Source organism: Drosophila miranda, chromosome 2, assembly GCF_003369915.1.
Source record: "Drosophila miranda strain MSH22 chromosome 2, D.miranda_PacBio2.1, whole genome shotgun sequence".
Lineage (NCBI taxonomy): Eukaryota > Metazoa > Arthropoda > Insecta > Diptera > Drosophilidae > Drosophila > Drosophila miranda.
Window position 1 is genome coordinate 18,057,352 of NC_046675.1, and position 446,605 is coordinate 18,503,956.

At 44.6% G+C, this 446,605-nt stretch overlaps 51 protein-coding genes, 3 long non-coding RNA genes and 2 other non-coding genes across 99 annotated transcripts; 29 read left to right on the top strand and 27 right to left on the bottom strand.

Annotated features, from left to right (window-relative positions):
• The first annotated feature begins 2,576 nt into the window (after positions 1-2,576).
• On the top strand, positions 2,577-5,690 carry LOC108155908 (Hermansky-Pudlak syndrome 5 protein homolog). Its single transcript, XM_017287052.2, has 3 exons — positions 2,577-2,817; positions 2,888-3,388; positions 3,461-5,690. Exons 1-3 carry the CDS (start codon positions 2,734-2,736, stop codon positions 5,369-5,371), a joined length of 2,496 nt encoding a protein of 831 aa, XP_017142541.1. The 5' UTR covers positions 2,577-2,733; the 3' UTR covers positions 5,372-5,690.
• A 750-nt stretch (positions 5,691-6,440) lies between these two features.
• Positions 6,441-11,301, top strand: LOC108155909 (ATP-dependent RNA helicase bel). Of its 3 annotated transcripts, XM_033389571.1 has the most exons (6): positions 6,441-6,540; positions 6,611-6,823; positions 6,933-7,064; positions 8,223-8,580; positions 8,648-10,525; positions 10,591-11,301. In XM_033389571.1, the coding sequence occupies exons 3-6, from the start codon at positions 7,020-7,022 to the stop codon at positions 10,713-10,715; spliced, it is 2,406 nt and encodes an 801-aa protein (XP_033245462.1). In that variant the 5' UTR covers positions 6,441-6,540; positions 6,611-6,823; positions 6,933-7,019; the 3' UTR covers positions 10,716-11,301. The 3 variants fall into 3 exon arrangements, with proteins under 3 accessions (XP_033245462.1, XP_017142543.1, XP_017142544.1); XM_017287054.2 differs by having other exon boundaries at positions 6,611-7,064; XM_017287055.2 differs by having other exon boundaries at positions 6,517-6,540; positions 6,611-7,064; positions 8,648-10,516.
• Positions 11,302-12,588: 1,287 nt separating this feature from the next.
• Positions 12,589-15,177, bottom strand: LOC108155867 (protein SYS1 homolog). 2 transcript variants are annotated; one of them, XR_004472003.1, is made up of 4 exons: positions 14,907-15,097; positions 14,716-14,837; positions 13,746-14,645; positions 12,589-13,687 (listed from the first exon to the last, which is right to left on the bottom strand). XR_004472003.1 is itself a non-coding variant. In XM_017286985.2 (3 exons), the coding sequence occupies exons 1-3, from the start codon at positions 15,069-15,071 to the stop codon at positions 14,450-14,452; spliced, it is 483 nt and encodes a 160-aa protein (XP_017142474.1). In that variant the 5' UTR covers positions 15,072-15,177; the 3' UTR covers positions 12,589-14,449. The 2 variants fall into 2 exon arrangements, 1 of the variants encoding a protein (XP_017142474.1); XM_017286985.2 differs by having other exon boundaries at positions 12,589-14,645; positions 14,907-15,177.
• Positions 14,062-14,395, top strand: LOC108155869. The gene has a single exon (XM_033389572.1). The coding sequence runs from the start codon at positions 14,084-14,086 to the stop codon at positions 14,318-14,320; it is 237 nt and encodes a 78-aa protein (XP_033245463.1). The 5' UTR covers positions 14,062-14,083; the 3' UTR covers positions 14,321-14,395.
• A 39-nt stretch (positions 15,178-15,216) lies between the features above and the next one.
• On the top strand, positions 15,217-16,624 carry LOC108155866 (dihydroorotate dehydrogenase (quinone), mitochondrial). Its single transcript, XM_017286984.2, has 2 exons — positions 15,217-15,303; positions 15,364-16,624. The coding sequence occupies exons 1-2, from the start codon at positions 15,283-15,285 to the stop codon at positions 16,531-16,533; spliced, it is 1,191 nt and encodes a 396-aa protein (XP_017142473.1). The 5' UTR covers positions 15,217-15,282; the 3' UTR covers positions 16,534-16,624.
• On the bottom strand, positions 16,575-16,933 carry LOC108155868 (SRA stem-loop-interacting RNA-binding protein, mitochondrial). The gene has a single exon (XM_017286987.2). It carries the CDS (start codon positions 16,894-16,896, stop codon positions 16,627-16,629), a length of 270 nt encoding a protein of 89 aa, XP_017142476.1. The 5' UTR covers positions 16,897-16,933; the 3' UTR covers positions 16,575-16,626.
• An 80-nt stretch (positions 16,934-17,013) lies between these two features.
• LOC108155865 (dual specificity mitogen-activated protein kinase kinase 4) lies at positions 17,014-19,758 on the top strand. The gene is made up of 5 exons (XM_017286983.2): positions 17,014-17,321; positions 17,537-18,390; positions 18,462-18,602; positions 18,661-18,746; positions 18,809-19,758. Exons 1-5 carry the CDS (start codon positions 17,291-17,293, stop codon positions 18,981-18,983), a joined length of 1,287 nt encoding a protein of 428 aa, XP_017142472.1. The 5' UTR covers positions 17,014-17,290; the 3' UTR covers positions 18,984-19,758.
• Positions 19,759-22,316: 2,558 nt separating this feature from the next.
• LOC108157823 (probable cytochrome P450 313b1) lies at positions 22,317-24,675 on the top strand. The gene is made up of 6 exons (XM_017290023.2): positions 22,317-22,545; positions 22,600-22,989; positions 23,048-23,117; positions 23,540-23,666; positions 23,720-23,893; positions 23,953-24,675. Exons 1-6 carry the CDS (start codon positions 22,386-22,388, stop codon positions 24,538-24,540), a joined length of 1,509 nt encoding a protein of 502 aa, XP_017145512.1. The 5' UTR covers positions 22,317-22,385; the 3' UTR covers positions 24,541-24,675.
• A 3,309-nt stretch (positions 24,676-27,984) lies between these two features.
• Trnay-gua lies at positions 27,985-28,076 on the top strand. The gene is given in 2 exon segments: positions 27,985-28,021; positions 28,041-28,076. It is a non-coding gene; the product is annotated as a tRNA-Tyr (tRNA).
• Positions 28,077-36,748: 8,672 nt separating this feature from the next.
• Positions 36,749-38,309, top strand: LOC108153917 (putative odorant receptor 85e). Its single transcript, XM_017284013.2, has 3 exons — positions 36,749-37,544; positions 37,605-38,145; positions 38,206-38,309. Exons 1-3 carry the CDS (start codon positions 36,757-36,759, stop codon positions 38,278-38,280), a joined length of 1,404 nt encoding a protein of 467 aa, XP_017139502.1. The 5' UTR covers positions 36,749-36,756; the 3' UTR covers positions 38,281-38,309.
• An 8,111-nt stretch (positions 38,310-46,420) lies between these two features.
• Positions 46,421-92,435, bottom strand: LOC108154443. Its single transcript, XM_017284715.2, has 7 exons — positions 92,122-92,435; positions 76,732-77,496; positions 57,920-58,152; positions 57,429-57,657; positions 55,033-55,171; positions 54,604-54,963; positions 46,421-51,015 (listed from the first exon to the last, which is right to left on the bottom strand). Exons 2-7 carry the CDS (start codon positions 77,132-77,134, stop codon positions 49,647-49,649), a joined length of 2,733 nt encoding a protein of 910 aa, XP_017140204.1. The 5' UTR covers positions 77,135-77,496; positions 92,122-92,435; the 3' UTR covers positions 46,421-49,646.
• Positions 92,436-99,525: 7,090 nt separating this feature from the next.
• On the bottom strand, positions 99,526-104,262 carry LOC108156609. 3 transcript variants are annotated; one of them, XM_017288155.2, is made up of 9 exons: positions 104,129-104,262; positions 103,856-104,055; positions 103,518-103,789; positions 102,078-103,454; positions 100,951-102,022; positions 100,237-100,887; positions 99,972-100,114; positions 99,800-99,908; positions 99,526-99,729 (listed from the first exon to the last, which is right to left on the bottom strand). In XM_017288155.2, coding segments are annotated over exons 1-9 (3,891 nt in total). In that variant the 5' UTR covers positions 104,131-104,262; the 3' UTR covers positions 99,526-99,664. The 3 variants fall into 3 exon arrangements, with proteins under 3 accessions (XP_017143644.1, XP_017143643.1, XP_017143642.1); XM_017288154.2 differs by having other exon boundaries at positions 103,518-103,792; XM_017288153.2 differs by having other exon boundaries at positions 103,518-104,055.
• A 90-nt stretch (positions 104,263-104,352) lies between these two features.
• LOC108156354 (O-phosphoseryl-tRNA(Sec) selenium transferase) lies at positions 104,353-106,006 on the top strand. Its single transcript, XM_017287755.2, has 4 exons — positions 104,353-104,493; positions 104,556-104,685; positions 104,751-105,773; positions 105,840-106,006. The coding sequence occupies exons 1-4, from the start codon at positions 104,380-104,382 to the stop codon at positions 105,995-105,997; spliced, it is 1,425 nt and encodes a 474-aa protein (XP_017143244.1). The 5' UTR covers positions 104,353-104,379; the 3' UTR covers positions 105,998-106,006.
• Positions 106,007-108,004: 1,998 nt separating this feature from the next.
• On the bottom strand, positions 108,005-111,708 carry LOC108156352 (trichohyalin). Of its 2 annotated transcripts, XM_017287754.2 has the most exons (4): positions 111,528-111,708; positions 109,636-111,468; positions 108,583-109,571; positions 108,005-108,528 (listed from the first exon to the last, which is right to left on the bottom strand). In XM_017287754.2, the coding sequence occupies exons 1-3, from the start codon at positions 111,648-111,650 to the stop codon at positions 108,594-108,596; spliced, it is 2,934 nt and encodes a 977-aa protein (XP_017143243.1). In that variant the 5' UTR covers positions 111,651-111,708; the 3' UTR covers positions 108,005-108,528; positions 108,583-108,593. The 2 variants fall into 2 exon arrangements, with proteins under 2 accessions (XP_017143243.1, XP_017143242.1); XM_017287753.2 differs by having other exon boundaries at positions 108,497-109,571.
• Positions 111,709-112,876: 1,168 nt separating this feature from the next.
• LOC108154742 (regulator of gene activity) lies at positions 112,877-117,838 on the bottom strand. 3 transcript variants are annotated; one of them, XM_017285114.2, is made up of 8 exons: positions 116,723-117,838; positions 115,441-115,576; positions 115,172-115,359; positions 114,853-115,093; positions 113,966-114,517; positions 113,679-113,883; positions 113,188-113,352; positions 112,877-113,117 (listed from the first exon to the last, which is right to left on the bottom strand). In XM_017285114.2, exons 2-8 carry the CDS (start codon positions 115,571-115,573, stop codon positions 112,898-112,900), a joined length of 1,704 nt encoding a protein of 567 aa, XP_017140603.1. In that variant the 5' UTR covers positions 115,574-115,576; positions 116,723-117,838; the 3' UTR covers positions 112,877-112,897. The 3 variants fall into 3 exon arrangements, with proteins under 3 accessions (XP_017140603.1, XP_017140602.1, XP_017140601.1); XM_017285113.2 differs by having other exon boundaries at positions 114,871-115,093; positions 115,172-115,380; XM_017285112.2 differs by having other exon boundaries at positions 115,172-115,380; positions 116,723-117,837.
• A 121-nt stretch (positions 117,839-117,959) lies between these two features.
• On the top strand, positions 117,960-120,720 carry LOC108154741 (another transcription unit protein). The gene is made up of 4 exons (XM_017285110.2): positions 117,960-118,228; positions 118,286-118,352; positions 118,414-119,167; positions 119,229-120,720. The coding sequence occupies exons 1-4, from the start codon at positions 118,198-118,200 to the stop codon at positions 120,510-120,512; spliced, it is 2,136 nt and encodes a 711-aa protein (XP_017140599.1). The 5' UTR covers positions 117,960-118,197; the 3' UTR covers positions 120,513-120,720.
• A 636-nt stretch (positions 120,721-121,356) lies between these two features.
• Positions 121,357-124,665, bottom strand: LOC108154748 (CDC42 small effector protein homolog). Its single transcript, XM_017285121.2, has 2 exons — positions 124,396-124,665; positions 121,357-122,462 (listed from the first exon to the last, which is right to left on the bottom strand). The coding sequence occupies exons 1-2, from the start codon at positions 124,642-124,644 to the stop codon at positions 122,454-122,456; spliced, it is 258 nt and encodes an 85-aa protein (XP_017140610.1). The 5' UTR covers positions 124,645-124,665; the 3' UTR covers positions 121,357-122,453.
• A 16-nt stretch (positions 124,666-124,681) lies between these two features.
• On the bottom strand, positions 124,682-129,600 carry LOC108154747 (DPH4 homolog). Of its 2 annotated transcripts, none has more exons than XM_017285119.2 (3): positions 129,283-129,600; positions 127,908-128,441; positions 124,682-124,768 (listed from the first exon to the last, which is right to left on the bottom strand). In XM_017285119.2, exons 1-3 carry the CDS (start codon positions 129,289-129,291, stop codon positions 124,757-124,759), a joined length of 555 nt encoding a protein of 184 aa, XP_017140608.1. In that variant the 5' UTR covers positions 129,292-129,600; the 3' UTR covers positions 124,682-124,756. The 2 variants fall into 2 exon arrangements, with proteins under 2 accessions (XP_017140608.1, XP_017140609.1); XM_017285120.2 differs by lacking the exon at positions 129,283-129,600 and adding an exon at positions 128,508-129,266.
• A 1,896-nt stretch (positions 129,601-131,496) lies between these two features.
• LOC108154746 (60S ribosomal protein L13a) lies at positions 131,497-132,998 on the top strand. The gene is made up of 3 exons (XM_017285118.2): positions 131,497-131,604; positions 131,979-132,219; positions 132,571-132,998. Exons 1-3 carry the CDS (start codon positions 131,584-131,586, stop codon positions 132,924-132,926), a joined length of 618 nt encoding a protein of 205 aa, XP_017140607.1. The 5' UTR covers positions 131,497-131,583; the 3' UTR covers positions 132,927-132,998.
• Positions 132,999-133,457: 459 nt separating this feature from the next.
• Positions 133,458-134,378, top strand: LOC108154743 (uncharacterized oxidoreductase TM_0325-like). The gene has a single exon (XM_017285115.2). It carries the CDS (start codon positions 133,525-133,527, stop codon positions 134,296-134,298), a length of 774 nt encoding a protein of 257 aa, XP_017140604.1. The 5' UTR covers positions 133,458-133,524; the 3' UTR covers positions 134,299-134,378.
• An 847-nt stretch (positions 134,379-135,225) lies between these two features.
• LOC108154744 (cyclopentanol dehydrogenase-like) lies at positions 135,226-136,148 on the top strand. The gene has a single exon (XM_017285116.2). The coding sequence runs from the start codon at positions 135,309-135,311 to the stop codon at positions 136,080-136,082; it is 774 nt and encodes a 257-aa protein (XP_017140605.1). The 5' UTR covers positions 135,226-135,308; the 3' UTR covers positions 136,083-136,148.
• A 349-nt stretch (positions 136,149-136,497) lies between these two features.
• Positions 136,498-137,468, bottom strand: LOC108154745 (glucose 1-dehydrogenase-like). Its single transcript, XM_017285117.2, has one exon. It carries the CDS (start codon positions 137,349-137,351, stop codon positions 136,581-136,583), a length of 771 nt encoding a protein of 256 aa, XP_017140606.1. The 5' UTR covers positions 137,352-137,468; the 3' UTR covers positions 136,498-136,580.
• Positions 137,469-137,699: 231 nt separating this feature from the next.
• LOC108154738 (pre-mRNA 3' end processing protein WDR33) lies at positions 137,700-142,370 on the top strand. The gene is made up of 9 exons (XM_017285106.2): positions 137,700-137,820; positions 137,950-138,349; positions 138,408-138,677; positions 138,736-138,887; positions 140,216-140,313; positions 140,385-140,511; positions 140,580-140,813; positions 140,872-141,083; positions 141,155-142,370. Exons 2-9 carry the CDS (start codon positions 138,065-138,067, stop codon positions 142,216-142,218), a joined length of 2,442 nt encoding a protein of 813 aa, XP_017140595.1. The 5' UTR covers positions 137,700-137,820; positions 137,950-138,064; the 3' UTR covers positions 142,219-142,370.
• Positions 142,371-144,551: 2,181 nt separating this feature from the next.
• On the top strand, positions 144,552-144,623 carry Trnae-cuc. Its single transcript has one exon. It is a non-coding gene; the product is annotated as a tRNA-Glu (tRNA).
• An 88-nt stretch (positions 144,624-144,711) lies between these two features.
• Positions 144,712-148,487, bottom strand: LOC108154740 (A-kinase anchor protein 17A). 2 transcript variants are annotated; one of them, XM_017285109.2, is made up of 8 exons: positions 147,861-148,487; positions 147,340-147,800; positions 147,018-147,275; positions 146,447-146,654; positions 145,712-146,376; positions 145,591-145,650; positions 145,460-145,525; positions 144,712-145,390 (listed from the first exon to the last, which is right to left on the bottom strand). In XM_017285109.2, exons 1-8 carry the CDS (start codon positions 148,059-148,061, stop codon positions 144,922-144,924), a joined length of 2,388 nt encoding a protein of 795 aa, XP_017140598.1. In that variant the 5' UTR covers positions 148,062-148,487; the 3' UTR covers positions 144,712-144,921. The 2 variants fall into 2 exon arrangements, with proteins under 2 accessions (XP_017140598.1, XP_017140597.1); XM_017285108.2 differs by having other exon boundaries at positions 145,460-145,543.
• Positions 148,488-149,139: 652 nt separating this feature from the next.
• LOC108156125 (RB1-inducible coiled-coil protein 1) lies at positions 149,140-158,719 on the top strand. Of its 4 annotated transcripts, none has more exons than XM_017287436.2 (5): positions 149,140-150,006; positions 152,485-155,599; positions 155,669-156,032; positions 156,101-156,200; positions 157,063-158,719. In XM_017287436.2, the coding sequence occupies exons 2-5, from the start codon at positions 152,694-152,696 to the stop codon at positions 157,800-157,802; spliced, it is 4,110 nt and encodes a 1,369-aa protein (XP_017142925.1). In that variant the 5' UTR covers positions 149,140-150,006; positions 152,485-152,693; the 3' UTR covers positions 157,803-158,719. The 4 variants fall into 4 exon arrangements, with proteins under 4 accessions (XP_017142925.1, XP_017142926.1, XP_017142924.1 ...); XM_017287437.2 differs by lacking the exon at positions 149,140-150,006 and adding an exon at positions 151,746-151,825; XM_017287435.2 differs by lacking the exon at positions 149,140-150,006 and adding an exon at positions 151,795-151,967.
• Positions 158,720-159,818: 1,099 nt separating this feature from the next.
• LOC108156586 (ras-related protein Rab-23) lies at positions 159,819-165,380 on the bottom strand. Of its 5 annotated transcripts, none has more exons than XM_017288124.2 (3): positions 165,307-165,380; positions 162,304-162,685; positions 159,819-161,620 (listed from the first exon to the last, which is right to left on the bottom strand). In XM_017288124.2, the coding sequence occupies exons 2-3, from the start codon at positions 162,421-162,423 to the stop codon at positions 160,934-160,936; spliced, it is 807 nt and encodes a 268-aa protein (XP_017143613.1). In that variant the 5' UTR covers positions 162,424-162,685; positions 165,307-165,380; the 3' UTR covers positions 159,819-160,933. The 5 variants fall into 5 exon arrangements, with proteins under 5 accessions (XP_017143613.1, XP_017143615.1, XP_017143614.1 ...); XM_017288126.2 differs by having other exon boundaries at positions 165,302-165,321; XM_017288125.2 differs by lacking the exon at positions 165,307-165,380 and adding an exon at positions 165,254-165,273.
• Positions 164,497-165,375, top strand: LOC117187455. The gene is made up of 2 exons (XR_004472132.1): positions 164,497-164,898; positions 165,143-165,375. It is a non-coding gene; the product is annotated as an uncharacterized LOC117187455 (long non-coding RNA).
• An 886-nt stretch (positions 165,381-166,266) lies between the features above and the next one.
• On the top strand, positions 166,267-193,481 carry LOC108155829 (TBC1 domain family member 4). 8 transcript variants are annotated; one of them, XM_017286934.2, is made up of 10 exons: positions 166,267-166,372; positions 167,332-167,636; positions 175,782-176,306; positions 187,386-188,161; positions 188,242-188,397; positions 188,991-189,878; positions 189,947-190,089; positions 190,156-190,748; positions 190,811-191,380; positions 191,438-193,481. In XM_017286934.2, the coding sequence occupies exons 2-10, from the start codon at positions 167,517-167,519 to the stop codon at positions 192,464-192,466; spliced, it is 4,800 nt and encodes a 1,599-aa protein (XP_017142423.1). In that variant the 5' UTR covers positions 166,267-166,372; positions 167,332-167,516; the 3' UTR covers positions 192,467-193,481. The 8 variants fall into 8 exon arrangements, with proteins under 8 accessions (XP_017142423.1, XP_017142426.1, XP_033244365.1 ...); XM_017286937.2 differs by having other exon boundaries at positions 166,268-166,372; positions 167,456-167,636; XM_017286935.2 differs by lacking the exon at positions 166,267-166,372 and adding an exon at positions 166,404-166,669.
• On the bottom strand, positions 170,691-172,142 carry LOC108155833 (serine/threonine-protein phosphatase 2A activator). The gene has a single exon (XM_017286943.2). It carries the CDS (start codon positions 171,996-171,998, stop codon positions 170,733-170,735), a length of 1,266 nt encoding a protein of 421 aa, XP_017142432.1. The 5' UTR covers positions 171,999-172,142; the 3' UTR covers positions 170,691-170,732.
• Positions 193,134-197,483, bottom strand: LOC108155832 (transcription factor castor). Its single transcript, XM_017286942.2, has 4 exons — positions 196,280-197,483; positions 195,225-195,915; positions 194,750-195,153; positions 193,134-194,664 (listed from the first exon to the last, which is right to left on the bottom strand). Exons 1-4 carry the CDS (start codon positions 197,234-197,236, stop codon positions 194,245-194,247), a joined length of 2,472 nt encoding a protein of 823 aa, XP_017142431.1. The 5' UTR covers positions 197,237-197,483; the 3' UTR covers positions 193,134-194,244.
• Positions 197,484-214,473: 16,990 nt separating this feature from the next.
• On the top strand, positions 214,474-215,895 carry LOC108155873 (probable RNA methyltransferase CG1239). Of its 3 annotated transcripts, none has more exons than XM_017286994.2 (3): positions 214,474-214,715; positions 214,784-215,548; positions 215,606-215,763. In XM_017286994.2, exons 2-3 carry the CDS (start codon positions 214,795-214,797, stop codon positions 215,659-215,661), a joined length of 810 nt encoding a protein of 269 aa, XP_017142483.1. In that variant the 5' UTR covers positions 214,474-214,715; positions 214,784-214,794; the 3' UTR covers positions 215,662-215,763. The 3 variants fall into 3 exon arrangements, with proteins under 3 accessions (XP_017142483.1, XP_017142481.1, XP_017142482.1); XM_017286992.2 differs by having other exon boundaries at positions 214,475-214,715; positions 214,784-215,544; positions 215,606-215,895; XM_017286993.2 differs by having other exon boundaries at positions 214,475-214,715; positions 214,787-215,544; positions 215,606-215,895.
• Positions 215,816-217,504, bottom strand: LOC108155871 (CCA tRNA nucleotidyltransferase 1, mitochondrial). The gene is made up of 2 exons (XM_017286990.2): positions 216,307-217,504; positions 215,816-216,249 (listed from the first exon to the last, which is right to left on the bottom strand). The coding sequence occupies exons 1-2, from the start codon at positions 217,402-217,404 to the stop codon at positions 215,905-215,907; spliced, it is 1,443 nt and encodes a 480-aa protein (XP_017142479.1). The 5' UTR covers positions 217,405-217,504; the 3' UTR covers positions 215,816-215,904.
• Positions 217,505-217,665: 161 nt separating this feature from the next.
• Positions 217,666-218,918, top strand: LOC108155872 (glyoxylate reductase/hydroxypyruvate reductase). The gene is made up of 2 exons (XM_017286991.2): positions 217,666-217,914; positions 217,976-218,918. The coding sequence occupies exons 1-2, from the start codon at positions 217,769-217,771 to the stop codon at positions 218,877-218,879; spliced, it is 1,050 nt and encodes a 349-aa protein (XP_017142480.1). The 5' UTR covers positions 217,666-217,768; the 3' UTR covers positions 218,880-218,918.
• LOC108155870 (symplekin) lies at positions 218,869-222,809 on the bottom strand. The gene is made up of 5 exons (XM_017286989.2): positions 222,638-222,809; positions 222,377-222,570; positions 220,176-222,313; positions 219,178-220,100; positions 218,869-219,122 (listed from the first exon to the last, which is right to left on the bottom strand). The coding sequence occupies exons 1-5, from the start codon at positions 222,722-222,724 to the stop codon at positions 218,958-218,960; spliced, it is 3,507 nt and encodes a 1,168-aa protein (XP_017142478.1). The 5' UTR covers positions 222,725-222,809; the 3' UTR covers positions 218,869-218,957.
• A 336-nt stretch (positions 222,810-223,145) lies between these two features.
• LOC108156455 (nuclear receptor-binding protein homolog) lies at positions 223,146-226,405 on the top strand. Its single transcript, XM_017287917.2, has 2 exons — positions 223,146-224,841; positions 224,910-226,405. Exons 1-2 carry the CDS (start codon positions 223,675-223,677, stop codon positions 225,717-225,719), a joined length of 1,977 nt encoding a protein of 658 aa, XP_017143406.1. The 5' UTR covers positions 223,146-223,674; the 3' UTR covers positions 225,720-226,405.
• Positions 226,406-226,816: 411 nt separating this feature from the next.
• LOC108156456 (m7GpppX diphosphatase) lies at positions 226,817-228,463 on the bottom strand. The gene is made up of 3 exons (XM_017287918.2): positions 228,022-228,463; positions 227,814-227,954; positions 226,817-227,755 (listed from the first exon to the last, which is right to left on the bottom strand). Exons 1-3 carry the CDS (start codon positions 228,191-228,193, stop codon positions 226,947-226,949), a joined length of 1,122 nt encoding a protein of 373 aa, XP_017143407.1. The 5' UTR covers positions 228,194-228,463; the 3' UTR covers positions 226,817-226,946.
• A 1,415-nt stretch (positions 228,464-229,878) lies between these two features.
• On the bottom strand, positions 229,879-254,866 carry LOC108155704 (exocyst complex component 4). 11 transcript variants are annotated; one of them, XM_017286684.2, is made up of 20 exons: positions 254,408-254,866; positions 251,072-251,234; positions 237,212-237,262; positions 237,071-237,134; positions 236,671-236,999; positions 236,538-236,609; positions 236,337-236,345; positions 236,159-236,164; positions 235,699-235,811; positions 235,476-235,638; positions 235,196-235,406; positions 233,779-233,867; positions 233,148-233,488; positions 232,342-233,092; positions 232,140-232,264; positions 231,764-232,063; positions 231,298-231,699; positions 230,623-231,226; positions 230,359-230,565; positions 229,879-230,301 (listed from the first exon to the last, which is right to left on the bottom strand). In XM_017286684.2, exons 2-20 carry the CDS (start codon positions 251,156-251,158, stop codon positions 230,125-230,127), a joined length of 4,101 nt encoding a protein of 1,366 aa, XP_017142173.1. In that variant the 5' UTR covers positions 251,159-251,234; positions 254,408-254,866; the 3' UTR covers positions 229,879-230,124. The 11 variants fall into 11 exon arrangements, with proteins under 11 accessions (XP_017142173.1, XP_017142178.1, XP_017142171.1 ...); XM_017286689.2 differs by lacking the exon at positions 254,408-254,866 and adding an exon at positions 251,615-251,819 and having other exon boundaries at positions 251,099-251,234; XM_017286682.2 differs by lacking the exon at positions 254,408-254,866 and adding an exon at positions 251,615-251,819.
• On the top strand, positions 252,868-254,271 carry LOC108155706 (protein jagunal). Of its 2 annotated transcripts, none has more exons than XM_017286694.2 (3): positions 252,868-253,056; positions 253,389-253,761; positions 253,843-254,271. In XM_017286694.2, the coding sequence occupies exons 1-3, from the start codon at positions 252,968-252,970 to the stop codon at positions 253,972-253,974; spliced, it is 594 nt and encodes a 197-aa protein (XP_017142183.1). In that variant the 5' UTR covers positions 252,868-252,967; the 3' UTR covers positions 253,975-254,271. The 2 variants fall into 2 exon arrangements, with proteins under 2 accessions (XP_017142183.1, XP_017142184.1); XM_017286695.2 differs by lacking the exon at positions 252,868-253,056 and adding an exon at positions 253,090-253,319.
• Positions 254,867-255,344: 478 nt separating the features above from the next.
• Positions 255,345-255,878, bottom strand: LOC117187063. Its single transcript, XR_004471851.1, has 2 exons — positions 255,786-255,878; positions 255,345-255,617 (listed from the first exon to the last, which is right to left on the bottom strand). It is a non-coding gene; the product is annotated as an uncharacterized LOC117187063 (long non-coding RNA).
• LOC108155135 (katanin p60 ATPase-containing subunit A1) lies at positions 255,758-261,625 on the top strand. Of its 4 annotated transcripts, none has more exons than XM_017285788.2 (5): positions 255,758-256,008; positions 259,340-259,614; positions 259,664-260,319; positions 260,400-260,874; positions 260,942-261,625. In XM_017285788.2, the coding sequence occupies exons 1-5, from the start codon at positions 255,890-255,892 to the stop codon at positions 261,265-261,267; spliced, it is 1,851 nt and encodes a 616-aa protein (XP_017141277.1). In that variant the 5' UTR covers positions 255,758-255,889; the 3' UTR covers positions 261,268-261,625. The 4 variants fall into 4 exon arrangements, with proteins under 4 accessions (XP_017141277.1, XP_017141278.1, XP_017141275.1 ...); XM_017285789.2 differs by having other exon boundaries at positions 255,762-256,008; positions 259,676-260,319; XM_017285786.2 differs by lacking the exon at positions 255,758-256,008 and adding an exon at positions 257,123-257,534.
• On the bottom strand, positions 261,523-263,134 carry LOC108155141 (histone acetyltransferase type B catalytic subunit). Its single transcript, XM_017285794.2, has 3 exons — positions 262,904-263,134; positions 262,349-262,850; positions 261,523-262,291 (listed from the first exon to the last, which is right to left on the bottom strand). Exons 1-3 carry the CDS (start codon positions 262,968-262,970, stop codon positions 261,646-261,648), a joined length of 1,215 nt encoding a protein of 404 aa, XP_017141283.1. The 5' UTR covers positions 262,971-263,134; the 3' UTR covers positions 261,523-261,645.
• Positions 263,135-263,379: 245 nt separating this feature from the next.
• LOC108155139 (26S proteasome non-ATPase regulatory subunit 12) lies at positions 263,380-265,485 on the top strand. The gene is made up of 4 exons (XM_017285792.2): positions 263,380-263,596; positions 263,704-264,749; positions 264,805-264,961; positions 265,027-265,485. The coding sequence occupies exons 2-4, from the start codon at positions 263,710-263,712 to the stop codon at positions 265,327-265,329; spliced, it is 1,500 nt and encodes a 499-aa protein (XP_017141281.1). The 5' UTR covers positions 263,380-263,596; positions 263,704-263,709; the 3' UTR covers positions 265,330-265,485.
• A 142-nt stretch (positions 265,486-265,627) lies between these two features.
• Positions 265,628-267,060, top strand: LOC108155140 (histone PARylation factor 1-like). The gene has a single exon (XM_017285793.2). It carries the CDS (start codon positions 265,646-265,648, stop codon positions 266,972-266,974), a length of 1,329 nt encoding a protein of 442 aa, XP_017141282.1. The 5' UTR covers positions 265,628-265,645; the 3' UTR covers positions 266,975-267,060.
• On the bottom strand, positions 266,964-267,979 carry LOC108155143. Its single transcript, XM_017285797.2, has 3 exons — positions 267,782-267,979; positions 267,296-267,723; positions 266,964-267,234 (listed from the first exon to the last, which is right to left on the bottom strand). Exons 1-3 carry the CDS (start codon positions 267,880-267,882, stop codon positions 267,056-267,058), a joined length of 708 nt encoding a protein of 235 aa, XP_017141286.1. The 5' UTR covers positions 267,883-267,979; the 3' UTR covers positions 266,964-267,055.
• Positions 267,980-268,033: 54 nt separating this feature from the next.
• On the top strand, positions 268,034-269,262 carry LOC108155144 (ARL-6-interacting protein 1 homolog). Its single transcript, XM_017285798.2, has 3 exons — positions 268,034-268,174; positions 268,293-268,658; positions 268,731-269,262. The coding sequence occupies exons 1-3, from the start codon at positions 268,151-268,153 to the stop codon at positions 268,932-268,934; spliced, it is 594 nt and encodes a 197-aa protein (XP_017141287.1). The 5' UTR covers positions 268,034-268,150; the 3' UTR covers positions 268,935-269,262.
• An 11-nt stretch (positions 269,263-269,273) lies between these two features.
• Positions 269,274-271,328, bottom strand: LOC108155137 (G-patch domain and KOW motifs-containing protein). Its single transcript, XM_017285791.2, has 3 exons — positions 270,931-271,328; positions 270,151-270,872; positions 269,274-270,085 (listed from the first exon to the last, which is right to left on the bottom strand). The coding sequence occupies exons 1-3, from the start codon at positions 271,065-271,067 to the stop codon at positions 269,385-269,387; spliced, it is 1,560 nt and encodes a 519-aa protein (XP_017141280.1). The 5' UTR covers positions 271,068-271,328; the 3' UTR covers positions 269,274-269,384.
• A 28-nt stretch (positions 271,329-271,356) lies between these two features.
• Positions 271,357-273,710, top strand: LOC108155136 (T-complex protein 1 subunit gamma). Its single transcript, XM_017285790.2, has 5 exons — positions 271,357-271,448; positions 271,542-271,685; positions 271,744-271,805; positions 271,901-272,400; positions 272,458-273,710. Exons 2-5 carry the CDS (start codon positions 271,652-271,654, stop codon positions 273,494-273,496), a joined length of 1,635 nt encoding a protein of 544 aa, XP_017141279.1. The 5' UTR covers positions 271,357-271,448; positions 271,542-271,651; the 3' UTR covers positions 273,497-273,710.
• On the bottom strand, positions 273,693-275,115 carry LOC108155142 (N(6)-adenine-specific DNA methyltransferase METTL4). The gene is made up of 2 exons (XM_017285796.2): positions 274,071-275,115; positions 273,693-274,005 (listed from the first exon to the last, which is right to left on the bottom strand). The coding sequence occupies exons 1-2, from the start codon at positions 275,091-275,093 to the stop codon at positions 273,943-273,945; spliced, it is 1,086 nt and encodes a 361-aa protein (XP_017141285.1). The 5' UTR covers positions 275,094-275,115; the 3' UTR covers positions 273,693-273,942.
• Positions 275,116-276,191: 1,076 nt separating this feature from the next.
• Positions 276,192-278,379, top strand: LOC108156305 (coiled-coil domain-containing protein 63). The gene is made up of 5 exons (XM_017287693.2): positions 276,192-276,758; positions 276,811-277,106; positions 277,169-277,677; positions 277,734-277,908; positions 277,974-278,379. Exons 1-5 carry the CDS (start codon positions 276,534-276,536, stop codon positions 278,188-278,190), a joined length of 1,422 nt encoding a protein of 473 aa, XP_017143182.1. The 5' UTR covers positions 276,192-276,533; the 3' UTR covers positions 278,191-278,379.
• Positions 278,380-279,108: 729 nt separating this feature from the next.
• On the bottom strand, positions 279,109-282,218 carry LOC108156304 (modular serine protease). Its single transcript, XM_017287692.2, has 5 exons — positions 281,954-282,218; positions 280,936-281,239; positions 280,387-280,868; positions 279,789-280,317; positions 279,109-279,730 (listed from the first exon to the last, which is right to left on the bottom strand). Exons 1-5 carry the CDS (start codon positions 282,021-282,023, stop codon positions 279,226-279,228), a joined length of 1,890 nt encoding a protein of 629 aa, XP_017143181.1. The 5' UTR covers positions 282,024-282,218; the 3' UTR covers positions 279,109-279,225.
• A 740-nt stretch (positions 282,219-282,958) lies between these two features.
• Positions 282,959-284,331, bottom strand: LOC108156306. The gene is made up of 4 exons (XM_017287695.2): positions 284,245-284,331; positions 283,973-284,193; positions 283,421-283,914; positions 282,959-283,351 (listed from the first exon to the last, which is right to left on the bottom strand). The coding sequence occupies exons 1-3, from the start codon at positions 284,258-284,260 to the stop codon at positions 283,513-283,515; spliced, it is 639 nt and encodes a 212-aa protein (XP_017143184.1). The 5' UTR covers positions 284,261-284,331; the 3' UTR covers positions 282,959-283,351; positions 283,421-283,512.
• A 2,774-nt stretch (positions 284,332-287,105) lies between these two features.
• Positions 287,106-366,524, bottom strand: LOC108156466 (homeotic protein ultrabithorax). Of its 4 annotated transcripts, none has more exons than XM_017287930.2 (4): positions 364,953-366,524; positions 357,356-357,406; positions 342,047-342,097; positions 287,106-288,089 (listed from the first exon to the last, which is right to left on the bottom strand). In XM_017287930.2, the coding sequence occupies exons 1-4, from the start codon at positions 365,701-365,703 to the stop codon at positions 287,785-287,787; spliced, it is 1,158 nt and encodes a 385-aa protein (XP_017143419.1). In that variant the 5' UTR covers positions 365,704-366,524; the 3' UTR covers positions 287,106-287,784. The 4 variants fall into 4 exon arrangements, with proteins under 4 accessions (XP_017143419.1, XP_017143418.1, XP_017143420.1 ...); XM_017287929.2 differs by having other exon boundaries at positions 364,926-366,524; XM_017287931.2 differs by lacking the exon at positions 357,356-357,406.
• Positions 366,525-376,621: 10,097 nt separating this feature from the next.
• On the bottom strand, positions 376,622-403,220 carry LOC108156581. Its single transcript, XR_001775121.2, has 4 exons — positions 402,917-403,220; positions 387,966-388,049; positions 377,523-377,974; positions 376,622-377,446 (listed from the first exon to the last, which is right to left on the bottom strand). It is a non-coding gene; the product is annotated as an uncharacterized LOC108156581 (long non-coding RNA).
• Positions 384,812-385,392, bottom strand: LOC108156580 (dynein light chain roadblock-type 1). The gene has a single exon (XM_033389156.1). It carries the CDS (start codon positions 385,236-385,238, stop codon positions 384,933-384,935), a length of 306 nt encoding a protein of 101 aa, XP_033245047.1. The 5' UTR covers positions 385,239-385,392; the 3' UTR covers positions 384,812-384,932.
• Positions 403,221-419,607: 16,387 nt separating the features above from the next.
• On the top strand, positions 419,608-421,583 carry LOC108157685 (glucose transporter type 3). Its single transcript, XM_017289852.2, has 2 exons — positions 419,608-419,808; positions 419,876-421,583. Exon 2 carries the CDS (start codon positions 419,916-419,918, stop codon positions 421,452-421,454), a length of 1,539 nt encoding a protein of 512 aa, XP_017145341.1. The 5' UTR covers positions 419,608-419,808; positions 419,876-419,915; the 3' UTR covers positions 421,455-421,583.
• Positions 421,584-446,605: the final 25,022 nt, after the last annotated feature.

The window sequence follows — 446,605 nt, forward strand, 5'->3', positions numbered from 1 at the left end:
GTCTGAGCGTGACGTCGGGCGCTGCGTAGCCACTGCAAATTGATTTGTTCCTATTGGCTATAAAAATGATCTGATCTGATCCAGATTCAGCAATCTGATAGATATGGTCATTATCTATGATTCTGCGTTTTTAGTTTTCTCGAATGTGCAATATTGTGGATGCAACAGATTTTCGTTTTTTGTGGGGGCGGAAGGGGGTGGGGCGAAATTCTGAGATATACGTTTTATAGTGAGATCTAACAGAAGTGCGGATACCAAATTTGGTTACTCTAGCCTTAATAGTCTCTGAGATTTGTGGATGCCCCAGATTTTCGTCCTTTGCGGGGGCGGAAGGGGGAGTTTCGAAATTTGGACACGAAACGGTCAAGGTCCGACATAACAGGAGTGTGGATACCAAATTTGGGTGCTCTAGCTCTAAAAGGTTCTGAGATCCTTGAACTCACATTTTGCAATTGACAAAACTGACCATGAAACCTGTTAAAGAGAGACAGAATAAAATTTTTTTCTTGATTCTGGCTATAATAATTATACGATCTGGTTCAGATCTTCGTATAGAATCTTCAGATTCTGCGTTTTCTTTTTTCTCGTATCTTTGAAATTTTGGATGCCATAGATTTTCGCCCTTTGTGGAGGCGGAAGTGGGCGTGGCAAAGTTTTGAAATATTCTTGTAACAGTGACATATCACAGAAGTACGGATATAAAATGTCGTTGCTCTTGCTCTTATAGATGCATGGCAGAACTCTCGCTCTTCGATAAACATAGGAAAAATTGTACCCTAGGCTAAGATTCAAAAGATTCCAATAAACACTCTTGAATGAGAACTCAAACTAAACAGTCGTACTCCCAGCGTTATACTTTATCCTTCACTTCCAATATCACTTGTTACTTTTGGTCACGACCCTTCATCTACAGCATTATCTGTTGTTGTTGGTCACCTTGACCCTTCATCGTTTCGCCTTGATTCTTAATCACCTCGCCTTGATTCTTCATCTGTAACATCATCTGTTTCAGTTGCAACATCGCGATCATTGTCCGCCACCGGCGGACACTCTTCCATAATTGACATGGAGCCTTGCTTATCCAAGAACTTATAATCCTCGACATTGAGGCCTGCAGCTTTCTACCATAGCTGCAGTTCGGCTTTCAAGCTGCTCTTCGGTAAGCCCCGCTCAGCCAATTCCGTCATCAAAAGTTCAACTGTTAGCTCTCCGTATTTAACCATTTAACAATAGCCAAGACTGAATATTTTCAATATAATCCGACATGACAACCATAGTCAGTCTACTAAATCTCCATTCGTTACAATCTTAAATTCACCACTCATGCATCCCGATTTGTGACTATAGCGCTCTATATAACGAATGGCTCTTTTTAGATATTTATATTCATATTACAGGTTTTGCATTGCTTTATAAAAATATAAAATTTGATCAAAATTAAAAGACATGATGCGAGATGTGGATGCGATGTAAATGCGAAGTAGCGATGTAGATGCTAAAATTGAATAATGATCCAATCTGATCAAGATTCGGCAATCTGGTAGATATGGTCATTCTGTGCGTTCTTAATTTTCTCGTATCTTCAAAATTGTGCATGCCACAGATTTTCGTTGTTTGGGGGGTGGGTCGAAATCCACGATCCAAAAGGGGCGTGTTTACCAAATTTGGTTACTCTAGCCTTAATAGGCTCTGAGATCTTTGGATGCCACACATTTTCGTCCTTTGCGTGAGTGGAAAGGGGAGTAGGGAAATTTTGAGATAAACTTGTGCAGGTTCGATATCACAGGAGTGTGGATACTAAATTTGGTTGTTTTAGCTTTTATAGTCTCTGAGATCTAGGCGCTCACTTTTTGCAATAGGCAAAGCCGACCATGAAACGTGTGTGTTAGAGTGAACCAGAGCGAGAAAGAGTGAAATTGTGTTCATCATTCTGGCTATAATAATTATGCGATCTGGTTCAGATTTTGCACTCTAGATTTTTTACTCTCTCTTGTAGGAAAATTAATTCGTCAATCGGATACAATTATGAGTTGAGACCTGAGGGCTATCTAAACATTAATGTTCAACCACTAACCATACAGTATGGTATGGAAACCATACAGTATGGTTAGTGGTTCAACCAAATATCAAAAACGAGGAATATGGTGGAACTTGAATGCAAATAATTCGTCAGTATATTTACGGTATATTTTGAAATTTGTGACGTTTGTCGGTATATTTCTGAGGGTCAGGTCAGTGACCGTTTCTGGTATTTTTAATACTTTTCGGAATTTTTAGGTCAAAATTGAACCGACGGTATATCGGTATATAATGGAGAATTTTGACAATTTCATCAATCTATTAAATTTTATTTTCAACGGTATATAGCAATCCAATAAAAGCAAGTGTTTAAAATAAACCAGTCAATTTGAAAATAGATGTACTAATCGGATACAATTTTGTGGGCATAGCTAAATGTTCTATATAGCTAATAATATTCCATGGAATATCAGAAACGAGGAATATGTAAAATAGAACTGGAATTCGTCAGTATATTTACGGTATATTTTTAAAATGAGACGGTATATTTTTGTATATTTCTGAGGGTCGGTCACACTGGTCAGAGCGTGGTTCTTTGATAAAAATGATTAATAATTATTATTAAAATTGCTCAATTGTTGGTATACACTCAAGATACGCTGTTTAGCCGACGCGCTATGTTTTTAAAGACCAGTTGCTGAAATCAGAAGTTGCATGATGGCGGATGAGTATTGTCTGACGAACTTTATTGATTTTTCGTTGTCTTTGTCGCTGCCACTGAAGCACAATCGAATAAAGGTACATATTAGCTCATCTGCAATCTAATGCACCGCACTCGACCATTGTACAACCTCTTCTTTTCCCGCAGTACACATGCTTCGACATCTCCGACAGCTACATTATCTTTGGAGCTTCCTCCGGCTCCCTCTATCTATTCAATCGCAACGGAAAGTTTCTGCACCTCATCCCCAACAAACATGGAGCCATCACCAACCTGAGCATATCAGCCAACAACAAGTACGTTGCCTTCTCCACTCAGCGATCCCTTATTTGCGTGTACGTTGTGAACCTGTCCGCCCAGGCTACGCCGCAGGTGATCGTCACTCATCTGGACCAATCTGTCCAGGTCAGCTGCATCCATTGGACGCAGGACGAGAAGCAATTCTACTATGGTGACTCTCGGGGCCAGGTGAACCTTGTCCTGCTCTCTTCCTTCATAGGCCACAGTCTGCTGCTCAACATGACTGTGCACCCCTTGCTCTATCTCGACTCGCCCATTGTCCAGATCGATGACTTCGAATCCCTGCTCCTGGTGTCGAACTGCACCAAATGCATACTCTGCAATACCGAGTACGAGGAGTACAAACAGGTGATTATAGGTTAAACGAAGTCAGCACAAGTTTAGTCAGTACAACTGTTTTCCTCTTTAACCTATGTGTAGATCGGCAACCGTCCTCGGGATGGTGCCTACGGCGCCTGCTTTTTCATTTCGCCCCACGAGTCTGTGCAGCCGTCGCGCATCTACTGCGCACGGCCCGGTACCCGAATCTGGGAGGTGGACTTTGAGGGCGAAGTCATCCAGACCCATCAGTTTAAGACCGCCCTGGCCACGGCCCCCGCCAAGATACAGAAAACCACCAACGGAGACAACAACGCGGACGAGCTTGACTCCAACGACGAGTTGCTGGACTACCAGCCGCAGCAGTTGCAGTTCTCTAGGGTGCAGAGGCTTAGCCATGATTTTCTATTGGCCTACACCGAGCTGGGGCTTTACATCTTCGACGTGCGCAACTCATCCGTAGTCCTGTGGTGCAACCAGTTCGAGCGGATTTTGGACTGCCGTGTATCCGGAATGGAGATATTTGTGTTCACGCAGACGGGTTCATTGTACAGCGTGCAGCTGCAGACACTCCACGGGTATTCCATCACTCTAATGCATCAGTCGAAGTTGCTCCAATGCGCGAATCTACTGCGCCAGCATGTGAAGTACTTTGCGGACAAGGCCAGGGAAAACTACGAGCTGAAGTTGCTCAATCAGCTTAAGCAACTGCTGATCGAAAGACAGGAGTACGAGCTCCTGAACGACATTTCCGTAATCTTCGATGCTATAGCTCAGTGCACAGGAACTGCGCTGGATACCCAAAGCTCTGGCGGCAGCTCGGCCGCCACCGAGCGTAGCGGAAGCATGAGAGCTATTGGAGTAAACACCACCAAGGGCCCGCCAAAGGGTGTGTATGTCCTGGAAAATGCCTTTTGCGATAATCTAAAGCAACAGCCGAAGTCCGGACACTTTAAGGATGCCCTACTTACCGTCACCGGCAAGTTTGGAAAGAACATCATAAAATACAAGTTCAACATATTCGCAGAAGAGCAGAAACAGCTGGTGAGAGAGCTCATTCCAGCCAGTGAGCGGTCTCTACCATTTAAGGACATCAAGGCCCGATACGAATCGGGTGATGTTGGGGAGGAGGAGATCGTGAGCCGCTGCAAGCGACCTACGCCGCAAGCGTCGCACATCAGCCCCGAGGAGAAGACCATCTACAACCTCTATCTTATCTGCAAGAGCGCCAAGTTCAGTCGGACGCACTGCGTTGAGCGCTATCGTGCCGTCTTCGATGAGTACGCAGCCAGCGAGCTGATAGCTCTGATGGGCAAGCTGGCCCAATTGATGGTGGAGCACGGAGATGGGCAGGAGCAAGCAGAACGAAATTGCTACGAAATGTACTTTAACTATTTGAACCCCGAGCTCATCTGGGAGGTGGATGACTCCACACGGGACTACATTGCCAGTGGATTTGTGCTCCTCAATGGCCCGCAGTGCATGGAGATCGTTAGATGCGACCACTGCGCCTTCCCTCTGCGGTTCGACAACGCCTGCCAGTACCACGAACTTGGAGCCGTCCTGCTTCGCTACTTCTGGTCTCGCAACGAGCAACTCAAGTGCTTCGATGTGGTACAAGCCGTTCCCGCCCTGCTCGATGTCCTGGCCAAGTTCTATTTGGCCGAGCAGAACCTCGATAAAGTCCTCCCCATTGTACTCAACTATGGACAGCCGGAGCTGCTCTTGGACGTGGGGCGACAGCTCAACGTGTCTGCCTGGGCCCGCTGCTTCGAGCAGTTTGCGGAGCTGCAGCGTGGACGCCTAATCTGCGTAAACTGCGAGTGCGTGTCGAGCGTGGAACAGGACCAGCTGACGCGACATTTCTTTTACACTTGGAACTGCTTCCTTAACATCGCCCTCGACCACCTGACGGCCAGCGACACGTTGTCCCTGATCTTTAAGTGGAGCTCGTACATTCCGAACGATGCCATTGACAGAGAATTCTATTCCAGATGCTTGATCAAGGGCTAGTCCCAGCAGAACGACGATGCGACTTGCATACGAGATACTGCACAGGGTTTAGTTGATACATATATAGCATATGTAGCATACATATACATACATACATATACATCTACATATATTTACACACAGCTAACTATATATATAGCAATATATGGCCGTATTTAATGTTTCCACTATGTAATCTCAAGCTAGGACAGAAGCTATAGCCAATACCAAAAGCATTTATTCTATATAAAAATGTACACATCCATATATACACTCATACATTCCAAGGACGGCTAGCCGTTGGATGAATTATAAATTTGTTGGTTAGTGTAATCCTTCAGCTGGATCATTTTCATGTCTCTCAATGCATTTTCGGTATATGGAAGTCGAACTGAGGAAAAGAAAAACCACCGCATTTGAAACGATGAATGGTAGTTGTTATGAAACATTGTATAAATTGGTTCGACACCTATCATAATCCCCGGAATTTCCGCCAATATTATCTATCTCAAAATCTAAAAAAAAAAAGGTGTCAAGAGATTTCAGTCAAATTATCTGTAAAAAGGATTCCTATTTTGAGGACCTTGACCAGTCAGATTATTAGCATGAACGTTGAATAAAGTCCAAAGAAGACTGTAAGTAAAAAGTGGCGGTTTCCTACTTAGGCCAAGGATTTGTCACCCTCTAATTTAAACCATATTTATTCCAGTTTTAACTTATATGCGTTTTGCGTCAGATCCCAAAATAGTAAGGCGTCGTACGCTTTAAAAAAATTCCAACACAAATTTTTTTGGCAAAAGTTATACAAAATTAAGTCAGCTTCACAAGATTTCTCTTCCATTCGAAAATCATCCAATTGCCGCCTTCGATACTGCCGCAGTCCGGCAGTGCCATAGAAAAATATATTATCATCATTGTCATCTCTAGCAGCCCGTAATAGGCAAGTTTCCCCCTGCAAAACCATCTATACAACCATCGAAAATTAAATAAATTCAATGCACCAGTATTAGAGCGGATCTGTAGCCTGGGAGATTGGGTTTCCACATCCATTTTAAATCCGAAATCCTACTCTTCTCTTTCGAAAGATATTATCGATAGTGTCTTCGATGGTTTTGCAGCCCTCTAATTCTCTCACAAACGGCCTTGTTCTCTCGCTCTTTGTGTGAGCGATTGGTTGAGAGTTTCTAGAGGTGAGACGATGTGTCAGCGATGGTTTTGCAGCCCTCCAATTCTTTCATTTTCTTCTCATCTCTGATTTAGACACGCGTCTGAGCATAAAAAACGCGAACTCGTCGGAAAAATTAAAATTTCCAAGCGTAGCACAATTACAAAAACCGCTTGTAATTGTCGAGCCACAAGCAGGCCGTATAAGTTCGAAGTTGATCGATTCAAAAATTGAACAAAGGAACTGTGAGAAGTACAGACTTCATTTGAAATTCCACATAAGAACGTAGTAGCAGCAGCTTGTGGAACGTAAGAAGTTGTCGGAAAAACTAATGAAAAACGTATAGACACAAAGTGCAACACAAATACTGAAGAAAGAGAGAAACAATTTTCACACATCTTTTTTTGTCGCAAATAGCAAGTGTGCACCCGAACAAAGCGTAACAACTGCAAAATTTTCCTAAACGGAAAGCAAGAAAAAACAAGCAACTGATTGGAGGATAATATGAGTAATGCTATTAACCAAAATGGCACAGGTCTAGAGCAGCAAGTAAGTAAAGCAAATGAAATGTCGTCTGTTGGTTAGTCGAGTGGTGGGGGAATCCTGGGCGAAATATATGTATATATTATACGGAAAAAGTATTATATGCATATGTAGACATATGTATATCCGTTCGACTGTGTGTGTGTGCGACAGTTTGTATGACGAGGCTCATGCGGTTATTGGACAATGTTCGGGCTAAAAATTTATTGATTTCATAACACACAAATGTCTCTGGCTGTCAAGCGTATCTCTCATTTACAACGGTGAACTGTGTACGTGCACTGGTCTTCGGTGTATTTGTGTCCAAGTTCTTCTTCGTTATTCACATTTGTAATTTCTTTTGTATAATTTTTGCCCGTTTGCTTCCAATCTTTCGTGTGTGTGAAAGTGCCTGTCTTTTTGTATGTTAATGTTAGTGTGAGCAGAGCCGCAATTCTAAACCAGTGCGTTGCTGTGTTTGTGTGCCTGTGTGCGTGCGTGTGTCAGTGTTGCGCTCTTTTTCTCGCTTGCGCGCACATGTGGAAGCTGAGTGTTGTAAATAGGGTTGTCAGGGATAAAAAGGTTGTATCACAAATGTGGAGGGTGCTATTCAAAAATGTATAATATAATATTTATACCTTGGTAATATTTGCGGTACACTGTATTTTCAATGCTTACTATACCTTGACCATTTTCGCATGAACAGACACCCTGTCTTGTATTTATATTTACAACACGCGTTCCACACTTTCCACTGATTCTCAATCCACAGCTGGGCTTATTATTCGCCGCTAAGAAACCTCCTACCAATACATGAAGCTTTTCTGAGATTTGCGTTTGTGTGTTTGTGGGTGGCCCTGTTGTTGTTGTGTTGCTAGGCGGGCACCCTCTGTGTAATGGCAAAGACCGAAAATCGGGGCTTTAAACTAGTTGCGCCTCTCTGTATATGTGCGGGAGGCTACACGGTGTGCACGAGTGTTAAGTGTGTGGGAAAGAAGAAAGAAATCGCACATGTTGCCAGGTGGTAGAAGAGAAGAAAGGGATATGGGATGGAGTTCTAGGAGAAAACTTGTTATGCCACCGGGTTGGGCTGCCATTCGATGAACTTGAGGAGCTTGTACACACGACGTCAATTTTATACTCACGGATCCGCTCGTGTCACGCACGACTTGCTTCTCGTTTCAGGTTGCTGGTCTGGACTTGAATGGCGGCTCAGCTGACTACAGCGGCCCCATAACAAGCAAGACTTCCACTAACTCGGTCACCGGTGGTGTTTATGTGCCCCCGCATCTTCGTGGTGGTGGTGGCAACAACAACGCAGCGGAGGTAGATAGCCAGGGCCAAGGCCAGGGCTTCGATTCGAGAGCCGCTAATCCGCGCGCCGACAGCAGGGAACCGCAGCAGAACCGCAGCGGTGAGTATCGCAGAGGCGGCGGCGGCGGTGGTCGTGGCTACAATCGTCAGAGCGGCGAGTACGGAAGTTTTGGCGGCGGAGGACGTCGTGGAGGAGGTGGTGGCGGTCGCTTTGAGGACAACTACAACGGTAAGTCGGGGGTTCGACCGTTGCAGGGCGAGTTTCTCATCTCATTTTATTGCACTTTTTATCACAGGTGATTTCGAATCGCGTCGTGGAGGCGACTGGAATCGCAGTGGTGGCGGCGGTGGACGAAGCTTCGGTGGGGATCGGCGAGGTCCCTCGTATCGCGGTGGTGGAGGCGGCAGTGGTACTGCCCTTGACGAACAGCCCGATGAGGGCCAACAACAGCCGCAACAGCCACGCAATGATCGCTGGCAGGAGCCAGAGCGCCCAAGCGGCTTTGAAGGCGGTGTCGAAGGCGGCGCTCCGGGAGCAGGCGGAAACAGAACCTTTAACAATCGCGGCGAACGCGGAGGCGGCTCTGGCTACAACAGTCGCTGGAAGGAAGGCGGAGGCGGCAACACCGACTACACAAAACTGGGAGCCAGGGACGAGCGTTTGGAGCAGGAGCTGTTCGGCGTCGGCAACACGGGCATCAATTTTGACAAATACGAGGATATACCCGTGGAGGCGACGGGCCAGAATGTTCCACCTAATATCACAACGTTCGATGATGTGCAGCTGACGGAGATTATTCGCAACAACGTGAGCCTTGCGCGTTATGACAAACCGACACCGGTGCAGAAGCACGCCATACCGATCATCATCAGCGGACGTGATCTGATGGCCTGTGCCCAGACCGGCTCCGGCAAGACGGCCGCCTTTCTCGTGCCCATCCTTAATCAGATGTACGAGCACGGTATGTCGGCGCCGCCGCAGAACAATCGACAGTATAGCCGGCGCAAGCAGTATCCGTTGGGTCTGGTGCTGGCACCGACCCGCGAGCTGGCTACCCAGATCTTTGAGGAGGCCAAGAAGTTCGCCTACCGTTCTCGCATGCGTCCGGCCGTTCTTTACGGCGGAAACAACACCAGCGAGCAGATGCGCGAGCTGGACCGGGGATGCCATTTGATTGTGGCCACACCGGGGCGATTGGAGGACATGATCACGCGCGGCAAGGTGGGTCTGGAAAATATTCGCTTTCTAGTACTGGACGAGGCCGATCGCATGTTGGACATGGGCTTTGAGCCGCAGATCCGTCGCATTGTGGAGCAGCTAAATATGCCACCCACTGGGCAGCGGCAGACGCTGATGTTCTCGGCCACATTCCCAAAGCAAATTCAGGAACTGGCGAGCGATTTTCTCAGCAACTACATTTTCCTCGCCGTGGGCCGAGTGGGCTCTACGTCCGAGAACATTACTCAGACCATTCTCTGGGTCTACGAGCAGGACAAGCGCTCGTATCTTCTCGATCTGCTCTCCTCCATACGCGATGGGCCCGAATATAGCAAGGACAGCCTGACGCTCATTTTCGTGGAGACAAAGAAGGGGGCGGACTCGCTGGAGGAGTTCCTCTATCAGTGCAGCCATCCGGTGACCAGCATTCATGGAGACCGCACGCAGAAGGAGCGCGAGGAGGCTTTGCGCTGCTTCCGCTCCGGCGATTGCCCGATTCTGGTGGCCACCGCTGTGGCTGCCCGTGGTCTGGACATTCCACATGTTAAGCATGTCATCAACTTTGATCTGCCCTCGGATGTGGAGGAGTATGTCCATCGCATTGGCCGTACCGGCCGTATGGGCAATCTCGGCGTGGCCACGTCCTTCTTCAATGAAAAGAACCGCAACATTTGCTCGGATCTGCTGGAGCTGCTGATTGAGACGAAGCAGGAGATTCCTAACTTCCTGGAGGATCTGCTCAGCTCGGATCGTGGACATGGCGGAGCAAAGCGTCGCGGAGGTCCTGGCGCCCGCTATGGCGGCTCTGGCTTTGGCTCACGCGATTACCGCCAGAGCTCTGGCGGCGGCGGCGGTGGTAGTCGCGGCGGCAGTGGGCCCCCTCCCCGCAGCAGTGGCGCTGGAGGCGGTGGTGGCGGAAGCTTCCGCAGCAATGGAAACTCGTACGGTAAGTTTGGTGAGTGGAACAAGCAGGTTCCGGGTTCCAGATATTTTCTCACATATGCACTAATTTGATCTCAGGAGGCAACTCTGGTGGTGGCGGATACTACGGAAGCAGCGGCGGTGGTGGCGGATCCTATGGCGGCTCGTATGGCGGCGGCGCCGCCTCGCACTCAAGCAACGGTCCGGATTGGTGGGGTCAATGAGAAAGGCCTCATCCGCAGGGCCAGGGGTACCAACGGCCTGTGTACGCCACGCCGAGGGAGCAGCAGCAGCAGTCGCACTCGCATCATAGCAACTTTCGCAATTAACTAAAGAGAACTAAAGAGAGAAGAGAAAACACAAACAGAGATCAGTTGGTCAGTCGATAGAAACTATATATTATGTACACATACATACATATATTATATAGGAACAGCAAATGTGAAAGAGGATCTGTCTGTGCGCAGCGCAACACACACAAAACAGCAAACACACAAACACGGACACACAGAAATAGATCTTGACCATTTATCAGCTATCCCTCAAGTCGAACACCAACACCAACCATAACCCAACCCCATACCCAATAGAAGCAAAAATAATAAATGCTAAAAAATAAACTTAAAAAGTATGTTATTCATGTAAAGAGCGTACACTCAGGCCTATCCATCCCCCATCTGCCCCATCAACGAAACAGCAACAACAAATTCATTGAAGCGAAAAGGAAGGAAAGGATTTAAAAACAGACATACACACACACATATTACAAATATGATAAACACCACAATATAAGAATATTTAAGCAACAGATACAATTTTGAATTTTTTTCCATAAGGTATACTTCTCACATAATTTCTCTTGGAATTTTCAAATACAAATATATAAAAATAAATATATATATATACATACAAATATATATATTTATACTGTCGATAGCGGATCAAGATGATGAATGCGCAAAACTTGAACTTCAATTGATGATTTTAAACATGAAACGATAAATAGTAATGATATATGTACGATATGAAACAAGAAATCAACACAAAGAAAATATTAAAAAACAAAGTTTGCTAAACATAAATTTAATAATTTAGCAAATGAAAAAAAAGATATATGTAGTCTAATTTTGGTTTGATTTTAAATGTAAGATTTCGTACTCTATTCTGAATAGAATACATATATGGAAATCCCATACATTATGATAATTAGCTTCATTACCAACTGAACGTTGCAACTTTATGGGGCAATCTGTACAAGAAAAAGAAACCCTGTTTTCGAAGTCCCACTCATTGAAGCGCAGATCGATACGATACACAAGGTGGACGGCGAAAAACCGTTTGCGAAGTCCGGGTTGGCTTCGACCACAGTTGTATTTGTATACCAATTCTTTTGAAAGGACATACATATAGCGGATTAGAAGGCGAAGGTAGTAGTAAAAATTAGTTTTAACAGAATTTAACAGCCCTTAGGGCTCGCTCAGCTCCGCTTCCAGCTACAGTGTGCGCGAGCCCTAAGACCTCATAGGGTACTATAAAGTACTATGCGTATTTCTAAACAGCAAAACAAAAAACGCAGAATCATAGAATTTTCTTATCTATCAGATTTCAGATCTGTATTGTTATCGCCAGAATGAACAAGAAAACAACAAAATTTCCCGCGGCTGACTCCTCTCCTATCCTATCTCCCTGGCCACCAGATGGGGGGAAGATGTAACGGATTATAAGGAAAGGACTGTAGGGTCGTTAGGTGGGTGTTAGGATAAATGAGATAATGGGATATTATATATGTAATTACGTATGTATGTATATAGAAAGAGAGCTCCAGGTAGTTTCGAATACTTATTCAATACTTCAAAAGACACTCGCATATCGTCACATTCTTCTTGGAGTTTTGAAAATCAGATACAAAGTTAGTTTCTTAAGTTGGCTCTCTCTATGCCACGAATGGTCATCTCAATGCAACGATAAAATAAAGCCAAGAAGTAATACAAATATTGTTGAATGATCTGAAGTTTAAATAATATTAATTGAGATAGAAAAAAGTAGATGCAAGTAAAGGTCATTCCCAAGCCTTAATATTATTTAAAAAATATTTGATTTCGATTCCAAATGCAATCCTCTTTATTTAATTTAGTTTAATATTTTTGAATGTAGTTTCACAGAAAACTTTTCCTTAAAATATTTCCTAAATAAACAGCTACGTTTGTATGAGACACATTGCGTTAAAAATGTTTCTACAAGTCGATGCTTAAAGATGAAAGCCGTTGTATATGAATTCTTTAACTTATGTACATATGTGCTTATGTTCTTTATTCGTATGGAGTTTTAAATAAATTTAATCACGAGTATGGAGCAGCTAAATCTAGGAAATATAGATCAGGAACATCTGGAAGAGTTTAGTTCTGTTCTCAAGATCGGTCCACTCGCCTCTGGGGAAAGTCCGAAATGTCTTGGTCTGCAGGGCTTGATCGAGAGCCGTCGCATCGGGCTCCTGGCCGTAGAATGTTAGTGGTCCTTTGTACATTACAGCGCGACGACCCCAACTCAGGACAGCCCTTTTGATCCAAGCTAGTGTTCGACAAATATTTTATTCCAAAAAAGGTTCGGCTTAACACATTAAAACAGCATGGAAACAAATTTTGTCGCGCCGTACAATACATAGCTACATATATCTTTCAAAGAGCATCCTTCCCATGCAACAAACCCAATAATTTACGAGCATGACTTAACTGGCGATTAATAAAATATCAAACAGCGAAATATTATGTATGTATGATATTAAGTAAGGAAGTGACTGCTATGCTACACTGAATATTGTCTAATTGCTATAGAACTATAAGCCGACGGTATGATATTAACTATATTTCATAGTTTAATAACAGCCATTTCAAAGTCTCCAGCTTACAGTGTTGCAACATCCCAATTATAGCATGTTTCCAGCTAAAAGCCGATTTTTCTCATATGTCAGGCAGCTCTTGATAATTTCAATTTATTTTATGCTCAGGCGAACAAAAATACGTTTAAATAAATTTAAAAACGAATTGCATAAATGATGCGTGCACTCTTCATATGTATGAGATGTAACATACTTGATGAGTGCGATGTGCGATCCGAAAAGGTTTCGAGTCGAACGAGCATAGCTTCCAGCGACGAGAGTAATTGGGAAATACCAGTACAGCGAAGTCTGTTGGGCTGCCTGTCGACGGAAATAACGATCGTGGTCCCATACACTAATTAGATTAGATTAGACAAACCTGATTAGTTCGCTTTGCATTGTGGTGGCAGGGACAGGGGCAGTTGCAGGGGAGAGGAACGGACTCGTGCTGTCGATTCTTTGTTTGTCTTCTCAGATAAATTTGTGTAGAGAGTAAAGCTCGAAGCTTGCGGCGCAACTTTCTTGCGTTGTGTTGTCGCTAAAATTTAAAAAAGGAAATGGGCGTGACCTTAATGGAAGCTACCTGCCGCACGACCACACCCGCGCGAGCTATTCGGGTGTTGTTCAATTACGGGCATTTTTTGCTGCATTCATTTGTTTAATATTTTGCGGATCGGCTGTGTACATTTTCGTGTGTCAGTTTGCTTTCGAGACAATATGCAGAAGTCACAACGTGGTCTGTGCTGGATGCTGTTTTTGTTGGGCTCACTGATCCTCACTTTAACGCTGGCCTTCAGTTACTGGATGTTTGTTCCACGGGAGGTGCACTTATGGTCGCTGATTTCGCGCAATTACAGCGGGCCAGAAGCAAAGTTCTCCATACTCCCGGGGATGGTGCCAGAGGGACTCAAGCTGAAGCACGGGCCGCCCTTCGTCTACCAGATATTACATTAGTCCAAACGCACAACAGGGTATAATGCTATGTAATCGTATTCTAGTTTAACAATAAATTATATGTACGTTGGAGAATTGGGTGGCTTGGGAAAGCTAACAAGCATCACAAGTGAATGGCAATTTCGACCATCAAACGTCCGACTTTTGGTTGAGAGCAGCATAGCCTACTGGAATCTCTTTCATTTCGGTATGAAGACAGAGAAACTCCCCGCCTATGCACATAATGGTTCCTGTTATGACGTTTAGCAGCCACCAGGAGGCGTTCGCGGGGAATGAACGATTGTACCACCAGCAAATTAGCAAGTGCAGGACATGAAAGGTGCAGCTGCGGCGAAAACCGATGAACGTGGGAGACAGATTAGAACAACGGAAAGTGCTTGTGCTAGAATAATCACCTGAAGTCCAGACACAGCTTCGCACGTCTTACTATGCACCACAGAGCCAGCGAAGCTATAAACGCATTTACGACAAAGGCGCAAATGACCAGCCTACCGCCTAGGTCGTATATGTGTATTTCCTAGATGGTGAAACAGAAACCCGATCCATGACGCTTATTTTAATAGTGGTTGTTGTTTAAAATGCATACACGATATTCGAATAAATGGTCCAGTGTGTAGTTGTCGCCAGACAACTTGTTGGCTACGAACACGAGGAGGCCAAGTGTGAAGTACACGCAGAACTGCATCGAGATGATTTGGGAGGTCAGTAGCGTGGGGTCCCATTGCGTGTTGCGAAACGTTCCGCCTTTCATTTTTTGGCCAGTTTACTTCACAAAATTCAATTCAGCTGGTCAAGAACAATAACAAACATCTGACTAAACCTATAGATGTGCACGTGAGCTATTCAGAATCTGTCTATCGATACATTTACTTCCCTTTAAAGCAAATTTAGAAATCGAAATCCAACAAATTAAATTTTTTAAGAATTCTGTTGTTTTGTTCTGCCAAGATCAATTACTGTCGATGGAGAAATCTAAGAAATTCGTAAGTTCGTATTAAAATGGATGAAAAAAGTATGAGGTCGTCTTACGTTTGTCTCTCTAGAGTCGCATGCGCTCGCTGGGAGTTGTTACAACAGGGGCCACCGCCTTGCTTATGGGTATTACGGCGTATAACAACAAGGACCGGTTTTTCCGCACGTTTATAATGCCGGCCGTGCGTCTTCTGCCCGCAGAGGCCAGCCACAACTTGGCTGTGATGGCATGCAAGTATCGCGTCTATCCAGCCTCCCAATACCAAGATGACATCAATCTGAATACCCAGTTTTTTGGTCGCCTGCTGAGCAATCCGATTGGTATCGCCGCTGGGTTTGACAAGAATGCCGAGGCCGTTGACGGCCTGAAAGATCTAGGGTTTGGCTTTGTTGAGGTAGGAACTGTCACGCCCACAGCTCAGGAGGGAAATCCGAAGCCTCGAGTGTTCCGCCTGTCCGAGGACAAAGCCATTATAAATCGTTATGGATTTAACAGTGATGGCCATGAAGTAGTTCTCCAGCGGCTTAGTGAGTCGCGTAAAAAGGAGAATTTTAATGCAATAGTGGGCGTAAACTTGGGACGCAATCGAAACACCATGACCCCAGTCGCTGACTACGTGCAGGGAGTCAGGGTGTTTGGTCCCGTGGCGGATTACCTAGTAATCAACGTTAGCAGTCCCAATACGAAAGGACTGAGGGATATGCAGAGCAAGGAGAAGCTAACCGAATTGCTGGAACAAGTGAACGAGGCACGGTCGCGTCTGGAAAGTAATCGTAATGTCCCGATCTTGCTAAAGCTTTCGCCCGACCTAGAGATCTCTGACATGAGCGACATAGTAGACGTCATTAAGCGGAATAAGAGTCGCGTGGATGGTCTCATTGTGGCTAATACGACAGTGTCGCGCGACAATCTGCACGACGCAAAGTGGACCGCTGAGGCAGGCGGGTTGAGCGGAGAGCCGCTGAGAGCCCGTTCCACAGAGATGATTGCCCAGATGTACCAGCTCACCAACGGTAAAGTTCCCATAATTGGCGTCGGCGGTGTCTCATCTGGGTACGACGCGTACCAGAAGTTTGAGGCGGGAGCTTCTTACGTCCAAATCTATACGGCCCTGGTCTACGAGGGCCCTTATCTCGTTGAGCAGATCAAGGACGAACTCTCGAAACTAATCACCCAACGAGGACATTCCAATATACAGTCGGTGGTTGGGACTAACTCAAAGTTCTACCTACCCAAGTAAAAAACACAGGGTTTCAGGAACTAAAAATGAAACAATCAAAATATTTGTATGGCTTTTGTACACGCAATTAAATACTATATTCTTCCATTTACTTTATTGGCTTTCGTTTGCGCGCTGCACATTGAGTACTCTGCCCTCTAGGAAGTGGGTGTTCTGATTGCTGGCGCTGTTGTAAGCATCGCGCTGGCTAAATACCACGAATCCGTAATACTTTGACAGACCCTGCTGCTTGTCGAAGACCACTTCTGCATTGGCCACGTGTCCGTAGCGGGAGAAGTAAGTTTTCAACTCCTTGCTGCTGATAGTCCACGGCAGGTTGCCCACAAACAACTTGTACGAGCTTCGTGCAAATCCGCTGGACATGATTATGCGATTTGTTTATGGTTAATGCTGTGTGACCATATTTGGACTCGTTAGCTATCGACGCATATCGCCCGTTGGAGTGTGCACTATCGATACCGCGAAATAAATCAATGTTTCATCTCTAGCCCTTTTGGTTGGGTATTTATGTAAATTACTAAAAAGTGCATGTGCACTTTAACCGTAGAAAAGAAAAGTGTTGAGTTGGACCCTCAAGCAAACCAATCGACTGAAGAATATAGCGCAACCTTCGGCCCTTTCACAGTCCCAATCAACGTTTTGTATTAGGGGCGCGGCGCCCACTGAAAAGACCAAAAACAGACATCCTTTGGCAACAAAGCAATATAATATCAATACTTTCTGTTCTGCCAGTATCCCGAAGCAGCCGTCAGTCACAATGGCCGAGCGACCGAAAAATTTGTTTGCAAGTGAGTATTTATTTTTCCTGGCTCTGCCCACGCACTCGACATACACATAGCACCACCATCTGATATATATGTGCATACATATATAAATCTGTACGTATATACGCACACACATAAGTGCTGCTACTACTACTGACGCATATCTGAGGGAGTACGAGTGCACACACCGCAAAGTTGATAAGCCAAAAAAGTAAGCACAAAACATTAATAAATTACAGCTGGACCCAGTCGTTCGCGCAACCCTCCCGATCAGCTCAGTCTGAACAACCTAAGCATTCGCCATCCGCCCTCGTCAACCTCGTCGACTTCGTCCGGGTCTACATCTTCGGGCTCCAGCTCCTCATCTCAACATAACAATGTGGCGCTGCGCTTTAGTGCCCAGCCCCCAATAGTCACCAGCAGTGGCGCCGGTGGTGGAGGTGGGCCTGCGCCGGCTTCAATCAGCAGTAGCAGCAGCAGCACTGCTACAGACCGCCATCGGGAGCGTATACGCCAGCAGGCCTGTGGCAAGCTTCAGTTTGGCGAGGGTGCTGCGAACACACATCAGTTTACGTCAGATGATCTCGAGGACGAGGGTGAGATAGGGCGCGGAGCCTTTGGTGCAGTCAATAAGATGATATTCAAGAAGTTGGATAAGGTTATGGCAGTAAAGCGCATCCGCTCTACCGTCGACGAAAAGGAACAAAAGCAGCTGCTTATGGATCTCGAAGTGGTAATGAAGTCCAATGAATGCATCTACATTGTTCAGTTCTATGGAGCGCTCTTCAAAGAGGGCGATTGCTGGATATGCATGGAACTGATGGATACGTCGTTGGACAAATTCTACAAGTACATATTCGAGAAACAGCATCGTCACTTACCAGAGTCTATCCTCGCCAAAATCACAGTTGCCACGGTGAATGCGTTGAACTATTTGAAGGAGGAGCTGAAGATAATACATCGGGATGTAAAACCCAGCAACATTCTACTGCATCGCCGAGGCGACATCAAGCTGTGTGATTTTGGGATTTCAGGCCAATTAGTTGACTCTATAGCGAAGACCAAGGATGCGGGCTGCAGGCCCTACATGGCGGTAAGGAAACTGAAAAAATTCAATTGCCAAAATCATTATCGATTGATTGCATATTTTGAATTTTTCTGCAGCCGGAGCGCATCGATCCAGAACGTGCCAAGGGCTACGATGTGCGAAGCGATGTGTGGTCCTTGGGAATCACTTTGATGGAGGTGGCGACAGGTAATTTCCCATATCGGAAATGGGACTCGGTGTTTGAGCAGCTGTGCCAGGTGAGCTGAAAGTTAAGCTAAGCTTTGGGAATGTGTCTTAGGTTCTTATGTTCCTTAGGTTGTTCAAGGCGAACCGCCCAGACTAATGACCTCTTATAATGGCATGGAGTTCTCCAAAGAGTTTGTAGAATTTGTCAACACTTGGTAAGCACTACAAAATTATAATTTGGATATTAAGTCGCTCTTCACTGCTCCATTTGTTTTAGCCTGATTAAAAAGGAGAGCGACAGGCCCAAGTATAGCCGACTACTGGAGATGCCCTTCATACGTCGTGGCGAAACGAGCCACACCGATGTGGCAGTTTACGTGGCAGACATCCTCGAGTCCATGGAAAACGATGGCATCACGCAGTTCACGGCCAACCAGCAGGCGGAGAGTTAATCATCTCGAAGCAAAGAAGAAGTCATGAATTAGCTAAGAATCAGCAACAAACACAACAAAAAAAGGAAACTAAACACAGAAAAAAACATAAAAACATAAGTTTTTCTCTATTCTGTAGCATTCATTCGTATCGTATTTTGTTTATAGACAAAAACAAAAGTAAGCTCATGAAAAGTGTGTAAGCTGAAAGTAGAAGAGCTGTGTGTAAAGTTGAATACCCAAGAGAAAGAAACTATTGTACGGCAATAATTTTTGTATTTGTGCGTTGAAAATGTGTGAAAAAATAAATTCCCAAATTGTAATTGTTTAGAGAAAGCCAGATAGAAGAGATAGCCAACTGTTCTGGGCCGATGTTTGCGGATTTGCTTTGAAAGATGGCAGCAAACATCTGCCCAAGAGCTATCCCCCAATTTCCAAGTCCCTTTACGTTCAGCCAGCGAGCATTTTTATATAATTCCAATTATTCGTTTATCATTCTCGATGGCACATCCGCTAAGTGATACGTATTGCGTTATTAAAAAAAAACGAAAAACAACAAAAGAAACCCAAGCAATTAAAACGGCTTGTAGGAACAAACGGAAATTATGAAAATCAAGAGTTCACTATCTATACGAGTACAAGCTAATGGAAACACCAACACGCGCCCCAAAGCGTGCAATAGAAATAGTTCAACAATACAATTAAATGATGCATTATTTATTGAGTAGATTTTGTAATCCTATTATACATATTTTTTATTTTGCATATAAAAATGATTGTGAAAAGCTTTAAATGATTGGCCAGCGGCTTAAATGTTTAAATTTTAGTAGAAATAATTGCAGGAATATGCAAAAAATAATCGCTTAACAAATATGTATATGAAATAATTAGCCACAACACCAACTCACACATCCACACACCGCTCACACACACAAAAAAACACACGTAGTAATTACTTTTAAGCGAAGCAAAATATTTAGCAAAAAGTTACAGCTTCAAGAAGTCGAGTAAAAATTAAAAAAGCAAAATAAATTTATTGTGCCTAAGTATAAAGGAATGATAGGATGAACATTTAACCACATAAATTCCATCAAAGGTCATAAGCCATTTAATATATAATATTAGGAACCGCGGGTTCTTTAGCCTAGCTTTTGCCCCCCTCCCACAATGCTCATGCCATACCATATAGTCCATATCTGTCCCCCGCCCCCCAAACACAAAAAATGAGCAATTGCACCGTCTTACCCCATCTCAAACAGTCACAAACGAACCATGCCAGTGTTTTTTGATTACAATTTTTATGCAAGCGTCAATGTGAAAGCAAAGTTTATTTTGTATACATTTATATGTACATGCAAGGAATAATATATTTGCATGAGTTGCCTATACATAGATTAAGATCAACAGCAGGATTTTCTTTTTTGTTTGAAATTAATTTGCAAAACAAAACACCTACAATATACAGCAAAAGCAGTTTAACAAAAAAAAAATATATATATATATTTTTAATAAGTCAAGAAGCAGCATCCCTGAGAGTTGCAAATAAATTTGTTTAAGAATGAACTGCCCGGCAAGCCGATACGTGTATGCCCTTACCGATGGCAATACATATTAGATGCAATGATGTTTGCACATGGATACATTTACTTACATTTTCTATAAGCAGATATAACACACGCTGTATTCATCAAATCAAAGGATAGATGAGGATTGGCATTCTTTCAACTCTTCTTCGTTAAGCCACAAGCCACAGCAGCATTTGTAAGGGCGTACATATCTTATCTGCAATTCGAAAAGTTTCTAAAGAAAACAGATCAAGGTGACAAAGACATCGCCTGAAGGTCCCCAAGATTGAGTCTACCCTAGTTAACAACTCGGTATAGTTTAAAACAATTACCTACGTATGTATGTGTGTATTCGGGCAGATCATTCTTGATTCTTGTACAACTTATGTGTAATGCCAGGAAAACCACAAACGGAGTTGTCGCGAGTCGTCAATATTTTTGACAATAAAAAGGTGTATAATTTATTTATAAAGCAGGGAAAACTTTAGGTCCCTCGAGATACGGCTAGGCATATGGAAAGTGTATATAAGGTAGACCAACTAAGTAAATATGACTGGCATATATTTATATACTAAACTGTGTAATAACTGCAAGTCAGGCAGTATCGTGCTTACGTTTATCAATGCCGAAAGACAGCCGGTTGAAAAATTGTAACGCCAACCCCGAACACATCCTTTAGTATAATGCAGAAGCAACCACTTACAACTCCAAACTAAAACTTACCAATGACAAAACTGGAAACGCAACGTCCACAAAAAAACAAATATCGCAAACTTTTTAAACCTAGCTTAAACTTAAAAAGAGAGTGGAGTGCAGCATTGTAGAATTTCGAAGGATCCAAATATATGGTCCAGATCCTAAAATGGGGAATCCATTGGAACACCTGGAGACGTTCACTCAACACAGAGCGCACTAAGTTTTACCAACAAGCCTATCAACATACATACTTACATATATACATATGTATGTTCCATTTCCGCATGTGTCTCTCTATCTCAACATAACTAAAATAACAAATGGAAACTGACTCGCCGCAAGAGGATAAATTAAAAGTCAAGGAAATACAGAAGATAATATTAAAGTACGTTGTTGAAAAAAAGTAATGCATAATTGAAATAAACAAAAACACAACTAAAACAATTTGTAAAAATATGACTAGCGAATAAAAAGCATAATTAAAAAACCAAATGAATGTTTAAAGAGTATCAATGGGGGTGGGGAATGAGCTGTGTTGCCGCGCACTGTGTCAACTCCGTGCGCTCCGGTCCCAACTCGCTCTCGCGCGCCCTACTACAAGCAAGCTGAATGTACCCCAGAGTACAAACAGACAACCATTGGTGGTTGACTCGCCTACCTAAATGACGTATCCGTTTTCCCAATAATTAACCAATTACTAAATTAAAATAAGGTCAAGAAACATACCACGATGTGTTGTGCCCAGCTGCGTTTTCAGCCAAGGTAGGGTATCTTGATTTTTTTTTAACGTGCTTGTCAGTAAAGAAAAAAACAGTTATTACCAATATACGGAGCATTTTTAAAAAGTTTAAAGAGTACATTCAAACTGGCCTAACATCGTTGCCTCACTGCATTTTATTATTGATTGGCATAATTTTTAGGGGCACGCGACTAGCATGCGAATGGAACACCTTAAGGAGAGGCTCAAACGTGGCGGGCATGGTAAGTTCCCCATTACGCCACAAATGCGTAATCTCCACACTGACGCTCCATCCATATACTCGTACATATAGAAACCTCAATGGGTGCCTGAGCTGGGCTGCCTAGACTCAGTGTTGCCTTGAACGTTGCGCGATAAACAATTAATTTCTGACGCGCACTGGGGACCCCCGAGTTCAACGACATGCTGCTCGGCACCTGCATCATTCTAGCCATCTGGTTGCTTCTGGTTTGGACGTACTTTTTGTGGACCCGACGACGGTACTACAAGGCCGCCTGGCAGCTAAGGGGACCTATCGGCTGGCCTTTAATCGGCATGGGGCTGCAAATGATGAATACCGAGAGTAAGAGCGGCCGGAGTTAAGCCAATCTAGGCTGGGGCTAACTGTCTTTTGCAGCCTTTCTGCAGTACATGGATAAACTGTCGCACAAGTTCAAAGCACCCTTCGTCTCCTGGATGGGAACTAGTTGCTTTCTCTACGTCAACGACCCACAAACAGTGGAGCAAGTCTTTAACTCGAACCACTGCACCAACAAGGGAGACTTCTACCGCTTCCTGAGCTCGGCGATAGGCGATGGACTGTTCACATCTAGCGCTCCTCGCTGGCACAAGCATCGTCGACTCATCAACCCTGCGTTTGGACGTCAGATCCTCTGCAACTATTTGCCCATTTTTAATGCCGAGGCGGAGGTTCTGCTGCTGAAGTTGGATCTGGAGGGTGTACAGCATGGGAAGGAATTGGAGATATATCAGATCTTGAAGAAGATTGTACTGGAAGCGGCATGTCGTGAGTAGCCACGAAACACTTTTGCATATCATTTTCCAATTACATAATTCTGATGTAGAGACAACCATGGGCAGGAAAATGAATTTCCAGCGTGACGGTTCTGCGGCAATATTCGAGGCTTACAATGGGTGAGTCTTTTGATGTGAAATACAAAAATATACAGTTTCCCGTATCTAAGCATCTGATGTTCACTTTTTCTGACTATAAATCGTATGTTTGTATGCCGCATTTGTAATATCATACAAGTGTTTAGTCCCTGGACTTCCGACACAGGTCTGCTCAATAACCACTCAGTTTAATAATTCAGTTCCAACCATATTGTTCATCTTCCTTTTGGAGACTCTGTCCTTGGAAAGCAGGGTAGACGTTCAAGTATCATTTCATGTTTTTTTGTCCTTTTAGTTTTTTCTTAGCTATTAGCTAATTACAATCTTGTAGCATCTCAGGCGGAAATGCTCTTCTCGTGCATTGCAACTCGTTCTACCTTAATGGTGCCAAGGACCTGCAGAGCTTAACATTTTTTTCTTGTATATGTATGTATCCTTTAAAGATTGACGGAGGTGTGTGTCAAGCGAATGCTGTCGCCCTGGCTCTATCCGGAACTCATTTATCGACGCTCGCGACTCTTTGTCCAACAGACGAAGGTTGTCGGCGTTCTCCGTGGGTTTGTGGAGCAGGTAAATTGATACTCAGTTCCGTGCCATGACCAATGATTTGCATGTTCCCACAGCTGCTGTCCCCGATTGTCTCGGTTGTGGATCTCGACACCTCCAAGGAGCCATTGCAACAGGAGTCGAAGAATAAATCGAAGTCAATTTTTATTGAACAGGTGAGGGAGCATGTGGAGCGTGGACAACTAAGTTGGCAGGATGTCAGAGATGAGGCCAATGTCACCATTGCAGCGGTAAGTAAGAGACTCTAGATAAAAGTCTGAAGCGTACATTCAAATTTTCTCTCGGACAGACCTTTGAGACCACATCAACGGCTCTCTACTTCACCATACTCTGCCTGGCCATGCATCCGACCTACCAGGAGAAGCTACATAAGGAGCTAGTGGCGGAACTTCCGCCTAACGGAAACATTTCCTTGGATCAGTTGGAGCGCCTCTCCTACACAGAAATGGTAATCAACGAGGCCATGCGGCTTTTTGCACCCGTTCCCATGGTCCTTCGCTCCGCAGCTCAGGATTTCCCTCTCCGGCGCGATGACGGCGATTTTCTAATCCCACGCGGCACCCAGATCGGGATCGACATCTACAATATGCAGCGGGACGAACGGGTGTGGGGACCACTGGCCCGCACCTACAATCCGGACGCACATTTCGGACCCGAGGCACCTTCCCGTCATGCCTTTGCTTTTGTGCCATTTACCAAGGGTCTGCGCATGTGCATCGGTTACCGGTATGCTCAGATGCTGATGAAGCTGCTGCTGGCCAAGATATTTCGGAGCTATCGCATCATCACAGAGGCCCGGCTGGACCAGCTCCTGGTCAAGGGAAATATATCGCTCAAATTGAGCAATTATCCCCTGTGCCGGGTGAAGCGAAGGTAATAAATGGTCAAACTTCCATCTTCCATCAATGTCCGCAGCTCTTGTCCTGCCCTCGTTGCACTCCATCTCGAACGTCTTGTTGCTGTAATTTTCCAATTAAAAATGTAATTTTTGTTTCATTTTCCATGCTGTAAATTGAATTTGTTTCACTTTTACGGGTTGTTCGTTAGTTGACGCTCCGCCTAGCGTAAATTGCATGCTTGCAAATGGCTTTAATGGATTACCTTCTGCCTCCAATCCAAGTACTCCCGGCTATCAGAAGGCATCTCAGTTCGCCCCCCAAACGCCTGTTACTTTATACGGAACAGATAGAAGCTACAGCCTTTTTAATTCAGGTCCCAGTCCTGCTCCTTCGCTTTATACAGTTGGCTACTGGAATACCCCATCGCCAGTGACCTATTCACCTATTCACTATACCACTGGTGGTATACCTCAATTTCCGTACAATCCACAGGCACCGGGGGCCAGCCTGAACTCGTCAATGGGCGACTGGTGCACAACCGACATTGAAGTGCGGATTTATACGCACGACGACACCGACCTTGTTGGACAAACAGGCATTATCAGCACTGTTTTTAATAGTGTGTGCTCTGTATTCTTGCGGGAGGAAGACTGCAACAGTTATATCCTGAAAACTCAATAAAAGTGTATGTTTATCCCCATGTTTATCCATAGTGTGTGCTCTGTATTCTTGCGGGAGGAAGACTGCAACAGTTATATCCTGAAAACTCAATAAAAGTGTATGTTTATCCCCACAAGTGTGGCCAAATTTACAATTGAACACGAATTATTCGAAATATTTCATAAGTATATAACAGAATATTATGGTAAAGTTAGTCTGCGTTTTGAGGTGTTTGGACCGAAATATAAATTCTTTCTAAAATAAAGGCTCCAATTCTAAATTATTTTCTAAATAAAACCTTTAGAAGTTATACACAAATCTTTGCATCTCCTATTTACCAATCTAATATACACATATGTATGTATGTATGTATGTATGATCATATGTCTGTATTAATTGTTGAGCTTTGTTGTGAAAGAGTGAGAGCCCAACTATACAAGTATTTACTTTATTATCTATTATGTCGTAATTTCAACATTCGTTTGTAGACAACCGATCTGGTGGCTTAAATAGTAATCTATGATTACCGAATTTCTTCTAAGCGAAAATTCCCTTTGATCAGTCATCTGCTTACTTTTGTCGACTATGCACCTTCATCATTTTGAAGCTGCCGTACGTAGGTTGCTATTTATATTTTGGGAATAGAATTTTATAATTTGTACATTCCTATTTTTACACAGTTTAACTGTACATAGTTGAACTGTAAACATTAAACATTAAGTGAGGAGAAGTTAATAAATACAGTTAACCACGTTAGACGAGATAGCCTTTCGGAGGAATTAAATGCTGGTGTCGTTTACATGGTCAGCAATATTCATTTGTATGCGAATGAGCCATTCGTGGTAATCATGGATGAGCTGCATGCCCCTTGGGATAGCGCAACCGGTAGGAGGTGCTAGCCGTTGCAGCTTTCAACTTGGATGGGACGAACTTAAATTTTTGCACATGAAAGTGGTTAGTTACACTATAAAATATAATGAATATAATATATATTCATATATTTTACTGGCCTTGGTATCTAAGAAGCAATAAACGACTGTCTGTCCACTGTGCTGTACGATCTTCTTCATCTGGGATATGCCCACCCATCATTTTGGACGGATTTCCCGCCAATATATTAAACGCCGCCAGGGAGTTCCCTGTGCTATGGGTTCACCTGCACAGACATTTGGCGCAGGAGTACAGCATAATGGACACAGTGCACGACCAAACCTATAATTTCAAGTTCCATGTCAACGACTGGAGAGACACGGCAAATCCACCGGTGCATGTTGATTTACAGGGCCGGATTGCCAGGGGGCCGCGCGACACCTAGACTTAAAAATGAGCGGCTTTTTAAAAAGGTCCTAGTCAATCCAAAGCGCTGGCGTATCCTTAAAGGAGCCGATTCGTGAGGCTGTCATGCACACCGCTTTTCCATGCCAGACACTCTCCAAACATCGATATGTCGCACCCATGGGTGGTCAACTGATTGGCCAAATGCAGGTGAGACAGCAGCGTCGAGGCCGCAGCCAGTTATCCATTGCCCAAACGTTTTGTCAGGACGTGGAGTAGCTGGATGATGGCCTCACGAACGACACAGCTGCGTTGATTGGCCAGCACCAGGAGCACTTAGTGGCGCAACACCTCATTCACTGCTGAGTCGAGCACACTCTGCTGCAGTCGAATGATCCCCGGCTGCTCATAGAAATCTGTCTTTCGATTGGGCATCGCTAACATCTGCACCGAGCTTAGCGTACTATGGCCCGATGGCTGTCAGATCGTTCCCAGATACAAATACGGATGTATGCGCCATCGGGAAATTTTCAGGGGACTCCACTTGGGGCTGTGTGTGCTGCTCCTCGAATTCATTAACGGCGATGGTTGGATCCGCTGGCATGCAGACGACGCATGTCTCTTGACAGTGTCGGGCCCTCTGGCCGGCAGAAGTGGTATTTTCTTATTTGAACAGATACATTTTATCGTACAACTTTAAACTATCAATGTCGCTGACCTTACTATCTTCCATCTTACTATCTTTCTTAAGAACTTCAAAATTATAGGGTAGTCAGAAATTTAGCAGAATTAAAATCTTGCTCTTATGAACAAAGTTTCCATTGCAAAATACATGAAAAACGAGTTCCAATATTTTGATATGCTAATCAGCTTGTATAAGCTAATTGAAAATTTAATAATCTGGGCCACTTTTAAAAATTAATTAAAAATCGGTGGCTTACGTCGATTGTTTCGGCTGTTCAAATGCTTTAAAATATGTTCTTAATGAGAAACACGGGGAAGAAACTCCCCATTTCTGCTAAAATTACTGGTTCGTGAGAGCAAGAAGGACACATTTAAGCCGGCATTAAAAAATCGGCAAGTACCAAGAATGTTAGATCTTGCCTACAACAGCATAAAGTCCGACGAAAGCTTTTTCAAATATTTTCATTTGGAATACTCTTGTAGCAGTGACATATCACAGAAGTCTGGATACAAAATGTCGTTGCTCTAGCTCTTATAGTGTCTGAGCACTAGGCGCTCATAGGGACGGACATATGTACATGGCTCAATCGACTCAACTATTGATGCTTCTCAAGAATATATCTACTTTACGGGATCAGAAACGCTTCCTTCTGGAAGTTACACACATCTATTTTCACCACAAATCTAATATACACCAATACTCATTTTGAGTATCGGGTATAAAAAAACAAACAGGAACAATGAAAAGCGCATTGAAGGCACGCGATCTGTTCAACGCGTTACAAATGTGTGCAGCCCGTCACCTAGTAGTTGTCTCGATAGCACTCATATACAAGACCCGCAATAGCACCTGATAAAGACAACCTTCGATAGCTCAGTTGGTAGAGCGGTGGACTGTAGACGGGAACTTGCAATAGATATCCATAGGTCGCTGGTTCAAATCCGGCTCGAAGGATCTTTGATTTATCTTTTTCCTCTATTTGCATTTTAAAATATATGTATTTATAAAGTTGTTGTCTGATATATATCTGACATTTCTAATATATAAAATTCTCGTGTCCCAAATTTTGTTGCTGAACTCCTCCGAAATGGCTCGACCGATTTTCGTGAAATTTTGTGTGCTTTTCGGTTAGGTGCGCATCGGCCAACATCTATTTTACACATCCACTCGTACACCTACTCCTACCCTTCTTCTGCGAGCAATGCCAATAAGACGCAGACGGACCAATTTGAGTCGTCAAACGATCAAGTCTAGAACCACGCAAGATATAAGAGTATACATTTTAGGTGAACAAATCCAACAAAACAATGCAGATGAGCGTGTGAGCAGTTACGTGAATCACAATAGAAAGAGGTTCGAGATGAACGAATTCCAGAAAGGCAACTAGAACGGAGAGTAACGCGCAGATACAGGTACGCGCAGGTAAAAGTACTTTTCGAAAAGCCAAAGGATTGTGGAGAATTTGTGCAAAAAACGTGGTATGAGATTCCAGTGGAGTCTTGCCGTAAACTTATTTGCTAGTATGCCAAGAAGAAAGTCCGAAGTCATCCAAAATAAGTGTGGCAATACAGGATACTAGTAACAGATTAAGTAATAAGATTGGTAAATAATAAGAAAAAAGTGAAAAAATGCTGATACGCTCTTAGTTTTTCGCTTTGTAGAATTGCTGTAATTAGTATTTTGGCCAACCCTTGTTTATGTTTTTAAGGTTTAATTGATCATAAAATATATATTTTAAATGAAAAATGCTAGTCTACTTTAGGTTAGAAAACTAAAAGTAAATTTGATTTTTTAATTATGTTTATTAGAAAAGTTTTATAGGACGTGAAAGAAAGCTGATAAGCGTGTACTTATTATTTTGGCCAGTACTGTACATAATCGACAGACGTAGAGGAATTGACCAACAACGCCAACAATTTCATCAAGCATTTATTTATTTCTTCGACTAGCAAAACAACGTTTGCTGGGTCCCATAGTAATATATAAGATAGTTTGCTCTGACGAACTTATTGATTGGCTAGTACAAGCGATTAGACATAGAAAAATACTCTGGACACAAGGATTCCTTTTAAAAATCACTTATTTGTATGAAATATAGAATTATGAACAGCTACTCTTTATCTATATGTTAAACTGAACTTAATTGGTAGGCAACAAAAATATTAATAGTACACAGTTCTTTTTTTTCTCTATCGATTCCAACTATCGACTTCAGCGTCTTAAGCTTTCATGTTACTTAAGGGTCCCTGGTTGCAAGATGCAACGAAATATAAATAATTCAATAGCAGAAGCGTCCCTGCAAAAGTGGACTCGTCCTCAGAAGAACCCCGCACGAGAAGAGCGGAAAAGTATGCAAAAAGTGATTGTGACTCGTTAATGCTTCGAAATATTGTACAGGGAGAAGCAGCTGCTGCAGACGGTTCCGGTCGGGGATGGCTGTGTAATCACAACATTAATCTAATACGCGTGTTTAGTGCGGCCTGGCGGGCAGCCAACTTAATAATAGCTTTTGGAGCGCTTTGCAATAAGTAATTAAATCATTTACAACAAATCAAACTGACGGATGAGAAGATAACGCAGTCAAAAAGGATAGCAACGGCCACTCCACTCCACTCCGACTGCGACTTCGACTCCGACTACGATTCCAGCTCTTAAGCAAATAGTCGCCAAGCTCTTTGGGTCTCTGGGTTTCTGGTGTGGCTTATTATTAATGAGCAAAAGTTTTGCAAGTTTTCAATTAGTTATGCACCCGTCCACAGTTGCCCGCCAGCAACGCCCCTTTCGCGCGGCCGACTGGAGAATAATCAAGACAAACGGTGGCTCATAATAAAATATTTAGTTGGATTTCCCAGGCCAGTCCCAATAATTGACTAGCAACCAACTATTTGTATAACAAGCCGAGACGTTGTTTCCATTCAGGACAGTTACGGCGGATTATGGTGCTCGGTTTGGCTCCGCTGCACTCGGGTCGGGTTCTCTAACTGAATCCGACAGCCTGCATCATTTGATTAATTGAATATCAAGGCAGCATCCACCTGAATACGAGGAGCAGAAACAGCTTGGACTTGTGGGCTTGGGTTGTGGCTTGGCTCGTAAGTTAACCGATGCAGTCATGGTTTCTATTTCATAAGGAACTACTCGTACTTATGCCACTTGCAGACCGGTGGTTTTGTACGACTGCATTAATCAGACTTTAATTTCAATAATTTCCTTTTCTTTATATCCAAAATACATCCATAAGTTTGACTTAGTTAAGCATTAGTTAGTTAAATTAAATCTTAGTATTCTATTCATTATTTTAGTCAAGGTCGGTGTACTGGTACCAATTAGGAAATAATTTTCCATTACACATTTATTTTTCTATGTAAATCGGCCATTTAAATATACGATTTCATACTATACTTTTATTTGTGCCTAAAGATCTTTTTTGGAGTTCCGCTTAACGACACACTTGACAATTCTGTTTCAATTCCCGCTAAGCCACGAAGCAGGTAACACTTGGTCGAGCTACAACAATGAGTGGAGCTGTGGGCTTGGATGCCTAGGGCTCTAATTACAGTAAAACATTTACGAAGACGCCTGCATGAACATACTTGAATATGTATGTATGTATGTATGTATACATGTGAAAGAGCTGCTAATAAACATAACATTCCTCAAAGCCCGGAATGGCGGATGGGAGGAAGGCAGGATAGAAGCAGGAAAACCGCATTAACAAGCAGCTGCTGCATCATACAGATCCTAGGAGTAATTAAGTTTACTCTTATTTAATGAGACACGCGCCACGCGGGACCCAAGCGCAAATCTTATCCGGAAAACCTGGCAAACAAACCACAATATGGAAAGGGCCACTACCCTCTTGACAGCAGCCGACCGCAGGCCGGGAGAGGCCAGACCCAGACCCTATCAATGTTAATGCTAATTGTTATTGTAGTTAACATGCGGGGCGGGGCGTGGAGAAGTCGAAAGTGCCTGTCCGCTTACCTCAAATTGAATTAGACTCATATGTGGTCGTCAGTTGAGACAGTTTGCAACTTCTAAACTCAATTTGGTAGCTCACAAAGCCTATACACTGCCAAAAAAAATACGCTTCACACTCAACAGCTCAGTGGGATCAACTACACTGCATCTGGACGTTTTTATCAGTGTAGGCTCAGCGCTCACTCTTTTCGAGGGGCCTAACTAAGGCACAGTGAAAATATTTCACAAAATTGCATTACAAACTTTTCTACCATGCTCAGCAAAATTGCCGTACAAAAGGACCAAACAAAATTTTAGTCATTGTTGTGGAAGATATTGTTCAGAATTCAGTTATCAAGCTGGTATTCGTGAGTACACGAATGAATTTTATTCGGTGGGTGTGTCTGTAATCATGCGCCCAAATAATTTGGACCAAGCTACATTTTCAGTTTTAATATTTATATTTTATTTTATACATATTTATTATTTTATTATTTATTCTGTGAAAGCCGTAATAGCTGTCAAAATTGAATAGGGACAAATAAATATCACATACATACATATATGTACATATGTATAAAGGTTAATAAAACGAAAAGAACGTCGCGACATCGTCAAGAGTCTAACTGTCTTTATTTTGCAGTTGTACTAGTAAAACGAGTGGCGTCTTCAACATCGATCCCGCATTTGGTAAAAGTCATAACGTTTGCCATTATTATCTGAAGGGCACTTGTCGAGGTAGTCCAACGAATGAGGAGCAAATGTGCATCGCGCTAGATAATGCTGAGATGGTGAAGTCAATTATCATTCAAAAAGGCCAAAATTGGAAGGAGCTTTAAACTTTTGGGCCAATTTTGAGAATAACGCTTTTGCAAGCAGGTGTTGAAAAAGGAAATGTCCTACGCTTTACCAAATGAGATCCATGCCGTATTATTGTATCAGGTATGTCCTTGTCAAAGTCCGTATCATATGCAGATGATCCTGCCCAATTGCTGACTTTGATCATAAAGCAACACGGTGGTGCCCTGTTTATCCCACGGGTTCGGAGAGGTGTTGTCGTGGGGTCAACGAGTATTCAGAATTATTGGCACATGGATTGACCATTGTGCGGTTTTTACTTGATCGGGATATCATTAGATTGGAATGAGTGCGTTTCTATTTTATTTCCAGACCTAATCTTGTCGCTTTGTTATATTTTGACTATACTATATACAACTTAAATCAATTATGAAACTTTAAAAATACAAAAGAAATTGTCGTTTTTATTATTTTGTACGACTTTACATTACTACATAAATACTCGTACATACATATGTACATACTTGCATACTAGTCTGGATGCGCCATAGGCACAATATTATTTTTTTTAAAGCCAGTTAAATTTGTTTATGGTTTTGCTGATATATACAATCTATATATAACAATAAATAGTTCAGAATAATTATCTAAGTGAGATCTTACAAGCATTGTGTAGTTTGGAATAAAAAACTTAAGATTTTTATACTGAAACGTTGATGCATTCGGCCCTCCTCAGGGGACGGGTTTCGATCCTAAATGGCCTTGTTCGCTCTTGAAAACTGGAAATGTGTTTCAACTATTCGGCCCTTATCCTTTTACTGACTGGAGAAAGTTTTGTTGTTTGACAAATTGTTTTGTGCAGCCGCCCGAGGAAATAAAAGGCAACATTAAACTGTAAGCGGGGATTGGATCGAGATGGGGATGGGAATAAGAACGCGGTCGAAACAAAATGGAGACGTGGACGTTGCCATCATGTGAACTAAATGTAGGGGGAGGACGAATCGGACTCGGAACCGAAGTCAGAGCAGAGTTTAAAGCGCGAACAAGAGCAGCAAAAATTCCACTCCCACTCCGCTCCGTGTCGCCTGGTAGTTCCTTCATTCCCTTGCGTCAGTACCCTAACTTTTGCCGCTCTTTTGCTGGCCTTGCGGCTGCAGCGACGCATAAATTAGCAAACATGAGGCGAGCGGTGCGCGCAACTATCGCGTCTGCGGAGGAGCCTCCCGTGATCCAGCTCCGCACTCACACCCGGCGCTACCGTCAAATGGCTTACTGATTGACTACCTACTCTCCCGCCTGTGGGAGCTGTGATGGTGGTACCAACCAGAGGAGAGGACAAGAGGGCCTCTTGTCTGGCTGCAGCAAATTAGCAATGTTCGTGTGGTCCACTCTCCGCCCTCTGCACGTCAGCCTTTTCCACTCGGACCTTCGCTGGGAAATAAAAGTACTGACATCCCTCGAAAAATTGGCTAGCGCAATTAATTAAAAAGTTTGCTGCAAAATGCAATCGCAATGAACTCAGCACGGGAAGGCGTTTGCGTGGGGAGTGGCCCTGTATGGAATGCGACGGGATGGGATGGGTTGAAACAGAATGGTCGTCAGACAAAGCTCTACAAATATTTTTCCAGCTGCCGAAAAATGCGCTAAATTGTTTTTTTCCTGCTGAGAGAATTTAATTAAAAATTTTGCATATGCCAGGTGGCACTAAAGCAAAAAATAAAGCATTTGATTACGGAAATATATCATGAATAGCTATGAAATTGAAATACATTATGAATAAAGATTAAAATGAGCAGAGCTCGAACATAAAATAGTCGGAGCTTGTCGGTAGAAATAATTCAATCCAATCAATTTATGAATTCATATTTTTATTCACATCTTAAGGTATATCTATAAAAATGTTAAGGGCATGTGTAATATGTCGCAAAGCTATAGATTATTTAATATGATTTTTACAAAATAGGACTTTGAGGAATTTAACTTTTCATTAACGTACGCAACATGTGACGACAATTAGGCCGTGCGCACTTGAAAGCGGATCTGAAAACTTATTTATAAGCTCCTAACAAACAAACACACTGCAAAGGCGCATGTGTGAGTATTGCTGGCTGATCTGAAAGCTGAAAAAACTCGCAGAAATCAGCTCACCTTATCATCATCAGACCTGATATTTCTTTGCCAATTTGAGCGTACATGGCCTTGGAATACATGAACTGATCCTTTTTTGCAAGACTGATAATGCGGGTATCAGTTGTTTGTAAAGATTTCTTCTTGCATCCTAGATTTTCAATTAGCACTTCAGATTTGAAAGCATTCTGAATAAAAAATACCGAGCGTCCAAGCCTTTTCGCAATTTCCCGGAGAATTTTCCTTTCTTTTTAAAGATTTATGGAGAACTTATTTTCTTCAGCAGTACGGCCTATCTAAAGAATTTTTGTTACCTCTCATGTACTTATATATGAAAGAACTCAATAAAAACCAACAAGCCTTTGATCAAATCCTTATCAAATCCTTTAAAATTTATAAATAACACCAGTGTACTTTTTTTTTTGGCCAGACCAAAAATGCGTAGAATTTTATAAAGATGGTTCCCCACTTTAATTTTTGATTTAAATATCCATACATTTACAAAAATTCGAGCTATTCCATAACAAACTATCACGACACCGATGTACTTATTTTTTTGGCCAGTAGTGTAGTTCTTGAACTCAAATAAAAGTTTAATAGAAACAGACGGACACATATGTAGATCAGGTCCGTCAGCTTTCAGATCATCCTTTAACTCAACCTTCAGTTCAGCTTCGCTATCAGCTAGAGTGTTCACCAGCCTTTAAGGCAGCTCATCAAATTCTAAAAATATTCAATGAAGCTATGAACGTCTTTGGCTTAAAATGTATCTGATTCGGCAGCTGCGCTGTCTGTTTTCAGTACTCGTATTTCCTTTTTCCGTTGGTAATTTTTATAAAAATTATGCAGATTAAATGTGGCAGCAAAGTTTGCTTAGCCAGGCAAGTGACATTAAAGTCCCATAAGGCGCATTGGCAGGGACAACAAAGATGTCTAAATAATAATGGGAGCGCTCGCGCTGTTTGGGGGGCCGCACAAGTTGATTGAATAAATCACAACAGGTAAATTTCTGTTGAAACCAGACCCGACACGCGTGAGCACAGGCTGACACACTAAAGAGCGGACTAAAGAGCAGACTAAAGATACGAGTACGAGTATCTGCACATACATATATGTAGAATGTTACTGACTTTATACAGCACAGGGACATACTTCGCTGCAGAACAAGTCCTAAGCTTAGCTTCGGGCACACGGCGCATTGGTGGAAAGTTTTCCCATTTATGGCCTGGCAATAATTTGGCCAAGGAGCGACCAGGCACCCGAGATAACTGGCCATTTACCAACAGTGTGTCACAATTTCTTTAAAAAACTAAACCCCGGTTCTCAGCAGCGCCAGCTCGGAGGCAATTAAATTAGTGTTCATTTATATTTGATGTCCCCGAAACTTGCACACATTTTTGTATACGAGTATCATCTGGAGCATTCTGTCAAATAAAACCACTTTGTGCGCCGGGCGCAAACCTTGAGTTCCCTACTTGTCAACCTCAATAGCTCTCTAAATATTTTGTGAAATTAATTGCATGGGGCTGAGGGCTAATTAAATACCTCACCGGAATTAGAAGCAAACCGTACGACACGCATATATGTATATGGTCTGGTCTTCCGCACGGAGAATTTCTGCCACCTGTGAGGTGTGCAAAGTTCACTTGGTAATTAGCATTTTCTATGAGCCATTTCACATGCTTCCTTCCATCGATGCGGAGCGCCACGCTACTATCAAGGCTGTAGGGCAACTTGATATATTGAACTCTCCTTATATATTTTCGAATTCAATACATGCAAATTTCACTGCAATTATTTATAAGAATATATCCCCACTAATTGCCCACATTCGACGGCTAAAGGTCGAGTGTGACGTTAGCGCATTCAATTAAATTTCCTATATATCCAATGAGCTTTCTACCTCTTATGTAAGAAGCTTAATGAAGATAGCAAGCGACCCAAAAAGATATTTTTTTGTAGGTATTATACGCGTTAAAATTTTTCTGAATCTGGCGAGCTCTTGATAGGTACGAGTACATGTTTTGAAAAGCTCATTATGTGCATATATTATGTACCGAATTTTGTGTGTAGTCTCCTGTGATATCACACTGAAACAAATGTATCTCACATTTAGATTTTGGTGTATTTTCTTAGCTTCAATGGGTCTCCTGTCAACTTGGATGGAAGCCGAGGAACGTACGTACATACGTATGTAACTGCATTAGCTTGGGGAAGCTGAATATTATTTTACTCGTTGTGTTATAGCTTATGTTGGACATCTGGCGCGATTATCGCAGCATGTTAGCAAACATATGTAGATGCTTTGAAGAGGACAAAAAATATAGCCCACAAGGCGATGCCTTGGGGATAATAGATTAATCGTGAATACGAGTTCCAGCGGGGATATAAATCCAGAATCTTTTGTGAATGTTCTTAGATATTTATACGAATATGTGTGTAAATATGATTATGAATTGGTACGATTATGAGTAAGAAATTCAGGTTATACTTTTCCTCTTTCTCCTCTTATACTTATTAAGAAACTTTCAAGTTTGTCATTCGGAGGAAATTTGGAGAGTCAATTAGGCATTTAGTTAGCAACAAAAACAACAAAATAACGAAAATGTTAATTATAGGCCACGCCCCTCCAGGCACCTTCGCAGGGGTAACTTTTAAAAACTCATTAATGCATACATTTAGGGCTCCCTTAAATAGCTGCACGAAGCCTCCAGATAGGCAGTTGGATTCCGAGTGTAAGTTTAAGTATATGGCTAGTCTTCAGTTCCACGGCAATATTGATGCGGACACCAGGTACGATGCGACGCTGGATCCTGCCCGTGAGCCCGAATTGTTCCGACTGCTAATGGGACTGCAGCTGGCAATGGGAATGAAGCCATCTCCGAGATTGCCCAGTTGGTGGCCCACTTGGCTACGGCCAGTGGGCGGGCTAATGGCCAAGGCCTACTGCTCGATGGTAGTCCTCACCTCGCTCCACTTGGGTCTGCTGTTCACGAAAACTACATTGGACGTTCTGCCAACGGGCGAGCTGCAGGCCATAACGGATGCCTTGACTATGACCATTATATACTTCTTTACGGCCTACGCAAACATATACTGGTGCGTGCGGTCGCAGCGATTGTTGGCCTTTATGGATCATTTCAATAGGGAGTACCGACATCACTCGCTCGCAGGCGTTACTTTTGTGAGTAGCCACGCTGCCCACAGGTGGTCCCGGAACTTTACGGCCACATGGATCCTGTCCTGCCTGATGAGTGTGATCACCTGGGGCGTGTCCCCACTGATACTGGGCATACGGACTCTTCCCCTGACCTGCTGGTATCCTTTCGACGCCCTGTCCCCAGGTACTTACACGGCGGTGTATGCCACTCAGCTATTTGGACAAATTTCGGTAGGAGTCACATTCGGCTTTGGTGGCTCCCTGTTTGTTACTCTGTGCCTGCTGCTGCTGGCCCAGTTCGATGTGCTCTACTGCAGCCTAAAGAACTTAGATGCGCACTCAAAGCTGCTCTCAGGCGAGACGATCGGGAGGCTAGGGTGAGTGGACTGTTATTTGGCTAACTAACTTCAGTTAGTCCTGTTTTCTTGCCTCTTTAGCCTTCTGCAAAGAGAGCTGCTCCAGGGCGCATTTACAAGGGAGCTGAATCAATATGCTGTGCTTCAGGAGCATGCCACAGATCTCCTAAGAATCTCAGCTGAATCACAAAATCTTGCGCAAGTTAAAGTATTTCATGGTGCACTCGTAGAGTGTGTGCGACTGCACCGCTTCATCCTGTACTGCTGCGCGGAACTGGAGAACCTTTTTAGCCCGTACTGCCTGGTAAAGTCTATGCAGATCACACTACAGCTTTGTCTGCTGGTGTTCGTCGGCGTGTCTGGCACGCGGGAGTTCTTGCGCATCGTCAACCAGATCCAGTATCTGGGGCTTACCCTATTCGAACTGCTGATGTTCACCTATTGCGGAGAGTTGCTCAGTCGGCACAGTGTCCGATCCGGAGAGGCCTTCTGGAGAGGCGGATGGTGGAAGCACGCCCACCTCTTGCGCCAAGACGTCCTGATCTTTCTCGTTAACAGTCGTCGGGCAGTGTATGTCACAGCTGGAAAATTTTATGTGATGGATGTGAATCGGTTGAGATCGGTGAAAAGTTCCTGTTTCGTCGTACGGCTATCACGTCACTTAAGAACCTTCTTCTTCCAGGTTATAACGCAAGCCTTCAGTTTCCTGACTCTTCTCCAGAAGTTGGCCGCCAAGAAAGCCATAACGGAGGCCTAAACTGGAACAACACTCATTCGCGTTGTTTGTGAATTGTGAATGTTGGTATTTATTTTCCACATTTAAACCTTATCGAACAAAAGCTAAAAAATATTTGCCCTTCATTGTTGGCCTAACATTTCGGAACAGCGACAGATGTGCTTCTCGACTCCTTATATCTCTTTTGCCTTTGGCTTGTGACTGATAAACAGTACTTTTCGAAACGCTCCCAACTTAAATTTGTGTGCACATATCAAGCCGATATGAATATACTCTTTAGGTGCTCTCATTATTTGTATGCACTCCGTTCAAGAACTTTCATTACAACTGTATATTTTCCTGTAGTTTCGTTATTTTATCAATTTTAACTCAATCACATTATTAAATAATTAATCCGTTTTTGAATGATAATAGTATATACATACATATGTATGTATATATAAATATATATATATATAGTATAATATAATATATAATCGATCGATATAATATAATCGAAGTCTAGAAAATCTTTTGGTAGCTTAAAAAACGTAAGGAAATTGTTTATAGTCTGATTGGACTTAGGTTAAAGATCGGCTTAAAAACATCTCTAATGCAGCCGGGAATATAAGCAAAGAGCGAACTGTACGCCACCGTACATGTGGCAATGTCTCTGACTTATTGAATTCACCCACTCTGACTGGGGTACTTGAGCTGTCTACTCTTATCTGTTGGGCAAAGTTCTCAGATTTTGGAAAACGCCTAAGAGTTGACTTTAATTTTGCGATTGCACGTGGTACGCATATAAACTTATGGAAAAGTTTTCAACTCATTTGCGCTGTGAATTTTTCATTGTGTCACAGATACAAACACGCACCCGTGCACCCATAGACACCAACTTGGCAAAAAGTTTACTTCTTTGAGGGCGGGGTACGGCTTTAGTCCCGCTGCCGTGTGAGCAGTGCTACGAGTGTATTTATAGAGACTCATTTGTTTCAGTTTTTGCTGGCAACATTTGGGCGCCATCGTGCTTAGATGATTATCGTTTTAGTCCTTTGTACGAGTATTGTGCTTTTTGTGCCTTCATTCGGCTTTGTTGCGCTGCGGAAATTCGTTTCACTTTTTTACTTCCGCTCCACGCTAACTACCTTTATGCGTGTCTGCTGGGGCCAGCAGCCCATTTATATTACATGATATTTGATAAGCGCAATGCATACTTGAGCCGTCATGGCCCTAGATAAATTGGCTGGCCATATTTCTCTGAAATGCCTGTCGGTGTCGTGGCTACAGCCAGGAAGATGATCGGCCCTCGATGGCCCAGACTTATAGGCTCCTGTGACCAAAGTGGTCTGCAAGCATTCCTATGGAAAAGGAACAAATAATGCACCCAAAGGCAGCTGTGAAGCATGTGCAAACCAGTCAAGCTTTCAAAATGGATGCTTAGGCTGGTCCAATGATCGAAATAAATCGTGAATAAATCAAGCCAAGGGCAACATCTAATCATAATCCGCGAATAAATTAAACAGACAGAGAAAACTAGTGGTATATAAGTTATTTTCTGGAATAAATTCATACATACATATGTGCACATTCAATATTCATCATTTAGTATTGGTTATCTAGAAAGTTTGAACAAAGATTTTAAGGATATTCTTAATTGTTTTGGTCCAATTGGCCTATAGCTCGCCCCAGTAGGCTGAACTTTAACTTTCCAGTCACCCAGTACCTCTAATATCAGTTGAGTTCATAAAATTGGTTAATAAAACTAATTTATGTTTTAAATCGAGCCGTAGTTGAGTGAATCCGAGGCCATAGAAGTTGAGCGGGTGAATGAAAAGGCGATTTTCTTCTCTTTTCCCTGCCTGTTCCGCCCGTCCCGTTCTGTCAATGGTCTGGCAATCGGCCAACAAAAACTGTCTAGAGTGCCTGCATACCATTGACAGGATTTAGCCGCAAGCATGGTTGTCAAAACCCCATCTCTACCCCTCTTCATTCCCCAACCCCCTTCGACAACTTTGAAGAAGTCTCGTGAAATTAAATTAACACAAAGGCATGCCATGTCAACTTTTTGAGCAGTCAGATGGCGGTATTTTAATTGAAAGCAATCGATATAGGTTACCAGCAACGGCATCTCAACCAGTGCTGCCGATTATGCTTTTTTCCAGTCAGATCTGGCTTTTTTTGAGGACTGGATTTTTATACCCGATACTCAAAATGAGTATTGGGGTATATTAGATTTGTGGTGAAAACGGATGTGTGTAACGTCCAGAAGGAATCGTTTCCGACCCCATAAAGGATATATATTCTTGATCAGCATCAATAGCCGAGTCGATTGAGCCCTGTCTGTCTGTCCGTCTCTCCGTCTGTCCGTCCCTATTAGAGCCTAGTGCTCAAAGACTATAAGAGCTAGAGCAACGAAATTTTATATCTGGACTTCTGTGATATGTCTCTGTTACAAGTATATTTCAAAACGAAAATCTGTGGCATCCACAATTTCAAAGATACAAAAAAACTGAAAACGCAGAATCGTAGAGGATGACTATATCTTCCAGAGAGCAAAATCTGAACCAGATCGTATAATTATTATAGCCAGAATCAAGAAAACAATTTCATTCTTTCTCGCTCTGTCTCTCTAACACACAGGTTTCATGGTCGGCTTTGCCTATTGCAAAATGTGAGTTCAAGGATCTCAGAGACTATAAGAGCTAGAGCAACCAAATTTTTTATCCACACTCCTGTGATATCGGACCTTGACCGTTTCGTGTCCAAATTTCGCCACACCCCCTTCCGCCCCGCAAAGGACGAAAATCTGGGGCATCCACAAATCTCAGAGACTATTAAGGCTAGAGTAAAAAAATTTGGTATCCACACTCCAGTTTGATCGCACTATAAAACGTATATCTCAAAATTTCGCCCCACTCTTTTCCGCCCGCACAAAGAACGAAAATCTGTGGCCTCCATAATATTAAAGATTCGAGAAAACTAAAAACGCATAATTATAGAGAATGACCATATCTATCCGGTTGTTGAATCTGGATCAGATCGGATCATTTTTATAGCCAAAAGGAACAAATCAATTTGCAGTGGCTACGCAGCGCCCGACGTCACGCTCAGACTGATTTTCTGTCTCTCTCGCACGCACTCTTTGTCGTGTCGTTCAATATTCGCGGCGTCTGCCGGAGGAGAGCCATACTGACTAAGTATCGGGTATAAATGTAGAGTCCGCAGCAACTCACAACGTTCCCCCTCGTTTTTTGATAAAAAAGTTGGCAGTACTGATCTCAACTCATCCTCAAGGAATAATATCAGAAATCTGAAGGGGTGGGAAGACTTATTCCGTCGTAGGGAACTTTAAAGTGTTTTTGGCTGAGGCAAGCAAAGTTGTACGTGATATCAACATGTCAAGTATTGTACTCCGTACTCATATCGTCTGGTTTCTGCCATTTCACCAAATCACAAGAGTAGCGGGGTTCTATAGAGGCATTCGTTTTCGATGCCCATATACATGGTGTCTGAATCATGATGGAATGAACCCTGAATTACAACGCCATGGCACCTGTCAATGTAATAGCCTCACACGGGGTGTCTGTTGACAAGGCTTTAACCTAATAAGGATGTCAAAGGGCCTGTCCATAGCCAAGTACCTGTTGAATAATTTGATTTTTGCCCTTTTATTAGATTTGCCTTCGGTTACGTTTTGTGAGTTTTGGAATTTAATTGCCTTCGGATAGAGCATACTGCCATGTACGCATTCTTAGGAAGCACGAGGAAATTCTCCCAGGGGGGCTTTCTGTGTGTTTGGGCTGAAACTGTCATACGAAAGGCAAGCAGCTCGGCTGGCGGGCTCTGGCCTGTGAACAGAACAAAGGACTGACGCAGGAACCAAACAGTGACAAATATAATTTAGCATCAAAGCGATCTGTTTGCATGACCAGTCAGGTGGGCGCGTGTGTGCTAATGGCAGCTTTCACCTACTCGACAATTTGGCAAGCCCATTCAAACGCAAGCATTCAGTAGATCGCCCGGAGAGGGTGTTTGCTCTCCTCCTTATATACTATTGTAGCTTGCTATTTGATTTTGAGCGGGCTGTTGCTGCCCCAGAACGCCTTCTGTTTGTGTCCTGGTTTGACGTTAAAGCTGCTTTAAAATATTCCGGAATTGCATGGCATCCAGAGGTGGCTTTGGTGCAGCAGCCAAAAATCCAATCGAAATGGCGAAATGCGCAACAAGCGGCATTTGGCAGTATCTGGAAATCAAATAAATGCACACGTTTTTCATATCAGGTGGTATATATTTTCCTTTCCGCTTCCCCGATATGCACACCCAGTAAATATTTTATACATACATTTGCTTGTCCGTTTGCTGAAAGCCAATTTCAATTCGTTATGTGCTGGCTCCTTACATTCCCTGTTTTGGAAAAGATAAACACACTACAAGACATACTAGTTGGTATAGGGAACATAACTTTTTTAAAAATGCAATGATACTAGCCGACCCGGGAAACAAGCCATGCCATTTGAAATCATTTTAAAGCAGGAATATAAAAATGGACTTCAGGAACAGATTGAATGAATCTGGATCTGTCCCGATGAATAAGCCGTTCAAATGTTCTGGTGGTGTCTCAAATTCAGGCACTTTTCCCTATGGGCAACACATATCATCTGACTCGTTTTTGAATTTGAGCGTATGGCAATGTCAGAAAAGTCTTCGTACATAGCACCAATCAGCACATTCGGATGAGCGTCAATTAGGCAATTTGCTAAGACAATTTTGTGTGTTTGACTCACTCTTTTAGAGCTTGGATTTGCCGTCTTTCTTTATTTTGGGAGTCAAGTTTACGCTTGTTGATGTTATGATGTGTGAACCCTTGAAGCTTTGTTTCGATTTCACCTAGATTTTATTTGAAAATGGTTAACAAATGTACGATAGGTAACGACATAAAACTATTTAATCGGGTTAACCGTAAACTTATGTTACAATGGGTGCAGGGCATCTAATCGTCGATTTCTTTATATAAGGACGTGATTCATTCGATACCAAAAGCATTTTAACGCCAACCACGGCTGTTGGTTTCTTTGTTTTTCCGCTGATATGTCCGACCAATAAACAAACAAATGTAAATGGGCTTTTTCACGTGCTCTCCCGTTGTAGGCCTCCACTTTTGAGCATCTTTCCGCTCGGTATTCTTAACCGCTTCGTGTGCTTTTGCATACGGCGAACAGCTGAAATATTTATCGAAAAAACTATTACCCACACCACCTCACCCTCTGCACCCACATATTGAGATTAAAAGCGCTGAAAGTGCACTGCAGCTGCTGGGATGTTTCCACGTCTGTGGACTGCCCTGGGGCCTTGTCGGGCGAAAATTTCAAGTTGGCGGCGTTGTCGCTTCGCACAAAAACCGTTTATTACAGTAACTTTTTTCTCAAGTGGGTGGGTCGCGAATGGTAGAGGAGGAGTCAGGGTTGGGGCTGGAGCGGGTGCTGGAGCTGGGGCAAAGGGAATCCATTAAACGGCCTCTATCATCAACCCCGGCACGGATTCCGTGCTACTTTACGAGCTCTTAAAGCTGGAAATAAAATGAAGAGATGCTGAGTAGTCGCAATTTTCCCTCTGATCATTTTTTCCGGGTTTGTTTCTTTCCGTTCGCTACTTTGTAGGGCCATTTTTTCCTTCTAAGCGCATTCTGCTTTAAAAGGCCTCTTGAAGCACAAATTTGAGCGGCATTTGCGTGCATTAATCCGCCAAGTTCCCTGAAATAATTATCATTTAAGCTATAACGACAATGTACAAGGCCCGAATCAGCTTGGATTGGCCCCTGGAGGGCCACCCACGGCGAATTGCACCCCAAGAGGCCACGTGCGGGGGCGCGAGCGGACGTGGAAGAATTTGGTTGTAGTCATAGACACTGACGTGGGCGGTGGTATTTCAATTGCAGTTTTAGATAAACTTTTGGTCTATTTTGGTTCTTTCGCTGGAAATGTTAGAGCTGAAAGGCTTTGAAAATATAAATTAACGGGAAAAAGAGTCCTTCAATTCGATTGCTCCTTCATTGCCATCATTTATTCATGGCTATCATTCATTCATTTCTATGAATACTATATACATATGTACGAATACGAGACATAGATAAACAGTACTAGCTTTAGAGTTTTTTAATATCATTTTTATTCTAAAGAGGTAAAGAGGTATTGAGGTAAAGATCATAATGGTCCAGCTCAGATCAATTTAACTCAAATATTAGCCTATCTTGCCAAACCCAAATAAAATAATTTTGATCAAAACTAGGGCCAAAAGACAATGATTTTTTTGATGATTGCAGAATTATTAGATCTTAATTTTTCAGTTCTCCGTGATACCACTTAATTTTGGTAAAGGGCAAAACGTTATGTCAAATATATATGTATGTAGTTCGTTAACTAAAACGTTTATTGTGATCTAGCTAAATAAATAGTTATATGGATATTAGCTGACCTGGAAAACGTTGTCTGGCCATTTAAATTATGAATATTAACGTCGAGGAGCAATTGATTGTAAGTTTTTTCGGATCTCCTCTTTCGCATGTTTCGTGCTTTATTCGTTCCACAGTCCAAATGGTCACATATGCCAATTGCTGTTACATTCACTGTAATACACACAAATTGACCTTTAACAAACCTTTAACAGTCATAAAACACGAAACATACGAAAACAAAATAGATCAAAGTCGTATTAATGAAGTCTAAATTTTGTATGGGACACTTGAATCTTGTTCATATTACTAAAATAGATTTAACAAATGGTGGGTGTTGGAAGGTTATAACTAATTAATAACCTATTCTCATTCATGTGGGCACGCATAATCCTCTCGGTTGTGTCGAATTTGAAGCTACTTCCTCGCAATAATTGTTGTCGACGGATTCATTAAAAAATCATAACTTTATTTCATTCATTCGTCTTATATTTAATTTACACAAGCGTTTTATGATTTTCTCTTCTTTGCTAATCTTCCCTCTCGATTACCCGGTCCTCACTCGTATTTGATAATTTCCTCTCTCTATGTTAATGGTACTCCCGTTAATGCCTTTCCTACATTCATACCTACTAAATATGCAAAACAAATTTTATAAAAATCGGTCGAGCTGTTTGGTAGTAACAAAATGTTGGACATTACTTCTAATGTCTAAATTATTCTCTATTTCTATTCTCTCCCTGATATATTTATATATATATATATGTATTAATACAATAAAATGCACTATCATCCTGTTCTGTTACAACATTCTCATAATCCACCTACCCCCTTCCGCCCTCGTTTGTACTCTATTTTTAAGTTAATTTTTTTACAGCTTGGGTTGTCCGAAATATCTTAAAATTGTCACGTTTTCTTCAATGACGTTTTGCTATTTTGAGGATAGTTTTAAAATTCGACTCTCAAAAAAGCTCTGGTCATTGCTGTTAAAAAACTGTACCAGTCTAGTTTGGCAGTCCTTAATTGAATTAATTCAATCTGATAGTCGCTTGGTGTTACTATACGAACTATACGGTGGATGCATTAAAATTTCCAATCCAAGCTGACTAAGATTGTTGCGCCAAACATAATCCTCCTTCACGGTTTTAGTCGCCTTGCCTGCATTTTCGAATTTCGTAGGTCTCTATGATTAACTTTATCTCACAATGGAATCGTCCTATCAAAAATCTGAAGGGAGAACGAACACCTTCCCAAAAAGCCCAAGTGTCCTTTTTCACGCCTAATATTATATTTAGTAGGTAATAGTCTTAGTTATTGTCCTTTTTGTCGATTCGGCCAGATCCAATTGTAATTGCATGTCCATTCATAAATATGCAAGATTGACTGAATTGTCATAATTTTTTTCTTTAAATTGTCTCTTTCCTAAGGTATATTCGACTCCGCAAAATGTTTAGGTACATATCTGCCGTGGATCGAAGCGGAGTGCTCACATCGTTGCTCGCCTGATGCTTAATTGAATGGAATTTTACATGGAAATCAATGCATGGGTTGGATCCAAACTGTCTGATTGTTTCAAAGGTTAGGCAAGGGAGAGAACCAAGCGACAGATTCAGTCTGTTGACGTCGACTTGACTCCTTCTCAGTCCCATTCGATTCGTCGATCCCGTGGGAGTATCAATTTTTGCCCGCAGAAAAATACTGTTTCATGCGTGGAATGAAACTCAGTTGGACTCTGATGTAATGGACATTTAATACAAATCATAAACAATCAGAATACATTCATATAAAGCATAATACACTATAGCTAATATGTTTCACATATTTATTTATCTACGTTTCAGTGTCTTTGACTTAGTTTAGGAAGGACTCGCTATGGCTATCGTAAAATACACATTTATATGGGGATATGTCGCTTTGGAGTGCTTAGATTTCTTCTGATTATCTTTATTTACCCGTCTGTTTTTGCTACGGTTAATGCAGTTTTAATTTTTCCGGCTTCTATAGCTAAACATATAGCTTTACATAGCTAAAATCAGTAACAATTTGAGCCATTTTTTTTGTATCTTTAAAAATGTTTATAAGTTCGAAAATATATCATTAAAACTCGCTTCAGGGACGTGGAAACCTTTGACTCAAAAGAAAATGCTCTGATTTACCGCTTGTTCTGCTGGTGTTATATAGAATAAAAGCTGTTCTAGCTGGGAGCCTACAGTACAGTGCATACATTGATATCAGCTCTCTATCAGATACATCCATCTACTATCTAATCATATATCACCTCATTCAATCTTCACTAAAATATAATCTAATCAGGACAAGGCTGGATAGGCTCTTTGATTCTAAACTCTTAAACTTAAACTATACACGAATTAAACACAACTATTATGCCCTAGGGTGTTATTGTAGTCACGTGAAATATGGTATGTACAGTACTTGGCTTGTCAAAAAGCTCAGTTTTCGGTTATAGAGACTCGTACAGTTGAACAGCTCGTATTTGGATGCTGTTCGTTATATCTAGGACTACTGGTAAAAGCGTTTTGTCACAATGCTCCCCTTTTTGACTTATAGGTATTATACATACACAGATCAACGATCAATCTAAAATATATCAGTAATTTTACAGTAAGCTACATTTTACTTATACAATAGACAATGTTAAAAAATAAATTCAAGCAACACTCGAAGCACATAGTATTTTCCATTTTCTGTCTTGCTTTAAATTCGTATTTATCTAACATTATTGTGGAATATTTTCTGCATAAAACGTTTATTTTGTTGCAATGACTGAGTATTCTTATATTATCATTAAACATTTATCTTTTGCTTGTGGTAAAATTTTTTTCCTGCAAGAGAAGTTGCAAGCTGCCAACTTTTTAATAAGACAAAATATTTCACAAAGCTTTCTGGCCGGGAACATCAATATGGAAATTCGTAAGCCTATAGAGCTCGGTAAACTAGGAGCGAGTGCAGGTTTCCAGGAAAATTTATTGTGAAGAAATTTGATGTTCGGAATGCTTTAAAGATGTCGCAGGCACCTTCAGTACTTTTGTACTTTTAAGGGTATTGAGATAGTCCTTATAGGAGTATGTACATTTAAAGAACATATGTGGCAAAAAAGCGGATGGGGAAAAGGAAAAGGAAGGGGGGGAGGGGTTTGCGCCCGGGCCATCGACTGTCTTTGTTGTTTGCCCTGAGGCCTGCTATTAAAGTTCAATGAAGTTCCTTGGGTGTGAAACTTTGCGAACCACAGACTCACTCCACCGACGGCCACCCCGACAGGGACCTGATTCACCATTGATTCAATGAAGTGGAAAAAATATTTCCGCTGGCGATAAAATTGCTATAAATTTCAAAGTGCCGCCAGAGCTTCCTCATGTCTGTTCTCGGCATTGCAGGGCCTTCTGCTGTACGGGCACGGGTAGAAGTTCAGGCGCTAAAAATTTGTCAGTAAAAAATGTACAAATTTTTTGGCATTGTGAGGTGTCGCGACAGCATCTTTGAGTGGCTGCCACTAATGGTGTCATTACGCATCATCTCCCTCTCACAGGCCTCTTCTCTGTTCGTCTCTTCCTCTGCGCTTCCTTGGGTACTTTGCAGCCGCCTGGCGATATGGCGCTTTAAACTTGGGGAAAAGAATTGAAAACTTTCATCCCAATGGCTATTATTATTGCTGTTGTTGCTGTTGTTATCCTGTTGTTGTTTGATGTCTTTTAAGCATCTGCTTCGGCTACGGCTATGCCTATGGCTATGGCTACCGACCCGCATCCTGACCGTCTCCAGGGTCCGGTCAAGCTCTTACGTGACCAGCTGAAATTTTTCATTTGCCCACAGAAATAAAACAAAATGAATGAACTTTTCAAATAAAAATAGCAATCTGCTAAGCCAAAAAAAAACAACACAGCCACATCGCCATCAAGCACACGAACAAACAAGAAAAGTCACAAATTCTCCTGGATTTGTGTACGTGTCGGTTCCTTAAATGATTTTTTATAAAATTCTCGTGCATTTTGCGGATGGAACACTTCACATAAATTCACTGCATAATTGCGCATTTCTATCGAATATCACATCTCGAAGGGTGTTTTCCTGTGTAAAAAAATACTCGTATATATGTAAATATTTATTAAAAGAGCTGGAATGGTTTCTTTCGGAAACTCGTGCGTTAGAGATACGCACAACACAGTTTCAATATATGCATTTATGAAAATCTATGAAACTATCAAACACGCAAAGCCATGAATTGTGCACAAGAAGGAGAGAGCTTTTCTTTCGAGTGGGCGAGAGACCGCGAGGCGGAAGAGTCAACGCTGGGATACATATTTTTCATCATTTTGCATTGATAATAATGATCTGATCACAATGGATCTGGTGGGATATCTCATGCTGATTCTCCCACTGTTAGCTTTATCGAAAGAAAGAAATGGATTTTCTGTCTACACTTGTCCCAAATGGGAACAGAGAGCAGAACAGAAACGTTAAAATGAATGGGATTAAATTACTATTTGCCACATTCGCATTATTCAAGACAAATTTAGTTTTCAGTATACCCGCAATTGGAATGACCAGACATGTGTCTTCGGTATGCAAATTGAATTTGAAATTAATTAGAGCCACAAAAGCGCTTAAGCCTTGAGGACATTCAGTCACGCACACGCTAAACACACTCGGATGAGGACATGTGGAGCGACCAACAAATTGGGTATACGACACGTTGTGCGGTGGACCGCAGGCAAAATGGACTGGGATGCCGCACAGCGCTCTTTCTCTGTTTGCGGGTTTATCTGCTGATTCCAATTGCCCCCTTTCTCTTGGCGACTCCGGCAGGGACTGCCCGCTGGCGTCGCTGACCTACGGCCCCTGGTCCTTCTGGCGGCTGCAATGCAATGGAATCCTGGAAGTCCACGCTGGGGCATTTCTGGGGCTTCGTCTTGAGTTTGCCAGGCTTAACTGGCGTCTGCTATCTGCTCGGTCTCCATGCGCTCGTGCTGGAGTAGCGGCACAGTAGGACCTTCTTGAATGCCTGCCTGAAGACTTTGTTGAAAATGGTGTAGAATATGGGGTTGACCATGGAGCTGGCATAGCCCAGCCAGGTGACTACGTCAAAGACCCAGTGGCTGATTCTCTCCTCACACTCAGCGCACACCGTGGGTAATAGGTTGAGAACGAAGAAGGGGGACCACAGAATGACGAATGTGAAGAAAACGACGCCGAGGACCTTGGTGGCCTTCTGTTCCAGCCGAATGATCCTGCCGTGACGCGACGAGTTCCTCGAGATCACACTGGAGTTTCTGGAATGGTGAGAGCGAACAGTTTGCTGCCGCTGCAGCATGCATGGTGAAGATGTGGTCGCCCTAGTCTTGCTGCCGCCGCCGCCGCCTCCGCCTTCCGTCCCAGCCTGGTAATTCATATTCTGGTGGCTGCGCAACGTGGCCGAGCGCCTCAATGGCGTAGATGCAGTGGACGCTGCTGCCGTCTTGGTCGGAGTCAGTAGCAGTGAGGTTCGGACTCCTCCGAAGCTGCTTCCCCGCCGGCGATGGCGACTGGCATCCCAAGTGACCACCGAAGCAGTTTTCGAGATACTCAGTTTGCGTCTTCCGGGGCAGGGGGTTCCGGGAGCAGCTAGGTAGCCGCTTCCATCGCTTTGGACCGTCAAGGAGCTGCTTTGGTTCTGGGTAGAGTGCGGACTAAGGGTTGAGGGCGGGGCGGCTCCTCCACCGCATACTGCAGTGCCACCTGGTCCCGTTATGCCCTCACTCACACTGGAGGTCAGGGCCTTCTTATTTCCGCTGCTACAAAGGAGCAGTTCCATTTCACTTGGGGAACTACTCACCGCCGTTGTCGTCGTGGTCACCCGAAAGGTTGATGAAATTATCTTCACCTCGGCCGTCTTCACACAGCTCTGCAGCGGCCGATCTCCAAAGTAGGGACACGTGCACACCGAGGGCAGCTGCATGTAGTCCGACAGTTGGCTTTGGCCACCGACGCCAGTGTGGCACTGCTTCACCTGCGGTGGATCTAACTCGGTATCCGAGTGACAGCCCTTGCCATTCGCAGTTGACCTCGACTGCTGATCACGGTGCGCCATGATCTCCTCTTCTCCGACATCGTCGTCATCGATGCTCTCCTGTACGGTGGTGTGTCTTGTGTAGAGCGCATTCTTGGGCAAACTGTTGTGCCGTTTGTGGCGCCTCAGCGTCGTTGTTGGGGTGTCCGGATCCTCATGCGCGTCGTCGATGCCTGCGCGGCGTTCGCGTCCCGGAACTGCTGACGAAGCCCGACGACGATGCTTGTAGGCTCGCAGGCGCTGCGAAAGCTGGGAGAGAGTGCTGGAAGAGTAAATTGTATAGTGCTGTTAGATTAGGTATTAAAAGAGACCATCAATACATAGTTCGATTGGTGTGGACACAAGATATGGAAAAACACAGTATCTAAGGATGACTTTTGATTCGCGAAGTCAGTTTAATAATACTTTTAAGGTGGTGGGAAGGTGGTCAATAATTGCTAACTACGACATCTAAGATGATGACCGATGAGCTAATAGCTAACAAATTAGTGTAAAACTCTTAATTTACCATAATTAGGGCATTGAGATAGCGTACTCAAGTGGATCGAAGGGGTAATCGATTATACCTTAAAGGATGGAAATGTCTTGAGCTCAAACTTTCGCTAAAAAACTTGTCTACGTTAATTGGAAATTAATCAACTTCCTTAAATCTCCTCTAAAGAGATTCTCCAACTTTTGTTACAATCTCGAAATCGTTAAAAATTTAATAGTCTCTGAGATCTGTGAGTGCCACAGATTTTCGACCTTTGAGGGGGCGGAGCGAAGTTTTGAAATACCTTTGTAACAGGGACACACATATCACAGAACAGAACAGCACAGGACTGCTAGACGGACAGACAGACATGGCTCAATCGACTCGGCTATGGATGCTGATCAAGAATATATATACTTTATGGGGTCGGAAACGCTTCCTTCTGGAAGTTAGACACATCCACTTTCACCACAAATCTAATATAGTACCTCTATACTCATTTCGAGTATCGGGTATAAAAATGCTAAAATATATCTTCGAAGAATTCCCAGAAGAATTTCCTAATAAGATTATGAGATTTGTTTCTGAGTGGCGTGTTTCCCTCTGTTTATGCTACGATCGTCCCTTCAAAATTCTACTCGCCTGTTCAGTCTGAAAATGTTAATTAAAATATGACCTGAGCAAATTGTCTAAACTCTGGCCGAAAGCATTCGTAAACCAACCCCGTAGCCAACCACCCGCTTTGTGGTCATCGCGTTTCTGCGGCCCGGTCTGTTGTTTCCCGCTGGAAGGGAGGGAAACTTTTTCTTATGTTTGCGCTTTGTGGCTTCCCGCTATGATGTGCCGCTTCTGTAGTTGTTGCTGTTGTTAAATTCCTATTTTCAAGGGGTTTCCTTGCTACTTGGTGGCAGGGCGCTACGGTCGCATAAATTTCCACGTTTCCTTTGCGTTTTTTGTCTTGACGCCATGTTGCTTTGCAAGAAAATGCGCGCAAGCTTTATTTGGCAACGGAGCAGACAGGACGAAGACTAAGAGGCCTGGTGGGCTGCTAATGAAGGCGTTAGCCAGACACAGGGAACGACAGGAGCAAGTGCAGGGCAGGCATTAGGAAGATGGGGGATAAAGATGTCAGCTCATTATGCATCCTTCGCGTTTTTGATTTGTTTGCACAAGACGTGCGCATAAATTGAGATGCGTTGAAACAAGACTAAGCAATGGCGGAGGAGCAGACAGGGACGCAGGGAGGAAGGAGCTGCCCAACTTCTCATTATGCAAGTAAAACAAAGCCGGCTGATGCCAAGTTAGATATTGTTTCAGTCACAAAGGAATTAAACAGCTGCCAAGCTCATCACGACGTGGCTGCAGGCTCCCGGTGGGGGCTGCCGATGCCAACATCCACTCAAGACCAGGTCTCAGCCCCCGTCGCAGGCTCCCCCACCGTCACTTCCGCCGTCGTCATTGTGTGAAAAAAACTCAGAAATTAGAATGCTGCCTGCCAGCGCAGCCACAAAAACCAAAGCCAATATCATTTGTTAACTTCTTTGGGCCTGTCAGAAGTGCATGAGGCGACAAATTTTCAAACAATTAAAGCATCCCAACTCAACCCATCTCGACGGTCTGGGCTCCTTGTTCAATGCAAAGCAGAGCCACTAAGGGCCTCCAGAGCGTACAAAAAGACAGAACTAAAATCCATTTTATTGATAGCACAAATTCGATCAACTGTCAAGCAAAACTGGGAAATATGAAGGCACAATGCCTGAACCAATGCCTCAAAAAAAGCGCACAGTCAGAATGATTCATATTTGTACGTGGAACGTGCCAGAGGAAAATAGAAAGAGGAGGAGGCTGGGGGTATATTTTGCCCCAATTTAATGCGCTCAGATGAAATTTATTGAGGAAATATGAAGGAGTTTAAAGCCAAATAATATTGGCTCCATTACGCAGACCTTTTATAAATCTTGAGAGTAATTAATTAGATACATTGGAAAATTTCCTTTACTCTGATATAAGCTTGTGACTGATCCTCTTAAGCTGTTAGATATTTGGCAAAGTTATCTATCCAATGGATAAACAATTGATATTACAATGTAGTAACTTGGATATCCACGTAAGAGGCTTAAAGAATTTTAGGAATGTTGTAAAAAGACTATTTATTTGCTTAATTCGACTTTGATGACGCTACTTCGTTAAGTTAAAAAATCATCAAGCGAAATTCTTTGGTTATGGTGTTCTAATTTTTAAGGATTTTATTGAGCGTAATTTAGATCAACGTACTTCCTCAAGGAATTTCACATCATAAGCGATTGGTCTTATTTCCACCTCACTGCCCATTACCATGCCCTTCTCATTCGTTCGGTCCATTCTTACATGGCCAGAAATAGCAAAAATTGTTGGTTTCTACGATTTCAATTTTTTAATTGAATTTCTCGGCGCATCTCTTATCCCAACATAAGCCATCAACTAAAATTAGAAAATTAATGAAAAACACATTTACGCAAAAGGCCTCAGCCGACGTCGAAGTTGGCGTTGGCGTTGGTCCTGGGCCTGGGCCTGGGCCTGACGCCCAAATCACTCGAGCGGCTCGAATGCCAAATAAAAGTGGAGTCCCGCTCCAGCCTTGCCGCCAACAAAGGGAAAACGAAAACGAACAAAATTAATTATTACGAAAAATTGCACAAGTCAAAAGCGGAAGGACAATAAAAGGCAATGCCGCAAAAAGGAGCACACAAAACTAAGAAAAGGAAGGAGGAAAGTAAGCGAGTCACAAAGCAACGAAAACGAGAGGACTTGAGGTGAGCTCCGGCCTTGCCTTTTGGTGTGGTCAGCGCTCTCGGACCCGGATTGAGGAGGGAGTGGAATGCGATTGGGACTGCGAAACAACAAAGATAGCCAGTGACTAGAAAGGATCACTCGTGCAAAACGGTTTGCTGGTAGCAGCTGTTTGTCCTTTTGACAGGTAAGGAGACACATTTTCCAAAGTACTTCCCAGGATTTCGTCGTGAAAATAAAGCTGTTTACTCTCTCTGTATAGCAAGGGTATAGCAAAACATGCCCTCTATTTGCAGCATTTTTGTAAGGGAAATTTTTTAAATTTAACAAGAGTATATTTTTATATAGTTGTTGCGATCGTCTATTGGGCAACTAAAACAACTAAAATACTCCTGAAAAGGGGTGTGGATTTTATTCCGATGAGATCTTAAAAGTATAAGTTAAAATAGCTCTAAGAACAGATTTTAAAAGTGGTAAAGGGTATCCCATATTCATCGAAAATCCCAGCGCCTCTTGTTTATTTTCTTTGCTTTCATTTGTTGCGCTTCGTTTTAGACCCCATTCCAGGCAATTATAAATTCAATAGGTATCCCTTCGAGCCCTACTTACCCGTCGCTCTGGTCTCCTCCTAGGCGGCTGCTAGCCAAGGAGTTCCGCGTGCTTTCTCGCTCTATTCCCAGGGTTGTGGTTGACAGTCCCAGAATTGTGGTTCCGTGCCGACTCTTGGGCGAGGTCTGTTGGTGGTAGACGCTTCCATGGAGATGCGGGGGATGCGGCAACTGACTATGAGTTGCATAGCGCTGGGGGCTGCTGGGGAACTGCAGGTGGTTCGATATGGAAAACTCGGACTTGGTGGGCGATCCTGTGGTGGATGAGGAGCCCACTGACTCGAGGCCTCGGGAGAGCTTCAGCATCTCGGCTCCGAATTGATGCAATGCCGTCATTGTTGTGGGCGTGGGTTCCTTGATGCTGTGGGAGTAAGTAATAGATGCTATACTCCGAGTTCCACGAGCATTGCAGAATCCTAAGAGCGCTTACCTGGAGTCGGGTAGCCAGAGCTCATGATTGTCCAAGGTGCTAAGATCCGTATCCGTTGAATTGGCCGAGTGGGCGTGCAGCACGGAGGAGGCTTGGCCTGGACCCGGCTTTAGCAGACGACGCCAAGTACATCGCCGTTCTGGGGGAAGGAAAGAGCAAAAATGCACAAAAGTCACAAATGCGCTAATAAATTCGCACGAGTACACAAACCAACACACTCCCCTACGCACACGAAAAGAACAATCTGCAAAATCCAGCTACGTGCCGCCCCAAATGGAGCGCTTTACTGCAGAGATTTGGCTTTAAATAACTGGCCAAACGCCAGCTTCCCGACCCCCCTCATACCCCACACACTAGTGCACGAACTAGCAGCAGCATCAGCCCCACTCAAGCGAAAGGGTGCCGCGCCCTTAAACGCTTGTTTGGCCCACACGAAAGCGCTGCAATGCATGTGATTCCAGCAGCAGCCTGGCCGTAGAAAGAGTACATTTAATATTCCTATTGCGCATTGACTGCTTGCTGGCTTTCGTAGCCCCCAGGTCCTGCCCAAATAATCGCGGCGGACCATGGGTTGGGTGCTTAATGTCCTTTAGGTGCTAAATTATAGGATACAAAATAGAGCCGAAGTGAATCCATTCAGAAGGTAGACAGGACTATTACGTACGCACTTAACAGTGCTAAAAATTTTGGTGGAATTTAACAAAAATTTATCCAAAATCCTATAAACTTTGTGTGCTGTGATTATCGTCAATGGTTTCGTATTCCTTTTATATACCCGGTACTCAAAATGAGTATAGGGGTATATTAGATTTTTGGTGAAAGTGGATGTGCGTAACGCTCAGAAGGAAGCGTATACATATATATTCTTCAGCAGCATGAATAGCCGAGTCGATACAGCTATGTCTGTATGTCCGTCTTACTTATTTGAAGGCTAGTTATACTTAGCCACTATAAAAGCTAGAGCAACAATATTTTGTATCCAGACTCCTGTAATATCACATTGAATCAAGTTTGTTTAAAAATTTAGCTACGCCCTTTTCCGCCACCACAAAAAACGAAAATCTGTTCTATCCGCAATTCTAAAGATGAGACAAAACCAAAAACAAAGAATCATAAAATATGACCATATCTATCAGATTGCAAAGTTGGGATCAGATCGGATTATTAATCATAATTAATTATTAGCCATAAGGAACAAATCGATGTTCAGTGACTACGCAATGCCGTCCACGCGCTTACTCATTTTCTGTCTCTCTTTCACACACTACTCTTCGCCGTGCAATGTGTGCGACCTCTGGCGGAGGGGAGCCATACTGACTGAGTATCTGGTGCAAATGTGGAGTCGTGGCCGTAGCTTCGACTCACAACGTTCCCTCTCGTTTTCAACTAACTCTAAATTAGTAAACAAAATTCCAAACATCTTAAATTATGACTGTATTTGTTCTTTTGTTGAATAAAATCTAGTTCGATTGGTGCTAAGATGTAGTTCAATTGCTATTAGATTTAACGTAGCACTACTTTGAATACCATTAACCTGTTCTGCTTTATTAGTGAAAATGCGAGAAGTTATTTGAGAATGGCCGCATCAGCTCATAAAAGTCATCGATAAAATTCTAAGATCCTTTTGCCGTTTCAAATATTTTTAATTGAACAGGATGATATGCATCAGCATCAAAAGTTTTATCTCGAAGCTCCGAATTTAAGACAAGTCAAGCACTTCTGTAACCCTCTCGCAGCATTACAATGCATTTGCCATGCCGGTTTTTATATTTAGGGCAAGTCGAAATTGGCTATCTAAACATATGTATGTACGTGTAAACCTAACGCTCACAAATGATATCGCATGCGAGTCAAATGCGAGACTTGTAATTTATGCGTTTGCGAGACTTTTGCGAGCTCGTTTGCGAGAGTTTTCGATTCAAAAATGTATCGCTGATAAACAAGCTCGCTTGCGAGCATTCTGCGGACACTCGCAAAAGGCACGTTTGTTGGTTTGCTGGGTAGATATAGGCTGGATTCCACTTGCACAAGTGGTTCCTCCCTTTTCCTCCCGGTTCAATGTGTCGATGGCTATGCCGATTCTGTGTGCACTGCTGCGGCTTAACAGCTCTTTGCCCCCAGCACTCCACCTTTTAAAATTCATGGGATACAGATACTGGAAATATCCCCCACATGGATGTGCATTGTTTGTCTAGCCCACCGCCTACAACACCTTCTCCTCCTCTGCCAGCCCTTTTCGAGTGCCATGCAAAGTTCTTAGCATGGCACAAAGAAAAACGAAAAAAGTGCAACCAAAAAACGAAATGCAAATTTTAGGCAAACTGAAAATCATATTAAGCCCGAACCGCTCTTCGTGGCACCCCACCAATGGGAAAAAGGGGAAAAGCGACGCTTACCCAAGGCTGGAGTCTGTCCCAACCACCCGCTGGCCCAGCCGGGTGTGGCGGCTGCCGTCTGATGGCCACCGCCCAAGTTCTGGCGCTGCCGGGCCAGCAATCGCACGGTCAGACAATATGTCAGCAGCATCACGCCCAGCGGAATGTAGAAGCAAACAATGGACCCGACGAGCTTGTACACCGGATCCGGTATCTGGCAAGTCCCATTCACCAGCACTGAGGCATGATTCTAGAATCAAATGAAAGAAAGCAGAAGAGAAGAGTGAGCAGATTGAAAACTACAAGATGTAAAAAGAATTCCGAGTAATTAGAAAAATATTTAATGCGGACGCGAATCTCTCGTATCTTTTTCAAAATGAAATATTCAATTAAACATTCTTGAATGATCAAAGGAAAATTTTAATGACTTTAAAAGAAGAAAGGAGGCATATCGGCAAACTCATATTTTTGTAAAATTTACGCTGGTGTAGAAATGCATACACATTACTTACCTTGGAATACATCAAGCTCAATGGTAAACTCATGGCAATACTCAACAGCCACACAAAAACAATTTTAAGAGTGACTCTTCGCCGCGTTTTATTCCGACCAAATCTCATCGGGTAACGGAGCGATAAATAACGGTCCACAGAGATGGTGCACAGATGCATTATGCTGGCCGTGCAGAAAAGGACATCCAGGCAGATCCAGGTCAAACAGTGCTCGGACCCCAAGGGAAAGTATCCTGGTGAACAAGAGTAGGAGAACGGTTCGCTTTATATTAGGTGAAGTTGTAAGTATTCTGCCCCTTACTTATGACCCCATAAAGTGGTAATAACATTTTTTACCTATGAATACTATATATATACTATGCGGATGCTTGGTTATTGTGCGATACGATACCTAGGCAGCAATGCAGTCTAGAGGACCAACAACCTCCAACTGTCGCCTGACCATTTTTATTTAATATTTCTTGGTTTTTTCTGGTCATATTTTGTTCACTACTCCCCTACCTCTTCCATCGGATGCTGCCAAATGATATTGCCTGGTGCCTTATGGGTCCCCCTCAGGGGCTTATGAAACATATTTTTGCCGCCCATACGAAACGATAGTCAAGCTCCTGCTGCTGCTCCTGTCCAGCTCTGAGTACGCTGTGGACATAGTTTTGCGCAGCTGTTGGACGCCATAACTCAGCGATTTCCCCATGTCTCTCCATGTCCCTCACATAAAAGTACAATTGTTCTGGGATGGTGTCTGGAAGGGGCATGTTAGTTGGATGTAGGGCAGGCCGGCGTATCGAATGAGTGATACTTGTGTTTACCCTGTTGTGGTGCCCGCTGCCGGGGTGCGTGTGTGGGAGATTTGTGCGCGGGACTTATGTCCAAAATCTGGTTCAACATGTATACGGATGGAAAAGGGGAAAGGCAGTTCTTGGCCATGGCTGGATCGATAAAAGTGTTCAGTAAAGTGAAATGGGGTTCCACTTGCCCATCGGTCAAAAATTAGTTGGTCTTCCCATTCAACCAATTTCTAATTCCGAAATAGCCAGCATCGACAAATTGGAGTAATAATGTAATCGGGGACTTACCCATTTCTCTCAATTTCAATTTTCCCAGCGCACTGAATGGAAAGCCCCGAGCACCAGTATCTGTTGCATGCTGCCAGCCACTTCCCGCCCTCTAGAGCCCATTAAGCTTTGTTTATGGGCAGCCAAGGCTTGTCACATTTCCCCACTCCCACCATCGGTTTCCATAGGCGCTCAAATTGCAATAATGCTGCCTGTTCCAAAGACCGAAAAGAAAATGTTACGAATGACACGGCCATTGGGCCCGGCTGAAAATGGGCCGGTCCCAGACGATTTGTATCGTAAGTAAAGTGTCAATAAGATCAATTTGGGGAGCAGACCATACGGTTGGTCCTTTAAAAGGGAACCACCCATCAAGCTTCGAGAAAATTTGTTTAAGCTGGAAGCCAACAGTCCAATGAAATACGGGGAGTAAGTTAAATTAAATAAAATCTGGCTTTGGCCGGGCACAAAAGGAAACTAAAGAACATTTTCAGTAGGAACCTGAGATTCGGGTCGCTACCGCTTTCTCCGGATGCTCCTCCCTTACCCTTGCGCCTTGCGACTTTACGGACAAGCTGGGGTCTGACCGAGGACAAAGCTTTTATTTGTGTTTTTGTTCCCTTTTTTGGGCGCTTTTCTTACGAAAAACATTTCAACTTACAAATGCGAAACAAATTTCAAACAAAAGCGCAAAACTTTGCTGTTCCCCTGCTGGAGTCAGGGTAAATACATTTTTAGCTGATTTCTTTTGTGTTTCGCTTTGCATGCACGGTGGGGGTGGGGGTGGTGGTAAGGGGAGAGCCGGCGGGAAAAAGAGTCCTCATAAAACTAAACTAAAACACAAATAGCCGAGGAGGCTGATGACGAGCAAAGTTGGCGGGAAAATGACTTGGTAAATGAGTTAAAACTTATTTAATTTGTTGAAAGTTTAAGTGGATAGCGAGTGGGGTTCTGGCTCTGCCACGCTAATGATTCGGCAGCTTCCCAAATAGAGTGAATGACAAACCAAAGTCCAGCTGAAAAAGAGTCTGAAAAAATCTTCCCACACAATCGAAGATGAAGTAGCTATGGCTAACTATTGTTTGAGCACGCCCCCACCCAACTGTTACAACATAAGCTTTGGTATGAGCTGGAGCCACTGAGGCAAATATTTGCACGCTTTTCCGCGTTGGTGAACTAAAGCAAACAGTTATCGCAAAGCGCCGCAAGCGGTGAAGGTGGTCGGAAAATGGAGGAATATCGAGGGAACATATGATTTATGAATGGACTGATCCCTGTGCAATCCCTGTGTAATGTAATCCTTTGTGGCTGTTGTTGTTGTTGCACGGCATCGATTTCAATTTCGGCTTCGGCTCTGCCTTTTCCTCGCATGCAATTTGAGGCACAGCATCTTTAGTCAATTAGATACATTTATCTTTAAACTGTTTGCCCACTAAATGGGCCAATGACAGGATAAAAGGGTTTGGGGCTTTTTGTTTGGTTAGCCGAAAGCTTTAAGTGGATTTTCCCTAAGAATAATATTTAGTATGTAGTACTTTTAGAAGTAGACATATCGTAGAGATTGGGATTGGAATATTTATATCGCAGCTACATCAGATTTAAATACGATTTAAATTAAACGAAACCACAAGAACGCAGTGAGTGAGATATACGAACGAATTAAAATTTGTATTATCATGGAAAACATGAAAATAAAATTGAGTATTGAAATACTATTGAACACTTGAAAATCAAAATTTTACTTTTCTAGTTGTAATACAAAAATACACATATCGTCAGTAGATTTGCACTATTTATTTGATTCAAAATTCATTAAATACATAAACCTATGTATGTATGTATTTATGTATGTATAATTCTGGGGTTTCGGCAGATTAAGAAGAATATGTAATCAAATATTCGGCAACAGACCTCACTGAAAAAGAGATCCGACACTTCTTCGTTTTTCGATAGCTTTAAATTCAATTTGTGTTATGCTTTGCAACGCTTTGAAATTATTTGGCAAACAAAATAAACATCAGCATAAATCCCAAACCAATCAAAAGTGAAATATCAAATACCTGTCACCAAATAAAACTCGCACATCACATCCCCATCCGTTCACCTCCCCCACCTTACATACTTACGAACCCAGAAATAACACGAACACAATCCAAATGATTTGTGTCAATAAAAAGGGCGCGCGGTAATAAAATGCAAATATGAGAAAAGCAAAAATCATTGAGCGAAGACTCGAAAATTCCTGTGATTATAAAATAAGCCAACCCAACCCAACCCTTGCTCTGTATATTGTTGCTCCACAAACCATCAACAATAACAATTTTCATAGCAAATCTCAGAATTGAGAACGGAAACGTAGTCCGCGCGTTTACCTGGCCCCTGGCATATGTCAGTCACAGACACTTATAACAGCGATAAGAACATTGGGGAGTAGAAGGAGTATCAGTGTTGAAATAATCGGCCAAGTTAAATACATATATGAAAGGAGGCCAGTTTTTGTTTGGAGCCCAATTACAATATTTTCGATCTGCATTATCGGATAATCAATCATTTAAAGCGTTTCCTGACCTTTGGAACATCTTTAAATTTTCATCTAATTGGCCGCACTGCGCCGGCTGTTTTGCCAATGTTTTGTACAGTATGTTTGTGTGCTTCGACTGCGTGGGTGTACGAGCAACCCGCGGCGCTTGTTGACACGTTGTCACCTCTGCTGTCATCCAAATTTATGGGGAGCAGTGCGATGAGGGCGGGGGGGCCGGTAGTCCGCTGGGGCTTTTCTTTTTGCCAGCTGACAGCAGTTTTTGACTTTTAGCACGTCTGCATGTAAATACATATAATTTTCATTTGCATTTCTCGCGTCCCTCTCACATATGTATGTATGTCCTATTTGCATGGTCATGCATATGTTTATTCATATGTATGTATGTATGTATATTCATCTGCGGGTATCTGTGGCCCTCCCGGGATGTATTTGGGTTGATCCCTATGGCGCTGCCGAAAAGCAGGGTACTAAAGTGTGTATAGGTCACCACTATCAACAGTACATCCCCCTTCAAACCCCCTTGGAGGTATATCTTTCGAAAGGATTTACTGGAATTTCTGGCTACATCCAGAACATATTGCACCGTCAGTATTAATCTCAAGTCGATTAAACATATTTCGGAGTATTTCCATGAATGAATGGAATGCAATGAAATTTAATTGAACAGTTGTATGTGTTTTGAATCTTTCGATCATTCCATTTAACTTTGTTGTTATGGAGAACCAAAAAGTCCAATCCAAAAAAAAAAGACCAATCATTAAACGATTTTAAGCAAAAAAAACTTTTTTGGATGTCCAGCTGTTGCTGCTGGTTATAACCGAGATTGTTAGCTGGCTGGGTTTGTTTCGGGCGTTATTTCTGTTTACCCGTGTGGTCAAATATGTGTGTTGCCAGCATGCAAAAAAATGTTGCTATGGAAAAATCGCCTATGGGATTCTAGATGCACTTCTTCTTTAATTTAATGAAAATATTGCAGTGGACGCAAAGAGGGATTTAGGTTATGTACTTTATTCGTGGGCTGGCGTGAATAATGAATTAATGTGGCATGGAATTCATACAATAGCTGAAAGAGATTTATGAATTTATTTCCATATTATTCATTTATGAGTAAGTGAGAGGTGCACTTTGATTCAAGATACTTATGAATTTGTCAGTCTTTAAGTCGTTAGGTGCCATTTTGATAGACCGCCAATTTTATCAAATGTTTTCACAGTCAATAGAACTTAAAAAATCTATAATTTCCGTATAGAATTTGAAATTTGACATAAAGTAACACCGTAAAGTGCATTTATGTTGTGATTTCCTTAAAAGTTGCACTGTCGCACTGTCGTTTGAAAAAGAATTTCCCTTCTATACCTTTTTTCTTTAGACATGGCAGTACCACCTGAATCCGATCCCTTTAACTGCTTTTTCATGAGCTAAAAGTGCTGGCCCCAGATAAAGACCACAAAGAAAAGTACGAGCATATGGCGGCTAGGCAAGGTCTGTTGGCACTGCCAGAGCGTGGAAGTTATTAACATGCATATGATAGACACTTCCGCACAACTTGCCGAGCAGCCGGAAGAGGAGCTGAGGCGGGCTAAGAAACTCAAAGAGGAACATGTGGCGACTACGTGCAGGCCAACGCCAACACACTCGAGCCATACGTGATAGTTGTGGCCTAGACCGAAAAATAGGAAAGTGCGGTAAGTGAGAGGGGCTTGTGTTCTGGCTGTTGTTAACTTGCTCCATCCGGCTGACGGGTTCATCATCTCCATGATGAGTAAACTGAATAGAGTAGAGTCAATAGCCGCAAGGCGAAGATCTGCCAGCCATGCATAAAGTAAACTATTTAATGGGCTTTCGATTTCTATCGTTGTGCCATAAACGCTTTTGCCTCGACATCCCCCAACTCGGGACGAGGAGCTTGAACGGAAATCGAAAGCTGCTCGTCGGGGCTGCCACAGGAGGGGGGCGGCTGGGCGGCTGGGCAGCTGGATGGCTGGGTCGATTAGGGGTTGCTGCTTTCTTATCATCCTCTTCGAAACCATTTTCCTTACGCAATTTGCCTCGACAGGAGGCATCTTCATTTTCAGTTTTCACTCTGCCTCTTGTCGCCTCCTCTGACTTTTGATTCCGTTTCAAGTTCTCAGTATTCGTATTCACAAAGATTAATCCACACAAGATTCTGAAGTGGGCAGCGACAGCGACAGCTGCTCTGGTAATAATGCAAATGGCTTTGGCTTCCGTGTGACCCACAAGCAGATCCTTATTCGTAGCCAGGTGCTTTGGCTCGGTTATGGCTCTGACCTTAACTTTTCCTTTGTCGAACACTTTTGTAGTGTCGCTGACACTTCTATATTTAGTGTGACACCGAAGCACATTTTCCCCGATTTTCTTTTGATTTCGGTCAGTGCGAACGAAACCAATCAAAGGCCCAGGGAAAGGAAATGAAATGAATGAGAAAGCAGCAGAAAATGAGTGCATTGCAGACATTGCTATTTCGTTCACCTCAGTCCAAGAGATTCATTGGGCTCATTTGCATTTGAAAAAGGTTTCCGTTCCAGTGTGTGTGCGTAAATATTACCTTCTATTGATATCAAATCTTCTTATGCAGTCTGGATTGAAAGCGATTGATAGAAATCTCTGTTCATTCACGATGAACAGTCGAGTCGCTGCAATTTAATTTAAATATTTTTGTAAGGGCTTCCGAATAAATGGAAACTGAATGAGGAAACCTCAGACAACAGGCTGGAGCCAACTCTGTTCAATGAGATGCCATAATAAGATGTGATAATATTTGGAAAATTTTGCATTCCAATGATTCTGAGCCAGCGGTACTTCCGTATGTAAATCTACCATGAGAAATCTTTGAGATCTAGAAGGATTGGCGGAGTTAATTGCTATCATCTACCTTTTATCAGTAATACAATGGAGTAAACAATTTAATTGAATGTTCTCTAGCTTTGAAGTATCCTATGCGTATCATCTCACAGCATTGATATTTTCTCATCTCATTGGTGTCTCTCGTATACTTTCCATCGGATACTTTGTCCCTTTGCCCCATATCAAGATTCACCGACTTTTTATCCATATGCCCAAAATTATTCGTAACTCGGCAGAGCCACGATTTGTGTCGTTCTGACTAAGCAAACCTTCAGCACTTCGTTCAGCTTCGCGCAGAGCCCGCGCCATTGACAGCTGTCGGCTTAGCAGGGAAGAAACAGTAACAAAGGCACCAACAAATTCCCATACTATATACATTCATACGTGCACATATGTATGTAGGTGGAGTGGTCTACATGTCTCCTATATCCTTTTTCCTTGTCTGAGTTCCAAAGCAAATATGTATAAACTCTTGTTTGAGCAAAAATCGCCTGGTACTTTGACGAGCTCTAGCAGATAGAGCAGCGGACACGAAATTCAATTAAATTTCCGACAAGTTTTATGTAAACACATTTTTTATTTTAATAGATTCCCCGCATTGAATATTTAATATGTATTTTTTGCCTTGGCCCACACAAATCGGCAAACAGTTGCCATTCCTGGTCAGATCAGACCCGCAGGGTCGACCGAAGCCATGTTGGAACCGGCAAATGCTCACAGAAAATCCCCAACAGACCCAGAGGTGCCCTACCGCCTCGGGGTTCCCCTTTATTTTTACACTTCAGCAAATTTGAGGACCATAGTCAGGAAAAAAAGGGAAATAGAGGTGGAGACAGAGGCAGATGGAGATGGAGAGAAATAACACAAACTTGCATAAAAGGAGAGCAGAGCAGATAGAATTTTTGTAATGCTCTTTATGAGCTGATTTTGAGGGTAACTTTTTTTATTGGATTTGGTATAAAGCGTTCAAAAACAACAGACTTTTTAAAAGTATTGTTAAGTACTATTGAAAAACATTACCCTTTTTGAATCAATTTAAAACATTTAAGAAATAAAGAAAGTTTTTCAATAACTGCATCATCAAGTGGCACAAAGAACCGAAGGGCACCTCAGTATGACACGCAACACGTTTTGCATCCATGCAGAAAATATAGAAGTTAGAATAATGATTAGTAATCATTTAATCTCTTCTACATCACGTCTGAAAGAAATTCGGCTGTTTTAAAAAGTCATACAATAAGTGATACGGAAAACCGATTTATGTACTTGTGTATATGTATCTTTTTGGACCACAGCGATTTCTTAGAGTATCTGTGTTCGGTTGGTTCTCATAGGGGTCTTCAGGCCTACTTCATTTTTTATTAACACTGTTATAATTGTTGTGGCTCTTGCTGTCTCGTCAAGTGCTATTGGCCTCACTCCTCGTCCCGTCTTTGCCCTTGCCCTTTCAACTAAAGCCCCTGTCGTGCACTGGGTCACCCACCACCCACGTATATCCACCGCCCCTATTTTTGTATGTTTACACAGCTTTATTTTTGTATTGTTAACGCTTCGCTGAACCTGAACAGGAGTGCACAGGGCACAGGGAGTGGGCGACGTGTCCTCGCTTCCTTCCTTCCTGCTTTCATTTTTGCCACAACTTTTGCTCCTGCTATTGACAGTGCTCTAATGTGGCAAATAAAGTGGCGACTGCTTCGATTTCCCCTAGCCCGTGTCACTTCTCTCCCCCCCATCCACCACTCATTCAGTATCGTCATTAAGTTGAGCGCTCTATTCTCCGCATTCATTAAACTCCTAACTCTCTCTGGAAGCTTACGTAAATTGCTTTGCTTCCGTTGCGTCATTACACGACGCTTTAACGTTTCATTATACTCATTGTTTGTCTATTACGAGACTTTCCTTATGGTTTCCATCGCTCTCTCTATCTCTATCTCTTCGTCTTCGTCTTCTTCTGTTTCGTTCTTCTTGTTTGTGTTCGGGGCACTGCTCCTGCTGCTGCTGTTATTCTTGGGTCCTGACTGGAGTGTGTTTGCTTCCCGGCAAAAGTTTTCAAATAGATTACAAAGCACTTGTAATACCTTTCTTTTCTGCTATTGCTGTGCATCGCTAAGTTATGGCAACTTTTCGTAAATAGCTCTTCATGCTCCCAAAACTTATTGATGAGCTCATTTCACCATTTTGCCTGCAGTTTCCCTTACTGTTGCCATCAGTTTCAATTGCCCGAGGCCAAGTCGGGAGTTGGGGCTAAACAAATATTGGTGACAGTCGGATCGTGTCCTGGGTGTAGGTGTAGAATTATACTGTTTATAATACGGTTTACTGAAACTCTGAGAGGCCTAAAAAAGTAAACTTAAACTGCTTCAACTGCTCAAAAGATGAGCTCAATTTGTCGGGGTCGTCAAACTGTTCTCAATCAAATTATGATGAAACTTTGCAAAACAAACTCTAAGAAAAAGGAAAAAAGGAAAAAAGCAAAAGAAAAAGGGAAAAAAGGGTAAGTGCCGCCCAATCCCATATCACTTTCAAGGTCATTAGCCGTGCAATCAATATGGGGCGACCTGTCACCAGAGAGTCAGAGAGCCAGCGGCTGCCGGCAGTTTATGTTATTTAGTGTATTTCCCTACCAATTTGAGCACACAACCGCAACAACACGACATATTACAAACTTTCCTCTTTATGAACATAAAAGGTTTCGCTCGTTTGCCCCAGCATACTCGTGCAGGAGGTATTTTGATCGTCCTCCTTGGGCATAATAAAATAAAATTACAAGATGTCGGCGCCGGCAAATTGGGAATGTGAGCAATGCATGGGCCTGACACACATATTTCATCTTTATGGGTTTGTTTTCGGTCGCACACAATCGTATATCTGGGACATTTATGAGAGAGCAGAGCCTCTCTCGACATTGATAAGTACGAGTATTTCAGATGCAGATGTTGCCATAGTGCCTCAAGCAGAGCATTTTATACATTTTGTGTTCTACAGTTAATCAATTGGGAACATATAAGATAAGGATATACATATAGCATGGAATATAATAATAAATAGCATGATTTCTAGCATAAACCATTGTACATAAGTAGTTATGGGGTCCAAAACTTGACAAATGGTGGTCCAGTTTGTATGGATTGTACTTATTTATGAATAGCGCCATATGAAAACAAGGAGAGAACAAAACTCTCTACGGGATGGTACAATTTTTGTTTGGCTTGACTTTTCGACAACTGAGCAACCGCAGCAGAGTCATAATGGGTACGGAATGGGACGGGACGGGACGGAGACGAAGACGGGGCCGTAAAGTCAGCCGCAAAATGCTTTTGAGCTATTCTAGAATCTTTTGCTGCTGACAAGTGCAACTGGGTCTGGCAGTGCACTGCCAAATTTAATATACTCGTACTTTCAAGCGTCATTTTCATGGCAAGAAAACTTTTCGCATAATTTTCACAATGAGCACACATGCCAAAGACAGGTTCTGTTTGGTGGAGAGATTTGGGGGAGCGGGGGAAAAGCTGAACCATCTTTTCATTCAAGTTCAGCAACTTTTTGCAACTGTTCTGACTTGACTGTAATAGAATGTCTGAGTCCAAAGGACGCCTTCGGAAATGGTAAAAATAGTCTCGTAACATTTCTCCGCAAAGTAGCAAAAGTTTGCCTCTCAATGTCAATTATATTGAGATTTATGCATAATTTGAATTGGCTCTGCTGCCATGCGTCTAGTGCTGGTGCTGGCCTCGCTTCATTTGGCTTCTGACATTATAAATTCAAAGCCAGTATCTAAAAGTACGTAAACATCCCTGGGAATGGCAACATTTGGCTAATCGCTTAGACCTTCGGCTTTACTTACGCAGCGAAAATATTTATATCGCAAAAAAGTTACTAAAATAGATACATTATTCTTAGATACATACATCGATCGATCGACTGTGTTCAATGTTGTTCAAAGGCTCTCTTAACATTTTTCTATCAAAAAACTCTTGGATTGTGGACAGAAGTCCTGTGCCCTCTAAGATTTGATGATTGTACTCACAATATAAAACGAGTATACCATAGTATAGTTACTTTCAAAGTACACGTATTAATTTCAATATTTAGCACTTATTGTGCAACGTTCGAATTAGCAAAGCAAATTTCTTCCCTCAGTACACACACATGAAAAATGCTGACCGAAAGATATATGTTAAATAAAAATCACAGTTAATACATACTGAAGCTCTGCTCTGACCCTGGCAGAGCCATAACATAACCCTCACAATTTCACACACCCAACCTCGCATTGAGTAGGGGACAGTTGTTGCTGCTATGGTTGAAATACTTTTATACTTTTATGTTGTTTGTGCAACACTTTTAATGAAAGGCCAAAAATGGGAAAAGTAAAAAATCATCAATGTGTATAACGAGAGAGAGGGGGCTTGAAGGCGTGTGCCAATTAATTTAAATGAAATTTTCAGTGGCTTCTGCTACACTCAACTGTTTAAGAGCTGAACATAACACTATACACCGAAAGCAAAAATAATACAAATATACCTGTATACCATGCACTCCCGCCCACAGGCGAGATGTTTGCGCTGTGGCTCGTATGACATAAAAATATGTACATAGCTTCTCACAGCCGGATATTTTAACCAACAACTCATGTATTTTGATGTATTATGCATGTTCCAAACTATTCAATCTTAAATCGATAAAAAATTACTTAACGCTCTGTGGAAACCTTTCAAAATTATTTAAAGGTTCTGCAATATTTAAATAGCTTTCATAGAACCAAGTAATTTCCTAAAATGTTTTACAAATATTTTCCCACTGGAGACTAAGAACAAAATAAAAAAGTCGGTGTCCTGCGCTGGACGGCCACGACCGTTTCTAAGTGACAGGATATTAAATGATAGCCAGCGAAGACAGCAATAAAGCGCTGAAGAAAATGTATGGGGAGCACAATTTTGCTGTGGGGAAGCAAGGCGTATCAAAACAGATGCAAATCATCTGTTGGGAGGAGTTGCCAGGACGGGAGGTAGCTTGGCAATTTAACGCCACTAATCGAGTGACATGATGGCAATAATTCCAATTTGGGGCACGTCACGTCGTGTGGCGGTCGCGCCCGTTAAATATGTATAAGCGAGCGCTGCGCTTCTGTCTGCGGCATTATATGTATACGAGTCGAGGAGGCTAAGGCTAAGCAGCCCAGACGTGCCTGGCATGTTGTTCGAGTCTAATGTTATAATTTTTGGTTGCTTTGCTGTCTATAATTATTTATAACTCACGTGCCAAACGGTTGGAGTGCCGGTGGCAATGGAGCAATGGTATATTCTTAGGCCACATTACGCATACGCCGCGCTGTCAAAGGGCAAGAACGTGCAGCAGTCTTAGAGGAATGTCTAAAGGACTCTTGCAAGGTCGCCCCGCTTGTTGACAGTCAACCTGAAGTAGGAGGACAGCTGCGAGCTTGCCAAGCAAATGCGTCGCTTATTGTCGCCTGACACTCGACCCGAAGCCCGCTTCTCCCACCCGTGCAGAACGTAGAAAACGAGATACAAATGAGATATGATGTTTCATTTGAATTTGTCCAGCGTGAGCGTGGGCGTGGGCGTGGGCGTTTGCAGTGGCATGGGCGCCGACCAAAAATGAAACATGACGACAATTCTGAATCGCTTCTGCTCCACAGTTGCTCCAGAGTCTGACCAAAAGTTGCTTGGAGCCACGGCTCGTTTATCAAATCCCGAAAAGATGGAAGTTGCGGACTCGCTGTCACTGTCAAAGCTTGATAAATGGAGTGAACCATGATGAGTCAGTCGGTGTCTGGCTATGCGAAATATCTGCATTGATTTTGAGTTTTGCGGAGAATGAAAATTGCAGCATTACGTCTGCATAATGACATAAATACTTTTTTAGACAGAACGTGCATTCAAAATCTTTTTCCAGCTGACAGCCGCAATAGGACGGGCCTGCGACAAAGGGTCCCTGGGACGCCATTGCAGTGCTTCTCCACCACTGGGGCATTAAAAGGAAAGAAAGAAAAGCCACTGCAGAGGCTTTCGCCTTGGTACGCTCTGACTTGCGGCCATTTTCACACTCTGCAATGTCAGCGAGGCGGGCACATAAATTACATGCCACTTACTTTGCGCTTTGCCCGACGCACGGCAAGTGAACTTGCGGCCACTTAAAGCGCGAGAGCGGCAATACACGTACAATGGGAAAGCCAGGTCCAGGCCCTTGTCAGCCCGAATTAAATATTAAATTGGCAATCGCCAGCAAGAAGAGTGACGACTATAAAAAATGCATTTCTTAATCCATTAGCACGACCAGTTAAGTAAAAATAATAAAAATAGCTCCTTTCCGCTGCAGGCGGCAGAAGACTTGGGGCGGTGTCCTTGCAGCACTCAGACGGGCGCATGCAAAACAATCGATGAATGAGAAATTACAGTCCTTGCACATCGGCCACATTTCCTTCTCAAGCTCGCACTTGCAGAGCGACAGACAGACAACAGCAATCTGTCTGTCAGACCATTTACAAAAGTGCATTCCCAACTTCCGCCCGTGCCTTAACCTCATTGGATTCTCTACATATGGATATGGAGTGGGTACTGAAATGGTCGCACACGTAAGCGTCTTATGTATTCAATCATTTTATATTAGCTTAGTTTAAATAAAAGTATGGTATCCAAAAAAAGCCGTTTGTTATACTTTTAGTATCACCTTAATACAAAATAAAGTGAATAATTGCTCTCAGTGTATTACGTATTACAATACAATATTACAATCGACAAAAGATTCCTATCTTTAGATATGTACGTACATATAAGTCAGAGATTTTCGTAAAGAACAGAGTAACTATGATTCGTTGCCATTTAAGCAACCTGAGTGTGTCCGTGTTTCCGTAAGTCAGTCATTCGGCTAGTCAGTTGTTTGTGGCCTGGGCTGGCCTGTTTGCTCTGTAACTGGCGGTGGCCCAGGCCCAATGCGAGTCTCGAGGCGACTGCCACAAGGGCAAATACATGTATCTTGAGCATATGTCTGTTTCCATCACACGCCCGTGTCCGTGTCCGTGTCCGGGTCTGTGTCCGGGGCCGTGCCAAGCCTCAATTGTTTTGGCATTGACTGTCAAGGCAATCCAGTGAGAGTCTTGGTCTTGGTCTTGGTCTTGGTCTCGGTTTCGTGCTTGAGCTGCATTTCCACCTAGTTCTAGTTCCAGGAGATCCGACTGCCTTGACTTGTCTCGATATATTTTCTGTGTTTACCCTCTTCTCTGCACTTTTCGTGAACGTCTTTGTCAGTTAACGTCCATACCCCTCCGACTCTTTGTACATCATACTCTGTGCGTCTAGTGTTTGCTTCTTTTAGGGTTATACTCCTTGGCATTGTCGCTGGCGTTTGTTGCCCCCAAAACCTATTTGCAATTTGGATGTGTTATCGATTCAAGACAAATATTATTAGAGTAATGGCTTTTCCAATTTCTTTCAGTTTAGCTTGGGTCGTTGTGGCTGTCGCTGTTTCTTGTTCAATTAATCATGTAAAGTGCAATTTAGATTCTGGCAGTAACAATAGAAAGTTCAGCGCATGCACCTTTCTAGTGCGTTGCTATTTGATGGGCAGATATGGTATGGGTAAGGCGTTATAAAGCATATTTTGTTACTCTGGATATTTCTAGTAGTCTATACAAACTAGAGGAACCAAATTTGGAATGGACTGACCAGAGTTTACCATTCCGGCAGACGAGATTCGGTCGGACCTCTCGTCAGATGGGGTCTGAGAAATAATGGAACGCAGTCAGAGGCAGAGCAAAACTATTTTTAATAGTTACGTTATCTGCCTAGGCCAGATAAAATATTGATTCAGATAATAAATAAAAGCCGCTGTGCCCCATGGCAATGTACCCATCCGCTGTGTGGAAACTACGATTACCTACTACATTAAACTAAAACAAAACCCTAGTATTACCAACCACGTGCGGTCACCCCGAAGGCAGTTTTTGTGGTTCGGTTAGAGTAAACGTTAGCTTACCCCAGGAACTTGCTGGGAAAATATTTGAACGTAGTAGAGTCAGGACCCGTTTTATAGTTTTACTTTATGGGCTGACAATGGTGGGTCTCCGAGTAGACAAGGGCAGGTTTAGTGCCGTGCCCTAATGAGCTATACAAATTTTGTATCCTCTTGGATAGCAATACGTATATAATCAATTTTCGTGCTCAATCTTTCTCCGGGGATTTACATACACGTATGCCGACGCGTGAGGCCCCATAAAATTTCCCGAGTCTTTAACATTTAACTCCAACCCCTTTTCTTTACCCAGTGGGGTATCCTCGCCGGATACCACAAGGCTGTATTTACGTTCGCCATAAAGTGCTGTACTTTTGTGCGCAGCAACTACGGAAATAGTAAACGCACGGAATGAAAAATTCAATGTTTCCACAGGCCTTCCACAATTCTCCCCTTTTCTGTAACCCACCAAAAGACTTCCGCTTGATTTACAGCTACATTTGTAAGTAGACACAAAACACTTAACAGCTAAAAAGGACTTTGCATAAGTAATGAGCGGAGGCGAACGTCTTCTCCCTCCGCTGGCCGTCTGGCTGTAGCTCACGGGCGTCTGCATCTGCATATGGGTGAGACCTGAAGATCCCTCGCGAAGGCCGCAAACCGGAAGGAGGAACCGAAACTAAAGCTAGAACTGAAGCGTTGTCAGCGGTGTTCAGCAGAGCGAGAGATCCCCTGACTTTTCACACAAAGCTGCACACACACGGCCGAATTTGGGGCTTGGGGCTCGGGGCCAACTCTTGGATAATGGAACAAGGGTCGTGCAGAGAGTTGCACGAGAAGAGACCTCTCCGTGACAACTTGATTGATGGGTGGGTGTCAAACAGCTGCTCCTACACTGTCCTGTCCTGCCCTGCCTCTCAGTCCCCGCTGACTCTTAGCTCTGGCTGACCGCAAAAACAAAAACAAAACAAAAAACACATTTCGCTCTGATTGCCAAAAGGGTTCTTTGGCCACGCCCCAGTTCACCTACGTCATACTCGATAACGGTGCTTTAAACATAAAAACAGGCCCGACTTCATTACGCTCCCCTCTATTTCTGGATTTGTGAATTGGGGTACTGGCGTACGTAGGCGGCAGAGGAAACACTGCCTTCCTTCGGGAGCTGACCAAAAATTAATTGGCTGCTCTGAGCCAGAGGACAGCTGCCATTTTGTGCCTGCCATTTGCTATGCGTAGACATGTCAATTCCCCGCCCCGCCCCGCCTTTGCCCCTGCCGCTCTCGATCTCCTTCTGTGCTTCCAGGTGGCTTAAAGATTTATGATAAAGCCAACTAGTGGGTGGAGACAGCAGCATGCCCGCCGAAGCGGGGACTGGCGAGGGGAAAAGCTTATCCAACTTTGGCTTTAACTTCGGCATCGGCTCATTGCGGCTCGTTTATCTATGAAATGAATGAATCTGATTTCCAACCAGCCGGGCGAAATGACAAACGAGGCCTTCCGAGTTTTCTTTTCAACTAGACTTCGCCATATTATTTCGGGAATTCCCGAAGAAACAAACCAATCTGAGTGTCAAAATAGAAAACAGAAAACAATCCCACTATTTTCTATTGCCAGCAGTGCGGAAATCTTTGAAAGAGAATTGCCAGATGCTATTTCCAGGGAAACACTTTGGAGTAACGGAACCAATCGCCTTGCCGAAAGCTGCCGAAAGCTGCCACCCACTGTACCGTTGTGCGTGTCGCAGCTTATACTCTAGCTTAAGCGCTTAAAATGCTTTTTGACAACAGCAACAGCAACAAAGCAAAAGAGAGACTGTGGCAGTGCCAGTGCCAGTGGCAGTGGCAGTGGCAGAGGCAGTCGCAGCTACAGTAGAATGATAAATTTCCTCTTCGTCCCACATTTCCACTGTGGGAGGCTCATATTTTCGGGCGAGCCAAGCATTTTCTAACATCCCCCCCCATCCGTCCATGTTGAGTACAGTTCCGCGCTTCCGCTCTAAAATATCTGTGTGAAATTTCAGTGCCTCCTTTATTTTTCTCTTTTTCTCATTCTTTTGTAAATCGCAGCTCCGCCAATTTGCGCTCAATTAATTTTGATGTTTCTTTCTCTGGTTTTTGGGGGCTCTTCCTTTTTTATTATTTGCGGCTCTCCTCTTATTTATCATTTGCCGCGCTGTGTATAATTTATTAAGTAGCAAACATTTTGCGAGCTTTTCGCCTCTGCTTAAACATTCACAGCCATTCGCCGGACGGACAAGTACGAGTATTCTGCGCCGTAATTCAATTTGCTGCCTTTTCCTCTTTTATGGGCGCATGCCACACAGTTTGATGGATGTGCATTAATTGCGTTTGCAGATACTAATTAACTGGCATTTCATGCAGATTTTTAAATGAAATTAATTATGAAATAATTATGTTGTAATTTCTTTATCATAATTCACGCGTTTTCTGCGTGTCCGCAATCAGGCAAAAAGTACTGTACTCTGTTCGAGAGAGCACTCTGTCTACAGAGCAAATTAATTGAATTTGCCATGTGGTCAGACATGGACATGTGGCTGCCTGTTTAATGGCTCGAGTCAGACGGCAAAGGTGTCGATAACTGGAGCCATCTACATCTAATCTTTGCTGGTAGAGAAGCCGAAGAAGCTGAAGCTCTCAAAATAAGTTTTAATTTTAGCTCCAGACCTGCACACTTTTAACAAAATGAAAGGAACGAATGTAACTATACGTTCTTTCAGTCAGTGAATTATCGTCTTTCACGTTTCCATTATCAATTTAGGCAGTACGAGTCTTCCATCCATAGCCAGATTTCACATCCCGACTTGCAGACTATTGCCGTTTCCCTGTGAGTTCTAAGTCTTTGGCATCTAATGCCTCCTGCTCGCATGTGCGACAGTTTCTCCTAGCCTGGTTGTGCTGTCTCTCCAAGAACTCTTGACAACATTCAAATCCTACTTCCGTTTTTCGACTCTTGCTTTTAGGATGCGCACGTAGCTGGGACCGGCCATGTGCCTGTTGCCGGAAATATTTTTCACACTTGATATAACAGCCAGCCATTTGCTTGCACTGAGGCCTCCGGTCCTTCCCCTTCTGCATTGCTCACCTCGCCATACCCAGGCCCAAGTCCCATGACAAGTATACGCTCCAGGTGTCAACGTTTTGGGTATCTGTGAGTGTGCTATGTGTCTGTCTGTGCTGTCATCATCGGTCCTGCAAATTCCACAGAACGAGCAGGGAAAGGGGAGCAGAATCCGAACAAAATGCGGCTGGATCCCTGGCAGAGCCGAGTCAAAGCGAAATACGCCCGCGCTCGTTTGACGTGACTAATGCAATTTTTATGCTGCACTTGCTCCATGGCTTTCCAAAGTAAAAGAGGCTTCCGTTCGGCAACGTCTTGTCATTGTTTCCGGTCCTGTGTCTGGCAGCATCTCGCCAGACCCGGACTACAAAGGCAGCGCGCTTATTAAATTGTGTGACTGCATTGAACCCTCGCCCCTTCTACACCACTGTTCTATGCGGACTTTCACATAGTTTCTCTGATCAAAGCTGCTTCGAGATAATGCAATCGACGGCTCCTGCCACCTGCAGTAGACCCAGCACCAACAACAGCTTCATTAAATACATCCAGTGCTCAGTTTACCGACAGCGGGTTATCCTCGTTCTGATTCCCAGCCAGCGTTTTTTTCTAGCTCACAGATTTTCCATTTTGCTGAACTGCAGCTCAGATATTCCTGTACGATTAAATTCATCAACTGATCACATTTGGTCAGGGCAGAATAATTGTCAAACTCATATATATTAGAACCCACAGACTCCTTACACATAAAACGTCGTTGGTAGTTTTTTAGTTGGTAAATCAGAGCATTGTTTTTCTAGTAGCATCTCATACAGAAGATTATATAAATCAGAACAGTAAATATTCATTAAAAATCACAGGCACATATGAATAAACATACATATGTATGTATGTATTCGATTGGCTTAATTTTCATGAAAATTTCTCTTGTTACTGCATTACTCAAAAAAAAAAACAACTTTTTGCATTTCTCAATATTGTTAGAAATGGTTCCCGAATAGAATTAAAAGTTTTACAAAATCTACACTCTTAAGATGATCTCCAAACTTCAGCAAAATCAACGAACTAATTTGTCTAACTTATCCTTACAATCTTATAAAATTTAACACAAGACTATTTTCTTCGACTAGAATAATTTAACGTTTCATATTGATCAGCTTTAGCTTCAATGAGGAAAATGAGAAAAATATAATTTTTAGTGAAAAATACAAAGAAACCTAAATGTTTAATTTCTTAGTCAAGATTATCACCGCTGGTTTTATCATCCCTGATCACTCATCGATGATGAGTTGCCAGGCACTTACCTTTCACCAGGGTCAGAATGCCCAGCGGCATCACCAGCATAGCGACCATCAGATCCGTGATGGCCAACGACATTAAAAAGTAGTTTGTCACATTCTGCAGACGCCGCTCCCAGGCGATGGCCAGGCAGACCAGAATGTTGCCGGCAGCTGTGCCTAGGACCAGCACGAGGGCGAGGAGGGCCCAGTAGTTGTTGGCGTCGAACGGGTAATCAATGGGATTTGGCTCTCCGGTGGAATTGCTGGCATTCCACCGCTGCTGATTGGGCTGCTTGCTGAGGTTCCTCCCGTCCTCCCAGAGCAGCAGGTTCTGCAGCTGCTCCACGCTGGTTTCCGCACTGCTCCATCCACCGTCGCCGCCGCTGTCGTTGTAGGAACCCAGCGAGGCATACACATCCTCCTCCATGGTCTCAGCCCAACGCGGGTTATTAGTCCTTTTGTGTACTCTACTCTGATTGCGGGTCTAGCTGCTGCCGTTGTTGTCGTTGGCAATGCCGCATGCTAATTAGCCCACGCATACGAGTATGCAACCAAAATGAGAAAAATACGTTCACGCGCCAATTCGAATTGCAAATGTAAAATGGCGGAAACGACGGCCCCGGAAATAGCTACCAGGTGCGGGCCAACGACAAATAGCTCGAAGAACTGGAGTCGACTGTGCTCCTGGCTGGCTTAGGGAACCCCAACCACAACGTCTACAGCAGCATGAGCAACCAAACGGATATTGGTCGCAAACATTTTATGCCACGAAATTGCCGGAAGTTTGTGCTGTACGGGAGAAACAGAGAGAATGAACAAATTAAAGAAAACTATTTCAATTGGCAATTTTCATAGAAGGTTAAGTTTGAATGGTAAATATTGTAGGACTGAAGAAGGCCTGGTGAAGTTTGGGTATCGTTTTTTTGAACGCTATATATATATATGTTGTTATCGCTTTTTGATACCCCAGAATAGGTTTGACACCATCAAAGTCTTTTGTGTATTACGAAGATCGCCGCAGAACTACATATAAATATACATATGTATATGAATAATAATTAAGTGACGGCCATAAATTATCAAACACCCCATCCACTCGGGTTTGCCCGACTCACATGTTTCCATTCAGGCGAATGGATGACATAATTGCATTTGATTTGCAGAACCTAGTCCTGAGGCGGTAACTGGAATTGGGGGAAAGTGTGGTACCGGGAACGGGTGCCCTGGGGAAGCAGACTTTGAATAATCGGAATCGATATTGATAAGGAACAATAACAAAAATCAAATCAATTCTCCCAATGCGATGTCACAAACATAGATAATTAATTGAGACATATTTCACGCCGGTACTCGGAACTCGGAGCTCGGGAGTCAGACACAAGCACCAGCAGAATTTAAGTGCCAGGCCAAAGCCAAACCCCGAAACCCGAAACCAGACCACAAAAGTCAGGAAACCGCAGGGAAAGCCACACAAGCATCGGTTGAATATTATACCCCAAAACAGAACTAAATGAAATTAATTTCCAAAACAAAGGAAACACAATTCACCAGTCGCAAAAGCATAACTGAAGGAGGGACCCGACTGGTTGGGCTATTTTCGAAGCCGATATGGTCAGCCAGGCAGTACAGCCAGCAGAAATAGAAGCAGGACCAGTTGTAGAACCTGAAGCAGGACCAATACAACCCACAATAACAAGAATCTCAGAAACAATGGCGAAACAACATGCACTCGAGCAACTTTTGGCAAAGGACCTCAACTTGACAGCACCTTGTTGACTTTCCGAGTGGTAGCCCTGCGCCACCTTGCCCCACCTTGTCCCACTCTGCCTGCACAGCTGTCTGCACGTTCTGTCAAATGTTCGAGTGTCAATGTTGCTGTTAATTAATTTTCCCGACTGACTGACTGATGCATGCCACTAGATAAGAGGAGCGGAGCCCTACTTCGGGCTGACCCTTACCGAAGTCCAGGCGGTGGCTTGATAAACTGTTTGTTTGCTTGTCCGAGCCGTTGTCGAAGGTGTTGTTGGTCCCCCTGTTACTGTTACTGCAGCCGGCTAATGACAGCCAAACGGCCACTTCAGTAGTACTCCTACCTAGTAGTCCCTACCAGCCATGCCCTCTCCCGCTCCCGCTCCCCAGAATTCCAAGTCGAATGCGTGTCGAGTGTGTCTGTGCTGTTGAAGTGTTTAAATTTCCAACTGCCACTGTTATATATAGGCGAGGAATATGTTACGTTGCGTTGGCTATTTAGATGTTATTTGTCTACTAGGTCCTAGAACACTTGAAGCCTATACAATACCCCAATAGCTAAATTTTTAACCAGACGACCTAGAGCTACTTTTCTGATTCAACTGTGTTGAAACAACATTAGTGGCTTTACTTAAATTTACTTGTAATCAGGTTGATTTACATTTTACATGGCTTGGAATATGAGAACCAATTTAAATATTGATTTACATTCTTAATGGCGCTAAAAAATACACCTAGCTCCTTTCGCTTAGCCTTATGATTACCATATTTTTGAGTTAAGTTGAAAAAGTTCCGAATCCAAGATACCATTTACTAGGGTACCAAGCTTTCGAATAATTGCTGTAATGCTTGTCCCAGGCTGAAATAGCATGTCAGCACAATACGAGCCCGGTAAAGTCAAGCGCAGAGCCCATAATTATTATTTGTCCCTCCTGGTGCAGACCGTTCGGACATGAATTGCACAAAAGCCGTATTCCTATCCGGGGAGGGCAGTGCTTGAGTTATGGCTAGGTAGCCAGGCACCGGCTACCAGGTATCGAATAAAAACCAGCGCGCCATTAGTCATATTAATCCCGGTGGAGTCATTAAGTCGTAAAACTGCGAAAAGTAGCAAAGTGTGAGGCAGCAGCAGGCCGTCAGGGCCCCAAACCCTGGCAAGGCGGGGCAAGAGGGCTTTTGTTTGTCTTCCAGCATTATTCATTGATACGACTGTACGTAAGCTAACTATGTAGGTCAATTTAGGCTGTTTGACGCCCCGTCAAAGTCAATAAATAAATAAATTACACAAATTTAACGTGTCCGGTCGTACACATAATTTACCAAACGTACTTCAGGCTTGTAAACAAAACAGTTATAGACAAGAAAAGCGCAAAAAAAAACCCCACACGGATTTAATATTTCTGAGCACTCTTTCTTGTTGGTTTTAAGTTACAGCCAAAGGTGCTCGACTTATCCTATAAAAAGAATAATCTGAAAATATGTAAAAATGTTCTTTGCTGAAACATAAACATTTCCGAACCTTAGAAATCTCCCTTATTATTATTCTCTGATGTACTATATTGCTATTGAGTTTTGGCTGTTACAAACACCTGCGCGCAAACAATATATACATCAATATATATTGATGAACATTAACTTTTAACTTAACTTAGCTAAAAACTGGAGAATTGCCAAATTGCCAAATTGGATCCTGCGTTAAATGAGTAAATCAACTGCACGTATGAACGTAAATACATTTAGTTATGTATTTGGACCTTTTTTTTATAATTTCCATTAACTATTTATACAGATAATCTGTCTGCCAGAGTCAATCAAAGTTTTCCCTGAGAAATGCCAACGTTAGTTTAGCTTCCGTTACTCGTATTTGTGCTTGTATCCAGCTCAGTGTGGCTGCAAATCAAATATAAATCCCCAATCTGATCAGAATTTCCACTCAACTCAATTTCACTCCACTCCAGTCACAGGCCATTTCCACTGTCCTGGGGGATAAGTGCAACTAATCGCATGCTCATTGCTCATCCGCCGCCTATCCTTCGGCACATTGCTTATCTGCAGCGTAATCTGGCATTTCCACAGAGCCCATCGTTCCGCGAACGTCGCATCACGCATACGCCACGTACGCCAGATCTCCATCTCCATCTCCCACTCCCCTGAGAACGGATACCTGGCTGCCTGTAGGGCAAAACACAATCTGAGGTACAGCAAACGCTGCTCAAATATTTGCTTTAAAATATCTTTCACATGTCAGCGACAAGCGGCCACCGGGGAAATGCTGGAAAGAGAAAACTTGGCAGAGCTGAAAAGGACAGGAAAGGAAACAGCTGAAGCAGGTGCGGTTGCTCGGCATTTTTATTTGGCCTGGCAGCCAAGGCACGCAATTTGATTTAATTTTTTTTGTTATTGTATATTTATGCTTTCTTTTTGCAACGATCAAAGCAAAGCGAAGCGTGGCCCAAAACATTTTAAGGTCATTGAAGTTGAATTTTAGCCTCTGCACGGATATGGTGAACAGGACAATGACATTTGCTGTGTACCATTCCAATTCCTTGTGTTTTCATACATTAATGAATATATCATAAAGGTCGGCTTATCAAATAACGTATGGAGCTGGTTCATTTGATGTGAGTAGTGGCTTCAAATTGATTAAGAACTATTACAATTGTCTCCTAAGAACATTGTTCTCTTCGGCTACCCACAACTGAGAAAAAACCACATTTACGGGAAATTTATATTCCTCTTCCTCTGTCCGATTTGTCTGGCAGAAGCAAAAAAAAGCATGCATGCATGTTGTCTACTTTTGGTTGCTGATGTAATGCGTAATATTGTGTTAACTAGACTTTTCCGGTTTCCTGAAAATAATTCCATTCCGTCAAGCAAGCCAGAAAGCCGCACCCACTGCGGGAAGACCGCCACAAGAGGCAACCAACGATTAATCACAGTTACAGTTATACTCGTATGTAGTGGTAGCATTTACTGCTGGTAGAGGAGGAACGCAGAACCTGAAAAATATTTGCATGCAGTCAATATTCGGGTATTGTAACTTTGTGGTGACTTATGGAACGCCTGGCAAAGACGCATGAGAGTATGGATGGATTGCACGATTGGGTAGCATTATTTTGAATGACTTGAAATTAGGTATTTATTAATGGATGCTGTCCATTTTAGAATTAATTAATTATTACTAATGGTAATTCGCTTCATAAACAAGCGTATTCTGTTTAGCCTCCTTATGCATTCCATCTCATGATAGTCATATTACACCGAACGTTTGATTCCCCGCTACTATCCAGTGCTTCTCCCCATTTTCAAGGGGCTAGAGCATTCCAGCTTCTGCTTGCCCGTACAATGGCAGTGTTCTCTGCTATTTTCACTCAGAGTAGTTTACTTGGGGCGCTCCATTAATCACACAAACCTACGAACGGGCCACCCACTTCCCTCCTCTTGTCTCCTCGCCTGAATCTCGCCTGAGCTCTCCCACATCCACATCCCGACTAGTTGTCATAGCAAGTTGACACTTAAAATGTTAGCTAAATTTACACATGCACTCAGCGCAGAGTCAACACGGAAAACAACGCAGAAGGGGATCAGACAATGCTCTCGATGCTTATTGTCAGGCCTGATGCTGGGACTGGGGCTGCGGCTGAGGATGGGTTGAGGTTGAGGTTGAGGCGTGACTGATGGAGGCGGCAACTCTAACACTTATCGTTCATTATTATCTATCGCCATAGCCATCGCAATCACCCCACCCACTTCCCCACATGGTCACACACACTTAATTGATTTCTCTACTGTTTCCTCTTTCTTTTCTGCTTCCGCTCAGCCCGAACCGATGACGGCAAAAAATCCTTTGGATAAAAACTGTGCCAGGACAATGTTGCGTCCGCTTCCCCCATGTATGTATGTATGTATCTCCATGTTGCCCGAATAGTTTACACCACAGATTGGCACAGACAAATCTCTAGTCGGGCACGATACTGGCGACCCTTGAGCTCAGCGTGGCTTAGAGCGTGGGCTATAAATTAAATTCTTATGCGTGGGGGCAGGCAATTAAGACGGACCCAGACACAAGAGCAGTGTGTGTCACAAAGAACGAGCAGGGCGGAGGATCTTTGTGTGAAAGTGTGAACTAAAGATGGGACCCGTGTGTTTCGTTTGACAATTTCATTAGCCAGCCAAGCAGCCAGGACCAAGGCGGGACAGAGTTGTGCCGAGTCAAGCTTCCACAGGGGCAAATATCAACAGCAGCAGTCGCTGATGCAATTAGTAAGCTGGCTAAACTAATTATCCAAAGCCCGGCACGGGCTCATCGGAACTTCTCCTCTTCGGAATGTATGAGTAGCAATCTTTAAGAGGCAGCGACTTAAATCGCTCTGAGAAGGCTGGCTGTGAAAACGGCTTTTCCATCGACTTTTTTGATTGTTTGCACAACAGGAGAACGCCGAGCTCTCGAACGCCCAGCCACGCCCCTCCATAGCCTCGCCCACATGAGTTATGCAAGCTCATTTAACGGCCTAATTGCTAGGCAATTACATGGGAAATTGACAATGGCAAAACAATTAGAAGGACACTGGGACACTGGGCGCAGTGGGGCGTGGTTGAGACACACACCCAAACGTATGAATTAAGATTTAAGGCTGCTGACGAGCTAAAGTCAAGGCCGAAGAAGACACCCGGAGAAAATCAAATAAATTATGGCGAATAAAACACAAAAATCGTCGAACATGCAGGAACAGGGAGAGGCAGAGGCAGAGCCAGAGCCAGAGCCAGAGCCAGACAAAGGCGACAGCTCAGAAGAGGAGACCCGGCATAGAAAACCCAAATCAAATTGAGATTTATGAGCGCACTGATGTGAGCCTAGGTCAGCCATATCCCCATTGTTGCTGTCCATTCACATCTGCTATCTGGCTTCCATTTTTCATGTTGTCTTCCATTATTACTGTTCGGCAGGCTTCACACCTGCCGGGGAGCCACAGCGAGAGCATAGCAAGCAACGCAGGCATAGCGCCAAAAGGGAAAATTTTTAGGTCACATCACGGGAAGAGACCCAGGCAAAATAATATCCGAGCATATAATTTATTATATTGATTCGGCCAGAGACAAAATAAGACAAATTACTTAAAGTAAAGTAAAAGTGGCAATAGATTGCTCTTCTTTCATTTCGATGGAGAATGGCACAAATATTAGGTTACCTTCATTTCGCTCGGTGCTTGAATTTGCCACCTCATGAGGCATTGTTTCACTCAACTACAAAATTTAAGTAATCCCCTAAGCCGAATCATTTGATCCGTTCTTTCTATTACATTGATGCTACAGTGCTTCAAAAAGAGTACAGCTGTAATTATGTATACTCAAATAAATCTGAAACATACTACTGTGTTCAAAGATTCGTTTACTGTGGATTTCTTTAGGGCTCTATTTAATTATTATTTCGATAGCGATATATTTGATATATTTCGGTAGATAAAACCAACGTGTATCTATCTATCGTCTAAATAATAGTTCGCGAATGATATGCATATTATCATTTTGGAGAGGGATAGCTACTGAGTATGATCTTAATGTTATCAGAATTCTTTATATTATATTTGATACTATATATATTTGACATTTTGGCTAAAATTCTAAGGGTAATGAGTACAAAAAGCTGTATAATGGATTAAAGCTGAATTAAAATTGATAAACTAAGCTAAATTTGTATGGTTCTACGTTCTACTACGTACTGCACATGTACTTACTTCGTACCCTATTTACAGTAGATGTACTCCAAATAGATTGGACATTAATAAGAACAAACAGGAAGCGAACAGGCGATACAAGAGTTGACCGCACTTTCCCACTTTCGCCGTTCACGGTTCAGGACACGAATATCGGAGCAAACTTTGATGACACATTTTCCTATTTGCGTGCATCAATTATTTCTATATCTCAACTTGGGCCACGCCACCGTGCCACAGTGCCACCGTGCCACCATACAACCGACAGACAAGCACATGCCACCGCACAGTCCACCCTTGCGTCGTTTTCGATTTGTGTCATAAATTGGCAGCTGCCGTTTTGAGGCTGCTCGGTTCGTGGGAGCAATAAAAATAAGCGGCCATAAAATTCAATTATGGCCACAACAAGTGCAGACACCCACTCATACTCATACATCCGTACTCGCACTCGCACTCGCACGACAAAGTCCGCTCTCTGGCAATCATTGCAATCAATTGTGCATGCACCCATGAGTCGAAGCCAGTGCGGCAGGCATCGCCACGGCATGGCAAGCAGTCAAATGGTCGGTTCGGTCTGGCACACGCACATCCTAGCCACATGCAACATGCAGCGCTACAATTTGGTCGACTTCAACGGTGAGACGCAAACAGGGAGACGGAAGTTGTGCAACACTTTCGGTTACTTTCTAGCTGTGACAACAAAGTGCACCGCTGTGTCAAACAAACAAACACACACATTTACATATAAATCGAATACAAGCGTAGATTCACCACAATGCGTGTAAAGTGCACTTATCACACACAAATGGACACAAGTACCCTCATCACCCAAGAGGCACTTTCAGAGTCACAAATTCATGAAATTTATCGATATGCAACGTTTCTTAAGTGAAATTTTCAATGAAAGATGCTCTGAGTTATGCATATTCCTATTGGAACAGAACCTGGGGACCACTTCTTTTCACTATTATCCGTTGGAAACACATTTTAGGCAAGTATCGTGGTGTCTTTGCAGTCTTGTCATAATAAGTATATTTATAATTTGACTATTAAAATAATTGTATAATGGCAAAGGTATTCCAAGAGTATTATGGATAAAAAGGTCGCCAAATGGCACTTTCTTTTTGTTTCATTCTTCTATAAAATAAAAACTATTACAAACATGAAATCTTGTTAAACATGAGTATAATATCAATATTTACAGAGGTAAAACCATACATATGGTATTTCTGCCTATTCTGCAGATACATTTTTACCGTATACATTCTCACACTTCCGTAGGAGAACACTCATTACGGGTACGTAGCAAGAGACATTCAATTATCTACATGTATGTACATTCGGCAAAAACCAATGCACCACCGAGTTTTGTACTTCCGTCTGTACTACTATAATCTAAAGAGGGGAACGTTGTGAGTTGCTGCTGCGACCGCAACTCTACTATTATACCCGATACGTAGTCAGCATGGCTTTCCCCCGGTATACGAAGCGTACATTGAGCGACAAAGAATGTTTGAAATTTTGAAATACACTTGTGCAAGTTCGATATCACAGATGTGTGGATACAAAATGTCGTTGCTATAGCTCTTATAGTCTTTTAGCACTAGGCGCTCATGGGGACGGACAGACAGACATGGCTCAATCGACTCGGCTATTGATGCTGATCAAGAATATATATACTTTATGGGGAAACACTTCCTTCTGGACGTTACACACATCCATTTTCACCACAAATCTAATATACCCCTATACTCATTTTGAGTATCGGGTATAAAAATCGAAGACCAGAAGGCCACAGCCACTATCACTGGTTGTAGAACTGGAAAAGCTCTCCATGTCTGTATGAGGTGAAATACTGCACTTTTAAATGAAATCAAATATTTATTGGCAAATATAATTGTACAACTAACTGCATAGTTATTTGCTCGGCCTGGCTTGGTCATTTAATTAACTTGGCAGCTCCGCAAATGGCTCGCACTCGAAAGTCATGTTCATGCATGTTATAAATGCTCTTCATGTGATTTCCCCACGGTGGGGGCGGTCATGGGCAGGGTGCAATCAGGGACCGACACACGGGGTAACTGTGCGGTATTAATAACGAGCTACAAAGCTTGACCAGAAATGAATGAGAGGTGATACAACTTTTCCCTTTGTAATTAAAATGGAATCAAATGTGTCCATCGGGTTAGCTTTAAGTGGAGAATTCGCGAAAAAACATTCCATTGTCTCCTTCAAATGCAATGATGGCAAGAAGCTGGAAAGCATATGTGTACAATGTACACTGTACATGCTTTTAAAATAATTCCATTATATTCTGTAATCCATTGTCATCCCAACCTACTAAGCTGCACATTACGCTAATGAGGTTTTTATTGGCTTAGCTTAGCACTTGGATATCTATTGGGATATCGTCTAATGGGAACACTTTATGGCGATCTAATGAGCGCCAAAATATGCGGGCCATAAATCAAAGCCTATGATGCCGGAGAATGAATGGAAGAAGGCGAAACTAAACAGTTTATCCCTTGACACGGCCGCCCATGCACACATATGTATGTATGTATTAAACGATGATATTTTATTAGAGGGGAGCTTATCGGGAGCTTGGCATTGCCAGCATCGATGCCGAGCTGTCTCATCCCAAATGCCATTAAATCCCATCAATTTTTCTCACCCAGCTAGGAATTTAAATATTGTTGCTGTGGCCTAAGCATCCAACAATAACATGACAAAGAAAAGGTTAAAAAATTGGCAATAAAAAATTAAATAGGGAAAAAAGGGCATGGGCAAGACAATGGGTTGGAGAATACACATTGCTTGCGTTTCCTAAGAAAATCGAATCCAAGAGCATCCATGCACTTAATTGAAGCGATCAGTATGTAAATATCTGTATACTCTTCTAATTTTGTTCTCTTATCAATGCACCCCACCATACCAGCATATACTCGTACGTCAAACAATCGGGCCTTCAGTTTGTCTGTTTTTCTTCCATTTTCTAGTTAATTAATTTCAATTTATGTGCGCGCTTATAAGCTCCTTTAACTATGCGCAAACTACAAAACGTCTTGAAACGTCGAAAACTTTTTGATTTCCTTCAGCATGTTCCGTGTGGCTGAATCTTACTTTATGAATTTTATCACAAACATAATTTAATTGAGCTAAATAATATTTATAGTCTACTTCCCGAAGCTTTAATTTCCCAACATTCTAACTGATTCCCTGGCATTCAGGTAAAGCATAGGAGCTCGATGTAAGAAATTATTTAAATCTTGATAGACGCTAAAATCCCTAGGCTTCGTGGATCGATTGCACTGCCTATTTTATTTTGATACATTAATTAATAAAGTACCCTTTGAACCAATTAATTTGAAGTTTTCTTCAGCTCTTTACCAATCCACCGCAATCGTAAATAAGAACCATCTTATATTCGAGGGACTATCAATTCTTAAAATATAAGCAATAAGCTGCAGCCCAATGTCCCAATGGAAAAATATTAATAACATACTTAAAATTCCAATAAATTAATTATTCTGAGAAAAAATACGTATGAAAACGTGCTGAGAATTTTGCATAGGTGCAACTGGTCGAGTGGCAAATCAAAAGTAATTATTCCTCGGATCTAAGTGAGCAGGGTGAGCTTTGGCTGAACCAAGGGAGCCATATTCCGTAAACTTTTACAACATTTAAGTATGTTCATATATGTGACTGTTGGCATTCTTATTGGGAACATTAATTGAAACAGAAACGTATCGGTGACGGTGCTTGCAGAATAATGATAAGCTAATTTGGAATCATCATTTATTCGCATTATAGTTTGGATAGGCTACCAAAGTGATGGTCGGTATCAAGATAATCTTATGTGGGGCATATTCTCCTGCAACCTAATGAAGACAATAGGCGCATAAAATAGCCTGTGGCCCTAACTGATGTAGCGGCCGCACATGTACCCGTATAACATTCCATTGAGATTTATCCTTGCGATTCCTTCACCTGTAAGGCATCGCTTTCCTTCGGTTTTTTTTTTTCATTCATAAATTGTACAGTTTCTGCTGCATGTCCATGTCCCCTTGTAAGCCGGAGGAGCCAGCTGAAAAGGGGAAAAATCTGTCAACGCCACTTTTCACATTCCCCGCTTCCCCACCCCCGCTCTTGCCACTCCGTCGTTGCCTCAAGCCTTCATGCAGCATGTTGTGTTGTTTTACGCCACTAAATATGCCAAGGCGCGCGTAAATTGATTTAAGCACGGCGACAAGTACGCGGTGACGATGCCTGCGAGTATGTGGGTGATAGAAGACATGGTAATGTGGGAATTGACGCCCTGTCTCCCCAGCCATATGCCTCGATAGGGGCTCCTCTTGGCAGCCAAGATGTGGGCATCTATTACTTTGAAAGAGCGTTTGAGCCTGTAGTTGAGGGTGCCTCCGGCTCGAAGCTAATCATTATACTGTTGCTTTTGCTGCTGCTGCGGCTTCTTCTTGTTGTTTTCCGCGCATTAATGTTTAAATATTTGCATAAAGGATATAAACAAATTCCGCGAAGAAAACAGCAGCACATTTTTTCCTAGTACGAGTATCTTTCAATCAAATATTTGAATACGAACCATGGGGACATGACATGCATACTTCCTACTGAAGTATTAAAATAGATTCATACTTATATATTCATAAGCCAAGCAATAGCGGATATCTTAAGGCTTAAGGTCGCATCTTCTGAGATGGCTCATCATCCAATTGTCCCGAATGCTTACATTTAAGCACTTTTCAATTTAACCACAAAAAGACACCGCTAGTTTATGCATAGAAAAGTTATCTTATCGGATTATTATAGTTTATCTTACAAGTGAACGGAACGAAACGGAATGGAACGAAAGTCAAGCAACCCAGATGAACTATAAAGAATGGAATGAAACTTTGATAATTACCATATTTTCGGGTAAACAATAATTCTTTAATCCTGGGGCTTAAGCGTGTCTCGTTAACGTCCAGTTGACGAAAATTTCATTAGCATAATATTTTCGGTAAACAAAACTACGAGTATTCTCAGTGGGCGCCTACCTCAATTGCTAATAAATATAAATAACCGAAGCTTCGTAAGGTACATTTACTCGTATACGTATATCTATATGTAGTCCAGTTGCCAGTTGATACGAGTATAAGCCCACTGCAGGGTACGGCTGTAACTGGCCTTAATCAACAACGGGCCAGCAAACGACAAACGTCAAGCAATATTATAATCACTTCGGCCCTGCGCCCGATCAGTCCCGGGCCCCGGGCCATAAATCTGGAACAAACGAACGGAGAGCAGTACGCGTAACAACAGGAAAAGTTCCAAAACAAAAAAATCAATTGGCCGTAGTAAGTTTTACTTATTATGGTGGATTTTCCGCACTGCACAGACCAAAGCCGCAGAGCTTTTTCCGAGGGTGAACAAAGGGGTTTTGTTCTGGAGGTGTAGGTGTCCTACGTCATGAGCACATCGAATCGAGTGTACGATGATTACGCTTGAGGAGTCACTGCTGTTTGTCATCTCGGACGTTTGATTATTATTATTAACACGTGACTGAAATGGGGCTAATTCAGGCGAGAATTTAATTAAAAATTGTACCCTTAATAACCAGCGAAAGCGAACAGACAGACAGACAAAGCGGGATAGCGAGAGAAGGAGGGAGAAAGAGGGATAGAGTGGGAGTGGAGACTACAAAACCGACAACGAAGAATGCAAGAGGAAAAAAACGTGACGTGAACCGCTGATGGACGCCGCATTCACTTCACGGACTGTTTTGTCCTCCGCCTGGGCACTGTCCGCATGACGGTGGGCATTTTGGTTACGCCTGTAAATTGTTCAATGGTCGTTTGCTCTTTGTTTTTGTGGCTAGCGTACCGTACCAGGCATTCCACGTTTTACGAGCTTTTTAATTGTCAGCCACGCACTCCGGCCAGCTCGCAATCCCATCGTTTTTATCGGGGGGTAATGGATAAGCCGGAGACTCCTCCGAAGTCTCGAAAATGACCCGGAAGAGAATTGGATTCCCGTCGATCTGGGTTTGAAGGATGATGCTGCAATTCCATTGATGGCTTACACTGAACCATTAATTGTTTAATTTATTGACCCGCAAACGAGTTATATGAACCGCATTAAGCTATATAATCCACTGGGCATTAGCTGGAGGCAGTAGAGGGATATTTGGGGTCTCTGAATGATTTGTGATAGTTGCTTCAGTTCAATTCAATCGACAGCATTCTAGCACCTTCGCCGTCGTTCTGCGCCTAACATTATTGTTATTGAAATTTCAAAATAAAAACTAAATTAGGACAAAACTTTTAACTCAATTACAAAGTCATTGAAAAACAAATTGCAAACACGGACACAGCGAAACAAAGCAAAATGGAAGAAAGTAGGAGTACGAGTAGATGGAGCACAGGATGAGGAACATGAAAGAGAAATTTCGAATTGCATTTGCAGACCACTTTTCCTCCTTCCTCCCCCTCGTCATACTGTTTTCAACGAGCTCAGCACAGAAAAGGAAAATTTGCTTCGCTGTCCGGGGAAAATGTGGATTTACTGCATTTCTCCTATTTTTCGCTGCCATACCATTATTATTGTTATTTTGGGGTTTTAGTGTTTGAAGGTTTTTAATGGTCTTAAAATATTATTGCAGGCGCTCTTACCGTTGACATGGCACGGCATTGTGCACTTAAGGATGCAATCTGACTTGTTCGAGGGGAGGGGCCCTCTAGCATACGACCTTGGCTCATTCCGTCTACTCCATAGGCACTAATATATATATGTATGTACATATATTCTTAGATAGTATTTCTTTCTTCAATCCAATATACCATTTCCTATACAATTGGCAGCAAATGGACTACTAGAAAATCCTACTGAGCTTCGACACAACTACAAATCCACAGTTGACATGGATTTCATGGACTTTCAAATACAGCAAATCCCAAAAAATAAAACTCCTCGCACACAAATACGAATAGTAATCGTCTCAGCAGGACCAATATTACCAGGAGGATCTTGAAGACATCGATTTGTTCGAGCTGCAATCCAAGAATCCAAGAATTTATCCTTCAAGTTTATACATTGTCATTAAGAACTCGCTCATGAAACAAACTGGTACCCTGACATAAAGCTGTGGACTGAAAAGTCATTACCAGCTGTGGTACCTATATGTCAGCTCTTCAATTTTCAGGATCCATCCTCCTTTGAAGGAGTGCCCAGCGCCTTTGAGAAAATATGTCATTGGAATGATAGATGAGCAGTAAACTCAGGAAAAAGCACAACAGAAATATTTGATAATGATAGTAAGGACATATACTAAGTTCCATTATTAACAGATAATTTGTTAATTTAATAAATAAATAAATAAATATGTATGCACATAATATTTTAATCATTTTAAATAAATTTTTGTTGCATATTTCTTTTTGGAATTTCATTCTCCTATTTACCATTACAATATTGTGCTAATCAGAGATTCCAATAAATAAGTAAAAAACCCTACTGCTAGCTCGTAGACAGACATCTACATACAACACTCAAATAAGGGTGTCAAAGTGGACAATATATAAATTGGGAACAACTATATTGTAAACTGAAACGTTCCGCCAGATACGTGCCTTAAAAGTAGGAATACTTTAGATAAGACTATAAGAATAAGAATACAAAAATTGGTAAGAAAGAAGTTCTTCTTACAATATAATTTTAAACCTTTTAGGAAGATGTATTTTCTTGTATTATTTATTAGACCTAACGAAAATAAAGCACTTCCGCGTACATAAGAAAATTACACAGTAAATAAGCCCCCAGCAATCTTTTGGATAAATGTTTTCGTTGCGCTATTTAAGGAACATAAAGACACTTCACTTCCGACCAACAGTTGTACACTTTACAATGGTAATAGACTTTCATTTAAATTAAAAATTAATGGTTTACAAACAATCACCTTCAGTTTCCTCGTCTATTTGCATTCATTGATGGTTTACGTATATTAAATTGTTTGTTTAATATTATGCAAAAGCCACGTATCCCACTGTTGTAATTTGAATATTCTATCCAGATTATCTTTTTAAACTGCGAATGGCGCTTTTAGAGATCCACAATTCGTTGCAGTACACTTTTCAAAAACGTATTGGAATTCGGAATCGTCACTTGTTGTACGCGCTCGGGCGACCGCCGCCAATGTATTACAAGCCAACGGGGAAACTGTCCGCTTTCAATACGATACCGATACCGTTAACGTGCAACGTCGTACAGGAACTGGAATGTGCGGATGTATTGGCCAAACTGTTGCGACAGTGGCCATAAACACGAGCCCAACGACCGTTGTCACCCGAGAAACAGCCGACGGCCCACGAAGGAGAGGGCTTCCAGATACAGTGGAGGCTTTTCCAGCGAGCAAGTGGGCGGCCTGTGGGCCGTGTCTTATCAGCCAGACCAGCTGCTCAATAAAGAGCCAACAGCTGATGTCCTTGCACAGGTTCTCCGCGTGTGTGGGATGGGGAGTTTTGATGAGTATAACTGCCGCGACGGCCGAACAAGAATATATTGGCTAGAAGAAATGATTTTATAATTCTAACAAAAGGCTAATTTGGTTTTGTATTTCCGGTCTTAAAATATTAGAATCATATTCATAATGAGAATTACATTTTACGTATTTTTGCTTAACTAATTTAATTTATTATATTATTTTCGTATACGATGTTCGGTGAACGATGAATGTTAGTTGTTCTATACATATGTATGTAAGTGTGTTAACTAGATTAAAAGCAGACTCCTACTTGCATTCGAGTATCGATTCCTCATGAATATGGTTTTAACAATTCAAAAAAACAACAAAATAATATACCACTGTACTTTTTGAGCACTTTTCGATCATGACTGTGGTGATAAAATACAATTTAAACACAATTTAACTAAACCATGAAACCATCTCTTTGTAGACAAATAGATTTATGTTTGGTTTTTTGGAGTATTCCTGTTAAAACTATTTCTTAAGTGATCTGCTTTTGAGGTCCGAGTTGTCTCCCCTAAAATGAAACTTTAGTTTTGAATAACTATTATCGACAGAAGAGTCTCTGCAATAACCTATTCAAAAGTTATAATATTTACTATTTTATCTTCATCTCAGCTGAAATACAATTATGGATCATTTCTATAATTCTATTGTTGACTTTATATTTTCCAGGATGAAATAGGAGGGGCTTCGTCCTTCCAATTCTGCTACTCTTTTAGGAGTAGGTACGTCTTCTACTGCTATTCTACTCCTATTAGTCGTAGTCATCACCACGCATGCGTCAATTCCCCCAGTCCACAGCCAACATGCCCCAACTGGAAAACGGGAAAGCGAACTGTTGCTCCTAACCGGTGGTCTGATACTAACATCAACCGATGTCACACATAGCGCTGTCCTGGCTCTGGGGCAGGCTGTGCATCGAAAAATCACTTTGCATGCAGTTTTTACACGTTTTCGTGTGCATCTTACATATGAAAACACTTTCGATCGACTCTTGGCCACCTAGGCCTAGGCATTTCCAAAGGTCGTGGCCATCAGAAACAATTTCTCGTGCCACTGCGGCCGATACTGCTGAGCCTGCACTCTCAGCGTTGAGTGGTTTTTATAAGCCCTCCGCCACATCATCCTTGAATGTTGGTTTTGGGATGACTACCTTGCGATGGGTTGGCGTGAAGTGAAATGCAATTGCGGGCGGAGTGATGTTGATGGCCAAATTGAAGTTGTGTGTTTATGTTTCAGTTCATCGATTGGCTGCATTCCTCTTCTCCTCTTCTGGTCCATCTCGTTGCCTGCACGCCCCCTAATGCACCGTTTATCGGAGACAGGATGCGAAAATCCTGCCATGCAAAAACCACTCGAATGCATCGATGCATTTCCGCTGTGCAATTAAATTACAAACCTTTGCTTTTTTATCTCAATCGGAATTCAGAAAAGCTAAAAATCGGGCACGTGCCAATTCGCCAGCGGAGGCGCCTCCAATCGATGTCATTTATATTTGATTCCAATTTTCGAATTTTCCAACCATTTTTTTTGGCAAATCCATGCAAATAGCATTAGAATCTCTATTGGTCTGCTTTGTACTGTGCAGGAACGACTATGAATCTTGGGCAATAAATTAAAGTAACATTAAATATAAAGCTGTGGATTACTTGTCTCAAAAAGAATTCTTTTCAGACCGGTTCTAACTAATGGATGTACATTGTACATTGTTTAACTTGCTATGATACCATTTCGAAAATACAATATACTTGATACTAAATATCATTTATACTTTCACAGCTTTATACCCAGCTTTGACGTTGATGCTCGACACTAGTATAATACACATATGCTCTATTTTTATACCCGATACTCAAAGTGAGTATTGGGGTATATTAGATTTGTGATGAAAATGGATGTGTGTAACGTCCAGAAGGAATCATTTCCGACCCCATAAAGTATATACATATATTCTTGATCAACATCAATAGCCGAGTCGATTGAGCCGTGTCCGTCTGTCCGTCCCTATCAGCGCCGAGTGCTTAAAGACTATAAGAGCTAAAGCAACGACATTTTATATCCGGACTTCTGTGATATATATATATATATATATATATATATATATTTTTCTAGCGATTTCGGGCGGTTCAGGAGTCTGAACACAAAACCGGTTAGTTTAGCTCTTATAGTCTCTGAGAACATTTCGTTATGGCTGGTAACATTTAAAAAAAGGCAATCTGCATCTACACGAATTTAATATACATACATATGTACTTATTGGGTTTATATCATTGAGAAGGTTGTCCTTTATTGTTTATTAATCAGAATCTACCACATATAGAATATCCTTATATATCGGTTTAAATTCATCAATGCCCATTGAAATACGAGATTAATATATAATATATATATATATATATCAATAAAAGGCAGACTAGTGTAAATCCCTATTAAGCCATTAGCGCCAGCCCTTGACCATTTTCCAGCCGTCTTTTAATGGGTTGACAGCTTTTTATACCCGATACTCAAAATGAGTATTGGGGTATATTAGATTTGTGGTAAAAGTGGATGTGTGTAACGTCCAGAAGGAAGCGTTTCCGACCCCATAAAGTATATATATTCTTGATCAGCATCAATAGCCGAGTCGATTGAGCCCTGTCTGACTGTCCGTCTGTCCGTCCGTCCGTCCGTCCGTCCCTATCAGCCCCTACAAGTCACTAAACTGCTTTCAAAACTTTGCCCCGCCCACTTCCGCCCCCACAAAGGGCGAAAATCTGTGGCATCCACAAATTCAAAGATACGAGAAAACTGAAAACGCAGAATCGTAGAGGATAACTATATGTTCTAGAGTGTAAAATCTGAACTAGATCGTATAATTATTATAGCCAGAATCAAGAAAACAATTTCATTCTTTCTCGCTCTGTCTCTCTCTAACACTCAGGTTTCATGGTCGGTTTTGCCAATTGCAAAATATGAGTTCAAGGATCTCAGAACCTATAAGAGCCAGAGCAACCAAATTTGGTATCCACACTCCTGTGATATCGGACCTTGACCGTTTCGTGTCCAAATTTCGCCACACCCCCTTCCGCCCCCGCAAAGGACGAAAATCTGGGGCATCCACAAATCTCAGAGACTATTAAGACTAGAGTAACCAAATTTGGTATCCACACTCCTTTGAGATCTCACTATAAAACGTATATCTCAAAATTTCGCCCCACCCCCTTCCGCCCACACAAAGGACGAAAATCTGTTGCATCCACAATATTGCAGATTCGAGAAAACTAAAAACGCACAATCATAGAGAATGACCATATATATCCGGTTGCGGAATATGGATCAGATCGGATAATTTGTATAGCCAAAAGCAACAAATCAATTTGCAGTGGCTACGCAGTGCCCGACGTCACGTTCAGACTGATTTTCTGTCTCTCTCGCACGCACTCTTTGTCGTGTCGTTCAATATTCGCGGCGTCTGCCGGAGGAGAGCCATACTGACTAAGTATCGGGTATAACTGTAGAGTTGCGGTGTCCGCAGCAACTCACAACGTTCCCCCTCGCTTGGAGTTGAAAAAGAAGACTTTAACTTTTAAAAGCTTTTCACATCGTAAGTAAAGGGGCCAAAAACAATAAACGCACACATTGAAACCTCTGTGCGGGGTTGAATAACGGGACTTTCTGAGCTTCCCTTACCGCAAATAAGAACTGTCTTTGGTCAGCCAAAGCGCCGCTTCCAATATTAACCACCCAGACTCTCAAATCATTCAATGCAAAGCGAGACCTAATTTGAATATTTTATTTTCGTCCAGCGGCGAGAACAGGAACAGCATTAATTAAAATGGATTCAGAGTCGGTGGAGAGAAGGGAGACTCGCGCTCGACAGAGACAGACGTACAACCTATTAATCGGGTGATGCAGCTGCGATGGCCCCACTTCCGCAAACCAATTTCTCGTTGTCCTGATTAGCATTAGCCCAGGCTCCGGCAGTGGACATCTGAGCGGTCTTTCGTTGCACTCTTAATGCAAAACTAATTTGTGCTATCCCACAGCCAGTGACTGACATAGGTGTGGGCTTGCATTTTTGTGGAGGAGGCGGCGGCGTGGCGACAATGGTTTAATCCACCGCAAATGCAGCTGCTGTTAATTAAGGTTTCTGTGCCGGGGAGTGGACACAACGGTCATGATGGGATGTCGCACGTTGACAGATTATGCGGTATTCTCGGTGACTGTACTGTGGCTGGTGCGGCTGGAAATAGGTAAAAATATTGAAAGAAAAAAGAGAAACCAAAATTCTGCCTGACTTTCGCAAAAATACTCCTGCATGGATTTATACAAAGTTAAAACATATTTACTTGAATGAAGAGAGGTCGAAGGGCACCAATTAGGCCACAGCTTGAACTGTAGAAGAACAGTTAATTATTGAAATATATAATTTACTCTTGACTGTTGAAGCCAACATTCATACATATGTACGAGTAGTAACATAGCAGATTTTTGAAACATTCGATAACCATTTTGCCGTATCTAATCAACAGTAAGTCAACTAATTAAATAAGAATTTATAGTCAACCAATTGTCAGCAGTTGGGTTTTTCAATTACAAGTCTAGATCCAAGACGAATATACATATGTAAATATATGTAAATATGTCATGGTGGTAAGTATAGATATTTGTATGTATGTTTAAAGGTATTTATATCGGACTGACCCACAATGAAATTAAATTTTGATGTGGGTCTAGTTATTTGGCAGACACCCCCATAAGCTGCTCTCAGAAAACAAAAAAGTTCTGACTCTTGTCCGAAATGCAAATGCGTGCGAGTCCAGCAATATCTGGATTCTTAGCCACCTCCAAAACGGATCTGTTGACAGCATCGCACATACTTACCTACCTACTGAGCCCTTTTTAAATATGCATGAGCACCTTTTCGGCCGCTCTTGGCTGCTTTTGGCCGCTTGTGTTGGCACACTCGGCTCATACATACTTGCCAGCAGCAACCTTATTTCCACGCCGCAGAACACCAACTAAAGGGAGTATGGGTGGGAATGGATGGAGAGTTAGAGTGCAGACCCTAAATAAATTTATTGCAGCACTTGAAAAGGACAACAACAAAAACCTAATGGAACTAAGACCTTGGAATTATGGATATTATCTGTTTTAAATGTTGATTTCAAGTGTTTGATGTTCGCTTAAAGTTCCACGATCAACGGGATCAATTCCAACGTCATCGTATTGGGGATGGGCCTGATAATTACTAAACTTTAAGTAGTTCTTAAAACCACTAAGGCCCCTCAATTACTAAACTTCAAGTAGTTCCTAAAACCTATTGAGGCATTGAGCTTTAGCTAATAGACTAGCTACTATACAACTAAGCAGATATACAACAATATTTAAAATGATACAATTAGGCATTACTAAGGAAAAGCAGTAGACTTCTCAAGATCAAGGGCAAAAACAAATAAATTTGAAAACGAACTGGTGCCCCATGCAGCATATTCTAAACGGGGGGGAACGTTGTGAGTTGCTTCTGTGACCGCAACTGGACATTTATAGAGACAGAAAATCAGTCAAAACGTGTAGTCGGGCGCTGCGTAGCGACCGAAAATGGATTCGTTACTTTTGGCTAATAATGATCATGAATGTATATACATATGTATGTATATACTTTATGGGGTCGGAAACGCTTCCTTCGGGGAATTACACACATCCTTTTTCACCACAAATCTAATATACCCCTATACTCATTTTGAATATCGGGTAGAAAAAGGATACATTTTCGTTTGATGGAATAGAGTAGTAGCTGTTAAAATGAAGCAACCAAAGAAGAAACTGCCTTGAAAAGCCTGGGAAAGCAAGCACTGTCGACGCTCTTCTCCTACCAGCCCTTGAACATTCCCCGACTTTTGGAAGAACTGTGCTTCGCTGATTGGCATGCACGAGCTACATCGGTCGTAACGTCCAGCTGGAATTCCAGTCCACAGTACTTCCACAGCGTCACAGTACTGAAGTACACCGAAACCATCGGGGAACACCATCATCGGTGAGGGAGGTACATACATACACATGTTTGTCGCGCGTGCCTCTAGGTGTGGGATGATCAAAGGCTTGACGCTTTTGTAATGAATGTCGGATGGTGTTTTGTTAATCTTAAATGCTGTTCCAGCCACAGAGCGTTTTCTGACATAGGCATCGCGCTGGGACAGAGGTCCTGAGTCCTGCGTGCCAATACTGAAGCACACCTGCCGCTTTCAAGCTCGGAAAATGTCTGTTGATTTAATTTTCTTCTTCGAATTTATGTTTGTGTTGCTGTTGCTTAGGCACGTGTGTGAGAGTAAGTATATTTTTGTGTACTTTCGAAAAAGTGCTACACAAAGAAAACGTGCAAAATGCCTCAAAAGATGCATGTGGAGTCGAGATGGAGGAGCTGGCAGCATCGTCATCCTGTTCTGTTTCTGGTTGCTTTTGTTTTTGCTTTTGCTTTCGTTCCGCTTGTTTGCCATTTCGCTTTTGAAGTCCCCAGTGACACCCAGGCACCCACGCAGGACAATAAATATACATACCCATACGGCAACAGCAACAGCAGCGGGAAGCTTGGGAAATGTAGAGAAAATGAAAATTAAATGAGCTTGAAATTTTGAGCGGCTAGACGCAGGACCTGTACCGGAGCAGAGCAGATAGTTTAAGGTACTGTACGTATTACTGCGATCTGACTGAACCCTGAGAGCACACAGGCTAGGCTTAGAGATACGCGTGACTACTTAGCTTCTTTAAACCTAATTTTATGATTTATCCTATTATTTTCAGACTACATGAACCACTTAGTAATGACTAATTCAGGTGTGGGAAGGAGGTGAGGAGTACTTTTACGAGTATTTATTTTCCATCCAATTCAATTTCTTATATTTTTGATAACAAGACAGAGGCAATATGAACATTATATGTACATTACAAAGTATATTAATTTTTCTGTGAAAAGTAACATCAGCAGTACAAAGATCTAATTGCGGATAACCATCAGCACACTCACTTCGTCCAATAAGTTTTTAATACTATAACGGGTGCCTGGAAAAGAAGTAGGAAAGTGCACTTATGTACAATCTGGCAGTCAATGGTCGATTGATAAATGTCTTACCTTTCTCGATCTCAACCATGTCACCGATGTTTAATATGCAGTGATCATCTTCCTCCACTTCCGGGACACTGCAGTCCATGCCAAATTGTCCAAAAAGAACAACAAATTTCTAATCCAGGAATAAATGAGAAGCGTTGAGAAACAGATATCAAAGAATCTGTCGAGTACATACCAGGGAAAAGCCCTTAGCCCGTTTCTTCTCTCGCTTCTGTGACGGCTGGAAGCGCATATACCCCACAGTCGCCTTGTCCTTGGTGTCGTAGAAAGCGTACTCAATGCCGTCCAAGTTGGTGAACACTAATTCACCGAAAGTAGCTGCAAATGCAAAATTAAGCCAAGTTAAATTCCGAGATCAACAAATTACAGATTGCTGACAATAAAAGAAATACGAGATTATATCTTCTCCAATGCATAGATTGATTCAGTGATACACTTACAGACACTCTTTCCTATTTGGTTCCCGCTGCTGTCTTCCATACTTAATGTTGGCTGATTGCTACTGTAGCCTCGTAACCAGTTCATGAGTTGCATGGAAGCAGCCTGGTGTTTATCCGAAACGCTTGGACTTGGTGTCGGAGGAATTGGTGCTACTGGATCGAGATCGCATTCCAACTGCGGCGCCTGTTTCTTCTTTTTTCGCCCTCTTTTTTTAGGGACAGGAGCTGGTGGAGGCATTGAGGCAGCCGCTACTGACTCTGGCTCCGTTGCCATCTCGACCGCTTGGCTTTTTTTTTTTTTGTGTTCACGTTTCTTAGTTGTTTGTACGGCATTTGTATCATTATCTTCCCACCTTAGAGGCGCGACTCCCAGAGAACTACATTCAGAAGGTTCTTCGGGTTCAAAATCTTCTATAACTGCATCGAGGGGCTCTTGTGAAAGCCGGGGTGTACTGCTGCACAATGGTGGTATATTTAGCAAAGACGTTTTGGTTACTCTCGACATACTGGGCTTCTTCAAGGACGGTTTGGATGATTTCTGTTCATTTATATCGATGGAGTTACGGACGAAGGCAAACTGCCTGGGATCTGAGACGGTATGACACCAAGTGTTCTTTAATGGTACCTGACCACGTCGGGACCGCCGAATGGCTGCGAATAACCGAAAAAATTGAATGAAAATATTGCAATATCATATCGTTTGGTACTACTTACAAGATTCATTGAAATTCACTTCCACTTCATTATATATGACGGAGTCCCTTAAATTGTTTAGCTCTCTATCTGCCTTTGATTTAGCACGCGGTGCCCGCGCCAAGGGTTTCTTAAATACCACCGCTTCCTCCTCTACGACGGCTCTGGCCTCAAACTCAGACTTAGGCTCAGTCTCATTGGTTCTACGTGTCAGAACCTCGAGTGCGGCCCGACTTGTACTGGGCTGATCATCCGTCACGGCAGTGACGTCTGACATTGAAGAAACTACAGTATTGATGGGCAGGACTTCTCTGTACGCGGATCGCTGATCTGTAGTCGCATCATCATCCATAGTGTTACCTGCCGGCTCAACAATATCTTCCTCCTGATTAGCCATCCTTGATAAGCACCGGCTTTTGTTCTTAGACATGCGAGATACAACCGTCTCATGTATTTCCTCTGCCTCATTTTTCTCTGGGGACCGCTTGCTCCTTCGTCCGTTCCCATTGGTTATACGATCTGACTGGTCATCAAATTCCGCCCTTTCCTCTGAAGGAAGGGGAGAAATTTGCTCTTTTTTTCCATGTCGGACACTAGATTTGGATAGCCGAGGGTGTGCATCAGAAGAGCTCTTCCCTTGCACATCTACCCCATCCTCTTCAGTATTGTCATTATACTCTGGCGGAGGGGGAGCAATTTCATCCAAAATATTCTTCTGCCCATTCGACTGGGAGCGGGGGTTGTCTCCATCATCCAAATCCTGCGCGGTTGCCATGACCTCATCGAAATCGGACTTGCTGCTGTGGCGTAGATCCCGCAAACATTGCGAATATCTGAGTGAACGAGGGGGTGGTGGAACAATTGGAATTTCCTCCTCACCAACGTCATGGCTTTGCATGCTCGTGGCACCACCTGGAGTAGGCTCTAGGCAGGTCATACTAAACCTTAACTGCTTCTCCGGTGACACCGAGTCGACATCTTCCACTTCCGAGTCACCCTTAGTGTAAAGGTTACGTTTGCAGTAGATCCTGGATGATTTTCTACGGATTTCCATAGTCTTTGAGAGCGCCATATAGTTAATAAGCTCTGCTGTCTAAAATTTTAATAGAAACAATTATTTGTCCTTTTTTTTGTTTTCGATTACCTACCATTGGAGCCTCACGACGTCTGGGTCGTGAGGGTCGCTCCCGCCGATCTTTGGACGGCCGGCGGCTCTCCCTTTGGGAATTGTCCTTAAAGCCGAGGGGAGCTGGCGGTGGAATATCCGTTGCCTCCTCCCTATAATCAAGTTCTTCGTGCTGTACAGATACAGAGCTGGGCAGTGCCTCGGTTTCTGTTTCTGTTGTCAGGTTCCTGCGGAATAGCTCCCACTGAATATTCTGCTCCAGAACCTCTTGCTGCTCTGCACTATGCTTTCTATGCCCATTCAGCGGGTACACCCTGCCGAGAGAGTTTCTCTTGCGCAGATCAAGAATCTCATAGTTGCTCATCCGTTCCAGCTCCTTGGCAAACTGTTCACCATTGATTGGGGCACTAGGCGCCTTGTTCAGCCTGGGAGCAGTTGCACCCTTGGACTTTGACTTGCTTGATTTATTCGAGCGGTGGAGGTTGAGAAGTTTCATGGAACTTTCCTGGTCATCAGATGGCTTCCGATTGTTACGCTTGCGAATCCGGCTCTGCCTGGTAGTATTACCACCGGTCGGCGCCAGGTTCAAAGCACACCCGCTTGGCTGTTCGTCGCTTTCATCATCGGTCAAGATTGCGTCCAAGTCCTCAACAATTTGAAGTGTTCTGTGAGGGGAAACTGTCTTCGACTTTAACGACTTGTGGGTACCAGCAGATGCTGTTGGAGAACTTGATTCGGGAGTACCAACAGTTACTGTTCGAGCTGCTGCAGCTCCAGCTTGTGATACAACCGGTGAATGTGTTTGTGCCAAAGGCATAACTGCATCTGGCTTGGGACTAAAGGCTCCACCTAATGGTATAACTACCACGCTGCTATTCCTCGATACATTGTGCACAAGTTCGGCTAGCTGTTGGGACTGCTGTGGCTGTGTTTCCGGTACATAGCACTCCTCCACCGGTGCCGATACCCGTTCACATTGGTGCAGACTGTTGGTAGTACCTGGTGACAGAATAGTATCAAAACGTCTCACACGCACCACTGGTTTCTTTGATAGTGAAATATTTGGCGACGATGGCGATGGCAACAATTGCGCAGGTATAGGGCTCTTTTCAATCGTATAAGTCCGACGCCTTTCAGAGGGAGCCAATGGACGTGATACCGGGCGCGGGGATGGTACATCCCCCTTGTGGTCCATCTGCACCATACTATTTTCAAACAGGGCAAACCTTTGATCACAGATTTCAGCGATTTCAGCAGCAAAGGCTGCATTCGAAGCTAGTCTATTTATGGGCTGTGGATCTGAAGCCGGCTGTGGCTGTGGCTGTGATAGTGGCCGAGACTGTGGTTGATTCTCAAGAATTTTGTCAATGCAGTTTGGAGTGCTGCTTATTTCTGGCACCTACAGGAATAATTACATAGACTAAATTACCAACATATTGGAATTGATTCTGTTGTGACTTACAAAAGGAAATGGACTGGAGGAGCTCCGAGTTAGATTAGCTGCATCCTCAAAGTCCTGCAAGAGTTGACGACGGCCGCAACTCTGCGACCGCCTGCGAATAGCATGGCGTCGTAGCTTATCAGAGCCAGGAACATGGCCGCCTGTGCCACTACGTCTGGGAGGACGCCGACTGGTGGGCGAGGGTGAATTTCTGCCTGACTGCGGCGGCAGATTCTCATAAGATGCCACGTTTGGAGGTGGATGTGCCACGTCCGAAGCGGGGGTCTCGTTCGCTGCTAGAATGTTCGCATTGGCATTACCTAATTCTTGTAAAGGCATCAATTTGTTCCCCTGAGTACCTTCTGATTGTGGCTTCCTTATGACCGGTACATCAAAATCCAAGTCAAAGGAGAAGTTCCCAAAGGCGAGGTTATTCTTGGGCTTTTGAGCTTCCGCTGCCTTGCGCTGCAAGAATGCGGCAAGCTTCTGTGAGTTTGTAATAGGCTCGCTTAAAATATCGTCCAACTCAAGCGCTGTTTCATCTTTCTTGGTTTTCGACCTATGTACAGCCAATGAGAAAAAAGGTTTTTTATTGCTGAACTCTCAGTCTTGGTCCCTTAGGGGCAACATACATTTTACTGCTCTACACTTTTTATTGGTTATTGATGAGTTTAAACAATACGTTTCCAGCTTAACTTAGTATATACTTCTGAAATTTTAACACAATTTTTAAATTCCGACACTGACGCCATAAAATGATAGTGATACCAGAGGCGTGCCACAAACGGCGCTGCCTGACGATGATTTCACCATCGATATAAAATATTAAAAAATATCGATACATCGATATATAATTTTCATTTGTTTATCTGGTTTATTAATAATGAGTTTTGATAATATTAATGTTCCGCAAAAACTGGTACCTGACAACTACTGGCAGCTGGGACTGGCAGCGCAACGCCCCAAGAAGCGTGGATTTAAAGAGCTCCTTGAAAAGGTAAACAATACCGATTAAAACTAATATGTAAATATTCTCAAAATCATGAAATGTAATTGCAGCGAAAATTGCCAGCAAATGGGTGGCCTGATGAGCATATTGAAGAGCTGGTGCACCAAATAGCGTCATTGGACAGCAACAACTTTCCTCACAAAGTGGGATTAGGCGAGCGGGAGGCGCGCATCACTTGCCGTACGTAACGGTTCAGTTAGGTGTCATCTGAAAGATTAATATATATTTTACCTTGCCCAACGCAGGACTTGTGTCCCGACGTCACTACAACTTTGGACATGGCATAGGACGCTCTGGCGATCTGCTAGAGGCACAGCCCAAAGCAGCTGGTTCCACTCTGCTCGCACACCTCACAAATGCACTGATCTTGGATCTAATGCAGGGCCTTGGCCTGCCCAGCTGCAGAGGATGTTTTCTGGTGCCGATGTGCACCGGCATGACCATCACACTGTGCCTGCAGAGTCTGCGTAAGCAGCGTCCACACGCCAAATATGTCCTCTGGTCACGCATCGACCAAAAATCGTGCTTTAAAGCCATTACGGCCGCAGGTCTAGAGCCCGTGATAGTCCCTTGCCTGGTGCAGCATCAAGCTCTAAGCACTGACATAAATGCATTCCAACAACAGATTGAGGATCTAGGTGCCGAAACCATCCTATGTCTTTACACGACCACAAGCTGCTTTGCCCCACGAAACAGCGATAGCATCGTTGACATTGCCAAGCTGGCCAAGCGCTGCGACCTTCCCCATCTCGTGAACAATGCATATGGGCTGCAGATCAGTACCATCTCGCGACAGTTGGAACGGGCCCAGCGATTGGGCCGCATTGACTACTTTGTGCAGAGCAGCGACAAGAATTTCCTGGTACCCGTGGGTGGTGCCATTGTGGCCAGCTTCAACCAGACCCTTCTGCATCTGGTAGGCAGTAGCTATGCAGGTCGAGCGAGTGGCTCTCAAACGCTGGATGTCTTCATGACGCTGCTGTCACTGGGACGGAGCGGCTACCACTCGTTGGTCCAGAAGCGGGAGGATAACTTTAATTATCTCAAGGAACAGCTAATTGCATTCGCACAAAGTCATGGCGAACAGGTTATCGAGAGCAGGGACAACTTCATATCGTTGGCCATTACATTAGGAACTCTCTGTGCCGCCACGGGTCAAGGGTCAAGTATTACACAGCTGGGATCCATGCTGCACATGCGCGGAGTCTCTGGGGTGCGCGTAGTGATCCCCGGTCAGAAGAAAACTATAGATGGACATGCATTCTCAGGTCAGTTCGAAAATACATATTTGCTGGTAATGGAGTGTTGATATCATTTGGAGTCGTTCTATTCAGATTTCGGTTCCCACCAGACGAACCTGGAAATCCCTTATCTCACCGTGGCGGCTGCCCTGGGCATCACTCAAGAAGAGATTGATAAGTTCTTTAAGATCTTTCACAAATGCTGGACGAAATTCAGCCAGTCGCTCAGCGAAAATAAAACCAAACAATAATCAGTATTATTTTATTTATTTAATTATCATTAAAGAAACTATAGGAGCCGAAAAAAGAAAGCAGTAATTTAGAAGTGACGAATCCCAAGCAGGAGCCTTTGAGCGAAATGGTAAAAATTTTAATTTTTTGTCACAGATTCAAGGATATCTTGCATCTCTGTATACTGCAGGCTCCACATAAACGAGCAAAAACTCCTTTATCGAACCTACCAGCGAGACGTACACTTGATAAACGCATACTATAGCCGCAATGTGGCTGTTAAAACACAGTTTGTGGTCGAAAACTATACACAGTGGGGAATAATATGAAATATTGAAGATGCTTTACGTGCCAGCACGTTGGTCCTCTACAAAAATGTATGGTATTTAGTTCAGTGAGGACTATTTACAACTTCTACAAGAATAACTTCTTAATTTTCCGGAGAAATGTATTTATCCCGAATTTAAATAACTTTTTAACAAGACAGGAATCCGGAGCAAATTGCGAAATTTTTTCGACAATGGCTGGTTAATCAAAATTTTAAGTTGATGGAGTGGTTATCTCAAAGAACCGAACTTAATCCGATTGAAAACCTACGGTCAATCGTGAAACGACGGCTTGAGCACTACGAATCAGCGCCATCTAACCAAGGCGATCTCTGGGGATGTGTAGATGCGCAATGCAATCGTATTCCAAAAGATATTTTTGGGAATTTGATAGAGAACATTCCAAACCGTATTAAAAAAGTAATATCTAACCATATTATCTATGCACAAAATGTTGAGTATGTACTCACTTTTGCTCCCCTTTGTATAAAAAATTGACAGTTCATACGGATAACTGCGGGTATATATTTGTACAATTATACTCGATACTCAAGAAGAATTTAGGGGTATATTAGATCTGTGAGAACAGTTGACATGTGTAACACCCAAAAGAAAGCGTTTCCGACCTAAATATATATTCTTGATCAGCATCAACTGCCGAGTCGATATAGCCATGTCTGTCTGTCCGTCCGTCCGTGTGCTCGATGAGCGCTTAGATCTCATAGACTATAATTTTGTATGCAGACTTCGGCGATATCACATTCTTACAAGTGTATTTGAACATTTTGCCACAGCCCTTTAGATCTGATTATTATTATAGCCAGAATGAAGAACTAAATTTGCAGTGGCAACGCAACGCCTTCCACGCGCTTACTCATTCCCAGCCAGACTGACTGGCTAGATGGGTATAAAACATCCTGCTGTCATCTGGACGAAAGGCAACGTCGGATCAGTGGGATTTCCAATTACAACAATGCCAGGGACCGAAAAAATTATTTTTCTCTTTCTTTTAATGTACCTTGAAAAACATTATTTACACCAAAATCTTGATTTTTGTACAATCTCTGCATTCCCGCAATAATTTGTAAGTGTTTGATTTTTTACGTTTTTCTTCACTTATAACCATTATTCTTGAGTAATTTGATAAAACTGAGACTTAATCGTTATTCTTGATAAAAAAAACTAAAAAATAATGATTATATATATTTTTTATAATTTTGTTAGAATGTTCGCGAATATTATTGTATATCCTTGTTAAGGGACCACAAAGCTACCCCCTGCGCTAAAATTTTCTTTTTGAAAATACATTAAAACTTTAATTTTTTTATTATTTAATTTTACAAAAGTCCGCGAGGTTGCATCTCTGATCAGTGAGCATTATTTTGAGTCCCGAAACTTGCGTCGCAGGAATTGAGTGCACCACTTTGGCCCATCTTGCACCGCGACTAAGAATGATCACGAAAAACTAAGTATCAATGCATTAACACTCGCGGCTTAGGATAAGCAATTCTAAATATAGATACAACAATTGGATGAGCGTAGTCAAGCGCAAGTAAGTATTCGTAAGTCTTCTTCCGCCCTTAGGTACGACTATGAGTAACTAGCTTTCATTATCTTTTATTTTGTATTGATACATAACAGCAGTTGCCGATCGGAAGCTGGTGTTTGTTATAACGTAGTTTCAATAAATAAAAATATATATATTAACATAAATAACACAAATAAATGCAGAGATTTATTTTGAGAAAAATATAGTATAATATAGATTAATTATTTTTAAAATTTATTTTCAAAAATAAAAACAGCGCAGGGGTTAGTATTGTGGTCCTTTAACAAGGATATGCAATAATATTGGCGAACATTCTAACACAGAAGCCGTAAATTCCTGTTGAATTTTATTTTAAAATAATCATTATTTTTGAGTTTTATTTTTTTTATCAAGAATAATGATTAAGTCTAAGTTTTATGAAATTACTCAAAAATAATGATTATCAGTGAAGAAAAATTTAAATATATTCATTACCAAGTAATTCTTATTATATAACTTATAATGATTACGGTCCCTGAACGAAACCCATAGCCATGACTTTCGCAACGCTTGCGATTGAAACAGGCGAGGCGGAGAAACTCGGTCTGCAATTTAAGCTACAGGGGGGCTTCTTACTGAATAATCCAAGAAAAATTTTGCAATCATTCGGAATGTACGGGAGAGTATATTTAGTTGCCTGTACATAAAACAATTGGGTAGTAAACGAACATGCTTTTAACGACCTACTTACAGTAAGTAAACCTATCTACTATTGCTGTTGCTGGGCTGGTTTTCCTTGTCGCGACGCGACTCGCGACCCTTCCTCTCCAGGCGCTGATTCATTTGGAGCTCGATCTTGGCCAACGACAATTCGTACTCGTGCTTGATGCGGTCGTACTCTCGCTTCATGTGCGCCTCTTTGTCTTCTGCATAGAGCTTGTAGTTGTGGGCCGTCCGTTTGGCACTCTGATATCGTTGGTGCGCGGATCGCATCGCCTCCTCATGGGTGTCGCGCAGCATCTGCAACTGTTCGCGCCAATGCTGTTCCACCTGCTCCACAGACTGCTTTTGTGCGTCCCACTGAGCCATCACTGCCTTCATTGACTTGCGCTCAGAGTCGATGCTGGCATGTTGTTCGTCCAGAGTCCGTATGAGCTCGGCTATGCGCTGGTTCTTTGCCTGGAGCTCGCTGCGACATTTTTGCAGTATGTCCTTCTGCTTCTCTTCCTTGGCCTCCAGCACTTCTCCGATCTTTTCCCGCTCCGCCAGTATGGTTTGCTTGAGCAGCTCGACTTCGTTCTCGCGCTGCTGGAGCTCGCCGCAGACCAGTTGGTACTTGCGCTGAAGGGCGAGGTTTTTCTCCTCCATCTGCTGCAGGCGGGGAGTGAAATTCTTCAGCTCCACCGCAAACAGTTTGGCCATTTCGTCACGCACTCGCTGCTCGATGCGCTTGATTCGCTCTTGGCTGAGCTCTATCGAGGGCTCCTCGGGGGAACTTTGCGTCTTTTTCTGATGATCGCCCTTCGCATTCGCCTCTTCCTGCTGTACAATGTATTCCTCCATTTTCTTGGCCTTCTTCTTGAGCTCATTTAGGAGACTCTCCTGCTTGACGGACTGCTTAATTTTATCTTCGAGTTCAATCTGGAAGGCCTTGGACTGCTCCAGCTCCTCCGAGAGCTGCTTTAAGTCGTTGGCCTGCCTTGAGTTAATATTCTGAAGCTTGAGCATTTGGATCTCAGCCTGAAAGAGGCCGCATTCATCATGTAAAAGTATACGTATACAGTAGGCGCGAACAGACACTTACCCTTGCGATTTCGGAACACTTTTCCACACATCTACTGCAGTTCGCGGAGCTCTCCTTGGCCACTGCGGCCACCTCTTCGCACTTATCTTGCTCGCATTTTTCGCGCAGGGTCTGCAGCTCTCTCTGGTGACTGACCTTCTCCGTCTCCAGAATGCTCGCCAGCTCCTCCGACTTGAGCTCGGCAATTTGCACGGTGCGCTGGAGATTGGCCAACAGCTGTCGTTGCTCCTGAAGCTCCTTGACAGTGTCCAGGTCGCGTAGCTTGCGAAGCTCATAGCTGAGGTTATCCTTGTCATTGGCAATGTCTGCGTAGAGTTTCTTTAGCCGCTCCACCTCGCTTTGGGCATCCTTCAGCAGGATCTTGTGTCGTTCCAACTCCAGACGAAGGTTGTCCGTTGTGTCGCGAGAGCGCAGCTGGCGGTTATCCTGCAGGAGCTGCTCATAGTTCTTTTTGAGGTTATCTTGCTCTTGGTTCACCCTCTCCAGATCCATCTGAACCTTTTTCAGCTGGTTGTCGATCTTCTGGCGCTGCTCATTCACCGCATCCCGCTCAGCCATCAAGGCTTTCACCTCGTCCTGCAGTTTTGAATCAATTTTAGACCTATGTTCCAGCTCCTCCAGCTCCTGTTGCATGTTCTTAATGCGGCTCTCCAGCCGCATCTTGTCCTCTTTTAGTGTGGCAAGCTGCACCAGGGACTGGTTCTCCTGCCCGCGAAGGAGGCGCAGCTCTTGGTTGCGCTCTTCCAGCAGCTTTTCCAGCTTGCGAACTTCCTCCCTCATGTTCTTGAGATTGCTCAGAGCTCGGTAGAGCTCCTGCTTGATGTGACCTATGCGATCGGCGGGATTAAGCGGCGTGCTCCCTACCAAACGCGTCGAAGCAGCCCGTGGGCTGCTTCCGTCCGTTTGGTTTTGCATCAACAGTGTATCCATCAGATCCAGCTCTGCTGTGGTCCCACTAAGATGCCTATTCAGGAGGGCTATGGTCTGCTCCATGGCGGCGATCTTGGCCTCCAACTCCCTGATGTACTGCTGCTGTCGCGTGCACTCTTGCTCGTAGTTGGGCTTGCTACCCAGCTGCTGGCACCGACTTTGGGCCACATCTAGAGCTCCGTTCAGCTCATTTATCGTGGCTGCTTTTTCTCGTAGAGTTGCATCTAGCTTGGACTGCAGTGCGTTGTAGCGAGCGGTCATTTTTTCCAGTTCGTTCTGTTTTTTGTTCAGCTGATCTGTGCTTTGGCTTAGCTGCTCCTGCAGAAGTTCGCACTGTGCTCGATTATGCTCCTCCAACATCCTAATGCGAGAGTCCGCGATGCGATCGTCACGCTTGTGGACATCACGCTCCACCATGTCATACTTGGACTTTAGATCGGAAACCATCGCCCGTGTCAACTCCAGCTCCCCCTCCAGCTGGGTGTTGTCCTCTTCCAGACGTTTCTTTTCATCACGCAGCTTCACCATGCTGCTCTCCTGGTTTGAGCACTTCGCTTTCGTATCCACCAGCAGCTCATGTGTATTCTGCTTCTCTCGCAATGCCCGGTCCAGCTCCGCCTGCAAGATGCGAACGCGCTTTTGCTCTTCATCCAGCTTCTTCAGAGCATCTGTGGCTTGCTGACCGAAATGATCGCGCTCGTGAGACTTGGATTCCAGCATCATTTTTAGCTTGTGAATTTCGCTGGCATGCCGATGGTGATCCTCCTGTGGCTGTACACCTTGAACGGGGTGATGTTGATGCGGCTGTTCGGGCAGCAAATCTGACTGGTAATTCGTAGTCGAATCGATTGTACTTTCGTCATCATCCAGATCATCGAAGGCATTCTCCAACAAGTTGCCCAGCTAAAACCGCAGAGTAATAATGTATGTTATATTTTTTTTTAAATTTAATATTTACGCACCTCCTCGTCGCGCCGTTTCTGATCCTCTAGAGCTTCTTCTTCTTCTTGACGCTCCAGTGTCGAACTCACGTTTAAGGGCTCAGCCCCCTGAAAAACACTCATGCCCGGCGTATTCATGTTCATTTGTTGTCTGAAACAACCCGCGCCAATGCAGCAGGCGCTGGCTTTTTTGTTTTTGTTAGAGCTGGAGAAACAACGATGTTAACGATTTATCGCTGAAATATACCGTCCGACCCTCAGGAATATACCAAAATATACCGTCTAATTTTAAAAATATACCGTAAATATACTGACTGAATTCAAGTTCTATTTTACATACATTTACATATTCCTAGTTTTTGATATTCCGTCGAATATCATTAGCTAGATAATACAATTTGCCATGCCCACATAATTTTAGACGATTTATGAATCAATTTATTACTTAACTGGCTTATTCTTAATACTTGCTTTTATTGGATCTTGTCTAAAAAAAGGTTTTAGCAAAATAAGTCAATACAAAAAAACGAAAGAGGATAGTCGTTCATATTGCTCAATTTAGAGATTACGTTGAATATTTCTGGCTAACTAAAATTCTTAGTTCTGCCCACATAATTTTAGGCCGTTGATGAATAAATTTTCTTCAAGATTGGCTAGTTTTTAGTCCTTGCTTTTATTGTATTTTGGCTAAAACAACAGTCGCAATGTTGCTGGTATTTGAAAAATTATGCGTGTATAGCCTTTGTATACCCCATTTCGTTTATTTAATATGAAGATCCTATTTTCTAAACTGTTTCAAAAACGTAATTAACAAAGATAACAAAAAAATTGATATTTTTTTAGACATATTAATGCATATGATTATTATCTTGTATATCCTTATACCTATTCAGGATTTCTGTAGAAAGACGATTAACTGCAAAATATATTTGAAATATGTTTAAAACAGATACTAAATTGTTTTTTCATTAATTGTATCCTGGGATGACAAACATTTTCTCAACTCTATAATATCCATTTCCCCCAGGGTATGCCCAGAAACATTTTGCGTAAAACCAAAAAGTATTAAAAAAAATATCGTAAAATAAATGCTTGATAGTTATCGTAATATCGTTAGTAATGATATTTCTAACTCACTTCTCTAGGACACAGACGCACCTCCTTGTCCTAGTACACCTTGTGACATACGTGTAAGAATCATGTAGAAATGCCATTTAGAGTTGCTTCCGAACACGTATCGAATACCAATTTGACAGAACGAATTATGTTGATTTTTTAGATCAGCTTCTAAAACGAAAGAATTCGAAAACAGTCCTGTTTGATACTTTGTACATCTATGAATACTCTAGACGGATTTTTTCTTTTTTCAATTTTTTTCAGTTTTATTAATTTTATACAGACTGTCCATTCATAAACGTACTTATATTGGGACATTTATCTAATTTCTCGGCATCTATTTGGAAAACCTTGGACAATCGTTTCCAACTTTGCGCATCAAAGTAGTAGAAGGTGCCGCGCTCTTTTGTACCATTTTTTTCATATTGATTAATGCCAGGAATTCGAGTTATCCATATTTTCTCTTCCACATGATACCGCCACTCGCGACTATGCCTGAATAAAAGAAACCAAACCAGCGATTAGAAAATATTCCATTAAAAATTAATAAAACGTAATCACGTACAATTCAGCAGCTGCCATCAATTGCATGATATCGCCGATATTTGTGTAGAAGAGGAAGAAGAGCAGATCCTCTTGCAGCTTTTTCAGTACCGGCGCCGTAAGCTTATCTCTTATCGCAAAATTGATCAGATATTCGGGTGGCACGTTGAACTCAACGTCTTGTGCTCTAAGAAATAATAATTCAATTAATTTAAGTATAAACAAACACCACTTTCCGAACACTGATTTTTCTGCTAATCTTTAAATTGGTATTATGTTCAGGGCGGTTGTGGTTTTTATTATATATTTCTACCATCTATTACATAGATTAGCATGGACCCACAAGATTAATATTGATATTTGATTTAGTTGATATTCCCACCATATGGCGAAATATGAAATGTTTCACCGACGTGATTTGATTGTGTGCCGTGTCTCAGGTATTTTACATCAAATCCAACACTTTCATTATAATTTAACCAATATGATCTAAAATGAAATACATCGACCCACCTGCAGGGCTGTTCCACGAACGGTCCAGCGAATGTTGTATGCAAGCTCTCTTGTGAATTCAGGTTCAACCCAAGACCCGTCAGATCCGTACCCAAAGAGAGCGTTACCAGGTTGGGATCTGTTTCGGCGGCCCGTATGAACGTCAGCAGGCCTACCATGCCGAACTGATTGTTCACCATGGTCGCTGGTATGTTTGTGACCTTGCCTGCGGTTATGGGTGGGAGGTAAGGGCCATTAATGTCTAACCTAACGCAGTGTTAAATGTTAAATTCAGTGGCAATACTCACCATCCGGCGATGTTTGGACGCCGCTCTTCACAAGTTTATCATTGCTGGAATTATCGTTCAGATGCTCGCCGACACCACATCCACTGCCGCCAACGCTGCTTCCGCTACCACTGCCCAGGCCGCCGCCGTCTCCCATCATGGCATTGCTGCTTGTCACGCTGTTGACACCACTGCTACCCACCAATCCACCGTGCGAGCTGCCAACGGAACCAATGGCTCCACTGCCGCCACCACCACCACCTCCGACCACAACGCCGCCCAGTCCACTGCCGACTGCGCCAAGACCATTGCCGCCTACAACGCCGACGCTGGTACCACTGGTGCCGCTGGATCCGCTGACCACAATTGAGTTCATTGCCTTTTCCGTGCCGTCCAGATGGTTCTCTGTGACTCCGCCCGTGGCGGAGCCGCCAGAGCCGACTCCCCCGCTGTTGCTGCTCCCCACTGCGTTCGTTGTGCCATCCGAGTTTTGAGTGCCCGGTAACGCAGGGAAGTCCTCGTTGGACATCGTGAACTCCGATTGCTCTGACGTCGGCTGCTTCACCATGCCAACTGAAAGCGAATCGAAAGCAAATTGAACAGAAAGTGTGGATGAGTGAAGTGCTTTCAGCTGGGAAGGCGTATCAGTTGGTTTATCTAATGGCTAAAACAGCACCGCTTCTCCGAGTTAGTGACAGACAAATACTTTAGCATAATTATGTGGGCCAAAAACAGAAACAGATCAAGCAAGTAGTAATCCGATCCGATCAACAGGCCGAGCCAACACACGGAATACAAGAGATACACAGGATGCACAGAACACACGGAACACACATGCCACAAATAGTTATCGTAATTGTAAACATTAAATAATAATAAAAAAGAAGTGGATTTTGATTTGAACTCACAAGAGGTAAAGAAATTACCATAGGGTTTGCTGCCCGGCGGCTGGAGCGGATTCGATTGGGGCAGTGTTTGGTCGTTCTGGCCGCGCGACGTTAGCGACGGAAACTCCGTGGGATCGAGTAGGGCAGGTGTGGAGACATCAGCTCCACTGCCTCCGAACACGTGGAAGTTGTTCAATGGACCCCCACCGCCACCCGTTCCGTAGCCGCCGCGACCCGTCTGCATGAAGTTTCCCATGTTCGACTGTGGAACGGGAAAAAACAGAAGTCAGAAATCAGATGTCAGATGTCCGCAGAGGAAATCCTCTTGCAGGGGGCTTACCATGGGTCCACTGCCTAGCCCCTGCATGGCACGCCGCTCCACAAACTGGCGCTGTCCGAAAAGGTTCGCGTTTCGACTGCCGCTCGACAAGGCGGGCCCGCCAACCGATAGCTGCGCATTGCGGTTCGGCGATAACTGGGGCTGCTGCTGTGGCTGTTGTTGCTGCGTCTGCCCATAATTCGCTGCACCTGGATAAGAGTTGGCAAAGTCTGAAGCACTGGGTTATAACAAGATACTTGTTTGGAAATGCAGGCGTTACACTTGCTTACCGGTTTGGAACATGCCAGACGTGGGTGTTACATGGCCGGTCAGAGAGCTACCACCGAAGCCGCCCGTTGTCCGTCCAGCTAACGCCGCGTTCGCTATGCTTCTTGGGGGTTGTTGGAAATTTAAATTCGCCATAATCTGCAAAGGCAAAGAATCGCTTAATTAGCTGTTGGCTGGGTCAATCCCCATCTCCCACGTTTCCATGAACGGTATTATCTAAATTCGATTAAATTATCTATACGAAGCGCCTCCAAAATCAGTGTCCTCTGCTGTATAAACAAATGTTTGTTTATTATGACTCACTTCGGCTTACAATTTGATAACAACCCACAGATAAACATCGCCCGCCGCTGAATTTGCACATCCGTATGTATGTATGCCTAATACAGGAGACACAATAAACAATAAACCCAATACTGTTGCCAGTTTTACTTGAACACCAACCCAACCCCGACAGAGAGATCATCTCCACAAAAAAGCTGAGCTTAACTCCAATAATGAAGTGAAGTGCTGCTGAAAGCCAGTAAACAGAAGCTGCTCGCTTTCCAGCACCTTTCGCTATAAGTTATAAGATTAAATGGCCGCCAGTCAGCTGTCAATGTGCAGAATATCAGAAGAGAGGCAACAAATAAAGCAGAAGGGCACACGCATACATATGTGTATCACATAAAGGCTGGAGCAATTATTGGTGATTCTCTTTGGCCGTGGTACACATGGTATGCATGTACAAGTATGTATGCATGTACAATGGTGTAGGTGAAAAAGCCAGAACCAGAATGCGCGGCAGCAGGATGCCTATAGGAAAGACGAGGAGAAATAAGTGAAATGTAAAAGGATACTCCTGCACTAGTCTTTCGATCAATTATGGATGTAGGGAGTGCAGTGCGAAAAGGTATGCGATTCACGCTCGCACTCTCAGCACTCTTTCTGCCTTTGTTGGTGTTTGTGCGAGCGCAGCATTACCATTGTTCTTCAGGCCCAGCAGGTATGCGGCAGGCACCTGTCTGTTGTCAGTACTGGGATATTACATGCCACTTAGGTTTGCTCATTTTTGCTTTTTTTTGGAAGCCAAGGCGTCTTGAGAGAGACTCTGATAATCGGGTTACATCGCCAATGCCATCTATTTTACGTGCGTATGTAACTTTATCAGCTGACCAGGCGGGAGCTTTTCAACACTACTCTGATGCTAACGGCGCTTACAACAAACACTCGAGTGTAGTTTTGGTCGCGAAGGCAAAATAGCCTTGGAACAACAAAACCTCTTCTGCCTCTACCACGACTTACCTAAATTAACGTTAGATGATAGTGCGCCTTCTTCCACTTCCACTGTTAATGTGTGCTTTCCACTCGCTTGCAATCGACTCGAACTGCTACCAACAACATACACTGAACCGATCGTTCTCACCGCATTTAACATTCCAAGGCGACAAGGTGGACGTCGTTGCTGTCGTCGTCGTGGTCCTGGCGCCGTATCCGTTTCGGTGGCACAGGGAAAAATGGGCCGAAGGGAGAGCAATTGGGCGATCTGCTGCTGCTGGCCTACGTTTATTCTGATGGGCAGTCGGAGGTTAGCGTTCAGCGTTGTTTGCGCGCTCACACACACACACACACACACTAGAGAGAAGAGCGCGGCGGGCGGCAAATATTCAAACGGGACACACAGGATATATGTATTCCCTTTACACGCACACAAGCACAGCCCGATGCTGGCGATGATGCGCAAAGTGTAGTGGGTAGCGAGAGGAGAGGTTAGTTAGTATTTTTCCGCGCCGTGTCGTCCCTAAATATATTGCATATATATGTATGTGTATATGCTTCGTCTGTATGCAGCGTGGTCTTCGTCGCTCACGAGGGAAGGAGTACCGAAGGATGTTAATGCCTTTCAGAGGCAAAAAGTTTTCAATTTTCTGCGCCGCTGTGGGGTCCACAAATTTCACGTACAATGCTACACTTGGCACACTTCGCACGAAACTTGATGTCTGCGTATAACGTCTGGCTTACGCGTTTTAATGCAATTGTTTTCCTTGGTTTATGTATATTATTGTAGTGGTTTTATTTTGTAAGTAAATAATTGCTTGCTATTGCGCTGTTGTCTCTGCTTCTTTCCCTACTGCACAAGTACTCTGTCTGTGTGTGTGTCTGTGTGTGTGTCTGTCTTTGTTTTCTCAGTTCATTGAAATTTCACCCGAGCTAGCGAATTGGGCAAATTTCGCTGCGTGATTTGCGTATTTTTTACGCCTCTCACAGTTTAATGCACTTCGCTTCGTTGTAGGGAAACGTGTGTAATTTACTATTGATAGGCAATAAACAATTATTTAGCGCCCCAAATGGCTTTAAATTGTACGCAAAAAATGTTCCGCAAAAAACTTTGTGGCTGTCACGAATACAAACACACAGGAATTAGGGATGTAAAATTTGGGTATCGATGCAAATGTCATATCGATAGTTTTTCAGCGACAGGGCTGTCGCGGCTTCGTTGCCTTGGCATCTCTCTGGAAATAAAAAGTAATTCAAATAACAAGCAAATACATCTTTTAAGACTCATACAGTTGCCTTATTAAATTTTTACAAAGTAGCCCACTGCTCTCTTATATATAGGGCACTTTCTTCGCCTGTTAGAGTGTAGTGCTGCAAAGATTCGGTTTTTTCACACAAAATATCGATGCACCAAGGTTTAAAAGTATCGGCCAATTCGATACAATTAAAGAATTATAATTTGCAGACAGAAATCGGAACTTTAATCAAAAATCAAACAAATTATGGGCGACCCAACCTCAGATGATGAAAGTGGTATGCTTTAATTACGCCCAGATCTTGCGGCAACTGTACTAAATGCTTTTTCCTTAGGCTCGTCTGGTTCCAGTCGCAGTGGCAGCCGCAGTCGCAGTGCCACTCCGCACGGTAGCGCGCCGGGGTAGGTTTTTGAAGTGTTCTCACTGAATAGGAAAGGAAATACATGTTTAACTGCATTTTAGTTCTCCACGAAGTCGTAAATCTGGAAGCGGAAGTCCCCGTTCACGTTCCGTCTCGAGATCATCCCGATCAGGCTCTGACTCGCACCGCAGTGCCCGTTCGGGGTCGGTCCATAGTCGCCGTTCGGGATCTAGGCAAAGTCATCGCTCTGAGTCGACGCACAGCAGACACTCTGGATCAGGCCACAGCAAACGAGCTGGCTCTGTCCGCAGTAAACGCTCTGGGTCTGCCCATAGCAAACGCTCTGGATCTGCGCATAGCAAACGCTCTGGGTCTGCCCATAGCAAACGATCTGGGTCAGCGCACAGCAGACGATCTGGCTCTGCCCACAGCAGACGATCTGACTCTGCCCACAGCAACCGATCCCACAGTCGCAGCCGCAGTCGCTTCCGTAGCGCCACACCGAAAGGCAGCGGGAATGAGGAATCGCGCTCGAATTCTCCAAATCTTCAAATTGACGATGAACGCGCCAATTCAAAGAGTAAGAGCCGCAGCCGCAGCGGCAGTCGCACCTCCAGGTCCCGCTCCAAGACGGGTTCGCCACGTTCCAAGTCGGGCACTCCCTCGCGTAGCCGGAGTCGTAGCGGCTCTGGATCCGGCAGCGACATTGCTGCGCCCAAAAATATGCCGCGTCGGGCAAGTGGCTCGGAAAATGAGAAACACAAGAGCGGAAGCGACAGCGACATGGAAACCTCACCCACAAAGGCCAAGAAGTCGCGTTTGATTGACTCGGATAGCGAAAGCGACAAGGAAGAGGTAATCCTATCCCATCTAAAGATTGTGCAATTTATGTAACGTTTAATGCCAACATTTTCAGAATAAGAAAGCTCCTGCCGCCGCGGACATCTTTGGCGATGCGGATGACATCAGCGATGACGAGGAAGAACCGCCGACCACAAGAAAATCTCCACGTTCGCGAAGTCGCAGCAGGAGCAAGTCCCGATCCCGTAGTCGCTCCGTAAGCCGTTCTCGATCTCGGTCCAGGTCCAGGTCCCGGTCTCGGTCCCGCGCCAGAGCGCGCCCGGAAGCAGCGCCCAAGGAGTTGGAGACGGAGCCATTGCCCGAAACCCGAATCGATGCGGAAATCCCGCGCATAGCTGCGGATCTCGGCAAGGAGCAGCACTTCATCAAGCTGCCAAATTTTTTGTCTGTGGTTACGCATCCCTTTGACCCGGAGACTTACGAAGACGAGATTGACGAGGAGGAGACCATGGACGAGGAGGGCCGCCAGCGCATTAAGCTCAAGGTGAGCAACACCATCCGTTGGCGCGAGTTCATGAACAACAAGGGGGACATGGTCCGGGAGTCGAACGCCCGGTTCGTGCGATGGTCGGATGGGAGCATGTCCCTCCACCTGGGCAATGAGATCTTTGACGCCTATCGACAGCCCCTGCTGGGCGACCACAACCATCTCTTCATACGCCAGGGCACCGGTCTCCAGGGTCAGGCCGTGTTTCGCACCAAACTGACCTTCAGACCGCACTCGACGGAGTCGTTTACTCACAAGAAGATGACCATGTCGCTGGCGGACCGCTCGAGCAAGACCAGTGGCATCAAGATACTCACGCAGGTTGGGAAGGACCCCACCACCGACCGCCCCAGCCAGCTCAAGGAGGAGGAGGCCAAGCTGCGCCAGGCCATGCGCAATCAGCACAAGGCACAGCCCAAGAAGAAGAAGGCTGGGACGGGAGAGCCGCTCATCGGCGGTGGCACCTCCTCTTACCAGCACGATGACGGCAGCGACGACGAGAATGCCATCAGCCTTAGCGCCATAAAGAATCGCTACAAGAAAGGATCCGCCGGCGGCGTCCAGCCCGAGCCCAAGGCTTCCACCATCTACTCCTCAGACGAGGATGAGGGCTCCGACTTCGAGGCGCGCCGCAGCAAGAAGGTGGACAAGGCCAAGGCCAGCAAGGCACTCAGGGACTCCGACAGCGAGTCCGACGCAGGAAGTGCCAAGAGCGCAAAAAGTGGCGGCCGAGCGGGCAGCGCCAGCGGCAGCGACGACGAGGGAAGCCGCAAAAGCGCCACCAGCAAATCCGGCAGTGGCAGTCGGAGTGGAAGCGGTTTCGGCAGCGGCTCAGGAAGCGACAATGAATGAATTATCTATTAGATCTGTCTATTTCCTTGATTCTTGTAATAAAAGCTTAAAGAGTTGGTATTCCCATATTGCACAATATTTTATACTCGCATCTAAGTACAGTAGATATATATTAATGGAGAGGCATGACCTTAAACATAATTGCTCGAATCTAGCTCGTTTGTTGTCCCAATAATAAAGCCCGCCTTTCAAAGGACTATGAATATAATCGTTCCTCTATCAGCTACATGATATGGTACCTACTCTGACCTTTACAAAAATTGGTGTATCTACATATAATGACAACCAACAATCCCTCTCTCTCTCTACGGCACCAGGCTGTACCATCTGTGATATCTCACTTGAGGATTGGAGTGTGAAAGCGATAGCGCGGCAGGGTAGTCAGACGAGGGAAATCGTTTTCTTTACTCTTGCTATAATAGTTATCCAAGCTGAGTGAGCCTAATTCTACAATCGGGTAGAGATCGTTCTCTAATAGCACACAAAATTTGGATGCTCTAAGAACTAGACGTTAAACAAGACTTAGGGACGGACAAAAAGACATGTCTATATCGACTCGACTATTGAGCATCAATCAAGAATATATGTATACTTTTTGTTTGTTTGATTGGGTGTCATTTACTTACAATCCGATGGGTAAATTGGACAAACGCCATTCAGCATCTGCAATATTTTGTTGGACAAGTAGATCGTGTTTTGAGAGCACTTACAGACTACTGCAATTATATGTACGTGCAACCCTTTAATCCGGAGGCGATACAAGATCAAAACTGGTTTTTAAATATATGTATGTATATATTTCTATAAATTATTGCTTAAATATTTGATTTATACAATTAGTCTATACGGTTAAAACCCAACGCATGTTCCAACTTCATTTTATTTGATTTGTTTTTATGTCAAATATCTACAACTGCATTTAGTCTACAAATATATACTCTATCTTATGTTTTCTGGTACATTCTCTCATTGTGGACTCTACAAAGGTACTTGATCTACACTTTTCTAGGATTTGCATGGGATCGGATCTAGATCTCGTTCTAGAAGTACAACAAATATTATACATATTCTGCTCTGTAAACAATTATTCGAATTGGGAATATATCATAAATATTCTATGTTCTCTTGTGTGTGAAATATGATTGTGCGACAGTTGTCCATAATGTCCGTATATAGTTAATAACATTATCTAAAGGCTAAGTCAGCGTTGCAAAAAAACGTTTGCTTGTTGCACCATTTGTATATAAATATCATACAAGTAGATCAGACTATTGTTGTTGGTTGTGCAACTGATTATAGGGCCCGTATTCTAGTTATATTCAATGCGAACGTACTTTGTCTATGGTAGGCCAAGAGATTTTCTTTTATATTTCTGTATGGAACGCGACAGGAATTGGAATTGAGACTGGATTTAAATGTCCCTTCCACGCTGGATGGCGTGATCCTGATTTTTGGCATTAAGTACATTGAAAAATGCTACGTGATGATGCGGTTGCATGTACATACATATGTGCATACATATATCGTGAAATGCTTAATTGATTAAACAATTATTTGCTGGTTTAGTCGGTTGGCACTTTCTGCGATTTTTCATTTGCATAATACTCGCAAAAGGCGAACAGCCCGAACAGAGGAACCCCTAAACAAGCACAGCTGACAGCTGACAAGATCCACCCCCCACCACAGCTGGAAACCATCACTACGGTGGACTCCATTGTCCGTTACAGTTAAGGTTTTAGTCTTCTCTTCTAGCTCTTGCTTTCGGTTTTTGTCAGCACCTTTCCTCCGTCCGGCCCTCGTGCTATCGCTGTCTCCCTGCTCCGTGCTCCGTCCCCTGATAACACGCTCCAACAAAGAACTGTAAAAAGTGCCACCCTCTCTCTCTCTCTTCTTTGCTTCTTGTAAGAATTGCACAAAATGCATTTTATAGCGACGCGACGATCAGCAAGCCTGCGAAAAAAAAGGGGAAAAAACAAAAGAAACAAATTGAGATTATTATTATAATATACACAAATGTAGGTACATAATAACACATGCATCTATATATGCACGCATGTGGGAATGAATATGTATGTATGCATGGCTGTTGTTGTTCCCAGTACATGTAAGTAGTTTAAGCGATGTACCAGACCGTGTCCACTGCACTATGCACTACGTATGTAGTTAGTACCCCACGGCCACTGTCTCATCCACTGGCTGCGACTTGGACATGGGCGAGGCGGTGGTTAGGAGGTGGGGCAGATCTTATCATCGCGGGACCACCCCAAGTAAATGCATATTTAGCATGAACGTGCCCCAGGGGGAGTGAGAGAGAGTCAGAAAATGATTAAGCCCGTGGACGACGTTGCGTTGCCACTGCAAATTGATTTGTTCCTTTTTTCTATAGTAATCCGATCTGATCAGATTCGGCAATCTGATAGATATAGTCATTCTCTATAGTTCTGCGTTTTTAGTTATAGTCCACAGATTTTCGTCCTTTGTGGGGGCAGAAGGGGGCGGGCTGAAATTTGGAATCACACTCGTAACAGTGAGATATCACAGGACTCTGGATACAAAGTTTGGTTTCTCTAGCTGTTGTAGTCTCTGAGATCAAGACGCTCTTCGGGACGGACAGACAAGAAGACAATATATATTCCATATGGGGTCAAAAACAGTTACTTCTGGGCGTTGGAAAAATCTCGAAAACGAGTAGTTGCCCATCTAAAAATGCTTTATAATAGACAAATAATTTAGAAAATCCGTCTTATTTTTACATTTTACCACTTCCAATGTGCACGATTGCCCCTATCAACATCTGGGGAATGCCCAAATGTAGTTTCTAGATTATATGGAACATTTAACATTTTGTATGTTCTTTCACGAGCCTTTAGAGTACAAGTATTTCGAAGACAGGGCTGTAATTTGCGAGACTTCTGTGGAGCTGGCGCTCTTTTCCTGCAATTGCTGTTGCAAAAATGTTCTCTTCCTGTCATGCAACATATTTCGATTCTAAGACTGAACTTCAGATGGAACGTGGTATATGTATAGTATATGTAACAATCAGCCCTATCAATCTATTATAATAATCTGTTAGGTGCTAAATGGGTCTGGAATGTTCTCTTTTCCCATTGCTGGTTTCCATCGAGTCCAGACGTGATTCGCACGTTAACAGAGAGCATCAGAGCTCAGAAAGTCAGCAAGAAACGAGGGGGAACGTTGTGAGTTGCTGCTGCGACCGCAACTCTACATTTATACCCGATACATAGTCAGTATGACTCGCCTCCGCCAGACGGCGCTAATATTGAACGACAAAGAGTGTGTGCGAGAGAGATAGAAAATCAGTCAGAACGTGTCGTCGGGCGCTTCATAGCCACTGCAAATTTATTTGTTCCTCATGTTTGTAATAGCGATCTGATAGATATGGTATGGTATGGTAGATATGGTCATTCTCTATGATTGTGCGTTCTTAATTGATTCGTATCTTCAAAATTGTGGATGCCACTTATTTTCGTCCTTTGTGGGGGGCGGAAGGGAATGGGGCGATGTTTTGAAAAACACTTGTGGCAGTGACATATCACAGAAGTCTGGATAAAAATTGTCGTTGCTCCAGCTCTTATTGTCTCTGAGGACTAGGCGCTCATAAGGCTCAGGCGCTCAGACAGACATGGTTCAACCGACTCAGCTATTGATGCTGATCAAGAATATATATAGTTTATGGGGTCGGAAACGCCTCCTCTGGACGCTAAACACATATATTTTCACCATAAACCTAATATACCCCTATACTCATTTTGAGTACCGGGTATAAACACATGACAACAAATGGGACAACAGATCAAGCACCCCAGAAAGGCTCACTTCGTCTCTACACTGACAGACCAGATGCCCTTCCGCGGATACTTACATGAAGCGAGTGTTTCGATGTCGCCTCGTAGCCGCCCTTGCCTTGCATTTGGGTTGAGATCGCGTTGAGGCGGTTGGCCGAGAGCTCCACGTCCGCGGAGCCAATGTGCCCGGTGTGGACAAAGTTTGTTGGATTCCCAATCATGGATCGGTCGATGCGCAGGCGTTGGTGCGGGCGGCGGGAGGGCGATCGCTGCTGCTGAAAACAGCACGAGAACCACTGCAGCCAAATCTCCCCGGTACTAGCCATCTTCTGGGCTGCTATTCTGGTGGACGGCGTCGTTTCAGTCTTGTGGTGGTTGCTAATGGTGAGGCTGCAGCTTCCAGCCAGGTTGACGTCCGTTGGCGTGGATTACGCACTGTCACGGCGACGACTGCAAAGATAGATGGAGGGAGAATTAGATTTCGAATCGTTTTGCTCCAGAAAGGCAGCCGACTACAGAGATCCGCGATGTGTAGGAGGAGGTTGTCTGCTCTACTTGTCGCCCCCCCATTGTATGTGTGTACCTTGCTTTTCTCTTGGCTATCCGCACCACACTGACACTCACACTACGGGACCCACGAAGCATCCACAGATCGACAGAACTTTCGTCAAACAGCAGCAGAAACAGAACAATAAAATGAACAAAATGTAGCCTCGAGGTGTCGGGAAGGTGCCTGGGAAGGCAAGAGAAGCAGTGTGGCGAAAGAAAAAGCCAAGAAAACACACACAACAATTAATTGGCACTTTTGTGTAATTAAGATTGAGAGAAAGACAGAAAGAACCCACCAACAGGCGAACCGAACGACGAAAGAGCTAGGAGAATAAAACAAAAAGCCAGTCACCGAGCGACTGGACAAGACCAAGTCGAAGCTATCACTCACCATCTTTGTGGCTGGCTTGCTGCTTGCTGCTGTTCCAACAACGGGTTCTGTGGAATATCTATAACTACCCTTTGTTCGGCCTCCTTCATTCCAGCTGGATCCCACCTCACTTGAATAAATACCCTTTATTGTACGATTGTAAAATGGGGAACCATCGTACATCGTATTTTGTTATTGTACAAATCAACTGACTGTTGTTTCGGAGGCAGCAGCTGGATCGGGAATGGAATCGATTGATTCAAAATCAGAATCAAATTCAGAAAATTCTGGAAAACATGTGTCTGTTGGACCCATTTGGAATCACAGCACTACCTGTGATTCATATTTAATCAGTATCCAGAGTAAGCGACGGACTTGCGACTGTCCCCCCTTCAACGAACCCACCAATTCCATCTAGATACTGTTCGGTGAACTGCTCTACTGCTTTCTACCTACCTATGCACAATACATATGTTGTATGCGATCTTTTCCGGCTGTCTCTGTCCGCGTTTGGGGCAATTAAAGCTGCTCAAGCGGCTTTAATGCTCAGTGAAACCAAAATGAAAGTGGCAGGCAGACTAAGACGGAGACTGGAGGAGTCGGCATAATTTAATATATATCTGCACTGCCCGAGAGCGAGTGTTATCTGACATCGGGCCGTGACGCGTGTCACAGGCACAACAGCAACAAGAGCTGACTGACGGCAAGAGCGGAAAGAGCGGCAAATGCGCTAAAGCGTTTCAATTTTCTGTGTCAAAAGGTTATTAAAGTGAGACCCACAGACCAGAGGCACACTTTCCCACATTGGCGGTCAAAATAATAGCAACCGCTAAAGATAGTATCAGTAAAGATAGAGCCTATCTAAAAGTAATGATGTTGCATGCAGGCCCTATCTTATGCTCTTAGGAAAATTAGCTGCTGCAGTACTGCCGCTCATGTAAAAGTGTTGACACCAATACAATGTTCCCGATAAAAAACCAGTGAATATGTGCGTGCCGACTTCTGATCTGATGGATGTACATAGATGACTGATCGCCCGATTCAGAAAAATGATTTGTCAAGTGTTTAGTGAAAGCTGCCTACATATGTATTTCACTCTAAATCGAAATTCAATCATATCTACATTTGGAAAGATTCTTAGCTCTGGTCGCCCTTCGAATTCACTTTCAGGTATCAGCCTTCTTAGTGTGGCGGAACAGCCAGGATAGAAGTATTTTACTATCATAAATGGCCAAGGGTAAGATCCGTTTTGTTGAATAATAAACGTAATATACGTATTGATGTGTCACAAATATCTTGTTTTTGGAATAATTCTAATTCTAAGTCCCAAAAATAGCATTGCAGAAATATATCTCATTCTGCAGATTGCATTATCTTTACTGCTGCTGCACATAATCAGGATTCGTAGCTACATACATAAACTTGGTTGGTTGGTTTGTGCAAACACAATATGCACATATGTACATACATATGTATGTATTTATATAGAAATCGAAAGCTAGACATAGTTAATTATCAATCGTACTTATCCGGCAAGATGCCCAGGGAAAGGGAAAGAGATGGAGCCAGAGAGATACAAATAAAATATAAAACACTCCGGCCGGCTCGCTACGGTACGGTTCGGCTCCTCTGTTGTGCCGGGGGCTGTGGCTGGGCAGTGGCAGTGGCAGTGGCAGTGGCAGGGGGCCCCGACTGCGAAATACTCGGAAGCACTGTGCAATAATCGTAAACAAATGGATTCCCAATGGGCTGAGTGCGGTTTTTCTTTTGTTTGCTCCATTTTGCCACATTTATAAACATGTTCTGTGTTTCTCACTGTTTTTGCAGCTGCTGACATCATCGTCGTCATGTCTTCATCGCGACTGCCACCAGGCATCGAACATCGGGCGGGTTTATTGAATTTTAACAGAAAATTAAAATCCGCAAAACTGGGCGCTTGCGAGTACAGCCGCCTCTGCGCACGTTAGGCGGATGAAAGCCTAACGGGAATGAATGATGACGTAATGATTATCCGCAATTAATGTAAAAGTACTGTAGACTGAAGCCTAAACTTAAACTGTTACACGTGTACGTGCTGAAGAAGCCTCTAACCTCTCGAAACGGGCATAAGCTCGCAGAAGTCAGGATAGTACTCTCTCTGTGCAATATTTTCCACGACATTCGGAGCCCATATCCCACAGGAAAACGACTTCAACCGATTACAAACATCCAAGGCTTTTTACTTTACCATACGGCGCCCCGAATGATCGGAATACGAATATTATCTATGCTCTAACAATTCACACGCGCCAAACACATCAAAGTTTCTTTATGCAAGCCAATAGACAGCCGCAGACGGGAACTGGCAGTGGGAGATGCAACCATGTTAATGTGTGCCATAATATTACATCAGTTTTGGGGAAACAAGCGACAAAGTTGGGCCACGGAAACGAAAGGGAATGGGCAGAGGCATGGTCATGAGTGTGTGCGTGCACGACGGACGCAACCATCGATGCCGATGACAACATGTTTTGCATATCAAGAGATCCGTTCGTTGGGCAAGGGTTCAAGAAACCAATAAAGGGGCCATTGATTGAATGTTTGGGAATCACATGGATTATCTCAGACGGGGGTTTATCGATATTCCACTCTTTATTCAGACATTGTCGGAGATTGTTTCACAATAATCACCAAAGAACACTCGCTGCACTCCACAATAGCGTCACTTGCGACCAGACCGCTTTGTCCGGGTGACTCATCGAAGTCTCCGGCTCCGTCGAGCAGATATTGGCCGCCACAACGGCAATCGTACGCATAGCTCCACACTGTCGCCGTCTCTTTGTCCGCGTCTGCGTCTGCGTCACCGTCAGCCTCGCCCCTATCTTCCGAGCCTTCGACTTGGATGCTCCGCATGTCGCTGGCAGTTATGTGGGCATAAATGTTGTTGTGCGCTTGAAACTTGGCCTGGAGCAATTCGGCATCGTAGTGTTTACGCTTGATGGGGTCTTTAAGCGTGTTCCAGGCCTCATTTATGGCGTTGAAGTCGCTCAGATTCTGAGATCTGCGCTCCTCTTCTCCCACAATTCTCCGATTTGGGTCAGCCACATCATGCTGCTGTAATTTGTCGGGATGACATTGTAGTATCAATTGTTTGTAGCTGCCTTTGATCTCTTCAAAATTGGCCGTCTCTGAGACTTTGAGGAGCTCATAGAAGTCGGGCATCATCTGCAAGACAAGAAGTTCACAATAAATCTATGAGTGAAAATTGAAGTAGACTTAGTAAATACTTACATTTAATACAAACAAACTGGCAGGCCGCCAAATATCACTTTATCATGTTTTCTTTTGGTTTCCAGGCGAAAATTTCAGTTTGATTGTCACTATTTTCGGCGCCACAAGAGCTGTTTAGTGTTTGTTTACATGATAATTCCCGAAACACAGATCGCAATGATTAACAGCAACTTAAATCAATACCAAACCAAACACAACCGTAGCCACTCCCCACGTAAAAACAAACTTTCCTCGCGCAGCCTTTCTTTTGTTTCTGAAAACGGAAATGGCCCCAAGAAGGAGTGTGCTGGGTGTTTGTCGTGTTGCTAGGCGGCTATTAAAATATGTACATAGAAATTCTTTGCGTGTTTTTCAACCATAATTCTCATTCAGCCAATCTCGCAAATGTCCCGTTAAAAAAGAGTCGAATTTTCATCGCTGCGTCTATTAAGTTGTCACTCTTAAGCAAACGCACACACACACGCGCGCTAGCTCCGTCTCTCTTTCTGGCACACATGTATCATGTACCGAAAGTGGTACATATTGTCAAAAAGTCAAGTCCCAATTGCACTTGGAGAAGGGGAAAGAAGGTCAGCAAACTGGTTCGCCAGCAGCAGCCAAAAATATAAACATATACAGGACGGCGAATGTCGCTTCGCCAATCGGCTGGCAACGCATACAATGACCCAATTTTTAAAATTACCAAGTGTGGAGAAAATGGGACTGGAGGGGAAAGGCAACCCCAATTAGAAGGGGCAGAGTGCATTCACTTATGCCGTAAAAAACCAAGACTTGCCTTATACATAAGTTGTCGACGTCGCTGTCGTATACGGGGATATGCTTCTATATTGTGATTCGCAGGATATTTAATATTTGTCGAATTACCCTTACGTGTGCACCGTCACCACTGGGCTTGTAGCAGTTTTTTTCTTTTGTTGCACACGCGTTTCACATTTATTATATTATATCCCCAGATCCGCAGGCAATTGTTGTCACGTGCACTGGCCAAAACTAGTCATGATTTCACGATTTATCTTGCAATTTTCCCCGCGCGACCGACAGCAGTTGGATTTTTTTTACAACACACCAGTGTGACCGCGGATTTATCGATAAAATAAAAATATCGTCCGACCCTCAGAAATATACCGAAACATACAGCCTCATTTTCAAAATATACCGTAAATATACTGACGAATTATTTGTAGTCAAGTATCATCACATTCCATGTTTTTAATATTTGGTCGAATATTTCAAGGTAATATTATCCTATTACTAAATTAATTTCCTAAGCAATTGCATTGCTTATAAAAGAAGGTTTAAGCTTAGCCGAGGAAGTATTGAATTATAGTTTAAATAAGGTTTTTTTTTTAAATTTATTATTCATTTGGAAGCAGCAAGGCGCAACATAATTTAATCAACAACAACCGTCTCAGCTTCTAGGCGAGTCGATTGCTATCTTCAGAGGATTCAGATTCTACCAGCAGTTCCATTGATCACGTAAGTAAATGAAATTAAATTTTTGGAATCTAATCTTTCCTGGGAGTGTTCCCCCAAGATCCACGACACAAAGTCACCGAGTTGAGATAGCCAAGGATAATAAGAAGGATAAGCTTTTAAGTTCTCTTAAAAAAAAGAATAGCATAATAAGAATTAAAATTTAATCGCAATCTTCGTCCGACGAAATTTAATTAATGCCATGGGTATTAAAAGTAACGCCATTAATAAGAACGACTTCTTCTAGTTTAGACAGAGCAGCTCTCTATCTCTGTTTCTTTCTTTCAATCTCGTTAAATTGGACCCGAAATTGGACATGTAAATACTGAAAAATACCAGACAATACCGGCCTTCTGAAGTTTTGCCGGAATTACCTGGTCCGGGCCTGGCGATTTGAACGGGTTGAAGATGTTTATTGCCCAGCTTATGTTCCGTTTTGTGAGGATGTGAGCCATCGAGGTTACCGGTCCCTCTCTTGGGAGGTGTGCCGGCTCGATATATGTATGTATAAAGATTGGGCAGGGTGGGTGGACTGTGTGGTACACTTCGGCGTGGGAAATAAAATATAAGCAGTTATATCTTAGATTTCTACTACAAAATATAAAATATTACAATATTATAATTGCAAATTTGTATCCTTATTTTGGACAGCTTGATTATAAATTACACACATATTATGGTAACGCTGTTGGTCCTCGTCGCTCTTGTTTATGAAATATACAAAAGTGATTTGAACTGAAATAATGATATATGTATTTAAATATACGATCAAAGAAAACAAAAATGTAATGAATGTAATGAGCCGTTTACTTTTCATTTCGTCAAGGAAAATGTTTTCGTTTTGAAAACGAATAAATCTTATATGTATGTATGTAAATATGTATTTAAACAGGAAACTAATCAAATGAATGCATAGGTCTAAAACATACCAATCTGAGATATTATTATACTTTTTTAAATAAGTAAATAATCTTTGTTATGTACTTTTTAAAACAATTTGGAAAAAAGTTTCCTCATCTTAAATTAACGAAATAGGATAGGTATTCAAATGCCTATTCTCCCAACTACTTCCATACTCCTTAAAAAAAAGGGAGTACTTAAGAGTAATTAGTCTTTCAATTCAATTAAAATTAGCACGTCTTGTAGAAAATTGATCTATCAATCAGATTAAATTATGTGTTCAGGTATGGAAGTCCAAGCTAGCTAGTAATATCAAATCGAATATAAAAATCGAGGAATATGTTTTCCAATCCTTGACGGAGTACGATTAACGCATTGTAGACCAAGGGGGTATTGTAATATTCCATTCCATTAATAAAAATTGAATCTATTTAGCTCGGTTCGGGTGACATAAATAGTGGTTTATTTTTTAATTTCAGAGGAAAGATGGCATGAATTTACAATAAGTAATATTTTCCGCCATTTACCTCAAGTCGTTGAACTGTTTAAATAGAGGGTGCATAAGTGGGCTAAGCTCGTTTCTTCTTCGATATATTTGCGGTATATTTTGAATATAAGACGGTATATTGATTATCTATCGACCAAAGTCACTCTGTCGAGCTGTCAACGCAGTTTCCGCTTTCTTTCCGTGCGGTTCTTAAACATGACTGGTTTAACGAATAGGGTAAGTGCCAACAAAAATGGAAAATAAACTTATCTAATGTGACGTTATTATCGAACAAATGTATGCAAAGCGGTGAGTGCCGTTTGGAGTTGTGGTGACAGTGATAAAATGCTGCGAATAGCACCGAAAATCCTGTGTTTTTAGTGGCGAAACCGTTTCGCACAGTACACGTGCCCATGCTAAAAGTGGGAGCCTGGCATATGTGAAAATGATGAAATGGTGCGCACAATGAGCATTGGGCTGAGTGAAATGTGTGCACGACAGTTTTTTGACGAACGTGAACTGGCGGGAAATTCTCTGCATAAATTTGTTTATACGGCGTTCACAAAACATAACCTCACATTTCTGACATTGTTTTTGTGCTCCCCTTGCAGACCGTTGTTATTGATGGTCGCGGCCATTTGCTTGGCCGTCTGGCTTCCGTCGTCGCCAAGTACCTGTTGCAGGGCGGCAAGGTGGCCGTCGTTCGCTGCGAGGAGCTGAACCTCTCCGGCCACTTCTACAGAAACAAAATCAAGTTCTTGGCCTACTTGCGCAAGCGTTGCAACGTCAACCCAGCTCGTGGTCCCTTCCACTTCCGTGCCCCGTCCAGGATCTTCTACAAGGCGGTCAGAGGTATGTACAGGCCTAAGGCGAGTGGAGTTCAGCGAATCTGTGATGTTTTCAATCATATTACCTACATTATTTGAATGAGAAACCATGTAAACAAAACATAACTGAGTGAAGCTGGTCAACACATTCCTGCCTCTCCCCTCTGAAATCATGTATTTACTGCCTTTTATTTTCTTTTAGGTAAGCTCGAGTTTCAGAGGTCCTCCGAACTAACTTTCGTGATGATTATTATCTTACCTACATTATTTGAACGAGAAGTCGTGTAACCAACCTCAAACTGATCCGCCCATGAGATCATCAAGCCTGTTTATGCTATAGTGTCTTTACTAATGCAAAGGTTTTTCTCCCTCGCAGGTATGATCCCACACAAGACTAAGCGTGGCCAGGCTGCACTCGCTCGTCTGCGTGTGTTCGATGGCATCCCATCGCCCTACGACAAGCGTCGCCGCGTCGTTGTCCCCATCGCTATGCGTGTGTTGACACTGCGCTCCGACCGCAAGTACTGCCAGGTCGGCCGTCTGTCGCACGAGGTTGGCTGGCACTACCAGGATGTGATCAAGAGCCTGGAGCGTAAGCGCAAGGCCAAGTTGCGTGTCACCCTCAAGCACAACCGCGAGCTGAAGAAGCTGACTGTTCAGGCACGTGAAAACATTGCCAAGGCGGCTGAGCCCTTCAACAAAATTATCAAATCCTATGGCTACGAGGTTTAAGGACAACAAAAACACCGGCAGATGCGTAGCAGTTTTTTAAAGGGAATAAAACAACATCTAAGTTTAAAAAACAATCGTCTTGTGTAGATATTTATGGGTTTTTTTTTTAAATTTAATTTATTTACTCATCTGTATATGTACAACCTATTTTATAATTAATGAGAAAATAGGAGTTGGGCTATGCGAGCCCAACATGTGTGGTACGGCCGTGAGGCAATGCTTCACACATTTGGAGGCTTTGCTTAAGCTAGCTGCACCCTTTTCTGGCGCATAATGATTGCCGCGAAGTTGCTAGTCGCCACCCAGTTAGCCGGGGACAGAAGCATGTACTGCACCAGGTTTTGCCAGCCCCGCCCAGGGCTACCTCCAGCCGGTGGCGCTGCGCTGAGCGGGAAGCATTGCGGAACTGATAAGTAAAAGTTAACATCGATAATATTATGCTGGGTTATGCCAGCTGGGTTATTATCGCACATTTTTCCAAGAACAGCTGATTGGGGAAAGCTGATTCCAGTCAGCTGTCTCCGACAGGGATGCATGCAAAAAGCTTTCCAGTGTCAAGAGTTTTTCATTGCAGCATCAAATACTATTTTCAGGATAGATGTCGGTCTTCGAAGGCAAAGTAATAATTGTAACCGGAGCCAGCTCTGGAATTGGGGCAGGAGCTGCCGTCCACTTGGCCAGTCTCGGTGGACTCTTGGTAATCGTGGGACGCAATGTGGAAAAATTAAAGGAGACCGCTGACGGTATTCTGGCTGCTGGGGGAGCTCCGGCATTGCAGCTGCAGGCTGATATGACCAAGGAGGCGGATGTGGAGAAGATAATAGCCGCCACCCTGGAGAAGCATGGTCGCATCGATGTGTTGGTCAACAATGCGGGCATTTTGGAAACTGGATCCATTGAAAACACAAGTCTCGCGCAGTTCGATCGCCTTATGAACACCAACGTACGTGCCATGTACCAGCTAACTATGTTGGCCACTCCCGAGCTGATCAAAACCAAGGGAACCATTGTAAACGTGTCTAGTGTGTGTGGAGTCCGTGCATTTCCTGGTGTCTTGGCCTACAATGTGTCCAAGGCCGCAGTGGATCAGTTCACAGCCTGTGTGGCCTTGGAACTGGCTCCCAAAGGGGTGCGCGTTAATGCCGTCAACCCTGGCGTAATTATCACCGAGATACACAAGCGCGGCGGCATGGATGAGGAAACGTACGCCAAATTCCTGGAGCATTGTAAGGTCACCCACGCCCTGGGTCGCCCTGGTCAGGTGAAGGAGGTGGCTGCTGCAATTGCCTTCCTAGCCAGCGACGCGGCTAGCTTCACCACTGGCATCAGCCTGCCCGTGGACGGCGGTCGCCATGCCATGTGTCCCCGCTAAAACGCTTGGAAACAAGAAGAACCGATGGCATTTAAAGTACATATCTGTGCATATACGTTAATAAATTTTTACAAATTAAATGTTTGCTACAGTTTATTCTTTTAATACGTACACACAGAAACAAAACAGCCCAAACAAACTTAACCCACTTAAGGATATTCAGGCTATTTCATCTGTTTAAAGGATTCTTTGATTTATAATACTTTTCATCTAAAGAAGAAAGATGATCAATTAAAATCACTTTATCGTAAATTTAGTAGGTATGTAGTTCCAAAGGTAGCGAAATTTCTATGTTTGGTAAGATTTGAAAGATCGTATAGTAGAGATTTATTGGTCGCCTCAGATCAAGACTACAGTAAAAACTCTTCGAAGCGACGAAATCTCGTTACGAGCTATCTTCTCGCTAAGAGTCTAGAGATAGCTATTTAAAAAACTATAAACATTGTAAGCTTATGTACAATTGGAATTGGAAGGCGCATTAGAAAGCGGGCTATAAGGACAAAAGCCTACCTAAAACAAGCCTTAATGGAAGAATGGAGAAATATAGGGGAGACTCTACCAAAAAATTAGTAGACTCGATGCCAGCTCGCTTATCGACCGTCATTAAGGCTAAGGGCTTAAACACCAAATATTAAACATTTTTGACATATCCTCGTTTTAAGTTTTTCTTGGGGTGTGCCAATAATTTTGCTCATCGAAATATGCCATACTTTTTTGTTTTTTCTTTTTTACTGTTACTCTGTTGAAGGTTTTTGAAATAAGTTTTTTGCTGTGCCAAAAATGTTGTTCGTCACTGTATTTAGCAGTGTATATAGCAGCTATCTCCTACTCAAAATATGGGCTGTATAGTGCGTGAATTAAACTGATAATTATCTACAATTCACACTCTGCTTTATTTCACAACGACTGGAAAAAGCTAGCGCTATCGGTATTGTTATCGACTTCAATGTCAACCTCTACACCCAACACCACTCCACTTCCAGCGGATCGTTCGAAGAGCCAACACAAATATGCCCTGTTTCAAAGATAAGGTTATTATTGTGACGGGTGCCAGCTCCGGGATTGGGGCCTGCACTGCCGTTCACCTGGCCCGTCTGGGCGGCCTCCTGACCATTGTGGGACGCAACGTGGAGAAGCTGAAGGCCACAGCGGATGAGATTGTCGCCGCTGGAGGAGCCCCGTCCCTGCTGATTGCTGCAGACATGAACAAGGAATCTGATGTCGAGCAGATTGTTTCTGCCACGCTGGTTAAGCACGGACGCGTCGATGTGCTGGTAAATAATGCCGGAATCCTTGAGATGGGCACCATTGAGAACACCAGTCTGGAGCAGTACGATCGCCTAATGAACACTAATGTACGCGCGATCTATCACCTCACCATGCTGGCCACCCCCGAGCTGATCAAGACGAAGGGAAACATTGTGAATGTGTCCAGTGTGAACGGAATCCGATCTTTCCCCGGCGTGCTCGCATATAATGTGTCCAAGGCAGCCGTGGACCAGTTCACCCGCTGCGTGGCCCTGGAGCTGGCTCCCAAGGGAGTGAGGGTAAACTCTGTTAATCCCGGAGTGATCATTACCGAGCTGCAACGTCGTGGAGGGCTAGACGACGAGGCATATGCCAAGTTCCTGGAGCACGCAAAGGTGACCCACGCTCTGGGCAGGCCCGGAGAGGTTTCAGAGGTGGCAGCAGCCATTGCTTTTCTCGCTAGTAATGAGGCCAGCTTCAGCACGGGAATAAGTCTGCCCGTGGACGGTGGTCGCCACGCCATGTGTCCGCGATGAGATGTGCTGTTCCTAGTCCGAGTGTCCAAAATAATTTAAATATATTTTGTAGCTTGCAGTCTCTAAGTTTGTAACTTCATTTCAATGGGCAGCAATGAAAATTTAAAGGTGAATAAGGAACTGTAAGCAGTTTGCAGCGATCCCGGTGGAATGTTCTGAGATCCTCTCAAAGTAGAGGCACCTTTCGATCAGGCACACATCTCTGCCTGAATGTGGGGTCTACGTACTTATCTTACCTGTCGGATTAATCCTGGAATAATTCGAGGGAATCCAAAAGGTGGAACTGTTAAACTATACGAACTACATGCCTTGCCCACAGTTGTTGAGCAAGATGAGGCATGTTTTATGACAGTTTGTCAGCCGAAACGCGGGGGGCCATAAGCAAGTAATGTGTCCCTCTACTAGCTGTTCATTTTAAGCTATGTACATATGTATATTTATTAGAAAAAGCACAAAATAAATGCAAGAATTGATCAGACTGGAGCTCATTTGCGAATTCTATCTGGGGCACATGGCGTGGCGACCACCGTCCACGGGCAGACTTATTCCCGTAGTGAAGCTGGCCTCATTACTAGCGAGAAAAGCAATGGCAGCTGCCACCTCTGAAACCTCTCCGGGCCTGCCCAGAGCGTGGGTAACCTTTGCGTGCTCCAGGAACTTGGCATATGCCTCGTCGTCTAGCCCTCCACGACGTTGCAGCTCGGTAATGATCACTCCGGGATTAACAGAGTTTACCCTCACTCCCTTGGGAGCCAGCTCCAGGGCCACGCAGCGGGTGAACTGGTCCACGGCTGCCTTGGACACATTATATGCGAGCACGCCGGGGAAAGATCGGATTCCGTTCACACTGGACACGTTCACAATGTTTCCCTTCGTCTTGATCAGCTCGGGGGTGGCCAGCATGGTGAGGTGATAGATCGCGCGTATATTAGTGTTCATTAGTCGATCGTACTGCTCCAGACTGGTGTTCTCAATGGTGCCCGTCTCAAGGATTCCGGCATTATTCACCAGCACATCGAGCTTGCCATACGCCCGAAGGGTATCGGCCCATACACGCTCAATATCCTCCGCCTTACTGATGTCACCCACAACTAGAGCTGGGGCGGACTTGCTCGCCTCACTGCATTGCTGGGCTATCTTTTTAAGATTATCCACATTGCGTCCGTTCAGGGCCAGGCAGGCGCCGAGCCTCGCAAATTTCAGAGCTGTTGCGGCCCCAATTCCAGAGCTCGCTCCTGTAATTAAAATAACTTTACCAGCGAAATTCATGATCTGATCCGTGTTATGCAAGATTCAAACAAGTTCGCAATCTCAGTGCGTATCTTGTGAGGTTTTGTTGTGGGTACTCTGCCAAACCACCCAATAAATACTCCCTGAAAAACCGGGTTCACATCCCTTGCAATTTTATGATGGTGGGTTTCTTATTTTTTAATTTAAATTTTATTATTATTATATATTATATATTGATACATTATCACTGGCTGGCGTCGGTAGCAGAAGGACAGGGCCATGGGATCTAATCCAAAGAGTTCATTTGCGACAGTTAGTGGGGATAGTATACATTTTTCGCTGCGATACTTTCGATGGTAAACCGAAATAGTCGATAGTCGGCTTATTTTTAGTCAATAGTATCGACAGCGCTATCGCTTTATTCCAAATTTTTTTTCAATGCGCCTTTTTTTTATTTAAATTACATTATTATAAGTCTTAAGCAAATGCATTATCTGTAGAATAACAAGTAAGTAGTGTGGCTGTCGCCAGCATAATTCTTTTAATTAAATATTAGCTCCGAAGCGAGCAAATCGACACAGAGTTGTGCGCCGTGTGATTGTGTGTGTGTGTATGAACGAAGAAAATTTTATTGCAGAAAGGTCCACGACGCGTAGCGAAAATTCGTTAAAAAGAGAAAGAAACGATTACATATACATATATCAGGAGTAAGCTAAGCTAAGAAGAAATACGGAAATAGACGGCAAAAAGCAATGGACGTGTCACAGCCCCCGCCTCAGTTGCTGACGGCGCCATCTGCGCTGGCGACGAACTTCACATCCCTCCCTCCTCCCTCGATGGGCGGACAACACTACAGACATTACCATCCTCATCACGGCTCCAATAAGCATGGCTATAACCAGTTCAAGCCCTTCATGCCAGGTGGTTTTCAGCGGCCTTTTGGCATGTCGCAGGACGATTTCGATGGGAAGCGATTACGCAAAAGTGTAATGCGAAAGACCGTGGACTACAATGCATCCATAATCAAGGCCCTGGAGGTGAGTGGGAGGCTTTCAGGCGCACCGCAAACTCTAAAAATATTTTACTTGCTTGCAGAATCGTCTTTGGCAGCGCGATCACAGGGATCGACTGGCCCTGCAGCCTGATAGCATATATGTGCCTCATATGATGCCGCCTTCCAGCTATCTAGACAATCCCTCAAATGCGGTGACAACGCGATTCGTCAAGACCGCCACCAACAAAATGCGCTGTCCCATCTTTACGCTAGCCTGGACGCCAGAGGGCAGGCGTCTGGTCACCGGAGCCAGCTCTGGAGAGTTTACGCTATGGAACGGACTCACATTTAACTTCGAGACGATCCTTCAGGTAAGTTGGAACCCCGCCAGCAAGCGGAGCCAAGCTAATCAAGTGATGTGTCGCCCAGGCCCACGATATATCGGTGCGCACCATGGTCTGGTCACACAACGACAGCTGGATGGTAACCGGAGACCACGGCGGCTATGTTAAGTACTGGCAGTCCAACATGAACAACGTCAAGATGTACCAGGCCCACAAGGAGGCCATTAGGGGAATAAGGTATAGCCATTTAATTGTAACTGTCAACTGTACTATTTACCCATTCGTAGCCGCTAACGCAAGCATTCGGCCACCGTCAATAGCAAGTCAAAGTGGCAGCCACAGGCAAAGCCAGAACTTAATCCAAATTAAAACACTAGCTCGCGGAGCTTACCCTCATGGTGGTTGTCGTTGTCGTTGTAGTCCCGTTGTCTCTATAGACGATTTGGCACGGGTCGCGTGGGCAGTAGCGTGCATTCACTTCCTCAGATACCTTGTTGGATGTTTAATAGATCGGTTACTACAAGCGCTGTTTGCTGTTTATCAATAAAGTTATCCCTCGAGAAACATGCCATTTCTTAGCCATCCCTCCTTGCCTTCCTTGACTGTGGCAATTACGATTAACAAAAGTTCACAAAAGAACGAATCTCATACCTCCCCATATCTGTGTTATAGCTGTAAACAATTAAAGACTGAAAGTGAAATGCAATACTGAGAAACCTGAGAAACAATAAAAGCAACCAACTTAACTCAAAACGAAACTACTGCACCATTTTATTTACGAGGACACAGCATCAACAACAACCAACAACAAATAAAATAAAAACTGAATGCAACAACTGATTGTTTAAAAATTCGGGGGTTCGATTGTTTTCTTTTGTGAGCCGATGCCGATCTGCCTGGTCCAGCCTGGCCTACCACAATTCCGGCGACTGGGTCGACATCTTACGAGCGTATCTACCCACAGAAAACATAGTCACGCCTACAGTCCTACCACAGCAAACTCCAGAAGGCATCGCATCTGTTGTTAAACGCTTTTGTAATGGATACGGCGGGTTCTAAATGAGATCGCTTTCCCGAAAAATAACTCAAATTAAAATTTAAAAACCTTTCAATATTTTCTATGGTCTTTGTTTATTTTTCCTTTTGAATCTAAGATGTTGTGATAACCTTCATATAAAACCACAAAAATTAATTAATTTGGCTTAGTAAATGAATACCATTTACTTCAAAAGTAAATAAGGATTGCGGATGACATTTGGAAGAATATATAAGAAAGAACCCCAAAATAAGAGCAATAAAATATATGTTTACCCGAACTAGCCGAAACGATTGGAAGCGAAATCGAATTTGAGAAACGCCAAACTTTAGAGAAATAATAAATTATCGTTACATGGAATACCTAATTGATGATTTCCTTTTCTGGTGAAGAACAACATAACTAGGAAAGAAGAAATATAACATTCGGCATTCATTCATACTCGTAGGACATGATTAATTCACACACACACCTCAATCCGTATTTCCTTACGTTCTAACCTTTCTCCAATGCAATCCACTAAACGCAGTTTCAGTCCCACGGACAGCAAGTTTGTCAGCGGCAGTGATGACGGCACCCTGCGGATCTGGGACTTTATGCGCTGCCAAGAGGAGCGAGTGCTGCGAGGTAAGTGCCAGATGCCAGATGACAGTGGTAGACCTGGGACATTAAATGCAAACATTTTCCGGACTACATAGGTCATGGTGCCGATGTCAAGTGCGTGCACTGGCATCCGCACAAAGGAATGATCGTGAGTGGGAGCAAGGATAACCAGCAGCCCATCAAGATCTGGGACCCCAAGAGCGGGATGGCCCTAGCCACGCTGTGAGTATCCCCCCAGTAGGTCTAAACCACCAGCCACCTTTCATTGAATCACGTCCGATTTTACACAGGCATGCCCACAAGTCCACGGTGATGGACCTAAAATGGAATGACAATGGAAACTGGCTGGTCACCGCCTCGAGGGACCATCTGCTCAAGCTCTTCGACATACGGAATCTGCGGGAGGAGGTCCAGGTGTTCCGTGGCCACAAAAAAGAGGCTAGCTCTGTGTCCTGGCATCCGATTCACGAAGGCCTCTTCTGCTCCGGCGGCTCCGATGGGTCCATACTTTTTTGGAATGTTGGGTGCGTTTGGGTTTGAGTTTAACAGTGATTCTCTAAATAAATCATGCATCTCTTGCAGAACGGATAAGGAAATCGGTTGCGTGGAGACGGCCCATGACAGCATTGTGTGGACTCTGGCCTGGCATCCGCTCGGGCACATCCTGTGTTCCGGCTCCAACGACCACACCATTAAGTTCTGGACCAGGAATCGTCCGGGAGATCTTATGCGGGACAAATACAACTTGAACACATTGCCCGCCAGCTTGGCTGCACTGGATGAGTGTGAATACGGTAGGGTCTTGTCTTGGACGGTTCGAACAGAGAGTGTTCCGTATCTTCTTCACGTAATTCCCTTCTTACAGATGACGCCATAATACCCGGAATGGGACCTGAGGACAGGGTGGAGTTTACCGAGAGTCTTACAGCCGACAAGGGCTTCATTCCCGGCCTGGATCTGGATCCCAGCAAGGCGCTCAGCGATCGGGACAGGGAGAAAAAGGTGCCCTACAGCAAGCCCATACCACGGAACTTCCAGGTGCAGTGGGCGGGTCCTCGCCGCGCCGACGATCCTAGTGTGCTCACAATCCACGAGGAACTGGCAGCTAGAGAGGCCAAGGACTTGTCCAACGGCCTGACTCACCAGCAGATAAGCGAAAACACCCTGGAGGGCATCCTGGCCAGTGGCATGCTGAACGGCCTCGATCCTCATACAATTGTCGGTGTTTTTGCCTACAATCGCTTCATTCGCGTGCATCCCGATTCGCGTCTGATGGGGGCTATACGCCAGGGAGCGGACTTCCTCAACAAGTACGTGGACGCTGGCAAGTTGGAGGAACTGAGCGATGTGGTGCCCCTGAAGGACCGATCACGATCTGTCTCCCCTGCGGTGGAGGCTCGCGGCGAGGTTGCCTCGCCCCCAACGAAAAAGTCTCGATTTCAGCCCCGACAGCACAACGCTCAGTTGGTATGCGTGCGCGAGCTCCTGCTCCTGAAGAAGCCCTTCCTGCCCTCGCTCGTCACCGTTAAGGAACAACAGCCCAACACGGAGTTTGTGGATGAGCCACCACTGGAGCAGTGCGATCGGGAGAGAGAGAGGGATCGCGAGAGAGAGCGAGATCGGGAACGAGATCCATCCCAATCGAACAGACCCAATCCATGGGCTGCCAATTCTCCTTGGACGAACAATGGAAACGGAAATGGGGGCGGAGGCAATGGCTCCAATGGCTCCTTCAGCAACAACGGCTCAGACAACTTTAACGAGCGAGAGCGGGACCAGTTTCCAAAGAGTGGCAACAACAACTCCAACAGTGGCGGACAGCAACGCCGCAGGCGTGGCAACAACTCCGGCTCCAGTGGCGGAGGAGGTGGGGGAGGTGGTGGCAGCGGGAGCGGAAGAAATCGAGGGCGAAACAACAGACGCTTCTAAACAGAATCAAATCTTGGAACCATCTCTTATCCGTATATTCTCTAATCGTAAGCACGCTCCTTTAGTTGACACAATCACTTATGCAACACTGCTTTTTAATGCGAACACTCGCTATGTATTGTTTTAGAAAGAAAAAAACCGATTGTAATATATTCCAAAAATGTGTTTTCATTTCAGGATTCAGTGATCCCAATATGATCACAATCAAAATCTTTTCGGTCTCCCGACCAAACCACGTTGTGGTCATCCCTCATTTCACTTACTAATTTTAAAATTTTTCACAGCATTATTCTATATAGTACATACATATATTTTTATATAAAGTTTTAGCACGAATACTTTTCAAGCCTTGAAATATATGTGTACTACATATGTACATATCTGATATATATGTAGAAATATCAGTCGTAAAAAGAAATGGAGTTACACAAAGACTTCGTATCCGTGATTGTAGTTGATGTTCAATCATTTAACATTTTTAATAATATTGGGTTTCGGTAATTTCATTGAGTACCACAATAGTTTTCGGTACAATAGGTTTTGGAATCAAAAGAGCATGTGATTGACTCGAACTTATCAGAACGTCTTAGTAAAAGAATTTCCCAGGCCTATTGATATGATTTCCAAATGTAAGCGATACCAAATTTGTGTGTGTGTGTGTTTTCATGAGGCGCGAGTGGCTGCAAAACTTCACTTCAAGATCGATCATCACCATATTTCGCACTTTCCCGTCTGGCATTTTTTCTAAACACAAAACACATCCTTAACTAAAAAAAAACTCTGTTTTATCGCTTAAACACGGGCCAATTCGGCATGCATCAAAGCAGAGTAAATTCCGATTCTTTAAGACCTCCGACGAGGAACAATAAATCTCGCTTCGACGAAATAAATAACAAGCATTGATTGATTCTATTTAACTTTTACATACAAAATTCGTCGGAATCTAAAGTACTCTGAGACCTTAAGAATGTTCCTTTTGGTATAAATCAATAAAATACAAAGCTATAGCCTGATTCGACTTGATCGGACTGCATTTTCTTATGATATAGAATATCTCAGTTCAATAGGTTAATTTTTAACTCAACAATAAATATTTAACACTTTAGTTTAATATTTAACTAACGGACTCCACGGGCGCCTTCCAGAGTAATAATAAAATACAGATAGCTGAAATTTCTATCTGATTTATTTGAATTGAATCGAAATTAGTTGAGAGCGATATGATAAACAATGTTTTTCGATTTGTTTTCCCGCGGTAAAACAAACAACAAAGACGGGTAAGGTACAGCTGACCGTGCGAAAAATCGGAAAATTCGAGATTTATCCCGCAGACTTCCCACGATTGACCTTGCGAATTATTATTAATTGTGATCGCAAAAGCCAATCAAACGGGATCCTGAATCCTCTCGAACTGGTATGGAAGACCAGTTTGACTAATAATCGGAATTGATGATCGTCAGTTGAATTTGTTCATCAGTTTCTTGACGGACAGCCACGTACCGTCTTATAATTTTGGATGATTCAGATTCAGCAACATGATTATGATCGATCCCACCTTCAGCAGTGAACTATGTGGCGGAGTTCCTGGCACATCAATCAAGGGCAAACAAAAGCAGGTCTAGTGTCAATTAAAGCTTAAACTATAAATATTTTTCGATGAGCGGATCAAAATTTACAAATCAAAATTTGCATAGACTTTACATTCTTTCAATTGAATAGTTAATACCATCCGCTATAATGTGGTACAGTCAGGCAATATCGGCCAATGTCGGCTCCCGTCCGTCAGAGAGCGCACATAATGCACGACAAAGAGTGTTTAAGAGAGAGATAAAAAATTAATAAGCAGCATGACCACGCTACGAAGCCACTTAAATTTAATTTGTTTCGTCTAGCTATAATATTTATCCGATCTTATTCAGTTTCAGCAGTCTGGTGGAAATGGTCATTCCCTATGATTCTGCGTATCTTTACAATAGTGGATGCCACAGATTTTGGTCGTGGATGCGGAAGGGGCGTGGGAAAAGTATGAAACAAACTTGATTCATTCAGTGTGCTATTACAGGAGTCTGGATACAAAATTTCGTTGCTCTAGCTCTTATAGTCTATGAGAACTAGCAGTCAAAAAAGAAGGACAGCAAATAACGATACCAGATCTTATATAAAATATTTTTTATAAGTTACATAAATCATAAGCTCACATGTATACTGACTAAGTACCGGGAATAAAGTAATACCCCTCGTTTGGAAGTATGGAAAAAACCAACTCTATATATAAGCTATAAAATAGAGAACCATCTATTTTTGTGAAGCTGGAATTCGTTTATAAGTGTCTATCCCATATTGTCTAGTGGTTAGGATACCCGGCTCTCACCCGGGAGGCCCGGGTTCAATTCCCGGTATGGGAAACAGAAGAAACTCTTTTTAATTATTTTTTGTTATTAAAAATGAAGAAAAAGCCTTTTGTGGAGTATGCAAATAATACTATAGAGGAAATTATATTTTTAGAGCACTAAAATAGAGAAACGTATATTTTTGTAATGTATTCTTGGAAGATTATTCCGGTTGTTCTCTGTATTCCAAATATCTTAAAACAGGTCACAATACATACCCTCTGCAAAGGTAGAGAAACTGTCTCTTAAGGCTTATGTTGACCATTTTATTTTTGTGTGGAACCTTACAAAACAATGCTAAAATAATTGAAATCTATGCAGCCAGAGAGTTGCGGCGACTGCTCCGATTGCTGCCGCCTTGTCTATCTTCATCGTTTGATTCCTTTTGTAGTTTGGTGTCCACATGATTGCTGCTGTGGCTGTTGGTTCTCTGCTGCCGGAAATTCTGCTTTATCTCCCGCTCCTCTTCGCGCATTCGATCCTTGGTGTGCTGCTCGATGGTGCGCTGGATTTGCTCAGCAGAGGCAACTAGTTTGTCAGCCTCCAGAACAATGTTTCTGTCCGAATTATTACGACTGGGGCTGCGACTGTGACTGCGACTACGACTGCGACTCCGGTGACGACTGCGATGCTCGCGACGGGAATGAGAGCGCTTTCGAGAGTGGGAGCGGGATCGTGAATAGCTGACCGAGCGGGATCGTCGCGTTGAGGCCAACTTGCGATTCTTCCGTTGTGACGGCGTCTTGCTGCGACTGCGCGAATGAGATCGGCTGTGACTTCGTCTATAAATACAGAATTTCACAATTAGTACAATATAGTAGATGAAATGACGCGGGCTGTTGCTGCGTTACCTTGATCTTGATGAGTAAGATGATTTGCGGTAGTGGGATCGACTGCGACTGCGCGACTGAGAGCGTCTGGAACGACAGATGATTCTGTTACAAAAAAAATGAAAAGCACCATTCTGAAGCGAATTACTTACCGTCGTCCATGCGATCTACTCCGACTCCTGGAATAGGACGAGTCAGAACGAGAGCGATGCCTGCAATTACAATAGATCTACATGTAATACAAGGATTCCCAGATGCTTACAATATATGTACCTTCCACGCGACGACTTGTGATGGTAGCCATTATCGTTATCTTCGTCGCCATAGCGATCGTGCTTAGGATTGTAGTACGAGGATGATCCATCGTACCCAGACCGACCACCACGGAAGGCTGCACCACGACCCCGACCTCGACCGCGGGGTCTTGGGGCAAATCCTCTATAATTACTAGAGACGGGAAATGGAGCTGCGGGGCGATAAAGAGCTCCAGGAAAGACTCCGGGCAAGCCGTATCCGAACATGGACAGCGATTGCATCCACTCGCTGGCTGCTTCGGCATTGTAGGCGGCTTGGCCTGGTAAAGCGCCAACGGGCATGGCAGTAGCGGGCTTGAATCGATTCAATGCGGAGCTGGCGGCATTTGATAGGGAATCTGCAGCCCCGGGAGCTGCAGTTGCGACCAAGCCATTTCCCTTATGTTTCTTGCTGGCACCATTGGCGTTCTCGTCGTCGCTGCTGCAATCGGCAGCAGAGTTCTTCTTGGACTTACTCTTTAGCAGACCCATTAATGGAGTATTGCTTTTGATCTCCTGAACAATTTTTCGCTGTTCACAAACCAGCTTCTCTGTGGCAGCCTTATACTTCTCCACCAGACGGCCACGTTTAATGTCCTTGGCTTCATCTTGTCGGGCCCGACGTGGCTTATCTTTTTGCTTCAACTGCAGAGAAATCAAATAATGCTATCAATAAACATTGAAAGTGTTGTGTAGCTCCCGCTTGTATCTGTACCTGTATGCGGTCAAATAGCTTCTCCAGGGTGCGTATGCTCTCCAGCTTGCGCTGAGCTATCAACAGCTTGCGCTCCTCGATGCGTATCTTTTGAGAGATCTCCACCTGGCCGCGCTCTTGGATTTTTTTGAGATGTTTTTCTTTTCGTTTTTCTTCCCGTTCACGCTGCTTTTCCACCTCGGCTAATTTCAATTCTTCTTGCTTTTGCCTGTAATTTTTTTTGCAATTTTGCAGGATTTTGTTTTGTCTTGTCTATATTTTTTGTTATATGCATAAAAATATTTTTTTTGTTAACTGTTCGTCTAGAAGATACAGAGAACGGTAGGGTAGGCTAAAGGCCCCACTCGCCCAACGACCGCCGTGTGAGAAACATAAAAAGCAAAACTCTTTGTGAGAGAAAAATGTCAAACGCCAGAATATGAAACCAATAATACTCGCAGTAGTTATACAACTCTACATAAAAACTAAATGAAGAATCGGAAGTGTGCAAGATTAAAAGAGATGTTGTAAAACAAATCTTTAGCCTATCTTGATTATTGACTTCATTTCCTGACTCGAACAAATATCAAACCTTTCGCGCTCCAGTTGTTCGGCCTGTTGTTTCTTTAATCGATCCCGCTCCTCATCCTCCGCCTGGGCTTTGGCAATGCACCGCTTTCTCATGCGTTCGCGGCGCTGGACATGGGAGTCGCTAAGATGCTTCTGCTTGTCGAAGTTGACACAAATGTTGATGGCCTGGGTCTTGTCCACGAACTTTCGTACTAGCTTTGTGCCACGGAACTCATCCATAGCACGTACAAAGCTGGTGTATTCTTCAAACTGTACATAGCTGAAGCAAGGATTCAAATTGTAACGATATATCTATTCGCACAGATCAGGAATGTAATACTCACGCTTCGAAGAGAACATCTTGCTCGAAACTGAACGTACGCATTCCGTTGATGTCCGATTGCATGCTCTTACGATAAGGATCACATATGGGTATGTCTACGGCACGGACGCGACCAAATTTCTCGAAGATGCGCTTGAAAATGCTTTCGCTCGGCTTGACCTGCTCCTCGTGCTCGGAGTGCCTTGGGCAGAACCAACGCATGGGTAGATGAGTTAGATGAATGGTATCTGGCCGCTCGCCCGCTTTCATTTCATCCATGTTTCGGGCATCGCGAAAATACGAGTCCCAGTCGTGACGTGTGGGAAAGTCATCCTTGGACTCGGCGCATCGTACTCGGAAAGATTCGCTGAAGCCAGAGATGCGCAACGAAATGCCGTCCAAACGTTCTCGGGCTAAACGAAGACGCTTGCGCTCGTCCAGCTCAGCTTCGAAGCGTATGTAGTCTACAGTGCTCTTGGATACCTGTAATCCAAGGAGAAGTTAAAGACGCCTTCCATCTGCTGATATAGCTTTGGTACATACTTTGAGCACTAGAAACTTGTCCGGTTTGAGCTCAGCGCTCAGTTTGTCCATTATCTCCAAGTTGGATACGGATTTGCCGGATTTAATTTTCGGCAATGAAACGGAGATTTGCATTTTTGCCCACGGCTTGAGATACAAGCTGTGGGGCAGGTAAAGTGGTGTGCAGTCTGCCACATTTTCTATAGTCTGAATGTTGATCATTTTTCAATGTACATATGTTATGTGGAGTTATTTTCGGCAAAATACAATGTAAAGTAATTAATAAATGGGGCAAAATACGGAAACAGATATCGTTTTGTTATGTGTTTACCAAATACACAGAAAAAGTTACACTTGGGGTAAGAAAAATTATCTCAAAGAACACCTTAGATGAACAGAAATACCGCCCCTGTAATTTGACGACGTGAGTATGTATTTATGTGTGCCTAAATGGGTGCAAATTCTGTGTCCGGTCCGTCTATTCCACTGTGGGTTTCTATTTTTTAAATGTCAGAACCTTGTCAATGCTACTTAAATAAATTTATGCTTTCACTTTATGCCAACGCTGGTTGCTAAAAAGAAATTTTAAGATTATTTTCTGTATGTTGGGTTTGCACTTTTTCGCTGGTGGTGGGTGACTATCGATAGCTATTCTGTATGAACTGCAAGTAGAGATGAGATGAAATTATTGTTGATATTTAAATTCAAGTAGACACTTGAAGGAGGAATTGACAAGAAATCCACAGAAAAGTTAACCAAACACAACAGTATCTCATGCTTATAATCAATTAATTATGCATAGTTATTGTTTTAACGGGATTTATAGCAAGTTTTGTGGTAAAAAATTACAAAGGTAGCTGTATATAAAAAGGCCAGCTTTTTAAAAAGAAATTTTATTTTCTATTCATGAAACTCCCATAATTTTGTCTTTTTCGACCAAATCGAACTTTGGCGGCATATGGATACCTGCGAAAACGGTATCTCATCCTGAGCTTGGATTTCAAATAGTTGACCTGTGGGAAGACACTTTCAAAGTTTGACCACCTCCAAAAGTGCAAGTTTTGCTCGCAGACTTTGAAAAAAAGTTATAAATATATTATACATATATATATATAATAAGTGTATATATATATATATATATATATAAGAGTCAGATTTTCAGGCAATAGTAATTTTCAAATTTATATAGCAATCAAACTTTAAAGATCTAGCTAGAAAACTGCTGATATGGCAACAGTACGTATCACCACTCTTGGGCGATGATTTACTCATGCTATCGATATTACCAAAAATATTTGGTCGTCATTCTCACAGCATAAGTGAGAACGAAGTGCGTTATTTCATTTTTATACCATTTAATTTAATTAGAAATATAAGAATATCAACAATATGCGTGAGTGAAATTGTGTGACTCCAAAAACCAAAACGGGTTAAATGGCTTCGGGTAACTGGCTTAAAACTGACGCGAAATAAAACTGCCAACAGCTACAACCAGATGCAGAAAGCATAAGCAAGCAAACAAGCAAAAACAACACCTACAGCAGCAGCAGCAACAACAACGCAATTGTGATAGACAAAGAAATAGATTAATAAGGGAAGAAAACAGCAAAAGAGAACGAAGGGCCCACAAAACGCAACAACCCAAGCACTGCGGGGGCAAATGGGAATATATATTTTTGCATAAACAACATATTAATGAGGAAAAAGAGAAATAAATTTAAGCAAACGGTTTTACACACTTGCATACGTATTTGATACGCAACGAAAATAGCTTTAAAGTAATAAGTAATAAGCATAAGCAAGAAAAAGCAGCGGAAAAAGCAAAGCGATACAAAATAAATAAGAAAATCATTTGAAGTAAACGTAAAATAAAACAATATAATACTCGAGCTGAAAGAGACGAAGCAGAAGAGAAGGCAAAACCAAAGCAAAAAGCAAAGAAGAAGAGGCTTGTCGTGTTGTTGTTGACTCGACTTGGCGTCGACGCTGCGCAGCGCTGCTGTCGCTGGCCACAAATAAAAACAACACAGGCACGGCCACAGCTGATGTAAAATAATTTTCAGTGCTTTTGTGTTCGTGCTCGTTTACAATTGATTAAAACCAAAACACACAAACGCTCCACACCCACACAGGCGCGCCATTGTGAAAATTGATCAAAGACTACAAGGTAAGTGCGAATGTGAGCGGTGCATAGTTCTAATTAACCGTTAGTTATAGTTTTTATTCACACAGACAAACATCCGCCGACGCCTTTTTTACGGCATAAATCTCTCCCTTTCCCTATATTCGCGTCCCACCCACCCCGCTGAATTGCAAATGCAGCTACACCTGCTGCCATTTTCTTTTGCGAACGTCAGCCAGCAACCCTTGCATATTGCTGCTGTTGTTTTTGTTGTTGACTATGCGTCAGTTCGAGCCAAATTACAATTAATTGCAATCATTTACATATTTTAAGAGAATAGTTGGCCTGGCCCCTGCACTCGTTTTAGTTTGCGCAGAAAATGGGTATTTTTCTTTATTTTTGAACCCCAGAGTGCAAAAAAATAAAAGCAAAACATTTCACAGCTGAGCAAGAGTGAGAGCAGAAGAGAACGTAAAGTGCGGAATCGAATATCGATATTAGGTGCAAGAGAATCAGCTGATCGAGCCGTTTCAGTTAAATTTTCGAGTGTTAATCACTGTTTAATCATTGTTTGCGTCTAGCTTATCGTTTCTGTGTTTTCTGTTTACTGTTTTTAGCGCTGCCTTGAAGTCTGCCAGCCCTAGTGTTTTGGCTGAACTTATTTACAAGCGCCCCCTTCATATAAGTCTGTATTTATAATTCCCAATTAACGAAATCTCCCCGTGTGTGTATGGATGTCCCCCCAATTGCCCATGACCCTACGAGTGTGAAAGTGTTTTTCTTTTCGTTTTTGCCCCCCCACAACGGGCACAGACCGAGAGGAGCTGATAAACTCTGACAGCTCTGCGCTGCTCTTTGGGTGTCGTTAACGTTTGTGTAATCAGTTAGCAGAGGACCAGTCTGTGTGGGGGCAGACACGTTCAGGGTTACTGTATTTCCTCCAGCTACACTGATATTCGGAGTTCTCAGCAGTCATGACGACGTCAACTATTTGTAAACGTTTCACATGGTTTTATTGTTGATATTTACATATTTCATCATTAGTGATCTTCCTGCAAATGATTACATCTTATTTACATTCTGATGTACAAATTTAGGTCAGTTTGGGAATCAAAACGGGTTCACCGTGATACGAGTATTATAGCGAACTTATGTAACTATGTAAACTCTTCAATTTCGATTTTGGTATATGATAATTCAGCCTAGGCTATGTATTTCATAAATAAGTACATATCTAAATATACTTTTACATTTGTAAAATGCGCAGCTGATAAATAGTTATCAGTTTGGGGCTCGCTCGCTCGTCCGTTGATGTGGTCTTGGTCAGGTTGGCCCAGGTGGGGACTTTGACTGCACTCTTGCATGTCATGGATGACTAATGGGCCGATTATTGCCTTTAATTACTCAGTGTCGGCAGCTAGTATTTCATCAAGTTGCTAAAAAGTAGCTTACAGATGTTCTCTTGGTCGTTTGGGCTGTAATTAGCCAATCGTTCCAGGTATTTCATCACCGCTATAAAATCATGTTCCGTTACACGTGCTCTCTAACGGTGGAAAATTTTGAGAAATGTTGTCAATCTCCTGGAAACTACAGATCTGCTCATAAAACATTCTTAAATTCGTTTAGGTAAAAAAGGAATATGTCTGCAGGTAAAGGGCAAGCGTCGGCGGTGTACTTGGCATTGACACACGAACAGCAGCCTCCCTATATTTACGTCCATACATACATACGTGTGTGTGCTTATGTGTGCGATCGCACACGTGCAGCGCTCTCTTTTCCCATTCTCTCTCTGAGGGTGAGTGGTGACGCGACAACAGTCACTATTTTTCGATACGCCCGCTAGTCTAGACGTGTTTAAATTAAGGTGCGTTGATAATTCGTACAGTTTGTTTTCGCTTAGAACTTGCAAATATTGTGCGCGTGTGTTAAGTGTGCTGCTTCGTTGTTCCTGTAATGTGCGCCTTATCAACGTTTTACACAAGCACCCAAGCTGCGCCAGACAAACTGTAAACAATATAAAAATAAAATTGAATAGTCGGCTGTGCACATGGTTTCTGTGCTATTTTTTATTGCGACTCGAAACCGTTCCAGTTAGTCATTAACATTGGAGCTGCCCCCACACTCCGACCTCCGGCAGAGAGCAAACGCAAACAGAGAGAGGCAGCGTCACAATGTCTAACAGCTGTTGATAAATGTAGCTAGCAGACCCGTGTCTCTCAGAGCATTAAATTAAAAAAAGCTAATAGTTGAAAAAATGTATGATTCGTTATGTACTTAGAACCAGCTTTAAAGAGGGAAATTTAATTTCAGTTTCTCCCTTGATCTTTAATCAATCTAGCCAGTCCCACAAAAAGCCAATTGAGCATCTCCAAGTGAGAGAGCTTTCAGTTGGCTGGCTTGGGCGTCTAAATTCCTGTTTTTGTTTGTTGTTTTATAAATTGTTTACTTATTTCATTAAAATAAGCAACTGTGAACTGAAGTTTGCTAACCTGCTCCCCCGCTCTTTCTTCTTGTGTCTTCCAGCATAACCGCCAGGTGGCAGCACCAGACTTCGGGGCCACACACACACACACACACTTACACGAAACCGCAAGCACACACGTACAGATGAAGGAACAAAACCAATACTATTGAAGCACTGCCAAACCATAAGTGTAGCGAGCAGAGAGGAGACGAAAGCGGTGGAGCTCACGAGGGGGATACACCGAGAGAAGGGATAGAGAAACAGCTCCATGATGCTGTACGTATTCCATGTGGACGTCGGTCGCATGCTGAGCTTCGACATGAACGTGGCCCTGCAGTCCGTGGAGAACCTGAAGGAGACAATACAGAAGCTGCACGGCATTCCCGCCGTCAATATTGTGCTGCTGGTGAGCGGGGGCGAGATGCTGACGCACTCCACCCAGGTGTCGTGCTACTCGGCTGGCACCGACACCAATCCCATTTACATGTTTCTCACAGGCGACGAGCGGCTGGCGCCCACGATACAGAACAGCGACGCCGACGCGGAGCTGAGGCGTCAGGTGGAGGAGAGCCACAGACTGCCGCCGGCCCTCGAGACAGTGCGCCAGCGGGCCCAGCTGGCGCAGCACATGCGTGAGCTGGCGCGCAAGGAGGAGGCGCTTTGCGAGCGACTGGTCCACGAGCAGCACCTGCAGCAGCAGGGCTGGTCGGCTGTGGTGGCCAACATGGAGGATCTGACCATCGAGTTCCGTGAGCGCTTCCACAACTTCTGTCTGGCCTTCGATCGGCACCTGCAGAAGCGGGACAGCTACCTGGAGCTGTTGAGGAACTTCTCCGATGATCTCAAGCAGCTTGCCAGGATTCCCATACTGCCTGGCCTCATGGCTCTCGCCGAGGCCGATTTTCATGGCTTCGACGAGCTGCTGGACAACGATGATGTGTTTGCCCAGCAGCAACAGCAGGAGCAGCAGCAGCAGGGTCTGAATGAGTCGTCGCAAGCAGACTCGCCCAACAAGAAACTCAAGATGGGCGATGAGAAGGAGGGGGCTGGTGACGAGGGATCAGGTCAGGGCGTGCCCGCGGACGACACGCAGGCGGCAACCAGGGTGTCCCAGACCTCCACCACCTCCAGCTCCATGGCGCGTCGCCACAATTTGAATCTACTGCAGTGGATCAGCTCGAAGGGAAACCACAGTGCGCTGCAGCTGATGTCGGACGAGTGCATCCAGGGGCTGCACATCTTCAGCGCGGATATATACGAAAAGCTCAAGGAGGAGGTGCAACAAATCATCAAGTTGGCCAATCAGGGCGATGTTAAGGAGATAAAGGGGCTCAGCGACCGCCTGTGCAAACTGGAGGACTTCAAGTTCCGTATAAAGAAGATGGTGCAGGAGCAGAAGGAGCAGGCCCTGGCCCTCCAGCAGAACGAGGCGCGTGCGCAGAATCTGCGCGACAATTCCGTGCTGCCCGACTTGTGCCTCTCGCACTGCACTCAGCTGCAGGTGATGCTAGAGAACCACATTAAGATCCGCGAATACTGCCGCTGCATCGCCAACTCCAAGGATGAGCTGGGCAAGAACCTACACACGCGTCTGCGGCGCATCGTGTGGATCGAGAACGGCATGAGCGAGTTCGACAACCGACTTCTCTTCAATCACCGCTGCCTGAGGCGGGCCGAGCGGCACATAAGCATCATCGAGCAGATCCACAGGGCCCCTTGCACCTATGTGGCGGCTGTGGCGGAGGTGGTGCGTCGGAAAATATTCTCCGATGAGTTCCGTCAGTGGGCCACGCGGCTCTCGATCGACTTCGACCGCATCCACAGCGAGGAGCTGCGTCGCCGGGGAGAGTTCAACGCCAGCTTCGACGGCCACTTCTTGAACATCCTCTTTCCCGGCATGGGCGACATGCCGCCCGCCTTTGCCAACGAGCATCCCCTCAGCTTCGATACGCGACTCCCGCCGCTGAACAGATCGGACATTGAGCTGCTATCTGTGCAGCTCCCAGAGCTGGCCGCCCAGCTCCAGTTGCCGAACATGAGGCCTGTGATAGATTTCTTTGTGAATCGATCTGGTTTGGGCAGGGAGCGCGAGCAGGAGGAGTCCGAGCAGGAGCCTCCTCTGTTGGCTCCTCGACTGGTTGAGCTGCAAGGAGCCGCGGCCGCCTCCGCGTCGGCCACATCTGACTGCGAAACGGACACGGAAACAGAGTTTGAAAAACTGACGACGGCCGTCAGGTCCGTGAGCACGACTACCAGCGGCATCGTTGGCGAGCAGATAGCCAGGAGCACGGCCACGGAGGAGCTGCTGATGCTCAGTGCCGGCACCCTCACCGAGGAGAATGGGGCCAGCGTCGAGAGGATGCGCGGGGCCATCGAGGACATGTCGAAACTGGCTCTGGCCTGTCTGGCCGAGGCTCGTGCCAACCTGGGCACGTTCCGTAGCGACGCCACTGGTTACCAGGACGAGCTGCAGTCGGAGCTGCAGCTGCTGCAGGATAAGTGGAACGTGCTGCGCATGCAGTGCGAGGAGCGCGAGCGGCAGGGCCAGGAGCAGCTGGAGGAGATGCGCCTCAAGCTGGAGCTGGCGGAGCGAGACAAGCTGGCAGCTGTGGCCCAGGCCAGGGAGCAGCTGATCCACGAGCACAAAACCGAACTGGAGTCTCTGCGCTGCCGCTTCAAGCTGATGACCTCCATGGAGCGCTCGCCCTCGGACAGCAGTCTGGAGAAGCTGGAGCGTCCCACGAGCAGTGCCAGCGTGGCCAGCGCCAGCGCCACCGTGGATGTGGACCAGCTGCTGTACCAGCAGCGCCAGGAGATGCTGGCCCAGCGCGAGCGAGCCATCAGCGAGGCCGTAGAGTCGGAGCGCTCCTTGTGGCAGTCGCGCCTGCTCCCATTGAACTCAGAATCTGTGATGGCCAACGTGGGCATACTGAAGGACATGCTGGCCGAAAAGGAGCGGCAGCTGGAGCAGCTGCGAGAGCAGAACCAGTTCCTCACCCAGGAGTCGTACCAGCTGAAGACGCGCCTGGAGATGATTACCAACGAGGACGGCAACAGCTGGCTCAAGGAGAAGATCGACTATCTAAATCGGGACAAGTGTCGGCTTGAGGAGGAGCTCAACCAAGAGAAGACCAAGCGCCTGGAAATGGAGACCAGTGTGGCGGCCATGAAGAGGTATGACTCGGAGTGCATTCTGCCCTTGATTTATTCTTTGAAACTCCATGTTTTTTCTGGCATTTGTAGCTCCAGCCACGATCTGCCTTCAATGGGCGGCACTCTGACCCGTTCCAAGTCAGCTAGCGGTTCCTGTCATCGGTCCATTGCCCTGGAGGGCTGCGCCAGGGGCGATCTAGTCTTTGTCGTTTGGAGCATGCGCCATGCCCAGTTCATGGTCGTACAGGACTCGCTCACCCTCTACTTTGTCCATGGGGATAGCTTGGCCGGACTCCAGTTGACGCCTCCAAGCACACTCGCTCCGGTTTCTGGCGCTGCTGACGCCTCCGTGGCCGTGCCCGTGGCCATGGCCGTAGCGGATTTGAATCAAATCCCTATGCCTTACTATGCCATTGGTCGAGTTGTGGACAAAGAGTATTGCCAGGCGCGAAAGGTAAGGGCCATCAAAGGGCACATGACCTTCTCATAGGATGACTGCTAATGAATGCGCCTTCTTTGCAGGACGACAATCGGTACCGCGTCAGTAGGGGCTCCAAGTTCTATCGGATCAAGCTGGCGCCCATGCCGCCTCGATATACTTCGCGGCGAGAGCGTTTAGAATGTAAGTAGCAGTAAGCAGAGATGCATTGAAAATGTGCACCGGAAAAAGGTTAAGATTACTTCTATCTATTTGTGGATCGGATATATTCATGCCCGCATCTATCAGGACAACGGGTCAGTGATCAGGTATCATATATTTGAGTTCTGGTCAGCGCCTACGGTACATTCCTTACTATTGGGCCTTCGTAATAGTATAATTTTAATTTTGGCTTTGTTTATGTTCTTCTTCTCGATTTACTCTGTTTATTCTCGATTTGTCAACTATCGATATCGAACCGAACAGCGTTGTGTCTTATATCAAGAAAAGGATATCGTACTGATCATGATGGATGAACTTACGCATGAATTATGAACTTTTGCATCATGATCTTTAACCATGAAGAATATCAATAATATCACATCACTGATTAATCGATTAATTCGACCATGAGACGTATGTACATAGTACCGATCCGCAAACTTTGAAGTCTGATATCTAGTTTAAAAAGAGCCTTCAACACACGACTCACAACAGTAGGGTTCTTGGTTTATTTCACAAAGACACAAATTGCCAATAAAGTGTTAAGAGACTGTTGCTTAAGGTATTTGTGCACTCCTGCATGCTCCACAGAGTCCGAGCGGGTGTTTAGAGGAGTTTTTCGATAGGATTGTTAGGAGCCTCCTAGAAGGCTAAACATGTTGATAAGCTATTTGCCTTTGCCTGCAAGAACCAAAGTATTCTTGAGCAATAAATCGAATGGACCTCTTAAAACAAACATTATGTCTTTTTTGCAGCTCTAGTCTGCAAGGAATGGCAGATCTTGTGCGTTAAATGAAATACTACGAGCCTTTACTTATATGAAATTGTATTTTTTCTTCTTCAGCGAGCTCAGCCGCCCCAGCGACAGGATCAGCACCAGTGGCAGTGGCATCATTGACTCGAGATGCAGTCGATGCGCCAGGCACATCCGGCAGCAGTGTCTATCTGGGCTTAAAGCAGCGCACTGTGAGCATCACGAGCGTGAACGAGGAGGACGACGAGTCCGCTTCGTTGCTCAGCGAGCGCTGTCGCTACATTAGCGTGAGCGAAGAAGATGAACTGCTTGCTGCAGGCGGCACAGCAATGGTAGCAACGGTCCCAACGGTAGCGGCAACAGCATTAGCGGTTGCAGCGGAAGCAGGGGCAGGAGCAGCAACTCAAGCACAGTCTGTGATAACAGAGCAGCCAACGGCATCGAGCAAACTTAAACTGGATCTACTGTTGGCCTCTGCTGATATAATAACACAACCCCTAACACAACTACCAGAGCGTCAGGACGAGGCGACTGCAGCGCCTGTAGCGCCTGTGGCGGGTCAGAATCCGAATGAAGCAGCGACCGGCGAGTCGGAGGTGACTGCAGATGCGAAGGAGCCACAACCAATTACCATCTATGTGCCCGCAGCTCCGGGAAAACCTGCGGGTGTTAGGGCGGAGGAGCCTGTTATATCCACTACAGCACCCATAATACCAATGTCGATTGGTACGGCGGCCATAAGCGAGGACTCTGACACCGAGTACCGCTCGCTGGAGGGCAGGGAGGACACGGAGGCCGATGCTGATGCCGATTTTCCCATTTCCGAATAGGATACGATAATTGAGAGTAAAATATATATAACTACGTACATATATACATATTTATGTATATGGCGTGTGTATCTATGCTAGATCTTTTACTCTATGTAGGAACTGAACCGAACCGAAAGTTAATCCCGGACGGGCAGGGCCACAAAACCCTCTACACCGACACCGACAGAACAACAACAAAACCAGCCACTCCCCTAAAACAGCAACGGAAACCAGCAACAGCAACGTGAAACGCTAGACATACATACTTAAATAATTTAAAGTTTAACAAGTGCAGAATACATATATATTCAGAAGAAAAACAATAACTATAGCTAAAGCTAAAGCTAAACGGAAAGCAAATGTTTTAATGTAGTCTACATAATGTACTATAACCTAATCGAAGACTCCTGTAAATGAGTTCGAAGAGGGCCTCTCTCTCTCCCTTTCTACACACACCACCCACCCACACACACACACACACAACACACAACACAAGCTGCAATTTTCAAATAAAATTAAGGTACGCCGACAATTACTTTTAAATCAAAAATTGAACACAAAACAATTAGTTTTTGGTTTAATGCGATTTTTTTTTGCTTATTTTAGTGCCAAGAATTTTAATTTATAATCACATTGCCTAGTTCCGTAGCGAGTACAAATTGATTGGATGATAAAATGATATTTTTTATAGGATTATTCAAGGACCAGAACACACACAGAGTACACAAAACACACACACACACTCACATGCTATATATTGGGCTCAGCCCGGAAGAACAAAACACAGTTTTATGCTCAGCTTTCTCTCTTCCTCGACACCCCCTAATAGTGTCTACTTTCTCTCCCCCCTCTCTATATCTAGGGTGTCTTGATTTTTCGACTTTTTGTAAATAATTAAGAACGGAAATCGACGAATAGTTATTTATGCCTTTATTCATAACCAGGAAACACTTGAAAATTACGACAACAAAGTAGGATATAAACACATTTATTGGTTTTTGCGTGATAGGGCGATGATTTTTTAACGCGAATTGTAAATAAACACACACAAAAACTAAATTAAAAATATATAATACTTTAACTATTTAATGAGGAAACGTGTAAGCGATGGTGTAACAAAAGCGGATTGCGAAATTTTCAAGCTTAAAAAAAAAAGTGTAAAAGCGAAAATCAAATAAAAAATGGTAAACATTTGAAAACTACAACTGGAGACTTTTTATTGTCCACTAGGATGGAAGTACAGATATTATCAACCGTATTCATATTCCATAAAGAACACAAGAAGCCTTTCCAATAAGAATCTAATTTTCGCTTTGTTTTGATAAATAATTGCGTAATTATAGATCTGGCATCTGTTAGTGGAGTATCTTTAAGCACTGTAGAGCAAATGACGCACTGATTCCTCAGGTGGAACAAAAATGCCTTCAATGGAATGTTACTGAATTTCAACATTATTCGACTGAATTTTATACAACGATTTGGTACAGCCATGTCTTTTCGTTTTGAATATATCAGTGTGAACTAAACGTAGGATAACAAAGTTTTTAATAAAAGTATACTAGCTGACCCGGCAAACCATTTCTCGCAGTATTGGGAACTTTTGCATTTAGAAGCTTGATTATATTCATGCGAATGGGCTTCAGAAATATGTTTGATTCGTCCCGATGAGCAAGCTGTTCTGTTGGTGTTTTAATTTGGTAACGGTAACAATTCTTTGTCTATTGCGGCAATCAGCACTTTCGGATTAGCGAAATATTCAATATCTGCCACCTACTCGAATGCGAGACGAAGGAACGAATAGGATGTAAATGCTCGATGTAACTGTTGTCGTTGCCTGTCAGGAGTATAAGGGAGGAGGAGTATAAAGTGTAGATATGAATGCCTAAACGAATCAAAATAGAATTACCATATGATAATCATAGGATCTATAAGATCGGTCCATCTGGATGGGTATTAAAAGCAGTTATTCTTTTTTAGTGGGACTCTTCAAGCCCACCCTTGTTGCTTGTTCTCGATTTGAATTTATTATTTGGGTCCATTTATACAAAAATAATTTATTAATTGTAGGTATATTTTAAATACAAAATTAAACATATAGATACAATATGAGAATAGGCTTAGGATAGGGATAGAGTTTGATATATTGTTGTAGTCCACTTGTCCACTTGCGTATTGCGAGCAAACTAAACTTCCGCTCCGAATCGATGGGGAATTTTTGCATAGAACGTGGACCACTGGACACTGGTTCCCTATAAAGGCGAGCTGAATTGCGCTTTGTCATGACTCGCAATTCGCGAATAATTATATAAGCTGAATTATTAATTGCACATTCTCCAAAGCTAATTGGCGGAGGGATCTATCTCACATGAACATCTGGGCTGCGCTGGCGTGGTGAATAGCCTTTTAATTTTAATAATTAGTTAGGCCGGTACGAGAACCCATATAAAAGTATATGTACATATCCGATATGAGGAGCATTGGTGCATCAGTCTCCGTTATAGAAGGGGGGCATAATACAATACATCCCGTCTGATTTGATATTTGATATCTATAGCTAATTAGGGTAGTTTTCGAGTAGCTGCATATGATAATGCATGTTGGTTGTTATGGTTTTGAGAGCTCGAATACCGTTGCAGATCGCGGGTAGATTCGAATATTCTAGATATTGGTCTAGATACCACAAAGCACTCTACATGGTTTTGAATGTATTTTGTAACTTGCAAATCGACCATATACGAGCGCTTCTCAAGGTTAAACTTGGTTTCCTTTAATTGAATTAAATATTAGTTCTTAGTGCCTTAGTATGTATGTAAATCTGCAAGGGTATCTTCACTTCGAGGTGTGTCCCGAAGATGCACTTTACTGGTTCCGATTATCGCTGCTTTCTCGCATGTCTGGGCCACATCACGCGGAGTCTGTGCACGACTAGTGATTGGCTGTGGCTGTGGCTGTGCATATAACGGTTGGCTGGCCACCGCCACCTGGCCACCTGGCCACAACTTCATTAGGCTCATAAATAATTAAGCGTTAAATATGCTCCAGTTATTAATTGCAAACAACTCGTCCATCCATCCATCTATACTCCCTGCTTGACTGCCTCTGCCTGCCTAGCTGGCACAACCCCCCTGGCTGGCGTTGATCCCCTTCCATTACAAGATGCCGCACTTCTTGAGAACTATTTTGCGCTTTCGCGCCGCACTGGACCCGCTGCCCTTTTTGGCCGGGCGGAGCACAATGGTGCCGCTGCTGGACTTGGTGAAGGTCGGGCTGAAGGCGCTGATTGTGGGCGTGCTGTTGTAGGGCGGATGGCTGGACGAGTGCTGCTGGCTGCCGGTCTGGTCGTAGCTCTGAGTCATCAGCTGATGGCACTTGGTAGCTAGGTAGCGGAACACGGAGGCCACATTGATATCCTCCTTTACGGACGTGCGTATCAGACGGCAGTTGAGCACCTTCGCCAGTGTCTCCACCTCGTCGGCAGTGACTACGGCCTGCTCGATCAGATCAATCTTGTTCTGCACAATCACCGTGGGTATCTCGTTGCACTCGTTCTCCACCTTGCGCTTCCAGTCCTTGATAGCTTCGAACGAGGCCCGATCAGTCGTGGAGAACACGAGCACTGAAGCCTGTGCCCCCCGGTAATAAGCCTTCGTTATGCAGTCGAATTCCTCCTGCCCGGCTGTGTCCCACAGCATTATGCGCACATCTTCCCCATCGATCTCGATCTGCCTCTCCAGGAAGTCCACTCCGATTGTCTTCTTGTAGTCCTTGGTGAATATGCCCTTGCAGTAGCGCTGGATCATCGAGGACTTGCCAACGCCGCCGTTTCCAACAATTACCTGCGAATAGAGAATGCGTTTTTAAAATTTCGTTCCAACGTTCGATTCAGACGAGGCAAATATGTTGGATCTATGAAATAATCACGGTAATATAGATAGACCTATAATATGTCTTATCAGTAGTCTTAAATAAGAAAGATAATGAAATGTGCATTGAAATGTCTGCTGCTTTACTTGTACAGTAATTGAGTAGCCCTATATTCAGTGAATGACAACAATCGAAATATTTTTAGATATGCCAAAGTGTAACCTTTCGCTGATTTGTATAGGTTTTCAAATCAAAATAATTAGTTAGCAATTTAGCAATTGGTTAAATTAGTAAAGTTTCAATAAACTTAGAAATTTTGTTCTTCTGTCTGCTTATTCGTGTCCTAGCCGGTAGCCATTCTTTTGTCCATTCTGATTACCAGAGCCCCCACCAGATCACTTGCGCTTGTATTGAAGTAATTAACCGAAGTCCAATGTAATACATACATTTTGTTACAATCGACGCAAATAATTAGGAATGAATCAGCATTGGAGCATTGGAGAGGCTCATAATTGCACAGTTTTGTTATTCGTGGCAAAGCACGAGCACTGGCTCAGATCAGACCCAGAGGCAGGGGCAGCCTCGCGATTCCAGGCCTGATCTCTCCGCAGGTGAGGTGTGGTTGCATCATAACAGCCTTGCAGCAGAAACTTACCACTTTGATGGCCAGCTCGATATCATCTTCGCGCATGTTGGTGTAGTTGTACTGCGACTGGGAGTGGGACTGCAGAACAGTCGCAGCAGCACCGCCGGTGGCCGTTTGGATGAGACGCATGCGGCGGCCGCTTTGTGCCGGCAGGGGGGCCGACGATCGGCCAGGTGTTGCTCCGGTTTGACAGCCGACAATTAGAGCCTAGGAGCTGGCTAGCAGGCGGCGCACGCAACGGCAATCAGTCGCCGAATATCCAAATGGGCAGGTGCTGGTGCACTTTTAGAGCGGCCAGGTTTTCCGCGGCTTTTCACTTTTCCACGGCTTTGCGTAACGTCAGCGCCAACCTCGGATTCACTTTCTACGCATTGATTTCACCAAATTCGAACTGTGGAAAGAAGAAAAACCAACTCTTCAGCAACATTATCCACAAGGAAAAAATAAATTCAAAAGTTTTCTTTCATTTTCACAATAACCGGTTTTCAGCGCAGTTTTCTCGTTTCTCGTTTCTTTTTCATTTGCTTTATTATTATTATTATATTTCTTTTTCGGTATTTTTTTTCTTTCCTGCCCAGAGGCGGCCGAGTGTACGAGTGCGGCTTCTAACCAGACGCAACCCGAGCACGCAGGGGCAGTCGGTTACGCTGCCCGATTGTCGTCCGACTACAGGTGCTTCGAGACACCTCACGCACCGACCGCGCACTAGTCGTGCTGCTGCTGGGCTGGTTGTGGTCGAGTGGGGCAGATCGGAGATCGGAGGTGGCGCAGTGGGGCGCGGTGCAGAGCAACGCGTAGAGATTGCATGGAATGGAATTAGTATTCGCATTAGCGCGTGCTTATGAATTCTTTGAAAACCGTGTGTTTGTTGTTGGCTTTGTGCTGTATTCACATTTACAGTTTTAGCCCCTGCCCCTACCTTTGCCTCTACCGGTGCCGTGGGCGGACGGAGTGAAATACGTGAGGGTCTTGTCTCGGCTGCCCAGAATAGAATTTGAGTGTTAATATATTCCAGCAAACAATGGAGATATTTGTATGGAAGATGTATGTATTTGTATGTGAAGATGGCCCAGGCAGAGTTGGAAGAGCGTATGTCTTTAATAGCTCAAGTTTCTCTGTAGGTCGAGAAGTCAATATATCCTAAAATATGATGAATATACTCGTATAACTAAGAATGGAGTTCTCAACTCAAAACATCTAAAAAGCACTTTGCATCTACATATGCATACATAGTATACATTCATTAAAGATAAGAAATCATATCATACAACTGTAGTTATTATTTTAAAACCACTTGAAATGTGAGTTATTTGAGTATTGAAATTGAGTACTTGTTCTTGGCCTTGGCTCCAGCTCTCATCCATTTCCCATTCATTAATATATCCCCTGGAGGATGGAGACCTTCTTTATCAGTCACATTCCAGTCCGGTCACACCGGATTGGCGAGCAGATGCTTTTTCCATACGACTACCGAATACTTCGACCCACTGTGCAACCTTTGCCGCCTTTCGCCCGTTCTAATTATATTACTGTAACCATTCTTCTGCTCCATCTTCATCTCAGAGGGTCAAGCCGTTGTCGTTATTGTCTATTGTTACTCGTATGCTAATTAAGGCCAACAGCAGAGCAGCAGTGTCAGGGCTATGGATTCAGTTCAATAGGCATGTGTGTGGGCCAGAAAAGAGCAGCGAAGCTGTCGAGGCTTGACACAAAATCCAAATGTGAATGTCCATGTGTGTGTGTGGTGTGTGGTGTCTGTGTGGGTGGAAGGTAAAAGAACTGCACGCAGGCGCAGGGGATACTTTCCGTTCCACACATGAACATAACATAAATATGTATGTATGTATGTACGATTGGATGCAGCACAAATTACAAATAATGCACATCAAGTGCACATTTTCCACTCTCTTCCATCGGTCAGAGAATGTGTATGTGCAATTATTCTAAAATTTTTGCACAAACTAATAGATAAAGTTGCCGTTTCTTCTTGGCCAGCCATTGTCGCTGTTGTTCTTCTCTGTTTCTGTTCTGCTCTTCTGTGCTCTGTTCTATTCTATTCTGTTCTGTGTGGAATGTGGACTGTAACTTGTCCATTTAAGTACACAACAACAACATTGGTGCACACACATGACTGCACCACACACACACACCGACACAATTGGCACTTGCTGCTGTTGCGGCCACTGCAGTGGCAGCTAAAAGCGCAACGAATTTTCTCGCTCTTTGTCTGTGAGCACCACAAGTGTCTGTGGCCTGCACGAGTGTGTGTGTTGTGTGTGTACGTGTGTGAGAGTGGGGAAAATTATGCAAATGCTGTTGTTGGTGTTGTTGTTTTTGTCTGCTGCGCTACTTAAATCAATTACGAGCGCAGATTCATCATTATTTAAATTATGTTTAAACAGTCACTCGCGCACTAACGGTACCACTCTGCCAGTCCGATCCGCCGCGACAACTGTCTCTTGCGTTTTTCTTTCCATATGTATCTCTTTAGTAACTTTTCTCACTAAATCTAAAACACTCGGCTGGAGGGAGCCTCTCTCGGGTTTATTGTTTCTGTTTTCTGGGTGAGAAATAAACGAAAAGAAGTCGAGATATTACAACAAGGTATGCGCGAATGCGAAAACACGAATTTCACAGCGAAGTAAAAACCATAAAAACAACACGTTTGGGACCGCCGACTCCGACTCTGGCTATAGCCCTGTATCCAGCTCTTTTACTACTATATGGCCATGACAACGCGTGCGAAGCGCATTAATTAAGCCTCGGAGCGAGCTGGAGCTATCTGGAGCTATGGATGGCTTGGGGTTGAGTTTTAAAAGTGACCCGTAGTGAAAGTCTCTTCTTCTAGCACGCACACAACACAAAAATCAACACACGATCAATGGCTGGCTTAGGGCGCCACGGAGAAGCAGAGAGACGAGACTGCGGGGAAAACGTTAAGTTGATAGCGCACGCGCACCTGTTGCTTAGCGAGTTTCAGCTTAAATGAATAGGTGGCTTCGCTTACCTTACCTTACAAGAGGATTTGAGCCAAGACGTGCCACGGTAAGGCGATGGCTTAAACGACCAGGGCTGGCAAAACGAAAAGAAAATAAATTCATATTGAAAATGTAGCAAAGCAATAGTTATTAAATAGAATTAGTGTTACATTAACATTGCTGCTTGGATCTAGTTAATTTAAGTCAGTATTCCTTATATATAAGTATTTCAAATAACAGCTTAATATTAACTTATAAGTTTCAGACATATTTTTATATATTATGTGTGTTACAGCTTTGCTTGACTGAAAAATGATATTAAATCTATTTATTATAGGCAAAATATAGTCTAGAAAGTAGAAATATAATTTGACTGAAGCGCTTTTTATATTTGTGAGAGTGTATTCTGCAGATAAATTTTTACCATCTTAAATATACCGTAATATACCGAAAAATTACTTAATATACCGAAATATACCGATATATATGTATCTAAATAACATAGAGCGCGGTGGGAGATACAAATAGTCATATCGCATAAGAAATATCGATAAGGAAGAGGACCAATCCTTCGATAGAGGCGACACTCGATAGTTTTGAATGGAATGATGTCAAAAACCGATACTATCGAAAGTATCACACATATAACTAATATTAAAGTTTTTCAAGGATATCATTTTAAAGCACTATCCGCGGTTACTTACTTTTTGTATGAGACTATAAATGTCGTGTCATATGCTTAATCATGTCTTAAATCATGTCGCCGAGCCGAAAAGAAAGTGTCGCCGCTGCTGCTGCTACCCGTATCTCTTCCGCCATCAACAATGGCACTGAAGGAGTCCACATTATTTAAAAGCACATGACTTTCAATATTATGATAACAAAAATCAAAAACGTTAATGTACATTTGATTAATATTTAAATATTCTAGGGCTGGCGCGCAAGCATCGACGATTTCTAGCACTGTTCAAGCGAATGGCAAATGAAGAAGAAGAAACAAACAGCTGTTTTGCAATCGGAGCAACGACGCGCATTTGTTCAATTTATTCCCAACATTTGTCTATTTAATGTGATGAAGTAAATGCAGAATAAATTTGAATGTAAGTAAATGAGATCGGAAAAGCGAGAGACTAGTGCCGCGAAAAAACTTCTCAATGTCATGCAGGCGCTTGCGCAGTGCGTCCTCCTCGACGGTCGGCAGGACGAAGGACGCAGGAGAACTGTCAAAGTCGTAGAGCAAAGAGCAATCGAATCGAAGCCGTGCAAGGAAGTAGAACTTGTCTGCGGACTTTCCCGTGTTCATTTCTATATTCATTGTTGCAAATCGCTCGCGAGTCTGTGCCTGTGTGTTTGGACACAAAAGCATACCAACACAGAGGCAAGAAAGTAAACTATTGGTGCGTGTGCCTGTGCGTGTGTGTGTCTGTGGAAACCATAGAAGAGTAAAAAGTTTATGCAAAAGTAAATTCCAACATTGGCATTTTTAGGGGTGGACTCTGTCCCAGTCCGTCTCCCTCTCCCCGCCAGCTAGTGTGGCTGCTTCTGCTCCAGGTGGCGACGCCGCTGCCCCGTTTCCCCGTCTTCCCAATGAACGTGGGGGTGGCTGGTTTTTCCTCCTTCCTTCAACATCTTCTTTCACCCACTTAGTGCTGCTCTTCTGCCAAGCTCCAGCCCTCCACCGCCTCTGCGCCTGCCACTGTCTGTGTCCCTGCAAATGTGTGTGCATGAATATGGGGAAACAAAGACGGCGAGTGGCAGAAAAAAAATCAATACTGATAGTAAGTTTCGCTGCTCCCCTCGGATGTTACCCAGGACATCAGCACATACCCCCACATATCTCGTATCGTCTCAGACACACTCAAGTGGCGCAGTCAGGTGGCTGTTGTCCGCGAACTACCAGTCCCCCAGCACTCCCCCCACCCCCAGGACACTCCCGCTGGTGACTCATGCAAGACACGAACTTCGAATTCCATCAGCAACTCCCAAGTCCACGTCCGTCTCTGCCCCTACTGTGGGTCCATTAAATATTGATTCGGACTCTGCTTCCTCCACTCTGCAGACGGCACACGCAACAAAAACGATTAAAAAGCCATTTGCACAGCAAATAAAACGCAAAACATGTAACTAAATGGTCCGCAACTCGATTGGGCTTACAATTTTAACTCTTTACCGTGCGGCATCAGTGCGCAGAGTGCAGTAAAAATACGTAACACAGTTTGATTTTGAGCAAACCAAGGGAGCAAGATGAAAACGCGTCTCGTCTCACTCACTTATCGCGGCAGTGCATCCGTCGATCCCCGCTACTCGGCCTCCATGCTGCCTTGGACAATCAACGACATACGATCCACGGAGAGTTACACAAAGGTGAGTCCGACTGTTAGAAGGGGAAAACACGAGAATTATTATTATTACTTCATTGGGAGGCATAACAAGTGCATTCCAATCTTTTCCCTCTTTTCCACTGAACGTTGGTAATGACAAGTCTTACTTTTAAGAACTACTCGCGTAAAGTGTGCTATCTATCTATCTATCTATCCCGAAAACCTATCTGGAATTCAACCATTATTGTAGTCTGGGTTCTCCCCAACTTCGGTATCAAAGGGTACAGACGTATGCAGAATACATAATCCATTCAAGGCATTTGGTGTTCTTCGAACTCAAAGTGGAGCTACTGCTCCACAGATTACGAGCACTTGCTTTCTGTGAATGTGCGAATGTGTTTCCTGAAAATCCAATCCAATACCCAATCGCACCACATATGTATCTTCTCTACTCCTATATGTATATCGAAGTACTGGCATTCCTATCACTTTTGTGCCTTTGGCGCAATTAAAAGCAATTTGCAATTATTACGGCTCAGTAAATCAATTATGAGCCGTGAGAGACGGAAAGAGAGGCCGTCCGAAAAGCCAATGAAATTTAATTAATCATTTTGCGCTCCATGAAGGATGATTATTCCGATTGGTGACCCATTAGCCGGCGTTCCCTGGGGGTGGCCTGTGGGGTGTCCCTAAAAATACCACCAGGATAAACGATGACGGAAGAAACGGGCTCCAAAACTGATTCGGGGGTGACTCACACCTGTGCCAGGCATGGCCAGGGCACAGAAGAGATTACGCCGAGGTGTGGCACGTGAGGCAACAAGTTGGCCCCCCACCTCTCTTCGCTTAAGGCTTAAAATAGAAATCTAGGTGGCTTAACTCACACTTCTACGGTCCTTTAGAATAAACTGGAACTCAATTAAACAACATTTTGAAAGTTCAGCCTTCAAATATGCCTATGAAACGCACTGTAAGAACCACGCAAAGAGTCTGCCGTGAATACTCCGCCTTTCTTTTGTCCAGTTTGGCTTCATTCAGGGGCTTGGCAGCTGGCTGCGTGTTGCTGGGACCTGAAGCCCTGTTCGGCATTAAAATGAATCCGTTCTACGTGCCTGTGGCCATGCCCCGGAGGATGCTGTGGGGACTGCACCTGGCTTTGGCAATTGTTGTTGATGCTTATTGAATGTACCCGGACTTGGGGCTTGGGGACCGGTCGGAGCTTACCAAAACAGCCGGGGTGTCATATAAATAAACAGTTGGCCAGAATCAGGAGGGGAACGGGTGGTACTGCTATAATACGAGTACTATAACTATAACAACTATAATACGAGTACCTTCTGTACCTTTTGCAGCCTGGATATTATATCACTTTCGAGAACCATTAGCTCAGGCTCGAGTGACACTTTATCCGTGCTCTCGCAATCCACTTGGCCCTTGGTATTCCATGACTGACACTTTTCAGACTAGACTCCATAATTCGCTTCGTATTTTCTTGTTTAAATATTTACTCAAGCCTGCACACACTTGTTTATTCCTTGCTCCCTCTCTCTCTCTCTGCTGCATGTAAATTGACACTAAATAAACACGCACCTAGAAAGAAAAAAGAGAGACATCAAGAGAGATCTCGTGTGGAGGGAGGAGTGGGGGGGCAGAGGGCAGCATGAATGACAATGTTTGCCAAAGCTCCTCCCCTTCCTCCGTGTGGCTGCTTATTGCTTATTATGTTAAATAGCGCATGAAAATTATAACAGGCTGACTTCTTGGACGGTCGGACGGATGGATGGTGCAACCAACCAGCCCCACCCCCCCCCACCACAAGTGAGGCATGGTGCAAGTCTTATTTCAGCCAAAGGCAACAACATTCAAACATCCGAGGCTTGAGTGCAAGTTGCTGAATAAACATTTTGGGCTCTGCTTTCCACCTTTGGATACGTATCCGCCTGTGTGTCTTCGTATTTCTCGGGGTACAGTCTCGTATCGGTTGGCAATTGATGGATCCCGGCGGAGTGGAGTGGAGTGGTCCGGCGGGGTGTCGGGATACAACAGCTCAATAATTAATACTCTCAATACCTCTATTTTATTTTATTTTGCTGAGAATCACTTGGTTCAACATCTGGCGATGAAGCATCATAAGGCAAATTCTAAGTGTCGCTCGTCATGTGCCATGACGTGAAATAGAGGCGTCTTTGGGGCACCTCAAATAGTTTTTATCGCCGAATACGTATATTGTAAGACCTGTCGATTGGTGCAAAGAAATAATAACCACATGGAGGTCATCGTAGGAGGGTAGGAATCATGGATAAACGTATGTGGATAGCACAACATTTGTATCGTATCATCGTATATATCGTATTCCCTTTGGTGCTCTCAAATCTGACCATCTCTGAAGAGGTGCCTCCCTCTGGCGGCGGTGCCTTTCGGGTGGCAGGAGCAAAAGTCCCCCCCCCTTGTTGACGCTTGTTTCCATTCATTGACGTCACAGCGCGAGGAAGTTGTGGCAGGAAGGAGAGGTGGAGGGAAAAAGTGGGCTGGTTGCGGAATGGACGGGAAAGAAAATCAATACGTAGCTTGTTTCTCTTTCTGTTTCTGTTTCGTTTTCCTATTTTGCTTTGGCTCGCACTTTGATGACACTTTTGGTGCTTGTTTCGTGCCTGCTGCCTGCCGCCTGCTCCGGAGGGAAGTCACTCAAGTCCTGTTGGTTATCCGTTTTTGGCCAGAGTCACCTGACCCGTCCCGTCCCCCACTGTCTCCTCGTTCGTCGTCCACCGCCTTTTGCTCGGTGGCATCTGCCGCGGCATAAATGGTTTCGCACTTCATCATCGTCAGCTGCCCCGCCACTTGCACGCTCCACCTATCCCCCCCCCACTACTCGGCCGCCCACCCACTCCTTTCCGACTGGCTGACGTTTTGCGCCCGACGGGACTCTGTTTTGTGGTCTGCTGGTTTCCGGATCCGTGTTTGCCGCTCCCTTGGCATCGCTGCCACTCTGCGTACGAGTCGAGTCAGCAAATGCAGATGCAGATGCAGATGGGAGGCATGTGTGGCATGTGAGGCAGGGGAGCTGTTCCCCCGACTTAAAGCCCAAGAGAAATCCGGCTACGAACTGCAATCAATTTTATTTTTAGTCAAAAAGAAGGAATTATAAATGTTTGTCCGCAACATCATCCTTGGACGGGGAGCGTAGGTGGACACTCGCATCGGTCAGAGAGGTGTTTGTGGTGCCAGCAGATAGAATGCTCTCCGAGTCCTCGAAGTCCGGGGACGGAGGCGCGAACTTTGGCGCCGGCTTCTTGGGGGGTGCCTGGTCTGGGGCCTGCTGCCGCCGCTCCTCCTCGAGCTTGAGTTCCAGCTGGCGACGGCGCAGCGGGGACATGACTCCCAGCCTGGCGTGCTCCATCTGTCGACCCTCCGCGGCCTCGCTGAAGGGCATCAGCTTGCCGAATCGGATGTGTTGCATGATCTCGAAGTGGGCCAGCACCTCGTCGAGGTACATGAAGAGCAAGCTGCGGTAGATCTTGGCCCAGGAGGAGAGGGCGGCCAGGCTCCACAGCTGGCAGGAGTGCATGGCGAAGGTGCCCATCTTGGTGTCCGCCACGTGCCCGATGCTGCCGATCAGCAGGTACTCCGACCTGTAGCGGGTCATCACGTCTGCGTCGAGCATTTGCCGCGGCGAGAAGGGGGCCTCGTAGCTCAGCTGGGCCACGCCCCAGAGGAACGGCATGAACTGGAAGGTGTCCAGGGAGTAGGCTCCGTGGCTGCCGGCCGACTCCATGGTGTAGATCACCTGCAGACGCCGCACGAACTTCAGGTAGCGCGCGAAGATCAGCAGGGCCGAGGCGGCAACGTCCTCCTCCTGCAGGATCTGCGCCCGGAAGAGGGAGCACATGAAGAAGAGGAAGCTCAGCTCATGGCCGGTGCCGTAGTCGATCCTGGTGGAGTTCCCGAACGACCCGGACAGGTACTGGCCCAGCTCGTTCACGTATTGGCACTTGCTGGCGGGCACCGCCTTCTCCACCATCGGGTAGATGCCCCGGAGCATGCTGCGCGCCCACCGGCGGTAGGCCTTATTCCCCTGCTCAATGGAGCTGGCGAACGACGCCGCGTTGTCCACCATGATGGGGGGATTGTTGTGGATCATGGCCTCCAGCTGGTCGAAGATACCTGCCAGCCGCGTGATGGCCGGGCTGACCGGGAAGCCGTCGTTCAGCCGCAGGCCCTGAATCGTCGTGCTCACGGTGTTGATGTACGCAATCAGCTCGTGATATGCCTGAGAGACCTCCCACAGGTGCACGTCCTGCTGCTTGACTATCCGCGCCTCTGGCCCCAGGCTAGAGTGGCTGCAGAACTCGGTCATTAGCCTGATCTTGCCGGCCATCTGCGACTTGTTTCCGCATGTTTCCCCCATAGTTTGGGATGCAATTTGTATTTGTTATCTATGGTATGGATCAGATCAGATCCCTAGGGTATTGGTGTGTGTCAGTGCCGGTGCTGGGCTTTCCAGACTGAATCTGACTATTCCGAAATTTTCAGCTGTCAACACGAGCCACCTACTCGGTGAAGCAAAACAAAGTCGACCCCTTTAGGAGTCTCCTAAAAGGTGTCTTTCCGTCTGTTTCTATTGAAAGTCGCCCCTTAGTCGTCGGTTAGTCGCTGTCACTAATTAGTGATAGATTATTCATCTACGTACGTACTTTAATGCCTTAATAGAGACCTTTGAGGGCTTTAAATCAAGTAGAATTAAGGTAGCATACTTTTATGGGTCTACTTTAGCACTTTCTACTTTCATCCACTTTCACCCCAAAACTAATATAAGCCCCTATACTCTTCTTCAGTATCGGGTTAACGTTAGAACATAGCTAGGAGTCGTGGATCCTCGCTCGTTGCTATGTAGCGGCTTTTAGTTTTCTAGGGATCATCTAGGGACCCCTCGTTATTGGGATCTGCATTCACAGACAGCGTCCTGGGACACACCCTCCCACCATCCCATCGACATTCACTTGATACTCGATTGTTATACGATTGCCGGCGAAAGTGTGGATTCATGAGAGTTGAATAACAGGCATATTCGTAATCGTAAGCAATGGTAATTGGCCCTCCGTAGAACATGTTTGTGGAAGCCAGAGACCAGGTCTCTGGACCTGACCCTTTGCCAGTAGTATTTCAAGCGTGCAACCCGTTATTAAAGACGTCAGTGGCAGTAAAGCAAATGTAGTTAATGCAAATTATATGGCTACAGTGGGCCAGCAACAACGAACAAAGCTAAAACAGCCAACGGCCAGCGTCTGCTGCCGCATGGAGACACGGGCAAAAAACGGTTAAAATGTATAAATCACTGGGCGATAGCACGCGACGGCGACGGCGACGGCGACGGCGACGTCAACAGCAACGGCAGCGTCATTCAAATGAAAGAGACAGCAACAGCGACAGCAACAGCTGTTTCTGACATGGCGTCTAACTGCACTTTAGTGCGAATGGGTGGACGTGCGAGCTAGACGGCAATACTCGTATCTACGAAGCTACGAGAGGCCGAGGAGCAATCTAGAGATGGTCTCGTGCTCTGTACTGCCATATCGATTGCGCGATCGTGAGAGACACGGGATATTGTCTTTCAATTGTAATGATCCGATTGCGATTAGATGGGACAGTGTCGAAAGTCTCAAGTGCCTCAATTGATGGTCCGTGACTGAAAGCTCCGACCCACCCGTGTCCATCTCTAGGGCAAATACATGTGCATGCCCGTGTAATTTCATGTAGAATCGTGGCATTACCTTCCTTCAATTAGGCCTGAAGGTGACGCAGAGAGCGGTGGAGCGGGGGAGTTCAAAGTGGAGTTTAAAGAGGTCAAGCCGTCAATTGTTGTAGGGAAAAATGCCATATTACGTATACGCAGCGTGCGTCACAGTTTGCATTATATTCTTGACGCATTTCCATTTCAATGCGGCTGTTGTCCAGCACTGGAAGAACGAGCGAATGCAGGAGACATGTAGGATCCTCTTTATTTCCAGCCTTATTTGGGTACAGTTGAGTAGAAAAGTTGAGTATCCCTTTTCAGATTTCAATTTCCTTGTAATGAAAGTGTGCGTGGACGGAAACTGGAACAGAAGAAGAGATCAATCATTTACCATTTACCCGGCCCCTGGGCTCTGTCGACCCCCGGCAGAGCGACCGAATTTTCTGTGGGTGACGGCAGGCGATAGGCGCTCCTTCGTCAAGAGTCGAAGGAAATTAATTAAAATAAATTGTCACGGCCTCCACTTAACTGCTGCCATATGTGTGTCAGGCGTTTTCAAAATTTTAATTAAATGCCAAACGGTGAAACGAAACCCGGGACTGCCGGGGACTGCCTGGGACCCAGGCCAAGATTGCGGCGGCCCTAATGGCTACGAGGTTTCCAGGCAGCCAGTCATTAGGCGTGCTCCCGCAGCAGCTTTCTCAGAGGACATCAATTGCAGGGTTTTGGTTCTCCAATCTAAGAAGAAGGGTCAATGGAGTATCCTTACTCCCAACTACTAAAATACCAGGTCATCTGAGTTTCCTTATTTTCCTCTTTCCTTTGCCTTTGCCTTTTCCTTCTCCTTCTCCTTTTGATTGAGTTAAAAGTTTTCCGTTCTGTTTTTCTTAGTATTTAGTTTTCAGAGCTGACGCCCCCAGCCCAAGGAGCCCCCACGGATCCGCCCCAACACTCTACTGTGCTTTGATTTTAATTTAACTTGTTTCGATATTTAATTAGCGAAGGGTAAGATTTTATTCAAGGCAGTTCAAAGTCCATTAGAGAGTACACGGATGTTTTCTCGTTCCCCTTGGTACGCCGTGAACTAAATTGGCAAACAAATTCCCCGTACATCTAAAACCTTTGAGAACGCGAGACTGAAGGGGAGTCCCCTGCCGTCCTACCACTGCTGGCCCTCTGTGTTCGAGTAGGCACAATATACTCGTACTCGTACAAAGATCCCCAATGGGGCTAAAGAACATAACGACCTGCTTTTCTGCCGCCTACCTACAACATCGACACACCCTGCTCTGCCCCTGCCGCTGCTCTAAGCACACAACCCAATTTCCTTGCCCACATCCACACCCAGAGCCACAGCCACAGCCCACATCACCATCGCCTCCCGCTCATAGTTGTTGACACTCCCTGGCTACCAGGCTACCAGGCTTTCTGGCTTTCGTAGTTGTTAGCATAAAAAGGGGCCAAGAACAAAACGAAAACGTGAAAAAATGAAACGAAAATACAACCAGAAAATAATAGAGAAAGGCAGACCAGCTGATGAGGTGGAGGCGGATGCGGAGGACTCTACTCTGCCGGAAATGGAGCAGCGGCCATGTTGCCGCGTTGCCACGTTGCCGTGTTGGCAGGCATGTCACATTGTCATTGCTGCCTCCTTTCCCTTTTTTCTACTTGTGCAGGCAAGTATGTAAACTGATTAAAAAGAATTTAATACTGTTAATCTGCTTCGCCTAGTGGAAATGAAACGTTCTCACAAAAGATGCCATAACGCGGTTAATTCCCTCTAGTCGCTGCTCTGTTCACAAACGAAAGCAGAACGAGCGGGAACGTTGTGAGTCGCAGCTACGGCCGCGACTCTACACTTATACTCGATGCTCAGGCTCTCCCCCCTTTGTGGGGGCTGGGAAATACACTTGTAACAGTGTGATATCTCAAGAGTCTGGATACTCTTATAGGGACGGACGGACAGACAGGGCTCAATCGACTCGGCTATAGATTCTAAGCAAGAATTTATGTACTTTATGGGGTCGGAAACGCTTCCTTCTGGACGTTACACACCACCACTTTGCCCACAAATCTTATACACCCCAGTACTCTGCGATTACCGGCTATAAAATGGAGCTAAGAATACAGGAAATTACAAGGACTTACTTCGCGAATATCCGAGATTAAAGCTAACTTAATCTGCACCTCTGCTTTGGAGAGGCCTTTTAAATCTACAAATATGTATCTTCAGTCGTCCAGCATTTCTTCTTTTATATCAATTTGTATGTTTATGTCTCAATCCATTATTAATGTCAACCAAATTGTATATCAGATATCGAATAGAAGAAGAAGAAAGGATCTAATCCCGACTTCAAGCGCATAATACTATATACACCGAACCAATGCTTAATTCTGTGCTCGAGCCTGCGAAATATTTACATACTAATCATGTTGGTTGTCTTGGTTTTCTTGCAGCTATCGGTGGGCATTGAGAATGGCATACTCGAGTCGTACAACTCGGACTTTGAGCTGCAGTTCAGCCATCCCCTGAAGCACATCGTGGGCATGTGCCGCATCGTACACAAGCCGCAGGCCAAGAGCATCGGCAATGGGTTTCTCCAGCTCAAATCTGGCGCTGGCCAGGCGGCAGGCAGTGGCCCCTCCTGCGCCGCCACCGCCTTGATGCCTGGTGGCAGCTGCAGCAGCAGCAGCAGCTCGCTGGCCGCCAACGGACTGCGGCAAACCCTAACCGCGTCCACATCCTACGGCTCGCTCTCGTCCAGCGCGGCCTCCGCTTATCAGCAGCAGCAGCAGCAGGCGGCGGCGGCGGCGGCAGCAGTGGCAGCAGCGGCCGCGGCTGCTGATGGGAGTGGAGCGGCGGAGCAGTCGCAGAATTTCATGGAATTCCAAGGACCCATCACCGGACTGGTCTACTTGCTGAAGGATCCGAAGGATCCGCTGCTGCACATTTATCTGTTTGAGTGCGAAACCATCGAGGAGGTAAGTTCAGGGCCCACTCAAAGCCCGAGGAAAGCCAGATGAATGCCGGATGACGGATGGGAAAACTTGTCGACAGCCTGGGCCGACATTGTGTCAGTTGTGTGTCTGTGGTGGGAGCCATGTGGAATGCATGTGTGGGGACAGTTGGTGGACTTTTGAAATGCCCTCAAATGGAAATGTTTTTAAAAGTTACCACACAATAGTTTTCCATGGAAACTACTCGGATTAAATTGCACAGAACGGGGGAGGAAGCGCTCTAAGGCTCCTAAGCTCTAAAGGTTTTGCGGCTTTGTTTGTGGAACAATGGCTCGGGATGCCTAATGAGCGACGACTTCTGGTTCCAGAATCTACCAGATGTGAATTTCAAATTGCATTTCTCATTTTTAGTTGCGGTTTGTCTGAGAAGTAGTGGAGGCTGCAGAAGAGCGGGGATATCTACATACATACTATATTCCAAGGTGCATATTGTATTCCAGTGAAATGTAGACTTGTAGATTTATAAATCTTGTGAATGCAAATAGAAAATGGATAGAAAATGGATCTGCAATCAACGATTTTTGCTTTTTTGGTGGTGTGGTGCCACTCACACGCGACTCTTCGAGACTGTCTTCTAGGGATGTTAAATATTGGTATATAATGAATACTGATATATTTATATATATTTTTTTTTAATAATATATTTGTTGGTAACATTTTTCCTTGCTCGGCGGAAAAAACAATACTTTTTACTTTTCTAAATATCATTTAATATAGATATTTTTGTGGGATAGGTATAAAACGAAAATAAGATATTTTCCATACTTATCAAATATCAAAAACCTTCAAAGAGGTTACAAAGAGGTGACAGACAGTGCACTCTCAGTCACATTCGTTCGAAGTGCGCTCTCATCACCTCGCTGCTATACGCACTCTCCTACCAAAAGACAAGAGTAACGGACAGACAAATGGCGGTGACAAGCGACACAGGAAGCAACGGAACAGCAGAGGCTGAGAACAATCTCGTAGTCAGTTCATGCACCGATATTACAACATATACATATTTGAAGAGATGATATTACCGACCATATTACGACCAACCAATATTCCATGATTTCGGGCTGTCACCTAGAAGTGAAGCACTAGCTTGTACACTAATTTATACTCTGATTCCGTAAAGTAGCTAACGACCCACTAGTTAATGACCCAGAAACTGAAATAAAAACATTTTTCCATGTTGTTAACAAATTACTGAGCTACAGAACATGCGAACGGCGAGGCGAGCTTCTGCCACTGGAGTCGCAGTCTTCCGCTTCGTGCCCGGAGAAAACAACCGAATACTGTGTCCATCCAATAACTGGTTCAACGCTACAACGATCTAGATCTGACCCCTTTTCCTTATCACGAAACCCTCATGGGCGTGTCCTCTTCATTAGTCACGCCATAAAATGACTTCCGCTTGCCTTTCTAATCAAAACCTTAGGTCGTAGGACTGTGCGGCAGTGCCAAAAGCTCAGCTCCTGCTACAACACCCACCCAACAGGCTCCACATATGTATGGGGATGGCTCATCGAGTTGTATTGCTGTGTTTATTGATCAAATGGGTTGGACAATGTATGTAGAGTAAACTAAATCCCGTTCGCTTCGTCTCTTCAAGCCTGTATCTTCTCTGTTGGTATCGACGTTGATGGAGCTACCAGGCGTGTAACACCACCCACCGTAGAGCTCACAGCTCGTCACAGCTCGATGCTGCGAGTCATTAGAAGTACTCGTACTCCTCCGACTACGAATATGTGTATATTTGAGTAAAATCCGACCAGTTAAGAGAACTATATGCCAGATTGATGTGAAATCGATTTCGCATGCGTTTTTTTTTGTTATTTCACCTTTTGTGATGCGTGTACCATAAATATAGGACATCGAATTATTTGGCATATATTTTTTTCATTGAACGCTTTTCCACTTCATTTAAGCGTAATTGCTATGGATTTTGCATGTGTTGTGTGTGTGTGCGGGTCCTGTTGTTGCCTCGTTGCATGTCAAAAGCGCTTTAAGCCATGTCCGGATGGCGGCCTCTTCCCCCTTTGCCATGGGAGTTGGCCTGTGTTTTGGCATTGATGTGGACCCCGTCTGGTTGTTGACTGCGAGGTCTCGGTGGGTGAGAGTTCGCGTAGTTCGCAGAGTTTGGCCCCGATCTGTGTCTGCTGCCTGAAATGCTTTCAGCTGCTTGGCTATCAGATGGCAACTGGGTCACATAACTTGTTTGACTTTAACTGGGTTCCACAGGGGATATAAATATCAATTGCTTAAGCAAAAAGGTCCAAAGAAAAGGCGTGATAAGCTGAGCACACCTCGACATAAATGCCCAGCCGTCCCTCTGGATACACGCCACCAACTGAGGCACTAATTGGTGCCATTAGGCGGTAAGATAAACGCACTTAACTGCCATCCATACACTCCTTCCTTTCCACCCGGAGGGAGCGAAGAGCGGGCAAACCCCTAGGAAAATGCAGGAAGAGGGAACCTGATGAGCAGGGCATACTTCTGGGGAGCAGGCGCATATGTGCTCCAAAGCAGCTGCGGCACTTCAACCACATCATAGGCTCATAAATATTTAAGGGCTCAGCCCCGCCCCGCCCAATTTTCTATTCTGTTTCGCTACTGGAAACGGTTGGGACCTGTCCCGGTTAGCAGGCGGATCCGTGCCTTGTCCTCTGCTAAATGACGCGTGGCGCAGAGGTGCCATTCGCCTGTTTAAACTTTGGGCTACCCACCTGGTTCTGGGCAGGACCTAGGACCCAGCCGAGAGTTCAAGGCCTGGCCATCTCGGTTGGTCCTTTCCTCGAGTGGGTTTGCATCCTGTGTCCTGACCGTCAGCAGTTTGAAGACTGCACACAGAAAAGGGCTCAAACCGACTCAGACCTTTTTTGGTAGGAATTCGAGTATACTCGTACCATATCCCGTGTACGGCGTACACGCTCTGGCCGCTTCTTGACGAACAACTTGGCACAAAGAAACTTTTCGTAACTAAAGTTCAGAGCTGTAGGGAGGTGGGAAGAGGAGCACGTTCTTTCTCACTTTTATTTCCTCGTTGAATCCCTCCCATTGAATAGGGACGTTCGAAGAACTTGGAACCATTTAGGAATAAGAAAGTACTCCTCTATGATTCGATTATATTCGCAGCTCTGCTGCCTGGCTTTTTAGACTGATTTCAGTTTATTCGTTGACTGGTGAGCCGTTCGATGGAAATTTGTTAGGCTTGGTAAACTTTTTGCCACTAAAAGATGTTCCACTGCATCTGAACAAACACTTCGATTGCTGAAGAACTGATATTTTATTGGAATTAGATACAAAGACCTCTTTTTAAGATACTATGTTTTGTTAACATGTTCTTCCCTGATTCAACTGATTTCCAACTGATTCAACAACGATATCATCTTTAGACCATAGTCTTGTTATTCTTAGAAGGCTGTAGTGCAACTCGACCACTAATGCGCATTTCCGCCAAAACGAATATTAAAAGTCAAGAAAAAACCGATTTCCATATACTTTTGTCCCGATATTATTTTGTGAATGTGCATGGAAAATGAACACTGAATATTTTATATAGAGTCTTGCAATTTCTTACCCCAGCCTCAGTACCAATGTAACGTCAGGACATTTTTTGGCTTCAATCTTTAAAACCGTACATTACAGAAATCTGTATATTTAAGCTTTTAATGGAATTTAGTACTCCTGCTGAGATTTCCTTCTATAGAGTGCAGGGCATTCACCTAGGATGTGCTGCTATGTTTCGTGCTCCTTCTCCCAGAGTGCCCTGTAAGATATGCCTGGTAGCTCCGAGTGCTTCTTCTTGATGTTCCTGGCCTCTCCCGCCATGGCCATGACAATAAATATTCTTGATCAGCCTCGGATCACTTTCAGTCTGTGCGTCTGTTTCTTTTTGATTTAATCACTCCCTCTCTCCCGCTGTAAGCAATGGATCGAGAATCCTTATAGCCACCACAGAATATAATATTGGCCTCGTTTGTATGAAGTTACATAGATATTAATTATATTTTTCAACGAAATGTTGATTGAACCCTTGACGTCGGACAACACAACGGATTATCGATTGTGGATCCGCTGATTGCCGTGTCCCCAAATTTGAATTCCATGTGCAAATGGCAGATGGCTGACGGTGTGGCTGTGAACGGGGGGGGGGACGTGTGTAATTTATGATTTTATTTACCACGTATCAAGTATTCGCAGCGTTGTCTCCCTTTCGCTTTCCATTGCTCTTTCTCCGCATGTTCCTTCACTGCCCTACTCTCTGGCGCTCTCCCATTCGCTCTCACCGCTGTAGCTGTGGCTTCTTCGATTTCGCATGCGCAGGTCGCTTCATTCATTCAGTTGTTGCCTGCTTCGGCTGTGGCTGTGGCTATGGAAGTGGCTGTCGCTGTCGCTGTCGCGTTGCTTGGCTGGGGATCTGCTGCTGCCCTCAGTCGTCTGACGGCAATCGAACCGCGTGCGCGCTCCGCTGTGAAGGCGGCGACAGCTCCCCCCAACGAGAGTGCTGGCAGAAAAAGCTAAAAAGCTGATGTGAAACTACTTATAATAAACATATAGTAAATAAATACGAGTTACTGGGCGCAAACCGGGCTAAAGGCATTACCATTGTTCGCTTCAACGAATTGCTGGAACGAACACAAAAAATAAACTTGATTTTAGAGCTGGGTGCACAAAACCCCGAACAAAAAATGCAAAAAAGTGATTAGCAAATAAAAAATCGAAAACAGAACGTATAGAAAACAAAAATAAATCGGTTACTGAAACACACCAATAAAAATAAAATCCATAGCAAAATACATATGCATACAGATATATTAATTATACATCCAAACACTTTTCGGTCTGCCTTGAGATATCCACAATTTTCACATTCTTCGCACAATTGAAATGCCACTTGAAGACCATAAACAAATCAATTGAGACTCGCTCACGTGGAGTCGAAGCTGGACCGGATCCAACATAATCCACGGGCTACGGTTAAGAATGACCTTCGACCTTGCATGAAGTTCTCTGGGCTTCTCAATAGGCTTTCATTGTCCCAAATATCGTACGAGTACTCGTATAACGGCTATCCGCAAAGTGCCTTTCGCAAACATCTCGACATCGAAATCAATTCGGACGCCAAGCAAAGCAAAGCGAGACCCAAAGCAAAGTCAATTAACGCGACAATTAGCAGAGGCGCGAGATAAAGATAGAAGATAGATGGATAAACAAATGCACATAGTACTACTACTACATACATATGTACATATGTATATCTATATATACATTTATAAATACACACTGACATTGTATTGTAGGAGAATGTATTATTATCGGTGCTTGTTCCCGGTACTCCCCTGAGCCGGAGGTTCTAGAGACAACTGCAGCTCTGGGAACCTTTTTAATTATAATGATTTATCGGGCAGCCAAGCGCAGATGACAGTACTTTGACCCTTCCGTCCCTTCTCTGTCTCCCGATCGGCCCATCGGCCCATCGGCCCATCTCCCTCTCTCTCACCAACAGCTGATCCGTTGGGCCGACAACTGTTTGTTCGAAATTCGAAAATACTTTCGTTAGTCGCGGGAATCTGTTGGCTATCGAAGCACACTCGGTTCGCATTTGTCACGGGCCTTGATGGTCATTTCAAAGTAAATGGGCATCGTGTAAGGTCCGTTATATGTAGTGTAGTGTAGCGTGCCCCGAGCGAGTAGTCTTTGGCTCACTGAAAGGGGGAGGGGGTGTGTGATGTACATATGTGGATACATATAATGTGATGATAATTCAAAAATATCTGATAATAAAAGAATACAAAAATTGGCCATTGACAAAGTGTGAGGAAAAAAGAATAAAAAGCAGTGTTCTCTTTTTCAAATTAGCTGTCAAAAAGTGGTGTTAATATTATTCATCAAATATAAAGTGAATTATCGAAATAAAAAGTTCAACAAAATGCAATACAGCAAATAAAATGAAATACATAAAATATAATAATTATTAAATTAAAACGATATAAAAAAGCAACAAATGAATCAATTCACAGTGTCACAGCTTATGTTTAATACAAATTAATTACAACACTAATAACAAAATAAATAAAATATGTTTAAATATTCTTGAAACAGCTTCATCATTTTACGAACTTTTCTATAAAAAAAAAAGACTATTTTTACCATGGAAAACTTGTGATATTCACTTATACGTAAACTTTGACCTCGAACCAGAACAAGAAACACGCTCAAAATAGAACCTTGTGATAATAAGCTGCTGCGAGAGTTGCAAGTGTAAGTTGGGGCAGGAATACAGACGCGGCGGAGGATCAGCAGCTTCAATATGTTTACTGTGCCGTTCCACCGGGACACCATCCTGACGACCTCGGTCAGCGATGCATCGGTGCTCAACAAGAGCCGGGCCGTACGTAGAGATTCAGATCCAGATTCAGATCCAGAACGGAGCTAATCCGTTCAATTGATTTCAATTCGCCTATGTTTTTATTTTTGTTTTACTTCATGTTGGTTTGCCTCTGTGTGCCGTCTTATGCAATGGCTTTGTTATGCATGCACCGCCGTGATTCGATTTGATTGCATTGTTCTTTTGTTCCCAACTAATTGCAGCGTTTAGGCCAAGCTAAAAGCTAGCTCTCTCTCTTACCTAACCCTGGCTTCCACTTGTCATTAATTGATTTACCCTTGAGGCGGTCCAACCCTCTGCCACGGTCCACCGTTTCCACAACGCTCTGTAGATGTCGTTTCGTTTCCCCATTTCCCTCCACTTTTCATGGATCTTATTGAATCTTAAGAGAAGAGACAATTCCGAGGCAAATGCTTTGAATATTCCATCTTGGGCATTACCATATAAAGTGTTTCTGTGTACATTTTCCATCCTATCCTGCAACTTCTCATCAAATTAAATTCCTCGCGCGTGCCAAGTGGCCGAAGGGTCGAAGGGTCGAAGGGTCGAAGAGTCAGCCAGAAAAAGTTTCCTCTTGACCATGGCCATGGCGGCCTGCTGGCCTGCTGGCCTGGCCCTGGTGTCTAAAAGAGCGTCACAATTGGGAAAGGGGAAAGGGAAAGGGGAAAGCTGCTTTTGTAGCTTTAGCTTTTCCGCTGACTTGACTTTCCTGTTACCTGCCAAGGGGCTTCACAATTTGTTCAACATCCCATTACATTGGTGTTATTTTTCGCTCGAGCTAAGGAGTTGCAAAAGCTTCAAGTGGCTTCAAAATATTCGTTTGCCTAATGCTTTTTTGTAGAGCCCATTGTAGAGCCCATTCGATTTGTATTCTCCCTCTCGATAAACCGGTCACAAATTCGAATAGTCGAATAGTTAAGAGCACAAAGTTGTCTACGAGGGAAACCAAGCGTCAATGCAATTTGATAGAAAACCATAATTCAAGCTACGCTCTGGAATATCACATTAGATTCCAGTACACAAAGTCCAACATTCAATCGAAGTGGCAGGCACCGATTCTCGGATTAGTGAAAAAAAATATCGCATTTCGGCAGTTGTTGTACTCCCAATACATGTGGCACTCGTGAGCTGAACGTGGTTTTTGTTTATTCAAATGGCCCGGAACAAATCGCTCCTAACCCAAACCGGACAGAACCCGGCAGCAGCAGCAGCAGCGGGACAAATTGGCAAGGAAACGCATTGCATAAAGTCTTGACCTTAAAACGAGTCTATATTGAATGTAAACAAGCTCGTTAGAGGTTTGCCAGCACTTGCAATGCCCCTGTTGCTGTCCATTGTCGTCAAATTGAGTGGTCCTCTAGACTTAGGACTGGGACTGGGTTCCAGGGGGCTCCGCTCCAGGGAGGACAGGTGCTGCCACTCTTTAAAATGCCAGGTTTTGCTATTCACTAGGCACCCGGGCACTACAGTTTTCCAACTGCATAAAAGCCATAAAGCAACAAAGTCTAGCTCAAGCGGCAAAAAAGATGCCACCAAAATGCTGACGCGAAACATTTAATTCTGTAGATTCTGTCGATTCTGTCAGATACATATTCGAAAGGGGAAGAGCTCCATCTACTGAACGACAGACAGTAGCCAGTGGGTCGCTCGCGAACCTTTCCGAACTTGATTGGTATAATTTGGTTAATATCATCATACTACATTGTGCTAGGTCTAACGTTGGGTTGCAGTGCAGCTGCTGTTGTAACTTAGACATGTTTGCATGAGAGTTTATCGTGAAAGGAACTCAAAAGCTGCAGGTCAGTAATAGACTTTGGATAAATTATACGTTTCCATCTCAGGTTTAGCTCAGGCTTACAGCTTTCCACTTTCAGCTTCATAGTGGAAAATCAAGTTGGATTTGAATTCAATTATTAGTATTGTCTCTCCGGATCTACGCCTGAACCACTGGAAACTTTTTCCTCCTCTGTGCACTTTGCACGCAGTGCACTTTTAATAAATTATTAATTATTATAGTCCCATTTTTCGTTAATAGACGCAAAAATCCCTACTAAATGTACATTTATACCTTTGTTCTTCTATAGAAATCGCCATAAATAAATGAAAGATTGTTCACATGTATTTTATTGTTTGTTTGTTGTTTTCCGCTAAATTACATCACTCACATCACAAGTAAAGGGCATGTGCAGGTCATCTTGTAACTGCGGTTTGTTAACAGTTTTTGCTTTTTCAGTTGCATTTCCTGTCTGTGGGCTTTAAATGGTTTTCAGTCCGGGCTGGGGAGGTCGGGACGCCAAAATGTCATAAAATCGGTGGAGCTTATATGTAAGCGCGTGCAAATCGCCTGTAAATCGCCTCTAATTTGACTTTGAATTTGAGTTTGTTGGCTGGCATTGGGGCTTGTCAGGGCGGGGGTTTTTATACCCGATACTCAAAATGAGTATAGGGGTATATTAGATTTGTGGTGAAAATGGATGAGTGTAGCGTCCAGAAGGAAGCTTTTCCCCCTAAAGTATATATATTCTTGATCAGCATCAATCGCCGAGTCGATAGAGCCATGTCTATCTGTCCGACTGTCCGTCCCTATGAGCGCCTAGTGCTCAGAGACTATAAGAGCTAGGGCAGCGACATTTTGTATCCAGACTTCTCTGATATGTCACTGTTACAAGTGTATGATGAGGATGAAAATCTGTGGCATCCACAATTTTGAATGACCATATCTACCAGATTGCCGAATCTGGATCAGATCGGATCATTATTGAAACCAAAAGGAGTAAACCAGTTTACAGTGTCTCTTTCGCACGTACTCTTTGTGGTGTTTGGCGGAGGAGAGCCATCAGGTATAAATGTAGAGTTGCGGTCGCAGCAGCAACTCCCAACGCTACCCCTCGTTTCTGTTCTGTTCTGTTTTGTTTCGGAGAGGCCGAGTACTGTTGATTTAATATGAATGTTTAACAGTAAAAGTATTGTAATAATAAAAAATGTCGCAAACACGTAAAACGAGGAAAAAGACAAAGGCGTCGAGTGAAACGCGATGCGAACGTGACGTTCAATTGGATTCCTGCGAGCGTTTCTGCATTATTTATGTGTAGTGCTTGTTTTCGTAAACAAAAATAATAAAATAATAAAAGGGAAAAAAGAAATATGTATACTGCCAGGCACTACTGGCGCACACTTTGGTTGTCAAGCGTGCCACAGAAATCTAAATAGATATATAATATATGTATGTACATATATAGGGTACATAATACCATGTGTATGTACAGATGTGTCTTTTGGTCAATTTTGGCCCGCACATGACGTCACGATCACGATCACTCGGCGAGTGGCTGATCAACGCGACGCTTCTATGAAGGAATCGATTCTGTTCCTCGTATCCCCAAAAGAGCAGAAGTAAAATTGAAATCAATTTAGGATGATAACTATTTCGTTCGTTTGCTTAAATTTGTGCCTTAAAATTGCTGATAAATGACAATTAGTTGTATGTATCTTCGGGATACATACATATACGAAACGCATCTGACAGACAGCTGCATGCCCCGAGAGTGGGATGGCATTGGACTTTTAACTTGCTGGCAGCCGCTGCAATCATTTTTGGCAGCTTTTCAATGAACCCAAAATGGGGCAAGGGGGCAGCATGAGGGGGCACCGCTGCACCGCTCTCTGAATGAACAGCAGAGAGAAGATCCGACCATCACGCCGGCAGCAGCTGATGCATCCACTTGCAGCACGATTACACTGGGCCTACAGGCAATATAGGGGAGGCACAAGGGAGGCCCCCAAGAACGGTGGCAGAGCAGAGCAGAGCAGACGCGATGTCTGCGCCATGAGCAGTGAACATGATCACTGAGTCACGGAAGATGCTGACGAACCCATTCTTAAGAAATTCAAATTCGAGTACAAGTAATCGCCCAAGAGTGCGTCCTGCCCTTAATCAGATATGTATCCATATAGAGCAGCAGTATGCACGCTTTCTGAATCTGGGAGCAGTCCCTCAAAAAACAACCCATTCGGCGAGACCCGAGTCGAACAACAACGTCCCTGTCATCCACACGACATATAGCCTCGGTCCCAGTCTCGAGTCCAGCATTAATGTTCGCCTTGTCATGCACACGACATGTATTGTGTTTTTCCCTTCGCGGGCATTCTCCTTTGCACTCTCTGTTTGTGCCTCTGGCTGGCGTCGGTTGTCACAGAATAGATCTCTGATCACTGGGATCAGTTGAGAGCAAGGACGTGCCCAACATTGACATTGGACATTACTGAGGCAGTATATTCCAATAGATTCTAAGCGCAATTTGCATACGTCTTTAGTTTATTAGAAACTGAAATGGACTAATGGATTATTAATTTCACGTTATGACAGGAAACCACTTATGGTCTGGCATGGGTTCATGGCATTCGGTTAACTTTTGTTCGATTAAACATGGTCATAGTGGGTTCTAGTCGGAGGGATAGTGGAGGAGAGAGTGGAGGCAAGTGGGGCAACCACCCAGTCATCCATTAAACTGTGAGGGGAATTGAGGAGACATAGACTTTCTTCTTGTATTGAGGGCACGTGGAAACTGGTCCCATCCTAATCCTAACCCCAATCCCAATCCCAATCCCAATCCCAGATAGCTATCAATTGAGTGACTCACGAGTTCTGGCCGTTCCGTTTGCAGATGGCCGAGCTGATGCACCAGATGCGGGATCCGGCCCACACTCTTGGCGGCTCGGTGGGCAGCATTCCGCAGACGTTGATTGGAGGCGCCGGCGGAGGAGCAGGAGGACACAGCTCCTCAAATGGGTCCCTGACCGGGATTCACGCCACACCTGCGACGAACCTGAAGATGAGCGAGGCCATGCGGCAAGCCCAGCACGATGCGAGTCCCAATCCGATCAGCTCCAAGATGAAGGCCTCCAAGTCGTACACGCACGGCCTGAGCAGCTCCTCCGGCACGGTGAACATTCCCACATCCACCTCGGCGCAGAGCAACCTCTCCCTGCTTGCGGACATCTCGCCAAACCATACGCACTTCTTCGAGGTGATGTACGTGGGCAAGATTCGAGTGTCCCAGAAGCGGGTGCCAAATTCCTTCATCGACGACGCCCTACCCAAGTTCAAGGCGTACGACGCGCAGCGTCTGCGGCTCCTGCAGAACCGCAAGATGTCCCTCAGCAGCGAGGGGGGTGTGGGCATCGAGGCCAAGACCGTCTCAAGTAGTCTCAAGAGCCACGACCTCAAGGAGGAGGATGAGGAGCAGGAGCAGCAGCAGCAGCATCAGCATCAGCAGCCAGAGGAGGAGCCCCCGGGAAGGCCCCTAGTGCAGCTGCAGCTGACAGGCGCTGAGGAGGGGGCCGCGCCGCGTCCCCTCGAGGAGAACAAGGAGAACAAGTCGCCCGAGAAGCGCCCTTTGCTGCGCGGCCAGAGCCAGATTGAACTAGGCCACAAGGAACAGTAAGTAGCCAGCCCCTCAAGTACTTTTCCCCTGACATTTCGCCCAAAACTTCTTTGTCATGCCAAACCTCACCTCCAAGGCAAACCGAGGATAGCCAGCCGGAAACGCCCAATGTCATTGTTAATAAGCAGCCCACGCCGCCCAGGGACCAGGGCGCGGCATCAGCCAGTGCTTCTGCTTCGGCAGCTGCCCCAGTTGGCCCCAGTCAGCTGCATCCCAATTATGCGCTGGAGAAGTAAGTGGCCACCCAGTAGTCCAGCAATCCCGCCGCATGATTTGCATACTTTGATTCGCTTTTTCGTTTACCAATTATTCAGTGACCTTCCATACGCATTGCGGTAACAATTCAAGTAATAAATGCTCAAAGAAACTACGACTATGTAGCTAGACTATGTTACTATGTACATATATATCCAATATTTACATGCGTACTATATACTATATACGGCTATATACTAAAGACGCCAAAGCGAAAAGAAATACATGTCGCGTGCATGACGAAGTCACTCTTGTTGCTTGTTTCGCGCCCAAATTATTGTCGAAATATGGTTGAATAAATCTGTTTGAATATTGAATATATGTACAGTTCGCATGAGGTTCATCACTCTAGTGAAGGTATGAAGGCCACCGAATATATATGTAGATGTAGACCTAGATTTCTTGGTTCCTTTCTTCTTTTTCGTTTATTTCGCCTGCCTAGCAGCACCCATTGCCTCTATTTAATCGCATGACGCCACAGAATGCACATGCACCCCTCCCCAGTTAGAGGCTAGAGGCTAGTGGCCCTTAGTGTGCATCTCGTTGACAAAATTAATCCATCCATTGCAGCATACCAAAGCAGAGGGATCGCTCCGCCTCGCAGGGCTGCATCCCGCCGTATGTGGAGCAGAACCGCACGATGGTGTTCCTGGTGGGACGCTGCGATCTGCGGCTGATCTCGCCGGACCGCAAGCAGGTGCTGCTCTACAAGGACTTCAAGGACGTGGCCAGCTGTGTGCACGGCCAAAAGTCGCTGGACCACTTCGGCATCATTTGCCGCGAGCTGAATAACGAGGGCTACATCGGGTACGTGTTCAAGTGTCAGTCGGAGCACGTGTGCGACGACATTGTGGCAGCCATCGCCCAGGCCTTCGACACCTGTGCGGAGCAGAAGAAAAAGCAGGAGACGCAGATCTTCAGCTGCGAGCATTGCCCCATGTTGTGGTACCACAAGCTCTGCACGGACGTGGAGGGGCTGTCCGAGAAGAAGACACAGGCCCTGATCCTGCGTCGAATCGAGACCCTGAGCGACGATGAGCAGGAGATCGTGTGGGCCAAGTTTTGTGGCTCCGAGAAGACCAATTCCCCGGTGGCCGAGCAGAACCAGTTCCTCATGATGCTTTTGCGTGCCCACTGCGAGTCCAGACAGCAGCGGCATGTACACGACACCGCGGAGAACCGCTCAGAGTTCCTCAACCAGTATCTCGGCGGCAGCACCATCTTCATGAAGGCCAAGCGCTCCCTGACCAACTCATTCGATAATCTCTTGAAGCGCAAGCCCTCCAAGGACGACATTGCCGTGCCGCCCCACAACCTGCGCGACATAAGGGAGGGCTCAGCTGAACCCCTAGGCACCGAGTCGCCTCCGGAGGGCTTCCGATCTCGCTCGAACACCGTGGGAGCGAGTCCCAGCAACAAGCCCACCGCCGATCAGCTCAAGAGCCCCATGATGGACATGTGAGTAGAGTCATTCGAAACTTTCACTGATTGTCCCACTGATGGCAGCCTTTCTGATCCGCGCGCAGATTCATCAAGGTGGGCAACAGCCCCAAGGAGGCAGAGACACATCAGGGCTCCTGGCGGCAGGCCATCCTCAACAGCGTAGTCACCCCCTCCAAGGGGCTAGACAGCGAGGTGCCCACTGAATTCCTGTCGCCCATGCGCAAGCGTAAGTTTTTTTACATTTTCTTTCATTCAATTGTCGTTTGATAATGATGGCATTGTCCGATTGCAGCTGCGAAGAGGGGAAAGCGCGATGCGGCCGAGCTGCGGGAGCTGTGGCGCACGGCCATTCGGCAGACAATCATGCTTAACCGCATGGAAACGGAAAATGCCATGCTGCAGCTGCGCCAGAACGAGAACGAGCTGAAGCGCATCAAGCTGGACTATGAGGAGATAGTGCCGTGCGACAAGCAGCTGATCGAGCGCTGGGAGCAGATCATCGAGCGCAACTCCACGCAGATCGGCAACAAAAAGGACCCCAAGGTGCTGGGCCATGCCATCCGAACCGGAGTTCCTCGGTCGAAGCGCGGTGATGTGTGGACCTTCCTAGCAGATCAGCATTCCATGAACACGGCGCCGGTGGACACCAAGCGATTCCCCAACTTCAACACGCCATATCACACGCTGTTGAAGCAGCTCACGGAGCATCAACACGCTATTTTCATAGACCTGGGCAGGACGTTTCCCAACCATCAGTTCTACAAGGATCCCCTGGGCCTGGGACAGCTCTCGCTGTTCAATCTGCTGAAGGCCTATTCCATACTCGACCCAGAGCTGGGCTACTGCCAGGGTCTCGGCTTCATCTGTGGCGTTCTGCTGTTGCACGTAGGCTTGGCTTGGCAGAAGCTCCTGGCTTCCTGTGTCCTAATATAACTTATGTTTTGCAGTGCGACGAGGCCAGCGCCTTCCAGCTGTTGAAGCACTTGATGTTCCGCCGCAACATGCGCACCAAATACCTGCCAGACATGAAGAAGTTCCAGCTGCAACTATACCAGCTCTCGCGCCTGGTCAAGGACCACCTGCCGGATCTGTATGTGTGGCTGGATCAGAACGATGTGTCGCCCACTCTGTACGCAGCTCCCTGGATCCTCACTGTGTTCAGCTCCCAGTTCCCCCTGGGCTTCGTGGCCCGCGTCTTCGATCTGATTTTCCTCGAGTCCTCCGACGTGATCTTCAAGTTTTCCATTGCACTGCTCTCCGTGCACAAACAGCAGCTGCTCGCCAAGGATAACTTCGAGGAAATCATGGACTACCTGAAGACGGTGGTGCCCAAAATCGAGCCCAACTGCATGGAGAAGATCATGAAGCTGGTCTTCTCCATGGACATTGGCAAGCAGCTGGCCGAGTACAACGTAGAGTACAACGTGCTCCAAGAGGAGATCACAACCACCAATCATCACCTGGAGATGTTGAACAGAGAAAAGACGCAGAATCAGCATCTGGAGCAGCAGCTGCAGGTTCGTTCTCTATCGATGTCTTTACTTTCCTTCGGTACTTACTTCCTCCTTCCGCAGTTCGCTCAATCCTCGATTGCTCAGCTGGAAACCACGCGCTCTTCCCAGCAATCCCAGATAACTTCGCTGCAGTCGCAAGTGCAGTCGCTGGAGCTGACCATACAGACGCTGGGCCGGTATGTGGGCCAGTTGGTGGAGCACAATCCCGACCTGGAGCTGCCCAACGAGGTGAGACGCATGCTCCAGCAGCTGGACGACCTAGAACGACAGCGCCGCCGGCCGGTCTTTGCCGACCGAAAGATCGGCAAATCCATCTCAGTGAACAGTCACTTGGGGTTTCCCCTCAAGGTGCTCGAAGAGCTGACCGAAAGAGACGAACATGGTTCGCCACAAAAACAGAAGAAGGAGAAGACACCTTTTTTTGAGCAGCTGCGTCAGCAGCAGCAGTACCGCATGAATGGTCAATCTAGCAATGTCCCGGCCAATGAGCCGGTGGTCTCCGCTGTCGCGCCTACACCACCCGCGCGGCCCAATCGCCTGCTCGACAATGCCAGTGCACGGACCGTCATTCAAACAAAGCTGGACGAACTAAAGCTGCCCGAGCACGTGGATAAGTTCGTCGCCAATATCAAGAGTCCACTGGAGGTGGACTCTGGCGTGGGCACGCCCCTCAGCCCGCCCAGTACTGCGAGTAACAGCAGCGGGGGGAGTATTTTCAGTCGCATGGGCTACAAGACCACGCCTCCAGCGCTGTCTCCGTTAGCGACACGTCAGACGTACGGCAGCAGCGCCGTTGCCATCACCACCGCACCGGCGCCGGGGCCGATGGAGCAGGTGCCACCCGCAATGACTATTGCGGCTATGCCACAGGAGGAGGAACAGGCCATGCACCCGCTCAGCATGGTGGGCGGCGATGTGAATGTGCGCTTCAAGGGCACCACCCAGCTCAAGTCGATACGTCCTGTGCACCACATGAGAGCGATTCCTCTTGGTGGTGTCCAGCACCAGTCCAGCACAGAGTCGTCTGTGGGTGTGGCGCCTGTTCCGGTGGAGCTGGCACCTCCTGCAGCGACTACCGGCCGCAGCTAACGGTTTTGATTCATCAGCAAGCTGCTTCGCGGGTTCTATCCCGAGCCGACCCCCTGAGCAGAATCCAGGACCTGGACACGGACGGACAGCTTACCCATGCTACTCATGAACTTCTGTTGCGGCTTAGATATAAAGTCAACCTATAACTACTTCGTTTTCAAATTGTGTCAATGCGCGCACAAAATGTTGCCATATATATTGCTCCGCAAGTCACGCAATCGTTATAAACTGATCCCCACTCCCCAGAATAATATATACCCCACACTCCTACATGTATAGTATGTAGTATGCTTATACGAAGGAATTGGACAAATGCTTTTTCAAGGTTTTATAGATTTGGCTACCTTTTTGAAATCGATGCTTGACAGACGAAATATGACAGATGTATAACCTCACGCCGCATCCACAGTCACAGCGAAAAATAAACCAAATCACACGGGGCATTAATAAAAGAGTCTGTAGCTTGTTTAGTTTAGTTTTTCTTTCACTATTACCTTAATGTTTAACGAATTTACTTAGTAGCTACTTGTTGTTACTCGATTTTCGTTGCTTTAGTTACATTTAGTATAGTACATTAGTTCTTAACATTATCCTAAGTTGTAACTATATTTCTATTGTACATTTCTCCCCAGGGTTTTTATTTGCAATTTAAACTTAAATGAGAAACTAATGTATAAAACGACACTTGTATTCCGGCGGGATTCGCTTGTAAATACGAGTAGGATACAATTTTCTGAAATCTCTTCTCTTACGATTATGGTACTTGGATTGTATTGATTTAATTACAAACATACTATATGCAATAACTATAAAATGTGGAAAATATATTAAAAAAAACATCAAAACAAACAAATTGCTTCTGTGTCAGGTACTTAACTTATGTATCTATTGCTTAGCCGGGATGCTTTTCATCGGGCGCCCGGAGTTTGTTTAGCTGATTTGGGTTAGAATATGAGTAAAATCAACAGCAATTATATGAAAACAGTAATAAAGTCAACAAAAATTATTTAATCGATACCAGATTGAGTTTTTCAATTAAATATTCGCGACATGGGGGGATCATTGGTCCGTAAAACAGAAGCATTCATTATGCTTATTTTAAGTAGCCTAAATAGTCTGGCATGATAATTTATTCGGGATCATAAACCATTAAATTAAGGATGGCAATCAGGAGTATTTAATTGGGCTTTACATTTTTATTTTATCAATATCTTAATGGATAAAGTCTAAACAATTTGCATTATTTTATTGGTAGGTATATCACATACATTTATTGACAAATAAATCTCCTAAGTCAGGCCATTTCAGCATTCTAACTAACTAGCAAGCAAGTGGGTCAGATCTAATGAAAACATCACAGTTTTTAGTCAAACTAAAATTCAAGAATTTCGTTTTTTATTAAGGATGGCTGAAAATTTTTTAAATTAACGTAGCACTCGATGAAACTAGGCTAAGGGAAGAATACGCGTATTTAAAAAAATATCAACATTACGATAAAACTGTTTTGAAAAAGCAAATTCAGCAGCACTCTGATGAGCATCGCGAATCTCATCAGAGTGCAGCGGAGTTCGCTTTTGTGGACTAAAGGAACGTAAAGTCCGTTGTGGTCCTGCCTCAGTGCTCGCTGACCCCGAAATCGTCAGAGGAAGAGGAGGAGGGACCTGCTTAAAGCGCGCGCCTGGCTGCTGTCCATCGAATCGTCAACGTCAGTGGGTCAAACTATCACACATACATATATACAAAAACTACCCCAAGAAATTCTGGGCAGGATCACGGGCCTACTCCTTCAACTCTGGCTTAACGCTAAATTCCGCCTTGGGCTGCTGCCCCCCGGAGGCTGCTGCTGCCGCCGCCGCTGCCGAGGCAGCACTGAAGGCAGCCAAGTTTCCCAGCATGGAGGTGTTCTGTGGGAGGCCGGGATAGAGGTTTTGGTACAAGAGGGGATTCTGTAGCTGAAAGAGGGCCATCAAATGCGTCAGTTGGAAGTTTGGCGCCATGGCATCTGCCCCAGTTGCAGCGGCAGCGGTGGCACCAACATTGAAGTTTGGCAGGAGGCCGGGAAACAGTCCATTGGCGAGTGGGTTGAGAGATGATTGGGGAATGGATTGTTGCAGGGTCTGGAGCATGGTCTGATTGCTGGAATCATCCTCGACTTTGAGACGTTTCGCCTCTGGTTGCTGAGCATCGGCGGGCAGTTGCTGTGAACGGATAAATGTACATACATACGATATATATCAGATACTATGTTCCAGCAGGACTTATGTGATCTATTGATATACTCACAATTTTCTTGGGTGGCCTGCCGCGCTTGCGGGCCAGGAAGTGCTCGGCGGAGAGAGAGGAGAGAGGGGTGGAGGTGTTGCTGCTGCTAAAGGCACTGATCGGGGGCTGAGTGGCGCTGGCGGTTGGCTGGGGCGCGGATTCCAGCGAGGACTCCTCCACTTCCTGCTTGCTCTTGAACTGCTGGTAAGCCTGCTCACCGTCCTGCCGATCGTGCTTTCGCTTGTGGCTGATCATCTGGCTGCTGGAGTGCAAGATGTAGTCACAGCCCTCGCGGACGCAGTGGATGTGGTTGCAAACCGTGGAGAACTTGCAAGCCTCGAAGGGACAGGCCTCCGTCTTCAGAATCTTCTTGAAGCCATCCATCTTCAACTGATGGTCCTTCAGGTGATAGGTCTTGTGTTTGTCTGAGGAACAGACAGATAATCCCGAGTTAATTTCTATTCAACATGGACCATGCTCTACGCTGGACACTCACCCATATCAGCTTTGTTCTTGAATGTGTGGTTGCAACCCTCGCGACAACAATGATAGTGCGATATCTTCCTGCCGAAGAAGGGGCAGTCCTCAATGCGACAGTTTTCGTGGGCTCGAAAGCGTCGGAAGCCCTCGTTGACTATCTCGGAGTCCTTGCGATGGAAATTGGCATGCATCTGGACGTCGCTGGTGCTCACATACACCTTGGGGCAGTGCTCGTAGATGCAGTGGTAGTGGGTCTGCTTCCAGTTGTAGGCACAGCCCTTGCCGTAGGTCGGGGCACAGTCGTCCGCCGAGGAAAAGCGGGCAAAGCCCAGCTTGAGGCTCTCCTTGCGCTTTTTGTGCCACTTAAGGTGCCGGATGATATCGTCCTTCTTGCTCAAGATCTTGCCCTGGCAGGGCTCGTCGTGGCAGTGGAAATGTTCGCGAAAGTTCTCCTGCCGGCACAGGCTGTTCTCGCACTCCAGATACGAGGACACCTTTCGCAGGTTCTTCAAGCTATCCTCGCTCTGCAGGAACGCGTCCAGGCTGCTCGCCGTGGACAGGCTGACAATGCTCTTGCTTTGCTCGCTGGAGGGCGGGGTCAGGAGGGAGTTGGTCTGGGTCTGGGCTATGGGGGTGTTTGGAGTGAGCTCGCTGTCGAGGGGCGTGAGGTTGTACGATGAGTCCGCCGGTTGCTTGACGGGGGTGTACTGCAAAGCGAGAGGAGAACGATGAGAACGATGTTACATAAGATAGTGGAGTCTCGTCTCGGACAGACTGCCTGGTGCCCACAGCTGGCTACCCGCGCGCTGCCGACACAGCTGTTTGTTTTCTTTGGAATCGAGATCTTTCTGTTTACTCTCAAACTCAAGCAAACCGCAAAAAAGTTCTTGAATCACGAATCGTTTGGTGTATCACTCGAATTACAAAAGCGTGGGATATTCCCCATATTTTCCATGTATCACCCACCATTTAAAGTTCAAAAAGAGAGACATGGAAAATTCGAATAATAGAGCTTTGTCTTCACTCTATTCGCATTGTAGGATCACCAATGTGATCCAACGAACTACTTACCATGCTGGGGGAGTCAACGCTGTCTATCGTCGACTCCAACGGTTGCACGCCCGACATCACCAGCAGCTTCTCGGAGCTGGCATTGGTGCTGACCAGCCCCGAGGAGCTGCAGCTGTTCAGGCTGGACAGCGGCTTGTCATCGTCATCGTCAACATCATCATCTTCATCTTCATCGTCGAAATCCTGCTCAAATTTGACTGTGACGGCCGAAAGGCTGCTGGCAACATGCGCCCCCTGAGCCACTGCAGATGTTGCTGCTGGAGTGATGGCTGCGTCGGCAGCATGTTGCGCTGCGTTCTCGATTGGCGTTGATGTCACTGTGGAGGATTGCAAAAAATTATTTGTGGTAAGCTGTTCGACATTTACTGCGTTTGAGAACTGGCCCAGCATCATGTTTTGTTGCAGCTGCTCCTGCTTCAGGGAGCTGGGCGTGTGGGTGGGTGTTAGTAGGAGGTTCGATGTTGCCAACAAGTGTTGCTGCTGTTGCTGTTGCTGTTGCTGCTGCTGCTGCTGTTGTTGTTGCTGCTGCAGCATGAACTGCGTCAGGGGGGGCAATGTGTTGAGCAACATCTGGCCAACAAAGTGGTTAGGTGCTGGGGGCATGGATGCTGCAGCATGGGCAAATGGTTGTTGTTGAAGAGCAATCAAATTACTATTGGGACTACAACTACGGCTACTAAGAGTACTACAGGTCGTGTTTTGCGAGCTAATGCGTTTGTGCGTTCTTGTCTTGAGAGGTTCGAGATGCTGCTGTTGCTGTTGCTGTTCATGTTGCTGCTGCTGTTGCAGGCATGTGCTGCTGGAGATGTCCTCGTTCTGTGTGTAGGTGTATCCAGCCAGCTGTTGTTGGGGCTGCTGTAGCTGCAACTGCTGCTGCTGCTGCTGCTGATGTTGCTGTTGCTGCTGCAGCAAGTTCATCATATAAAGTTGCATTATAAACTCCATTTGATTGGACATTCTGGCAAAGCACTTTTATTTATTTATTTTTCTAGTCAAACACAACACTGAACTAAGATCTCTCTCCTTTCGTTTTAAAAAATTCTTAAGATTTGGCCTCGATCTTGAAGATTTTTGGTTTGTTTTTTGTCACAGCACAGTTTGTTGAACACAGCGGAACACGGAAATCTCGTCCTCGATCGACTGTCTTGCACGGCCGTCTGGCGATCATCGAAGTTCGGCTTCGAGTGTCTCAACTCTTCCACGGCCGCCAGCTAATATAGCAGAAGTTGCGCAAACTCGAACCCAAACTTCGAACTGCAACCCTCTCCTCTGCTGCCACGATCTCGCTCGCTCTCGACTCTCTTAAAAAACGGTCGAGCGGCCAACCAACCCCGTTGTGGCGGCTGGGCTGGCCGCACAACCCCTAGTTTTTTAGCGACCCTTAGCCGGAAAATGCTCTCGGAAAATGCAATGCTCGTCGCTGCCTTGCGTTACGTGTTTTCGGTTTGGTGCCGTTTTTTCGTTACTTTTTTCCCGACCAATAAAATGCCAGCATTCATGTAAATTTATCTGGAAAAGAGAGTTTTTTAGGTAAAAAATGTCATTGAATGCAAGAGAGGAGAGAGTGTAGAGGAATCTATGTATCTCAACCAAATGAGTGAGCGAGAGCGGAAACTATAGAGCAGTAAATAGATGAGTGAGGGAATTTCATAAAAATTGTTTACATAGAAATACATTTGTACATAGATACTATGCATGCATTTATAAATATTTTAAAGAAAATGATGATCAGCTAATATTAAGTATTTATAAAGTATTAACTATTAACTTGCGAGTTGAGAGTACTATGGTCGATAGACATACTCGTATTTCGAAAGCTGGCAGAGTTTAGTTTCTTGTGTAAATGTTGAAATACGAATGAAAAATTCATTACTGCGATAGTTCTAATGGGATACATGAATGCAAGCGGTATTCAATATATTCAATATTCAAACTTCCGTAATCACGATTTGTTTCATCATTCCACCCCACTATATATATATAATAGCTAAGCTATCTGCCTAATAATTTCAATATATTTTTGATTAATTTATCATTGTCTTAAAACTTTCCCACACTAGCAAAATTCAATCTAAAATTTTTACCCAACAGCATTGACTGATTTCCACGACCATAATCGAATCTAAAGTCTCACAAAGTGTACATGCCGCATCTTTGTCCATTCAGGATCATGGAGGATCGCTTCTCTATGCAAATTGTTCGGGAGAATTTCGGCAAAACTGAGAACAAACAAAACCCAAAGGATTGGCGCGCCTTAGAACTGGAGCAGCTGCTCTCCCTCAGAGACATAATCGAATGAAAACCATTCAAATGCAAAAAAATAAAACATACATTTTTGCGCCATAGAAAAATTTTTCAAAATTAAAATTACAATCGAGCAAAAAATCTGCATTACAATCGTGCAAAAATACCCAAATTTTCATAGAACCGTTGCAAAAAAAATTTGCATATAAAAAAAACCATTGCAGAAAATCCGAACAAGAGCAAACCCTTCGAGGAACCGCTTTCCATTTGAAGGAGGCGACATGTTACATCCGCTGTGCAGGCGCACCGATTCCCTGGCAGAAAGTAATTTGCATAAATTATTGTTGTAAAATATTGGCACGCAGAAGCATTTGCATAATTTTGGCATAGCCGCCCGGGGCCAGAGCGGGTGAGACGATCGAATCGGGGTCTGCACCAACCTCATCCTCGGGCACATTGGCAGCCAGTGTTATGCAAATGGACCTGCAACTCAGTCGGGGAGGAGGGTTACATTACACTCCAGGCACGCAGATCGACTGCGCACGCGCGCCGTGTGGAAACTTATGCAAATCAGCGAGGAAATCCCTCGAACATCGAACAAATCGATTGGCGAAGGGCGGAAGCTGAGGGACGCTTCGGCTTCGGCTACGGCTACGGCTAGGCTGGCTGAGGCCATCGATTGATTTTGAATTTGCATTTGCATTCGGTCCTAGCTAAGCAAGGCACGGTGGAAACATGGAAGGATGGAAAGGAGGAAGGAAAGGAGCTGGTTTGTCACTTGGTTGGCGAATCGGGATTGAAGTGGATTTTCCAATTGTTGCCATAATTGAGTGACATGGATAACACAGAGAGGGACGGAGAATGAGAGGGGGAGATAGGAACTAACCCATGTTCTGTGCTATTGATTACAAAAAAGGTTCCACGCCAAAATGGCAACTGGAATGGAAATCTGCATGAAAATGCAGACAAAGCCCATACGTTTCCATAGTATAAAGGCGATCCATAGGTCGGTTCAAGGCTTGTTTTAATTCCCCATGTACGCTCATTCATAGTTGCTCTCATTGTGAGAGTGTTCCTGCTTTTATGCTTTTACATTTACATATGAGAAATTCATATTCAGTTACAAATGGAAAACTTTTGTAAGTCACGTTCAGTGTTTTTACTGCTGGCTCGGTTGATTGCAGTCAGTCCTGAAGAGTCATTTATTCAGGGGATACGAAGCGACAATTATTATTTCGGGCTAAACTTTAGAATTAGCATTACACTGGGAAATCAATTAGGGAAGTAGATGGCCACCATGATCGCTCAAAGCCAGCGACCTTATAGAGTTTTAATTGCTGGCGAATTTTTCTCCTATGTTGAACAGACCCCGGGAGGAAGACGGCTCTGAGTTATCACTGATGTCATCAACGTGAGAAAATCCCTGGGAACAATTCCAGCACTTCCCTTCCAGTGGATAGCGTATCTCCCATCTTTGCCCCTCATTACGTCAATTGCCTGTGGCACTTCGATCCTCACAATCTCCACGATTTATGCTAAAAAGTAAACAAAAATCGTTTGAATATTCTGAATATTCTGGAGGGGCGCTTCATTCAGTGGGCATACTATGCACACCCCATTTACCTATTTTCCTTTTCTTGAATATTTTCTCTATTTTCCTCCTCTTTGTGATTCTTTGTTTTGGGATGCGTTTAGCCACAGATTTATTGCCTCAACAAAATCTCAACATCTATCCCTGAACAGGATGTGTGTCTTCCTTCCCCTGATCGATGATATTTCAATATATTCATTGGCATCCCTCGCACTCTGTTTCTCCAACAATGCTGACCCTTGGCTAATGCTGGAAGTTGGTTGCATGCCAATGATGACTATTGTACGAGTATCTAAAAATGCTAATGAAATGCAAATGGACACGCGTAGGATCTTAGGAATAAGCTGGACACGGGCGTGAAATCGGAGATTATCTATGGAGGGACAATAGAGAGGGATCGCCTTGACCAATGGTCAGCGCGCGTGCCTATTCTTGAAGGATAATGGGTTACTTATTGGGTAGTCAAACAGGTTTTCCAACCTCTTTGTCTTGGAGGGTGCTCAGTGGTCATCTTAGCCGGACATCCTTTGGGCGCGTGGATGGGACAACAACAAGGGGTAATTGAGATGGTCAGTGGTCACGCCGACACTGCGCCATTTTCCGTCAGTCCTACCTATTTTTCTACATTGGCTAATTTATAACGGTTATTCCAAAGGAATCCTTCAAGGAATAAAAAAAACTTGAGAAAGATTTCTCATACAATCCCGTCCCTTTGGGTCAGGCAAAACACAGCAAAGCCGAATGCTGCAATTAAACTCGCTTTTGCGCATCCTTTCGGAAGCGTACATGAAAAGGTAACAAAAGGGTTGAAGGGTCGCTCAACGAATCTCCTCGCCCAAAACCGGACCGGACTCGTGGCCACGAATCAAAAATGAAAATCACAAGCAAACCGGTTTGGACATCGGCATTAATTTTCAGAAAGGCAGCGAAGAAAATTTCAACAGTATAGCAAAAAAAAAAGGATGAAAGGATGGGACCATTGAAGAATATGTGGACCATATGTCGGTCCATAGCGGGATCTGGTCAACATGGAAGCATAGAGGCGGCGGCAGCATCACCTTTCGTTTAGCCAGCTTGGGTATTGGGTGTCCCCTAACGGCTGCTGATGGTCCTTGCCCTCATCCTGATCCTGTTCCCGAAGCTGCTGCGTCTGCTAGCTTTGGGGTGGCAGTCAGGCATGAAAGTTGGACAGACAGGACAATGGCGACCGGGTTCAAAGGGTAGCCTTGCGGTCATGCATTCAAATTATCTTTCTATTTTGTTCTCAGCATGTTTACCAATGACCCCGTCCCGCCTGGGAAGCTATGGCTCCTCGGCGAGAGGTCGGCCATTTTGTTAAACACAAATATGTTCTCGAATTAACGGAAATTTCTCAAGAACTCCACAAACGAACTATCAATGGGAAGAATGGAACCCCAAATAAGAGATCTCAACATGCGCCGATAGACAGATATATGGTAGGACAGTGCCCCCGGGTATCGCGTGCCGGATTGACCACCCGACCGACCATTCCAAACCCTTTTTCTTAATCCTTAACCCTCGAAAACTGGTTCTTGACCAGCGCTAATCGATCAAAGCACTCGGACGCGTGTCATTCGTGGGGTTGGTCAGTCGAAGATGGATAAACTGCCCCTAAGAACGAACCCAAGCCCAAGGACCCGACACTTCACACATTTGCATTGTCATATGCAATGACTTTATCCTGAGCCACTGTCCGCCGTCCATCCATATCCATTGCATCCCTAAGTGGTCGAGTGGTCCCGCCAAGAGTGTGGACAAATCGGACAAATGAAGATCCTATTAGCCTTCCCTGTGGTCATTGATGGACCGACCCCAGCTGCCAAATACGTATGCAAAAAGGCAGCAGCCCAAGGGTCAGCATTGTTGGAGAAACAGAGTGCGAGGGATGCCAATGAATATATTGAAATATCATCGATCAGGGGAAGGAAGACACACATCCTGTTCAGGGATAGATGTTGAGATTTTGTTGAGGCAATAAATCTGTGGCTAAACGCATCCCAAAACAAAGAATCACAAAGAGGAGGAAAATAGAGAAAATATTCAAGAAAAGGAAAATAGGTAAATGGGGTGTGCATAGTATGCCCACTGAATGAAGCGCCCCTCCAGAATATTCAGAATATTCAAACGATTTTGTTTACTTTTTAGCATAAATCGAGGAGATTGTGAGGATCGAAGTGCCACAGGCAATTGACGTAATGAGGGGGAAAGATGGGAGATACGCTATCCACTGGAAGGGAAGTGCTGGAATTGTTCCCAGGGATTTTCTCACGTTGATGACATCAGTGATAACTCAGAGCCGTCTTCCTCCCGGGGTCTGTTCAACATAGGAGAAAAATTCGCCAGCAATTCAAACTCTATAAGGTCGCTGGCTTTGAGCGATCATGGTGGCCATCTACTTCCCTAATTGATTTCCCAGTGTAATGCTAATTCTAAAGTTTAGCCCGAAATAATAATTGTCGCTTCGTATCCCCTGAATAAATGACTCTTCAGGACTGACTGCAATCAACCGAGCCAGCAGTAAAAACACTGAACGTGACCTACAAAAGTTTTCCATTTGTAACTGAATATGAATTTCTCATATGTAAATGTAAAAGCATAAAAGCAGGAACACTCTTACAATGAGAGCAACTATGAATGAGCGTACATGGGGAATTAAAACAAGCCTTGAACCGACCTATGGATCGCCTTTATACTACGGAAACGTATGGGCTTTTGTCTGCATTTTCATGCAGATTTCCATTCCAGTTGCCATTTTGGCGTGGAACCTTTTTTGTAATCAATAGCACAGAACATGGGTTAGTTCCTATCTCCCCCTCTCATTCTCCGTCCCTCTCTGTGTTATCCATGTCACTCAATTATGGCAACAATTGGAAAATCCACTTCAATCCCGATTCGCCAACCAAGTGACAAACCAGCTCCTTTCCTTCCTCCTTTCCATCCTTCCATATTTCCACCGTGCCTTGCTTAGCTAGGACCGAATGCAAATGCAAATTCAAAATCAATCGATGGCCTCAGCCAGCCCAGCCGTAGCCGAAGCGTCCCTCAGCTTCCGCCCTGCGCCAATCGATTTGTTCGATGTTCGAGGGATTTCCTCGCTGATTTGCATAAGTTTCCACACGGCGCGCGTGCGCAGTCGATCTGCGTGGCTGGAGTGTAATGTAACCCTCCTCCCCGACTGAGTTGCAGGTCCATTTGCATAACACTGGCTCGGTTTCGGTTCTCGTGCCCGTGTCCTGGTGCCGGCTGCCTGCCTTGCAAGGCCCTGGTGGAAAAGTCGCCTGTGCCAAAATTATGCAAATATTGGTTAAATGCGTTTTAGGCATCAGGTCCCTTCTCGTGCTGGAAATTTGCATAATTTATTAATCACATACATGGGATAGGCCATGCGGAGGGTTGCAGTGCAAATAGTCGTTATTTTTTGTCAGCAGCTGATTTTTAGAATTCGTTTAATGCATTTTTGAGCATTTTCGCAGAGGAAGATTCTGGCAGAAAGATTTTCACACTTTTTGGGGAACCAAAACCTAAAACTTGGAGAACAATTTATCAAAAATATTTGCCTTTTCAGCAGCTGTCCGACTTGATTGATGATCGTTATGAGTTCCTTGGACTTGTCTCCAGGATTGCCAGAGAAATCATTAGCTCCGAGTCAAGTTACCGATCGCAGAAATTTCTCACGAGTTTTTATGGATTTTCGGGACATTTTTTCGATTTTCTGGAGGGTTTCTTTCGTAAAACTAATGACAATATTAAAATTAATGAAAGCAAGCGATGTTATAAGATACTTTACGGAGCACCCTGCAAATATTTACCCTTTTTCTGGGCGAAATGTTGCCTTAATTTAGGAAACTGCAATTTCTATTCCGCATCCCTGCCAGGTAGGAGAGCATAGAATCTGGCAAATTTTCTAATTGACAGGAAAGGGTTTCGTTTTCAAGGAGTTTCCTAAAGTTTCATTTTCCGCATTTTTGCAACCCCTAGCGAATGTCCTTTCTTGGCGAAGCCATGCCAGGGGTCAGCTGCCAAAGTTCCCTGAACTCTGCAGCGCGAATGTGGAGAAAATAAAAATTGGAAAGAAAACTGGAGGAGGAGGAGAAATATGGAATTATAATCTTATTACATCGTCACAACAAACAGCGCAACTCGGCGCCCCCTTGGCATCCCATGGGCATGGCATCCTTCGATCTTCTTCAGCTGCCTTTCTGGATGCTTGCCTGCCAGGAAACTGCGCACCGGCCGGAGATACCGACATTTGTCCCGAATTCCCTTCTTCGCAGAGCAATCCTTTCAGACACACACCGCACGGCGCACACAATGAGACGTGTCCTTACAAAAAGGATTACGCAGCATGCTTAGACAAATGCTTTGGAGGGAACATCTTGTTATGTGCTCGGCATCATCTCCCTCTCTCTTCGCAGCTTGAGGGTGGATTCTCGATACTCAATCGGTTTCCTCATTTTTTTTTTGTTTTTTGGCATTTTCTGTACAAATTCCGTTCTTGTTTAGTGGAAAATGCTCCGACCCTGCTTTAGTTTTTATTTAATTTTCGTTTTGGTTTTGGCAGTTGCGCAATCAGCCGAACAACGCCAACACTGTTCCAGGGAACAGGATTGGGATATCATGATCAAGGCACGTTTGCAGCCTGATTGGGTTTCCGTTTCCATTGTCCCCGAAGGAAGGAAAATCAATGCCAGTTCTGGAATGCTATGCAACCACTAAGTTGATACAACGTCCAATACTGTCCTTCAAAATAGTTCTTGAACACGCGTCTTGTTTTATCTTTAAATACAATTTCTGATAATTTTCTATTCAATCAAAACTAATTATTGTACAACAATTTTTTGATGGGTGTTTCAAAACTATTTAGTGTTATTCCTTGAATATATTTCTTGTTTTGCATTATTTTGATAAGATAATTATATTGATGAATTTGTAGATCAAATTAAAATGGGATAATACGTTCTATAATTTACCAAATCTAATACAATAATAAAAGAAAAGGTTGATTTACTAAGAATTTCATACCTGTGTTATTCATTTGACAATTTTCATAATTACTAGCTAACTTACATAAATAAATACAAAAAAAACAAATACCTTGCCATAAAAAAATATATAGTTAGCTTCAAACATCAAAACAAATTTTAGGATATCAGCGCTGTATCGCACAGTAACTTCTTAAGAACAACATTTAGTTAGTTGCTGATAATTACTGAAAATCTTTAATTATCTACGGGAGGATCGTATGTTATGTCCCAGTAAAATTTAAAGATGCCCTCTTTGAATTAAGCCAGAGCTCTACTGGAAATTGTTAAAAATTGTAATATTTAAGAATACCCAGAAAGTGAAAATGCCATCTGCTACCGCCGTAGAGTACTACTGTAGGGCTACATACTAAATGATGTTTTTAACGTAAATAATCTGACTCGGCACCCACTCTCGCATAATGTATGTACATGCATTCATACTCGTACATACACATTTGAATGTATGCAAGTAACTGTGTGCAACGGGAATTCCTCGATACGTGTGTCCTTACGGCTGCCGACGTGTAACCTCGAAATGTAAACACAATCATTAAGTCTCAATCAATATTCTCGCCCTGCACTTCGCCCCTGGACCTGTCCGAGCTAACCACATCAACAGTTTGCTAATGACAGCCAAAATTTATGCAAATTGAGTGTCAAACAAGGGCGTTGAAGGGCCATGTCCGATGGCAGTCACGTCATGTGACAATTAAGACAGCTCGTTTTCTTTCTGCTGCAAACTTTGGAAAACCGAAACTATTAAGTTTGGCTCTTTAAGGATCTGGGAAAAAACTGTTAAGCTTTAGTAGTGCGGCTGTGAATCTTGGTGGCCTAAGCAAATAATTAGGTACCAACTTTGATTAATATTTGTTTGGACAGTCAAGAGGAAGAGTCGCCCGGGAGGGAAGCGAAACCCACCCTTGGTCCCAAGGCTTTGCCATTTTTCGGCAACGGAAATTAAAGAAAAATAGGAAGAGATAGGAAGATGGTTTTCGCCTTTAAATCCCCGTCCAGTCAGGCATGAAGGCACTTTTGCCGCAGCTTAGCTCGCTCGGGCAAGGTCAGGGTCCATTAGGTTAAATGATATTGATGATGATCGCAGGGACCGATCAGATCAGCTGGCGCTGTCCCTTCGACTGAGGGTTACTTTCGCTTAAGATCTGCTTTTTATCTGCCATTTGCCTGGGAAAATTCTCACATTTTCACACAAAAATTATTGAGCTGTTTACGTTCGCTTTGGTCCCGGGTCTGGTCCTGCTAATAAAGCAATTAATAGGATTAAATATGCAAGGACACAGTGCCTATGTTGACAGTTGACTGGCCAGAGGTCAAGTTGCATTGGTCATTTGGCAGCAGCAGCAGCAGCAGCTCAGGGGTGGCCGAAACTGCCAAATAGTCAAATTGTTAGCTACTCGAATTTTAAGGAACCTTTCATCGAAAATAGGCCTAGTCCGTTACGTGATCTTCCAATCATTGATTGATGGTTATGCCTGGTCAAAAACTATTGATCATCCTGCCAAGGGTTGGCCCTCTCCACGGCCACGGTCTTTGAAAGTCTCGAATTTCCTACTAAGAAAACCCTTCGAAAAACTGATACTTTTTACACCAATCCCTTACGCGAAAATCGAATGACAAATGCCATCCTAATGATGTCAGCTGCCGCAACCAAGATTTATGTGAAAGTCTCCTCGAGGTGGTTCTTTCCGAAAGGGTAATGTAACCCTTGCCGTTTCTCCTTCATGCAAAAAGAGAAAAAGTATTTACGTGTTTCTGCCTGTCTGAGCAAAAGGATTCGAACACTGCAGTCGTGCTAAAAGGGAAACCTGCATTCTGCACTCCTTTTGCCCGGGCTGCATCGAAAATTCATGCCTAATCCTTTCCTTCTTTATTACTGTGTATTTTTTCCACGATTGTTGCCATTCCCCCGACATTCGATACTGCAAATTGCATAAACAAGGAGCATGGGAAATTAATAAATTGATTGAAGACGGCAAAAGGGTTGAGGGTTCCGCAGAAAAGCATTTTTGCATTCCAAGATTGCCGATATCTGAGGCTTGGGAAAATTGCAGAGCAAGATTGCGGAAATTGATTGTTCGTAAAGAGTTCGATATGGAAGTAGAAAAACTATTCATTAGTTCAAAGAAATACCTTCTATTCCCCTTTTTGGAATATACAAAATATGTGTGGCATATGTTGAAGTGATCTTTGCAAAGGAATAACCGATATGTTAACATATCATATAACTGTTGGTCTCCAAACACTTGCAGAATATGCTCGAAAATATAAATGAACATTGAATAATTTTTATTGTTTATAAAGATGGAATGGTATTTAAAAGATATTTTGTAAGGACATCTTAAAATTTCACACAGTGTTCCTTAAGTGGAACCTGGAGATTTAAATTGTAAATAGTTAATTACCTCAAAAAAGGATAAAGTCTCTACAGTGGGAGATCTTAGACCTGCAACTCCCTACATATATTTCCTTAAATTTTCCGACTGTTCTCCTAATGGAAGCCCGACCTCATTACTTAATCATATATTTGCAAATTTCCAATCGACTTCATACAACCTAACATCGTTTGTAAATGCGCCTTGAATTTCATGAATATTTAAAAGGATTGAACGGGGTTGCCCCTGCCAAACGAATACCGGGCTCAAGACGAACGTATTGGCACTTGAGGAGAATTAACATTTAGCACTGTGCTTGCCAAACAAAAACGCATCAAAATGAAATCAAGGACTTGGCTGCGGGAACTTCTAACCCGTTGGCCGGGGTGTTGAATCCGGGAAATTTGCATAACATTGGCACAAGTCAAAAATGAGTCCCGCATCCCCAGCCCAGCCCAATCTCATCCCTCGCCTGCAGGCCAGGACACCCGCTTAATTGAAAATGCCAAAATTATGCAAATTTTCACAAAAACTCAGATGTGCATCATTTGGGTCACATTTGTCGGCATGAGACTGTGGAAAATTTGCATGCTAGCGGAATGAATTCTCGGAAAATATATGCAACGCCATTTACAGTTTATCATTTATAACTTACGCTCTCTGAATAAAATTATTTTTATAGCTATAGTTTTTCTACTGCTAGGTAAAGTTGATTACAATCAGTGTAAGAAGGGATTTCGAATTTAGGAAGTGGCACTGGGGAAGTCTGAAGTCATAATAAAGCTTATATGTATATTCTGTTCTTGAGACCACTCAGATCTAAAATTTAGTTTTAGTTTTTTCCGACATGATACTTAAAATATTGAAAACTATAAAGCCGAATCGATTTTCATCGAGAAACATTGCTTAAATCATTGCAATCAGTGCTTAAAGAAATCTTTGCAGAAACATTTAAAGACTCAACCCACCAGGTGATGTTTACCAGTCCAACTATTTATGGCCAGGTCCATGTGCGCTTTTAAGTTAAGAGTTAAGATTTCTAGGATTATCCGTTTCGTTTTTTAGAGAGTACAAGCAGATTGATAGTTTTCCTGAATCTTCATTCATTCGCCCCACACGAGAATCTCCCATTGATTTGCTTGACTTGCCGTCGCGAGCAAAGCCTATACCTATACCTTAAGATATACTGACAATAGATCGATTGATAGATGATCGTAAAAGTTCAAGCAAATATTAATGATGCGTTGATGTCCTTGAAAAAGCCAAAACTTTTGACTTTGAATTTCCAATTCCATTTAAGAGAACGCAGCTAACGCGGTCTCGTCTCTCTCTCTCTCTCTCTCTTCGCTCTTTCAACCTACCACACTTTCCCCCCTCTTACGCATTTTATCCCTCTCTCACTGAACAGATTTTCGAAAATTCTGCGGGAAGGTCAGCGAATTTTTTGTTGTATTTAGCAAACATCTGAGAGCGTAACGCTTTTCTATGTCCTCAACAATTGAACACGCTGTCAGGCGACAGGGCACAGCATCCTTTATCCTTTCAGTACATAGGAGCCCAGCTACCCCTTTCCATGATGGCCGTGACAATGACAGCCTTTTGCCAAAATGTAGCATTTATAAATTTTTCAAATCACACAATTTCCAACAAAAATAAAGAGCTGAGCGGCAAAAAAAAAAGGGTGGATAGCTATGGGCTTGGGAGGTGAATGCAAGTCCAGCAGGAGATCCCAGTCATGAGTGGGTCTATGTAGTACCAAAATACATACATAGTTAGACATATGTACATATTATGTATGTATGTACCTATGCGTGTATCTTCGCATTATAGTTATTGTAGGTCTAGTCATAATTATATGATTTCCCTTGTTGAGATCTTTAAAACCTTTCCTTCACTGACCGACAAGTTGACCACGGGCGACTTCCTAATTAAACGCACGTGCTTTGGGTTTCGTGCCCAGAGGATGTGCGGACAACATCAAGTCGAGCAGGAATCGTGCCGGGCGCTGGTCAAGCGGTCACCCTGGCTGTCAAGGGGTTAACTTGTTTGGACACGCGCCACGAAAACCTACAAACAAACAATGAAAATTTATCAAAACGGTAGAGTCAAAATGGGCTGTGGTCAAGCGCAGACCATAACACGATTTAGGAAAACTGGTTTTCCGCCCGAAAAACGCCTGGAAAATGGTGTGAAAATGCACTTAGGCAATAATTAAGCGGTTAAACTTCAGAATGGAAATTTGAGGAAATGTAGCGTAGAACTTGAGTTTCTGGTTTCGCTTTCTGCACACAAAAAGTTTCCTTTTTCCCCATTCCGGACGGTTCGGCGGTTCAGGCGACCAACGAGTGCCGCCCCTTTAACCCTATTGAAACTCTATACAGCCATCGATCATGATCGCGCTTCCTTCCGCAAAAATTTCCCACAGTGCAAAAATCGCCAAAAGATTTCGATTGAGATCATGAAACGTAGCCCAGCGAAAAGAAATTTACGAGCGATCAAATAACCGAAAACCCCAGGCCAGGTATCAAAGGGTGCAGAGTATTGCAAGAGGTCCTATGCTTCGATCTCGAGTTCAAATGTGTCACGTCTTATGATGTCACTTTTGCCGAGGCTGCAGCACCAACCCCAATACCCAGTACCGGGTCGAAGATAGTCATCAGCCTTCTTCATCCTCATCCTCATCCCTGATCCTCGCAGGGTTCACAGTAAATTACGCGTAGAGGTGAAATACAAACAAAAGGAGATCGTCTACTCCTTGCCAAAGGTCTGTCTGAGGTCTCCAACCCTTGCCTGGCAGTTTTCCTTAGTTTTCCCCCTTTTCTTCTATTTTTTGTGACGAATTTAATGATTTTTGCCTCAAAACTGAAACGATTTTTCATTGACCCGGTATTGCGGGGTAGGTTCAGAGTTCGCCTTCGGTTTTTGTTATGCCAGCTTGAACTGCTAAATGCGTTCACCCGTGAAGACTGCTGACTAAGGAGAGGTATCCGGCCTCGACTATGGCCTGGTTTTGTGGCTTTTGTGCCGCATTAAGCTGGATTTATGGCATCGAGTGCCGATAGTCATGCAGATTAATGAGAGAGTGTCCCAAAGGTGAACCGCCATCTCGACATTTCCTTCTGTTCGACTATGCAAAGTTTTGCACTTTAGCACAACCTAAAATTAGAAAACCGAAACGGACTAGTCGGCATACGTACATGCTCGTACTCATACTAAAACGGGTAATGTCCCTACCACTATATGTGGAATTAGGAATGCAATATTATCTTATTTCATAATATGCGATTATGTCTTTTATCCACTCGAATATCTAAAAAGTTTTTAGACTTTGGGTTGAAACATCATTTGCGGCATTCAAAATTATGCTTACTGATCAACGGCGATTTGACTTTTATTTTTTGTATCAAAAATAATGTCGAAGCCTAAGTCTTATCAAATTACTCAAAACTAATAATTGTCATTGAAGGAAATCGTACAAAAATAAGAAACTTTAAAATCATGGTATAAATCAAGTTCTTCTAAGTCCATTGTGGGTGTAAATTATTAATTTAATTTAATTTAAATAAATCATTATTTACGGTACATGCTAAAAACTTCAGCCCAGTCACTAACATAACATTAAGGTAAATATGGTACCAATAAAACACAAATTTCTATCCTTTGAAATACATTCAGATGATATAGTTCAAGATGGACCACTGACAGGTCTTGGCGGTTCCAAGGTATCAATATTAGGGTCTGCGTAGTGTTTTAGCCAGAAAGTTTAAAAACTGACGGACAGAGGACTCTAGAATCAGACAGACGTGCATGGCTATATTGACTCAGTTTTCTGATCTGTCTTCTGATCAAGAAAATACTCTTTCATAGTATGCAGAAATATAGTTTATAGGGTCGGAGGTTGCTTCTTCCTGTGCGTTGTAAAAATCTGGTCAAAATCATAATACCCTCTTCTAGGGTATACACATTCTACCTTTATCTAAAAATGTTTATTTCGTAGAAAAAAAAGTGGACCACTCATACAGTAAATATGCAAATGATCGATAGATGCAGCCGCAGCCACACAACGACAAGAACATAGATTTTTCAAAATAATTTGATGCTACATTTGTATGCCCAAAAGGAAAAAGTTTGATGTGGAAGGGATGGCGGGAGGTGGGCTCGGAGTTCGTATGGAGAGTAGACCAGCACGCTGACCCAAAATTATAAAGTTACAATAGCGCGGGCAACCCTTTGCTACCCCCGAACGACTTGAATTACCAGGGCCCTGCTGCTGGACCACGGACCCTTGGACAGCCGCAGCTCATTGCTTTGCCCATCGCGTTGTCAACTCCGGGTACTGTGCGTGGTGCGCTTGTTAGTGACGCCGCCCTACAGGGCAACGGCGTGCATATGGGTATTCAAATTTTTTCATGCCCACCGATGGATTTGACCAAACAAATCCTTTCTAATTTCGCTTCTGCTCCGAGCCCAGAGTGCTGCGCATGTGCAGCAGATTACTGGTGGACGCTGTGCAGCTTTGGTTCCTTGCAGCCGAGCACGACAAACGGGTTTTGAATTTCATATGCCTCAGGATGCCAGTTGTCCGTGTGTGCGTGACCCATCCATCAAGGGACGTGGACGGGCGGAAGCTGCAGAGGGGCAAAAACAACAAGTCATTTGAAGTTTTAATAGATGTTGCATCCTTTTGTTCAGGAAAGTAGCTAAAACTGGTTTCTAGGCAGACCAACCCTCTCCCCTGCCTTGCCGTGTCTCAAAATTTGAACTGAAATTTTATTTTAATTTTTCCTTTCACATTGGACAAGTTCTGCCTGGGAAATGTCTTGTGCAAACCCTTTCTTTTTCTGTAAAATTTACAATTTATTTTGATAGAATTTATCTCTTGCCGCCTAATGAGCACTTTGGGTAATGGTATGTTGGGAAGGCGTTGGGAAATTAAAAGGATTTTAAAAATCATAGCTGAAGCCACATAAACAGTGGCGTCGTATATATACATATTCTTTAAGAAGACTTCCCTCTTGGAAAAATCACCCACATGTCGGACATACCCGAGTCGCTGCCAGATCATTGTTATGCGTGTGTCAACTAATGAAAATTTAAAATTCAACCCTTGCCGGCATTATACCAGTGCCCTGTCCGAATTATCATTGGTATACTTTGCTCGCCCTTTTGCGGAGCGGGGTCAACATGCGGCGTACGCTCTACTGGTCAGGAATACGCTTCGCCCTACCTTTCGCGGCTACCAGGATACACATTTAACGAATATTTCAAACAATGGTCATGATTCAAAATTGCAAATTCATAAACGTATACGCATACGCTTGCTTTGCAAATGTAAGAAATAAAATCGAATTACTTGAAATTTAAATTGAAGAAGAGACAAATTTGAAATGGGCGCCAAAGTTTATGTTGAGCTGGTCTCACTAATTATATTAAGCTTACACGTTTTCCAGCACTAGACTTCAGGGGTGCAGAACATTTATTTCATCAATTCAAAACAAAAACCAAACTCTCATCCTTCAAAAATAAATTTTTATCGAAATATATGTTAAATACAAATTAATTTTTATTATGATTGATCAATATTTAATCAAATTAGTTTAGCTTGTGGTTCCTTTTAGCGTCTCTGCGCTCATAAGTTTGAAATTTAAATTAAATTAATTAATTAGCTTCAATCAGATACATAGCGGGGAGGTCTGCACTTAGACTGGGGAGTCGAAGTATAGTCGTAATTTTGAATAGAATAATTGTCTTTCATACGTAAACGGTAGCTGTTGCAAGTCTAGTAATAGTTTTCGATCATGGACTAGAACTCTTAACTTATTACGCTTATTTCAATATTCCACCGAAAATATTGAAAATTATTGGGATAATTTTCCGCGGTTTAGCTTAAGTTGTTATCCTGTTTAAATAATAAGAGTTTAGGTGGGCTACGTTCGTTTTTTCAGGGCATACCCTGGGGGAAATGGATGTTATAGAATTGAGAAAATGTTTGTCATCCCAGGCTCCAATTAATGCAAAAACAATTTAGTCTCTGTTTTAAATATCACGATGATTTTTGCAGTTTATTGTCATCTTACAGAGACCAAGAATAGGTATAAGGAGATATATATGTATGTATATACAAGATAAAAATCATATGCATAAATATATCTAAAAAATATCAATTTGAGAAAATTTCTTTATTAATTTCGGTTTAAAAACAGTTCGGAAAACAGGATCTTCATATTTAATTAACGAAATAGTGTATACAAAGGCCTTACAAAGGGTATACATTGCGACTGTTTTTTGTTTGTTGAACTATTTTGTTTATGCCTTGTTTAAGCCAAAATACAATAAAAGCAAAGACTAAAAACTAGCCAATCTTGAAGAAAACGGCTTAAATTATGTGGGCAGAACTAAGAATTTTAGTTAGCCAGAAACATTCAACGGAATCTCTAAATTGAGCAATATGAACGACCATCCTCTTTCGTTTTTGTGTTTTGACCTATTTCGCTAAAAACCTTTTTTTGTTTGACCTATTTCGCCAAAACCTTTTTGTAGACAAGATCCAATAAAAGCAAGTATTAAAAATAAGCCAGTTAAGTAAAAAATTGATTCAATAATCGGATAAAATTATGTGGGCATGGCCAAATGTTCTATATAGCTGGTAATATTCGACGGAATAAAGATTTGAGCAATTGGAACGATACTCGTTTCTTGATGCTACTGTTGTATGCCTTGTGCGTCTGCCTACAGTGGCTTCGAATAACAGTAAGTCCTGATGTTACAGGGCACTCCCAAAAACAACCGCTGTTCCTCGGCTATTCCGTGCTTTCCACCTTCTTCGCACTTACAGTAAAAGTCGAGCCACAGAGTCCGCAGTTGCGATGCCGAAACGACGAAACCCGCGTCATGCGATAGTATCGATAACGCCTCACATGTAATTTTCAATTGTACCAAGTACAACACAACAAGGCAAAACTTCCCATCTCTAAGAAAGTATAATGATATTTACAAATTCTTTGAAAAAGAAAACATCAGCGCGTACCAAACACTAATTACCTTCATCGACGAAATTAATGTAATGCTATAAACAGTACTCCAACATCTTCTATTCTTTGACTTGGCAATTTCCACCTTCAAAAGGCGGGCGGCCAAATAATCCCACGCTACGCACGGGTAGAATGGTAACTTAAACACTCAAAAAAATAAAAATAAAAATAAAACCACCATTTGGATATGTTTTAAAACTTAGTAGATTTCGCCATGGAAGTGGAAAACAATAACAACACGCAGCTTCCTGCAAATACACCAGAAAAGTGTCCCGAGAAGAGAAAAGCTACCTTCGATGACAAGCCACTGGAAATCAAAAGACTGAAAGAGGACTGCTCCGAGGTGGAGACTACACCTCGGCCTCCACCGCAGAGCCCAAAAAAGCGCTTGCAACTAGACGGAAAGCCTCAAAACAACAAAACCAAGCGCAACAAAGATCTTAATTTCTTGTATGGTAACTACAAGCACTACTACGGAAAGCGCATACTGGATAAGGACTTCCACGACATACGCTTAGATGTGCTGGGCACTCAGCCGGAGCTTTTCCGCGACAAGCAGTTGCTCGACATCGGCTGCAATTCAGGGCATCTGTCCATTGAAATTTGCAAAAAGTTCAATGCCAAGAGTCTCGTCGGCCTGGATATTGACCGCGGTCTTGTGAAGGATGCTCAAATGACCATTAGCTCCTTGAAGCACCTGACGCCTCCAGGGTCTAGGTTTCCTTACAATGTGAAATTTTTGCATGGCAACTATGTCCTGGATGACGATGTACTACTAGAGATAGAGCGTCCCCAGTTCGATGTGATATTGTGTCTCTCAGTCACTAAGTGGATTCACCTTAACTTCTGTGATGCTGGCCTGAAGCAGGCTTTCCGCCGCATGTTCTTGCAGCTGCGGCCGGACGGAAAACTCATCCTAGAGCCTCAATCTTTTGATGGCTACAGGAGACGTAAAAAAATATCTGTAAGTGAGTGCATATGCTCGTAAATGGTAATCATTCACTTTCAAAGTACTTCACATTTAGGAACACATCAGAGAAAACTACAATTCCATCAAATTTCGACCAGACCAATTCCCTGAATATCTGCTCAGTCCAGAGGTAGGCTTTGCCAGTATGGAGCTAATGGGCATACCTGAACACTGCAAAACTGGATTCAAGCGACCCATTCAAATATTTAAAAAAGTGTAGTTATTTGATGCCAACCGGAATAAACTCAAATAAAAGGTGATTGTATAGTTTCCAGAAAAGCACTTCATTAACAGGAGGATTTTAGGTAAAGCTATATACAGAAAATAAATTTAGATTCTTGATTACAGATCGTGCTACTGAGTTCGTTTCTTTTTGCTTGGTGCACCTGTAGGTGGCTGTAGTTTCTCTAAAATCTGTGGAAGCTTCTCCAGTAGCTGACCAGAGGTTAGCTGGAAGTCGCTATCTGCCCACATAAGGCGCAACATTGATAGACCAGTGCCAATATTCTTGCCAGAAAGTCCATGATCCTTGAGTATATTGCCGTTGAGGGGAAAACTGGGGGTTGACCATGCCTTCAATTGATTGTAGAGCTCTACTTTGCGGGTATACTTGAGAAGTTGCTCGACGTAATCCCGCTTGGCGTACGGCTGCAGGCATAGTTTTTGATAATCGCGTAGGGTAGTATACTCCGAGTCCACCTGGAAAGCAAGCATTTTAATAAGATATTTTTAACCGGGAGTGAGCGTTGTATTTACCCTCGTTCGCTGCTGTGTAATAAACAAAGCCAGATCCCTTTCGAAAGCGGACAGCTTTAAGCGCTCGTGCAGCATCATAGCGTCTTCAACCGAGTGAAGCAGCCCCGTCATGTACAAAATGGGATAGTGGGGCTTCTCAAAAATTTCCAAGGTTTCACAAAGGATTTGAAATTCGTTCAAATTGGGCTTAACAGGAAGCCCACAATGCTGAAACAGGTTGCAGCGGTGCATCTCCAACACCAGTTCGGTTCCGTAATTTCCCACAATTATCTTTTGCAGCTCTGACCAAATTCGCTCGCCGCTGATCCTTGCCAAACCTTCAGCGTTTTTCTTGATGGCGGCCAAGGTGCTGGGATCATGACTTTCTGCATCTTTTGCTATGCGTCCATAAAAGCGAAAGTAGCGCAAAATGCGCAAGTAGTCCTCATTGATTCGTATGTCAGCATCACCAACAAAAACAACGCGACGCTGCTGCAAATCATCGTAGCCATAAAAGTAGTCATAAACAGTGCCATCAAAGCCGAGGAACATAGAGTTTATAGTCAAGTCACGACGGTTCGCATCCAGTTGCCAGTCGGTAGTGAAAACGACTTCCGCGTGTCGGCCATTGGTGCGGACGTCGATGCGCAAAGTGGTCACTTCGAAGTTCTCCTTGCCATTGATCCGCGGAGTAATGGTTCCATGCTTCTCGCCCTTGGAATTGATCATACGAACGTTTTCCTTGGTAAACATATCTTTCATCTGATCTGGCGTGGCTGTGGTCGCGAAGTCAATGTCCTTTGGCTTGATACCCATTATAATGTCGCGGACGGCTCCGCCGGCAATTCTTATCTCATAGTCATACTTTTTGAAGAGGGACACCAACGAGTCCACTTCCGGAGTAAAAATGCCATGGAACTCGGGAGTATCTACCTTCCTGAACGCAGGATCCGCACGCATTCTCGGTGGCTTTCCAAGCTGCGAAACCATTTCGGCTGACAGCTCCTTTGGTGGAGTAGACGGCCCCATTCGACTGGCCCGTGTATGCAACCCGCGTTGATGGGAGGCAATGGCTACAGGAATACTACGTACACGTTTGATCAATATTACGAATGCCATGCATCTAGAACTTTTCGATCGGCAACAACAAGGTAGCTATTTTTTGTTTGGCGTTTCACGATGATGTTTTGTTTGGTGTTGCCAGATAGCATAAATCAACAAAACAGCTAGATTGACAGAAAATCAAAATTATGTTTACACCTGGCATTGAAAGAATTTATGGGTATATTGCATTCAATTATATGTACATATGTAACTAGAATATAAGAGGATAGCGAGCAGAAATTTGTATTTGAATTTTTCCCCGCTCCTTGTTGTGAAAAAAGCTAGATCTGACGAGAAAAAAGCTTAATTGACAACACTGTACCGGGCTGAAACCTGTTACTTGGTTGGCACTCTTTGTAGTTTTCAAACTTCTTTATTAATGCGACCACGATTGCTATTGACACAAAGCATAAAGCTGTTGCCGGTATTACGATTACGTGGAACAAGAACAATGAGCTCAAAACCAAGAGTGTATGTGACTCGACCAGATGTTGATGCCAGCGGTTTGGAATTGCTGCGTAAGAGGTGGTCTACTAGTCTGCCGAGATAAAATTCATATTTAATTAATAGACTATTTATCTTTCAGTTGCAATGTAAGCACATGGGAGGAAGCTCTGCCCGTGCCTCGGGAAGTACTGCTTCGTGAGGTTGCGGGTTGTGAGGCCGTTTACTGCGCTCTTACAGACAAGATCGATGCAGAGGTATTGGATGCTGCCGGCTCTCAGCTGAAGTGCGTGTCCACCATCTCAGTGGGCTATGAGCATATCGACGTAGAGGAGTGCAGGAAACGTGGAATACGAGTGGGCTTCACTCCGGATGTGCTGACCGATGCCACGGCGGAGTTGACGCTCGCGCTACTGCTGGCTACCAATCGACGTCTGTTTGAAGCGAGTAAGCAAGTCTACAACGGCGGCTGGAAGTCCTGGGCGCCCATGTGGATGTGTGGTCAGGGCCTGAAGGGGTCTCGGGTGGGGCTCTTGGGCTTTGGACGCATTGGACAGGAGATAGCAGCGCGAATTTTCCCTTTCAAGCCAGCAGAGATAACCTACACGACCCGCACGGCTCGGCCCCAAGAGGCGGCAGCGGTGAACGGCCGTCATGTGGACTTTGACGAAATGCTGCAAAACTCCGATTTTATCGTGGCCTGCTGTGCTTTGACCCCGGAAACCAAGGAGATCTTTAACGCTGGGGCTTTTAAGAAGATGAAACCCAATTGCATTTTTATAAATACTGCGCGTGGTGGGGTTGTTGTCCAAAAGGCTTTGCATGAAGCACTAGAATCCAAACGTATTCTAGCTGCCGGCCTGGATGTGACCACACCAGAGCCACTGCCTCTTGATGATCCTCTTCTTAAATTGGATAATGTGGTCATATTGCCTCATATTGGAAGCGCCGATATCGAAACACGCAAGGAAATGTCGCGCATCACTGCGAGAAATATCCTGGCTGCCCTGACAGGAGGAAAAATGGAAGCCGAAGTAACAGTCTAATATTTTTCTTATTCATTAAAGTTAAAAATCTAATCTGTATCCAAACAAAACAATTAATATTTCGCCTCGTGATACACCCTATTCCTCCCCAGGTGGCAAGGGCTGGTTAAGATCGCTAGAAACTGGTGGGGGAACGGGCAAGGGCGTCAGAGACGTCAGCACTGTGGAAATCACGCAGATGTCTGAGGGGTCCTGCACCTCTTTTTTAATCTGATCCGCAGACATGTAGCCGCCACTTTCGTCCTGCGAATACAGATTATTAAAGAAATCTTTATGAAAGGGGAAAAATACTCTTTACCGTGATGAAGACATCTACCGCCTTTCCTGAGATGATGTCCAAGATCTGCTGTGTAATCCCACTACCATTCATCGGTTCATCCTGCACGCTCTCTGCATACTCTAGCAAAGCAGGTCGCAGGTCTGGGCACTGCTGGAGCCCGTCCTGAAGTTGCGCTGGCGGAAGGTTTAATAGAATCGGCAGCGACTGTGGCTTAAGGCGCTGCACCGTCTTGAGGAACCCCTCCCAGATGACCTTCTGTCGCCAAACCTGCTTCATTATTAACCTCTGCAGTAGATTCAGCAAAAAGTTAGATAGTCGCGGATAGAGCGTTAGACTCTGGATCGTTGTTCGCATCATCAGAGTTGGCAATGGAACAACTTCCACTAGTTGCTGAAGGACGGCCATGAGTACCTCCTGCGTGTACAACTCCCGCTCGCCCAGACATAGTGACGTAGCCTTTACTATAGACTTTAGATCACAAACATTCGTATCGATGGTGTGAAGGGCCACCAGGAGATCAGTGGGCGACAGAGCCATCGTCTGATGGGCAAACTCGGCCCCAATGCCGAGCAGCCGATTGAACACCTCCTTGACAACGGCAGGATTCAATTTAATCAGTTTGGGCAACACGCTGATCAGTTCGGAGCGGGACAAACCACTCAGCACGGGTATCATAACACGCACATCCTGCAACCTTTTCTGGTAAAGGTCCCGCACTCGTCGCACCAGATCCACAGGTGGTGTCGGCACCCGCTCTGTTAGTATATAGATGATGCGGATCACAAGGGTTTCCATTCCCTTTGGGCAGTCCTCTATTAACTGTAGAAGGGTAGGATTCTCCACACCAAGCTTCTTTATGGGAATGTCCAGACTGCGCAAGATCGTGCGTTTCAGCTCCGCGGAAGTGGTCACAAAAACTTGGCATACTTTCTCAACGTAAACTATAATAAGAGGAACGAGAACCAGATTCACTGTATATGCTTATTTTGAACTAATTGTTTGAAATCCTCTCTTACCTTCCGGTTTGTAGGGCAACAGCGCGAGAGCCAGGCCCAGACACACCTTGGTGGTGTCCTCGCGCCAGTCTGTATCGGCGGTGGGCCTGCCAAAGTCCTGTGAGAAAATAGAGGACGGGGGCCTCTCCTGCTCAAGAAATTGTAGCCATTCTAGAGCAAACTCATCGATCCGTGCTGGCAGAATCTTGTGCACATGGTAGAGGTTGACCAAGTGGCTCAGAGAACGGTCCCGCAGATCAGCGCGTTCGTGTACAGAAAAATTGAGTAGAATTCGTATAAAGCGGTTTTTTCGCGGAGGCCTTAGTACGGTCAGATCTTTGATCAGATCCAGACCATGCTGTGAAAACTCATCGACCAGACTTAGCTGGACCAGGTCCCCCACGACATCTTCTGGTAAGATTGGCGCCTCCAGATACACACGGCGAAGGAGAATGATCTTCTCCTTATGCTCACAGCGCTCGCCAATTCCGAAAATGAGCTGATTTAACAGCTCATTGTAGGCATGATCTGGGCGATTCTCTCTCTTGACATAGGTGTGTCTGGTAAAACCCTGCAGCAGGGAGTACTCCTCGAAGAGCCAGGAGAAGGCAAGATCTATGCGCTGTTTGACGTCCTCTAGAATAAACTCCATGATTCCGTAGCGCACATTATCTGGAAATGTGGCCGCTATGACAGTTACCAGCTTGCGGCGCTTGGAAGACACTCCCCCCTTGACGCACTGCCGTTCCGAGTTTAGAATTCGCTTGACTGCATCCACCAGGAACTTTTCCTTTACGTTGCGGGGAAGGGGTTTGGTAATCTCCTGCAGCTTGAGCGTCTTGGCGCGCTCTCTCATCCGCTCAATGACAGTCTGTTCGCCCTTAGCCCTTTCCATGGTCTCGCGCAGCTTCTTCGTGGCCTCTTCCTTGCGCTGCAGCTCTTCCTCGCTCAACTTGCGAGCCGATTCTTCATCCACGTCCATTGGTGTGACCTGAGGAGCTTCAGGGGTAGTAGATACTTCTCGACTCTTCTTGGCTCTCATGGGTGACTCCTTGCTGAAGGTAGCAGCGCCTGGACCCAGGCGATTTTCTGTAAGCTGCTCACCAAAGATCCGCGATATGTTGCTGACCTGCTGCTGCAGAGACATTTGTTTGATGGGCGTATACTCGGTGAGAAACTTTTGAGGGACCTCCACTGGCAGTCCAGGCAGAAACTCCACTACCAAGCTGACCACCACCTCTGGAGCGCGGAAATGTTCGGCCAGGAATTTTTCGTTGACCCTGGTGGACTTCTGTCGCTGGCGCTCTAGCTCTTCCTCGTCGAGTTCCAGTTCCCGCGTCTCCTGCTCACGCTGCTCGCTGGCGATCCGCGCTTTTTTCGCCAGACTCTGGGCCGCGTTTTCTAAAATGCGCTTTTGCCGTCGAGCCGTTTCCTGCTTATCCATCTTGGGTATCAGTTTCTGTATCTCATTGGACGTGGAACCCAAGTCCATAAGCATGCCTCGTATCGTGGCAGAGAACTCGTAGGCTCCTTTGTTCTTCAGCAGCGTCTGTAGCTGCATCTTGAGGCTCTTGCGGACTGAGCTCACCTGGGAGTCGGTGAGCGTGGGCGGAAGATTTGCATTGAGCTGCTTGAAGGCCTCCACCACAGCTCCCATGAAAACGGGTCGCATTTTGGCCACTGTACACAGGCTGCTGGTACAGGCAATCAGGTTCACAGAAGATATGTGCGTTGTGCCGTGGAACTGCAGCATGATGTCGAATATGTTGGTACCCTCCTCCTGTAATTTTTGAGCGCGGATGAGCTTGCAATTTTCGGGAACGTCTACTAGGGAGAAGTCGCCTTCCCGCTTGAGGCTGTCCTCGTCGGCAAAGCTCTGCAGGACTATAATGCCTTCTAGGAACTTAATAGCATTGGTACGTATGCCATCGTTTTCGTTGTCAATCAGGTCCAAAATCTGAGCCTTGATCAAGCTAAGGATATTCCATGCCTGCTCGGCGCTGTCACTGGGATCTGTGAGACTGCATAAGTACTGCAGTCCATTTTTGTATATGCTACCACAGGCCTGGATCACACGTTTGATGACTTGCGCGGAACTGTCTCTCAGCAGCATGGAGATGATATTGATCACGTATGGAAGCAGCTCCACTTTCACCTTGCTGTAAGTCAGATATTATAATGGACCACTATTATGATGTCTTGCTTGAGCTGGCGATAGTTACCAAACTTGCTCCACAAAGCAAACCACTTGCTTTCTCACGTCCATGTTCTGATCATGTGCCAACGACAGAACTGGCTCCAGGAACTCTTCGGCTAGTTCCACGCAGGAGCTTAAAACGGTTTCCTGCACTTTCACCAGTAGCTCGCATTTTGTTGTAGCCGGAGCCGCAGCCAACTCGTTGCACCACTCAACCACCTGGATATACAAACATAGAGAACAATGTAAATTAGAAGCGCCGTCGGCGTAGTGAACAGTACATTACCTTGGCTCGTGCGTTGGCTGTTTTTTCATCTGTGAATAGATTGGCGGTTTCTGAGACAAACTGACTGCGCCCAATTATACTGTCCATTTTGAAAGATAATAATTAATTCGTTTAAACTTAGTGTTAAATTTATTTATTTGATTGACACTTTCGGCACAGATGACACAAAAATATAGAATTATATCGATATTGCACTGCTCACATTTGCGTAAGTTCCAAGCGATGTATCGATAAGCGGCAGTGCTGCGAACTCAGCTATTTTATAGCAGTTTGCTATTCAGATATTTGATTGCTAGACAAATGGGAAATCTGTAGCCTAAAATCTGCTTTTTAAAATATATATTTTGTTCTCCAACTGTGTGGTACTACATTTTAAGGCCAAATACCTATATGCCTATAAGCCCGATACGAATGACGAATGTGTCGAAAAAGACAATTATCTTTTAATGAAAATTAGCTTCCTGCTTTTATTAGTTGGCATCACTGATGGGCGGAGGGGTGAGTATCGATAGTCTCGATTGCATCGATTTACTCACATTTTTTGTGTGTTTTAAAAAGCGTGAAAAAACGCCTAAATAAACCAAACGGCCGCGTGTCAGCAAATAAGTGCAGTAAATTGATTGACGTCCGCGCTGCAGTTGAAAAATAAAGCAATCGAAGACGCTAGGAGCCCGAAAAACGCCCCAGCAGCCGCAGCTCATTGGCAGCCAACATCCGCAGCCGAAACGCAGAGTGTTATTGAACAACGGGGAGGCGTAGAGGGAGGTGTGTGTGTGTGTGTGTGTGTGCGCGTGCCTGTGTGTATGTGTGTGCTTGTGAGTGGGCAGAGGTGGCGGCTGTGGAGTAGCAGCGGATGTAGTTTGGAGCACAGGCACCGCGGATACCACGAAAAGCAAACATAGACGACATCGACGAATCCGAAGAGCGAAGAGAGCAAGAGAAAACAAACATTGGGCCGCGAAACTAAAGGTTTGTTGAGGTGGAAAGCAGCAGTAGCAGCAGGCAGCAGCAGCAGCAGCATCGGTGACCGCACCCTAATGTCAAATAGTCAAGCGAATGCCGGCAGCAGCGGTAGCGCGGATGAACCGACCCTGAACCCGTCGGGATCGGCCACGTTGGTCCCCAACCTGACGACAACGAATGCATCCTCTCAAGCAACGCCAGCGTCAACAATTCCCCAGCAGCAGCAACAGCAGTCGCAGCCGCAGCCACCACCTCACATAGTGGGAGCTTCAACAGCTGATGCTGGTGGCGGGGTTGGTGTGGTCGTCGCAGGGGGAAGCGAGGGAGTCAATTTGGATTCATCGCCTAGGGAATCCGGCGACGATTCAGAGGATGAGAGCGAGATTCTGGAAGAGTCGCCGTGCGGTCGGTGGCTGAAGCGGCGCGAGGAGGTCGACCAGCGGGATGTGCCCGGGATTGATTGTGTCCATCTGGCCATGGACACGGAGGAGGGTGTCGAGGTCGTTTGGAATGAGGTGCAATATGCCAATATGCAGGAGCTTAAGTCTCAGGAGGAAAAGATGCGTCAGGTCTTTGACAATCTACTGCAGCTGGATCATCAGAATATCGTCAAGTTCCATCGCTACTGGACGGACACGCAACAGGCGGAGAGGCCGAGGGTGATTTTCATTACGGAGTACATGTCATCCGGGTCTCTAAAACAGTTCCTCAAACGCACCAAGCGCAACGCCAAGCGATTGCCGCTGGAGTCGTGGCGACGCTGGTGCACTCAGATCCTGTCCGCGCTCAGCTATTTGCATTCCTGCACGCCGCCCATCATCCATGGAAATTTAACCTGTGATAGCATTTTCATCCAGCACAATGGTCTGGTCAAGATCGGCTCCGTGGTGCCCGACGCTGTTCACTACAGCGTTCGCCGGCAGTGGGACCGCGAAAGCGGTCGGGAGCAGGAGCGTGAGCGAGGCGCTCACTATTTCCAGGCGCCGGAGTATGGAGCCGCCGAGCAGCTGACTGCCGCCCTAGACATCTATGCTTTCGGCATGTGCGCCCTGGAAATGGCAGCTCTCGAAATTCAGCCCAGCAACAGCGAATCGACTGCCATCAACGAAGAGACCATACAGCGCACAATCTGCAGCCTAGAAAGCGATCTGCAAAGGGATCTGATAGAGAAGTGTCTCAACCCCCATCCCCAGGACCGGCCCAGCGCAAACGATCTGCTATTTCATCCACTGCTTTTTGAGGTGAGTTCTGGGGCATGCTTACTGTGGTAGTCAGTCCATCAGATTCATCCCATCTTTGACCTTTGCAGGTTCATTCTCTCAAACTTCTGACCGCCCACTGTCTGGTCTTCTCACCCGCCAACCGCACCATGTTCTCAGAGACTGCATTCGACGGACTGATGCAGCGCTACTATCAGACAGATGTGATAATGGCCCAGCTGATGTCTGGCGGACAGGAACGTCAGTACCGACTGGCCGATGTAGCCGGAGCAGACAAGCTGGAGAAGTTTGTTGAGGACGTCAAGTATGGGGTATATCCGCTGATCACGTACAACGGCAAGAAGCCGCCCAACTTTCGCTCACGGGCAGCCTCGCCGGAACGGGCCGACTCTGTTAAGTCTGCAACCCCAGAGCCGGTGGACACGGAGTCGCGTCGCATTGTCAACATGATGTGCAGCGTGAAGATAAAGGAGGACAGCAATGACATAATAATGACAATACTTCTACGCATGGATGACAAAATGAATCGCCAGCTGACGTGTCAAGTAAACGAGAATGATACGGCGGCTGATCTCACCAGCGAACTGGTTCGTCTCGGCTTTGTTCATCTCGACGACCAAGACAAAATTGAGGTTCTACTGGAGGAGACGTTGAAGGCTGGCGTTATGAGCGATGGGGCTGGTGCCGAAAGCTCGGGAGCTGGGGTGACCACGACAGCCACCATGGCGGCACTGGAGCAGCTGGAGCGTAACTGGTCAATTTCCGATGCGGATAAGACAATGGGGAGCAGCATGTCCTCGCCAGCAACTGCTATGATGTACGTGCCACAGGATCAGCAGCAATACCAACAGCAGCAGCAGGATGCGGACGTTGATCAATCGGGCACGACGAGCAATTGAGAGAGAGCATATGATTAGTATTCAGGGCAAGCCGGCGCTTATCGTATTGTTTTTATTATATGTATTGGGAAATTACACATTACGATTTTATTACTACGATTATTTGTTATTTTTATATATGCCTATACCTATATATGTATATGTATGTATGTATTCGAAATAATATTTATGTATGTATGTACCATAAAAGATGTTGAACCAGGCTTCCATGCTGATGATTTCGAGACACGCCCACACACATGACACTTACGACACGCAGCAGCTAACGAGCTTAAAATATCCAAGCATCCGCTTAGCATAGCTCCGCTCAAAGGAGCGAACTCGAATCGAATTCGCAGTTCTCAAAGCTAAACACAACGCAAGTCGAAAACTAAATACAGAAAAATAACGAAACCCCCACGTTTCAAAAGAGCGCCTTGGCGCCAATATGATGACATCTAGAATTTCATAAAATTTGATAGTTTAGGCACGCCGAGACGAGAACAAACCTAAAAGCAGTGGCGTGTATTTAACTGTATTACAAATATGATCAAATACGCAAGGCCACGAAAAAATAATAAATAAATTATTGAAATAAAAAACAAAAAATATATAACACAGGCAGAGCATAAAAAAACAATACACAACAGACATAGCTACACTATTGATAAATAAATAAAGAAGGCAAACAGCTGACTAACTCTAGACATGTTTCGCGAGCATTTCATTTCAATTAATCGTGCTGGCAATTGGACTTGATTAGCTAGCCAGTTCGTCTATGTGTTATGATGAACAGACCAGATGTCCGAAGCTTAGAGCTTGCTTAGTAGCGTAGGTGGCCTAGTTAAGACAGTGCGCTTGAGATTCGACTAGCGATGCACAGCAACCGAAGCGTTAAATATATGTACTCAAAGTAAGTCAATTGACTTGAGATAGATGAATAATTCCATTCGGCTATTTCACGTCTTGATCAGTAGCAGAATAAATTGTCCAGAAAAATTATTATACAATCCAGGAAGTGAGCAAGTGACCCAAACTGAAAAATGGTTAAGATACCAAATGGAATAGTTTTTTTTTATTTTGCTTTAAATAAAGTATAAAAACTAGACTATTTTGATAGATAAAATATTAGATTTCTTTTGCAGATAAGGTAATAGCGTACCCGTAATAGGTAACGATTAAAGTGGTATGTACTTCCGAAGAAATCGTTTATTTTGCTCTTATTTCGTGGGCTTGCTTGATTTAAGCCTATGCACAGGCTTGGGCAGGTACCTCAGCCTCCTTTGGCTCTGGTGTGGCCAACTTTATGCGTTTGCATTCCCTCTCTTCTAGGTCACCATCACTAAAACCTTCGATAGCTGATTGCACCGCAGGCACTTTTTCCTGCTCTTTCGAGTCACTTCTCGGTGCTGCTACACTGCGAACGGTTATCTTCTCCTCATACAAATCCAATAGCTTATTACCCTCATACAAGACGAAGGGTAAAGTGGCGCGCTGGTAAAAGTCTGGCAAAAGTTCCAAGTTGCTTATTACAGTGTCCAACATGTGGGATTTCTCGCACCAAATGCCTGGGGCATCGTTCCTAATGGGATTAATGTGCACATGCAGATGGTAGAACGAGGGCTGATAGTGGAAATACATGCGGAGCTGGTTGGGATTGAGGCCATATCGTTTCGAGATGGCATCCTTAGCGGACTGGCGCATATTCCGCAGCAGCGGCAGGTGGTTGCCATTCAGATCACGAAGGGATTTAATATTGTGTTTGTGAACTATACCGAGCAGGTAGAGGTTTTCTACATTCCGACCATCCCATTTTAGATCTGGCAGCAGAATGAAGCCGGTTTCTGGATCGTTATCCTCAAATACGATTCTCTCGGTTTCCTTCTTGTGTTCCAGTATGTTGTAGACCCATTCCAGAGAGAATTGACTCAGGTTGATGTACGGAAGCGTTGTGCTTTCGTAGAGATCTGGCGTTTCTCTAATGAGATACTTCTGGCATATGGAATACTTCTCGACGTGCTTGTCTGTGGCCGGATAAATCACTGTGCTCTTAACACCTATAAAATGGGAAAATGTTGATTACGTGAGCAGCAAAGGCGACCGATTTCCACTTGCCGCATAGATCCGGACTGGGCACAACCTGAAAACTGCCGTATATGTTATTAATGAACTCCGTGTCTACCTTTAACTCCGCGCTAAAGTAACTTGGCTTTGCCGCTGACTCTTTGGACGTGGACACGTCGCTCTCCTGATACGCTGCAGAGAATAATAAATGATAGTAAAACACATTTCAGAACCGCGTCATTTACCATTTTAAACACACCATTTTTCTCAAAAACCACAATAGCGTCGTCTGTCTCGGAGAGATCCGGGAAGGTGCCCAGCAATGCAATACTCTTTCGAACACTGTTGTTATGGAGAATCCGCTTAAGTCGGAACTTTGAAATATCATAAGTCGGCGACTTCACTTCTGAATTTTCCACTTGCTCCGGCATTTGAAGATATTTTATTTTAATTTATTTTTTTTTTTTTTGGGTTTAAGTTACCATGCTACCCGTGCGTAGCGTGGGATTATTTGGCCGCCCGCCTTTTGAAGGTGGAAATTGCCAAGTCAAAGAATAGAAGATGTTGGAGTACTGTTTATAGCTTTACATAAATTTCGTCGATGAAGTCAATTGTACGCGCTGATATTTTCTTTTTCAAAGAATTTGTAAATATCATTATACTTTCTTAGAGATGGGGAGTTTTGCCTTGTGTTGTACTTGGTACAATTGAAAATTACATGCGAGGCGTTATCGATACTATCGCATGACGCGGGTTTCGTCGTTTCGGCATCGCAACTGCGGACTCTGTGGCTCGACTTTTACTGTAAATGCGAAGAAGGTGGAAGGCACGGAATAGCCGAGGAACAGAGGTTGTTTTTGGGAGTGTAACATCAGGACTTACTGTTATTCGAAGCCACTGTAGGCAGACGCACAAGGCACTTTTGCTCATACAACAGTAGCATCAAGAAACGAGTATCGTTCCAATTGCTCAAATCTTTTTTCCGTCGAATATTCCCAGCTATATAGAACATTTGGCCATGCCCACACAATTTTAGCTGATTAATGAATCAATTTTCTACTAAACTAGCTTATTTTAAATACTTGCATTTATTGGATCTTGTTTAAAAAAGGTTTTAGCGAAATAGGTCAAAACACAAAAACGAAAGAGGATGGTCGTTCATATTGCTCAATTTAGAGATTCCGTTGAATGTTTCTGGCTAACTAAAATTCTTAGTTCTGCCCACATAATTTTAGGCCGTTTTCTTCAAGATTGGCTAGTTTTTAGTCTTTGCTTTTATTGTATTTTGGCTTAAACAAGGCATAAACAAAATAGTTCAACAAACAAAAAACAGTCGCAATGTAAACCCTTTGTAAGGCTTTTGTATACCCTATTTCATTAATTTAATATGAAGATCCTGTTTTCCGAACTGTTTTTATACCGAAATTAATAAAGAAATTTTCTCAAATTGATATTTTTTAGACATATTTATTTCGTGGACGTTGAAATGCAATGACTGCATCTTTCGGGGGGGTCTAAATCGGTACCTTGTACCTCTTGGTAAAGAGGATGAGGTCCGTCTTGTCCGCGTTGATACTGAGTCCTACCTCTTCCGCCCACTCACGTATCTCCCTGAGTGTACGTAACGTTAAGGAGCTGAGGGTCGATGGACATACACCCGTAATAAGTATGCTTATGTCATCTGCATAAGCTTTTATATATATATAATATAATATAAAATATATAAGAATAATTTTCTTTCTTATACTTTTATGTTGCTCTGGGTTGTCCAAGGCCTAACCTGAGTATTCAATAATAACCGACAACATAATTTAGATAGCGCAAAATTATTAAAATATTGTACCTGAAGGACCGACGGACCGTCAGACATGGCTCTATTGACTCGGCTATTAATGCTGATCAAGAATTTATACATTTTATGCAGTCGTAAACGCTTTCTTCTGGGTGTTACACATATCCACTTTCACCGCAAATCTAATATACCGGCTGTTATTATAAAGACTGATCTTTTACTCGAGAGAATTCCAGGGTGAACCATTATTACGCACTTTTTGGGTATGAAAATCTCAACAAAGAAATCAGTACATTGACAACTATATAGTAGCCGCCAGACACCTCGTTGTTAATATTTCATTTATTGTGTATAAGCCGTTAAAATATCGTTAATGAATTCTAGAATATGTAAATACACAGAAACGACTGCATCGCAACACCAAGTGCTAACATGTTCAAAACATTCATAATCATTTTTAGTTTAAGACTAACATACATTTTGCACTTACACTAGCGCCAATGTGTGTGTGCATGGTATCCACCCTTAAACACATATTAAAAGTTGTGTTTTTTTTGTTTTAAACGAACATTATACAACCACACCTTTGGAGGGCTTGGCGCCCAGTATATCCGAAAGCTTTTGCTGATAGGAAGCCAATAAATTGGCGTCGGTTATGCTGCAGGCCTTGCAGGACAAGTGCATGGCATTGAGCAACTGCATCTCCGAAAACTGTGTGCCACGTTCCAGCAACGCATTCAGTATTTCCTGGATCAAGTAAAAATGTTTAGCCACCGGGTCTCAGCTTATATATCTCTCACTTACGTCTGGATCCATGCAGAGGAGCTCGTAGAAATTCTTAGCCTGATCCAAAGCCACTTCCCTGGATGCGGTTATGTTGCTTAACGTTTGTTGCAGGGCAATCGAGTTTCTGCACATGCGCTGCACGGTGATTTGGTCAATGTGTTCCAAGTAGTTGGATGCTTGGATAAGTATGCGCGACGCCAGATGTGCCAGACCCTCAAAAATGTACTACAAGATAATGGATTAGATAGATATGAACTCAAGGGGGGGAGTTGAGGAGCGTACCCTGGTTTTTCGCGGATGAAGAGTGGCACTGAAGGCTTCATCCATCTCGGACAGTCGTTTGGTTAGTACCTGCACTTGACGATCCGGCTCAAGAATGTCGTCTTTGGAACCAACGTAGCTGTTTGTTCTTACACTGGACTTTGAACGCAAGTAATGGAAGCATTGGACCCGAACCTCCAAATGAAGCACAAGCAGACATGTGTTTGCCAGCTCATCGAACTCCAGAGCCAAGTTGGTCATCACTTTGATCGTCCCATCCTTGACGGTTATGTCGGCGGTGCACTCAGCCGAGACGGCGTTCAATCCGTTTACCATCGGCCGACGTAGGTCGTTGGCGAACTCTGAAACGCGGCAGGAAAACCATTCCATACTCTCTTGAAGTATGGCCAGCTCCTTTAGCACGCTGATCTCGACCAAAATCTCCTGTTGTGTGATGCCACCCTCGCCCAAATTACTGGTTAGCATCTCTGCCTCACGAATATTTCGCTGCTGCACCTGCAGGGGACTCTCCTCCTCTGAGGGCTCAAAGCTTCCCCGCTGCAGCTTTCGATTGTACCGCGACCTTTGACTGGAGGTTTTTAGGTCCGTCCAGTTGGGTAGTGTCCTGAAAGAAGAGCAATCAGTTGCATCATTGTACCAAATCTTATCCTAGTCTTAGTTTCATCCCATAATTACTTTAAGAATCGGCTTATGTCTTCGTCTTTGAGCCATGCGACGCTGTAGATTCTCCGATCCTCTGAGTCTGGCTGCACGATCCCTCTGTAGGCGCCCTGGCATATCTCCCGATACGCCTTCAACAACGCACACACCATCTTGAGCAGGTCTTCCGAGTAACAGGGCAAGTCATGGATGAGGCTTTTCGTCTCCATAAGCCGCCGTTCGACCATCACAGTGGACTGCAAGAGAGGTCTACTCAAGTTAAACGACTTCATTTCCTCCGGAGTGATGATTGTCCGCCAGGCGTCTTGATTTTTTGACAACGATTCGATGGTCAGCTGCAAGTTTCGGTTGTGGCCCTTAGACAGGAACGAATCCTTTATATAGTTGTCCACAAAGTCATGAAGACTGCACGGTTGGCTAGAAGTAAGGCAAAGATGGTAAAAACATCGAACTTTCTTACGGTGCGGTGTGTACACCCTACCCCGGCTTGCACTTCATAAAGTTTTCTATCTCCTTGATATATCCCATTAAAGGTAAGTAGACTTTGGTTATAATGTTCTGATCGGGAGTGCAGATCAACAGCTTTTCCCGCTGCTTCTTCTCGTGGGGGAAGAGCCCACTGTTGGAGCCCTTGCCGCTGCCACCCAGTTGAACGGACAGATTATCATCTACCGATGCATCCGAGGCGTTGCGACGATGCTCCTTTAATGGTTCATTGCTGCTACGAGGACCATTGCCTACGTGCGAGGACTTGTCAAATTTGAACATTGATCTCTTTGTGCTGTCGAACAAGTGGAACGCACCGATAGATTAGAACATATTAAGCGTTTAACTGAAATTCTTGTTCAAACACACACCTTGGAACCTTACGCCTTAGGAAGAATGAGTTTATATTGCTGGTTGGCTCCGTAAACCCTGTCTGGGCACTCTCGTCCGATGCTCCATTCTGTATATCCAAATAGTCGGTGAGCAGCAGTTGCAGCTGTAAATATAAAACAAGTTTTCACAAGTTAGAATGAAATTAAATAAAGACATTACATTTATCGAGCGAGTACTAACCACTGACTGAGCCTGCGCCCAAAAGTCTGTTAGATCGTAGGGCTGCGGCCCAACTACTGAATATTTCTGGCCCACAGACAAATAGTTTTTTAGTAGCAGCGTATGCGTCTTGGCAATGGCCTTAAACTGCTTGAAAATGATCTCCAGCAGCATGAGCAGCGGGTTGGAATCACCAGCTCCTGCAGTCAGCGATAACTGGTGCGTTGTGTGGCGCACCACGTTGAGCAGCTCCGTTTGTATTTGAACTCGCAGCGTCTCCAGGGAATCGGGCACCTTGTGCAGCATGCCAAATGACTCCACGATAATGGCAACGAAGTAGCTCATGCTTAACTCCGGGTATATAAGATCTGCATCTTCGATAATTTCGGCCTTTTCTAGATCGAAGCACTGGGCCATTTCGGAAAGGGCTTTGCGAACACGAGCATTAGCTTCAATGCGATCTGTTGAGCGGCGAGCTCCTATTCCCCGAATGAAGCTAGAGTTAAGGCGGCTGGAATTGGTACGCTGAAACGAGGAGAACGCTTCATTGGCCGAATTCGTGTAGACCTGGGTGACCAGCTCCTCGTGCAGTCGCTGATAAAGCTGCTGACGACGCGTCTGCAGATCTGCCCGCAAGTCGGAGAGGCCATCGACGGCCTGCAGAGGTCCATTAAGCGTAGCTAGTGCATCTGTTAACGCCTTGCTGGCATGCAAATACTGACGCTTGGCGGTGTAGCTAACCACACGCTGAGGAACCTTTCGTAGCTCCTGACTAAAAGTAAATGAATGACATTAAATCCGTCGAGTCTGTAAGCGGATAATCTTACATTTGCTCCAACATTTCCAGCACGTACTTGTGCTGAACTGCGTCTGTCCACATCTTCTTAAGCTCATCCCGTCGGCATTGGAGCAATCGCTTGCAGGCACTCAGATTCTCCTTCACGGAATGTATTCGCTCCCTGCTGGCTGTCACCTCTGTAGATACCTGGCTGAAGAGTGGCAGTACTAGTGTGAGCTGCTGATCGTGGCGAGACACCAGTTCATTGAGACGTAGGTCTGAGCGCTTAAATTCCTGTTCGATTTTAAGCTTCTCCTTCTGACGCTCCTCAGTCGTCTCGCTGAATCCCAGGGATTTGATGACGTTGACCAGAAAACCACAACCTGCGGACTACACAAGCAAGAACACGCACAAGTCAGGCCCGCAGTGATCATATTATAACAAAATATCGTAAAAGAGGGCGTGCAACAACAAAAACCGACCCACAGTCCAATGTAGTGGTGTCGTCATCAACTTGGTTGTGGGACACAGCACACAAAATAATAAGTTACCAAACAATTTTATGGGCCAGAGGCCAGATTCGTAGTACGTGTTTATTCAATACTTGTACTATACTAATGAGAACTTCATCTATTTATCGTTTCGAAGATCATTTTCAGCGTTGGCTTGAAGAAATTTACCTCATCCTTGCCATACTTCACGCCCCTGGGAGGCTTTGTTGGCGGGGGAGCGTCCATGTAGATGTGGTTAAAAATATAGGTCGGTTGTCCTGGTGAACGATAGTAGTATAAGTTAGTTTTGTATTAACATTGTAATCTCGGTAATTATTAAATTTGTTTGCAAAAAATCAGCACAAAAATGAATAATTGGCCATGCAAACTATCGATTTAACTATCGATTGTTGAGATGTCAAACTATTGAGGGTACTATCGAAGTTTCGATATATCGGCTCTAACCACTAACCACACAGTATGCACTTAATATATGCGAACTTGCAACGACAGCTCCCAGAGGTCTTAGGAAATGTCGCGTTCGGCTGTCATTTCGGCAGCGCATTTATATGTGTGCGTGTAAGCCGGTTCTCACATGCGTTTTAGCGCTTGTAATTTTTGTTTTGGTTTAAGCAAATGGAATAAAAGAATTGCACTTTGTTTCTTTATCAACTTTATTGTGTAACTGTGTTGTTGCATCTATTATGCTGAGTGCTCGGTTGACCAAGTTGTAAACACTAAAAATTATGCTAAAAGCCAATGCGATAAAACCAGCTGAATACTTGCTCCAAAAAGGTTGCTTGACAGCTATCAATTGTTCTTTGGTTTTTAAATTGCTTTTGGTTTTGATTGTTTACATATGTGAAATGGAATCCGTGTGCCTACTACTTTTATTATAAATACTTTATATAAGCCGCTTACGTTGTGGTGCTTACGCTATGTAAATTTTATATGTATATGATTCCATTTTATCAAAACAGCAACGATTGGGTCTGTTCAAAAAAATGTACAAAACTTGGGGGAAATAAGTTAGAAAAGGAGTCACATTGAGAGTACTTTCATTTAGTTCCTACGTGTTTAGGTACAGTTTACTAATCGGAGGTATTACAATGATGATTGCTTCTTCGTAGTATTTAGCAGTTGTGTTTAAGTTCTTTCGATTGGAAGATTTACGAGTAGATATGAGTTCTTTGCTTTCGTTTCGTCTTCACAGGTGGGATCCTTGGGGTTACATAAGACTAAGCCTAGGCAGAAGCTAACATCGTTTGTCTGCTCACTTTTCACTAGGATAGAATATAATATAATATTGTGTTTGCTGCTGTTGTTTTTTCAAAGCGATTCAAAGCGATTGCTAATTAAAACTTGGCTTAAAATGTTGCTCATTTGACTAAAGGTAATACGATTACATCTGAGATGATTGTTTGGCTTCAATGTTCACACGGATGTTTGTGTTCGGGTCAGACTAAAGATATTTCACTAGTTTAAGTAATTAAATATGCAATTATGTGTAATCTTCCAACGATGCTGAAATGTAGCTGTAGCTGTGGTTCTCGCTGTGGCTGAAGCAATTTGTGTGGTCGAGTTTACTCCTTCTTTGCCAACTCACTATTCATGATGCTCAGGCGCCGAATGTTCGGCTTGTCGTAGTCCTCCATGGAGATGCCACGCGACAGACGTCGTGACCCGTTGGCACTCTCAAAGGAGCCCGAGCTTGCGGTGGAGAAGGCGCGTCCACGATCGACTCCCGGCATCACCACCGAGGTTAGCAGACCCTGGCCCTTGCAGAACAGTAGAATGGATTGGGCCACTTTTCCGGGCTAAAAACGTATTGAGTAAAGTATTGAGACATGAAAGCTTATACAGAAAGGACAACTGAGTAAACTCACTGCATCGGCCAGAACATCGCCAGCCCTTTCGATCTTCAGGATAGTCACGCGCTCCTTCTCAACATCGCGATGCAGCTTCTCCACCATGGTGGCATATGGGCTAAGCATTCCCGTAATCAATATAACATCCACTTTGCAGCCTTTGAGGGTAAGGTCCTTTCGACTAGGAGAGGCAAGTGGTATTGAATGTTAAATAATGGCACGAATGCCGATGCAAACTCACTTCATAAATGCTTTCACATAGAGTCCCACGTTCTTGCTATTCAACGAGCGGTGCAAACGCTTCTGATATTCGGCCACAATCTTGTCTTTATCCGGATTTTCGCCAACGATTTGCTATAAAGTTTTATTTTCCCATGTTTTTTAATTGCGCAGTGTAAGTAAGCAGAACATTTGCATGAGACAGACAGTTGATAAGTTGGCGAAAATGGTTAATTGAATGCGCTTTGAACACTAAGCTATAGACTACAGTGTATCAATTAGCAAGAACAGGCCAACACTAAGATAACGGCTACAGCGTACAGTCATGCACAAAGGAAAAAATGCAGAAAATACAAAAGCAAATGGGGAAAGCACTTGACAGTTTTTTGATAGTTATTTTGAAAGTGTTGGTAAATTTGGCTTCAGGCCGATTTCTTGTTGGATCAAGTTAGGACTGGAAACTAGTATATGTATGTACGTACCCAGCGCTAAAAGAAGGTAAGGGGAAATTAAACGAATAAATAAATAATCGATCATGCTAAAAATGGGCCTGGGAATATTCAGTGAAATTTTGTAGACAAGCGTTGTTGTACCAATTGAAAAATGAGGTATGGTATGCTTTGGAAGAGACTTGTGTAAGAAACGATTTGATTTTTTTACCTCCATGACCTTAAGCGTAGACGAACAGAGTTCGGACGATTGGTTGGTTGTTACAAAATCGAACATAAAATAGAGTAAAAGTAAAGTGAGTACAACACCGAGGTAAAACAACACACACTCCAGGGACACAACCAGTGGTACATTTGAACGGAGGGGGCGGGCACAACATCTGTGGCCACGAATGTAATTGCAACTACTTACATGTCCGAACTTGTGATACATAAGAAAGCTCTCAGCCGACTGGGCCACTTCATCGCTTTTCCAGCTAATGAACTGCAAGGGACGGAGTTAATTGAGCAACTCATGAAGTGGGCAATCACACCGCCGGACCTACCTTGCTCTTGAATGATTGCAGAACGCTGGCAGCGCTGCCCGTGGCGTTGATGAGAATGAGTCCCAGAGCCCGGCCCGGATGTGCCAGGCCAAACCGGGCAAGCACATTGGCGCCGGCCCCTTCACCCAGGCCAATTACGTACTTCACATGCAGATAATCCAGAACGGTGACCAAATCTTCACCCAGAGACTGCAGCGATGGAAACGGAAAGCCATCGGCCAGGGCCTCGGCGTTGTCGGCATGTCCAGGCACATCGACGTGGATGAAACAGGAGCGCTCCTTTATCTCTGTCATACATGGGCTGCTCACGAACTCCTGGAAGGAATTATCTGCCGGGATTCGGGAAGTTAGCAGACGGCTTTAACGACAGTCAGCATCCATAGCCATAGGCTCTACTTACGATTGCAGCCCAGGTCATGAACAGTGATGAAAACTGCTCGCTTCTCCTGCTGCGACAGGTCGCCCTAAATTATGCCACGAAAAACATTGTGAGCCATCACTACGGCCGCCTCGTGTCCTCGTCCTCGACTCGTTTCCTTACCTGCACTATGACAGTCAGATCTCCGCATTTCTCTGTGCTGATGTTGTATTTCTGCAAGGGCGAAATTCAATAAGTAAAGCCAGACTAAATGAAGTGTGAGAGGAATGGAATGCTCGGAAACTTGAAAACTTCGAACGTAATGTAAACGGGAAAACCATTTTCACGATGCTACGATAAACACAAACTCAAGCGTGAAAAATGACGGGCATGAAATGACCAAAAAAAGAAACGAGAACCAAAAAATGTTGTTGACTTTGTGTGCGTTTGCTTTTGACAGGTCCTTGATGACGACCCAGGGACAATGCTCATGGAAATTAAACACTGGCGAAAGTGGAACTTAAGGAAATGCAGTGAGAAGGAACTTTTGTTCTCAAGGCTATGAAAATCCACAGAAAGTACCAGCAACCTGTTTGTGGAATTTTCTCATTTGTAAAATATCTTTCGGTGGTCTTTTCAGACGCAGACGACCTACCATTCCAAGCCGAATCCATTTACTATCTTTTTATTCAACAGATGCCATTGGCTATATCTCTCTTTCGACAGTTGCTTGGTTCGGAGCTCCTCAATATCGATCGCTGAAACTGAAACTTCACACAAATGTCGCGTGGCCCACTGTATACAATATTGGAACAATATGTTGTGTTTGGCTATCAACTTCAGATGGGTCTTGCTCTACCTAAGCTCAATTCAAAATATATTAAAGCGGCAAGCAAATAAACTCACAAAGCTCCCCCCGAATGGAGGCCGGGGAGGCGGTCCATTGCCAGGCGGGCTGGGCATCCTTTATGAAGACAAACACACTCAGAGCCGCACCCACACACGCGTGCATACATACACAGTATATATATATACATGTATACATAAAGCCATCAAACACTTATTGAAATTGAGTGAAACTTTACAAGTGTCAAAAGACCAGCAGAGGGAAAACTCAAACTCTGCCAAGGACGGCTACGGAGAATATCTTTTGGCTAAGAATTTTCCTAAGCTCTTTAATATTCGTTCCGTTTAGTCCCTCCTGGGAGTGGGGTGGAGCAGAGGCGGATTTGTATAAGCAAGTACATAGATATTATGTAAATTGCTCGTTTGAGCTAGGGACTTCGAGACTCCACCTGCGAGGATCAAAAATGCCAATAAAATTGTTGCATTCAAATTAAAAGCATAAATAAATCATAAATGATGCCCGTTTGCGTTTCTGCCTTTATTCGCATGCGGCTCTTGAGCGGAATTTGCATATCTGAAAGCCAGCTGGTCCAACAGAGCCGAGACAGGATGCAGGATCAGCCAGTTGCACTGGCACGACACGACTATCGACAAACAACTACAGCGGCGATGTGGGCCAACTGCCCAAGTGGGAGGAATGGGAGGTCTGGCAATGGCAGTCCAGAATAATGGCAGAGCAGAGAACAACAACCAAGTGGCGCACATTGCCGTCGCAAATCAATTGGCATTAATTGATTACGAGTGTGTGTGAGTAAAAGACAAGAGTAATGGAAAATGTTCAGCCCCAACTTAAGTGGTTCGACACACTCGTAGACGTGGGGGAGGTTATTCGACTCCGACGGTCTATACCGTGTGAAAAACCCCAATCAAAGTTATAGTTTTTTTATTTTAAGAGGGATTTATCACATTAGGGAGATCCCAAGGTATGATTAGAATCATGACCAACGTTGGGTCTAGAAATCAGGAGGAAGATCTTAAATATCGACAATTTCCACTTTGAAATGGAAATGTACATATTCTATTGTTGGAATATAAACAGTGGAAAGAATGTGGAAAGAACCCCTCAGGGGGTTCGTTCTTCAAGGCGTATATCTTCTCCACTTTTTAGGAGAAGGGAATGCCATCAGGGAATGGGTCCACTAACTAAACCTTGAATGCACCTGTCATCCGCACTGAACTATCAAATATGAACACGTTCAGAGCACTGATGCCATGAAAATCGCTTATAAATAATGTAGTCGCCAATAAACTGCACACACACCTCCCGAGCGGAGGGCACTTGTTGGGGCAGGAGAGGGCGTCACCTGCTGGGGGGCGCTTGGCTGATTGCACTTTACGACATGCCGATACTCATTCATTCGGCCTCTCATGCTGGCATTATTGATGATTGATGTCTTGCGGTTGCCACAGCGACTTTACTCGACTCGGATTGAATGTAGCATCTGCTACCCGTCAATGCCCGTATACCCGTATACCCGTATATCTGTATATATAGCCAGTACGAGTATGTACATATAGATATGTCAGGAAAAGAGGAAAAGTTGTTTTACTTTCAAGTAAAATTTCGTCTGCGTCAGAAGGGCTTTTGAGACAGTTTCCAGCTTGTTTGCTGGCTGTTTACATCGCCAGAGCCATCAGTCAATTAAAAGCCCATTTGGCTCAATCGTTTGATTTATGCTTGGAATGTGTCCCTCGGCCGTCTGTCCCACGAAAGCGCGCATATTAATTGACTACCCAGCGGTAGTACTTTGGATCCCCGAGTCCCAGCGCGACTTGGGAATTGATTGAGACATATGTACGGCGGATGACTAGTTTTCCTGTGACGAAAACACGTGTAGTTGGTGCAGGGAAAAATTGATGGGAACTCGTCTGGGTCAGCTGGCTCAATTGAAAACTGCCAGATGCTAATCAATCAATATTTGCATACCCAAAGCTTGGGGACTGCCAGTCGGCATTCACCACAATTTATATTCTGCAATCATTTTAATGTACTTCCTCTCGAAATTTCCGTTTCGACCTTAACCGCACCAAAGCTCTTTTCATTTGACTGTTTTTTCCAGGGAACATGCGGAAAACTGTGTAAAGTCCTCCTGTGCTGTTTCCACAGTATCCTTTACACATCCTTTACGTTCAGATGTGGGATGAGGCTGAAAACACGAAACCTATTTTTCCATCAACCGAATTGTGCAACAAAGAAGTTCGTTACACGAATGGCATTTTCATGTTCTGTTCCCAAAGTTTGCATTAATTTGAAGCAGCTACTCGTAGAGTACAAGGATAATGGATTCGTATAGGTATTTGAATTGGGCGGAAGAACATCCATCACCGAGCATAAAATTGTAGATTAAGCTGAATCGAGAGTATCCTATAGTCGGAGTATCGTTTCAATCTGATTCGTCGGGTATCAGGAGCAGATGAGATGTACCCCTATTTAGGTAGCAAACATAGCATACATCCATGCACCGCACTGCACCCGAACTGTTGTCTTTTGTTGCATGCAACGGGGCTTGAATGCCTGGAAAACTTGCATGCAACTGTATCACTTGCTCTTGGAATGGAATGAGATTCTTGTGAGCGTGCGTCTGGGTGTGGGTGTGGGTGTGGGTGTGGTTGTGGCTTTGGCTGGGGCAGTGGATGCGAACGGAGATGCGGAGGCCATCGCATAACTGAGGCATTGCCCTCAGGCTCTGACTGCAAGTTGCAGCTGCCGTTGTTGGTGTTGCCACTGCTACGTGGTACGTGGCAACTCATTGACCTCGTTGCTCCTGCCTTCCCCGTTTTCCGTGTTCCCCTTCCCCTTCCCCTCGTACCTCCAGCGCAGTTTGTCCGTGCAGGGTGCGGGGTACGCGCCCTCGCCAGCCACTGTTCCATATTTTTCCTGATTTCGCTGACGTTGCCAGTGTTGCAGCTTTTCGCAGCTTCCTGGCTGACTGCGCTTTCACTTTTAGTGCTGAGCCCGATCCTGCTCCCTTTCACGTTCTCGTCCTGCCCCTCGTTCCCCTCCCATCACGACTCCCCGCCTAATGTCGTAATCATGTGGCAGAGACCTAAGTGCCTATTACGTCCGACAGCCCCATATCACTTCCATCGTGTGCTCTTGTGTGTTTGCCCTGGCCCGTCTGTCACTCGGTTGATTCCTTTGGATTTCTGCTGTAACCTGATGGATTTTTCAGTGAAAAGGTTTTGATGTCTGATGGATGACGGATGATGGATCCCGTTTCCGCAGAGCGGATACTAAGTTGAAATCCATGTTTATTTTAATTTGTTCAAGCGGTTCGATTATTGCTCGATGTGGAATCTCCTAATCTATGGAAATCTATCTTTGGAATGTTGCCAAATGTTTGCTAAAGCAATTAGCAAAGGCTTAACTCGGTCTAGACGCACAAACATAAAACAAAAATGAGTAAATAATATAACTTTCATGTTTCCGTTCTAGAAAAATAACGCTTATAATAGACCGGCGCGAGAGGTATTTTCTGGCTATAATTCCCCTCAACTACCACCCACTAGGAGGATCCACAACCCCATTCAAGTGTCGTGGATTGTCTGTGCAATGAGCCCCAGCTGGAAATGGGTCACAATCTGTCTGTGATCTGGCCCCGGAGTCACCACAGCGCTATGTCCAGCTGTCCAGCTCATGAGCTTCGGTGGAGAACAAAGCCGAGGCCCGAGTCGAGTACTCTAAAGGGAGAGTCAAGTACCTGGCAGAAGTGTGCGGCACTCCAACAGAAAGTTTATTTAACAAAGTGCTGGCCATTCAATCCCTGGCCACAGCCACAGCTTTCCTGCTTCCTGCTTCTCTTCCTCTTTCCTCCTTCCTCTGCCACTTGCCACGCTCCTCCCCTGTTTTCGGTTTTCCGTTTTCCGTTCCGCTAATCAGCATTTCCCTTGCCAGACACGCCTAACTCAATCGCCGGGATTTCTCTCTTGGCTACATTTATTGCATTCGTAATTTAAAGGGGAAGCGCCCAGAGCCCATCCCCCTGTCTTCTCTTCTTTCCCCTTGCTCTGTGCAGAAAAATCTTGGGCTGGTTTGTTTATGGCCGGACGGAAAGTTTATTTCGTTCATTTCATTTCGACTCGAAAAAAGCATTCAAGTAAATGGATTTTCGCTTCATAACCGCACTTGCACCGAAGCACTTTGGGGAGTCTGCTGTCCCCCCTGTCCACAGGCCCAACCGCGCCTCGACCCACTCGTGGTTAAGTGCTGTCATATGTCGTCCCTGTCACTCCAAATCCATACCGGCCCAATCCCGCCGGGAGCCGCCTTGGATGAGGGCAGGACTGGGCAGGACAAGCCACCAATGTTGAGCTATGAAATTGATGCCGCTCTTTCTGCAGGTCCACATCTGACCAGCATGCGTAATGCTAATGTAAATTTAATTAACTCGGATGGTCCACGGGCCTGCAGTATTTATGACTCTGCATTTTGACAGTCCGGAATGAGCTCTATTAAAAGCACATTAATCTTAATTAATATTTGAAAAGGCCGCAGGGCGAATTGTGTGGATTCAACATGTTGCAATGCGATGATAAGAAGGTATCAGAATTCGATTTTTGAAATAATAAATGCACATACAAATTGACGTGGATAAACATACAAAATGTGATTTTCTGCAAACGTAGTTTCCGCGATATATGTATTTGAATTTGAATGAAATCATGCCATCGCAAATCATAGAGAATTTCGGGAATGTATTCACAGGAGGATGCTGCTATATGATCTCTCAAGGCTCTCACACACTCTCTCAGCCAGACTGCCTTGATGGAAGTTTGCGAACCCATTAAGAAGGCCAACATAGCACATTATAAGTGTTGGAAACTTATGGAAAACTTCTCAAAGCAGAGATGCAAAAAGTTTTTTGAGGCGAGAGCGGCTTTTAATAGACAAAAAGGACAGGCCGGTGCTAAAAGCCACCAATTAAATGTTTTTTAAGTTGGGCAGGAAGATAGGAAGGGGACGTCACTTTTCCAATGGCAGAGCTATTACAGGAGGCACACTGAATCGCATAGGAACGGTCCGAACGGAACCCAATTCTTTAAATGAGATGGGGGAAATTCATGGGAAGAATAACACAAAATACAATTAGATAAGTGGGAAGCATGCTTTTCCAGGGGCGATGTCAGCAAGACCCTCCGGTCTAGCCGTAAGGGGATGCCAAACAAAGGAAAGGAAATTTCATGTGCTCTGGGAAAAACCAACGAAAGAAAATAAACTTTTCCGTGTGGGGGAATGGAAGTTCGTTCAATGTGCAGGACTTTGCCAACTGATGCCATGAACCTGAAAGGGACTGTCCAGGGGTAGCGTAGCGTGTAGCCAGGACATATTCCAGGATATTTGCCTCGGGCCCTTTATTATTCAGTCAAGAGTTCAAAAGGGAGAAAAATCCGTTGAAAAGCGCGTTTGTGTCTACGACATGCAGCTCATATGTACGTATATGAAAGTGGGCCCGGGGAATATCATGTATAATGCATAGACTTGGGCTCGTATGGTCATGGATTCAGCCGCCTCGACATTGTGTGTTTTCCCTAATTAAATCCGCTCGCATTTATCCTCCCATAAAGGGATGGGCAGTCAGCGAAAAGCGGAAAACTGAGACCTGAGAAAAGCCTGAGACAAGCTAGCAAAGAAACAAAGTGAATATAAATAAATAAAAATAAAATATAAATATACAGCTGCGGTTTATGCCAGCCACAGCTCTTTCGTCAGCATATTTGAATTTCAGTGCAGTCCCGTCTTGGCCCGTCCTGCTCTCGGGGCTCTCGGGCCAAGCAGATGAGGGAATCAAATCATGTTTACGCCATTCCCTGGAATGGAAGGGTTTATGAGGCTCAACTTAATACAAGTACAGGAATTGCATAAGTTACGGAGTTTAATCCATTTCAGTCCCTGTTTTCTTGCTCCCCCTCATATTTTCCCTTGAATTAATTTAATTCAAGAATAACCAAGACACAAATATGCCGTTCTTCAAGATTTCATTTTTGTTTGCAATTGTTCTGCGACTTCAGTGTGGAATGCAGAATTCCACTACTAGCGAATTTCAGTCTTACTAAAGTTATTTACATATTTATGTACGGTCTATGACAACATTGCGTTGAGTCTAAAGACTTCTTTCCTAGTCTGGTAAATCGAAAACCAGTGTGTTCTTTCCAATTAGCAATGTAATCAAGAAAACAAAGGCGACTTTATGCAAGCAAAGACAATTATTTGTGCCATTTCAGCACCTAAATATCTTTGGCCTGGCCCACGTAATTATTATGTGCCAGATGCGACCGCAAATGGGTCGTAAAAAGAAGCATTCAATGTAATGGGCAGCCACAGCCTCACACAATCTCATGCAGGACGACAATTATGCAATTTTTATGAGCCGCAAGCCAAAAAGTATGCTACGGATATGCCCTTTGACCGAGTCCTCAGAGACAAGGTACGAATAATAAGAAAAAAAGCGGAAAACAGCACAAAATTGCAAATGGCAGGCCGACAGCAGCAGCTACCATAGTTAAGCTCTGGGGCTCGGGTCTGTCAAGGTATCCGCTCGTGTTAGAGACAAGTTTAGAGCAACTATATCTAGTGCTGAACCGTAGCTAGGTGTACTAGGATATCATGTATTTTAAATATCTATTAGAGTTCGACGCAATAAAAAACCGTATTAATTGCATTGAATACATAAAAGTATGTATAATAGATTTTTACTAGATAATAATAGTTTGGAATAGAAGAAATTAAATATATTCTTATAACAATGAACAATTTCCCAGCGTCTTAATTTGTTGAGAACCATAAGTGAGTTTCCGACACACAAATACAATTTCGTGATTTATGCAAAAATGTTGAATATGTATTTGCATACAACCAGGGTATTCCTTGAGCAACAACTGAACGATACTGAATGTACATACTACTCACTCATGCACTCATACTCATACACAATTAAACACACACTGAGAGTTTAAGAAGCGCATTAGGGCACAGGACACGGCGATGCTGGGACGGGCACAAACGGGTAAGTCAAAAAGTAGTGCAATCTGAACCATAAGCCGTCAAAACTTACGCTTATCTTCTCGGGAGCCGCTGAGGAGGAGCTGGCGCTGCCTCCGTGCTTTGGTGTGCCCGGCTTCGACATGGTTCAGTGGAGAAGACGCGGTTCTTCCACGCGGACTGGGCTTATTGCGTATTGCGTTCTAACTCCTGAGTCAACGCACAAACGTCGTGTCCTGAAATCGCTCCTAATAGGCGCACAGCAGCACTCGACACCGAATCGGGTAGGAACGCTCTTGACTGGCCTCCGGCTTGGGTTGCTGCTCTGTATTGCAACGTTCAAAGCACACCGACGACTGTGCCAAGCTTTATCAGAATCGAACCAGCGACGCGAGCCAGTCATCGTCATCGCATGGCATCGCATCGCCATCGCCATCGTCGTCGCATCATGCAAGACCCGAAAGCCTCCGACGCTTCACAATGGTCTTTTTTCCGAAAAGTGTCGTTTAATTCATAAATCCGTAAATACAACATAAAGGGATATACGAATCCTATATTTCGTTTGTAAATAGGAAATATTTGTTTGAAGTAGATTTACTTGCTGTGGCAAACAGACATGCATATGTACATACATACATACTTATATCTTTTAAATAAATATACTTAAACACTTCTTTAAGGGTCATGTTTTTCTGTAAATTTACTATATAGATAGAGAAAGAGAAAGCCCCCACTGTGCGACGCGGCAGAGAAACGAAGTCAAGCGAACGACGAAGTGGGGAGCAAAACAAAACGATGGAAGATGAAATGTGAAAACGGCATCGGTAGCTGGCTCTCGTCTCTCTCTCTCACAGAGAAGAGATGTGCCTTGCCCCAGATAAGCGGATGAGGTGCGGTGAGGGGTAGTGTTGAAATGTTGCCGTAGGGCAGTTAGTGGGGAAGGTGTTGTTTCCGATGCCCGCTACAGAGCTGCCAGATAGTCGCACGCAAACTGCGTAATTTCGAAATTGTAAAATTCGAAAATCTAAACGAGGCGTAAATACTGGAAATTCCCTGAAGACTGCAGAATAACACGTAACAGAATTATTCCTAATCATTGGAGATCTGGCAACTCCAAGAGCAATCCAATTCCGTTGCCTACTTTAAAGCGCGCAGCTTTTTGGCGCCCACCCACACACACACACATTGTCCATATACATTTATTCTTCGTGCCACTTCCAATGTGTGTGTGTATGTGTCTTGGATTATGTTTATGGGGGTTTTTTCCTGGGGCTTATGCGAGTACTGTAGTACAAAAACCATCTTTTGTTCACTTCGCTCAGAGCCTTGCTCTCCGCCGTATTGTGGAGCAGACTCTTCATTGTTTCTGTTTCAGTCCGTTGTTGTGGGTGTCGGTGTCCTCAGCCAGCAAACGCCTTTTTGTTTTGATGTGCTAATTTGCCAGCGCGCGGGAAATCACCCCCCACCCCCCACGCACAACGCACCACTCACCCTCTACTCTCGCCCTCCCACCCGCAGCCGAAACGAAATGCGCATCAGAAATATGCGTGTCCTAGGTCAAGCTGGGCATGCGGGGGCGTGGCACTTTGGCGAAACAATTTCGGGACGGATATAAAGGAATGATTGAGGAATATGAACGTACACATGTATGTATACATATGTACATAAATCGTGATGGCATCGCCCTCTAATGCGCTGATGCAGCGCGAACATGCTGAATAAATTCAGAGTAATTTAAACTTGAATTGAAAAAAGCACGACGCACCGAAGAGGGGTGTGCGAAGCACCACAAAGTGCTGCAGAAAATATGGAAAGCCAGATATGGTAGAAAAAGTCCTTAGAACTTTAAACTTAATTTAATGCAGGCAAAGTTGAAATCGTTTGACAGACGAAAGCAATGCATACAGATGTACATATACATACATATATGGTAGCATTATGAATTGTTATATGTATCTATGAAAAGTGGAAATTTTAAATTTAAGATATATGTATGTATGCACATTACATTACCTACAGCATTTGTTTAATTGTTGACAGCTCGCCACTTTCCATTCACTTCCGATATCCATTCAGTATTTGTGTTTCCACTTTCACTGGCGCTTTAATTAAACAAAAAGCAACGCCCCGACAACGATGATGATAAAAAGAGCATAAAGCCAACAGAGGACGTATGACTGACAAAGGAATTAAACAAAGGTGGCAGGGGCACAAACAACGGTGCAACAACAACCATTTTCCAGGCAGGTGCTCTGAACAACAGCGACAACGAAAGCGATTTATGCATGTGCGAAGGAAAATGTCGAGGAAAACAAAAGCGAATGAGTACAAGATACGCGTTACTTAAGCGGTTAGCCGGTGGGGGTGTAAGATGGTGAGGTGTGGCGGTGTGGCGGTGTGGAAAGCGCAGCTCACAAGCAATGGGAAAGTTACCAGGAGACCCCAAACCCCGCAGGCAGCCAGGCCAAGAGATGGCAGGGGCAGGAAAACGGGGCACGAGGCACGAGGCACGGATGAGTACAATTGAAAGTCTGTAAGCCGATTGCCGAAGGCGGCAGCCGTATGAAAACACAAGTTTAGGTGGGAGTGGCACTGGCAGTGCTAAGAGACTGGGACTGGGGCTGAGACTGGAATATGGCAAGTGAAGGAACCCCATTTATGGCAATTCCTAAAGTAGAGGAGTAAGGAAAAACCCAACTTGCATTCGCCCCAAACATTAAATACTTGCGGGGTAAATAACGTCTTATCTTGAGACGGTTAACGGAAACAAAAACTCCTTAAGCAGTCAGAATAAGGGGATATAAAGAGTGAATACAGCTCAACAATTACTCAAGGTACAACCAGAAACATATTTGATTCGCAAAGAAACCTTACGAGTTATTGCTCGTTGCTCCAAAAATGTACGAATAAAATGGAGTGGGAGTGCGTGGAATATAAAATATCTATGTATATATTTACATTCACCCTTTCAAGATCACTGTGACTCAAAAAGAAATATAAGCCACTTATGGTAGCTTTTCGTTTGGAAGAATCCTGTGCATAAGGTTAATTTTTATACTTTAAAACTGTCTTTCAAAGCACTGCATAAACTGTATGGAAACATTTACACATTCTCAGGGAAGGAGCCGCAGTCAGACCGGTTAAGGAGGCTGTTGAAGGAAGTGGAGCCTGGCGGAGCAGGCAGGAACACTTAGGCCCAAATGGCAACACAAACACACGTGTTAGGAAGGCCTACAGCCGAAGGATGACAGTGTGGCAAGTGCTAACAGAAAGCAATCAGCATCCAGTACCGCACGCACAGCGACTTGCTCCCTCCTCCTCCTCCTCCGCCTCCTGAGCAGCAGCCAATCACCGAGACGAGCTTTCCCCCGCCTCCAAGATGAATTCTTGCTCGATATTTACGCATTTATTTATGCTGCTCTTTATTAGCTTTTTATCGTTCATTTATTTTGCTCGTTATGTTCGCGTCGCGACTCTCGTATTTGCGTTTTTTTCTGCTATTTTTGGACTGTTCGACGCAATTCCCAAGCCGTCGATAAGGAGGCAAACACAATCGTTCGTACGAGTACAAGCATTCACGGGCATAAGCCTGATAAAGACATCGATCATCCATGCGGGGGGTGGCTTTAAGGGGAGAGGAATCCGAATGGAATGCAAATGAACTTGTTGGTCACCCAAATCCCCCAGCTGATTGATAAGCATAACCACCATCACCACCGGATTCCACTCGACCAAATTGGAGTTCAAATATATGTATCTCTCCCACCCCGAAGAGGCATTGCCACTCCCCACCCTGTGGTCCAAGCTAAACGAATTACGGGCCTCTGTAGCCCCCGAAAATTCAATTAACATTTTTAATTCCTCTACTTTGCAATACTTAAGAACACCTCGTCCGTTTGGGGGTGGGGGTGGGGGTGAGGTTGAAAGCCCCCGACAATTCAAACGAAGGGAAAAATTTTTACCGCGGGTCTATATTTAGCCACAACATCAAGAAAAGTGGCATCAACGGACAACAGTCCGCCGAATTCGCCAATTTGTTACCTATGAAAATGCAAAATACTGATAAGCAAGGCAAGAAATATAAGCAATTTATTGCAGAATAAGGAGAATCAATCAAGTATTATCTGAGCATTTCTGGGGAGTATTTAAAGTTTTACGAGCTGCCAAAAACCGTCACAATCGAATCGTTTTCACAGCAAGAATGACGAAATACATTTATAAATATTATATTTATTATTCTTCCTCTTTCGTGGCCAACAAAGAAAATAAAATTTACATATTTTAGATGTGTTATCTAAAATAGTAAAATCTACAAAAAGTGAGCTGAAAGTGCATTTGGGCAAAATTCCTCATTGATTGATACATGATATTTGCATTTATTCAAATATGTCAGCAGATGGGACAATCTTTCGGCGAAGAAGTCGCGGACACATTAAGGTTAAAGGTACCTTTACCACACCTTTACCTCTATTTAGTTAATTATAGGTCATATGAGATTTATACATACTCGTATATCCCGATTAATAATTATTATTGTGCGAAAATCAGTAAAAATACTGGGTCTTTCGACTAAAAACTAAAGCGTGATGACAAATTTGTCATCATGTTTGCGGGAGAAGCTGTGATATGGACACACACTGCTTATCAGGGTTATTTTTGAGGGACTTCTCGGTCTCGTTGCCATATCTGCAAATGGGACTCGCATGAATGTTCAAATGTTTATGAGAATGTTTTACACAGGCATTTTTACGCTCTCGCACAGAGACGGATTGAAGTGGGTCGGACATTGCTCGGTGGTACAATGAACTCGGGATGGTGCTGGTGGCTTGGGTGTATGGGTACGTAGTCGTGTATCTGTGTGTGCCTTGGTTAACCCGCTTAATTAATGGACGTGGAATACGAGTAACTCTTCGCTGTCGTTCAATTATTTCACTCTACCAGTCGGTCCCTGACAAATTTGTTTGTTCTTCTGTTGGAATTCCATTGTGCTGCAGTTCCGTAGATGCACATAAGCACAGCCACAGCCCCCGCCACACTGCCACAATGACCATGCAATTTCGGATCGGGTATTCGCATTGGGACATTTATTTTTAGCCCGACAACGGAAGAGACGGCGAGCAATGACTTGTTAATACCCTACGAACATGGATATATGGCATGCATTGCACAGAAGTTCCGAATAATTGGGTAAACGTATAATATGTATAGTATGTGTATTTTCAATTTACGCTCGATAATGAGGAGAAATAGATGGTCACTGGGGTCAAACATGTCAAATTGGCACATTTTTTTTTAGCTAAGTCGAATTATTGATTCAGTATTGATTTAAGCTAAAATTGCTGTCCCTATCGCAGAGCAGTGTAGTTTCAAGCCGAGTTGTTGAGAAATTTCCCCCTATCCCCAATAAAAAGCAGTCTGTAAGTCAGTCAAAACGAGTAGTGTACCAATTGGTTAGTTTTCCTAGCTCAGGAGTATCCCGTCCCCTCTATTTGGGTCAAACAGACAAGCAGTTTCTCTGTCCCGTTCCGGGCATGGCATTGCCTAAAACAACATCCACAGCCACAGCCACAGCCACAAAAGCATTAGCGTCAACGGCAAACACCCGTAAAAGGCCAGCAATCACTCTTGTGATAGCGGCAAGCATTCTTGTGACCTTGATCCGAGTACATTTTGGCCCCACTTATTGGGCCGATGTGTACAATGTATGTATGTATGTATTTTAGATTAATTAAAGCAGACGAGCCGAGCCGAGCCAAGCATACGCGCACACCAGAGGCCTTACGGTACGGGACCTGAGTGTCTGACCCCCCCGCCCACGAGCAATTTGCCACTAATCAAATAAATATCGATATGGCACACGGATGCCTCTGCTCAGTGGCAGGGGCGGGCCTGCTCGTAGTGTTGTACTTTTCCACGACGTCCGTCTTTTCGTTTTGCTTTGTTTTGAATTGTGTGAAAGTGTGAAATAGATTTTCCGCCCGAGCAAGCGCACAGCACATGACTTTGGCCAAATAGATTCAAGTAAGGAAGGGAATGAGGTAGGAGCAGGAGCAGAACGCATCTATCAGTGCATACATACAGAGCTCTACTGGGGGGAAGCCACAACAAACAGAACAGAATCATATATCTCACGATTTGTGGTCACTTGATACCAGTACCTCGTAAATGGCATTCATAATTCTCACCCGCTCAACCAGGCTTTCGGCGCGGCGCGCGAAGGAAGCGCGTTTGTCATTGGCAGACATGGCAACGGATGGGATATACTTATGCTTGGGTGGGTCTCAAGGTATCACTGGGGATAGGATGACGGGGCGACCGCAACTGCAAAGAAAATAAATCGAAGAAAGGGATTAAAGTTATTGTTATTGTGAATATTGTAGAAGTCGCTTATCTTAAGCAGTTGATCGATTCGATTTCGATGTCAGGTTCTAATATCACAAAATATCTAATATCTAAATATCACAAGGTTCGCGGAAGTCTATTCGTAAGACGAGGCATATTCATATATTGTATGTACATACATATGTACATATATTTCGGGCTGCTGCCCGACAGCGGACAGTCCCACAACAAAGTCTGATATTATATATAATTTTTGTGGCGGCCACAGTGAAAGACAAACAATATTCAACGACTTGGCGCAGAAGTGCAATTAATTTCATTAACATCTTATGAGGGTTCGGGTTATTTTGGGAAATTACCGATAAAACCGTAAGTTCAGGAGCTGTTTAAACTCTTAATTGCGATCTCTCAGCTGCCGAGCTTGGCGTCAACATTCGCACAGAAATTATCAACAACGCACATTAAGGAGAAACCGCAGTAAGAACTACACTAAAGTTCGACCGATCGCATGCGGGTACGTGTACAACGTCCAAGCGGGAGAAACAGCACCGTAGAACTGATGACACACGTCCGCATGCTCGTCTTTTGTAGACGCAGAGCATAAAGAAAGCCCGCGAGCGGCAGAGAAAGAATGCAAAATTCGTTATTTTATTTTTAAATATGCACCATCCCGCCATTATGCCCCAAAGACCCTCCCTCCCCTCCCAACCAGCTTTCCCCATGGGTTTTCTTTATTCTGCCAGATTGATTTATGGATTTAGGTGCAACAGGTGGGGAAATAGGCCTAAGTTCAAGAAGCAGTGGGCGGGCGAGCACTCTTACCGCACTAAAGCTGATTGGAGGACAAAGCTTTCAGCTGGATGCAATTTGCCTAATGCTACTCGTAAGTGCCCTGAATTATGATAATTTCACTCTGAAGTAGTCGCAACGAGTTTCCAAGCCAAACGTTATGATCTTACATTTCTAATGATATGGGATGGTTCCGTCCCTAATTCTCTCCTTCTGCTTTTAATTACCATCTTACAGGATAACATTCTATCTGCAATCTGCATCCTCTTTAATTTAAATCGTGATATTTCAAAATAAAATTCAAAATTAACCGAAACGGGATTTTCTTGCGCCGTAGCGCTTTTATAGTTCGATTGTTGAAGCAAGTCGTCACGTTACAGCACGCCGATGCACAGTACGATAGTTGTTCATTAAAAAATATCAATATCATTATTGTCATTAATTAAGTATACTTAAAGTATTTAAATGACTATGATTTAAGTGAGTCTTAAATTTGTTGAATTTATTAAACTAGTTATTCTTTAAAATACTAGGCATTTAGTCTGGAAACGGCAGCAACCTAAAATATTCTTTTGTGCCAATACTTTGGTTCGTCACTGTATCTATATATCGATGTATCACATGTATATACATCGATCCCAATTATTTATCATTTACGGTATTGTATATACTTTTCTGTATATTTTAACGTTGAAATTGAGTTAAGGATATTTTTACGATATATCGGTATATAATGATGTATTATTTTCCGCGGTTGTATTCAAACTGTTGACCTGTTTAAATAAAGGGGCTGAGGTGGGTTAAGTTCGTTTTTTCATCGGTATATATCGGACGGTATATCGATAAGTAAGAACAAAATATCCAGCAATTATTTATAAAAATAAAAGCAACGACGTGTAAAAACGAAATACGACGACAACGAAATGGCAACGCGCGGCGGTCCAATGGTCGCGGGCACCGACGGAAACGACTTCGAGTTCAGACAGCGCGTAGCTGGCACATATCAAATTAGGTTAATAACACTCGAAAACCCTTCCCCAGAACACCTACACTCAACAGCAGGAAATTATCTAATTACTAGCCGCTTCCACAGTAGCTGCTACTGCCAAAGCATACTTAGCCAAGCAGGTTGCTGGAGAGATGCGACCGTGGGCCCCAACACCCACACCGTGGACAGAACACACATTCAGACGGAGCAGTCGGCTACGCTACCCTGGTGGGCAATGTGCCAGCATGGCATGGCATGAGCCTGGCTGCCAGAGGCAGTAACACTGTGTACATGTTTGAGAAGGAAGTAAACCAGAGACAGCTATTCACGGTGGAAACCTTCTCTTGTCGTTGCAGTTTGTTGAATAAATCACGATTGAAGTACTGCATTTTCTTCCATGCTCTTCTTTTCTTCGTGATGCTGGCCAAGCTGACCTCGGACATATTGGATCGCCTGGACATTTTCGTGCTGGAGATTGAGGAACTGGAGGTGCCTTCGCCACTTTGGTGGGAGTACGTGTGGGCCGGTTCGCTGCTCACCTCGTTCCTGGGTCTGTCGGCGGCACGTGGCAATAAGGTGCGCGAAATGCAGAAATACATGATCGCCATTCTGGTGTTCGCCATCCTGCCCTTGCTCTACTGCTTCGCCTACTATTTTTCGGACGTGTGGGAGTTCGCGACCATGGACAAGTCCGTGGAGTTGGACGAGACGGACATTTTCATCTGGCGCGTAAGTGAAAAATACCTCCATCGAGTATCTAATACACCTGCTCCTGTATAAACCGACTAAATTCTAAATTCTTGCTTGCAGGGCTACCCCTATGGTGTGTTCTGGTACGCCTTCTGCTTTGTGGGCTTCCAGGTCCACGGATTCACGCTGTATTTCGCCTACAATCTAGTCAAGGTCTGGAAGGCCCGAACTGCCACGCGCAAGTTCCAGTAAAGTCGAAGTCGAGGTCGCGGAGAAAGTACTAAATACTCGCCAAATCACTAAAACGTCAAAGCGAAACGCTGTAGGGCTAGATGTAAATAATTTGGAACTTAAACTAATCTCTAGTGCACAAAGCGTACAGAAACTAAACTAAACGAAACAGCTGTTAAGGTATCGCACATTTTAGTCTTACAGGAGAGGAGCACATATTTTCGTGGCCAAACGAAAATCACGTTAAAGTTATTGTTAGTTGAAAGTTAAACCGTTCAAAGATTAAATAAACAGACACTATCCATATACATACATAAATACTATGTACACCCCCTAATGTGTACACACGCAGCCTTGTGAAGTCAACTGAAGACAAAGCAACTAAAGCCACCAAATTTCCCCGAGTCGGAAGCAAAACCAAAAACTTAGACAACTTCATTTTTTGCTTACTTACATTTCGACGTGCCTCGTGTTTGTTAGAAACGTTTTATATATATTTACACACAATTATATATATATACAGTATATATATATACACGCATATATATCTGTGTTCATGTCTATGGATGAGTACTTCGTCGCTAGGTCTTAGTTAGTCTTCTTTTTCTACGACTTTCAAATCCGTTGGTTATTCATTTCGCTTATTATTTTGTACTTTTAACTGATTTTGAGCACACAGAATCAGCCTGTGTGTTGAGTGTCGAGAGGATTGCCCCATACTATTTACAACTACTACTATCCAGGTATACACTGACATACATATGACATATGAAGCAAAGTTTATCCAGTTCTGATCGTCAATAATACATATGATATGTGTACTGTGTAACGAGAGACAAATCAGAAAAATGTAACAAATCAAATACAATAGATTGAGAAATTAATTTTAAAGTCAACCTGTTTTTTAAATCGTATCTTGTTCTCCAACTTTTTAGGTAGTTTTTTAAAAATGTCTCAATAAAAATGCATATATATTTGTTCTTCTGAGTGGGTTAAAAAACACACCTCGTCTTCTTTATGTGACAATCGGTACAAGAGTTTTTTAAGAAAACAATTATCTTCAATTGCCAATTTAAATTTTCATTCCATCGTACGTTTGAATCAGAAAATATCCTCCAAAAGCCAAGCTCAATCAATTTGATTTTCTGATTGGTCTGTTATAAATTACTTTATCCAAAAAAAAACGAGCATCCCTGGCTGATAGAAGGGAACTAAAGATCACCTCTTACTGAAGAATTTAAAATCACTTGATATACTAGAATATACCCAAGCCAGTATGGAGCAGAGGAAACTTATCCGCCAAGTCCCTATCTCATTCCGAACAAAATCGTACCTAAGAATTCTCTGATCGCGCAAGCAAAAAATACAGAAAATAATCACAAGTATTGCTATACAAAATTTAGAATTTAATTTATTATTCTACTGCTTTACAGGCAATATTTTTTGGTGGCTTTCCCAAACCAAATACCCCAACACACAAGCATATCATATCAACCCCTTAGTGCTACCGTTGCAATGTGGTCGAAACTGGCCACAACAGTCCGACGTTTTAGTGACCATTTGTGCATTGATGCGAGTGGAGGAAAGCCACAGCAACAGCCTCGTAATCGTCCTCGTCGCGTTGTTGTCGAAAATTGCGCAATTGTTGGCCACTCCGGGAGAGACTGGGGTAGGAAAAGGCAAGAAGAGAGAAAAAGCTATGCGATTACTGAACAGGAGAGAGCCGTCAGAGCTTTTTCACAGCATCCATCCCACTCGCTCGCGCTCTCAGTCCTTATTATTCGGCTGACTGTGAGAAGAGCATATAGAAAATTTTCCAACACACGACTCACCATTTTGGATCAAAGTAAACAAGAATATTTTTGGTTTTTTCTTTTTTGAAATTGTGACGAAAATTCCAAATTGCTTAAAAGTTAAGAAATATCGAAAAACTAAGATGCGCGGCGAGGAGACGACCTATAGGAGGACGACCCGCGAGAAAATTGTGCTGCGTGGAAACACGACCATCCGGACCGTAGACTGCACGTCCTACCTGCCCGTGATGAGTCCTGCCAGGTAAGTGAGCAGGGGGACCACAGCACACAGCACGGATGGGGGAGCAGATGGAGGTGGAGGTGGAGCTCTGCCACGGGCGTGCCGGTCTATTCCTTGACTTCGCGGACTTCTGAGTGCGTATGTTATGGCATCGATTTTTATCTCGGCTGCAGCTGATTTCGCATGCTCCTACAGATATAGATATAGCCGTGTTGTTATGAGTATGTGTCCGTAGCGACCTTCGGTATCGTTTACTGAGACTCATACCGTTGACGGAGCACTTCAGAAGAACCGCTTTCGCTGCTCTCGAATGTATGCTATTCTTTAGCTTCTCCGATTGCAGCTCGAGACCGAGACCCGGCATGCCAGCCAGCCATTAAATTACATTGCCGGCAAATTATTAAGAACTCGTTCCTACTTGAGTGGGTAAATACACACACATGCCACCTTCTTTTGTGTAGCGCCTTGCTTTCACGGAAATCGATGGAATATCCAGCTTGAGCTGACGGTAGCTTGGCCGTAGCGTGCATTGACCACTGTCCGCCAGGCGTTGAGTAATACAACCAACAAAACACATCGAATATTGAATTTCCTTTCAAATTATTTGCCGATATTTTAGAGTGCAATCCATGCAAGATTCGCTTGAAACCCAGTCGAATTTGACAATTTTTCAAACCAATTTTTAAACTGAATTTAATTATAATTATGTAAAGCGAGAAGGAATACTAGTTAAACTCTGTTCGAAACCGTTGCAATAGCATTAAAGGAGCCAATCGATCTAATCTATGTATGTTGTCCAGCTTTATTTCCTTAAAGTTATTATACCCTATCCGTGGGAATATGTATGATTGAAACCGCCCCCAAGCAGCGCCCAGGCAATACTTCCTTTAACCTCAATTCGGATTCACACACACACTCATCCAAAACTACCCGCCGTGCTTTCGAGCAGCGTCGTCGCCGTTGGTCCTGTTTGTTGTGGACGCGTCGTCCAGTTCCGTGGTCAGTTGGTGCACAGCCCTTGAGTCGTCAGGTGGACGCCTTGGCTCGCGACCCGAATACTTTTTGTTGCCTTCGGTGCGGTTTTTTCGGCTGTCCCGGCTCAGAAAATACTGTCAGGGAATCCATTTTTATGAATCGTTTTCTTACACGAGTGTGTCTTTAAATTTGAAGTAAAGTTTCTTTTATCCGTCCGACCGATCGTCCGACCGATCGATCGACTGCGATATGTTCAACACAAGTACCCAGAACTGGTTCGGCATGGGGCAGACCTCGACGGCTCCCGCCGGCGGTGTTGCCCAGCTGTTGAACAATAATTCCCGAGGGGTCCAATCGAATCATTACCACCAACACCAACAGCAGCAGCAGCAGCAGCATCCTTTCATGCGCCAGCGTTCTCTGACCAGCTCCAATCCAGCCCTTGAGCGCTCTACCTTGGCTCTTCGTCCACAATCGCCACCCAATCTGCAGGTGGAGTACGAGGTGGCCGTACCATTCGTTTCTGCCTACAGACACACACCATATCATTCGCTATGGGATCTGCACCAGTGGTAAGGAGGACGAAACCATGAAACTACCACATACATACCCTACATACCAAAAACCATGCAATAATCTACTATAAGATTTAGTAGACAAACTAACTTCCTTCCTTATACTTTAGTACCTTATGAATCTTAAAGTCAGATGTTGTAACCAATGATAGATACCTTTCGATTCATTTAATGACTAATCATCCCATTCCCAAGATCTCCAATTGTACATAAGCCGGTAGTCATTTAAAATTGGTTTTACATTGAAGCCCGAACCATTTGATATTTATTACATTAGTGTCATTCGCTTAACAACGCTATTTCCAAGAACGCCGACATAATGCACCGTGTGACCCCGCACCATCCTTAAGTTTCCTTCAGGCTTTCTAACATATTATGCCAGTCATAATTGCCATTGCTGACTGTAATTTGCATAGGCCAAAGAATGGCTTTTGCTTGGTAGGAATTAGCATAATTAGCTCTGGTGACACGAATCTTAAAGAGAACGTCACAAACTAAGACTAGACTCCGGCCTCCGCCATCATCGAAGGGCCAGTGTTTGCGAATTTTCAATTCCAGTGTCGGCCTTGTAACAGTTTTCAAAGCCATGTGCTCTTTTCAAATACAATATATGTATACATATGTATGTATGTCCTTAGGTATGGGAGTAGGAAAAAATAAACGCAAATCAATCGGGGTCCGAGATGACCTATTTAGTCGCTGCTAATCAGTGGATCGCTGCCCATTCCGCTGCCCAGCCGGAAATCGTAGGCGAGCGCATAGGAAACATTAACCCAAATTTGAACGAGTACAGCGCACAATAAATATGAAACGGATGCGGAGGCAGGCGGCAGGCGGCAGAAACAAGAGTTATGGCAGGGCAATGCTGCGGCCAACTCAATTAGCCGTACAAAGAATACTGTGGTATACTTCCCAGATAGATGGTAGCTCTAAAAACTTGCTCTACAATGTTGGTATGGTATGGTATGTAAGAGGTTTAATGACTCCGCATGACGCATGCAAATAGCAAGAGGCGCGCAGCCCCAAATGCGAATAAAAAGTTAACAATTGTCGCCGGCACGTCAATAACCTGTGTGGAGAGGCAGCCAACAAGTTTATTGAACCCTCCATCCAGCCAACTGCTAGCGGCTGACTGTTCTGCATATGGCTTGTGCTGGGCCCCCGCACTAACTCGTCGCCTCCTGGAAATTCCTAAGCTTTGTCAGTGAAGGTGAGAGGGAAAGGACTAGCTAATATTAGACAGGCTGTTTGGCCAGACTTGGCCAGACACAAGGAATATAGAAAATGTGTGTATGTATGCACATAACAGGACACGCAAAGGACCTGCCACCACTGCTGTAAGCGGTTGATAAGCAAACGACCTTTGCGACACGGCCAAGTTGAATGGCAAGAGCCCAGGATCAAGCTTAAAACTTATGGGTTATAAACAAAAAAGAAATGGTGGTTCCCAACAAAAGTAAGACACATGGGGGTTCTCAGTTCTGCTGCGGAAAAGAGTCTTTGGTAGGGATAGAAATGACCTGGCACTCGACCCTGTCAGCCCGTTTGTTAGTGTTAGCATTTACTCGTTTCACCATGGGTGTGCAAAGGAGAATGCAGATATGCACATACATATGTTCAATCATTGATTATTTAATTAAATTTTCACCATTAATATTAAGGTATTTTTACTATATGTATGTATAGTGATCGATGTAAGTGATTCGTATTTTAAGCGGTGGAGGGGTATTTTCGGGCTGTAGACCTTGGAGACACATGATATGGCATAACCATCAACTTTAGCGTACTTTCTACACTTGCAGCTCATCCACACCCCCCACAAGCCTGTCGCATGTGGCCCGAATGATGGACACGTTAATACTGGACTCACTGTCGCCATTCGGCTTCACCAAGATAACAGCGACCAGCCGACCCTCACGCTCCTCCAATACCGTCAAGAAGACTACAGTGGAGAGCGGACACGCGACACCAGCCGCCCGCCAGCACAGGCCGGTCAACAATTTGGGAGCCAATGCTCCTGCCGGGCTTGGAATCGGCGAACCTGCTCCATTGCGGAGCAACCGTCTGCCCACACAAGGTGAGTGCTCCAAGAGGGAAAATATCCTTACCTCATTGATAAAACCCAGTGTCCGCCGCAGAAGTTGCCCCCCAGCCACGCTCCAATCAGCCGTCAATGCCTTTCCCCTCCCAGCAGCAAGACAACCGCTGGGTCTCATCGCTGCGGCGCCGCGACCCAGAGCTCCAGCCCACATTGCCTTCCATCAACAGCAATGCGAACAGCAACAGCAACAGCAACAGCCAGGGTCTCAGTCAGAGCCACCATGGCAGTGCCGCGAATGTGGGAGTAGGCTTGGTGGGAAATGGACCCTCAGGCGCCCCCAGTGTGGGAGCAATGCGGTTTGGACGGCCAGGGCGGGCTGCAGCTCTGACTGCTGCCGTGCGCAAGAGTCGATCCGTAGAGCGCCTGCGGGCCCGCAAACAAAGCACAAACGCACAAATGACGCTCAAGCACAAGCCGATGAAGAAGAACTCGCTTGACGAGAACTCGAACTCCGACGACCAGGATGCCACCACGTCCTTGGAGGACAACTCTCAGGCACAATCAGTCTCCACCACGCACAACACACCCAAGTGGTCCCCGAAGACCAAGGCCAAGCAATTCTCGCCACTGGGCTACGAAGGGCGCTTGGTGGACACTTTGGAGAAGGACATCCTGCAGCGCCACCCCTGCATTAAGTGGACCCACGTGGCTGGCCTAAACGAGGCCAAGACCATCTTGCAGGTTAATCTATTGCTTCTTTATTTACCTTCAACCTTCTGTCCAATCACTGATGATGTACGGTCCACGGCGTTCAATTGCAGGAGGCGGTAGTACTTCCCGTAATCATGCCGGAGTTCTTTAAGGGAATTCGAAGGCCGTGGCGGGGCGTTCTCATGGTGGGTCCGCCGGGCACTGGCAAGACCATGCTGGCTAAAGCAGTGGCCACGGAGTGTGGAACCACCTTCTTCAACGTGTCTTCCTCCACACTCACATCCAAGTACCGCGGGGAGAGCGAAAAGCTAGTGCGTCTGCTCTTTGAAATGGCGCGCTTCTATGCGCCGAGCACGATTTTCATTGACGAAATCGATGCACTCTGCGCATCGCGGGGCAGCGACTCAGAGCACGAGGCCAGCCGGCGGTTCAAGGCGGAGCTGCTCATACAAATGGATGGTCTCAATGCGAGCATGCAGGAGGAGAAAGTCATCATGGTTCTGGCAGCCACAAATCATCCCTGGGATATCGACGAGGCCTTCAGGAGACGCTTCGAGAAGCGGATATATATCCCTCTGCCGAACGGTAAGTGCCTGAGGTGGTCCTGTTCCTCATCAAGTCAACTGTAAGTTCCCACTGACTCCCCTGACAGAGGAAACGCGCTCGGCACTGCTGAAGTTGTGCCTGAAGGATGTCTGCCTTTCCCCTAACATCAACACGTCCATGATCGGGGAGGAGCTGCAGGGGTACTCCGGATCGGACATCAGCAACGTGTGCCGCGACGCGTCCATGATGGCCATGCGTCGACTCATTTCGGGACGAACTCCGGAAGAGATTAAGCAGATACGCCGCGAGGACGTGGATCTACCAATCACGCTGCAGGACTTCCAGGACGCGCGACAGCGCACCAAGAAGTCCGTTTCGGCCGAGGATGTAGCACGCTTCGAGAAGTGGATGGAGGAGTACGGGTCCTGCTAGTTGTACGGGTTGCTGCTACAGCACTCTCCCTCTCTATGATTGTATTCCCCCTTGCGTACTTCCAGCCCAACCTACAATTGCAATACTGTTTATTAATTCTGTATAAACAATAAGCGTTAGCTATGTATAATTATTTTGTATACGCTTAATTGCTCAAGTGCCCCACTCTCAGCTCTTAGCTCTCAGCCCTCAGCCACAAACCCTATGCGCACATGGTAATCTGATGCACAAATATATACATATAAAGGACGTATGTAATTTTTAATATTTATTCGACAGAATCCTACAGAAGGCTTATAGCAACAAAATGTATTTTGTAATCAACATATTTAGAACAAAAAATAAATTACTCGACACCAATTGGATCCATTCCTTCTTTTAGGCCTTTAGCTTGGCAAGCGTGTTCTTGTAGCCCTCCTCGACCACGGCGTACTCTTCCTGAAGCTGTTCCATGCGCTGCTTCATGTTGGGCAATCGAGCTCGCAGCATTTCCGTGTCCATCTTGTGGCGCTCCATTTTCTTAAGGTCCTTGATCTGCTTATAGTAAACTGCATTAAGGCGTTTCTTTACCTCCAGACGATAGCTTCTGTACTCCTTGTCATCATTCACATTGGTGTAGTACAGGCGTAGCAGCTCGTATACTTTTCGCACCTGTCGCGGATTTAGTTTAAGAGTTTCGCGAGCCTCCCTCACCATTTCCTTGCTGAAGCCCTTGACGATCTCGTTGCGGGCAAATGACTTCAGTTCCTTGCAGAAGCGCGCATCTACAAAATTTCGCAGCCGCTGAAAGTCCTCCGAGGGATCTTCTACAGTGATGTCCACCACGTTCTTCTGCGACTGGTAGTACTTGTATATAGTCTCGACTAGTTGGGTGGCCAGACCCAGCTTCTGGAAGGGGGGCAATATCATCATTTGGCTAATCCGTGGCCGCTTGTTCTGCGGATAGGCATAGTACTCGTACACGGTTGTGTAGCCAGCTGTGGCATACTGATACTGGCCATCGCCGTTCTTATACTTTTCATAGCTGGAAGAAAGTCGTTTGGAACATACAATAAAAAATAGTAAAGCCCTCCCTTATTACCAAACAAAGTAGCACCATTGGGCGTCATCAGTGTCTATGTAGGAGGCAGCGTCCACGAACCACAGTATGAAAGTTTGCAGGCGCGCAAAGAATTTCAAGAAAGATGGAACTTTGTAGTCGCACTGATAGAACTCGAATAGCCTCTCACTGCCGTCATCAGAGGGCCGTGTGTACTCGCCGATCTTCTCGCCTAAGGGCTGGAACTTGTCTGCCTTGTCCAGCGTCTTCAGAAACTCGTCTAGGTTGATGAAGTAGCAGCCGTCTGGCAAACTATGTGCAATGGTTCCGACCACATCGTCTGCATTCATTTCACCGGCAGACACTTCGTTGACACGAGTCCCATACTCCACGCCCAAGTAAATGTGCAACGGTCCCGCCGTATAGAATACGCGCACGTGCAGATCTTGATATCCGAAAATTGTCTCAGTCTCGCCAAATATCTGATGAGCCATAATGGGGTGGAAAATCAAAGCATCGTTGTTGATGTCCGCCTTATCGCGTACTAGAAACAGACGTATTGCAGTAGAAGATTAAGGTGAATTGTAAACCACTTACTCAACTTGAAGTCGACCACCTCGAGGGCGTCCAGCAAATACTCCTGGTATTCTTGGATTTGAGCCATTCTTGCTTTTTTCACTGACCTGGGCGGTCTGCGTTGGCCGAGTCTAAAATTGAGCCGCAAAATGTGCTGATAGCTGTAGCGTCGAAATAGCAAACGCTTTCGGTTCTGTTAGTTAGCAAAATTTTTCGCGGTAACAAAAGACCGAAGCCAAATAATTTACAGTGTTAAAAACGAAATAGGCGCAATAAGTGTTGCACAACTTACCACTCGCTTTTTCATTATCACTTATCAATTATCAATGAAATTGAATCGTATTTTGTCTAATATTTGTTTGTTATTCCATACAAAGAGAAATGTCATTAAAAAAAACTATTTCCATTTGATTTATATTTAAAAATCATAGTCTCCTGGAAACTCGCGCGCCACTCGATAGTTGTGAATGGAATTATTTAAAACATCGTTACTATCGATATTACCGTCGATGGTTTGACACCTCTAACACAGCATTTGTAAGCAGAATTTATGCAGTAAAATAATAATTAATCACAAAAAGCGGCACTTGTGTTTTAAACAACATCCAGAAGGAGGAAACGTGAAAGCTTAGCACCAACTTGTTGGATTATTAGCATTTTCCCCATTACAAACTACCTTGATCTGATCTTTGCGGAATAACAGCAGAAAAAGAGGTAAGTAACAAAAATGCCTCGTCATAGCGACCGAAGACCGAAGCAGAGCGCCTCCGCCTCGAGATGCGCATTGAATTGAATGATTGATTTGATTTGATTGTTGTTAGTTCATAATGGATACCTACTTGTTCGATGGCGGCCGCATCACTAAAATGGAGGTGGACTATGAGCCTGCCTGCAATGAGAAAATTCCTCTGGCAAAGGAGCTGGCCAAAAAGAATCCCGACGCCTTTCACGAAGCCATCGAGATGATGCTGCAACTGGAGAAACAGACGCGTCTTGGCGCTGACATGGTGTCGTGCTCGCGCGTCCTTGTCGCGATTTGCCAGATATGCTTCGATGCGTCAAACTGGAATGCCCTAAATGAGTACGTCACCCTTCTGGTGCGTAGGCGCTCCCAGCTTAAGCAGGCTGTCGTGAAGATGATCCAGGAGTGCTGCACGTACGTTGACAAAACGCCCAATAAGGAGACCAAGCTCAAGCTGATAGATACACTACGTTCGGTCACTGAGGGGAAGATCTATGTGGAAATAGAGCGTGCTCGACTCACCAAAACCTTGGCCGACATCAAGGAGGCCGATGGCGACGTCGCAGCGGCAGCGTCTGTTATGGAAGAGCTGCAGGTAGAGACGTACGGTTCCATGGACAAGCGTGAGAAGGTTGAGCTCATTTTGGAGCAAATGCGTCTCTGTCTACTGAAGGAGGACAATGTGTCGACTCAAATCATAGCCAAGAAGATCAGCATTAAGTTCTTTGACGATCCGGCTCAGCATGATCTCAAGCTAAAGTTCTACAACTTAATGATTCAACTGAATCGCGATACATCTTTTCTCAACACCTCGCGTCACTACCAGGCTATTGCAGAGCCGTCGCGTAAAAAAGCTGCCCTTACACCCGTCGACTCTGCCACGGATGACAAGAAGAAACTAGATGATAAGAAGAAGAAGGACGATGATGAAAAGGAGAAGAAGACTGAGGCCGCAGCAGAGCCGGAAGTCGAGGTCGAACTGACTGAATCGCAGAAAAAGGAGCTGACGGATAAGCTAGTCTGTGCTGTAATCTATTGTGTCCTGGCCCCGTTCGACAACGAACAAAGCGACATGATGGCCCACTTGTCCAAAAACAAGAAACTGGAGGATGTGCCCGTCTACAAGTATGAAAGGAAACAGCAAATTAGTCACAGATTTGAGTTTAAATTTTTGTTTTAGGGAAATTCTGCGCCTGTTCATGTCGAAGGAGCTGATTGACTTCGATACATTTAACACCGACTTTGGTTTTGTGTTGGCCGAGAACGATATGTTCAAGGACGCCACCAAGCATGGAAAAAAGTGCATTGCCGAGCTCAAGGATCGTCTAATAGAGCATGTAAGCTGATATGGACTGGAAAGCTGCCCCATTTCTTGATAATAATCGTATACATTTTGTTTCAGAATATTCGCATTATTGCTATGTACTACTCCCGGCTTCACATAGCGCGCATGAGTGAGCTCCTCAATCTGCCCGCCAGCCGCTGTGAAGAATATCTGTCCAAGCTGGCCAACAGCGACACAATTCGCGTGAAGATCGATCGCCCGGCTGGTATTATCTATTTCACCACGAAGAAGAGTGCCTCCGACATCCTGAACAACTGGGCAACCGATGTCAATCAGTTGATGTCCCTGGTGAACAAAACATGTCACTTGATCAACAAGGAGGAGTGCGTATACTCGGTCATGTGTGCTGTCGAGGATTAGTTGCTTATTCTATTTTTAGATTGTGTTTTATTATAAAACGCCTGCCCATATATACCTGTAGCTCTACTAACAATCCAACCATCAAAATTTCTTCGATGTTTTCGCAGTTTGTATTCATTGAATGAACTACAATATTAAAACCAAACCAAATCCAAATCATCGGATGTTGCCAGACCGTCAAAAAATAGACAGAAACATTGACGTTTTTCAACACGTGAACTGCTTCACTGAAAAATATCTTTTTTGCACAGAAAAGTTTGTTTGTTATTCTTTTGTTTACACCAACTGTTGAATCATTTATTATCTTAAACTGAAAATGCCAAAAGAGGACTGCAAATACGGAGAAAAGTGCTATCAACGCAATGCTGCCCATCTCGCCAAGTACAACCACCCAGCCAAAACAGATGACGGGCAAGACAAAGCAGAAGTAGTAAAACTTGCGCCAAAAAGAAAGGAAGCGTCCTGCGGGGAGGAAAAGGCTGTCGCGCCCAACACAAGCAATTCCAGTGGAGAGAGCCAGAATATGGAAAAGAGTCATGGGGAAGCGAAAGGCACCTTCGAGTCGGAGACAGCCGAATTGCACAGGGAGGCCATGAGCAACATATCTGGAAAAAATTACATGGAAATCCTTGAGAAGCGCATCCGATTGTCAGTGCAGCAGGAGTACGATACCCTGTGTGAGTCCAACGAGTTCATTAGGCACAAATTCCTCGTCGAAATGCCGCCTGAATTCTACGAATTCTGGAAGTTCATCAATACCCTGACACAAGACTCCTCGAAGTCCAATCGCGCTGCCGTCGAACACCTCGAGACTGTGTTTCAGTTGCAGCTGGTGGGCCCGTTTGAGTTTCTGTCGGGCACCTTTCATCGTGCCAAGATGGGCGAGCCCGGAGATTACCTAAGGCATTGGCGCTTTTACTATGATCCACCCGAGTTCCAGACGGTTTTTGTGCGGAGGGGAACTGGCGTTCACTACGGCTATTGGAGGGACGTGCCGCAGGATAAGGAAAACTTATTGATTGCCCGCAACGACATGGCCAATGGCTGCGAGTTTCAGTTTGTGTCCGGAAACATATTCGATGCTTTCCTTTACTATCTGGAGCACGACTTTGTCGGCACGCCTTTTACGACCGGTAAAGTGACCGCCACCAAAAAGGCAGTACAAAAGTATTTGGCGGAAAACACATTGGAGCTGGCGCAGCTAGATCGATTGCAACGAGAGCGCAACAAACGCGTCGTCGCCAAGGCGTTCCACCGAGGTGGCATCGTGGTGCCCTTCGATCGCAAGACGCAGCTGGGCTACCGTCCTCTCTCTGTTAGCGACGCCGAGCTCAAGAAGATGTTAGCACTATTTGAGCGCAAAGATCTCGGCGATGGCCTTGCCAAGCAAGCTGTGCTGGAGAAGCTGCAGCCGGTGGCCAACGCTGCTATTATCGCTGTGGACGAGTGCGATTTTGGTAGTGCCCTGGAGCTGGGCATCGACTTGTTCAGCAGCGGCCACAAAGAACTGCATATGCTTGCATCTTCTCTGATAGTGCCTGCCTATTCGATGCTCCAGCGCCCGCAATTCATTGCCATCGCCAAGGCTCACATGGAGAGCCGTAGCCGGGACTTGAACTTGAGCATGTTTGATGTATTGAAATAAATCAGGTCCATCATTGTATATTATTGTGAAATGTTGCTACCAAAACCGCATTAAAAATAAAATTTCTGCACCGCAATTAGTTTACATATATAAGTAAGAGCTCTTCTTGCGAGCCGGCACGTAACTGGGACTGCACGACACTCCAACTGCTTTGAGCAGCTTGAGCACTGGTTGGGCAGCCGTGGAGTCCAAAGGCAGCTTGTCAGTGTAGACTACAAACGAACTCACGGGCAGGTCCGCCTGATTTCGCCAGCTGGCAACTGTAATAAACACAAGAACTTAGAAATTTGGGGTCCTTCGTCGCTTCCTCGGTGTACTTACTGCCCGCCGCCACACCGGCTATGAAGTTGGGAGCCTCTAGCTCAGTCGTATCCGTCTCGTTCACTCCAACCCCACGTACAATGGCTATATCGTCACTATATTTTTGAATTTCCTCGCTCTTAAAGTCGACCTTTGACTTCAGCGTGATGGTCACCGCTTTCTTGGCCAATTTGGCATATGGTAAGAGCAGCTCTGTGACCTCCCCACTGCTTGTGAGGTCATCTTCGAGAACGGCCAGTAGCTGTTTTGATGTCGGATTCCAGTGCAGCGAAGATGTCTTCGGAGGAATTCCGCATATTCGTTTGGTGCCATTCAGCAGCACCGAGCTGCCAAAGTGTGTTACGCTCGGACCCTCAACAACAACTAGAATCTCACTCTGCAGAGCGGCTACATTCAGGCCAGATTCCCCGTCGAACTTTAGCTGCAACCTGTTTCGGAAAGTAATTCATAAGGAATATGCCAGGATCAGAGTACAGAATCGCTCACTTCTCGGCCTGGCCGACATTCTCAAATTCGTCCTCCTCGCAGTCGTCCCAAAAGGCGCGCGACGAGGGTATATTAACTTCGCCAAATCCAGGACAGCTCATGTTGTAGTTTATGAATTAATAAAATAAATAATAAATACAATTTTTTAGCTTGCGCTCACAAATTTGTTCAAGTCACTTTCAAATCTATCGAGTAGTGAACGAGTAATCGGGAAAAGTTCGACTACGTTGCCTTTTGGCGTTGTTAACACTGCTTTCACAGCGTTGGCGTTGGCTGGCGCTAAACAAATTGATTTTTCACCTTTATTAAAGGCAACAACTAACGTTTACAACTGCAATCCAAGTCGAAACGAAACAAAGAACAGCAAAGATGACAACTTCGCAGGTTGATCAGGTTAGTAAATGTCGATGCGCTGAACTCGAAATGCGGCGGGGTAAATAGCGTCGCCATTATGGAAAAAATTTACCCAAAAACACGCCGCCTCAATTTTAATGAAAATTTAACATTGCAGAAGCGCGCACTGAACAAGCTCAAGCATGATTTGGAGCCTTTTCGAACGCCTATAGTGAGTGCTTATGGCGTTCTCACCTGGGAGAAAAATTACTACCCAGGGGTGGTATTTGGCAGCATAAGCGTTATTTTTCTCGTACTCTGGTACATGGATCTATCGGTCATAACGATGCTGTCCCTCCTGGCACTGCTGACTATCGTTTTGGACTATGTCTTCCCTACAATTTCCCGCTTGCTCTTTAGTGGTGTCAATTGGGACGGAGACCACGAGGCTAAATTCGAGGATGTGTGCGGACAGATGTACAGCATCAAAGCAAACCTGGTCGTATGGTATGAGTATCTATTCAAGGAGCGCAAGTCGACAGTGGTGAGTACACAAATGAGTACTCAATTGGTTCCCACAAACGTATTAAATCTTGGGATTCGCTCACCTCCCCAGTTCGTGATCATGATAGGCGTGTTCCTCCTGGCCCTGGCTTGGATTGGAGCCATCGTCAACAATCTTCTGTTGATGTACTTGGGCACTCTTCTCATTGCCATGTGGCCTGGTCTGCAGGAAAAGCATGTCTTCAAGGGCATAACAAAGAAGGCCTCCAAGATTATCAACGAGAAAATTCAATGCGGCAAACGGAAGCTGCAGTAGAAACCTAAGCAGCTGCTCCTCCTCGTCACTTATGCACCACACACAGCCATCACATATGACCAAATATTAAACAAACCTAAGTCATCTTCAACTTGCCATCACATGAAGCACATCGCATACGCATTTACAAAACAAAAACATGTGGAACTGTGGAGCATCGCACGAACTAATTATATCATAAACTATAAGTAATCCATCTCCAAAACTCTCGAAGAGCCCATCGTGGCGGTAGCTCCATCATATTTACCACTTTAAGTTCTTAGTAACAAAAGATTGTCAGATTGGTTAAGAGGCGACTGGTGTGAGAAATAGAAAGCGCAACAAAAGACATTTTTGTGATTATTTTGAGTTAACTGAAATTTAATGATAATTCCGCCTAAGATACAAATGAGACCTAAGCGTCTAACTATATTAAATAAAGAATTCAAATGAATAGATCAAATCAGCCTATTATTTGCCCCGTCCCCGCGATCTGGACCGTGATCGGGCATGCTTGCTCTTCTTTGTTTTCTTTTTGTGCTTCGTTGGGTGCCGGCGATGATCTTCCAAGCTATCATCGCTTTCCGCGCTGGAGTCATTGGCCCGACACGGCTTGTTCTTAGATTTCTTTGAGTGCTTCTTGGACTTCTTAGTAGACTTTTTTTTGTATTTTTTGCGTTCGTAGGCAGAGTCCGAATCACTTTCCGTGGACTCTCCAGTGTCGTCCGCCTCGTCTGAGCTGCTCTTCTGCCTCCGACTGCTTCTTGGGCTCGGTGATCGACGCCGCTCACGCTCATGTATGGTGCTCGGCCTGTATGTGGAAGTACTGCTGCTTCGCGGGTCCTGGATATATTTCTTTCTTTCTCCGTGGTCCTCCAGTTTTTGTGGCTTTCGATCCTCCGCCTTGTTGGGTCTGCTTTCGACTTTCTCCGACCTGTCATTTTCCGCTTTTAATGACTTGCGGTCTTCATCCTTGCAGCTCCGTCGGTCTTCATCTTTAAATGATCTCTGATGCTCCTTCTTAAAGCTTTTTCGCTCCCTATCTTCATTCCTATTCGACTTGCTCTCCTCCCTACGGTCTCTGTTTCTGACTTCCGATGGTTTTTCCTGCCTCACAATGATTTGGCCATGTTCGTTCTCCTGCTTTTTGAGCTCATTGTATTTGGCACTATCTGAAATTCGAATCTCAATTTTTAGTTATGGTTTCATTTCTTTGATTTCTCTTGAGTTCACTTACTTATGCACTTTCCATACTCCGAGTACTCCTTTCGGGATACTGGCTGACAGAGAAACTCATTGAATGTCTCCTTGTTGCCACCAATTGCCATTTTGACAATCACTCGCCCCGCATGGTCATCGAATCCCTCTATTTGCCCGTATTGATCCTTTTGTTTTCCACCTAGGATGCGGACAAATGCTTGCTTTTTGATCTCCAGCACCTCATTATTTTCCGGCTGCACAAGAAGGGCCTTGGGTTTGAGTGCCTTGTCAGCTCCAAGGCCCATGCCCTTTGGCCGCAGGAATGGCGCCTCGTCAACAGGTGCTGATCCTTTTTTCTTGGGTGGGGGGTCTACCCACCCCATGCCACGCAGCATGGCCAGGCCAAACTGTTGAATGGGTATGGATTCATAATCATCTAAGCAGGCTTCTTTGGCACCTTCTAGGGGTAGATCATCCGCCTTTACGGCAGGCAGGACGAGCTTCTCCCCCTTCAGATTTTCGCTTCCATTGGCTTGGGCAGCAGCTAGCAATTCACGTGCTGCCCTTTGCTCCAGACTGTCAGTCGAAGTTGCTGCAGTGACCTCAGCAATTGATTGAGGTGCGGATGTCGACTCATCGGGATCTGGCTCATCCTCTCCAAGCAGAACTTGCCTCCTTTTCATTAAACTTGCAAGCGCCGAAGAGGTCTTTTGATTGCGCTGCATTTGTATAACCAGCGGCGCAGCCTCTGCTCTTTCGCTGAAAAACCAGAAGCCCTTGAATGAAATGGTTTTTTGTGAGAAAAGTATTCACTTACGCGACCAGCTTGATTTCCTTTCCCTCCACGCATTTTATGAGCTCCACTCTGTTTTCATCTTTTGCGACTTTTCTGGGCAAAATGTTCGGCTTCTTGGCCACTTTAATAAAGCCAAATGATATTTTGTTTGTGTCCATGGCTTGCACGGCGTTTTTATTTATCCCTTTGTATATTATAGTGTACAAAAGATTTATAAACAAAACCGCAACAGCTGATAAACAACGAGGATGCCAACTCTCTCTTCAATATACCGATAGGATATTTTATTTATTCTATTAAAAGGAGCTTGTACGGGATGAGTCGGAATCCTTAATTATGACTACAATGATCATGTATGTGTACAAATAATTTCTTTCATAGCTGATTTCCACTGAAAAAATACCGTCTGCATTCATTGCCTCCACAGCTGGTAACTACTGGGATGCCAACTCACTTTTCAATCTATCGACAGAAACACGATTGTTCCACGATAAACTCAAACTTTGAACAATATCTTTGATTTTAAATCAAAATATCAAGTGCGTAAATTATAATTATTACCAAATTGTTATGGAAGAGGCCAAGATCAGTAAAACTAGACATTCCAATTAAATATTTATCGAATCTTCTAGAATCGTGTGTCATCGGCGTCTATAACCTCACTCATTCTTCAAACAGCGGCAGCGACAGCAGCACGAGTTCTTTTGTTTTCACGTAGAGATAAATTAAAGAATATAAAAAAATGTTTGGTGGACAGCAACCAATACTCGTGTTGAGTAAGTATTGAATTTTAATCAATTTAAAGTCGCCAGGGCCTACAATCTTTGTCCGTAGGTCAAAACACAAAACGCGAATCTGGCCGCAAAGTGCAGTTGGAGAATATTCAAGCCGGAAAGGTAAGTGTGTGCGTGTGTGACTCACATGGCTGGATTTGTCGAGAGCTCCTCGCCTGCATTGGTGGCCATCTGCTGACATTATTGCTGTTTTCTAGGCTATTGCCGATGTGATTCGCACTTGCCTAGGACCACAGGCAATGCTGAAAATGCTGATGGATCCCATGGGCGGCATTGTAATGACAAACGACGGAAATGCCATACTCCGTGAGATCACCGTTCAGCATCCGGCGGCAAAGAGCATGATTGAAATAGCCCGCACACAGGACGAAGAGGTAGGCGATGGTACCACCTCCGTTATTGTGCTGGCTGGTGAGATGCTGGCCGCCGCCGAGCCTTTCCTTCAGCAGCAAATCCATCCTACAGTGATCATTCGCGCCTACCGTGAGGCCCTCGAAGACATCGTTGGTTACTTGCTGTCCGGCCTAAGTGTGGAGTTGGACGTCAAGGACAAGGCAAAGATGGCTCAAGTGGTCAAGGCCTGTGTTGGTACGAAATTCATTGGCAAGTGGTCGGATCTGGCTGTTAAAATTGCACTGGATGCAGTGGAGACAGTTACGCTTAATGAAAACGGCCGTTTGGAGGTGGACATCAAGCGGTAAGGGCTTGATTTTCGTTTATGGAGTCTATTTTTAGAGTATTTTCATCCCGACAGTTATGCCAAGGTGGAGAAGATTCCGGGTGGTGCCATCGAAGAGTCGTGTGTTCTGAAGGGCGTTATGATCAACAAGGATGTGACGCATCCTAAAATGCGTCGCTATATTGAGAATCCTCGCATCGTTCTGCTCGACTGCTCTCTCGAATACAAAAAAGGAGAGAGTCAGACCAATGTAGAAATCATTGGAGAGCAGGACTTCACTCGCATGTTGCAGATCGAGGAAGAGTTTGTCCAGCGCATCTGTGCTGACATCATCGCCGTCAAGCCGGATCTTGTTTTCACTGAGAAGGGTGTTTCGGATCTGGCGCAACACTATCTCCTGAAGGCAGGCATCACTGCCATCCGTCGCCTGCGCAAGACGGACAACTTGCGCATTGCCCGGGCCTGTGGAGCCACCATTGTCAACCGTACTGAAGAGCTGACCGAGCAGGATGTTGGAACTGGAGCCGGTCTCTTTGAGATCAAGAAAATTGGCGATGAGTACTTTACCTTTGTCACGGAGTGCAAGGACCCGAAGGCATGCACCATACTGTTGCGCGGTGCCAGCAAGGATATTCTCAATGAAACTGAGCGCAATCTCCAAGATGCCTTGAATGTTGCTCGCAATCTGGTGTTGGAGCCGCGTCTTGTGGCTGGCGGTGGCGCTGTGGAGATGGCTGCCTCACAGCTTCTTTCTCGCAAGCAAGTTAAGGGGCCCTATACCGCGGTGGCTCATGCCCTGGAGATCATACCTCGTACCCTGGCCCAAAACTGTGGTGCCAACACTATTCGCGCTCTCACCGCCCTGCGTGCCAAGCATGCTTCCCACACCGGCGACGGTGTGTGCGCCTGGGGCATTGATGGCGAGTCCGGCGAGATTGTTGATATGAACGTGAAGAACATTTGGGAGCCGTTGGCCGTCAAACTGCAGACCTATAAAACCGCCGTGGAAACAGCCATCTTGTTGCTGCGCATTGATGACATTGTTTCCGGCTCAAAGAAGCGTGGTGGCAACGAGCCAACCAATCCGGCCGCCATGGCCCAAGGCCAGGAATAGTCTTTGAACAAACACAATGTGTATTAATAATGCTTAATAAATTGTAATATCTAATTTAACACACAAAACACACACACACCAATCACACCCAAATGTCTAACATTTATCTTGGGCTAAGAGACCCAGGCAGATTGCCCCTTGTCTCCCACACAAAATTTTGCGCTGCATTTTCTCTCATTAACAATCCGTATACAAATAAAACTGTCAAAATCAAGCACTGTTTATTTTTAATGATTTGCTTATTTCAACAACTGACTCCAAGCCAGCATTTAAGCTAGTGAGTTACTGTCCATGACGATTTAAAGTACATACCTTGGGAGATATGTTCAGATTATATACAGTCTATAATCTGCCGCCAGCACAAAAGATGAACGAGCAGTGGCGGAGGTCATAGGAAAACTCAATACAACTAGTGTATACCTTGGCATACCATACCTAAACTTGACCTATGGGGATCTTGATAGTTCGCTACGAGCTTCGTACAGGCGCTCATCCATCAACTTTAGTACCTTTTTTAAATATAGTTTCTGTTAAGTTCGTTTTACTTGTTATTTATGGAATTATATTTATGTACCTCTAATCCAATGGATGTAAACTGTGGCTGCAGATACCGTGCAAAAAGCTCTAGACAATTGGGTTCCGCTTGATTGAGGTCCAATTTGATATGCTGGCGCAGCCATGGCAAAAGGGGCGGCTTATGAGAGTGTACAATACTGGGAACGCTGAGGATCATCTCTGTTTTTGTTATATCCGTTCCATAATTCTCGTGGCTATCGGCATGACAGGCCAAATATAGCATTTCATACGGCTGCTTCTGGGTGGGGTCTGATTGAAGAGGGCCAATAAGCTTGTGGTCCGTGCTTAGTTTGTACCAGCGCAGTTTGTGGAGTAGGCGTAGATTCCAGCTAGGCAAAATTTGTGTTTCCAAAGCAGTCTGGTGCTGGATTGAATTCGTGCACCAAATGGCCACAAGGGTACGTGTATTGGTCAGCTTGGAAAGCGGCAGAAGAGCCAGTTGGTCGTTGTCTAGCATGGAATAACCGAGCTCCTGCTTGAAACGCTTCAGCCGGCGAATGTATTTGTTGCGCCACGGAGGATCGACTACAATCAGATCGTAGCTGGGCAAGAGTTGGGGCAATAGTGCCGGCAGATGGTCTACATTGTGGTTGTAGAAGCGAGCCCTGTCCGGTATGAGGTAGATGGTGTTGGCCTCGTCTCCGCTTGGAAAGCGTTGGATCTGCCCGCTCTGGTTGGCTCCGTGCAACTGGGGAAGGATGTATGGAGACTCCCAACACCGTGATAGAGGCGTTATTGACTCAGAGCCAACGGGCGTGGGCAAGAGATCCAGGTACCCGTCGATGGTCTGTGAATCCGATGCGCCTGGTATGCTGTCCGGTATTCGCTTGCGCTTTTTTGATTTCTTCTGTTCGCTAACCGGCTGGTTAGCTCTTTTGGCTTGAAACTGAAACAGTTCCGCCTTGAGCTGATATGTACTTTTCGCACCATCTCCAGTACTGTAGGCTTCATTAATAAGTCTTCCGTGATCCAAATAGACCGCGAATCGGTCATTCTCAGTTCTCGTATGCAGCGTCAACATTTTCCCATTGATAAGAGTGGAGTAGTGTGACCGCGCATTTATCGATAAAATATACCGTCCGACCCTCAGAAATATACCGAAACATACGCCTCATTTTAAAAAAATATACCGTAAATATACTGACGAATTCAAGTTCTATTTTACATATTCCTCGTTTTTGATATTCCGACGAATATTACTAGCTATATAGAACATTTAGCCATGCCGTCATAATTTTAAACGATTGATGAATCAATTTTTTATTTAACTGGTGTATTCTTAATACTTTTTTTTATTGCATTTTGCGTAAAAAAAGGTTTTAGCGAAATAAGTCAAACAAAAACAAGTAGCGAAATAGGTCAATCAAAACAAACGAAAAGAAATTGCTCAATTTTGATATTCCATTAAATAATGCTGACTAACTAAATCTCTCAGCAATGCCCACATAGTTTTATCCCATTGATGAATAAATTTTCTACAAGATTGAATAGTTTTCAATCCTTGCTTTTATTGTATTTATTGTAAAAAAAGGTTTAAACGAAAAAGTTCAACAAAAAAAGAGATACCTTATTTTGTTAATTTTATATGATATGTTGATATGAAGATAAAACGTAACTAATAAAGATCTTTTCTCAAATTTACATTTTTTAGACATATTCATGTATATGATGAGTGTTTTGTATATATGTATATATCTCGATCCTGATACCTATTCTTGGTCCGAACAAGAAGACAATAAGCTTTAAAATATCGTTGAAATATTGAAAAAAATATTAAATAATATTGAATAATACTAAAATATATTGAAAATAAATTGTTTTTGCCTGGGATGACAAACATATTCACAATTCCAGAAGAGAACCGAATGTGAGAGCTCCCACCCGAAGCTGAGATCTCCCAGAGGACAGGGGGAGCAAGTTCTGTTGCGGTGTATCAAGTAGCAAATCTATACATATACATATGTATGTATATATAAAATAGGCAAGAAAAACCCCAATTTTAATAAAAAAGCGTCAACATATAATACCAAAAGATAGATGCCAGAGAGAGAGGGAGCAGCCGCACTAATTGGCTCCGATACGAAAATATATACATATGTATTTATATACTAGATAATATATAGTGATAATTACATATATAAATCATGCATATACCGGCTGAGTACGGGGATTAAAAGTAGAGCGGCGGTCTTTGCCGCTGATTCAAATAATATGCAAGTGCATAAAATCGTAACTCTAAAATTCAATTACAAGATAATTCCACTCAACAAAATAATGACGCATACATTTTTCAGTTGGACTGCACTGAAATATTAATATGTCGAAGGAAACGGCGCAAGCCATGAACCGTAGCTAAGCGACAATACCGCAGCAACGCTGTTAACAATTGAAATCAATAGATGTAAAATTATCAAGGAATCAAGGGAATCAAGGAAATCGTTTGAATAATCGTACTTACATCATGGCAGACCAAAGCGAACTGGACCAGTTGGCCACAGCAGAGTTGCTGAGGCTCCAGAGACAGCATCGATCGCTTCAACTTGATCTTCGAGGCCTGCTAGAAGAAAAAGCCAAGCGACTGAAGAAGCAAAATAACATGATAAACGTTCTGCAGGTCGAGCATCAGAAGTTGAAGGAAGAGATCAAGACTTTGGAGGGTGGAACGCACGCACGGAAAAACACAAATGTGAGTGGGAGTCGAATTAATAGGGATACCCTAAGTTGTACTCTAATTGCAGAAGGAACGGCATCTGGGAGCACTGCAGAGACAGCAGACGGATCTGCAGAGGGTGCTTCAAAACGAGCGAACCAATCTGTGGGAGCTGGAGGGGCACATACGGAAAATGGAAAAGGAAATCGACGGTCTTCGTCGTAATGAGGTGCCCGACAGCTGCTACAAGCACACAATTTGCACGGTTCAAAAAAGCGTTGTCAAGCTGGAGAACCGTCTGGATGTGGTCAACAAAAAGTGCAGCGATGTCCTCACAGAGAACAGCAAAATGCGAGATGCCATAAACCACATGCTGCAAGATCGGTGAGACGTTTTTGACAACTGGGAAGGCCCCACAAACGCTTTAAATGTGCCGATTGCTTCAGGGCTAACTTCAATGATATGTGGCAAGCGATGGTCACTCAGTTCAATGAGGGTAAGAAATTCATAATGGACTTGATTGACCAATCAACGCTGGCCTTCGATCAGCGCGAGGAGCTTTGCAACAAGTTGTCCGTTCTGAAGGACCGCAATGAGAATGACAAGGTGATGCACATCCAGGAGATGCGTGAGATGCAGAGGCGTCTGGAGCACGATGCCAAGTTGCAGAAGTTTTTCGACATCAAGGGGCAAAAGCGGCTTAATCCAGAGCTAGAGCAGCGAGAGTTGGATAAGAAGCAGAATCAAAAGGAAAACTATGAGCGACAACTTTTCGAATACAAGGAGATAATTGAGAAGATCAAGCAGTTGTATGGCGAAGAAGATCCGGACCGCTTGGTGGCTCAGTTTAAGCGCCAGGAGGATGAGAACTTCGCTCTCTTTAATTACGTTAATGAGCTAAGTCACGAGGTGGAGGTGTTAAACGATTCCACACAAGAATTAACTGATGAAATAGGTGGGTTACACGCGATGTGGTCAAATCTACACCCATATTAACGACAATTACCATAGAACGACAAAAATCGGAGCAGACCGAGAAAGAGTTGAAGCTAAAGACCGAGGCGTTGGATTATTTAAATGCAGAGCGGGGTCGCATTGAACAACTGGCCAAGGAGACCAGCGAAAAGAAGCAAACTCTGAGCATCCGACTTGACCAACTACTTAAGGGGATCGAGGATATATTCAGGTAAGATTTTTGATATTGGCAAGGACGATAGTCAAGTTCTGTAACTAAATAAAAACAATTCCCAGACAATTGGCCTGCGACGACGCTCCCATCCTCAACGTCCTTAGCACCAAGACCTTTCTAACTGTCCACAATGTAAAGCTGTTCATTGGCGTAATAGAGCGTAGAGTCAATCTCATTATCAGCACGATTAATATAGAGGACAATTCAAACAAGATACTGGCCAAGAAAGATCGTGTGCCCAAGTTCAACATCCGAGAATCGGCTAAAACAAAGAACTAGATAAGTCTCATCAATTATTTCCGAGGATATAGCTTCGAACAAAAATAACAAAACAGTTTCGGGTTTGCTTTAAAAATTCGGCAGTTTTTTACTTCAGTTTGACCCAGGGACGCTTTTATTTCGTAGATGTCCATGGCCCTTGGTCCTGTGCCCCCTTCAATCATCGTTGGAGGGAACACTTCCAAAATTTCTTACTTCAGTTGGACCCAGGGACACTTTTATTTCGTAGTTGTCCATCGTAGATGTCCATCGTAGATGTCCGTGGCCCTTGGTCCTGTGCCCCCTTCAGTCATAGTTGGAGGGAACAGTTCCAAAATTTCTTACTTCAGTTGGACCCAGCGACACTTTTATTTCGTAGATGTCCATCGTCATCGTCACTTGGTCTTGTGCCGCCTTCAATCATCGTTGGATGGAACAGTGCTGTGCTGTTCTGTCAAAACTCTTTAACAGATCTTCCTAGTCTGTGAACTGACGGGTTTCTACACCTATTATATCCGAGAGCCTAATATATATTTTTATACCTTCAATAAATATATTTTGTTAACTGCATTTGAGATATTTCAGATATGGAATCTACCATTTTCAGAAAATCACCAACATTTAAACACTATTTAAATTATTAATTAGTATTTGTTCGGTCAAACTTTTTCTTGTTGTTACCGTCTTAATTAATCGATTTATATATACTGAAATATGAAATACTAAAATATGCCTTTGAATTAAGAAAGAATTATGTACTTGCATGAGACTCGAACTATGGACAATCTTACGCTGTTTTACTCTCTCTCAACATCATTATCATAAACTCACCACAATAAAGTATCGCTTATTCTTGGAGCTCATGCATTAAGAACCCTAATAAATAGTTATTGACTAACGATTAAACGCACCCATAGACTTTTCTTTTGCACGGCTAACTCTTGCATCGGTTCTAATTTGTTTTATTTGAATCTTAAACAAAATAATCGTAGATATGTATATAAATATCCAGCCATGGATATACTCTAGTCGAGGTCACAGCTGAGAACTCTGCGCTCAGGATCTGGTACTTATGCTATTTATGATTGCAGTGGTTATTATTTGCTTAAAGTGCTGTATGTTGGTCAGTATAGTCAGACTGTGGGCGCACTGATCTGCATTGGGTGCGTTGCTGATGATACCGTACAGGAAATGGCGGGAAGTGTCTCGGGAGAAAGCGTTGGACTGGCGGACGGCGGTGAATCCACCGCCACTATCGCCCCGACACGCCAGCGACTTGCCCTGCGTGAAGATGCAAAATTTGTCCGATTGAATGTCTCTGAGCTCTTGCAGGCACATGGAGTTCATCTTGGACACTGCCGGCACAAACTGCAGCTCGCGCTTATCCTCGATGCTCCAGCCAGCGAATTTGCCCTGTACATCGTTATTAATGGTCTCCTTCTCGGCAAATTCTGAGAAATGGACGCAGATCGGCCGAATGACATTGCTGAGCTCGAAGGGCTCGACCAGAACTAGCAAGGCTAGATCGTTGAAGTAGTTGTTCGTCCTGCCCTTGTAGTCACTGTAATAAACATTATGGTAATAAACCATCTGCGAGAGCTTGTCTGAACTGTACGTACGGCGCTAAAATGATGTTCCGCACGTCCTGCCAGCGCTCATCGCTGGTGGTATTCTTGTAGTTCCGATAAAATTTCGCTGCTATTACGCGGAACGTGTCATAGCTGTAGGCCCGCCGTACCGTTTCATCGTACACGCAGTGGGCAGCAGTGATCACCAGGTCCGGCGTCAGCAGCGAACCGCCACACATGAAGCTATAGCTCTTCTCAGTGTGCCCGGCGTAGAGGCCCACATGCCACGGGACAACAGTGTTGTTGATGGTGTACCCGTTGGCCGAGAAGCTCTTGGTTGGCGTGGCTATCTGGCCACACTCCTGGTCGCAGCGTTGCCGTTGGCGATTCCAGTACCCCCCTTTCATGCACTTCATATCCGGGAGAGTGGTGCTGAGAGTCTGGAAGCCGGTGGCACATACAAACTTGACCTCAGTGCCTGGCGGATGAAGGCGCTGACTGCAGTCGACGTTCTGTCCAGCGGAAGTGCATATGGCCTTGGTGGAATACCCATCTAACTCGCCCTTGGAATCACAGTATTCTGCAGGGAAAAGCGGAGAAGGCTTTAAGAGTTGATATCGGCAGGGTGGGGATCTAGGGATCTACTCACTCACGCACTTCGGCGCTGTCTCGGAACTCCACTTTCTGTTGGCGCAGTGACTGGATTCGTCGCCCACTAATATGTAGCCGGGTTGGCAGGAGAAGTAGACCGTGGCCCTGGTGATCGGCGGAAGGAGAACACGACCGTAGTGATCCTTTAGAATTGGGAGTTCATCACCCGGCGGCAAGGAACAGCCTAGTTGCTCCAGCGGTATGACGACGGCGGTAGGTGACGTCACCTTCTTGGTAGTGTTGCACAGGAGTGGGGCTTCGTCCGAGCCATCGAAGCAATCGTTCTGTCCATTACAACTCAGGGCTCCCGAAATACAGCCGCCGGTGCCACACTTGAAGGAGTAGCCCGGGCACTCCAGGTGCCCGCACAAAGCCACCGACTCGTCGAAGCCGGTGCCGTCTCCGCAGTCGTCCTTGCCGTCACAGAGAGACCTGCTTTTGTCTAGGCATATGCCAGATGGGCATTTAATCTCGTCGTCTCTGCAAGATTTGATAATTGAGTAAAATTACCGATTGCGGCCTCTTCTACTACTAGTCTTCTACTCACTGACAATTACCCTTTAAACGGCGGTCGAACTGTCGCAAATCGTCCTCGTTGCCACAGCGCAAAAGCGTTTCATCGGAGCCATCTGCGCAATCATTGACTCCGTTGCATCCGGCTGTTCCTATGACACAAGCGCCGTAGCTGCACTGGAAGTAGGGCTTCAAACAGTGCTGCCGCTGGGAGATACACGTCAGCGGGGTTTCGTCCGATCCGTCGGGGCAGTTCTTCACGCCGTTGCAAACGTCGAATTGCGAAATGCAACCGCCATTGTCGCACGCAAACTGGGAAGTCGAACATTCAGCGTTTACTGTATTTAAAAATTGTTAAAAAATTGTACCAACGATAGTATTCGGCTCTTGTCAGAACCTTGCTTTGCTTAATATATTGCCCTTCAGATCTCAGAAAGCCAAATGTACTCCATTAATTTTCTTTGGATTTCGCTAGTCGAGTTCTAGTTAGCTAGTTTTATGCTGTACCTGCATCAAGTGTTTGATTAAATGTTTTGCATATTTCTTTTAATACCCGATACTCAAAATGAGTATTGGGGTATATTAGATTTGTGGTGAAAATGGATGTGTGTAACGTCCAGAAGGAATCGTTTCCGACCCCATAAAGTATATATATTCTTGATCAGCATCAATAGCCGAGTCGATTGAGCCTTGTCTGTCTGTCCGTCCCTATCAGTGCGGCGTCCGCAGCAACTCACAACGTTCCCCCTCGTTTAGTTTATTTCCGACACCACTCAATCCGAACACAGTTTCAGCATACTGTTTTATCTCTCTTAGAATAATACAAGCAGGGAGAGAGAGAGATTTTATATGGAAATAATACGAGAGATCTCAAGATGAACCGCCTCAAATCTTGTTTTAGCATCGTCTTACATGCTGGAAGACGTGCTCAGAGAGTAAATAAGGCTGTGAGCGTGAATTGTGTACTATACGTCGGATACATTGTGAATATTCTGTACATAGTATATGTTTATTTTCGTATGGTTCCTATTATCATTTCGAACTTTACTCACTTGCTCTGGACCTTAACGTCACTACCGCCCATAAGTACAATAAATTCGATAAATATGATTTAAGCTTCATTCTTTCCGTTTTGAAGCTGATTTCTATGGAGTGTCAATGAAGCACACGGAAATACATAAGTACATAACAATCGCTACTCCCTACAAGTGTGTCTTTATATTTGGCTTAAATGCGTGTTGATATGAAATCCATCGGACAGCACTCGCTACCGAACATTGAACGAATCCGACCGAGCTCACAAATCGAACTGACTCAATATACGTTTTAGCTGAATCTTATAATATGATGAATACTCTTAAAATAATCTTGAAGCTTAAAGAGCGTCAGATCGGACTTGATTTTAGAGTGAAGAGCAGCTAGATTGAATTTGATACAACAGTTGCGGCTTTAGTTCCAGTCTCTTAAGAAATGAGTAAGTTTGCATATAACCTCCAAGATACGTGGCGATATAACAGACAACTGGTAAGGAATATTACCAGCTATATAGAACATTTAGCCATGCCCAAATAATTTTATACAATTGATGAATCAATTTTCTACTTGATTGGCTTAATTTAAATACTCGTTTCTTGTAGCACGAAAGAAATCTTTGGGAGAAACATCCAATTTGCAATCATCGATTTCATACATTGCATATTTTTAGATTCAATTTAATTTTTTGATCGGGCGGGAAGTAGTTACAACGGTTCAGGGGTCTTACTGGGGCCGACTCCCGAGCTCATGGATTTTCCTGTTCTGTTAGGCTTCCTTACCTCTAGATCCATTTTCGAAACTCTTCGAAAGGGACAAACATATTTTTAGATTCAATTTAATTTTTTGATCGGGCGGGAAGTAGTTACAACGGTTCAGGGGTCTTACTGGGGCCGACTCCCGAGCTCATGGATTTTCCTGTTCTGTTAGGCTTCCTTACCTCTAGATCCATTTTCGAAACTCTTCGAAAGGGACAAACAAAGAAAAGGGCACATATACTATAATGGTTAAATTATATTCTCTACTTATTTATAATGTTTTTTTATTTTTTCGTATTTGTTGTAATAAAATGTTCTTATAAAATTTTGGATTTTGTGCTTTACCAGAACACCAATCTGATTTTTGTTAATCTGGGAATAAAGTTATTATTTCGTCAAGAAGGGCTCGTGACTTTTTCAAACATAATTTTAAATTTCGATTAACGAAAAAATTCGTAATTAATTTTCTTAGAGTATTTCTCTCGCTGTTTATCAATGGCGCTTTGCTCTTAATTTTATTGAGCAAAGTCCTGTTGCCGGCTTCAAGAATTATTCCATATATATTAATGATTAGTATCGGCTTAGTTGTTGAGACACTTGCTTCTCTTGGCGTCACTTGCCCATTCCACGGTTTTAATATACTTTCCTATTCTAGGGATTCTGGTGGGAAGGTGGAGTAGGATATTGTTAGTTTAGGAATTTGGGCAGATATCGTGTCTTTCCACTCACCTGGTTGATGGGACACTGAAACTCTCCTGGCTGCTTGCAGCAGTCGGCCTCATGGACATTGTCACAGTTGTCACAGGTGGTACCATCGCAGATCAGAGCATTGTCGCTGCCCTCGGCTGACTGTCAGCTGAACTGATCCGCCGGGCAGTCCTTTCGTCACAGCGCCAGGAGGCGGATATACAGTCGTTGTTCATGTCACTACTCCCGCCACTTAAAATTATCTGGCCGGATAGACGCCGTAGTTCTCCTTGTCCTCCAGTAGCATCAGATGCTTGGGGCACGAGCAGTCGTCGTGAGTACTGCGTGACTGCATCCGGTGTCCACACGACCCAGATGTCGGTGAACTGCGACAGACGCTGCAGCTCTACGGAACGACGCTCTCCGTTACCAGTGATCCTCTCCAGTCCGGTCTTGTCGTCCAGCAGTAGTACACAAATCCCCCCTAGGCGGTAATGTTGTTCACATGCAGGATATGCATGGAAGCAAAGGTTTTTCTGTAGAGAGGGAACAGGAGATTACATGTGTCCAGAGGTGTCCAATATGGTGGCTTACTTGTTCTTCCCATTGATGTTTATAACTTCGATACGCATGGTATAACTGTTGGTCCAGGGCCAGCACAGTGACACCTCCTTCCAGCTCCACACGCTCATTGCCATCGACTCGGGCCCGAATGATGGCCTGATGGCTGCCGACATCTGTCGAGAAGAGCAGACGCCTCGCCTTCGTGGCATGCACGGCAATGTTGCGAGGCTTCTGCGAGTTCGACCAAGAAGCTAAAAGAGGAAACGTTTTAGAACACAGCTGAAAAGGCGAGAGAGCTTCACCTGGGCAGCGGCACATTCGGGCAGTCTGTCGTAGCTGGGGGGATGCAGGGCACGTCCTTGGCGAGGCTGCGGCTCTGGCCCGTCTTGATCAATGTCCCCGGTGCTCCAGTCGCTCCAGTACACGTAGTCCTAGCAGCCAACCAGTATCCGACGCTTCTTGTCATCCAGTAGAGGCGTCTCGTCTCCTGGTCGAATATAAACTCCCGGCCATTGTTGCTGGTTGGATCCGTCCATTGTGGCGCGGCGTATGGAGTCTGCCCATGTACATGTACCCCCGCGACGCGGCTCGAGGACCAGGGAACGCGGCTTCTCCAACAGTTTCCACAAGAGCACGCGCCGACTGCTGCCATCCAGGCGGGCGACCTCGATGAGACGAACCTCCGCATCGGACCAGTAGATGTGGCTGGTCAGTCCAGTAGATGCAGCGCTCCGCCACCGACACGTTTAGGGCGTACGCATCGCCCACATCATGAAGGGTATCCCCTTGCTGTACTCGGTCGAGATGCGGCCCAATGTGCTCCTGGCGCGAGAACAGCAGGAAGGCGGCAGGCACAGGTACAGGCAGAGGTGGAGCAGGCCCCATTCCACACGGCACAGACGCACCAGACGCCAGAATCCTGAAAACGCCGGTGTCCAGATGCCGTTTTCAGACGAACAGCTGTTCCACCACCATCCTCTAAGAATTCGTCTTCAGGGGGCTGAGGCAGGGCGGAGTTGTGGGCAGTGTGACCGCGGATTTATCAATAAAATATACCGTCAGACCCTCAGAAATATACCGAAACATACCGCCTCATTTTCAAAATATACCGTAAATATGGAGAGACTCATAACACTGATGTATTGCACTAGATCTGGCAACTCTAATTATTAGAGAAACTGTAGGTTTTGTTCGAAGCGGAAATTCAATTTTCAATTTTGTTGCCTAGTGTAATTGGTTGCTCCTTACTCCAAAACGTTGAAGATACGTATTGAAGATGCGAAGAATTTGGCGAAAGGGACCCTCCGTTTAGATGGTATATTCAGAGAAAGTGAATAATAGAACGCACATTGATACATATATGTATTTAAAGAGATAATTTTCAGATAAATGATCAACCAAGTCTTTCCAGTGCATTTGATTAACACATTTCGGGCACAGCGATTTCCAGCTTCAGCTAATGGAAGTCCAAAATCCAAAATTGAATCAAAAATGGTTTAAATCGTTTTGTTTAATTTATTTGTTTCATTTCCACATTCTCACTGGTTGCTGTTTGTTTTGTGTTTGTTCTTTTATACGTATATTTTATATTGATAATTTACAACTTACGGAGCTAGCATAGAATGGCTTTAAATTAGAGTTACATACGAGTAGGTTAAGTATAAACGGAGTGTTGGCGGGGCCCGAGTGATCGGAGATCTGGACCCCCCTTATGCGGGGGGATGGGGAAGAGTTCAAGTAGAAAATGTAACGGCAAAGAAGTTGTAGATAGGTCTGACGGAAATACATATTGAGGAGAAGAAGTATCTCAAATATCTCTTCGGCCTCCGTCTGTCTGCGGGTCGGAGATTAAAGTAAAAGCCACTAGAAATTACGCACTTTAGTACGTGGTATTATTACATTTTTAAGTAGTTGGTAGGGGGGTAGTACTAGATATTGTACTGTACTGTTACTATTTACGTATATCTGTTACTAAGTTAATCCACAATTAAATCTGTAAGTATTGTATTTTAGCGTCTATTCTGGGGTTTACGGTGGCGGGGAATGGAATACCCTCTCGATCCACGCTGCTCTTCTTTTAATTTTTTGTTTCAGTGTATGTATACATCAACGTATTTCGGTTGCATTCGCGTTGGCGTTGGCGTTGGCGTTGGCCTTTGCCGCTGCCTTTGCATCTAAAATCTATAACATTTAACTTATTTCTTAGTTACGTATTCGCATCTGTTTCCGTTCTGCAGATATTTTCTCTCTTATTGTTTGTCCATTTATACTTGATTTCCACGTAAATACATAAATGTATATATGTATATGTATATATGTATATCAAGATCTGCATATGTGTATATCTATATTCGAATCTTAGGCTCTAATTACGTATACATCTTGTGTGGGTTTTCTTTCGGATAACCCTCAATAAATTGGGGATAAGTTCCCGAACTGAACTGAAAGACGAAGACTCGATACACGTCGGGTTAGATGTATCTTGTGGCTTGGTTCGAGCACAGCTCGTTGAATCTACTAAACTATATATTGGTATCGGGAACGGTACCGTTATCCTTATCGGTATGGGTATGGGGTCACGGGTATCATATCTCTCTTTAGCATACAACTTACGATCAATTAACGGAACGAGATCAAAAGCAATTTCGCATGCGAGCGGGAAAACAAAGCGAGCTCGCGAACTACTATTTCTCAAATATTCTGGTCTCTGGTCTCTGTTTCTATGCTCTATCCAGAGACGAGAGAAACAAATGGAGAAAAACAAGATGGTATAGCTAAAATAAAAATAAAAATAAAAATAATAATAACACAATAATCAATTCGTTTTCTCTTTGTTTTTTAGATTTTTTCAAAACCAATAATTTATTTTCGTTTGCCAGGGCAAACGATTTGTCGTCCTCCTTCTCGGGGCTACTGTCGGATAATCTCATCAACGCTTTGTCATTAAACTAAACATAATAATAAAATTAGGAATTAATTTAATTTAAGAGTTAAAAACACTACACATTACTTAAAGAAACAGCTTCAGTTTAGTCGAACTTCGGCGCGAACTAAACAAATTCGTTTACAAATAAACAGAGTTAACTAAAATTGCATTATTTTATTCCTTTAGCACAAACTATACACATTCAAATATTATACGAGTATCCTTCAATACGTTCCTCTTCGGTTTCCCTCTCGTAATATTTTACTTTGCTAACAAATTCTATTTATATTTAAGTTACATTTTAATAGGTTGCTTTTCAATCATTTTTGTTTTGTTTTCCTTCTGTTACATACATATCTTTAAATTGGTTTAAAACTTGTTTTTTACCAAAAAATTCATATCAACAGAACTATGCTTTCTTTCAACATTTATATTCGTAGTTTTTTATTTTTGTATTTTTGAGTATTTTCGCGAAACATAATTTAAACATACCTGTAAGCAACAAAGGGGTGGGCGGGGCAGGGGTTTCGAATTTGGAAAGACCTTCTACATACAGATGTATGTATTTTTATAAACATAATCTTACGCCGCGAATCAATTTCCATTCTTGTTTGTTTGAAACTAAATTAAAATTGTGTTCGTTCTCGTATATTTTGTATTTTTTAGTTTTACTTCTAAGTAGGTTTGTAATCCGCCTGCGTTGCGCTCTTCCACTACTTTTGTTTACTTACTCTATTTAATTAGTTTGTAGTTTTGTTTTACGTATTTTCGGTTGCTTCTCAAACGCTTGAAATAATGCCTTTAGATTAGTTTCGTATTCGCACATTACCATCGCAATTTAAATATTATTCATTTAAGTAAATAGTTCTTTTGTTACAATATAGAGTTGCTTTGTATTTGTATTTTGTAATTCCGCCTAATTCTGGTCTAAGTGTCCGCCTTGGACGGCCGCCGCCGCGGCTGCTGCCGCCGCAGCCTTTTGCGCCTGCGCCTGCTTCTCCTGCTCGTTCAGCTCCTTGATCGCCTGTATCTCCTTTTTCAACTTCATTCGCCTGTTCTGGAACCAGATCTTGATCTGTCGCTCCGTCAGGCAGAGGGCGTGCGCCATCTCGATTCTCCGTCTGCGGGTCAGATAGTGATTCGTGTGGAACTCCTTCTCCAGCTCAAGCGTCTGGTAGCGGGTGTATGTCTGTCGGCCGCGTCTTCGCAGACCATTTGTACCTAGAGAAGATTAAGGAGAATGTTAGTAAGGCTCGTACGTAATTATATGAACATATGTATGTAACTAAAACATTGACAAAGTCTTTCTAGCTCGCTTCCATCAGTAAAGGAATTGGGCTGTGCGTTGATGAGTAAGTCGAAAAACCGACTTTATACATTTTTCGAGCAACATTTTTTCATCGGCCATATAATATTGAAAAACTGCAACAAGCTACTCAACATTTGTGCTGTTGTTTGGCTAATGTCGTAAATATAAACTCCCCTCCTCGAACTCAAATTGAAACGATCATCAGCACAGACGTAGGCAGCAACATCCAGCAATTGCAGCCAGCGGAAAGGAAAGGAAAGGAGATCTCCAGCGGCAGAAACCTCAACTGCAAAAAATACATTTCATTTTTACGAGAATGGCCATTTGCCAGTTGCATTTGCGGCTTGCGGTTTGTAGTTTTTGTTTCTTTGGCGAGATCGTTACTTTAAATTGATCGTTTGCTGCTGTGGCAGGCTGATGTTACTGCTGCTGACTGTCATTGCTGCAACATTAAAATGAAAAGGAGAAACGTGCGAGCACTCGGCAACGGGGTATAGTCGGGGAGAGTTGTCTACTTAAACTGCAGTTATGCCAGATAATGCCCGTTTAATTGGCAACCTGAGTCAGACAAGGACAGGGACAGGGACAGGCACTCGGACAGGCATTGAGTCTCATCAACATGCAGTCGGTGCTGGCGTGTTTAATCTCTGATTTTAAATATTTATGAAGTTTAATTTGCCTTCCAGTGCAATAACTCAATTTCGTGTGTGTTGCAAGGCACTCACTCGCACTCTCACTCTCCCTATTCATCCATGGCTGCCTCTGTCTCTGCATCAGAGGGAAAAGCAGAACCAGACCATGTCTGATATTATCAGAATTTACTCTCCGCTTCCGCCTCGCCACGAAACGAAGGACGGACGAAAGGGCAATGTTAACTTTCGCATTTTGAATTCCGAGTCTCTTTCTCCGATTCTGGGCCTGGGCCTGGGCCTGGGCCTGGGCTTCAGCCTGGGCGCAATGTTAAGTTAAATATTATGAGCATTTATTATGTTATAAATTTGGCCTAAAGGTATTAACAAATTTATGCCGACACGAAAGTCATAAAGTGAAAACTCATTTATCTTTCACTCTCACACACACAGACGAGCCCGATTATTACACTTGCATATGAATATGTGAGTCGAGTGCACTTGTGTGTGTGTTCGTGGGCGACAGACTTACGTGATATAAATGGCGAACAATTTTTATAGACAATAAAAATGATATGAAAATAAAGTTGGCAGCATCCAACAAAGAAAATAATCATCCATATAATATGTATGTATATATGTACGAGTATACGAGTATCTATATATCTGCAGATACATTTTTAAACGCATTTATAAAGCCATCAAAGTGAAAAATTGTAAACACCCATTAAAGGTGACAGAAAATTGGCCAGTGACAAGTCCGAATGCTTCTCAGTAGATATTGGTTATACGACAGTATAGATATGTGATGTGTATGTAAAACGGACAACCCAGTGCATGAAACTCATATCTATTCATTAGTTGTAATGTTCAAATGGCTTATGGACATTCATAGTTTGCTAAAATGTTGATTTGAAGATGATATGAACTACAAATAATGTATAAATGCTCAGAGGTATGTAGATACGATAAAGGTATATTAGGTTAATACTAGCAGTTACTTAAGATTTATTTTAAATATAATATCATTTCCATTCGCCCACTCCCACAAAGCAGTCGTCTTTTTTATATCGTGAGTACAAAATAAAGAAATACGAAAAGCGTAGAACGCATAAATAAATTTATTTAGCCCTAAACCTGTTTGCTGATTAACTTAAATCCGCTCCCGCTCTGCTGCTGTTGCTACTCCTCCTGGAGTATTCATCACGCCGAGGTTTTAGCAAAAGTTTCATCTTACTCTGGAGGTGCCGGGACGAGGCTGCTGGCTGCTGGCAGCGGAGTACGTGAGCTGTGCTCGACAATTTTAAATGGAATTTGTCACTCGGCGGCCGACTATTCAGATGGCCGCCCCGATGCCCTGCCATGCCTTGTACTCGTATATGCAAAAAAAAAAAAAACTTTTTACGAAACTTTGGTTTGCCCCTACTTTTCTTCGCTTTTCCTCTCCTCTCCCGCTTGGTTTTTTTTCCATCGCACTGGCCAAGTTTCAAAATTTATTATGCGAAAAAGTGCGAAATTCATTTTGCTTCTTTGGCTTCTTTCTTCATCTGCGTCCTGCTGTGCTGTGCCAGTTTCTTTTGTAGACTTTTCGAAAATTTTTGTGTATTTCTAAGTACATAATTTAAATGCTGGTATGTGAGGGGTCGGGCCGGGCCGGGCCGGGGCGGGGTTGGGCTGGGTACGGTCGAGGGGGCGGCACAATAAAACTTTGTATGGAAAGGCGCGAAATTTCCCGTAGATAATTTAAACGAGCCAAAGAGAGGGAGAGATAGACAGAGAGAGAAAGAGAGAGAAATGGGAACGGGAATGAGGATGAGGATGGATGGTGTATGGTGGAGTCGGAACAGCAGAGAGAAGTGGAAATCTTTTTCCAGAATATTTATTTTTTCCAGTTGGTTTTCCGTGGGGCCACCCTGAGTTTCCTTTTCCCATTCTGGAGATACATTTTCAAGGTTTTGTCGTAGTCGTCGTCTCCGTCATCGTTTGGGCGAGCAGCTGTGCCCGTGTCGAGTCCTCAGTACGTGTTATATTTTTTTTAACTTAAATTCCTGAGGGATTTAAAGTTTTGACAGTTTACGTGTCTCCCATTTGCAGCGAACTTTGAACCGAAACGAAACGAAACCAAACGAAACGAAGCGATAGAAGCTTCTCTCCGTCTCTCTCTCTCTCTCTCTCTCTCTCTCTCTCTCTCGCTCCTTGTGTCTTCCTTCTCTATCCATCTATGGGTGTGTGTCCCTCGGACTGACTCACCCCTGTTCGGGTGCCGTTTCCAGCGGCAATAAATCTCCAGGTGACGGCGACTCCATGTTGCATGCGGCACAACGTGTGATCTATGCTTCTATTATAACTATTTATATACCCTGATACAGATACAGATACAGATGCAGAGACGCGTGTGCATGTGTGGTATGTGGTGTGTGTGTGTGTGTGTGGGGAAGACTACTTATATTTAATTCGATTTTGTTTTTCGGTTTCTCCCGCCCAATTGCTCCTCCTCCTCCTCCTCCTCCTCCTGCTCTAATTTATTTCCATTTCTTGCCATCGTCACGAGCCTGTCCGAGAGAGCCCTATATAGGAGCTGATATTTCTTCTCCACCTTGATGCACGGGGAATACCCGTTTAGCAGGAATTTCTGTAGGTGTTACGACAGAGGACCTATTCTTGGTATCTGTAAGGCACAACATTTAGATGCGCAGAGATTACTGGGAACTGGAATCCATCAATCTTCGGTATGCCAAGACTTGGATCAACCGGAAATTGATTCCCATTTTCGAGGGTTCCTTTCCAGCAAACGAAAGGAGGGGCGAAAGAACTTGGGAGAAACCCTTTTCGGGCCCGAACAGGAGAAATCAATGGCAAATCGATTAATTGGTCCGTTTGGCACATATGTGTCTCTCTAACACCCCATCAAACCCATCGAACCCAGCCCCTGCCTCACGAGTTTTATTCGCAATTTAATTAAATCTATTTTCGTGCGTGTTTGTCATGGGCGTGTTTCACCTTGCCTATGATGTGCACACACACCCACGTCCCACCCACTCTCTGGCTTTGGCTATACATAGGCATCTGCTGTACATATAAATATGTACATACATATGTACATACATATATCTGCGAATATATGCATGTTCTTGTAGTACTTGCACCCCTCTGGATTGGAGTGTCTATAAAACAATTAAATGCGACGACGACGACGACTACGGCGACGCACAAAAGCCACAGAAAGTCGGTTGAGGTTTACTGGGAGACGGAAAACTAATTTTCCGCACTGCCAATCGAGGACCACTAAATCTGTCAATTAAATTGGCCGCAGGGAGAACGAGGGAAAGGCGTTGGCGGAAGGTGAGCCCTGAGCCCGCTTCCTTAGATCTGTGCTCAGACGTGATTATGGCCCCTATGCCTATGCGGGATGTTGATGCTTGCGGTGGCAAATGCGCAATTGAGTTGCAATTGCGAGCACGAACACGGACGCAATCTTTGAGATACACGCACACTGCAGATAAACACACATGTAGGTATCTGCAACTGGCAAACGGCAGACTGCAGCCCGGATTGCAATTGAAGTTGCGACTGTGTGTGCGTGTGGCTATCAAATTTTGAGATACACGCTTAGGGAGTGCACATGGCTCACACCGCACCACCGGTGGCAACCCCCCAAAAGTATCTTATGGCCACGCAGTGGGCCGCCCGAAGCCTGCCTCAAAGCATTGGGCTTTTCGATTTTTCTCAAATATCCTAGGCGGGGGGCAATCAGCTTTTAATTGCTTTTCGTTGGCGCACCCGAAAGGGAAGAGGAGAGTACCACTACAACACTGCAATTGCACTGCAACCACAAAGGAGCAGGTGGTGGCACCTGGCAGCCACTTGCCCTTGCTCTCTCCCAGTGCGAGCCAAAAAGGATGTGCCGTGCGGAATGTGTGGCATGCGGGATCGGTTCACATCCCAATGCCTCTCATCTGATCGACGGATTCGTGGCGCGTACAGCCTCCCAAATTGTACTTCAGCATAATTGTGCCCCGAAAACTCACTCTTGCAACGCGCTGGCGAAATTTCTGGCAGATCGCCGATAAAATCGGCTTAACGAACGGGCATAAGCCGCACGCACAGTTTATTTCCCCGACTTATGTTCGATTTTTGGTAATTGTGGCTTGTGTGCGCAACTTTCAATGGCCGCCCGATGATCTGAGAAGTGGAACGGGCACAGTGCAAGGGCAAGGGGAAAGGGAAACTGGTTTAGTTGGGCCCTACCCCGACATGGCGGCGTCTCTCTCCTGCGCATGCGCAGGGACCCGCTTGTCATTAAAATAATTCATTGCCACGGCGGTTGCAGGAGGATTGCGACTGCGACTGCGACTGCGGTAGCTGACGCTGCAACAGGTAGCCGGGTCCTCGACGGGTCCTCGAAGGGTCCCAGGGCCACTGACCAGCGAGAGCTGCTCTGTGGCTGGAAGAGCAGGGTGCTCGGTTCTGAGTTATGGCTGGGCATGTACTGTTGAGCAAGCAATTTAGTTGGGACTGTTCTTATTTTGGGGGAGCAGTAGCCGAGAGGAGACCAGTGATGAAAGCAGATACACAGAACATCTTTAAACCCATCGATCACTTGTTGTAAAGCTCCACTTCCAATCGATTGCTACCAATTGAAAAACACGAAATAACAATTAGGGTAATCTTCAAACGTTTTCCTATACGAGTATACAGTGTTCCCTTTCATGTCGGGGAAAGCCTGAACGTCTTCCCTCTCTTCCCAGTCCATCAAATTGAATTTGGCTGCCTTGTCATGGCAATTAAAACCAAATTTGTGTTTGAATGAATACATTTGACTGTTTATTGTCTCTATTTTGAATGTGAATTGTATAATAATGCCATCATTGGCACACCGAACAGACTTTGCGTGGTTCACACTGGCAGGGAGCCGACTGACGACTGACGACTGACCCAGTGCCCCAACCCCTAGCCCGAGTCCAGGCCTAGGCCAGAGCGCGACGAAGCTGAACGCGGCATTTGATGTGGGTTTATCTTAATAGCTCAATTAATGGGCGACGCGTACCCCTTTTTCCTAGGGGGCGATCCAAAAAAATTTGAGCGCGACCCGCCATTTCCATACTTGCAAAGACCCAAACCAAACCATGTAGGGCCGTTTATGGATGTGTGTGTGAAACGCCTTCTCATCGTGCTTTAACCTCGGCGTCATCATTAAAATAATCAACGACTCTATTTTGGCTCCGCTTCAAGTTCTATTTCCATTTCCAGTTTCATCTCCGCAGACACAGGCGGGAGATAGAGGCACAAGCAGAGGCACACACACTGCCACGGACGAGCGACAGCTGGCGGAACGCATCGATAGAGATACAGATACATTTACAGATGCAGATACAGATACAGATACAAATACAAAGACGAAATCTTAACAGTTCAAATACGAAACACAGCAAAGGCATTTGAAGAAGATGCGGACAGAGCGTGACTACGAAGATGAAGTTGTTCGATGGGGGATTTCTGTCCAGCCAAAAGCACAGAATTCACAGCCAGAGATATCAGAAAGCAGACTCGGATCGGACCGAACCGGACGGACGGACGGACGGACGGACGGACGGACATCGAATAAATAAATAAGTGGCACGATGTCAAGCTGTTTCATATCTGCGGAGAGCATCGCAGGCAGGACGACGATGTTCGCTCTGCCCCGGGCCAGTCGGAATGCGCTGCCACTCGTATATTTTCGATTTCAGAGCTCATTAGACAAAAACTAAAAACGCACAACTCAGAAATTCGCCCGGATAGATACGATTCGGTGGATGGGATGGGATGGGATGGGTCTGGTCTGACGTCAGGCTGCCCCCGATAATTATCGATTGGAGTTATGGCAGCTCGGGAACGGAAATGTGCAACATTTCCGCACTTTACCCAAAACGTTCCAGAACTCGTAAAAATCAGCGCCAAATGTCAAATCTAACTACCGATAGCCGGCAAAGAAATGCCTTGGAGTGAAGAAAATGGCTGCCGCTCTGCCGCCGATAAGACTCTGGCTGGAACTGTTTACGAGTATGTGTGAGGGGTGGGTGCCAGATACAGATCGGACGGTGGCTGCAGCGCCATTTCGTGTATCTGTATCTTTTAATTGCACGCGAGTGCGCCCATCAGATCTGTCACGCCCACTCGTTTGCGACTCTGGTTTACTGCGGTCTCTTTCTTCTCCCCTATCGGCCAAGAAAATCGCGTTGAATTTGTATTTAATTGCCTCTTCGAAATCGAAGGAGAGCCCCAGGCCATGCCACTGCATACATTCATCTTTAAAATGTGCGCTCCTTTTAGCATTTGCAGTAAATTGATTACAATTAGTGAAAAATATACTTTTTCATATCTCAGTCCGGCCTTAGGTTTACCAGTGGCTGAGACTTAACTTGGAACTCAGACAAGTGTTTCTTGGGGCCCAACCAATGTCCTCTCTATTCGCAATCCCAGAGTGTTGCTCATTGGGAAAAGGCCTCCATAAAAGATACCATTTTTCTCATATTCGCTTAGTCAAATTTCGAGTGGAGCCAAAGCTCCGCTTATCCCATCCACACTTATCCAATCTCATGCAACACCTTAGCTCGTATTACCCATTAGCTAGCAGTCCCCGCTCTGAGGTGGGACTCTGATGGGCGGCCAGGGGTGGGCCTGTGGGGGGTTGACTGTGGGTGCAGCCGAAACTTCATTAAGGGCACATAAAAGTAAACAAGCGAAAAGTGTCGGAATTTCACACATAATTGGCACTTGAAGTTTTTACTTTTATTTGGCCCCAACTGAACGACAAACTTATGGTCCGTCCGACTGTGCAAGTCGCATGCAGAGCCCCAGTCCTAGTCCTGGTCCTGGTCCTGGTCCTGGTCCTGGTCCTGGTCCTTGGCAATTCGGTTCGGCTGGGTGTCGAAATCGGGCTGAGGTCTGTGTTCGGTCTTTTGGGGTCACAGCAGCTGCTTCTCGGCAGCGTTTTTCTTTCTTTCCTCTTTATCTTTCTCTTTCTCTCTCTCTCTCAATCTCTTGCTCTCTCTGTCTCTGTCTCTGTCTGTTGTTTCTACTGTGAAAAAGTGAAAGTTAAGAGCAACAATTCTTTTCCTCTTTGTATTTGTTGTTGTTTTTTTAAGCCCCATCTCCCCTGCTAGAACGTGTGAAACTAACAGTTAATTTCGAGACTGCAGCCCCCTCCGCCGATGCCGATTCCGGATCCGAATCCGAATCCTGCGCGTCCACTGCGTCCTCTCCTCCGGCTCACCCGTATATGAGTGTATTTGTGAGTGTGTGTGAGAGTGTGAGGAGGCGAGTTTGTCGTTGGGAAGATTTATGTTGAAATTGCCGTGGCACCAGATCGAACAAAACGAAAAACGATGCCCAGATACAGTGGGGCAAATCGTACTGGAAACGGACTTACGTATTTAAATAGGACACAAAACTATTCAATATTTTATCTATCTCTTATATATGAAGCCTTACACATACATGAATACAATACATATATGTAAGTCGTACACTTTTTGCTCAGTCATTCATCCCATTGTATCAATGGGGGGATGCAGTTGGTCGACTCTGCTGCTGCTGTCCTCCCCCACTGTTCCCACACTTTTTTGCAATCAATAACATTTTCGCAAGTGAATTACTTGCCATTGTTTCGCTCATCCCTCAGACAAAGACTGGGCTCCAGGAAAGGGCCCAGTGAGCCCCAGAGAGAAGGTGTTCTGGGCGAAGAAAGTGACAAAGTTGAAATTTCCATTTCCATTGTAAGTTGTAGTCGCCTCCTCTCTCCTCTCCTGCGCAGATTTATTATGGTTTATAATGAACTTGTAAAGTAATTATGCGCTGCGACGCGTACGTATGTGCCACCTTGGCGGTGGTAGAGCTGAACCACCCTCAAGGCGGCACCTCCATCACCACCACACCCAGGCATTACTCAGTCGCAAGGCAACCCTTTTCAAAAAATGGCTCTTGTCGTGTGATTTTTGGTCCACCATCCCACCACCCACCGCCCACCGCCGAGTCTTTGGCTGCCGTTTACGCTTGTAATTACACGCTTCATTGTTGAAAGGGAACAGACCCAGAAGCAGGACGGGAACGAGGACGAGGACAAGGACTTGGGGCAGGAGCAGGAGCAGTAGCTATAGCTGGGGCAGTCATCTTGGATGGACCCGCTTGCGTCGAGGGTCTCCATTTTGCATGTTGTTTCGTCGCCTCGCTCTGGTGTCGTATATCTTCCTTCTAATTGGGTTTCGTTGTGCGCCGTGCCCGCTAATGTCAACCTTGCTGATGTTGTCGTTGTCCCCAGCCCCATGCGTGCTCCGGACTCTGCCTCTGACTCCGACTCCGAACTCCGCTCCGAACTCCGCTCCGACTCTACTCCGTCTCAGACTCCCGATTCACTTAGTCTGCACATGCAAAAGACGCTGGGGATGGATCCCCAACCGCCAGAAACTGTGCCCGGCCAGAGCCATTAAAAGTGGGTGGCTGCAGGCGCTGACGCTGGCGCTGGCGCTGCTGCTGGAGTGCTGCTTGAGGAAACGGAAACGATGAGCTTCGTCGCTTCTTGGGATGCTGTTCTCTCCGTCGTCCCCCCCCTCACATGTGTGTATGTGTGCTGTGTGCTGTGTGTGCATTGGGGAGGCAAGGAGCTGGCTGGCGTCTGGTGAGTTATGTTGCATGCTTTTAGGTGATTTAGCCCACGTTTGTATGCACAAACGTCTGCAGGGTTTTGGTTTATGTTTTGTTTAACTAATATTTTGTGAAATCTTCTTTGGGAATTATGAACTTGGCTGGATGCTTGGCTGGCTGGGCTGGTTGGCCGCAACTACAAACTTCCCCACCGTGTTCCCCCCCCCCACACTCCCTTTTGTCCCTTCCGCCTGGCCGAAAGTTTTTCATTTTGCTCCTTGCCAATTTCACACTCTGCCAAACGCTGCAGGGCGGGCAATAATTTCCAGCCAATAGGTTGCTGAGGAACGAGGTGGGCCAGGGGGTTAGGGTTAGAGAGCCAGGGACATGGTCCGAAAATGTGGAAAATATTGTGACATTTCTTGCTGCTCACACACGGAGATCCATGTGCAAGTTCTTAGTGAAATTCCACAGTTATTTCTCATTTGAAGAACCAGAATACAAATTAAACATTCGTAATGATGGGTACATTAATTTTTTGACAGTTTAAATAATATTTTATGAAAACAATATTCTAATAATATTGAACAGGAAAATTCGGCTCTTAAAATTTAAACTATCAAGCTGTAGCTCAATTTATTGAATGCTTTCATCTATATGTACATACAAATTCCGTTCCAATAACATCTTCCTGATCGACTTTCGCAGAGGCTATCCGGCGGAATGATTGTATTTCTTTTTGCCTGGCACGCTTATTAAGTTCGGCGAATGGCGTCCGGCTGTCTCCCGTAAATCAGACCTCTTCCCCACTCGATTCTTTGCGGACTGGAGCTGGAGCGCCTCCTCCTGGGGCTGGCTGCGGGAGTTTCCCAAGCGCTCAAGTCTTTTCTCACATATTAAAAAAAGCAGGGAGAAAACCGAAACAGAAAAAACAGAAAAAAATCCCTACAACGCTTTGCATAAAAAATAAAGCACCGAGTCATGTGTGTGTGACATCATATCGTATATTGTCGCATGAATTTACGTGACCATATGTTGTCGCCGGAGCGCATAAATTGCAAGTGGGGCACAGACGGCTCGGCTCGGCTTGACTGGGACTGAGACTGGGACTGGGACTGGGCTGGAACTGGGCTTCTGCTTCAGTGCCTCAAGTCCCGCCCTAACCCTTCACCCGCCTCACATTTCCCAAGTGCTGATATTTCGTTCGATGCTCGTTTGACTTCTGCAAGTGCGGAGAAAAAAACACCAAAAATTTATTGAATTTAATTTGAATTCGCACAATGGCCCCCGCAACATCTGGCACTTGATAGCCAGGCCCTCGTTCGCATCCGCATCCGCATCAGCATCTGTATCTGTATCTATATCTATGTATGCACCTATATCCTATATCATTCCTTATTAGATCGAAACGGGGCTCATATGAATATTTAAGCCGCCCTCAACTGCTCCTCCGCCATCGCCTAATGAAGCCGCGCAAAATTCGTTTTTAATTGCCATCGCGAAATCCCGAAGATGGCGGCAGGCAGAAAAATTTCGTTTTAATTGCTGCCCAGAATCGCAGTATGCCGGAGTACCGGATCCCCAGACTCCAGCAGAAATATTGCCACTTGTGTTTTTTAGTCCCCCTCTCTCTGGTCCTCGGTGGGCAAAAAACTCGATTTTCCAGCTAATGGATGAAGGCAGAATTGTTGCTTTTGGAAGAGGAGGCTGGTGCTGGGTCTGGGATTGGGTCTGTTGCTGGGTCTGGTGTTGGTCTGGGGCATGGGCATCGGCTTCGACATCGGCACAGCAGCCAATTAAAGGCATGACATAAATCCAGCTGTGACTTGTATTGGGTGTTTCCGCCTGCGGCCCACATTCTCCATTCCCCATTCCCATTCCCCATTCTCCACTCTTCACGGCAAAGACAGCGCCAAAATGTTCAAGATTGTTGCAAGCCCAAACAAAACAGAGGAACGGATCGGCGAACGGAAAAAAACGTGAAGTGAGTAGAGCTGGGGCATAGGAAAGGAAAACTTTGCCCAACCATCCGACCATCCGACCGACCGACCGACCAACCAGACCCGACCAGGCTGGCTGGCTGGGGCTCTCGCTCGCTTTTCATGCTCACGCCCGTTGTTTCATTTTACAATGTGCTTTTTTTTCCTTTCGGTTTTTCGGTTTTTCTGTTGTCTGTTTTTCGTTTCTTGTTGTATTATTGCATTGTACGAGTATTTTTCTACTTGAGTTGGCACAACCGTTCGTCCGCCCCCCCCCTTACCACTGCTCCAGAGTTTCGATTGTTGCTGGTTTCCCGTTGGCTGTTGCTTTTTCTGTTGGCTCGAACATGCACTTCGGCAAAAGAAACCGCAGCTTATGCTAGGCCTTCGCCTTCGCCATCCTGTCCAATCCCACACCCAAAAAAAGATGTCAGTTCTGGGTGTCCCCGGGGGTTCAGAGTTCCCCTCACATTACAACTCTTGAGAGAAATACTCGATTCCGCGTCCGCGTCTTCGTCCGACTCGAGTTTGAGTCCAAGTTAACTAATTTATGTCGCAGGACTTTGAATTAATGAATAAAGGGAGAGGGCGCCCAGATGGATCGTCTGGTCTCGGGTGTGGGCTGGAAATATGTAAATTACTTGCAAAAAGCACAAAAGTATATAAGAAACATTAAACAGAGAAGCGAAACAAAAAGAAAAGGCCCACCACACGCCATCTAAAGAGGGCCATGAAAACTTTTGTCTTATAAAGTGAAAATTCCGCGGGCTTGGGCCACGCCGAGCCTCGAGCAGATGCCAATTCTCTTTGTCCCTCTCTTTGCCAGGACGCACTTGTCCGAAACGAAACGAAACTTTTCGGAAAAGAAAACTTGGCGAGTTATGAGAGGGATGCCATGGAAGTGACATCATGAATATGGTAAGTAGGCAATCAAATTAAATAAATATATTTTTAATTGAGGGTCTGATCTGAGTGGGATTGGGATGCGAATTGGTGGATTGTATTGGGGTTCGCTCCTAATCCATGTTAGGAACAATGTGTAAACGAAAGAAAAAGGTAGATTGCTCTACTGCATTGAAATGGAGTGATAACTTCACTCCTACTAATACGAAAGTGTTTATTTTGAGTACTTTGAAACTGCTGAAGAGCCAGCATATACAGATGGGTGACCAATAAAATTAATAATCATAGTAATTCGTTTGATTTGTTCTCCAGTGCGAGGGTCGCAATTAAATTTAGCGGACATAAATCGAGGCGCGGAGGGTTCGAGAGAATTGAATGGCCCTTTGCCCAGGCCCACCCAGCCCCCGTATAACCCATCGGGAAAAGTTCGGCAATTAACAGAGAGAGAGGAGAGTACGAGAGCCAGGGAAGACGTGGCAGTGGCGGGGAGGCATTATCTTTGGGCAAACAGACATGACAACGAGGAACAAATAAATCGCATAAAATATAATTATGAAATTTGTAGCACGAAGGGGGGTGGAATGGGGGACTGGGGTGGTTGAGTGTGTGGGCGGAGGATGCACTGCCTTGAGTTAATACGCGCCTTGTAATTAACTTGTAATTTATTGGCTCAAGTTTTTAGCGGTCTCTTCCTGGCTTTCTTGGCTTTCTTCCTCGTCTCTGCTTCGGTCTGAGGGTCCGCTTCATTTGCGGCCTCTTCTTTTATTTTCCTTGCTTTTCTTAGATGTTTCCCCTTTTCCCTTTTCGTTTTTCCATTTTCCTTTTTCTTTTTTTCTTTTTTCGGTTTTCGGTCTCCTGGCTCATGGTTCATTTTGTAAACTTTCTCCTGGCGCTGCTTTATTCGCAACAAAATGTCTCGGAAAATAAAGCTAATTTATATGGGGTCCGCCCCTTCGGTGCGTCCCGCCCGCCGCGGCCACCGCACTCGCCCACCTTTAATATTAAATGTTACACCAGGGACACATTTCGATGAAATATTTCGTAAAAAGTGTCTACGAGAGAAAAATTTGCTCTCTCTCTCTCTGCACATTTCTCCCGCTCTTTGCATTCTCTATGGCGACTTCACCTTTGGCCAACGCCAGAGTCTCAGCTTCAGCTGAGGTCTCCCTACCTCTCTCTCTCTCTCTCTCTGCCAATCCTTGTTCCTGCCCCTGCCCCAGATCCTGGCCGTGTCTCTGTCCCTTTCTGGGTCCATGCGTCTTGCTCAAGTTGCGTTCGCTGGTCGCACAAAACTTTCTCCTTGCGGCGCTCCACGCCTTCTGCCTCAGCCTCACGCACGTGGCAAGAGGAGGAGAAGGAGGAGGAGCATTGAGCAGGGGCAGGGGCAGGAGCAGAAGCAGAAGATGCTGCCGCCTGGCATTCCTTTTGTTTTACTCCGAGTTCGCCTGGAGCGGGGAGGGGCACTGTGTGGCAGTGGCGGGGGTGGGTTCTTGGGCCTGGCACGGCCCAAGAATTATTACCGACCAAATAAGCGATATTTCTCGAGGGATGAATGTGCTTTGGTGCGTGTTTTATTTTATTTCGTTGAGTTACAATCCACCATCTAACGGTACACGCTTTCCCTTCCACCTAGGGGTGGGTGGTGCCGCATGGCGGGGGTGGTGTTCGGTGCGCATGCCAGAAGGAGGTGCACGGGAAATGTCGAATGCGAAATTAAGAAAACATGGCAGTAAAATTGGGTAATAAATCATTGGGGGGCCTCAAAGTGTTACTTCCATGGAAGCGCAAAGGACGAGTATACAAAGTACGGCGGGGCCCGAGATCTCATGCTTGGCACAGTTGGAATTTGTTTTGCTACAAATTATATGGGGCTTGCCACACATCCTTCGGGTAGAGTGGATAGGATGGATGTTGCGACATATGCCAGCGGTGGAGGCGGCGTGGAGGCTAGATTGCCCGAGAAGTTCGAGTATCGATAGAGTGGGGTCTAGAACAAGGTACTCCATCGATCGAAAACGGAGAGAGATGAAACATTTGGAGTCAGTTGATGTTCAAGTAGTCCATCCATTGGCCTCCTCCATTCAGAGGTTGTAAGTTGTCTGGGTCCCAGTCCCAGTCCCAGTCCCAGTCCCAATACCCAATCGAAAAGCAATCCCCCGTAATCCCCCTAATCGCATATCACCGGCTTACATCCCATCCTCTGCTGCAGTACACTTCTCTGTGTGCGTGTGAGAGTGTGATTAAAATGGCGATATGAATGCATAATAATACGAGAGTTATGACCCCGCCGTCCACTCTCCACCCCCCCCACTCCCACTCCCGATCGGAGGCATAAAACTGCAGCAAACTAAAGCGCTGCAGCTCCCCACCCACCCCACCCATCCATCCACCCATCGGCCCGGCACTCGGGCAGTCCCGAGTCCTTCAGAGCTCTGGCAGTCCCTCTTCCTTCCCCGACCATCATCGCCGGGTGAGTAAGTGAGCTGAACTTTGATGCCGCCACATTCTATTCGCATTTGGGCTCCAACTACCTATGACCATATATCTCTCCTGGCCGGACTAGGACCGACCGTCGACTCGCTCCGCCGCCAGCGGGCCGCCTGTTATTCCTTTTTTTTTTGGCGAGTCAACTCCGACTACGAAGCTCAAAAGCCGTAAAGCCTTGAATGGGGAATCGTCTAAAGGGAGGTGGACGGTGGACGGTGGGCGATGGACGATGGACGATGGAGGGGTAGGCGCAGTGGCAAAGAGTGCCGCCTCGGCCGCCGTTGCCCCTGGAAGATTTATGCAGTTCATATTCACATTTTCCAAACGCCGCATACCAGACCCAGCAGCATTCGAAGCGCACACGGATGCAGGCACAAGAGGGTAAAGGACAGGGCGGACAGGGCGGACAGGGGGGCATGGGAGGAATACGATGAGGACGTGGCACGGACACTGCAAGCGTGCGTCTGTGAAATGTGCATATGTATGCCCATCCATGTGTGGGGATCGGTGTGCGTGTGTGTATCCGTGTGAGGGAGAATGAGTCCAGCCGCAATTGTTGGAGCTTTTTTGGGCGCCAAATGTGCGCTGAGCATTGCAGCTTGCAGTTGTTGTTTTTGCTTTTGTCGGGCTGAAATACAGTGGAACGAAGAGAAGCTTAGCCAGGTAAATAGTCCATACAGAGCAAGGACCATTTCGATGTGTTCAATCATCGTGGACTGGCAACAAAGGCTGTTAAAATGCCTATCCAATATATAGATGTACTCATAGACCCAAGACATTCGAGGAGAATATTAAATCTGCATTTTGTCGACTTCCCTCGCCAACCAGTTCCACTGTGCTTGGCCTAGCCCTAGCCGTGATCAAAGCCACGGAGAAGGGATGACGGCGGAGGGAGCGGTGGTGGAGTCTGGGGCTCGGCTTTGGTGGATGACTGCAGGCCGGGCGCGCTCGGGCAAGTGCTGGAGCACACTGCATATTAAGTTATTGTATATTAGGTGTTAAATCAGATAAATTTTCGCATAATACCGCATACAGCACTCGGATTTTCAAAGATTAACGTGGCGCACACACAGTCAGTTGTTGGCCAGTGCAGTTGTTGTTGCCTCTTCTTGTGGCCGTTGTTTGAGCCCGGCCGAATGGCTATGGCTGTGGCTGTGGCAGTGGCTGCAGCATTTTGGAGCTGTTTTAATCATTTCAATGCTGCACATTGTTTTCGACCAGGGGCAGGAGGGAGTCTCTAAACAGTGTTGCAGTTTATTTGCATCGCCGGACGATGGTTATTTGTTGGGCTGTGTCGTTGGGCTGGCAGTCATTGATAAACCTTTTGCTCCGACTTTCCATTGTTTCTCTGGCTGCACATCGAACTGCATGGGCATGCAATCGCATTTCTCTGCTTTCATAGTTAACAGATTATTAAAGCGAGCATAAACTTATGCAAATTCTTAATTACAGAAATCGGAAAAAAACAAAAGTTGAAATCGAAGCCCATGAAATGGTCTGTGCCGCGGCATCGGCATCGGCTTCATTAAGGCTGCCACGGCTGCTGGCTGTTGTTGTTGCTGCTTTGGTTGCATATTTAAAAATAAATCGCACCGTTATTAAACAAAAGCTATTGTGTTTTATGAAAAGCGCATAAATAAAACCGGCAAAAAGCAGCACAGCACAGAGCCAGCAACAATTTATTATGACAAGTTGCTCTGGCACTTTTATCTCCACACACACAAATTTCTGCAGTCAGCCAGCTACCCATACAAAGATACTGATATACTGATAGATACTCACACATACAGGACACATACATAGATATTATATATATATACTTTTTTGTATTAATGCTGTTGTTGCTTTTCGTACTCGTATAACACAAAATATATGCAATAAAATAGCCACAAAACAAACTCTGCCCTAAAATGCTGAATGCTGATGCAGCAGAAACTAACTAGAAAAGGCATCCAGCAGATACATACAAACATGGATAGATAGATAGATACAACGAAAACGTGACCAGAACCAAGTGGATTTGACAAATAAGTTGCTAGAAAAAGCTCAGTTTTAATTAGTTGAGCTGCAGAATATTTTCCAATTTAAAGGGAACGTTTCGCTCGTATAGACATTCCCTTTATCAAACGATTCAGAAGGAGATGGTAGCCCAACATACAATGTTACAAAAGCTCTGATACGAGCTAGCTAGCTGATGAAATTAGTTCAAAGAAGAATCTTTATCGTCAGTTCTTCATTAAGAATTCTAATGTACCTACTTGTATCATTATTATTATCGCAGGGCTTTGTTTGTGCAATGCAAACTCGAATATTCTCGGAATATTTAAAAAGAGAACCACTTCTTTTGAAATGTGGAAACTGGTATGCCTTCTTCATGATTTTTCTCACACTGTGAGAACCTGTAAACGAGACTGCCATTGAAGGTAAATGAAATGTGTGCTTAAAGAGATCCTATTCTCCCCACCCTCCGATGGGCAATGCGTTCACTAATCCGTGGCTCAGTTGATTAACGCAGCGAGGAGGCTTCTATTTATTATAAATTTGCAATTTGAGCAACAAGCAACAACAACTACGAATTATGCACGCCGAGGGCAGCCAGAGTTGATTGCACTTGCCACGAGATGTGGCAGGCAGGCAGGCGGAGGGGAGCGGGTACGGGTGCGGGAGCGGGAGCGGGAGCGGGGGCCCCAACAATTTAGTCGGACATTGCATATTTTTGCTCGCTCCGTCTGCGTGGCATGCAACGCATGCGAGAGGGCATAACCGAACACCGGCCATGGCGATGGCGATGGCGAGGGAGAGGTGGAGATGGAGGTAGAGGGACAGGGATAGGGATATGCTCCTGGGCGCGTGAAAAAAAAGGAACGAAGCCCGATGACCATCGCAATGATGATGGAGGAGGAGCAGGAGCAGGTTGCTCTGGCTCTCATTCTGGATGTTGCTGTTGCTCTTGCTGTTTCTGTTGATTTGTTTTGGCCAGTTGTTGCTCTTGTTGTTGTTCTCTTTCAAATTGCCCGTTGCCCGTTGCACGCTGCCCGTTGCCAGTTTGCCAGTTTGCCGGGTGAGTAAAACGATTACCCGCCGGCTAGGAGGCTCGCTTTTTGGTATGTGTCGGAACAACTATTATTAAGCGTGCACTCTCCTTGCTGTTGTTTTTTACAAGTGCAACGCCGTGCCCCTGCCTCTTGTTGCGGCCATTGTTCTGCTTTGGCTGGAAATTATTATTCGCATGCCAAAATGAATTGAGCAGCCGTATTCGAGGAGCAGCAGAAGGAGAAGTGGAAGTGGAAGTGGAAGTAGAAGGGGTTTCTGTGGCATGCAACATGTTTAGTGGGTACACATGCGTCGCGTCCCCCCATTCAAATTGCCCAGTTATTAAGTAAATTGATTTTAAGTATGTTTTGAAATTTGCTTTTATTTGCTTCTAAATGTTTTGCTGCTCGCATTCGTCGCAGCCGTTGCTCGGCCGTCGATTACTTTGTCGCGATAACCCGACACGGCCCGAACCGAGCCGAGCCGAGCCGAACCGAACCCAACCGAGCTGGCCAAATTGATTGTTAACATTGCATGCAATTTGTTGCTGTTCCTTCGATCTCCATTAAGATATCCCGATGTCCAGGGAGCTCGGAAGTGAAGAGCTGCCCGGGCCCTTCGGGATCTAGAAAGCATTTATGTTTTATCTCTCTTGATAAACGTAATAATGGCTATGAATGCCAGTCCTCGCTTATTCCAATACCACTCATGGCCCAGCTCGCATACACATATTTTCTATTAACCGACGTTAAATTTAATTTAATTTAAAACTTACAGCCCAAACAACGTGGTCGGAATGGTTCCGCGGCATGCGAAATGCTAATAAGCGGGGGGAAGGGGGGACCGATTTCGATACCGAATGCAAGCAAGCCGACTGCATCTCCATAAACAGTACAATTAGACTAATGACTGTGCTTGCCCCGCGATCGCCAGTGGGCAGGGGCATCATAGACATGGTGCCAGGAGACCACACACAGGCCGATCCGGGACTGGCCAAACCGGCTCGCCGTCAGCACTTGCGCATATGATTAACTTGTGGCTGTGGCATGCCACTTCTAAGTACGTGGAGATGTGCCACGGAGATAATGCCACGAGGAGGAGCGCGATGGCCTAATGGGTCGCCAAAAGAGGGACAGCTCCCTGAGCTCCTGAGATGCACTGCGGCTGATGAATTGCCCGCTGCTCGCATTTGGCCAGGTTAAATGGTTTCCATTGCAGCGCCGCTGCTGATGGCAGACGAACAGCAAACAAACCGGTTTCCCAGGGGCAGGTAGTCTGGGTCCGGCAGCCGGTTGTCGTCGTCTTGGCCATGCTTGTCCCATGCTTGTCGGTGGTGGCTTTAATGGCTTCCGCCAACGATCATAGGAGTGAAATAAATGGCCAGACGCAGCCAATAAACGTCGCGCGTTATGCCCTGGCTCTTTCGTCGCTTGGCCTGGCTAAATGGCTAAATGGCTAAATGAGTTAAGAACTGTGGACAGCTGGCTGCGATTTACGAGGAGTACGGGTGGAAGAGCGACGTCAAGAGATATCCTGAGTGGGAGGACATTCCAGCTGGCTTCGTAATAACACATTCTGCATTATTCGTATAATAATATCTGTCTGTAATTTACGAAACATATATATTGCCTAGGCACCCATCAATCAGTTTGGGATTTAAGGGAATTGACCTGCACCGTGCACTCTGTGGCTCTCCTCCGGCTGGAAAGCCAGGGCCAAGTCCAGCCCAGACCAGTCAAGTGCTCGGTCTAGTCCGATCCAGTCCCAGTCCCATTCCCAGTCCCAGTCCCGGTCCGGTTGAATAATAAAAGTAATCGCTCTTTACCCTTTAGGGTTAGCGAGTGGAGCAAATTGCAAGTTGAATGCCAACCAAGTCGTTGGCCGTCGGGCGAGGGGAGAGTTCGCTTTTCTATAAGCATAAAAATTGCTATAATTTGTTGAAAATTACATTTTATACATAACCATGGCCCCCTGCTTGGCCCCAGCCCGCCCGGAGACCCGTAATTTATTTTCCCTACCTTTAATCAATATACGTCCACGGACAATATGGCAGCTCCAACTATTATCCGAGATGGATTGCAGCGCGGGATTGGCTCAATGAAGGGCTGGAAAATGGATGGTCCGAAAGTCAGGAACTGGAGCGGAGCAATCAAAAATATTGAAAACCATTTGATCAAGCCATCAAGATTAGCGAAATGACTTAGCCAACTGGGGCTAAGTAAAGGCGAACTGGAGTTATGGGAATTTTTGTGCTGCCCTCACAGTTTTTCCAAAGTCAAGAGATATAGAAATTTATCGGACGAATACCTGGGAAGATTCGGATTCTCAAAATCGGTTGTAAGTCGCTTTTCTTTAATTAAATTTACTCATTTTACTCATCATCCTTAATCATGAAACTTCATCGAAAGACAATAGATCTGTTTCTTCCGTTATTGTCTCATTTTTTTAGATTACCCCCACAATGAATTACCCCTTTATAATCGCGTCCCTTGCTCTGGTTTAAGGAGCATATGGCAATGGAAATTTATGCAAATTACTTAATAAAATGTTGTCAACAACAAAATACATTTTCAATAGACCAATATCTCTCTAGCCCTCTCTCCCTCACTCTCAGCCCGTCTCGCTCTGCCGGACAAGGGGCGTTAGTGTTTGGCCATTAAGGTTTACCCTCGTGCCTGGCCAGGCCCAACCCCTTTCGGACCGCCATGTCGTACTCTGAGCTCTGAACTCTGAACAAGGGTTGACACAGTTCCCGGGAATGATGGACCTGCTCTTGCGCCTCCTCCTGCTTCTGGCCTGCTCCTTCTCTTGATTCGATGGAGATCCAATTAAACCTTCTTTTTTTCTCCTCAGTTTTCTGTTTTTCCTCATAAATTGTGCATTAACCTGATGCGGCATAGCTCCGTAAAGCAGAGACATAAATCCTGACCAACTTCCAGAGCCACCCTTGGCCATGTCTCACGTGCGGGGCACGTTGCCACCCTGCCACCCTGCCTCTGCTGGCCGTGCGTCTGCGTCTGCTTCTGCTTCTGCCTCTGCCCGCTCCTGTTTACCATCTTTCGCTTCTGTGCCGATTTCAGCCGAAAGATAAATAATCTTCTGCCGCTCTACCGCTCCACCCAGACGCAGTCATATTTGCGGTTCCCCCATCCTCGTCCTCATCCTCGTCCACCTCCGGCCCAAGCGCCGCACGAACCTGACTTCTTCTTGGCATTTTCGCAATAAAATCGTAATAAAACACATTGGTCACGTAATTTCGTTTGTCTGTGGGATTTTATTGCCATTTTTTCGAGCAATTTTAAATTGTTATAAATGTGACTGCGACGGCGACGGCCCGGACCCGGACCCGTGTGTTTACTCAGTCAGCCCTCAGCCATCCGCCGCACTTTGCGTACTTATATATTTATGATGTGGAAAATATCTTGAAAACTGCACAGGGAGGCATCGGGCAGGCGAAATCGATAATGATGATGGGGGGGATCTTCTCTACTCTGCTCTGCCCTCTCCCGCTCTGAGCCACATTTATCAGGATAATTACACTCGTCCTTGGCCGGAGAGGGGCAAATGAACGGGACACGCCCCCGGCCATGGCCCAAGCTCCTCCTCCCCCACAACAGTCAAAACTTTCACTGGCCAAACACCGCACAAACGACAATTAAGCAACAAAACTTTGATAAATTGCTTCCTTGTTCGCATTTTACGAGTTGAGTTGGCCCACAGAGTGGTTCGGCGGGGCTCGGGGCTCAAGGCTTCTTTACACTAATTAAGGGTCTCAGGGTTTCCTGCAAATATTTGCTATCTGGCTCTGCCTTTGCCAGCCGGGCCAGCCAGCAGCAGCATCCACAACAATGGGGGACAGTTATGTGGCGCCACAGGCGGGAGGAGACTCTTCGAATATTTGTGCTCCATTGAGCAAAGTTTGCTATAAACTCGGAATAGTTGGAATTGTGTTCGTTTGTTCGAAACTCGATGGCAAAACAATTTCTGTGACTATTTCCAAAACGAGAAATATTCGAAATAAGCAATTTTTGGCATCTATATAGAAATTGATGGGAGGGGAATGGAATCGTATGGAATGGAATGGACAGGGCCCAAATGTTATTATTATATATAACAAAAATGTGTTCTTTAATCTTTAATTGTGTTTGGGATAAGCTTTGGAGTTCTTCTTGCACATTCAAAAATGTATCAGTTAATCAATTTATTGCAATTAGATTCAAGCAAAATCTTTTCAAAGGAACTCTTGATCCGCAGCTCCGCGCTTCCACCCGCACCCCACCCCACCCCAGCGCTAATCCATGGCGAACAACTTTTGGATGCGAGAAATCCGCTCGCCAATAAAAATGATAAAGTTTCTTGCGGAAATATAAAATTGAATTATTGCATGCAATTTAAAAACCAACAAAAGCTGACAGAAGTCGCAGCTAAAAGCTGGGCGGAGGCAGGGGCAGGGGCAGCATCAGCCCCAACAACAGCAAGGACTGCCAAAAAATTTGTCAAAATAATGGCGTCATTCTGCAGTGGTCGCCGGCGAACCGGGGAGGGGTAGCTGAACGGGGGTGGTGGTCGACAAAGACGCCAAGAGGATCCACTAGGACGAGCGCACACACACACACACACATGCCGCCGGCGACGCTTTGGTTTATCCTTTATCCTTATGCCTTTTTGCACATTATTTGCTTTTGCAATTCAAAGCGATTAAGTGCGACATCGCCGAGAAGGAGGACGCGCCTCGACTCGACTCGAGTCGACTGGAGAGAGTCGCCTCGAGACTCGACGCTGTCTCTGGCCCTGCTCCGGGGTCATTAGGGGCGACATAAACCATGTTTTTGTTGCAGTGGCCGACAGTATGTACGGGCTTGTACGATATAGAATATATTGCATGCCTAATGGCAAAGTCATCCAGTAACTCAATGCGATTCCCCCTGAAAGGCTTTCAAAACCGCCTCAAACTGTCTCTGGCCATTAGCGCAGGCTGGCCGTCTAAAAAATACAAAAAAATAAAAATAAGAGGAGCGTAAGCCCATTTAATAGAGCAATTATGAGCAGTTGAAAGTCGGGAACAGTCGACCGATGTCGGCCATATTTCAAAGTGTTTGGCCGTAACTAATTAAGCAATTAATTTCCGAGCAGCGGGACGGGTCCGCAGTCTCGCAGTCTCGCAGTCACTGCTACTCCACAGTCCAATGGGGAAGTTCAACAAACTTTTGGCCGAAAAATTATTTACAGGCTGCTCGCGTCGCGTACACCTCTCCATGTGGCGTAATTTAGTGAAATTATTTATGCCTTGGTACAGCAACAGCCTCCCGAGGTGGCAGGGAAACCCTTTCACATGCGTGCGTGCGCCGCGGAGTATGCAGCACTTTCTGTGCGCCTGCCATAAAGCATGTTAAACGCCCCGAACGCCCGAGGGTGTGAAAACTTGAATCAAAAAGCGAACCGAACCGAACCACTCGGAATATTTATGATGCGATTAGCAGAAGTCAGACCCAGTCGTTGCTGCCGGTGCTGCCGGTGCTGCTCAGGTTGCAAGGAGTTGGGTGGGAGATTTACGTGGCCAAATAAGAAGGCTGCCAATTAAAGCTGTGGATTGCAGAGGGGAGTGCACCGCATGAATATGTAAATAAAAAGAGGTAATAAGTGGGTGTTTAATAACCGGATGCCCCAAACCATGGCCTCCTACCTCAGGCCCACAGAATGGAGAGCGCGCGAGCGCACTTTGTCAGCCGACAAAAGGTAAAAAATCAGTAGGCAAGGCAACCGAGCAGCCAACAACAGGAAAGGACATGCCGTGTGGCAGAGGCAAGGGCAGGCCCGAAAAAAGGTAGCATGTTTAATTTGCGTGGCATTTGCAGCTGCCTGCGGCAAAAAGATAACGAAAATAAAACGTTTGTCGTCCCCCGAATGGAGACGGAATGATGTAGGGGGAGGGGGATAAGAGAATGTGAGTGGGAGACTCGGAGAATTTGTAGAGCAGTGCAAACTAATTAAAACGACCGTGCACAGTGTTGCACGCGAAATAAATCCCCACCGAATTATGATTAACATTTAATTTAGCGAAAATAATCAAGCGTGCTTTGATCAACTCCGAAAGTGCGAGCCATAAAAACTCTCGTATGCATAAATTCGAAAATCATTCGGCGCACGCCACATTAAATTCATTAATATTCAATTAAAACCGAAAATCAAAAATGGAAAATGCGAATAAAAACTAATAATAATCGAGAGCTAATGGAGCCCCTCGACGGCTGTGATAATTATTTGCTGGTGTCCTGAGCGGGGCAGGACGGATCGGCCCCTGTCGGCCCTCCCTCACTCGGCCACGTCCAGAGCATTTATTCATTCATTAAACGCAGACAATTAAGTGTCAGGAATTTTGCAGGACTATAAATTGTGTGGGGGTCGCCGGGGAGCATGGAGCATGGAGATGGGTGGGCTCGGCCTTTTTGTCAGGTCAGCCGAAAATCTCCATATGCACTGACCAAACAACTATAAAACTATGTGCGCCCAGGGGTGGTAGGAGTTCTGGCAAATTTCAATTTAAATTTTCCCTCTGTGGCAGCCATTTTGCAATGGCCGCGACTGTTATGGCCGCGCCCGCATCCACCGGAACTACTGCCAACGGACAGGAGGCGTTGTTAATTGAAAATTCTCCAGAAACCAAATTAGAAAACGGGAAACATAGTTCCTGGCAAACAGGGAATATAATGGCAAATTAGTACGTGTGCAAATGGCAATAAATCCTATTCTGATGATCACTCTGGCTGGCACATTCCGGTTGATGAATAATTGTGGCATTCATGTTTCGTAGTACATTTCGACATACAATATGTATGGTTGAGGTATTGATTTATTATTATTTTTTATTTTATGTGCGGTACTTGTAGGATGCTGGAATTTGTTCGAAATTTTTAATTAAAACTTTTAAAGTAAACATAAAACGAAACGAATATTTCAAATGAATCTGTATTTTTGGGGTGTTGAAAAACATTTCATCTGTTTCTATGCGGACTGCCTAACCATTCCTTATGAAAACTTTCGTACAATTCAGAGGTCTTTAATTTTCTTCAATTTTTTCAAAGTCTGCTTCCCTGTTTTCGGCCGATTCGCACGCTTATCGATGACTGGGAAATGCGGCCCATGACGTGTCCTACGCTGATACCGGCTTTCCTTTCCTCCAGGTCGGGCCCTTTTCCCCGGATTCAGTGTGTGTTTTGCTCAGAAGACATCAAATTACTTTCGTATGCAAATCAGCGGCTTTTCTGCAGACTTTTTTGTATGTGCTGCCGCCTCCCAAAGCTGCCGCACGGCAGCCGACAGACGCCGATGGCGAATCCCCCTTGCCACAAGCCCTTCGCCCGGAACAGTTGATCGGCACCAAATTTATCTCAATGATATGCAGATAAAACTAACAAGTACCAACGTTTCTTTTTCATTCCGTTTCGTTTCGTTTCTCCATCTTCCTGCTCTGCCTCGCTGCACTTCTCAAGAGACAGAGTGTGTGAGAGAGACAGAGAGAGAGAGAGAGAGAGAGAGAGAAGCGAGAGTGGTGTGGAAAAACTACATTAGCAAATAAATTTATTTAGCATTACAAAAAATGAGGTAGCTAAGTGGCTGTGGGTGGCTGTCCCAGAAGGGGAGGAGAGGCTGGCACGGGGGTGTGTGTGGTGGGTGCCATGAATTTATTTAAGATACTTATTGATTGGATTTGATTTCATGCTATGGGAAAGTTGTGCAAATAAATTTAAATGGGGGCGTTGAGTCCGCTCCGCTCCGCTCAGCTTCGTTTTCCCCTCTCCCAATCTCCCCCAAATTTGCAAGTTTTTCTGCCTTTGGGGCAGAGGAAATCCCGTCATGTGTGTGGGGTGAGGGGTAACACCCCCCCCAGCACGCATGAGTAATTTTCCAATTTTTGTTTCACATCTCCTGCTAATCTGGAAAATGGTTTTCTTCTGTCGATGATGCTAGGTGGGGATTGGCTAAGGGGGGGATTACAACTCCTGCAGCTGGTATGCTACTTCCGTCCTTATATGTTTATCTACTCACTTTGTCAATGTTTTTTGGAGGGATACTTGGGAATAATTTGTTTGACACTTACCTAAAAGAAGAGAAGAAAATATAGAATCATTTAGTTAAAGGGTATTTACTAGTTTCCAGAATATATTGGAAGAAGCTTGAGAGTCTACTTGGGTTAATCATGCTGATAGAGAATAATTAAATCTGAAGTTTTACCGTTCCAATTAGTTGCAAAGCCATTTGTCAGCCAACAAGATTCAAGCACTATTTTTCAAGATTTTACTTCCGTTGCGTTCCGTAATTGCAGAAAATGAAATAATTAAAATGGAAATATGTACAACATCCCCGACAACGCGTAAAGCAAGTTGCAGTGCCTTAACGACCTCTCTGTTAATAACGCAAAGTGCAAATGTTGCCACCTGCAACTGTCCCCAACAGCAATAACAATGCGTAAATGCAACTGCCCTCTACCCTCGGCCACTGCCTCTGCCTCTGCGGCTGTGCAGCCCTGCACGCAATTTTCATTTCATTTTCCTCTTGTTATTAAGTGATAATTGAATTTTTATGCCTTCTCCCCAGCTCCATCCAAAGCTCCAGCACACCAACAGCAGTACCCACAGAGAATCTCGCAGTTGTTCCTACAGAGTGAAGGTTGCTGCCTCTGCTGCCTCTGCTGCCTCTGCTGCTTGCTGCTGTGGCAGCTTTCCTCGTATTCCGATCAATTTCTCCTGCCATAAATCAGGCTCGTCTCTGTCTCTTGGGCCGATTTCCGAGCAGGCCATATAACGCACTTTCTAAACAGCACAAAACATGAAAACATGAAAACCCCCTCCAAGCTGGCATTCTATTGTTGAAATGCCAAAAAAGAAATGAAATATTCGCTGCAGCTGTTTTATGACACTCTCGCTCAGAAGTCGACCTTTTTGCAAACCGCAAACTGTGCAAAAATTATGAAAATTCATATTTCGGCACGCACTTGGCCGGCCTGGGAAATGGAAAATCTCTGTACCTGCTGCAATCGGTGAAAGCGGCAGTGGCACGGCAACCAGCAGGAGGCGCGGTGCGGCGCGCCGTGAAATTTGCATGCGTCAATAGAATTTTGACAATTTTGCAACAGTTAGCAAAAGGAAAATTGTCCTTGATTTACAACCTGTAGGCAGGACGGGCCCATAAATCTGCTTCCGCTATTTGTTTGTGCGGCGGCAAATATTTTGGTTGCTGCGATTTCATGCCCTCAAATTGCAATTGCACTTAATTTTTTCTCTTTTTGCGAAGCGGCAAAAAAGAGGGATATGGCTGGAAACAGGCAGGGCAGGAAGAGAGAAACTCGCACACATTTCATGCGGCTTCCACAAAAGGTAAGAGCCGGGACTGAACGACGACAACGAAAAGCAATTTACGAAAAGCACGCAGCGTTTAGATCAAAAGCAAAGACGACGACGACGACAATCGCCATTTTCCAGGACGGAGCTGGACAACACAGGAGACTGCACAGAAGACTGGATGGGGCAGGAGGGCCCCTCGGACCCGTTCGGTCAACGATGCTATACAACGCAAAACACATCATTAAGTATAAAATTCTTAAAATGGAATTTTAAATCATTAAAAGGCAGCGAGCAGCAGCAGCAGCAGCCGCAGCCACAAAAAGAGTCAACAACGGCAGACAAGGAATTCGCAATGCGTTTGCTTTATTTGGCAGTGGCTCGCTGGGAGCTGCTGATGCAACAGCAACAGCAACTGCGGCAACATGCAATGGCAACCACCATTCCCGCTGCCCAGTCGCATTGTCCAAAATGGTCCGGGCTGAGGCAGAGGCAGAGGTTGAGGTTGGGGCAACTTTTTTGTGCTTTTGAATTTTTTTATGTACACGCCAAGCCAAACAGCTTGAATGGAAGTAATGATGCTGGCCGACCGTTGTCGTCGTATCCAGTATCCAGTATCAGAGTCTTGAGAAAGGCGCGCAGTTGTGTTGCATTTGCAATGAGTGGCCGGCAACGGCAACAGCAACAGCAATGGCAATGGCAATCTGCAACATGGCCGCCTGAGCAGCAAACGAAGCTGAACTACCATCGTTGCTTTTATCGGCGTTTTAGCTGCTGCTGCTGCTGCTGCTGCTGCCGCGCCGCTGCATGCCCCCGCTCCTCCCCGACCGCATTCCCTTGCTTTCGGTAACATGTTGCTGCCGTGCATAGCATGTTGCTGCCGCCGCACGAATTCTATGTTGCACTTGGAATTCGAAGTAAATAATTCTTGGCCGTTCGCTTTTGCTTTTGAGCATTTTGCAAGTGCCTTCTGCTCGTTAAGCATTTTGTGTGCGACTTTTTTTTCATTTGTGGCAGCTTCTGCTGTTGCTGCTGTTGCTGCTGCTCATCATGCACCACCCTAAGGAAGAAAGGAAGTGGAGGCCAAGAAGGAGAGGCGTCAGCTGCGAAAAGTGGTTCCGTTTCGTTTATCTCATGTCTTGGGAGCTTTACGGACAGATACTTTTGAATCTAATCGTGGAATGCGTTGCTCAAGCGACTTCTCGGGGGAAAGTATTCACTGGGGTAAAGATTTGTCTTCGTTATGGGCCCGCATGTGATGATTGACAATTCTCGCATTCATCAGACAATGATCTCAGAGCCAGTCCAGTCCCTTCATGATGCAAGCCTCACCCTCCTCCTTTCCGAATGTCCAACATTGCTGGCAATCAGACAAGCCCAAGCCGCTGTAAGCCATAAAAGGCACTTCTCCTGCGTTTCTTTGCCGTTTTCTGTTTTCTGTTTTCTGTTCCCATTTTGGCTGTGTCTCCATCTTGGCCAATGCATTGGTCGGCGACATTTGCGAGCGAATAAATTCAATTTGCTGCTGGTCAGAGGGAGCTGCGACAGGTTTTTGTCGCATTTATCATCGCATCAGCGACGACGGATGGAGGATGGAGGATGGCGGATGGAGAACAGAGCTCCAAATGAAACGCCATTTACCAATTTATTTATTTATATAAGGCGAATATATTTTATAACCCGAAGCAAATGCAGCCCAGGCCTCTGCTGCCTGCCCCATCCCCATCCCCAGCCCCATCCCCAGCCCCAGCAGAGCAAAAAATGTTGTATGAAGTGACCAAACTAGTTCGTTAAAATAAATTCGAGAGCCACTAACAATGTTGAGCGGACAGACGGATCGGCTGGGACGGGACGGGACGGGACGCGGGATGGACAGCGGATGGGCAACATGCAACAGCCTGGCCCGGTGAGCCAACTGATCTCCCAGTCTCGCTCCCAGTCTCGCTCCCATCCTCGGTCTCGGTCTCGGTCCCAGTTCCAGTTTCAGCTCCAGCCAGCCAGCCATGTCGATGTACGAGTATGCGGCAGGGCGAAGATGTATTCCTTCTGGGATGTTTTTAATTTTTCTTTAAAGTCGTTAAGCGACGTCGTTCGCTTTTTGCGCCTGTCTCTGGCTCCGGCCTCGGCCCTGTCTCCGACTCCGACTCCGATCCCTGCCACTTCGACTGCCACTGCCACTGCCACTGCCACTGCCACTGCCAGTGCCTTTACCTCCTTTGTGTTGGCCTTCGTTAGCTGCCATGAGCGCGCCATTTGCTTCCTTTGCCTTTCTAATGGAGTTTTGCAGATAACAGAGCCTGCAACAACAACGGCAACAACGGCAACAACGGAGCCGACTCCTGCCCCAGCATAAACACACACTTAAGCGTACTTGGGGCAATGGGAGACGAGAGACGCGACGTGCAACGCGCAACGCGCAACGCGAAACGCGAAACTCGAAATGAAATTAAACCCTTTTTGGCGGCGGTGGCGGCGGCGGCTGCTGCTGCTTCTGCAAAAGACGGACCGAGGGACGAGGCAAATAGTTGCAAAAAATTAACATTATTGCAGTTTTGCAGCTTCAACTAGCAAGCCATGCCCCTTGGGAGGACTCACTCCATACCTGGACTGGAGACGGAATATAATTGAAGAAGATGTTGTATGTTGGCTGTTGGCTGTTGGCAGTTGGCCGTTGTTGCAACAGTGGCAATAAATTTAAAATCGCTTAGAAAATTAAAGAAATTGGTTGAATAAAGGCCCTGGCCATGCCTCAAGTCCGGGCTCGTATTTCTATGTAAGTTTTCCACAGCCATGGAATGGAAATGCCAACAGTTGCAAAGCCAAATGGACAAACAACAATGCGAAGGCATTGCAGGAGGCAAGTGGAGCAAAACAAAAACAGAAACCAAACAAAAGAGGAAAATGCTAAGAAGCTCCCCTTTTCGCCCTGCCGACTGGCAGCATATGCAAATTTTTCCAGAATGCAACTAAACTTGAGCATGCGGTACGAGGGGGCAATGGTAGAGAGGGGGGGAGAGGTGGAGTAATGAAGCTACTGCTTAAAGAATACGTTTCATGGCATTCACTTGTGGAAATATTTTACTAGAAACTCCGTTCGAATGGCACCAAAGACCTTAATGGCAAATGTTTCTCGATAGAAAACTTGAATTGGGGGAGATTCTGTTGGTATAGTTCAAAGGTGAGGTCTTACCAAGGATTTATACTTTATAGATACTTTATACACTTTATACAGATATGTCGGACTTGGCTTGAGGCACTGTTCGGGTCTGGATCACACGGGCTGTGCCCAATATTCAATTTGAAGCTTAGATTCGGTGGACAGTCTCTCATTCGTGTGGTGGCAATGCTGCTGCCCGCTGTGTTTGCAATGATAACACGAGGCACAGACACAGGCAGGCTTCCCCTTGCTCCCTAGCCCTAGCCGCCTAGCCCCCTCGGCCTTCCCCTTTGGGCCGCCCGCAGAAGTGCTGTAGCATGCCCCCGGCTGGCCCGTTTCTAATCTGTCTTCGCGTGCTGTTTGCTGTTGCATGTGAGAATTGCAGAACACGGCTAACATGCAATGCACTCCAATGTCCGTGCCTCCACACCACCCCACCCTCCCCACTCGCCACTCGAACAACATCAACAAGGCTGCCACATGCTGCGCCTCTGCTGCTGTCCCTAGCCCCATCTCTCTCGCGCGGCTTCAGCTGCCATCCCGCTCGCCCCAGTGGGGAAAACATTTATGCAAATGTCTGCGCGCCATCATAAAATTGGATTTGGCAGCCGATTCCGAATCCGAATAGGTTTCGGATTCAGATTGAGATTCTTCCTCTGATTCGACAGCTATTTTAAGCCCCAGAAATCGTTCACACAAACACACACATCCCCCCCCCCTCCCTCTCATACGCGACATTTTTCAAATAAAATATTCGCTTGGCATTATAGAAAATAAAATTAATTTTGCTGTCGCCCGCTAATGTTTGCCTCCGTTTCTATTTATTTTTAGTTTCCCAGCCGCATTTTCCGTTCATTTCGGACTCTTTTTCTTCGCGTTTTGCCTTATTTTTAGTCGCATTTTTGTCGCATTGCGAATCTCTCGCGACCTCCGCTGGGCCGACTAAATAAATTTCGTTTTAAGCGTTTTCGCCACACTCCATATACAAGGAAGGGCAAGAGGCGAGATGCAGGGTCGGAATGGCGGGGGCTGGGACTGCCGTGGGGGCAGGGGCAGGGGCAGGGGCAGGGGCAGCAGCAGGAGCAGCACAAGGAGCAGCAAATAGCCAAAGATAATAAAATAAACAAAAGGTTTGCCGCCGCCGCCAGCTTTGGCTTTGGCTTTGGCCAGCGAGTGGAGCAGAGGAGAAGAAAACGCAACCAAGAAGCTGATGAAGAGGGATGAAGGGGCTGGGATGAGGCACTGGGGCAGCCAAAGGTGAGTCGCAGTTTGCTGCAGGTTTGCAAGTTTTATTTGTGTGTTTTATTGTGGGCATATCTCAAAAGCAAATCTTTTGGCAAGTCCGACAGCATTTCGAACTCCGACGAACGACGCTCTGAGGGGACGAGGAGGCGATTGGAATGGTGGTGCATGTGGGGAAGCGATCCACAGATACACCAAATATGCCAAAACAATGGAAAGACCGGCATCGAACGCGAAGAAAAGGATTCGAGGTGAATTGGAAGACAGAAGTCCCTAAATCGAATCCTGAATGCTCTCTGAATGCTCTCCAAGTCTCCGAGAAAGTCCCCTGATGTGACTTCATCTTTTGGCCTATAAGCGGCTCAAGATTCTTCATTGTTGTATCCTTCTGTCCTGTCATTCTTAATTAAGTAACTCTACGAGCAAATAAACATCTCTCACCATAGGACATAGATAGATTCTTTTTGTGGCCAAAATATAGTCTCAACGCTTCACAATTTCTCCAAAACTTTCTTAATTCCGCCATTTTAAACTTGAATTCCTCTTCCTATTCCCTTCTGCAGTTGCATCTTCGTCGTGGATGCTGATTTGCATTTCCCCCGCATTCACCCACACCCAGAGACAATCTCCAGCATCTGTCTGCCTCTGTGCGCCATCCACCATCCCCTTGGATGCGTCGTCGTATGCAAATAAAGCAACACGCGGTGCAACATGCAGCATGCAGCATGCAGCATGCAGCATGCAACATGCGAGCAGCCATTGCACGTTCCGGGAATAGGAATGGAAATGGGACTGGCACTGCGACTGCAACTTGAACCCCCATTGGCGGGGAGGAAGAGGATGCCCCCCTTTTGTGGCTGCTGCTGCAGCAACTTCGCTGTTCAGCTGCTCCGTGTATCGAAGATGAATAAGTAGCTATTTTTACTTTTAAATCTCAAGCAGGCATTTCCACTGCTCATTCTGCGGTGCCCGAGTGGTGCTTCCTCTGTGCTGGATGCTGGCATCGACATCGATGTCATCGAACTATTGCCAAGTTCTTTATGGGCATGGGAAATGTGCGGAAAGGAGGAGGGGGCAGGGTGCTCATTGCATAATCATGTGAGCTCTGTGTCTCAATCCTTTCCTAATCCGCTTGAAAAGTCGCAGCCATCTTTTGGCCGACTTGTATGCCAACTCTGGGATCACAACGGCAATTTGGGTTCTTAGTTGGCCTTTAGTTGTTCAGCTAATTCCTTGCGGTTGGGCCAAAGATACTTTGCATTCGGCTAGCCGCTAGCCAATCCGGAATTCAATTGCTTGCCAAAAGAAGCACCCACTGACCAGAGACCAGAGACCAGAGACCAGAGACATGTACTACATGCATTTGGCCCAGACGGCTGAAATCCTCATGTGATTTAATGCAATTAGCACTCAACTAAGTCTGGCAAATGAACGATGGACTAGAGTAGTTCTGCCTGTGCCTCAGCCCCTGCCTCAGCCCCATCCCAGGGAGGGAGGGCAAAGAGAACTCACATTACAATGAATTTCCACGGAAAAATATCGCTCACAACCGGGAGTTCGGGGAGTAATTGGACATGGCTCTGTAACCCTAGAGCCGATCGGGTTTTATTTTACAGCACGGCCGAAGCACGGCCGATTGGTAGGCAATTTTAATTCATATTTCATTTGAATTGTGGTAATGCCTGTACAAACTCTTCCTTCGGACCGAGTGGGAGTGGGGGCTGTACTCCATATTGAGCTATGATTTATGATTGGAACATGTTGTAGCCGGCTGAAGGGTACTTAGTCCATATCCCTCCTCCACCTCTCTATGAGAGAGAGAGAGTGAGACAGAGAGAAATGTGCGCATATGCGCTAGTTAGTGAGACATTTCCCTGGCGAAGGAGAAGTGGTGGGAAGTACTCGAACATCGGAATCGGCCAAAAATAGCGACATTTGTGTGCCGTACTTGAGTAATGGCTGCCATGTTTTCCAAAGACAAGGATCTAGGATGTTTCCATTTTTTCTATTCTCAAAATAAGAGGGAGACAGAGAGAAGGGAGAGAAACAAGCGAATGGAAAGAATGGTTGTAATTGGAGTTCGAATGCCTTTCGTGGCCTGACAATTATCTCTTGCGATAAGAGAGTTCTGAAAGTCTCTTGAGGTTTATCAGCTTCCCATTGTCAAAAAAACGATTTCCCATCAATTCTTCTGTAACCCAAGACTTGGCTTCCTTGGGGATCGTTCCAAAGACGCACAACAGCATAAATCTTACATAAGCCCATTTTCACAGTGAAATGAGGAAATTGTTTGATTAAGTATAACCTTAAAATACTCTTCCACATTGGAGGAAAATAGTTGGAGATACATTACAATCGTCAGTTCCAGTCAGCTCCCTTCCGACCTCCCAACCTCCCAACCTCTCCCAATCCTCTGCCGACAATGGGGGCCATTCAAGTGTCGTTGTATTTTAACACGTGAATGCCTTTTGGGAGATGGGGGCTGGCTGGACAGAGTTAGCAGATGGAGATGAGCCTCAGAGGTGGGAGAAGGTGAAGCCACATTTTAAAATTCCAACCCAGGCGCAACAAAAATTCACACATTTGCGTGTCAGGGGGGGGGGGGACCTGGGGAGCCAAGGTGGTGGTGGAAGTGAGGTGTCACACTCGTACGACCGTATAAAAATCCCATATAAATGTGGCACTCTAAATGCCAACGACTAAAATAGTTCCGAGTGCGGCGGACGAGGCGCGCGGGCAGAAAGCCGACCTCACGTGGACGGACGGTGACGAATTCGTGACGTGGCCAGCAGCGGGACAGGACGGAAAAATGACAAAACTTACATTTATTTGCATTTTCAAGTTGGTGGAAAGCGTTTTCCACTTTTTCCACCCTTCACTGTAGCTTTCGCTCTGCACTTTTTTTTTGCGATGTGTGGCTCTGCCGGGCACATTCTTCATTCTTCTTTCGTTTCGTTTGCCCAGAAGTTCCTTCCTTCCGTCGGGGGCCCAGTAGAAAAACATTTTCCACAAGAATGAGCCAACGAGTACGAGTTGGCGACATTTGCATATGTGTGTGTGTGTGTCGGTGTGTGTGTCTATCTGTGAACTGTCAACGCGCCATAGAACTGTCAACTTGATGGTAATTTTGAACAAAGCCATGAAAACTGCAAAGGAGCTGGATGGGGGGACCCAGAGGGAGAGGCAGAGGCTTCCCCTTTCACTGGTCGCGCGTTGTCTCGCTTTTTTTAGTGCCTGTGAAGACAAAGGATCCTCCATCGCTGATGGATTCCATACAAATTATATGCCATGTTTTTCTGTATTTTCGGCCCAGACAACACTTCATTTCGAATTCATGCAAAACATGTCGTATTTATGAGGTCGAGGACCCAGGTCCTAGCACGTCTACGTCCACCCAACCCTCCGTCTACCAATTAGTGCCTTGTCTGCAGGCATTTCCGCTGCATCTTGAGTGCAACATCCGCATCCGTTGGGTAGACAGAAGGTGCGACCCAAGGCCCAAGAGCAGGAATGTAAATCAAATCTACCTTTAGTGGAACAGAAATTTGTCCAACTCCAACCCCAAAACCAGCCCTGAACTCTGGCCGTCAACACTGTTAATTAATCTCATTATTCTGCTTTATGGGAGAAACTAATTTATTTTATACGAGCACGCAAAAGCCTGCTGCCCATAAATCCGCACGATTTATGCTTATTGCCAATTTATTGCAAGATTGGAAAAAAAAACATCCATCGAGGCGCCAGCCAGAGTTCAAACAATCAACACCATTGTCCAGGGGCCTCCCCCTGGACTCTGTCCATTTTATCCGGACTGGAGTCCGTTTTTCTGCCCCGATATTGCAAAATTTACTATCAGCAACAACAGCCTGCCACATTGAGAGCAGCAACAATGCAACAAACCGAACGGTTCGGACGATGGCGGCAAAAAATCGAAATATTATAAAGTCCCAAAGCTGCACTTCAATTAAAATGCATTTTCGCAGTTTATGAGCTTAATCTCATAAACAATTTCTGTATTGTTGCGAATGGTGTGCTTCGTCTCCCTCACCACTCACCCCTCACCCCTTATTGGCTTTTTGCTACTTGAATTCGCAGAAGGTTGGAGAGTCAGTTTGAACAAAAAATTATGGTGGAAAAAGTACCTACAAATATATTTAAATTGAACAAAGAACGAGAGTGGAAGGATGCATAATCAAATTTTGGAAAATTATAGCTTAATTTCCTTTTTCTATTAAATATACATATCTTATATGTATTTTTGTCATTGAAGAAATTTCAACAAGTTTCCCATCGCAGGAAAATTCCATCGCAAGGCAGGAAGGGAAGAAATCTGTTTGTGTTTATTAGCATCAAAATTGAGCTGGAATTCTCCCAGGCCAAAAGGGGTCCTATGGAGTGGAGCTATAGACTTGGCTCTCCTTTATTAACACTTTTGCGCCACTGTCCCACCCTCTGTGCGATCCATCCCGACTGTTGTACCTGTTGTCGATTGTCCCCGCTATCTGCTCTCCTCTCTGTGGTGGTGGTTCCCTTTTAATAACTTTATAATGGCGTGTTGCATCACGCGCTGCAGCTTCGTGTGGACACGCCCACTCGGAGGGGCGCACCTTACCCCAACCCCAACCCCCAATCCCCACCATCGAACATCCCATGCTGCCCTCCGCTGACAACAATTGCTGAGCGCGTGTTTGTTGTTGCTTGTTGGCTGGTTGTTGGCTGGTTGTTGGTTGTTGCGGCAGTTCGTGCGATTCTTTTTCGGTTATCGCCGATTTTCAATCTATGCGCATAACTCAAGTGCAACAACAACGGCAATCCGACACCACCGAACCGGCCCAACGACCCCGGCCCGGCCCGCATCATTGGATCGGATCGGATCGGATCGGGTAGGGTCGGGTAGGGTCCGAGGCATATGTGCAACTTCCGTGCGATGTTGGCTGGGAGCTTAACTGATGCTGCTGGTGGTGCTGGCCAAAGCCGGACCCCATCAAACTTGGCAATAGGCAATAGGCAGCGCACGGCAAACAAAGGAAGGAGAGCAGCCCGGCAACTGAAAAAAAACCAAAAAAAAAAAAAGAACGGCAGCAACAGCGAAATAATATCGGCAACATTTTATTGCCCTCTGACCTAGAGCATCCGCTGACTGGGGAGTGGGGAGTGGGCATGGTAGGACTAGGACTAGGTGAGGAAGGGTATACTGGGGGCCACGACCTGCTCAAATTTGACTCTGAACATCCTGCCGGACGCTGCCAGGACTATCGCAGCAGCGTCATCTCTCTGCTGTCCAGCCGTCCAGCCGTCCACCCACACGCCTTATCGCCGACGTCAATGGCGTCCGCCACAGCGAACTCCGCCCACTCCGCCCACTCCACTACCCGCCTTTAACACAACATTCATTCTATGTGCTTCTCCCTCTCTCTCTCTCCGCATTCGACATCCTTGTGCGTTGTCTCGTTTTACTGCAAAATTTACATCCTGTATAGCTGATGGTCATTTTACTGTTTCCGTGCTGGAGAGGAGCAGGGACAGTGACAGGGGAAGTGGGGCATGGGGCATGGCCAGGACTCGGGAACACACGAGCCCAGCACAGCACATATGAATATTTTGCAGCAGGCAGCAATAAAATCCATGACATCATAAATATCGATGCGTTGCCGTCGTAACGAAAATTTTCGGTGCGGGCTTAGCTACCAACCAGGCCAGAACCCATTCATTTGGCAGAGGGGGATGCAACGGGGGGAAGGACTCGGAGGCAGGAGGCAGGCCACACCCGCAGCAAGGCGCCGCGCGATAACTTGATAATTATGTCCGCTTTTGTTTATTTCGCACATCGATTACAATTGCGAGTGTCGCTCCCCCCCTCTCTCCCCCTCTCCCTTAGCCATCACTATCCCCAATGGCCGCATTCCGGGCTTTGGCCATTTGGGAGGCCGTAGAGGTCGTCAGGGGATGACCTACGGGTCCACGGGAGCGAGCGTGGGTCAGGTAGTTGGGCATACGTCACATGCCTCTCTAGACCCGGCACTGGCGGAATTTACAAACTCCATTCGGTGAGGGAGCCCTCGGGGGGAGTCCTGTTCCCATTCCCATTCCCATTCCAGGTGTGGAGTGCGCTGCTGTCTGGAGTCGCCCGCTTCTCATAAGTAAAACGCTTGTGAGCAAAGTTTTATAAATTATCCTTGCGAGAATCCTTATTTATGGCGCGTGTGCAATTTTCATTTTATCGCAGTAAAAGCAAAGTTAAGTTAAGCTCCTGCCGCTCCCGTTTCCAACTTTGCCCACAGTTTGCCAAATGGAGGCGTTGCAGCAGGAAAGACACCAACAACACTCAGCTGAGACTCTCTGCGTCCCCACTTGTCTCTCTCTCTCGCTCGCTCTCTCGCTCTCTCTCTCACCTTCTATCGCTCTCCCCGTCCTGCTCGCACTTTTTGCCCACTTTTTATATTTTTCGCCGGCGAACTTCAATTGTTCGGCAGCAAACACAAACAAGCGGGACAGAGACAGAGACAGGGAAAGGGATAGGGAAGGGGAAGGGGAAGGAGAAAGGGACAGGGACAGGGATGGCGGATGGCGGATGGGGACGCGGCGCTGCTTGGCTCTCGACTCGACTCGACTTGTGTCTCGTATATTGCACAAATGTCTGTCCAACAATCGAGCGTTGCATTGTGGGGCACTGTGGGAATGCATGGAGAATAATTCATCAAAATACATCCGAGGGAACAGCTTGAACGAAACATTTATTATAGCTATGCTCTCATTTGGTACCTTTTCCTATTAATACCATTTCTTGCACAAATCTATGAATTCGAAATAAATTATATATATTGTGTACCCTGGGTAAAAGCAACTTTGTTCGATTAAGTTTCGATATTAACCCAAAAGGTCTCGCCTGGCCTCTTCTTGGATCAGATGAACCTTAAATATATCTTCGTGGAAACTTAACAAGAGATTCATATCTAATATAAATATGAATATGGCAACGTTTAACTTAAATCACATTTTTGAGCACAATTCATGTTCTCTCGGCCACTGTGGCTGTCTCTAGGTGGGTGGGGCAGGCTCCGGGGCAGGGAGGGATGTCGGTACGTCGGTACGTCGGAAGAAGATCTCTCGTTGAGCTGCCAAAGTTTTTTATGGCCTGCATATGAATATTATGCGCTCAAGTATAAAATGTTGTTGGCCACACTTCCTACGTTCCACTTCCTGCACTCCACTCGAGCTGCATCCACACCATCCACACACAGATACGTACATCCATCTGCATCCATATCTATACATCTCCGCCTGTACATATACTCGTACAACTCGTACACAATGGCACGAGAAACATCCGAGAATGTGTCTTCGGGTTAAAACTTGAAGATGCCTTTAACTTGGGGATTTTTGGCCCGAGGCTAGAAAGCAAAATCGAGCACGAAATACTAAGAAGGAGGAGGAAAAACTTGAATCCAAAAATCCTGCACTCTCTGTAGTCGGAAGTTTTCTTTGTTTTCCCCGGGAGTCCCCGACACTGGTCCGACACTCCCCTCCCGACGGCCCCCCACCAGCCAGGGTGTGTGCAAAAAATATATTTAGCTAGCAAAGTTTTATTGGCAAAATCTGTTTATGGCTTTTGAATTTTAATTAGTTTACATTATGTCGAAATGTTGCCGTTCCCTCCCCGCTTAGTAGACCCCCAGCAGACACACACACACACACACACACACACACATACATATATAGGAACAATGGAAAGCCGGGAGGAGCAGCAGCAGCAGAAGAAATAGTGTCCTGGCAGTCGAGAAGAGTTTTCATTACTATTTGTCTGCTGCCTTTCCGCACAGCAGCCGCAGCCGCAATTTTATGCGCAGGATACAAATGTACATGAATAACTAAGCAAGGCGGGGCAGTCGGGGGCAGGCAAAGGAGGAGCGCAGGAAGTGGAGGCAAGTGGAGGCAAGTGGCTCGTCCTGGGCCAGGATCAGCGGCAGCAGCAAACTTTGGCGCTCGCCGAAACGTGCCTTGTAGCAAATTTTAATTCGACAAAAACACGAAACTCAAAACTGTTATTGGGATGTTGTTTGCCTGCAAGTTTTCATTGAGTTTTGTCTCTGTCTGTGTCTGTATCTGTATCTGTGTCTGTGGCTCGTATTTGTATTTATTCCCATTTTCCATGGACAGCAACAACAATCACGAGAACGTATAATTTTCCCGTTTCCAAAAGATACCAAATTAGCTGGCATATCTAATTATTTATTGCGATATGGATTTTTGATTAAAATACCACTAAAGCCTGCTCCCTTTGCTAATGGAAATAATTTATAAAGTTGTAATTAATTAACTTAACTAATAATCTTTTTAACTGATGTGTGAATCGCCTCATCTACAGTTTCATCTAGGATGGGGCCTGCGAGATGTTTAGATTTGAAAACTGCACTTCAATAGTTTATCTTCAGATGATTTTTATTTGAGCCGCGACTCATCTTACAGATAGTAAAGCCGAATTTCTATTCGTTAGCTCCGAATTACCTAAACGCTGGCATGCCATAGAATTTAATGATGGATTGCATCCACTTATATGGAGAGCGGCTAACGATGTTGCAGCTGCAACGTCGCAAAAGGAAAAGCAAGCTCAGGAAACCCAAAAATGGCGACAAATCAGAGACTGCGACGCAGAGTCGTTGACGAATGGAAACCTTTTCTCTTGCCAAGTCGCAGTGTTGCAGCCTCCAATTTTGATGCAGTGCAGCCAAGCGGCAACAGCAACAGCAGCAGCGGCAGCAGCGGCAGCAGCGGCAGCAGAAACAGGAACCAACCAGCAGCCTGCAACAAAAAGGCGAATTAAATTAAAGTTTTTTGTGGCTGCTGCTGTTGCTGCTGTTGCTTTTGTTTTGAGAGCTCTGGAGTGTTTTTTCTACTGTTTTCAGTTCATTTTCAAATCGTCTTGTTTGCTTTGTATGCATTTTTATTTAATTCATTTTTCACGTTTTTGTTGCTGCTGTCGCTACCGCCGCTACCGCCGCTGCTGCCCCCCCCTGATGTCGTCGTGGGGCTGCAAATGTGCAATTAAAGAAACAGGTTACACGCCCATAAATCTTGAAATGCTGGCGACGTCGTCGTCGTTGTCGTTGTCGTTGTCGCCATCGCCATCGTCTCGGCAACTGCAACGGCAGCAACTTTGTATCTGTATCTGTATCTGTGACTGTTCCTGCTGCTGCTGCTGCTGCTGCTGCAAATGTATTCGTATTCACATGTCTTAATGTTGACAGCATTTTTGTGATTGTCTGACTTATTGCCAGCCGATTGATGACAAATAAATTACATGCATTTTTTTTGTCTTTGGCTCGGCTTTTTCTTGCATTTCAACTGACGTTTTCCGATTTTGGTATCGACTGCTGCCTGTGCTGCTGCTGCTGCTGCGTTAATGACTCTGGTAATTACTTTTAATTGCCATTGTAAAGTTTTTCGCATCGCCACCAAAAATGGTAGCGGCCCTGACCAGTCCGCGCTGGACAGATAGGCCCCTCCTCCTAGCTGGCGCCTCGATTTCGCTGCTGCTGATCGATGACTTGTCTAAAAATAGGCGCTAACGGCTCGACCTGCCTTCAGATCGATCATTAAACCGATTCGTAATGACTAACAAGTCATTTGCCAAGTGCTAATCAAACTAAATTGCAACTGAATAAACAACAATTAAGTCAAGTACTAAATACGCATCGCAATCGTTTTGCTTAGATCTACACATACACATACACATACACATACCATGTATCTATGTACACATATATGTACCTAGGTCCTGTAAATACATTTTCTGTATATTGCTATGGATGCTATGTTATGTCCTGTGGATCTTAGAGACATGTTGTTGATTGAATTTCAATGGGTACCGCTTAAAACCCTATTGAACGCCCTCCCAGCTCCATCCTACACCACAGACAACTCAATTTCTGACTGAATTCCTTCCATGATTATAAGAAATAAATTTTAATTATGCGTCTCACGATTTTGTACACAATTTGAATTGGGTTGACAGCGAGCGTCGGCAGCGACGAAATAACTCGAAACTCGAATATATTTTTTTTTTTTTATCTTATTTAGCTGATGGCGTCCGTTGGGGAGTTTCAGGTAAGCGTATCCCATTCCCAAACGTGAAACTCGAAAAATGTATGCTTTATAAGTAAAAAGTATATAGAAATATTAAGAGACTTGCAGTCGACATCTTTATAAATGGCCCTCCGCATAAATCAAGCGAGACTTTTGTTTTGGGATTTTGTGGAAATTCTGCGGGCGTGCAGCGATCAAAATCAGTGTTCGACGCGACTCGTACACTGGGCGAAAAAGCCTGGGACTCTTTCCCCATTCCCATTCCCATTCCCATTCCGCTTTGGTCATTTGCATCGAACTTTGAGGCTTTGTCTAAGCGCTCGTTTGTCACGAAATGTTTTATATGTATCTCCGCGCATATTTAAACAATTTCTTCTCGGTTCGTTAGTTGGCCCCGTTTCCCCTCCCGTGTCCCATCTACGGGTGAAACATTTTAAACAATCATAGCAAAAATCACGAAGTCCTTACATACGACCACCTCCACCTCCACCTCCACGGGGGGTGCACGGAAGGAGTCTCGGAGAGGGTTACCAACTGCGGCAAAGGAAATGATTGCATTTAAAATTCAAACTCGAGCGCGGTTCAAGCCGGGTCGGGTCGGAGGCAGGAAGAAAGGAAAACAGCTGAAGTCGGCACAAAGCCATGTCGCCATTGCCATCTCCTACGACCACGTTCTCAGGCCCAGTCTCGGGCCCAGTCCAAGTCCCAGTCCCAGACCCCAGTCAGCCATTTAGGCCGCGCCAAGTCAGGCAACAACAATACAAAGGCAGCGAAAAAAGTCAACAACTGAATAAAAAACATTTTCGAATACAAATGTTGGCATTGCATAACAAACGTTTTCTAAATGAGGCTAACTAAGCAGCAGCGACGTCAGCTGCGCAGCGGCAGCGGCAGCGACTGGAGCAGAGGCGTGCATATGTTTGAATTGCCGATGACGATGACTTTTTCCTTGTACGTCCGTTTGTGCCCCTGCCACTGCGACTACCACTGGCACTGGCACTGCCCCTTGCCACCACTCTCCTCCCCCCATTCGGTTTGGCATTTTTTAACTGTTTCGTGTTTGGTTTTAGCTGACTTTTTTTTTCTCTTGTGTCGTGGCTCTTTCGACCGTTCGACTCCACTCCACTCCACTCGAGTCGCCTTGGTCTGGTGGTGGTCCCACTGTGTACACTTTTTTCGACTCGTTTCTTTTCTTTTTTCTTGCATAATAAGACCACAAAACTAACGGTTAAATGGCCTGGTCTGGCCTGTCCTAGCCCCATCCTGGCCAGGCAAATATTTGATTTGGTCTAAAGGTTTTTCATTTGTGGCTTCGTTCCCTCTCCTCTGTTGTCGCTGTCTCTGTTTTCCTTTCGACATTTCTATGACTGATTTAATCAGCAAACTTTGACAAGAGTCAGGAAGTCAGGCGTCGTCCCGTCCCCTCCAGCTCCACCTGAGTCTCGGACATTTTTGTCGACTCAGGCCCTAACTCTGTGGTGGGGAGGGAGGGAGCTGGGAGCTGGGGGTGGCTGGGCAGACGGGGCAGAATTAAATTAATTAGAAATCTGATAAGAATTCCACTCGAATTGCGCCTCAGTTAATTTGCTTTAACAAAGCACTCGAGTGGTTCCTGTGCTGGATCGTTGCCATTGCCCCTGTCTCAGGCCTAGAGTGTTCTTATCAAGGAACCAGCACAGCGCTCAGAGAAGCAAGGCTAAGGCCATAAGTTGCTTGGAAAAAGTGGAATATCTAAGGTCCTACTGGAAATACATATGTATAAGGAATAGTGAACGCAAGTAAAATGTATCCCTTGCAGTGAACACATTAAGTATCTAAGCCTCAGCTTAAAACCAAATTATATTCAAAGTTCACGAGCATTCATTTGGAATTATTCATCTCACCGACGTGTGTGTATGTACATTTATTTTTGTGAATATTCCGGAAAGCTCTCCGGAACGCGCACTATATTATTCTGAAGTATTCCGTAGTATTCCGAAATGATCTCCGAAATACATCCGATCAATTGCCAAGCCAATCCGCGCTGCTAAGCAGGTCCTGGCAAACTCATCAGGTGAAGCCCTAACAGGGAGTGAAATTTGAAGCATTTACCTGCTGCTGTATTCTTTTTGCATGTGTTTTTTTTTTGGACTGCTACTATTGCGTCTCCTGCTGGCAGACAGTTGGCAGTTGCCAGTGGGCCCATAAAAAACTGCCAAATGCAGGGGTCCATCTACCTAAATGGCAATGGACGGCGAGGCCAGGGGCCGGGGACAGCGTGTATCCTGGCCATGTCCCTGTCCTAGTCCTATCTGGCAGCATCCTGCGGCACTGAGTTTTCGGCGGAAGTGCAAATTAGCAGCGCTGCCTCCGTTTCAACGCGCGCGTTTTGTTTATGACGCCGACCGAGGAGACACTTAGCATTGCACTTTTTATGGCATCGTAAAAAAATTGCACACATTTTTCCCGTTGTTGGTTGATTGCCGATCCAAGGCTGCGAAAGGCCTGCCTTTCAAGGGTACTGGAGGACTGGCCTTGACATCGCCGTCACAAAGTTAATGATCCAGCACTAAAAAATGTTGAATGTTTTTCATGTGTTGCTCAGACGCTGGCCAGAGATGGTTTCTTAAAAAACCAAGAGACAATGACCAAGTCAAGGATAACTCTAACGATTGTTTGTCGCAAATCGGGTTTGGGCTCGAATTCGTGCTGGCCGAGAATTTACAACGTTTTCCCGCCGAAATCCGCAGAGAAATATCGTGGTATGGCAACATTTCTCATTTGGCCCGACTCGAGCACGAAAATCTTGTCATGATTCGATCGCTGCTCTGGTCCGGCGAGGACTCTGACTCAGACGGCGGATAGGGACATGGACAGGGACACGACGCGACCGCAGATGGAGAAACAATGTTCTCACATGCGGGCCCCCGGGGTCAGCGGGGTTCAAGTTCAGCTGGGAGTCGTAGTCGTGCCGCTCTCTGGGAGCAGAACTTCAGACGTTGTCAACGGTCCGCGATAAAGAACTCGACCGGAGAAACATGAAGAGCACCGAAGAGTATCTCTAGACTCCAAAAGATTCGTTTTGAAAGTTGGTCCGATTACGAGACAGAACAAGTATTTTCAGTGTATTATTGAAAGCCGAAACAAATTTTGAACAAATATAATCCGTAGCCAAAGTCATTTTGGGAATTTATGAAAATCGGGGGAAATATCTTACCAAATATCTTCATATTCGATGTTAAATAAATATCGGATGTATGACGAAAAGATACTGCGAATGTGTACGAAAATTAGTATTCGAACACAAAATTTCAAAGAAAATACATTTCAGATAATCCATTTTAACATTGATTTCCCATAAAATTACGAATAATTCTTCCAATAATAAGAAATTGTAATTTACTGTTTTTTTCTGTTTCTGAAATGGGTTTTTCAAATTACTGAGCTCTAATAAAATCGAAAATTCACTGCAGCATATATGGTTTATTCAATATCATAAATCTACTAATTGAGGATCCATAAAACTCTTTCCCGAATCAATTAACACTTCCCGGGGCCCCAAGAATAGCACCACATACAGATTTATTTACTTCGCTTTCCGATTGGTATTTCTACAGAACTTCACCCTTGATGATCTCGTTATTTGAAAAACATCGAAAAATAAAATATAGGGCCCAATAAATCAGGGGAATGTGACAGAAAGTGAGATAAAAACAAAATTGTGTTTTACTGATAAAAAAAAATATATATATATATATATGTATAAAAAAACGAGAATGAGAATAAGAGAGTAAAAAAAGATGGGAACAAGAGAAATACAACATTTAATAAAGACTCATAAATCCGGGCAGCGACGACAACAAAAGCGACAAAAACGACCTAGACTTGGAAGATGAGCGCTAAAAATAAATAAAACTATTAATCAGACGGCGAAGAAGAGGAAAATGAGAATGGAGATGAGGAGTTTTCCCCCCTTCGTAGCCGGGGAAAATGAACAGCGTCAGCAGCGCGGCCATAAACAATTTTTAAAACAACTCTTTTTGCCAAGAAGATGAACAGCAAGAGGAAGAGGCAACGACGCTTTGCCAATTGTGGCGCGGTTTCTCAACTGCTGCCAAGAAAAGCCCAAGAAAAGAAAACTCCGAGAGTGCAGTGCATCAGCAGCAGCAGCAGCAGCAGCAGCATCAGCAGCAACAGGAACAGTCCAGAGAGCGAATACGAGAGAGTGAGAGCGAGCGAAATAGGGGGCGGGCGGTTTCTTGGCCGTCGGCGTTATTAGGGCCGAGACGACGACGACGACGACGAACACGACGACGATTGCCATAAGAAATGCCACTTTGCGAATATTGTGTGCCAACGATAAACACTTCAGAGCGGCCATTAAAATCACAGTGAGCGAGAGAGCGAGTGAATGCCGAGAGAGAGAGACTACACTCGCCGCCCAAGTGAGAAATGAACACGAGTGAAAGAGAGCGCTGAGGCAATGAATAATGGCGATGCCGCAAGACAAATAACCCAGCCCCATCTCTTCTTTATGTGCGCTCTTTCTCTCACTGCGCTGGTGCCGTCCCGCTCTGGCCCACGCTTTGACTTATGGGAAATAAATCAGGCTCCGAGCAGCCGTTCAGAGAGCAGTTCTCTCGCTCTCTCTGCCGGGCGACCAGACACTGTCACGCAATTAATAAATGTTTTCAAATAATATTCGAGGCACTTTATTTCTTAATTATCGGTCGCGTCGCTACTTAATTTGCTTTTGCTTGTCAGCAATTTTGTTTCATTCAAACTGCTTAATGCTCAAGTGGCTCATCGCATTGTTAAATCGTTAACTATTTCTCGCGGTGTATTTGCGTGGCGTGCGATTTACGGCAACAATAACTCAATAATTAAACAATAATTCAGCTACAATTCTCGGCCGTAAATATTTTGGTTTGTTTTGCAAATGTCAACGAATACGCATTTAAGGTATTAAGCGAGTCTTCTGCCGCGATTTATGTGCGAATGTTCACGCTCAGCTCAGCCCCACTGTGCGGGGGACGCGACGCGCGCTTTTGCCTTCGGTTTGCGAATTCGGTTTCGCTTTTTGTACTTTGTATCTGCTGTTTTCGTTAATCTCACTTTTTCATGTGCTGTAAATGTATTTCTTGGCTAAAAACAATACAAATACAATAAACGTATTTAATTTTCAGCACACGCGACGCGGTATGCTGCTTCTTCGATTCGGTTTTTGCGCATGTTCCGTGAATGGCTTGGGCCACAAAATAACGAGAATTACTCAACTGCAGCCAGCCGCATGGTTTATGTGCCGCAGGGCTCCGCAATTTATCGCACTTGCGGCGCTCCCCATAAATCGCGCGCAGAGAGAGCGTGCGAGAGCGACTCTGCAATGTTTTATTAACTTTTAAACTAATCCTTATTGCATTTCTCAGCGCAGAAGCCACATTTTGTTGGATACTGTCCGTCCGCGGAACAAAACAAAACAAAACAAAACGAAACGAAACAAACCAAAACAAATCAATAGAAGAATATTGCCTGCTAGCGGCGCCATTCGAACGCTCATCGATTTTATTTATGAACGAAAACGACTCGAGAACAGAGCAGAGCCGCGAAACGACTTGAGAGCGCGCTCTCGAGTGCTTTTTCGCTAAGCTGCGAGCCATAAAGCACTCATCTCATTCATGGTCTGCTCCATCATTATCGTCATGGAACGGCATTCGAAGCGTATATGGGTCATTCCATTGGGAATAGGCTTGGTTGGGCTGGGTGGCCTGCTCTGCTAGTGTGCGTGTGGGTGTGGGGAGAGTTAATTATATAATCGGCGATTGCATGAATTGACATTCAGTTTTTGATTTTCGTTAACGCTGTTATTTAAATTACAGTCGACACCTCATCAAAACGAATGTTTTTCCACCCGTCCACCCGGGGGCCTGCGTTGCATTTCAATTTCCCAGAGCCTACGTATGTGCGAGTGTGTGTCGGTGAGAGGATGTGGTCGCATCCGAGTGTCGTGCTGCACAGTGTAACCGATCCCGTAAGCTTGCGCTCAGCAAAAGCTCGTCCCCGTCGGCCACTACCGTCCTGCCTGTCGTGGTGCCGCTTCTGGCCGGCAGAGGCCCTGTTGGTGGAACAAGAACGGCTGGATGAAAATGAACTCGTTTGCCTTTGCTCGTCTCTAACCCTTCTCTACAGCAACAACAATCTGAGGAGAAACGAAACCCAAAAATTGTATAAGCAGCAACGGGCCAAGCCTTCGAAGCTATTTTCGGGTTCTCCACACGCACGAGGGCGTCATCATCAAGCAGGCAGACGGTGGATGGGGGCTCAACGTGCGTAGCCAAACCATTCTGCACAAATCCGCTACAACCTGAGAGTTGTTTATGAGTTCGTTGGGGCGGAACACACGGGGCATTTCCAATGAGGTTCGCTGAAAACTGTTGGGAACTGCGATAGATGGGAGTCGACAATTTACGAAATAAGTCATTAAATGAAGTATAATTTTTATGTTTCCCTATTATTTATGTTTACAATTTGGCGAGTTTCATATGATTTGTATAACAAAAATGATCCAAAAATAGTCCTGAAGCGTAATTAGTTCCCATCAGACCTTAAAAACTGAACTTTGTAGAGAGAATTTGCCGCACCTCAGTTCGGCATCTCTAACGGCGGCACCCAAAGACACAAGGAACAATAAAGACAATTACGATTAATAAAATATCGTTGATTATAGTCATGATGCGCAATGGCAAATGTCAAAAGCCTGAAATAGATGCAGGGAAAAGTATCTGGCAGAAGGTATCAGCGCAGAGTCGTAGATGGGTAATGTAATTTCTGCAAGTGTATAAGTTGGCGGGTGGAACTACGTGTGTGTGTGTGATTGTGTGCGTCTGAAGGCACAATGATAAATGTGCGGAGCGAAAGGAACAACAAAAAAATAGAAATTGGGTGAATAACTAGCCCAGATTCCGTCGAGCAAGCAGAAAAAAAGGAACTCCATGCCGAGAGCGGCGAGAGAAAGCCGGATCCAGGCAAGTGGAAACAAGCAAACATTTCGCCGTCGGCGAGCGGGCTGAGACTGCGACGGCGACGGTGACTGCGAAAGGACAAACGGGCTAAAAGCAGTGCGAAAAGCGCAAGAGCAAAGTGGCAGAAGAGCAGGAAGAATAAGTCGAGTCGAGTCGAGTCGAGCCGGAGAGCAATAAAATCAACAAACTCGGAGTAAAATGCCATTTATCAATGGCAAGCGGAATGCGGCGCGGAAAGCAAAAAAAAAAAACAATGTTGTTGTTGACCGGGCCCTAAGAGAGAGGAGGTCCAATGAGCAGAGAACAGCTGAGCCAGAAGGGGAATGCGTGAGAGCAAAGGGAAATGCGGAAGAGTGAAAGAAATGGCGAATTTTCTGAGCGGGCTAACTGAGACCCAGTAGAGTAGTAGTAGAGTAGTAGTAGTAGAGCGGAGAGAGTGTTGTTCGGTTATCGGAATCAGATATGCTACATATATCTAAAATCAAGCATCTATAGTGAATACCTTACAGTGTAAGGATCAACTTTTGATCGAATACTTGGGGACGATAACCTTTGCCTTCTGCTTAAAGCTTTTGGTAATGGCTTTCCTAAATGAAATATACTTTAAAATACCTCTGCATTCATAGGAATCTGTAGTAATGGAGAAATTTTCCAACCCCACATGACATATAAGTATGAAGTTTGTAGTTCCCCATATGGTAGAGGGAGATGGCTATACAGTAGTTATGGCTGCCATCCCTTGAATGGAAGGCAAGACTCCAAGGGTGACTTACTTAAACGCGAATGGATCATATTTTACCATCTATGAAGCGAAACTCAAATCGAATTGGATGGGTGATGGATTTTTGTAGAGTTGCAGAGTTGTAGAGTATTGGTAATCCAACATTTATGCATGCTGACACATTCCAACAGATGTTTTGGAATATTTTCTCATTTTCTAACCGATTTTTAAGCCAGGCACACTGTTTTCGCACCCTTGGAGCCCGCACGCAATGAAAATATAAAAGAGATATCTGCATGAGGGCAGCGACATAAATAAATAATTTTTTTCTTCTATGTCTCTGTCTCTGTCTCCTTGTGTATCTATGTATGTCTGTGTGCGGGTGTGTGCCGTGCGAAACAAGGATAACATGACTGATTATGTAAGCAAAAGCGGCAAGGACTCGCTCGAGCTCGAGCCCACAACAAAAGCGTACAGCCAAGCATATTCAGGTCCTGGCATTTTCCGGGTCCCTTTTTTTCGGCAGTTTGCCGCAGCAGGTTGATATCCGGATTTGGGGGCAGGAAGAGAGATACACACCCACTGCCATTGTGCTGCCGCAGTTGTTGTTGTGTGCGTGTTTTTGAGAAAGTGGCACAATTTTTATTTTACGAACGCCTAATGTAATAAAGCCCGCCCCAAAGCCAGAGCCAAAGCAAGAGCCAGAGGCAGCACGAGTAGGAGGAGGAGCGGGGAAATGGATTGCCTGCGTTTAGCATTCTGAGCGATAAAAGGACAAGCCAGCATCAGGATCGGCCTCCACCCGCCCCCCCGGCCAGAGCCGTAACAAATCTGAGGTTGGCAGCCAACGGGCGCGCCGGTGGCTCCGGCCATGTGTGCGCTTAAGGTGGCCCGGAGCGGGGTCATCGGCCATAAATCAAACCGAAAATTATACGCATTCATCTGCTGAGCTGGCAAAATAAGAAGAAAAGTATCTGCCACATTGCTTTCGGCAATGGGGAGATGCGTGTGGGTGTCCGTGTCGGTGGGGAGTGGATCTCCCAGCCGCCCTGGAATGGCAAATGGCGGAAAATATGGGTAACTGTGCAAAATCTAATGGCCTACAAAAATCAATAAAGACCCCGGAGAAGCCTGTTCACTGTTCACCTGCCAGTGGCAGTGGCAGTGGCAGTGGCAGGGCGAGTGTCTTAATTGCGTGCGAATGGAGTGGCAGAGAGGGAGATTGGAAGAGGCACATTAATTTCTGTGCTCACATTTCGGTAAATGCCAAGTTGTTTGCTTATGAAAATTGTTATTCGAATTCGTTGGCCATTAATCAAAATCTGAAGTTTAGAAACATTGAGTGAATAAGTTATTAATATTAAACAATCATTATTCATGGCCAATGACGGAGCCTGAATGCTCTTTCAGTAAACCACTAAGGAAGTGTATCAAATCTCTGGAGGAGGTTTGAGGCGGCGAGGGTCGTGCGATCTGGTCTGCATCTGGGAGTGGGTAATGACTGCAGCGATACCTTCCAAGTGTATCTTTGCCTCTCAGAGATACGGGGACAGCATGTTGCATCCAGCAAGAGCAGTTCAAAGCGAACTGTCCGCCAATTAACTAATTTGCCAAGTCCCTCTCGGAGGGGCAATTAAACGGACACGGACAACGACCAGATAGGGAAGTGCACACACATACGTACATAGATATGTATGCATGTACATAGATACACATGTGAATGCGAGTAGGAGTGAGTGCGAGATAAATCCACTTGTTGCAGTTGGAATTTGTTCCTGGTTCCTGGTGCTCACGTCGAAAGTCAGGAAAAGAGATAGGTTCAATAGAACAATGTTGGGTCTGAGAGTGTGGAAGAGGGGAGTGGGGTAGATCGAAATACCGGAAATGGTAGACCAGCCCAGGCAGGGAAAAGTTGGCGATTGTCAGGTGAACCAGGACGGAAAGAGCATGCCATAAGTACTCCGGATCTATCGAAAATGTGGGCCAATGCCCACCCACAATTACCGTTCGACCAAATGGAACGACTCTCCAATTGCTTTGTTTCATGTTTATCTGCAAAGTGGCGCCAAAGTTTATCAACAATTCAACAAATTAAGATACTTTATTGCACATTATTATGTTATTACGAGTATTTTGAATGGCCTGCCATTCGCTATCTGTCTGTCTCTGTCTGTGTGGCTGATGGGGAGAGGGGTGGGCAGGGGACGGCGCCGATCTTGTCGAGACATATGTAGGCTCCATTCAAGCGATTCTCTTATAAATAGACCCAATCCGCATGATAATGAAGAGAACGAACTCCTCCGGAGAGTGTGCAAACATCTGGCCCACAGAGCGATCAAAGATTCTCTCCAGGCAAAGGGGAGAATTCACAAAGCACATACATTCATGCATTTGTGTGTGTGTGTGTGTACATATTCCATGTAAATATCTTGTGAATCAGCTTTGTTATTCAGAGAGTAGTAGAGTAGAGAATTAGCTTTACAGAAAGATTCCAGCTATTTTATTTCGTTCGAGTATTATTAATATATTATATTAATTATTCCGCTTAAATATTATAAATATAGCTACGAGTATAAATAAAATATTTAAACTGGTTGCTAAAACCATTTAGAGATATATTTACAGAGCGATAAATTGATATGTTCTATACTTTAAATGAAAATCTAAGAAATCTAAGAAAAAATAGACTGGAATAAATAGACTGGAATAACTATTATCAATTAGAAGCTATTTCTACTTATTTCTGTTGACATTTGAAAAACATCCATGTCTCCCATCCCGTGCAACATCTGCGACCAACTAATGGATTATCCTTGAGAGCCCACCAACAGCAACAACAACAGAAACAGAAACAAAAACGCCTCCGACAAACGAAACATACAGACAAAGAAACATTATTATAATCAATGGGATTTCATTCTATTAGCGTCGGCATTATACACATTTGCCCCTCAAAAAACAGCCACAAATTTTGTGTACATGACAAAAAATTATCCAATTAGGGGGAGGGGCAACAGAGATTGGGCGAGTGGCAACCGCATTCAAAGGAATACATTTCTCTCCATAGACTTTATTAATTTTCTAATGGATTTTACGTTTTCTGCAGTTGAAGATTTCCACATTTCGGATAAATATTTATGCGAACAGTTCGCTGGGGGTGGCAGGAGGTCACGGATCTGTCGGCGACAGGACTCTTTGGTTCCTGGTCCTCTCCCTCTGCCAGTCTCTGTGCCTTTTTATAGACAGCACAAGAATTGATTACGATTGGCAAATGGCATTCGGTGGATGGAAGTTTTGTTTATGTTTGCACTGGTAATTTATACGATTGTATAAATTGCCAATAAACATATAGGAAACTGCAGAGGTTGCATATACAGGCATACATATGTGTATGTACTCATGGCTCTTGGTACTTGGTATCCCCTCAGTGTCTGGCACTCTACTCCTGAGAGTAGAGTGTTTGTTTAACATAACTAAAAACAGGAATTAACAACTATTCAAGTGCCTAAGCGGGCATGGCAGACAAAAGCAAATTAAATGTGTGTTTAATTGGTCGTGTATCGTGAGGCACTACTGTACTGCCGCAGTGGCATATGGACTGGCGTGCCCCGGGGCGATTCCTGTCAAGTGCAGCATGCTGAAAAATTGCTAACAAAATGATACGCTTTGTACAATTCGCAGGCGGGCATCACCAATTTTCTCGCTGATTTTCTTTGCGTGCCAAGTGATACTTTTCCCGGGCCTCCTCCCCGATGGGTGGCTGGCTGGCTGGCTGGCTCGCTTTTTAATTGTGCCCCGAAGAAAGCCTTTCACTGTAATCGTGTGTGTGTGTTTTCTCTCTATCGGTGTTTGTATGCATGGGCTGTGTGTGTGTGTGTTTGCTTCGAGTTGACAAACTGAATAATTGGCAATTATTTTGGGCAAATTTTACGAGCTGATAATTTCACATATTACGAGTCTGAGTACGAGTACGAATATATGTACAGGAGCAGAATGATTTAATTTATTTGGCCAGCTAGGACTAGGCACTAGGACTAGGACTAGGACTAGGACTAGTAGGGGGCATGCACATGCTGAACGCTCACAGAAACATAGATAGATATGTATGTACATTCAGTAGGAGTTTTAGGAGTATATTGGGTGGTATTTACGAGTATGAGGAGTATTTATGCACACAACACAAACTTACAAAGATTTATTGGAATTTGAATTGGCTTTACCTCTCGAACTCTTGCAGGGGCGGAGGCGCTTCCTTGACTGACACAAAACGAAGACAAATGATGATCATGATGATGATGATGTGGCAACATCAACAGCAGCAACAACAACCAAACGAAAAAATCAACACAAAATTCAAAGAAGCTCGGTTCGATTGGATTGTTGGTTGGCTTGTTGGTGGGTTGGAGAGTGGGGACAGTTTTGGAGAATTGGAGCAAAGGAGGGGTAGAGTTTCGTGTGTTGCAGGTGTAGATCTCAGAAAGATGGCTGGGGTGGGGATTTGGCATTCTCAAAATCAAAAGAGACTTTTCACAAATGATAAATGGCTTTGCAACGCAAAAGAAATGTGAATCGAAAAATCACAAAATACAAAAATTATATTCTCACAAAAATTCAAAATAAATCATAGGTGAAACTATAAGCTAAGGATACACAAAATAGAACAAAAAGTCGACTTACCTAGCCAGTCTGGTAGAAGAGAGCCCGCAAGAGATTCTGAGTATCTCTTACCTGGAAAACAGAAGGAGAAATACTGGGTTTAATCGGCACGTCGATGAGCGGGAAAATGCCTCAAATGTTAGTCAAATTTAGTTGCATGAAATAAAATAGCTAATTTGTTAAAACCAATAAGTCCAAACTATAATATAAGCACAGTTAGATTTAATATTTAAAAATAAATACAAATACAATGGTTTAAAATATATTAGTAGCACGAAAACAAATAATAGGTCAAAGTTTAGTTGAGAAATAAAGTAATTATAAATGTAATAAAAAATCAAATGGTGATGTGAAATAATCCGACGATGTGATGGAACGGTGTTAAATATTTAAAGTAAAAATTCTTTGAAATCAAGAGGAAAGAGCGGAAACAAATCAAAGTTCAGCAGTAAAAATATTACAAGATATAAATGTATGTACTGAAAACTTCCACTTTTTGTATAAAATTTAATAAATTAAAATGTTTGCGAAGCTTCTGTTCTGTGAGTTCCTTGAGGAACTATGCTCGTAAAAGCCACATGACTCGCCTCAAAGTGAGCTAAATTTTTCATAAATTTGCACAATCTGAGGCTGTTGTGGGTCTTCCTTTATATGCATGTAAATAAGCCCAGGTAAATCATGATTCTAAGCCCTCCCGTCCCGTCCCGCCGTTGCTCTAATGCTAATCTAATAACTTTAGCCGTCTTCGGAATTTATTTGGCTCAACAGCAGCGCACAAAATTATGCACGGAGAGCACGCCTTGGACAAGTACAGTACCCTACCCTAATCCTGCTCCCAGGAGCAGTACCCGACCCGCTCCCAAGGAGCTGCCAAAGGAAGACGTTGAAGCGCGTCAGGTGTGCGCATTAAAAAACAGATCCCCTCTGCTTTCTCCTATTCCCGTGCCCCCCCTGTTCTTCTGGTGGCACGGCAATCTAGCAAATTCCGTACAAAGTTTTAAATAATCGAAAACGACACGACGCACTTGGCGAGAAAGTTGAAACATGTAAAATTTGCATAAATAACAACTAAATGCAACTTGACGCTCGGCAAAATGTTGCCAAATGATGAATTGAGCGAAGAGGAAGACGACTCTGAATGGGATGAAGAGATATTTTGTGGAATAGTAGGAAGATACGTCGAAAATGAAGAGCAATCCGACATCAGATGGGCTCGATGTTTAACCTTGTAGATAAAACAATTTAAGCAAATCTGATTGGGATGTGATTTGTTGTATATTTGAAACCATTTAAATGCATGTTTGGACTTGATTTATAATTTGTCAGAGGTTAAAGCAAAACTACTCTGCCGAAACACTTTGTAATTTTTATTTTCCCGTTTTATTATCTGGCTTTGGAACGATCTATTTCATTCAGCTCCGCCTTACCACTATACGAATGAGAAATTTTATGTAAACGTGACGAATACAGAATATTTTTTTCTTGTTTTCTATTTAGGATTATATATTTTTAAATACCTATCATACTGGACTATTTGAACTCTCCTGTACTTTGATTTTTGATTCTTGATATTGCATGGACTTTTCATGAACTCCGCCAGCTCTGCCCCCACTAACGCCCTGCCCCGTCGAGGGTCCCCAGTTGGCAATCGACGCGTAGAAGCCGGCGTCAAAAATGGGCGGAGCGCTCGCTGGATCTGGCTCTGTCGCAAAGCCAAGAGCAGGGGGGGGAATGCTTTTTTGCTGGTGTCTGCTGCGCTTTTGTATGCAAATAAATCAGTGGCGCCCCATCATATGTCGTGTTTGAGGGGAGCAGGGCGGGTGGCGGTTCCTGCTGCAGTGCGCAAAAACATTTCTCACACTACTCGTATTTGTCATGCTCTTAGATACTTTTATTTTTAAATAAATTGCAAACTCTTTTGCGACTGTCGCCTGGCTCTCTGCTCTCTACCCATCCCATTCCACTCTCCCATGCCTTCCTAGAACAATATTTTATAATGAAAGCCCTCTGTCCGTGTCTGTGTCAGTATCTGTGTGAGTGCAGTGGAAATGCAGCAACACAATTTTCGCATTTGACTCAATTTATCGCAGAACAGTTCGGGATTTTCGAATTGGAATAAATGCGTGCCAATGAAAACGGCAGCCAATAAATAAATTAAATTAATGGCGGCTTGTGGGCTAATTTTTTTGTTGCTACAACTACCTCCACGCCCTCATCTACTGCCACCCACCGCTGCCCAAAGCCCAGAATGGTGCTTGCCGGATTGACGGTTGCACAAATTAGCCAAATTTACGTCTCTTTACCCATTTGGCCATTAACAATGGCCAAAAAACAACCCGAACCCCAGATCCAAACCCATCTGGAACCCTTTCCCCGCCATCCCTCAGCAGAGGCATCCCAATCCCAATCTGTTACTCTCTGTGCTGCCAAGCGTGAGAGAGTAAAGTCCCCTGCCTGGATTTATTATTTTTACAAGATAAATGCAACATTTTACATTGGAATTTACGGGCGTGCGGCGAAAAAACCCAACAAAAACAAAACCCAAGGCAAAGGCAGAAACAAAAACAAATGTCAAAGTCAAAAGTCGGGACACAGCCACAGTGGGCCGATTTGCAAAGCTTCTGGCTTGTACAGTGGGTTCATGGGAACTTCCATCGAATACTTTTGCTTAGTTTGAATGACTGGGAGTGGCCTCCAAGGATCTTGGGCATCGAAGCCACGAACGCATCGAAAGAGGCAGATTTGACTTAAGTCCAGTAATGATTTCACCTCTAACTTATTTTATAGGAACTTTTTGAAAGATTGCATCCCATCTTTAACGCTTTCCTTCTACTGTGCAGGGGGGATAAATTCCCCAGCAATGACCAGCGGCCTTTTGGCCATTTTCGATAAAGCACATTTAAACAAATGAAAATCCTTTAAACGAGGATAACACACAGAGAGCACGTCCATGCTCGGTTTAACCCCATGACTCCTCCAGCCACCCCCCGAGCGAGGGGGGTCGGGGCTGCCTCCCCTGGACTCACTTGAGTGTGTAATTGTGTATTTATTTGCGTTATTTGACAAAATATCAACAAGCACAATCAATCCTCAGCAGTCAGTGGAGTCGCCGTCGCCGTCGCCATGCATGGAGTCCGGAGACCTCCATCCATCCCGGGCATCCCGGCCAGCCCTGCCCAATGCCAACCCCGAGCTGGAATGGCAAATGCTGCCATATGTCCATATGTCTGGTCGGGCGGCGGAGAGGGGGTTGCCGGCGGAGAAATCCATTTAAATTAAAGCTGAGTTGAGCTGCATTCGAAAACGCATAAATATGGGTGGTGTCAGTGTCCCTTTGCGTGTGTGCGTGCCAGCCTGTGTGTTTGGGCGGCACTGGGAGAGTATCTGTGTGTCGGTGTATCTGTGTGTGCGCGTTTGGAAACTTTCAATTTGAGCTGAATTCAAATTTAGTCCGGGCCCTGGCAATAAAAACTGCAGAAAAAACTGTGTGCTCCTCTTTCGGGCTGCCTCTTCCTCTGCCTCTGCTGTTGCCTCTGAACTTTGGCTCAATTCTCGTACAAATTTACAGACTGCAACAGCCCGAGACTGCCGACTGGGACAGAGGGACAGAGCTACAGAGGGACAGAGGGAACGAGGTGGCTGGGGTGTGCAATTGTATCTTATGCAAATTTACGTAAATTAAACAAAATCTTTGAAAACAGAAAAATAAGTTTCGAATTTATATGCGAAACTTGTGTATCGAACCTAAATTATTGGTCCAACTTCAGACTCCCGTTCCGATTCAGTCCCTAGTCAGGCCTAGGACTCTGAGGACCCCTTTCCCATAGCCCTGGAGTAGTTGCTGAAATGCCGTCTTACCCTTGCCCCACCAGCTCCAAGTAGGGTTCAGCAGTGTCTGCCACACTGTGTGGCCCTGTGTGTTGGTGTGTGTACAATGCGACAAAGACTTATGGTTTCAGTGCCGGAATTAGAAGCTTTCCCTGCCTGCATTTCCACATTTCCACCGAACACTGCACTTGTTGTTGCTGTTGTTGGTGTTGCTGTCGGTGGAACATTTGTCGTCCTTGTTGCTGCTGCTGTTGCCCGTTGCAAAATATATTGCAAATAATTCTCAATATATCGTAAAATGTCTGCTGGCAGTACAGTAAATATGCAAAGCTCGTTTAGCGCAAACAGTCGAGAGGGCGGGAGGGCGGTAGGACGGGTGGGGCACTGAGGCTGGCGGGGTGGCGGGTTTGATTGGGGTTGTGGAGCCCTGCCATCGAACAGGGGCGAGTTTTGGTCGCTGATTGAGGACATTGGGTGCTTTTAGTACGAGGACTAACCCGATAATATCCAAAAGTTTGCATCAGGAAAACATTGATCATGGATTAGGAAAAAACTGAATGAATCCGTGGAGTGCAATGCTCTACGTTTTTTGTTAAAGAGTCCGGCTTATACACAGTCCAGGTGGTAAGCCCAAAACCATTATAATTGGTACTTTCCAATTCAGGAGAAACAATGGCAGCTGTTCGATGTCAAGTTCGATGGGAGAAGCTTTAGTTGTAGAATCTCGACTGAAGGACCTCGACAAGGGTGGAATACCTCCCACATCGCACACTCTCACAAGTGGGGAAACATATTGCCTGCGACGGGGAGTGCGAGTGCATCGACGATGGGTCGCACACTTTGACAGTTAATTTCGCAATTGTATTTCAATAACAATAAATTTGCACGTACCACATAAAGTACCGCTGTGTGTGTGCAGTGCGAGACAGCGAAGACCAGAGGCCCCACCCGACCCCGACCCCGAGCCCGACCCCGACCCCGGTATATGATAAAGCCCGAACTAAGCGCATTTGGTGCCTGCCTGGCTACAACACTACTCGTGCAACAACAAATATGGAATCTAATTAAATTTTAGCTGCATTACGCACACCAATACAGGCCGCACGAGCATGTGTGTGAACTGCACATGTAAATGGGCACAAAAGGCGGCAGCAGGAGCAGCGCCAGCCGCACTCCCGTTGCATACACATTGATCAATTAACAGACAATATTTTAATTTCGCCAATGGGTTAATTTATAAGCAAATCAACGGCGCTGCACTCTCACACGTGGCAGTTGTGCCTCGCTTCCATTTCCTCCCCTCGGAACGAGAGCGAACCACTGCGGACCAAACCATATTGTTAATGGCGCAAAATCCGGGAAGCAAATAAAGCGACAGCAAATGCACGGGACGGCACGACATGGCCGACAGGTGCTGCAATGGCCGACCGTCTGAGTGGGCCTCCTCCCATCGCCATCCCCCGACTCGCCCGCTGTCTCTGTCTCTCTCTATCTCTGACCCTCTCACCAAGCAGTGGCAGGGGGTTGGGCTGCGTGGCTTCATCCCTTCTTTTCCACTTCTGCTGTAACTGTTTCCGTCTTGTTGCTGCTGTTTGGGTGTTCTCTGGAATTCCATGGCAGTCGGAGTCGGAGTCGAGTCGAGGAATGCCAAAAGTGCATTGCAGTCTGTTTCTATGTCTCTCTCTCTATCTCTCCCTCTCCCTCTCTCTCTCTCTCTTTCGCTGTGTGCTGGTTTGGCCTGGCCTGCAATTGTTTTCCAAAGAAGCCCCTCCAGAACCGTGTGCTAAATGTCAAGTTCAAATGGCAAAGTTCTTCAAATGAAATGATGCTCCGGGTTGAAAGGGGAAGACGAGACTGTAGCTGCTCCACCTTTGGCCGTGGGCTCCTCTCCTCTCCTCTCTCGGCAGTCCCGCGCTTGTTGGTCGTTCACTTTATGATCTGTGAATTTGTTGCCAATTCGCAATTGTTGCTTTAACCGTTTAGTTAATTTGGCCCGAAAGTTTGACTCTGCTGTGGGAACTTGTTAGTGAATTTCTCTTTCGAGGTTTAAATAGTCATTTAATCGTTCTAGGAATACATTCAGGGTAGTATCAGGTGCTTTAGTGAGATACATATATCTCTTGGATGGCTACTGAGAGCAGTAAGATGACGGGTGAAAAGGTTGCACCGATTCTTATCGATAAGAACTTAAGAATCAGGATCCTTAGCAGTCGGAAGTCTCCATGTTTTAAGTATCTATGTATATAGACCATTCACCTTTTCTTTGGATACGAAAGGTCTCTTTTTGACCCCGTGCGGCACTTTGCACCCTAGAAATTCTCATTATAATGGTTGGTCTGCTTGTCAAGCTCCTAACTGTGTCTTTTCGCCCATCCACATGCACACCAAATAGCAGGGCGTTGCGTTTCATGAAGGAGCTTGAATGTTCAGGAGTGTGTGTGTGTGTGTGTGTGTGTGTGTGTGTTGTGTGTGTGTGTGTGTATGTCTGTCTTCTACTTGGGCGCGTGTGTTAAGCTTCACTTGAATGTGATTTATGTGATCCGTTGGAAATTTATGGCCCCAAGTTTTGTTTGCCTGCACACAAACACACGTACTCGTACTCGTACACGTGTGTTTGGGTGTGTGTGTGTGTGTCTCTCTATGAGTGTATGCGTGTGGGAAACTCTTTCATGGCAAAATTACCGCGTGGTGCGCCCGGCTCCCATGTTACTGTTGTGACTGCAATTGTTGCCGTTGTCAGCGTTGTTGTTGCAAATGCTCTGCCCCTGCCCCTGCCCCTGCCCCACATTACCCATCCAGTCCCTTGCTGCCAGCCCTGCCCAGTGTCACGAACAAACAAAAGAATGAAAATAAAAGGGGAAAAGTCTCGTCATAGTAGCAAACTAGAGAAAACTATTTTCTATAGAGCTCGCCCAGCACTTCCAGCTGCAGTGGCGCCTCTAGAAGCCAGGCCCTTGTGGCTATCCAATCCGATGGGATTCGATGATTGAATTGTCAACCCCGCGTCCGTCCGCTTCCTCCGCCAGATCCTCTGTATCGTAGTAGATCACTTAGCTGCTTCGTCAACGCGCTCCGAATACACAATGCTGGACTCTATTGTGCGTTCTCCAGAGCCAATGTCAAGGGAGCCCCTGCGCCACACCTCCCTCGAGCTCTCCTCAGAGTTATGAAATTGTTATGCTGCCGCGGTGGTTGCAACTCTAAGTGACATTTCTGTGACAGACATGTGCGCGTGCATCCGTGAGTCCGCTCAGTGTCCCGTGTCACACGCGCCTGTCAGGAGGCTAGCTGGGGATCCCAGGGAATCCAGGAATGTAATTCTAGATGGTCCACATTCGTCAGACTACGATCTGGGGAAGCTTTCCTGGCAAGACCCCAGGCCAGGCTGAACGGTAAGCAATTTGTTGTGACATATGTAAGCGGCACGTTGCCGAGGCAATGGCAACGGCAACGGCAACAGCTCATTAACCCATGCTGAACTCTGCAACATCTGTAAGGGCAGGAGAGGAGAGCCACTGACAGCTACAAAATTGAGTTAGTTAACAGTTTTATACGCAGACGCGAAGATTTTGCGTGTTTTGTGAGCCAGGAATTCACAGCCAGAGCCAGAGCCAGAGCCAGGCCAGAGGAGCCAAGGTCTGGGCCCGGGTTGCATCCCGGCAGCGAAACTGAAGACGGTCGACGGTCGACGGTCGACAGATAACACCCAAGTCTCGGACCCGGGTCCCGTCCCCAACAAAGCAGCCCAAGTGACACTCACAAAATCTGACAGAGGCAGCGGCTTTAGCCGGTTGCCGTTGCTGTTGCTTTGTCCATTGTTGTTGTTGTTTTTGCATGTTGTTGGTGTTGCTGCTGAGCGACTTGCGCGCATGCTCAGTCGTTTTGCTTTATTACAAGGACGGGCCCTGCGCTCAGAGGTTGGCTGGGACGCGTGCGCAGGCGCGCCAAGTGACACATGAAAACGAAACGAAAATGACAGCAGCAAGTGACACTTGGCCGGGAGCAGGAGCAGAAGTAGGAGTAGGAGCTTGCAGGCAGAAGAGGATTGGAACGGGGAATGGGGATCGGACGGGGAGACCATTGTAATTTCATTTGTAATTAGCTGAATGCAGTACTGGGCCGAGTGTCGCATGGCACAGTGGGCCACGTGGGGCCAGAAAGCGCGCAGACTGCCAAAAAAAAAAAAAAGGAGCAGAGATCCAGCGCGCTGGTGCGACATTTTGGTGCGCCGCTTGCCATATTTTATTTCCATTGCCAAAAGTGTCATGTTACAGAGATTTATGTGCGCTGTCACGCCGGACGACGACGACGACGACGACGACGACGTCGCCTGCCTTTTGAGCCATGTTGTTGTTGCTCTCTCTCTCTCTCTCTCTTTCTCTTTCTGTCTTCCTTTGCCAGAGTGTTTTTGTGTGGTGTTCACGCCCTAAAATTTGGTCATGTTTTGTGTTTGTGACACAACCACTCACCGAAATTTCGTTTAAATAAAAACCGAAATACTTTGACCAATTCCAAATGCACACTGTACGATAAACAGACCGAAATACTTCGGCCAGCTATCTGCCCCCAACCCCGACGGCCGGCCAATCAGTGATTTATGTCCGAAAGTGTTCTTACCGCAAACACACCTACCCACCTACCTGTTCTATCAATACAAACCAGAGAGAGCGAGAGAGAGAGAGAGAACTCTAATTCCAGTTCCACTTTCTTTTTCTTCATCAGCATCCAAGTCAAAACTTGGCCTGCTCAGGTGTCAATACACTCACATACGGCAGCCGCAGAGGCGTCCCAATCCAAATCCCAGTCCTCCCCTCCCTATCCCCTGACCAACCCTGGCCAGAGCTGGACTCAGACCCAGACCCAGACCCAGACCCAGACTCAGCTGACAATGACATATTTGGCTGGCACTTTCATCGTACGTCCATGTTAATATGCCCAAGATTTATAGTCCCTGCTGACAAAGGAAATGGCATTCACTCTCCCTCTGGCATTGTAGTCGTAGTGGATGTGGCCATCCATTTTGTAGCTGCAGCGGAAAGTTGCATAATTTTTATGGACACTCGTTAATAGATCATCGATTGTGATTACAGGGAACTGCTCTAATCCACGGCGCGACGCGGTGGGTCCCGTCACGGTGAAATTCCGTTGAAGTGAGGCGACATTTCGGAACGTGATGGTGTTGATCAATTGGATTGTGTGTTCTTTTATTTAAAATCCATTTGAAATGAATACCAATCTAGTTCTATATTTATCCTATAGCATAGGAGAACACCAGCTCTGGGAGGATCACATTTCTGTTCTGGAATGGCTGCTCAACAGAATTCTTTGAAGCTAAGCCCTACTTGATTAACTTCCTTATTCCTTACGGCTAAAAATTGATTCGGATATTCCTTAACTAAATTGGTAATCGATTGTCAGTCAGATTATTGTTACGACTTGCAGGTTTTCATTTGATAGTTTCATTTATATTTATCATTTCATTATCATTTAGCGTTACCTTACAAAAGCTGACAGCTGCAAACCGTTAATTCCCAATCGAAATTCCCATTTGAAGCAGCTAGAACCAGGTAAGAACTACCTGTATAAAACACATCTTCAAGATTCTCTTAGAAATTTCTGATCAGACGATTCGCACTCAAACGAACAGCTGCGAATATCGTATACGATCAACTACCGAGGCAGTATTCCAATTTGATTTCTCGGTAGATGAGAGCACAACATGCACGTAAATTCGCGCCCAGGTAGACATGGCGAGGGGCGAAAACCGGCTGAGCCAAAAGATGATCGATCACCACACCATCGCCTCAAAGAGCAGAGAGCGACGGAGAGCGCCAAAGCAGAGAGCGATAATGGTAGAGGGCGCGCATACTGTACCTGTGCGCTGAGAAGACTGATTGAATGAGTGAATAGGTGGGGGGGGGAGAGTGAGCATCAGCATCAGGTGACGTTTCAACCGTGTTTTGTTATGTTTTTCTCTATTTTCTCTCTCTATCTGCACACCCACACCCACACAAACACACATGCTCAAAAATGCAGTTTGAGTCATCCGTTAGAGATCTCTTTTGAAGTGCCATTTCATTCCACTGCCGCTGGTTCGCTGCTGCGGTTCTTCTTCGTCTTCTTTCGGCTGCGGATCAGCTGATCATGATGGCCGCCAAAAGCAGGTTTCGGCTGAGCGTTATTAATCATACCTGTCTTAGGTAAGAGAGTGCGAGAGCGAGAGAGCGAGAGAGTAAGCGAGCGAGAGCACGTGGCAGTGGCTTTTGAAACTATTTGAGAAACATTTTGGAACACATTTCGGAAAATTTATGGCCTGGAGCCCGCAAGCCAAGCCGACGGCAAGCAGTCCGCGACATGCACAAAAGTCATTTATTTATTTATTTTTTGTGTTCTTAGTGATTTTATTTTTGCCTTGCTTTTCCCACCAGTAAATTGACCTAGAAAATCGGTCAGCTCGGAGAGCTCTGAGTAAACCCGACTAGCTGTGATTCGTATCTGCAAGATATGGACATACACACACACACACACACACTCGAACGGAGCACGCACTTCCGCTGATGAGCGGGTTGAAAGGGGCGAGCAAGGCTCGAGGAAGGGGCTACCGCTGAACCCATAAATTATCTGCAGCACATTTTCCCACTGAATGAATGGGAATGCCGCATTCAGATCCAGACCCAGATCCAGATCGAGCTCCTTTCCTTTCCTTTCCTCCTTTTCAAATTTCAAGTTTCAAGCGAATCTCTATAAGTTTGCCTGGCAGGACTACTCTTCATTTGCCATCTGACCAACGCGTCGAACGGACACACACGGTGACCGTTCCGTTCCGATCCGATCCGATCCGATTCGGCCCCAGTCTCTCGGTCTTGGTCAGGGTCGGGACCCGTTTACCGCCGGCATTTCGCGATCTTCGAGCCGAGTGGGTCTGTTTGTTTGTGTGTATTCTTGTTGATCTGGAGCAAATTGCTTTTTGGCGGTTAATAAATTTTCAAATTAATTGACTAATTGCATACCTACAGCGTCGTGAGATCGAACAAACCCAAGTGGAGTGAGGAGTGAGGAGTGTGGAAAGAGAATGCGAAAGATGGACTACGCGGAATGCCCGCTGATTCCCCACTGATAAGGCTGGTACCGGGACGAGCCCGGTCATGTCTTCTAATTGCTGTTGAGTAAATATTGCATTGCTTTCACCCAAGTGCCATCAAATGCGGCAGTTACAATACCCAACGGAGGGGGCGTGACCCTACTCCGATTCATAGCTGCAAGCTCTTGGCAAACATAAGCCAGCAAACCGTTGATTAGTCGCTTATTCAGGGGTTGCGGTCCCTGTTGATTGGACCAATGGATATGATAAGCTGTAATGACACAATAGAACGGGACGCCTAATACCCTGCAATCAAGCCAACAGCTATATGGACTCTAAACAGTGTGTGCAGCAGTAATGGATTCAAGTTGATGGCTTTATTTAGTATCTGAGTGCAAATGGAACAAATATCTGTACACATTTTAGACGTTGTCTGTGAGTTCTGTGGCCAGGATATCTTAGTTCTCCGATTGAAAAGTTAAATGTGAATCATTTTATATATAGTTGTTTCTTGATTCAAAATAGACGTTTTGCTAATTCAAACGTAAGTTATGCGGCTCTGGAGTCTTGAGTACTATCCTTTTCCATTCTCTAATACAGCTCGTAGACTGATTCTATCTCCCATTCCGATTCACGGCATGGACTCATCCCTCAACACCTGAGCTCGTATAATTAGCAAAACTCTCTACCCCCACACTAGGCACTGCCCCTCCTGCCCTCCTCAGTAGTCTCCCTCCCCAAAGTGTTCATTACAGCAATGAAGCCAAAATTACTAATTCATTAATTGAAACCTGGACACACCAGGAAAGTCCTGCCAGGCCCAGATGTCCTTTCCCACAGCATCACACTCGCAGGCGGCACAAATGCCATGGACCATGGACCATGGACGATGGACCCTTGTCCCAGCCCCCTCTCTTGTTTTCCCCCCCCCCCCCCCCCCCCCCCCCCCCTCTATCTGGATCTATCCACATACTGCACATGCCAACGGTAAAAACGAAAGTGCCGTGTTGCCATTTTATGAACTGTTTCTGTTCTCTTCTGCTCTCTTCTGTTCTGTTCTGTTCTGTTCTGTTGGAGAGGACACGGCACTTACACTTGCCGCACAAAATGCTCCCCAGTTAATAATTTCGAAGTGTGTAAAATCAAATTGCTGGCACGTTGTGGGCTGAGCGGATGTGTGGATGTGTGGATGGGCGGATGTGGGGAGAGTAAGTAGCTCTCAGATACTTTGTGTCTGTCGGTGTCTCTGGTGCTGTCGCTGGCCTAATTTGCCCGTGATTCCATCAAGTTAATGGCAATATTCTTCGAGTTCTCTGAATGGATAATTTATGCATAAGCGTGGCCTTGCTTTCTCCCATCTCTCTTCGATGGATTCTCCCTGTCTCTTTTCTCTTTCCTGGCTCTAGCATATGTGGAATTTTTGCACTTTGCTCGCAATCAAACTGCACATTTTTTGCTCGACTTTCCTTTTTTTTTGGGTGTAGTATTCGGACAGACACTTGTCCGTATTGCAGGTGCTGTCGTTTGTTTGTCTGGACTCTGTCTCTCGCCTCTCTTCCTCCTTTCCACTCTCGCTGTCTCTGTCTCTCTGCTGGGAGTTGTTGTGTTACGTCTATGAATATGAATTATGGAAATTGCCCCGCAACAGCAAGGAGTACGACAAGGACAACGACCAGCACAGGCAGAGGACAGCAGACAGCAGACAGCGGACTGCGGCAGAGCAAACCCGAGTCTGAATATTCGCTCACTTACACTCGGTATTCAAAATACTCACACTCCCACTCACACTCACACGCAGACTCAATCGCATTTGGCATATTTTTTTGCACCGCTTTTGTCATTTGCTTGCAAATTTTAAAACTCTCTTGGGAGGGGTCGGTTTTTTTTTTTGTGTGGTCTCGGCTGTATGCAGACCATTTTGAGGTCGTTGGAACAGTGACCGAGTTTCGGTGGGTTGGTTCAATTTGGCCGAAAAACGCGTGAATAGCTCTAATATATCCACCCGTTTATATGGTCTGGTTTCCATAGCTCTCCCATGCGGCATTCCGCTATTAAAATCGCATAAATCCAATTATAAATAAGACCCGAAACACGCTCAAAGAAGGCTGAAAATTGAAAAATTATGCGAAAGGAACTCGCTCGCCCCCGACTGGACACGCCCCGTCGGACATCCGCCACTGACATTTACATTTAATGCTTGCAAATTTAACAAATAATATTCAATTAACAATTTGAATACGAATTTATTACAGGGTGCCAGCCGACGGCGTCCGACGGAGGCCGGCCGCGCGTTCAAAGTGGTAACAACTTCGACATCGGCATCGACATGTGCGGTGCCAGGGGAAAGGGGAAAGGGGACAGGGGACAGGGTTCTCTGGGGGAAGTAACGAGTTGGCCAAGTGGCCGACTTGTTTACCCTGCCACTGGCGGCAGAGGCAGTGGCAGTGGCAGTGGCTGCGGGAGCAACAAAACATACAAAACACAGCAGAACAAAAAAAAACAAAGTAAAACAGAAAAGTTATGTGAAAAAGGTGGGAAAATGCAAGCATTGTTAGCCTTTTGGCCAGGCAACGAGGCAGAGGTAACGAAGTATGCAGAGCCGCGGACACAGAGGGATGTGGCAGCCAATGACTGACTGACGGACGGAGGAAGCCGCGCAGGAAGCGCAAGGAGCACAGCACAATTCCTGCCAGGCCGCACATTTCAATAATTATTAACTGCAACATGCAACATGGCCCTGGTCGGCCCCAGTCGCAGTCCAGCCCAGCTCAGCCTAGCCCTGACAGTGTGCAACATGCAACGTGGTACGAGCGCGTACGTGCAACGTGCCGCACAGTAGCCGGCCACCGCGGACCTACAATTATCAAAACTTGTCCAAAATGACATTTTTGCTGGCCATTTGGTTCGGGCCAGGTGGACGCACAAATAGGGAGCGTTGGCCATTCCATTTTGGCACGCTGCGGATTTTGAAATGCAAACACGGCATTTAATTCTATTAGGGCCGCAATTTAATTATCTCTCGCGGCGGCGGCCCAAAACACCGCGTTCAATGTCGGCGAGCCGGAAGAGAATGGCTGCCCCTGCACCTGCCCCTGCCCCTGGCCCCGGCCCTGGCCATCCCTGCCTAAGTGCAGCTATCTAGGCATCCCGTAATCCACAGCTGCAGTAGCTCCTGTGGTAGCACCTACTTGGAAGCGGCTTATCCGCTGATCTTATCTGTGAGTGCCAAAAGTGCTGCCCACCAGACGAGCATAGAGCTGAGATCTTGGATCGTGAATCGCTGGGAGAAGCGAAGCCCACTTGTTGCGCCTGTGCCAATATTTAGCTACCGATTTGCACGAGATTATCAATTGAATATAAATAATAAGTGGGAGCTCCAGCACGAGCATCAGCAGCAGCAGCAGGAGGCTCTCTGGGTGGCTCTCTCGTGAATGCCCCTGCAATTTTGCGCCTCAATGCTCTGCCATCAATGCCTGTAATTTGAGAGGCCTGCCCCTCACCGCAGAGGGGCACGAGAACAAGACCAGCGCCCTCTCTGCACCTCCCTTTCCACGTGTGTAATTGGATTTTGAGAAGTAGCTGCTTGACTCGTCCGGATCGAACAGGCTGATTGATAACCTCGCATCAAGAGGTCCCAAGCAACAGACTTGGCCATGGGGCTTTGATGTTCTCGTGCGGCAGCGACTGCCGCGACGCTTTCAGAACAAATCTAAACGAATTCGGAATTCCCTGACCGGATCTTTGGAGTCACTAAAAAGTTGGGTTCCTGAGCCCAGAGGGAGGCATAAGTCAGTTCAATGTTTGGTGTTGGGTGGCTGGAGTGTTAAATCCAACTTCGACTCCATGGCATAGTCAGTGTTTACCTGCCAGTGTAGGGTAGGCATTCGGTTGTCCGATCAGCAGCAACGGCAAGAACAAATGCTGATAGCAACGGGGCTGATAGTGAGCCAACGACGAGGTTGCCCCAACCCCCACCTGCCGCTGTGCGTGTCGGCCCGAGACGGCTTTGGTGGCCAATTGAATTGCCATGTTTAATATTAATTGCCAGCAGGAGAGCGCGAGCGAGCAACATGGCAAGCTTTTAGCTAATCAGCGGAGAGTGAATCAATCATTTCCACACGCGGCCTCCAGGTTTTCCCGGTCCACCCACAGCAACGCCTCCACCGCAGTGCACTGCATAAATTTTCATCTCGCGCGATCGCCTAGGTGTATGCTAGAGTAACAGAGGCCAACACCAACACCAACACCATCGTAATCGTAATCGTAATTAGATTTAATTTCTAGGATACGGATACCATTAGTAGTAGTAGACATGCCCACACTCTACCGCTAGTCTAGTCTCTACGATAGTCCCAGCTAGTGTTTAGCTATTCGCAACTTAAGAGAATAATGAATCAGAATAAAAGTGGAAATTTTCTTACCCATGTCTGTTGATATGCCGCCGTATTGTGTTAAATCAGATCTTATCTTACCTGAAAATGCAACCAAAGCAGAGAGGAGAAACGTTTAAAAAATGTGGAATCGGAATGGTTTGCTCTCCGCTGCGTTGCGGACAGATCTGCGGGAGCTGGGAGCGGGACGGATCGTGGGGATGTTTCAGGGAGGGAGGGAGGTAGGAAGGTAGGGGATTTCAGGTTAAGCAGCCGCACGTGTTTCACAGCCGGATGAGATCTGCTAAACAGAGCTTTGTTGTTCTTGTCGGCTAGTGTACCCTCTTCAGGTTGGAAGAAAGTAGAAGACAAACTGAGATGGGAAGGGGAATTCATTATTCAATTATAACTATGAAAGTTCACCCTAAAATATAGCTAAGACTCGTCTGTCTCCAGAATGCACTCTAACGCTGGGTGTGTCCTTATTTTGAAAGGATCCAATATCCAAACAGACTAGTCGATAACGGTATGCTGCTCCGAAATTTGTACCCTGAACAGCACTTGAACGACTCGTCTGGCACTACGAAGGCGTATCTATAGGCAACATAGGCCAACGATCAATCCCCTTCAGTATGATTCACAGTGCCTGATGCAGTGCCTCCCTGCCCCACATTTCCCTCCTTTTTACGATATTTAGCGCCGTCTCCGTTTGTTTATGCCGCGAAAGTGCAAAATGTAAACAATCAGAAATGGGGGGCGGAGGGCGTAAGGGGGCGTCGGCAGTTTTCCATAGAAAAGGTAAAAGTATAAAAATATGATTTAATGGCAGCGATAAAACACGTGTGTATTTAAATATGCGCGCCCGGCGCCTGAGTAAACGTAATTTCCAGCGGAGGACCCGCAAACCCGAAGAGACAGAGCCAGAGCCAGAGCCAAACCCAGACAGATGCCCATCCCGAGCCATAGACAAAAAGGAAACAACAAAGAAAATATTAAATTAAAAAGAAAAGAAACCAAAGAGCAAAAAGAAGCACCGAAAACTATGGTCGTGGTGGAGAGGAGAGGAAAACGGAAAGGACTGAGGTAAATGGAAAATTTGACAAACGTTGGTTCATTTTTTTTGCAGTGGCAGCCGCAAATGAAAATTATGAAAAGCCAAGAAGGGGAAAACTAAAAAACACACAGCCGTAAGGGGGTGGAGGGGCAGCAGCCACTTTAGACAAATTCAAACAAACGGTTGGCGGGGATGGTGGGCGGGGGGGGGGGGGGAGGGAGATGCTGCATATAGGGGGGTCCGGAGAGTGTTTACATGCGATGCGACTTGTAAAAATTAAACATTTAGCTTGCGGCTTCCAGCGAGACTCCGACTCCTCTCCTCCGAAAGAGTCATCCCTCCACCCTTCGGAGCACTGCGTTTTCACACCTTTTGGACCGTGCGGCATGGGCATGGGCAAGGGGCAAGGGGCAAGGGGCAATAAAATGATTTTTATGACTCTTTAAGGCGGCGCACGCCTTGTTCTGTGGGAGGATTAGTCGCCAGCCGCATAAATGAGGCAGCCAGCGACGGCGACAGAGAGAGAGAGAGAGAGAGAGAGAAAGACTGCACCCTGAGAGGGAGAGAGAGCGTGATTTGCTCCATTTTCTGGCTGCAGCTTGCGGCGTCTTTGGGCTTTTATTGCCCCATCAAAGGGGCAGATATAAATCTTAATTGCCGACCCAAATAAATAGACGCCAAGCACATGGCAGTGGCAGTGGCAGTGGCAGTGGCAGTGGCTGTGGCATCGACTGAGCCAAGTGTCTGATGCTGATGCTGATCCGAAACTTTTGGGAGACAATGCATCTCGAACGAGACACTTCAGTTGCAGCCTCACTTCACTTCACTTTGAGGGGGAAAACTCGTTAGCTGTTTAGCATAAACACTTTCCCAGCCGGCCGACAAGTTTGACCAGGGCCCAGATAACAACTTCCAGCCAACAACAACAAGTTCCAGCCAAAGAAGTCATTAAGGAAACATTAAATTGACATTAATGTGGGAGGGAGCTGGGAGCCATGAGCCCGACAGAGGGGTAGGGTAGGGTACGCCGTGTCGACCTCCTACGGAATCGAATTTTGGACCGACTTTGCACCACAGAGTTCAACGTACGACAGAATAAATCAAAGTAGTGCCTATAAATTATGTTGCATAAACAAATGTTCGCAGGGCGCTACGAACAAATCGATTCGATGACCCAGCAGCGAAAAAATGTTGCTCGAACGGCTATAACAGTTACCCACATTTCGGCCGAGGAACCAGCCGCGTAAATCACAGAAACAGGGAAAACACGCTCCATCCACCGTGGAAGATGGCCCGATAGAAGGGCATCAACGAAAGTGTGATGGCCTACACTCAATCGGGATATTTCGAGAGATGATCTGCTATCCTGTAACTCTATGAAGACTTTCCTCGGAGTTTTCATTTTACCCACAAGGTGGAATAGCTGGAGCACTAAACTCTTTTTGATAGCTCATGATAGCACCTTCTGGCCTGGTCAACAAATGGCTGAAAAAAACTCCAACACGATGATCTCAAGTCCGTTGATTACTCTTTCTATTCGTGGCATTGGAACATGTGTAGCAGCTGTCGCTCCACTCTCCGCTCGGGCCGCATCAGAGTCTACTTCTATCGGAAGAGCCGCTGAACAATTGTGAACCCATAAATCTTTGTCTCCTTAGTCTTCGAGATTTCTATCTTAATTGAAGCTCATTATAATATGCGTTTCCTACCAGCCTAGCGCAACTTCTGTTACAAAACCCGAAGACAACCGATATTCAAACGAGATCGTGGGCAGCTTTTGCACCCACCCTGGTAGCTTCCCAGCTCCCCCAGCTGGTGGATCTCAGAGAGGAGGGGAGCGGTGCTCTAGCCGGAGATCAGATCGCAATCAGGCAGCGAGGCGGAGGCCCAATACCGGCGAGAGCCCACCACCAATGAATTATTAATAATAAATAAATCATTATTAAAATCAAAATAATACGCAAATATGCATATTATCGGAAACTACATGGAATTGGGGGTCCAGTCCAGGTCGTTTCATGTTTACGCCACTTTCTCAGACATTCTCATATGTATGTACATATATGTGCCTACATCTGCATCTGTATGGCACATCCATGCACACAAGTGGTTATAATGAATGATTTGTTGTTTTATAATAAACACGCCGAGCGTCGAGCGTCGAGCGCCGAGCACCGCACCGCACAGCGACGACGCCAACGCCAACGTCGTCGTCGTCGTCGACGTCTCCTCGGCGTGGCAATGGAATGGCTATGACGTAGTCAGAACTGGGGGACTGTGGCGGACCCTCCGCTTTATGTTTTGGTCACTAACGGCTGCCTCTGCACCCTGCCTTCTGAACCTCCCTTCCCTGCTTCCTACTACCTACTCCCCCATTCAGAGCTGGCCCTTTTGGCATGGCGCGTTTTCCATGCATTTCTTCTCTCTCTTTCGGTCTCGACTTCTCTGTTTCTCTGTCTCGTTCTTTTTTGGATGTGTTGTCGGGCCGTGTTGTTGTTTTTATTAGGTATCAAAAACACCTTAAAACATGATTTTGCAACTGCCACGAAAAGACGGCTGCACAGTGGGCTGACATTGATGTGGAATACGGATGATTATTTAGATTACAAACAATGAGTTGTTGAGTACACTCAAAATTTGCCAAGCGAAACAATGCTACAACTACGGTAACGATGCACAAATGAGCACAAATTATTTTTCCTATTAATCTTTATACAGAAAAAATAACAAACATTAATTTGGCTTTAACGATAGGCTTTAACTTAATTTTTAAAAGTATCCAAAGTCGATTGTTTCTTTACAGTCCTTACATTACGGATCATTTTTAGTCTACTCCAAATATATTCTCTGCGCTCGGCATTAAAAATATTCAAATGTTCAATCGATATTTTGTATATCACAAGTAATAATCCGACGGCTGGAGAAATGTGTTTGCTTTCTTTGAGAGAAATTTGCAGTGTTGAGTGATTGGAGCTATGTAGTTATTGATTAGATTTAGCTTTACTGTTAAAGCCATCGGATTTTTAAGCTCCTTTTTGGTAAGAAGAAACCCGTGGATTTTTTGTAACCAAAATCGCTGGCATTTGCCCATAGTTTGTGCGAGGGAATCGGGCAAAAAGGGAGACCAAAATTGCTGCAATCCACGTCGCTGCTGGCCCATGTGTCTGGGCCACTTTGTGTTGTCGTCGTTGTCGAGGTCTTGCAACGCGGACCCGTGGTCGGAGTCCAACGACTTGAGGACCGCCAAGGTGCTTATTAAATTCCTTATTTAAAAATACATTAAAAAAATGCAAGAAGCTGCGCCAGAACCCGAAAACCAATCCCCGAAAAAGAAGCGCTCGGGCGGGGGCACGAGATCCGACCCAGGGTCCCAGGGGAGCCGTGCCCCATCAGCTGGTCCGACGCATCCGCCGCAACAAAATTGTTTCTGAAGCGCTTTGATTCGTTTCTGATTTTGCATTTCGCATTTCGCATTTCGAATTTTTCGATTCGTGCTTGTTGCTTTTTTTTTGGTTTTTGATTTTGATGCTGTGTGGCGAAAAAATGATTAAAAGCGCGCGATGAAATGCTTTCCTGTGTGTGCTTGCACTCCCATTTACATAATCATCATCAACATCGTCGTCTGGCTTCCTCTCTCTCTCTCTCTCTGCTACAGGGGGCGGCTTTGGAGGTGGTGGCACTTGCGGCCTATTAATGGAATGTTGCAAGTGCTCTAACTGTTGCATGACATGCTGCAGTCGCAGTGCAATGGCATTTGACCGAGCGGGAAACTCTGTCCATCCGCGATCCACAATGGCACATTAACCTTGACCGGGCCTGACGTGCCTTCGGTTCGTCCATTGTACGTGCGGACCACAATTGCACTGGTGGTGCAGGTAGAATCGGGTTGGCAGGCATAGACATGGCCTGGCTAAGGATGCATCCTGATAATTGCGTCACAGCGGGAAGGGACTGTGGCAAATATGAATTATGATTACTCGATACGTGTCAATTGCAGGCCTGGCCAGCGATTCTCAAGGTCATTGGGTGACAAAAAAAAAATACGGACCGCTCTGTGCTGCTCGAGTAACGCTCCCTTGGAGTGGACCAAAACTACAGGCCAGGCCAAAATAAGGCACTACTTATCCAAATTTCGGACAGCCCCACGGCGAGCATTTGGACTGCCAGAGCGCCAGTCGGACAGACGGAGAGACGAACCAATAAACCACTTCAACATCCACCTCACACGCTGGCCAGGCCAAATAAAGCAAATTTACGAATTTATGTTGAAATTTATCGATAATGACTTAAAAGCCTTCAGGACAATGATTTAATGCGCCTCTACTGCCGATCGCCGTGTTCGCACATACAACACCGGCACTGGGACTGTCCCAGCCAACACAAGCCCCAAACTCCAGAGCCCCAACTCCAGAGCCGGAGCACTGATGTAGGTTTTCAAATCTGAAACCATGTTTAGATACGATAAAATAGAATTCGGTTTGCATTTTGGCCGGCGATCAGCGGCAAATGATCGATGATCGCTGCAAGTGTGCGCCGATTTATTTATGACTTGATTTCCCGCTTCTCCCGGTCGATTTAATCAGCCTGCTCTGAGCGGATCGATGCAAATTAAATTATTTTCACATTATATGCCTGGATTGGGGTTGGGAATAAATCAAACCAGCGATAGCAATTTCCAAATGGTCCCTGATATTGATTTTGGATGGATGAAATGGAGATAGTAAGCTGTTCATCAATCTGTTTTGATGTTTGATTGGAAACTCGAATTCTCGAATTGGTAAAAATTGAGGTTTTGTTTACTAGTAAAGGACTATGGAGTCTGCTACTATTATATGTTTCACTTTCAGTATGTGGCTAATCAGACTTTTAAGAATATTGAAATCTCAACTTCAAATATCTTTCAAGGTGCTAACGATCACCAAATGAAGTCGCCCTTCGATGAATATCGTAGTCCAACTGCCGTATCGTTTTCTTATCAGAACATTTGTATCGTATAAGGTACAAGAAAAGAAACACCAAAAGGCGTATTAATTAATTCCGTTTTCAGGTAAGACGATTTTTTGTTAGAACTTCTTCTGTGGGAATCCCACTTAGTGTTGTAGCACTGAAGGTTTGATGGCTGCTCGATCGAGACACCCTGTATGGAGAGTTTTCGGCAGGGCACAAGACCGGCCTGCTCAATTCATCACCGACAGTACAGACTGGGCTGGAAGAGCGCATAAATTTCATTACGCTGATCATCTCGCTGCCTTATAAACGGAATCGATTGATTGAGCCCCATTGCGGCGGCCAGATTGTTGTCTGAAAACCTGTCGTAGTAGTCTTGGGGCCTCTCTCCGTCCTGCCCTTAGTTTCGTATTTAGTTCAACTTTAATTGTTTTTTAACCAGCTCTTTGCGGTTCCTGTAAGTGAAATTTGATTGATTTTCTGAGCGAATTCTGGTCCTCTTAAACTCAGAGAACTTGGCAAGTTCGGAACTCTAAAGTGTAATTTATATTCGATCGTTGACCGCCTAGATTCCGCCAAGGACCAGAAGGGGAACCGGAATCTCTCCCGTGACCTACTCCAGCCATTGTTCTGACCCTCACTGGAATCTCAAACTCAAGCCGTTCGCCTCGCTCGGCTGGTGGCTTCCTTGCAGGCTGGGTGCGAGGTCCTGAACATAATTACATAATGGCGTAGTTAACTGTAATAAGCGCGACTTCTGCTCTCAGTGTGTGTCCTGAAAGGATTCGCTTTTCCTCGTTCCTTGCTGCTGACTTTTTCTGAAAAAGAGCTGGCTCCTGTGGCTGCTCTGTGGCTGTGGCTGTTGCTATTTCGCAGCTCTTCCAGCAGCATGCCATAATTTACGCTGCTCGCCGTATGCTGTTCATGTTGCCGACTCGCAGCTCTCTTGTTGCACAAATTGCAGCTCACTTTTGTTGCCACTTTTGCCGACGCAACAATTACTGACGACGACGACGACTAGGACGCTGCCTCAGTCGCCCCCGTCGCCTCCACTGCTGCTGAGCATCATTAAAAGTAAAGGTGACAAAAATTAGTAAACAAAGTGTTGAAAATTATGAGGCAGACGGAGCGCTGCAAGGTGTGCGACACTCCTGCAGGTGGAAGAGGATCCTGGTGAGCTCGCCGTGGCTCACTGGCCTTATTTATGGGCTGGCTGAGCTTGCTTCGAGTGATTAAATCGCTTAAATTGCCGGACAACGAATAAACCATCGGCAGATTGAAGAATTGAATGAGCGGCTTCAAATAGAATAAGTTGAAATCCTGTTCACGCAGCTTTATTTATTTAGTTGTTTCATTTTTTTTCGATCTAAGCTCTTCATTTACTACGAAATAAAGGAACACCTATTTCCCATGAAGTTAGCCACCCAGAGCATTTAATTAGACACATGATTGCTGTTGTTTTAGCTAAAAAAAATCTGTTGGGTCCGATGGCTAATAGATCACCCCCTCGATAACAACTGGGAAAACACGCGGCGAAGAACAGCAAAGCTTTGTCAGAGGGGGTTGGGTGTTTTGGATTCAGGGGTTGAGCAATGAGGAGTTGGCACCGTGGACACTCACTTTTGGTCGGATCTTCAGGGCACTCACCTGCGATAGCCATCCAGGGGTAGAATGTGTGATTGCTGGCCTGGTGTAAGCTGCTGGCGGCTGCTGTCTGGGCCGCCGCGGCGCCCGAGATGGTGCAGTTGGCGTTCCAGGCGGTGCCCGCCCCGGCGCCCACGCCCACTCCGACACCGACGCCCACGCCTGGGGCGCCGCTTTGGCCGCTTTGGCCCCCGCCGCCGGCGCTTACGTTGCCCCCGGCGCTCCCGCCGCGATGGCTGACGGGGCTGCCGCCCGATGTGTCCAAGTAGCCACCGACGCGCGAGTCGGGGGTGCAGGCGGATGGGCGCACGGGCATGCCGCCCGCGGCGTTGTTCTGTCCGTTGGCGGCATTACCCGCGTTCGATCCGTTGGATGCATTGCCACCGGCACCGCCACCGCCCCCTCCGCCTCCTGTGCCGCCGCCGTTGGAGCCGCCCGTGTTCCAGATGTCCTTGTAGCCGTTGACAGCGTCCGCCTTGATGTTGAGGCAGTCCTGCTTGTAGGCGCTGGCCCCGTCGCCGTAGATCTTGTTGCAGGCGGCCGTAATGCTGGCGTCGTAGGGCGAGTCCTGGGTGGTGCGCTGCAGATGGTGGTTGGCGTACGGCGACATGCCCAGCGAGAGGGGAAAGCCCCGGTAGGCGGCCGCGGCGGCGCTGGCCGTCTGGTCGTGGTGGCCGCCGGAGCCCATGGCCATGCCCGTGGCCTGGTGCGGATGGCCGTAGAAGCCGGAGGCCTGCTCAAAGTACGAGTTCATGCTGCTGCTGGCGGTGAGAATCTTGGCGGTTGGGCTGCTGCTGCTGGCAGCTCCTTGAAGTAGCTGATCCTTCCTCGGGGATCGGGATCGGGATCGGGATAAAGATCGAGATCGAGATGGACGTTAGGCGTGTGGATTTTAGTTAATTTTGTTCAGACGAGATTTAATTCGGTTCTGATTGAGTTGATTTGAGTTGATTACACTTTTCGGTAGCACTTGATGGAATTATCCTATTTTAAATATTGCACTTTCCGCTGGCATAGTACTATAATTAAATTTTAATATTCACAAATGTTCACAAATGTTTCGTATACTTTGTTGCGATTTGGTGGCGGCCTAAATTTCATTTAATTTCGATTCCAATTGCACTTGCTCTGCACTCATTCGAGTCGCACGGGAACTTCCACTTGTTTGGATTTCTGGGGCACTATCGAGGGCTCGTTAGCGTTACGATTACTGTTATGCTTATACTTATTGTTATTACAATTATTATTTTTATTTTTATGTTTATTTCTATTGGGTTTATTGTTGCTGCTGCTGCTTTTGCTGACCGAACGACCGACGACAGCGACGAGCGCGCGGTTCCCAAACAATCTCACGAATGCCGCTCGAAATTCAAATACAAATTCAAACTCAAATTGTGATTCAGATTCGGATTCAGATTTAGATGGAAGTGGAGTCGCACTGCCGGATATTCGCGCGGCCACTGCGAGTGCATTCAGTAACGATAATGCCGCTGATAATGTGGATTGTGGATAATAAAACAAAGCGCGCGCCTTCTAGCCAACCGAACCGAGCGAATTCGCTGCTATCGAGTGAATGGGCCACCAAATCGCAGTTGGCTGTATTTTGACGTCGCTGTCGCAGTCGCGCCACTGCTCCCCGAAATCCAAAGAAGAAGCAGCCAAAACAGAGAGAAAACAAGACGAGTGAGTGAGCGTGAGCGTGAGCGAACCCGAAGCCGAAGCAGAACGAGACACGAGATTCAGAAATGAACGCCTTCACACTCAAGCGCTGCGTTTATTTGAGTTTGCGCTCATTTTCACTCCGAACATGTTTTGAGCACCGTCCGCGCTCCGGGTGGAAAATTCATCAGGAGGGCTGATTTTCCTATAGGCGGCCCTCTCTCCACTCAATCGAGTTGCACTCGACTCGAAGCCGACACCAACTGGCAGCTAGCAAATGCTGCTCGACTCTCCAGTCGCCAGTCGACAATTCAGTGTACGATACGCTATGCTACATTTTGAGGCATGTCTGCCCATGTCTGCTTCAGAGAGCGTTCTTTTTACAAAATTAAGTTTTCTCACATGTTTGTGTTTATTTACAGGGAAGCGTGGATGGTGTGCATTCCGATAAATCAATTATGCATTATTCGTAAGTTTTGTGCCACGATGAACCTAAATGCCAGAAAATTAGTCCCCAAAAAGACCCTTGATTCTCCTCTCCTGTTCTTTATTAATAATTGAGCTAGTCCGCTTTGAAAACTTAAGCTAAACGTTTTGCGAGCTATTAAGCCTTGAGCTATTGACAAGCTTTATGGACCAGACCGTTTTAATTTAGAATAATTCCATTATATAAGGAAGGAATATTATTATTTACCATAACCCTCATGGCGCGCTGTGTGATCTCCGAACATTCAGAATTTTTATTTTCATTACTTTCATCTTTTATGAATACCTGCAGCTGCAGAAAGCTACTCCTAAAAATTTGTTAAATAATTTTAAATAATAAATAATTTAGTATTCATTTATTTAATTAAATTAATAAGAAATAATTAAATAACTTAAATTAGTGAGAAAGAAAAAAATAATAATTTCAATTATTATGATAAAAGCAATGCTCTTTGGAAAAAATATTTTACAAACATGAATGAGGTAAACAAATTTGAAACGTGCAAAAGTGGATACATACATGGACATCGACTTTCTTTTGAAAAAATTAAAATCTTTTAAGGAAAAAGATCTGTTTGAATTGAAATTATTGTTTTTTTCTTTCTCACTAAAGAATCTATGAATGAAATCACAAGGATTGATACATTTTTAAAGATTTTACAGGCGTTTAAACTGAAAAGTGATAAACTAATTTGTATCTGCTCAAACAATTTTCTATAAGAATGGCTATTTTTTATAATCGTAATTTTATTACAATAGTCGAAAAAAAGAACTCGCACATTTAGTTTTCAACGAGCTATGTTCTTGTGATTTGCCCATGTGGTCACTACGAGTCTTTGGACAAGGATTCACTTTAGTACTAGTACTGTAGAGCTGTCCAAATTCAATGTCGAAGTACCCTCAATGGTTGCCAACTTGATTAGAGACTTAGAAAACTGTTAGTTAAGGAAAAAAACAACATAATCTCAGGGGAAAATCATTTATCATTTTACCAAGAAAATTGTAAGAGGGCATTGTCGAAACTGAAGAGAGAGGTAACGACTTCCATTGAAAGCATCGTGAAACGATTCAAAGAAGCTTCAATACTATACACTTTGGGACACACAGGCCGACCTACGACTTAAACCAAATTTCTTATGGGTTTCCTTCAAAAGAATATATCGATCGATTAATATGCTTATACAAAGCCATAAAATTAATTTAAATACCTCTTTTATGACATATATAATACTACAATATAATAATAAATAAATACAATCAATTAAGCTATTAATTTTATTCTACAGTCTACTGATCACGGGACTTGTATGTATGGGGTTATATTTTATATCTAGGTAGATTTTCGGGCATCAAGATGGCCAGAAATTAAAATGAATTTAATTTCCATGACACACGAACAAATAAATATTTCTGAAGAGACGGCTTATTATAACATTCTATAAACTAAAGAATACTATAAACAGCTTCTGTTGGGAACGCAAATAGTTCCTTTTAAAAACATCTTAGATCTAAATTTACAAATGCTTAAAAATATATATTAAAATCCAACCGTTCGTTTGATTGCATTTTTCTCATGTACATATGACTAAAAAATATTATAGTACATGCATCTGAATGATAAACTAAACTATGATAGCTGAAATATATGTAAAGTGTGGTTCAATAGCTTGATTCGCTTGACTCTCCTCTCAATGGTAAATTAATGTCAATGTAAATATGGCCGAGAATAGATGCTAATAAATTGGAATGCACAATGAAAATAGATCGGATCCCGTCCATCGCGAAAGTTTCGTAAATATTTGTCAACGTTTCCACATTCGCACAAACGGCTCGTAGATTAAGCCAGAAACCAGAAAGACGACGAACAAACAAAGTTGCTTGCCACAAGTGTTTGCAAAATAAACTTATTATAAGAAGAAATTTACTTTTCCCGCCCCTGCCCTTATGCCCTTATGCCAGGGTGTGTTGTGTGTCTGAGATGCCTCAGTTGAAACTCGCGCTCTGTGCCAAGTCTGTAATGTCAACAACAAGCGAAAGATACAAAAACTTGCACAAAGCGCTTGGATCGCCACATACAGAGATACCCACATACACACAGTGCAAAACACAGTCCAGCACAAAGAGAGAGACATCGAAGTCGGAGACGCGGCGACATTTTCCAAATATGCGGCAGCCAAAGAAGCCCCCAGCAGCAGGGGGCAGGGGGTCGCAAGGAGCGACGACAAGCGGAATGCGATGGCAAAAAGCAAGTCCAACCGAAAGAAAGGCAAAACGAAGAAGTAAAAATCGCAGTCGCAAGTGCAAACTAAATATCCAGGACCAGGACCAGGACCAAGACCCGGACCAGTACTCACACTCGTACCCGTACACAAGCCACAGGAGGAACAGCAGCAGCCCTGCCGAAGCGGGGATGACAGAGAAAATAGCCTCATAACCATTTGAAGCCATTCGAAGGCGCATAAAAGGATCACAACAATCGCCGAAATGAGCCATAATGAGCTCGTAAAAATTTTGCTACCTAATATACTCGGGAATCTTACGAGTATGAGTATATTCAAACTTGCTACGTTATGGGGTATGCAATGGGGCTGATTCTGGTTCTGGCTCTTGCTTGTCTGACTGCCGTCGTTGGGCTGATGCTCCTGTAGGAGCTCGGTGTGCACAGGACATGATTCGGTGAGTGTTTTTTCTTGGAATCGATGGTTGTACTTCCTGTGGTTAGGGGAAAGTAATATGTTATGCGGGGTTACCTTACATTTCGTGATTGATAGAATCATTCGACATTTTCTTTGGATAGGAAGTAGCTTTTTGAAGTTTGAATTGAATCAGAGTTTCCTTCTTCTAACAGCGTTTACTTTAGTGATTAAATTTTACTAAAAACGTGGGAGATGGGCCATCTCAATTGGTTTTGGATTTTTCGAAGATGTGCTAAAATGTTAAAATAGGGTTCTATAATTAGGGTTCTATGCTTTGTAAGTTATACTCGGCAATTTTAACTGAGATACGATGATAATTACCTTTTCCATTACTTTATAATGCAAGTTACGTCTAACTGCATCAAACTGCATCTCAAACTGCATCTGACTATTAAAATATTGCAAACAGTATTTAAAGATCGATTTGAAAACGGACCTTATTTATTTAGCTCTTCTTGATTTTTCAGATAATGCAAGCCATAAGATAAGAGGCTTCTAAGTTCCTTCTATTAACTTTTTAGAAGCCTGCGCTATTTGAAGGAGTTGGCGTCCTTTTTCTGTATGACAATTTTTGTATTGTATTGGTCGCCAAAATATATTGTTTTTTAGCCAGATCACCCCGAAGAAGTTTAATTCTTGTTCAGGAACTGCCGGCCCCCGCACATCAACTACTTGAATCTTTAATTGTCTTTGAAAAAGCTCCCATCGAGATTCCGCGATTCTCAATTCGAATTTTGATTCCCAGGCATTTGCATACAAAGCGATCTCATTTTCATATTGGCCCTCCTCGGCATGCGCTCCCTGCCAGCTCTGTCAACGGTAGCTTCCGTTCTGGCCTCGTTTGGCTTGGGGGCTGAAAAGCTCACACCTGACCTGTCCGGAGTGCCCATTGCTTATGGACAGTGCTAAGCGCGGCCAATTAGCCCCAACGGCAGAGGTACCTGTGACTCCTCCTCCACCCCGGCCCTCGTACTAGGTGATTGATGGGCCCACTGATATGGGGGCTGGGGCTGTATTCGCTTTCGAAAACTGGTGCAGGGCAATTAGACAAGCTGTTTCATTGCCCTGTCCCTGCTGTTTTATTGTCCATAACCGCTCAAATCAAGCGATGCGACCAAGGGATAGGTGCAGACAATCTAATCATGGTCCAAAACATATATCGGAGCAGGGCCACTCGGGCAGGGTGAGGGTCTGGGAGTCAGCCACTTACGCAGCTAATAAAGCAGCAATTCGGCAGCTGAAAGCGCCGGCGCTGACGCCAGTCCAAACATCAAAAGGCCATTACCAGCTCTCCTCTGCCTCCAGAGATCAAACGCACAGAAATGGAGGTTTATTTACATAAGAAATGCTCAACAAAATACCCGTACTCGAAGCTGCGCCGCACAGCATACACATGGCTTTGTTTATGCATTTGTCTATAAAGATTTTGGCTTTTTTTCGGGTGGCTACTGGCGCTTATCCTCATCCTCATCCTCGCTTGGCACCTGTTGGATGCCGGACGCTGAATGGGGGATGTGGCGTGTTCGATATTGGTTTGAAGGGCGCTTTTATCGCCACTCTCCAGATTTATTGCACCAATCGTTCACAATTTTCAAAGTCAATACATTTTGCTGTCAGAATGGGCTTTGAAGAGACCGAGACCGAGACCGAGTCCGAGTCCGAGTCCGAGCCCGTTGATTTTCGATGGTGTCGACAACTTGATGGGGCGACAAATGGGCGAATTTGATGCATGCAGCACTCAAATGCCTTCAGTATCAATCGATTGGCTGTGAAGTGCCTTCAGTGGAACATCAACTCAACGGCGAGATAAAATCAAAATATTTCCCTCCCACTAGAATTTTTTTCAAAACATTTTTCACCGCAATAATCACAGACCCAGTGAGTCTATTATCATTTAGATTCTTAAATCCAACGCTTTCAATCCAAGCTTGGCTTTGCAAATCGAGTTTCTTTGAGGAATTTACACGCTGATGCTGTTCTTTTTCTTTTTGCCTGGGCAGTTGGTTTTTTATTTACCGAAAAGTGCAAATTTCGAATTTACAGAAGAGTTTTCTCTTATTATTCTTTCGGGATAAACAATATAGAGATACTAAAACTACATGGACATTTTAAAATAAATTCCAGCAGAGAAATTTCCCACACATGGCCAGCCCCCTGCTCACAGACATTCCGCCGAAAAATTTAATGAAAAATGTAATCCACAAAAAATGAGAGAGAAATGGTAAAATGGAACTACCGGGCACACTTCCTGCAAATTTGAATGGCCCGGCTAGCACGGCCATAATGTACGCATGGATTAACCAATTACATTGCAATTTTAATTTGCAGGCCGGCGAAATTTTATTGCGAAATTGGCGAGGGCACAAATGAAATCGGCGCGCCGCGAATATGGAACGCATTGATAAGGAAATCCTGAGGGCCAGTCCTCTGTGCCGCGACCCAAAAGCGGGTCCAGACAAACAGAGAGCGAAAAGAGCACAAACAGAATGCAGAATGTGAAATGCGAAATGCGAAATGCAATCCAACGGATTTAAGTTCTTTATTAACACTTAATAAATCATAGGAGGGGCCATGGGATCGACTGGATGGAAGGGCCAACAGTGGAGTGGAGCCAACAGAGTTCGTTTTCATTCCATTGACGACGCTTCGTCGGCGCTGTGGAAGTGGAAGCCATAAAACTAGCGCCACTGGATAGAGGCATGGGATAGTGGAAAGTGGATAGTGGATAGTGCAGCAAGCCGCGGGAAGTGGGAATTGGGAGGGCAGTAAATGCTTGTCCATTCATCCATCCATCTGCTGTCCGAGCTGTCCGGCACTATCTGCCACATTGGGTAAGTGTCAAGCATAAATCCTCATCATAATTCAAAGCATTGATCATCGTCTCGTCCTACCCCGCCAATCCAAGTATCCGCACCCACCGCTGGACAGGCAAAAAATGACAAATTGTTTGGCGCTCGATTGGTTGACCAGCGACGTTGCCCCAGCCGCATGTGGCGCCTGCCCGTGCACGTGTGTTGCGTTGCGTTGCGGCAGACTGCAGCACGGTGCAACTGCCACTGCAACTGCAACTGCAACGTGCACAAATAAAATACTCGTAAAATGGTACAGCGTGGAGTAAAGGCTGAAAAAATGTCCCGTTTCGTTTTAAAATGAAAGTTTATTATGGTTTTTGTGTGACAAGATAAGGTAAAAGTCGTAAAATTTTATTATGTATTTATGCATTAAGCATTCTGCATTATGAATTTAATACGGATTTATAGATATTTGCGGATTTAAACTTAACGCCGATTTGTGTGCGAACATCGTCAAATGCAGGTAAATCGAAGTGGCGGGCCAGGTGGTACCCCTCTTCCCTGGGCTGCGGGCACAGTGCGAGGGCGATGCACAAAGTTAGCTATTAAGTACCGGCATATTGGTTGTCCCACAATTATTCTGGCTTAATCGGCGCGGCGTTTCAAAAATAACCAAATTCTAGCAAAGATGCTCAGCGGTCCTGCAAAAAAATATTTGAAAAAGCGCAGCAATTAAAGTTGGAAATAATTTTAACAAAATCAGTAGACAGGATTGAGAGCATGACCTCCGCCCTTCGCTGCGGCTATTGGGCATTCGAAAATGATTTCCTGAGAAGATATGCCTGGGCCTGAGACTTCCTTCCAGTTTATCTTGTTTCTTTTAATCGTACTAACGGAACATCTACGCTCATTTGAAGCTCGTTCCACCGTTATTTGGATTTGGCTCCAAGGATCCACGACCTGGACACAAAACTGCGAGAATATTTCTGCGCTCCGCTGGTGGAAAATCAATAAAAACCAGGCCCGAGAAACGGACAAGACATACAAATTTTCCAATTAAGCAGAACACGTTTCCTAACGACTATTTTATACAATCGAATCGAAGCCAATTAAGACTATCGACGACTGCAAAAGCGAATGCGATTGCGCGTTGCAAATAAATCGTGAGGGGATTCCAAAGCGAGCCTCGGATTTGATGGATTAATGAATAAGTTGACGTGCCACCGTCTACGACGAGCCACCGACAGACCGCCTGTCAACTGTATGTGCAACAATTGGGCGTGCTGTCGTTGGGAGTTGCCTGCCACCAACGTTGGTGCCGGTAATTGAAAAGCGTGGGTGGGGTGTGCAAGCGTAGACCCACCTCACACAGCTTTCTTGACGAGCTGCAGCGCTTAAAATGTGTTTCCGAGATTGCATTCGAGAGATACGAATGCCCGTACGGCGACTGGTACTGCCTGCTTCACTGCCTCGACAATGGCCAGGCGCGCGATTCCCATTTTATGCCCAGCATTTCCACAATTCAAATTTGCACACAAAGTGGCAATTTGGCCCAAAACCGTTGCCAGTGCCTTTAATGGCCCGGACAGGGGTCGGAGTTGGACACGCCGTTGGAGTCGGAGTCGGAGTCAGAGACGGAGACAGAGACAGAGACGGAGTCGGAGTCAGAGACGAAATCGCAGTTGGAGCTTCAAATGCAACTACTTGCGGAGAGGTAGCAGTGGAGAGCGGCTGGCAAGCGGCGCATAATTGAATTGAAGTGTTCTTCGCGTTTCTTCAAATGAACGCCAATTAAAAATGCATCATAACCGCCCCCAGCGCCATTCCATAAACGTTGGCTTAATTTATTCCCCCAGCCGTGGGCCTGAGCCAACGCAGCAACTGTTCGGGCCATAAAGCAAACCAGTCCCAGTGCCAGTGCTAGTGCCAGGCCGTCAGCTATGAGGCCGGTAATAGTTGCGTATTAGTGTTATGGCAGAGCTCGATCTCCATTCAGAGGCCCGACTCCTCGACTTAGTGGAATGGAGTAGACTGGGATAGACTCGAGTGGACTCGAGTGGAGTGGAGCTGAAGCTTGCTGAGCAGATACACTTGTGATAGATGCCAGCATGTGGATGATTGGAAGATTGGCTTGATGGATTCGTAATGTGTATCTAAGAAGAAAATTATTCCTGGTCCCCGACTGTCGTGCGGCAAATTGATTTAAATTGATAAGATTTCCATGGCTTCATATTAGGTGTCATTAGCAGATGCCGGTGCTATAAATAGCTAATATTTATTGCGTTCTTCTAAGAACTGAAGAAACTACATTTAGCCACGTACAAAATAAGCAAAAAATTACAATAAATAGAATTGCCTAGGTGCTCACAGAAAAAATCTTCATTTAATATATGATCAATAATAACCTGTCGATCCATTTATATAATTCTTTGTATTATCTAGAAAATAGTTGCACCCGTACTTAATTTTGATCAATGTCAAGCATCAACATGAATCCTGACATGGTTGTTATCAGTGCCATTGCTTACTCCCACAATAACTATCTGTTAAATGGCTTAATTAGAAAGTTTTCAAGTGCTTGGGCTGTCGTCACTCGAGACTCTGTCTGTCTATCTGTCTGTGGGGTTTCCTTCGTGTCCATCTCCGCCTCCGCCTTTAAAAATGCCCTTTGCCGATGTGGGCCAGAACTATGCCGCCATAGTACTGGCCCTCCTTGGCCCTGCATGCCGCTAGCCCTTTCCCGAGTGCAATCATCAGCGCTTGCCTTGGCGTGTTTGTGTGCAAAGCAGTCATAAAAATTACAATAAACAATCATCATTTCGATCCGTTTACACCCACTTTGCACGTTTTCGCAAGACCCGCTCGGCCGGGCAAAGTGAAAAAGGATTCCATTCGGCTTACTCCGGTTAATAACGGTACGTAGGCGGGCCAGGTCGGCGCTCAGACCTGGCCAACCAGTTGGCTGTGGTTGGCCAACAAGTAGGCGAAAACCGTGAGCCACCGCAGTCAACAAAAGTGCTCAATTAGTCGCCTTCGCCCTGGCACAGGACTCTCTGATGGTCGGATGGAAAGGAAGAAGAGCCGAGCCGTCGACAGCCACATGCAAATGCCCTGCCAATTGTTTGATGAATTGCGGCCAGAAGTCAAGGGTTCATTGGCAGGATTAGTAGGTAAGAGCAGCCGCTGAGACGAATGTCTTCATTGTGTCCGACTGACCCACCACTGGCACTGGCACTGGCACTGGCATCTCTTTTGTCTGCACACCGGGGCCTGGTGTTTTGCATAAGCAGTTGGTTCACAGTGCTTCGGACAGCAATTGATTCCTGACCTCGTAATAACCACAACGCCTGGCACCACTGAGCCACTTTGCGGTGGATTAAGTCATCAAGCTGGTGGGAAAGGGGAAGACCTTCCTATGGCGCTTGTAGTTTTTGCTTAGAAGGTGGGAATAATGAAACCGGGAAGGGAAATTGTCAGTAAGTAATGACAGCCGGAAGTATTATTTTCTACTACTTTGCAATGATTGAACTGAAGAATAATTGTTTCATAATTTTACCTACGAAAATTATTCATTCCAGCTTTAATTAAGATTTAAGTGATTAGTTAAGATAAAACTTAATTTCGAAATATTTGCTTAGCAAGCAAAAACCTGATATTAAAGTTATCCCTACCCAATTAATTGTTTGAATTCGATTCTAAAAAAATAATTATTTTGTCATAATTATGTCGGCTTATAGCTTTTAGGGTTATTTCTGCTTCAATCGAAGCTTTCAATAACGTGATATTTGTACTTCGACCAATCATAACGAAATTCTTGTAGATATTATAAAGAAAATGTACTACTAGTTGAAGGAAATAATTTATGATGCACACTTTGATGAATGACTCACTTTGGAGCTCGTTAGTAATAAAACAGAAACAGCTAAGTAGTTTATGTAACCATCTATTAAGAACCTGTTGCTGTGTTTGGTTAAGATCCATTTGTCACCCCTTGCTCCCGTACCTGAGTGGTACCAAATACTAAATGAAACCATTTAAGTTGTCGTTAAATAAATTTTATTGGCTCGTAAAAAGAAAAGCCGGCATTCGACAATTAAATGCTAAGCAGAACAAGATGGAACGGCATTTTAACAACTATATAAACAAATTGCGGTTAATACCAAACAGAGGCCAAATTTGATGGCCTTTTTATGACTTGACGCCACTTTGCTTGAGCACCAGAGAAACTCACTCAGAGCGGTAACGATCCAGCCCAGCATCCATTGCTTCTGCGAGAGCTGGAGTCGGCCTGAGGTCCTGCCCGATCCTGAGTGCATACATCCCAAGGGATGAGGACTTCATCGCTCACGCTGGCAACGCACTCACTCGCTCGCCCGGCCAACGGCCCGGCCCGAACATAGTCAGAGCAGGAGCGAGAGTCTCCGGGTTTTACGACTTTTTTACGATCTGTTAGTGTGACACGATGACAATCAATATAAAAGATATAAAAACCCAAGTTCCGTGACGTATGCCATAATTATTGTGATATCCCCTTCGCTCCTCGCCACCGTGCGTAGATACAAATGTATCTATCAGATGCTGATGGCCCATAGACGTCATTACTTTTATGAGGTGCCTCGGATGTTGCCGCCGTTAGTTTGATGATGCTCCTGCTGATGATGCTCGAGGAAATGGTGGTAAAATTTTATTTGAATGCATTTGCCTTGGCTCTTGTTTAGCGATTGCATATGGATGTGGACTCCTCCTCCTTCTCTGAGAGTTTTATTGCATTTTAACGATTTGTTTTGACGTCGGATTTGGCCAGAATCTAGATGGGCTCTTGGCAAGGTCGCAGCTCGTTGACGCCATGATTTACGCACTGTTACTGTTCCGGGAAAGGGATAGGAAAAAGAGTTGTATAAATATTGTCTATTTGCTGTTTCATCATCTTGGATACATACAACAAATACAGACTGAACTCCCAAATGTCTCGCTGTTCTGAATTTTAAATATTATCCTCAACTTTGGAACCGCTTCATCAGGGCATCAGTTTTCAAGATGGAGGTCACCGTCGCTGTCGTCCCGGTTTTTCTTTCAACTGACGCTTCAATTGAAACATGTGTGGGGTGTCTGGGCTGGTATGTTCTGTTCTGGTATCGAGGAGAATGCATCTGAAGTGGCCTGCCCCATGTATGTACATATCGCACGTTTGCGTGTGTGTGCATGCTCGTATGCATATGCGGTTACATTAAATCATCTGCTTGTAGTAAATCATGTGGACCAGCCCCGGGAATGAAGAAGGAACGGGTGCAACTGCAAGTACAGCACTGACATCTGTGGCAAGACTCATGCTGCATATGGCGTGTATGACCTGAAAATGAAGTCATATCTGTCCAATGGGAGTGCTAATGTGCTGCGGATTATAAAGAAACAAAATGTCATAGTTTATTTACATTATAATTGATGATATGATAAAGTATTGTTGTTAAACTACAATTATGTTTATTGGTTTTCATTCAGACCATCTCTCTCCTTTCCATTGAATTTTTTATTTCAATTACCGCTCAAAAATTCAATTCCCGGAACACAATTCTAGGCGCCTCTTACTGAAAACAGTTGAAATAAATCTTCAGAGCAGAGAATATTTCGAAAATAAATCAAAACTCTCATATTTGGCAAGGCGAGCGACGCTCGAGGATGAATACGGCCCAAATCAGATGATGCAAAAGAGAAAGTTGTTGGCCTTTGTTTCCATGGGCATTGGCCATGCTGGTGGTTTTGTTATCAGATGCTCGAGGGCGCGATCGTCGTAGCGTGCCGTACCTACAAAGGGATACCAGGGAGATGCCACCACCGCAGAGTCGAAGCCTAGGCGAGAGCAATTTTACAGGGGATTTACGATTCCACCGTGTAACGAGGCAACTCGATGCTACGTATTGCACATTCCCATTCCCCACTCAGATCTGTGCGACTAAACATATTTTTATGATTTATTACCGGGGCGGCAATAATCGAACTGGCAAAGGAAGACAATACCTCCGTATCTGTACCGTCCTGCGTGTCCTTTATGGGATCGTTGTGGCTCTGGCGAGATGCGATAACGGGCATCGGGTCGGAGGCTCGGAGGCTCGGAGTCAAAACAAATCTCCTAAGGTCAGCTAAATAGTACACTTCTTTCTCATTCTCCTTGAGTATTTTTTACGTTCTCGAGGACATGTTGAAAGGCAGCTTCATACTCCTGGCTGTGGCTGTGTCTTCTATTTCCATTTCCACTGCCATTTCCATTTATGGCAGGCGACAGAAATATTTTTTATGACACATTTTTATGATTTATGAATTGATTTGGTTTCCAGTCGAGACCCCTGAACGACGATCGTCCCGTTCTTTCTCTATTCTTTTTCTGTATTGCTTTTTTGGAATGACGGCCTTCGAGCCCTGGGAGGGCCTAGCCTCAAAACGATAGCCGGGGCAAATTGGTATTATGATCAGTGATCACCTTCGGCGGCCCTGCCTATTATTGTTCTCGTGAAACTGGGCGTTCTAATGTAACTTAAATAATAATGGTTTGAGAATGCTAATAAGGTGGCAAAAGATTACTTTGGAAGTTATAAATCAGCCGGATCTCTTGGCACTTACCAAAATGCATCATTATACGAGTTTGAGAATTTAATATGGATTACATATGTATACTGATGGATCATTGTTATGTTGTCAATCAATTGAACATTTGTCCCGGAAATTGAGTTTAAAAAAAGCCCATGTATCCAACATATTTCCCTCCTGGCAAATCTCTCCCAAAGGATTTTGAGAACATCTCTGCGGTCCTGCCTCGTCCTCGTGGAACCTAAGGAGACTCTGACTAACGGTTCACGCAGAATGCAAACTATAATAAAAATCGAGGATTATTTAACCGAAAACCCGACATTTTGGCCATCTCTGCGCTGGAACTCTCCAGTGTTTACACTGGGAAAACAATTGAAATCATAACAATAAAATCAAATTCGAAATTTCTGAGTGTAGAGCACATAGAGCGTAGATGAGAAGATGGGCAACCAGTTGCGTCAGAGACAAAGAGCAGAGGAGCCTCGTGAGCTGCGATGTGAGAAAATGGTCTGAACAAGCCGAAATATATAAAGGTAAATGGGTGAAATGCTCAAGAAAATCAGCTCGAAGAGCTCCAAAACCCGAGAAAACGGTCACGGCCCGGCCCACCAGAAACATCGAAACCGCAAGACAGTGAAACGAACGAAATAGTCATAAACTTAAGCCCAACTGCTCCCTCTGAGAGGTGGTACTGGCGAAAGTATAGGCAGGGGCAGGGGCAGTGGCAGGGGCAGGCCAGACCCAGACCCATCCAACCAGTTCGACGAAGCGAACTCCGACCGAACTTAATCGAAACATCAAGGGAGCATCAGGCAGGCCAGGCAGAAGAAAGCCAGGAACAACAACCGCCACAAACTTATTAAAAACAACAAGTGCAACGTGCCCCCAGCGGGGAGGGATCCGTGCTGCTTGTGCAGTGGCAGCACGTTCCCAACCAACTGGCGGCCGTCCCCTGTCCGCACACTGCACTGAGCTTGGCCAAATATCAGTTATGGGGGAAAGTGGGGGAAGGGAGTTAAAGGGAGCCAAGGAGGAGCAGAGAGAACAGAAAGCAGCAACAGCAGCAGCAGAAGCAGAACTCAAAATGGGCACTTTCGGTCGCAATAACCACGACATTTACGATTATTTTACGGCCACTAAAAATCAAAAGTGTAATTTACGGAACCAAACCAAACTGAACCGAGACGAACAATGAGCCGGAGACAGGAACAGCAACTGACGGAGTAAAAAACAGGGACAGAGCTAAGCCCAACTAAAACTGTGCGAGGGAACTGCATTTGTATTGGTGTAGCATCACGTAGGATGAGGCGCTTAAGGTGCCGCTTGTGTCAGTGTGGAGTTGCTTGCAACACTGGTCCTGGGGGAGTGCGTCGGAGTGGAGGACTTCCGCACAAACTTCCTATTTAATATATGGTTTTCTCTTGTTATTAGGCGCATCGTTCAAATCCAAACTTCGCTCATGTCTAAAATGTATTTTTATAATTTTTTAATATTTAACTAAAAGTTGTTTCCACAAAGAAAAGATTTGCAAATTTTTTGTAGTGGTGTGGAGGGGGCTGGATGGAGATTTAAAGAGGAACAGCGCTCAGAAAACCAGTTGATGTCGAACTGGATGGTCCGCCATGGCATTTGTGGTCAGCGCCGGCAGCAAAATAAAACGCAGGAACGCAAGCCAAGTCGAGGGCAGCGGCAACGCCTTGGCCTTCTTCGGGTTATCTCTCCGCACTTGCTGGCTGCCAGCGTGGAAAGACCTGGCCTGGCCTGGCTTGGAGGGGCCTCACATATGCCGCCGCGACACATCGTCATCCACGTCCCACCTCTCCTGAATGCGATTGGTGTCTTGGTGGTTGGATGAATGCTGCCTGCGCATCCAAAGCGCATCGCTTTGAAAGATGATTTTCATGTTTTTCCCCTTCGCCAGCCCTGTGACGGGGGGCTGGGGATCTTGACGTTCCCGCGCGAGAATTTCCCCTCAGACAAGTACGGAGACTGCAAGTCGGAGTCGGAGTCAGAGTCTCAGTCGTGGTCCTAACGATGCTCAAAGTAATTTTGTTGTCTTAACCGCGCGTACTGACATCTTGATGCCTTGATTGCTCCGATTTTGAATGAATCGCTTGTGTTGCAACACCCGCACTTGAGTTTTATGCGCCATTCCCATTATCGTCTCTGGCAAGTCGGGGGAAATTGAATTGAAGTCTTTGATTGGCAATATGTTCCGTTGACCCCTTGCAAGTTGCTAGATGGGACGGTGATGGTGAACAATCAATGTAGTAAAATGATGAGCTGGGCAGTACAACACGAAATGTGTGTTTGTTAAAAAAACGTCGGTAAATATAATGGGAAACGAAGGTTATGGACTTGATGGAGCATGTTATATTTTTGTATTAAAAAACTAGTTTTCTTACAAGACTATAATCTAAGCTTACATTAAAGTGCGAATTAGCGGTTGTTCGACAAAAACAGTACTTAGGTTCAAAACAGGTTCTTATTCAAATAAAAAAATGCACTCCTTAACATTATATCCATTATCGGAAAAGAGTAACCTAGAGATCAGTGCAATTGATCCCTAGGATGCTTCCAACAGGTTTTGGTTTCTGTGAATGTTGATTGATGAGCTCCTTGGACCTCGAAGACTGTAACAGCTAAAGCAACCAAATTTTGTATCCAGACTCCTGAATCATACATACCATCACACTGTTACAAGAGTATCAAAAATTTCGTCCCCGCCTCCCAAATTACATCCACAATTTAGAAAATACGAGAAAACGCCAAACGAAATTTTTAAAGGACAAATATTTATATCCGAATCTCTCAAAATACAATTTTAACAGAACTTCGTCTGCTAATTAACAGAGAAAAGGAGTAACAATGACTCTAAAACTGCCCTTGGAGATGAAGCGGCCCAAGCAATAGATGGCGCGCGCAGGCACTACACTGCCATCTGGCGTAAGAAAGCGGCAGCTTCAGTTCGTTCAGTAAAGAAGAAGAAATAAAATGTTTTTTCTTGTTTTTTTTGTTTGAACAAATTGTTCTTTTATTTATTTATATATACAATTATAATTCTTATAAGTTTAATTTTACTTTTCTTTATCAAATTGCATAACACAATTTTTTGTTTGTTTATAATACTTTTTCTTCCGCTCCAGAAACAACGTCTGCTCCGCTCCAACGACAAAATGAAATGGTGGGATTTAGGGATGTGCCGACATGTTTTTTCGTTCTCTCTTCTCTTTCATTCTCTCTTTGCCGTCGCACATGAATGCGCCAGCAATTTAATTCCACACTTTTCATTTAATTTGATTTAGCAAAAGGTAACAATTTTTTTAGAATTTTTTATTGCAAAAGTTTAACACTTCGTAATTTGTGTGCTTCCCCTTACACCTATCCAATTGGTAGATACTGATATTGAACGTAAGTACTGAGTTGTTACGGCTTCACTATGCGTTTTTCCGGATAGATGAATATAGACACTTATTTAAGGAAGGACAAATTTACTTTCGAAGACTGACTATTTCTAGTCAATTCCTGAACATTCCGCTAAGCAGATTCGTCTCGTCCTTTTTACTGTTTATACTGTTCATATTTTCTGGTAGAAAGAAAGAGTTTAGCTGTTATTTTATTTTGTTATGGAGATACATACAAATAAAGTGATGCACTTAGGTATTAACATTTCTGTTTACTGCTGTTTTAAGAGATTTTCCATCGCGATTTTTAAAGGAAAAATAATTATTTCTATGAACGTCATTTTATTGCATTATTTTGTATTCAAAGATATCCAAAAAAACAGCCCAGAACAGCTAAACGAATGAAGCAAAGCAAAAAAACTTGTTTCCCATATCAATACACTTTATTCTTAGCAAATGAGAATTGTTCAAAGAGTGAAACAGTACGGTTTAGCATAATCTCTACCAAATTCTCAATAATATCTTTCGGAATACGATTCCATTCCAATTTAACACTGCTCCAGAGATCGCCGTCGTTTCACGATTGACCAGAAGTTTTCAATCGGACTGAGGCCGGGACTTTGAGCTGGACACTCCATAAATTTAGATTTTTGATAAACCAGCCATTCTCGAAAATGTTCGCAATTTGCTTCGGACCCATGTCTTGTTGAAAAGTTATTTATATTCGGGATAAATCCATTTCTCCAGAAAATTAATGAAATGGGCTTGCAAAAGTTTTCTTTTCTAGTCCTCTTTTCGCATAACTGCGGAATGGAATCGTTTTCCAAAAGACATTTTTGGGAATTTGATAGAAAGCATTCCAAACCATATTAAAAATGTAGTGTCTAATAAGGGTCTATGCACAAACTGTTAATACTATGACTTTCTTTAATTTGTATAAAAAGTGAAAAAGTTGCTTTCGATTTTTATTTTTCATTCTTTGAAAAATTCTTATTCGTTCTTGTAATTATTGTTTATTTGTTAAGAATACAAGTATTTGTGTGGCGTAAAAATGTTGTTTGCTTGGCTTTATTCGTTTGGCTGTTCTGGGCGGCGAAATTCGGTGATTATGAGTATGTACTCCACTGTATATTTGATATTTATGTGTTTCATGTGTACATGTACATGCAGGCATGTAGTTTCACACAACTTAATTGAATCTAGAGATCGTGTGAGGCGGATGCGGCTCTTGGAGAGGAAAGGTGACAAGCCTATAAAGTATCGCAGGCAAGCGAGTTAAGACTGGACATCCTTGACGGGTTGAGCCTGAACCTCCGTTGGAGAGCTGGGAAATCGTTTTATTTGAATTTAATTCAAAGTGTTTCTAATTTCCATGAGCATAAATAATTTCGCAGGAATCGGTTCGGGTCGGAGTTGGGTCAGGGGAGCCCGTGCTTCGAGATGAAGTCGTCACTGGGAATGGACCATGGAGTAATTGCATTTCACGCTGCCTGAAATGAAGTGCGCAGTTCTGGGGTCGATTCCGGCTTGCCACCATCGAAGCCGGCGCGGCACAATGGTGGAACGGGGCGAGCCGACAGTTGAATTAAGTTTTTGTACAAATTTTGATATTTTTATATTTGCCCTGTACCACAGAACGGTGACAGACAATGGAAACTGCTTAAAGATAGCTGAGAGCTGAAAAGAATCACAAAGCGCACCCCAGGAGCGTCTCCATCTCAGACCTCGTCCCTGTTTCGTGGTGATTATGGACTCGGGTTGAAAAAAAGGGCAGATAAGTTATTGTAACGAGTGAGAGGCAACAGCAACCCCTGCAAGGCCCCGTAAAAATAGGACAAGATACGAGAACATCCACTGCCCGGAGGGTGCGTCGTAAAAATGAGTTACGAGTTCTGCCATTTTAATTTAAAATAGCAGGCAGCATCAATTGTGCAAGAGCGCAAGATGGAAGAAGGAAAAAATGTCAGAGGCCAAATTTCCACCCCGAAAACCTATCGACAAACCTAGGGCCAGTCTCGCTACAAAATGGTCATGTTGACAGAAGTAAATCTTTTGAATTATCGCATTAGAAAGCCGCATTCTCACAGATAAATTGCCTGCCCGATGAAGCAATGTCGTAAATAATCCAGCTCGAAACGTCGCCAGGGTATTATAAAGGATTTTCGGGTGGCCGTTTCCCGCACTGTTGATTTAAGCATTCTTCTGAATTTAGTTGGCATTTGAAAGGGTTCAGCTCATCGTTACTTCATCAAAGACAGCAGGACTATCTGTATTATATTGTTGGACCAGCACACACACGTACAAAACAGTTGATTATAACATGATATTAAAACGAACGCCTCCTTCAGTCGATCTCCAGTTTGCCTACTGCACCACGGTTATGGTGAAATATTCCTCGGGGGCCACCAGGTACTCGAACTTGCGCGTGGCGACCCGCAGGAAGCACAACTTGTTGGTGGGATCCAGGTCCCGGATCACGCTCTGGCACGAGGTGACGAGAACCCCGTGCAAGTGCTTCACGATCGCCTGGGCACCGGTGTTGTCGAACGAGGTCTCGGCCACGGCGTTGGCTGTGTTATCTGACACCAAGTATCCCGTTGCATTCTCGCTCGTGATGCGTTCGACGGTCGCAGCGTTCTTATGGATTACATCCTCCAAAATGCGATTCATCTTGTCTGCGAGTGCGAGCAGAAATGTTGCGTAGAAAGTATTGAATTTTCGTATTATTTGTTTGCTCGGAGTTCGGAGTACGGTGCTCCGTTTGAGGTCTATAGGTGTACTGAATTTATGAAACGTCTACGAGTATGGCTCCGAAATGACTTTTCCGGCAAAGGGTTCTATTCGTGCACACTATAATGTGAAAAATTTCATCTACCTGGAAAATCGAGACAAGCCCGCCTTAAAAGGAAACAAATCGCATAGATCACAAGAACTTTGTCCTTTTTCACTCCCACATATGCATGAATGAAAGCATTCATTCAGACAATTATGTCACATTTATAATTAGCGGCCACACACACATCGCGTTGATTAAGTTAATGTTGGTTCGTTCTAGCGTCGTAACAGATGGCGGAGGGATCGTATAAATGTAGCTTATCGGAATGCCATATCTCATTATTCACTCTGCCGCCCCGCTCGGAGTCGGATGCCATTGAACCTGAACTCTACTTGTCTGCCCGCTTTGGGGTCAGCTCAAATGACTGGCCCCTCTGCCGTTGCCTGCCTCAAGTTCAAGTGGTCGCGTGTCCGCCCTGCCCTGCACTACGCCCCCACTCGCACCCTCCCGCAGGCCGCATCATCAAGCCATTTTCATTTAATTTTCATGCACATTTAATGGCGTCTGTTATTGACTTTTAACGAGATTTCCACTTCATCCAGCCGCCAACGGGAACTCCATTGCCCGAATTCAATGTATTTTTAGGCACCCGCAGGGGTGCGGGTACGGGTCCAGGCTCGGGCTGTATTCCTCATCAGAAGCTAATTGACTTTTTGACTTTGAACCGCTATTGTGTGGGCGAATCGTAACAGTTTCGTTCGCGAGAGGTCGTTGACTCCAACTGAATGCCACTGCGGGATTAGCTTAAAGATGCAATGAAGAGCCCTTTGTGGCTGTCATAAATCAGCGCCGCATCAGAGCTTCAAATACTTGATAGTGTTTAGTATTTAGTACAACACTCATCTTCCTCCGCTCATCTGTATTCAGGGCTCCTCCTCAGGCTCTGGGCTCTAGCTGGGCCTGGACAAGTGCTTGTCGGACAAGCTGGCGAGTGCATATGCACTCCTGCCAGTGCCCGGGTCGACCCAAAATGGCCACTTGAGCGCCCACAACGGCCATAAAACACTTTTGGACACGTTGTTGTGCCAACAACCAGCCTTTTGCAGTGCTCTGCCTGTGCAGCGTTCTCTTCTCTGCGTTGGTCAATAAAATGTGCATAAATTCCGATGCCATTCGTCGGCATCCCGAAACTGGAAGTTGGCCAGACTGAGTCTGAGCCGGATCCCAGGCGGAGGAGCCTTGAATTTAACGGACTGTTCCCGAACCGGACACAGCCTACGGCACCAGAGTACAGTGGGTCAGTGATACTTATCACGGGAATAAGGATTTATACACAATTGAGATCTGGCTCGGTTTTCTCAATCATATTTCCAGGTGTAACAGTGACGGCATCTTAAACGGAGTACAAAACTGAATGATTTGTACGTTGAAACAATAGAAGACCGCGCTTCGATCTAGCAATCCCTCCATGCATTGTCCATTGTACAAATTAGATATTTTTTTTAGTTGCATGCCCACGGGTCGTACTCCGCTGCCAACTATGATTCATGGCCGCCAAATGCAAAACGGCAAATTTGTATGCCGAGGAAAATGAATTGTGTCCAAGTTGGAGCTTTGTGCCATTTCAAACTATGCAAAGTTCGAGCTCGTAAATCGCCAGAGCGCAGCCGTATCTATGGTCCTGGTTCTGGTCATGGCCCTGGCTGTCCCCGGACGGGATTAGGCGGCAAGCGTTTATCCGAAGCCAAAGTACTGGCATTATGCCGGCGCCATAACTCATTTAATTAAATGGAAATCGGTGGTGGCAGGAGGCACTGACTAGAGCATAGCTCATCCACCCATAGACGGATTTTCGGTCCCAGAATGCGAAGAGTTCAAAAGTTCGGTGTGGAAAGTACTGGCTTCATTACACACAAAAAACTCACGAAATGAACGAAAAATTCTTCTGTTAATTAGAAAACCAACGCCCAAATGAAAGCTGAAATTAAAAAGCAAACTCAAGCAAAGAAAGAGGGATTCGGAGAGACATACAGACCGAAGATAGAGAAGCAATTTCAGGCAACACTTTCCCTGTTCCTGGTTCTGTTATGTACGTTACCGTTAGCAGAATATGTAAATGAGATTTTCGAGCATTTCAGGCCGTCAAGCTGGCCCGGATACTCGTGCGGGTCTACGCCTGGATCTGGGTTCGGTCAATGACCAGCGGTCAGGGCCTGCTCCCGCTCCCGCTCCCGCTCCCGTTCGCTCTTCACCTACATTTAGCTGCAACCAAAACTGGAACCGTATCTGCATCTGGTTTTTTGTGCTTTGTTTTGGGCCCTTTCTTTGGGCGACTCTGCATGCAAAGGGGAGAGGAGAGACACATCGCACACATGGCACAAATTGGCCAGGGGACGGTCGAGTGGCCTAAATGTCCTTCGTGTCGTTCTACCCCACAGACACGGCACACTGACCCACTTGCAAATCTCTGTTTCACCACATTTGTATCATCAGCATCAGGGTCCCGTTCTGATTAAAAACCCGACTCCTGGGCAGCCACTCAAAAAGACTCATAAATAATACGATTCATGTGCTCTCAGATATTATATATGAACATTGTACATAGTCGTAAACATACTCACCAAACGCGTTTGGAATTTTTAATGCACCCTAAATGGAAAACATTTCCGTAATTGAGGGGAACTCTGTTTGAGGAACTCTGTGAACTGAAATGGGATATTAAACAAATTTGTAATTACTTATTTTGAAATTATGATATTCCATATTATTGTGATTTATATTAATCGCATCTGATTGACCATCCGAAGAAACTTAATAAATATATAACTCTTATACGGCGCATTCCTAGTGTATTCTCTTAAAATGTTCAACAATTTCCTTCAGATCATAATTGTTTGGATCTTGAATCTTAAAATGTATTGTGGATTTATTCCCTCTTGTTATATGAATGATCTCTGATCTGCCTACAACTTAGTTGTTTTTGTCAGTAACAAATTCTTTTAGGCATTCCGAATGCAATAAAAGAGCAATAAAAACTGAGGAGAAATTGCAGATCAAATCCGAATCCGTAATCCCATTGACAAATGGCATTGTTTGTTTTTCAATTTATGTTATGGACTTCTAAATAACAACCAATTTAAGGTATTTATCTTTAAGAAGCGTAATTTCGTATGCAAATTCTGTGGCAGTTGGGGTCGCTAATTTATGACTGCCGCGGACCTGGCCCGGCTCAAAGCCGATCTGTTTTCGGCCAGTTGAGAAATAATATTTGTGGCCAGACAATGCTAATTTTTATTAGCCATGAAGTCGGCCATAAATGCCATTTTGAACCGATCGAATTGCTCTGCTTGGCCACAAATTGTTAGAAGATGCTCCGAATCGCCAAATGAGTCGAGGAGTCCCAAATGAAAAGGTGCAAAAAGACCCGATTAAATAAATCTCGCAGAGCTAATTTTAATAACTTCATGATACCCGTTTGGCAGTAGAAAAAACAACAGCAGCAACGCAAAAAATTTAAACAGTTTTAAACAAACAAAACTTTTGAGTATCTGGTTTCGGTTTGATGTCACTCTTAGAACCGGCAGCGAGACGTTTGCCAAAACAAAGACAACGGAATTCATTTCGTTTTTATTGGCCAAAAAGGTGGGAGATGCCAGACAACTTACATTGGAGCAACTAAAAGGCCGCAAGGGCAGAGGCACCCTCACAAATTTCTTAATTTAAATTCAAAAGACCCAAGCGACTCGATTCGTCTCGAGTTGAGTGGTGTGGAGTGGAGTGAAGTCTTGTCGGGGTTCCTCCCCTGAAGCGTGGAGCAAACGATTGGATTGGTATTCATTTCCGTTACAAATGCTTTTCAATTTTGCCGGAGATGAACTGAAAAGAAACAGAAACAACCAGAGCCTTGGCTGGAGCCAGAGGCAGAGGCAGAGGCAGACTCACAGAAACCGAAATTCAATTTTCAAACGCTTTATTTCGACAATGTTTTGATTTAGTCGCGTTCGCTTTGAATATTTTACGAATGCGTTCGATTTGGATGTGGAATTGAAATTGTGTTTGGATTCGGGGCTTGGGCTGTGGCTGGGGCTGGGGTTGGGACTTGGGGCTTGGGTTGCGTATCCATTTTCTCGCTTTGTGTGTTTGTGTAACTATGAAATATTTATTATCTAAATTTCTCGACTGCGACTCGAGGCCCCTAAATCATGCGACAGGCTCATTCATGCATACACTCACTCCCAAAACACTCGCACACTCGAATACATATTCGTAAGTTGTTGTTTTTTCGACGCATGATTTAGGTGCAGCCATAAATTCCATGTTAAGCTTTTTGGTATTTTATTTCGGTTGTGACTCTGGCCGAGTGCGGGATATGTCGGGTCCGGGATCTGGTTTGGCTCCCTCCGGATACTGGTGCGGGTCCGAGGCCAAGATAAACACTTGACAACGTGCTAAGGCCGGCAACGGCAACGGCAACGGCAACTGGCAGCGCGATAAGCGCATAAATTCAAAGCCCCCCGTAATAAATTCAGCGTCACATTTGACGCCGCCATCGCATCTGTGGACCCACTACGAGAGCCGGAGCGCTGGCTCTGGCTCTGCGACAGCCATGACTCTCCAGCTCCACTTCTGACCTCTCCAGTTGACTGTACCAAGAGCCACAAACCTGGTTAACAGTGGACATAGTGTTTCAAAGGACAACTTGAAGATCTCCTCTTGCTTATACTCTTCTCCAAATTAACTTCCTGTAAACGACAAGTAAGCTTGCTTTAAAAAGGTTAATGTGCATTTTTTGAATAGATTTTTAGAAAACCCATCCACTTACAATTTACTTGAATACCAAGGTTTGTCGAGTTTGGATTTATATCAGATAGGCGATGATATGTTTAGGTAGTTTTATACTAGCAAATCGATGATTGAAATTCCTGTTGTACTCCCTATGCCATCCCACCCGCTCAGGGTTCTGGTCATAAATGGCTGGCTCACCAGCTCATCCACAACCATCACAGAAACTATATGAATATGACATCTGTGACGTGGAAAAAAGGGAGCGAAAAAGGACATGGGCAAAAGGAAAGGATAAAAATCATGCAAGCCATTCACGGCAATCAAATAGCGCGGAATACGAGTGCAACCTAAAAGGTTTGTAAAAGGATCCGGGCAGGCCGGGGCGCAGTGTGAGAGTGTAAAGTCCATTAAAAGGACATTCCACGTAACCGATCCGTGGCAGCGACTGACTGCAGGCAGCGCCACATGCGTCCACTGGCTGGACGAGGAACGGACCGGACCGGACCAGGACGTGCCGAGCCACAGAGGACACGCGGGCCACTGCAGCAGGCACTCTGTTTGTTTTGTTTGTGCCGTTTTCATATTTTCCGTTTTTGTTTTTTTGTTTCCTTTTCATTTCAGCAAATTGAAAATTGTGTGACCGTCTACCTCGGATACGGATGCCAGAGCAAGAGCAAGAGCAAGAGCGAATGTGGACTCCAAGTGCGATCCGACAGCATTGCGTGTAATTACATGAGGCTGGGCCTGTCATAAATTTCATCCTTTCACACGGCAGCCAAAAGGAGTAGGGCCCCCGGGCCTGGGCCAGACGGGGGGTCTGGGTCTGCCACTGCCGCTGCCGCTTCGAGGTGGCCGGAGTAGCGTGTGGCGCGGGTCCCGAGACATGCGGCATGTTTCAGGGTAAGTAGATGGCGATGGCCACATTTCATGTCGTGTTTACACTCACTTCCCGATCGCTCCAACAGAAAGAGGGCAAGGATATTAAAAAACTGCAATTAACTCGGCCCATTCTCCGCGCCATAATTGGCCAGGGCTCCTGGCCTCTTGGTTCCTCTTGCGACAGGCTTCGGACTCGACTTATTTATATTATTAAGTTTCTTTTTTTTTAACAATTTATCAATTTACTCTTTCCTGCACTCGACCACACACACTTATAATGATGTACATAATGGAAGTCAAGCGCATGAAAACATTAATTTGAAAGCACCTACATATACATACATACATGGGTGGTATCTGAGAGCTGGGATGGCTGTCTATCTCTCTTTGTTGCTTGTGTGGATTTAACAAACAAAATAGAAGGAAATATATAGGAAATACAAGTTCTTAACCAAGCAACGAAATTTTTAGATATTCCAATGATTTAGGTCGTGTATTTTAATTTTCAAAACCAATTAAAGTGAAACAATTGAAGGGACACCTAAGAAGCAAAAGGGAGGAAAGCTTAGACAGAACTCCCCATATTTCAGTTCTTTGACCCAATTATAGTGCATATGCGTGGGTGGGGGGACTTCACGGCTTTGTATATTTCTAATTCTGAATTCGCCAATTAAATGTTTATCTCCGCCTAATTACCGGCGCAACGCGTACGCCTTCGCCCCCGCCCCCGCCATAAGCAACCCAACAGCAACAAACAGCAGACGCCGTCGGCCGGGCCGCTGGGGCATTATTCAATTAAAAGTGGTTGTTGCTGCTGTTCGTTTTTGGCACGCACTAAACCCCATAAAAGTCATAAAGACCCGCATAAAAACCATAAAATGAAAATGAAAAGAATCTTAAAAAGCGGCAGGGAAGCAGAGCAACAAGATACTCGTAGAACGAACCGCAGAAGGGCCAAGAGGGGAAGAATACAAAATGAACAACAGAAGAGGTGGTGGAGGCGGAAGACGAGATGGTGCGGGAAACTAGAAACAAACAAGTTTTAGGTTATATCAAGGTGTAGGCCCCAAAACAGTGATTGATAACAACACAGGGAAATCCACTCTCCACTCAAGACTCCACAGCCAGACACCCAAGGCGGAATGAACTCTCAGCGCACTTCCACTCAAAGGAAAACTGAGTGGAAAGGCAGGAGAATGAACGTGGCCGCGGACGGAAAACTGGTTCGATTTTCTGCCTGTTGCCGGCGCGACGAACTCCTACGCTGCGCTGCTCTTTTCAGCTCCACTCTGCTGTGCTCTTCTCTGCTTATTTCAATCAGTGCCGGAGCACAATGATTTTTATTTTTATGCGCAACGTAACGATCTCGTTTCCACTTACTTAAATCTACATTTTAACTGCCTGGCACATTTTATGTCCCATTCTCGCAGCCGTGCCAGATGGAGGATGCGCGCGCTTTTTGGCGCTCTCTCCCGCTTTTCCTCGCCTGTTGTGGAGAGGAGAGCAGCGGCAAAAACTCCCCCGAAAATGCTTCTCAAAGAGCGAGGAAATCCTATGGAGTTCAGGTGGAGCCGTTGGTCAGTCAAGTGGTCAATGACTAATTAAATCAATACTAATTGATCCATGCAAACATCATTAGCACGCGAAAAGGTGAAAGAGAGAGTGGACAGGCTGAGTGGTTAGAGGGGGATGAGAGAATGCCTTAAAACTTGCGCTCTCTTCTCGCGATTGAGCCACATTCACTCGCACTTAAAATGGCCATAAGCGACGACAGTTATGGCGACGGCGCGGCGCGGCAGAGCCGAAGAGAAAAACCATTCCCACGAACGAGAATAGAATCCGAAAGAGCAAGAAGGGCGGTGCACGAGTGTGTGTATCGATTATGCTCAATTGTTTAATGTCAGAGAACACGTGGCTGCGGCTGAGCCCGAACAGCCAGCGCGCGAGCGAGAGGGCAACACGAGCACACTCCCTGTCCCGCTCTCTCTTCATCGGGCGCGCAGCCATCATGGTTGGCCAGCATGTCGCTCATGTTGTCTCGCTCTCGGCCTCGCTGCATGGCCGTTTTCCCACAGTTGCTTTTGAGTTATAGGCACTTTGCTTGCCTGTTATGGCTTCCGTGTGCGCTGCCATCGCGGCGTCGCTGCGGAGGGGCGTGGCCTAGCGTTGGCGCTGCTTGCCCCAGCGCAGTAGCATTTCGCACTGGGGTTTTATGTTCGTTTTATGGCTCATTTCGGGCGTCCGTCCGTCGGAGCAACAACAGCAACAGAAACTGAAACTGAGAGAAGCTTCGCTGCTGCTGCTCTGACATTTGCCGTCGCTTTGGCGGCGTTGGAATTGTTTGTTTGGATAATTATTTGGATTGTTATTAGATTGTTGCAGCAACTATAAAAAGGCCATAAAGAATACTTTTATTTCGCCTTAAATGATTTTTAGTGCCCATTCGCCTGGCGGCGCCCGCTCCTTGCGGTGACAAATTGCCCAAAAGATTATGCGTCTAATCACCACCGTCTTGACGAGGGGCCGCCTTGCTTTGCCTTTACTTTGACCCCGACACCTATCCAAACTAAAGTAGGACAGTGTAGAAAGTTTTTCGGGTGCCTCTTGAATGAAATTGTGTGAATGGATCGTTAAACTGGAGCTTCGCTTGATAGGCAGTCGGGGGTTTTGAATTGATCTACCAAATAACCTTTTATGCTAAAAAATTATACGTGTTATTATATTATCTAATATAATGAAATCTCGTGTCTCTGTTTTTGTGGTTCTAGCCCTCCCAAACGGATAGACCGGCTTTTATGCACTTCGAACAGGTTCTTAAATATTTTTCACTTTACTACCACCATCCACCATTTGGTGAAAGATACCCAAATATCACACACAAAATATAAACATAATCAAGTATGCTTTGATCTTTTTGAGTGGTTGCGTTTTGCATACCGCATTTCATCAGTAAGAACAGCAATTTGGTGAATTTCTGTGTGTGTTACAGCGAACAATACCATTGGACCGTCGATCGAATAAAGCAAGAAACAAACGAAATAGTAGAGCAGAAAGAACAGACGAACAAATTCAGAAAGATAACGAAAATGGTCATGTGAGTATGTCGCTATTGGGTGAATCTCAGTCAAATGAGATACGAATTGGACAAAATCAACAAAGAAATTTTGAACGAAGATAAGCGCGCCGGTTCGTAATTGATACTCACAGAGAAAATGGTGGAAAACGCCAATAAGTACAACGAGAACTTACATCCGCTTCGTTTCTTCGTTTCCCACACGAGTACGATACAAATATTGAATATTCCGCTAATCTGAAAGTGCTGATTGTTGCTATGGGCAACATTGTATACATTGTCATGCGCTTAAATTAAAACATGAGTGGATGGTAGGTGGTCCGAATCACGAAAATTGCCTAAAGTTGCGACACAACCAGAACCATTAAAGGGCTCGCTCAGGACGCACCCAGATTCAAACCTTTTCCTGAAGTCCATTTGCACATTAAAATCCCTATAAAACAGCAAATATATGTATTTATTTATATGTATATAAGTCGTTTCATTTAAAAAAAAAACTGCCAAATGGTAGGGCTTAGCCCTACGATACGAATTCGTAATTATTTATTTATGTTTCTTTCATACAGAAAACATAATTCTTGTGGAATACGAATAGCCAGCCGAAACAAACCCCAACAAAGGAAATAAGTCAGATGGAGAAAAAACATTTTAACGAAACTGTCACGACTGGGGACGTGAGTGCCGTGATTGGATTGCCCAATAAATGTTTATCGAACGTCGAACAAATGCGTATCTATCCTATGAATGTTTGGTGTATGTTTGGGAGTTCTTTTTTGTAAAGAAAACATTTTGGGTTCCAGATTGGGGCTGGTACGGGTACGGGGACGAGTACGGAGCCCCAGCTGGCGGGAAAGAAAAAGCAAACAAAAGACACGTTTCCAACAGACAATAATGAACAGAAGCTGAAATGGCTATGGCTGCCGGCAAGATATTTTTATGAAATTAATATTAAGTGCCCCAAAACCAGCTGAGTCCAAAATGAGTAATTAAAATAATAAAAGCATTTTTCGGCTCTGCGATGCACTCGGAATCTTAATTAAAAAGTCGCATTGGTCGAACTGGTATTATAAATTCAGCACTGCGACATTCAGAATGGCCGCTGGGAATGTTTTCGTAAACAAATATTGTATTAAGACCATTTTCCTCCGGAAAAATGCGTTTTTAAGTAGCCGCTTGCTCCGTCTCCACCCACTCCCAAAGCGGTTCTATAAATTGCGTCTGCGGAGCATCATCTCATTCATTTTAATTGACTCGGTCTGTTTGACTAATTTTGGAATTCATCTCAGAGTTCGTCTCCCTCCTGGCTGTCTGCGCCGTTCGCCGTTGCTCCCTACCAAGTCGCAAGTCCATCATCGCCCTGCTCCCTTGTTTTCCTCCTCCGCCTCCTCCTGCAGCTGCTCTTGGCCATTTCCTCTGCACTCCATGCACTCCGCTCCCCTTTCTCTTCCATTCCATTCCGCTCGCTTATGAATGTGTCTGCGGATATTTATGAGTATTTTCCAATGTTTTCCCTCTTGTCTATTCCTTTTTTGTTGGTTATTCTTTGAAAATGTGCGACTTGTCATTCAGCAGCAGCATTTCCCCTTGTCCACCTCCACCCTCTCTACCGACGGGTCAGGCATCCCGTTGTCGTCCCATGACTCGTCTCCCCCCTCCATTACTTCTTTGCTTAATTATCTGCTTTCCCAATGTCATTTTTTATGTTGCACCTTTTGATTTGTGTCGCCGTGCGATGACGTTTTTTCCGTTTCTCATTTCGTTTTTGGCCATACCTGTATTCTTTATTGCCTTCTTTCTTTTTACGAACTGCCATTTACCCAACAATTGCCGCATTTTTTGCTGCTTCAAGGTCAGCGGTTGAATGACGTAGACCTGTTTTATATCTCCCAAGTGGAGTGTCCCAGAAACACTACTCTCAGAAATATGCATACAAAAATGTTTCGTTTCTTTAGTTGTATTTTTCAATTCCAAAACATTCAGACTGTGTTCACTATTTTTACAAATTATAATTTTTTTATTTTTGTTTTTCCAACTTTATACAAAATTACTGTACACATTATATCGATATAAAATATTTAATAAGGTAAAAAATTGTTACAAGTTCGATATTTTTACGTTTCATGAAGTGTAAATATTTACACTACGTAAATGAACGCATTAATATTAATCGTATTTTTCAAAACTAGTTTTTTATGTATTATGTATTTAAAAAGAAAATTCTGTAAAATTTTCATATTGTTATATATTCTTATCTCTTTGCATCTTATCATTTTCATTTTTATTCGCTTTGCACTCAAGTGCATTTTAAAGAGAAAACAACAGTAACAAATTGTATACATTTCAGATGAGCATCCTGGATGTGCCCCTCCCGGTGGCCATCTACTTTCATCAATTACGAAAGAGCCGAGGCGCACAGGGCAGATCCGAGATGGCCAGAGCCGGGCCGTGCAGCTGCCCGGCGGCCAAATTATCCGAACGCCATTAAAGTCATTAAAGCCATTATTCGACGAGTAAAGCGTTTAAGTGAAAATACATCTTCTCGATGTGGTTGTGGGATGGAATGGGATGGGCTCGGATGGGATGAGATGAGATGTAGATGGGTTGGGGTTGTCCACCAGCGACAAACGCACACACGAAGTTGGGTGAGTGTCCTGCCTCCGTTTCTCCCGATCGGTGAGCGGCTGCGTCTGTTATTAGGAGCGTTTCATACAAAAACCATTCCATTCGAGTTGATTTTGAGGAAACTTGTACAGTTTTTTAATTCATACTCACGCGGCCAAGAGCCATCGAGAGCGTGCACCACACACATATAATTTGGACAATTCTGGTAATCAGCGCGGGAATTTGCTTAAATGGAATTATCGATCAATAACATAGCCCATTGATGCAGTGAGAAAAAAAAAATAGTAGAGAAATTTGAAGACAAGCTTTTGCAATTAACTAGGACTCCATTTCTTTGTATCTAGAAACCAGAATCCAGAAAAATGTATGGCCTTGTACCATCCGACATAAAACAAAAAGTAGCTAAAGCTTTAAAAAACAAATACAATAAATAAAATTTATAAACTAGACTAAATAGCCCTGGCATCAACCCGACTTTTTCTGTAGAGTATTAAACATTTTTGGAGACCCAAAAGAAAAGGTTGGCTTCGTACAAGGTACAAATTTAATTTCGATTCAGTTACACAGTGATATTTAAGATCATTGTTTAAGAATTATTGTAACCAACACGGCAGAATATTTTAAAACATATTCTTAGTTATATTAAATGGTTTTTGGTTGTTTCCTAGTTCCGTTCCGGTTTATACTACTTATTCAATAATTGTAAAAAATAGAAATGTGGATAGAAGTGTTTTAACTAGACTTTGATGTTGGTTTCCAAGACAATGGATGGATCTCTGACCATATCTTACACTCGTTTTCTTTAAGTGTATCCGATGTTGTTGCGGTTTGGCTGACCACGTACTCTGCCTTGCCCTGGTCTTTCCCCTCCTGCGCCCGTCCCTCTCTGATTGTAATATAATCCATTTGACTCAAAAGAAACCATCTCCCCTGCCCCTTTGAATGGAAGGAAGCTGCTACTGGAGCTTGACTGTCGGGACCCGAGTGTCAGGTGTTCGTTCGTGTTAAAATGCCAACTAATTTCAGTGCTTTCGGCCGATCGATTCAGGTCGACTATGTAATCAATGGGGCCAGAGCAGAGTGCGCCCGTTTTTCGGGCGCATAATGAAAACAAACCCATTATACTCTCATACTTAATACTTAATACAAGTTTTTAAGCACAAAAAGTTGTCGCAGGAAATGGCTCCTGCCGTACCGTAGGGCAGGAGCAAAAGCAGGGGCCGATGGCGAGGGCTGGGCGTGGTCAGCGTTTTGTTCTTATCGAGCCGGGCCATCTGAACTCAACCAAGTTTGCACACGTTCCCGGCTCTTTGCCTCGTGCTCTGGCTCAGGCTCAGGCTCAGGCTATGGCTCAGGCTATGGCTCAGGCTCTGTCTGCTTAGTCAGCGAATTTTGTTGCTCCGTTCGTTCGGCGAATGTGGGTGGAAATGTCCGTATGCATGTGTGAGCTGGCTAAATTATGATACACGGCCATGATAAAGTGCCAACAAACGTCACCAGTCTCGCTGCAACGTTAAAACTCGCAATTGTCATGCCATGGTTGTAATATATCTGTGGTTGAATTGAACGCCTCCACAGTGCCTTGATCTGGCCCCTGCGACTAAAATGGCAGGAACTAGATCCAAACTCTGAGCGATGGGAGGACGTGAGTAGCCAGTTTTGCACTTAAGCAAACGACTCTGATGGCGTCAGTCGAAATTAGCAATATTTTACAATGATTATCAACGACTTCGGTTGGTGAAAATGGCAACACTTATTTCCCAATGAAGATCCCTTGATACTAAATACATAATTTGTAAAAGAATACACGGCCTACATACTTCTGTTCGGTATCGATCGAAGATAGCTGATCCAAAAAGAATATTAAAGCTGAAATCTACGAAGGGCCAACGGCAGCACATGAAGGCGGTATTTAAATATTTTCTAATCAATTTCTTCAGGGAGATTGAACTTTGATTGGCCGCAGCAATAACTTGTTTCAAAAGCATTATTGGGAAACTTCTCTCCAATATTTTTTCGATGTTTACCCATGGATTGCTTAGGCTCAGAAAATCATAAAAGAACATATACCTATATATCTGATTAGATTTTTGTTCAACTCCGCTCACACAATGCCGTTCTCCCTGTAGAAAGAATCAAATTGATTAACTTGCAATGCGACACCGCATGATATAACTGTCTGCCGAGTCAAACCCCAAAGTGTATAGTTCATCTAGCTTCTGCCGCTCATGCTGGGAAATATAAAATATTGCGTATACGCCCACGACGCAAGGCAGTAAATAATACAGATAACTTTGTAAAAAGTTTTCGATTCGGCGCTGCTTTTATCTTTTCAAAAACAGCAGAAATACTCCCCTCCTCGTATGAGTCTGCTTGGGAAGCCAAACACAAACAGAAGAGCAAACAAACAAACAAACGCCAAGAAAATACGGCGGAGCTTCAGCTCCCCTTCTAAAAATTTAAGGCAATGGTAATGGCAATGGAAGAGGTCGGGCTAGGGGCATTCGTCTAATAAATAATTTGACAGTAAATTTGAAATTATCTTTTGAAATTGGAATTGCAGCACATTACTTAAGCTCCCATAAATACGAGTACTCGTAAACAATATAAAAATTGAGTCAAACAATGACCGTGGAGCAAAAAGCAAAAACAGAAAAAGAAAGAAGAAAGAAAACAACAGCAACAGACAAAATAAAGGCCAAATAAAAAAAAAAAAAAACACTAACGACCAATTCAATGGGCCCATTAAATTGGACGCGTCGAGCCGCCGTCTGGCCGGGATTGGGACAGGAGGTGAGTAGCACCAAAAAAGAACTCCGAATCGGAATCACAAGCGGAGGGTCTCAGACGTAGAAGACGGAGACGTCACGAGCACGGATCAGTCTTCGTTTTCATTGCTCTTTGCATATCATTTGGGCCGAATATTTATAATTTCATTGAGTGGTTCCAGTCCCTCAGTCCCTCAGTCCCTCGGTGCGTCTGTCCGTTCGTCGGATCGTTTCATTATTGAAATTAAGCAATTTGGCGTAATTTAACAACACTTTCGATGCATAAGTTTGGACTCGCTGCTGCCATTTCAATGATAACAAAGAGCTAAGTGCCAGACAGCAGCAGCGACTGCGACTGCAACTGCGACTGGGGATCGTAATGGAAATGGGAATCCAAATCGCAGTGCCTGGCCAGTCGCTGTTTGTTGGATGACCGACACCGACCAATGCGTCGAGTGTCCATAGTCACGTCATTAGCTCAATTGTTCGCCGTTCATTGTTCGCAATTCGCAGTTCTCTGTTGTCTGGGGTCTGACGTCTGCCCTGCTCCCTGGCCATGGTTATCAACACGTCTTCGAGTGAGTTAATAATGGAGACCGGGCACGAAACGGATAAGGGTATGGGGCCTACGCTTTGTGGCTTCCATCAGTCGCTCAATAATTAGGACCTTTAGATCCTTATCAGTTCAAGAGAGTCATTAAAAGTAGAACCTTTTGATCCTCCAAAGATGATGTAAAACACTCTAAGCCGTATTTTTGAACCCGCCCCAACTATGTCTCGTTGTAAAGCAACAAAGACACAAAGCTGCCCCTGACACCCACCCAATTATGGCCAATTTCCCAGAGTGAGCCCAACTGCAACAGGGCAATTACCAATACCCGGCATATGCTTCATCCGGCTCCGCAGACTGATCGTCCTTTTATGGCCCGATGGCAAGCAGACATAATTATCCTTATCAAATCAGAACGAACCCAATCGCTCACACAATCCGTACAGACAAGGACACGTAAGTCTCCCAAATACTTGTGGTGACTCCTTGGGTGCCACTCTTGTTTATAGCCCTTTTACGGCTCTTTCAAGTGGTTGCGGGAATATGGCGGATTTTACGATGCTGCACTTGAACCACGTCGGATGGGAGCTGGAAGTCGGAGCAGCAATCGGAGCAGCAAACCGGTGTCGTGGTCCACAAGACACTTGTCTTGCTGGAGCAACTCGTCCTGCTGGCATTTCAACACGTCGTAAAATCATCTGCCCGGCTGTTAGTGCTGCTTTTACGATCTATAAAAGGCACATAAATCGCCGGGGTGCTGATAGGCCGGGGGTATAAGGAGACTGATGGGGAGGGTGAAGTCCGCCCTGCACTGTGTTGCACTTTCGCTTTCAAATCAACTTGATGATGGCGTTTAATTGTCGAGCTGTCCATGTCCGTGTCCGTGCGATGTGCGGAGTCATAAAAACCTGAGCGTGTGGCCCGGCTCCTGGGCCTGTGGGAGAACAAGACAGAAAGAGCCATCAAACAAATCGACGGCAGTGTTTTGTTTACGGCATTTGTCGAGTAGTAAAAATGTCGTAAACGAAATTGTTATGAATTGCGGCGAATTAAATAAACATCAAATGCCAAACGCTTCGGCTTTGGTTGGGCTTCTGTTTCTGCCCCGTTGCTGCTCCGTCCTATGTCAGCCCTGGTTTGCCTGTAGGTTTTAATGTCTTGTCATTGAATTTTTATGTCTGGCCACTGATTCCTCGGCAAATCTCGAGCAGAGTGCTTAAAATGTCGTTAAGCATTCGAATTTGATTTACAGTCTTAGAGGTGCTTCTTGAGCAATTACCGGTGGAAGCCGCTTGTGGTAGTCGGCGTTTGCTGGGTGGAGAAATTAGGGGTTGGGGCACAAAGCTCGGCAGACCTACGATATCCGCATAAAATCTCAATGGCAGCCAGAAACGACCAACATTGGCCTGCCAAACAAAGAAAATGCTTTTCGTATACGTATACTCCTCTTACCTGCGGAGCACAAAAATGTGACCCCAAAGTAAAAATTACAAAAAGAGCGGGGAAAATCTGGCTGCAATCGCTGATGGAGATAAAGGGTACGAGAAGAAGCCATAAAGGAGACAAACAACAAGCGGACCAAGCAGCCAACGGACTCGACACGAAGCCAAAAGGGCAAGCTCCGGCTCATCACAAGTTAACGCTGCACTGTGGAAAGGAGCATGCAATTTGCTGATAAAAACACAGGGCTGCAAAGAATACTCCTCTGTAACAAAAATATACATACTACAACAGTACTGATACCGATCATGCAATCGGCTTGTATGGAAAACATGGCACATATTATATGAGCCTGTTTATCAGATTGATTGATATTAAATAGAATATGCCATTACAGTGTTTAAAGTTTCATATGAGCTTGCATATAATACATCGGCATTGCATACAAGTAAATAATCCATTCCCTTATAGTTAGATTATACGTTGATCATCATATTAATAACATTTCCTATTTGAAAATTACCTCTAAATTTATAATGTAATCATGCACACCCCATAGTGCAGTGGATTTTGAGCTGGGGGTGCCTTGGCCTTTTCTACCTAAGAAACGGCTCGAGTTTGCTATCGGCGGCCGAGGCCGAGGCCGGACCAAGCCTTTAAAGTGGTCAGAACCCTGTTCTGCATTCCAGCATAGCAATGACCGCAACAGACACGGGGCTCGGGATTGGGATTGGGACTGGGACTGGGATAGTGTTGGTCGTTTGGTCGCCACCAAACAAATGGAATATAAGCAAACAACAAAAACACAAAGGAAATGTCTTCGGCAAGAGAAGCAGCAGCAGCAGCAGCAGCAGCAGCAAGAGGGTTCCATAATGGCTGCGACATTCATCCGCATTCGTATCTGTGAGTGTATCTGTATGGGTATCTGTGTATCTGCGCATCTGTGTGGGACGGCAAGTCGCAAGATTTAAGATTGTCAACCATGTTGTTTATTGCGCTCTCAAGATTTGTCGCTGCCCGATCTTGTAGCTGTGTTGCTTGGCTGTACCTGGAGCTGGAGCCGGTTTGGGAGGTGGAGGCTGCCCGACTGCTTTGTCGCTTATTCCGCGGAATTACTCAAAACGCTGAGAAAATAAGAGGGAAGATGCGGACCGCCGAACCGAAATGTTCCCCGATGAGATGCGCACGCATGCTTTGTCTGTGATTTATTTTAGCCATTTTCTCTTTTTGCTGCACGTTTTGGTATTCTCCTTTGCCCTGCTGTGGCATTTTAAAAAGGCTGAGAGAGCCCTTCAAAGCTTTCTTTGAAGTTCCTTGTTCATTGTTCATTAAATTAATTCGAGCATTATTTAATTTAAGCAAAGGTCGAGCTACACTAGCTCAAGACTCTAAAAACTCCATTCCATTCCAAAGGTGAAACTAAAATTCTTTTCCTGGGGAGGACTGGCCACTTACCATCAATCAGAGGATAGTTCCGTGCATCACAGGATATTATATAGATTCGATTCTCTGGCTAGGTAGTAAGTAATCCCCTTTATGAACTACGGAAAACACGCCAGAAACACATGGATACCGTCTTGACCCACAGGATTCTCTCAAACTCAACACTTTTTCATATGCAGTCCGACGAAGCATATGCCATTTATGACCTCTATGTTTCCGCACAACATTGCAAACTCATTTCACATTTTTTGTTTAAAAAAATCGTTGTTTTCGTTGCGTTTTTTAGTCGATCCGCCACGTCCTAACACCCGGGACCAGGAACTCATACTGAGTGTTTACAAAACAGCAGCCGCCGATTCCAAATCCCTACACCGATCCCTGGCTTCTGGACCGCATGCAAAAGGGTCACACAGATGTGGACACGGACTCGGACATGGCTATAAATCATAAATTTCCAAAGGTTGCAGCTAAAAAACCAAATCCGAAACGGTTCGCCGCGCAACGGGAACACTCTTTGCTGCCTTGCCTGATCGCCATAAAAAATGTGCTGCCTTTTTCCGCTTAAAAATTCGCACCAAGGTCAAGATCGCTGGCGGCCATTAAAAAGGTGCGTCGCGTCACGGCAGAGCCAGACACAAGCCAAAGACACAATTAGCTGCAGCACTTGTGTGTTTTTAATGAAGAACCTGCCTGGGCCTGGGCCTGGGCCTGGGCCTTGACCTTGGCGAGCATTTTTTAATGGTAACGACAATCAATTATTTGCGATATGATTGTTTTTTTTTTGCTTCCAGAAATCATATTTTTTGACACCGTGCAAAATGACGCAACCTGCCTAATGATTTTTGAGGGAAAGTTTTATTTTTACCTTGAGGATCCTTGAAGGTTGCTTCATTGAACTCCAACTGTCGCTGAGCGTAGTCTATCCATTACCAATTGTGCCCATTCGTTCCATGTCTGAATAGCTCCGATACATTCCGAGCTAAATTGACTAGACCCTGCACCCCCACCGCCACCGACCCCGACTTCTCTGAGTCTACTCCCGCTCTGCCCCCCTTCATCACAGACCCGATCCAGCCTCTCGATGCCCAAGCCAGCAGTTCGGAACAGGCGTTGCATGGACATGAAAATTTACATGGACATGAAAACATTTACGCAATTAGCTTTATTTTATATACTCGTCTGCACAGTGGTCTGGGAAAGAACAGTCCGGCCTCGTTACAAATTCATTGACTTCATTCACCAAATGAGAAGAGATATCTGTAAGTAAATAATATTATTTAAATCCTTCAAGTCGTGAATTCTATGACTATGTGAAGATAATCGTATATAAGTATTTTCTTTTCAAAAGGGGCTGAGGTAAAAATTTATACGAATCTAGGCTTATCCGTCTGGGGACTTGGGTCTTCAGTGGAGTAGGATTTGTGTATACAAATTCGAGCGACGACCCAAAACTATTTTTTATAATTGAGAGATATGTTCTTATTTTATCTGACACATTATTTGACTTTAACTTTTAAATATTCAGTTTTGGTTTTAAAAAGTTGACTTAAGGGAAGCTTTGCCTAATATCTAGAAAGGGTGAGTAGCCCATTTAATTTTTCGTTGACCATAACAAGATTCCGCTTTAAAACATATAAACGAAGCCAAAAAAAAATATGCTTAAATTCCCATCACGTCACGCAAATGTGAGCCCTGCAATATTTTGACGTGTGGCATTAACTTTAATGGGGAGTCCTATCCACCAATCAAAGCGTATTTAAAGCGCGGCACATAATTTGAAAATTGGTTTTTTCCACACTGGAGTCGCGTTATTAGCCTATCCATATCATAATTAATCCTAAACACGCAATTTGTGCCAAATAATTACATTTAATATGGCTCCATCCCACTGCCCGCAGTCCACAGCATGCCTGCCACGCGGTGCAGTGCGGGGAAATTTGCATTGAAATGCTTAAAGTAAAATATATGACGGTAATTAAAATGCATTTTACATTTACTGCCCAACAGCCACAAGTGCCACGGCTGCTGTTTTTCTCCCAGTGCATGGCCATAATAGCGAGTGCATTAACAATTAGTTGACCGCATTCATTAGGCTCTTCTCCGCCATGACCACGACCATCCGTCTCAACCACCGTGATAGCACGATTCTGCGGTGCCAGAGTCCAAGCCGTCCTAGAGCAGACCCCGTATCTCCGGCAACCGCCCACAACTTCATTCCGATTCCCTTCTGGCCAGCAGCAGGACGAGAGGACAGATTTATGCCGCCCGACCGGCTGCTCAGCTTGTAAATCTCGGCCCCCGGCTGCGGGGCAATAAACACGCGTTTGGCCAAGACACCGCCGCACACCCACCTCTGGCACCACCGACACCACCACACTCAGAACAGCAACAACGCCCACCGCAAAGGCTCGTTTGGTCAGATTCACTTTGGGGCCGACGAAGTCTCCAGTCCAGCCTAAGATAATGGCCAAAAGGCCTAACAGATACCATTACATAAATACATGTACATGTGTACACTGTTGTATACTGACATACATACATACATACATATATATTATATACATGTAAGCTGTTGTTGTAACAAGATTTAATTTCGTAAAAAAGTTACTCACGAAATTTACGAGGAGTACATGGGTTGAGGTTGCGATTTTTTTTCTGGTGTGTTTGTGTGTTCGCATAAAGTGTTGCCGCCAAGATTTATGCGTCATGAATAAACCCAAGGGGGGCTAAGGCTATGGAACCAACAACAACAAAAACAACGACAACAATGTCGTCACAAGCCGGCCGAAACCACTTTGGCGGGGGAAAAAAACAAGGTCCAAAATAAAGTTTCTCAGCTCCGCGAGCTAACACAAACATTTCCAACAAACGAATCTGTTTGTCCTGTACATAAGGAAATGCGTTGCCCCAGAAACAAAAGCAAAAATCGATTTACTCACACATACATATTTGTAGATAATATACGAGTATGTGTGTGTGCATAGACTAACATAATGGGAATATAAATCAAAAGGCGTGCCTATTTCCGACTCCCAAGCTTTGCAAATTAGGGAAAATGTGTTTAAATATAATTTTGTTTGGCTCGGGATTTTCTTGGAGTTTCTATAAATATTTTCAGGGCTTGAACACAGAAATGTATCTTTTATTGTAGGCGAAAAATAAAGCATTGGGCTATGTTTTGAAATATTTATATTTGTTGTGGTTCTCTTGAGGTGTTAAAAATCTATCCTAACATGTGTTATCCAATAGATCTGAAATATTGTAAGTCCTCGATCTTCCTATGCATCGAGTGATCAAATATTTGCAGCACGCTTTGCGAGTGGTCTCTGCTGAGTACCTGGATAATTGAAGAGAGGCGCAGAACAAGGAAAAACAATTGCTTGTGTAGCACACAATTTATTGCATTGGCCAAATCAGAAGGATCTGTCCGGGGATAGGGTTGAGCACCGAACCAGGGCTGGGCTTGACTGGATAAAAGTGGACGGACTGTAATGGCAATAATCCAGTAGAACGCCATAAAAGCTGTTTATGGTTTCGCGCTCCTTGTGCACCATAAATCGAGCAGGAAACGGAGGAGAGGCCCGGTCTTGGCCTGTCCCCGAAGCTGGGCGTTGTGGGCTGTGGCTGGAGCTGAGGTTGAATCCGATTCTTGATCTGGATCTGAAGCGAGGAGCAAGGAGAGAGAAGCGAAGTGCCGTGGGCAGCCAGACAGGCGTATATAATTTAGTTATAAAAATAACTGCAACAGTCTCAGCTGTAAGATGAGATCTCCTAGAATGGTCAGACTCCAGGTGGAGGCTACGAGAAGGGGCCAGCAGCGGATTCGGGTCTTGCTTCAAAAATGGTGAGGCGGCGTCATTGTAAATTAAAAATAAATGAAGTGCGTGTTTTCCATTTTCCGCTTTCGATTCTATTTTCTGGATTTGAGCTGCGGCGGGCAGCGGAAAATTTTCGATTAAATTATTTATCAGGTTTTTGCATCGCTGCATCCACGATTTATGCGCGGTAGCGAAATGCGATTCGGATTCGATTTTTCAGATGCGTCCGCAGCGGCCGCACGAGTAAAAGCCAATTAATTTTTTTTATCAGTAGATTGCAATGCGGATGAGTAATTTTATTATTTATGCGCTTTCTGTGCAAAAAACTGAAATTAAACCCGAAGTTGGTTTCAATTTGCAGTCCCCGCATGAAAGATGGCTGCCCCATCCGGGCATGGGGGAGGGACCATAAATAAGCCTTGACACAATTGCAGCATTGCCACAACGTGGGGCAGGGGTAGGAGATGAGGATGGATAGGGGGATTTGAGCCTGCAACGAGTGCTAAATAACTTTTGTCAGACAAATTAAAAACGATATCGTCCGGCTCCCGCCCTCTCCATCTGAGATTTCCATTTCCATTTCTATTTTGCATTTCCTTTTCGTGCAGCTGATGCACTGTTCGCAGTCCTCCCTTCGCTGCGACCCCTTCGGTGGGACTATTATTAGAAGCATTTTCAGATATTTATGCGACGCGTGACGCTTCTTCTCCTGGCTACTTCTCCTCCCTCCTCTCGTCCTCCTCCTCCTCCTTCTCCTCCTATGCTCATGGCGTCCGCTTTCCCATTTGCATAATCGCTTTCGATTCCTCGCACGGCCCTCGCCTTAAATGAGTTATTCGCGAGTGTGTCTCCGAGTCCGCGCCATTGCCGCTGCTGGCCGTCCCCATTGCCAATTCGATTAGTGAATCAATAAGGATCTGCTCTGCATTTTAATGCGATTTATGGTTGGACGGAGCCGAACAGTTCTGCCGTCTAATCTGTAGACCTTGGCAGATTGTCGCATAATTTTATTCCAACTTTGATTCGTTTTTTATTTCGCTGAACGAGAATAAAAATAATTTACAATGTGGGCATTAACCAAAGCGAGTCTCAAAATGTCGGAAGATTCCTCTTCTTTCGGTTGAAGTTTGTAGAAATTAAATTTTAGGTTAATTTTCCACTTATGTAATTCCGTTTTCATTATCGATCTATGCTCCTAAAATAAACACACCTTTCTAGCAAGCAAAAAGTGGTTAGAGCAGAAATATGATAACGATAGTATAGAAGTATAGACAAATGATGAAAATTTTAAGTTTTCTAAGATGTCTGACAGATATTCGATGTATTCAGTTTTATTTTTTCAATACAATCTGATGGGCAAAGGCCCCAATGGTGGTTTGATTTGTACAGCGTCTGAAGCTCGATGAAAATTACATTTATTTGGCGATGTTTTCCATTGTCGAACAAGGGAGAAAACAAGATGCGAGATGCGCCAGTGAAATAAATATTCATTATATTATTTTTAAAGGCAACTCCCACACGACGGAGACATGACAATCCAGAAATTAATAGCCCATCGCAGATTTAATTAAAACATTTTCGAAATCATGGCGAATGGTGGGAAATTTACGATTCTGCGATGGCTCGGAGGCGGGATCGGATCGGATCGGCCATCGTTGGGATTGGAGGTGGCTGAAAAACGAGCTGCGTTACATTTTCACTGATTGCGTACAATTGAAGGAGATACAGATACAATTTACATGCAGGCACAGAGAGACAGAGCCGCATCCATGGCCCGAGCCAGAGCCAGAGTCGAAGTCGGCGCAGGAGAGACAACAATGGCAATCAGCAGAGCGTCTGAAATTTATAGTTCACTCGCGGCGCAGAGCCAAAGTTCATAAAGTTTCATCAGGCGGAGGCAGAAAGGGCTTCGACCATAAAGGAGCCACGAGCGAGGGAGGGGCACGGATATTGGAAAGCACCAAAGACGGAGACGAAGATGGTGCAGAATATATTTCGCAGCAAGCTCCTTAAAATATGCAAATGAAGAAATAAATTTGCATCCTTTTTGTGCTCGCACACAGCTGCACTCCACACCAATGTAGCAACGTGTGTGTGCAGATCGCTCCGAAGTGCAGTCAGTCACGACAAATACAGATACGTAGACGGAGCCAAGGAGCCAAGGAGCGAGCGCCGGGGACTCACGTCCCGAGCATAAATAGCACTAGCATATTCAAAGCCTCCAGAGGCAGTGGGTCTCGCTCTCCTGCTCTCCTGCTTACCGCAGAGTCAAAAGATTAAGACACAAAATTCTTTATATGCTAAAATGCAAATAACATTAAATTAAGCAACTTTTTGTGCCCGTCCTTTCGACCATCATCCTGCCTCCGCTCTGTTTTGCAGTTCTGCTGTCTGTGGGCCTTTGGAGCCGCCGGACTGAAGTTGAAGCTGATGCCGAGGCTGAAACTGAAGCTGAAGCTGAAGCTGAGGATGATGCCGATGCTGGAGTCAAGCCAAGGCTAAAGTTTCTTGCGGTTAACGGCAATTTATGTATTTTGGGGTTTAATTCTAAAACTGTTACTCACAACAGGCGCACTCATGGAATTCTCCTACGAACCTAATGGCTCTGGTCGGACCGGGCCCGGCAGGGACGTGTGGCAATTACAGCGTTTGTGTTTCAAACTTTTACTTACCCAGGAACGTGAGCCACAGCTATGGAAATAGGCGATTGGGTGAGCAGACTTGAGCTCACTTTACATACACACCCTTCCACCCAGTCCATGAGCATGAGCTGGGTTTTGCGGTCTGTGGAGTCACAGGCGAGCAGGAAGAAGGAAATTAAGGAATCCCAGCTACAAGCAAAGACAACCAAGTCTGGGGCTAAAAACTCTCAAAGGATTAATTCCCCATCGGCCATTCCGTCTAGCCTATTATATTCCAACATCCAACGTCACATTAAGCAGCGGTGGAAAATATCCAGAAAATATCAAAAATATGGATTTAATTCAATATTTATCCCATTTATTTATTAATCTTTGTAAAGAAAGCCTTTTCAAACGCTGAAAGAACCAATCAATAAATAATAGCCAACGTTATTACTTACCTAATCATTTTGTCCTTGACAGACCAAAGATTGACATAAACACTTCCCTACCGAATGTAATTGAACCAATTGCATTCCGTATAGCAAGGCTCATACCCATTATATCAGTGGGATCTAGAAGAGCCCCGTTCCGTGGCAATCCCAGCTCATTAAACGGTGAAATCTCATGAGGGACAGCAGCCATTTACTTTAGAGAGGATAAAACAATGGATACTTCTTCAAACGTACGATAGGCAATAAATGGCAGTGCAGGAGACGTCGGGGCAGAGTTACGACAATGGGAAGCTGAAGCTGACTTCAATTTGCCACCAAGGATGCGGCCATTAATGGAAATATGTGCAAAGGCCCGCCGCGGCTTAGCCGGTCTGCTTGGAGGAGCAGAAGTCTGGCCATGGAAATGGGAGAGTGCAGGTTCCAGCACCAAATGGCGTGTTGATGCGCTGCCAAATTGGCCGATGCCTGCAGAATGCGTGCGAGCATCAAAATTATATTAAATCATGCATTAACCATGAGCCCGGACTTCACTGCTGGTCGTGCTCCGTCTCAGCCACCACTTGGCCAACACAAGACCGATTTGGCAGCAGTCCTTTGTTCTTCCGCTTCTGCAGACAATGTTTTATACATCGTCTGGCTGTGGCTGTGGCTGTGGCACAGGAGAAATGAATTTTTATTTGCAGCGAGAATCTTTTGACATTTCCTAGAGTTGCATGAATTTTTCAGCTCTCTCGGCGTTACCTCTTTCTCCTTCTCCCGGCGGGAGTGTGGGATGTGAGAAGTACGTCTGTCTCGCCCACTCGTCGTCCTCACACTCGTATTTGCCACCCGATAATAACTTAATATGAGTTTTTAATCCGAGAGTGTCGTCCGAGTGAAGCAGGGCCACAGGGACCCAGCAGCAAATCCACTTTGATGATTAAAAATGATAAAATTGTTTAGTGCCGGCGGCAATGGGTCTCCCGGGTGCCCTAAGCTGCTATACACACATTATAAAATGGTCGCCGGATTCAGGATCAGGTCGTCGAAAAGGGACAGGACGTGTGTGTGTGTCTGATTGCAGACCCTGCATCCACCCGGCTGTCTGTCCGCTCGCAGAAGCATCCAATGGTCGTGTCAAAGCAAACAGGAAAATGTCAAAATTTAAGCTCACATAGAGCCATGAATGCTTAATTGTGTCGCATGTTTCTCGCACTCGTTGGCTCTGGCCCGGTCTGGTGTGGGCGGAACGAGTTTGGGATTGGACGAGAACGTGGTATGGGGCTTTGCTGGTCGGTGAAGCGTAATTAAAGCAGGCTTACGGCAGCCATATACTCGGATGACTTGATGGGCTGCTGAAAAAGGGTTCAAGTCAAGGGGTTGCGTGCTGGCGCTTTATCAATGTGATTTGTGAGATTGGATATAGCCGGGACCGGCCAGGACAAACCAGGGCTTATGTGGGTTTATTGCGGTCTTAGCGGTCGTATGGATATGGATGTACCCCTACCCTTATCCCTACCCCTAGTACGTCGTATATCAGCAAAGTTTAACAAATTAATTCCGCAAAGTTTTCGCAACTTTGCACAATTTGGCGTAGCTCCAGGACCGCATAGGATAGCACTTGACCAAATACGAGTATCAATTTCTTGGCAAAGTTCCCCCCATAAATTCATCTGTCGAGTACATTACCATTTACGGCGTAGCCCATTGAAATTAACAAAAATGGCCAAAGAAATTACGGATTGGGCCATTGGATTCCAGAAAATGTACATATTTAAAGTTCTTAAAATTCCTTGCAGATTTAGGTTTTACCAGAGCTCACTGTTTAGATCCGAAACCTTCAATGTTTATATGTAGAATCCCTAGATCAATATCTGCGCGGATTCAAAAAAGATATAGATATAGATATAGTCTTATATGATCTGCCTGATAGTAACCCGTTTGCACATCAGAAATTCAAAATGAAAGGGTTGAAGCTAAGGAGCCAATCTTAAAGCCTAGCCTACGATGACTCTATCTGTGCTGAACATTCCCTGATTATCGATTCTTCATATTTCCCCACTACCCTCGGACACAATGGAAATCCTTTTGCTTACCTTACCGAAACAACAAAATGACTAAAGGCAACCAACAGCCAAAAATAAAGACTTGGGGAGAACCACACATATCGTGATTCGTCTGCGTTAATCAACTGCCAGAAAGTCGCACAACTGGCGTGGCCTGAAAGGTGAGCCGGGAGCTGTTACAAAAGGTACGAGGCTAAAATATAGCAGAGTGAATCGGGAAAGGGAATGAATGCGAAACCAGGCACGAACGTTGACATCACAGAGTTATATGTGTTGCGATCCCTTTGCTCCGCCGTCGCTGTCGGGATTGCCTGGCCACGTAAGTTTATTTCGAACTTTTCCCATGCAGCGGCATGCGAGAAATGCCACAACTTCAGTTCCATTCAGGGTGGGGTACAGGAGAGTGGCCCAAAAGGACAAAACGTGTTTTTAATTACTCGAACTTCCCTGCGGCCCCCCTCACTATTTACGAGTATGTCCGCCATTATCCAGAATAAAGTTTACTTTTGGCCAACAAAACTTTGCCGAGCTAAGGGATTCCGTAGACCACGTCCCGGTTTAGCTGCATTTCCAACGCTGGAAATCGCAACAATTTCGAATCGTATGGTTCAATGGCGCATTAAAAACCGATTGCCTTTGCCGGCACCCGACGGCCTTCGAGCCCAGCTCGGCGCGGCACATAAATTCAATTTCCGCGCCATGAATTCCAATTCCATTAATTCCACTAAATTGACCCGCGCGCCATCTAGCGGCATGTGGACGCACTGCGGCGCCCCCTCTCCCACTCCGCCCTTCAGTTTAAAGTTTGTCCATGGAAAAAAGCAACCGAGGAAACCAGTTCTGGAGTACAGGAGCGCACTCTAAGACTAAACGGGTTTTGGCCCTTGAATCAAATGGAGTCCTTAAATTTTTTTATTTTTTCCCCTATTACCCCAACTTTACCTGAAAACATAACCACAAAGCCAACTAATACCTGTAAAGGGAAACAACCATCAGAAACTCTACCAGATATTAAGGCCAACGTGAACGAGTCTCTCTCCCTGACCCTGTGATGCATTTGCACAATGACCTAGGTAGCTCTAATGTAACCTATGCTATCACAACCAAAAAGATAGAGACATATAAAGTATAAGGGCTGTTCAAGACATTAGTTGCGTTCTTTAGTAGTTGCATAGATAGCCGCACTACCAAAAAGCCCTACTAGGAATATACAACTTTTTAGAATAATTATAATTTCAGAAACCTGAATATTTCTCTTTTACATAGTGACAATTTGGTAAATAACGATGGGAAATTTTCAATTAAATTGCTAGGAGGAAGGAATATCCGGCGATATGTTAAAAAGTTGCACATTCAAATATTTTACCGAGCTGAAATATTGACAATACTATATACTGAAGAAAAAAAATTGGAATTTAATTAAAGAATGGGTTTTATTTTATTTATAAATGTATTAAAACCTCTTCTTAGTACGGCCCATATTTAATGTAAATATCCAAATACTTAAAATATATGTATACAATTATATTTGTAGGAAATATATTATAAATTATATCTAATTTAAAAATGAAAATATTAAATATACTTGGGTATAAAATACATTTATTTGAATTATGAAATAGATTTACATAAATCCAATATTTTTATATTAATGTTTTAATATAAGTAAGGGTAAGCATCAATAAGAAAATATTCTCGTAGACTCTATTCAACAATCAACACCATAACCCACTACAACCCGAAATAGCCTGGCAGGCCTATCCAATACTTCAAAAAATCGAATGCTGGAGAGCACTTCGCTCTGACCATAACAATTACAGCTATAACATAAATTTCAGCAGCACCCAAACACAATTAAAATAACTGTCATTGTATTGGCATTAAATGTCAGTTTAAGCGAGTGCGTGTCATTCGCGGCCTGTCGCCCCGCCCTCCAGCCATTCCGCAGAGCACATTGTGAGGCGAGTCAAGAATCGTTCCGTCCTCATTCTCCCCAGGAAATGGGACGTCCGTGTCACTCCGCGCTCGGTTTTGCTGCTTCGGCTGCACGGAGTAAATATTTTCACAGGACGCAGACAAGATTTTGAAGTTGTCGGCAGTGGTCGGGTCCAGCCACACATTCAATAGATTTTCATCACTTGCACTGCGGAAAATTAAACAAACATCCCCCAGATGTACTTGGTGGTCCCGGGCTCATGGCAGGGTGGCTGGTGGCCATGTTGTCGCTGTCGTTGCTGCTGTTGCCATTGCTGATATCGATTTTCCATGCTGCTCCTTGGTGGAGTCTTTCAGGAAAAGGATATCCTCTGGCGCGCGTGTAGATACCAGAAGGCCACGGCCCCTGTGGCGGCCAACCATCCCCATCCAGCTTCACATGTACGGTCGATCAGCCTGCAACTGATACAGTCTGCGACATTCAGATATGGACTAGCAAAATTCTGCAATATTTATATATAATTATATAAAACTCAGCAAAACTCAAAAATCTATCGTTGTGTGCTTTATGCCTGAGCCATGTTGTATCATATATACATATACTATAAAAAGCTACCAATTAAAAAGGATGTTTTTTAAATCATATTATCAGCATGGAACGGACTGTACCTCGCACCATTTGAGCTGAACAAAAGCGCCGATACACTGCACATCAGTTACCATTCAATTCGACTACCGGGCTTCCGAATGGCAACGACCATGCCATCGCTTCCTGCCCGAGGCCACCCCCAGGGAGCCAACGACCATCCGCAGGCCAGAGCCGACTCGTTCCTAGATCATGAATCAGGCGGGTGGCCATCATTCTATCGGCAGATAAAGCTATTACCGCCATGCCGGATAAGTGCGCAACCGGCGCTCCAAGCTCTGTTCTGTTCTGTTCTGTTGTACGCGTTAGATTAGAATTTAAATCCAGCAGCAGCGCACAAACACCCACCCACCCCATCTCCCTTCGCTCGACAGAGAAAGGGGGCGCGTGTGAGTAGGGTGAACACAAATCCAGGCGGTTGACGGAGTCCCTTGTTCAGCCATTCCGGATATCACCCCAAATGGCCAGGAACTGCGCTTTCTACCGCCGCCGTGATGGCCGACGCTGTCGTTGCGATGGAGAGCCAGCCTATGGTGGTGGCTGGTTGGCTTTTCGTGGCCGTTGTCCGGACAGAGCAGATTAATACACACATTGAATAAATCTTTTTTTGGCGTTTATTTTAATTTCTCTGTAAGCATAAACTACGAGCGCCAAGGGAAAAACGTGCTTTCCCACAGCAGGATACTAACGAATTTCAGGGAACCAGTTCGTTAGTCCATTTATGGCCCTCCTTTCCGCTATATACAAACCTCTTTAGCTTATTTTTTGATTAAGATCATTATTACTTTAATTGGAATTACAATTATATTAAGGAATCTACATATTGCAAACACAAACACAAACAACATCGCTGACCAGTTTGGAGCGTTTTCAAACGATATCCATGAAAATCACAATATTGAAAACTGAATATTCAATTTTTGCCATTCAGCATGTGGAGCGTGTAAAATGTCGTCTGAAATTGGAAAAGAGGAAATGAATAATACATCGTAACTTATATATGTATATTGTACTTCTGCAAACATCTTTTTATCATATTTCGAATAACTATTACGGTAAAATTGATTTATAAAAATATAAACAAATAACAATTTATGGCTGCGCTCTGCATCCTAGGAATGTAAATGCATTTTCATAAGTAATAACTAATTAGTTTTTATCCATCGTTATTCCTGTTCTGCTTCAATCCATAGACAGACACCCCGAAGACGTTCGATAACCTTTTCGTACCCAATTGCAATCGCCATTCGCATGCTACCCTAATGAACTGCTGCCCCTCGAGGCCTGGAGCAGGCCCCCTGGCCCGCAAAAGGGGAGGAAAAAATCAGCAGCTTAATGTTGCATTTTATCGCCGAGACGCTCGGGCCTCACCTTGCTTATCGCAGCTAGGGAGACAAAGCAGATGAGGCTGAGGTTTCCTTCTGTATGTTTCGTCTGGGTCTGGTTCTCCCCTCAAGTTGGTGGTGGGAATGGGAAGCGTGTAATTCAGCAGCATGCTTGTATAAATTTTTTATAGGTAATACACTTAAGCAAACGACACTTAGAGTCATCATTACAAGCGCTTCAGCTGCAATAACAGGCCATCTTGCACATAGTTTTCGCAATTTACTTGATCCCGGGCGTGCGGCAGGGTCCCTGGCGGCCCAGATGGGGGAGCCTGGTAGCTGCTGGCCTCAAGTGCCCGTGGCAGTCGATTAGCAATATTTAGGTAAGCTTCAGTCCGCATCGGATGGCGTTTTCATCATTGCTATTGGCCATAAAGGACACCGGCGTCTGGTCACAAGGCTTAACACAAAATATTGGAAATTTTAAATCTTAAAGAAGCCTGCTACATTATTTTCCCCTCGCCGGACCGGGTCAGACACAGACTTCGCAGACTTTCCCTTTCACGCCCCAGCGATTCCGAACTGCTTCTAATAATGCAATTGATTCTTGATTTGCGCTCTCCATTTTGATATTTGCCGCCGGCCAAGGGCAAGGGCAAGGGCGAAGGACTCCGAGACTCAGAGACGATGACGAAGTTGGCGACGGGCCGCGAGGGCAACGTGCACATTTCATAAATCCCAGCTTCATTTTCGCTACATTAAACGTCAAAATATGAACCCATTTGTGAAACGTTTTCGCCGCTCCCAGCGTCCAGAATGGCACTAGCCATTATAACTACAACAAGGGCCGCACGAGCACCAACAACAGAAGCCCCGTGCACGGAGCCAACAACATTATGGCAATAACGAACGGACAAAAGGAAAACTAGAAGCCGCTGGGAAGGGCAGCAGAAGTGAATGACTTCGAATAACGAACGTTCTGCATTACTATTCAGGGGAAGTTCTCAACTGAGAAAACTAAGCATAAGCAAAGGTATAAAGTAATTAATATGCAATTGAAATATATTTTTGATCTATGTATATCTAAGTCATTTTAATAAACTGAACATTATGTGGAATACAATATTTGTACTCTAATGAAGATCTTCTAGAAGATTAATTCTTAATTATTAATTAAAGAAATCTTCGCTAATGTGAAGTGGAATTTGGAACAACTGTAGAGTACTCAAAAACCAGCAAGCACGCGAGAAAGTGTATGGCAAGGGAAAATTTTAAATATTGGAGTGGTACAATCGAAGGAAATTACTACCCTCTTTGGAAATGAATGAAATGGTTGAATTACTTGAAAAAACCCCGAATTTAATGAGCCATAATAGTAGATGGTGGAATCCTTAAATTTCCTATTTGGTGACTCAACTTTAACAGGAGAAGTTCTTCTTTGAGACCGTTGAAAAATGTTGTAAGGAATGGCTGCTCTGAAAGCAATTCCATCTTCTTATTCATGAATTTCTGCCGGAACGAGTCTACTGAGTATCATCCTGCTGTTGTCCTCTGCTGAAGGAAAGGTTTGAATCGAAATCGAGTCGATGCGCACGTTCACACAAGTAGCAGCAACAGCAACAATAACAACTCATATGGAGCATGCACCATGGCCGTCTCGAGGGGCTTTGGCCCCATTGCAATTACGAGTATTTTTTAACTGCTTATTGCGATTTTGTCGTCCCCGACAGCCAGGCAACCCAATCTCCGAGCACATTCTGCTCCACCCGGATATGAGCGTGAGTCCCAGCAACAAGCAACCAACCAACAACTGAATTTCATTCGATTTCAATGCGAAAGGGGGTCCTGAAAGCTCTCCAATAAAAATTAATGATACCATACACGCATACGAGTATACTCGCACAGTTCACAAAATTCTGTGCCGACCGACCTCCTCCCTTTTTGGACTCTCCTGCGTGGTGGGTGGATGGTTCGAAATTTCAATTTTGTTGAAAACTGAATTGCGTTCTTTACAAAGGTACATACACATATGCACATACACACAGATATATCTTTACCTTTTTGAAAGAAGAAAAATTCGGAGAATAAATTTTACAAATTCTTTGAAAAGAGACCATTTCTTATAGTAAAAGGAAAGGAATTTAGATGCAATAATGAAACTTTTATAACTTGGTTTTTGTTGTATTAGAACGCAGACAAAAAATTGGAGCTGTGAAATAAAAACTTTTCTTGATTTTCGTTTAAATTCTTAAGTCTTAAGTCTATGAACACCACTGTACTATAATAGTAGCTAGTAGTATACGTGGACTATTTGTGGATGTACTCAGTGAGAGATCCAGATGTGGGATATTAACGAAGTGATTAATTTCGGAAAATATAACTGGCATCCATTTTTATTAGAATTTTGTGAGATAACATTTTGCGGCGCCATCCTTTACAAAAAGATAGTAACACATTACAACGAGTATATTTTATAAGGGTTTCCTCCTGAGAAAACCCGGTTCCAAACGACAGCCCATCTCTCCTCCAACCATCCACCGCAGCGACAACATCATTAAAAATCGCTGCTTCACTTTTCTCAATTAAGTACTCGAATATCGTAATTTTGCGACTAAAATCTAATTTAGTTCGATGGCCAGGATATCTTCCAAGGAAAAGGAAACTTACTGCACATAAACGGAGGGGAGCGCTGGAGCACAGCATCACAGGAGCACAAGAGGTCGTAACAATATTTTCACGTTTTGCCTAAGTCCGGAATGAGTTTTTGAAATTTATATGACCTTCGTGGGGCGCTCTGCCAGCCCCAACTCTAAGAACGACCCATCCAATCCGCAAAAACGGCCTTGCAACGGCAGCGGCAAAGGCAGCGAGGGCAACCAACAGGCGACTGCCATTATTTTGATACTCAGGGCTATTAACGTTAATTTTCGTTAGTTGCGTAATACGTATTCGAAAGCACCCCCCCCCCCACTCACACACCGGTGCAGAAACACATCGAGTTCCATTACGAAACTCCCGAACCCGAAACACCAGTCCAGAGTCACATCCACATTCGACTTCCTCTCGGGGGTAAACAAGCATCCACCATGACATGGTAGACTGTGGACTTGTGCCCCATCCCCACCCCCACCCCCACCCCATTCCTATCCCGGCACCTGATCCTGCCTCAGCTCCCATTCCCAGTTGGGTCGGGTCTCTCACTGTGTCCGGAGACTGCCGGCATTAAGCAGATTTACGAGTACATGATTTTGCATGTTCAGGGCCCCCGATGCCATTTAGATTCGCTTAGGTACATTTTCATCCTTGCACCCACATAAGCTCGTTTAGACATCCGAACACACATGTCGGTACGTGTGTGTATTTGCGTACGCATTTAATGGCCCATTAGTGCTATCAAATACGCATAAATATCTACACTCCGCCTCTGCCACACGGACAATACACACGGACAGACACTCGCACAAATTCAAAATACAGCTCCGGATGCGAATGCGAAATACGGAAACGGAAAGCGGAATTCAGGAGCAGAGCAAGGGTGCATACATATTTGAACACCTACGAGTGCTCGTATATGTATGTTTGTGTGATCGTAGAAGCAAACAAATATTTGCAGATGCCAGTTTATTGCTGAATTGGTATCCCAGTCCTCCATGGTACTTTATCCGGCAGTATGCGATTTATAAATGCAATATTGCATAGCCTCCCCCGGTAGATGTGGTACCCTTTCGCTAGCAATGCGTTCTATAATTACTTGTTGTCCTGCATCGTATTATTTTGAAGAGAAAGCTCAAGTGACAGCTGAATATTCACCTCCCTTTGATATCGGTATTTGATTAGTAGTAGTATTTGGATTAAGAGTCAATGTCAATATCAATGATGAAATGTATAGGGTTTCAATATTTTGTAATTTACTCTAGGAAATACTAACAACTAAATATGGTTAGGCTGTTCCTCGAATCTGTACTTTATCTGGTCATCCCTTCTTCATGGTATATTTAATAAGGAAACGTAGTCGTATTATTATTACCTTTCTGTGCGCTTTCGAACAAAATACAACAGGTAGATGATCAATATTCGCATAGTTCATGTAATTATTATAGCATATATGTATGTATATTTTCCACAGAACACATTTTTGGACATTAGTGGCGTAGAAGAGTAAGATTATGGTGTTTGGATGGTGGTGTAGCCAACCGGAAACAGAATCACAGCCTCCATCAAGAACAGACGCCCAAAGAACAGAGCCCCAATCGTCCCAGCCCCCACATGTGACGATTCCATCAGTCAGTGATATTACCAAGGGCGAAGACAATACGGGTCAGTGTTTGGCAACGGTAATTAGCAATATTTGCACCTTTTGCTTCGGCATCGCCATTGGCTGGTCGGCCCCATCTAAGGCGTTGGTTTTGGACCATAGCGCGTACAGCTTCACGCCCTCTAAGCAGGAGTGGAAATGGGTGTGCGCCCTGCTGACCCTGGGGGCGGCAAGCTGGAGCATTCCGATGGGACTGCTGATGAAGAGTATGGGCTGCAAGAAGGTAATGATCCTGCAGCTGGTGCCCATTGGCCTGGGCTGGAGCATGCTGATCTTCGCCAAGAATGTTAGCATGCTCTACGTGGGACGCTTCATGCAGGGAATGTGCGGTGGTGCGCTCTGCGTGGTAGTGCCAGTCTACACTGTCGAGATCAGTCAAGTCCGACATCGGGGGGCGCTTGTCTCCGTTTTCCACGGGGCCTTCATTCTGGGCGTGATTTACAGCTCCGCGATAGGCAGACTCCTGGACCTGTGGATCATCAACATCGTCAACCTGGTGCTGCTGCTCCTCTGCTTGCTGCAGTTCCTGATCCCCGAGTCGCCATCCTACTACTGGGCGCGCGGTAACTATTCTCGGGCCAATGAGAGCTTGCACTGGCTGCGGGGCAAATATTACGACACCAGGAAGGAGATGCGGCAACTGATGCTCGAGGGAACGAGAAGCGAAATAGCACTCCAGCAGAACATTATGCTCGGATTCAAGCGCAGAAAGACGAGGCGCAGCTTGTGCCGGGCGTCGTCTTTGACCATCTTGCAGACACTCAGCGGGTCCACGGTCTTTGTCTTCTACTCGACCCACATCCTGGTCAGCATGCACCTGAGCTACGAGTGCGCTGCTGCCTTCGCAGTGGCCGAGATATTCGGCTTTCTGGTCTGCTTCATGCTAGTAGACCTAGCCGGTCGTCGGCCGCTGTTGATCATCACCTCGCTCGTCACCTTCGTCTGCACATTGTACACGGGCCTCTGCTTCAAGCTGAAGCTGATAACCGACCATGAGAACAGCGTTCCATGGGCATCCCTGGTTTCCATGTCCTTGTGCGCGGCCACCTACACCGCTGGTCTGGGCCCGCTGACTTGGCTGATCAATGTGGAGCTCTTCGTGAAACCAATGCGTCCGCTGGGATGCTCCTTGAGTGTCACCTTGAACTGGCTAACGGCATTCGTTGTGGTCATATGGTATGGATCTGGCCACGAACAACGACTGGCCAAGCCGGGAGTCTTCTTTCTGATGGCCACAGTCTCGCTGCTAGTGTGCATATATGGTATAATATTTTTACCTGAAACCAAAGATCTGACGCCTCAAAAGATCCAGCATAAGCTAGGGGGCTTTATGAACACGAGAAACGTGGCATCAATCGACGATTCCAGCAGCGACGATTCTGACGACTGAGCGATATTTTCCCATTAAATCTTAAATACTCTTGAAATTTATAGCCTATGAGTACTCTTCACAAAGACTAAGGAACGTAAAGTTACGGTATTTTATCATGACTTTTAAATGTAAAAGAATTGAAATTATAAGATTGGTAATTTTATTGATCCTTGGGAGATTACGAAATTACCGCTTCCTCGTGTACTTATGAACGATATTACTGGATCCTAATTCACTTTGGCTTATCTTTGGAGCTTACTTTGAAATTATGCTTTTGCCATGACGATTTCTGTTTTCTGCGCATTTTTCCATGCTCGCGTAATTAAAAGTTATGTTTTACACTGTAAATTCATTGGGAATCGTGGCACATTTATGAATTTATGCGCCGTTGTCGCTGAAAGCTGCTTCGTCAGGAGTCCAAGCGAGGGAGCGGAATCAAGTTGCAGAGCGGGTGCGGCGATATCGGACGGACTCAGAGTCGGACGACTACATACTCGTACTTGTATACTTGAGTGTATAAATATTAATTTGCATTTTGTCACATGATTTAGACTGCTATTAAGTCCAATTAATAAGCCACTGCACAGACGCCAACGCAAAGACTCGTCGCTGACCCTGCGGTTCATTGAGATAAGCGGGCCGCATTCGCCATTCGCTATTCGCCAGTCGCCATTTCCCCGCACGATCATGTTCGATGTACGTTGTACAAGTACATGTATTGTATATTCATACACAAGTGAGACGATTCGCAGAGGTCCGCTGGCGTTCTTCCACTTATATCAATTCAAGTGAATTGCCTGCCCTGGCCTGGCTGATTATTTATCCGGGTTTAATTCAAAAAATGCGTCTGCTCACCTGTCGCCATAGATACTCAATGCCCAGATGCGCGTACCTTCCCACGAGCTCAGCTCCGCATGCAAATCGAACCAAGTCGGATCCGCCCCTGGCAGGGTTGACATTCTGTGGCCGCAAATATATGAGGCACCGTAAAAATAGTTTACGACTTTTAATTACGGACGCAGCGTGAGGTCGCCAGGTCCGAGCATTCGGAGTCCAAGACCAAGTGGGCTTGCTTCTGGGCAGAGGCACGCCGTAGATCGCGACAGAGCGGGCGGAGAGATGCCTGGAAGTGGGATGGGACTATACCTTTTGTTTCAGTTTTTGTGTTTTTTTCCTACGTAATTTATTGTTTTTTTAAGCCTCCATTTTGGTGGCTGGTCCTGGTCTTTATAATTCCTTTGAATTATATCTCAATTCATTCCCCCCAATAAATTTGATAAATTTCTCATTTCGCTTACCTGACCCGCTGGGTTCTCCGAACCGATCGCCATGCCGCTGGGGCATAAATTAATGGAGGACTCCGCCATGTGGTCAGGCCAATGCCAGTCCCAGGGGCTGATTAAAATGTTCGGCTCGAGCTGGGTTAGGTTCCCCGATCGTTAATTATTAAGGTGACTCGCTTGCTTGTGCACTTCTCGACGGAAATTTAAATGTATAATTTCATTGGCTGAAATGGAAAATTAATTATTCGAGTAAACGTTTACAACGGAATGAACAAAGAGAATTCAAATTGAATCATAATGAGTTGCATTCGCTAATTGAATCGAGATTCGAAGATCCAATCAGATAAAACTTGATGAACAGCACAGTTGTTGAGAGATGCTTGTACAACAAACTTGCACAATGGATATTTTTGTGCCATTTTCGATGGATCCAAGAGACTTTTTCCTCATCAGTTCCCCTTCATTCAGCAGACGTTCCGTTGTCATGTGGTGTCTCATACACACATATGTGAATGTATAAATCCGCATCTGATAAACCCCGAATACACTCAATTTGTGTGAGCTGACTTCATTTCGCCTTAAGTCGCTGTTGGCCATGTCCAATGCCACTACTTGCCCTGGCAAGGAGTCCAGAAGAAGCGCATGTGCATAACCGCCCACTTGTGCGGAGGAAACTTTTCTTTGGCTGCGTTTTGGCGAGAAGGACGGCAAGACGCCAGCGCCAGCGCCAGAGCCAACGAAGGTGAAACCGAAAGCCACTCGCTGTGCACGGCCCCGACTGCGGCAGGAGCCTGTCCTCGTATTGATTTTAGTGGCGCTTTTACGCGCGATTATCGTTTAGTCGGCGATGCCCGAAGTATTACGAGAATTGTTATGGCTACCGAAATGGCTCCAAACGATGCTCCCAGCAATTGGCGTCGAAGAAGACGACGGCAACAACGGCAACGACGACGGCGACGAAGATGAGGACCAAGGCACAGACGACGTTGTCGTCCTCTTCGGCTTGAGGCCACCAGAGCCAGAAAGGCAGAGAGAAGCGGACAGATCCATGAACCAGACGACAACAGCCGAAGGTCTGTGATTCGGGGGAGGAGAACGTGCTAGCTTGGAAAAGTTGGACCACCAATGAGTGGTTGTCACTTTACCGTCGGGAGATATCTATGCATATATGTGATATCTTTCATCCTTGCAAGCCCTCGAAAATTGTAACATTCCAAGAGATGCTACAACAACAATAATATATTATATATATCTTTATATAAAAAGGTGCTAAAATGCAAATACCCGTAACAAAAATGTATATATTCTATAAGTTAGATATAAAAATTAACCAAGAATACTACAGTTTTATTTATTTATGGTTCATTGGATAAATACAACTTTAAATATAAAGAACTATATAATTTGATTTCATTTTGAGAACTACCCAAATTACTTCTTTACTGATTTTATCTTCACTGGCTGAGCCATATCGTGTGCTATCGTACATAGTACAAGTGAAAATGCTGACAGGGTAAAACCAACTTTTAGGTTTCTTTTAAACTCATTATCGATATAAATGAATCTGTATAATTCGTTCGCCTTCCGTGCAGCTTCGATTTTAGAATATTGTTGAAATGTTGAAAATATAGATTTTCTTACTGAGTACTTTTGCACAAAGTACTGTGGTTTGGCCGTGGACAAACACTTTCACAGCAAAAACTCGTGAAGATAAGCGACCCGAAGGCAGAAGAATTGGAAAAAACGGGAAAGCGCTGCTGAGCCGATGGGATGCATGAAAATTGCTTTCATATTTCAGGTTGATAATGGTTTCCTTATGTGAATTTACAAAACATTAAAGCTTCTGCTGCCGTGTTCGAGGCATACATAATTTGGGCGAAAAGCAATTCCCGTTAATGGCGCAAAATCCCAAAAGGATAAGGCGGCGAAAAAAGTGTTCACCCGCGTCCCTCCGCTGCAAACGAACGGAAATGGCAAAAGGACATCCGAAGATACCAGCACGATACGCGGTTCGGGATGTCGGACGCGGGATGGAGCGCCTCCAGCTCCTGCCCCAGTCGTGGCGTCGCCAGCTCCTAGTTGCTTATTGTAATGGGCGTTGTAGCGGCGCCGTAGGACGAAGGACCCCTCTCCTCCCACCACACCCGGCATTTTGGGGGCTGCGTTCCCTGCCAAGGATGAACGAGGCCATAAACGAGATTAAGAATGCTGCTCGCGGTGGCTGAGGCTGCGCCAAGGAAAACGACAGGGAAAAAGAAAAACGATATTCGCTGGGCAGGGCAGGAAAGTGGAACCGGGCCAGGTACAGGGGTCCTTGCGCTGCTCCTGGCCCTGGAACTTCGTGACTTGGATTCGATTTTCTTCTATTGGTCTTGTGGGAAATACCAAGAATAATTTCGAGCATCTTTTTACACTCTCTTCTCCCACTTTCTTGTGTATTTTTTACGCCTTGGACGCGAGGGACACACGGTGGCACAAGGACTCGGATTTGGTTTTGTCTGTGTATCCGTGAGCATACAAAATTTTTAGTCGGATCATCACACTGTGATGCACCTTGTGTCTGCTCGGGTTTTTGCAGTTCCAAGTGCTTCGAACTTCATAGCTCATTACCGTGAAAAATGAGATAATATTTTCTCTCTTTATGTTCCTGGCAATTAACCTTGGTCGAGTTTTTAGTGGTATGGTCCGCTGCGGTGGATTACTAAGTGTAAAAAATGGGCACCGTGACACAGCCGAGAACAACCTGCTATTGAATATAAAAATGTCTCGTCCTTGACAAGCCAGCCCAGCGACGGCACTAAAACATGAATATAAACTATGATCTGTTACTGAGGTCCCATGTATTTAATAAAAACAAATTATATATACACATAAGTACATGAAGGCATTGAACGCAGTCTTCAAGATTATAGATACATTTCTTGAAAACTATTTAGGACCAGTTTATAAATATTGATACATTTATACATCTTTATATTGCATTTCTGTTGAAATATCGCTGATCAGACACACACAACATTTTAGGTACCTTTTAATGGAAAATCTTTTCTCAAAATTTAAAATTATAATGCTACAATATTAATAATTGTTCCCGTAGAACAAATGGTTCTACTGATTTTTACTGATTAGTCCGGAGAATTGTAAATAGCTGAAATGTTACACCTTATTACTCTGATTGAAGTTGGTGAAATTGTTTAATTACATCGGTTCATGGTAGTTTGTCCTTATTACTCTGTCTAAAACCCAATATATTTATTAATTTCGAATGAAAATTAGTTATTCCTAGTTAATTCTGAGCTATTGTTTTTCGATAACTATATATTCTACTCTATGATATTCAGTAACAATAATTTAAATTTTGTAAAGTAATGAGTGTATAATATTGTGGCTAAGGCTGCGACCGAAGGGCACACAAAACTAGCCACAAAGTTGTTTACCTGAGTCTGTGATCTTACCAAGTGCCTATAGTGGCCATATCCGAGCTAACGACTACATCCTGTTGCATACCAAATGCTAGGGGGAGCTTAATCCGACCGTTCAAATGTTTATCTTTCAATATAGAGCGTCGTTAAGCTGAAAGCGAAACGCTCTCAGAATTTTCAACGACTTAAGCGCGGCCAAATTAAACAGGGCAGAGGAGGACAGCAACAGTAGGACAGTAACAGCTGCAAAAAATTAAATGCAAATTAGAAAAACTCTCAAAAATACAATCGCATTAGTCTCAGATGTGAGAAATGTGATATAGGAATATCCCCCACCCTCAGCCCTCCACAGATATACTCGTAGTATCTTCGAGGATGTGTACGGGTGTGCAAAGTAATTTTTCTTGAGACTCAGACTCCATCCCATCTCCATCTCCCAGCAGAAAAAGCAATTTAGTAAGCTGCTGGGCCGTGATGAGGGAGGGGCGCCGAGACCAACAGTGAAGCCATGCCACAGGCCGCAGCGGGGAAAATGGAAGAGCAAACCCAATTTCCCTGCTTGGGGCGAAGCACGGCCAAATGGAATCTGCTGCTGCTGCTGCTGCTGTGGCCCAAGCTACGTGCGCCCCAAGAAGCGCGCGCAACTTCCCAATAAATCTTCTTTACGAGCGCACACTCTGGCAACAATGGCCATGCCCGCCCGCTGCCACCCCATCCCCATCCCCATCCACCAGCCCACCCACAGAAAATGAACCTAAGCAAACTATTCGAATGCCATCTCAGGCTCTAAGACGATGCCCCTTCTCCTGCTACAGCTTCGGCTCCGGCGGAAGAAGAAACAGTTGGCTGCCAAAGAAATGCGGCTAAGAAAACAACGGACCAGATGTAGGGGTGGGTTCTGGTTCTGGCGTGGCAACCAGCCATCTTCCTCTCCACCGCCATCGATGCGGCTCTCTCGCTCTCCATGCTGCTGCTCTCCACTCAGGAACTCCGCACAGCCACCCCCGGAGCAGCGGCATCGGCTTCCGGCAACGTCGGCAGCGCTGGCGGCAGCTGCCGGAATGCGAACGCACGAAATGGAAAAAAATGGCATTTAAGAAAAGCGAAACGAGAAAAATAAGGAGCTAAACGACTTTGGAAATTCCATTTGAGCAAACAACAGGCAGCGCCTCCTGCTCCCACCCAGCCTCTGCAACTTTGGCATTTGGCAAGAGGGAGACGAAGCGGGAGCTGGGTCCTGCCTGTGCTCTGCCTCTGCAAGAACCAGGTTTGCCTCCAACAATAAGTGGAAGCCGACTCAACAATTTTCAAGCTTTAAGTTGCGTGCATGAACTTTAGAAATAGATCGAATACAGATCCTTTGAAACATCTGGCTAACTAAATCCGTTCTTTATTATATCCAGTGGTCATTTAATCAACACAGAATTGACTTGTGGAATTTCGAGCAGTCTGCTGTTTATGCTGCTCGAAGGTTTAATTAGCTAAATAAATAACTAGATTCTTTATATATACATATACATAAACATACATATACATATTTTATATACATAAGTATAATAATAATACTTATAATTCGAAGACGGCCACACAAAATATTAAAACCTCTAGTCATACACATGTCTATATACTTGATCACATTCCACTGCAAGTTTATAGAAGTTAAGCAGCACAGTCAGATATTGAAATACTTACGGATATATGTATGCATGTACACACATATACGAGAATATATGTATGTATTTACTCGTAAGTACGGATACACATGTGTGCACTTTGTGTGGAGAAGGAGCCGCAATAATGCAAATGGCAAAAGACCCGAGCCATCGGCATCCGATCCAATATTTGCGCCAATAAATAAATTTAATGTACAAACTCCGGGCATGCGAAAGCATATTAAAAATGAAAATTATCTTCTGCCCGAAGCTTGCCAAGCACGCATATTCATGTCCACACAGGCACCTCCAGACCACCCCAGACCCGCCCACACATGCTGGCGTGGATGGGGGTATGGAGTATGGGGGGGTCTGCGCATTTGCATAAATATAATTACGGGACGGGAAATTTAAAATTGCATCCAGTGGAAAAAAATATTCATGCGCGAATTGAAATTATTATGCTGAATACCATTAAAGTGCACAAATAAAATGAGCCAAGCAGACGGAAGAGGCTCTCCGGAGGAGTCAGAGTCCGCAGAAGAAAGCTGGAAAAATTTGAACTCCTTGCCCTTAATTGCAAAAAATCCATTTAATTCTTATTTATTATTAGACATATTTCTGCAAGTATAATAATATCAGGGCTATTATATTATATTATTATATTAATATATATGAGCATACATACGAGTACATTCATATATATATGCTACACATATATGTAGACATTCAGGGAATCGCCCGGATACGACCACTGTACTTATAGCTATCTACATAGATATATCTAAATTATATAGATTATACAGATTTCCAAATTCAGAAATTTATATATTCTTACAAATTAATAGCAAAGAATAGATCGGATCGCTAACCACCAGAGATGTCGATTATGTCCGATTTATAGGCACAGCCGTCATATTACTCGTATATTCCATGTGTATTTGGCATGTCGCACAAATATTAAAAGTATAAATGAAAGCTTCCAAGACAATGCGTGCGCCTTAACGACCTAAAAGACAATCCAAAGCACACTTCACAGTGTCTGCTATGTCTACTGCTCTTCCAGATTGAGGAAAGTAGAAGGGACGACACGCAAGCCAATTGAATGGCGAGGCGGATGAAGGGAAAGGAAGGTGGGGCTTGAGAATGGCTTTCATATTTATGCATTGTAAGGACATTAGATGCTCGCACATCAGATTCGATGGTACACACTCTGTACGTGTTAATATCCTCGAGTCGCATGCCGCCCTGCATGGAACCGTTGTAAAAATGAAATGCCATTGCAGTTGTTTCATCTGGGGCTGGTGTTGGCTGCCACAACTCCGATTGGGCGTTCGTTCGCGTTGCCATGGAGATGGAGGACAAGTGGTGCGTATTCATTAAAACTTTATAATCACCAAACACGAACGATACGTGATTCGATTGCCAAGTGAGTCGCACCACCCATTTATCGTACATGAACTCGCAAAGAAGCTCTGGCTATCAGAAGAACATATGGAAAGGTTGAGCATGTTTCATGTTTACACAGTTAACATACCTATATGAGACACTTGGATATTCTGAATATAAGATTCATACATTCATACAAACGTACTTTGTACATACATATATTAGGTAACGTAACACAATACTCAAAGAGCAAATTGCAGACCACCTGCCCTTCGGATGAGCAACTTGATGCCAGAGGTTTTAAGAACTAAAGAAATCGGGTGAAAATATCTTGGGACATGGGGTCAGGGACATAAGTACTTAGCCTCACCGCCCGCGCCAGTATCGCAAAGAGATTAACTATCGTTTCGACGGCTACTGTCAAAATTTCAGCCGAATCGGACTCGTAGGACCCATCTGATGCCCAGCGGCGATGACCTCCTCTTTGATCCAAATTTCTGTCCGGCTAGAGACTTTTTCAAGTTTGAATATAAAAACAAGTCACGCGGGGCCAAATCTGGAGAATATGGCGGATGAGGCAGCAGTTCGTAGTGCAATTCGACCAATTTAGCTGTGGCGACGCCGGAGGTGGGAACCAGTGTGTGGTCATGGTCGAAGATCACTTTTTCATTCCCCAAATGGGGCCGTTTTTTCTGCAACTGACGAGCCCTGTGATAGGTGGCCATCACCTTTCCGGCCGATAAGACAGTATTCGCCTTCTTCGGAGCACGGTGAGGCTCAGTACTTATGCAGACCACCCTCGTATTTTTCCATCAAAACAACTTGTGATACAAGATCCAAAGATCCAAATCCAAAATGACTAGACTTTTTGCTCGAACACCTGGATCTTAGAAAACTTTGTAAGTTTCAGTACTTTGGGTGCACTTGTGCATAAGTATACATATGTTTGTTGCATACGAAGATAAAATATTTTTCAAAAGGTTCTACACCTCTTCGCATTCATTATGATCAATGTAACAATTTCCTTGGTTTTTAAAGATCGTTTCGAAAAACTGTTGCAGCTTCTCAGTAAGGCAATGGGCCTTCATTGACTACAGATACCTGACATGATAAATCTCTCTTGTTTTATGAAAACACATACGAGTGATTATACGAACTTAGTTTTAAATAGACCTTCATTTTCTGATGTACTATTCGTTTTTTAGAAATACAGGTGCAGTGCTTTATTTTGAATAAAAATTGGTAAACTACGTTTTATCATCTATATATTGGATGAAAATATTGGATCTGTTTATTTATTTGCTTTAAAGAAAAAAATCATGCTTGACCAAAATCGGAGGCTTATTTCCAAGATGGGAAAACCCATTTCACATTATTGAATTTGGGTTGGGATCAGTTCTCGAATTGAATTTAAACTTTTGCGATTCTAGTGCAAACGGCAGGGAGAGCAGCCAACAATACAGATTGGCGACCAGACCCACAGTTGCTAAAGGATCAACAATTGCAATCGAGAAAGGATTCGGCCAAAGAGTTTCGCTCGCCGTTGAATGAATCCCCGAAGCGGCTTTATGCGCAAAAGTTTTGCTTGTTATTTTTAATGGCCGGCAATAATCGTTAAATGTGTCGACTGTGTCGTCGTCGGCGTCTGCGTCGACTGCGGCCGCGCTGCCCCGCTGCCCCCCGTTTCTGTTCAGGCTCCGCTCCGATGCACTGTCCCCAGCAGCGGCAACTCAGCAGATTCCTCTGCTCGTCCACACCATCACCCGACCCCAAGCCGAGTCGAGCGTTGGGGCGATAGATAGGTGTTGGGTGGTAGGTGGTAGGTGGCGTTCGGTTCGCTTGTGGCAACTCAACTGAAAATTTCATTTCGTTTGCCAAGAGATCCGTTCCGACTCCTCCTCTTCTTTTCTCCTCTCCTTCAAGCCACCCCGAAAGCGGACGAAAAGTTTTTAGACTTTTTGTCGACTTTTCGCATTTCTAGTTGCGGCCAAGTTGAAAGTGCTGCCTCAGCACCGGAGAGGGTTGAGCGTCAGAGTCGTAGTCGTAGTCGTAGTCAGAGGCAAAGCTGTGGCTGTGGCTGTGGCTGCGGCCCCTCCTCGCCCGAAATGTTAATTTCATAACCCGAATCGTGCCCGACTAACTGTAATTCCATTTATTTGTGCTCTATGTAAATTCCCTGAGCTCACGTACACGTACGGCCTTCGCCCACGCTGGCGTGGGCGTGGCGCTTGTTAAAGTTCTGGTTCTGCCTGCCCCTCACCTGGGTTTCCAGCTCTGCTCAGTGGGCTGTGTTTTTATAAATATTTGAGAATTGTAATCAAGATCCAGTTGGTGCTCTGCACCATCTCATCTCCCCCTAACACAACCCACCATCCAGTGCCCCTTTCAAGTGTCGCAAATGTCGTGTTGATTATTTTTTTTGTGGCGTTTTAATGCCCTAGCGAATGTGCACTTTAGAAACGAATTAAAACGGAAAATATCCCATGCTGCAAGTGCTCTTAAGGCAGAAAGATCCACCTTTTTGTGGGAATTGGAGCCCACGAGCCAATCTAACATTCCAAACTCTTAATCGATGCGCTTATATATTCGCGGCTCCTGACGGTTCTGAAAATTTTGTTCGCATTTGAATTCCATTCCGGGTGGTCGGACATTTTAAGAATTGAGCTGAGTCAAACTCCAAAACCAGAAATTCCACGTATAACAAAGAAAACCCTATGAGCACTGCATTAATGAACACATTAAGTGGATTTACGAGCCCGAAAAGACAGCTGAGGAGGGGCATTAGAGGCGGCATCGAAAATAAACTCGTTTGAGCCACTCCTCCGTCTTGGCCGTTGGCCATCTGGGCTTGGACCAATGCAGAATTTGCCCGCCACATTATTTAGTCGCAAGCCCAGTGCGAGACCGGCCAACAAGCGCTTGGGAATGACAAAGGTCGTAATTAAGAAGAACACCGTGCCACGGCACGGATGTTTTTAAAACCCCTCTGAGCCATAATTAATTTCGACCATTGCAACATGTCAGCGACATTGCTGGCGGTTCTGTTGATGTTCTGTAGCTGTGTTCATTAGTTCAGGTAGAAACCCAACCACTCCGGGAACGGTCGACGAATGACAGTGATGATGAAGTTGACTACTGAATTTATTGTCGGTTGGAGCATCAGTCTATCCCACCCCATCAAATCGGATCCCATCTTTTTGTAGGTGGAAATACTCCATTTGTGAGCTAGTTACCAGCCAAGCGGATGGGATGTCGTCTCTTTTTATTATCTTTCGAATCATGTTGTACCTTTGGGTGCGGTGTTGTTGGCCGATACTTCATACACTTATAAAACACTCATAATAAGAAAAAACAGGTATACTTACTATTAGTGTGAGAAACCAATTGTATAATTATTACACCAACAATAAATGCAAAATCACTTGTTCCGCTAACAATTCTGGTACGGAACTTTGTTTTAACTGAAGATATATATGAATATACGTTGCAAGTGCACTAAACGACACGCATGCCCTCGCAGAAACACTAGAAAAACACTAGAACTCAGCGACCGAGGGGCGCTTCCGCATGCCGCGCTACACGAATAGATAAATGCTGTTTAAATGCGTTATGATTTATTGAATTCTACAAAATTATTGTGACATTTGTGCAATTTATGTGAAACGAGGGGGCAATGTGGCAAATGCCGCGGCTCTACTTTATACCCGGTACTTAGTCAGTATATATGGAAGCTTACGATTTATGTAATTTATAGAATATTTAAAAAAAAAAAAATGTTAAATATCGATCGAACTGTTTGGTAGATTTTTATATAATATATTTTATTTGTTTCCATTTTCTTTTTCATTTTTTATTAACCTCGACGGATATAAATTTGTTTGTTTTCTAAAATTGTTTATATTATTCTTCTTTTTTTCAGACCACCTTACCGAGTTTTCCATATAACTTTAGTATGCTATTTTTTAAGAGCTTTGCCATTCCGAAACCGGAAAGATAATGAATACAGCTATTAATCCTCCCATACACTTTTCACATTGAATATATGTATAATGTACTTCGTTTAAGCGGCAGTCAGCATGTTCGAGGGGCGCATGGCTCGCAGCTTTCCCAACGTTTTGTTGGAGGCGAGATGTTCAAATGTGTGGAATGTGTAACAAGTTCTCCTGTCCCCGTGCTTTTCGTTAATTTTTACTTTTGAAAAATCAATTAAATACTATTACGGCGTTCTGTTTCCTGTTGGTCTTATGTTTTTCCTTACCAAAGTGTGACTCCAGCTACACCATCTTTCGCCTCTGGAAAGATGCAGTCATTGCATGTCAACATTGAATAATTCAAAATGGGACTCCAGCTACACCATTTTACCACTTCCTCTTCCACAAATGGCTATCGAAATATGAGCACCTGGAGTGCCTGGAGTTTTACCAGAACTACTATAACATTCATTCAGCCATTCAGATACATTCCATTCCATTCCCCCTGTATCAACAGCCCACCTAACAAATGTATTTTGTAAAATTTTATTATTTTAAAATGATAAAATTTTTTTTATTTTTTTAGAGCTTAGGTTAGGTCAACACGGTAGCCGGGGGGGATAAAATGCGATCTAATGCAAAGACCTGCGGCAGTCATTTACAGTCGCTGAATTCGACCGAGAAGGCAAACACTAAATGCGTGTCTAGAAGTAGTTTGGAGATAATACATTTTTTTCTTTAGTTTATTCCATTTTGTAACTGTATCAATCAGATAATAGACAATATATTCGAATATTGGATTTTTGGTCCATCCGGTTCATGCATTGAGCTGGTTCAAATAGTTCGAATACCAGAACAACTGGTTCATTGAACAAGTTCTTTGATGCCAAAAATTTCATTAATAATATAAAATAAATATATAGTATGTAGTAGATATGGCCTAGTCCATATGGAATAAAATATATTGTAATAATGTTTTGTATTTTGTAATTAAGTATTTACTTGTATATGAACATTAGCGAAGTATTAGTGTGGTTTGATTGTAATTGGTAGTTTAAAATAAAATTACACTCACAGGTCCCAATGTGCTTCCTCAATATCTGGCTACGGATCAGTTGCACCTGAAGCTGAGCATGCTAGGATCATCATGCAGGTCTTTCCTTGGCCATTGAAAAACTAATGTTTTCGAAATTCCCTCCAATTTATTTAACATATCGGTGCAATCTGACGAAAGCTCGCCGCCATGTAACTTATATCGTTATCGATGCTATCTATCCACAGATGTGGCGTTTTGTTCGTGTCAGTGTTTCGCCGAGATACGGCGAATTTGCGTTGTTCGTCCACGGCAGCCGCGTTGCCAGCTACCAACAAAAACATCGCTGCCGCCGCTGTTTTAAAGTAATAAATAAATAACTAAATAAAAAGGAGCCGGTACATGATACAACACCCGATTCTTGGCATTCGTATATTTCATTTCATGGCTTGTGCGACTGCATTTAATTTAGGTGGATATAAATGCGGCAAATGCGAATTGGCGAAAAGGCGAATTGAAATTGTTATCTTTTCGCCGTGACGGCTCTCCGGCAAATTGGACTTGTTGTCTAATCGCCGCAGGCTCTCCAGCGAAAATAAAAAATTCTTTGTTTTGGAAAGAAAACAATTTTTATTTTTAAGCTGCAACGAAGAAACGACATATATTTTCCCACACGTCTGCATCATAATATAATCGTTGAATGATTCGATTCGTCGAATGGAACGTCGGCATGACAAGCTGATGTTCTGATTATGAGGGAGGCTTCTTCGTGTCTTAATCTTTCTCAATTTGCGATCCATTATACTCCTGCGAGCGCGATGGCTACGAAGTTGAGCTGCCGAACGATCAGATAGAAACCACTTCGCCAGTGTCGGCGGGAGGATTTCTATCTGCTCGTCCGGCAGCTCAACTTCGTAACCATGGGAAATTTGCAATGCATCCACATAATCAGGTGCAGAAGAAGCACTACAACACTGCAAATTCATGGATCTAGACGATCTCAAGCGAATGGAGCACTGAAAAGCCTCCAAAAGGAGGAAGAAAAGAGCCAACTTGTTTCAAATCATGTAAATAATAATAAGTCTCATATAATAAAAATAGTAAATAATAACGATCGGAATCGTTGTGAACCACGGCATGGGTAAGGGCACATAAAGGAGTTAGTAGTTAGTAGGAAAAATAGTTCACATTGACCTATGGTTGACAATCACACTGTATGTATGCATATTTTACTGCGATACCCCTGTATTAGACTGTTCTTTCTAACTTATATTTTCTTGTTTTCTATCTTCAATCAGTTCGTAAATTGCCACGTTCTAAAGGATGGGCGATATGACTCCGTCCTGCGGTGTACCTCTGCTGATCGTGGTGGATCGTCTTGATCTTGTAACATCTTATCGATTAGGCTTACCGTCCGGTAATCTACCTCCAGGCCGGCGGTCTATGTCGACGAAGGATACCAGTGTGTACTCCTTACAGTTAAGGGACGCTTCCATAATCGATTATACTGAAGTGTCGTTTTAGAGGGTCATCCCTTCCGATAGGCATGCTGGGAGTCTGAGATTGGACTAGGCGGAATACTCGCCATGAGATGCAGCCTCAGGCGCCGTTCCACCGTATTCAGAATGAAAGACGATAGACTTATGGGACTGAAATCTTTGGGGGCAGTGGGCGAGAGCTTGACTGCCTTGGGAATGAAAACGACTTTGGTCTAAAGCCAGCTTTTAGGGATGTACCCGTGGGAGAAGACTCCCTCGTATATCCTTCTGAGTCTATTAGTGGCTTTTTATCCAGCTTGAATCAGTTGTGCAGGGAAGATGCTAAATGGTCGTTTATTCCGTTCCCGGATATGATGATGGAAAGCTGTTAGCTCAAATTATAAAGTTGAAGAAGCAAATAAACTCGCTTTATGTGTCCATGTGCCCGTCAAAAAAGATGAATCAATGCTAGGAAAGCTAGTAATTGATTCGGCACTTTAAATTGAACTAGAAGAAATTGTGAATTTATTTGTTGTGGTATTTTTTTGGGACTGGAAATAAGTGGATGTCCGTCACAAGCAGACGCAACGCTACGGTCGCAACTCTACATTTATACCATACAGACAGAGACAGAGCGAAAAAAACTGAAATTTTGTTCTTCATTCTGGCTATCATAATGATGCGATCATGTTCAGATTCTGCAGTCTAGAAAATATAGTTATTCTCTATAATTCTGTGCTGTAAAATGTCGCTGCTCTAGCTCTTAAAGTCTCTAAACACTAGACCTCACAGGGACGGACAGACAGACATGGCTCAATGGGCTCCGCTCTGGATGATAATACCTGGAAAATTCTTATTTCTGAGATTTATAATTTCCGAGCGTCTACTGTATATAATTTTTGGGGTCGGAAACGCTTCCTTCTGGACTTTACACAAAATCACTTTCAACATAAAACTAATACTAATACCCCATACTCATTTTAAGTATCGTTTTAATAATAATAGTTAGGACTATTGAATTAAATCATAATAATATGATTGCCAGTGCTCGTTGCTTGATAGTGCAGTCGATAAATGTAGCCACGTTCGAGCTCTGCAGCCATAAGATACAGATAGAGATCCCGTCAGATCCCGGCATCACAGCCAAGATCTGAGGGTCCACCAAAATTATGGAAATTATTCATGAAAGGATTGCTGGGCTGGCGCACCTGCCGGTAGCTACATGAACTAAGTAGTTTCCACATTTAACCGCTAGGTGAAATGTAGTTCAGAAAATTCCCCCCAGCTCCCGTCACAGAGCAGTATTCAAATTATATGTATATTTGACAATATCCAAAAAATAATAATAAATTATTATATATTATAATTTATAATGTAATTATAATAATAAATGCTTTATTATAAATAAATTTCCTTTATTACTTCACAATATGGGAAATTAAGACTTAAATTGAACAAAAAAAGAGTATAGCATATGTTTTGTGTTGTAACAGTTGTGTGTAACACCCAGATCAATTAATATCAATAGCCGAGTCGATAGACTGTCCATCCGTCCGTCTGTGATAATCTCAGGGAATAGATAAGAGCCAGAGCAACCAAATTTTCTATTCACACTACTGTCATATCAATCTTCTACAAGGTTATTTCAAAATATCGCATCAACAATTTTGAAGATACAAGAAAACCGAAATCGGAGAATCATGGAGAATGCCCAGATCATTATTATAGCCAGAAGGAACAAATGAAATTGCAGTGGCTGCGCTAGCCTACCCTTTCACGCGCTCACTCACTCTATCACTTTCTCTAAAACCCAGTGCAGTGTGCGCCCCCTGGCGGAAGCATATAAAAAGAATGGTGGAATAGATCGGAATAGATCTTTGAATGAATAAAATGAAAAATGAAAAAAAATATATAAAAAAATAAATTAATGAAATGTTAAACTTGATTTAAAATACATTTGCAGATCGTTCCTATTGCAGTTGATGGTTCTGTAGCCATATAGTATGTATGTAAATAGTTTAAAAGTTTTGGTCAGATGGCTGCACCTCAGACTTTTATTTATAGATTTTAGCAAACGATACCTGATTAAGAAATAAGAAACACACAAGAATAGCGAAAAAAATGTATCAATTTTGAATATGAAAGCTTAATATTTAAGTCGGTTGAACCTACAAAGTCCGATGGTACTGCCGTTGAAATAAACATTGCGAAAAAGAAAAACTTTGCTTACATTTAAATAAACCTTACCATTATCATTCAAAACAATGTAAAGCCCCAAATCTATTAGAAAAATCGGTTTGGTTCGAAGCGTAAATAAAAAATGCAATTGTTTTGCCTAGTGTTATTGAAGTGAAAAATATGAGAAGACCCAAACCATTATCACCACTGTAAGAAATGGCACTCTCATTACAGAGTAACTTTTGAATTTAAAATGAAATCAAAAGACTCCCACTCGTGCTTTCGTGCACTCGTGCACGTCAATATTACCAATTCAAGAAGTGTATTAGTCATTTAAAATGTGTATTTTATGGGTCCGGTCCGATTATAACCTTAGGATCCATAAAATAAAAATAAAACACATACTGAGATGAGAAATAAAATTACCCAAATTGCTTTGTTGATTGTATCTTGCATTCATATAATTTTGCGACTTAATTTGTACCCGCCGTAACTCAACTCAAATTAATTTTGATATTCCCATTCGAGAAACCGTAGAATGTTTCGCCTCGCTTGAAACTGGTTCTTAGGAAATATGAATATTAATATGTTGCCATACTTACAGATGGATACAGCAATATAAATGCCATCGACTCAGATAATGAGTAGGACTCTATCAATGATACTTATCTACATATGTATTTAAAGGGCGTGATTTTGAACTAAACTTAGAGAAAGACATGCAAAAGTAAGAATTAATATTCTGATACGTTAACCAAAAATATTTTAATTGACTTTCGGCTCAAAGTGTCCAGAGTGCTTGAGTGAATCATTTCCACAGACACCCAAACGTAGGACGCAAAACATTTTGATTGCCGAAGTTGAAAGACAATGGCTGTAATGATACCCAAAACTTAAGATTATCTGGAGAGATAATGGCTTCTACGACATTTTGCTTTCTTCAGGCATTTTTTCCCTTGTGTATGTGCGGGCATCTGTGTGAGCCGCTCAAACTGTCCAAAGCAAAGTTACAACGGCCAATCAAGACGACAGCTCGGGATGTGGGGCGAGTATTTCAGTGCTTTAAATGGGCTCCATAAAAATGATTCAATTGGCGGCTGGGTTGGAATAAAAGCCGCCAACGGTTTTCGTTGTCGTTGCCGTGGTTGTTGGCGTCTCGAAACCAGTTTCGATATCTACTTTGGCTCTCTCTGACTTGCTGGAACGGGCCTTGCAGTTTCAATTTCTGGCTAAACGCCGACTTATAAGTATAATGCGCCTCCGATAAAGACGACGACGTCGATGCGAAATGTTAAAATAAAACAAATTTATGTTGCAATTAATGGCTGCGATAAATTTGTGCCTACGACATGTTGCGGTCCATAAAAACGTTGCAGACCCGTCTCTGCCCGAATCTCGTATGGGAGCGGGAGCGGGAGCGGGACGGGCTGGTCTGGGCCGAGTCAGATTAACACATAATCAAGCTAACATGCGCGACATTTGCATATGGAATTGAATTAAATTTAACTCAAATTGAATACAGACTCACACCCAGCACATCAGCAACGCGCCAGACTCGATTTAAAATTTTAATTAATTCGAGTGATGAGTGCAGGAAAAGTTTTCCACAGAATTTCGAAAACTAACATTCCCAACTTGGCTCCAAGCGAGTGCTTCCTCCTGGCCCGCAGGCGACCCTCTCGGAAGGGGTAAAATTGTAATTCGAAACCACAAGGCAGGGCCCGAGATGGCAAAAAGTTTTGTGGCAAGGCTGCTTCACATACACGGACTCCCAGAAAGGCATATACCAGATACCAGATACCAAAAAGACAGCAGTGACACAAAGTTGAGTTTGAGTTTCAGTTTGTGGTTCAAGTTTTCGGTTTGCGGCCATAAATTATCACAGACAAAGTCATTCGTTCCATTTCGAGTGAAACGCTTAGAGAACGAGTAAAAGTCAGAGTCAGAGTTAGCGGACCCAGAGACGGAGTTCCGTGGGATGGGGAGCTGGAGGGGGACTGGGCTTATGACTGGGGTCTGGTCTGGGGTCAGTGCGAGTGCAGGCCTGTGGTCTTGGTCCCCTTCTCAGAGTCTTTCGGTCCCGGTCTCAATGTCGTATCTTCGGATTCACCATTCCATTTTAAATTAAAGCTGAAACCGACGCGTGGAGCCGCATAGCCAGACCAGGCCAGGCCAGGCCAGAAACCAAAGACAGCCACTGCCAGAGAACAAGAAACAAAACAATATGAACGGGGAAACCGACTACAAAAGATCCAAGCAGCTAATAAGAGGAAGAAGACAAAGACCAAAAGCAAGATGGCCCATAAAGGGGCCTACAAATAAGATAAATTGCATCTTTGGGATCACACGCACAGGTAGAGCCACAGCGCTGGGATACATAAAAATATGCACATGATGGCCGATACCGAGGCTCAGCTCAGCTCAGGTCGTCCCAAAAATGCGGGGGACTGCGACTGCTGGCTCGAATTGCAGCGGATTCGACGACCAGGGTCGAGTAATCTGAGGAGCTCCCACATATCAAAGCTGTATACAGTCGTATGGGCTGTGGTGTCACGCAATCTGTTTTTTGGATCTCTGTCGGGTACCGGAGTTCCCGTTCTATCGGTGTATTGTATCCATTATGCATGCATATCGAATCGAATCGGGCTGAGGTGTACACCGATAGGGATATACACTGGAACAAGCTGATAGCTGGCGGCATCTTGATCGTGCCTAGTGTTTTTCTTGTATATTCCACAAAACTCATCTGCATATCCAAACTATCACATTCGCCTAAGGGCACGTACAGGTGGTGCACTTAAGTGATTGAATGAATTGAATTACGAAGGATTTAATTAATCTTCAACTTAAAATAATACAAATACTTTTAATACTAATATTATTGTACTTAACTTTTTGTAACTGATTTTTAGACTAAACTTCAGCAACCAGAATCATTGGCATCATTTCATTTAGTGGACCGATTTGTAAGTTGTTTTCAGAATGAAAACTTTCTCCCAGGGAACACGCGTCAGTCATGTCATGAACTCCAAGGCCATGCGAGTATGTAAAATCATTGCAAAGTATTCTAGCACATATAGGCACATGTATCTGTGCGTCGTTTTATGAACTGTTTACTGCCGTTAAAGTCAGTATAATGAGCAATCCACAGTCATAACTGTCGCTGGAGATGGCGATGGGCTAGCGGAAATTGCTGAAGGTGCTGAGAGATGTTCGATGGTACACAGAAGCTGGGACAGGATCAAATTCGAGAGGTTAGGTTTTCTTTTCATCCAGGCATCCAGGCACTTGGCCTGGGCTGGGCTGGATGGGAGACTGTTTATTGTCTGTTTACACTCATAAATGTTGCTCAATTGCAGGCTACATGCATGTGGTGGATGCGTGTGTACAAATGAAATTCCCAAATGAAAAGTGCCCACGGTCGAGCAATTAAAATTATAGCCAGGGACGGGTCAGGGGCCAGTCAGACAGAGAGGAGAGCCAACTGCCATGTTTGTGCGGAGGGGCAGGACAATGGCCGTGTCATCCTCATCCTCGCTCACCGCATTTTATGGCTTTTCCTTAATCTGTCAGATACGTCACGGCCGCTCTTCCCAGGTATAGCCCGCTGTCGCTGTGTTCCATGTCTCCGCTTGTGTGAGACAGTTGCTTATGAGAACAACCTCACATAGGACCAGACACACCAGGGGCAGGACAGGGAATGCGTTATTAAATATTATTGTATTGGGTGAAAGTCGAGTGAAATTCGCGCTGACATCTGTTCAAGTGGCTGGCAAAAGTAGAAGCAAACAGCGGAGCAGGAGGAGGAGGAGGCGGCTGCCCTCAAAGGGATAAGACCTATGAAAACGGTTAGTTGACACAACAAGAGCCGGCCATCGATAAAGGAGTTGGTAACGCGACGATTAGATGAGGCCCCCGATAGCGAGGAAAACGTTTTCCCAGAAAGCAGACGGGAGAGCCTCGTAAATTGTCGCAGATCAAAACAATTGGCCACCGTACAGGTCGCACTCTGAGCCGATGGCTGAGTCGGTGTCGAAGTAGGTGCACGCCATAATGTTTATTAGTTGGCAAATTGTGTGTCCGGGTTCCTCCAATGCCAAGATGGCGATATCCAAGTCGTAGCCCGTAGTCGAGGCAATTTTCAGCTCGGCAATATTATGCAATATAAATCAGCAAATGGCATTGGCGCACACACAGACACAGTAAGAGTAAGATGGTGAAGAATGGCGAGGGTGGTTCGGTGGTGGCCACAACCCACCCTCCCGTCGGATAAGCCTAGGTGAGCACGAACACGACGAAGATGCGGAGGACGGTGCTACAGGCCCACATCCTAGCCAACTTTAATTCGAAATGATAACAGAAGTTCCGAAAATGTAACAAGCTAAGCAACCGTGAAAGCAGAAGGAAAATTTCCAATGTCAGACTGCCGCCTTGTGGGCCTTCTTGCTCCGCACAGTGGGCTTGGTGTCATTTAGAGACGTCATTCAGTGGGTGACAGTAACGTGGCTGTTTTGAATTGAGTTTAAATTTATATACATATTTAGATACATATAGGTACTTTATTTCTACAATATTTTTGAATTCTTTAGAAAATGGGGGAAACCATTATTGTATCATAAAATAGTTACATTTTCCTAATTCAATTCCGTAAAAAATAAACTATCGTATCGTTTTCGAGCCGGACTGTTTTACTACCACTAAGTACTACTCGTTTGCTTCGTTTTATACAATTTTGGATACCAGATGGTATTTTTGAAATGATAAATTCTATTCTATGTAACACCTAAATTAATATGGCATCCAAAAACTGCCACCCAATTGTCTCCAATCTGGTCAGCCCACTGTGCAGTCAACAAGGATGGTTGTGCTGTACCTGAAACCAATTCGGCCTCTCTTTTCGACTACCAACATTCCATATAAATTAGTCTCGTGGGTGCAATTTTATTAAATCAACAAAAATTTGCAATGTTAGCAACGTGTTTTAGCTTCAGCTTCAGTTCCTGTTTCCGTTGCTCTTTCAGCCCTGTTCGTCCTGGTTGGAGTGCGAGGGAGCCCTAAGTAGCCATGCAGGGGGTTGCTGGGCGGTCTATCTGTATCTGTGTCCCTGTTTGTGTGTGGTAACGGTGGTGGTTCGGCTTGGCTTTCGCTCTCAGTTTCAAAAGATTGTGTTTCATTTGAATGCGGCGCGCATTTGTCGGTTGGTTTCTCGGTGGATTATTATAATATATTGAAGATCGCTTAGTTGAAATTTAGTGTTAATGTCAATGGGGTCTTACAGTAACAGCGCCACAATGGCTTGCTGAATGGCTGCGACCCCCGTTTCCCTTTTGCTTGTGTTTGTATGCAAAATTATCCAGTTAGATCAGGTTTCATTTCCACAAACTATTGGGCAAGCGAAAATGCTATATAATATTGTTGAATGTCAAGTCCCTTAAAAATTGCAATGGAAATGCTGTGGCTCTGCCATTTTCCGTTCCCAGCCTACCATTTTCAATAAATGCAATTGCAAACTTCACCTTTCAGTTTCCCGCTCCTCTCCCGCTGTTTGGGAATATTGGCAGGCGATAATTGTGATATATGTTCGCCAAGGGCTTTAAAATTGGGCGCACAGAGTGTCGAGCTAAAGAGGGAAAACTCATTTTTCTTTTTTAATAAATTATGATGTAGCAGCACGGCGAGATGTCCAATTTTGCAACAGAAAATAAAAGTGGAAAGACAACAACAACAGCGAAGAAAGTGTACACATAAAGGCCTACACGGCGGAGATGAAGTCTGCGACGGGCCAATCTATTCCGGAGTCGCATGAAAAAGTGCCAGGGGATAAAATCAACCTGTGCATTCGGAATGAGCTGCGAGAGCTGGGAGAGACACTCGGGCCCGACGCATCATCACAGCCGCTCCAGAGCAGAGGACACTCCGGCTGCAAATTTCCAGGGAAGGGCGTCGACTGGGATGCGATTTCGATTGGGAACGGGAATGGGACCCTTTTTGCACACACACACTGCACACTGTCACTGGTTCAGGAGTGGGACTGTCCCTGCTTGAACTTGTTTGAAAAAGCTCCCTTTGGTCCGCCATTAATGTGGACTTTGGCCCGGGACGGGGGTGCCATCGAACAGGGTGTTTTATGCCTTGTTTTATTTATGCAAAATTATGTTTCAATTAAACGAAACGCGCACTGTAATTGGCCGCCATTTTGTTGGAATAGACCCAGGGCCCGGGCTCAGCCAGGAGCCAGGAGCAGGAGCAGGGGCAGGGGCAGAGCAGGAACAGGGTTCGCGGATGGCAACATCTGCGATGGGCTGTAATTATGCCTCGCATATGCCGCGCCACCAACAGCATCCGCATCAGCCCCAGACGCGATGCCGAAGCAGAATTTAAAGTAGGATCATCGCTTGGCGTTTGCGGCTTTGTTTGCCCTGTCAAAATATTGTAATTCTTTTTTGGCCAGGGCTCAACCCGCTAACGAATTTGGATGCCATAAATTGCCAGAGTTTATGTGCGATTTGGCATTAGAATTACACGGCCGACTAACGTTGATGCCCGGGGTCGCGAGACTGAGAGGTGGTGGATATATGTATGCATGCATACGTAAAACATGAATAAAACATATGGCGGAAACCGTTGTTCCAACGCCTCCAAAAGTTGGCATCTCGCTGGATTGGTGGGAACCATCCAGTTGGTAGAAAGTCCTCAAGTGTCAAGAGAAATGGCTGAGCTACTTGTATATTCTAACAAAATATAATAACGTCTGGACAATTATTTGAAGATCTGGGTACAGTTTGCTTGGAAAATGCATATTCTTTCGAAATAACAAAGGGAATATAGTATTACATTATAGTATGTTTGTGACGCAGAGAAACAAAAAGTTCCGACCTCTCGGATTTTTATAAATTTGTAACATAATATAGCATTGAGATATCGGGAAAAATCTCTATTAATGAAGAACATATCGCTGCCCAACTGTTTTTACAAAGGATTCCTGATTCAAGATTTATCTTTCTTTTGGAGTACAAGTATATAGTATTATGTATTGGGAAAATTTCTTCGTACAGCATATGAAATAAAATATTTCAAATGTTGCCTTATCGCGTCGATGATCGCCTTTTGGGACAGTTTAACCGACACAAAAACTTTTCTAATAACAGCATCCAAATGGGAACTTATGCCTAGCCCGTCCCGGCCTGTGCCGGCCCGGTCCCATGCAGCTCTGCGTGCTCATCCTACGTGCTCTGCATGGTGAGCAGAGACATCCGCCGTGAACCCAAGACCGAACTTGTACCCCATACCCTACTCTCACTCAAACTGTCGTGCCCATTCCCAGCATCAATGGAACAATCTTTGGAACGCCATTTTGACGTTTTCGAAAGTTTCTTTTATTGCATACATGAGCCATTTGGGTGCTTGGGCTTCCGTTTCCGCAGCCATTGCCATTGCCGAGGAGTCAGCTCGTTGACGCAGCCATTACGCCGTCGTTGCTCCAAACAGGACAAGGACATCGTCTGGCCTCCTCCTCCGCCAGCGAATCGAACTTATCCTCAGACTACGTCGCTCCTTGGTGCACATGTGTGTGCCATAAATGCCGTCGTTATGTGTGCGCTTATTATCATAATCCGTTGAGTTGTTGCCGCATTAATTAAATTTAATTAAAGGCGTTTTGCAACAGTTCTCGACAGAACGTGGCCACATTGCAAATTGCAGAGCTACTTCTCCGGCCACAGCGAAAGTCGACCCATCCTCCCCCTACCAGCGAACGCGACGAACCCTAACCGCAATCATCCTTTGGACGAGGCATGAAATCAATTTCCATAAAACGGCATTCGTTAATTAATATTTGTGGCCTCGGCATTAGCAAGCGAGAATTTATGAATCCCAAAGAACTCTATTGTATCAAGTCAATTTGAGCGGAAATATAAATGAAACGTACGGTTCGATATATGAGTAGTAGAGATTATGTGTCTATTACTATTGTCAAGATAAATTAGTGCACATGGGGATTTAACCAATTACGGATGAATATAAGATCCATTATATCGGACGAGGGAATCTTACAAATGTAAGTGTTGCTCGTAATCCCATATCGCGAAAACAGAAAATCGATTGAAAATAGACGACTTAACTTACGACTTGACACCCCGACTACTACCCCGACTAAAGGGAACGGTTGCTTTTATAATATTTGTTTTCACAATATCACCTGTAAAAGCTTACTCCAGCAGGGGAATATCAGATCTATTTGAAAATCATTGTGTATCACCCAATCTGAGGATAAAATGGATCAAATTGGATAAGTCCAATAAAATGTACTTTCTTTACCTTTAACATTTCTACATATCTTTTACGTTTCTAGCTTCTAGCTTTTTGGATTTAAGTGTAGCCATAAGTGAAAGTTCCACGGAAATAGGCCCATATATTCCTAGTTTTGGATATCCAGAAAAACGCTTGCATTGATAGACTCTAAATATGAAGAAAACTTTCTCAAAGCAGATTAAATTGGAGCACAGAGCACAGCCCCACTCCGCAATTATTTCGACATATTTTCTTAAGTTTTTATTTTTATTTATTTATTAATTCTTCACTTTTGTTGCTGGCTTATACTAAAGTTATTTTGGTTTCGTTTGTTTGGGGGCTCGCTTCAATCAGTAACTCATAAATCCACACTTTAATCAGCCCCTTGGCTCCGGCCAACACTCTTCGAACCCGGGGAATGGTAGCTTCTATATATGACGTGAGTGTTTTGTTCGAGTTAATCCAGTTTCTTAT

Bases quoted from the DNA above. Each gene is read 5' to 3' on its own strand.
- LOC108155908 (XM_017287052.2), top strand. From the start codon at position 2,734: ATGATGGCGGATGAGTATTGTCTGACGAACTTTATTGATTTTTCGTTG. The intron at 2,818-2,887 runs GTACATATTAGC...CTTTTCCCGCAG, and splicing joins TGAAGCACAATCGAATAAAG to TACACATGCTTCGACATCTC. The intron at 3,389-3,460 runs GTGATTATAGGT...ACCTATGTGTAG, and splicing joins AGTACGAGGAGTACAAACAG to ATCGGCAACCGTCCTCGGGA.
- LOC108155909 (XM_017287054.2), top strand. From the start codon at position 7,020: ATGAGTAATGCTATTAACCAAAATGGCACAGGTCTAGAGCAGCAA. The intron at 7,065-8,222 runs GTAAGTAAAGCA...TTCTCGTTTCAG, and splicing joins GCACAGGTCTAGAGCAGCAA to GTTGCTGGTCTGGACTTGAA. The intron at 8,581-8,647 runs GTAAGTCGGGGG...TTTTTATCACAG, and splicing joins CTTTGAGGACAACTACAACG to GTGATTTCGAATCGCGTCGT.
- LOC108155869 (XM_033389572.1), top strand. From the start codon at position 14,084: ATGCAGAAGTCACAACGTGGTCTGTGCTGGATGCTGTTTTTGTTGGGC.
- LOC108155867 (XM_017286985.2), bottom strand. From the start codon at position 15,071: ATGAAAGGCGGAACGTTTCGCAACACGCAATGGGACCCCACGCTACTG. The intron at 14,838-14,906 runs GTATGCATTTTA...TTCACCATCTAG, and splicing joins ACCATTTATTCGAATATCGT to GAAATACACATATACGACCT. The intron at 14,646-14,715 runs GTGATTATTCTA...TTTTCGCCGCAG, and splicing joins AAGCTGTGTCTGGACTTCAG to CTGCACCTTTCATGTCCTGC.
- LOC108155866 (XM_017286984.2), top strand. From the start codon at position 15,283: ATGGAGAAATCTAAGAAATTC. The intron at 15,304-15,363 runs GTAAGTTCGTAT...TTGTCTCTCTAG, and splicing joins TGGAGAAATCTAAGAAATTC to AGTCGCATGCGCTCGCTGGG.
- LOC108155868 (XM_017286987.2), bottom strand. From the start codon at position 16,896: ATGTCCAGCGGATTTGCACGAAGCTCGTACAAGTTGTTTGTGGGCAAC.
- LOC108155865 (XM_017286983.2), top strand. From the start codon at position 17,291: ATGGCCGAGCGACCGAAAAATTTGTTTGCAA. The intron at 17,322-17,536 runs GTGAGTATTTAT...AATAAATTACAG, and splicing joins ACCGAAAAATTTGTTTGCAA to CTGGACCCAGTCGTTCGCGC. The intron at 18,603-18,660 runs GTGAGCTGAAAG...TATGTTCCTTAG, and splicing joins TGTTTGAGCAGCTGTGCCAG to GTTGTTCAAGGCGAACCGCC.
- LOC108157823 (XM_017290023.2), top strand. From the start codon at position 22,386: ATGCTGCTCGGCACCTGCATCATTCTAGCCATCTGGTTGCTTCTGGTT. The intron at 22,990-23,047 runs GTGAGTAGCCAC...ATTCTGATGTAG, and splicing joins TGTACTGGAAGCGGCATGTC to AGACAACCATGGGCAGGAAA. The intron at 23,667-23,719 runs GTAAATTGATAC...ATGTTCCCACAG, and splicing joins TCCGTGGGTTTGTGGAGCAG to CTGCTGTCCCCGATTGTCTC.
- LOC108153917 (XM_017284013.2), top strand. From the start codon at position 36,757: ATGGCTAGTCTTCAGTTCCACGGCAATATTGATGCGGACACCAGGTAC. The intron at 37,545-37,604 runs GTGAGTGGACTG...TTGCCTCTTTAG, and splicing joins GAGACGATCGGGAGGCTAGG to CCTTCTGCAAAGAGAGCTGC. The intron at 38,146-38,205 runs GTGAAAAGTTCC...TTCTTCTTCCAG, and splicing joins ATGTGAATCGGTTGAGATCG to GTTATAACGCAAGCCTTCAG.
- LOC108154443 (XM_017284715.2), bottom strand. From the start codon at position 77,134: ATGGAGGAGGATGTGTATGCCTCGCTGGGTTCCTACAACGACAGCGGC. The intron at 55,172-57,428 runs GTAAGCGTCGCT...TCCTTCCCCCAG, and splicing joins GGGACAGACTCCAGCCTTGG to AACGGCGATGTACTTGGCGT. The intron at 54,964-55,032 runs GTAAGCGCTCTT...TTACTCCCACAG, and splicing joins CTCTGGCTACCCGACTCCAG to CATCAAGGAACCCACGCCCA.
- LOC108156609 (XM_017288153.2), bottom strand. The intron at 100,888-100,950 runs GTAAGTAGTACC...GGTTATTCGCAG, and splicing joins AGTGAATTTCAATGAATCTT to CCATTCGGCGGTCCCGACGT. The intron at 99,730-99,799 runs GTAAGACATTTA...CTTCTTTTCCAG, and splicing joins CATGGTTGAGATCGAGAAAG to GCACCCGTTATAGTATTAAA.
- LOC108156354 (XM_017287755.2), top strand. From the start codon at position 104,380: ATGAGTTTTGATAATATTAATGTTCCGCAAAAACTGGTACCTGACAAC. The intron at 104,494-104,555 runs GTAAACAATACC...ATGTAATTGCAG, and splicing joins TTAAAGAGCTCCTTGAAAAG to CGAAAATTGCCAGCAAATGG. The intron at 105,774-105,839 runs GTCAGTTCGAAA...CGTTCTATTCAG, and splicing joins AGATGGACATGCATTCTCAG to ATTTCGGTTCCCACCAGACG.
- LOC108156352 (XM_017287754.2), bottom strand. From the start codon at position 111,650: ATGAACATGAATACGCCGGGCATGAGTGTTTTTCAGGGGGCTGAGCCC. The intron at 111,469-111,527 runs GTGCGTAAATAT...CTGCGGTTTTAG, and splicing joins AGAAACGGCGCGACGAGGAG to CTGGGCAACTTGTTGGAGAA. The intron at 109,572-109,635 runs GTAAGTGTCTGT...GGCCTCTTTCAG, and splicing joins AGTGTTCCGAAATCGCAAGG to GCTGAGATCCAAATGCTCAA.
- LOC108154742 (XM_017285112.2), bottom strand. From the start codon at position 115,573: ATGGCGAATTTAAATTTCCAACAACCCCCAAGAAGCATAGCGAACGCG. The intron at 115,094-115,171 runs GTAAGCCCCCTG...CCCGTTCCACAG, and splicing joins GGCTAGGCAGTGGACCCATG to TCGAACATGGGAAACTTCAT. The intron at 113,884-113,965 runs GTGAGTATTGCC...CCATAACCGCAG, and splicing joins CGTCCAAACATCGCCGGATG to GCAAGGTCACAAACATACCA.
- LOC108154741 (XM_017285110.2), top strand. From the start codon at position 118,198: ATGGGCGACCCAACCTCAGATGATGAAAGTG. The intron at 118,353-118,413 runs GTAGGTTTTTGA...ACTGCATTTTAG, and splicing joins CCGCACGGTAGCGCGCCGGG to TTCTCCACGAAGTCGTAAAT. The intron at 119,168-119,228 runs GTAATCCTATCC...CAACATTTTCAG, and splicing joins GCGAAAGCGACAAGGAAGAG to AATAAGAAAGCTCCTGCCGC.
- LOC108154748 (XM_017285121.2), bottom strand. From the start codon at position 124,644: ATGGCTAGTACCGGGGAGATTTGGCTGCAGTGGTTCTCGTGCTGTTTT.
- LOC108154746 (XM_017285118.2), top strand. From the start codon at position 131,584: ATGACTGGTTTAACGAATAGG. The intron at 131,605-131,978 runs GTAAGTGCCAAC...CTCCCCTTGCAG, and splicing joins TGACTGGTTTAACGAATAGG to ACCGTTGTTATTGATGGTCG. The intron at 132,220-132,570 runs GTATGTACAGGC...TCTCCCTCGCAG, and splicing joins CTTCTACAAGGCGGTCAGAG to GTATGATCCCACACAAGACT.
- LOC108154743 (XM_017285115.2), top strand. From the start codon at position 133,525: ATGTCGGTCTTCGAAGGCAAAGTAATAATTGTAACCGGAGCCAGCTCT.
- LOC108154744 (XM_017285116.2), top strand. From the start codon at position 135,309: ATGCCCTGTTTCAAAGATAAGGTTATTATTGTGACGGGTGCCAGCTCC.
- LOC108154745 (XM_017285117.2), bottom strand. From the start codon at position 137,351: ATGAATTTCGCTGGTAAAGTTATTTTAATTACAGGAGCGAGCTCTGGA.
- LOC108154738 (XM_017285106.2), top strand. From the start codon at position 138,065: ATGGACGTGTCACAGCCCCCGCCTCAGTTGCTGACGGCGCCATCTGCG. The intron at 138,888-140,215 runs GTATAGCCATTT...CACTAAACGCAG, and splicing joins GAGGCCATTAGGGGAATAAG to TTTCAGTCCCACGGACAGCA. The intron at 140,814-140,871 runs GTGCGTTTGGGT...CATCTCTTGCAG, and splicing joins ATACTTTTTTGGAATGTTGG to AACGGATAAGGAAATCGGTT.
- LOC108154740 (XM_017285108.2), bottom strand. From the start codon at position 148,061: ATGATCAACATTCAGACTATAGAAAATGTGGCAGACTGCACACCACTT. The intron at 146,655-147,017 runs GTTTGATATTTG...AAAAAATTACAG, and splicing joins GAACAACTGGAGCGCGAAAG to GCAAAAGCAAGAAGAATTGA. The intron at 145,391-145,459 runs GTAACGCAGCAA...CTGTATTTATAG, and splicing joins TCTTACTCATCAAGATCAAG to ACGAAGTCACAGCCGATCTC.
- LOC108156125 (XM_017287436.2), top strand. From the start codon at position 152,694: ATGATGCTGTACGTATTCCATGTGGACGTCGGTCGCATGCTGAGCTTC. The intron at 155,600-155,668 runs GTATGACTCGGA...TGGCATTTGTAG, and splicing joins AGTGTGGCGGCCATGAAGAG to CTCCAGCCACGATCTGCCTT. The intron at 156,201-157,062 runs GTAAGTAGCAGT...TTTCTTCTTCAG, and splicing joins GCGGCGAGAGCGTTTAGAAT to CGAGCTCAGCCGCCCCAGCG.
- LOC108156586 (XM_017288124.2), bottom strand. From the start codon at position 162,423: ATGCGTCTCATCCAAACGGCCACCGGCGGTGCTGCTGCGACTGTTCTG. The intron at 161,621-162,303 runs GTAAGTTTCTGC...CTCTATTCGCAG, and splicing joins TCGAGCTGGCCATCAAAGTG to GTAATTGTTGGAAACGGCGG.
- LOC108155829 (XM_017286934.2), top strand. From the start codon at position 167,517: ATGAAAACGCGTCTCGTCTCACTCACTTATCGCGGCAGTGCATCCGTC. The intron at 176,307-187,385 runs GTAAGTTCAGGG...TTCCGTTTGCAG, and splicing joins AGTGCGAAACCATCGAGGAG to ATGGCCGAGCTGATGCACCA. The intron at 191,381-191,437 runs GTTCGTTCTCTA...CTCCTTCCGCAG, and splicing joins ATCTGGAGCAGCAGCTGCAG to TTCGCTCAATCCTCGATTGC.
- LOC108155833 (XM_017286943.2), bottom strand. From the start codon at position 171,998: ATGGGGGAAACATGCGGAAACAAGTCGCAGATGGCCGGCAAGATCAGG.
- LOC108155832 (XM_017286942.2), bottom strand. From the start codon at position 197,236: ATGTCCAATCAAATGGAGTTTATAATGCAACTTTATATGATGAACTTG. The intron at 195,916-196,279 runs GTAAGTAGTTCG...CTCGCTTTGCAG, and splicing joins GCGTTGACTCCCCCAGCATG to TACACCCCCGTCAAGCAACC. The intron at 195,154-195,224 runs GTGAGTGTCCAG...TCTGTTCCTCAG, and splicing joins CAAGAACAAAGCTGATATGG to ACAAACACAAGACCTATCAC.
- LOC108155873 (XM_017286992.2), top strand. From the start codon at position 214,795: ATGGAAGTGGAAAACAATAACAACACGCAGCTTCCTGCAAATACACCA. The intron at 215,545-215,605 runs GTAAGTGAGTGC...CTTCACATTTAG, and splicing joins GGAGACGTAAAAAAATATCT to GAACACATCAGAGAAAACTA.
- LOC108155871 (XM_017286990.2), bottom strand. From the start codon at position 217,404: ATGGCATTCGTAATATTGATCAAACGTGTACGTAGTATTCCTGTAGCC. The intron at 216,250-216,306 runs GTAAATACAACG...CTTGCTTTCCAG, and splicing joins TTACACAGCAGCGAACGAGG to GTGGACTCGGAGTATACTAC.
- LOC108155872 (XM_017286991.2), top strand. From the start codon at position 217,769: ATGCGACCACGATTGCTATTGACACAAAGCATAAAGCTGTTGCCGGTA. The intron at 217,915-217,975 runs GTGGTCTACTAG...TTTATCTTTCAG, and splicing joins TTGGAATTGCTGCGTAAGAG to TTGCAATGTAAGCACATGGG.
- LOC108155870 (XM_017286989.2), bottom strand. From the start codon at position 222,724: ATGGACAGTATAATTGGGCGCAGTCAGTTTGTCTCAGAAACCGCCAAT. The intron at 222,314-222,376 runs GTAACTATCGCC...TCTGACTTACAG, and splicing joins TGCTTTGTGGAGCAAGTTTG to CAAGGTGAAAGTGGAGCTGC. The intron at 219,123-219,177 runs GTAAAGAGTATT...CTGTATTCGCAG, and splicing joins CGGTAGATGTCTTCATCACG to GACGAAAGTGGCGGCTACAT.
- LOC108156455 (XM_017287917.2), top strand. From the start codon at position 223,675: ATGTCAAATAGTCAAGCGAATGCCGGCAGCAGCGGTAGCGCGGATGAA. The intron at 224,842-224,909 runs GTGAGTTCTGGG...TGACCTTTGCAG, and splicing joins TTCATCCACTGCTTTTTGAG to GTTCATTCTCTCAAACTTCT.
- LOC108156456 (XM_017287918.2), bottom strand. From the start codon at position 228,193: ATGCCGGAGCAAGTGGAAAATTCAGAAGTGAAGTCGCCGACTTATGAT. The intron at 227,955-228,021 runs GTGTGTTTAAAA...TATTCTCTGCAG, and splicing joins TGTGGTTTTTGAGAAAAATG to CGTATCAGGAGAGCGACGTG. The intron at 227,756-227,813 runs GCAAGTGGAAAT...CCCATTTTATAG, and splicing joins GCCCAGTCCGGATCTATGCG to GTGTTAAGAGCACAGTGATT.
- LOC108155704 (XM_017286684.2), bottom strand. From the start codon at position 251,158: ATGTCTGCCAATGACAAACGCGCTTCCTTCGCGCGCCGCGCCGAAAGC. The intron at 233,868-235,195 runs GTGAGTTGGCAA...ATCGTTCACCAG, and splicing joins GCGCCTGAGCATCATGAATA to GACAACCGACCTATATTTTT. The intron at 232,064-232,139 runs GTGTGTGTTTGA...CTTGTTCGACAG, and splicing joins CTAAGGCGTAAGGTTCCAAG to CACAAAGAGATCAATGTTCA.
- LOC108155706 (XM_017286694.2), top strand. From the start codon at position 252,968: ATGGCAACGCGCGGCGGTCCAATGGTCGCGGGCACCGACGGAAACGAC. The intron at 253,057-253,388 runs GTTAATAACACT...TTGTCGTTGCAG, and splicing joins GCTGGCACATATCAAATTAG to TTTGTTGAATAAATCACGAT. The intron at 253,762-253,842 runs GTAAGTGAAAAA...TCTTGCTTGCAG, and splicing joins CGGACATTTTCATCTGGCGC to GGCTACCCCTATGGTGTGTT.
- LOC108155135 (XM_017285786.2), top strand. From the start codon at position 257,212: ATGTTCAACACAAGTACCCAGAACTGGTTCGGCATGGGGCAGACCTCG. The intron at 257,535-259,339 runs GTAAGGAGGACG...CTACACTTGCAG, and splicing joins CTATGGGATCTGCACCAGTG to CTCATCCACACCCCCCACAA. The intron at 260,320-260,399 runs GTTAATCTATTG...GTTCAATTGCAG, and splicing joins AGGCCAAGACCATCTTGCAG to GAGGCGGTAGTACTTCCCGT.
- LOC108155141 (XM_017285794.2), bottom strand. From the start codon at position 262,970: ATGGCTCAAATCCAAGAATACCAGGAGTATTTGCTGGACGCCCTCGAG. The intron at 262,851-262,903 runs GTAAGTGGTTTA...GTCTGTTTCTAG, and splicing joins GGTGGTCGACTTCAAGTTGA to TACGCGATAAGGCGGACATC. The intron at 262,292-262,348 runs GTAATAAGGGAG...ACTTTCTTCCAG, and splicing joins CAATGGTGCTACTTTGTTTG to CTATGAAAAGTATAAGAACG.
- LOC108155139 (XM_017285792.2), top strand. From the start codon at position 263,710: ATGGATACCTACTTGTTCGATGGCGGCCGCATCACTAAAATGGAGGTG. The intron at 264,750-264,804 runs GTATGAAAGGAA...TTTTTGTTTTAG, and splicing joins GAGGATGTGCCCGTCTACAA to GGAAATTCTGCGCCTGTTCA. The intron at 264,962-265,026 runs GTAAGCTGATAT...ATTTTGTTTCAG, and splicing joins AGGATCGTCTAATAGAGCAT to AATATTCGCATTATTGCTAT.
- LOC108155140 (XM_017285793.2), top strand. From the start codon at position 265,646: ATGCCAAAAGAGGACTGCAAATACGGAGAAAAGTGCTATCAACGCAAT.
- LOC108155143 (XM_017285797.2), bottom strand. From the start codon at position 267,882: ATGAGCTGTCCTGGATTTGGCGAAGTTAATATACCCTCGTCGCGCGCC. The intron at 267,724-267,781 runs GTGAGCGATTCT...TTTCCGAAACAG, and splicing joins AATGTCGGCCAGGCCGAGAA to GTTGCAGCTAAAGTTCGACG. The intron at 267,235-267,295 runs GTAAGTACACCG...TGTTTATTACAG, and splicing joins AGCCGGTGTGGCGGCGGGCA to TTGCCAGCTGGCGAAATCAG.
- LOC108155144 (XM_017285798.2), top strand. From the start codon at position 268,151: ATGACAACTTCGCAGGTTGATCAG. The intron at 268,175-268,292 runs GTTAGTAAATGT...TTAACATTGCAG, and splicing joins CAACTTCGCAGGTTGATCAG to AAGCGCGCACTGAACAAGCT. The intron at 268,659-268,730 runs GTGAGTACACAA...TCACCTCCCCAG, and splicing joins AGGAGCGCAAGTCGACAGTG to TTCGTGATCATGATAGGCGT.
- LOC108155137 (XM_017285791.2), bottom strand. From the start codon at position 271,067: ATGGACACAAACAAAATATCATTTGGCTTTATTAAAGTGGCCAAGAAG. The intron at 270,873-270,930 runs GTAAGTGAATAC...CTGGTTTTTCAG, and splicing joins AAGGAAATCAAGCTGGTCGC to CGAAAGAGCAGAGGCTGCGC. The intron at 270,086-270,150 runs GTAAGTGAACTC...TTCGAATTTCAG, and splicing joins GGAGTATGGAAAGTGCATAA to ATAGTGCCAAATACAATGAG.
- LOC108155136 (XM_017285790.2), top strand. From the start codon at position 271,652: ATGTTTGGTGGACAGCAACCAATACTCGTGTTGA. The intron at 271,806-271,900 runs GTAAGTGTGTGC...GCTGTTTTCTAG, and splicing joins AGAATATTCAAGCCGGAAAG to GCTATTGCCGATGTGATTCG. The intron at 272,401-272,457 runs GTAAGGGCTTGA...TCATCCCGACAG, and splicing joins TTGGAGGTGGACATCAAGCG to TTATGCCAAGGTGGAGAAGA.
- LOC108155142 (XM_017285796.2), bottom strand. From the start codon at position 275,093: ATGTTGACGCTGCATACGAGAACTGAGAATGACCGATTCGCGGTCTAT. The intron at 274,006-274,070 runs GTACATAAATAT...TATTTAAAAAAG, and splicing joins TTACATCCATTGGATTAGAG to GTACTAAAGTTGATGGATGA.
- LOC108156305 (XM_017287693.2), top strand. From the start codon at position 276,534: ATGGCAGACCAAAGCGAACTGGACCAGTTGGCCACAGCAGAGTTGCTG. The intron at 276,759-276,810 runs GTGAGTGGGAGT...CTCTAATTGCAG, and splicing joins ACGCACGGAAAAACACAAAT to AAGGAACGGCATCTGGGAGC. The intron at 277,107-277,168 runs GTGAGACGTTTT...CGATTGCTTCAG, and splicing joins AACCACATGCTGCAAGATCG to GGCTAACTTCAATGATATGT.
- LOC108156304 (XM_017287692.2), bottom strand. From the start codon at position 282,023: ATGAAGCTTAAATCATATTTATCGAATTTATTGTACTTATGGGCGGTA. The intron at 281,240-281,953 runs GTGAGTAAAGTT...TTTTAAATACAG, and splicing joins GACGTTAAGGTCCAGAGCAA to TAAACGCTGAATGTTCGACT. The intron at 280,869-280,935 runs GTGAGTAGAAGA...CAAATCTTGCAG, and splicing joins CGTTTAAAGGGTAATTGTCA to AGACGACGAGATTAAATGCC.
- LOC108156306 (XM_017287695.2), bottom strand. The intron at 283,915-283,972 runs GTAAGCCACCAT...CCCTCTCTACAG, and splicing joins AACATCAATGGGAAGAACAA to AAAAACCTTTGCTTCCATGC.
- LOC108156466 (XM_017287929.2), bottom strand. From the start codon at position 365,703: ATGAACTCGTACTTTGAGCAGGCCTCCGGCTTCTACGGCCATCCGCAC. The intron at 342,098-357,355 runs GTAAGAAAATTT...TCTGTTTTCCAG, and splicing joins CGGCATATCAACAGACATGG to GTAAGAGATACTCAGAATCT. The intron at 288,090-342,046 runs GTAAGTCGACTT...AATCTTCTCTAG, and splicing joins TCTTCTACCAGACTGGCTAG to GTACAAATGGTCTGCGAAGA.
- LOC108156580 (XM_033389156.1), bottom strand. From the start codon at position 385,238: ATGAATCGCATTTTGGAGGATGTAATCCATAAGAACGCTGCGACCGTC.
- LOC108157685 (XM_017289852.2), top strand. From the start codon at position 419,916: ATGGTGTTTGGATGGTGGTGTAGCCAACCGGAAACAGAATCACAGCCT.